Source organism: Diabrotica undecimpunctata, chromosome 8 (assembly GCF_040954645.1).
Source record: "Diabrotica undecimpunctata isolate CICGRU chromosome 8, icDiaUnde3, whole genome shotgun sequence".
NCBI lineage: Eukaryota > Metazoa > Arthropoda > Insecta > Coleoptera > Chrysomelidae > Diabrotica > Diabrotica undecimpunctata.
The window spans coordinates 83095187-83669324 of NC_092810.1; the positions used below are offsets into that span (position 1 = coordinate 83095187).

At 32.4% G+C, this 574138-nt stretch overlaps 8 protein-coding genes across 8 annotated transcripts; 4 read left to right on the top strand and 4 right to left on the bottom strand.

Moving 5' to 3' along the window:
- Nucleotides 1-31450: 31450 nt before the first annotated feature.
- Nucleotides 31451-406546, top strand: LOC140448468 (uncharacterized). The gene is made up of 8 exons (XM_072541545.1): nucleotides 31451-31664; nucleotides 272834-272975; nucleotides 282845-283294; nucleotides 283537-284114; nucleotides 309741-309928; nucleotides 311149-311316; nucleotides 311578-311843; nucleotides 406182-406546. The coding sequence occupies exons 2-7, from the start codon at nucleotides 272841-272843 to the stop codon at nucleotides 311814-311816; spliced, it is 1758 nt and encodes a 585-aa protein (XP_072397646.1). The 5' UTR covers nucleotides 31451-31664; nucleotides 272834-272840; the 3' UTR covers nucleotides 311817-311843; nucleotides 406182-406546.
- Nucleotides 147561-148373, top strand: LOC140448952 (ATP-dependent DNA helicase PIF1-like). Its single transcript, XM_072542091.1, has one exon. The coding sequence runs from the start codon at nucleotides 147561-147563 to the stop codon at nucleotides 148371-148373; it is 813 nt and encodes a 270-aa protein (XP_072398192.1).
- Nucleotides 174368-175426, top strand: LOC140448954 (uncharacterized). The gene has a single exon (XM_072542092.1). The coding sequence runs from the start codon at nucleotides 174368-174370 to the stop codon at nucleotides 175424-175426; it is 1059 nt and encodes a 352-aa protein (XP_072398193.1).
- LOC140448955 (uncharacterized) lies at nucleotides 207037-210465 on the bottom strand. Its single transcript, XM_072542093.1, has one exon. It carries the CDS (start codon nucleotides 210463-210465, stop codon nucleotides 207037-207039), a length of 3429 nt encoding a protein of 1142 aa, XP_072398194.1.
- Nucleotides 319740-320117, bottom strand: LOC140448956 (protein FAM200C-like). The gene has a single exon (XM_072542095.1). The coding sequence runs from the start codon at nucleotides 320115-320117 to the stop codon at nucleotides 319740-319742; it is 378 nt and encodes a 125-aa protein (XP_072398196.1).
- Nucleotides 326337-405956, bottom strand: LOC140447722 (novel acetylcholine receptor chaperone). The gene is made up of 3 exons (XM_072540537.1): nucleotides 405664-405956; nucleotides 404431-404569; nucleotides 326337-332280 (listed from the first exon to the last, which is right to left on the bottom strand). The coding sequence occupies exons 1-3, from the start codon at nucleotides 405787-405789 to the stop codon at nucleotides 332069-332071; spliced, it is 477 nt and encodes a 158-aa protein (XP_072396638.1). The 5' UTR covers nucleotides 405790-405956; the 3' UTR covers nucleotides 326337-332068.
- A 9100-nt stretch (nucleotides 406547-415646) lies between the features above and the next one.
- LOC140448957 (uncharacterized) lies at nucleotides 415647-416570 on the bottom strand. The gene has a single exon (XM_072542096.1). It carries the CDS (start codon nucleotides 416568-416570, stop codon nucleotides 415647-415649), a length of 924 nt encoding a protein of 307 aa, XP_072398197.1.
- Nucleotides 416571-484162: 67592 nt separating this feature from the next.
- LOC140448958 (uncharacterized) lies at nucleotides 484163-491922 on the top strand. The gene is made up of 2 exons (XM_072542097.1): nucleotides 484163-484803; nucleotides 491871-491922. Exons 1-2 carry the CDS (start codon nucleotides 484163-484165, stop codon nucleotides 491920-491922), a joined length of 693 nt encoding a protein of 230 aa, XP_072398198.1.
- Nucleotides 491923-574138: the final 82216 nt, after the last annotated feature.

Consider the following 574138-nt stretch of genomic DNA (forward strand, 5'->3'; position numbering starts at 1 on the left):
CAATATACCAATATCCAATTATTATAAGTTGATTTATACTAATCTCCAACCATAATATAATTTAATTTCTTCCAATATACTTTTTTTAATCTTCAATAATTATTTGTGTATAATTATAAATGTGCATTAAATATATGCATAATTTTTAATCTTCATTTAACTCACTATATTAAACAATTTGACTATTTGTACCTGATTCACTGACTCCAACTAACTTTCATATTTCTTACTAAACTTTTCTGACTGACTTCTTGAAAATTCTGAACAATTTACTTCACTATTCACTAACTAAATGTGTCTACTAACTTTCATAATGAACTGGCCTGACTTCTGACTAAAAACTTCCATCTTGAATCCAAATCACGGGTATTTATATCTTTTTTGGATATTCCAGAATCATCTGGTAAGAAACCATGTTCGATCTCGTTCTATTTCTTCGATATGGATGTTCTCGAAAAAATATCTGTTCCATCCACCGACATAATCATTATTCCAGAATGTTCGACCGTAAACAATGGTCACACTCTGCACTCTGGAGAATTCGTTAATGTTCCATTGATAATTTTGTTGACATTTAGGCTTTTCAGATCAGAATAAACACTTAAATCATTAAATATATATAAATTAAACATTTTATAATAACATTATTAATATAACCCCACTTTATATTCCTTATTTAATTCTTAATTTCTATCTGTCACTTCGAGAGTATTTTTGGTTGCCTATGCACATGGCTCACTTAAATATATTTACAACATTAAATTACAACTTTTTACACTTATTATGTGCTAATTTATTAAAAATGCCCTCACATAAATATATTTTTATTAAATTCTCTAGTATATAACTTCTTAAAATAATCAAATACTTTTTTATATCTAATATTATGTAGTATATAACTTATAAATTATTTTCTATAAACCCCAATCGTCACAATACCCCAAAATAATATTTAAAATAAATAATTTACTTATTATTTTTTTAAATATTAATTTTCTCATACCTTATTAAATTTAATAAATTAATAATTCAATTTTTTTTTTTTTTTTTTTTTATTATTTAAAATGTGTTAAATACATCCCTGTTCGCTGTCTATGTCAAAGCAGAGAACAACGGAGCAGAGTTCGGCTATTCTATGGTCAAACTGTCATGTCAAATGGGGCAATGGATGCGATATCAGAGAATAAAATATAACCTTAATTAAAAATATAATCGACATGGTGTTCTGTTTGTTTATAGACAAAATCTAGGAATTATTTCCATTCAAAATAACTTTCATCAATATAAATTGGTAAGTTTTTTTTTTTACTTTATTATATTAGAAAGACATTTTTATAGCAATTATAGTATCAATTTTGTGTCTAACCCCAAATTATGATTTTTAGGGTACAAATTAATTTCCATATATACAAAATTCAACAAGTATGATGTCAAATTGATTCAAAATAATGAAATCTACCATCTACCATTTAACAAATCAAGTCTATTGAATAAAATGGATATATCAGTAAGTTATTAGTGTTATTATATTTGTGTTAAAGGTATAGAAATCATTATTCAATCTCTTCATGATATTGAAAAATGTCGTTGATATGAAATATGCCTCTTAGTCTGTTCTCTGCATCTATTAACACATAACTATTTAGTCCATTCTGATTTTCAATTCTATATGGACCTTCAAACATTGGTTGTAATTTCTTACAACGATTTTCTTTAACATTACTTTTTCTAAGTGAACGAATTAACACTTGGTCTCCTTTTTGAAATGTGATTGGTTTTTTTATATTTCGATTTTGTCTTCTGATATATTTTTCAGCTTTCCTCCTAATTCGGTTATTCACTTTCTGCATTACTTGTTCTAACATATCCTGATTATATTCACTAATCCAATTTCTGTTTCCTATATGGCCAAACATTAAATATTCTGGTACTTCCTCTGTATTCAAATTATGTGTATTATTTAAAAAATACTCTACTTGTGGTATATGTTGCTGCCAAGTTTCGTGTTGATTTTGGCACAGTATCCTTAAATATTTTATAACTTCTTTAATATATCTTTCTGCAGGATTTGCCTGAGGATGTCTGATACTTGTAAAATGAATGTTGATTCCCTTTTTCTCACAAAATGTCCGAAATTTTTGGTTGTTAAAATATGTAGCATTATCTATTATGCAATTTCTAAATGGTCCTATTTCTTCGAAAAATTGATTAATATATAATTTTAATGTTTTAACATTTGTTCTAAAGCAGGGATATAGTTTAATAAATTTTGTATATAAATCAACTATCACTAGTATATGCTTTTTTCCTGTTGGACTGAGAACTAAATTTGAAATAAAATCCATGGAAACTGTATTTAGTTTTTCATATACAACATTAGATTTATATGTGTTCTGGTTTTTGAAATTATTTTCTTTGTTTAGTTGACATATTGGGCATTGGGTAGTAATTTCTTTTGCTATACTTATGTCATTCTTTGCAAAATAATTGTTCCTAAATAGCATCCATAGCTTTCTTGAACCAATATGCATATAATTGTTATGTAAATTTTTCAATATTTTCTTTGCTAAAGTTCTAGTTATTACATATACTTCTATGCCATTTATTATTTTATAATATACCCCATCTTTCCTAAGGACTTTTTGTTTTTCACTCAAATTGATCTGATCTCTTATAATTTCTTCTTTAGAATATAATCCAGTACTTTCTACTAATTTATTTAATCCAATTTTTATTGTTCGCTGCCCTTTTTGTGGTATATTTTCTAACCTTGATAAAGCATCTGCCACTATATTGGATTTTCCAGAAATGTATTTGATTTCAAAGCAGTATTCACTAAGTATTAGACTCCACCGATGTATTCTACTGTTTCCATATTTGTTATTTAATATAGACGTTAAAGCTTGGTGATCTGTTTCTATTGTAAATTCATTACCCAACAAATAAAATCTTAATTTTGTGACACAGTGTATTATACTTGCTAGTTCTAATTCTGAAACTGAGTAACCCTTTTCATGTGGCTTTGTAATTCTTGAAATGAATTGTATTGGGTATTCGACCCCATCATGTATTTGTAATAATACCCCTGATAATCTCTCCATTGATGCATCTGTTCTTAATATGAATGGCTGTGTGTAGTCAGGATAGTATATTTTCAAATTTGACAGAAAAATGTTTTTAATTTCTTGGAATGCTAGTTCTCTTCTCTGATCCCATCTCCATTTTACACCTTTTCTCAGTAGTTCAAGTAATGGAATTTCTTTTATACTTAGATCTGGTATCATCCTTTTATAATAATTAATTATTCCAATAAATCCTCTTAAAGTTCTTAAATTGTGTGGTGTTTTATATTCCTGAATGACTTGTGTCCGTTCTGGATCCATTTCGATTCCCTTAGTATTAAGTTTATAACCTAGATATATGATTTCTTTTTGAAAAAATGTACATTTTTCTTGATTTATTTTTAGTCCAACTTTGTCTAATCTATTTATTATAATTTTTAGGTGTTTCTCATGATCTTCAGCCGTTTTAGAAAAAATTAATATATCATCAATGTAGTGAATTACAAAATGTTCATATTGATCCAAAATATCATGAAGACATCTACATAGAGCACTGCAAGATGATTGAAGTCCAAATGGTACTACTTTGAATTGATATACTACTCCATCTATCTGAAATCCTGTATACTGTCTACTTTTTCTTTCTAGTGGTATTAACCAGAAACTATGCTGTAAATCGATTTTAGTGAAAAATGACATTCCTGTAATTCTTCCTAATATTCCATCTATACTCATTGGTGCTTCAAATTGCTTTTCAGTAATCTTGTTAATATTCCTTGCATCCAAGCATAACCTGATTTCACCTGATCTTTTTCGTACTACTACTATGGGGTTAATAAAACGTGTGTCTGCCTTCTCAATGATCCCATCTTCTAACATATTATTAATTGTTTTGTTTACTTCTTCTCTGTATTTATATGGTATTGGGTATGATTTTGTTTTAAAATCTTTTTCCTCCTTAACTCTTATACTATGGATATAATTCTGTGCAATTCTATTTTCTTTATTGACAAGTCCCTTGTGTTGCTGCAATATGGAAATGACTATTGATTTATATTCTTCAGGGCAATTTAAAACTTTCATCATATCTTCTTCTTTACAAATAACATTATTCTTCATTATGTACTCATTATTCCTTGCTTCCAATTTTACGCACTCCGCCTCGTAGGCATCCATCTGCTTAAAATTTCCATTCCTTAAATATTCACTACAATAATTATTCTTTACATTCTTTTGGGACATATCCCTATCATCAAAATACATTTCTTCTTCATAAACATCACTATTTTCTTTTAATAATATCCTATCAACTCTTATTTCTTCTTCCACCTCATCTTTCTGCATAAATTTAATTATTTGCCCTTCCAAAGTTACCATTTTTTTTCAAAATCTATCTTTACTTTCTTCTTTTCCAATTCATCATTTCCCATTAATATATCAACACATAAATCCTTGACAATAAATCCTTGCATATTAATTTCTTTATTAAGAATATTAATTTTAAAATTGGCTAGTTTATCAATTTCACCCAACTTCTTATTATTTGCACCAACAATTTTAATTTTTGGAATCTTTATTATATCTGATAGTTTTAATGTATTAAAAATAAAATTCTCCGAGACTAAAGTACTTTCTGAACCAGTATCTATCATAATCTTAATCATTTTATTTTTGGCCAAAGCATTTATATAAATTAAATTAATAGATTCAATAATTTTCTCTTCATCTAAAGAAATAAATTCAGAAGGTTTTTCATAATAGCAATGGCCTAACTTGTAATTCAGAAAGTTTCTTCTTCTTAAAGTGCCCTCTCCTCAATGGAGGTTGGCTACTACAATTTTAAAATCTTCTCTATCTTCAGCTGTTCTTATTAACTGTTCAAAATTTAGCCCTGTCCATTGTCGGATGTTTCTGAGCCACGATAGTCTTTTCCTTCCTAGGCCTCTCTTTCCCTCGATTTTTCCTTTCACTATAAGTTGGGCATATTGGTACTTATTATTTCTCAGTATGTGGCCTAGGTATGATGTTTTTCTAACTTTTACTGTGTTTTTTACAGAAAGTTTACTGCATAAAATTTTGATTATTAGAATTGTCAGATTGTATCTGACCACTTGGATCTGATGTACTATGTCTTTCCCTACTATGACTTCTACTCACATTTTCCTGCCTTGTACTACTTCGTTCCCTGTCTTCGCAGCTTCTATTCCTTCGAACACAATTTACCTGTCTGTTATAGTTAGGTCGCTCTGTATTTTTTCTATTGTTAAAATCTTGTCTATTATTATTAGTACTGTTATTAAAATGTTGTCTATTATAATTACTGTTATTATTATTAAAATTTTGTAAATTATTACCATATCTATAATTATTATATGATTGTCTATATTGTTGATTATCATTTTTATTATATTGAAAGTTATTATTGTTTTTTCTGTTGTTATTATTACTTGTCATATTACCTCTTTGTATTCTTTGAATAAAATTAATAAAACTATCTATTGTTTGAATATTTTGTACAGTTACTGTTTGCACCACATCAGCATCAAAATGTCTAGATACATTTAAGACTGTTTCATCCTCTCTAAGTGGTGGTTCTAAATATTTTGCAACTGTTATCAATTTTAATGCATAATCTACCATATTTGATTTTAAATTGTGATTATACTTTCCAAAATATAGAATTTCTCTAAACTTGGCTTGCTCTAATTCACCCCAATAATAATTTAAAAATTTATATTCAAATGTTTGAAAATTATCTAAATCATTCTCAATACTAGCAAACCAAGTTGCTGCATTGTCATTTAATGTCATTCTAATATAATCTTTAATATAATTAATATTATTCACAAATCTTAATTTATGTTTTAAACTATTTATGTATACTCTAGGATGCAAATTTTTTATATTACCAGAGAATTTAATCCCAGTCTCATTTGTTAAATTTAAGTAAGGTCTCCCTATGTCTCTCATTTGTGAAATATCATCTATTCTCTGTTCCACATTTCTTATTTGATTACAATTTATTTGGATATTTTGTTGTATATCGTCTAATTTTTCTTCTGTGTTTCTCCTGTCTTCGTTAATTTTTACTTCTAAGTTACATTTCTGTAACTCTATTTTCTGTTCTATATCTATCTTATTATCTTGAATAATCCTCTTTACTTCTGTCCTCTCATTGTCTATCCTTTTCTTGTAGTCATTCCGTATACTTTTTATTTCATTTGCAACTTTTTTCTCTGCAGCTTCAAGTTTTTTATCCACTTGTTTTTCCATTTGTTTTACAATTTTATTATTATTATCTTCTATTTTCTTTTCTAATTTTCTATAATTCTCTTCTAATTTCTGTTCCATTTTTTTCATGTCTTCTTTGACTTGTTTTGAATTCTCTTCCAATTTTTTTATGTCTTCTTTGATTTCTTTTGAATTCTCTTCCATTTTTTTCGTATTCTCTTCCATTGTCTTGTTCATCTGCATCATTAATGACATCAAAGCTGCCATATTGACATTTTCCTCTCTTTCTGGATTCATTTCTGCAGTATCTTGTGGAACTTGAACTAAACTCTCCTCTTGTATAGGTTGTGTTTCTACTTCCACATCTTCTTCATTCTTTTTGCTTCTTGTACCTTTCTTTCCTTGAGACATTTTGAGACTTTACTTGTTCAAATATAATTAAAAATAAATTCTATAATTTTTGCTTTTTAATGAAAATTAATTTAATTATATGAGAGCACTTATCTTCCCAAACTAATTCTTTTAAATAGAGAGCCACCGCGTTGGGTGCTAAATTGTTATGATGTGTTTTTTTGTTTGAATGATGAGCAATGAGTATTTTTAATAATATAATATATAGGGTTTTTGTCGCGGTTCTCAAAGAATTAGCTTGTAAGTACTTTTTTAAATTATCTTTATTATAACTATTATGAAACACACATATATATATATCTAACCTAGCCAATGTAAATTTAAAATAAACTATCTTTAAATTGATATTCTTATAAAACTAATTAAATTCTATAGACAATGTAAAATTTAAACAAACTATCTTCAAAATTGAAATTGTTATGACACTAACTAAATTATATTAACAAAATTTTGTACCTTTCTTTCACTGAATGCCTAAATAAACTGTTTTCCACTATATAGATTCTAATCACCACTGAATGTCTTCGTACTTCAGTTATCCTTGTTTTTTGTGAAATTACTTTTTCCAATTATCAGCTTCTACCAATTTAAGATATAGTTTTCTTCACCAGCATTTATACACCACCAACCAAACCAGCAAACAGCATTTATATTTATTCTTCTTTTCAATATACCAATATCCAATTATTATAAGTTGATTTATACTAATCTCCAACCATAATATAATTTAATTTCTTCCAATATACTATTTTTAATCTTCAATAATTATTTGTGTATAATTATAAATGTGCATTAAATATATGCATAATTTTTAATCTTCATTTAACTCACTATATTAAACAATTTGACTATTTGTACCTGATTCACTGACTCCAACTAACTTTCATATTTCTTACTAAACTTTTCTGACTGACTTCTTGAAAATTCTGAACAATTTACTTCACTATTCACTAACTAAATGTGTCTACTAACTTTCATAATGAACTGGCCTGACTTCTGACTAAAAACTTCCATCTTGAATCCAAATCACGGGTATTTATATCTTTTTTGGATATTCCAGAATCATCTGGTAAGAAACCATGTTCGATCTCGTTCTATTTCTTCGATATGGATGTTCTCGAAAAAATATCTGTTCCATCCACCGACATAATCATTATTCCAGAATGTTCGACCGTAAACAATGGTCACACTCTGCACTCTGGAGAATTCGTTAATGTTCCATTGATAATTTTGTTGACATTTAGGCTTTTCAGATCAGAATAAACACTTAAATCATTAAATATATATAAATTAAACATTTTATAATAACATTATTATTATAACCCCACTTTATATTCCTTATAATTCTTAATTTCTATCTGTCACTTCGAGAGTATTTTTGGTTGCCTATGCACATGGCTCACTTAAATATATTTACAACATTAAAATACAACTTTTTACACTTATTATATGCTAATTTATTAAAAATGCCCTCACATAAATATATTTTTATTAAATTCTCTAGTATATAACTTCTTAAAATAATCAAATACTTTTTTATATCTAATATTATGTAGTATATAACTTATAAATTATTTTCTATAAACCCCAATCGTCACATAAATATATATATATATATATATATATATATATATATATATATATATATATATATATATATATATATATATATATATATATATATAATCAATAACCCTTCTACCCTAAGGTGTTGGGTGTAAAGTCTCTTTTTAGGTTTCATATACAAACTTCCTCCAATTCTTCTTGTTGCTTGCCAATTTCTTCGCTTGCTCTTTGGTGACTCCTCTCCTGTCTAGGATGGCGGCAATTTCATCGTCCCAGGTCTTCATGGGTCTGCCCCTCGGTCTTTTCAAGGTTCTTCTCGCTTCCCACACTTGTTTCACTTGGCTTTTTTTATCCATCCTTACCATGTGGCCGTACCATCTCAGTTGGGCTTCTTCGATTTTCTTCTCTATTGATTGGACTTTAAGGCGTTCTCTTATTTCATCGTTCCGTATCCTGTCCATTCTGGTCACCCCTAGTACTCTTCTTAGATACTTCATTGAAATACTTTGCAGTTTATTTTTTAGTCTGGTGGTGAGCGTCCAGCTTTCACATCCAAATGTTAAGATAGGTACAAAAACTGTGTTGTAGATAGCTATCTTTGCTTTTTGGGATACTTCTTTTTTCGATAGGAATGTGCTCTTAATTGCGTGGTATATCCGGGAGGCGTTTGCTATTCGATTGTTTATCTCTGCTTCTTGTGTACCCCTAGTCTCTAGTTGCACTCCCAGGTATTTAAAGGTTTCGACTTGTTCTAAAGTATAGTTATTGATTTTAATGTTTGTATGTTGGTCTGTTTTCCCACATACCATGACCTTGGTTTTACTTTCATTAATTCTCAGGTTACGTTTTTTGAGTTTATCTCTCCATATCTGGAGGTTTCTCTTAAGTGCGTCCTCGTTTCTTCCAAATATGACGAGGTCATCTGGAAATGCGCACTCCGCTATCTGTATCATTTCCAGGTTTCTATGTCCAACAAATATTCTCGATGTTTCTTCTCTAGTTTCTTTCATTACATCATCTAGTACAATATTGAACAGGATGGGGCCTAGTACACCTCCTTGTCGTAAGCCATCATTGACTCTAAACTCTTCTGATTCCATATTATCTGTTCTTACTCTGTTTCTTGTGTTCTTGTATAGGCTCATAATAGCTTTTCTGAGTTTGCTGTCTACTTCTCTGTTTCTTAGGCTTTTGTCTATTTCGGTTCGCGGGGTTCTATCAAATGCTTTTTCGAGGTCTATGAAGGCTTGGTACAGTTCCGTGCTTGTATTTCGTGCATTTTGTATTAGATGTTTGAGTGTAAAAACATGGTCATGGATGCTTCTTCCCTTCCTAAAACCGCTCTGTGACTGCTCCAGCTTCTGGACTGGTCTACTTCTTGTAGTAGTCTTTTCTCCAGTACTCGTTCGTAAACTTTTAAAGGGATACTCAGGAGAGTTATACCTCTGTAGTTACTGCATTCTCGTCTGTCACCTTTTTTGAAAATGGGTAGAATAACGCCCACTTCCCAGTCTTTTGGGATCTTGTTCGTTCTCGCAGAGGATGTGGCCATCTTTGTTTTTAATTTGTTTTGGTGTTTGTTGTCTGTTCTTTGTTCTTAGGCTTCTCAGAGTTTTGTAAAATAGTTTTTGGTTAGTGTGGTAGTCCTTCTCCAGCTTATTCCCAAAATCCTCCCAGCTTTTCTTTTTTGCTTTAATCACCATGTCTTTTACTTTTGCCCTCTGTTGCTTATATTTTTGATAGCTTTCTGCATTCTGGTTCCCTAGATATTTCTTCCACGCTAACTTCTTGGATTTGACCTCTTCTTTTATTTCATTACTCCACCAATTCGTACATTGTCTGTTTTTATTGATTTTAGCTATTCCGCAGATTTGCTTGCCCCCATCTAAGAGGGATTCTTTAAGTTTTTGCCAAGTTTCTTCTAATCCATAGTTCTGGTTTAAGTGCTTTTGCAGACTATTATTCACATTTTTCTTGGTACCTTCTGCGAGCGTTTTTGTTCCACACCGATATTCCACCCCATATAGCAGTTGCGACCATACATAACATTCGACGATCTCAATCTAATAACGATACTCAATTTCTTATTTGTAAACATTGACTTTTATCTGTTTAGTTTAGTCCTATCTTTTTGCTTTATCTGTTAATGATTTCTATAAGAATTTGTAAATCGTCTATATTTTCTATCATAATTGGGGTTAAGTCTGCAAATTTTATGTTATTATTGATGCTCACTCCATTCCTTACTTCTTTCCCATAGTGTCTCCTAAAATATTAGTTGAGAGTACACATTAAATAATTGTGGTAACAACACACATCTCTGGCTGACTCCTTTTTGAATTTCTGCTTGATTTGTCTCACTATCTTTCACCCGCATGACCGCTGTTTGATTTTAGTAGATTTTTTATTAAATTAATATCTTGGTATCTAGGTGTATGTGTTTTAATGCATGTATGGGCTTACCAGGTTAAACTATGTCAAATACTTTTGAAAATCTATATTAGATATAAATACGTTTTCATTATAATCTCTGCATTTTTGTAATAGTACCACCATTGCGCACAATTCTTCTTTTGTTCCCAATCCACCTCTAAATCCAAACTATGTGTTGTCCAATTGTTCTTCACATTTTTTGTTGACAGACGATTTAATTTTGTTATTAATCGGATGACATTTATGACTTTTATTAAATTTTGATAATCGTTACAAATCAAGTCTTTTAGTGACATATTATTCTTTTAATTTTTACTTCTCATTTATTGCCTATATTTTGTTAGTTATTTTTAACGTAAATATATGATGACTAAAAACGAATTGATCAAGAGTAGTGAATCGATGACAAGAGCCGCTATTCTATGAAGCTACCCTTCACGACGCCATCTTGTGGCGCTAGTTTCGTGACGCTCACTTCAGCATTTTACTGTAGAGAGAAAAAAGTAATACAATGCCAGTATAGAAGCTACGCTTCGAAAATATGCCATAAGCAAAGATATAAAAGTATTCTTGTCATTATATTATATTGCATACTGTATTATTAACAAAATTTTTCATAATACATTCTGATATACGCTTTCTCTTGCCGCTAACGAACAGAAGTTTTTATTAACTTTTCGGTAATATAATTATGTAGGTATTTAGATTTTTAACTTCTTACCATAATGGTAGAGTACAAAAGTAGTTATACTCTACTGTATTTTTTTCATGGGGGTTCTATTTTTTAACTGTGTGATGGATTCTTGTATTTCAGTTCGTACGACAAGTTCGTACAAGGTTATACTCAGTTTCTGTTGTTTCGTTTATTTATCTGAGATATGTTATTCATTCTTCTCTAGGGATGTACTTAATCTCAATCAATTCTTTGATTTGGTTTTTGCCCTCTTTCACATATGTTTCAAACCCTCCGTCGGACTTTAAGGTCTTCATTTTATCATCATCATCTTGGTGCTACAGCCCTTAGAGGGCCTCGACCTTCTCAAGCTTTCTACGCCATTCTATTCTGTCCCTCGCTTGCATTTTCCAGTTGCCGACTCCGATCTTCTCGGCATCTTGTGTTACCCCGTCCATCCACCTCAGCTTTGGTCTACCCCGTCTTCTCATTCCCAGGTCTTCATTTTATATAATCATTTTTTTTCTTAGCATTTTACTTTTACCTCTTTTAATAAAGTGTGTTTATTTTTCTTTCTCAAAAAGCCTCTTTTATTTTTGTTTTTATGTTGGTATTATAATTTTTCAAATTAATTCGACATTATTCCCACTTGATTCTTTTGTTTCAGTTATTGCTCTAGCCTAATTTGACATTTTTTCCCTTCAAATCATCAAATTTTCATGGTTTGTTTATATTTTGTTATAGTAAAACTCATATTTTCCACTAAGCCTAACATATGCAGCAGCAGTGTCATCAAACCGAAATAATCCAGTTGTGCATAACGTTTTTGCTGATCGATTTACAAATAAATTTTAACAAACACATCAAATTGATCATCCTTTTTACTTTCGTATACGATCATACTTATTAAAATTAAATTTTCAATTTCCAAAAACTTATGATTCCTCCTCAATCCACAACCCTGCGCCATGGACAATATCTATTCAGGCTATCGACATCAGTCTAATAAACCTAAGAAAATCAGAGATATCATCAACCGTCATTAAACAAAAGTTTCATACACTATTAAACAGATATGGCAATACCTACAACGTATACACCGATGCGTTAAAAAATGAAGACAGAGTTGGGGCAGCAATTTATTCGGAAGACACCTCAGTTAGTTTTAAATTGTCATCAATTACAACCATCTTTTCGGCTAAATTATTCGCAATTCTAAAAGCACTATCGTTAATACAAAACAAAAACCAAGAAAGATGTATAATAATTACAGATTCTCTAAATTCATTATCCTCACTGACTCAATTGTACTGTGACAACCTCCTTCTACTTCTTATTAAAAAAGAACTTAAAAACGTTTCAAATAAGAACATCCAAGTTCATTTTTTATTGGTGCCTTCTCATGTCAGAATTGAAGGTAACGAAGTTGTAGATAAACTAGCTAAAAACGCACCAACTAACCTGATGTCCGAAGAAAGTAACATATTGGTACAAAACGATTTAAAACCATACTTAAAACAAAAAATAATTCAAAAATGGCAACAAACTTGGAACAACACTCCCTAAAGGCTATACGAAGTTAACAAACGTCCACATCTTTGGAAACCCAAAATAAAAGACAGAAGAGAGCATGTGATACTTACCCGTCTTTGTATCGGCCATACACGACTTACTCATGGCTATTTACTACAGCGCAAAAATAAACCAGTTTGTGAAGTGTGCAACCCTGTTCTAACGGTAAAACTTTTTTAATACAGTGTCCTAAATATAACAGTGAACGACTCAAATATAGCATACCCAACTGCCCTAGACGAAAATACAGATACCCAAAGAATAATTTCTTATCTTAAAGACTGTCAACTTCTTCATAAGATTTAAAACATACATTGTAATACGCATACATATTATTATTATTAATTGTAAACTAATGTATATACACTATTTGTATCAACTGTAACATTAACCTAAATACGCTAATGCCTCTGCGTGGTAGATGCGTTAAAAAAAAGGTATTTATATTAGATTATATATTATATTAGATTTATATTGGATTAGATATTCAGTTTTGTGAAAGCGCCTGTCTTAGACAAATTGAAGGAGCGCTCCTAAGATTTTTCGGGGTTTGGCTTAAAATTAATTCGTAGTTTATTTTTATTATATTTAAGGCATCATTTAGATTTTTATTCACTTCAGCAACAAAAGTTTTGGTTGTGCAATGTATCGTCTACATGAAAGTCCTAGTATCTACTGGTATCGGTTAATCATTTGTGTAAATGTAATACAGTGTAGGTGCCATTACGCTACCTCAAGCGAGACCATTCATCTGCGTTCTTCATCTTACCATTGAATGATACGAAAAATCTTCTGTTCTGTAGATATACATATCTCCGGTTTTGGAGAAATGTCCTCTAATTTAATATGTGGTAAGTGGCATTTAAATTGACAAATACCACCCCTGATACCCGATATCTTTCGTACCCGTTGTTGCTTCTTGCAAAAACGGGTACGTTATTACGTACGTTTATAAGTATTACGAATAAAAATAAATAAGCAAGAAGAATATAAGTGACAGAAAAAAGAATATTATATATACATTTACTTTTAAATTAAAAATTAAATTTTGATATGACTGACAACGAAAGATACAAAAACACAATTATTTAAAGTTGAAAATAATAGCTTGTACAAGCGACAAAGCATTTAAAACTATAAGACCAAACATATTATATGTAATTGTAATAGATATGTTGCCGAGAATCAAGTTACCCTAAGGTACCGAAATATTTCTTTTTTTAGTATCTGTCATAAGTGTGTCCATGTTTTTATGTGTATCTAAAATATAGTATATAGGATATTGAATTCCCTATATTTAAAAATCGAAATATTGAAATTAGACAGTAAAAAATTGGAATTTTAAGAATGATTTATAAATTGTTATAATTTAAATTTTACTACTTCATGAAACAAATATTTTATACGTCATAAACTATAGCAGTCGAAACATCGGAACGTACATTTATATAATAAACATTTTAGTGGCAACGCATTTAAAAAAAAATACTAATAAATAAAAATGAACTCTTGCCTTTTCCAAGTTTATAATAGACACTACTTAAGTTTAAAAATAATTAAAGCAAGTAATATAAATTACCACCGTAAAATATTAAACTACATTAACCAAGTATTTGTGAAATTTCTCGATGACTAAATTGATTGATATTTAAATAAATTTGAAGTTCCAAAACGTACCTGCTGTAAAATTTGAAAGTCTACGACTAATCAAATTATTGGCAACATCGCAAGAGTTAAGTTGTGTACGCGAAAGAATATATACGGATCCCAAAAGTGTTTTAACCTTAGAGTAGGGAATTCTACTCGTCAAAGGAGAGGTAACGCGCCATCTAGCCTTCAAGCGAAAGTGAAGCCGATTTTACCCGGTCCGCCATTCGTTTGGTGCTCATTTTCGGATTGACACAACTCGTTTTGTTAATTATTTTTGTGCGATTTCTGAGTGAAAAGTAGCAATTTTTTTAACTCTTTAAAATGGTGATGTGTTCGGCTTACGGTTGTAAAAGCAACAACAGAAAGAATGAAGTGGAAGTTACATTTCACATGTAAATAAATATTTTTGTTATGAGTGCGTAGATGAAAATACACTAAATACTCCTTTATTTTTACATATTGCCTTTTAAACTGTTATTTATTTAAAAAACAACACCTTAATGTACCTAATTACATAACTAAAATTACATGTTTTAGTTATAAATTTCGAAAAATTCACATGTAAACTTACAAACAGCATAAAGGAGCACCATTTTACCAGTGGTGTATGATTAAATTAATTTATAATGGGATTTATAAAATATATTATTGCAACTACGAAAATGAAATCTTTCTTCTTGTTTAAATGAATTAAAGTTAAAGGAATTTTCCGGTTGTGAAGCTACTATAAAATTTATACAAATTACAAATGTTTTTGATATTTTAAACAGTCGTTCAGTAAGAGCAAAACATTTTAAGAAAGTATTATGTGATAGTAATATAGAACAAACAAAAAAGTTTGTATAAGAGGCTATTACGTACTTCTCACATCTTAAATTTGATAATGGACAGTTAGTAACCGATTCGGGAAAAAAAACTGGATTTTTGGGAGTTATCGTCTCTTTAACCAGCATTACAGGGTCGTACAACCCAAGTGCTTTTGGGTTGTACGACGACATTGTTATTCAGAAAAAATTATTACATTACCTTCCTTTGTACAAAGTTAGTCAAGATCATGTTGAACTTTTTTTTTAGTATAAGATCAAAAGGGTGATGGAATGACATTTCTACTGCCAGACAATTCACTGCTGCTTATAAGAGGTTGTTAGTGCGTAGTGAAATTCGATCTGGTGGTTTAGGAAATTGTGTTCCATTATACGATATTCCTATTTTAAGTGGTTTATGTCGATTTAAAAAACTTGAGTTGAATATTTGTTCACCTGAAGCTCGATTATTAGAAACATTTTATGAACAATCTTTAGAAAATATTTGGAATGAACATGACTACATAATGAATTCGACTGTAATTAGTGAGTGTTCCATTCAAATAATTACTTACATAGCAGGTTTTGAAGCCCGAAAATTGCAAAGCACAATAAAATGTGTAGATTGTGTAGATGCATTGTCTGGAAGTAAATTAAATTATTTAAACTCATTAATTACAAAAAAATCAAGGAGGATTGACATATCCGTCCAAAGATGTGATTGCAATTTGCAAAACGTCGGAACATTTTTTAAGAATAAACGAGCAAAATTTGGGAAACCCCAATTTTATCTCTATTCTAAAAAATAAAATCATGCTCAACTGCGTTCAATTTGAGCAATATTTTTGCAATCTACAAGAACATATTTTAGGGCGTGCTTCAAATCATATATATTTTTTAATTGAAGCAATAATGGATAAATATTTATATATAAGATTACATTTTATAACAAAAAAACAAAATGAATTTGATAATGTTATTCGAAATAAATATAACAAATGAATACTGTTTAGTAGACAATAAATCGATAATTCAAAAAGTTGTTTGCTTCTATCACATCCCCTAATTCCTAATCCTGGTTTATTTCGACCTATGTATAAAAGTTCGACAAATTAAAAAACTGTCATTTTTTAAAATCTTTTGTGTACGTCTTGCATAATGTTATGAAAAATTAATAAAAATAGAAAATTAAACTAAAATTATGATTACTATTATTTGGAATTTAATTATGTAGTTTTATATTGTTCTTATTGGCCTAGGTGATACGCCACTGGTACACGTGTTTGGTGCTCACTCGGCTTCACTGTTGTTATCGTTGCGGTCACTCCTTTGACGAGTAGAATTCCCTACTCTAAGGTTTTAACCTATTACAGAGTTCACTTAATCCTACGTGTTGCTCGGAGTCTACATAAAGCGCTACGCAGATAATAATATACACGGTGTATATTCTACTGGAGTTAGTATAATACCGTTTTAGTACGGAGCCCCCATTAACCGCTAGATCTATATATATATATATATATATATATATATATATATATATATATATATATATATATATATATATATATATATATATATATACATATATATATATATATATATATATATATATATATATATATATATATATATATAGATCTAGCGGTTAATGGGGGCTCCGTACTAAAACGGTATTATACTAACTCCAGGCGAATATACATCGTGTATATTATTATCTGGGTAGCGCTTTATGTGGACTCCGACCAACACGTCGGATTAAGTGGACTCCGTAATAGGTTAAAACACTTTTGGGATCCGTATACATTTCTTTGCGTACACAACTTAACTCCTCCGATGTTGCCAATAATTTGATTAGTCGTAGATTTTTAAATTTTACAGCAGGTACGTTTTGGAACTTCAAACTTATTTAAATATCAATCAATTTAGTCATCGAGAAATTTCACAAATAGGTACTCGGTTAATGTAGTTAAATATTTTATGGTGGTTATTGATATTACTTGCTTTAACTATTTTCAAACTTAAAAAAGTATTTATTATAAGCTTGGAAATGGCTAGTTTTCGTTTTATTTATTATTATTTTTTGTTAAAATGAATATGCACTTAAACATTTAGTCTCTAAATGTACTAACATCGAGTAGAGTAGTCGTGTAACAGGTTAAGAAAGTAGAAGCCCTTCGGTAGGATTATAATAAACTACATAAAATTAAAAGAAACTCTGTAAACAGGAGATCTTTGTAATTTTTCAATTCCTGCAATTTATGACGTGCAATATTTGTTTCAAAAGTAGTTAAATTTAAACTATAATAATTTATGGGAAGCGTTTAAAGAAGTAATCGCTAACCTTAATTAGAATATGGCACAATAAGAAGATGAAACTTACTGTATTTTTACTTATTATATTCACAAAAAGAATATCCAAAGTAAAATTTAACACGTTTTAATGGAGTTGTAGTGAAATTTGACTTCTTATTACGATACCGGATCCTGTAAAATTTTAAATACATTAAATCTCCCGTAAATTATTAAACTTATTCTTAGAATAAAATAACAAACTTCTTAGTAATTAGGTACAATATACCGTTCACAATTATGTGATAATGTGTAGGTGTCAAGATTGCACGGTCATGTGCCATAAGGTTTCATCTTTCATATAAACATCGATAGTTTTTAACTTTGGGTGTATTTGATTCCACCGTACTGTAACCGATCCAACTTGAAAAGTGTTATTTTACATAAAATTAGCACGCTGACCCTAATAATGACCTATAAATATACATTGTTAAAAATTGTATACATTTTTATTAATTTAAAACATTCTTTGTCGTCTTCTGATCTTCATCTCCATTCGTTCCTAATTAAGCACATGTTATCCACAGGATACCTCTCTCATTTTTAAATCATTACTCTTTTTGCCTTTTGCCATGGATTTCTTTATTTTGTTTATTCATATCGTTTTTACTCATAACAAATATTGGGTAGATTATTGTATCATTAAACTTTCTCCTCATATGTCCGTATCATATAAGTTGTCTAGTTATTTTAGCGTATATAATGTCGTATGTTAATTCCATTTTGTTTAACAATAAAACAGCAAAACTTCTACAAAATTATTTCTATCTTATCACTACAGCTGTTTCGGAGATTGCCTTTCTCAAGTCTCAAGTTTCTCGAATCCATCAATCATCCATTGTATTTTTTATACTTTCATTTAAATCCTCTCCAATCAAAGATTTTGAAGCAGCTTTGCTCCATAGTCCGTTTTTGTTGCTTTTTGTCACTGTTTTTTTTCTCTTTATCATTATCAATACGTAGCGCTACAACACTGGGTAGGTCTTCGCTGACTACAACTTATCTCCAAGTTGATCTATTTTCCACGAATCTGCAATCAACTGAAATGTTCATTTTTTGAGATATGATTGGATGTTTTCTCTCCATTGTATACTGACATGCCCAAGTGGCATTCTTCTGTGCTAACTTCCTTCCACACCAGTTCTACAAGTTTGACATCTTGGCTTGGTTCTAAATTTATTGAATTGGTTGATTGGTTTTTTGTTGATTCGCTTGTATTTGGTTTTCATTTCGTTGATTTTAAGTCAAACATTTTTTGTGCTCTCTTCACTTTATTGAAGTTTGTGGACTAAAAAGTTTCTCATTATAGTTATGAGTTCTATATCATTAGCATATGCTAGGAGTGCTTTGTCCCTTGGGCCGTTAATGGATTACATCTTAAATAGGCGTTATTTCTATTTTAGTAAGCTGTTCATTAATTTTTTGATTTTTGGAATCGAGAATCTGTATTTTATTCGACTGTTTTATAACACAGAGTTTCTTGGAGCATATTTTCATCTTTGTTTTGCAGTATCATTATTACAAGGATTTTGCTGGATATGGACACAGTGAACCCGGTGGTATGTACATGATGTTTTCATAACCAACGTTCAAAAATTTTTCTTACTGTAAATTTATAAATATTTTACTAGGAAATATAGTGTAATGATAATTCTGCTCCCCGATACCAGGTAGCAGTCCCGAAAACATTAAAACTGCTACACTCATGCTTCTCATTATCCAACAATTAGCCAGTCCAGAACTATACGCCTTATTATGGTACTGATATTGCTGCTGCTCCTCATAAGTTAATAGAATATGCAAGGAAGGTTTTGACAATTTAATAGAATTTTGTGTGTTAGAATATTATTTCTCCAAGAAAGTGAAGAATATCTATTTGCTATCCGGATTTAATCCATAAATTAAATACTAAAATGCTCTAAAATAATGCTAGTAGCAGCAAAAAAAAGCAGTCTAATAGTCATCATCATCATCATCAATCAGCCCTGAGTTGTCCATTGTTGAACATAGGCCTCCTCTAGACTTTTCCATCTGCTTCTGTTCTGCGCCTCTGGTATCCAATTGGTCACGATTCTTTTGAGGTTTTCCTCGGCTTCGCTTGTCAGCCCGTGGTATCCACTCAAGCAATTTTTTTGTCCAACTGTTGTCTTTCATTCTTGCAACATGTCCTGCCCATCTTCATTTTTTTTGTAATATGTTCGATAATGTCTTCCACTCCGGTTCGTCTACGAACTTCCTCGTTTCTTATTCTATTGCTTAAGTTTATTCCAAGCATTGATCTCTCCATCTTTCGTTGTGTCCTTCTCAATTTTTCGGCTGATGTTTTTGTGAGAGTTAAGGTTTCTGCTCCGTATGTGAGGACTGGTAGAACGCATTGGTTAAAAGCTTTTCTTTTTAAATGGATCGGTGTATTTGTTTTAAATACGTCTCTCATTTTTCCGAATGCAGCCCAACCCAAACTTATTCTTTTGAGTAGCTCGCATGTTTGGTTATCTCGCGTTAACCTTATTTCGTGACCCAAATACACATATTTTTCTACAAGTTGTATGGGCGACTTTTTGATTTCTATTAGCTCATTGGGGACGAGATTGGTCATCATTTTTGTTTTTCCATAGTTTATTTTTAAACAGACTTTCTGGGTTACTTGCTGTAGTTGTTGTAGCATAACTCTGGCTTCTCCTAAGTTGTCTGTTATGAGAACAATATCATCGGCATATCTGAGATGATTGAATATCTTTCCATCTATTCTAATACCCTTTGATTCCCACTCTAGCCTTTTAAATGCGTACTCCATAACTGTTATAAATAGTTTTGGCGACAAGGTATCTCCCTGCCGCACCCCTCTGCCAATTTTTATCTTCTCAGTGCAATGGAGGTTAACGGTTGTTGTCGCATTTTCGTATATATTTCGAATAATATTTGCATACCTTTGATATATTCTGCAATCTGATAGTGCTTTTAAGATAGCAACTGTTTCGACTGTGTCAAATGCTTTGTGGAAGTCGACAAAGATAAGAGCAAGGGGTCTGTTATATTCGATAGACTTTTCAACTAGAGTTTTAAGGCATTGGTCGTTTGTTCCGTGTCCCGCTCGAAATCCTGCCTGTTCTTCTGATTGATAGAAATCGAGTTTTACTTCTAATCTGTTTGTCAGTATTCGAGTAAAGAGCTTGTATAGGTAGTTAAGCAAACTAATTGGCCTATAGTTTTCGAGATCTGCTTTATCCCCTTTTTTGTGGAGGATGATTGTAACCGAATTTTTCCATTTACTTGGAATGTTTTCACTATGCAGACATAGATTAAAAAGTGTTTGGATTCGGGACATCAAAAGTGGACCTCCTAGTTTAATTGTCTCAATGACTACACCATCTTCCCCCGGACCTCTATTATTTTTCATATTTTTGAGGGCATGTTGAATTTCCTCTCGTGATATATCTGGTATATCCTTCGATCCTACATTATGTACCTTTTGTATTGGTTGTTCGATGAGCTCTGGAATAAGTTGACTTTTATATAATGTTTCATAGAAACTTTCCACTATATGTGATATGCTTGGTCTATCTAAGATAATATTTCCATTTTTGTCTTTAAGTTGGAAGATTTGTTTTTTGTCATTTTCTATTTTTCTCCTCAATGCTTTCATGCTTTTGTTGTCTTCTATAGTTTTTATAATTTTCTCGTTGTTGTATTTTCTAATATCCCGTCTGATGGCTTTAGAGATTTCTTTATTTATGTTGTTTATATCTTGTGAGTTAATATTTCCTTGACTTCTCAGCATTCTACGATCTTCCATTTTTTGTTTCGTTTCTTTACTATTTTTTTGTTCTTTTCCATGTTTAGGGCCAAATTTTTCCTGAGCTTGTGTTAATATATCTACTATTTCTTCGTTTAGGTTATTTATGTCTTCTCTTGTTGTATTTCTGAGTAAGTTACTGGTGATATATTTTTCAAACTCAAGTTCATTCGTTGGGCGCATCCAAGGTTTGAATTTTTTACTTTTTATCATCTTCAGTCTTTCTTGCTTAATATTGACTTCTACAGTTGCTCGGACCATTCTATGATCGCTTGCAACCGAAAATTGATTTAAGACTGTAACATCTTTGACTATATGTTTTTTGTCAGTGATGATGAAGTCGATCTTATTTTTTGTCTTACCATAGGGGCTCTTCCAAGTCCATCTTCTATGGATCTTCTTATAGAAGAAGCTATTCATTAAATATAGATTGTTTTCTAATAGGAAATTTAAGAGTATTGCGCCCCTTCCGTTTCTACCTGGTGTGCCAAAATTTCCGAGGGCATTTTCAGCTGGGTTAGTGCTTATTCCTATTTTGTCATTAAAGTCGCCACATATTACCGTAAAATGTTCTTGGTCTTCTGAAACAGCTGTGTACAAGTCATCATAGAACTGTTCTATTTCTTCGTCAGCGTGACTCGATGTTGGTGCATAGACTTAAATGATCTTTATGGAGTAACGGGTGTTTAGTTGTAATTTTGCAAGTATAACTCTTGTGGAAACTGCTTTTACTGATATGATATTCTCAGCTAGTTTTTTATTAATAAAGAGCCCAATGCCTCCATTCCCATAGTTTTCTTCGACATGATAGAAAATGTGACCGGATTTTAAAGTGGTTAGGCTTCCTTCTTTCCTTCTGACCTCAGCGACTCCAACAATGTCCCAATTGATTTTATCAAGTTCAGATTCCATTTCTATGAATTTTTCTTCTGATAGCAGGGTTCTTGCATTGAAAGTTGCAATTTTTAGAGATATATATCTGTTAGATGGTTTTCTAAAATATGTCAGAATTTTGACCCCCCAGAATCCGTGGGACTGACTGATAGTCTGACTGATGGTCTAATAGTCACTAATGAGAAAAGCAAATAAATGTTCTTTAACATACAAAAGAGAGGATCGAGAGTAGGGCATAACGGAACAATAAAGCCATATAAGTTTGAAAGATTGCAGCGTCTTAGATGCCGTAGGTAATGTTGTTACATAAAAAATAAAAGGGAATATTTAGGTAGCTAACTGATGTTTATGTATATATAACCCTCTTTTAAATCCAGAAGTCTAATTCGAATTTCTAAAATCAGGATATATAAAATAGTGATCAAACCAGTGCTAATGTGTGGATACGTGACGAGAACGTATTACTTAGACCAGGATTGCTAGAAAAGCCATCAGAGGTATTTTCCGACTTACAGAGGTCCGAGTACTAACCAATACCGAACAGAGCTAATTTCAAGATCAAACACATATATAAAGATAGCAACGTCGTACAAGAAACTAAATCTCAGTGCTAAAGTTGCGCTGGCTTTATCCAAAGACTCTATAATAACTGCATTGCCAAGTTAAATTGGGAGGATGCCCCAAGAGAAAAAATGCCTTTAAGACTTCCACAAATGAAGGAGGAGGTAACATATGGTCAGATTTAGGAATAATGAGACTATCTACCTACCCATTATATTTATCAACACCTGCTATCCTACCTACAATCAATACTTATCTGTTGTGGAATATCAAATCAATTACATGTAATTAAACAAACTGGGCTTAAAAAAAAATATCCAAGGAAAGGCACTTCAGAAATATTGACATAAATTTTAAAAACGTCATTTACCTGGCTGTATTTTCAATAAAAAAGGGAAGACAAAAAGAACAAAAGGCAATATAATCTTGTTCCGTTCTGACTATACGATGACGATGATCTTTATTAAACATATAGGGAGAAAGAGAGAATAATGTTTATGTTTAATTTAGAACACGCTGTTTTTTTCCCCTTTGAATTGGGTATGTATATGTATTACCATTGAAAATAAAAGCAAGAGAACTATAATTATAAAACGAAAAGATTACGAAATGAAAAGATTATATAAATCCCTTTTATTTACACAGACTGTTTTACAAAAGGTGAACGAATGAGCATAAACGGACAGCTGTTTTACAAACTTAATATTATTAGACGCATTTAGGATCAATTTCACTCAAAATATGATATGCTAAAATATGATACGACACGAAAAAGGCAATGACTTTTACAGCTGATTGCCACATAAATATCAATGTAACCCAAGTATGATGATTTTTGCCACAGCAAATTTAAAGTGTTCCATACTTTCGAATTTGTAGTTGTTGACTTTAATGTTTTTTCTAAATTTATTAAATTGGTCTCTTCTGTTGATTCGCTTGTATTCGGTTTTCATTTCGTTGATTTTAAGTGAAACATTTTTCGTGCACTTTGTTAAAGATGTTTGCGGACCGGAGAGAGTTTCTTATGAGATCCATATCATTAGCATATGCCAGGAGTGCTTTGTACCTTGGCCCGTTAATGGATTACATCTTAAATAGGCGTTATTTCTATTTTACTAAGCTGTTTATTGATTTTTTGACTATTTGAATCAAGAATCTGTAGTTTATTCGACTATTGAATAAAACAGACTTTCTTGGTGCATATTTTTATCTCTGGATTTTTGTTTGCCGTCTCCTTATTACAACGATTTTGCTGGATATCGACATAGGGAACCTGGTGGTATGTACATGATGTTTCCATAACCAACGTTCGAAAATTTGTCTTACTGTAAAGTCATGATGATTTTACTAGAAATAATAGTGTTGTTTAATAATAATAAAGTTCAAGCAACAATTACTATATGCATTAACTTGGTACTAATATCTCTGCTCTCCGCTAACAGATGGCAGTCCCGAAAACATTAAAACTCATGCTTCCCATTATCCAACGATTAGCCAGTCCAGTACTATACGCTTTATTATGGTACTGATATTTCTGCTGCCCCTCATGAGTGAATAGAATATGCAAGGAAGGTTTTGGCAATTTAATAGGATTTTGCGTGTTAGAATATTATTTTTCCAAGAAAGTGAAGAATATCAATTTGCTATCCGAATTTAATCCATAAATTATTAGAATACTATAAAATAATGATATTAGCATAAAAAAAACGGTCTAATAGTCAGTAATAAAGCATATAAATGTTCTTTAACATACAAAAGAGATGACGTAGAGTAGGGCATAACGTAACAATTTTAAAGGATTGCAACATTTTAGATATCGTAGATAACGTTGTAACATAAGAAATAAAAGGGAATATTCAGGTAGCTAACTGATGTATATATAACTCTTATAATACTTTTAAATTCAGAGGTCTAATACGACTTTCTTAAATCAGGATATATAAAACAGTGATTAAACTAGTGCTAATGTGTGGATATGTGGCCAGAACGCTAACAAAACAATGTACGTAAAACTCAGGTATTAGTTAGATTAAGATTGCTAGAAAAGCCATCAGAAGTATTTTCCGACTTACAAAGGTCCGCGTACTAACCAATACCGAACGGAACTAATGCCAAGGCCAAACACATATATAAACACAACAACGTCGTGTAAGAAGCTAAATCTCAATGCTAAAGTTGCGCTGGCTATATCCAAAGGCTCTATAATAACTACATTGCCAAGTTAAATTGGGAGGATGCCCCAAGAGAAAAAATGCCTTTAGGACTTCCACAAATGAAGGGAGAAGGTAACATGAGGTCAGATTTAGGAATAATGAGACTATCTACCGACCCATCATATTTATCAACACATGCCTGTTCAACTACCTGCTATCCTACCTATAGTCAATACTCATCTGTTGAGGACTATCAAATCAATTACATGTAATCAAACAAACCAGGTTTAAAAAAAGTTATCTCAGGAAAGGCACTTTTAAAACGTTATTTACGTGACTTTTTAAAATTTAAATTTTTAATGAAAAGTAAAAGATTAGCCATTTGTTATGGGGTTCAGAGAAGAACCTTCACGATGTTAATTTTTTGAGATATGATTGGATGTTTTCTCTTCATTGCATACTGAGACGTCCCAGTGGTATTCTTCTGTGCTAACTTCCTTCCATACCAGTTTTACAAGTTTGACATCTTGGCGTCTATGCATGTGTACGATCTACCTTAAGCAATTTATTTGCCTAAACAATATCGTTATAAGAGCTTTCTTTTCAAGTATGTGTTCTTCTTCTATACGGATTTGTAGCGATACGATAATGAGGTTAAAACAATTTTCCTATTATTTTCCTTTTAAATATTCGTAGTTCTTCCTTATCTGTTTTAGTCATTGTCCATGATTAGCATCTATGTATTAAAATAGGTAAAAAGTTTAAATTATGATCTGTATTTCTTTAGTGGCATTATTATTAACCGTGATTATTTATCTAAGATATTTAAAGTGTTCCATATTTACGAAATTGTAGTTGTTAACTTTAATATTTTATCAAGATCTATTAAATTGGTCTCTTCTGTTGATTCGCTTGTATTTCTTCTTAGCTTGACGAAGTCTTCTTTTTTCATTCTGTGAACTACTAGTGGGTTCTTTTTACGGAATTTTTTCAACGTTGTTGAAATTTTAGGGCATTTTCAAAATCTCCAAAATCACTACCATTGGGTAAAAGCTATGACTAGGAAAGAAATAGCGTAAAGTAATTTTTTCAATGGCAGGATGAGTTTCCAAAATCATTTTCAGAATCAAAACTATTTTAATGCTGCGGTTTTGGCCGCCACAAGAGTCTGACCACAAAATTACATGTTTTGCAGAAGTAACATTTTCTTCAATGTGTTTCTTAAGACAATTGCCTACGTCCTGGGCTTCCCGACCAGCTTCACCTTCTATCCAAATATAACAATGACCTTTTTTATCCTTGACGCTATGGATACCAAGGTTGTAAATACATAATTGACGCTTATAATATACAATATTTATTAGAATTCTCGAAAGGGGAAGAATTTTTCTTTAAATCAAAACAAAAGGTTTCCACTTCTGGTTGATCGTTGCTTATCTTCATGTCTAGCTTTCTTTCTTCTAAGTGCACATTTTTTCTTTTTTTAACGCTTAATTGTTCGTTATCTGCGCAATTTTTAATTTCTAATTCGAAACAATCACATCTACTACAAGTATCTTTTTTCAACTTTTTTCTTTGAAGATTAAATCGTGTTAAAAACATTTTTTTGTAAAACGAAAATTTAACAAGGTCATTGTCTGCTTCTTCAATATACAATTCATACATTTTACTTAATGTTATGTCTTTTGTTAAGTATTCTCTTTCTGTGTTAGCTCTTCTGTAATGTGACTATTATAAAAAAATTTAAGCAATAACTGCCACTACTTCTTAACCTAAACGCCTCAACAAGTTGCCAACGTCACCATTGTTAACCACGTTTATGTACATATCTTGCCAAATATTCGATTTACAATCATTAAAACGCTCACAAGAGGCGCTTGGTTCAAAACTAATACACAAAAATTAGTCGCTTGCTCTAGTTATGCAAAATTCAAAATCCAAAATAAAAAGAAAGGTACTTAATCTTTTTAAATATATCTGGTTATCCGTTACTAACAGGTTAATGGGATTTATTACGTAGATAGTTTATGCCTTTTTCTATCTTCTTCTTTAAGTTCCATCTTCTATCGAAGGTTGGAAATCATGATGGCTATACGGACTCTGTTGACTGCCGCTCTATAAAGTTCTGCACTACTGCATTCAAACCATTCCCTTAAGTTTTTAAGCCAGAATATTCTTCGTCTTCCCACATTTCGCTTTCCTCGGATTTTGCCTTGCATAATAAGTTGTAATAAGTACTCAAGTTTTCGTCTTTTGATAGTTAATAATATTTCCGTTCCATTTCCTATCATTCTAGTTACTTCCACGTTTGACATTCTTTGAATCCATGATATTCGTAGGATTCTTCTGTAACACCAAAATTCAAAGGCGGCCAACTTATTCAGATGGACTTGTTTTAGTGTTCACGCTTCCAAGCCATAAAGAAAAGTAGAGAACACGTAACATCGAAGCATTCTCAGGCTCTAACTTTATATCCCGAAAACAAAGAAACTTTTAAAGTTTAAAAAATAATGCACGTGCTATTTCAATGCGTGTCCTAATTTCTTTTGTTTGGTCTACATCTGATGTTATCCTGTTGTTCCTCTTTTCCACCAGAAAGCGCCATAATCCACAATTTAAGAAATTGGGGCTGGGTCTAGTGATGCATAACGCCGTTCATATAGCAATTTGTTGTCACATGTTTATAGTTTTTCAAATAATGAACTCCGATTTAAAGATTAAAACGTAAAACAAAATATAAAAACCTATTGAACCTTATTCAGAAAATTTCAGAAAAGAATAACTTTTGTGAAAGATTGTGGGACACAGTCATATTTTAAGATAAAAACTTCAATTCAGAGAGTGGGCATTCTTAATAAATGTATAATCTAATATGGAAGCATGTTTATGTTTTACAGACTTAGAAAGCACTGAGCACACAAGTATTTATTTTTTTATGTACTAGGTCGTAAAATAAGTATACTCAAAACAAATAAATATTATCTACCAAGTATTCTACTCCACTTTAATATCAATGCATCAGATATATTATAAAGATTTCGTCGTAGTTGTAAATTAATAATAGATAAAGCCAAATGTAGAGCATATAGTGAAATCTGAATATCTTAGAATAACTATATCGAGCGGGAACATTATTGATGAGCAAAAGGAAGACCCATCGCTGAGAAAGTGATAAAGCAATTGGCAAAAGCAAAGGGTACTTTGTACTAAAGTACCCATACTCTAAAGCATAAGCAGGTCTTTTCGTACTCTTTTAGTAAGTGATAGATTCGACCGTTACTTGATGGAAATTCATTTTATCTAACAATTAAACAGGTATGCGTTTACACGTCATATTTTGTAACTGAATAAGTTGAGGAGGGGATAACTGTTTGTCTCAAGTTGGTCATTCAGAATTATGTCTGTATTGTTTAATTTGCTAATTTCCATAGAATCTAATATTCATGGAATCTACAGATAGCTTAAGGCCTTTATTATAAATACACTTTTTTAGTAATAAAAATATATAAATAGAACCTAGAATACGCCTGTAAAAGTATGTAACCTTTGATCTAGGAGGATAAACCTATCTCCTGAACAATGGTGCCGATGTATGTAGGTAAAATTTTCTACAAATATTTTAACCTGTTTATTTGCTCATTATCAATATATATGAGTTGTAACCGATACCACAAACTCATTTACTTATAGAGACTATATATTGACTATAGTTATTACTATACAAATCTGACTCGAACTATCGTCTTAAAATACCAGTAACAGAAAAGTGAAAGACTAGTAATTTTTTATGAAGTTTAAAGTAGAAGCGTTCACGAAAATTGAAGTACTAATAAGACCACCGCAATCGGGCGTACCATGGGTAATGAATAATTAAGTAATCGTTAATTCTTAAATTACCCGTTCAATATGTTTTTTGTCAAATCGGTCCTTTTTGGGACCAACTATTCTAATTATGTGTAAAAATATTAAGAGTATATCTAGAGATAAAGACACTCTACTTTACATATGCGCTTAACAAAATGCAGAAACCACATAGATCGCCAATCCTATGGTATTTGGTATTAAGCTAATCGCTGAAAATTACATATTAAATGCAGGCAAAGAAGCAAAGAAAAACTTATAATGAGAGAAAACAAAACCAGTCAACTGAGAGAACCTTTCAACGATGTTGAGCTTGGATCCGCTATCCACGTATATAATGAACAATATTACGGCTCATGGCTGAGGATCAGAACACAAAACTAACTATAAAATTTGAACTAAAAATACAACAATGGCTAATATCCAAAGTCTTTGGACAAGCAAAGCAAAGACAAAGTTGTTGCCTTGCTTAAACCTGGCAAAAACTCCAACGACCACAAAAGCTATTGGCCAATATATCTATTTATTTTGTCAGCTATACAGAATACTTCTGTACATGATCCTTAATATAAACCGATAATAGAAGAAAAACTCAAATTAAAAGACAAAAGTGGCTATATATGACAGGTTAGATCATATATGTCACAAATACTAAATCTTGCCCAACACAGCGAAGAGAAGTACGAAAAATATCAGTTATGAGGAGTGGTATTTGTTAATCTAAATGCCGCTTATAAATAGTTATTTAAATAACTTATAAAATATTTAGTTATAAATTAGTCAGCCAAATTCAGGGAATATTAAGACTCACATCCATACATAAGCTCTACAATATCGTAGCTATCAATCCACCTAATATCCGAAGATAAGTAGCTAAAGAGCAAAAAAAACAAAGTCCAGATTCGTGACATCCACTCCACGAATACCAGCCCATTTTATGACTAGAATCAAGGAAAAATCTGGCTATATCAACACATCTGCAAGATATACAAACAAAAATAAGCTGCTCCTCTCCATCTGATCCCTCGAACGGAACTTCCTTATGGTAATTATCTTCCTTAAATCTGCCAGGAGGACTCTTGCCTGCAAACACCGGTTAACTTGTGTGCATGTGGGTTGGTACAAGACTTATCGCACTTTCTTAGTTAACTTTACCGTTCAAATCGCTCTTTTTGAAGGGACAAGGTTTATTTATGTTAACTGAACATATAAAGTATAGTCAGTAAGCTATTACTTATAAAGATCATTGCAAATTTGACACTAACTCCACTTATATTGATTACATATTACTCCTAAATACGAGATAAAACATTCAGAAATATGTAATATTGGTGAAGTGGTATAATTCATGTTAGAAAAATTAATCATTCTTCCCTTTTTTGTGCACTACTACCCATTTTAACAAAAAATATCTATTTTAGCACTTAAATATTTATTTTGAGATAACCTTCTATCCAGAATTAAAAAATAGAATAATAAGAAATAGAATCCAGAAATAAAATAATAAAATAGAAGAAATAAAATAATAAAAAAGCTGTATATAAGATATCATGAAACAATGGATGAAATAAAAGAAGTTCTTATTAACCGGATTCTTAAATAAAACGTATAAAGACATACTCACGTTAACAAAATACATTAGGAAATTTTCGCATATGAAAAAACACATCCAACTTGGTAATGAAATCCTTTTGTATCTATAAATCTATTTTTAGAAAAGCACGTATCTACCAAAAACAGGTATTTGGTAGTACACATATCTGTTACATACTGTAATGCGTATGAAGGATAACAAAAGTAAGGAGTCTATATGAACCGTTTAGAATATACGCTGGAAATAAACGGCTTAATCCCATAGTTGCCAAACTATCAGAGCTTACTTAAACCGATATACGTATGGTTCCAATATACACGGAACAAGATCTGAACGACCCCTATAATATATACACGTGAACTAAGCGATATACATTCATGATACAGGGGTACTTAGGGGCTCCACAAAATTTTTAAAAATTGTGAAACTATACATGTTGACGAATCGACAGAGCCAATATTATGGAATGGCCAAGTGAGCTCCGTATATCGGTGGCCACTTGACCACGGAGCTCACTTAGACCTGAATTTTAACATGGGCGGAGTCCACTTTATGCCGTAGATATATATATATATATATATATATATATATATATATATATATATTATATATATATTATATATATATATATATATATATATATATATATATATATATATATATATATATATATATATACATGTACATATACATTTGATCAAGATGACTTATGGGCAATAAATATTTGTAAATTTTACCGTACTATTTCGTTACATTTCCCACACCATTATCCAACAAAAGGAGGTACACTTGTGTTGTCTTGCTGCCTGTTTATTTATGTTTAGTACCGTTCTCGATATAGCAGGAGTACGTCAACTTTGTTTTTGAACCGTTTACCACGTGCGTTAGAGTAAAGTTCCAATTTTTCTTTAATCTGAACTATTTGAAAAATATTTTTAAAGAAATATGTGGTAGAACTTAGTTTTGAATATAAATACAGTTTGTACTTGTCATTTGTAAATTTTGTTGTGTGCGTTTTTTGTTACAATATTTATTTAGCAACGTTGATAAATCAGGTAAAGTACTTATAGTGATGAGATTTTTTTTGCTTGACTGATTATTATTTTTAAAATGAAAAAATAGCCTCAGTAGCTTTCAAAAATTCCCCTTTTTGTTTACACAATAGAAAAACTTTTGGCAATTTTTAGAATCTTCCCTTCCCCAAAATTTCTTTATGTATTTTTTCTTTTATTTTGCATATTCTTCTTCCAATCTTCCATTATTACTATATCTTTGTTACAAACTCCGTTTTTTTCTGTGCTTTATTAGTTGCCAGGTCGAATTTTAATATCCTTTCAATTTATTTTTTGTTCTATATGTCCTACATACATTTTCAGTTTTTTCCCATCTCTTATCGTACTGCTCATTCATAGGTCGATCCGCACGCTGGTTCGCTTGGCCATTGGACCGACTTTCTAAATGTCCCAACCGTCTTATTCCTGATGACTTTATCAGATTTGTTATTTTTAATTTATCATATAGAATTTCTATTATATTTTCTTTTATTATTGTTCTTCTTCTATATATTTTATTTTGCATACTTTCATTTCTATTTTTAGTGTTGGTGTAAAGACTACTTCAACCAGTGGATTTGCTTGCCTCATTTGTTGTTTTACATCAAAATCCTTTCTATTTGATTTAAACTGTTCTTTTGTTGGTTTTAACGTTATTTTCTAATTGGACCATCTTTTTTGGATTTCTAGGTATTGTAGTGCCCAAACATTTGATTGCCTATTATTATGTCGTAGGCTTGTTTGGAATTTATGAAAATTAAATGGAGTATTAATTTCTTTCCGTAACACGTAACAACTTATTAGTACGTTTACTTAAAAGTACGTTTAAATTACTTAAATTAAATGTATTCATTTAAATTGCGAATTTTTTCTAATTCTTCAAAATCACTAATTTTTATTGTTAAACATTTTTATTTTAGTCAGCATCATTCAATTAATTTGTTTTTCATTTTTTACTGGTTATTTTCTACGGAGTTTACTGTTAGAAAATATTTCAGATAATTTTGTATATTTCGTCCTTTAAATATATTATGGTTACATTTTTACATTATCGTAATTTAATTTAGTTATTCTTTTTTTCGCTTATTGTTGCAAGTAGGCTTGCTGGACATATAGTTTGGAAATTTTTTACTGCCTAATTATCTGCAGTTTTTTTCACTTTTAACCCATTTTCCGCGCTTTGCATATTTTTTCCCACTTTTTTCGCTATATAATTTTTAATATCTCTCCTGATATTTATGTCACACGTACCAATTCCTATTTAACCAGATTAACAATCAGATTCTAAATATTGGGTTCACTTTCTTTAATGTTGATTTGTACCTAACATTTTTCTATTTTTCTTTCGTGTCGTTATTAATATTGTTTTGAAGCTATTTTCTTGTGGGGTCTTAAAGTAATTACTATTTGAATGGGAAGAAGCCACAATTGAAGTTTAAAATAAGTTTATTAATGTTTCAATTGCAACTTCGGAAATTGTTCTCAAAATACAAACAATATTAATAAATAAACCATATTAATTAACCGATTAGTTTTATTTAGGTGAAACATCAAGGTCATTAAATGTTAGAATAAGTGAACATCAATCGTATATTAAATATTAGACCATTTGATAGATCTCAAATATGTAAACACGCATGGGAAAATGAACATAGGGTTTAATGAAACGATTCAAGTAGGCAGAATGCAGTAGGATCTGGATATTAAAAGAGGAAGTTAACAAAAGTAAAATACCACTATTAGTAAGTCAGTAACGTCAAGGATACATCATTCATGTTTTTTAAATAACATACATATATAAAATCAGAATTTGGTGTTTATTGAGAGTAACCTAAATGTAAGACCAAATACTTACCATTTTGGAATAGTATTATGAGGTTATTTTCGTGGTTTTTCCCAACGATTTACTACGGAATCACTAACCACATGCTATGATTTTTTCTGACATATATTCTCAAGTCAAAGTTGATTTCATGTAATCAACTGGCAAAATATTGGCAATATCATTTTAAAGTCATCTACTTTAAAATGTGTAATATGTGTCTGAATTGTCAATATAAATGAGTCAGATAAAATTAAATTATTAGAAGAATTTTTCAACAAAAAACAAAATTTGTTTAATTTAATATTGTTTGTATTTTGAACGATTTCCGAAGTGGAAATTGAAACGCCAATAAACTTATTTTAAACTTCAATTGTGGCTTATACCCATTAACATAGTAATTGTTATTAATATTAATGTGGTAAACTATCTTACAATTACAATTGTTAGTCTAACCTAATCTAATCCTGTATTCTATCCTTGTCGACTAATATTTTTATAAAATTCCCCGTTTGAGTTGTTTCTTTTTCTTAAATTTTTTTTGTTGAATTTTAAACGCACATTTTAGAAACTGACATGAACGCCAATTTACATAATTTACAATCAACCATACGAACTCGAATTTGCCAACACTGATAGGACTGACCACATGCAAAGTATAAACGCCTTTTCGAGGTGTTCTAGTTTTCGATAAGCAATTTTGTCTTATGACCTTCCAAAAATATTGATAACTTGCAACTTTCAATACATTATCACTGTTTCTGCTCAATACAAAATGGATTACAACGCAGATATTCTCAATTATAAAACAAATATACAATGGACAAAAAAAATAGTCAAAAAGTTTCCAACCCAAGGCTATTATCACTGTATTACCCCTGTAACTGTCCTATCACTGTATGCTACTTGAAACTTATCGCTTGTTTAACCACTAGCGCTACGTTTTGTGTTGATTCACATGATTATCACTATTTCGTAAAACAGATTCTAATAATAACCTAAATTATATCATTAAACAAACCTTTCTAGCAATATCCTTGATATTATATTGCTTTTACACAGTTACTTTGTATTTATGTTCCTTAAACAAATACATGTAGATACATATATATATATATATATATATATATATATATATATATATATATATATATATATATATATATATATATATATATATATATATATATATATATATATGAAAGTAAAAGATTGCATTTCATTTCAATCGGAACTCCACCCTCTACACGTGTTTCAAGTTATTCAACTCATTATCAGTAGCACTTGTGGAAGTTCAATTGAATAACTGAAATGAAATGCAGTCTAGTATTTGGTTATTATAACCAAAATAACAGCCAGGTACGCTAGCAGCGACATCTATACGAAGTAACAAGAAGTCCAGAGCCCTCTCTCTGATAGTAAATTAAATAAATATATAAAGATAATAAATAAAAAAAAAACACGCATCTACGATTCACCTTTGAAAATTACTATCTTTTTCGCTCTTTACGTAGAGAAAGACGTTTAAATGAAAGATAAGGATTGCATTTCATTTAATCGTCTTTCTCTACGTAAAGAGCGAAAAAGATAGTAATTTTCAAAGGTGAATCGTAGATGCATGTTGAAGTAAAAGGATACTTCTAGCGTCGTTAAAAGTCTCTAGTAAGAGGCTTTGAATTTGCGGTTCACCTAATTTACTATCAGAGAGAGGTCTCTGGACTTCTTGTTACTTCGTATATATATATATATATATATATATATATATATATATATATATATATATATATATATACCTATATATATATATACCTATATATATATATATATATATATATATATATATATATATATATATATATATATATATATATATAAGTAAACGTTAAATATTGGGTTTGCAGCAATAAAAATGAATCGTGTACTCTTTTAAATCTTTATTCCAAGCTTTCAGACATTGGTTATGTCCTTCATCAGGGAGCTACAAATGTGATGAATAAATTGTTGGTGTTGGTATAATTAATTAAAATATTCACTACTTACAAACTTAATGAGGTTGTATCAACGAAGATTTATTATAATGTTGATAAAATTTATCACAGTCTCTCATCTTTTTTTAATATACAAAACCTATTTTTATGTTTAAAAATTTAAAAAAAATTACTGTACATCCAAAAACACTTAATTATTCTAAATACATAAATGACATTATTCTGACAAAATTCTTTTAAATGTCAATTGATAAATTATTGTTTGTGTTACTATTGAATTTATCTAGTAGTATCAAATAGGAGAACATTTCATTTAGATGACCAATATCCGTTCTATGATTCATTGCATTGTTATTTTGGCAAATGTAGGCCATTTCAAGAAAAAGTCTTTTGGTGATGTTACTTTCCTGTTCTACTACTTTGATGTTTTTATAATCTATTTGATGCCCATTTTTAAATGCATGTTCACCCAATGCACTTTTTTCAGGATGCAGTCTATTATCTGACTTGTGGGATGTAATGCGGTCTTTAAGGCATCTTGATGTTTGACGATAGTATACTTATTCACATGATCCGCACGGTATACAGTAAACAACATCCGTTAAAGACAAGAGTGCGGATTGGTCTTTAAGTTTAGAAAAAACTTTGTTAACTGTTAGTACCGTTTTATGTGCAATTTTGATATTATTAATTGATGAAAAAATTCTACTTAGTTTCTGTCCAATGTCCTTAATGTATGGAAGAGATACATATCTAATTGTAGTTTGTTTTGGTAAAGGATCTACAGGTCCAATTCTATTTTGTGATACAGATAGATTTTCTTCGTTTCTTAAATGACTAGTTAAATTTTGTGGAGTGTTAAACAAAATTTTCTTTAGTAGTATACTTGGGTATGAGTTTTCAATGAATAGGTTATAAAGGATTTTTAGATTTTTTGTATGGAAAGCGGTATCGCTGATTTTAAGGACACGATTTTTCATTTCTTTAACTAAATTAAGTTTCATTGAATATTCAATTCGCACTCTTGTCTTTAACGGATGTTGTTTACTGTATACCGTGCGGATCATGTGAACAAGTATACTATGGTCAAACATCAAGATGTCTTAAAGACCGCATTACATCCCACAAGTCAGATAATAGACTGCATCCTGAAAAAGTGCATTGAGTGAACATGCATTTAAAAATGGGCATCAATTAGATTATAATAACATCAAAGTAGTAGAACAGGAAAGTAACATCACCAAAAGACTTTTTCTTGAAATGGCCTACATTTGCCAAAATAACAATGCAATGAATCATAGAACGGATATTGGTCATCTAAATGAAATGTTCTCCTATTTGTTACTACTAGATAAATGCAATAGTAACACAAACAATAATTTATCAATTGACATTTAAAAGAATTTTGTCAGAATAATGTCATTTATGTATTTAGAATAATTAAGTGTTTTTGGATGTACAGTAATTTTTTTTAAATTTTTAAACATAAAAATAGGTTTTGTATATTAAAAAAAGATGAGAGACTGTGATAAATTTTATCAACATTATAATACATCTTCGTTGATACAACCTCATTAAGTTTGTAAGTAGTGAATATTTTAATTAGTTATACGAACACCAACAATTTATTCATCACATTTGTAGCTCCCTGATGAAGGACATAACCAATGTCCGAAAGCTTGGAATAAAGATCTAAAAGAGTACACATTTCATTTTTATTGCTGCAAACCCAATATTTAACGTTTACTTCCTTACGTTGTCAGCAAATACTTCTGGTTCATTATATATATATATATATATATATATATATATATATATATATATATATATATATATTTATGTGTATATATATATATTAATATATATATATATATATATATATATATATATATATATATATATATATATGATGGACCATTGGATAAAGATGCTCCACAAACCTTTATATATAAAAGATTGCCCATCGTTGATAATCTAACAAATAGGATTACAGCCCTCTTCAACCCATACAATAACATCAGAATTGGTAGATACAGCGGTATTAAGTTATTATAGTATTAAGTATATATATATAAGTATTAAGTTACCCGAAGAGGAAGTATTGTCATAATTTTTTACGAAATCTTCAACTGTAACCCTCTGTAATTCTCCAACTCTTTTTCTATTAAATAGAAGCACACTACAAAAGGTTCCTTCACTTAGATATTGAAACGCACATTTGTTCATCACATCAGAATGTAACAGCTCAATGGATTCGTCTATTAATGTTTTTAAATAGTTCTCAAAATTTTAAAAAAGCAAAATAATTAAATTATTACTTTTGTGACAGTTTTTAAAATTTATTATTTATGAGAATCGGTAAAATTCGGTTCATTCATAAAATTCTGACACGACTGAATCCTACTCGACATGATACTGATAAAAAGTGCATTCAAGCATCGATCAAATGTCAGGTTATTTCAAGCCACAATAATAGTAAAATAACCACATCCAACCCAGAAAACATCCCAATACCTTCATATATGCATTTGGTCGGTGGGTAAATCAATGACCACCAAAACCAAAATAAGTTTTAAAACCAACGAAACTTGTCCTCAGGAGGGTGTGGGCCAATCCAAATCCCTTGCCCCAGCAGATTCGGTCCTTTACTAACAACACATCCTATTGATGATCGGTGTTCGGCTATGGGGTGAACAAAAACTCATTCCATTAAGAAAGAAAGACTAAGAACAAGAATTTATAACCTTTGTAGTTTAACAGGTAAAACAATGGCATTAGTTGCTGCACAAAAAGAAGAAGAATCCAAATTGCGTAGGTATAAGAGTATTTGCTAAAAAAGAAATAAAAGAGAAAGTTGTGACAGAATAATATCCGTGAAATTTGTACTTACAGAGGAAAGTTGAATATAGTATGTATTATGTACCACAAGTGAGACTAGGTGACGATAAAAGAAAAGCTTTCTATGATCAGTTAGGTGGTAGACTTAGAAATATTGAAACTAAGAAAAGACTCATAATAGAAGGTAACTCCAATGCTAATATAGGTTAATTAAACAGAGGAAATAAACATATAGATGGAGGATACGGCATTGGAACTAGAAATAGCGCAGCAGATAATATGCTCGAATTAGCAGTAGCACTAGGTATGGCCACTGTTAGTACAGTACATGCTTTTAGAAGAGAGAAAGCCAACTTATCAACTACAAACCCCAAAATATCCATATATATATATATATATATATATATATATATATATATATATATATATATACATATATATATATATATATATATATATATATATATATATATATTTATATATATATATATATATATATATAAATATATATATACATATATTTATATATATATATATATATATATATATATATATATATATATATATATATATATATATATTTGTTTTTAGTACAATACTGAGCCTTCGATAGTAAAACTTAAACACAAACCTGAACCCCGTTTACGATCCTGAACCTGTATATTGGTTCAGGATTGGAAACCTGTTTGTATTGTGGTTCAGGATTGCATTTTTTAGTTCAGCCATTTGCCACTTTGGCGCTGGAAACAATTTCTCGAATATACATGATTTTTATATATTATACATTATCACAATTAGTACCATCCTGATCCATACTATGTGGCAACATTACTTTGTCGTTATTTTGTTTAGAGAATTGGGGAATTCTATTTTTAGACAAGGCCAGAGAGATTTCTTTTCAATAGGTGGTACAAGATATTATTATTTAGTTGCAACAGTCGTTTGTTTTGGTTCAGGAAGGTGCGTTTAAAAATGAATAATTATAAAGGACGTTGTAAACTGATGGTTGATATGTATTTAGAGAAAGGTAAATTATACAAAAGGTATTAAATTAAATTATTATTTTGAGCACTTAGGCTTAAAAATCTAGCTGAATTGTCCTTATAATAAGTTAATATTAACAGAGGTACAGGGTGTCCAAGTAAAATAGTTATTCTTGATTTTAATTCATATTTACAAAATGACTGTGTCAGAGTTTATTAAAAATTCTTATAGGCGATTTTCTGATCGAAAGAAGCTGATCATATTATCCGGTTTTAGGATTTGCTCTAAATAATGTTTTTAAAAAATGTAAATTTTTATTTTTTTTTAACAAAAAACGTAATTAATAGAGGGGAATTCTGTGATACATAATTTTAGACGGCTTATAAAATGTTTTCAGTAGTCTGCGATATCTCAAAATATTGAGTTCCTGTTTAAATTCATTTTATATAGGGCATCCCAAGTAAGAGAAATCACGTCATCTTCTTTTTGCTGACTTGTATGCAAGATGTTTTAATAGTACTTCCATAAACCTCTAGGGGAATTATATTGGAAGGAAAAGTAACTCTAACTAATGGACCTTGATATCTTCCTGTTTATATTTTTAAATTAGTATTTTATTACTGTCAATATATTAGACGAATTTAACTAAATTAGCACTATTACATGTTATTTAGGTTAACTAGTTTAAAACTTTTGTCTCTATTGGTTAATAATAGCGCAAAGGGGAACTGTTTATGAGGACTTTTCATCTATCAATCATACCCCTGAAATTTTTCAAAATTGTTTTGAAACATCCTGTGTAAAATGAACCAGAAAAGCAAATAATGAAAAGGGGTTTTAAGATTAAATGTATAATTTTTAGACAAAAACGTAGAAAAAATACACTTTGATTATTGCTCGAAAAATTCGGAGAGCAGCTTATATCCAATTTCTCAGATACACATAAATAAAGATTCAAAAATTTAAAGTTCAAAAGAGAAAAATGGTAAGGGGAAAAACGAAAAAGAGCAACGTATGGGTAATGTAAGATCTGTAAGTGATCATGTTGTGGATGATATGCATTTAACGAAAGTAAATTGGCCAAGTTTAAATAATATTTTACATACTTAATAATAATGGGTCTGAAATGCTTTTTTCTAATATATTAAGCTTAAAGAATAAAATATATTTTTGTTAATAAATTTCCTGTATTTACAGAGAAATCCTAATCTTTTTGTATAAAAATGTTACACTTCTTCGACATTTAAAATAATAATCATGTGCTGAATTACCAATATTAAAATATCTCGAAATCAGTTAATATTTGGAAGATCAAAGAAATATAGAACTTTTTGACTTTTCAACTTTTTGAAGTTATACTTCTATACGCGCGCTAAACTTTGGAAATTTGTATGGTAGTGAATCTGTGAAATCATTACATATGTAAGATAATGGGTAAGAGAGAGACAGAAGATATATTTTCTTTCTCTTCCTCTCTCGAATATAAAAATGTTCCTTTTGTATATATAATTTAATATTATATATATTATACAAAGATATATATACATATAATATTATACATATAATAAAATATTTATTAATATTATTATTTATGTGATATGTTTTGTATTATTTATTAAATGTTCATAATTATATTATTCTTTTGTATTTCAAAATAATAATCTCAATAAATCACTGTATGATCCAGAACTATCAATTTTGAAATACATTGGTGTCATGTCCTCGGTAGTGTAGTAGCCATTATCCCCGCCTGTCACGCGGAAGACCGGGGTTCGATTCTCAGTCGGTGAGGACTTTTTTATTAATATTATTACATTATTGTCATTTTTAAATACTTATGGATATTGCATTTTAATTTGTATTGTATTATTATATATGGAATTATGTTGCACTGTATTGTAGTGTATTTTTTTATGTATATTGTCATTTTTAAATACTTATGAATATTGCAGTTTAATTTGTATTGTATTATTGTATAAATAACAAAATAAACAATGAATTTTACTGCAGAGTATGTGTAAAAAAATTTTGCATTCAACTCCTTTCATACATACCTAAAAATAAAAATATACATTTTCATCAAAATATTGATTCAATCCTTCATTGTTAGTAAGTTGTTATTAATTCTGTTTCTCTTTTTGCTATGTCTTACCTATAGAATTACATATGTAATGATTGTGCAGATTGACTCCCAAATAAATTTGTAACGGCGAATGCGTGTATAGAAGTGTAACTTCCACCGGCAGTCCCACTAGACTGCCACACCCGTTTTTTTTTATTCAAAAATTAATGGGTGTCAAAATAGGTTATTTGTAAATTATTGAGTGACAAAAAATTTTAAGCTGATTTCTTCTATTCAATATAATGAAAGTGAGAAAGTGATGAAAGGATATCTCGAGAGCATACAAATCTAATAACATAGGGACCCAGAACAAGCAATAAATATGGATTTTTTATCCGACGAATGTGATTCCTATGCGGAAAATAATAATGCTGTGTTTCTACAGAAAAAAAAATGAATAACTCGTCTAACACATCCAAAAGCGAATTTATAGAGGATGACGACGATTCCATAAAAGATCCTAATTATATGCCATCAGAAGAAGGTCGAGCTAAAAAAAAAATGGGTAGATACCTTTTTTGTTTAATTGTTCTTAAATTTGATCTGTAAGAAAGCATATAACGTCGAGAAAGAAGCAGAGTTGATTTTAATTATTAGACATGGCATACTGTGGTAAGGTTGTTTTGTGGTTTACGACTCGTCACACTGGTTTTTTTGTGGCTAATAAAACTAACCAAACTCAGCTACATGTATAAAAAAGCCTATCTGACTAGTCGTAAAGGACGAGACAACTGAGTCACAATTAATTATATTTCTTTTTTTTTTAATGTTACTTTACTTAAATCTTTTCTATTTCTTTTAACGTGTTTGATTCGTTCTACTTTCGTTCAACTTTTTTTTCAGTCACTTGTTTAAAAAACGTTGAGAAAAATTACAAAGATTGAAGGGATTTTTGCTTCTATTGCGAAAAGGATGTTTCCCATAATGTTTCCCATGATGTTTCCGGTAAGAAAATCGTACCGAAAATACAGAAAAATATCAACAATAAATCAGATATATAAAAATGCACACAAATATCAAATATATAGCAAAATAAGGTAAGAAATAAAATTCAGATTCTAAGTGGATGATTAACACCGTACCTATAGTCCTATAATACGAGGACAAGCTCGAACTGGTCGATGATAGAAAATCCACCTTCTTTTATACATGAAAATCCTTTGTCTTTTCGGATTATGACGTAGTAAGATGGATGTTCCAAACATCGAACCAATAGGAATTTTAAATTGCCGAAAGATTGGAAATACCATGATTTGAGAGCGCCCGGCGATATCCCCCCCTTTGAAAGACTCTAGGTGGTGTTAGTTTTATTTACAAAATCATAGTTCTTTACAAAGTTTATCATAGTGTTTACAAAGTTTATTGTATTTCTTCTTCATCCGCGGGTGGTTCGTCCCTGGTTGGAGGAGCAGGTCTGATGTCATCCACATGGATGGTCCGGTTGATATCCTGGTCTCGATGTACCTCGTATGTGTGGTCTCCCAGGACTCTCAGTATTGTGTGGGGGCCAGTCCATGTGGGTCCAAAGTTGCCTCGGGCATGTTTTTTGACTAGGACCTGTTCTCCTTGGATGAATCGTCTGGTGGGATGGGTGTTAGGGTTGTCAGTAAAGATATTTCTGGCATACACCGTAGCTTTCTGGATGACTTTGTCGACTCTTTCCTGGCGTCTGGCTGCTGTGTTGGCCTCTCTTCGGATCTTCTGGGAAGGTATCCTAGTAGGAGTTCTACGGGCGTGTCTTGGGTTGCTTCGTTCCTCCGGGTTAGTAGGCTGAATATGATCCCATCGTGGGTCGTCGTTGGACTTGCACCTGGCTCGAAGTCCCTTTTTGAGCTCCTGGGCCCGTCGTTCCACTGGGTTGGCTCTTTGGTGGTAGATGGGGCTGAATTCCGCTTGGATGTTGTTTCTCCTCAGGAACCTCTCCCAAGCGTCGGTGCGGAATTGTGATCCATTGTCTGTGATTATTGTTTTTGGTTTTCCCCAACTACTGCAAGGAGGAACGAGAGGCTTTCTTCCTGGAGGAACGCGATGACTTCCCTGGATTTGGCGGTCTGGACGCACCGGAACTCTACCCAATTGCTTAGGCAGTGTGTTGCCAGAACGATGAATCTGTTGTGTGTCCCTCTGGATGCTGGGTATGGTCCTAGTACGTCAAAAGAGACTCTTTCCCATGGGTTGTTGGGCTCTCTTGGGATGATTGGTGCTGCTGGTTGATTGGCTGCTGCTTTTGTTGTAGCGCAGATAATGCAAGATCTGACGTAACTCCGGACTTCTTTGGATAGTGTAGGCCAGTAGTATAGGCGTTTTATAGTCCGGATGGTCTCGTCTTGCTCTGAGTGGTTCGCTTCTTCCGAATCGTGATATGTTTTTATCATTTCTTTTCGGTATGACGTAGCACTACCAGTGCTTTGTGGTTTGGGTTTCCTACGTAGTAGGCGGCGTCTTCTATCACTGTAAATTCTCGGAGGAAGTTGGTTTCGACTTCGTTCCTTGGTCCCCTCTCTGTGATCCTCTGCCAGCGTCGCCGGAAGCGTATCATTCCCTGGTGGTAGGTATAACTTCTGCGTATCTTGTCTTGTAGTGGCAAATCTGTGAGGTCATCCAGGATTGGGTTGTTTTTGCCTTCTTCCATGTCTTCCAGCATACATAGCAATGGGAATGAGTCATCGGTTGTGTCTGCCTTTTGTGTTGGCCAGCTTAGGCGGTTTACTTCCTCGTCTGTTTCGTCTAGCTCGTGTTCTTGTCCTTCGTGTGATGAATTTCTTGATAGGTGGTCAGGAACTTCGTTTTCTTTACCGGGAATGTGGTACCAGCGAGATCAGTTTTAAGAACAGATTTGCAACAGGACTGATATAGTGAGTCAATTTTTTTGACATTTTCTGATTTAATTGAAAAAAAAAATATTTTATTATATCTAATAAATTGAATATGTGAAAATTGCAGCCAATCATATTCCTAAGTTGATCTAATGATTTCGGTTTTTTGTTCAGTGAGTGACTTTTCTAACCGTTCGAGAACTCTGATTAGTTGCAATCTCAACATTTAAAAGTTTGCTATCTAACCTGATAAGTTGTTGGCATCCCTGCAATTGCCAGAAACCATTTCTGTGTATACAGTTTTGGACAGAGGAGGTGGCATGAACAATGTGTTTTGTTGTTATACCTTTAGAACGACATGACAATAAAAAAAGTCTCCGATTCCTTTCTTTTGCTAGTCTGATATTAGTTTTCTGGTAATCCTTGAGCAACCTCAACGCCTCAGCACCATACTTAACCCGTATGTTGTTATAGAACCCCATGTTCCTCTAAAAAGGAAGAAATTTAATCTTTGCAGATAAGTTAAATAGTAAACTCTTAAATATTGGGGAGATCTGCAAGAAAGACTATAGTGAGTATCAATTGTTTTGGCGAACGTTGTCGCCAAAGAGAATTAATTTGGCTTCTTTAGGGCTGAAAGAGAAGAAATTATAATTAGCTACCATATATCGTCGATTTAGAGGTAAAAGTCACTAAGTCGCATTTTTCAAATTTCGACATAATGAGCATTAAAGTGGAATAATATCCAAATGCTACAGAAAATGAAAATATTACTTGGTATCAGTAAATATGCTTAATATTTAATGAAAATTTGCATCCATCACAAAATAAAACAGATTTTAGTACTTAATGAAGTTTACTTTTACTATATTTTGCGAGTTGTCACAATTAGTGAAAAAATAAATTAGTTAACCGGTTAAATATAGGTCTATTGTCCCTATCTGCATTACTAAGAATCTCTCCGGGAATAATAATTTTTTGGTACTTACAAAATCTGCTCCCTTTTCATCCGGAAAATCAGCTTTCAAAACTTACTGATAGTACCATTTCACAAAATCTATACTTTTCTTTCAACATTTAAAAAAATACACACTTGTCGATTTGATATCTTTTCTTACTTCCCGTCCAACAGCAGATGATCACTTTTTCCGCTTCAAAAATCATTCTTGTCTCTCAATCCCTTCCATAATTTTCTGTTGACCAATCAACATCCTCGACTCAATTCTCCAAACGCCAAAACTTTCCAATTCCCGGGCGTAGGAAATTTCGACACTAAGCAGGTAGCGACTAAAATTTAATGGCAATTTTCGACACCAGCCCCAATTCCCGTTTTTATCTTACAGGTATATTCGACACCAAATAAATATAGCTGCGACATAAATAAAATACCATAATTAATTAATTTATTTATTTTAATAAAAGTAATGTGCATTTTATTTCTTTATAACTGTAATAATATCTAAATATAATACAACTAGTACCTAATTTTTGTACATTTTACCGTTAATATACTTGTATACAATGATTTATTTCCTATTATAGGAATGATAAGATACAGCTTTTATAAAATCTAACCTACGTATTTGTTGGGATCGTAGTTTATCCATCATTTTCTCCAAAAATGCCAATTTAGCCTTAACAGTAGTATCTTTGATTTTTGCTGGTATATGTAAACTATTTATTTTGACATAAGTGTCTACTTGAAATTCTTTTAACTTTTCAATAAAAATAAAAATAGAAGGATGTGTTGAATAAAAAGAAGAATTAAATCTCGAATGAAAGGATTCACAGGCATTTGTGGTCCTCGCAATAGACGGATTCTGATTAGACCATATGTGTGGTGGAAATAGAGCGCTATCGAAAATGTAATTTTCCAGTAAATAATCTGCATATATATCAAGTGTTGCGTTTATAGGTTTATATGACATTAAATCATAAAGAAAGCATTCTTCAACTTCTGCTGGATTTAAATAAGTTAAACCCAATGTATGCCTTAACCATTTTCCAATTTCTGAATTTGTATCCTTATATTCTTGTACCAAACCCAAAGATTGAATTTTTTTAAACCACTTTTGGGGTAAGTGAAAACGGCATCCACTAATTTCTGCATTGGGCCACATATACAATAAAGCACAGTGAATTGCTTTTTCAAAGTCCACAAATATTTCAGTTGGCTCTAATGATAATTAAAATGTTTCAAAAATCTTAGACCTTAATAAAGAAAATAAATTTTTGTATGTCATTGACAATTTGGCCTTTAACAAACAGTATGTTAAAGGAACATAATGTCCATTTTCCAAGCCATGTATAGTAAATAATTGTAGAAAATATTTGGTACTGTATGAAAATGTACCATCCATATACAAAGTTTTTAATTTACACAACAAACGAATATTTGTCTCTTTGAAAATTCAATTACATTTAATTCAGGATGATTTAAAAACAAAAAACTTTCATTGCGACAGGTTTTAGGAGAATAATTACTAACCGCGTTATGGTCTTCTGATATGCTTCTTGGTAACAGACCTGGTAACAGTTTACGACGACAGTTGTAAATGTTCTTTCTTATGCTAGCTATGTCAGGAACCGTCAGCAAATTGGCATCACACTCAGCAACAGCAGTTCTTGTAATTTTGGCAGGCTTTTCCGATATGTCCTCTTGGGCTTTTCTTTTACATGCATTGGTTACCATCTTTACTTCAAGCTTTTTTGGATCGGCTTCATGATTATGTACCAAATCACTTCTTGTGATGGTGAGGTCCTCACAGCCTATTGTAAACACTTTTGCGGAACACTTAGTGTTTCTTTGGGAGCAGCGCCGCTTTTTAACACTTTCTGTTTCGAGAACGAATGATGCTCCACCACTAATAAATCTCGACCACGGGAACTTTTTATCAAACTCATTTTTTAAATATCCGTATACGTGCACAAGTCAACGTCAAACAAGAAATAAATTACAACTGAAATAATTTAGTCACAAGTACACAAGTGCCACGCCCCCCGCCGTGACAATAAATATTGGGAAAACCCGCTTGTCCTGCTTGGGTGCAAATGTCCATCGCCGCTAATTACATACTTACCTGCTTTACGCCGCGGTGTCGAAATTTCCTATAATAAAATTTGACCTTTCGATTACCCCAGGTACAAAGACAATTTGGTGTCGAAAGTTCGCCCGCCGCAATTCCCATACTTGTGTACAAAAATATCAGACAAAAGACTTTCTACTTGCTACTAATTCCCTTAATGACTTGTTTCGTGGTAACCAAAATTAATCCTTGAAAAAATGCAGGTAGATTTGATATTTTAATATAACATTTTGCTTACTTAAGCTCATCTTAAATATCTATTCTAATTTGAAAAGTCCGAAATTTATCGTAAATCTACAATTGAAAAAGTCTCTTTCCTTTACAAAACAATATAACTTCACAACACAATAAAATTAAACCGTATATCTAAATATGCTATAACTATAACATGGTTTTACTAATTTTTGTGTCTTCTTCTTTTTCTCTATTAATTATTCTTTATATACATTTTCGGATCATATCAACATCCCCGCCTTTGATTTTTATTTACAATTTTTTTTATCTATTAAACAAAGAATAATTAAAAAAAAATCAAACTCTAATATTCATTAATTTCATTATCCCCGCCAATGTATCTTACATCCATTCCCTCAAACTACAGAGAGACAAAAAAAAACCTTCCCGTCCATGTATCTACTCAACAAAAAATTGAAGTATGTTTGATTTATTCGTGGTTATCAGACTGATCACACTATTTCCTCTATTTCTTCAGTTACATATTCGCTTTGAAAATTCTTTATTTCTTCCAAAATTCTCCTGTTTAAAATTCTCTACATTAAATTCCACATCTACTTCTTCTGTTCCATTTTTATTACATTCGATTGCTTCAAATTCTTCCAAGTCCACCTTTTTCGGTGCAACCCAGGTATTTCTATTCCAATGCTAATCTCGAGGCTTTTCGTTCATGTCAATGATAAATAAAATAACTAAACTGTCCATGTAATAAAAAGTTTATTAAATAATAATCAGCTTGAGAATATTAATTGAACACATATGTGTAACGGTTATTAGAGAACATAGACATAACCTAAAACTTTACTTCTTCTTTTTCTTAAAACTTGAATATTACATTAGTGCGGGAGCTTATATTAACACTCCTACTTATTCAAGATTTGAATACAAAGATCTAATACAAAAGACCTGAAAGCAAAGACCTAATACAAAAGTCCTGAAAGCACAGACCTAATACAAATTAACAAATACATAGTTTAATTTGACAAATTTAACTTATTCAATAAATTGTTAAAAACTGTCTTTGACAATGCTTTTGTGAACAAGTCCGCTAACTGATTACTTGTATTGACATATCTTACACAGATATTCTTGTTTTCACACTCATCTCGAACAAAGTGAACCTTAATATCAATATGCTTTGTTCTGCTATGAAATTGTTGTGCCTGTGTTATCTTAATGGCAGATTGATTATCAACAAAGATGTTGACAGGTGAGACATCAATTCCAATCTCTTTTAAAAAATTTCTAAGCCATAAAGCTTCTCTAACACCAAAAGCCAAGGACACATATTCGGCCTCGGTCGTTGACTGTGCCACTATGTTTTGTTTTTGGCTCTTCCAGGTAATAGGACCATTGCCTAGTATAAATACATATCCACTAGTAGATTTTCTTGTATCCAGGCAGCCAGCATAGTCTTCATCAGTGTAGCCTATTACCTTGATTTGTGTAGTTTTTCTGTACACAATTTTATAATGAGCAGTATATTTTAGATATCTAAAAATTCGTTTTACTGCTTTCCAATGTTCATCACTCCAAGCATTAAAGAATCTGCTCACCTGGTTAACTGCAAATGTTATATCTGGGCGACTGGTGGTTGCCAGAAAGATTAGTGAACCAACAGCCTCACGATATGGCAGAGATTTATTACAATTTAAAATATTTCCTTTAGACAGAGGTACACTAGGCTCTGCAGGAATCTTTAATGGGTTAGCATTAGTCATATTAAATTTAACAAGAAGTTTTTCTATATAATTATGTTGATGAATAGCAATTGTACCTGCACTAAGATCTTGTTCAATCTCAAGTCCAACAAAATGTAATTTACTATTTAAATTTACAGTTATTTTAAATATTTGCTTTAAAGTTTCTAAAAGTTCATTAATAGCTCTTTCTGATTTTGACATGACAAGTCCATCATCAACATAAATAGCTAAATAAGTTTCAGAATTTGCAAAACACATTGATCACTTTTTAATTGCCTAAAGTTAAATTTATTAAGAAAGGATACAAACTTCTGGTTCCAGCATCGTGGTGATTGCTTAAGTCCATATAAGCTTTTATTCAATTTACACACTAAGTTGTGTGACTTCTTACTTTCAAAACCAGTTGGCTGCTTCATATACACACACTCTGGTAGGTCACCATATAGGAACGCAGTCTGTACATCAAAATTAGCAAGTCTAAGGTCCTTTTCCACTGCTAACGATAGCAAAATCCGCACTGAGTCATACCGCACAACCGGCGCGAAAGTGTCTTCATAGTCTATTCCACGTTCTTGCATAAAACCGCGTGCAACCAGACGTGCTTTATAACGAACAGGATTACCATCTGAGTCAGTCTTAACACGATAAACCCACTTATTGTCTATCACTTTTGCACCATTGGGCAATTTCACCAAGTTCCATGTGTTATTAAATTTGAGGGCATCTATTTCCTCCTGCATTGCTTGTTGCCACTTGCTAGAGTCCTCACACTTTATTGCACTGTCATAACTTAAGGGTTCAACTATGTCACAGTAGTTTGCTACACCATAATAGTCAGGCTTAGACAGTGTATTTCTATTGCGTAGCTGTCTATCACTAACATCATCATCATTGGCATCATAGAACAGATTACAATCAAAATCCTCATCATCATGATCTGTTGCTTGAGACCTACTACCTTGTGACATGTCTAAACTCTCTTCATTGTCACTTTCTTACATATCGTACATATCATCATTGTCTCTTTCTTCATTATCATCTAAGAGTTCAAATTTTAATCTAAAGATTTCCTTCTTATTTTTAATTGTTTCATCTTCATTAAAATTTACATTGCAGCTCACTTCAATTCTTCTCTTCTCACAATCCCAAAGTCTATAATTTGATGAATATCCATCATATCCAACGAATAATAATTTTCTTGATTTTGAATCAAACTTCTTACGAAACTGTGATGGTATCAACATGTAAGCTGTACTGCCAAAAACTCTGATGTGCTTTAGATCTGGTTTTCTCCCAAACCACTTTTCATATGGAGTCATGTTTTGTACTTGACTTGAAGCTGTTCGATTAAGAACATATACAGCAGTATTTACAGCTTCAGTCCACAATTCTTGTGACACATTTTTGTTGATAAGCATAGTTCTTGCACTTTCAACAATTGTCCGTAACTGTCTCTCACTGCGGCCATTTTGTTGAGGTGTATAAGGAGCTGAACATTCATGTAATATACTATTCTTCCTGATAAAGTCCTGAAAGTCATTATTGATATATTCTCCTTTACCTTGGTCACTTCTTAAAATCTTAATCTTATTGCCAGTTTGATTTTCAATCAGTATTTTAAAATCTTTAAACTTGTTGAGAACATCTGACTTGTGCTTTAGAAAATAAACACTGCAGTAACCGCTACAATCATCTTTAAATAAAACAAAATATTTTGATCCACTTGGAGAAGAAATGTTTACTGGTCCACATACATCTGTGTGAATCATTTCACCTGGTTTGTCTGATCTGCTTCTTTTAAGACTTTTATGGGACTTTCTTGACTGCTTCCCATACTGGCATGTCTCACAGAAAAATTCTTCTTTGTCATCAACTCTCATATTGTCTACCAAATTAACTGTTTTCTTAATTGTAGTGAAGTTGATATGCCCTAGGCGATCATGCCATAACTTTATTGATGATTTGCAAGCTAAATTACATTCTACAATAGGCTTAACTCTAAATTGCATGACCCACAGATTATCTCTACGTACTCCAACATATGAAATGTTTCCATTTGGCTCTAGAAATTGACACCTGTTTTTATGAGAATGATAGGTAAAGTTTTTATCTGTCATAGCTCCCACTGAAAATAAGCTGTGACTAAGTTCAGGAATGTATAGGACATTATTTATAGTACGATCATACCACTCACCTTGGACAAATGCCTGTATTTCAATAACACCTTTACCTTCTGCAGGAATCAGCTTGTCATTTGCTGTTCTAACAAACATAGGTTCAGATAGAGATTCTAATTTTGAAAACAACAATTTTTCACCAGTCATGTGTAGGCTTGCTCCTGAATCACATATCCACTCACTTTTATTTACACTGGAGGTTGACAAGTACATGGAAGAAATATCACATATATAAGCTGAACTTGATGCTAAATTACTTCCTGATGACTTGTTTTTATCTTCATTTTTGGAATCATGTATTCTCTTTCTACACTCTCTAACCCAATGTCCCTTGCGTTTACAATAATTGCAGGTGGAATTCTTCTTTAAGTCCTGTATATTTGTTTTCTTTTTACTGGTGGCTTCCAGTTTACTTTGTAAAGCCTCTACTTGTAAAGCAAGACGGGATATTTCAGAGTCATCATTATTCATTCTAGTTTCTTCTTTAAGCAATCTTGCTGCTAAATTTTCGAAAGTTTGCTGATCACTAGTTACAGAGTCCCAGGCTGTACGAAAGGCATTAAATCTAGGAGGTAAACTATTAATTACTTTGGAACAAACAGCACTATTACTAATAGTTTCTTTAACATCTTTTAACTGTCTAACTAATAGTTCTATTGTTGATATATGCTCTGCAACTTTTGCATTCTCATGCATTTTATATTCATAAAATTTTTGCCATAGCAACTCTCTAGATATTTCTGTTTTTTGTTCGTGTATTGTGATCAGTCTTGACCACATTTCTGAAGCATTTTCGCAATTTATCAAATGTTGTATTTGATCTTGACATATAGTGGATAACAAAATTACCTGTGCTTTTGAATTCTTGTCACCCCATTCTTTCCAGTCACTGCTAGTGTGGTCTTCTGGTTCTCTAACTGTCCCATTCACAATTGAAAGCAGCTTCTCTGCTTTAAACAAAATGGTCACACTAAATTTCCATAGTTGAAAATTTGACCCATCAAACTTAATAATATTCCCAGAATCAATTTTCATAGCTGAAGCCATTTTTGCACTTCACTAAATGTTTATTTTATAATTGTACGACTCGAACGTAACGAAAACTAAACAAGGAACCACTCACGACTTGAACGTGAAACAACTAAACTTTTTACCACACCGGTGCGAACGACAGACTAGTTACTAGTTTTCAAATTTCGTAATACCGTGTCTGGGCAACCATAACCTGATAAATAAAATAACTAAACTGTCCATGTAATAAAAAGTTTATTAAATAATAATCAGCTTGAGAATATTAATTGAACACATATGTGTAACGGTTATTAGAGAACATAGACATAACCTAAAACTTTACTTCTTCTTTTTCTTAAAACTTGAATATTACATTAGTGCGGGAGCTTATATTAACAGTCAATATTTTCCGATCTCATATCATTTTCCTTTTCCTGCACCTTTACTAGGTTCATGCTTTGTTGACTTTTGTTGTCTTCGTTATCATCCAAAAATTTTCTTTTTATTCTAACTGTATCCTTGTCTATTTGAACATATTTTTCAGCAAAATTTATATTAGCCTTTTTGTCCTCCAATTCGTCAGCTCCCACAACCATATTTTTAAATTTAATTTTGATTTAATTTAATTTTGACTCCTGTAACCTTATTAATAACCGTTAATTTCTTATTATTCGCGCCCAGAAGGGTAACCCTCGGAATTTTATATATAAACTGATTTAAATTCAATGCATCTATTAAACGTTTATTTATTAACGAAATTTCTGATCCCGTATCAATGAGTATCTGTGCCTTTTTACCTTTAATAAATCCATCAACCAAAACTAAATTCAATCTTTGATTATCTATTTTATTTTCCGGTAATTTAATAAATTCGAGTGGATGACAAAAATTTCCGAGTTTGCTCTGATTCTTATTTAGTGGGCGCCTTCGTGAAAAGACGAACCGTGAGATTTGTTGTCTGCTGGTCTATCATTTTGGATCTCTTCTTCATATTCATTACGTTCTGTTGTTATATGATTTACGTCTCTTCTTTGCGGTCTATTGTTTCCAAAACCATTTCGGTCATCTCTGTTGTTATGGTATTGCCCACTCCTATTATTGTGGTTATAATTTTCCGTCTTTCCTCCATTTGTTACTGATCGGTTGTGATTGTACATGTTATCATTTCTATTTTGTCTATGGTATTCATTAATATCCCTGAATCTATTCTGTCGAAAATTATTATTAAATCGACCTTGTGGTCTATTGCCTTGATTGTTATTTCGGAATCTATTCGTATGTGGTGTTGTTCGATTCCAGTCGTGACTTTTCTCTCTTTTTTACGTACTTCCTGCACTTGTAAAAATTGGTATAGGCTGTCTATATCATGGTAGTTTTGTAGCGTCACATGATCACGAGGTCACGTGGTCTCATCAAAATGACGCGCTATCAAATCCACTAACTGTTCTTGCGAATAATTGTATTCTAAATGTTGTGCATTATTATAAATCTGTAGAGCGTATCTTTCGTCGGATAGTCCTTTGCTTTCATCGAATTTTCCATTTTGTAGTTCATTGTTAATTTCCATTTGTTTTGTTTTTCCCCAAAAATATTTCAAAAATTTCGTCTCAAAATCTTTCTATGGGACTAATGTGTTTTCCTTGCTTTCGAACTACAGTGATGCTCCATCCGTTAAACAACTCCTTATTGCTTCTCTGCAATCTTCAAAATTTCCGGTATGTTGAAATTTATTTTTAATTATTCTAATGAAATTCACTGGATGTTGTTTTCTTATGTCCTCGCCAAATTTGATTTTAATGTCACTAGAGGTTTTTATGATAACTTCATGATTTTCCCGAACAAAAGTTCTTTTTCCTATTTCTTCTACTATCTTTTGGATTTCTTTAATTTCCTTTTTTGTTTCGACCTTATCTTCTTGTAAAGCTGTCTCCAATTTCCATTCCACCTTCTCTATTACCTCTTGTATCTCTTTGCGTGTTTTCTCTTCCACAGTTTCTATTTGTTCATGTAAAATTTCTATTTTTTTCTTGTGACTCTCTAGTTTTATATCTGTTTCTTCCGCTATTGTATCGATTTCCTTTTGTATTTGTTGTAGATAACCTTTTACTTCGTATTCATATTTCTCTAATTTGTTTTCTACCTGACTTATCAATTTTTTATTTTCTTTCCTAATTTCATCTTGATGTGCTTTCATCATTTTTCTATTTTCTTCTTACTGCGTTTTCGTCATCATCATTAATTTTTCTAACATTCCTGTTTCTTGTTTCTCCGTAACTACGGTATCATTTTGTTCATTATCAAACACATCTTCCAAAATTACTTTTTCCTCTTTGTTATCCTCTTTCCTTTCCTGCATTTTACTATGTTGTGTTGTGCCCGCAATTGTTTTTAACAAATTTTACCAGTATCCACAAAAATCTCTTTTATATATAAAAAAAACCAAAGCAAACTTTTCACTTCGATCAAAGTTTTTCCAAATTTTATCAAATATACTAAATCCCTCAAACAAATAGGTCCTTTAGAATGTTTGTAAATTCACAGGCAACAATTATTTAAAATTTTAGAGAAAAAGAAGAATATCCAATCATATAACATATATGCTTCTATTCCTGTTATATCTCACACTATCTACTAAGTATTTCATCACAGCCCTCTACGTTGGGAGACAGTTAATATGATATTGTAATTTTGAAATATGATAATACAATAATTATTAAATTAATTATGCTCCAATTAGCTAATTAAAACAAAAACAAAATTATGTAATGAATTTTATTACGTATTATGTAAATAAATTCATTAATGACGCCAATTTCATACTTCTTATATTTTCTTACCTCAGGGTTCCTATTTGAGTTCAAAAAAATACCATTACCTTCAATAGTATTCAATAAGAAGAGGAGTAAAAGGAATAAATAAAAAACTCAAATTTGTGCAATACAATTAAAATATAATAGTAAAATAAACTTTTTAAAACGGTTTATACAACTAATGAAATCTCTTAGAAATAAATATTCCCAAATCATATAGCTTTCACATAGAAAATTACAATAGGAAAAATTAGGCCAATCTGTTGTCTCGTCTCAATAGATTTTTCTCTGCACTTTATGAAAATGATTTAACTTTAATCAACTTTAAAACTCCTTTCCTGGTTCTGCTTATAAAAACAGTCCTGTCGATCAAAAGAACGTACTGACTCACTTTTCTATCTCCTTTTGGAATTGCCCCTATCTGCTTTACTACGAATCTCTCCGGGAATAATAATTTGTTGGTACTTACAAATTCTGCACCCTTGTCATCTGGCAAATCAGCTTTCAAAACTTACTGATACTACTATTTTACAAAATCTATACTTTTCTTTCAACATTTAAAAAACACACACTCTTGTCGATTTGATATCTTTTCTCACTTCCCGTCCAACAGCAGATGATTTTTTTTCCGCCTTAAAAATCATTCTTGTCTCTCAATCTCTTCCATAATTTTCTGTTGACCAATCAACATCCTTGACTCAATTCTCCAAACGTCAACACTTTCCAATTCCCATACTTTTGTACAAAAATTTCAGACAAAAGACTTTCTACTTTATATTAATTCCCTTAATGACTTGTTTCGTGGTAACCAAAATTAATCCCTGACAAAATGCAGGTAGGTTTGATAGATTTAATATTTCAATATAACATTTTGTTTACTTAAGCTCATCTTAAATACCTATCCTAATTTGAAAAATATAACTGCACAACACAATAAAATTAAACCGTATATCTAAATATGCTATAACTATAACATGGTTTTACAAATTTTTGTGTCTTCTTCTTTTTCTCTATTAATTATTCTTTATATACATTTTCGGATCATATCAATATATATATATATATATATATATATATATATATATATATATATATATATATATATATATATATATATATATATATATATTTATACATATAATTTTCTTGGGTATATGTCAGGTTCTATCGGTCTGGAATTAAAACAATTCTATTTTTTAGTCACTTAATATTTTGCCAACTGAATGTTGGCTTCATCAGAAGTGCACTACAAATTTATTAAAACAAAGAGATAAGCAACATTAAGATAAAATTACATAAATATTTACTTACAGAGGTAGAACTGTTGACAAAAAAAAGACAAGACATACATTTGTTTTACACTTTCACAATTAGACTGACAATCTTTAAAATAAGATAATATACACATAGAACAACAAAAAGTGTATAGTGGAATAGACGACTTTCTTTAAATTTCTATATATAAAATAAGGTAGCAGGTATACCGTAAATTAATATTGACTTAAATGAATTGCAGAATATTGCTGTAGATGCTGCTTAGCTGATTCGTATTTGCTTTGTAATTTATTATATTTTTTGTATTAGTAATATAACACATGTCCAGAAACAGCCTTTTTTTATAATTAGTTGCTGCTTGTAGGATTTCAACATTGGTATAGTCAAATTTGAGACTTATGTTAATGGAGTGTTCGACAACAGTGCATGTGTTTTTACCTTTATGGCAGTCACTTTTTTGCTGGGTAATACGTTGTTTTAACCAATGGCTTGTGTGTCCAATATAGCAACCTTCGCAGTCTAAACCCGCTATTTTATAGATTGTATTGCAATCCACCATATTATTACAAATATAAAATTTAAGTTAGCAGGTATAATACTTGTTAATATTTTAAATGATTTTCAAGCCAGTTTAAAACGAAATTTTGATTAACTTAAAAAAGTAAAACAAAAGAATATTAAAAAATTTTAAAAGCTCTATCAACATCGGTCAACAAACCCAAAAACATATCCAATATAGTAATACTAAAAGATATTTCTGACTTCCTCTCTCTTGGTCCAAAATTTGCAATCCATCGGTCCGTAGTGACGTAAGGCTAGATATCTTTCTTGCTGACATGGAAAATATTATTAATGATATCCCAAGTACATCACAAGATCTTATTATGGCCAAAGCTACAAATATAGTAACAAACTTTGTGCATCATTCTAAAAATAACAAACCATCCCACCTAAATATTAGGTATAATAAAACTAAAACTTTTCTTCACTCTTATCCAGAACTGCTTATTTTGGAGTCTGATAAAGGTGGTTGCACTGTTGCTCTCAACAAGGATGACAATATTAAAAAAACTGAGTTACTCAATTCAATAACTTAACAAAACAATTAAAATCTGAAAAACACCTTACTGACCAACAGGCAAAAGAACTTACTATCTTCAATTCTTCTTTTCCAAAACTATACTGTCTACCAAAAATCCATAAAGAAAATGATCCTCTACGTCCCATAATTAGTTCAATAAACTCTGTTACTTATAATTTATCCAAATTTTTATGTAACATTTCACAAAATGCCTTTGAAGATATAACAGATTAATGTTAGAGATACGTTCACATTATTTGTGAATAAGATCAGAGGCACAATATTACCTGATAATTATGTAATAATCTCTCTAGATGCAATCTCACTATTCACTAATATTCCGGAAAACTTAGTATATTTATTTATACGTCTGAAATGGGACCTTATAACATCCCACACAATATTAACTAAAGAAAATTTTTTGAGATTACTAAAATTCATTTTTAAAAATAGCTACTTTTCATTCAACAACACATTTTATCGAAAAATCTTTTACGATTTAGCCCAGTCTAGTTATGCAAAAATCATCGATTTCACGGCAAAATTTTTCGGAGATATCTGAAGCAAGTTAAATAGTTAAAATAATTAGCCTTAGGGATAAATAAATTAAATAACTATTTGACCGATCGGGAAGAAATTTCGCACAAACTTAAAAGACGGTAATTTCCTCGATGTTCAAATGTACAGTGGCGCACCCAGGGGGGGTTTTGGGGGTTAAACCCCCCCCCCCCCCCAGAACCCTATTCCGACACTGTTACTTACACATTTTAAGGACTCAAAATGGAAGCAACATCATAAAAAAATTTCGGTGACCAACCAAAACCCCCCCAGAGGCAAATTCTAGGTGCGCTACTGCAAATGTATTAATAACATTTTATGTTGTTAATAAAAAAATTAATAAAATTTATAAATTAGTGCAAAAAAACTAATTTTTTTTGCAAATATCTCCGTAAATTATTTATCAATTTTAATTGAAAAAACGGGAAAATAAAGATATTCTTGATATAAAAAAATGATGTAAATATTGTTTATTTGAAATATAAGGGAAAAAACTTATAGACAAAAAATCAAATTGTGGCCATAAATTATTGTTTAAAAAAAACACAAGGTAAAAATACGAGTACCTTTTCATATATTCGTCATCTAGTAACCCCCACCTATGTCTTAAAAGCTTCGACCTTTTTTTAACCAGGCTGGGCTACACGGGTAGTCCGATAAGTAATATATTAGCACTCATTGTATTAGATCATCTAATAGAATACACCACAATCAACCCCCCATTTATACTAACCTTCCTATACAAATTTGTCGATGACATCTGTGCGGTATCAAACGATCAGATCGACACCATCTTAAATACGTTTAACTCTTTTAATGACAAAGTACAATTTACTTTTGAAAGAGAAACTAACAATAGTGTACCTTTCTTGGACACTAAAGTAACTTTTTTTCTAACCACCCAAAAAACAGAAATATAGTACAGTTCTCGCTATTAAAAATAGAATACTCAATATATGCGACGACCAGTTTCTAAGTAATAGTCAGAGCAAATTACTTGAGATATTTATTAACAGCGGTTATCCGAAGACACTCCTTAAACAATTAATTTACAACTCCCACTATTATGATGGACCATTGGATAAAGATGCTCCACAAAACTTTACATATAAAAGATTGCCCTTCGTTGATAATCTAACAATCAATATATATATATATATATATATATATATATATATATATATATATATATATATATATATATATATTTGTTTTGGTATCGACCGTATATTATTTAAAACAATTCTATTTTCTAGTCACTTAATATGTCGCTAACTAATTGTTGGCTTCATCAGAAGTGCACTAAAATTTATTAAACAAAGAAATAAGCAACATTAAGATAAAATTACATAAATATTTACTTACAGAGGTAGAACTGTTCACACAAAAAGTTGCATCGATGTTAAATTTTGCGAGTTACATTACATCCGTCTAAAGACCAATAAATTTGGAGCACGGAGTATAAGGTTGTTTGGGGACCAGCATGTTTTAATTTTACGTGTTGTTCACGAATAATTAATCGAGTAATGTAATGATGAGCTGGCAGCAAGTTGTATAGAGCCGAGCTAGAAGTAAAGCGCCGCGCATAACTCCAATCGCAGTAACGATATTGAGCTGAGGGGGGCCACGCGAGATTTTGAACAAATCAATCGCACAAAAATATTTCACTCAGCATCAACAGAACGACAATAAAGACAAGCGCCGTAATCTTTTTCGCTGTCATCGCAAAATCCATGAATTTGGATATCGACGGGATTTGTATTATAATACAACGAGAAAAATTTAAATGTTCGATAAGTTTTAATTGAGCCTGAAATGACAACCATAAATCGTGAATTTCGAGCGGAAGTGATTCATCTCAGGTTACTCCCGATTTCCAGCACATTTGCATAATTATTTATCTTCGCGAGAATTCTATTGAATAGGTATCTAATGCCTTTATGGTGGCATCATGATCTAGAGACATGTGAGTACTCTCATCGTATTTATTTTGATCAACTATTAAAGAGCCATCATTTGATGCCCATTTTCGGAAAGAAGAAAACCGCCTTTTTTTTAACAATGCGATAACATCTTCTCGCAAAGCGGACGCTTCTGCGCGAGTCTTTGCACCAGTGAGAAGATCATCGACGTAAAAGTCTCTGTTTAATGCGATAGCTGCGAGAGGATGCGCAAAACCCTCACCTTGAGCTAATTGCTTAAAAACCCGAGTTGATAAATATGATGCTGGAGCGGTACCGTACGTGACAGTATTAAAAATGTACGTTTTGATTGGCTCTTGTGGATTTTTCCGAAATAAAATTTTTTGATAAACTGCGTCATCGGGACGTACAAGAATTTGGCGATACATTTTATCTGCGTCGGCTGCCAATACAAATATATGTTGACGATAACGAAAAAGAATGACAAATAAGTCATCCTGCAGCTTGGAACCGACCATTCAGGAATCATTGAGCGATATTCCCGTTGACGTTTTTGCCGAGCCGTCAAAAACTACGCGAGTTTTAGTTGTGAGACTATCTTGTTTTAATACCGCGTGATGAGGAAGATAAAATCCAATTTCTTGGCCATTTACATCATTTGTATAAGACATGTGTGTTAATTTCTCGTACTCAGTCAAAAAGCAAAATAGTCCAGCGGCAAAACAGGATCTTTACGAAAAATTGTTTAATTTATATTTTTTTTTATTAAACTTTGTTATTTAGGTCCATTAGTCAACACCTTACGATATTGACAAAATTGACAGTTTTTGTAAAAGGCGTGTATTTGTTAATTCGAAATAGATTTATTTTTTTTGTTTTGTCTGGACTTATCGATTCCGTGATTGTTTTCATTCATTTATTTTTTTGTTTACACGGAGAGTTAATACATGTTTGATTTACTTTAAGTCTTGTTTTAGTTTTTGTCTGTTCCGAAAATAAAACATTCTCAACCGAGGGGTAGTGCGTTGAAATGGACCAACCATCTAAGTATTGTGACTATCTTCTGTTTTTAAATATATTTGTTCTACATCTCAATGAAACTTTCGACATTGTAAAAAATGGAAATTTCCAAGTCACTTTATATTCTGTTAAACATATGAAAAACGTAGATATAGAGACTTTTTAAAAAACTATCTGAGACCGACAAATTAAAGTGTATTCATGCGGCTTTAATGATTTTGTTTATGTCACTTATTTCAGTTCTACTAGAAGCTATAATTTTTATATTTTGTTTAAACCAGGTTTTCTTAAATGGTTTTCATCGATACTGATATAACTTCAAAAAATGTGATTAAGATAGAAATGAACCAGCAAGGATGTTACATACAGTGAGTCAATATTAATTACCAGAAAATACACTAACGGATATGTTACAAAATTAAGTCGTTTGTTTAAAATTAGCTAAAAAATTCTATAATTTCATAATAATGTAACATCACAAATTCTAAGTCGCATTTAGCAACAGTAATTAAAAAATTTATGGCAAGTAGTGATTAACTTGGTGTGATATTAATTTCACTATTTTTCCTTTTTTTTATTTTTCTCGTTGACAATATACTTTAAAATTTATTTTCGAATCTATCCAAAGTCGGATATATCGATTTCGCAAATCTAGCGCTGAAGATGAATCCACAGAGGAAGTCCACACTGTCGATGCAATGTGTGTTGTCGTCTTGTGAGGATGAATGATGTTGGGTATGTATTTTTTGGCAACTTCAAGGCGAAGTCGGCATCTAGATGCCACAAATAAACCAGGTTCAATCGACCTGAAATATAAGTTTAAATAATTTATTTATTATTTATTAATGATTAATTAAATAATTATTATAAATTTATTTGCCCAAAGCTTAGATTCAAGCTCGGTAGAGTGCCAGTAAAAGTGAAAACTTTTATAGTAGGCAAACAATTTTTTATATTGGGAAAATTATTTGATTTCAATGAATCTTAAAATATATTTCAAATAGTTAATCTTATTTTATTTCTTATTTTCAAATTCAAAAAATAAAATGGATAACTATTATATTAGTACGTAAATTTTCTTATATAAAATTATTAATCTCTGAACTTACTCGTGGTGAGGTTTGGTTTGAAGCTATGAATTCTCCAGCTTCAAGCTATGAATTCTACAGCTTCAAAGTATTCATATACTAAAATATAAGTACCAAGCAACTAAACTAGAACCAAAGTGATACACAAATTGTTAAATAAAAAACTAAATCTAATAAAATATGTAAGTAGAAGTCAAAGCTTCAAACCAGATCTCACCACGAGTAAGTTCAGAGATTATTAATTTTGTACAAGTAAATTTACTTCGTAATATAATCATTTTCCCAGATGTCCTAAAATAGAATTAAATAAATTCGAAAGCTAGACGAAACGTCCAAGAGATTTATTAAATTCCTATGTATTTCAATGACCAGTCACAAATACCACTACTTTATATATATATATATATATATATATATATATATATATATATATATATATCTATATCTATATCTATATATATATATATGTATATGTATATATATATATATGTATATATATATATATATATATACAGTTTAGTTCTTGAAGCTTAATATACATATATTTTTTAGTAGATTTTCTTGAGCTTAGGTTCATAAACAAGATTGTAATGATACTAAGACATTTTTATTTAACAAGTTACATAACATAAGTTTTTACATAACAAGTATACATTAAACGTCACAATTAAAATAAAAATAAAAGCATAGGACAGATCCACTAAGTCACTAAATGTAAAATGTATTTTAAAATTTAATATGTTGTTTATTGATGTTGGTTTATCATTTAAACAATCAGTTATTTTAACATCATGTACGTTCTGAGATTATATTTTTGTGTGTTTTTAAATTAAATTAAAATATATCTTGACATTTTTGACATCTTTTTTATCATTTATTACTTTATTATTCTTTTTGATTTGTATAGACTCTAGGAGCTCCCTCTTCTTTCTGTTTATTTTTTGCCTATTTTGATTTTTTATTGCATTACAAGGAGAAAATAATATTAAATTATTCAAAACCTGAATTGGCTGCCGAGGATTTATAGCTTACAGCTCCATACATCCAGCGCTAGCAACTTTATCCTCACTTGTTAACACAGAAGTTTCCTTGCTATGTGGTAATAGCAAAAAATAGCATCTAATTCGAAGCAAGTGGCTGAATATATACCCGTCAATATGCTCAAAATGAAGAAAATTGGTAATTATAAAAACTAATTTAATGCTAATTACAAAAACTTCATTGATTACAGACACCGAGAATGCATACAGCAAACATATTTGACGTAATAGGTTTCTCAGAAATACGAAGAAACGGAGAACAAAATAAACTCAATAAAAGCACTCCACAAAGGTCACGATTTAGAAAATCAAAGAAGTGTAGATTTTCAGATTACACAAAACACTTCGAAATTTCAATTTTATCAATAGAAACAGAAGGACGAAACAGATCTTTGAACTAGGACAAAGAAAATAAAGGAGAAGTGCTAATGAACTTCATAGCACAAAACAAACACTATGCTATAAATATCTTATATGAAAAAGACACAGAAAATGGGTTAGGGAAGGGTTTACGAAACATAAAATTGATTACTTACTCACAAACTACAAAAAAACAATCAAATATGTTACAGTTCTAAATCACTTTAACACAGGACGTGACCACCGACCATTTCTTGCAAGAATAAAGGTGAACAAGAAACTGGAGAGAAAAAAGTTAAAAATAAAAAGATAAGATAACTAAAAGAATAATAAACAGGAAAAAAGAATAATATCAGAGACCATCAAAGAAAAAATTTAAAGATCCTACAGAAAATAATCAAGACCTGAATCAAATTAATAGAAAACTAGCAACTGTATTGGTAGAAACTTCATAGCCAACATCCCCGCACGATAAAAGCCAAAGCCAAAGTCGAAATATATTCGACAATGGAGAACAAGAAAAGAGTAATGTTCAAACCAGGCTAACATATATCACAAGAATACAAATATGTTACAAATAAAAAATAAGAAAAATATAAATCAGATAATTATAAAAAAGTGCCCTGAAAAATCAGACTGGAGAAACAGAATCTGACAAAGATAAATTAAAAAACATACATAAATAATTTTAATAAATAAAAGAGGAGGCTAAGAAATAATCCTTCAGAGATTAAAAATAATATATAACTTATGCCTTCAAGAAGAGAGTATATTCGAAGATTGAAACAATTAATTGGAACCATAGTAGTGTTAATCTTGAAAGAATGCTATAATCCTGACCTTTTAGATTTTCAAAACTATTGTTCTATAAGGTTGCTGCCATACTTCCTTAATTATTTACTAGTATTGTATGCAACAGAATGACAACCAAACTCGACAATTAACTAACAATGGAACCATAGTAGTGCTGATCTTAAAAAAATACTATAATTCTAATATTTTAAAACTATCCTCATATAAGATTGTTGCCCCACCTCCTTAATTATTTACTAGGATTTTACGCAATAGAATGACAACCAAACGCGACAATTAACTTACTAACAATCGAACAATCCGCTTTTAGATAATAATTTAGTATATGAACAAAGAATGTGAAAAAATTGTACTCATAAAATTTCTTTTTATCGGCATAAAATTAAAAATTGCAAATAGTCATGTAACTAGTACTTATTTTATTAGGTGTACTTAAATCAGTCATGTATAAATATACATTCCAAAAAACCGTCCTTTGTTCACCAACACACTCAATTTGTTTCACTCCAGCAATACTGACATCTTTTTCTAAAGCTAATTATTTTCGTTCCGTTTATTGTTAGCAGATCTTTTTTTCTGTAAGTTTGACAGCAAAAATCATTATTTTGTTTCAGTCCAATTCGGCAGAACGGTGTCGCATCCTTTTTTCTGACAATTCTCGTTTTTTGCTTTTATATTATTAAAAATATTTGTTGCATGAATTTTTATGATCCGTATCTGTAACTTTTGATGACTGGTCAAAGAAATTTCTTTTTACATTTGTCAATAGTTCGACAATTAAAAAGTCGGCCGAAACAACAACACACATAACAAAAACTACTTATGAATTGATATAAAAAACTATATTAGATATTTTTTTATCTACTTTTGATAGACCGTCGGATTTTCGACGAAGTTCAACCACGATTTTATCCCTTATGCCTTTGAGAGCACTGAAAGATGAAATTAAGGAGAGTAAGACATGTGAAAACTGTGGGGTCCCTGGAAAAATTTGGGGGAAAACTGAATTTTCTTTTGTAATAAAAATCTTCTTGTAGAAAAACATTTTCATCCCTCGTGCTATTTTACGAATCGATAGAAGAGTATTGATTCTATTGTTAAAAATTTAGGTATAAAGGCTATTGGTGCCCTAAGGGGGATGTCCTAAACTATTCTATAAATTATACTAAGTACTGTTAGGATTGTATATAGATAATTTTATTAAGATCAAATAACAATATTATGGTATTTTCTCACCCTTGTTTGTTAGGGTATCTGACATAGCCTGGGTCCATAAACTGGTAATTGTTTTATTCCTTCTTCAAGACACTGTAATTAGAAAATTAGAAAAATGTGTAAATATTTACAATATATCACAAATTGTCAGTGCAACTTACTAATCGTTGAGATTATTTATATAAAGCTATGACACTCAACATTAATAACACACATATAAAATATAACATATTATAAAATAATGTGACATAAAAGATTTACAAACGAAGTTTTACTATCATTAACTAAATTTTAAAATGTATTTTGTAAATTATTTTATATGTTATATTTTATATTTGTGTTATTAATGTTGAGTGTCATAGCTTTATATAAATAATCTCAACGACTAGTAAGTTGCACTGACAATTTGTGACATATTGTAAATATTTACACATTTTTCTAATTTTCTAATTACAGTGTCTTGAAGAAGGAATAAAAGAATTACGAAAGCTAGACCAAAAGTCAAAAGAGTGTTTCTGTAACATCCCGGCCAAACTTTCTGACTGCAGCTCTAATAAACTGTGTTGTTTGTATATATATATATATATATATATATATATATATATATATATATATATATATATATATATATATATATATATATGTACTGTGGAAAATTCGATAAAACTTCGAAAACAATAATCCTCGAAAAAATTAATGATATCAAATTAGAACGTAACGGTTTAAATGTCTGCACTACAAGCTGTAGAAAGTAGGTTATCACAAAACTCTGTTCTTAGTAGTGTCATTCTTGATCAGTGTCAATGAGATATGTTCTATAGTAGAAGCACCAGTTCAACACGCTATCTATTCTGATAACCTTTTAATGTTTTTTCAAATTGTCAACAACCATTACATGCGCCTTACTTCAAAATACCATAGAGAATATCGATATTTGGTCATCAAATGGTATTCACATTTTTACCATCTGAATCAGCAATAATTTAGTTTAGCAACCAATACCGTTCTCTAAAAAATAAATAAGTCCTTTTGGATATTTCCTCTGCTGAGATAAAAAGCAAGTATTACTTGCTCTTATTAGATCCAAACTAGATTATGGTAGCATACTTTATATGTCCACCTACAACTCTCTCCTAAACTCTCTTCACGTCATTCAAATGCATCTTTTCAAATTTGTCTTAATGCCCTTAGAACCAGTACAGCAGAAAGTCTTTACATCAAAGCCTATAAACATTATCCGATCATTAGGACACAAAGACTTCCTCTGAACTACTGCTCTAAAGTCAACGCTAACCCCTCAATGCTAGCTTGTGGTAAGGTACAAACAATTGCTACCTATATACAAGTTTAGGTTGGTATCTCAAACTGACCGAATATGCCAGTTAATAGAAAGTATACATTTGTCAAGCATAATTCCTATTTACATCACCTGTATCCTTCCTTTGACCAAAGCTGTCTACTTTTAATACCAGTCTATAAACTATGACAAAAAGGAAACAGCTGCACTACTAAAATGGTAGATGGAATAGACCAAACAATAGCGACCTTTCGTCTTCCAACAATCTGCAGTATACATACGAAAGAATTATATGGAATACATAAAGCTATGGAAACTACGCCTGAAAGAAATCAACGCTTACATTTATTGGGATTGTATGTACATAATATATGCGTATATGTGTATGTATGTATACAGGGTGGTCTTTAAGTAATTGTACAAACAGAAACCGTAGATTTTACACTTTAAAATATTACGATTTAAGCCAACTTGCTTTAATAAAATGTTGATATTAAGAAAGATACAGGGTGTTAAAGTGGAAATTTAAAATTTTATTTTTCGCTATAACTTTTACGTTTGTAAATATTTTTGGACAAAAATTTACAATTGGATGCTTTTGAGTAGGATAGATTATAATTTTGTACATACTTTAATCTAACTGATAGAGGGCGCCACATATGCCACATGTGTGACATAAATTTGCCCTTAACTTTTTTGTTCGTTAAGAGAGCTCTATTTGTATTAAAAAATATTAAAGATACGTTGTTTTTACAAAGAAAAGGTATACTTGTTAGTAACCTCAAAATTCAACCATTTTCGAGATAATCGCATTTTATAAGTCAGCTGCATAATAATTCTTAGTTTGATATTTGTGCGGTAAAGCACTAAATACCTAGTTAAGAATACCTAGTTAGAATCTAGATAAGCATAATTCGTAGTTTATTCTTATTAAAACAACTTAAAGATGATAATGTAACATCACAAAATGCTTTGTTATACATCTTCTTCCTTAGGTGCCGTGTCCATATTCAGACGTTGGCCGTCATCATGTTTACAATTTCCCTTTTTTATCGCTTCTTTAGTTTCTATACTGACGTCGTATTAGTTTTTCTCTATTGTAAAATGATCAAAACCCAAAATATGTGGTTTATGCAAAATGGTACACCACCACATTCTAGAGAGAAGGCAGTTAGAATATACTTAAATACAACTTTTCTGAATGTTGGATTGGTAGTGGTAGTTATATTCCTTGGCAATGTGGTGAGATATTGATATAATTATTTAATTCATAAAAAATCAGAAAAGAATATTTATTATTCATTACGTAAATTGTTTACCCATTTTTATTAGGACAAATAATAGAAACTAGAGCACAGGTATTGAATAACACATATGTGTCTTGTTTCATAATACTTTTGCTACAAATCTAGCCTTAAAGACTCAGCATTTTTACAAAAACATCATCGTTGGCCTAATAACCGATATTTTTATAAATATAGTAAACACACGGGCAATTTAGTTTAGCATAATATTAGTTCGTTAGTAAATAATAATAGTCCATTTGTTCGAGATGTAATTATAGTTACTCGTAAGCTGTAACATAATCATATAAATAAGTAATGTCATCGATAGGTTATTCCGTGTGTATATAAGTAACCAAAACCAATGGACGAGATACATCACAGTTTATTACATTATTTAACCTCTGCGACAAATAAGATGTAGTTCCATAATATACCATAAGATTTGGATATGTATCCAAAAGAATATATTCATACATTATACATTATAGCCACCAAGTAGCCCAGAATTTAATCCGCCTGATTTGGGTTTATGGGGCGCATTAAAACAACGTGTCTATAAGAATCCCATAAATATTCGCAACCAACTATGGGAAGAAATAAATACTGCAGCAGTTTCTTTAGAACCAATGATGCTATTTAATATGAGAGGATCTTTTATGGAATATATCGACAAATGAATTAAATAAAATGATGGACATATCAAACACTTACTTTGACAAAAAGTTATGTTATTTAGTTTAACTATTTCTTAATTTGGTTTGTAAATAAAAGGTTTTGATTATGACTTTAATTTAACATAAAACGTAAAATGTTTGATGTAAAATTCTATTATTCTGTTATTTTGTCAAATCCTATTATTAATTATCCTGCTGATCAATTTTTTTTTATTTATTATTTCGTTAACTATTAACTTTAGTTTAAGGTATTTTATACCAAAATTCAGAAGTATTAATGTTTTTGTCTATTTTTCCTTCGTTGCCTGGAGTAATTGCTTTAAATCAGAATTATGCAGCTGATTTGTAAAATGCGATTATCTCGAAAACTGTTGAGTTTTGAAGTTATTAACAAGTATACCTTTTTTTTGTTAAAATAATGTATCTTTAATATTTTTTGTCCCAAATATAGGTAACTTAAGGAGCAAAAAAGTTAAGTGCAAATTTATGGCACATATGTGGCGTATGTGGCGCCCTCTATCAGTAACATCAAAGTGTGCATCAAATTATAATTTCTCATATTTAAAAGTACTCAGTTGTAAATTTTTATACATAAATGTTTACACACATGAAAGTTATAGCGAAAAATAAAATTTTAAATTTGCACTTTAACACCCTGTATCTTTGTTAATTTCAACATTTTATTAAAGCAATTTGGCGTAAATCGTAATATTTTAAAGTGTAGAATCTACTGTTTCTTTTTGTACAATTACTTAAGGACCACCCTGTATATGTATTTGTATATATGTGGATACATGAGGATGTTCTAAACCCAGAAACGGTATATCTCATTAACTGATACAGGACGTCCTATGTAAAAATAGAACAGGTATGAATAAGGTACGACCAAACACTCGTGGATCAACTGAGAACATGGCACGGAGGCTGCAGCTATGCCATTACTGTAGATTTGTCAATTGAACAATGCACAGGTACACATACAAAAACAAACACACATACACAGACACACTCAAAAACTCATCACGGTCAAGTGGCAACGCACTGACAGCTGCATTATAACTGACTCGTTATAAGGTAAGATTTGTTGTACAACTACAGCGCTCCCTAATATCGAGGGATAACACCATGGTGCGGGAGAGAAAGTGTTACCTTAACCGATGCCTCATAGAGCTGGCGAACTCGGTTCCTGGCAGTATTTCGTCCAAGCTTATGGGAACAAATATGGGCAACGACATCGAAAACACAAACGGGAACAGTCAGAGAAGCGATTCTAGTCGTGGATTATGTATTGTCTCAAATACTCAGCCATAAGGTATTCCGAGAGGAAAGAAAAATGGAGAAGCAAAAATGACTGCTTGGACATGTACCACTTCAAATCCCCATAAAACTCAAGCGGGACTACCGGCAAAACCCGAGGGTAAAAAGAGACCTCGGGAGTCGATCCCAATAACATTCTCAAAAGTCCAATGGTCCTCAACCGAGTTCCCGAGAAAGGCTGAAGAAGCAACAATCAGAACCCCTCTGGAGAGGTAAAATAAAGACCTTACGATGAAAGACTGGTTGTTAAAGAATCGGAAGCTCGAAGAAGACGCGTAAATCCTCTTATACACGATTAACTAGGTTTCCTATAAAGTATTGTAGGCTGCAAATTTCAAGGCGCGAAGGAAAAATATTCTTCAAAACCATCAGGGGCCTTGATGGCTCCAATCAGTCATGCAAACGAACCTCCAGCATACCAGGGCAGCTTCGATAGGACTTATTGTTCCTATAAGAAGGTTTTTATCAGCATACCTCTCATATGATTATCCCGAACAACTACCATCAAAGGAGTTGAAACAGGTAGGGAGAGATTAAAGGAAAAATGGGCTGCAATTAATTATTGTCTGTAATGCGAATGCGCACCATCTGAACTGGGGCAGTACAAATACCAATGCAAGAGATGGGACATTACCACAGTTTATTGTGGAACATGATTTAGATATTCCAAACGTAGGAAATAAACTAACTTTCGTAACTTCCAAACGAAAAGAGTTAATTGATATAGTAGTGGCCACGACTCACGTGGTTAGAATTCTTAAAAAATGGCATGTGGCAGATGAGGTGTCCTATTCAGACTATTGACACATCTGTTTTGAAATGACAAGCAATGAGCCTTCTAAGAAAACGTATCATAATTCTCGTAAAATAAACTGGAAAGAATATTAACCTGAACTGAACCTGTAATATTGCTTAGGCAGTTAGCAGAAGTTAAAGGGACAATAAGGCATACATGGGACCTAGACATAGCCGCTGAACAATTTTAAGAGATTGTCGTGTCAGCATTCGAAGATAGTGAGGAATTCTAACAAATAAGTACCTGGTGGAATTATAACCTTGCAAATCAAAAGCACAGAAGTTAGATGAAAATTCAATTTTGCCAAAAAATTAGATGAATAGGGTGATTATCGCAAAGCTCAGACTGAAAATCAGTTCCTTTACGGCAAAAAGAGAATCGAGGAAAAGGCATCGTGGGAAGAAAGAACACACTCCAGAAATGTCAAGGCTACCTAATCTCTCTCAGAGAACTCTCAGATAAGTATTCCGTTCATCCAAAAGGATTTAGGTGAATACCCCTAGAATGGCGAAGAGACCTTAAAAAAACTTTTTAAAGTGCACTTTTCTGAAACAAAACTAATATCACTACACATAGCAGACTGGAATGTATTGTTTTAGAGAAAACTGCCATGAAGAAAAATATGTGATAAACCAGGACAACATTAAATGGGCAATTAACTTATTTCAGCTATATAAATCACCGAGTCCGGATGAGATTTATCCAATAATTCCACAAAAGAAAAATGACCTGCATAAAAAATTACGTATGATATTTCAGACTAGCTTAGGACTAGGGTATGTACCAAAAGCATTAAGGCTAAGAAGTATGGCTTTTATACCCACACATGGCAAAATCGGATAGGACAGATGTCATTCGTACTAAAGATTTTATAAAAACTGCTCGATAGGCATAGTAGGAATGGTGTATTGGTTAAAAGTCCGATACATTAGGGACAGTATGCGTATCGAGGAGTCTCCACAGAAAAGTCACTGCACCGACTTGTATAGAGTGTAAAGTACGTTCTGAAAAACCAAGAGGTGATGTTTGCTGCATTTCGATAGCATCTCATACGAAGCAATCACAAGGGCGATTCGTCTAATAGGAATACTGAGAAGCCGTGTAATATACGCAACATTGAGGGAAGATACAGTGTCAGTCATCATTCAATCTTCGCTTATCCACTGCTGGACATAGATCTCCCTCATAATTTTCCATCTATTTCGATCTTGTGCCTCTTGCATCCAATTCCTATGACAACGTTTTAGATCGTCAGTCCAACGTGTTGGTGGACGACCTCTGCTTCGGTAGGCATCATCTCTTGGTCTCCATTCCAGTATCCGCTTTGTCCATCTATTATCTGTCATTCGAGCCACGTGACCTGCCCAGTTCCATTTCAGTGTTGCTACTCTCTCTACTGCATCAGTCACTCCTGTTCTTTGTCGTAGCTGGCGATTTGGGATCTTGTCTCGTAGTGAAACGCCCAACATAGCACGCTCCATCGCCCTTTGACACACGCGGATCTTTTGAACTGTTCTCCTTGTCATGGTCAACGTTTCGGCACCGTAAGTTAACACTGGCAAAACACACTGATTAAACGTTTTTCTTTTAAGGCATATTGGTATATCAGACGATTTGAAAATATGGTTCAGCTTGCCGAAGGCTGCCCAAGTCAGTCTTATACGACGGAGAAGCTCAACGGTTTGGTTATCTTTTCCTATGCGAATCTCATGACCTAGGTATTTATAGGCCATTACCTGGTCTATGGATCTTGTTCCTACGCATATATCTTCGCTGACTACAAGATTTGTCATCATCTGGGTTTTAGATATATCTATTTTTAATCCCCCTTCTAGCGAGGAAAGGTAGAGCTGATTTAAAAGTTCTTTGGCCTCATCTATCCTATCAGCTATTAGTACAATATCATCTGCAAACCTTAGATGGCTAAGCTTTTCTTCGTTTATGTTTATGCCCTTGTCGGTCAGTTTTGCCCTTTTACATATATATTCCAAAAGCGTAGTGAACAGTTTCGGCGATATGGTGTCCCCTTGGCGTACTCCACGTTGTATCGGGAATTTCTGGGTTTGACGATCACCCACTCTAACACTGGCTGTTGCGTTTTGGTATATATGTTTAATTATATTTATATACCGATAGTCAATTCGGCATTCTGTCAAGGCTTCCAACATTTTTTGTTGATTTACAGTGTCGAATGCCTTTTCATAGTCGACAAATATTAAAGCTAGTGGTTTATTATATTCAGTGCATTTTTCTATAAGATTTTTTATTACCAGTAGGTGATCGTTTTTTCCATAGCCTTTTCTAAAACCCGCCTGTTCTATGGGCTGATAAAATTCCAATTTATTTTCTAGTCGTTTCGTAATTATTTTTGTAAATAGTTTATAAATATGTGAAAGTAGACTTATGAGCCTGTAATTCCTGAGGTCGGTAGCATCCCCTTTTTTATGAAGTATGATAATTTCTGCGTTATACCACTGGGTTGGTGTTATTGCTTCCTGCAAACATCTAGTGAATAGTTTGGCAAGGACCTGCCATAATCTTTTTCCAGCCACCTTCAAGGCAACTGCCACTATTTCATCGCCTCCGGGGGACTTATTGTTTTTCATTTCTTGCACTGACCTTCGAACTTCATTGGGTGTTACGTACGGTAAAATTTCAGATCCCTGATTGATTATCTTTGGTAATGATCCATTCCGGTTACATTGCTGTTCTTTGTATAGTTGTCTATAAAAACTCTCTATCGTATTCATAATTTGAATTCTATCCTCAATGATTTGCCCCTGTTCATTTCTTAATTTGTGGACGTTTTTTCTTCCAATGGACATGCTCTGTCTGAGTACTTTCAAGCTTTTGTTTTCTTCTATTACTCTAGTTATTTCCATCGTATTGTATCGTCTCAGATCTTTTCTAACTTCCTTTTTAATTTTCTTATTCAAAATTCTTAGTTCATTTTGGTTATGATCCTGATTTTCCCTAAGTTTTCTTCTTTCCTCTAGAAGATGTTTTGTGTTGTGGCTTAATTTTTTGTTATTATTTTCAGGACGAGGACAGTATTTCTTTTCAGCTTCTTTCAATATTTGAGTAATATTATTGTTCATTTCATTGATGCTGATATTCTCTAAGTCGTGTGTATCCAAACTAGTCTTAATATTTTCTTCGTAAAGTGTTATATCTTCTGGGAACAGCCACCTTCCACTTTTCTTTTTGAGGATCATTTTTGTTTTTTCAACATCAGTGTTAAAAGTGGTTTTTGCTCTAACTAGTCTATGGTCGCTCCCTGTTGAAAATTTATTCAATACTGTTACATCCTGAACAATATCTTTCCGGTTTGATATTATGAAATCAATCTCATTTTTTGTTCTTTGGTTTGGACTCTTCCATGTCCACTTACGTTGGGGTTTCTTTCCGAAGAATGAGTTCATCACAAAGAGATTTTCCTGATGTAAGAAGTCAAGAAGCCTGTTACCTCTCTCATTTCTCTCACCAAATCCAAAGTTTCCCATAGCAGATTCTGCATCATCTTGTTTGAATCCCAATTTGGCGTTAAAATCTCCAATTATCAATGTGTAATGTGTTTTTGAAGTTTGTATAGCTGCTCTGATATCTTCATAAAATTAATCAACTTCCTCATCCGGGTGGCTCGTAGTTGGTACGTAAGCCTGTATAATTTTAAGGTTGTATCTTGGGTTTAATTTAAAAATAAGATAAATGACTCTGGTACATATACTTTTTATTGTGATTATGTTTGGTACCCATTTTTTATGGATTAAAAAACCCACTCCTCCAACAGATGAATCTTCGTTTCCTCTGAAATGGAACATATTTCCAGACTTCTTCTTCTAGACTAACTTCACTTATACCGATTATATCCCATTTTATGTGTTGTAGTTCATTCTCCAGTCCTATCATTGATACTTCTGTTGATAAAGTTTGTACATTGTAGGCACATATATGCATTTGTCGTTTGTTTTGGTGGCCTGATCTCTTCCGGTGATTCTTAGCACCCTCTGATCCAACACTATTCTGACCGCCACCTTGGTCAGGGAAATTGGAACCGCCGGGGACTGAGGGCCGTACACTTGATGTATCCATCATGAGGGGAAGTTTGGCCTTGAAACTTCGCGCTGGCCAAGCGTGTTGGCGAGTTTTAGAGTTGTAGTAGAAGGAAATATAGTGACCCGTCTGCCTTCGGAAACCTAATCGCCATTCGGGGTCGGAAGAAACAAGAGTTAGCCAAGAGAGGCTGATAGAAAAGATTAAAGACATTTCACTCAAGACAAGTTGAAAAAGAGTAAAATGTGAAGGCCCTTATGATCCGCCAGGTGCGTTTCATAAGCGTATGAGTATTTATTCACTTTGTGTTCCCGCTCATACCTCGGGGTGTTGACTACAGACTGTATGGCTCGTCCAGCATGCCATAGCACGAAGAATAGGGTGCACGCCATTTTTCCAAAGTTGACACCCCACTCCATGGCCTGACTATCCATTAAATTAACTTGACTAGCAATTATTCATTTTGTCATTTGTAGTTTGATATTTTGTCATTTATAATTTGATATTTACATTACATAAATTTTTTTATCAAAATAAATGTTATTTGTTTGCACCCCATGACAGTGCTAACAGCTTTTATAAGCCCCACTCACTTGCGGATTAAGAACGGGTTGTGAAGACAAGGGCGACTCATATTAAAATCAATGTGATATTTGTTCTCATGGGGGAGGTTTATCTTCTCTCTTGTAAATTTGCTCATGAATGGGCTCATAGTTTGAAACAGCAGCGACAGATCTTATGTGTAGGGCTATGTGGATTATTTAGCCCACGGTAAGTTTCACCATCCAAAATCGTAAAATTCACCAAAAGCAGGAATTAAAAGGATCGGGTTATCTAAGCTTGAATGGTACACATTTAAATCTCATTCTTCTTCTTCTGGTACCTATTCGTTTCGAATATTGGAGATCATTCTGACTATAATTATTTTATTAACTGATGCTTTAAATATATTAGTTGTTGTTGTGGAGAACCATTTCCTCAGGTTTTTTAACTACGATTTTCTTCTTCTCCCAATTCCTCGCTTTTCGATTACTTTAACTTGAAGGATTATTTTAATAATCCTTCAAGTAAGTGAACTAAAGTATCTTAGGATAATATTAGACTAAAGGCTTACTGAAATCATCAGACAGAACAAATAACCAGGAGAGGGATAACTACGTTAATGGTAGTCGACGCACTCATGAAAAAATGTGGGGTTTAAAACTAAACATGTTATATTGGATGATAATATTGGTAAGACCCTCAATTACAGCAAAAAAATGTCATCCTCAAACCAAACAAGGTGCAAATACTTGCTTGTTCCGGAATAACAGGGGCTATGAGGGATACACTAATGGCAGCCATGGAGGCCGTACTGAATTTCCCACCTTTAAAAATAATTATAAAAGGAGAGGTGAGAATCGGATATTATAGACTGCGAGAAAACCTTGCCCACGATAGAGATGGGCAGAGGAAACTCTCGAGCTAAACTGCAAGTTTATACCTAGTATACAGACGGATATAAACCTGTAGAACAGTCGGTACAGGAATCTTCAGTAGTATTGTAAATGTTAATATTTTTATTTCACTAGAAGATATAGGCCCGAAATATACTTCTGTATTTCAGGTAGAGATTTTTGGAATCTTGCAGTGTGCAGTAAAAATTAAAATGAGAGCTTTAGAACTGAAGCGGATCAACAGCCAAGCAGCTCATAAGCCCTAAGGTGGACTCTACTGGCTACTGTTCCAATGTCGACACGAATTCAACAAACTGGCAAAACATGGTGCTAATCGGGATGGGTTCCAAGTCATCGAGGAATATATGGCAAGGTCAAACACATTGCAAGATGTATATGGCATGGGCCAAAAGAACACATAAGCAGCCAAGCAGCTCATAAGTCCTAAGGTGACTTTAGGCTACTGTTGCATGCCGATATGAATTCGACAAACTAGGAGAACATAATAGTGTTACACTGGTATGGGTTTCAGGTCATTGGGGAATATATGGCAATAAAAGAGCCGATGCACTAGCCAGAAGAGCATAGCCACAAAATACTTTGGTTCAAAGCCGACCGCGAGAGTACGAAGAAAGCATCGTTTGTGATCAGAAAAAACACTGGATCCAAAGCCAACATAACTCATTGTATTTTACCGGGAAAATATATCCAGTCAAACACATGGTAAAATGTATATGGAATAGACATGGGCTAATAGAAGTACTGCGGAATACAATCAGAAATCAACTTAGAGGCTTTCATAACAGGCTTCTTTACTGAACATGCCTCAGTTACGGAACACCTGCATACAATAAGACTGTTTCATGGAGAATTGAGCTGCAGACTCTGTGGCAGAGAACCTGAAACAGTACCACCAACCATATCTTCGAAATATATATGGTACCCATCCACTGGACCTGTTTAAGCTGGTACAAGGTTTTAGAATGCTGGACTGGGTCACAAAGAAATGAAAGTTGTACAATAAGCCAATTGACTGCAGTATGATCGGTTTATAACAGTCGACTTCCGAACATGAGAGAAAAAACGCATATATATATATATATATATATATATATATATATATATATATATATATATATATATATATATATATATATTATATATATATATATATATATATATATATATATATATATATATATATATATATATATATATATATATATATATATATATATATATATATATATATATATATATATATATATTGTCATACTTTTTCTTTCCCAACCAAAGAAAAATAAATAAAATATCCATCGGAATAAAATTTTAAGAAATCATTATAAACAAAAATGTATATAGTAATTTAAGATAAGATTTAGTGTAGATAAGAATAGAAATTTGTTTGGCAAACGACCTGTTTCCGTTGCAAACAAAATTATCAAAAAACCTTTGTTTAGAATTAGAAGACATTTTACCTGCAAGTTAATAATCTTTTCATTGTTTGTATAGTCGAGTATTAAATGACCATATTTTAATCTTTTGAAATATGTATAAATGATGTATTAAAAAAAACCAATTTTAAAGTAAGCTATTTAGTTTTCTCTGAAACCGAAATTAGGCTTTTCCAAAATCATGATAAACACAATTTAAGCTTTTTGATTGGACGGTCGTTTTTAAAATGGGAATTTGGTGAGTCGATCATGAGAGAGGAGAAGTTAGTCATATTTTGGTCATCGAAAGGAAACAGTCGTGTGTCTCAAGATAGGGGTAGTTCGTGAGTTTGGATACCGGCGTAACGAAAAGAAGTGAATAGTTTGAAGAAGGAGATAATAAGTAGATTAAAAGAGGTCATTGTATCTACCGTGGGCAGTTTATAAAGGATATGTGAAAGTATTCTTACGGCATCAAGTTGACAAAAGGAGGTCCTAGTGTCATAAATAAGTAGTGGAGCTTGGAGAAGTGAATCAGGTGTTTTTGTGTAGTCTGAAGGAGGTTTGCAGAGACATAAAGAAGGAACCGAGGTGACAAAGAGGGGAGATCACATCTTTGAGGAGACTGGACTTTTCTGGGTATGTTCCAACATACAACTCAAGAAGAAAATAAACTGTAAGTGTTTGTACAATTGAATTTTATATCTGTGAAGGATCGTTTCGACATCAGGGTCATTAGCATTCAAATTTAAGAACTGAGGTTTTGTTAGGCTAATCAAAAGTTTAAAGTTTTGTGGTTTCTTTTTTTTCACGTAATATAAATATATGTAGCTTTATGATCTTATTATCATAATAATTTGATTTATTTTCTTGTATGCTGATTGATAAGATAACGACAGAATTTAATAATTGTTCTATTCGTTCATATAAAATAAAGAAACCTAAATCTTTGTAATATAATATATTTGTATTATTATCCTTTTTTCTCTATCCCGATAAAAGACAACTAGAAAAACTTTTGAATCCATCGAACACAGGTAATATAAGGATTATTTTACTTTTGATAACAGATAAGTTATAATTTTTTTATTGGCTCAATAAACTAAGTTTGAACTCAAAATAAACAATCATAACAATATATATATATATATATATATATATATATATATATATATATATATATATATATATATATATATATATATATATATATATATATATATATATGTGTGTATATACATTCAAAAATGTTTTGCATATTATCTGTAACACCACTGAACGTTTCTTATTTGAAATTTTTTGCACTGATTTTTTTTGTCTACTAAAATAATGTATTTTATTGCTTGTTTTTTGTTTCTTAATCGTCACAAAGATTCTCAGTATTCATGTTGCGTTCATCGGTTTTCGAAAACCGATATTTGTAAAAATTGGTTTGCGTTTTATTCACTTTGTAGTAAACAATACTTTGATTGAGGAAGGCCACACACAAGTCGACGTTGCTGTCCGGGTTGGAGTTAATTAGAGTGATGTGTCTCGGATTGTGAAAAAATATCGAGAGACGAATTCTGTTAGCGATCGGCCAAAAAGCGGAAGACCCAGAATTACTACCAATGTCCAAGAACGCTTTTTAACGTTAACTGCCCTAAGAAACCCCACTATGACTGCCCCAGCTATCAGAAGAGAACTCCAACAAGCTCATAATATTGTAATTTGCAATCAGACTATTAGAAACAGGTTACATTCGGCGAATTTATTTACAAGAAGACCATTGTTTGTACCAAAGCTTATGTTAGAGCAGACAAGGACTCGACAGGAATGGGCCAATGAACATTTACAATGGCATGACAACAGATGGGGAAACTTGTTATTTTCTGATGAAACCAAAATTAGCCTTTTGTCGGATAATCGCCGAATTAGGATTTGGAGGAACCCAAATCGACAGGATAGACTTAACCAAGCTGTCCAAACCCATATCAAGGTGGCTCCATAATGTTTTGGGACGACATCATACTAAATAATAAAACTCCTTTAATTCCTACTGTTGGTAACATGAATGGACAAATTTATATTGATACCATTCTTAGGCCTATTGTACGCCTGCGGCGAGAAGCTGTTGGTCCAGAATTTATTTTTATGGACGACAATGTGCCTCCCCATCGTACGAGACAGATTGTGATTTTTTAGAGACAGAAGATATCGTCATATTACAATGGCCACCTTGCTCACCTGACGTCAATCCCATTGAGCACGGATGGGATATGCTCAAAAGAAAAATTCAGTCCCGGCAGCCACCCCCAAGTACACTACAAGACCTTATAATAGCAGCGATTGAAGAATGGACCATGGACCAGAACTACATTAATACACTTATAAGAAGCATGGAATATCGCATTCAGTCTTGCATTGATTCAAGAGGTATATCTAGTGGAAATACAGCATATTGTATGTTCCTATATCTGTACAAATTTAAAAAAATATATATATATTGAATACATATTATAAATAATAATAATAAATTGTTAATCCTTTAAATTTTGTTTATTGTTTTTTTCAAAATATACAATTTTATATATATAATAAAGTATTTTGTTAAAAAAAATAGATTTCACCAGATTTGGTGGATAATAATTTTAAAAATATTACATTATGCAAAAAATTTTTGAGTGTATATATATATATATATATATATATATATATATATATATATATATATATATATATATATATATATGTATATATATTATATATATAATATACTATAATATATATATATATATATATGTGTATATTATATACATTATATATATATATATATATATATATATATATATATATATACAGAGGGGCCCAAAAGTCTGGAAACGGCCAATTATCTAGTAAATTGCTAGTTGTAATGGTACAAAATCTGAGGTACACCTATTTTGGGATACGGAGATTCCATATTTGATATTTGCAATATTGCCAGATTTGCCGTTTCTCTTATATTATTAGTAACTTTGGTTTTTCAAATTCATCACCCTGTATGTTCAGTCATTATTGGACTCTCATATTCAATAGGAGTTCAACCATATGTAACACTTATGATTTTATGTAGTCTGGAAGGTCTTAAATACATAAAACAGAAGTCTGGCAATGCCTTATTGTCTCAATAAATGTTTTAATACTAACCATTTTCATCTACATTAACAATTGATAGATTATTAACATTTTTTAACATAATGGATACTTCATCAAGTGTTCAAAATTTGCTCCATTTGTGAGTTGACAGTACCCTAATCGATGGTAGAATGTTTCTACCACATTTCTCCATGATTGTCTAGAAATTATTCGAGATTCATCAATAATTCGTTGCCTTAGCTCTGCAAGACTTGCTGCTCTAGTTATGTAAACTGAATATTTTTTAAGTATCCCCAATAAAAAGTATTTTTAGGATTGAAATCCGGTGAACGTGGAGGCCATTTAATTCTACCTCGTCTACCAATCCGTCGTCCGGGAAATATCTCATCTAAATAACGCCGAACATTTACACCAAAATGAGCCGGAGCTCCATCTTGCTGAAACCATATCTGATTAAAATTGGCCCCAAACAAGTTTCTCAGTATAGGTACAATTTCATTTCTAAGTAACATTTCGTTACTATCTGACGTTAAATTTCCTTCGATAAAAAATGGACCAATTAAACTGAGTACCTTCTAGACCTTTCCTCAAAGTGTAAAGCTTGCTTAATTAGAAAAACATATTCTGTTAACGAAATTTTCATCATTTTCAATTCTATCTATATAATACACGTAAGGCTGAAGAACTACCTACATCATGTACTTGTGCAACCCTGCGTGAGGATGTATGTGGATCTTCAACAAAACTTTGGATTATATCTAAATAACGGTTTGGGAAAGTATGATTGAACAAGTTGGCTACTTCACAATAAGATCTTTTCTGTCACCGTACTCTCTCATTATTAGAATAGTAATTCGTTATTTTTCGTTAAACATGCTTTTAAGAATTTGGATTGGATGACAAAGGAAATAAAAATAGATGGAGAATATCTAAACAACTTACGTTTCGCCGATGATATACTTATAATAGCTGAAGATCTAGGTATGGCAAGAGAGATGGTACAGGAACTCGTTGTGGCTACAGAAAGTGTAGGTTTAAATATAAATATCTCGAAAACAAAAATCATGACCAATTTGGTACCCAACCAGAACATCAGTATTAGTGGAAAAGAAATAGAACTCGTAGATAGATATAAATACCTGGGACATGAAATTATGATTGGCAGGGATAACCAGACTCATGAACTGAAGAGAAGAATCGGCCTTGGGTGGGCAGCATTTGGAAAACTGAGAGAAACTTTTAAAAGTGAGCTGCCCACATGCCTAAAGAGAAAGGTATTTGATCAGTGCGTCCTCCCAGTCTTGACGTACGGAGCAGAAACACTTACCTTAACAAAAGCAGCAGCTACCAAACTGAGAGTCACGCAGAGAAGAATGGAGCGGTCCATGTTAGGAATAACTCTGCGAGACAGAATAACCAACGAAGATATCAGGAGAAGAACCGGAGTGACTGACATCATCGAGAAGATAGCCAGACTAAAATGGAGATGGGCAGGACACATAGCCAGAATGACAGATGGGCGATGGACAAAGAGGTTATTGGAATGGAGGCCAAGGGAAGACAAGAGAAGCGTCGGTCGACCACCTACAAGATGGACTGACGATTTAAGAAGACTCAATAAAAACTGGATGAGAGCGGCGCAAGATAGACGGGGTTGGAAACATGAGGAAGAGGCCTATGTTCAGCAGTGGACTCTTGAGGCTGGATGATGATGATGATGATGATGATTTTTCGTTAAGAGCCATTTTAGAGAAGCAATTTATCTTGCAGAAATTTTCGAAACACAACTATTGTCAGTTTTAGTTAATAATGTAAATGGTGAACAAATGTCAAAATCACAGCATTTAAATATTTAAATTTATTAAAATCTACATATTTTGCACTGTTTCATGTATTTAAGACCTTCCAGACAACATAAAATCATAAGTGTTATATATGGTTGAACTCGTATTACATAGGAGATTCCAATAATGACTGAATATGTAGGGTGATGAATTTGAAAAACCAAAGTTACTAGTAATACAAGAGGAACGCAAATCTGGCAACGTTGCAAATTTCAAATATGGAATCCCCGTATCCCAAAATAAGTGTACCTCAATTTTTTTTGTAAAATTAAGATTACCAATTTACAAGATAATTGTTCGTTTCCATTCTTTTGGGCCACTCTGTATATAATATATATATATATACAGGGTGTCCCGGAAAATAGTGCGTTCCTTATTAAAGGTATGGGCTGAGTGTAGCATTTAAAACAAAAATGTCTTATAACATTTTTTTATAAAGTCAACCGTTTTCAAAAAAAAAAATATATATTAAATTTAATCCATTTGATTAGTGTCCACAGAAAAGCAAATACATCCGACAACGTTGCGCTCCAAAAGGTATGGGCAGAATGCGATAGTTTAATTTATTTTGATACAGAAAAGGTACATTATTTGTAAACAGTTGTAATTACCCGTAGCTTAAGAATAAATAGTATTGTCGTGTTTTCGATTCGCGAGTATCACGATATGTTAATTACGTACGGTGAAGCCCACTGTGACAGTAATAGGGCTGTTAGACTTTATGTAGAACGCTATCAAAAACGACGACATCCTAATGCCCGAAGTTTTGTGAACGTGTCCCAAAGGTTATTAGAGACGGGTTGTGTGATACCTAAAAAAACTAGCGGTAGAACACGAAGTAACCGTAGACTAAATGCAGAAGATGTGATTTTGGATATTGTCAGTAATAATCCAAGAGTAAGTACTCGATCTGTGGCTAGAATGCTGGCATTTCAAAAAACATTGTTCACAAGACATTTACAAAACAACTGTTACATCCTTACCATTACCAACGAGTGCAAGATTTACACCAAGGCGATTTACCTCGAAGATTAAGATTTTGTAGATGGTTTCAAAACAAAATCGCCAGAGAACCCGAATTTCCGTGCAAAGTGTTGTGTGCAGATGAAGCTTGTTTTACGAGAAATGGTGTGTTTAATTTTCACAATTGTCACGTGTGGAGTGATGAAAACCCATATGCTATACGTAGGACAAATTTTCAAAAACAATTTAGTATAAATTTATGGGCTGGGATTATTGGTAATCGTCTGATTGGACCGTACGAACTTCCCAGAAGATTGAATGGAGAATCATATTTAAATTTTTTGCAGCATGTTCTACCGATACTTCTTGAAGACGTTCCGTTACAAATGCGCTCTGAAATGTGGTTTCTTCATGACGGGGCTCTAGCACATTTTACGAGACATATTAAAGATTTCCTCGACATCACTTTTCCTCGTCGTTGGATCGATAGAAATGGGCACGTTCTGTGGCCACCCAGAACACCAGGATGCAATGTTATGAACTTTTATTTTCGAGGACATCTAAAATCATTAGTATACGAAAACCAGGATGAAATTAAAACAGAAGCTCAATTGCGACAACAAATTTTTGATGTTGCTGAAATAATCAGACATAATTTACATACTTAAAATATTAAGAATAAATGGTGGCCATTTCGAACATTTATTGTAATAATAATTTTCCATGTAAGTAAAAACAGTATTCAATAGGGTGGGCCGATTTTTCGAAATTACTAAAATGGTAAAATGCAATTGAAAAAAAGTTGAAGTGTATAAAAACCAAATTTTTGATATTAAATATTAATAAAAAAAAATTATTTTGAACTGCCACATAAATGTCAAAAATCTAAATTTTTATATTAAAAATATTAAATTTTTCATTTTACCACATTGTTAAAGAATTAAAAGTAAAAGTTTTTTTACAATAAAGTTTTTGTATATTTTTAATATTTCAACTGCCACAAGGACATTATGTTAAAACTAAATTAGGCGATCATTACGTGAAGCGACGCCACTGACTTGGCTGTCCGATGTTTTCAGACCAATCGTAATGTTTTATCGATTTGAGACAAAGAGCAAAGAGGTATTCTTTCATTTGGGAATGAATCAGTTTTCGACTAACAACCACGGAATACAGTCGTATTAGTCGTCGTATCTCTTGATCTTTTACGTCGTAATATAAGTTTGTTTATACGAGTATGTTTATGTTTACCGATAAAATGGCGCGTAACACCAGAAGTGAGTTAAAGTGTCCTATATTTGGAGCGTCCAATAATATAAACGAAACAGTTTTACCAACATATGAAGATATGAACACTTAATTCAACTATGTTGAACATGAATTAAAACCGATTGCAACAAATCCACAACAAACCGCAGCTGAGACAAATCAAATTGTAGCAAAGAAACTTCAGGAAATTTGTAGTCGTTCTTAAATTCCAACCGTTCAGCAGTGCAGTATTATAAAGCGAATAACAAGTTATCGTCTTAAAATTAGAAATTTACTAAAACCTTATAAACAACGCAGTGGTGTTGAAAGTTATAAAAAACAGTTAAATGACTTCAGAACACAATCCAAAGTACTATTTGATGTGGCTGCTTGTAAATGTCTAGATTTAAATATTTGTTCTTGCGATAAAGTATTTAAAGTGCCAGCAGCTGAACGATCATTTTTAGAAGACCAAAGAACTCAAAGACGAATTTTAATTGGTGCCATAGATATAACAATGTCCAAAAAGTTACAGAACCGAGAGGAGAGAAATTTATTGCAAATTCAAAAACAATTAAATAAGAATGTTGTTCACTTACCGAAAAATCGATCTGGGCAGAAAAGAATAGCGACGGAAACACTTACACATGAATCGATCAGTTCTGCAGAAACTTCTACTGTGCAGCAAAAATCATTAGCTTCCTATAATGTGTTACAATTACCTGTGCTTGCAATAACACTCGATCGTTTTGGTATTTCTGATCGAGCTGATGCTGCAGTCGCTTCAGCAGTACTACAAGACGTCGGTATTATAAATGTGGAAGATAATAGCAACATTATAGATAAGAACAAAATACGTCGTGCTAGAACAAAAAAACGTGCCCTTCTTGAAATGGACGATTCTTCACAGTTACGTGGCTTTTTTTTTTCGATGGTCGCAAGGATAAAAATGGAAGATAATCGTCGAAAGTTAATTCGAGAAGAACATATTACAATCTTAAAAATGCCTGAGTCGAGTTATCTGGCGCATGTTACTCCTGATTCTGGTACTGCTGTGAACATTTTAAAAAGCATTTTAAAATATTTTGATGATTCTGACTTATAATGTCTTAAGAGTAATAGGGTGTGATGGGACGAATGTTAATGTTGGAAAGTTTAACGGTGTTATTGTGCAATTAGAAAAAGATTTAAATCGCCCATTGCAGTGGCTTATTTGCCAGCTGCACTGTAATGAATTACCTTTGCGACACCTTATGAATTTCCTTGATGGTAGTACAACTGGACCTCGTCACTTCAACGGACCTATAGGACAAGCACTCATTGGATGTGAAAATCTACCTGTTGTTAAGTTCAGTGTAATTGAATCATATGTACAGGAGAATGTGGATAGGTCTGATTTAAGTACAGATTAACAATATCTTCTTGACATGTGTGTTGCAATCTCAGAGGGAAGTATTGACAACAAACTTTATAAACGGTGCCCAGGTAAAAATAGTGCATTCCCGCTGGATTGGCTAACCGTATACTACGTTTATATGTTTCCACTGTGGTTCCATCAGATAATTTGATTACCTTAGCAACCTTTATTTTAAAAGTGTATGCTCCAGTATGGTTCCTTATAAAAACCAGACCGTCCTGCCTACATGGAACCTTTAATTTTTGGAAAATGATTCAGTTATCTAGGTATTTACCACAACCCCTAAAGGATGTAATGCATCCAGTTCTATTGCGAAATAGTTTCTTTGCACATCCAGAAAATATGCTACTTGGAATGTTAGGAGATCCAAGAAAACATATTAGAGAGCTTGCTGTGCGCCGTATTTTTAAAGCTCGAACAAGTAATATAAACCAGCGACTACAAACATTTGAGGTACCACCTGTGCTTAATATGAACGCTATGGATTATATCGATATCATAAATTGGAGTACATTACCCTTAACTGAACCACCATTAACAATTGAAAGTTCGAATGAAACTTTACAAGAAATTGTGGTTAATCCGGAGACATCAGCACTGTTATCGGAGCTTAAGTTATATCCGTCTCACACGCAAGCCGTTGAACGCATGATTAAACTTGTGACAGAAGCTTCAGCAAAAGTTTGTGGTGCTGATAGCAGAGGTGGTTTGATCGTAACCAAACAGGAATCACACCGAGTTATGCCTTCTTTTAGGTAAAAAAAAAAGATAATAAGTTGTAAGAACAGTTGTTTGTTTATTTAATTTAAGCATAAAATTTATTTTTAATGATTTTATGATTTTTTTTTAAATATTAATGTGAATTACGTTGTGGCAGTTAAAATATTAAAAATAAAAACATGAATAATTAGCAGCATTTGTTTCATTCTATGTATTATAACATTTTCGGATATGCAAGTTGTAACACTAGTAAAATTTTAAATTCAAAATTTTAGTGACCTTGGCAGATCAAAACAGCAAATATGAAAAAATTTATTTTTACAAAAGAAATTGATTTCCTACTCCACATGTTTTTTTTTATTGGAAAATCTGAAATTAAAATATTTTTGAATTCAAAATTTTAGTGACCTTGTGGCAGTTGAAAACAGCAAAATATGAAAAAATTTATTTTTACAAAAAAATTGTTTTCCTACTCCACATGTTTATTTGGATTGCAAAATCTGAAATTAAAATATTTTTGAATTTCGTATACAAATCGGCCTACCCTAGTATTCAAACTTTAATTATTAAATATTTAATAAAAACAAATACATGCTTTTTCTCTTTCACTGTTATCAGTATCAATACATATTATTATGCCTAACGATCGATGATTCATGATAGCTGATTTACAGTAATTAACAAAGAATAACAAGGAACGCAACTTGCAGGCTGTATTTCCTTTTCTGTGAAAAATAATCAAATGGATTAAAATTAATAATTTTTTTTTTGAAAACGGTTAACTTCATAAAAAAATGTTATAAAACTTTTTTGTTTTAAATGCTGCAATCTGCACATATCGTTAAGGAACGCACTATTTTCCGGGACACCCTGTATATATATATATATATATAATTATATATATATATAGATATATATATATATATATATATATATATATATATATATATATATATTGTTATGATGTGTTTTTTGTTTGAATGATGAGCAATGAGTATTTTTAATAATATAGGGTTTTTATCGCGGTTCTCAAAGAATTAGCTTGTAAGTACTTTTTTAAATTATCTTTATTATAACTATTATGAAACACACATATATATCTAACCTAGCCAATGTAAATTTAAAATAAACTATCCTTAAATTGATGTTCTTATAAAACTAATTAAATTCTATAGACAATGTTAAATTTAAACAAACTATCTTCAAAATTGAAATTGTTATAACACTAACTAAATTATATTAACAAAATTTTGTACCTTTCTTTCACTGAATGCCTAAATGAATTGTTTTCCACTATATATATTCTAATCACCACTGAATGTCTTCGTACTTCGGTTATCCTTGTTTTTGTGAAATTTCTTTTTCCAATTATCAGCTTCTACCAATTTAAGATATATTTTTCTTCACCAGCATTTATATACCACCAAGCAAACCAGCAAACACCATTTATATTTATTCTTCTTTTCAATATACCAATATCCAATTATTATAAGTTGATTTATACTAATCTCCAATCATAATATAATTTTAATTCCTTCCAATGTCCATCCAATATTCTTCTAATATATTTTTATAATCTTCAATAATTATTTGTGTATAATTATAAATGTGCATTAAATATATGCATAATTTTTAATCTTCATTTAACTCACTATATTAAACAATTGGACTATCTCCAACTAACTTTCATATTTCTTATTAAACTGCTTGACTGACTTATTAAAACTGTGAACAATTGACTTCACTAACTAATCTACTAACTTTCATAATAAACTGCTTGACTTCTGACTAAAAACTGCCATCTTGAATCCAAATCACGGGTATTTATATCCTTTTGGATATTCCAGAACCATCTGGTAAGAGATCATGTTCCAATTTGTTCTATTTCTTCGATATCGATGTTCTCGAAAAAAATATCTGTTCTATCCACTGACATAATCCTTATTCCAGAATGTTCGACTGTAAACAATGGTCACACTCTGCACTCTGGAAAATTCGTTAATGTTCCATTGATAATTTTGTTGACATTTAGGCTTTTCAGATCAGAATAAACATTCAAATTAGTAACTAACACTCTAATTTAATAAAATACACATTTCAAACAATATATTATTATAACCCCACTTTATATTCGTAAATATTCTTAAACGTCACTTCAGAGTATAAATATCTGTCTATCACTCACTGTATAGTTGGTTGCCCTAGGCACATGGCTCACTTAAATCTATTTACAACATTAAAATTACTAAAATACAACTTTTTACAATTATTATATGCTAATTTCTTAAAATGCCCTCACATAAATATATTTTTATAAAATTCTCTAGTATATAACTTATTTAAAACAACCAAATATCTAATATTATGTAGTATATAACTTATAAATTATTTTCTATAAACCCTAATCGTCACATATATATATATATATATATATATATATATATATATATATATATATATATATATATATATATATATATATATATATATAATTAAAATAGGTGTACCTCAAATTTTTTTGTAAAATTATGATTAGCAATTTACGAGATAATTGGGCCACTCTGTATATAATGGGACTCTCTGTTGATGGGACTCAACTACTTTAATTAATTAATCAAAAAAAATTATTAATTAAGCAAATCAAAACATAAACAAAAAACAAGTTTCAGGGCTCAATTTTTATATAAATCACTCACTTCATTCGTTGCTTCTAGTAAAGCTTCTAGTAGAAAAAAACACGAATAGAGAATCTTATCTCTTATTTTCTCCTTTGTAACTAAAACCAACTTAAACAATTTATAACAAACAAATCTGATTGAATTTGGATAATTTTATAATAATGAAATGTTATGAAATTTAATACGCAATATGATGTTAAATACGAAAAACCCATACATTCATGTCACAAAAGAAAACGACTGACCTTTGCTGATACATCGACAATGTCTTCACACGTAAAATTTTTCCTTCCTGGATTGTGTTGTAACCAAAAGAACTCGTCCACGTTCTCCAACAATGTGTTTCTGCTACTCTGCAAATTCTGCTCTCCTTCTTATTCAATGCTTCCCACAATGTTCGTTCCTATCTTCTCCTGATGCAATTCTCCACCTTTTTTTTTGAATCACTTCTACTTTTTATGATACAAGCATCTCTTTTATCGACTCGGTACCACAAATTCTTCGTTACTTAACAACTGGAGACATCAGACTCCAAGGAGTTTTCAAAAGAACCTCTCTAATTGATCTATCACCCGTTCCACTATTCTGCTACTAACACTTGTAACTTTTAACATAACCTGCGATACTTTTCCCACACACGGTCTTCAAAACTGGACTTCTCCTTTCGATCGAACAAACACAACTCCCCAAAATCTACTCATTCATTCCAGACATCGGCTCGTTCTCCCCTTCCACCATTATTTTTCATCCAATCAAAATACTTTCAACCATACCATATAATTTACCAAATTCAACCTCTCTTAGATAGTAATTATAAAGAAATTCTCAAACTCTTATATTTGTTTTTTCTAAACTAATACAAAAGAATATTTTAAAAGCTGTCTACTTTATACAATAATCGCTCTTTGAAATGTATACGGGTTACTGGATTTACGGCGAAAACACTTTCTTAAAACTAGTTATATATATATATATATATATATATATATATATATATATATATGTATGTATATATATATATATATATATATATATATATATATATATATATATATATATATATATAGCCTGGACTACCCTGTATATATACAGGGTAGTCCTTAAGTAATTGTACAAACAGAAACCGTAGATTCTGCACTTTAAAATATTACGAGTTAAACCAACTTGCTTTAATAAAATGTTGATATTAAGAAAGATACAGGGTGTTAAAGTGGAAATTTAAAATTTTATTTTTCGCTATAACTTTTACGTTTGTAAATATTTTTGGACAAAATTTACAGTTGGATACTTTTGAGTAGGTTAAATTATAATTTTATATAAACTTTAATGTAGCTAATAGAGGGCGCCACATATGCCACATGTGTGGCATACATTTGCGCTTAACTTTTTTCCTTTTTAAGATAGCTCTATTTGTGTTAAAAAATATTAAATATACATTATTTTTACAAAGAAAAGGTATACTTGTTAGTAACCTGAAAATTTAACCATTTTCGAGATAATCGCATTTTATAAATCAGCTGCATAATAATTCTTAGTTTGATATTTGTGCGGTAAAGCACTGAATACCTGTAGATAAGCATAATTAATAGTTTATTATATTAACTCAAAGATGATAATGTAACATCACAAAATGTCTTATTGGAGAAAATATTCTTTATCTTCTTCTTTAGGTGCCGTGTCCGTATTCAGCATGTTTACGATTTCCCTTTTCTATCGCTTCTTAAGTTTTTATAATGGCGCTGTATTACTTTTTCTCTATTGTAAAATGCTAAAAACCCAAAATATGTGGTTTATGCAAGATGGTACATCACCACATTCTAGAGAGAAGGCGGTTAGAACATATTTAAATACAACTTTTCTAAACGTTGGATTGGTCGTGGTAGTCTTATTTCTTGGCAGTGTGATGAGATATTGATATAATTATTTAATTCATAAAAAATCCGAAAAGAATACTTATTATTCATTACGTAAATTTTTTACCATTTTATTAGGACAAATAGAAACTAGAGCACAGGTATTTAATAACATATATGTGTCTTGTTTCATAATACTTTTGCAACAAATCTAACCTTAAAAACAGCATTTTTACAAAAACATCATCGTTTGCCTAATAACCGATATTGTTACAAATATAGTAAAAACACAGGTAATTTAGTTCAGCATAATATTAGTTCGTTAGTAAATCATAATAGTCCATTTGTTTGAGGTGTAATTATATTTACTCGTAAGCTGTAACGTAATCATATAAATAAGTAATGTCACCGATAGGTTATTCCGTGTGTATATAAGTAACCAATGAACGAGCTCCATCACAGTTTAATACATTATTTAACCTCTGAGACAAATAAGATGTAGTTCCATAATATACCATAAGATTTGGATATGTATCCAAAAGAATGTATTCATCCATTATACATTATAGCCACCACGTAGCCCAGAATTCAATCCGCTTGATTTTGGTGTATGGGGCGCATTAAAACAACGTTTCTATAAGAATCCCACAAACATTCGCAACCAACTATGGGAAGAAATAAATACTTCAGCAGTTTCTTTAGGACCGATGATGCTATTTAATATAAGATGATCTTTTATGGAATATATTGACAATTGAATTAAAGAAAATGGTGGACATATCGAACACTTACTTTAACAAAAAGTTGTCTTATTTAATTTAACTATTTCTTAATTTGGTTTGTAAACAAAATGTCTTGATTATGACTTTAATTTAACATAAAACGTAAAATGTTGGATGTAAAATCCTATTATTCTGTTATTTTGTCAAATCCTATTATTAATTATCCTGCTGATATATTTATTTTATTTAATATTTCGTTAACTATTAACTTAAGTTAAAGGTATTTTATACCAAAATTCAGAAGTATTAATGTTTTTGTCTATTTTTTCTTTGTTGCCTGGAGTAATTGCATTACATCAGAATTATGCATCTGATTTGTAAAATGCGATTATCTCTAAAACTGTTGAATTTTGAAGTTATTAACAGATATACCTTTATTTTGTTAAAATAATGTATCTTTAATATTTTTTATCCCAAATACCGGTATCTTAAAGAGCAAAAAAGTTAAGTGCATATTTATACCACATATGTGGCGCCCTCTATCAGTTACATCAAAGTGTGCATCAAATTTTAATTTGTAGTATTTATAAGTACTCAGTTGTAAATTTTTATTCATAAATGTTTACAAACATGAAAGTTATAGCGAAAAATAAAATTTTAATTTTGCACTTTAATACTCTATCTTTTTTAATATCAACATTTTATCAAAGCAATTTGGCTTAAATCGTAATATTTTAAAGTGTAAAATCTACTGTTTCTTTTTGTACAATTACTTAAGGATCACCCTGTATGGGTGGTCCCTATATATATATACCCTATATGGGTCACCCTATATATATATATATATATATATATATATATATATATATATATATATATATATATATATATATATATATATATATATATATATGTATATATATATATATATATTTATATATATATATATATATATATATATATATATGTATATATATATCTATGTATCTATATAAATATATATATATATATATATATATATATATATATATATATATATATATATGTATATATATATATATATATATATATATTGTGATGATGTTTTGTTTGTGAATAGTTTTATGAGCAATGAGTGTTTTATAATAATATGTATATAGGGTTTTTATCGCGGTTCTCAAAGAATTAGTTTGTAAGCACTTTTTGAAATTATCTTTATTATATCTATTATGAAACACACATATATATCTAACATAGACAATGTAAATTTAAAACAAACTATCTTTAAATTGAAATTCCTATGAAACTAATTAAATTATATAAACAATGTAAATTTAAAACAAACTATCTTTAAATTGAAATTCTTATGACACTAATTAAATTATATTAACAAAATTTGAGAAGAGAAGATTTTAAAATTGTAGTAGCCAACCTCCATTGAGGAGAGGGCACTTTAAGAAGAAGAAGAACAAAATTTGGTACCTTTCTGTCACTGAATGCCTAAATGAAACTGTTCTCCAAAATAAAGATTTTAATCACCACTCAATGTCTTCGTTCTCAGCCTCGATTATCTTTCTTTTGTAAACTTGCCTTGCCAAATACTCCACAATGTTTTAATTATCAGCTTTCACCATTTTAGAATATTTTTCTTCTTAATAGTATTTAAAAATCAGTAAAATATTGTTCTTTCCTCTTTTCTATTTATTCTTCTTTCTAATAATCTTTTTTTCTCTTCCAATCACCAATCACCATATATTACCTCCAATCCAACATACATTAACTCCAATAAATATATCTCCAATCATAATATACATAACATAATTTTTAATCTTCAATAATATTCTCTTTATTCTGTTTCTTAATCTTCATCTAATATACTGAATCACTGATAACTGTGTATCTTGACTGAAATATTCTGACTTACTGAACTTACTATCTTACTATATTGAACATCTCACCAACTGACTGACTATATTGAAAATCTGACTAACTGACCTTAGACTGACTTCACTATATTGAAAATATGACCGACTGACTGACTGACTTTCTGTCCTTACTATCTTAAAATTACTGAACAACTGACTTCACTATATTGAAAATATGACCGACTGACCATTTTTAATCCAAATCACATCATATTTATATCATTTTTTCTATTCCCGAATGTTCTTGAAAAAATATTTGTTCGAATGTTTTCTATTTCATAGACATAACCATGTTCGCGAAGATTCTACCGTGAACAAAGGTTAAATTCTGTCTATTGACATCCCTTTTTAACGTTTCTAGATAGTTCCTTCCCATTCTATATAGAAGATTACTATTATTCTAACTAAAATTCTATCGAGAATTTTATGGAAATTTAGGCTTTTCAGATCAGAATACAAATTTATATATAAATTACATCTTAAATTAATAAATGACACTATTTTAAATCCATAGCCAAATATACTTTAGTGTATACTTGGTTGTACTACTTAATCAATACTACTTTAGTACTACTTAGATACTACTTTTTAACTTATCATTATGTTAATTTCTTAAGAATGCCCTCATATAAATGCTTTTTATAACTAATATTATCTAGTATATAACTTATAAATTATTTTTTTTAAACACTATCTTTGTCTTTCCTATATTTAATATCATCTCAATACCCCAAAATTAATTTTAAAAGAAATAATTCACATATTATTTTTTTAAATATTAATTTTCGTATCCACAGCCCTTAGTAAATATAATAAATTAAATAATTCAATTTTTTATTTAAAATTGTTCTATTAAATACATCCCTGTTCCCTGTCTATGTCAAACTGTCATGTCAAATGGAGCAATAAAGGCTATATCAGAGAATAAAAATATAACCTAATCGTCTATATTGTGGTCTGTTTATTTATAGACAAAATCTAGGTAAACATTTCCGTTCAAAAGGCTTTCATCAATATGAATGGTAAGTTTTACACTTTTCATATTATTTTTAGAAAGACATTTATATAATCAATTTAGTATCTAACCCCAAATTATGATTTTTAGGGCACAAACAATTTCCATATGGACAAGATCAACAAGTATGATGTCAAATTGATTCACAACAATGAAATCTACCTTCTATCTATCTCAACAAATCAAGTCTGTCTTATGAATATCTTATAATGAAATGGATCTATCAGTGAACTGTTTGTGTTTTTATTATTTACTGCTATCAGTGTTAAAAATATAAAAGACATTATTTAATCTCTTCATGATATTTGAACATATCATTGATATGAAATATTCGTCTAAGTCTATTTTCTGCATCTATCAACACATAACTATTTAGTCCATTCTGATTTTCGATTCTAAATGGACCTTCAAACATTGGTTGTAATTTCTTACAACGGTTTTCTCTAACATTACTCTTTCTAAGTGAACGAATTAACACTTTGTCTCCTTTTTGAAATGTGATTGGTTTTTTTATTGTGTAATGTAATTTAATGTGTAATGTAAATGTAACTACTATTTACTATTTGTATTGTTTAATTTATTTTTCAAGTTATAATAAATATATCCTTCGTTAGTTTGTTTCACTTCAATACTTATACGCATAAACAATAATAGCCAATATGTTTATTTGTGTACTCGCTTATTTGAAACAATCAACTAGTTACTAGTTTACGAAAAACGGTTCCGATAAAAATGTCAACGACCCACCTCTAGTTAATCAGGTATAAGGTGGATCGGAGCCAAAGATATGTAAAATATCTCCGATCGGAACTAATTGTCTCACTAATGGGCAATACGCATCTACTAGAAATAAGGAGGGGAGACCAAGGGGAAATATGATTGTTATCTTTGTCTATTCGCTGAAAATATGATTTTATATCTGTGTTAGATATCCTGTTAAATTTTACCATACCGACCATAAACTTTTACCTACACTGTATATATGGATACAGAGGAAACCAATACAAACCTAATCATATGCTGTGGACCAGATGAAGACGCAACAAAAAACGAAAAGAATGAGTTCTGGGACAAATTACAAGAAGTGATAAATGATTGTACAGAGAAAATTGTGATCACAGCAGACATGAACAGTAGAGTGTGGAAAGAAGCAGAAAAATGGAACAATGTCATCGGACCTTATGGGGACGAAAAAATAAACAAAAATGGAAAATTACTACTCGAATTCTGTCTAGACAATAACCTGGTGATTATGAACACACACTTAAAACATAAAAGGATACACAAGATCACAAGAGAAGTCAAATCAAAAGACGAACAATCAATTATAGACTATACTATAGTGCAAAAAACAGAGAAGGGCTGGATAAGAGACGTAAGAGTGAAAAGGATTTATGAAATTGGTAGTAACCACTATCTACTAGAAACCAGATTCAACAGCAAAAGAAAAGAAATAAAAAGAAATGAGAACATAAACAGAAAATACAAAGAAATAATAAAATTTTATAAACTAACGGAAGAAACAACGAAAATAAGATACGCAGAAGGGCTAGAGAAAGAGATGGACAATGAACATGATATAACAGAAACAATAGAAGAAGAATGGGGAAATTTTAAAAATGCGATAAAAACTGCTAAATCAATATGTGGAACTAGAAGAAATAACAACAGAGGGAAACGAACATCTTGGTGGAACGATGAAGTGAAAAGAGAAATAAAAGAAAAGAAGAAATTACGGAAAGAATACATACAAGACAAAACACAACAAAAATATGAAAATTATAAGAGACAAAGAACAAAAGTTAAAGAGATAGTTAAGAAAGAGAAAAAGAAAAGTTGGGAAAAATTCGGAGAAAAAATGGAAGAAAACAGCATAAAAAACGTAAAATTATTTTATGTAACAGTGAAAAACATAAGAAGCAACAAAGAAACGAAACTGAAACAAATAATGAACAAGGAAGGAACAACAATAAACGACGATAAGACAATAAAGGAAAGATGGAGGGAACGTTTCCCGCTGATACTGAATGGAAATCAAGCGAATACAATGGAGAAGGAAAGCCACATCAAGAGAGTATCCATGAGAAATACGGAAAATCCAGAAAATATAGAAAAAGAAGAACTGGAAGAAGCAATAAGAAAGATAAAGATTGGAAAAACACTAGGAAGATAATGAAATATATAGAAGTAAAAGCAAAAGGAAAATTGTTATACATAATTATATAACTTAATATGGAAGAGAAAAGTAACCCAGAGAATGGACAAATGCAGTAATTATACCTATATACAAGAAAGGAAAGACAAGAAACTATAGAGGTATATCACTACTATGTGTAGCAGCAAAAGTATAAACCATAATAGAAAGGAAAATTAGAAAAGAAATAGAACATAAATTAGAGGACGTACAAAGTGGATTCAGGAAAGGACACAACACACAAGACCATATATTCACCATGCAACAAGTAATAGAAAAGGCCTTAAAAAAAATAGAGAAATATATCTGAGCTTTATAGACATGGAAAAAGCATTCGACTTAATCAAAAGAAAAGATATATGGGAAAGCCATGAAACAACTCAAGGAGTTAGACAAGGGGGAAGCCTCAGCCCAGTGCTATTCATAAATGTAATAGATGAGATAGTGAAAGAATGTAAGACAACATTCAAGAAATACTTCATCGGTTGGAACAGAATACAAATGATAAACGCCGAGATGTGTATATTTGCAGACGACATAGAATTGCGGAAGCAGCAGAAAAACTGAAATACAACTTAGAGAAATGGAACCTAGAAGCAAGTAAATACAACTTAAACGTAAAGAGAAGACTCAGATAATGAAAATATCAAGAAAACAAGGAACGAAAGATCAATTAGAAGTAATGATAGACCAACAAAAAATAATACAGACAAATTCATACAAATACTTAGGAACAGTAATCAACAACAAAGGAGACATCGAGGACGATCTTAACAACAGAATGGAAAACACAGGAAAACTATTCCAAACACTAAATAGAGGATTTCTTAACAACAAAGAAATATCAATAAAGACCAAGATGACAATATACAAAACAATACCTATCCTGACATATGGAGCAGAAAATTGGATATTAAACCAAAGACATCAAAGCAGAATTCAGGCAGCAGAGTTGAAATACCTCATAAGAACGATCGGAGTAAAAAGAACTGATAGAATCAGAAATGAAGAAATAAGAGAAAGACTCAAAATCAAACCGATACTCGACTCAATCAAGGAAAAAAAATTGGCATGGTTCGGACATCTAACCTGGATGGACAATAATAGACAAGTTAATAGAGTGTGGGACGCCAAACCAATAGGAAATAACAGAAGAGGAAGACCCATTAAAGAATGGAACAGTGACATCTTGCAGATACTGCAGAGTAAGGGTTAGACTTGGCAGAAAGCAACACAGATGGCATCCAATAGGAAGGAATGGAGAAAGTTCGTTAAGAGCTAGGACACCTCAGACGATTGTAAAATATTGTAATTTAATGAATTGTATTATAAACGACCCAACACCGAAAGGTACAAATGGGTCTACTTATTAAGTAAAATAAGTAAGTTAAAGCAGGTATCACGCTATATTAATCATTTGTCATCAAAAAACCTAATGCAGTTTTAGTTTGGCCAACTATTAAACTCTACAACACATTTCCATTTATCCAGCCAAAAATAGCAAATGTGATGTCTTTGGCAGATATACAGGGTGTCCCATAATTAATTGGACATTAGCTAATGGGTGATAGCTGACATCAAAATAAAGCGTTTGAGCTCAAATTGCTTAGGAAAAATGTTGCTAGTTTTCGTTCTACAGGGAGATTCATTAATATTTTTTTATATTATTTTTATGGATATATTGAAAACTATTTAACCGATTTAAGTGAAATTTGGTATCTTGCTATTATTTAGTATGCTTAATAAGAAAATGATATTAGTTTTACCATTGACACTAGGTGGCGCCACCTACTGTAACATTGGTTCATTAATGGGGCCATAATTTTTTTGTCCGCCCTGTATAAACATTCTAGGAAAAAAACATGAAATAACATTCAATTCTACACAAAAAAGGTATTCTTGTTTCAAATTTAAAAAGTACACCGTTTTCGAAATAAACGTATTTTGTTTTTCGCAAAACAAGCAGGTACCTAGGTATGCTGTGAACTTAATGGCAAAGTCAAGGCGTAAGTACGAATTTGTTTACTATTTGTTGTCAAAGTGCAGTGCGAGTCTATTATTAAAAAAGAATATGTGTGTACTTTGTACGCAGGTAAGAAGTTATACTTCTATTATATGACTTCAACGAAATTAATATATTTTAAACAGTTTATTTGTGTTTTATTTAAATATTAAACTAATTTTAATACTCACAAGTTTCCTAAAAATTTTCTTAAATAATACCGAAAATAAAAAAAAGTCAGCAAGGCAATAACATGACATGTTATGTTCCTAAGCGGTCACCCATCCAAAGTATGACCCCGGTAGACACAGCTTGACTCCCGTTTTCGAGCGACAACTGGTGTAGCCAGTGTGCTATGGCCGTAAAATTCATACTAAAGTGAATTATTTTGACAGATTATATCTACAAATAATATTAAGATTGCCTTTTAATCTTCTTATCATCATATTTTAATATCTATTATCCTATATCCGACGAAGACAAATTCAAAGACACAAAAATTATAAAATATATTTTTTTCACACTTTATTTGCACTGATACATAAGTAAATTCAAACATTTAGCAACTAGCACATTTTTATAAAAATTCCTGATGGGGTCAGTTTTAGACGATCCAATGTTTTATAATAAAATTTTATTTACCGATGAAGCCACATTTACTAGAAGGGGTGTATTTAACTGGCGCAATAGCCATACCTACGCGACAGAAAATCCTCATGCATTTCAAGAACATCATTTTCAACACGAGTTTTCCATAAATATCTGGTGTGGCATATTTGGGGATTTTATTGTAGGACCATTCGAATTACCAACTAGGCTTGACGGAGTAACGTATCTAAATTTTTTGAGAAAAGATTTACCAACTCTTTTAGAAGACATACCTCTAAATTTGAGATGGAACTCTTGGTACATGCATAATGGTGCACCACCACATTATAGCCTAGAAGTTAGAAATTATCTAGATGAAATTTATCCTCAAAGGTGGATTGGTAGAGGTAGTGTATACCCATGGCCAGCACGCAGTCCCGAACTAAATCCCCTAGACTTTCACTTGTGGGGCTACCTAAAGTCACTTGTTTATAAAAAATAAATAAATAACCGTCAAGAGTTATGGCAAAATATTGTAGAGGGAGTTAACGTAATTAGGGCCCAAAGAAACTTCTTATTTAAAATAAGACAAAACTTACACAAAAGATTTAGATTATGTAGATTATCTAATGGTGCACATTTTGAACACTTATTGTAATTTTTTTTCGTTTCGTTTTGAATTATTCACTTTGTTATTTGTTTTATATTCACTTCATTGTTTAATTTAATTTCTGATTCTTTTATGGTAACTTCTATTTGAAATAATAATTTGATTTCCGTCATTACTACTGAGAAAAAAACTATAACTCTCTCTTAAATTTTAAAGTAATAATTTTAAATTAAAAACACAAAATATATATATATATATATATATATATATATATATATATATATATATATATTTTATATATATATATATATATATTTTATATATATATATATATATATATATATATATATATATTTTATATATATATATATATATATATATATATATATTTTATATATATATATATATATATATATATATATATATATATATATATATATATATATATATATATATATATATATATATATATATATATATAAAAGATTAAAATCGAATAAAAAGTAGAAAAATAAAGTCATTAAAAATAATAATGATTAGATACTAGAGAAGAATATTTTTTAACAGAGGTAATTAATTTCTATAATGTAATATATGTCAGTAAATTTATTATAAATTTTATTCACTACGATTATTGATCGATTCAGCCACCTCTAACTCAGAATAAGTAGTGATTATTCTTTCGCCTTTATGTTTGAGTTTTGACCAATACATCGTTATTATCAACACTATTATAGCGTCGTCGATTAATTCGCCAGGATTGGTATTTTATTTTTATTGTACATATTGCATAGAAGTTAATTTAATTTTGTTATCTATTTATTTTAATATATCTTTAATTAAAATAAAATTGTGTTTTGCTAAGTCTGGTGTATAACAGAGCTACTCGCTACAACTGGAGTCGTATTTCGAGGAAGTTTACTCATTCGCTGAAAGGTGAATCTGACACTGTCTAATCGAATTCGTATTTCCTTCTCATGAGCAATATTAATTGTTATGTTATCGACAATCAAGTTGCTGGAACCTGTTTTAACTGAGAGATAAGAACTGTATTTTTTTGAAGTTCATTATGATTTAAAAAATAAGCTGTAAGAAGAAAAAGAAATAAGTTTGATTATAAGTCATAAACTATGTTTTTCTTCCATTTTAAGAAGCAAAAATGTATTTTATTTGAAAATATTTCCTAACTATAACTAAGATTTTCTACTAAATCTTGTGAATACGATCTTTAAGATCAAAATATGATTTAAAAATAAATGAATGTGATGTAAATGTAAACAACATTTTTCTAACACTAATACCCATTTCGAGAGTGGAGCGAGAGCGATTTGGCATACCTAAAACTCTCCTAATACCTATATATTACAAATCGGCCCCTTTATCCATCCAAGCAAGTTGTCATTAGTTACCTTTCCTATCCTAATTGACAACAACGGCGATTGTTTACTCTTAGTCTAAATAAAATACCTTCCGGTACACATACTCATTGGAATGGTCACGTTCTTTCATTATACATAAACAATTGCAACCACTCGTGTTTTCGTGGATAAAAATATGTTTCAGCATCAATGATCTTTTAACGATATGTCGTGATGTAGAGACTTTAGGATCTCGACTATTGGCTGCAAATTATTCTTACAATGTACACAGCACGTGGCTGTGGAAAATGGGTACCTATTCAAGTTTTAATGGGGGAGTTTATTGCACGTTCGTTGTTATCTACGAGGATTGATCAGTTAAATCACAATATATACCCAATAGTAGCGTAAGTGGAATAGGACGGGTGGGGAAAGTGATTTGCATGGGCCCATCCGTTCGTAATGGCGGCGGCGCTACTAGTCACGTTAGGTGGGGGTATGACAAAGCAAAAGACTTACGACGTTGATGTAAGTGCTGTTGCCATGGTTTCACTAGTTTTGCAAATTTACCCAAAAAATGATTATACTATACGTTTTTCAAAAAAAAAAAATGTAGCAAATTCTACTAAAATCACCACTTAAATTTACAACTTATTTTTAAAGAATTATGAGTATCCACCAAAAAAATGTGTTAGTGGCAACATTGTAATCCACGCCTTTGCAAGTTGCAAATGGCGTTATAAAAACATCATATCCCAAATTTTAGAAAAAAGCGATAAAAACAGTATACATCAATTTTTATATATCTAATAAACACTGCTAAAAGAGAAGAAGGGAGCATTACCAAAATGGTATAGTATTCCCAATCAAAAGAATATTTTTTGTTGATGGGTGAAAGTTAAAGTTAGACAAATGGCTATTAAACATTCTGAGGATTAGGAGTTTATTTTTACAAGCACCAGGTAAGAACAGCACCTAATTATACCTTTTGTTAGTAAATACAAACTCGATACTATTTTGTATAATATTTTGTTTTTGTTCTTAAATTACCTTTAAATCTTAACCAACATTAGTGTAATATTTATGTACTATATATATTTTAAAATCATTAAAACTCTTAACTCTTATCATTGCATTCCTAAAAGTTGTCCATCTGGTACAGAATTGCAGCCAATGGAGACAACAAGCTAACAATATTTAGAGTGTCTCCACCCACACCTTAACAAGGGCTCAAGAAATGAGGAGGATGAGGATAATTGTTGCCAATACTTTATGAAAGAAAATTATACAAATAAACAAGTGTCAGGATGTCTGTGTTTTATTTTGTTGTTTTTGGGACTTTGGTTTGTTAATGTAATGGAAAACAGATATAATCATAAAATATTAAATAAAAACTGTCCTGTACCATAATATATACTCTCTCTGTATCAGATATTATGTTATACATTTATATATAAAAATGTGTAAGTGTATACTATATTTTTGAACAGAGAGAATATATTTTTTGGCATAGAATAAGTTTTTGTTCCTTATTTTATGACTATATTTACTTTTCATTAAAAGCATACTTTTTGAATTTTGGCGCCTAAAATTAAGAGCATATTTTTTGAATTTGCCGCCTTAAATTCAGAACCTAGGTTTTGAATTTGCCGCCAAATGAAATTAGTTTCGGCCCGTATGTATTTTGCGCTAGAAACTCTCTCCCAAAACTTTCTATGGGAGTTACCTTACTAGGGGGGTATATTTACTAGGGGGAGTCAATTTCTATTCTTCCTTTATTTACCTTTTGATTAGATCTGTTAATTGTATCTGTTTTGTTTCTGTTTATATACAGCATATTCATTAATGAACTTTACAAAAGAAAACTACAAATTCTGGAATTTCGGAACTAGAACACCCATCGAAAAATACTTCCTAAGAAAGCTAGACATCTAAAAATGGCTGACACCCAAATATCGGATTCATCTTCAAAATGGAACCCTAATATCTATAAAGTAAATGTCTTTTAGCTGATAGCATTCTGTATATTTATTTAGTGAAATGTACCTAATGGTTTGGCGTTAATAAGTATTTAAAGCTATTCTTCTATACTGGCCGTGTATTACTTTTTCTCTATAGTAAAATAGTACATGAAAGTAGTGCCACAAAATAGTTATAAGAGTCCGTTTACACGACGAGGCGAGTCCTTTACACAACATAAAAATGATTTCAATTTTATTAAAATTTATAACAAGGGTTTATGCTAACAGCGGTTTTATGCACTTTCGAATGCACAAAAAATTGTTAAAATACATAAACAATTAATTTATATTTAAATGGGAATAAGCTACAATTAAAGGTTAAAATACGTTTATTGACGTTTCAATTTCCACTTCGGAAATCGTTCTCAAAATACAAACATTAGTAAATTAAACAAATTTTGTTTTTTGTTGAAATAAATAAATTAAACAAATTTTAATTTATATTTAAATGGGAATAAGCCACAATTAAAGGTTAAAATACGTTTATTGACGTTTCAATTTCCACTTCGGAAATCGTTCGCAAAATACAAACATTTCCGTATTTTGAGAACGATTTCCGAAGTGGAAATTGAAACGTCAATAAACGTATTTTAACCTTTAATTGAGGCTTATTCCCGTTTAAATATAAATTAATTTAAAATGCCACAAGAAAATAGCTTCAGAACAATACATAAACAATCATTATAAATCGATGATTGAAAAGAAAATCGTAAAATAAAAAAAATATTAAATAAATAATAAAATTAGTTTATTTAATTTTAAAATAACTATTTAAAATTTAAAATACAGAAAACGTAGTATGAAGCTTCTCGCTAGTCTGTAATAATTTTATTTTGCTTATAGGGGGGTTAAAAACGGGGACTGAACAATTACTGGGCTTGAAGATAGGGTAAGCAAAAAAAATGAAACGTTTGCGAATGGCTACTCGCGTTTTGGTTGGAGAGCAAGGTCGTGGATAAGGATTCTCTTCTTTTTTGGGGAAGGAGAACTTGGAGAACTAACTACTTACAAATATGTCCTAAGAAAATACTACACAAAAAGATTTCTAAACTATTTAAAATCAGGATGCCGTTTAAAAGAAATCCACTTGCTGCTTAAAATAAAGGTTTAGGGTTTTTCTTTCCTAAAAATTTTGAGAGTGAATATTTTTTTAAAAGAAATATTTTTATTCTTATTTTATTTTTATTTCATATAAACAGGTATTACAAAAAATCTAAGTCTATCGAAAACCATTAAATTGAATCTTCTATTAAAAAAACAAACTTTAAAACTATGGTTATGTACCAAATGATAGAAAAAGTTGTGCTAACTGGCATATGTCGAAATGAAATTACCACACTTTTCTGAATTATGAATTAATTATCAAAGGTTAATTTTATTTAAAAAAAAAAACTAAAATGTGACAATTGCCTGATACAAAAATTTTTTAAATTGTTATGAGATCAAATCTTAGTGTATTAAGGATAAATGTTTATTTAGAAAAAACTAACAAAACTACCGGCTTCAATGGCTACTTATTTCTTTGCAAATTATAAACAAGTTTGTTACCTTAAATTTGAACAAAAAAACATTGTCCCACAAACTTCAAACAACTAAAATTCGACCCTTTGGGACAACAAGATGGAGGCTGGACAAATCCTGGAAGAAATTTTTCCAAATACCAAAACTGAACTTTCGGTTATCCTGGACGATAACAATGGGTGATCCTTCAACCTCGGCTAGTTATTTTCCGCTTAAATCCATGAACCTTTTCTTATTGGAACTGGAATCTTAGTGAAACTCTCGCCTATGTGGAACAAACTGGCGACGTTATTATATCCCTATCATATCCCCGACGTTATTATATACATAGAAGTTTAAATTTTTTTTTCAATTAAACTAGTACGTTTTTCAAAAGAACCAAACTTTAAATTCTGCATTTTTGTTCATATTTTAAATGCCTTATATTTATTGCCACAACTCAAAATTGACATTTTAAGTCATAGGTTTTAAAGATTTATCTCTAATAATGGAAATTTCACTACGATTGGTCAATGAAAGTGATACATTTTATTGATCTCACGAGAATCTTAAAAAATGGCAAAAATCGCGCAACGTTTATTTATTTAACAGTTTTATAAAAACTGAGTTAATTCGAGGCAAAATACAAGAACTGTATACGAAAGCTGCACCCTTTAACTTTAAAACGAATCTTGATTTTTGTTAATAGGACACTTGGATCAAAAGATATCGAATTTTTGCCGTCGAGCTAATACAAATTTCATTGAACATTGATTTCGCGCCCGTAACTGACATTTGAAATTGACGGTCGCTTAAGCGTTTTTTCTAAGAGAACGGTTCATTCTACACAAAAAGTGCTAATAAACATTTTTATTAAAAATAATCTCAGCTACATTTTTTGTTTAAAACATTTTTTTCTTGATAAAGAAAAATCGATTCTTGATAAATCGATTTTTTTATACTTTTACCTCCCCCCTCCCTTCGATAGGTGTTTTAGGGGGAAGCCCATCTTTTTGCGGTCCCAAAATTATTATTCTTGGCAAAATTCAGCTTGTTCGTATGATTTTGAGGGGTCAAATCTCTGACGACTGGACTATGGATACAGGGTCCATAACTTATTTGCCATTGTGTGCGACGTTTAGATCATTCTCGTACTAAGGTATGAATGGAATATATAGGTCGATATATACCATCAGGGTACCACGTTCTGTCTTATTTAGCTGTGTAATCGTGACGGTCCGATCTACTGGTTTGATGCGATTATTGTTGACACAGTGTATTCAAATCAACCCGAATTGTAACCTCACCCATATTTGTGATCTGAATCTAGCAGATTACACATTTTGTCCACACCAGGTCATACAGACATGCTCATAGGTGCTGAATCGCTTCCTTTTTTTAAGTATGGTCGAATTATTAGCGACTCAAATCAACCTGCCCTTAGAAACCATTTTAGGTTATGTTCTACAAGGGCGAGTCTCCACTACTCTTTCAAATTGTTACTTCACGTTTTTACATAATGTCTATGGATATAATCATAAAACTTTTATAAAAGTTTTGGGAAGTCGAAAACAAATCTTAACCTGTTATATTTTTCCAAGACGATTAAACTTGTGGGAATATTTATAAGTCATTAACTTTCCGAAAGTTAACAAGTAGATTTTCTGTTCCTCTACTATTACGACAACCCAATCCTCTTTTTTGTGATATTTATTCTCAGGTATATCATTGTTTTTAAATGTTAAAGAATCGTGTCAAGAAAATTCTGTATCTCAAAGAAAAATATGTTGAGTTCATGAATGATTACATTACTTCCCAACATATGACACCGGTTTCCGAATCCGATTTTAAATCGCTTACTTCTAATTACTTTGCTCATCATGCAGTTAAAAAAAAATTGTTAATTCGTCTCTTGTTTTCGGAATTCGTGTTGTTTTCGACGGTAGTCTACGTAATCTTCGAGGTGTGTCTTTAGACATACCTCGAAGATTACTGAAACTGAAAAGAGAACTGAAAAGACTTTCGATGAACAAAGCTAAGATAATGAAAAATAATAATGGATGAAAACTTATTTTAAATTAATGATTGCTGATGGCATATGTTTATTAACGCTTAATTTATAACGCTTAATTTAAATTTAAGTAACGCTTAATGTAAGTAAAACAACAATTATTTAAAGCAACCAACTTCAAATTGTAATCAAAATATATGAAAAAGAGGTAGAGATGGTGAGGTACGCATATCTGGAATTATTCATGGAACAGAATGAAAAAGTAAAGCAGATATTTAAAAAAAATTATTTATTGAAAAATATATCGAAAACAATACAGAACTTTGTTTTTTTTTAACAGCTACGTTATATTAGGTTTAATAGGAGTGAGAACTTAACCAGGCTTTGGCTGATTAGATGAAAGTCTAACAAAGTCTAATATGGTCTGAGTTGACGCTTCTACCTACAAAGTCGTAGGGCTCGAGATGATAATGCTCAAATGTATTGAGCCTTATCCTATCCAACTCTGGGCAGTTGCACAGAACGTGTTCTGCCATCTCGTCATCTGCCAGTCCCATTTTGTTCACGTGCTCCTTAAGACGACAGTGTCCTGTTAGTCTACCTACGATAATTTGCAGATCATTTTTGTTCATGTTTAGTAGATCTTTGTATCTCTTCTTCGAAGGTTTGTGTATAAAAGGCTGTGGTTACGTTTCATCTAACAAGCTACGTTAAAAGCATACCGCTTATAAAGCAGAAACATGAAAATATGACGAAATAAGCATAAGAGACTTTCATAAATAAACCAGAAAGAAATTGGAAATTGACTGAATTGATAATAAACCAGAAAAATAAAGTAAATATAATTATTGACGATTAAAATACAAAAAGGGATTGGTCATAATTAAGCAAGTAATTTCGGACTTTAGACTGAGATCCCCAATATTCTATTATAAGGAATCGAGATAATAATATTAATAAAAAAAAGATAGTACTAATATTATATTAAAAACAGTTTATAATCTTTTTAAATACAATTTTTAAATTAAAAATTACATTTTGACAATAGTTATCATTAGATGTGATAGACGAAATATTAAATAATTTTTTTTACAAAATTGTCATTATGTTTTATCGGCTTATAAAAGTATTTGGTTTACCAATTATTTAAAAAATTTTATTAACCCAAATCGTTCACAGGAATTGTTTATTGCTTCCTTCACTGTCGAATTCAAAATATAAAACAACAAATGCCGTTTAACAAGCTGAGCCTCTTAAATAAAAGATTATAGTTATTTATTTTCCCATATTTTTATTGGACATGTGTGACTTTCAACATTTCTATACATTTTAGTTACCTGTACCAGATTTTAAAAAATGGGACCAGCACTCAAAATGATTATTACTTCATGAAGAAAGCACTACGCATTCTTTTCATTGTTATTTCAGATTTAAAAAGAACGATTACAATGTGGATAATAAAGCAGTTAACATACTGACATTGTTTTACAAAACTACTACAAATGTCACGACTTTGTTTAAGGAACATACGATTACATAAACGGATCATGAACTATTGCAAACGAAACACATACACATGAAGAGAAACTGACAAGGTAATTTCTTCTATGAAAATAATAGGTACCACGAAAAATAATATATTAGGCGCATCGTAAAATGTTTATATATGTTAAACGAAATTGTAAATAAATTGGTAATATTTTAGTAGGTATAATTTTTTTAATATATTATTTTAAGTCTAATCCAAAAAAAGGCAGCAAATGAGTTATATATATATATATATATATATATATATATATATATATATATATATATATATATATATATATATAACTATATATATATATATATATATATATATATATATATATATATATATATATATATATATATATATATATATATTGTAACGATTGGGGTTTATAGAAAATAATTTATAAGTTATATACTACATAATATTAGATATTTGGTTGTTTTAAATAAGTTATATACTAGAGAATTTTATAAAAATATATTTATGTGAGGGCATTTTTAATAAATTAGCATATAATAATTGTAAAAAGTTGTATTTTAATATTGTAAATATATATAAGTGAGCCATGTGCTTAGGCAACCAAAAATACTCTCGGAGATTGACAGATATTTATACTCTGAAGTGACGTTTAAGAATATTTACGAATATAAAGTGGGTTATAATAATATATTGTTTGAAATGTGTATTTTATTAAATTAGAATGTTAAGTTACTAATTTAATTATATATTCTGATCTGAAAAGCCTAAATGTAAACAAAATTATTAATAGAAAAGAATGGAATTCTCTGGATCTCCGGAGATGGCCATGTTTGCGAAATGGTTTGTTCCAGAAAATTCAGACATGTATTAAATAGAACTGAATAGAACATGATATCTGACGAGATGGTTCTGGAATATCCGAAAGATATAAATACCCGTGATTTGGATTCAAGATGGCAGTTTTTAAGTTTTTAGTCTGAAGTCAGGCAGTTTATGGAAGTTTTTAGTCAGAAGTCAGGCCAGTTCATTATGAAAGTTAATAGACACATTTAGTTAGTGAATAGTGAAGTAAATTGTTCATAATTTTCAAGAAGTCAGTCAGAAAAGTTTAGTAAGAAATATGAAAGTTAGTTGGAGTCAGTGAATCAGGTACAAAAAGTCGAATTGTTTAATATAGTGAGTTAAATGAAGATTAAAAATTATGCATATAATTAATGCACATTTATAATTATACACAAATAATTATTGAAGATTATAAAAGTGTATTGGAAGAAATTAAATTATATTATGGTTGGAGATTAGTATAAATCAACTTATAATAATTGGATATTGGTATATTGAAAAGAAGAATAAATATAAATGCTGTTTGCTGGTTTGGTTGGCGGTGTATACATGCTGGTGAAGAAAACTATATCTTAAATTGGTAGAAGCTGATAATTGGAAAAAGTAATTTCACAAAAAACAAGGATAACTGAAGTACGAAGACATTCAGTGGTGATTAGAATCTATATACTTAGTGGAAAACAGTTCATTTAGGCATTCAGTGAAAGAAAGGTACAAAATTTTGTTAATATAATTTAGTTAGTGTCATAACAATTTCAATTTTGAAGATAGTTTGTTTAAATTTTAGATTGTCTATAGAATTTAATTAGTTTTATAAGAATATCAGTTTAAAGATAGTTTATTTTAAATTTACATTGACTAGGTTAGATATATATATGTGTGTTTCATAATAGTTATAATAAAGATAATTTAAAAAAGTACTTACAAGCTAATTCTTTGAGAACCGCGATAAAAACCCTATATTATTAAAAATACTCATTGCTCATCATTCAAACAAAAATCACATCATAACAATTTGGCACCCAACGCGGTGGCTCTCTATTTAAAAGAATTAGTTTGGGAAGATAAGTGCTCTCATATAATTAAATTAATTATCAGTAGAAAGGAAAAATTATAGAATTTATTTTTAATTATATTTGAACAAGTAAAGTCTCAAAATGTCTCAAGGAAAGAAAGGTACAAGAAGCAAAAAGAATGAAGAAGATGTGGAAGTAGAAACACAACCTATACAAGAGGAGAGTTTAGTTCAAGTTCCACAAGATACTGCAGAAATGAATCCAGAAAGAGAGGAAAATGTCAATATGGCAGCTTTGATGTCATTAATGATGCAGATGAACAAGACAATAGAAGAGAATTCAAAAGAAATCAAAGAAGACATAAAAAAATTGGAAGAGAATTCAAAAGAAGTCAAAGAAGACATGAAAAAAATGGAACAGAAATTGGAAGAGAATTATAGAAAATTAGAAAAGAAAATAGAAGATAATAATAATAAAATTGTAAAACAAATGGAAAAACAAATGGATAAAAAACTTGAAGCTGCAGAAAAAAAAGTTGCAAATGAAATAAAAAGTATACGGAATGACTACAAGAAAAGGATAGACAATGAGAGGACAGAAGTAAAGAGGATTATTCAAGATAATAAAATAGATATAGAACAGAAAATAGAGTTACAGAAATGTAACTTAGAAGTAAAAATTAACGAAGACAGGAGAAACACAGAAGAAAAATTAGACGATATACAACAAAATATCCAAATAAATAGTAATCAAATAAGAAATGTGGAACAGAGAATAGATGATATTTCACAAATGAGAGACATAGGGAGACCTTACTTAAATTTAACAAATGAGACTGGGATTAAATTCTCTGGTAATATAAAAAATTTGCATCCTAGAGTATACATAAATAGTTTAAAACATAAATTAAGATTTTTGAATAATATTAATGATATTAAAGATTATATTAGAATGACATTAAATGACAATGCAGCAACTTGGTTTGCTAGTATTGAAAATGATTTAGATAACTTTCAAACATTTGAAAATAAATTTTTAAATTATTATTGGGGTGAATTAGAGCAAGCAAAGTTTAGAGAAATTCTATATTTTGGAAAGTATAATCAAAATTTAAAATCAAATATGGTAGATTATGCATTGAAATTGATAACAGTTGCAAAATATTTAGAACCACCACTTAGAGAGGATGAAACAGTCTTAAATGCTATCTAGACATTTTGATGCTGATGTTGTCCAAACAGTAACTGTACAAAATATTCAAACAATAGATAGTTTTATTAATTTTATTCAAAGAATACAAAGAGGCAATATGACAAGTAATAATAACAACAGAAAAAACAACAATAACTTTCAATATAATAAAAATGATAATCAACAATATAGACAATCATATAACAATAACACTAGGTATGGTGATAATTTACAAGATTTTAATAATAATAACAGTAATCCAAATAGACAGAACTTTAATAATAATACTAGTTATAATAGACAAAATTTTAATAATACTAATTATAATAGACAACATTTTAATAACAGTACTAATAATAATAGACAAGATTTTAACAATAGAAGAAATACAGAGCGACCTAACTATAACAGACAGGTAAATTGTATTCGAAGGAATAGGAGCTGCGAAGACAGGGAACGAAATCGTACAAGGCAAGAAAATGTGAGTAGAAGTCATAGTAGGGAAAGACATAGGACATCAGATCCAAGTGGTCAGATACAATCTGACAATTCTAATAATCAAATTTTTGTGCAGTAAACTTTCTGAATTACAAGTTAGGCCATTGCTATTATGAAAAACCTTCTGAATTTATTTCTTTAGATGAAGATAAAATTATTGAATCTATTAATTTAATTTATATAAATGCTTTGGCCAAAAATAAAATGATTAAGATTATGATAGATACTGGTTCAGAAAGTACTTTAGTCTCGGAGAATTTTATTTTTAATACATTAAAATTATCAGATATAATAAAGATTCCAAAAATTAAAATTATTGGTGCAAATAATAAGAAGTTGGGTGAAATTGATAAACTAGCCAATTTTAAAATTAATATTCTTAATAAAGAAATTAATATGCAAGGATTTATTGTCAAGGATTTATGTGTTGATATATTAATGGGAAATGATGAATTGGAAAAGAAGAAAGTAAAGATAGATTTTGAAGAAAAAATGGTAACTTTGGAAGGGCAAATAATTAAATTTATGCAGAAAGATGAGGTAGAAGAAGGAATAAGAGTTGATAGGATATTATTAAAAGAAAATAATGATGTTTATGAAGAAGAAATGTATTTTGATGATAGGGAAATGTCCCAAAAGAATGTAAAGAATAATTATTGTAGTGAATATTTAAGGAATGGAAATTTTAAGCAGATGGATGCCTACGAGGCGGAGTGCGTAAAATTGGAAGCAAGGAATAATGAGTACATAATGAAGAATAATTTTATTTGTAAAGAAGAAGATATGATAAAAGTTTTAAATTGCCCTGAAGAATATAAATCAATAGTCATTTCCATATTGCAGCAACACAAGGGACTTGTCAATAAAGAAAATAGAATTGCACAAAATTATATCCATAGTATAAAAGTTAAAGAAGAAAAAGATTTTAAAACAAAATCATACCCAATACCATATAAATACAGAGAAGAAGTAAACAAAACAATTAATAATATGTTAGAAGATGGGATCATTGAGAAGGCAGACACACGTTTTATTAACCCCATAGTAGTAGTACGAAAAAGATCAGGTGAAATCAGGTTATGTTTGGATGCAAGGAATATTAACAAGATTACTGAAAAGCAATTTGAAGCACCAATGAGTATAGATGGAATATTAGGAAGAATTACAGGAATGTCATTTTTCACTAAAATCGATTTACAGCATAGTTTCTGGTTAATACCTCTAGAAAGAAAAAGTAGACAGTATACAGGATTTCAGATAGATGGAGTAGTATATCAATTCAAAGTAGTACCATTTGGACTTCAATCATCTTGCAGTGCTCTATGTAGATGTCTTCATGATATTTTGGATCAATATGAACATTTTGTAATTCACTACATTGATGATATATTAATTTTTTCTAAAACGGCTGAAGATCATGAGAAACACCTAAAAATTATAATAAATAGATTAGACAAAGTTGGACTAAAAATAAATCAAGAAAAATGTACATTTTTTCAAAAAGAAGTCATATATCTAGGTTATAAACTTAACACTAAGGGAATCGAAATGGATCCAGAACGGACACAAGTCATTCAGGAATATAAAACACCACACAATTTAAGAACTTTAAGAGGATTTATTGGAATAATTAATTATTATAAAAGGATGATACCAGATCTAAGTATAAAAAAACTTCCATTACTTGAACTACTGAGAAAAGGTGTAAAATGGAGATGGGATCAGAGAAGAGAACTAGCATTCCAAGAGATTAAGAACATTTTTCTGTCAAATTTGAAAATATACTATCCTGACTACACACAGCCATTCATATTAAGAACAGATGCATCCATAGAGAGATTATCAGGGGTATTATTACAAATACATGATGGGGTCGAATACCCAATACAATTCATTTCAAGAATTACAAAGCCACATGAAAAGGGTTACTCAGTTTCAGAATTAGAACTAGCAAGTATAATACACTGTGTCACAAAATTAAGATTTTATTTGTTGGGTAATGAATTTACAATAGAAACAGATCACCAAGCTTTAACGTCTATATTAAATAACAAATATGGAAACAGTAGAATACATCGGTGGAGTCTAATACTTAGTGAATACTGCTTTGAAATCAAATACATTTCTGGAAAATCCAATATAGTGGCAGATGCTTTATCAAGGTTAGAAAATACACCACAAAAAGGGCAGCGAACAATAAAAATTGGATTAAATCAATTAGTAGAAAGTACAGGATTATATTCTAAAGAAGAAATTATAAGAGATCAGATCAATTTGAGTGAAAAACAAAAAGTCCTTAGGAAAGATGGGGTATATTATAAAATAATAAATGGCATAGAAGTATATGTAATAACTAGAACTTTAGCAAAGAAAATATTGAAAAATTTACATAACAATTATATACATATTGGTTCAAGAAAGCTATGGATGCTATTTAGGGACAATTATTTTGCAAAGAATGACATAAGTATAGCAAAGGAAATTACTACCCAATGCCCAATATGGCAACTAAACAAAGAAAAGAATTTCAAAAACCAGAACACATATAAATCTAATGTTGTATATGAAAAACTAAATACAGTTTCCATGGATTTTATTTCAAATTTAGTTCTCAGTCCAACAGGAAAAAAGCATATACTAGTGATAGTTGATTTATATACAAAATTTATTAAACTATATCCCTGCTCCAGAACAAATGTTAAAACATTAAAATTATATATTAATCAATTTTTCGAAGAAATAGGACCATTTAGAAATTGCATAATAGATAATGCTACATATTTTAACAACCAAAAATTTCGGACATTTTGTGAGAAAAAGGGAATCAACATTCATTTTACAAGTATCAGACATCCTCAGGCAAATCCTGCAGAAAGATATATTAAAGAAGTTATAAAATATTTAAGGATACTGTGCCAAAACCAACATGAAACTTGGCAGCAACATATACCACAAGTAGAATATTTTTAAATAATACACATAATTTGAATACAGAGGAAGTACCAGAATATTTAATGTTTGGCCATATAGGAAACAGAAAGTGGATTAGTGAATATAATCAGGATATGTTAGAACAAGTAATGCAGAAAGTGAATAACCGAATTAGGAGGAAAGCTGAAAAATATATCAGAAGACAAAATCGAAATATAAAAAAACCAATCACATTTCAAAAAGGAGACCAAGTGTTAATTCGTTCACTTAGAAAAAGTAATGTTAAAGAAAACCGTTGTAAGAAATTACAACCAATGTTTGAAGGTCCATATACAATTGAAAATCAGAATGGACTAAATAGTTATGTGTTAATAGATGCAGAGAACAGACTAAGAGGCATATTTCATATCAACGACATTTTTCAATATCATGAAGAGATTGAATAATGATTTCTATACCTTTAACACAAATATAATAACACTAATAACTTACTGATATATCCATTTTATTCAATAGACTTGATTTGTTAAATGGTAGATGGTAGATTTCATTATTTTGAATCAATTTGACATCATACTTGTTGAATTTTGTATATATGGAAATTAATTTGTACCCTAAAAATCATAATTTGGGGTTAGACACAAAATTGATACTATAATTGCTATAAAAATGTCTTTCTAATATAATAAAGTGGAAAAACTTACCAATTTATATTGATGAAAGTTATTTTGAATGGAAATAATTCCTAGATTTTGTCTATAAATAAACAGAACACAATATCCATTGTTCCATGTGACATGACAGTTTGACCATAGAATAGACGAACTGTTCTCCGTTATTCTCTGTTTTGACATAGACAGCGAACAGGGATGTATTTAACACATTTTAAATAAATAAAAAAAAAAAAAAAATTTGATTTATTAAATTTAATAAGGTATGAGAAAATTAATATTTAAAAAAATAATATGTAAATTATTTATTTTAAATATTATTTTTGGGGTATTGTAACGATTGGGGTTTATAGAAAATAATTTATAAGTTATATACTACATAATATTAGATATTTGGTTGTTTTAAATAAGTTATATACTAGAGAATTTTATAAAAATATATTTATGTGAGGGCATTTTTAATAAATTAGCATATAATAATTGTAAAAAGTTGTATTTTAATATTGTAAATATATATAAGTGAGCCATGTGCTTAGGCAACCAAAAATACTCTCGGAGATTGACAGATATTTATACTCTGAAGTGACGTTTAAGAATATTTACGAATATAAAGTGGGTTATAATAATATATTGTTTGAAATGTGTATTTTATTAAATTAGAATGTTAAGTTACTAATTTAATTATATATTCTGATCTGAAAAGCCTAAATGTAAACAAAATTATTAATAGAAAAGAATGGAATTCTCTGGATCTCCGGAGATGGCCATGTTTGCGAAATGGTTTGTTCCAGAAAATTCAGACATGTATTAAATAGAACTGAATAGAACATGATATCTGACGAGATGGTTCTGGAATATCCGAAAGATATAAATACCCGTGATTTGGATTCAAGATGGCAGTTTTTAAGTTTTTAGTCTGAAGTCAGGCAGTTTATGGAAGTTTTTAGTCAGAAGTCAGGCCAGTTCATTATGAAAGTTAATAGACACATTTAGTTAGTGAATAGTGAAGTAAATTGTTCATAATTTTCAAGAAGTCAGTCAGAAAAGTTTAGTAAGAAATATGAAAGTTAGTTGGAGTCAGTGAATCAGGTACAAAAAGTCGAATTGTTTAATATAGTGAGTTAAATGAAGATTAAAAATTATGCATATAATTAATGCACATTTATAATTATACACAAATAATTATTGAAGATTATAAAAGTGTATTGGAAGAAATTAAATTATATTATGGTTGGAGATTAGTATAAATCAACTTATAATAATTGGATATTGGTATATTGAAAAGAAGAATAAATATAAATGCTGTTTGCTGGTTTGGTTGGCGGTGTATACATGCTGGTGAAGAAAACTATATCTTAAATTGGTAGAAGCTGATAATTGGAAAAAGTAATTTCACAAAAAACAAGGATAACTGAAGTACGAAGACATTCAGTGGTGATTAGAATCTATATACTTAGTGGAAAACAGTTCATTTAGGCATTCAGTGAAAGAAAGGTACAAAATTTTGTTAATATAATTTAGTTAGTGTCATAACAATTTCAATTTTGAAGATAGTTTGTTTAAATTTTAGATTGTCTATAGAATTTAATTAGTTTTATAAGAATATCAGTTTAAAGATAGTTTATTTTAAATTTACATTGACTAGGTTAGATATATATATGTGTGTTTCATAATAGTTATAATAAAGATAATTTAAAAAAGTACTTACAAGCTAATTCTTTGAGAACCGCGATAAAAACCCTATATTATTAAAAATACTCATTGCTCATCATTCAAACAAAAATCACATCATAACAATATATATATATATATATATATAATGTACATATATATATATGTATATATATGTATATATATATGCATATATATATATATATATATATATATATATATATATATATATATATATATATATATATATATATATATATATATATGGGGATTCCTAACCCCTACGCTAGTCCGCTAGCCCGCTACCAGACCCCGTCAGACTTAAGTCGCTAGGGAATAAGTACCAGACTAACCCAGGTTTAAAGACTGAAACACTTTACATTAGAGAATGTGTAAAAGATTTAATCTATTACACATTTCGTATAGCCCAGAGGCCCAGAATTAAATCGTTTTCGTTCATGGCCACCAAAGCAGGCGGCACCTCTGGACGCTAACCACTGTGGTCAAGTTTTAGGAGACATTCGTTGGACTTTCCGACTTTGAGTTTGTACCAGCCCAAGTGTCTGATGAAGCAGGGATGCTGAAATGAGTCATAACACTTTATTGTATTCCGCATTTCGTTATGACATGACATGAAAAGATTACAAAAACGAAAAAGCCGCAGATAATCCTACCGATTAATTTGATCTTGTTATTAATTTTTTTATTTAGAAATATAACGTTTTTTCATAGTGTATTACTTTACTAAAGAAAACAAACATATAATTTTCATTATAATTTTTGAGGTATTTCAGATAGTTGGGTCTACCAGACCCCACCAGACTTAGTCGCTAGAATTAAGTACCAGACTAACCCAGGTTTAAAGACTGAAATACAAAAGGAAAAAAACCTAATATGGACGTTTTTTTATTAATTTTATTAACTAATTACTAAATGAAACTCGCACTTAATGTTTAACTATTAAAAATCAGTATCAAAAAAACGGTCACAACGTTTCCACTTACTGCTAATTTAGGATTCTGTACATCGAATTGTACTAGAATGCCGTGGGAGGAAATAAGGTAAAACAAAAGACAGTTTGTGGAGCGCAACAATCTCAGAATTTTAAATAAAGACACGTTCCGTTTTGTTCCTATAAAAAGAACCGCCGAGAAAATTTTATGTAGAAACAGTATCTATGTTTATCGGTTTTTCCGGTCAAGTACATACATCATAGTTACGATGCTTATTGTCTTCTTATTTGTGGTGATTGTAAATATCTTCTTAGATGGATTCAAGGAAGCGTGTGGGATCATAAATATTTGTATTTTATTGTTTTTTTTATTTTTATAGCTGCGTATATTCTTTGTTAAAACGTTGGTATGCTATATTAGTATCCTATAACTGATTGATTAATTTTATGGACAATCACCATATCGGATTCGGTTTCAATCTATTTATTACTTTTTAGTTCATATTCAAACGTCTTTGTCTCAAAAGTAACAAAACTGAAAAATGTTCCTGATTAAAAAACTATATTTTCAAAACAGATTTCGATTTGGAAGCTGTCCTATTAAATATGGAGTTTATTTTTTAATTTGCAATCCGCGGTATTTAATAACAAAAATGGATTCAAAAATCAGTTTTAATTTTATAGAATAATTTTTGAGATTTTATCCTTTTTATTTCATAACAGCAGCATTTAATTTGACAATATTTTTGACTTATTTTAAACAGACATATTTATAAAAGATGAAGTACAGAGTGATCAACTAATATTGGTTATTATAGGAGATACCAAACAAAGTTATTTACAAATTAGATACAAGTATACAGGGTCTTCAATAACATAGTACCGCGTCAAGGATACCTATGTTTTTTAAATGTAACATTCTGAATTTTATTTTATATTTTATATTTATAAAGCGTTCCACATGGCATTTATATTCAATGGACACAATTTTACAATCAATTGTCCCAACTCAATCAATTAGAGATTTCTAGTCATGTTCTTGGATCCAGTCATTTCATATTAGACATTAATTGTTTCTGCGATGCATCTTAAGATGCTTATGCAAGCTGTATATATTTACGAAGCGTAGATGCAAGGGGCAATTATCAAAGTCATTTAATTTGCTCCAAAAGTAAGGTTGCACCGTCAGAATACCAATTCACCGTCAGTACTGATATACTGTTGGTACGACTCTTAGATAGTAGTATGTTGGATAAAAAACGATCCTAATCAGTTACAACAATTCGTAGGCAACCGCGTCGCCAAAATTCAACAGTTGACCAACAAGGATGATTGACATTATGTTAATACTAAATAAAATCCTTCAGACCTTGCTTCCAGAGGAGTTTTACCAGAAGCTCTAGCTAACCGTGAATTATGGTGGAAGGAGTCAATTTTTCTACGTGGTCCTATAAAAAAACCCGCACCTCCTGCAATGCCTGAAGTCGAATTTCCTGAACAAAAGGGTAAAAGTTCGATATTATTGGCTACCCATTCTGCAACATTCTTTCTGTTTTCTCGATTTTCTAATATTTTAACTTTAAAACACGTCGTTAGTTATTGAATTGGATTTCGTAATAACGCTGGTAAAAAAAAGGTCAAAAATAATGATAGGTCCTTTAACTCGTTTCGCAGTAGAGCAAGCATCATTGCGGTTAATAAAACTTGCACAATTGGATTCATTTGCGGAGGAAATATCTATTTTAAATTCCAATAAACCATTACCAGTCAAACATAAACTTTCAAATCTTACTCCATTTGTAGATGAAAACCACGTATTACAAATAGGGGGTGACTTAGATTATCTGGATTAGATTTTAACTCTAATCACCCTATATTAATTTCATCTAACCATCCTTTCACTAAGTTGCTATTGGAACATAAACATAAAGTCCTATTACATGCAGGTCCTCAACTCCTTGTCTCATCAGTTCAACAATATTATTGGATTCAAATTGGGGGAGAGACCTTGCAAGAAAACCTGTAAGAAATTGTCTTACTTGTTTTAAATTTAAACCTACATTTGTCAGTTGTCCAATGCCCAGTTTTTCCGAAGCTCGCACAACGCCATTACTGCTATTTCAGCACTGTGGTATAGATTTACAGGACAATTTTTACTAAACAATAAATCGAGTAGGGGAGCCAAAGAAATAAAAAGTTACGTTTGTATTTTTGGATGCTTTTGTACCAAATCAGTTTATCTTAAACTCATTTCAAATCTCACAACCGACTGTTTCCTATCCTGCTTGAAGCGTTTCATAGCTCGACGAGGTATCCCCAATGACATTAATTCAGATAACTTGGTCAAATTATTTTACAAAATAATACTTATATTTACAAGTATGCTATTGAAAATAAGATAAATTGGCATTTCATTCAACCGTATGCGTACAATTTTGGCGGTCTTTGGAAGGCGGCAGTTAAAAGCATGAAACACCTTTTAAAGAGGTGTTCCTCTACAAAAAACTTATCTACGAAGATTTCACTTCTCTGCTAATTCATATCGAGGAAATCTTAAATTCTAGACCTATGTTTGCACTCACTAATGACCCAACTCACCTAACGCCAATTACTTATTCCCATTTCCTGATTGGCCGTCCTATTATAATCATTCCCGACACTGACTTAAGCACAATTCCAATGGGCAGGCTCTTCAACAACAAAACGATTCGTCATATGTATATGTAATACGTTTTGCAACTGCAACATCAATACAAATGGAAAGAATCTTCACCTCATTTGAAGATTGGAACTTTATTGTTAATTCGTAGTTATCAACAACCACCATGTAGATGGCCTTTGAGACGTATTATTAGCTTGCATTCCAGTAAAGATAAACTTTCAAGAGTGGCAGAGGTAAAAACAAACAATAAAACTGTTATTCGTTCTGTTCGTCATTTGTGTCCGTTGTCAATGCAGCAAGAGAGTGTTAGTGATAATATTAATACATAAGACTTTATTTAAATTTATTATCTATTTTAGAGGTATCCTTCAACGGGGGAGTTTGTTTAAAATTGTTTTAAAATATTTTATTCTATGTATATATAAATTCTTAGCCCTAAGTTTGCATTTGCCTCGACGGCAACCCTGTAGGCCCTAGGCAAAGTCGTTACAATTTTATAGTTGTATGTTTCCATATGTTGCATACTAGATTAGTGAGATGTTATGTGTTCTCTACTCTTTTGTATGGTGTCGAAGGTTGGACTTTAAAGGATACACTTCTCAAGAAACTGGAAGCCTTTGAAATCTGGGTGTATCGGAGAATCCTACGAATAAGTTGGACGGATAGAGTGAGTAACGAAGCTGTTTTGCATCGGATGGGAAAATTTACGTCAAAACAGTTAAAAATCGCAAACTTGAATATGTTGGCCATGTTATGCGCCACCCAGATAGATATAATATATTCCATTTAATAATACAAGGCAAGGTAGACGGAAGAAGAGGGCCAGGTCGAAGAAGAACGTCATGGCTTAGAAACCTGAGAGATTGGTTTAACAGATCCTCTGCATCTCTTTTCCAAGCTGCCGTCAACAAAATTACTAGAGCCAATTTGATATCCAACGCTCGATAATCGAGCTTGGCACATGAAGAAGAATATGTTGCCATAAGAGCAAAGTAAAGAACGTGTGAAGAGATTTCGTGTAATAAGTTATTTCTTTACCCTATCTGTTCCCGAACTGTTCCCCCTACATCCAGAACGACCTAATGGAATGAACCTGGACTGGAGAACCTGGCGGACACTCAATCGCATACGCACACGTGTTGCCCTGTAAAACAGAACCTCATTAAATGGGGCATCAAGACAGACAGCGACGCACTTTGTGAATGTGGGGAAATACAAAACGTGGAGCACCTGAAAGTATGCAGACTTGATGATTTATGGCTCGCAAATACAAAGGGTGTAGACGTAGCCCGATATTGGGCAGAAAAACTGTAGTCGGATCCAGACATGAAAAAGTAAGTCTTCACCCTATCGAGTAACTGTTTACCACCACGATGAACCAGCGACCATTCATTTTCAATCAACAATTTAAACATACTTCACATTTTGTCCTTTCAAATCTATTGGTAATTATTCGTTCGTGGAATCACTGTAATTATTAAAAACGCTCTTTCACTACAGTTCACTAAATTCTTATTTTTACCTTTTTATTTATTTAATTTCGTAAATATTTTTTTGAAAGTAAAAATCTGATGATGGTGATTATGATTTTTATTCAGGTGGCAAAAATTATTCTCCAGTATGCGTGAATCTCGAACAAAAAGTTATCGTGAAAGTATGAACGCAAATATTTGCCAAATAGTAGTGGTTTATTCTAGAATTTATCGTTCCATGTGTTTTTCTCCGAGTTCTTCATTTAATATATCAAAATGATTGACGTAAGTTGCAAATATGACAGGTTAATACCCAAGCAGTCAGAAGTATCTAAAATGGGCTAAAATAAAGTTCAATTACAAAAATATGTATTGCACATATTAGTATAAAAAGAGTAGGTATATTTTTGTCTTGTGGTTTACAAATTGGTTTCCTGGAATTTGCAGTAGCGTACCAAAAAAGTACAATCCATCCACAACACAATATTAATATATTATTCAATTAATATTTTTTTAAATATTTTTACCTGTGTAATCCATATACATATACGACTGACTGCTGAAATACAGCTACGTACCCCCAGTGCTACAGAGAAAACTAACTTATAGCAGCCCCTGTATCTTTGTCTAATGGGCCGGGTTTATGGACCATATGACCTTCTCTTTTGGTTATTTAGGTTACTTTATGATGTCGATAAAACGCAAACAAGAAAGAGATGCAGGAACTGCTTTGCGTCAGTTTACTCTGTCGCACTGGGGAAACGTATTGCAATGATCTGTCTATCTTGTATTATATGTCTATGGTGTAATCTGAAATTAATATTTTTTACATTCCTGTTTAATCTATTTGAACGCAGTAAAAAAGGTTCATTTAATAAAATGATGATACTTAAAACTTGGTTAATTATACTTTTAATTGATGAGAGGAGAATGAAAGCGGTTCGAAACAAAATTTAGAATAAAAATATACCAAAAAGTTTCTTTTCGATATGCAATTTCTTTAGGCTTCCTCAGAATTTTTAGTGTGACATAATTTTCTGTCCTCGATTTAAAATCCAGAAAATTATTTTTACTTCAATAATATTTGGGAGGCAAACATCTTCTCTTTGAGATTCAACTATTACGATAACATTTCTTTGAGTGTATCGAACAATGACTTATTTTTTTACGATTAGGCAAAGCGGGTATTAAGTTCTACAATTTTTAATTTACATACAATACTTTTTATTATCATAACCACAACATACTTTATTTAAATAATCTTTATACATGGATTAGTTACACATATACAGTTACATGTTGAGAACAAACGGGACCTTTTGGAAGGTAGTACTATGTAATTATGTTTTAATAATTAAACGAGATTAAGTTTGTGGGTTTGTTTTTTTACACATTTGAGTGCAGTAGTATACATTTTTGTGTTTGGCAGAGACATACTGAAGACAACGACGGAACAGGTAAAGGATCAGATAAGCCTGATCTGTGTATCTGAAAAAAAAGAGAAATAATACAATATATATATATATATATATATATATATATATATATATATATATATATATATATATATATATATATATATATATATATATGTATATATATAAAAGATTAAATCTTCTAGCAAAAGCTGCTATCGCTTTGTTGAATTAAATGTTAAACTTCCCGTGCTCGAATAGATATCAATAAAGTATTATGAATCATTTTGGCCTATCCCAGCCTCATCAGACACTTGGGCTGATAAAAATTCAAACCCGGAAAGTCCAACGAATGTCTCCTAAAGCTTCACTACCCCAGTGGTTAGCGTACAGAGGCGCCACCTGCTTTGGCGGCCGTGAACAAAAACGATATAATAATATCGTTTCCTGTCCTCTGGGCTATGCGAACTGTATAAAAGATTAAATCTTCTAGCAAAAGCTGCTATCGCTTTGTTGAATTAAATTGCCAAATATATGGACTAGGAGGAAAAATTCCTTAAACTTCCCGTGCTCGAATTGGTATCAATAAAGTGCTATAAATCATTTTGGCCTATCTCAGCCTCATCAGACACCTGCGCTAATACAAATTTAAACTCGGAAAGTCCAACGAATGTCTCCTAAAGCTTCACCACCGCAGTGGTTAGCGTCATATTGTATATATATATATATGTATATATATATATATATATATATATATATATATATATATGTATATATATATATATATATATTATATATATATACACACAATACGATTATATGACATACGAAGAAGAAAAATAGACAACATATATAGGACATCATCCTTGATCCAACATTTGCCGGAGGCGGTATCAATAATTAATATGTATTAAATAAATATTTAGTAACCTGCTTTTATCCAAATGAATATCGTTAAAATGATATTAGTGATATTCATTACCAGTAAGCAATATAAAAAAAAAAACAAAATAACACAGGTGCTATTTCTATACGTCAAACCACAACCAGAAACCTTCATACAAGTGAAATGATATTTAAAATAGATCTCAAAATAGTGTGGTATACAATCTTGTTAAAGTGGATATCACGTAAAAAATATGTCTTATCAACAACATTATTTCCTACCGCCTATGACACAGCCCCAAATGGGGTATTAAGATCAAAACCAACAAGGCATAAATCAACAGATACCAGACATGGTTTATCCACACAAATCCAACTAATTACCCTACCATATTTATTACGACCAAAGCCTTTGTCTTTGCTCTTAAACATAGTATATCAAAATTCACAAGCATTCCAATACATAGACGAGTAATCGGTCCCAAACTCTGTCTCTCAAGAAAAATGGGAGAGAGTAACAAACAAAAAACGAATAAGAAGAAATCCTAATGATCTTTAAACCCGAAACAAAAAAACACAAAATGTATGTTCCTAAAGACCTATAAGCCTTCTATTCAGCAACATTTTTACAGATGTACGTCAAAAGGCTAAAAATGATAATAGATAAAGATAAAATAATTCCAGAACAATAATTTGGTTTCTGTGATAATCATGGAACTAAAAAACACTTTAAAAATCCTACCTGGAAAATAGACACTTTACGGTAAAACAAAGAACCAAGTACAGTAAAATGTATCCTATATATTCAGGCGTCCCGCAAGGCAGAGTCCTTGGCGCAATACTGTATATCTTGTATACAGCGCACATTTCGACAACAAGAATATCTACGATAGCAACGTATGCTGATGATACTACTATTTTGGCATCCCACACAGATCCATCATCAGCCTCCTCCCCTCAGTCCTAATCCCTTTTCGGATGTGGTGACACCATCAGGCCTTTACAGTTTTTTCACGATTTCCCTTCATCCTTCCCTGTCTTAGGCTAGTTGTTCGGCTTCATGTAACCCTTGGTTAATCAATATTTTGTTTGATTTACCCAACGGCTTGGAGATCTTTTCCTAGGTCCTCTTCCTTGACCTCTACCCTCACTACCAGTTTTTCCATCGTACCTGTTCTTCTAGCAATGTGTCCAAAATACTGCAAATATCTCTGTTGTATTTGTTTAAGCAATCTCTCCTTTACTTTAAGTTGTTCTACTATCGATACGTTAGTGCGATGATCAATCCAGGATATTCTTAACATGCGGCGGTATACCCACATTTCAAAAGCGTTTAGTTTATTTTTATCCGCGTTCTTTAAGGTCCACGTTTCGGATGCATATGTGGCTATGGGAAAAATGAGTGCACTTGCCAGCCTTAGTTTTGTTATGTAGTGTGTACTGTTATGCTAGAATTTTTTCAAATTGTTACCAGTTTCATCATAGCTGTTCTAGCAATAGTCAACCTTCTACGTATCTCTCTGTCACACCCTCCGTCATTTGTTATTAGGAACCTCAGGTATATGAAACTATTTACTACTTCAAAGCCCCCAATTTCTTTAATGTGTTCAAGATTATTCCAAGCTCTGTCTACTATCATTATCTTTGTCTTACTCCTATTTAGCTGTAGTCCATATATTTTGCTTTCCTCCTCCAGACATCTCATTATGTCTTCCATTTCTTCTTGATTTGCCGCGATTATTAAAGTGTCATCAGCATATCTCAAGTTACTCAAGATTTTTTGACCTCCCACGGATATTCCACCCTTCCATCCGTCTAGTACCTTTCGCATATTGTGTTCGCTGTAGATATTAAACAGAGTTGGGGAGATTATGCATACCTGTCTGACACCTGCCTCTGTTCTGAAATGATCTGAATAGGTGTATTTTTACTGTGCACTTATTATTTTCATATATACTTCTAATTAGTTGAATAAAGTGGTGGCGTGTTCCCATTTCCGCTAGTATGGACCTTAGCTGCTGCCATTTGACTTTATCGAAGGCCTTTGTGTAATCCACAAAGCACATAAGCATAGGAGTATTGAATGCACGAGTTTTTTCGATTAGCTGTCTGACATTAAGGATATGTTCTCTTGTGCCTTTTCCTGGGACAAATCCCGCTTGTTCTTCTGATATCTGAGACAATAGAAAAGCTTTTAGTCTTTTATGTATTACATAAAGTAGAACCTTACTTGCATGGGATATTAGGGTTACCGTTCTGTAGTTGCTGCAATCTAGCGGAGTTCCTTTTTTAAATATAGGGATTAAAGCGGATGTTGTTCAGTCGTTGGGCCACTCTCCGGTTTCCCAAATCTTTTTGCAGATCATATGCATAACATTTACTCCAACATTTCCAGAATTTTTTAAAACTTCTGCGGTGATCTGGTCTGAACCAGGAGATTTTCTGTTTTTTAACTTTTTGATTGCTTTTTCTACCTCTGACTTTAGAATGTTTGGTTCTCTCTCTACAGTGAACTCGTCGTGATTTGCATTCTGGGGATTATCTGCATATAGACTTTGACAATATTTTCTCCATACCTCCGCAATCCTTTTCTCGTCATTTATAATATGTTGGTTTTGATCCATTATTGTTTGTGTGATTGGTTTAAATTCCCTGGATATATATCGAATTTTGTTATATAGCTCACGGGATTCATACCGGTTTGCATATCTCTCTAGTTCTTCGCATTCTTGATTTATATGTTTATTTTTATCATCCCTACATTCTCTTTTAATTTCTCTATTTAACCTTGCTAATTCGTTTCTGTTACTGTCGTTTTGATATATGAGATTTGATTCTCCTTCGCTCTTCGAGAAGTTGCAGCGTTCTGTCTGTCATCCAGTGTTTTCTCTTGATGATCTTTTTTCGGTTCTGGTTCTTTCCACAGAGGTTTCTATGGTATTTCTGAAACCATTCTACATTTCTTCTGGGTTGTCTTGTGTGTCCAACATACTAGTTTCTTTTAATGTATCTCTAAATGTTTTCATATTTGAAATCTCCAGCCTGTTTTGATTTTGGTGCGGCATTGTTCTTTTTAGGTTCATCTTGCCTATAACAGAAAGACAAATTGTTTTTCAAAGTTCTGAATATTCTTCTAATAGTTCAGTAGAAGTTCCTTAAAATTAATTTAAAAAAAATCTTAATAAATTATGTGTGAATACTAAAGGTGTTAAGATTTATTTAAAATCATTTAGAAATTATATATTTAACTGTCACAACAAAATGTTGTGACAAAATGAGCAAGTAAATGTTAAAGAAAGGAAAATTATATTTAATAAATTTTGGGAGCTAGGGGATTACAACTCTCAAAATAAAATGATTGGGACTACTGTTAAGGAATCTAAAGTTAGACGTCATAGAGGTAATGATAATACCGAAAGATTATTTAGTAGAAAATATTTGGATTTGCTTAATATGCACTTCGCTTGTGCCGCTGGTTAATAATCAAACTCCGTGCGAAAACAAAACTGACTTTATTTTGAATTACACAATACATGAATATATAAACGCTTATTAAGTATTATGTCCGCTCGCTCTGAATGCTGTATCACCGATCCCGTCTCGTACTTGAGTGCTGTCTGTCGTCTTTGGGGTGCCTTAAGGGACTCGTCTTATCTTCACATATGGCATAATATATCTCCCTACGCCACTATGTTGCCGGATTGTAAAAATGCATAAAATAAACTTGAATTAGATAGAGGCGTGAACATGGCCCCCGCCTTGGCAAACACTGCCAACAAAATCGTCTGTTAATGCTAAATGTTCAAATGTTTAAACTACACTTAGTCCGAAACGGGTAGCGGACACACCTTGGAAAAAGAACGAGTTATGATACCATTGCCTGTCTTTATCCTAAAAACTCTGGCTACACCATCACTGCCGCGTAAAAGTTCGATCACGCGACCTAACTTCCACCTTAATGGAGGTAAATTGTCCTCTTTTATGAGCACTAACGTGTTTTCTGTAGTTCGGAGATGTATTCTTTGTTCCATCGTTCCCATATATGCTGAGAAAGCTGCTGAATATGCTGGAATTTTGAGAGCCGATTAACTGGAACATGACGCAAATCTGGATCTGGATTGGTAATAAGTGGTCTTCCGATGAGAAAATGTGCAGGAGTTAATGGGGAGAGATCATTTGGATCACAGGATAAAGGATGAATCGGTCGGGAATTTATTATAGCTTCAATCTGCACAAGCAACGAATAAAATTCCTCGAACGTTAAGTGCGCGTTTCCCAAAACCCTATGCAAATGATGCTTAACTGTTCTTACTCCGCTTTCCCACAGTCCGCCGAAATGTGGAGAATAGGGAGGTATGAAGGACCACGAAATATTATTCTTTAGCAAGGATTCTCTTATCGCGGGAGTGTGCTGCTCTAAAAATTTTCTTAACGATTTTAACTCCGAACTAGCTGATATAAAATTGGTTCCATTGTCGGAAACCATCTTTTGAGGCTTGCCTCTTCGCGCAATAAATCTTTTAAAGGCCAACAGAAATGATTCCTTAGACAGTTCTGTAACTAATTCTAAATGTATGGCCTTCGTACAAAAACAAATAAAAAGACACATGTAACTCTTTATTAGTTTACAACCTCGACCCTTTCTATCGCGAATTAAGAAAGGGCCCGCATAATCAACACCTGTTACAATAAATGGTGGGCCACCTGCGAGACGCTGGGCAGGTAGGTCACCCATTATTGGCTGAATGGATTTAGATTTTAATCTAAAACATTTTACACATTTGTGTACGGTACGTCGCGCTAAATTTCTTCCTGATAACGGCCAGAAAGTTTCTCTTATAGTTGCAAGTAAAAGCTGAGGACCAGCATGCATAAGATCCTTGTGAAAATGATTAAATATTAACGATGTAACTATATGATCTGCCGCTAAAATGATAGGATGTTTTTTGTCATACGTAAACATGGAATGCTTTAAACGCCCGCCTACTCTCATGATGCCCTGACCATCAAGAAATGGAGATAAATTTATGAGTTTGCTGTTTTTATCTATAGATCCCTTTTGGTTCAAATGCTTTATTTCATTGGAAAATGACTGTGATTGACACAGTTTTAGAATATGATTAAATGCAGAATGTATTTCATCCAAAGAAAGGGGTTCAGAAGTTCTTTCCTTATTTTTACACATGCGGATGAATCTGAACACATATGCAGCGGTTCTTTTTAAACGTAAAATATTAGAGAAGCGCTCAAATGAAAATACTTCCGTATTCTGTGTTTCATCAAGTTTATTCGTAAAAACCTTTATGTTTTTCCTTGTCTCGCTTGTTTCAGTAGGGACAACTTGTAAATTTGGCCATTTATCTGAATCTTGCACGATCCACTCCGGTCCATGCCACCATAAGTTGCACTCCATTATTTTATCTGGTTCCACGCCTCTGGACACTAGATCTGCAGGATTATCCTTGCCTGGCACATGACGCCACTGCGCAAACGAAGTGGTTTCCTGGATCTCTGCTACGCGGTTACTAACAAACGTCTTCAACGCATTGGCTGCTGTTTTCAACCAACTAAGTACTATCGATGAATCTGTCCAGAGGTAACACGTATCGAATTGCACATTTAACGAATTTTTGACCTTATTGGTCAAACGCGATAAAATTACTGCTCCACAGAGCTCTAAACGCGGCAAGGTAACTGGCTTAAAGGGCGCAACCTTGCTTTTTGCACATAATAAGAATGAATACGACCTGCCTAACGAATCGGTAGATTTAATGAATATGCAAGCACCGTACGCCTTTTCTGAGGAGTCGCAAAATCCATGAAGTTCTAGTTTGACCTTACTAGAACATATAACATGCCGAGGTATTTTTAAATTGTTTAAGCTTCCTAATTTATTCCTAAACTGTAAATAATTATTTGCTAAATGCTCCGGTATGGGATCATTCCATGAAAGACGCTCGAGCCATAGTTGTTGTAACATAATTTTCGCTATGATGGTACACGCACTTAATAGACCCAAGGGATCAAAAATTTAAGCTATGTCCGATAATAAAGTTCGCTTTGTGATTATATGGCCTAGAGATGAACTTATGCTATAAAACATAGTACCTTTTGAGGACCTCAAAAAGTTGTTTACATGCTTCGCGCGCTTTCTGTTTTGAATCAAAACCTGTCAAAAGGTCGTCCACATAAAAATCGGATTTAATGCTACTAGCAATGTTAGGATTTTTAGCTTCTTGTTCCTCTGCCAATGTCATTAGACATTTAATCGCTAAGTAAGAAGAGCATTTCATACCGTATGTAACTGTTTGTAACTGAAATATTTCAATCGGTTCTTCCGGATTATTTCGCCATAAGATACATTGTAAGGATTTTTGATCATCTGCAACCAATACCTGACGGTACATTTTTTCTATATCCGCACTAACTACATATAAGTGTGTTCTAAAACGCAATAAAATGGAGAGTAAATCATTTTGTAAGGTTGGTCCGGCCATTTGAATACTATTTAATGAAATGCCGTTTGTAGTTGGCGCACTACAATCGAACACAACGCGCAAACGTGTCGTCAAAGAATTTTCTTTTAATACTGGATGATGTGGCATAAAATAGAATGTAGTATTTACCCTAAAGTCTGTTGCCGCTTCCGTAATTCTGCATAAACCTTTCATATGTCCTAACTCTTTGTATTCTTGGATGAATTCGCTATAAAGAGTTTTAAGATTGGCATCTTTATTCAATTTACGCTCGAGATTTAAAAATCTATTTTTTGCTTGACGAAATGAATCACCGAGTGAACTTATCGATTCCTTGAATGGCAATGATACTATGAATTTGCCTGTCGCGTCGCGTTTCACCGTATCTTCGAAATGTTTTTCGCATGCAATTTCTTCGCCCGAGAGTGCAGGTTTTCCATTGAAAACCTCTTCAAGTTCCCAGAACTTACTTAGCTGTTCTGTAACTTCGATTGTGTTTGTGAAATTACACTTAGTTATTCGCTTTTCTGATGCTTTGTTTTGGCTGATATACGGCCCTGCTATGATCCAGCCAAACATTGTTTCTTGCATGAATGGTTTATTTTTACCTAAACTAATTCTGTTTGTGCCCAGTATTTGCCAAAATAGATCACTTCCTATCAACAATTCGACCTTCTGTGGTTTATGAAAATGATTATCCGCTAATTTTAAATGTTTAGGTATCTGATAATCGCTAATGTTTATTTCAGATGCCGGCACGCACCCCGTAATTTCTGGTATTACGAAACAATTTAAAGTTTTATGAAAAGTTATATCGCTACGCGACTGTATATTTATTTCGCATTTGAATCGAACGGGAGATGCAATATTATTTATGCCCATGACTGATATGTTCGCGCTTGTCGTTTTTAATCTAAGTTTATCGCATAAATTTTCGGTTATGAATGAGCTTTGTGAACCGCAATCTAACAAAGCTCGCACTATGTATGCCTTACCTTGGCTGTCAAAAATATTAACTAATACTGTGAACAGTATAGTTTGATCTGCAGCGCTAACTGCCGAAACTGACAAATTGGTAGTGTTTAAACTACCTTGTATATTATCTACAGATCGTATATCGCTCGCGTTTTCTACCGGTTGATGAACTAAAGCTGCGTTCTGTTCGCTTGATCTATCTGGATGCAATAACGTATGGTGTTTTGACGCACATTTCTTGCATGTTGATTGTCTACACCGCTTATAGAAATGTCCAGGTTTAAGACAATTCGTGCAAAGATTGACCTGCCTTACTTTATCGAACCTGTCCCTAGATGAAAGTTTTGAAAATTTGCCGCATTGATAAATGGTGTGTTCCCTTTTGCAAATAGGGCAACATTGTGTATTATCCGATTTATTTAAAGTTCCCTGTGATGAATATAGACCGCGAATATTATGTGAATATTTCGTATTCCGTGAATATGTGCCCGCCTGAGAAATATTCCGTGTATTTTGTTTTTCAGCATGATTTACCTCAAGAGATTCTAAGAGGTCCGCCCTTGATTTTAAAAACGTTTTAAAATCATCAAAACTAGGAATTTCATTATGTGTCTTGCTATTCTCCCATGCGCGTAAAGTCGATGTATCGAACTTACAAGAAATAATATGAATAAGGAGTATGTCCCACGAATCAGTAGGTAGCCCTAGCTGCTTTAACGCGTATAAATGCTTCGAAAAAATGTCAACTAATTGCCGCAATCTATTAGATGACTCTTTATGTATTGGCTCTATATTAAATAAGGCATTAACATGATTGGAAATTAATAATCTCTTATTATCGTACCTTTCCCTAATTAATTTACACGCAACTGCATAGTTTTCGGCGGTAAACTCTAATGTTCGTATGACCTGCGCCGCACCGCCCTGTAATGAACTTCGTAAATAATGAAAACGCCTTATATTGTCTAAGTACTCATTTCTGTTAACTAAAGATTCAAAAAGATCTGCAAAATCTAACCAATTATTATAATTACCATCAAATTTTGGTAACTCGATAGGTTTAAGCTCAATACAATGCCCTGTATATGAATTCTTAGAGCGCTCACTTGCTTTATCGCTTTCTAGACAAGCTACTTGTTGATTATCGCGAATGATTTTTCGCGCTACCGCTAATTGTGAATAATATTTGTTATAGAATTCTTCGCGCTCGGTATATTCATCCTCTAATAATTCAAATTGAACCGTATTTTCTATTTGCCCCTGAACCTCATCGAATTCGCCCTGTAAATGTTCTATATTATTTACCATTTCAATAGCCTGTAATACTTCTAAATCTGAAATCGTTTCACCCTTAGTTATTTTATCATTTAACGCTAATATAAATTTAGAAAATATTGTGAGTTTGCATTTAAAACCGCCCCTTTTTCGCTTTAAATTCTCCATAATTTTATAATGAATTATACAGTAAACAGAAACAGATTATAAATCGCTTGATATTCGACCCTAACGTTCTCAGAATTATCACATGTGCAGAATAAAGGTACAAACACTGATTAATAAAGGGGAATGTGAAATGGATATGCTCACCAAAATATTGTATGTTTATTCTTCTAACAGCTAGCCTCCTGGCGCCAAGGATCTGCCTCAACTCGTATAATAGATTTTCACAGATTTTAAACCCACAGTTGTCCAATTATGTAACTGTCTTAAGAATAACGTTCGACAGTCTATAACGCGCTCGGGCCACTATGAATGCACTATTTCGCCCGCTAATTTGATGACACAAATATGAGTTCGGAATTCGGTGAATTTACACTGTTTCAACACAAGAATTTGATGATCCGGCTCGAAGGACCATGGATTTGCTTGATATGCACTTCGCTTGTGCCGCTGGTTAATAATCAAACTCCGTGCGAAAACAAAACTGACTTTATTTTGAATTACACAATACATGAATATATAAACGCTTATTAAGTATTATGTCCGCTCGCTCTGAATGCTGTATCACCGATCCCGTCTCGTACTTGAGTGCTGTCTGTCGTCTTTGGGGTGCCTTAAGGGACTCGTCTTATCTTCACATATGGCATAATATATCTCCCTACGCCACTATGTTGCCGGATTTTAAAAATGCATAAAATAAACTTGAATTAGATAGAGGCGTGAACAATATTATTTGGCTCAAAAGGAAGTATGTAGAATTTTTTTTGTACAAAGCTTGCGAATTTCCACTAAACGTATAGACACAGCACTTAAAAAAATACGTTATAAATATTTCTTAGACAAAAAGGGCATCAAAGGGGGGCTCCCAATAAAATTTCTGATTTCCTAAAAAATGATGTAGTAAAACATACACATAAATTTACAAAGTACAAACGTCATTATCGACGAGACAAAACAGATTCTTTGTACTTGCCAACTGATATTACGCTAATGAAAATGTATGCTTTATATAACAATGAGTACAGCAACCCAGTGTCTTTCAGCAGGTATAAACATATTTTTCTACAGGACTTTAATTAGCTACGTAAACCACTCAAAAAAGATACTTGCAATCAATGTGACACACTTATTCTACAGATTAATGGTGCAGCAAATAGTGCTGGAAAACACGAACTTCGGGAAAATCATGAGGAGCATGTGGCACTAGCAGAGTGAGATCAAGTTCTAATGAAAGATAATTCGAAGCTTGATGATCGAAGCAAAACACAATCCCACAGCCAATACTCCCTCAGCAATTACTTTTGGTCCTCGGTCGTTCCTCACTTGCCACGAAGACGGATATATTACATGCGGCTAAATGCGTTCGTTTAAATGATTGAACAATTAAAATAGTAAATATTAAATTAAGAATTGCGTGCAAGACAGGGACTTAGCTACAAAACGCTAGTATTGAAAATGGAAAATATTCTATAAAAAAGAACCTAAAAACAAAAACATAATAAATTCTAGCTTCTAGAATAATTTTTTAAGAATCTGTATGAACCTAAATGTTAAAAAATATATATTTAGGTGATAAAAATAAACGTGATATTCCAATAATTTGGGTGAAGGTGAATACACATATGAATTACATGAATTCGGTGACATTGAGTCTGTCCTAAAATTCCAGCAAAGACTTTACACATCTATTTAGTTTATTTTTAAGCTATAAAATATTGTTAGATTTGCCTTTATTTTTTACTTAGTTTTACCTATTATTATTTTCAAATAATTACAATAAAAATATAATCTAAGGAAGTTTGTGTTTTTATTTCCCTATTGTGAACTGTAATTAATTAATATGTATAATACGTAATAAGGAACCAATCACCATTTTTTGGGAATACTAAAGCTATTATTTTATATTATGTTAGTTTAAGTATCAACAATAAAAATGCTATCACGGTACAGTGGTACACGGTTTCAGTAAGGTTGTAACTTGTACCCGTAATTTACAATAGATAGCTTTACGAAAATGTCTTTCCTGAAAAACACACTTTTTGGAGTTAAGTCCTTCTTGCATAAGTAAGCCCACATGTTTTAACTGCTTTATCTTCTAATTGATTTAATCACTCCAGTAAAAATTAAGACAATTCAGAAATAAACACAACTTCATTCTAAATTCAAAACAAAACAAGACATTTATACGATATTTAATGTTACATCCAGCTTTTTATTAGCTAGTTTTATTTCTTTTAACTCCTTTTTCTTTATTTTTGTTACATCCTCACTAAATTTTTAACAAATTAATAACAACAAACCATCAATCTGAAAGTCCTTAAGGTAAAGTCTCTTTAATTGTAATCAGCGTCGTGGAAATGACGTTTTTGTTTTTCTGATATTTTATAGAAAGGAAGCAATCAAGTAGCGATAAATTGTGGAATTTAAGTGAGGGATTAAAAAAATGGATAATTTAGACTATTAAGAGCACCTGCATTAATCTGTTCTTAATTTCATGTATTTCTGCATAAATGCGGAAAATGTGAATTGATTATCTGATAGGGCAAAGTAATCGTAATAAGTATCAGTTAATTGAATATATTAAAACTATTACGAATATTTTATTTAAAATTAATATTAAACCAAGGTATAAAATTTATTATTAAAAGACGTATGTATCTCTCTCCCTCGAGTTTTTGCATTGAGGCTTACATGTCCATAGTCTTCAATGTGTAATAATATTCCACCTTTCATCCATTTACCTAATAATTAAGTTATTAGAAGATATATTTAGGAAAAAATTTAAACATTATTTACAAAACAAAATTGAAATTCCTCAGTATGTTTGATGTATGTAGATCATGTATCGTGTGTCTCCATACGGCCCCATAAATCAGTGTACAAATTTTTAATAATAAAAAAATTTATCGTGAGAAAGAAAAAGAACAACTTACACAACAAATAGACAAAAACCAACATTCACCAACAGACATTGGGTAATTAAAATCACAACATAAATATTAAAAAAAAAGAGTTATAGCTATACTTGAATCATTCCATTGAATCCTATGTTCATTATCCCATGCGTGTTTACATATTTGAGAGCTATCAAATTCTCTATTTTTAATATAGGATTGATGTTTACTTATTCTAACATTTAATGGCCTTGATGTTTCACCTAAATAAAACTGATCGCATTCATAAGTTATTTTATAAATACAATTATTTGTCCTTTCTTATTCATTGTTAGGTTTGGTTTTAGACAAAATAGATCTCAATGTAAAAAGAGGTAAATAAGAAATAAATTAGGTTTCGCTTTCTAAAATTTGCAAAGCATCATCAGGTCAGTGGTACAAAGTAAATTAAATGCTGAAATTATAAAAAGCCCATATTAGGGTGCTGTCTTATAAGGATATAGATCAAAAAAGTTATAGATCAAAAAAGTTTTAGTAATTATGCCAATATTACATGTCTGTGTTTATTAGTATGCATAAAATTGCTTTAGCAGACAAAGTAACAACCCACAAATTGGTAAGAGAAAAAAAATCTGTTGAATTGTAATAAATTAGAAATAAACAAAATACTACTTACATTCCGGTACAAGAGTTTTTATATAGTGATTGGTGATACATAAGTTCAAACTATCCCGTATTACTGATAATGAGTGATCTTCGGTCAATGTAGTAACTGTCTGACAACTTGGGAGGAAGTTTTTTGAGGGGAGGGATGTTAACAGATGATATAGGAGTAAGGTATATGTTATTGTTTGTTGAAAGAAAATGTGATGATCGGCAGAAAGTAGTAGGATCTGGTTATCCATATTAAAAGAGGAAGTTAAAAAAGAAAATACCAGTATTATCATTTATATTTTTTAAATAACAAACATATAAAATCAGAATTTGGTGGTTATTAAAAGTAAACTAAATACACGACAAAATACTTACCATGTCGGGTTAGTATTATGAAGTTTTTTCCTGATTTTTACCTCATAATTTACTATGGAATCACTAACAGGAAAATTTTACTGTCATCATGGTATGTGGTTATCTTTTTAAAGACGAATTACATACTATGATTTTTCTGATGGATGTTCTCAAGTTAAAGTTGATTTCATGTAATCCAATGAACTATCTTACAAGTCGTACCAGGAACACAACTCAGCAATATTGGCAATATCATTTTAAAGTCGCCTACTTTAAAATGTATAATGTATCTCTGAATTGTCAATATAAATGAGTCAGATAAAATTAAATTCTTAGAAGAATTTTTCACCAAGTAACAAAAATCAAAATTTGTTTAACTTATTAATGTTTGTATTTTGAGAACGATTTCCAAAGTGGAAATTGAAACTTCAATAAATTTATTTTAACCCTTAATTGTGACTTATTCCCAATAAAATTGGAGTTACTTCAAAATGCCACAAGAATAGCTTCAGAACAATATCATCTTAGAAGAAATCTCGAACTCTTCATTTACGAATTTTTGCCTAGGTGGCTTTAAATGTAATAAAGTTACCACCAACATAAATATTTTCACTACCGGCAGTTTACTTGATTCCAAAAGATCCTTTTCTTTACCGATAGAGTAAATCCACGCCTTTTGGCCTTTTTTGTGGTCTTGCGACAAGTGTATTACACTTAAACTTACTTTTGACGTATTCGCAACTCTTTGACGTATCTACACAATATTTGATCTTTCATTACATCGCGTTTAATCATAAATTCTTGGGCACTAACTTTATTTAAGCCCAACGAAAAACTTTAATAAATCTTAGTATACACCCAATGCACTCCATTACAGCTTTCTTTCATGACAAACAAACAAGAAACGGTTTGAAAATGCTATTTTCCACCAATATCTTAAACACAATTGCCAAATTTAGATGTTTGCAAACATATTGTAAATCTATAGTACACTTAACGACTATTAACGTCTACACGTAAACGCAGTCGTAAGGAAATTCCATTAATGAAACGATTAATGTCGGTTATGTTCGTTTTGATTTTGGGCATTACACAAATATACGTTTACAGATCATATTAAATTATTCCATGAGAATCCCTAGATTCTGTACCAACGGTTAAAAGTCTGTCTGGGAATTGCCTAGTACTGATTTATTAAAATACTATAAATGTATAATATATACATAAATCATTCTGGGGATCCCACAATATTTATTATCTTAAAAATTCATATTTTACTCGACATTTTATAATTAAAAAATATAAAACAATATAACCCAACCTAACATAACCCAACCAGACTGGGAAGCTCACAATTTGTATTATTAGAAAAATTTCATATTTTTTTACATTTTATTATTAAGAATGTAAACCAATGATAATAAACCTAACCTAACGTAACTAAACCTAACCAAATCTAACCTAACCCTGGTAAAAAAGCAGTAATTTTCTATTAAAACAATATAACCCAACCTAACTTAAAATCGGACTAAGAAGCTTACAACTTTTATTTGAAAATTTTCATATTTTTGTTTACATTTTATTAGTAAAAATATAAACCAATTATAATAAACCTAACCTTACGCAACCAAACCTAACCAAATCTTACCTAACCCTGGTAAAATTGCAGTAATTTTCTGTTAATTAGATCAGAATATAATGTTATACAGGGTGTCCAGAAACTCTCCTAACAAACGAAAACTGCAGATTCTTCAGATAATTTTAAGACGATTTAACCCAATTCACCTAGTCTGAAAATGCTTCCTAAGGGAGCTAGAGCTCTTTGAAGATGGCGCCTTGTAAGTAGTTTTTTTTAATACCTCCAGAACACTTCTATCTAGAAAAATGAAAAGTGATACGATTATTTATCCTCCAGAGTTAGATCGATTCCATTAATTTCAAATTTCTAGTACCGTTTATAGGCTTCTGTTTTGGGTAGGTTAGCGGGTATTTTAACGCATAACTTTTTTTGTGTGTAACTTTTAAGCATTTGTGATATCATATTATTAAATTTTCGGATATTCTAGTAGTAAAAGATTCTCTTACTTTGAATCTATAGGATGCACCGTTTTCTAGAAAAATCGATTTGAAAATTATTTAAGCAGGAAAATCTCCTTGTAGTAGTGCTTGTACCTTTGTAAAATGGAAGGATATAAATTTTCGTTGTGTAAGATATTTCTTGCGGAAGATTTTTGAAACTGTGGGATACATGACAGTCTTCGAACGCATATTTCTAAATTTTCCTCGACTACCATTAAAGTAACATTTTGATGTGCTGTTACATCATTATGTCGCTCTGTTTCTATATTTTTTGGGAACACTGAACTTGTTTCTTTTAATCGGGAAATGAAAACGAAATGAAAACAGAAGATGTTTTAATTGCCTGAGAATAGGACATTTTCAAAACAATTGCAGAAGCCGATCCCAAACAAGGAGAGAACATCCAAAGAATGAGGCTAGAAGGTCACCTATATCGACATCCAGAAACCCATCACATAGTCCTATTAGAAATACTAGTAGAGATAGGTGTCTAAGAAATCGATCTCCCACAACTGACCATAGCGCTTTACAGTGGCTAATGAATTTTAAGAAGCCAGAGAGACAAGTGGCTCGGTAGATAGAGAGACTCCAACCGTATAACTACGACGTAGTACATAGAAAAGGGCGTCTCCATAACAATACCGATATTCTTTCTAGGCGACCCTGTTTGAAACGACAATGCCAGTACTGTAAAATACTTGAAGATAAAGAGAACATAACCAAAGAAGTAAGTCTCCAGGTAACCACAGTTATACAGGAAGAAGATAATGATCAGACTTCCCTGGAAAACTTAAAAGGAGTCAAAAGAAAGATAATGAATAAAAAGTCATACGAGAATGGCTTAAAAATGGAGTAAGACCTATTTGGCAGGAAATATCCAAATACAGTTGAACTATAAAAGCGTACTGGGCTAAATGGGAATCTCTGTATCTTTCCAATGGCTTATTATATCGGAAGTGGGAAAGTCCCGATGGAGTATGTATAGTTCAACAAGTGGTACTGCCGAAATCACACATTAAAAGTGTGTTGCAAGAACTTCATAGCAGCCTTTCTAGAGGACATTTTGGAGTCAAAAGAACACTGGCCAGAGTTCAAGACAGATTTTTCTGGATCAATTGTCGCCGAGATGTAGAAGATTGGTATAGGAAACGCGATTTATGTAATGGTAAAAAAGGCCCTAGAACAAGAAGTCGTGGTAAAATGGCACAATATCTTTCCGAAGAGCCTTTTGAACGACTTGCAGTGGATATTCTTGGTCCACTTCCGATGACAGAGAGGGAACAAGTACTTAATGGTCGCAATGGATTATTTTTCAAAATGGCCTGAAATTGTACCCCTTCCTAATCAAGAAGCGATTACAGTAGCAGAAGCATTTATAACATACGTCGTATCAAGACATGGAGTTCCTTTAGAGTTACATTCTGGTCAAGGACGAAATTTTTAATCAGAATTATGTCAAGAATTAATGAACATCTGGGGTATTAAGAAAACTCGCACTACGCCCCTCCATCCTCAATCAGACGGAATGGTCGAAAGACATAATAGAACTGTTTGTCAATACCTTTCAATGTTTGTCTCTGATAATCAAAAAGATTGGGATAGTTTAATTCCTTTATTCCTGGTAGCCTATAGAAGTTCTGAACATGAAGCAACTGGTTATTCTTCATCAATGATGATCACCGGAAGAGAAATGAAGCTTCCTTAAGATCTTATTTTCGGAAGATTGCCTCCCTACGAAGAAGAACGTTCATCCCCGATCTACATTGAAAATTTTAAAGAAAAATTAGAAAAAGTCTACGAATTTGCTCATAAAAGTTTGAAGCTTCAAAGTGATAAAACCAAGGCCAGGCTCGACATGCATACTACTGGTACAACTTTTACAAGAGGTGACCCAGTATGGTTATACAATCCCACACGTAAGAAAGTTTGTCCGAAACTTCAACGAAACTGGGAAAACCCGTATACCGTCCTGCAGAAAATAAAAGATCTAATCTATCGCATCCAGTTTTCAGCTAGAAGTAAACCCAAGGTAGTTCATATCGAGAGACTATGGAACTGATTCACCTCGTTGGCTTCCATCGATCCCCGATAGTCCAGTTATTCGAGGTGAATAACTATAAAGGAGGAAACAGTGTTACGAAAGATTTATCCCACATAGGAAAAGTCCATTGACGAAAAAGAAGAAGTAGTTTGAGAACATTCAAGATGACATCGACAATTCTTGAAATGTCTAGTGAAGTTTGGACCGTCAGAATATATATATATATATATATATATATATATATATATATATATATATATATATATATATATATATTATATATATATATATATATATATATATATATATATATATATGTATGTATATATATAACAGATCTTTTTGACAGTTGGGGGATAGTTATATTTTTAATTTGGAATGTTGAAGTATATAGATGTCAGTTAGTTAAAAAGTATTGTAATATTGTCGGTGTTGAATAAAGTTAATTTTCAAGAAGTATAACAATAGACATATTTGCTTTATAATATAACGCATCAGCTAAATATTAGGTAAATTTGCTTTATTGACCTGAAGAAGGCTTGTGACTGATTACAAAATAAACAACTAGCCTAAAGAACATCTAATATATAAAATTTCCCTGTCACAATGTTAGTTACCGTACTCCTCCGAAACGGCTTTACCGATCTTTACCAAATTTTATATGCGCATTCAATAGGTCTGAGAATCGGCTACTATCTATTTTTCATATCCTTAAGTGATAAGGGTTGTTCACCCATAATTTTTTTTTTTAATTTTTCGACGAAATTTTTTATTTTTGTTTTTTTATAATGTTGCACTAAAAAATACATACAACCCTAAACTTTTACTTTTTTATCATCAACCCCATTTTCTAATATATAAAATTTCCCTGTCACAATGTTAGTTACTGTACTTCTCCGAAACGGCTTTACCGATCTTTACCAAATTTTATATGCGCATTCAATAGGTCTGAGAATCGGCTACTATCTATTTTTCATACCCCTAAGTGATAAGGGTTGTTCACCCATAATTTTTTTTTTTTAATTTTTCGACGAAATTTTTTATTTTTGTTTTTTTATAATGTTGCATTAAAAATACATACAACCTTAAACTTTTACTTTTTTATCATCAACCCCTATTTTTTACGGCTATTTTAGTAATTTAATCATTTTTCATCTCGCTCGATAACTGATCAATTATAGTGTTTTGAACTGTACTTCGATTAAAAATCTAAAATGTTTATTAAGAAAATAAACTTTTATTTTTATTATTAAAGTTTAATCCTGATATATGCTTAGTGTTACCAATCTTAGATTCTTCAAATTTGCCGCACCTTTACTGGTGAGTGAAATGCCACACTATACCATAAACTGAAACCGGTCCCCTGTTTCACTCACACAAGACTTCTCTCACTCCCTACACAGTTTTCGGCCATCCATGATTATTGTTTATGCATCAAGTGTAGTAGTAACGTTCACAATTATCAATTTTCTATTTCTGTGTAACTCTCATACTAACTATTAATTATTACTATTTTATTCATAATAATAAAATTATTAGTACGCAAAGGGGCTGATTTGAGCCTTAATACAAGTAGGTCCAGAAGTATGAGAGATAAAAGATCCCAAAGAACCGAAGAACAAGTCCAGCAACAAAATGCTGATGCACGTGTGAGCATTCAGCAATTGCGTCAAGAACAATCAGAAGATACACGAGCTGAGCGCAATGAAGTTATACGTTTAGAACAACGACAATCACGCCGTTTTACGGTTAATAGACGCAGAACAAATGACCAACAACGCCAACAGGTACATCGTGCATTTACATCTGATTCATTTTTGCGTCTAGCATTCCAGTACGAGCCCGATATTGAATATTATGCTCATTCAAAAGTGGTAATTGGTGCTATGGATAAGGAATGTCCGCATTGTCATGCTCTCAAATTCAAAAATGAGCCACCTGGGATGTGTTGCGCATCAGGAAAAGTGCAACTACCTGAAATTGAAACACCACCTGAACCATTGAATGGTTTACTTATCGGCACGGATCCAGATTCTAACGTATTCCTGAAGTCAATTCGAACATTCAATTCCTGCTTTTAAATGACATCGTTTGGAGCAACAGAAATAGTTCGAAATACTAATGCTAATGGTCAACAATACAATTCTACATTCAAAATCAGAGGCCAAGTTTATCATAAAATGGGCTCATTGCTGCTAATGCCACACGAACCACATAAATTTTTACAAATCTACTTTATGGGCGGCGAGGATTCCGGAAGCGCACTTGCTAATCGCGTGAATGCACGTTGTGACTATAATAACCTTGACTCATTTTTTGCCAGGCCCATCGTCAGCGACTTGGACGCTCTATTGGACGAGCACAATGAATTGTTGAAAATATTCAAATCACACATGCACAAATTACAAAGCGATAATCACGCTATTGTCATTAATACTGATAAAACACCAGCTGGAGAACATATTCGTAGATTCAATGCACCTGTTGTTGAAGACGTTGCTGGAATCATGGTTGGTGATCGTACAGGTACACGAGAAATTGTGATTCGTAGAAGAAATAATAATCTTCAGTTCATTGCTGATACACATCGTTCATATGATGCTCTTCAATATCCGCTAATATTCTGGAAGGGGCAAGACGGATATTGCATAAACATAAAACAACGAGATCCCGTATCAGGTACTTCATTTATCATTAACCATTTAACAAAACAATTAAATTATTAAACGGAATTAATTTAAATTAATAATCATAAATATATTATTACAGGAGCTGAAACAAACAAGAACGTTAGCTCGAAGGTTATTATGCATACCGATTAATGATTCGGCGCGGCCTGGACAACGTCATTCTACGATGTCGTGAGCTTTGTCAACAATTTATTGTCGACATGTACGCGAAGATAGAGGGCGAACGACTACGATACTTACGATATATTCAACTCAAGTTGCATGCGGAAGAGTACATTCACTTACGAGACGCTATTAAGAACAACGCCGACGTCGCCGAAATTGGTAACTCTGTCATTTTACCATCATCGTATATAGGCGGTCCACGTCATATGCAAGAATATATACAGGATGCTATGGCTTACGTGCGCAAATATGGACGACCGTGTTTATTTATCACGTTCACATGTAACCCAAAATGGCCAGAGATTACATCTTTGCTATTGCCTGGCCAAAATGCAATACATCGTCATGACATTACAGCACGTGTATTCAGACAAAAGTTGAAGTCTCTAATAAGTTACATTACTTAATTACATGTATTCGGTCCCACATGTTGCTGGCTGTATTCAGTTGAATGGCAAAAGAGGGGATTACCTCATGCGCACATTTTGGTTTAGTTAATCGACAAAATCCGTCCTGAAGAAATCGATAGTATCATTTCTGCGGAAATTCCAGATCCGTCTACTGACCAAGTGCTGTTTGATATTGCTACAGCAAACATGATCCATGGTCCATGTGGTACTCTTCGTCGTTCATCGCCTCGCATGGCAGATGGAAAATGTACTAAAAATTTCCCTAAAGATTTCACTAATGATACGATAACAAATACTGACGGATATCCAATATATCGTCGAAAAAGTCCCGATAATGGCGGATACTCATTTATTAAAAATATCAGCAACACAGACATTGACATTGACAATCGTTGGGTGGTGCCGTATTCACCTCTGCTAAGCAAGACATACAATGCTTATATTAATGTTGAGTTTTGCAGTTCTGTGAAAAGCATCAAATATATTTGCAAGTATGTCCATAAAGGCAGTGATATGGCTGTGTTTAGAGTAGAAAATACTAATGTAAATGCTCCTCCAATGAATAAAAACGATGAAATTACCCTCTACCAAATTGGACGGTACATCAGCTCCAATGAAGCTGCATGGCGTATCTTCGGTTTTCCAATTCATGAACGGGTACCAGTAGTTGTTCATTTAGCCGTCCATCTTAAAAACGGTCAGCGTGTATTTTTCACGAACGAGACAGTGATTGATCGTGCTACAAATCCACCTAAAACTACACTCACAGCATTTTTTGAATTGTGTAATAGTATGGATGATTTTGGTACTTTTGCAAGAACATAACTCTATTCACAAGTACCACAATATTTCACATGGGCTCAAACAAAAAAATGGATGCCCCGCAATCAAGGCTCACCAGTTGATGCATGTCTCAATTTATTTAAATCGAACGCTTTGGGGCGATTATTTACAATTAATCCAAGACAAACTGAGTGCTTTTATCTTCGACTGTTGTTGGTTGATGTTACTGGCCCATTATCATTTCAAGATATACGTAAAGTGAATGGGCAACAGTATCCAACATATAAAGACGCATGCCTTGCACTCGGCTTGCTGGAAGACGACAACCAGTGGGAGTGTATGCTTGCTGAAGCTGCATTGAACTGTACAGCAATACAAATTCGTCTACTGTTCGCTATAGTGTTGACTACATGTTTCCCAGCTCGAGCACAGATATTGTGGGACAATCACAAAGATTCAATGACTGATGATATATTGCATCAACATCGTACACGGTGCAACGATCTAACGATAACATTCAGCGACACTATGTACAATGAAGCATTGATTGCTATTGAGGATCTTTGCATTGTCATTACCAACTTATCACTCACTCATTTCGGTATGAATTCGCCAAATCGAACTGCATCTGATTTAATTAAATCTATTCAATTATCACTGAAATGAATCGTGAACTGCAGTACAACACTGTAGAAATGGCAGAGATTGTTACTCGCAATATTCCACTAATGAATGACGAACAAAGAACCATTTATGACCGCATTTTGCTCGTAGTTTCAGCAGGACAAGGTGGGTTCTTCTTTTTGGATACACCGGGTGGAACTGGCAAAACATTCCTTATTTCACACGAACAGCTCATTCAGTATTTAAGCTGCCACTAAATATTCAAAATAACCCTGACGCAGTGTGTAACATTAAAAAACAATCGTCTATGGCTACCGTGCTAAAACAGTGTAAAATTATTATCTGGGATGAATGTACTATGGCACACAAACATTCAATTGAGGCGTTAAACAGGACATTGAAAGATATTAAAAACAACGACAAACTATTTGGCGGCACTCTGTTGGTGCTTTCAGGTGATTTCAGACAAACACTTCCCGTCATTCCACTTTCAACATACGCTGATGAAATCAACGATTGTTAAAAATCATCTCCATTGTGGCGTAATGTTGAAAAAGTACAGCTGAAAGTAAATATGCGCGTTCAAATGCTTCAAGATCCATCCGCTGAAACATTCTCAAAACAACTCCTAGATATCGGTGATGGAAAAGTTGCTACAGATGAAACTGGATACGTAAAATTACCGGCCGATTTCTGCACAATCGCTGATTCGCAAGATACTCTCATTGAACAAATATTTCCTGATGTACACACACAGTACATAAATCATGAGTGGCTGGCAGAAAGAGCTATTTTAGCAGCAAAAAAAGCAGACGTCAACAATTTAAATTTGAAGATACAACAGTTGTTGCCAGGGAACTTGGTATCATACAAATCTATTGATACAGTTTGCGATGCCAGCGAAGCTGTCAATTTTCCCACAGAATTTTTGAACTCACTGGATTTGCCAGGCATGCCACCGCATAATTTACAATTGAAAGCTGGATCTCCAATTATCTTGCTTCGTAATTTAAACCCGCCACGGCTGTGCAACGGTACGCGATTAGTTATTCGAAAATTGATGAAAAACGTTATCGAAGCCAGCATTTTAAATGGCAAATTCAAAGGTGAAAATATATTAATACCACGGATTCCTATCATACCTACAGATGTGCCAATTCAATTGAAACGAATTCAGTTTCCGATTAGATTGGCATTTGCAATGACAATCAACAAATCCCAGGGCCAAACGATGTCTATTTGTGGCTTAGATTTGAGTACACCATGTTTTTCACACGGGCAATTGTACGTAGCATGCTCTCGAGTGGGTAAACCATCCAGTTTGTTTGTGCTTGCTAAAGATGGGCGAACAAAAAATATTGTTCACGCTATAGCATTAAGAGATTGATTTTGTTTGTTAGGGTTACTATCGTAATTAATATGTGATATGTAATTTTAAGTAATAAACTATAATAACTTGAAAATAATATTGTTTGGCGTTTGTTATTTTTATATTCCCTTATCGTTCATAGCGCTCCTCGCCCATTTCACGCATATACCACATACTTACACACTTATAATAAGTAAGGAACTTTTTGTCTACACTAGAATTTATCTAGAAACTAGAAATAATTTATAAGGCAAAACAGCGTTTGCTGGGTCAGCTAGTATAATGTATATAGTGTGCCATCAGTATACAGGGTGTCCCATAGTTAATTGGACATTAGCTAATGGGTGATAGCTGACATCAAAATAAAGCGTTTGAGCTCAAATTGCTTAGGCAAAATGTTGCTAGTTTTCGTTCTACAGGGTGATTCATTAATATTTTTTTATATTATTTTTAGGGATATATTGAAAACTATTCAACCGATTTAAGTAAAATTTGGTATCTTGCTATTATTTAGTATGCTTAATATGAAAATGATATTAGTTTTACCGATGACACTAGGTGGCGCCACCTACTATAACATTGGTTCATTAATGGGGCCATAATTTTTTTCCCGCCCTGTATAAACATTCTAGGAAAAAAACATGAAATAACATTCAATTCTACACAAAAAAGGTATTCCTGTTTCAAATCAAAAAAGTACACCGTTTTCGAAATAAACGTATTTTTTAGAGACGTGCATAAAATAAAAAAATTTTACAAAAACTTATGTAAATTCAAACATTATTCAAAAGGTCTTAAATAAAAGTGAATATTAAATGTATTTGTATAATGTATGTTTATTATTAAACCTTTTACACAGTAACAAATTTAAAAAAAAATCGGAAATTAAATTAAATTAAACAATGAAGTGAATATATAACAATTTACAAAGTGAATAATTCAAAACTAAACAAAAAAAAATTACAATACTTAAGTGTTCAAAATATTCACCATTAGATAAACTACATAATCTAAATCATCATCCAGTCTCAAGAGTCCACTGCTGAACATAGCTTCCTCATGTTTCCAACCCCGTCTATCTTGCGCCGCTCTCATCCAGTTTTTATCGAGTCTTCTTAAATCGTCAGTCCATCTTATAGGTGGTCGACCGACGCTTCTCTTGTCTTCCCTTGGCGTCCATTCCAATAACCTCTTTGTCCATCGCCCATCTGTCATTCTGGCTATGTGTCCTGCCCATCTCCATTTTAGTCTGGCTATCTTCTCGATGATGTCAGTCACTCCGGTTCTTCTCCTGATGTCTTTGTTGGTTATTCTGTCTCGCAGAGTTATTCCTAACATGGACCGCTCCATTCTTCTCTGCGTGACTCTCATTTTGGTAGCTGCTGCTTTTGTTAAGGTAAGTGTTTCTGCTCCGTACGTCAAGACTGGGAGGACGCACTGATCAAATACCTTTCTCTTTAGGCATGTGGGCAGCTCACTTTTAAAAGTTTCTCTCAGTTTTCCAAATGCTGCCCACCCAAGGCCGATTCTTCTCTTTAGTTCATGAGTCTGGTTATCCCTGGGATAACCAGGGATAACCATAATCTAAATATTTTGTGTAAATTTTGTCTTATTTTAAATGACACCGTAGATTTGCTTATACCAGTGGCCGCAGAAACAAGCCTTGTACTGGTTTCTGGATCTTCTGCAACACGCATAATACTTTCATCCTCCATATCCGCATCAATTACTCTCGGTATTTCAGCATTCGTGTGTTTGGAATGAAATTACTCTGTTTCGCCTAATCTGCCGAACAATGATCTACTAGTTTTATGGTTTGGTTGCCTTCTATTTTGGATAAAGTTCGAAATAGCGTTGGGCTGCTTTACGAGAACAAAAATTTTCCTGGGCATACAAACGGATCATATTGCGCGTTTCTACATTAGAAAATTCACTAAGACGTGGCATTTTACTTTTATCTTAAGTGGTTTATAAAAAACTTATTAGCACTTTGACAAATAATAACTCGCACTGAACTTTGACAAGTAATAATAAATAAATTCGTAATTACGTCTTGACGTTGCCATTAATTAAGTTCAAAGTATACTTGTTTTGCAAAAAATTAAATAGAGACATGCATCATTAACAAAATACGATTATTTCGAAAACGGTGTAGTTTTTTGATGTGAAAGAAGACTAGGTACCTTTTTTGTGTAGAATTGAATGTTAGTTTATGTTTTTGTTATACGTCTTTAGGTGCAATTGGAAAAATGTTGAGAGTGAATTTTTATAAAAACAACAGAATGAAGTACATACACTCTCACCGGCAGTATAAAGTTAGTTGCTAAATCTTTGAAGTTACATATGTATTAGTGCAAATAAAGTGTGAAAAAAATATATTTTATAATTTTTGTTGTGATGTGGGTATTAGTTAAAATAGTTAGGTAATGACTGTGAATATTAATTTACACGATTTTATTAAAAGGAAAACCATGTGTCACAATTTAACCTACATCTTACAACAACAAAACATATATATCTGTCTCTTGTCACCGTTCACTCTCGGTGGACACTGTCATGGTAACTTCGGTGGTATTCAGCCATGGAGCGGTGTGGCTGTTACATCCTCCCCCTTTGCACCACCCTGGCGACTCGCGGGTGGGGCAACAGAGTCTAAGCAGGAATAGAGCTCTACAGGACAGCAATGACAACGTTTTGGTCGGGGTTGTCTACGTCTGGCAATAGGTTCAGGTTCAGCTTCAATTTGAGCAAGGTCATCTCCAACAGGGGGGCCCATTTCGCTATCGTCTAACCCAAGGGTCAAAGACTCTGGGCAGGAGACCAGTGGAGCAGGAGGGTCGGCTTCTGAGGATTTCACTGGACGACCTCTTCTACGGAGAGGTTGAACTGGAGCAGGGCACGGATCTTCTGGATCGGCATGGAAAGGCGTCAAGGCTGAGACATGATATTTTCCAGCAGGAACATCCGGAGTGTCGATGTGTGAAACTTCATAGGTTGTAGGGGACAGCATTTTGGTCATCTTGTAGGGTCCGTCACGACGCGGCGCGAACTTCGAAGTTATGGACTTAGACGCGTCACTTAGTGTATGCGAATCGACTAGCACAATATCACCTACTTCGAACGAAACCGAGCGGCGGTGGCAGTCTTTATACTTCTTACGTCTATCTTGGGATTGTTCATGTGTCTCGCGGGCTTCACTAAGAGCTTTACTCAAAGTTATTAGATAGGGCGTAATTTGTGGCACGAAGTTGTCCTTGGCTATGATGCTTCGAAAATCACGATTTGCATCATCAGGAGTTCGTAACTCGCGACCGAACGTGAGGTACGCAGGAGTGAAACCGGTTGAGTCGCACTTCACAGTGTTCATCGCGAACCGTATAGCGGGTAACTTTTCAGACCAAGACGAATGGTCATTATTTGTTAGAATAGCTAACTGAGTTTTAATGTCTCTATTTTTTGGTTCGACGGGGTTAGCTTCCGGATGGTATACAGGTATAAGGTTCTGTTGGTACCCAAAACAATGCGCCACTTGCTGCATTACCGCACTCACGAACTGAGTACCGTTGTCACTGACGACTCGACGAGGGATTCCGTATCGTAAGATTATGTTGTCTATGAAACACTTGGCGCAGGCAGCGGCAGTAGCAGATTCTAACGGGAATAATTCTACCCAACGACTAGCAGTATCTTCCACTACCAGAATCCAGGTATAACCTTGAGGAGAGAGGGGCAAAGGTCCAAATAAATCAATAGATAGCACTTCAAACCTCTGGGACTGAACAGGGGTTTGTAGGAGACCAGCGGGTTTGAGGTTAGAGACTTTATAGCGTTGGCACTCAAGACATTTACTTACATGGTCAGAGATAATTTTCTTCATTCCAGGCCAATAGTAGCGTTTTATTATTCTTTGATATGTCTTCTCCACTCCATAATGACCAGCAGTAGCGGAATCATGGTACTCATGCAGTATGTGAGGAATACGTGTACTAGCCGCTACCAATTGGGGCTCTTCTTCATCTACTTCAGGAGTATAACGGTATAATATCCCATTGTTCATGATATATCCTCTTTCTGCCCACCTCTTGAAATCTACGCTTGTGTCAGAAGAGGGATCTTCTAAACATCTAATAATCTTGGCAACATCTGGATCATTAAGCTGCTCTTCTCGAACATCAGCAACACTAAGAGTTGGAAAATCTACTCTTACTAGATGAACTTCAGCTATGATGGGAACTTCTGTCATGGGAGGCCTTGATAGAGTATCTGCGATTACATTTTTTCTTCCTGTGATATATTCTATTTTTAGGTCATATGGCATGAGCTCTAAAGCCCATCGAGCTAACCGTCCAGTAGGGGACTTTAAGGTCATTAGCCATTTTAAGGCTTGGTGATCACTTTGCACTATTGTAGTAGCGCCTTCTAAGTATCCTCGAAATTTCTTCACTGCCCAAACCACAGCGAGAGCTTCTCGTTCTGTAGTGCTATAGTTTTGTTCAGCAGGAGTCAGAAGTCTCGAAGCATACTCTACAGGTCGTTCGTTCTCTTTCTCCCCCTGTAGAAGACATGCCCCCAAAGCATAATTGCTAGCATCTGTACGAAGTATATAAGGTAAATTGCAGTCAGCTTGTCGTAGGATTGGGGCGGAACACAATAATTGTTTCAGACATTCAAAGGCCTCTTGTTGTTCTGCTCCCCAGGTCCATTTCACATTTTTCTTGGTTAAATTCGACAAAGGTTTAGCAACATGGGAGAAATTTTCGATGAATCTACGGAACCATGAGCATGTTTGCAGGAATTTTAGCAGTTGAGTAACATTTAGGGGTGGTGGCATGTTTAATATGGCAGATACTTTATTTTCACTTGGCTGGATACCCAAAGGTGAAAGGATGTGTCCGAGATATAGGACTTCCTCACAGGCGAATGAACATTTCGCTCTATTTAGACATAATTTAAATAGGCGCATCCGGTTGAATACTTGTTTCAAATCGTCTATGTGATCAGAGAAGGATGGGGATAATATTATCAGATCATCTAAATAAGCTAGGATATTCAGATTTTGAAGACCAGCACGAAATTTATCAATCATCCTTTGGAAACTAGCGGGACTGTTACACATACCAAAGGGCATGCGTGTGTAACGAAAGGTGCCAAATGGACACACGAAGGCTGTTTTGTCACGATCAGCTGTTCGTACAGAGATTTGATGATAACCATATTTTAAGTCGAGGGTAGTCATAAATCGGGTTTCCTTTGCTGCATGCAAAATATCTTCAATACGTGGCAGAGGGTACTTATCTGCACGTGTTATTGCGTTTAAGCGTCGATAGTCTACTGTTAATCTGATACCTCCATCTCTCTTAGGCACAAGTACCACGGGTGAAGCATATGGGGACTCACACTCTTCGATTATGCCTTGAGCCAAAAGTTTATCTAACTCCTGACGCAGTAATTGCCTTTTGGGCTCTGACATAGGGTAAGGTGGAACAGATATTGGTACATCATCAACCAATACAATGAAGTGTTCAGCATATGGAGTAGGGTCTATATTATATACGAATAAATCAGAATTTTCCTTAACAATGTTGTTAAGATTGGATCTTTCTTCTAAGGATAGAGAAATTCCTTCATCTACTCGTAGTTCTAAATGAGCAAGAGTAACGCTATTGACCTGGCAAGGAGAGCTGACCTGAGCTGGATCTGGAGCAAATGAGTAGGGGATATTAGGGACATCACCATAAAACCATGAGTCATTAGGAATGTCTAGAATGATGTTAGCTTTTCTTAAGAAGTCTGCCCCCAGTAAGGTACGACTATTTGTGTGTGTGGGCACAGAAATTAAGGAAATGCTATGAGAGCGGTTTTGTAAGATAACAACTAAATCAAAGACCAAAACAGTAGTAGAAGTAGTCCTACCATCCGCTAGGGTCATGTCTACACTTTTTGTGGAAAAGGGTACCTCATCCTTCAAGAGGATATCTCTTAGCTGAGAGCCAGCAATACTGCACTGTGCTCCCGAATCAAGATAACAATGACCTACATGACCTTCAATAGTGACCTGAACAATGGGTTTAGTTGATAGGTTTGTGGCAAAATGTTGGTCGACATTAACTGTTTCAGCAAGCATAAATTCAGATACTGCTGAGGATTTACTGGATGATTTGCATTTTGGACAATTACTCTTAATGAATCCAGGAGTCTTACATCCATAACACGAAATCTGATTCGAAGTGGAAAAGGTTGGTTTAGGGCTAGTACGAGAAGTTACTAGAGGAGGATTAGGTTTGGGCTCAACCGAAGATTTTCGAGAATCTGCTTCCCTGGTTCTGACTGCGGCCAATTTTCGACATTCATCCTTCACGTGACCTGGATTTTTGCAAAAGCTACACCGTACCCGTTTTGATTCGTTTTCGTTTTTAATGTTTATTTCCGGATTTTCATACGATTCTTCAGTTTGCCTCGATTCTTTTAAGAGTTCGCTAAATGTATTGATCTTATCACGTGCTACTTTTTCACGTATTCTCCTATGCAACAAACCATATACCATATCTAATTGAGTGGCTTCGGTTAATGTATCTGCCGGTAACTGAGCTATTATCGCGCGCGCTTTGCATACAAAAATGTCACACGGAGTTTTAGCATCTTGTTCCGTCGAAAACAGTTCCCGATACACTCTGTAGGCTGGTTTTTGAGGTCCAAAAGTCGATCGTAATAAATTAATGGCGCTGGCCCACGTGTTTACCGTATTTTTAACACCTTGAAACCACGTGGCGGCGAAACCGTCTAGCAGCATGGGTATACCCTTTAATGCGTTCGCGTCAGATACGTGGGTGCACTCTTTATAGATCTCGACCGCATCTATAAAAGCTTTTACATCAGCCCCCTTTGATCCATCGAAGCGAGAAGCGCATTTTGCTAAACTACCTGAGTCCGAAATAGGCCTTGCTATTGTATTTAATAAGGCTTGAAACTGTTCGCTTGTTAAATTTACCGAAGACATTTCTGCTGATGTTGATTCGCTTGAACTAAAAACCGTCGTCGACCTAAGCGAATAACTGTGTTTATCGTTTGTTGCCGTGATTGCAAGTTTAACACAAAAATAGTAATAAAAATTAAAGGCTTACAGTTTCTGTTGCTTATTTCTTGTAAATACCCTTGAATGGAAGCTTGATATTCCCACAGGATGTTTCTGAATGGCCTAGTGGAAGATTGATATTCCCACAGGATGTTTTGAATGGTCTGTAGTGGAAGATTGATATTCCCACAGGATGTTTTTGGATGGTCTGTGCGGAGTTTCCACAGCAGTCACATACACAGTAGATTTATTGTTGTGAAGCACTAAACTAAGTGAAAATGTCCACTAATCACCTTACAATGGCGGGAGCAAAAACACTTTTTTTCTGTTCACAATGAAACTTTACGATTTTCACAGTACGAACTACACTTTAAACTATTTTGCCCAAGTTGGGTGCCAGTTGTGATGTGGGTATTAGTTAAAATAGTTAGGTAATGACTGTGAATATTGATTTACACGATTTTATTAAAAGGAAAACCATGTGTTACAATTTAACCTACATCTTACAACAACAAAACATATATATCTGTCTCTTGTCACCGTTCACTCTCGGTGGACACTGTCATGGTAACTTCGGTGGTATTCAGCCATGGAGCGGTGTGGCTGTTACATTGTGTCTTTGAATTTGTCATCGTCGGAAATAGGCTAATAGATATTAAAATATGATGAAAAGACGAATAAAAGGCAATCTTAATACCTATTATTTGTAGATATAATCTGTCAAAATAATTCATTTTAGTAGATATGAATTTTGCGGCCATAGCACACTGGCTTATACCAGTTGTTGCCCGAAAACAGGAGTCAAGCAATGTCGACCACGGTCTAAGCGTTGGATGGGTGACGGGTGACCGCTTAGCAACATGTCATGTTATTGCCTTGCTTACTTTTTTTTTATTTTCGGTATTATTTAAGAAAATTTTTAGGAAACTTGTAAGTATTAAAATTAAATTATTAAATAAAAGACAAATAAATTGTTAATATATAAATAAATCATATAATAGAAGTACTTCTTACCTGCGTACAAAGTACACACACATTCTTTTTTTTTATATAATAATAGACTCGCATTGCACTTTGACAACAAATAGTAAATAAATTCATACTTACGCCTTGACTTTACCATTAAGTTCAAAGCATACCTAGGTACCTGATTGTTATTCGAAAACTTAAATACAGACATACGTATCATTAACAAAATACGCTTGGGAGTCCGGCACTGATATCGAAAAAGCACATATGCTTTTTGATCGATCCTGACAAATTAGTAAATTTAACTTATAAAAACCAATCATAGAATTCTTACACTACATTAACATCAAGTATAATAGTGTTAGCTCAGTGTTGTATAGAAAAACATTTTCTGTGAGTACATATTTTTCTATATATATATATATATATATATATATATATATATATATATATATATATATATATATATATATATATATATATATATATATATATATATATATTACCAATGAACCTTAACGACATAAAGATTCATACGAACTAATGAAGTTGTCAGCGCTTGCGTTCTGGCTTAAACAGAACCTCACTTTTAACTATCTAAAAATCAAAAATTTAGTTATTGCCGACAATTCAAAGAATTACCTCCTTTTAAATGTAGTTGCATTGGGTTTTTCGATTAACCTTGGGTAAGCCTTTACGTGTCAAGTTCATAGCTGCCATACATTTCAATCCTTATAAAAAAACTTTTTTTGCACATAGTAACAAAAAACACCACTATGTTACTAGCAAAGTTTTTTAATATTCTAACTCTACAATTCTAAGTTACGGTAAGATCAATAATGTTTTAATAAATAATATATGGTAGCTAATTATAATTTATTCTCTTTCAGCCCTGAAGAAGCCAAATTAATTCTCTTTGGCGAAAACGTTCGGCGAAACAATTGATACACCTTAGAGTATTTCTTGCAGATTTCCCCAATATTTAAGAGTTTACTATATATATATATGTATATATATATATATATATATATATATATATATATATATATATATATATTAGAGTTATAGTTATAGAGCGACGCCTATGGGTTTATTCAGGCCATGGACTCAGGAGTGCTGACATTGTCAAAGACATTGAACTTAGGAGTGCTGACGCTATGTTTCGTAATATTGTGAATTGTATAATTGCAAATGTATATGTTTTATTTTAACTAATATTTTATTCAGTTTAGAATCTGATTTTATTGTAATTAGTCGTTTTAGCTCTAATAAATTCTTTTTTAAAAAAGGACTTTTGGCATTCCCAAATTTGAGTGGCGCAGTCAGTAGGATGGTCAAACGGGTTTTACGAAGTTAATTTTAATCCTGCTAGTCCCAGTATAATCAAATTATTTGATAAAAGACAAAGAATTCTTGTCCAGTTCTCAAAAAACAATTTTGAGCGTAATGTTATTGATTTTATTAAAGAATATACCATACCCAAAGTAAAATATCACCTTTATTTTGAAGACCCAGTATATGAGAAATTTAGCGTTGTTATCCAAAAATATTTTAAAAATTCTCAAATATCATTTATTAATTGCACTAAGAAACTTATCGATGTTCCTATAAACGAAATTAAAGAAATAATTCAAAACTATCATGAAGGCAAGCAAAATCATAGAGGTTTAGATGAAACGGATAATCGAATTAAATCATTATATTATTGGCCCAATCAACGAGCGTCTATACAAACTTATAGGGAGGGTGTTCCACAGCGAAACATGTTCCACACTGAAACAAAGAGATTTTAAAATTCAAATACCGCGCCAAATCAACGCAACGTTCGCTTCAGAGAAGTTCCCGTCGTCCTCTACTTGTTATCTTAACCTCAGTGTGTGTAAATCCGCCGTTCTGTTGCGACGAAAAAAATATTGTTTTTCTGGTTCCAAGTAAATTTTAAGTGATACATTTTCAACCCGGTAAGTCTCCAATTATTTAATTTAATATTTGCTAAGAACGTTGCGGGGTAAGGTACATAATTGATTGATGATTTCTGAAATTTGCGGCATTTTGAATGTTTTAGGTTAGGTTGTTTTATTTTAACTAATATTTTATTCAGTTTAGAATCTGATTTTATTGTAATTAGTCGTTTTAGCTCTAATAAATTCTTTTTTAAAAAAGGACTTTTGGCATTCCCAAATTTGAGTGGCGCAGTCAGTAGGATGGTCAAACGGGTTTTACGAAGTTAATTTTAATCCTGCTAGTCCCAGTATAATCAAATTATTTGATAAAAGACAAAGAATTCTTGTCCAGTTCTCAAAAAACAATTTTGAGCGTAATGTTATTGATTTTATTAAAGAATATATCATACCCAAAGTAAAATATCACCTTTATTTTGAAGACCCAGTATATGAGAAATTTAGCGTTGTTATCCAAAAATATTTTAAAAATTCTCAAATATCATTTATTAATTGCACTAAGAAACTTATCGATGTTCCTATAAACGAAATTAAAGAAATAATTCAAAACTATCATGAAGGCAAGCAAAATCATAGAGGTTTAGATGAAACGGATAATCGAATTAAATCATTATATTATTGGCCCAATCAACGAGCGTCTATACAAACTTATAGGGAGGGTGTTCCACAGCGAAACATGTTCCACACTGAAACAAAGAGATTTTAAAATTCAAATACCGCGCCAAATCAACGCAACGTTCGCTTCAGAGAAGTTCCCGTCGTCCTCTACTTGTTATCTTAATCTCAGTGTGTGTAAATCCGCCGTTCTGTTGCGACGAAAAAAATATTGTTTTTCTGGTTCCAAGTAAATTTTAAGTGATACATTTTCAACCCGGTAAGTCTCCAATTATTTAATTTAATATTTGCTAAGAACGTTGCGGGGTAAGGTACATAATTGATTGATGATTTCTGAAATTTGCGGCATTTTGAATGTTTTAGGTTAGGTTGTTAAGTCAATTGTTGGGAAAAGTGCTTAATGGTCCAGATTGAAACAAGTCCATGTGGGGCACAGTGAAACATGTTTCACTGTACCCCATGACACATGCAACAATGTTTTAATTATTTATTTTTTAGTTGTCATCCAAGTTTAAGATGGCTCGTAACCGTAAGCGCAAAACAAACATTGGCACTTTCAGTCAAGAACAGATGAAAGCAGCTGTGCGTCTCGTTGTTCAAGAAAATCTGCCTATAAGACGAACAGCCGAATTACAAGGTGTTGCCTATGTTACTTTGTTTAGGTAAGAAATCAGATGCATTTAAGTAACTTTTTCTGTTGTATGATGCACTATTTTTCATTTCTAAAAATAGTTTTTCTTTTATTTTAGGTATGTACGCAAAGTTAAAGCGAACCCCGATTCAGACACTGTTTTTCGTCCCAAATATGATGTGAGGTTAATTTTTACACATGATGAAGAGAAAACCTTAGTTGACTATATTTTGACCTCTGCAAAGATGTGTTATGGACTTACTCCACTGGAATGCCGCAAGCTTGCGTTTGAGTCAGCAATAAAAAACAATAAGGAAATCCCTAATAATTGGAAAGAACAAAAAATGGCAGGTAGAGAGTATTTTGGCTTCAGGAAAAGGCAGCCAGAATTAAGTTGTCGAAAACCAGAAGCTTGTAGTTTATCCCGTTCTATGCCATTGTGCCGTTTAACAGGCACAATGTTTCAACTTTTTTCAAAAATCTTGAAACAGTTCTTAAGCGTGAGTCTCGTTTTAGTGATGGCAGTAGAATCTTTAATTTAGACGAAACTGGAACCACCACAGTTCATGCTCCTCCTAAAATTTTGCCAAAAAAGGTATGAAACAGGTCTCTCAATGTACTAGTGGGGATAAAGGGGTTCTTGTAACGACCTGCAGTATTATTTGTGCTGGTGGTTATGCCTTACCTCCGGCCATGGTATTTCCCAGAGTTCATTTCAAGGAAATGATGATACAAGATGCTCCAGCTGGTACTTTGGGATTGGCTGCTTCTTCTGGATGGATGAACAGGGAATTATTTCCGCAAGTAATGGAACATTTTATAAAATATTCTTCTAGTTCTTGTAACAACCCCAGCCTTCTCATCATGGATGATCACGAGAGCCATTTGTCAATGGAAACCTTGGATCTTGCAAAGTCGAATGGGGTCACAATATTGACACTACCTCCACACTGCTCAAACAAAATGCAGCCCTTAGATGTAGCAGTATTTTCATCGTTCAAGGCGCATTATAACAATGCCATGCAAGGTTTTCTTCTTAATCACCCTGGTATTCCAGTAAATATTTTTAATGTCGGAAGTTTTGTTAAAGTTGCGTATGAAAGATCAATGACACCTACGAACATCAGATCAATCATCAGGATTTAAGAAAACTGGCATCTTCCCTTATGATCCAGAAATATTTTCAGATGACGATTTCCTAATCAAGCCTCTTTTCCGAAGGAAAAGAGGCTTGATTAATTAATGGCTTGGGTTCAATAGTAAAAGCAATCACAGGTAATTTAGACGCCGAAGATGGCGAAAAGATAAATTTAATACTAGAACATTTGAAAACTAATCAACTAAAATTAGAACATCAGATACTTAATCAATATTCTCTCAGTCAACAAATCATAGATAACTTCAATAAAACTATTCAAGATATTCAAACAAATGAAATAATCCTTAAAACAAAGATTTTTGAAATAAAAGACATTGTCGATTTTCAAACCAAATTTGAGAACGTTATTTATCTAGAAGACATGTTCAATGAACTCATTATCACATATAATTCCATACTTGATATAATGGAGACTGTAGAAAATTCTATTACTTTTTGTAAGCTCAAAACCTTACACCCTAGTATTATCAAATCTAGTGATCTATTTCGAGAGTTACAAAGAATCTCTTTATTTTACAAAACACAATTACCATTTGAATTAAAACACGAAAATATTTTAGATTTTGAATCCATTCTGGAAATCACCTGTAAAATAGAGGAAAACCAAATTCAATATTTTCTGACAATTCCTATCGATTTTGAGAACATCTTTGATCTCTACTATTTATTACCTATACCCACACAAATTGAGTCAGAATTTGCAATAATAATACCTAATACAAGATATTTGCTAAAAAATAAAAATACAATAATACCTCTCAACGACATCTGCACCCACGGTAAAATTTTCCAATGTCCAAGCCGTCTACAAAATAACCAAGAACACATATGCGAAAAGGAAATAATCTTACAAGGAAACTCCAGTAATTGTCAATATATTAAGGCAGACATCCAAGGCAATCACATCGAAATCATACCAGAGATGAACCAGTTTTTGGCAATATTTCCTATGGAGGAAAAATTACAATCTAATCATGGAACAAAGAGAAAATTACCACACTCCCAGCATTTGGACGATCATATTATATCTTGCCATCGTTGTAAGAATCATCTACATCATCTCTAAGAAAATAACGAAAAGAACAAGATAATAAACCAAAAGAAAAGAAGACATAAGAATGTCAAACATACAGGACCCAGACGATTCCAGTTCGAAAATTCACCTCCCACAAGGAGCTTCAATCTAGGGGAAGAGGAGTTATAGAGCGACGCCTATGGGTTTATTCAGGCCATGGACTCAGGAGTGCTGACATTGTCAAAGACATTGAACTTAGGAGTGCTGACGCTATGTTTCGTAATATTGTGAATTGTATAATTGCAAATGTATATGTTTTATTTTAACTAATATTTTATTCAGTTTAGAATCTGATTTTATTGTAATTAGTCGTTTTAGCTCTAATAAATTCTTTTTTAAAAAAGGACTTTTGGCATTCCCAAATTTGAGTTATATATATAATATATATATATATATATATATATATATATATATATATATATATATATATATATATATATATATATATATATATATATATATATATATATATATTATATATTATATATATCTATATAATATATATATATATATCTATATAATATATATATATATATATAATATATATATATATAATATATATATATAGATCTAGCGGTTAATGTGGGCCCCGTACTAAAACGGTATTATACTAACTCCAGGAGAATATACACCGTGTATATTATTATCTGGGTAACGCTTTATGTAGACTCCGACCAACACGTAGGATTAAATGAACTCCGTAATAGGGTAAAACACTTTTGGGATCCGTATGTATCCTTCCCCGTACACAACTAAACTCCTCCGATGTTGCCAATAATTTGATTAGTCGTAGATTTTTAAATTTTACAGCAGGTACGTTTTGGAACTTGAAATTTATTTAAATATCAATCAATTTATTCATCCCGAAATTTCACAAATACTTGGTTAATGTAGTTAAATATTTTATGGTGGTAATTTATATTACTTGCTTTAATTATTTTTAAACTTAAGTTAGTGTCTGTTATAAGCTTGGAAAAGGCAATTTTTATGTATTAGTATTTTTTTAATGCATTGTCACTGAAAAATTTATTATATAAATGTACGTTCCGATGTTTCGATTGCTACGTTTTATGATGTACAATATTTTTTTCATAAAGTAGTAAAATTTAAATTATAAGAATTTGTAAATCAATCTTAAAATTATAATTTTTTACTGTCTAATTTTAATATTTCAATTTTTAAATGTAGGGAATTCAATATCTTACTATAATACTTTAGTATGTAACTTGTAACAGATACTAAAATAATAAGTAGGCATAACACCTAATTTCGCTTTAACTATAAATGTATCGTATAACGTAACGTAGCAATCAGTAGTGAATCATTACTCAGATAAAATATTTCGGTGACTTTATGGTAATTTGATTATATCCAACATATCTATTACAATTATTACATATAATATGTTCGGTTGTTTTAAAAAATACTTTGTCGCTTGTAAATTTTGTATCTTTCGTGATCAGGCATACGAGTATTTTATTTTTAATTTAGAAGTAATTGTATATATAATATTCTTTTTTCTGTCACTTATTTTAAATATGGTTCACTTATATTCTTCTTGCTTATTTATTTTTATTCGTAATACTTATAACGTACGTAATAACGTACCCGTTGTTGCAAAAAGCAACAACGGGTACGAAAGATATCAGGTATCAGGGGTGGTATTTGTCAATCTAAATGCCGCCTACGACACATTCAATTAGAGGACATTTCTCCAAAAACTGTATGACAAACTGTAAACATCGTTTTATCCGCGTATATCTACAGAACAGAAGATTTTTCGTATCATTCAATGGTAATATGGAGAACGCAGACAAACGGTCTCGCTTGGGGTAGCGTAATGGCACCTACACTGTATTACATTTACACAAATGATCAACAGATACCAGTAGATACTAGGATTTTCATGTAGACCATACATTGCACAACCAAAAACTTTTGTTGCTGGAGTGGAGAAAAATCTAATAGATGCCTTAAATATAATAAAAATGAACTACGATTTAATTTTAAGCTAAACCCCGAAAATCTTAGGAACGCTCCTTCAATTTTCCCAACACAGGCGCTTTCACAAAACTGAACATCCAATAGTGTGATGAAATCCTTGAACTCTGAATTTCCTATAAATACCTTGTAGATAGTTTATATCGCACGTTGTCAATCACAGAATCTTGTTTAAAACTAAAAGGCAAACTAAGGACTAGAAATAGTATGCTCCGCAAGCTTGTCAGCTAAAAATGGGGCGCATATCCTTTCACCCTTAAAACGTAAATGCTTGCACTTTTCTTCTTGCTTAACTGTCTTTTTCCTTTTATTCCGATATACTCTGTACGAGTACTAGAAACCAATTCGTTAAGGATTTTTGCTTAGTTGAGGAGATATATTGTGGAATGCAATTTTTAGATTCCCTATGTCTCTAATAACAGTTTTATCAACGTCTGTTTTTCCTTGCAATTCTTAGAAGGCACAGATTAAAGCAAAATACTGAATTTGGTTTCAAAAATTAGTTTACGTTTTTTAACCAAGTTTGACATCTTGGCGTCTATGCATGTGTCCGATCTACCTTAAGCGATTTATTTTCCTAAACAATATATTTATAAGAGCTTTCTTTATTTAGTATGTGTTCTTATTCTATACGGATTTGTAGCAATATGATAATGAGGTTAAAAAAGTTTTCTTATTATTTTTCTTTCAAATATTCGGAGTTCTTCCTTATTTGTTTTAGTCATTGTCCATGATTCGCATTCATGTATTAAAATAGGTCTTAAGTGAATTATGCTCTGTATTGAATTGCTTTCTTCTGTTGATTCGCTTGTATTTGGTTTTTATTTTGTTGATTTTAAGTAAAACATTTTTCGTGCTCTCTTCACTTTGTTGAAGATGTCGTTTGCGGAGAGAGTTTCTTATAAGATCAATATCATTAGCAGAGGCTAGGACTGCTTTGTACCTTGAGCCATTAATGAATTGCATTTTAAATAGACGTTATTTCTATTTTAGTAAGCTGTTCATTAAATTTTTGAATATTTGAATCGAGAATCTGTATTTTATTCAACTGTTTTATAACACAGAGTTTCTTGGCGCCTATCTTCATCTCTGTTTTTTTTTTGTTTAGCGTATCATTATTTTTCTTCCTATGCCGTCCCCATTAACGGAGGTTGGAGACCACATTTCTAAAAGTATCTCTGTCTTTTGCAACGTGAAATAATTCGTCTACAGTCATCTTTGTCCAGTCACGAATATTTCGCAGCAATGACTTCCTCTTTCTACCTATTCCCTTTTTGCCATCGACTCTACCCTGGATGATGGTCTGCAGAAGACTTTATATTCCTTAGTATGTGTTCCAGGTATGCAGTCCTGCGTACTTTTATTGTTCTCAACAATTTTTTGTCTCGACCCATCCTTCTTAGCACTTCCTCATTGGTGACCCTGGCAGTCCATGGAATTCTCAACATTCTCCGGTATATCTAAAATTCAAAGGCTTGAAGCTTCCTAACTATTTGCGCTTTTACCGTCCATATTTCTACTCCGTACAATAGTTGAGACCAGACGTAACATTCAACAAACCTCAGTCTCAGCGCAGTATTAAGATTTTTGTCACAGAACAATTGCTTGAATTTTAAGAACGCTGCCGTTGCCATTTCTATTCGTACCCTGATTTCTTACTCTGAATCTAATTCTTTGTTGATGTAAGCTCCCAGATATTTATATTTTTACTCCCGCATCATTATTAAAAGAATTTTGCTGAATGTCGATCTAGGGAATCCGGTGGTATGTACATGATGTTTCCATAACCAACGTTCGAAAATTTGTCTTACTGTAAAGTCATGAGGATTTTACTAGGAAATATAGTGCTGTTTAATAATAATAAAGTTCAAGCAACAATTCCTATATGCACTAACTTGGTACTGATATCTCTGCTCCCCGATACCAGGTAGCAGTCCCGAAAACATTATAACTGCTACACTCATGCTTCCAATTATCCAACGATTAGCCAGTCCAGGACTATACGCCTTATTATGGTACTGATATTGCTGCTGTCCCTCATAAGTAAATATAATATGCAAGAAAGGTTTTGGCAATTTAATAGGATTTTGTATGTTAGAATATTATTTCTCCGAGAAAGTGAAAAATATCTATTTGCTATCCGGATTTAATTCATAGAATAAATATTAGAATGCTACAAAATAATGCTATTAGCAGCAAAAAACGGTCTGATAGTAAGTAATGAGAAAACTAAATAAATTTCTTTAACATACAAGAGAGAGGACGTAGAGTAGGGCATAACGTAACAATAAACCCATATAATTTTGAAAGATTGCAGCGTTTTAGGTATCGTAGATAACGCTGTCACATAAGAAATAAAATGGAATATTCAGGTAGCTAACTGATGTAAATATAACCCACATAACACTTTTAAACCCAGAAGTCTAATACAAATCCCTAAAATCAGGATACATAAAACAGTGATTAAACCAGTGCTATTGACTTAAATGTGACGAGAACGCTGACAAAACAATGTAAGTAAAACTTAGGTATTAATTAGATCAGGATTACTAGAAAAGCCATCAGAATTATTTTCCAACTTACAAAGGTCCGAATACTAACCAATACCGAACCGGAACTAATGCCAAGGTCTAACAGATATATAAAGATAGCAACGTCATACAAGAGACTAAATCTCAACGCCAAAGTTACGCTGGCTACATCCAAAGGCTTTCTAATAACTGCATTGCCAAGTTAAACTGGGAGAATGCCCCGAGAGAAAAAATGCCCTTAGGACGTCCACGAATCAACAGGGGAGGTAACATATGGTCAGATTTAGGAATAATGGAACTACCTACCGACCCATCATATTTATTAACACATGCCTGTACAACCAACTGCTATCCAACCTACAATCAATACTTATCTGTTGGGAACTATCAAATCCATTACATGTAGTCAAACGAAGTAGGCTTAAAAAAAGTTATCTTAGGAAAGGCACTAAAGAAATATTGATACATATTTTTAAAACGTTATTTACGTGGCTAAGTTTTCAATAGGAATGAGGAGACAAAAAGCAGAAAAGCCAATAGAACCTTGTTGCGTTCTGACTATACTATGACGATAACCTTTACAATATAAACAATACTTGAGGCAACTGTTTGTCTCAATTTTGTCATTCAGAATAATTATGTCTGTATTTTTTAATTTGCTAATTTCCATAGATTCTAATTTCCATAGAATCTAAATATATCTTAAGGCCTTTATTTTAAATATACTTTTTTAGTAATGAAAATACGTAGATAGAACCTGGAATATACATTTAACCTTTAATCTCTGGGATAAATCCATCTCCTAAACAATGGCGCCGATATATTTAGTTAAAATTCTGTGCACTTATTTTAACCGTTTATGTCCTTATCATTCATATATGAGTTGTGACCGATATTACAAACTCATTTACTTTTCACAAAGAGACTCCATATTAATTATACTTATTACTATACAAATCTGATTCGAAATATCGTCAAAAAGTAACAGTGTGTAAAATTATTTTTAATGAAAAGTTAATTAGCCATTTCTTATGGGGTTCAAAAGAAAAGCCTTTACGAAAATTTGAGTACAAATAAGACCACCGTAATCAGTTGTACCCTGGGTAATGAATAATTAATTAATCGGCTAATCAGAATCACCCGGTCAATATGAGTTTTGTCAATTCGGTCCTTTTTAGGACCAACTATTCTAATTATGTCTATAAATATTAAGGACGTATCTACAGATAAAGACACTCTACTTTACTTAAGCTTATCAGACATATGCGCTTAACACAAATGTGACGTATTTCTACTGCAGGAAGCAAATAGAGGGCTAAACCTAGGGTATTTGGTATTAAGCTGATCGCTGAAAATAACGAAATAAACATAATAAATGCCGGCAAAGAAAAACATAAAATGAGAGAGGACAAACAAGTCAGCTGAGGAAACCTTTTAACGATGTTGAGTTTGGATCCACTATCCACGTATATTATGAACAATACTACGGCTCCTGACTGAGGATCTAAGCACAAAACTAATTATAAAATTTGGACAAAAATAATACAACAATGGCTAATATACAAAGTGTGTAGACAAGCAAAGCAAAGACTTTGCTTGTCTACACACGCTACACAAAGTTGTGGCCTTGCTTAAACCTGACAAAAACCCCAACGACCACAAAAGCTATCGGCCAATATATCTATTTATTTTTTCAGCTATACAAAATACTTCTGCATATGATCCTTAATATAAACCGATATTAGAAGAAAAACTTCAATTTAAAGATAAAAGTGGCTATATATGACAGGATAGATCATGTTCGATACACATACTAAATCTTGCCCAACACAGCGAAGACGCATATGAAAAATATCAGACATGAGGAGTGGTATTTGTCAATCTAAATTCTGCTTACGACACCTTAAATTAAAGCACATTTCTCCAAAATCTATGTGATATCCCCTTAGGTAATAAACTCACTTGTATTATCCGCGTATGCCTACACAACAGAAAATTTTCCGTATCACTCAATGATAAGAATAGAAGATGAAGATGGAGAACGTAGTAGAACGGTCTCCTTTGGGGTACCGTAATGGCACCTACACTGTATAATATTTACACAACCCATACCAGTAAATACTAGGACTTTTATTTTGTAGATGATACATCTATTGTTGCACAACCAAAAAAATTTTGTTGCTGAAGTGGAGAAAAATCTAAATATCATATCTTAAACACAATAAAAATAGATTATAAATTAATTTTAAGCCAAACCCTGGAAAAAGTCAGGCGGGCTCCTTCAATGTCCCTAACAGAGACGCTTTCACAAATTTGAACATATACCTGAACCAATAGTGTCATGAAATCCTTAAACACACTTTGTAATTCACAGAACTTTGTTTAAAACTAAATGGAAAACTAGAACCAGAAAAATAATATTCTTCGCGAACTTGTCAGCTAAAAATGGGAAGCACATCCTTCCACTCTTAAAACGTAGACGCTTGAACTCTATGCTTCTGCTGCCGAATATACCTTGCTTGTATGGGTGATATCAATACATACTTAACACGTAGATTTAGCTATAAATTAGTCAGCCAAATTCAGCGGATATTAAGACTCACATCCATACATAAGCTCTACAATATCGTAGTTATCAATCCACATAATATCCGAAGATAAGTAGCTAGAGAACAAAAGAAACAATGTCTAGATTCGTAACATCCACTCCACGAATAACAACCCATTTTATGACTAGAATCGAGGAAAAACTAGCTAGACCAACACATCTGCAAGACATACAAAAAAAAATAAGCTGCTTCTCGCCATCTCAACCCTCGAAAGGAACTTCCTTATGGTAGTTATCTTCCTTAAATCTGCAATGAGGACTCTTGCCTTCAAACACCGGTTAACCTGTGTGAATCTGGGGTGATACAAGATTCATTACACTTTCTTAGTTGACTTTGCCATTCCAATCGCTCTTTTTTGAAGGGACAAGGTTTATTTATTTGAACTAAACATGTAAAGTACAGTCAGTAAGCTATTACTTATATTGATCATTGCAAATTTGACACTAACTACACTTATATTGACTACATATTACCCCTAAATAGGAGATAAAATATTCAGTATGTAATATGGGTGTAAGTATGTAATATGGGTGAAGTGGTATAATTGTTGTTAGATAAATTAAGCATTCTTCTTTTTTTTTGTGCACTACTATCCATTTTTACAAAAAAAATATTTATTTTAGCACTTCAATATTTATTTTGAGATAACTTTCTATCCAGAATTATCTGTAGTACACAGATAAAACAAGAAATAAAATAATAAAAAATCTGTATAAAAGATATCATAAAACAATGGATAAAATAAAAGAAGTTCTTATCTATCGAATTCTTAAATAAAACGTATGAAGACATACTCACGTTAACAAAATACATTAGGAAATTTCCGCATGTGAAAAAAATACAATTTGGTAACAAAATCCTTTTGTATCTATAAAGCTATTTTTAGAAAAGCACGTACCTACCAAAAACAGGTAGTTAATAGTATTCATATCTGTTACACAATGTAATGCGTTTGAATGATAACAAAAATAAGGAGTCCATATAAACCGTTCAGACTATACGCGAGAAGTATACAGCTTAATGGCAGAGTTGCCAAACTATCAGAGCTTACTTAAACCGATATACCTATGGTTCCAATATACAATGAAAAAGATCTGAACGACCCCTATAAGATATACACGTGAACTAAGCAATATACATTCATGATACAGGGGTACTTAAGGGCTCCACAAAATTTTTAAAAATTATGAAACTATACATGTTGACGAATCGACAGAGCCAATATTATGGAATGGTCAAGTGAGCTCCGTATATCGGTGTCGACTTGACCACGGAGCTCACTTAAACCTGAATTTTAACATGGGCAGAGTCCACTTTATGCCGTAGATATATATATATATATATATATATATATATATATATATATATATATAACAAGCGAGTCTTCTACAGCTGGCGCCTCTTCTCGCATCCTAATTTCCAGCGTTTTCTGTCGAAGCAATCTTCAGTTGTTAGATCTCTGGCGGTCATTGCATCGTCGACATCGTCTCTCCAGGATCGTCTTGGTCTACCTCGTTTTCTTCTAGTTGGCGAAGTCCATTCTTCTATTTTTTTTGGCCATCTATTTTCAGGCATTCTCTGAAGGTGTCCATGCCAGTTAAGTCTTTTGGCTTCGATTGTGTCAATTTTTTTTATAATAATAATAGATATTTTTCTATTAATAAGTAATTCATCAGTTTTTTGTCTTTAAAGACAATTACCAAAACCCGAAGCGGAACAGGTCCGTACTTAGGAAAATCAAATGGTGTTGAGAAATGGAATTTGACGTCCCTAATCATAGCGACGAATTATTATCGCAATCTACATCACAAAAACCTCTATCTTACTCAGCTGCAGCCAGCAAACAACAAGAACCGATCTATCCATCAAAGCTACAAGCAATAGTTTTTAATTCTTTCAATGATGTTAAATTAGAAGAATACTTGTTAGCGGTAGGATCTCTAGTTAGTCCAAAACACATTTTTTTTTTTTCATCAAGAATCAGCATCAATCGTATCTGTATTTATTTCTCAACCAAACAAGTCGTAGATGATTTTTTTTTTCAAACAGCAGAGGTTTCATCACTGTAAACAATACACAAATTCAAGTCCGTAGACTAATTACTCCAAGTGAAAGACTCCTAATATCCAATGTTTCTCCCACTATCCCGCATAAGGTAATAGAAAACGAACTACTGATCTTAGGGCTAAAACCAACTTCATCAATGTCATTTTTGGCGAATAGGAATCAACAATACTGAATACAAACATGTACTCAGTTTCCGTCGACATATTTACATATCCCCACCCACAGGCCCAATTCCCGATTTTAATAACTCATGAAGATACTAACAATCGAATTTTTTTGACACTAGACAAGTTATATGTTTCCTTTGCAAACAACATGGACATATTTCTAGTAGTTGCTCAGTAAATGTAAATCACTTAGACACAGCTGTCCCAACTGCTACACTTTCAAGCAGAAACGAATCTACTACAGTGACTTCAACAGAAACGACTTCTATTACACTTTCAACAACATGCACATCTACAAACATATCAAATAATTCAACGTCAGTAACAAAAATATTATCTACAACCAACCGAACATCTCTTGATACATCAATTACAGATAATACAATGCCAGTGATATCCAAACCAAATATACCCACCTCATCAGCCCTATCATCTCACATAATCATAACTAACCAGCCTTCATCTTCCAGCCTAAATAATAATTCTTTCTCGGTTAATGAAAATAAAGAGAATCTAGCACCAAAATTATTTAGCGTATCCGACGAGGAAAATACATCTAAATCGTCCTCCAAACGAACTATATCTGAAGCAATATCATCCCCGATTGAGACGTCAGCTAGTGACGATGTATTTTCAAAGCCAACTCAGAAACAAAAAAGAATAAAAACAAAAATATCAACAATACCTTTAGAAACGCTAATGCAACCAGTTAAAGAATTATTCAATTCCGAAAAGCAAATATTAACTTTTGAGGAAACAGTTGATTCATTTGAAAACACTCATGGAACAAAAGATGTTATCAGCGTTATAAATAAATATACAGTAGACATTCCAGAATTTAGACAACTCTTAACTAAAATTCATTCATATACATCCGAGCGCTCATTAAAATTGAAAGGTACAAAGCTAAACAAAAAAATTACGAGACAGCTCTCAAAAGACAACTACGTGGATGAAGAACCTGATACGGATACATCGACTGAATTATCCCAGGAACTGAACATTTAATAATTACAACTATAACATTCAATTTATTACAGTGGGACATAAATGGGTTTTATACCCATTATGAAATGCTAAAACTTTTAATTATTGATATTACCCCCGCTATCATTTATCTCCAAAGAAACGAATTTCAAAGACCAATATTGCCACACATTTAAAAAATTTTCAACATTTTATAAAAATAGAAACAAGCAGGGAAAAGCAAGTGGTGGAGTGGCCATTTATGTTAAAAATACTCTTAAAGCACAAACGATTCCTCTAAAAACAGACATCGAAGCTTTAGCCGTCTCAGTTAAAGCTTTCCAATGCATTAATGTATGTTGCATCTATACTCCCCCAAATACACCACTTCTCACCTTAACCGACTTAAAAGCACTCATTTCACAATTACCTATGCCCAGGCTAATAGTAGGAGATTTCAATAGTCACAACCCAATGTCTCAACAAATTTTAATATCAAAGGCAGACTAATCGAAGACTTGTTAACTGAAGAAAATTTAAACATTCTCAATGATGGAAGACCAACCAGATATTATGTACATTATGGTACAACATCGGCAATCGATCTATCGATTTGTGACTCAACTCTTTCAATAGCTCTTAATTGGGATCCTCTACCCTTTTTATATGGGAGCGACCATTACCCAATAAAAATTTCTGTATTTTCTGATGACACTATCTCTGAATACCAACCAGTCCGAAAATGGAACCTGAAAAACGCTAATTGGGACAAGTACGCTGATGCCATAGAAACAGACATAGAATCACAAAAATCTAGTTTCAAAAATTATGATATAAATGAAACTCTCACCATTTTTACCAATATTATTACATACGCAGCAGAAACACATATAGGAAAAACTAAAATATTAAGGAAACACAGACCTCTACCATGGTGGAATACAGAATGTCAAAATGCAATCAAGCAATATAAAGCATCTTTTAATAGAATGAAAAAACATAGTAACACAACTAACATAACTGAATACAAAAAACAGAGAGCACATGCTCGATATATAAAAAAAATGGCTCGAGAAACCAACTGGAGGAAATTTGTCTCAAATATAAACACCTTTATCTACAGTCTGGTCCAATATTCGTAAAATATCAGGAAAAAACAAATTTTACCAAGTGCCTTTTATTACTCATAATACTAATGTAATAACAAAATCTAACGAAATGGCTGATGCTTTTGTTACATACTTCGAAAAAAACTCCAGCAATAGCAACTATTCCGAAGAGTTTATACAACACAAAATCATCACAGAAAAACAACAGCTCGATTGTGAAGATAGATTTAATAGTTCCTTCAATATTCCTTTAACCTTAGATGAACTTAACTTTGCCCTTAATTCTACAAAAAACTCTGCTCCTGGACCCTATAATCTACCTTTAGTATTCCTGGAAAAACTGCCAGACAATGCTAAGTCATGGAAAAAATAGTTTGATAGCTATGGATATTAGAAGAAAATCACCTCCTGTTTAACGAGCAAAGTGGATTTCGACAAAATCGAACTACTACTGATAACATCATTAATTTAGAATCTGATATTCTTGAATCTTTCGCGAACAAACAGGAAAATATTGCAGTATTCATAGACATTACAAAAGCATTTGACACAGCATGACGTTACTATATTATCAGATCATTACACACTTGGAATATTAGAGGTAATATAATAAATTTCATTTCAAATTTCCTTAAACAACGCAATTTTCAAGTAAGAGTCAACCACTGCACATCTTCAACAAGACGTCAAGATAATGACGCCCCGCAGGGATCTGTAATAAGCGCAACGTTATTTTTAATTGCCATGAATAATATTATAGCATCAAACTCCACCTTAGTTCGTGGCAGATTATATGCGGATGATCTGGTATTAGTATCTTCAGGAAAAAACATCTCATCAGTACAGTGTCACTTACAAACCTCACTTCATGAACTCAAAAACTGGTCGAAGAAAACAGGATAGCAGTTTTCACTTAGCAAATTAAAGTGTTTGTTATTTTTAAAGAAACGTGATCCGATTAAACCGCAACTAAAATTATGTAACCAAATCCTGAATTACCGATGACATTAGGTTCTTAAACTCACATGGAAAAAACACATTCTACAAATAAAAAAAACATGCCAAAATGGAATTAATCTTATGAAAACTCTCTCTAATAAAAACTATGGAGCTGACTATAACTACTTAATCCATGTTTATAAAACCTTAATTAGATCAAAAATAGATTACGGTTCCATAATATATGCATCTGCTAAAGAATACTTATTACACCACCTTGACGTAATTCAAAATACGGCATTAAGAATACCTACAGGAGCATTTCGGACCAGCCCAATAGAAAGTTTACGAGCAGAAACTAGAGAGCCATCACTTAAATATAGAAGGATGCACTTATCTTTCACATACGCATTTGCTGCTAATTCTAATCCAAACAATCCATCTAGAAGTAATATATTTACTGATCGTTTTAAAAACTTATATACTGAAAATAGGAACATGAAACCGCCATTCTACGAAATAGTTAGGCAAACCCTTAGAAAATTACAAATTCCGATACCAAATACCTATTCCAACTTCAGAGAAATTCCTTCTCCTTGGACATTAAGCATTCCTCAATCCGATACATCCTTAAATATCTTCAGAAAGAACGATACTCCACACTCCTTAATAAAAACTACTTTCATTAACAAACTAACAAAATTTTCTAAATCCTATCATATATATACAGACGCTTCTAAAACATCTACTGGAGTTGGAGCAGCTGTCATTACTCCAAATATTACACTTGAGTATAAACCACCATCCTTAAGCTATATACATACTAGCGAGCTATACGCCATCTATCAAGCTCTTGTTCATATTAACCCCAGTAATATATCCAATGCTCTTATAACTACCGATTCCCTCAGTTACATCAATACCATTAACACACTGTACACGAAGCATCCAATTGCTCTCCTAATCAAAAAAGAACTAGCTACCATCCAAAACAATAACTATACTGCACAATTTCTATGGGTTCCTTCACACATTGGCCTTCAAGGAAATGAAGAAGCGGATCGTACAGCCCAACAAGCAAGGAACAGTGAAACCGCGAGTGAAGTGAGAGATGTAGTTCTTAATGATTTAAAATCATTTATTAAAGTAAAAGTCGAAAATCTGTGGCAAAACCAGTGGGACAGACAAAACAAAATCTAACATTTGTAAATAAATTATCTTATGTATATGTATATATGTCGCTAATAACCTCAGAGGTTGATGCGACTATTTTGTAAAATAAAAAAAAAAACAAAATACGTTTATTTCGAAAACGGTGTACTTTTTTGATTTGAAACAAGAATATATAATAGTTTAGAATAAAACATGTTATTTCGTGTTTTTTTCCTAGAATGTTTATATAGGACGGAGAACAAAATGATGGCCACATTAATGAACCAATGTTATAGTAGGTGGCGCCACCTAGTCTCAATGGCAAAACTAATATAATTTTCATATTAAGCATACTCAATTAAAACGCTTTATTTTGATGTCAGCTATAACCCATTAGCTAATGTCCACTTAATTATGGGACACCCTGTATATATACAAGGTATAGTAAAAAAACACGATGTAAGGTCAGAAGTGCACCAGATCATACTTTATATTGACTTGGTTTATATGCAAAAGTTTATTATTTTAAAAATTTAATAACTGACTGTAGATGACAATTGATTGGATCCCCCGCATATGACGGGCAAAGTAACTAGTTAATAATTAAAAAGTGTCCTATATGGTTCGAAGTTAGACACACTGTATAATATATTGTATATGATATTTAAATTATGGAGAGAGAGGCACCGATATGAACGAAGGAGAATAGTTCGTTATAACGTGCTATCTACATTGTATTCCAAGAACAATTTGACACCCCTAGAAACTCAAAAACTAAGAGTTTTTTTTATTTAAAAAAAAAACACCTCAATTTGTATTGGAAGAAGGACGAATTTTCATGCAAAATTCGTGCCCTCAAATTTAACCCCCTAGTGCTCGCATCAACCCCAGTTTTTTTTAATAGCAAGTGTGGTCGAGTGGCACATCATTCGAAGGTAATTTTTTTCTATACACGACACTCTATTTTTTTAATTTACGTAGTAACTTTAAGGGTAATTTTGGATTTAACTAATTTATTGGTTGAATATCAGTAAATATCATAATGAATCCTAATTATCTTCTTTAGTGTTTACCAGGTTACCTTTGATTTGAGATTTGTCAACGACTGATTAATCAGAGATATTATCGTAAAGACTTTCAAAAATGGGATATTCTAGTAAAGAAAGAATAGAATTAGTTAAGCTATAATATGAAAATAATCAGTGTGCTAAGGCTACGGCAAGGATATTTAATACGAACCACCCAAAAAAAAACATGTCACGAATACGTTAAACATTTAAGTAATAAGTTTGAAGCTACAGGTGACGTTAACACAAATCACTATGTAGACCGTCAAGTACGAAATGAAGCAGTTGAAGTGGCGTTATTGAGTCATTTGCAAATGGATAATCAACACTCTATCAGACAACTAGCTCGTTCATCTAGTGTATCAGCATCTAGTGTTTATTGAGTTGTAAAATCCTATATGCAATATATATATATATATATATATATATATATATATATATATATATATATATATATATATATATATATATATATATATATATATATATATTGTTGTGTTTCATTTTATCAATCAAAGATAAAAATTTTATTTTGTTATAGAATGCGGGCACAACATAAATTTGCAACGCCCTGTACATCGATTTGTAAATATTTGTTATAAGTTAGTTTTAAGCAGTGGGTTTATCCATAATGAGTTTACCCTGAAGGACTGAAAAACATTAGTAAATACTTAAATGTGAATAGATAATTGTTTCCCGGTATTTGTACATATTATATTTTAAAAGCCTTTAGTTTTGTTTCGCTGGAAAGGCCAAAGCCACCAGGTAGTTATTGTATTTAGAAAGTATAAGATAAAACCGTTATCATTTTCAAAGAAAGTTATTTAGAAGCGATGCTTGGGTTTTTCTGATGTAAACTAAGAGGAAGGATATAGGAATTTTCTGATTGGTTAGCGAGTTTGGAATGGGGATGAAAGATAGTGAATACTTTGAAAGTTTGTAGTAGAAAAGATTATTATGTGATAGTCATCCGAAAGAAGCAGTTGAAGTTTGGTGTAGTCAGTTAAAAAGCAAGTGCCAGTGGTGTTAATAGTTAGAAGTTGGTGGCTGAAAGGTGGAACGAGAGATAGGTCAAAGTGAAGAAGTCGAATACTTCCTTGATTCTATAAAGTCCAAGTGAGTAAGTCACAAGAACTATAATTATTAAAAATATTTGCGACACCAAGTAAAAAAAATACTTGGGTCTCAGGGGATTGTTATTATATGAAAGAGGGGAGAGAATTTTGGGGTTTGTTGAACGAGTACTGGTAAAAGAGGCCTGCTCGTGTTTTGGAAAAAAGAGTTGCTGGTATGCTGATAGGTTGATACTTAGAACGGAGAAGATTTTGATTGGTAGCCTAACATAATCAACAAGGGGGAGCTGTATTGGTCGGAAAGAGACATCGTCGTGTGTGAATTAAAAGGTCAGGCAATAATTTTTTGTGACAGAATTTTTTTGCATGTTTCAAATAAAAGACTCTATACTATCAGAAGATAAAAAATTATCGCTATTTTAAAATACCATAAATTTTATAATAGTTTTTTTAACGTCAAAGGATAATTATTAATATTGCTTAATAAATTTAAAAAGTTTCTTTTTATAATATTCTGAATTTTATTCTTTTTTTTTAGTACAAAAACATATGAACAAAGATTCCAATATTTCAAAATTTTTATAAGAAGTGTAATTATTTAACGAATATCCAAATTTCTTGTTTATATTGTTTTATCAATGTTATAAAAAAACAAACCGATAAATATTTGCTAAATTTTCATATTATTTCTTTTGATAATAAAAAATATTTGTATTTGTTTATTTATGTTATTTTTATTTATTTCCTTTTCTTATTTTATCCCGTTAAGAAACAACTAAGAGATACTGGAAGCTACGAGAAAAGATAAGTACTTATAACCTAAGCTGATTTATTTCTTTTGTATAATAAAATGGCACCCTGAGATTGTTATATCGTCCGCATATCCTACTATTTGTACTGCATTCTTATTTATAGTTCCCGCCACTGACAGCTTTTTTATTATCTTGTCTAGTGTAAGAATATAGTACCGCTGATAGCGCATCTCCTTGTCATACTTTATTTTTTATTTTTATTATTTCTGTTCTTTCTCTTGCGGTGTCTATTATTGCTTGGGAATCTCGCATTGTTATTTCTACCATTCTTATAATTTAATTTATTATATTACTCTGTTGTAAGTCTTGGATCGTTTTTCTTCTGTTTAGTTTGTCAAACGTCTGTTTAAAGTCTAGGAAAAGTATATGTATTTCTCCGCCGTACTCATATGTTTTCTCTTTCACTTGCTTTAGCGTATGTATAGCGTCTATCGTGGATCTTCCTTTTCTAAAACCGTACTAGTAGTCCCCTAGTCCCCTATGCATTGTTCTGTATATATTGTTAGTCTGGCTCTAATTATACGTCATTACTTTATATATTACATTTAGTAAATTAATTGCTGGGTAGTTCTTACATATTCTATGGTCTCCCTGTTTTGGAATTGTCACTATAATTCCTTTCTTCCATTCTTCGGGCATTATTTCTTTGCTTAATATATTCTGTATTAGTTCATAAATCTGTCTGTATAGTGCCTCCCCACGGAATTTTATAAGTTCTGCACATATTCATTGATTGTTGATCTTTGAACTGCATCTCTGTATTTACTGCTTGTATAAATCTTCTTCTTACTTCTTCCTCTTTCAATTTATCTACGTCCCATATTCTCTGTGCTTTTTGCCTTTCATTCTTCGCTGTTTTCACTTTACATTTTGTAATCACTAGCACATGGTCCGAATCGATGTTGGCCCCTCTGTGAGATCTAACGTCATTTATCGATTGTTTGTATGTCTTTTTAATTAGTACATGGTTTATTTGATTTCCCTCCAGACTTCCAGGTCTCATCCATATTAATTTGTGTATATCTTTGTGTTCATATCTCGTGTTACTTATGTCCATGTCTAATGCAGCTGCTAAATTACATAGTCTTTTTCCATTAATGTTTGTTGTGTCATGTATTGAGTTTGCACCTGCAACCGCTCTGAAGCAATTTTCTTTACCTAGTTGTGCGTTGAAATCTCCTATAAGGATTAATATATCTTCTCCCGGAATTTTCTCGGCGTTGTCTCTTAGTGTTTCATGGAACTGCTGTTTTGTCCGGTCATCACTATTTTTTGTGGTTGCATACACATTTATTATGGACAACTGTTTAGTTTGGTGTTTACTCTTATGTATGATATTCTTTCACTTATGGGATTAAATTCCATAAATTTATGTCTCGTTTATCCTGTCACCATAAAAGCCGTATTTCCATATCCCTGTTTTTCCTCGCCTGCATACCATACTTTATAATTTTCCTTCTCGATTTTTCCATGTCACGCCCATCCGGTTTCCTGAATTCGAAGACATTGAGTGGTGATTAAAATCTTTATTTTGGAGAACAGTTTCATTTAGGCATTCAGTGACAGAAAGGTACAAAATTTTGTTAATATAATTTAATTAGTGTCAAGAATTTCAATTTTAAAGATAGTTTGTTTAAAATTTACATTGTCTATATCATTTAATTAGTTTCATAAGAATTTCAATTTAAAGATAGTTTATTTTAAATTTTACATTGGTTATGTTAAATATATATGTGTGTTTCATAATAGATATAATAAAGATAATTTTAAAAAGTGCTTACAAACTAATTCTTTGAGAACCGCGATAAAAACCCTAAATATATATTATTAAAAAACACTCATTGCTCATTAAAACATCATTCACAAATAATACATCATCACAATATATATATATATATATATATATATATATATATATATATATATATATATATACATCTAGCGGTTAATGTAAGCTCCGTTCTAAAACGGTATTATACTAACTCCAGTAGAATATACACCGTGTATTTTATTATCTGAGTAGCGCTTTATGTAGACTCCGACCAACACGTAGGATTAAGTGGACTCCACAAAAGGATAAACCATTTGTGGGATCCGTATTTACGATATTGCATATACTTCTAAACTCCTGCGATGTTGCCAATAATTGTATTAGTAGTAGATTTTCAAATTTTACAGCAGGTACATTCTGGACCTGGAAATTTATTTAAATATCCATCAATTTAATCATGGAGGAATTTGAGGACTATTTGGCTAATTTATGTAGTTAAATATAAATTGTTAACCGACATATACCTTTATTTTACTTTTTAGTTTTAATAAACAAGGCGGTAATTTATATTACTTGTTTTATATATTTTTAAACATAAGAAAGTGTCTATTATAAACGTGGAAAAGTTAAGTTTCCATTTTTATTAATTAGTATTTTTTATTAAAAAGCATTGTCACTGAAACATTTAGTTCATAAATGTACGTACATCGGATAGAGTAATCGTGTAACAGTTTATGAAATTAGAAGCCCCTTCGGTAGGACTATAATGCTTGTTTTCCTATTAATATAATTAAAGAAAACTAAAACAACAGGAAGATCTTTGTAATTTTTGGATTACTGCAGTTTAAGACATGCAATGTTTGTTTTATAGCGTAGTTGAATTTAAACTACAATAATTTATAAATCTATCTTTAATAACATACTTTTTTACTGCCTAATTTCAATAGATATGTCGATTTTTAATTAAAATATTTAATGCATAAAGTCGCGTAGAAATTTTCACTAAACATTTAATTTTAAAGCTATTATTATAATAGTCCAAAAAAAAGTATAAAAGTCTAGGGAATTCAATATCCCACTATGGATTTGTTTTATAGATTATCGTAAAGCGTTCGACAGAGTCAAATGGATACACTTATGACTGATACTAAAAGAATTAGGTGTACAACAACACCTAATTTTGCTTATAACTGAACTGTACGAACACACTACTGGACCATTTAAACTAACATTAAAAGAAGATTGAAAATCAAAACGAAATATAAGTATCTGGGAAAAATTTCTCAAACGATATTAATATTAAAAGGGACTTTAAAGAGCATCTGATAAAGCATGCTAAACCTTAAGGCGACTAAACCACACAAAATGGTTATTTGAGAAAAATTATAGCTCGTTCCAGAAAGAATTGTAAATATAAACATTACTGTAGATTAAGAAGAAACGCTGAAGAAAAAAGCAGTAGCGGTTAGCCTAAATAAAGAAAGGCAAAAAGAAGATGTAATTTGATGTTTTGAAAAAATCTGATCCGAAAACTGTATGAAAAACATCTCATAGTATAGACATAGAGCGCGGCGGTGCCTCTGCCGTCTGGCGGCCTATATCGGAAACTTTTACTACCATTTGACTATTTGTGTACAATTTTGTGTATGGTTAAGTGGCACACCACAAAAAGTGTTTTTATTTTCTCTTTTGTTCAACAATTAAAATGTATTGCTATACTTCTAGATGTTCCAATACAATAAAGGATAATAAACATAAAGCACAGGGTAAAAATTTTTATTATTTTCTATGCGCTAGTTATTATAAACACATAAGCTATACTACAATTAAAAACTATGACCACTATGAAAAATATACGGTAGACTATGACTACATTTGTGCTTTAGAACTATAGTAAGAACAAGATAAAAATCTAAATTCCTTCATAATTATATTAACGAGAAGTTAATAAAACTTTTGTTCGTTATCAGTAAGAGAAAGCGCATTTCAGAATATATTATGAAAAATGTTGTTGATATTACAATATCAGATGATAGGAATACAAAAATAAAAAACAACTTACCTCTTCAAAACAACAATCAATCACTTCATTTTATCACGAAAAATTTAAAAATTGCAATGTAATTGAACCCATTTTGCGAGCTATAGTTACATTGATACTTATGTGGCAATTAGCTGTAAAGTCATTAGTCTTTCGCGTCGTATCATATTTCCCTAATATTTTTGTAGGCAAGCGGTTTAGTTTGTGTAATATAATATCCCCAATTCGTCTCATAATATTTAGTTTTCAAAACAGCTGTTAATAATTCGTTCACATTTTTTAAAGCTCTTTGCAATACATTTGAAAATAAGTCGACAGTAAGTTCTGCCATGGTATTTCATAGTTTTATTCTTATGATTATATCAGTGTTTGTTTAAAATCTATAAATAACTAGTTTAATGTTTTTTTTGTATTCCCAACATTTCTAATTAACTGCTTAATAGTCAATAATTGATTATTCACTCAATCGTTCCAGGTGTATTAGAAAAAATATTGTATATCCTAATAATTAATAGATGTATAGCTTATATATAGCTTATATCGCTATAGTTTGTGCAGTACATTTTATTATCCCTTTTGTGTATGGTATGCTTTTCAGCAAGTTGGTACTTGCTCTTACTTCTAAATTGACAGATCAGCTGTTTAACTGCCTGTACTGAACTTTCTTCTTCATTTTGAAAATATATATAAAAATTAATAAAACTCTGACATACCGTTAATTAAAATATTGGATACCCTATACTATTCAATCAACGGAAATACTAAGATCACACGGGGAGAATCTGTCTCTATCTAATTAGCCTTTTTCGGTCCATCTTTGGACATAGGCCTTCCCAATCCTTTTCCATTCTTCTCTGTCTGTCGGTATAGTCATCCACCTAGAGCCGACGTGCTTCTTGATATCATCTGCCCATCTCATTTGGGGCCTTCCTCTGCTTCGTTTATATTCCCACGGTCTCCAACTTATAAGAATTTTGTTCCATCGGTCTTCTTTTTGTCTTATATTGTGCCCGGCAAATCTCCATTTCAATTTTGCAACTTCTTGTCTAACATCCCTCACTTTTGTTTTCTCTCTTATCCACTCGTTTCTCTTTTTATCCATTAGTCTTATGTGCAACATTTGTCTTTCCATTGCTCTTTGGGTTTTTATGGTTATGTCCATGTTTGCTTTTGTAAATTTCCACGTTTGAGAACCATAAGTTAGAACAGGGAGTACGCATTGATTGTATACTTTAGTCTTAAGATGCTGTGGATATCTTTTGTTTTTAAGAATGTAGCTTAGTTTGCCAAATGCCGCCCATGCCAGTCTAACTCGTCTTTTTATCTCTGCTGTTTGGTTTTCTTTGTTACGTTTTATAGTTTGACCCAGATATATATAATCCTGAACTTGTTCTACTTCATCTTGTCCGATCCTCATTGTGATGTTTTCATCTGTATTTGTTATAATTTTGGTCTTGCTGTAATTCATAATAAGGCCTATCTTTCCAGCTTCTACGTCCAGTTCTTTCATCATTTCAAACAATTCTTCTCATTTATCTGTTATCAATGCGATGTCATCAGCGTATATTAGATGGTTCAAGCGTTGTCCACAAATTTTTATACCTTTTTCTTCCCATTCTAATCTTTTAAAAATATCTTCCAGAGCCTGATTGAAAAGTTTCGGTGATATTGTGTCTCACGCCTCTATTTATTTGTATTGATTTTGTTTATTCATATCTTTTAATTGTTGTTTTGGCTTCCTTATATATATTGGCTATTAGTTCCGTATATCTGTGGTCAATTCTGCTGTTAATCAAAGAACTTTTCACTGCCCAATGTTCGACACTGTCGAAAGCCTTTTTGAAATCTATGAACGCTATATATAGAGGAATATGGTATTCATTTGCTCGTTCTATAAGTATTTTCATACTTAGTAAATGGTCACTTTTGCTGAATCCCTTTCTAAAACCAGCTTGTTGGGTATCCATCGAATTTTGTCGTCAATCTATTGGTTAAAATTTTTGTTGGGAGTTTATACATTACATTGAGGAGTGCTATGAGACGGTAGTTTTTTATATCTGCTTTATCCCCTTTCTTGTGTAGGATAATGGTTACGGATTCCTTCCAGTTGTTTGGGATTCTTTTTTCTTTTAATATCTTGTTAAAAAGGGAATGTAGAGTGTTAATTACCACTTTTCCACCTTATTTCAGCATATCTGCAGTTATTCCATCTTTTCTGTTTTTCATTTCTTTCAATGCCTTCTTTATTTCTGATTTGCTTATTTCTGGCTATAGCTCTGAGTTGACATTTTTTACTTTAGCCTTAAGTTGGTTTTTAATTGTTTCTGGTGGTTCCTTTTTTGTTTTGTATAGTTCTGAGTAGAAATGGTGGATAATATTTATAATGTCATCTTTAATGTTTGTTTCTAGTCCGTTTTCATCTTTTATTTTGTTTATTTCACACTTACCTAATTTCGGTCTTAAGCATTTCATATTTTTGTTGTTTTGTATTACCTTTTCTATTTTTATTTCTTGTTCTTTTCTCTTATTTTCTCTTATCATTCTGCTTATTGTTTTATTGATTTCTACATATTCTATAGCGTCCTTCTTTTATCCATAAGCTTCTTTGTTTCTGTTGATATATAGTTGTTCTTTTTTAGATCCTTTTTTGCTATTTCTTTTCCTGAAGTAATCATCGTTGCTGTAAGTATGTTGTCTATTTCATCTATATCTTTGTCATCACTGTCTAATTTTTAAGTAAGTTGTTCTTTTAAAAGGTCTTTGTATATCTCTTTATATTGCCCTAGTTTGTTTCTATCTACTAGATCCGTTTTTAATTATTTTTCTTTTCATTTCATAGTTACCGTCAACACTAATTTTTGCTCTGACCAACCAGTGATCGCTACCTGTTGTGAATCTGTTAAGAACTGTTACATCTTTAATGATATATCGTTCCGTGGACAGTATGTAGTCGATCTCATTTTTTGTGGATCCATTAGGGCTGATCCATGTCCACTTTCGTTGGGGCTTCTTTTTGTAAAAGGAGTTCATTGCGTATAGATGCTTTTCTTCTAGGTAGTTCATCAAAGTAGCACCTCTATCATTTCTCTGAACATACCCGAATTCTCCTATTTTAGTTTCTTCCTTGTTTAGTTTTCTACCCAGTTTGGCATTGAAATCTCGAATTACTAGTATAAGACGATTTTTATGTTCTTCCATAGCCTTTGATATATCTTCATAAAATAGTTCGATATCTTCGTCATCATAAGCTGTCATGGGGGCATATACCTGGATAATTTTAATTGATGTTCTTCTTATTTTAAGTATGACATAGGCTGTATTCGGGTTTCTTCTTTTCGTCGAGTTTCTGATAGGCCTATGATATCTCATTTTATGTTTGTTAATTCTTCTTCCAATTCATGTACTTTTTCATCCGTAGACATTGATCTAATATTGTATGTCCCTATTGACAGGTTGACGGATTTTTTTGATTTATGTTGTGTTTGTCTTAGTGGGTTTTTGTTTTTATCTATCAAAAGCGAATTATTGCGTCTCCCAGATACCGCGAGGCAGACCTTTGAGGTGTGGGATAATATTATGGGTTATTTCTGGTTTCATCATAATTTACACCGAAATTACTAACAAGAGAGTTCTCTTACTTCCACATGTTCAAATTGATATATAGTACCAAGAGATGCTAGTTATATACCATCAGTACTAATAAAATGAAAACTATCAAATTAATGTCAATTTCATTGAATAATCAAAACAATCGAAAATATATACCAAAACAACACAATAAAAGTAAAAGTAGAAGAAGAACTAACCGACCCTATTGAAGCTGGTAATGGGATAAGACAAGGAGGTTTAATGAGTCCTCTATTGTTCAACCGGATTATGGATGAAATAATAAAAAAGTAAGAAATAAAAGAGGATACCAAATGGGAGAAAAACAAATTAAAATAATCTGCTATGCAGACGACGCAATACTATTCTTTCAAAGTGAAGATGATTTACAACGTATGCTACACCAATTTCATATAACCGCCAGAAAATTTAACATGTTAATTTCCTCAAAAGAGACAAAATGCATGGTTACAACAGCAAGTTTACTAATATGTTAATTGGAGCTGGAAGGTCAGATAATAGAACAAGTGATGGAGTTTTAATATCTAGGTATCATACTATCTAGCTACGGAAAGCTCGAAACTTAAGTGGAAGATTCACTGAATAGAGCAAACAGAGCCGCAGGCTGCCTAAATGAAACAATATGAAGAAATAAAAATATCGGGAAAGAAACCAAAGGCAGAATTTACAAAACAGTTATCAGACCAATAATGACATACGCAGCAGAAACAAGACCTGACACAGAGAGAACAAAAAGGATGTTAGAAACAACAGAGATAAAAACACTTAGAAAAATTGATGGTAAGACACTATGGGGCAGAGCTAGAAGTACAGATATAAGATGTAGATACAAGGTGAAGAACATCAAGAACTGGTTAAGAAATAGAAGAGTAGAATGGAAAGATCATATAAGCCGAATGACAACAAATGGAGTAGTAGACATGGCAAGAGACGGTTACCCAATAGGAAGACGATCAGTAAGAAGACCACGAAAACCATGGAACGGCAACTTACTGGAGACACATTGAAAAACAGACAGAGTCATGTCTATATAAAAAGAAGAAGAAGAAGAAGAAAAAGATACACAGGATTGACAGGATAAACAATAAAATAGCTGCAAGAAAGAGAAAATGAATCAGTCATATTAATGTAGAATAGCAGAGGACAGAGTATTTGTCATAGCCTTAGACAAGTGTCCAATTGAAAAAAGACCACAGGTCGTTCAAAAAAGACGGAACTCTAGAAAGAAAATAGAATAGATTTAAAAAAAAAATAAAAGCATAAACATTCTTTTCCTACTCTTATAATATTGAAAATACGCAAATAGAACCTTGAATTAAAATGTAACCTTTGATATCTGTGATAAATTCATCGCCTGAACAATGGCGCCGATGTATGAATTTGAAATTTTTTACACCTATTTTAACTGTTTATTTTTTTATTATCTATATATGAGTTACGAACGATATCACAAACCTATTTATTTACCACAAACAGGCTCTTTAATACCTTAAATTATTACTATACAAATCTGATTCGAAATATCGTCAAAAAGTAATACACTGCATGTAAAATTTAAATTTTTAATAAAAAGTAAAATATTAGGCATTACTTATGGGGTTCAAAGAACGAGCCTTTACGAAAATTTAAGTACTAAGAAGATCACCACAATCGGGCATACCCAGGGTAATGATTAAATAATTAATCGGCTAATTCTTCAGTCACCCCTTTAATATGATTTTGTTAAATTGGTCCTTTTTAGGACCAACTATTCTAATAACATATATTTATAACTGTTAAGGGTATATCTAGAGATCAAGAAACTTTGCTTTACTTAAACTTATCAGACATATGCGCTAAACACGAATCTGACTTATTTCTAGTGCAGGAAACACATATAGGGCCTAACGTAGGGTATTTGGTATAAAGCTTATCGCTGAAAACCACATTATAGATATAGACATGCTATCTCTGTCGGAAAAAAAGCAAAGAATAACTCAAAGTAAGAAAGGACAACACCAGTCAGCTTTCAGAAAACCTTTCAACGATGTTGAGCTTGGATCCACCATTTACATATTTAATGAAAAATAATACAACTACCGACATTGAGGATCTGAGCACAAAGCTTATTACGAAATCTAGACCAAAAACACCACAATGGCTTATCCGGATGATGAACAACTGCATTCAAATTATGGAAACACCCCAAAATCTAGAGACAACCCAAAGTTGTTACTTCGCTTAAACCTGGCAAAAACTCCAACGAACACAAAAACTATCGGCCAATATCTTTATTTTGTCAGCTATTTAAAATACTTTTGCACAAGATCGTTAATATGATTTCACCGATATTTTAAGAAAGCTCAAATTAAAAGACAAAAGTGGCTATAGATAGGGAAGATCATGTACATTACAAATGCTAAATCTTACCCAACACATCAAAGACGGGTACGAAAAATATCGGGTATCAGGGGTGGTATTTTTCAATCTAAATGCCGCTTACGACACCTTAAATTACCAAATATTTCTCGAAAAACTATATGATATCCCCTTAGATAACAAACTCACTTATATTATTTGCGTATGCCTACACAAGAGAATATTTTTTGTATCACTCAATGTTAAGAATAGCAGATGAAGAACGGTCTTGCTTGGGGTAGCATAAAAGCACCTACACTATATAACATTTACCCAAACGATCAACTTATACCAGTAGATAATAGGACTAATATTATAAAGACAATACACCTATTATTCCACAATAAAAATAAACTATGAATCAATTTTCAGCCAAAACCCCTGAAAAACTCATGTGCGCTCCTCAATTTCCCTAACATAGACGCTTTCACAAACTGAACATCCAATAATGTCATGAAATTGTTGAACTGTAGACTTCCTACAAATTTCTTGAAAATAGTTTGTATCCCACGGGATCAGTCACAGATCATTGTTTAAAACTAAAAGGTAAATTGAGGACCAGAAATAATATTCTTCACAAGCTTGTCAGCTAAAAATAGACTTTAAAACATAGACGCTTGCACTATATGCTTCTGCTGCCGAATATACCTTGATAGACAAATTAACCATTCTTTCGTTTTGTGCACAACACTACTACCCATTTTAACACAAAAATATCTATTGCAGCACTTAACCATATTTATTTTGAGATAACCTTCTATCGAGATATAGTATACGAGATATCGAGTATACAAATAAGACCAGAACTAAAATAATAAAAAAGCTTTATACAAGATATCGCAGAAGAGTAGATGAAATAAAAGTAGTTTTTATTAATCGGGTGCTTACATAAAACGTACAAAGACATACTCACGTAAACAAAATACATTACGAAATTTCTGTAATAAAAAAAATATCCAATTCGGTATTGAACTAATAAATTATATTAAATAAAAAAACAATATTTCTAAAAATGCAGAAAAAATAAAATTTTCTATGCAAGCGAACATTCCATTAAATAATAAGCCGACATCCTTTTGTATCTATATACCTGTTTTTTAAAGAACCAGTTACCTTTTAGTACGTAGTTATACCAGGTAATAAGATATCCTCTGTTACACAGTGTAATGCATATGACATTACACTGTCTACAAATAGTAGATAAAAATAAGGAGCCCATATAAACCGTTCAGGGTATATGTTGAAAATATACGGTATAACCGCACAGTTGCCAAACTCTCAGAGCTTACTTAAACCGATAAACGTATGGTTCAAATATACAATGAAAAAGATCTGAACGACCCCTATAATATATACACGTGAACTAAACGATATACATTTATGATACAGGGGTATTTACGGGCTCCAAAAAATTTTTATAAATTATTAAACTCTACATGTTGATGAATCGACAGAACCAATATTATGGAATGGTCAAGTGAGCTCCGTATATCGGTATCCACTTGACCACGGAGCTCAATTAAACCTGAATTTTAACATGGGCGGAGTCCACTTTATGCCGTAGATATATATATATATATATATATATATATATATATATATATATATATATATATATATATATATATATATATTTCTCTACCGTCTCTTGTGTATCTGAGTTTACCTTTTTCTTGCAGTATTTGCTCATAGTCTGCAGCTTTTTGTTTCTATTATACCTTTGTTGTATCCTATCTTAAACACACTTTTAATTTCTATTTTCAGTTTAAGCTCTTTTTTCCGTCATTTTTTGTATGTCTTCTCTTAGTATCTCTTCATCTTCTAGGTCTACCTTAATTCCTGATATGATTAATTTATTGCGTATTTTTTCTTTATCGATCTTCTCTAATCTATTCTCCATAAGTGGTAATGTTTTTTTCAGTTCTTTGTTTTATTTCTTCCACTTTCTTCTTTCTTTTCTACTTCTCCTTTCTAAATTTTCGGTTTCTACTTTGTTTTGCTTAAGTTTCTGCTTTATATCTTCAAGTTCGTTTTTCATATCCTTGATTTCATCTTTAATTTCTGTTTTGCTCTTTAGGATATCTTCTTTAATTACTTGTATCATCTGGCTTAGCAATTTCTTAATCTCGTCCATGTCCGTTAATATTGTACTTACTTTTTTTGTGTCTAGAGACTTCTTACTTTTATGTTGGTCTTCTTTGTCCTCTTCAATCGAGCTGTCGTATTCCGATTTGTGTCTTTTCCTCGGTTTTTATTTGCTTCGTTGTTTATGTATTTGCATTGTTGTTTGCTTTCTAGACTAAAAATCCTATTCTAATAAAAATATATTTTTATTTCACTTAAAACGCAAGATATATCCATAAGATACATAACGAAGCCTATGTCAAAAAAATAACTATGCTTTTTGCCTAATTAATTTAGTTCTTAATATCTGACAGCGTGGTCCGACCCATACCAAGAAATACTGTTGCAATGCGGAAGGCCCCCACCACCAATCAATTCGTCGAAGGGTTGAAACCTATTAATGAACAGTTTTCTTCTGTTTTGTACTTTATTCTACGTTTCCAGATATTTTGCACATGCCAGCAACGTCGCAGAATACTTGACGTACTCCTGTCTGCTAATTTGTCTCTCTGTTATTGTTATTATAGTAATTAAACAGCGATTAAAGCTTAATTATACAAGTTTTTGTTATATTCAATATTTTTGCTGTGTATCTTGCATACAATATTTTAATAATAATCTTACAAATCTCCTCTTTTACATTAATTAAATGAATAAAAAGATTTACAATTGTAGTTTTACAAAATACGATTACTTTATCAATTAAACGAAGATGATCCTGATCGTCAGCTTTAATTTTGTAAAGAATTTAGTGAAATCATAAATAACAACCAACTTCGATTGTACAATACGTGTTTTTCCGACGAGTGTACTTTTATGTTAAATGGCGAAGTTAATAGAGATAATTGTCGTTATTGGAGTAACAGTAATCCTCATTTATTCATGAAGACAAATACACAAACACCTCAGAAATTAAATGCATGGGTTGGCATTTTAGGCATTTTAGGGAATTACGTTATTGGAAAATTATTTCTTGAAAGAACTCTCAACGGAACAACTTATTTCACTTTGTTAGAAGATGTTATTGATCCGCTGATCACTGACACATTGGAATCTGATCATTATCTTTTAGAGGATGAACTGACTTTCCAACAGGACGGGGCACCTCCACATTATGATATACGCGTAAGCCTATTTTTGAATCAACAGTTTCCAGGGCGCTGGATTGGCCTGCAGATAACCGCCTGCAGATCTTGCAGAGTTGCGACAAAGAATTATGACAGAATGCCGATTATTGTCAATAAATTTATTTGATAATTTTTCGACTGTTCTAACAACCATTCAAATTTCGTCATTTTGTGTCATGTGGAACAATTTCACCCAATCATGTCAACATTAGACTGATAATTGCATTCAGTGCAATTTTCAATCCCTATGACAACACGATCGAGTTTGACCACTTCATTCAAATAAATTTCAAAATATCATGTTTCGGCAATGAGAATGTTCAAAGTATAAATGCGCTAATCAAAGAAAAAATTCCCAGAAATACAACCTACAGTCACAAATATATTAGAAAAATTATCCGCCGAATATCCCTCGGACATTGATGAATGCCTCATAATTTCATGACAAATTTCTCAAGCTCGTTGCTTGGTAACAGCACTCAGCTTCGGCTTCGTGCTGTTACCAAGGAACGAGCTTTCGATTGTCATGAAATTATCTCGTCTGTTATCAATGTCCTAGGGATATTACTACTGAAAATATACGAAGAGTCTTTGAAAATAGACTGTATTATTGTATGGAGGTCACAGGAGGTCAGTTCAAACATTTAATTGGTTAATTTGACAACATCTTATGTTCCTGGTTATTACTGTGTTTAACCAATAAATTAGTCAAATCCAAACTTATTTACAAAGTTATTCCGTAAATTAAACAAAAAATAAAATGTCGTGTAGAGAAATAAAATACCTTTCAAATGATATGCCAGTTGACCAAACTTGCTATTAAAAAAAAACTGTGGGTTGATACGAGGCAGTAGGGGGTTACATTTGAGAGCAGTAATTTTGCCCAAATTCGTCCCCCTCCCAATACAAATTGACGTGTTTTTTTTTTTAATTTTGAAGGAACACACTGTATATCTGCGTTCTTATTCATAAGAAAAAGAGAGAAAAGAATATTTGTGTGTACATTGTTATACATTATATTCATATACAGTGCAGTACGTACAGTGCAGTGTATAAGTAATTTTGTAAATATTGTTAATTAAAAAAAAAATTGTTAAAATAGATAACTTTGTAAATCGATGATTGTAAAAAATTTTAAAATTACTTTATTCTATTTAAAAAAATAATAAATTTTTATTCAAATCCTTTGTAAAAGGTATATATTTTCAAAGGATAAAATATATACCTTTTACAAAGGATTTTAATAAATTTTTTAATATATGGTATACAGCCAAATACAGGAACGTAGATTCCTTGTGGATTTTAAAAAAATAATGTTTAAAATTAAAAATACAGAAAACATAGTTTTTTTTTCATTTGGTGCCCCGTTTTTATGTAAAAGATAAAACATCTTAGCACGTATTTTCCATTTCTTTAATACATTATCAGGAACTATCTAATACAATACCATTAATCCAAAACAGTAATGGAAAGTAACACTAATAAGATTTTAACTAGGTGCAAAACTACAAAAAATGTTTTAAATGACCACCCTCAGATGTGATACGAGATTCAACTCTTCGCCTCATTGATTATCGTATTCGCGCAAATATTGCTGGTGTATTTCTTTTTGCCTCACTCTGTAGCTGGTCATTGTACCGTATCTCCCTTACCTATCCAACGATTTGGATGTACTGTATCTAAGTGATTATGCACATTAATACTGAAAGGGGCAGGTGCGCCATCATTCATGAACCATAAGTGTTGTCTCAGCTGTAGAGTAATCTCTTCAAAAAGAAAAGGTAACTTTTTCTGTAGGAAACCAATTAAATGATTATCAATTACCCCAATCCATACAATTATAAATACAGTGAAGTTGCTTACATTCAATAAGTTGGCAATTTTTCGAGTACTTGTTTGAGCTAACCCCTTAATTAATTCGAGAACTGCTAGTTGCAAAGTTTATACTTCTCGAGGACGTCTGCAGTCGATCGTTTCTTTCTAAAATGTTTCATTTTGACGTAAACGTTGGTAAAAAGGGGGAAATATTGTATGATGGGGTACAGTACGACCTAGATACAACTCAGCGTAGGTACAATCGTCGAGATTGTCGACTGTTTCCATTACTTCGACCATAGATAAATAGTCGACAGTAGCTAAATAAAATAACTGATAAATGGTGAGTGTAGACTACTAGTAACTAGACAATATATTTATCATGATTATCATCATCCCGCCTTCATTTATCACGTCCACTGCTGGACATATGCCTCCCTTAAACTTCTTCATTCTTTACTATTTTGTGCTCTTGGTTGCCAATTTTTGGTGATACGCCTGATGTCATCAGCCCAACGTGTAGGTGGTCTTCCTCTACTACGTTTGTCTGGTCTTGACCTCCAATTTGTAATTGTAGATTACAAATTACAAATTGGAGACAATATATTAAAGAAAAGAAAAATACGCGTTAAGATGTTTCATTTTTTTGCACAAAAACAGTGTCCAATATGAAAAAAGGTAAAAAATATTTTTTGTCACAAATTAAACAAGGAATTCAAGAATGATTTGTAATTTGAAATATCCCAGTGGCGTACTAGTTTTTTCTTTAAAAACAATCAGACCACTACCCGTATGCGCGCTTATCATGAATATAAAATTCTTAATTGAATATTACAAAATGCGCAATAACTGGAAACATTAAAAAAACAACTTTCCATTTATTCACGCTATCTAAGGAGATACAAAGTTAGTAATAACTAATAACCGAAAATGCGTCAAAATACTTTTTGAGCATGCAGAGAAGGCGGTCTATAAAAAACTCAATTCCACTTTAGAAAATGAAAATAAATCGTACCCAAGCCAAGAAGAAATTCATGAGTTTTGGGAAAATCAACTTTCAACGCCATGACATCTCTACTCGCTACTCATGACATCAATGCTGGTTGAATTGAAGACGCGACGAATAACTGTCAACGCTACAGTTATATTCCTTACGAACCTTTCACCACTGAAGAAGTCTCGATCATTATCAAAGAGCTACATAAGTAGAAATCTCCTGGACCAGGCAGAGTTCAAAACTTTTAGATAAAGAAGTTTAATAAATACCATATGCCTTAATCAGGGAACCACTAATTTATTACCGAAGAATCAAAATATTAGTCAAGATCTAACAAAATACGGCCCAATTACTTGTCTTGAAACTTTGTAAAAATTGGTCACATTCTATGTAGCCAAGCGTATCTACCCACACTGTGCTCTAAACAATATCATAGAGCCTTAACAGAAATAATGCGCTTATGGTTCCACGGGCTGCAAAGAACAACTTATAATCAACTTCATTTATGGTCATTTCTAACCAGGCATACACCAAAAAAGGAACCTGCAATAATCATAAGATTCCTGTTGGAGTTTTATTAAATAAAAAAAAAATCGGTTCCGCATAAATAGCTTACAGATATATTGAAAGTATATAAACTCGATGACCCTTTTTTAAATCATATAGTGACGGAAAGAAAGACTAAAATTAAATACCTGGTGAAAACAATATCGTAACTGAAGTTGTCTCAATCATCCGGGGTCTTTTCCAGGGGTACTGGTTGAGACCACTTTAATTCTGTATAGCGATGAACCCACTATGTCAGTTACTAAACTTCAGTGACTCAGGTTTTACCATTAAAAATAACAGTAGTCTTGTGGCCAAGCCTTCATCTGTTGTATATGGATGATGTGAAATTAATGGCTTTCACTCGAAACCACCTAGATCGTATCCTAAAAACTGAAGAAACTTTCTCAAATAATATCAGTATGCACTTTGGACTAGATTACAGTGGTATGTAGGGGAAGTACTGATGTAAATAGGTGATAAACAATTGGATAAACAGGTTGCTTATTTAAGAATCTATTTTCAGATGCAGGCTGAGCCATCTACTTCAGGGTAATATGCGCAGTAGATGACACAACGCCGCTTAAACTGAGATAACAAGAAATGCCCATAAATTACTTTTCTAAACAAGAAAAATGCAAACCTGTATGAGTAAACCTCTGCTCCGGTGACATCTTAATGAAATCAGCCAAGAATATGTCGACAATCATCATCATCTTCTGGCTTGACAATCCTCTGTGGATCCTGGCCTACTCTAATATTCGTCGCCATTCTGTTCGGTTTTTGGCAACGTGCTGTCATCTTCTGATCTCTAGTATTCCTAGGTTGGTCTTAACTCCATCTAACCACCTAATTCGCGGTCAGCCTCTGCTTTTTCTTCCTATAGGTGTTCCTGTCGTTAGTTTTTTAGCAATCATATTGTCAGGCATTGGTGTTATATGTCCAGCCCATCTAAGTCGCTGTGTTTTAATGAACGTTACGATATCTGGTCCATTAATGAGTTGACGCGCCACTGTCCTTGATCGTTTATACCTCCAAATATTTTGCAGAGTATCTTACTCTCGAATATTCCCAGAAGTCTTTCATCCTTCTGCGTTATATATATATATATATATATATATATATATATATATATATATATAATAATTTTAGATTTTCTTTAGATGTTTCTTGAGTGGAATTGTTTTTGGAGTCCATAACATCCCCTATTTGTAAGGTTTATTCGTCTTATAATTTCTTCGCTTGTTTTGGTAATAGTAGTCACTAGCGAGGCAAGGTATGTGAAGCTGTCAACACGTTTAAAAATATGATTTTCAAAGACTGGTTCCCCTTCCTCATTTGTTATAGGATCCTTAGTTACCAACATCTACTTTATTTGTTTTGTCTTCGTTTATAACTAGACCAACCTTTTTCACCGCCGTATCCAAATTTATAAAATATTGCTCAACATCTCGCTTGCTACTCCCTATTATGTCAATGTCATCAGCGTAGGCTAAGATTTGTATCGTTCTATTGTAAATAGTACCGCCGTCTCTAATTAGTCTCAAGACAATACAATATCGACAATACACTGTCGAACTATTTGTTGACATTAGAAAAGATATTTGCCCTGACAGAGGGTGTCCTACTTGACATTCACGATTAAATTATTTCAACTAAAAATTACCTGCAACATATTGTCAAAGACCCTCAGGTCTTAAACGACAAGTGCCGATGTGGATGTGAAGCCCAAAAAACCATCCAACATCTTGCCAATGTGCCAAGCGTTTATCGGTACTGATTATAAAGAAGACCATGAGTCAGTAGGAAAGATTATTCACCAAGAACTAACTAACAAAATGGTAGTCCACCAAACCGACCATTTTGCTTATATATCAATATATAACAGAATGCTTAAAAATGACAACTAGAAGCTATACTGGAACCGCACTGTGCTCACAGATCAACCAGTGGTACACAGTATTAACGAAAAGATCGCCAAATACAGAGATCTGGAAATACAAATAAGGAGACAATGGAGAATAAAAAAGTACATAGACGATACCTCTTATTCTCTCTACTATGTATTGGAGTCATTCCGAAGAACCTCCGAGAAAACATAAAATAGCTGGGTCTTAATGAACATCTCTGTAAGACTATGCAGAAAGCGATACTACTCTCAACATCCAGATTCGTAAGAAAATTTTTGGGAAATACGCCGACGAAATAAGCCACCTAGGACTCGATATTACGAGGTATCTGGAATGAGTGAGTTTTCTCCTTAGAGGGACTGTGAGCTGTATGGTCAAATCTGATAATAATACTGTACTTCGCCATGTGCAGAAATCTGGAAATTCAAATACGACGACAATGGAAAATGGAAAGTACCCAGACAATACTTATTAATCCTTCTAAGTCATTACATGCTGGAGTTATTTCGAAAAACCTCCTAGAAAACATAAAAAAGCTGGGCTGAATGAACATCTCTATAAGACCGTGCAGAAATATGTACTACTCTCGACGTCCAGATGTGTACGAAATAGTCTACTCTACTCTACTCTACTTGGATATCTGGGGAATGAGAGCCGTATGGCTAAATCTGGGACAATAGTAATCATATGATTATTTATATAAATATTTTTACAATAATTTATAATTTCAGATAATAAAGTTTAAATAAGTCTTAAAGGCATATATTTTTCGATGACCATAATATGTATATTAGTTTAAGAAACCATTTCTGCGTATTTTGGAGAGTCACCAGATGGTAATCAACTACTCCATCCCATCCTAAAATCCCATATACAAGCATTTTAAGCTGTTTTACCTTAAAAAACTCTTAAATAGTGAAATTTTGGTAGCAATCCTCCTATGATATTTTTTATTTTTTGTTAATCTCATTTAAGGTGCCTGTCAATTAAAACTCCTAAATATTTTACAATAGTTCCACAAACTCATTATTATCTTCAATTTCATTTTATATGACTAGAATTGTTAATTCTTCTCCTTGATTTGTCTTTGTTAATTTAAATTGACCAGAGTTTGGTGGAAATCTCGTCTTAACTGCAAATGTAAATCTCAAAAATCCACCTTACGTTTCTTTGATTCGCTAAAAGTTCAACAATTATTACTTATATTTGATGCCATTCTAAAGTTTGTTTGAACCAAATAATTCGTAATTATGAAGTATATTAATCCTGAAATAATGTAGTTTGTAGAAATGTGTACATCAAAGCTGAACATTATAGTTTTATTACAAGGCGTATAATACGCAGCAATAAAAACGTGAGAAATAAGTTTATTATCAAAGAAACGTATTTTACGGAAATGGCTAATGATGAAATCATTAAATATTGACGATAAACTGCTACAGACCAAAACATGTTAGGAAATTAATGACTTTAATGCGTACTGTAATATTTATTGTAAAATCCGGACACCTGCATTTTCTACGTTTTTTTTAATTCTGTAGATGTTACGTGTTTAAATGGAGATCAAGTAAACACTAATAATAGAAATCGTTTATTTCAAATACTAAAAAAGTAATAATAGGAAAAATAAGTAACTCAACATAAAGTAATAAGTAACGCAAAAAATTAACATTGTTCGAAAAATTAAACAAAAGAAAATTTTAATTGCCCAGAGTTGGCTGTTCTTTCGGTTTAGTATTATGTATTGCCTCCTTTACATCTGCGAAGGATTTCAATATGTCTAGACATACTTGCAATACGTTGCTGAATCTGTTCTTGCGGTATATGTTCCCATTCTTCTTTCAACGCTACTTTCAGCTCTTAAATCATTTCTGGCAATGGTTGCCACTTTTAATTTTTTCCCCTAAAAGTCCCATAAATGTTCTAATGGATTAATGTCAGGACTACAAGTGGGCCATTCCAAAACGGAAATTCCAACTAATTTTAGGTAGTCTATGACAATGTTGTTGATGTTAGGTAGTACAATGACATACAAGTTCACGTCCGTCTGGAAATCGTAAGCAAACAACGGGACTCATCAGAAAACATAATAACACTCCATTACTAAACATTCCTGTCTCTGTGATTATTCATAAATCTCATCCTCTTAACTCGATGAGCTGCTGTTTATTTAGGACGTTCTACTGGCTTCTGAGAACGCAAACAAACCACTTTTATGCAGTACTTTTCTTACAGTATCTGCAGAAATATGAGTTCCTCGACGTTTCTAAGGCTAAGCACATAGTGGAGCGACGAGGAGAGTGACGATAAGAGCTGCGAGGAAAGTGGCGAGATCATCGCGCTTATATAAAAGAGTCGTCATCACATAGTGAAGCGGCGAGTATCGACCTAAAAAATAATTATAGAGTCATTTTTTACGGAGAATTCATCTTTAAAAATTTGGTTTTTAATGAAAAATAAAAAGAAACAAAAAAAAAAAAAGATTTAGTGTCCATCACATTAATACAAGTAGGCATTTACACAGTGAATTTTACCACTTATATAAGGAATTACGAGAGCATCTAGATAAATTACAAGCATATTTTCGGATGAAAATTACAACTGTTGATTACATACTGGATAAAATTCAGCATAGGTTGATTAAAAAGTGGACAAATTATATTCGCAATCCCATCTACTCCACAGAACGTTTGGTTATAACTTTAAGGCAAGTACATTTTTTTATTCTTTTAATATTTTATGTAGTTTAAATACAGCAAAAATATTGAGTGTTTCTAGTATAAGGTTTTTAAACTTTTTTAACATATTATTAATTTGGAGTATGCTGATATAGATCGTCAATAAAATTACTAAAATAAGACCCAACCGATGAAGGATTGGAGAACGTTTGATTGAAGGTTGAAAGTTGTGTTAATGCTGGAGAATTATTAATTTGACGTTCTTCTCTAATATGCTGACTTTCAGAAGCTTTTGGATAGTTTGTTTTTCGATTTGGCTGTTCATGAGCATATATATAATTGTAGAAAAGTTCTTGAATTTTGATTTTTAGAAGCATTTTCCTTTGCGGAGTAAGTGTACGTATATGTGGCAAACTACTTTTAAAAAAACTTTCATCTTCATCTACTGTTTTGTTCTGCTGCTGTTTTAAAATTTTCAGTTTATTTTCTTCTATTTCAACTAAAGCGTTATCTATATCCAAATCAGTGTGACGGTTTCGTTTTAAACTCTTAGAAGTGGAAGGAGTAGGAGTTAATTCTGTATTTTCATGTTCTCGGTGTAACATATTATTTTGACTTTCTATACTTTGTTCTGTAGTAAAGCTATCTGTAATCAAGTCATTTTCCTCTGAACCTTCATCGATAATATTATTATCTTGACTATCTGGCAGATTGCCGGTACTTGATCGCACTGTAAACTGATCTTTTAAAAAGTTCAATTGTTCAAAATATTGCCAAGATGTCTTCCATATCGATGCACCATCTCCAGAACGGTTTATCGGCATTTTTTTAAGTTCTTTTCTAAATGCATCACGTAAATTTTTCCATTAACCCCTGACAGCTGCTCCTAAAAACAAAACAAAAACTATAATAATAGTTATAATACATAAATTATATAAAAATATAAAAATATAATATATAAACATAAATTATAACAAGAGTGTTTATTTTTTCAGATATTTAGCCACTGGAGCATCGTTTAAAAGTTTGGGATTCACTTTTCGAATGGGTGCGACAACAGTGTCAGTAATTGTACAGGAAACGACAGAAGCAATTTGGAAAATATTACAACCTATACATATAGAAGTTCCTTCAAAAACTAATTTCCAACAAATTTGCAGGGAGTTTGATGACATCTCTGTTTCATTTAATGGAAAAAAATTGTCTAAACATCCCATCAGATAGTAAATTGCCGTCAACAGAAATAGCCGTCAACCTTATATTTTCATAGGGGATGAAGCATACCCACTTTTAAATCATCTTATGAAACCATACAGTAGACAGAACTTCGACAACGAAAAATAATACTTTAATATGCGACTTTCACGAGCAAGACGTGTCGTAGAATACGCATTTGGTATAATTACTGCCAAATTTCGTATTCTTTGAAAAGGAAGACAATTCGAAATAAAAAGACAAAAAAAAGGTGGTTGAGATTTTTTTTGGTCGAGTGAAAAATTAATTTTGATACATTCCATTTTATGACATCTAAATATTTATTGATTTTTTACAATTTCTAAAACTTTTATTTAAATTTTTTTTATTATTGACATTGATGACATTTTAACAGTTTTACATTTGGCGGGGATAATATTTCACTGTAATAACTGACATCAAAGTGAAGCTCAAAAAAGTCCAAGAAAGCCCCAAAACACCAAAATTAAATATCTCAATATCCAACAAAACGTTAATAGAAAATGACTTAAACAATGAGCTAAAGAAACCAATCAATGAAAACAACACAGAAGTATGGAACACATTTAAAGATCTTACCTTGAAAGTAATAGAAAAATATTCAACAACGTTACACAGACACAAAAAACAACAATGGATGACTGATGAAATTCTGGAATTATTGGAGCAAAGAAGGAAACTGAAAGGTAACAAGACAGAATATAAGGAAAAACAGAAACTAATTAAACAAAGATAAAAGTGGCTAAAGAAAAATGGATGGAGGATAAATGCAAGGAAGTAAAAAAGTTGAATGAAAAACATGATACGTTTAATATGTTTAAAAAAGTTAGAGAAGTAGCTGGTCTTTATCATAAGAAAACTTCACATACTATAACCGATTCGTCGGGAAAAATGATAATAGACGAACATGAAATTCGAACAACCTGGTGTAATTATATAAGTGAACTGTATAATGATGATAGACCCGAAGAACTGGAGACTTTAGTTGAAGGTGAAGGACCAGAAATACTAAAATCAGAAATACTGCATGCTATAAAGTTAGCAAAGAACAAGAAAGCCGTTGGCCCTGATAACATACCGACAGAGATGTTAAAGCTTATAAATGAGGAAAACATTGGAATACTGGTCAAGCTTTTCAATGATGTTTATTCGACTGGTGATATCCCTGAAGATTGGTTAAAGTCCGAATTCATAACACTACCAAAAAAACAACGTCCGAAAAACTGTATTATATAGAATGATAAGCCTTATGAACCACACTTTGAAAATATTTCTACGCATCATCCACAGTAGAATCAGAGATAAATGTGAAGAAGACCAGGATGAAACACAATTTGGCTTCAGAAATGGACTGGGAACTCGGGACGCCCTCTTTGCACTAAATGTATTACTGCAAAAATGTCGAGATCAAAGGAAAGACGTCTTTGCTGTATTTATTGACTATGAAAAGGCCTTTGATCGAGTACAGCATCACAAATTAATTACAATATTAAAAGATAAAGGAGTTGATAGTCAAGACATACGATTCATAGAAAAGTTATACTGGCGTCAAACAGCGACAGCTCGCATAAACGGAAAATCAACAGAAATATGTAAAATACAAAGAGGTGTCAGACAGGATTGTATACTATCCCCACTGTTATTAAATTTATATTCAGATAGAATATTTAAAGAAGCGCTGCATAATTTGTAATGGGGCGTGAAAGTTAATGGAATTCTGATAAATACAATCAGATATGCAGATGATACAGTTATTTTAAGTGATGACATGAATGGATTACAATGTCTTTTAAATGCCATTGATACAGTGGAAAGAGAGTTTGGCCTAAACATAAACTGTTCAAAAACAAAACACATGGTGTTTAGCCGTTTAGCACATCAAGATGCACGATTATATGTTGATGGTCATATAATTCAAAGAGTGTCCAGTTTTAATTATCTTGGTTGCCATATTACTGAACAACTAGATCCAGATCAAGAGATAAAACGTAGAATCGAGATAGCCCGCACGACATTTTTAAAAATGAAGTCATTCTTCTGTAATGATAACTTGCAACTTCAACTTCGAAAGCGCATGGTTAAATGCTACATTTGGTCAGTCCTCTTATACGGTGTCGAAGCATTGACATTAAAAATATCCACCATTAATCGTCTGGGGGCCTTTGAAATGTGGCTGCACAGACGTATACTAAAAATTCCATGGACGGCTATGCTGACAAATGTGGCAGTCCTTGAGAGAGCAAATGCTGCTCGCGAGCTGCTTGATAACATCAAATGTAGAAAGATGCCTATTTTGGACACGTAGTAAGGGAAGACCGATATAATATTCTTTAACTTATTATGATGGGTAAAATCGAAGGACGCAGAGGAATTGGTAGAAAGCAGGCCTCTTGGTTGAAGAGTATCAGGGAGTGGACAGGAATGAGGAAAGCTGTGCAACTCTTTAGAATAGCTCAAGACAGAGACAGTTTCGCCATGTTAATCGCCAACGTCAAGGGGACTTGATAGGGCACGTTAAGAAGAAGAAGAATATTTCACTGACGAAAAGTTTCGTATTTGGCGGGGATACGAATCCTGTAGGAAACATATTTTTGATTGGTTGGAGGACAAATAAGAAAGTAGAAAAGAGATGTCTGTGACAAGAAATAAAAGCAAAGAAAACAAAAAACAAGAAGAACATTTAGAACAAGAAGAAAATTTAGAACACGAAGACATTTTAGAAACAACAATCATGGAAACAGGAAAAAAGGAATTATCAGAATTAGAAAAATTATTACAACTTATGCAAATACAATTACAAAATCAGGAAGAAACAAAACGAGGAATGGATAAAATTGATAAAAATCAAAAGGAAACAAAACAATCCATAGAAGAGAACAACAAGAAAATGGAGGAACGTTTGACAGAATTGAAGAAAATGTTTGACAATTATGAAGAACAATATGAAAGAGCAAGAAATGAAAATTCAAAATAAAATTAAGGAGATAGAAAATTGCCAGAAAAAGGAACTAGAGAATTTAGAAATCAAATTTAAAAACGCATTACACGAAGACAAGCGAGAAATTGACGAAAAAATTAAGAAAAACGAAAAACAAATTGCGGAAATCAAGAATCAACAAAAGTTTGGAGAAAGAAGAGAAATACTTATCCAAAGTACAGGCGACGTGAAAATCCAATTTGGCGGAGATGTGATAAAATTGCATCCGGTTGTTTTCATCAAAAATTGAAAGAAAACACTACAGTACGTTGAAAATTTCGAAGCTTGTAAGGAAAATATCAGAAACCATCTCAAGGATAAAGCGAGCCTATGGTTTGACAGTAAAGAAGATGAAATTACTAATTGGGAACACTTTGAAAAAAGATTTTTAAATTATTTCTGGGACAAAATCCAGTAACTAGAAATCAACAAAGAACTGCAGAGCGGGGGATACATTGAAAGGATGGGAATGTCAGAAAAAACCTATGCATTACAGGTCTACAACAACGCCAAACATTTGAAATACAATTATTCATCGGATCAATTAGTAGAATTGATTGCCAGACATTTTAAGGAAACGTTAGAAGACCACATCACTTTGCAAAATTACAAAGACATTGATATTCTTTGTCAATTTTTACAAATAAGAGAATCGCGTTTACCAGACAGAAGATCTAGAAAACCACAAGAAACACAGAACTACAGAGATAGGGGGCAAAATTATCGTCAAAAACGGCCAAAAAGAGAATTTATCCCGAGAAAAGAATACGAGAATAGAGAAAAAAGGAGAGATAATTACGAATCAAGAAATTAACAAGGAAACAGAGACAGATACAGGGAAAATCGTAACAGAAATACTTACACAAACCATAAAGAAGATATCAACTACAGGAGAACACATGACCAAGGATATCGAAACAATAGATACAACTCAGAAAGGCCAGGGGAATTGAGAAGAGAGGTAAATAACACACAAGTAGAAGAATACGGGGAAGAGAAACAATGCGATGACAAAAGAAATACAGAAAGACAACAGGAGGATTTTCACGAAGGCGCGCACTAAGAACCAAAAAACAAACTGGAATTTTTTGTCACCCAAAAGAATTTATTAAACTGGCAGGACATAAGGACAAAGAAAATAGATCAAATTTAAAATTTGTAAATGGGTTTATACATGAAACATCCATAAAAATTTCGATAGACTTAGGTTCTGAAATCTCTCTCGTAAATAGAAAATTGATAGAAGAAGTTGGTTTGACAAATTTAATTTACAAAATATCTAGGGTGAATTTCATCATATCATATAACGGGGGTCCTACGGCGATTGCCGCTTCCCGCATTTCAGCCTCCATCTTTTCCTATCTCTCCAATCTCTCTCTTCTAAGCCTCTAGATTGCATTGTTTTTGTAATTTCTCTTCTCCAGGAATTTGGTGGTCTTCCCCTTTTCCTTCTTTCTGGAGGAACATACATTAAGGCTTGCTTTGGCCACCGCTCCTCCTCCATTCTCATCACGTGACCATACCATTGTAATTGCCTTCCTTGTATTCTATCTGAAAGAGTATCTCTAATTCCTGTACGGTTTCGTATTTCCTCATTCCTGATTCTTTCCATTCTCGATACTCGACATGACCTTCTAAAATAATCCATTTCCACAACGTCTACTTTATCTCGTTCATTCTTTGTCATCGTCCAACATTCGGCACCATATGTGGTAATTGGTTCTACAATTGCTCTGTATACGCGAAGTTTGGTATGCATCTTTATTTTATTAGACCACAGTAATGAATTCAGTATTCGGATGCATTTTTTCCCTTGGGTTATTCGGTTTTGTACATCTATCTTAACTCTGCCATCTGCTGATATGATGCTTCCTAGATATTTATACTGGTTGCAGCCTTTTATGACTGCGTTTTCAAGCCTCAGATCTGTGGTATTTCCTCCAATTTTTAAATATTCTGTTTTGCTTATGTTTACAGTAAGCCCCCATTTGGCATATTTCTTAAATAATTTTCGATTCATATAATTTATATCTTCCTCATCGGTTGCAACCACCACCTGATCATCTGCAAACAACAATGTATAAAGAGTTTTTTGTCCCACTTCGATGCCCATAAATCTACATTTATTTCTCCAATTCCTCAATGCTTCTTGGGCGTATATTTTAAAGAGTGTCGGTGACAAACAGCATCCTTGCTTTAGGCCTTTAGTGACTTTAAATTCATTTGAGGTTCTGGTTCCAATTTTTACACAACTAACTGCATTTTCGTACAATTTATATATCGCTCGGATATACGTCGAATCCAATCTGGACCTTTCGAGGACCTCAAACATTTTCTTTAACGGGACACTATCATATGCTTTCTCAAGGTCTATAAATACCAAATGGGTCTCTCTACTTCTTTTAACACGCTTTTCAATTATTTGTCGTAGGATAAATATATTATCAAGGCAGGATCTCCCGGTACGAAAGCCGCTTTGTTCTTCAATATCTTGTATCTGTCTTTCAACCTTCTTCTTTAATATTCTGCCGTACAATCGGCCCACAGAGCTCATCACACTAATACCTCTATAATTGGAACAGTCTCTGTACAAAAAGGGTGTACATATGTGAAATTATGAATATAATTTCAGTTGATGAGGACTGTATTACATAGGGCTGGTTCAAATAAATTAGGATATGTGGTAAAAGGTTATACAGATTATAGCAAATTAAGTTTATACAAAGTCTTACCAATTCTTCTGCTGCACATACACACACTCGCGGTATTTAGAGGCTTTCAGTCGCGGTTGTTCTTCATACGGGGAAACTGTCCGGTTACCGGTTTCTGAACACGTCTTTCGCGGTACTAACACTGAGATCACACGAGATATAGCACATTTGCGTCTGTACACGATTTAAAATAGTACTTGCGGTATTTTTCGCGTAACTATAAGCGAGAGAGATAATTAGAGTGGAGAAAAAGCGTGGTAAGTCTATACCAAGCGATAGAGAGATTATACGTCTGCCTAGTAGGACTCAGCAGACGAAAGAGAGGACGACTGTTTCTAGCAACAGTCAGCAGTCAAGAGAGAGTGTCTGTTATCATCGAGAGACAACAGGCAAGAGAGTGTCTTTCTTCTTTGCTATCTTACAACTGTCTGTATTTCTAATGGAGTGGGGTTAAAATGTGAGTAGGAAGGGTTGGAGAACGGGAAATAATTGTAAAATTGTGGTAGAATGGTAGCTAGTAATACAGCGAAAAATTTACATGATTTTTCGCATGTGAAAAAATTGAACATACTGGGGGCGAGCGAGAAGAGTTACGCCACTGGAATAGGGTATCAAATAGTTACTTCGAGAACGGGGGTAAACCGGTATACATTAGGGACATTGTTGTAAAAACTAAGATAACTAAGAACTATTTAAAATCTAGAGAAACTAAAGTCTAGAGAAACTATATACATATTTGGCAGAAAGTGCCACTATTGGTTAAAGGGTAACCTAGCTACTTTCTTTATTGACCTAAGATATTCGCCATTAGGTGTGGATACCCTAACAGTTCGAACAAGAGAGTCTTTGCCTGGGAGCACTTCGATAATCTTTGCCAGAGGCCAGAGGAGTGGGGGAGTCTCTTCATCTTTAATAAGTACAACATCACCTATCTTTAAAGGATCAGTAGCGATGTTCCACTTACTCCTACTTTGGGTCATATGCAAATATTCCACCGACCACCTTTTCCAAAAGGTTTGATGAATTTTCGAGATATGCTGAAAGAGGGAAAGACGGTTCTGTGGTATTTCTGAGAGATCTGGTTCTGGTGGACTTGTGAGACTTTTTCCTACAAGGAAGTGTCCGGCCGTTAAGACTGAGAGATCATTTGGATCGTTTGAGAGCTGAGTGATAGGTCTTGAGTTTAAAATGGCTTCGATTTGACAAATTATTGTATAAAAAACTTCAAAGGTAAAACGAACATTTCCTACAAGACGATAAAGATGGTATTTGGCACCTTTAATCCCTACCTCATGCAACCCAAATTGAAAAGGGTTACGAGGCACTCCAAATTTAAAACGAATAGAGTTTTCAGAGCAGAAATTAGTAATCCTCTGCGAGAAGTTCTTACTTTTAAAGAGTTCGTTTAACTCAAGAAGCTGATTGCGGGCACCATAGAAATTAGTAGCATTGTCTGACCATATAATCTCGGGAGCACTCCGCCTTGCAATAAATCTTTTAAGGGTGAGAATAAAAGCATCAGCTGTTAAGCCGGTGACAAGTTCGATATGAACACATTTGGTGGTCATACATATGAAGAAGGCTATGTATGCTTTGTATAATGGAGCCTTTCTAAGATGAGGGGATCGGATCATGAAAAAACCTCCGTAATCTACTGAGACCTTTTGGAAAGGTCTTGTCGAAAGAACACGATCGGGATAGAGATCTGCCATAAGTTGTGTTGACTTGGGTGTCATGAAACGGAAACATTTCACACAGTCATGTATTATCTTCTTTGTTTGTCTTAGTCCAGAGATAGGCCAATATCTCGAACGAAAATTTGACAACGTGGTCAAGGCACCTGCATGTCCCAATTTAACATGCATTTGTTTTATCATTAATTTGACAACTGAATGATTAGATGGTAGTAGCAAGGGATGTTTCTGTTCGAAAGAGATAGGGGCAAATTCTAATCTACCACCTACATGAAGAAGTCCAGTTTTCTCAGAGAGGAAGGGGTTTAGTGCCCTGATAGTTTTATCAGAGATTATTTTCCGATGTTTTAACTCATGAAATTCTTTAGGAAAGGCCTGTGATTGTATGTACTTAACAATCACAGTGGTGGAGGAGCTTATTTCACAAACTTGCAGTGGTCCTAATTCTAAAGGTGAATTAGTATGTCTTTTTCTTAGATTTGAGAGAAAACGAAAAACATATGCCAGAGTTCTCTGAATTTTTGAAAATGACGAACATTTATTAAAAAGGGTTTCAAGGGTATTATTCACTTGAGATATGTCAGAGGTTGTGCTTAAAGTGACCTGAGTGTGTCTGAGTTCCAGTAAATCTCCCGTCCATTCTTTTATCCTGAATTGAGAGTAGTCTATTACACTGGAAACTAAAAAGGGGGGACCTTCGGTCCAAAATTTTTTTAAATTTGACTGAGTGATATCTGAGGCTCTAGAGGGCAAATCTGCTACGTTTAAAGAGGAACTTACATGATGAAATAAAAAGGATTTACTTAATTCTTTGATTTGACTGACACGATGAAGTACAAATGGATTCCATGTAAATTTAGTTGTTAAAATCCATGTTAAAGCGATGAGGCTGTCTAAGAATATGTGAACTTCAGATATTGTGACGTTTTTTGAAAGAACCTCAAGTACCTTTCTAGTAAGAGTGACACCTAATAAGATACCAGACAATTCTAACCGAGGAATAGTTAGTTTATTTTTTAGTGGAGCTATTCTAGTTTTCGATGCTATGAGGCGAGACGTGACTGTGTTGTCACTATACACGACTCGAAGATAGACACAAGCAGCATAAATGTCCTGAGAGGCATCGGTGAAACAATGTAATTGCATATCCGATTTAAGCAGTGGAAGTGTCAGGCATCTGGGAAATGTAATTTTAGATATTGATTGGTATGTATCCAATAATGATTTCCAATCCGAGATTAATAGGTCATCCAGTATATCACTGTCCCAGTCTAAGGGCAATGACCAGATACGTTGTAAGAAAGATTTAGAGTGTACTCTGAAAGATAAGAGTTTTCCTAAGGAGTTATACATTCGAGAAACATAGGTACACAATTTTCTTTTTGTTAAGGGAGGCGCCTCTTCACAAATAGGCAACTTAAAAGAAAAATCGTCTTGATAAGGTAACCTGTTAATACCTAGGACCTTAGAGAAGCTACTAACTAAGTCAAGATTAACTTCTGAAGTGAAGATCATATTATGCTCATTTGAAAAGGCACGAGAATTTAAATATATTTTATAGAGTTGGAAACCGTGAATGTTCAGAAGCGACCGTAGTTGAGAATAAGGTATGTGTATCCTTTCCAAGTTATTGGCGCTGGTCAAGTCGATATTTGCAAACCTTTTTAAAGTATGAGAAGCCACTGAGTGCGTGGTTTGGTTAGCAAAAGTTTGAACCTGAGAGACAGTAAACAACGGAGTAGGGCACGTTACATTAACGTTCACCACATCAGGAGGCGGCAATGCAGACTGGGCCTCCAGTAACAGAATATTGTTGGGCACTGCAGTAGCTGTTGTTACTTGGCCCTCTACGAATGGTAGGGCCACGGTAACAGAAGAAAAGGCAGGTTCGACTGAATCTAATGAATTAGATTGTGAGGGGGTATGAGTAAGAACAGTTTGTATTGAGAGAAATTTGATGACATCCGTGTCAATACGAGGCTGTGAGAGGAGTATTTGATTTTCGTGTATTAGTGGAGGAGCTATGGATTTATTCCGAGGAGGGATAATTTTCAAAAAATTGACATGTACATCACCTTCACAAGGTGTTGCAATTGATAATAAATCAATAGATTTTTGTGTAGGAATTTTATTGAAATGTAAGAAAGTGGGAGTGAATATATTCTGAGCTTGAATAGAGAGTTTATTAACCTGTCGTGTATTTAGAGCATTTAAAGTTTCAGGTTGAGAGATATCTTGAATTTGTATATGAGTTTGGGGAGGTATATTTGCCAATTCCGCTTGCACACCGCAAGAAGGCGGTACTTGAGTTAAGTTTTCAATAACCAATGAAGACAAATTGACAGTTTTTAGAATAGGAGCAGAGATTAAAACATTTTGTGTATGTAAAACTTGACTTGAAACCAAGGTATTGGATTCTTGTAATATTTGTGGGGGAGAAATGTTAAGAAGCACGGGAGGTGCAGATATTATAGTTTCAGTAATCATATTTTGTTCTGGAGTAGTTTGAAAACTGACTGTTTGTGCTGGTAACACATTTTTTAAGAGAGGCTGGCCTATTACATCTTGAGTACTAATGTTATTAGAAGTGTTTTTATCAGTCGGCTTTTGAAGCTCTTGCGTCTGAGCTTGAACAATTGCAGAACGAAACGAAGTACTTATAGTTATTTCTTGCATCTGTTTGAACTGATTGGGGAGGGAGTCAGAGTAAAATGTATTTTTAACTTCTTTTTGGCCATTTATATTCAAATCAGTACTTTTAACAATGTATTTACTGGAAGTATTCGCCTTAAATTTTGTATCAAATTTAAAAGCCTGTTTAGTTTCCAGTTTTTCTTCTAAGAAACATAAAGCATCCATATATTTTTCATAAGTAATATCTACTTCCTCACTTTCGAGAATAGTTTCGTCGTCAGCCAGGTTTTCCAAAGCATCCAAATACGATTTATAAGCTGCCCTAAGCTGAGTAATATATTCCCTAATTCTACAATTAGAGAGGCCTTGTTCATTTGAACTAACAACGTTCGCAATTCTGGCGATATTTCTTTGTGAAACGTTCATTGCATAAAAATATTCTGCAATTTCTGCCATTTTGAATTGGAGTATATTATTGTTATATAGAGTATAATAAGAGTGTACCAGACAGAAATGAATGATAAAGAGAATAAAACCTAGAGACCCTTGGAAAGGGTACAAAGAGAAGAGAAAAAATATGTATATAAGAGTGTAATGAGATTATCAGTTTCTTGTTTTTTTTTTTGTGTGAAAATTATATTTGGTATCGTGAATTTAATTTAAATTAACACTGAGATAATTTTAATTGATTTAATAAAGCAATTAATATGCAAATACTTTCTAAGAGCAGAGGTTATTGTAAAAATTTAGTTTGTGTCATCAAGCGATTTGAATAAAGCGATTATTATAATAGGGATTAATGACAATAACAGCTTAGAATTCTTGTAAAAATTTATTATTCAGAACAATAGGACATTATCCCAAATTATTTACCTAGATGTCTACCTATGGCAAAACGGGTCAAAAAACAATACAATTAGTTGGGATTATAATGAGTATCTTTGGTTGACAAAAGACTGGGATTTTTACTACGTCACAGGTATCTATCAATGGGTAATTTTACCTGACTTTCTAACGTCCTTTAACAATAGAATCATAAAATTGGAATTTACACAGATAAGAATTATTAAACAAGGATCTATCAATATATCGATTTATCAATACATACGTATATACATATATATCAAAAAACATATACACATATATAGAAATACATAATTTCGAAGGACCAAATTAAATGAGATTTACAGCAGAGATAAGATTTATCTGAACCTAATTGGATCAAAATAAATATGTTTAATCGAGCATGAAATAAAACAGAGAGAATGAGGATTTACATATGACTCAAAAGTGTACCAAACTATGTAGAATCAAGATGTGAGACAGAGAGATAGAGAGTGAGAGAGAGATTATGATATTATGATTTATATCCGACTCGAATAGACCACAATATGTACAAAAAGGGTGTACATATGTGAAATTATGAATATAATTTCAGTTGATGAGGACTGTATTACATAGGGCTGGTTCAAATAAATTAGGATATGTGGTAAAAGGTTATACAGATTATAGCAAATTAAGTTTATACAAAGTCTTACCAATTCTTCTGCTGCACATACACACACTCGCGGTATTTAGAGGCTTTCAGTCGCGGTTGTTCTTCATACGGGGAAACTGTCCGGTTACCGGTTTCTGAACACGTCTTTCGCGGTACTAACACTGAGATCACACGAGATATAGCACATTTGCGTCTGTACACGATTTAAAATAGTACTTGCGGTATTTTTCGCGTAACTATAAGCGAGAGAGATAATTAGAGTGGAGAAAAAGCGTGGTAAGTCTATACCAAGCGATAGAGAGATTATACGTCTGCCTAGTAGGACTCAGCAGACGAAAGAGAGGACGACTGTTTCTAGCAACAGTCAGCAGTCAAGAGAGAGTGTCTGTTATCATCGAGAGACAACAGGCAAGAGAGTGTCTTTCTTCTTTGCTATCTTACAACTGTCTGTATTTCTAATGGAGTGGGGTTAAAATGTGAGTAGGAAGGGTTGGAGAACGGGAAATAATTGTAAAATTGTGGTAGAATGGTAGCTTGTAATACAGCGAAAAATTTACATGATTTTTCGCATGTGAAAAAATTGAACAGTCTCTTTTATTCCCTCTCTTATATATGTAGCTTATATAAGATTTATTCCAATCTTTAGGAATTTCCTGGTCTCCACACATACATTTATTGAAAAGTCTACTATTAATTCTAAAAGTGCAGTCGGCCCATATTTAACCAGCTCTATGGGAATGTCTCCAGGCCCTGCGGCTTTTCCGTTTTTAACCTCTTTTAAGGTTTCCGTCAATTCAGATAATGTTATTATAGGGATTTCCTGTCTTTCGTCTCTGTTGTCTATTAATTCCCTTATCTTTTCCCATCTGTACTCTACTCTATCCTCTTTCAGCAGTTTCGTATAATATTCTTCCCATTCATTTAACTTTATGAGAGAAATGTTGTCTTCATTTTTCTCATTTTTCCTAAACTGCTTTAATGTTTTCCAAGTTTGTGCCACTTTTGTTCCACCCATAAATCTGTCCAGTTCATCACACTTAGCCTCCCAGTTTATATTTTTCGCCTTATCCACGTCTTTTTTAACTTCTCTATTCCATTTAGCGTATATTTCTCTGTCTTGAGGATCTTTGGATTGAAGTCATATGTGATATGTTTGTTTTTTCTTGAGAACTTTCTCTTCTAGTTCCGTTGACAACCATTTAGGTTTTCTTTTTTTCCGATTTTCAACTTTTCCCAGTGCTTCATTTGCCGCTTCATGAATATATTTTTTAATTACCTCATACAGACTTTCAAGGTCTAAGTCCTTTGTTTGTTTCTATATTTTTTATTTTCTGAGCTATTCTAATTTTATATAAGAACTTTGTCGAATCGTGTTCGAAAGCTTTCCAGGTTATATTTTTTCTCCATTAGGAGAAAATTCTCATAATAGTCAAGTTTTTCATTTATTGTTGGTCAAATTTGACTTTGTAGTTGGTCAAATATGTATAGAGGAGTCACTACTGTAGTACTCGATGCAGCGGGTAGACCTGAAATAAATGAAAAACGATTTTAATACAAAATAACGCAAATTCGATATTTTGCTATATTTGACATAGAGCATTTCAAAGGGGCTTAGCTCAACAAAGCGCAAATTTGCGCGGCTATTTTTTATAGAATTACTTAGTTATATATGTCAAGTATATAACAAAAATTATGACAGGGACGGACTAAGAAGTAGTTTAAAACAGTTATTGATGTAAACAAATACATTATGAACAGGGTGATGTTTGTCGTGTTCAAAATTAATGATAGATTATTTGAACTAAGTTATTTTGTTTTTAAAAACAATAGTTCTTACCCGTATTATCGCAATCCATCATAATTAAATCGAAACAATTAGCTTGAAATGAATAATGCACTTAAGAAAGTTATAAGTTTAGTAGAGCGTCGAAAACTAACACGTACACGCTCGTTCACTGTCGAATTCGAATGACGGCAGAGTAGATCCCCCTAGTAAGGTAAGTGCCATAGAAAGGGTGAGGAGAGAGTTTCTAGCGCCAAATGCATCTGGAATCGTTAACTAAAATATTTGGCGGCAAATTCAAAAAAGTATGTATTGAATGTCATTCGGGAAATTCAAAAAGTATATTCCTGAATATTAGGCGGCAAATTCAAAATCCGAATTTTAATGGAAAATAAATATAGTCATAACATAATAAATAAATACTTATTCTATGCCAAAATTTATTCTCTGTCCAAAAATGTAGTATACATGTATGCAATTTTATATACCATAAATGTATAACATATCAGATAGAGACATATGCTTTGATACAGGATACGTTTGTATTCATGATTTTATGACTATATCTGTTTTCCTTTACAACAACATAAAAACAGATCTTCTTAAAAATTTATTTATTTCTGTAATTTATAAAAATTGAGGAATCACAGAGATATATTGATTGATATTATATGGATCTAAGTCATCACTGCCATTGTGGTCATTACCTGTATCCCTGTGTAGGAATCTGTATCCACAAAACTAGGTTCCATTCTGAACTTAACCATCTATTCACTGAGACCTACAAAATAATATATGGAATTACACAAAAGCAAGCATCCAAACTAAGTAAGCCGTACGTGCGGAGGCTTGCATACCCATATGGATATTCAGGCATACAATTCATTGAGGTAAGAAGGATTGGTCCCAGTAAATTAGGGACCACTCCCTAGCCCCAATGCTCCCCAGGCTTTCCTCCACACCCCTACCCCCCTTATTCCACGCTGATGTGCTATGGGAGGCTACTTACAAATTTACTGAATAAAGCAGAGCAGCATGAGGCGCTTTAGTCCTGCTATGCTACTTGTATGTGTGTATTCATGTCCGTGTGTGTGTGCGCCCATGTGTGTATATGTTAGAGCTTTATTATTTATCTAATGTATTTTATACACAAACATATGTAATCTAATGTATTTTATACACAAACAAATAAAAAATAAACTATGTTTATGTATAAAATAAAAGTAAAAGATGTTACTATGTATAATTAAAGTAAAATATGTAACTATGTACAATAAAAGGAAAATATGTGACTATGTATAATTAAAGTGAAATATGTAACTATTTAAATAAAAGTAAAACATGTAATAAGGTACTACAATGGGGAATAAGGCAAGGACACACCATTTCTCCCAAACTGTTCACCCTTGTTCTATAAGACATCATCATCATCATCTTTGACTCGACAATCCTTTGTGGATCTTGGCCTGCTCTAAGATTCGTCGCCATTCTGTTCGGTTTCTGGCAACATGTTGCCATCTTCTGATTTTTAATATCCGTAAGTCGGTTTCAACTCCATCTAACCACCTAATTCGCGGTCGGCCTTTGCTTCTTCTTCCTACAGGTGTTCCTGTGGTTAGCTTTTTAGCAATCGTATTTTCTGGCATTCGTATTATGTGTTTCTATAAGACATTTTTAAGAAATTACTATGGGGTACTATTACAACAGGGGTATAAACATCATTTCTATAAACTTAACAGCACAACGTAGATACAGATAGAAGCAATTGTGAGAGACCTACATTCAGGATCAGATACAAAATGTTTGATGATGAAGATATATGTAAAACAATCAGAGAATTTTAAAATTTCCATATGAGTCCAGTAAATAGAAAACACAATTTTATTTGTTTGCAACAAAATGGAAATATGAGACTGTAAACAGAAATGATTTACAAAAAAAGCAGACACGTTGTTTGTAAAATATGTATACAATATAAAAAGCATAGGATATAATTAATGAAGAAGCTTTTCAAAATTGATCGAAGAGAACTATAACATACAAATTGTACAGTTTTATACTGGAAATAATTTAATTACATTTATCACCTGTACTTACAAAATTGTTTTCTCCTACTTTCATATTTTCTATGAGCAATTAATTTCATAGGATTCTATCCTAGTGCATTTTGGTTTACTCTTAAGGAAGTTAATAAATTTCTGGCTCTGCCATTTACAATTGCATTTACACTTTTACACCACATATACAGAAAAAGTCCTATAAATTTACATATTTCCGTCTTATTACACTAGTACCATTTTATTGTGTTCCATTTTAACGATCGTGGAACAATGTTTCAAACTTTTTTTAAAATTTAAGATGATTACATCACAGACAAAAATTCAATTTGCAAATGCATACCTACACCAATATTCATATCTTCACTTCAAACTTCAATTCTTCGACGGCACACGGCACATGCGTCTCCCGCTATGTCATACCAAAGAATATAGACGCATATAGAAGGACAGTTCAATTCAAATGGGCGATTTGGTCACGGTTGTGACTCGTTGTGACTACATAAACTCAAACCGTGGCCGTCGGCTTAAAACCATCATGAATGATGTAGTTAGGGGGAAGTGGGAAAGGAGTACGAACGGAGCAATTTATTTAACTTATGCATCTACGTGTAATCAAATTTCGATGCCATTGATTTGCAAGCTGTCTTTTTTTTGTTTTTTTTTTCACAACAAAATCTTTATTTTTAATATATTAAATTATTAAATTTTTAATTTTAAAACTTAAAAAGGTACGATATTTACAATATTCAAAGTATTTATTTTTTTTTATTACATGTAAATAATATTTTATAACTTTGAATTAAAAATAGGTTTGTTCTAACACTACGAAAAACCGTCACATATCTTTTTATTATACTGTTTTCGTGCCCAAAAATTTACGAACCACTTTTAAAAAATTTCAAAATTTTTCAACCAAAAATTAAATTTAATTTTCTCAGAACTTTTCATCAAACTTTTTGAACAATTTTGACTTATCTTTTTTAATTTGCAAGATTTTCATTCCATCAGGGTACTTTCCCGTTGAAATTCCTCACAGCGCTTAAAGACAGTTATCTTTAAGCGCTGACATGACAATGAAATTGTACGGCGGCCACATCTACGTTCAATGTATGCCTTTCATCTTACCCACATCTTACCTAAACAATATTCCAGGTCTACTTGACATGCTTCCCAATTTGTTTTACCAACCAGTCTTCTGTGTTAAGGTCTTGATTTTGCCTCTTTAGACGGGTCCTGATAGTTTCTTCGTCAAGTTTTTTCTCGGGGACGCGGGTGAGGACCGTTGGGCGCTTGTGCATATTATTTGGTACAATTATATTTAAGTTTACTCCCTCCCACGGGCCCGCAATAGTTTTCACCACTTCGTCACTTCGCATTCACACAGTCGTCCTAAACGATGTTTTATGGAACTGCAGAAGTTCATTTTGACCTCAAATAGGAGCCTCATCAAGTGCTTGCTTCAGTTTGTTAATGATCAAATTAGCTTGAGTAGGATCTAGTTGAGTATCAGGATGGTGTCTGTGTGCTACCACTATTCTGAATACTTTTGTCAGGGTGCTTTATGACCTAGTCTGCTCGTTAGAGCACCTTGGTTTCTTAGCAACTCTGTTACGAGGGGGGTTATGGTATTCTCCCGAAGTCTCTTTTTATCGTCGGATGTTGCTGATTTGGATTTCTTAGTATTTGCTATGGTATATGTCCCAGCAGCCATTTTTGCCTTTTTCTTATCTTCCTTTGTTGAGATCTAGTGAGGCGTTATTTGAGACTTACTTATTTATTATTTAATTTAAAAATCCGAAATTGTACTTCACAATTTCGAATTTTCTAATTGTAAAAAATAATTCTTTGGTGTATGTGCTAAAAAGCAATTCTAGCGTACTAACAAGATCAGGAATTGTTTTTTGATCGAAACACCTTACAATTTTTTGAGCTTTATCTCCCGGTGATTGTCTTTTAATTAATTTTATTTATAATTTATAAGAAGAGAGTTTTAGTTATATTATTTGTAGATTTGTACATATTTCAATTAAAAATTTGAATCATAATATTTTTTCTAAAAAGATTCATTTAATAAAAGTAAAAATAAAATAAAATTTTCTTTAAAAAATTTTATAAAACGCAAAAATTTAATCTTATTCTACGACCACGGGGCATCTACATATAAAAATATCTAAAGTTGCATTTGTTGCCCCACTCTTTCATATTTTAGAAGCAATAATAGCGCCTACATGGCCGCTCCCTAGTGGTACTAAAATCTTGATCCACCTGTCACTGTCATTCTGTTCTTTTTCATAACGCGAGAATAACCTTTGTCGACGCTCAAAAATAACAGTGAATCATCCTTCTATTGGTCATACCCACACCTAGAGTGACTGGAGCGCCGCCGCCATTACGTACGAGCGGAATCGTCAAAACAAACTTCCCCGCTGTCATATCTCTCTTGTACTACTTTTTTTATGTACATACTATGAATGACCGGAGGCCTGCTCTTCGGTCGCTGGTTGTGGGGATGTTATATTGTAGCTGGAACTCTTGACTCAACGGAACGGTTGGTAGCTTACCGTTATTTTGACTTTTTAAAAATGACTTTTGGCCGCCGAAGTATCTAAAATCCGAGCGTCACAAGCTCACCCTAAAATTGATCCTTTTCAAAAGAATACGATTAAATCACAATTACTTATTTGAATTGATATATGGTCTTTGGTTGCGACCTTAATTGATTTTAAGTACTTATATAAAATTTATATTTTTTTCTAAATTATGTTAAAAATGTTAGGTTACTTATGAGATTGCAGCCTTTCGGACCGAGAGATCCATCAGGCCAGGGGCCCGTAGCATTTAGCATTCTGTCACTCTATAGTTACGCCACTGCAAGGTACCCCGTTGTTAAATCTATACCTAACAGTCAGTGATAAAGAACTTGATAGATTTTAAGATTAAATGAAATGAATATAAATGTTAAGAATAAATTAAGCATATTGCGATCATCAATTTTGCTTTTCTGTGAACAAAAGAAGAAATGAAGCATGTAATAGTAACTTTAGATCATAGCTGAAGATGCAAATATTGGGTTTAGTAGTTATAAGTTTAGTAGGCTTGCGATTTTTGTTGTATTCTAATATTCAAAGATATTTCAGTATCATCACACGTTATTTAATAATGACAAGGAAGAATCGATACAATTGTATGTATGTAGTTTGTAAATGGTTTAAGCACGTTAATATTTACAGAATATTAACGTATTATTTCCGAACAAGATAATGCAACTTACTGCGCAATAAAATAAAAAATATTACTGTTTTACCGTTTGACACTCAAATCTGACAAATTTTCTGAGGATCTAAAATGATAAAATAAAGATCATGATTGTAACGATTTAATTTGCCTACAATTGGGTATCACTTATAGGGGGTTGAAAGTGGGACTGAGCAATTACTGGGCTGGAGATTGGGTAAGCAAACAAACCGAAACGTTTGCGAATGGCTACTCTTGTTTTGGTTGAATAGCTGGATCGTAAGTAAGTATCTTTATTTGAGGGACTGGAAAGAGTAACTACAAAGGAAGAAATGAAAAAACACTTACATACATTTCCTGGGCAACAAACACAAGACGGTTCCTAAGCTATTTGAATTGGACGCCGTTTAAAAGAATCCTCTTGCTGGATAAAAAAAAAGGCTTTTTTTCCTAAAAAATTTTAAAGGGTGAGAATATTTTTAAAAGAAATAATTTTACAACTCCTGGTTTAGAGAGAAACATTACATATTTATTATTATTTCACATCAAGAGTTATTACAAATAATATTAATAAAATTTTTTAACAAACCTTACAGTGGCGCTATTGGCAGCAATTTAAACAATTATTATAAATCAAAATATCATAATTTCATCATAATTACTTACATTGAGGTTAACCTTTAAACAAAACAGAATTCAAAATTATGTACTAAATGTCAGAAAAGGATAATACTGACTGTCATATGTCGAAATGAAATATTAAACTATTTTTAAATATTAATTAAATATTAAAGTAAACTTTATTTAAAAGAGAACTAATATGACAATTAGCTAATCCATAAAACTTATAATTCTATTTATTTATAATTTTTTAGTTTGTCATGAAAGCAATTTTTTTTTTAATGAAAACATATTTATTTTTGCTTTGAATAATTTTAACAAAATTGGTATTTCCTTAAAGAAAGTTTTTGGGATTGGAATTGACTCAAAAAACACTATCCCATACAAACTGCTAATGGTCTGGGACGACCATGGAACACAAAATGGATAATTCCTGGGAAGGTATGTAGAATACTGACTCGGACTTCGGATTATCCTGGATGACAACAAACTACACTCTTCAAAACTCGGCCGCTCAATTCTTGTTTAAAATTATGTGAACCTCTCAAGTTGTTGTAACGCTGCTTTACAAAACTCCTCACATAGGACACAGCACAACAAATCAGTGATTAACTCCACAAAGACTGCCAAATAGCATCTTGAGCCCAAATTCACCTCTCAACTTAAAAAAATTGCCGGATTTGAAGAAGTACACGCCGAAAGCTATTTCTTCCGAATCCAAATATCAACTCTCCCTGTTACTACACTTCACTTTTTTTTTATGACAAAAAAATGAATAGCGATGAACGAATGAAATGAACGAATTTGAAGAAAATTCGGTCTAAACAATGAAACCGAATTCTTTTGATAGCGGCTCCACCGAGAGTGATATAATTATTTTCCACGCATAACTTTCTTACCAACATAAGTGGATATTTATTTGACGAGCAATATTAATCGGACTCAAGATCAAACGCGAAATACCAATCTGTGTTTTATAAACAAGACTAAAAATGTTTATATCATCTCAGCGACGCAAAAATATTGAGAATATTTTTCGGTGTTTTAACATATACAAGGTAATTAAAAATGCTATATGATATGTGTCTTTAGTGATAATAAAAGAAACCTCTAGCCTTTCCTATAACACTGTAGTCCCAGGCAATGAAACTATTTTCCCAGAAAATGGGAACTATTTTTGATAAGGGATGGAAAAATTACAAAAGTAATAACGAGCCATTAACAAGAGCTTGTAATTCAAAAAGTATTGGGAGCACTTATCATTTATCCGTTTGTGTTCTCTATCGAAGAAGATATTATACACACGCACATGTTACTTTTAGAATGGGCTTTCACTGGGCTCTTGTTAGTATGTGTTTGTACTTTCGCTATCTTATTACCTATATCTAGATGGGGGTTTCATATAGGTTGGTTGATTGTGTCATTGGTAGGTAAAGTTTTTTTGTTGCTGGTAGAACCTCATATATTGGTCATGACTCGCTGGAGAGCTACCGTTATTTCTTTCACCTTCTTCTGGACTACCTTAGTAAGATCTGGTGTGAATTTTAAGCCTGAATCAAAGTACATTATCAAGTATTTTGCACATTTTATGTTCTTTATTGTATTACAACTAATTTGAAAAGTCAGGTCAGGTCTGTTTATTGGGTCTTTCAGTATCATAACTTTTGTCTTATTACCGACCAATTTCAGGTCGTTCCTAGTCATCCACCTATTAATTTTCCTACAGCGTGCGTTAACTTTATTCTTGACTTAACAATACACGTCATCCATAAATAATATTGCAAGATCGTCTACATATGCTATGGCTAGAGTGTATCTACCATAATCGATGTCTTGTACACCATTGCATATAATATTCCAGAGTTAGACATAATATTCCCTTTTACCACTGTAAATGATTCGAGTTTAGTGCTTAATTGACAGAGTTAAAAACATCCTTCACATCCGGAATAATTAATATGACCCATTTCTTTCTTGTGCTTTTTACTGTATCAGTTGTGCGTTTCAGCGTATTGATAGCTGATTTAGCTTTTCTAAATCCTCCTAAATATTTTCTATCTGATATGTTCTCTACTATCTACTATCCTGATAAATGGCTAGAATCAGAATTCATAGCGATACCTAAAAAACAGGGGGCTAAAAAGTGCGAAGAATATCGAACAATCAGCCTAATGAGCCACATGTTGAAACTGTTTCTTAGAGTCATCCATGGAAGAATTTATAAGAAGTGCTTGATCGACTATGAAAAGGCATTTGACAGAGTTCAACATCAAAAAATAATAAACATTTTAAAAGAAGCAGACCTGGATGACAAAGACCTCAGAATAATTTCAGAACTATACTGGAATCAGACCGCATACATGAAAATTAACGGAGAAGAAACAGATCACATAAAAATACTACGTGGAGTTAGACAGGGATATATCCTATCGCCGTTGATTTTTAATATGTACTCAGAGAAAATTTTTAACGAGGCTCTTTACGGAATAGACGAAGGCATCCTTCTAAATGGTGAAAGAGTAAACAATGTTAGATATGCCGACGACACCATGGTGATAGCAGATAGTTTAGAGGGGCTTCAGAGGCTAATGGACAGAATAAACGAGTACAGTCAACAGTACGGACTAAACATTAATACCCACAAAACGAAACAAATGATTATCAGCAAGGAGAATATAAATGGGGCTCATCTATACATTAATGGGACGCAGATAGAGCGAGTAAAACAGTATTGCTACCTGGGAACTATTATAAACGAACAGTGGAGCAATGTACAGGAAATAAAGTGCCGCATAGGAAAGGCAAGAACGGTCTTTAACAAAATGAGCGCCATCTTCAAAAGTCACAACGTATCCCTAGATACAAAAATGAGACATTTGAGATGCTATGTTTTCTCTGTGTTGTTGTACGGGGCGGAGGCATGGACGCTTACAGACACCACTATTAAAAAACTTGAAGCATTTGAGATGTGGCTTTATAGAAGAATGCTTAGAATATCATAGACAGCAAGGATCACGAACAAGGAAGTTCTAGAAAAAATGAAGAAGGAACCAGAGATTGTGTTTACGATCAAACGCATAAAATTGCAATATCTGGGACACGTTATGAGAAATCAGCACCGTTACTCCCTGCTGCAGTCTATATTGCAAGGTAAAGTCAAAGAATTTGACTTTACCTTGCAGTTATTACTTTACCTTACTAAGTATTATTTTTATCGCCTTTGGTGGCACATGGTCTGGTCCAGGGGATTGACATATTTTAATGAAATTAGCGGCTCTGTGTAGTTCTGCAGTAGTCAGTTCTCATTTGTGGGCTTACAAGAAAATAGGGTGTTTACTATTTGCCTTCTTGTATCATTGCACAGATTGTACTTTTTATCAGGAACATAAATAGTTTTAAACAAGTCTGAATGACTACAAAGAAATATGTTTGTATAACAATGGCTCACATATTAGATATAAAATCGGAATTTTCATGAAAAGCAAGGTCAATATTAATATTGCTGTGTCTGTGGGTATAGATAGATTCTGCTTTAACCACTGTATAAAAAACATGTAGTTTATAATAATAATAAACGTATTTTGTTGTAACGATGTGTTAAGTTTCTCCACGAGCAAATTATTATCATGGCTGCGGAATTTAAGAACATGGTTTAGGAAAACATCAACGGAGCTGTTTCGAGCCGCAGCGAGCAAGGTCATGATTGCCAATATGATTTCCAACATCCGAAACGGATAGGAACCAGAAGAAGAAGAAGATATGTTCTCTTATCTCTAAGTTCATCTTTTAGCCGCTTTTTAAAAATATTTTGATATAATTTTTCCTAGATAATCCAGGAGATATGTAGGTCTGTACGAATTGTTTTCGTTCGAATCTTTGTCGGGTTTAAGTATGAGGGTGAGTCTCGCTAACTTAGCTGGTCTAGGAATTCTTGTCTCATAATCAGCTTGTTTATTACTTTTCTAACCGCTTCTGCTTTTTCCTTTACTATTATTTTTATCGCCTTTGGTGGCAAATGGTCTGGTTCAGGGGATTGACTTATTTTGATGAAATTAGCGGCTCTGTGTAGTTCTGCAGTAGTCAGTTCTCATTTGTGGGCTTACAAGAAAGTAGGGTGTTCACTATTTGCCTTCTTTTATCATTGCACAGATTGTACTTTTTATCAGGAACCTAAATAGTTTTTAAACAAGTCTGAATGACTACAAAGAAATATGTTTGTATAACAATCGCTCACATATTAGATATAAAATCGGAATTTTCATGAAAAGCAAGGTCAATATTAATATTGCTGTGTCTGTGGGTATAGATAGATTCTGCTTTAACCATTGTATAAAAAACATGTAGTTTATATTAATAATAAACGTATTTTGTTGTAACGATGTGTTAAGTTTCTCCACGAGCAAATTATTGGCAATCCTGTATGCTTTGCTCCATAGATCATTTTCCAGCGCTGGAAAGTTTCGAACTTGGATTTGAGGTTCGAATCGGTTTGTAAATGCCCCTTTGTCCACTTCTTGTCGATCGACGATGATAGGTATAATAAAGGTTGAAGTTGTGGAGTAAAGGTGTTGATTTATTGACAGCTACTGGTAATTACACAATATGATGTTCGTTAGGTAACTACTTATGATTGACTGTACTCAAATAAACTCAAATCCCCAATTTATAATCTCACAAATATTTCATACCCAAGCACAGAGGTTAATGCTTCCTATCATACCATACCAACAAACTTTGCTTACACTACAATTTAATCTACGGCTTAATTGCGACACTTAGGAAGTTCAATTAGAAAATATATTATTCGGCAATTTATTTAGTTGTAGGTAAATGAACTAATTATTAAAATATTATACGATATGGTTTTACAATGTCACTTATACACGGTGAAACTATAATAGATTAAGAAGTTAAGAATAATGTGCGATTGCAAATTAAGGGGTTAATTTGTGATTGAACATATTGGCCACTATATAAAAAACAAACAGACGACTAATAGAAATATTTAAAACATATAAAATATAAAATAATAATATTAAAATAAATATAACACTAATTCACTCGGTTTTTGAATTATTATCTCACCCGAGCAGTGCTACCTATAATTTGATTATTTAGAATTTATGTTTCAGCTAAACTATCTAATTCAAATCTAAGCTCATTAAGTGAAACTGATCTAGGAGGGGCTTTCTTTAAAGTACTACTTAAATTTGGTTGTAATAAAGTATGTCTTTGAGGCGCTGGATGAGGTTGGATGCAAGAATCTTGATGCCTTTGTTTTCTGGCTCTCTTGGAGTTTCGAATATATCTGACCACCTTCCTTTATTTTCATATGTCACTTAAAATTAGTGTAAGCTATTGTAATCTACTGCAGGTAGATTCCTTGGGACCAACAACGAGCGCACAACACTACCTCTTCTTTTTCTAGGTTTGTGTCTCTTTGAAATTTCTAATTGCAGCAGTCTCGCATATGCTTGCTGTTCTGAGTCACCCTAATATGCTTCTATTAGAATTGACGGGTATTTTAACTTCAAATCTTCCTTCATTATCCCTTTTTACTGTTCTTTTATAATATCCTTCACACTCTTTTTCTTCTACTGAAAGAGTATTGCTTTGATCTACTTCTTTTAACACCCAGTATGTTTTTATTTCTTCATCGATCTGTCGTCTAGATATCATGCTGAGTACTTGTATATTAGGAATATTCTCTTGCTGTGCTATCCCTGACATTATCCAACCCAATTTTGTATTTTGGGCGAGCAAACCATTCTTTGTTCGATCCACTCTATCCAGTAATATCAAACTATATTCTTTGGCTCCTAATAGAATATCTATTGAACCTGTTTCATTAAAATTTGGATCCGCCAAGACTAAGTTCCTATGGTTCCTTTCTTTCATATGTATCTCCTTCTCCGGTAGTCCGGTCTTCATTTGAAATTCATTTTCGAAATGTGCCTGTAAGTTTAATGTTACGCTCCATTTCGACGTCTTTTGGTCTTCATTGCCAATTCCAGATATCTGAGTGTGGACAGCCTTTCTTTTTATTCCGAGACTTGTAGCGGCCTGCTCCGTAATGAATGATGACTGCGAGCTTTGGTCAATCAATGCTCTCATCAATTGTGAGCTTCCTTTTGAGTCTCTTACTCGTACTAATGCCGTTGCAAGTAGCACTACTTCATTCTGATGACTTAAACAGCTCACGGTATTCTCTTGTTTCCTGGACGATCCGTCGTAAGTGTTGTCACCTCTGGTCCCACTAGAACTGGGTCTATTTTGTGGCCTTCTTTTTTCAGAAGTTCTTCTGTTGTCATACTGACCTGACCCACTAGAATTTGATCTATTTTGTGGCCTTCTGTTTTCAGAATTCCTTCTGTTATCATACTGACCTGACCCACTAGAATTTGGTCTATTTTGTGGCCTTCTGTTTTCAGAATTCCTTCTGTTATACTGACCTTCTGACATGTGTAGTAATGAATGGTGAGGTCCACCACATTCTGTACATCTATGATAGGAATAACATGGTACTTCCCTTTTGTGTAGTAGGCATCTACCGCACCATTGCTTTTCCTTTACAATTTTGTTTCTTTCACGTACTTGTTGACGTAGAAACGTTGTATATTTCAACAGTTTATGTTCTTCATGACACACCACACAGGTTATCTTCTTCTTTACCTGTTATCTATGATCTGTTCCTTTCCTTTCTGTTTTCAACATCTCCAATGTCTGGAATCTTCTTTGTAGAAATTCCTGTGTTGACTTATATGTCGGAATGTCCCTACTGTCTTGAATTGACGTTTCATACAATCTCCTGGTTTCTGTGTCCCACTTTAACATACTTATCCTTGCTATAAGAGGGCTCCAGGACTCTGTCATTATACCTAGTCCACTAATGGCTTCTAAGTATTCGTGGAGAGTATCATGTAATGTTTTCAGCGCCTTTGCTGACGTTTCTTTTATCTCCGCAGTCTGAAGTATCTTGTCTATTAATATAAATAGATTCATCCTTGGATTATCGTACCGATCTTGCAACATTTTCCTGGCAGCACTATAGTTTGCTTCTGTTGTGTTTAAATGTTGTATTATTCTACTTGCTTCTCCTCGGAGGCTTGTCTTCAGATACTGCATTTTTTCCACATTTGTAGTAGTTTTTCACATTTCCACATTCTCATGTATCAAACGTTTAAAAATATCATAGAATGTTACCCAGGATTCATACCTCCCCTTAAAACAGGGTAACTTCACTTGGGGTTATATTATTTTGTCTTTCTTGCATCCTTCCTCCTCTAATCTCTTATTTTCTTTTATTATCGACCGCACCCTTCTTCTCATTGCATAAAATCTTTCTATTTCACCTTCTTCTACTGTATCCTGTTCATTGTCCACAGTTATTTCCATTATTAAAGCATCTATTTTTTGTACCTCTTCTTTTAAATCTTCTTGTATATCTTCATCGGTTTCGTCGTCTTCCAATAAATGATTAAGTTTTCCCATCCTAATTTCTACTTCTCTAATTTTTGTCGAAGACTTGTACGAATTTTTAACGAAATCCTCTAAAGTCTTTTTCGTTTCTTCATATCTTTTTTGTACTTGTTCGTAAAAGTTAGATGTAAAATATTTATCAACTCTCGAACCCTTCTCTTCAATTTCTGTGTTTTGATCTTCAAAGTCGTTCCACAATACATCAAGTGTCTGTCTTTTGATGTTTAAGTATTCTTTCGTTCCTTTTTCTTTCCGAAGTTTTCGTAAATTATTTAAAAGCTTTGTAATTTCTTGACCTAGCTTTTCTTGATCTAAATATAATCGCTCCATTTCAAACGTATATAAGTCTGACCTAAATTCAACTTTTAAAGTCTCAGCAAGATTACCTTAGACAATAACGAATGAACTTGTCTAACCTTGCTGACACGGCTTATTGTACAAATTAAAGAATGTAATATTATCACTTCTAACCAGAGAGAAAAAATTCTTTATATAAAAAATGCAAATACTACAAAATACTATATATTTGAAATGAATGAACTCTGAATGTGTATAAAAATAACGATTTGTCACGATATTGCAACTGGAACTGGTGAGCTGGATCTCTGGATGCTACTAGATTTTTCTGCTGGAAACTGGACCTCCAAACTGCTGGAACAGTAGACTTAAGGACTGCTATTCAGGTTATCTTGTAATCAAAGGCTCTCGTAAGGCGCCTACTCCTAATTTCGGTGCTTTCTGGTCTTTTTAATTCTTTTTTCTTTTCTCCACACTTCGAATTCGATCGTCGATCTTATACGGAACTGGGAAACAGCTATTTAGGTCGCTAAGGGTCGTCTCCTTAGAAGTTCTAAACCAATTAATGATGATGTTTTGTCGAAGGACGAATGGAAAGTTTCGAACTTGGATTTGAGGTTCGAATCGGTTTGTAAATGCCCCTTTGTCCGCTTCTTGTCGATCGACAATGATATGTATAATAAAGGTTGAAGTTGTGGAGTAAAAATGTTGATTTATTGGCAGCTACTGGTAATTACACAATATGAAGTTCGTTAGGTAACTACTTACGATTGACTGTACTCAAATGAACTCAAATCCCCAAATTATAATCTCACAAATATTTCATACCTAAGCACAGAGGTTAATGCTTCCTATCATATCATACCAACAAACTTTGCTTACACTACAATTTAATCTACGAATTAATTGCAACACTTAGGAAGTTCAATTAGAAAATATATTATTCGGCAATTTATTTAGTTGTAGGTAAATGAACTAATTATTAAAATAGTATACGATATGGTTTTACAATGTCACTTATACACGGTGAAACTATAATAGATTAAGAAGTTAAGAATAATGTGAGATTACAAATTAAGGGGTTAATTTGTGATTGAACAAGCGCAGCGCATAAGTTCTGTCAACATATAGCCCTTATATCAACGTTTAGCTCTTTTTATTATTTTGTCTAGTTCATTTTTAATGTGCTTGTATTCTTCTTTACTTTTCTGAATCCTATTTATCTGTACAGTTTTCCTGATTCTTAGGTATTCTGCTATCGTTCTACCAATATGGTAGTGTATGTAAAATGCTGCTTAATTTGTGTTCGTTTATAATGTTTGCTCGAAATTTAATAAAATCGGTACTTTCTTCTTGTAAGTTACAGTAGTTTATAAATTTTGTGTTATTAATATCGAGTAACTTCCTGTTGTGCTTTTTTGTGACCTTTATGCTAGTATCTTAAGAGATGTACTTGTGAAATGTGAAGATGTTATCATTAAGCACATCCAAATTCGATATTCTATTGGCATACTTGTTTGTTGCTAGAATAACATCTATGTGACTTCATGATCCACCTCTTTGAAAAGTGTGTTTCCAGTTATTTAACACAGCCCGGTCTTTCCATGAGATCCATTTGTTCCAAACTTCCACCTTTTTATCATTTGTCGGGGAACCTCCCATAATGGATTTGGCGTTTATTTTTATTATAAACTATCTCTTGTTCTTGGTGATTCTGTTAATAAACACTTTGTTATTCACTAGAGATACAATTACATCAGCTCTGTTATCGGTGATCTAACAGAATATCTTCTTCTTCTAGGTCGATTTATACTTTTAACCTTCTGATGTTCATTTGCAATAACTTACATATCACTTGTGTGCCATTCGAAACTATTTTCAAGTTTTTATCACTAGCTATTGGTTACTAGAAAGAGGGGTGTTTACTAAGATGTTCTCAGTTTTATTTGTGGAACAATTTAAAGATAGTCCCTGTGAGGCAGAAGGGGAGCTGGGACTTTCGCCTATCTCAGTGATGATGTCGTTGGGTCTGTATATTGTAAGTTCTGTCGTCTTTGCAGTATCTATTAGGGTGAAGAACTTTGTACCGTGGAACACTACGTGTCTATTTTTGAGGTTTGTGATGTTTTAACTGTCTCCAGAGATTGTCTCCGTGCTTTCCAAACTTTGGAGTTTCCGGTAACGCCCGCCTGGATTCGAGACGGTGTTGTTCGTCGAATAGCACACACTATAGTTTGCTTTCTTTGCATTTCTCGAATGCGTATCCCTTTTTTGCGCATTTGGTACTGAACCCCGTGCAGTCAGAACCATTACACTTACTTATATCGTTAATGAACGACCAACATTTTTGATACCTCTTAATCAAGTTCCTTTTTCGACCTCGCGTCTAACTAGGCCTACTTTTAGGTACCCGATTTATAAAAAAAATTTTACAGCCGGTGCCGAAAGCACGAGTGTGGCTGTAAATATGATAACCCTTGCATGTTTCTGATATTTTTAATTTAAAAAACCTCGTTTCTATTTGCCGATAACCCGAGAAAAAGCTTTTTGCAATGTCTCCGCTTTTATATTGGACGTCATATCCCTTAAGAGAATGACGACAGATCGTTCTTGTCCCACCTTCCTTGTCGTAAGACCACTATCTTAAGACAAGAGAGCAGTTTTTATAGCTTTAGCGATCTCTAGATCTTTCTGCAGGGTGATAATCAAATATTGGTATTTTTTGTGTCGTTGAAAATGGCTTCCATCATCTTGTCAAGTCAATATATTTCATAATAACAGTTTTTACACCAAACTGGGACGCTATGTGATTTGCTATGTCAACCGTATTCTATTGGTAGATTCACTCTGACTTTATTCCTATGTCTGGATCAAGTTGGTGTGTTATCACAGTTCCCAAATATGTCATTTTGTGAACTTTCTCAACTTAGAATCCGTTTAATTGAAGCTTTGCATCGGGATGTGGGTCACGACTAAACACTAAAAATTTGGTTTTATTTGAGTTTATTTTAATGCCCATTTCCTCTCCTACCCCGTGAATACGATCAAGCAGAATTTGGAGACCTTTAATATTATTTGACATAATTACTGTATATATAATATACTGTCTGTATATCTAATCACATTAAGTAGTTCCCCGTTGATTTTTATTCCATATTGTTGTCTCTCAAGTGCCTTTTTAAATAACTGGTCCGAGTAAACATTGAACAGTGTTGGCGACAAAATACAACCTTGTCTGACTCATCGTTTTATGGAGATTTTATCGGTGTAGTTATCTCTAATTTTAACAACAGCAGTTTGATTCCAGTACAAATTTTTAATGACACGAATATCCTTGTCATCTATTCCGATATTTTTCAGTATTTGCATTAATTTTACATGCTGTACTTTATTGAATGCCTTTTCGAAATCCACGAAACATGCAAATACTTCTTTTCTTTGGTCACGGCATTTTTGTAATAGGATGTTAAGCGCAAAAAGTGCCTTCCTGGTTCCCATAGCATTTCTAAAACCAAATTGGGTATCTTCGAGATCTTTTTCGCATTTACGTCTAATTCTGTTGTGAAGTATTCTTAGGAAAATTTTAAGAGGGTGACTCATTAGGCTAATTAATCGATATTCTGAGCATTTTCTCGCATTGTGTTTTTTAGGTCTTGCGACAAAGATGGATTTGAGCCAATCTGTGGGAATCACTCCGGTGTTATATATTGAATTAAAAAGTCTTACTACTGTAATGTTTTTATTAATCTAATTTATTGTTTTTATTTATTATTAAAGGTTCTACACTTATAACACTTATAAGTTTATTTAAAGTCTTTATTTGCACAATATAACTAATTTTTATTACACTAATAATTATATAATTTATCTACGTGCGTTACATTTTAAAAACCCGACGCGATGTTCAAAAACTAACTGTAACTGTTTACAACAAAATTCCTCTTTAAATATAAAATGCTGTTATTCCAGAATCACGGCGATCCCCCATCGAAGAGCCCAGAAGGTCGATCATACTGGTTTTATTCTTCCTGCTTCTGAAAATGTCAAGTCGTGAGTGACTCATCATAATTTAGGTATACAGGTCTTTCAACTGAGCTCCGAAATAACTAGAAATAGAAAAGAATTAGTAATAATATATTTACAGTTTTATACGCCATAATATTTATGGCAACACTACTACTTTTATGTTATCATCCTCTATTAGTTTCAGCAAACTCAGTTGGTGAAACTAATCATCAATCAATCATCATCTGGACCACAAGCTTTTCTAATGTTAGCATTATTTATAGCGTGTTCTACCTCGCATTTCATAATTTCTGGGCCGGCAGTACAGTTTTGGTAGAATTCGGCAATATTATTCCTGTCATCTTCAAACAACTCTGGTATATACAGCTGTCATTATTTTCTTATTTCGTGCTCATTTACAATAATTTTGTTATTATTGTCAACGAGTACAGAGGGAAATCGTTTTTTAAATATGTTACTCATTTCTTTTAGTTTTTTGTGCATATTAAATAAGTCATGTTTAGATATTACATCCTCCATTTCGTCGCACCTTTATCTCATCCATTTCTCTCTGGCTAATTTGATCTCCTTTTTTATTCTTCTCTGCAGGTGTCTATATTCTGTTACATTAGATTTTATCAGTCGACGTTGTTCCATTAATTTTAAGATGTTGTCTGTCACCCATTTATTTTTCTTGATTAAGTTTTTTCTATAATCATTGTTTGTGAAGATTTCATTAACTTGGTTTTTAAATTCACTCCATAGTTCTTCTGGATCTTCTAGTTGTTCTCCGATGTTTTTTATTCTATTATTAAATTCTTGTTTAATATTATGTTTTATGTTTATATCGTCAAAGTTAAGTACATTGGTTTTTGGTTTTTGTCGCTGAACTCGTTTTAACCTTAGTTTAATATCTGCTACAAGTGGTTGATGAGCAGATAGAATATCTGCCCCAGAAAATGTAGTGACTTTTTGACGGCATTTCGGAAACGCTCATTTACAAGTATATAGTCTATTTGATTTCTTAAGGACTCAGGGTTATTGCCTTCATCAAATTGGGCTTTCCACGTATATAGTCGTCGCTTGGGTAGTTTATACCAGGTGTTTGTAATGATTATATAGTTTTCTTTACAAAATTCATACAATCTCGGTCCTCGATCGTTAGGTTGTCCTAGACCATAAGGAACTACAGTTTGACCTCGTCGACCTTCCCCAATTTTTGCATTGAAGTCGCCTATAATATATACAATTTCGTGTTTATTAAGTTTCTGTCAGATGTCTTGGATCTGATCATATAACTTCTCGACTTCATCGTAATATTTTCTGTCTGCAGTCGGGGCATAGATTTGAAGTATGTTAGCTTTAAATGGTTGAGTATTTATTTGGAGTAATATTATTCTATCCAAAAATGGAACAGATAAATTCAAGTATTTAGGAACCATAATATCGAACCAGGGAACAACAGAAGAAGATATAAACAACAGACTGAGACAAACAAGAAACTGTATAAGACAACTAAACTCAGTGTTGTGGGATAAGAACATTACGATAAAGACAAAAAAGAGAATATATAACACCCTGACAAGAAGTATCCTGACATATGGGTCCGAAAACTGGACAATAAACAAGAGAAATAGAGGTAGAATAAGAGCAGTAGAAATGGAGTTCCTGAGGAGAAGCTGTAGACTTACAAAAAGAGACAGAATTGAAAACGCAGAGATTAAGCGGAGAATGGGAGTGCAATCAGACATAATCGACTATATAGAGGAGAAGAGACTATCCTGGTACGGCCACGTCAGAAGAGCGGACAGAGGACGCTGGATAAACAAAATCACAGAATGGAGCCCGATTGGAAGAAGAAAGAGAGGAAGACCCCGAAGGTCATTCAGAGATGAAATCGACGAGGCTATGGAGAAAAGAACCCTGCGAGATGGAGACTGGAATGACAGGGAAAATTGGAGAAAACGGTTGAGTGAAGGAAGACAGTGAAAACTGTGGAAATCCTTAGTAGTAGTATTATTCTATCCGAGACCGATACCTACACCATTTTTGTGATGCGGGTCTTCTGTGCTGTTACCAGAATAATATAATACACTTCTGTCTTTTTACATGATCCTGACTCTGGCCATCTCATTTCACTGATTCCCAGTAGGTCTATTTTCATTCTTTTCATTTCTTGAATTGCGTTGTCAAGTTTCCCAGCCGCAAATAGACATCTAACATTCCATGTGCACATTCTAAAATTAGATTTCTTTATTTTTAGAATTTCTTCAAAAGGTTTTTGCATGTTTACGACCTGAGAGGCCTCGTGGTATAAATATGTTTCTCCTCTCCTCCCGAATCTTGGCCTCCGCTTTCCATGATTAGTAACGGTTTGCAATTGCAGTGTCAATTCTCTGGTGATTTGCCTGGGGGTGCTCTATGAGCCTTTAATGCAGCGGTTCCCCTTTGCCTTTTGCATTCTTATGCCATTGTCCATTATTTGTTGATTCATCCGCCTTCGGGGCCGATTTCTCAAGCCCAGGACAAAAGAATGCCCTACCACTCACCAACTCATCCGCCCTAAGCCGTTGGTCAGTAAGTGGGGAATTGCTTATACCGGCAATCACTCGGACGTCAGAGCCTCATTTGTTTTCTAGCAGGATGCACCAGATGACCATAATCAAGATCATCACGCGGGTAGGTGAGGTTGACATTTGGATAGGAGAGGCTATACGTTGCGCATCACTATCCCTTGCATGGATTACTAGTCATCGGGAATACACGGCAATAAAAGAGCTAATGAACTTGCCAGAAGAGCATCAGCTAGATTCTACTATCATACATCATCAGCTAATTATAAGAGTGCCAAAAGTTCGCGACCGAAAAAAAAGCTTGGATCCAAAAGCAACATAACTCTCACCGAAAAATCATACCAGGTCAAACACGTCGCAAAATGTATATTGTACAGACATATACTAATAGGGGTTTAGTATTGCTAAAAACAAGCACAAATAAGCTAAGATTCATAACAGGCATTTAAAGGGGATTGTTTCATGTAGATTTAATCTGCAGTCTCAGTAGAAGAAAATCTGAAACAGTGAACCACATCTTGCTTGACTTAAAGTCATTAGATCACTGACGGCAAACACTTTTTGGAAGCTATCGCGTAATTCCAAAAACATATCGTAACCATCGTCTAGACCTGTATAAGCTGGTATAGGGTTCCAGAATCCTGGAATGAGTATCAACAGTGAATAAAAGATGTACAATAGCCAACTGGCTGAACTACGATCGATTTACAATAGACGTTTTCCATGGAAAGAAAGTAATCATATAACAAAAATGAAAGTAAATGTATATAATAATTATATAGGGACATTACTTCTCAAATAACGTACCCTTTTATATAACTTAAGTTAAAACCAAATTTTTTTGCTCAATCGATTGTCAAGTTGTCACCCATTGGCATTTACCATTTCGAATGGGTCGTTCAATGGTTACAAATTCAGTGTGTAAATATGGTCATTGTATGATCCATCAGAAATGATTGGTGCTAATGGGTAACAACATATGAAGTGAACATGATGAAAGAAGTAATAAATGTGTCTCATAGAAATCTATTGGTAGCTGACCATATTTTTACAAAAAAAGAACTGCCCTTGAAAAGTATTGTAATCTAATATGTATAGCGTGATGGATCTTCGTATTCCTTTCCATTTTCCTTTTCCAAAATTCGTTACTACTAAAAATTTATTTATTTGATGATGGATTTACAAAAAAAATACTTCTTTTTCTTCTTCCTCTTTATAAGCAATTCTGCTTGTTCATTGGCGGATTAATACCTCTATGGAAGGTTGTCACTCAATCTTTTGCACGGTCGTCCGATACTACTTCTGCCGATTGGTGACTTATCTCTTGCTATTTTGATGACACGGATCTCCTCCATTCTGCTTACGTGGTTATTCCATTCATTTTTTATAGTTTGGGTCCATTCATTTATACATTGTATATTACATTTTCTTCTAATGTCTTCACTTCTCTTTCGATCTCTCAGCGTATTTCCTGTAATTCTTCTCAGTACTTCTATCTCTGCCATTTTCGATATCCTTTGCATTGTGGCTGTGTCAGGTCTTGTTTCTGAGGCATATGTCATTATTGGTCTTACACTGGCTTTATAAATTCTTGATTTCACCTACCTCAGTGTTAATGTGTCTGTTTCGCCATAGAGTGTTATTAAGGCATCCTGCCAGTCTATAGGCTTTAAAAAAATTCTTAGTCTTAAAAAAATACTTAGTGGTAAATTAACTAAGCTAATGGTGGCTACGTATATTCAACATATTTATATAAATAGCAAGGATTAAGTAAGCTAGACAACAAAAACGATTGAGTATATATAATATACAAAAAATTAAAAAATATTGTACACTGGACCATATTTTGTAACACGAATCTGAATAAATTTTGTGTTCAGTATAAATAATTAATAATTTAAATTTAGAGTAGTATACACAATAACCTGTGCCTTATTTACTAAACAAAATCCTGTTCAACATATTTAAAATCAGCATCAAGTATAACCATTACCATATCATATATATTTTTTTCGCAAAACTAATTTTATTTTATACTATCGTTTGAACTCACGTAACCCACAAAATTAAGTGGAGTTATTTAAACTCACCGATTATTTTACACAAAGGATCACCGATCTTCCATTAGATATTTTATTTCTATAATTGTAAATTAGATATATTTGGCTATAAAAATCACCACTAACGGTGATGATGATTATTTTACAAATTTTATCAGCCATTACAACAAATTATTTTTTTAATGTACACATAATTTTTTAGAAGTAACATGGCTATCACACCATGCAACAAAATATGTACAGTGCTAGCTAAAAGTCCCCTTCCCCCTCGTATCTTTTAAAAATTGGTGCACAATTTTATAAAATTTAGTTTTAGCAAATACTCGACGTATCTACTATTTTTACTGATTTCATAGATAGACGCAACTTCGGCTGTAGAAGAAGTAGGGTTCAATACCATTTCTGCAACTATATCAATTTTTTGTCATCACTAATTGTTGGTTAACCATATCGTTTGACATCTTGAACACTACCTGTTTATTCAAACATCCGAAGAAGCTCCCTCAAATAAATTCTTGATATAGAGCGATAGGATACTCTCATTAAAAAGACGTTCGCCTGCATGGAAATTGTTTCCAATTATTAAGACAGATGCTACTTTGTCGGCTACAGTACGTACCATTCTGCCTATGTAAACATTTAAACGTTTCATTAAACAATAATTAAACTAAATATTTAAGGTATAAACACTTTTGCAAAAACTTAGCAAAGTAAAAATAACTGAAGAATTGAAAAACGTCAATTTTTTGACAAATAACCAGAGGCGGACGTTAGAATCTTTAGTAATTAAATGCGAAACTATAGTTTTATTATTTATTTAATTTATTTATCGAAAGCAGCTCAAACCCAAACAAAATTTAGTATGATTGAAAAAGAATGCTTAAAACCTTTCAAACGAGATATCACTTTTCAGAAGGTCCCATTTCAAATTATCGGACACAGTGGCTCTGTAACGTCATGCTCACGATCACTATTATGTCACATGCCTAGTTGGGAAGCCTACGTCTGTTTATTTCCTTCCTCCAAATATTATTATAAGTATAACGTTTCAAAAGATACGAGAGGAGGGGCTAGCACTGTATATATAAATCACAGACAATATCGGGAATTAGTTCTTATTCGTTTTTCTATATAATTTACCATTGTTACATTAAGTTTGTCATTTACTGATGATTTTTTATATTGTTCGGCCTATTCTCTCTACTGTCTTTTCAGTCTTCGTTTCTTTAGCCAACGCATTTGATAAATCGACATAATAAAGCAATATTACTAATATTGAAAAGATGCTCTGGAGAAATAAATGTAGCATATTTTCTTTTCATCAATTGCATATCTCCTTAATTAGATTATGCAGGAAATTATAAAAAACAATGCACTTTATAACTGTATTAAGGTGGTTACATGCAGATAACTGAACTTTAATAAAAAGTTAAGGAATGGAGTGTACCTTAATAGTCTCCCTGTGAATGCAGAATTTTTTTCAAACTCCATTTCTATTTCACATATCTCGAAGTGGTGTGTCAATTGCTTCCCAAATGGACATACTTATATTGGAGAGCGCTCAAAGGTAGTTTAGGTTAGGTTAGGTTAGGTTAGGTCATAAAATCTCTACCTACACTTCACCCCAAAAGCCAAGATGTAACAATTGCAGTGGCAAGCACAAAACGTACTACTCAGGACATAACGGCCGGCGCCACACAGGAGACTCAAACAGTCTCAACTGAGAGACACATTCCACATAATGAACTCTCATCAGACATAAAAACTTTGATAGAAGTCACCACTTTTGTCTTAAACAATAATATCTTAGGTCTTAAGAAAATTTAAAATCATGAACGTATTGTAGTGTTTATTTTACTTTGTTTATAGTCTTCTAACATTAACTCTATAAACACAATTAATTTAATAACCACGGAGAAAGCTACAGCTACCTTAGAACCTTAGGACTTAAAACGGTTAAAGCAAATATAAAAGGTTCATTTGTTTTAATTATTTGACTGGTTCGAGAAATTGTTTATCCTGATTTTTTTTGTCTGGAGACAAACTATTGTTACGAACATGCATTCGACGTGGAACGAGTAACGGTTGCATCTCGAAAACGACTAGAACTCTCCAGCGATATCGAGTGCGAGAGAGAACAACCCGTCACGTAGGCGAATTAGAGGTGGGACTACTTTAGATTATTCTAGAATAATACTTTTGGTATATATATGTAACGATGTTATGAGTTAGTTTAGTTGTTAAGATATTACCGAACTTTAAACTTATAAATAAATATATTTATGTAAATTCGAACCGCTCGTTTTATTTAATCTCACTACAGTTGGTGTCCGGTGTGAGGATAATTAGTTTATTGCAAAATAAATTCAGCAGTGACTTTTGAAAAAGACTTTTCAAAAAGTATTGTTTGTCGGGAACATCCGCGTAGTTCGGTAGTGATCTTTGTACGAAAGAACATTTAAAAAGTACGTGTGTGCCTGACCAAAGATGCTGCTAGTACAACTTTCAGTAAAACAGTTGCGTGAGCAACTAGAAGAACGCGATGAAGACTGCAGCGGATCCAAGAAGATCCTCCAAGAACGACTGAAGAATGTTCTTAACAAGAATGGAGATAACCCAGAGACTGGAGAATGGAGATAACCCACTTTCAATCAGCAGAGGAAACAGTTTTAGAAGAAACAGAGAAATTTAAAAATGTCTCGCAAATGATTGTAGATTCTTCTAAAAAAAAAGATAATAAATTCGAAAATGTGTTTAGAAGATTCGACGAGAAATTTAAAAATGTCTCGCAAATGATTGAAGAAACTTCTAAAAAAAAATGATAGTAAATTTGAAAACGTTTCGCAAATGATTGAAGAAACTTCTAAAAAAAATGATAAAAGATTCGATGAAACTTCTCAAATTATTAGAGAAACAGCTAGACAAAACGACGAGAAATTCGGAAATATGTCTAGAAGATTCGACGAAGTATGTATTTAGAACAGTGAGAAGTTTGAATAAGTCTCTAAAACATTCGATAAAGTAGAAGAGAAAATCAAACAGTTAGAGAGCATGATAACCAATACAAAAGTGCTACCACCAGTTAGTACAGTAGCCTTAGGTCCGGTAGTGAAAGAAGAATCACCTAGAGATGAAACGACACATCATATGCGAAAGTCTTCTTGGTCCATATACCTTAGACAATTTGTAGCTATTGCGACAGCTAATCATTGGACAGAACAAGAAAAAGCTGTTTCCATGACTGCTGCTTCACGAGGTGATGCTGCAGATATCCTAAGATCGATTCCTAAGGGTCAAGAAAAATGTTACCAGATCTTGTTTACTCGACTAGACAAACGTTACGGAGATGCCCACCAACAACAAGTCTACAAAGTACAAATAAGAAGTAGAATCCAACAAGCAAGTGAGAGTTTGCAAGAATTTTAAGCAGATGTTGCTCTTATAGCGCTGTTGGTCTACCCAGAGGCACCAGATAACATATTGACACAAATAGCTGTAGATACATTCATCAATGGGTTAAGAGACAGAGAACTACAGAAAGCTTTACGACTAGCAAGACCGAAAGTTTTAGATGAAGCGCTCGCCATTGCTTTGGAAAACGAGACATCTAGTTGAGCTTCACTGAGCTATCGAGCACGAACCTCTGAAAAGAGCGACGTACAAAACGATAAACGTCTGGAGGAAATCGTACGGAAACTAGTCCGTAACATGATGCCGAAGAGACGTGAACCCAGATGTTGGAAAGGTAATGACGTAGGTCACATTCGTCGTAAATTGCATGAAAATAACACAAATAACAGTCAGAAAGCTAGAACAGATCGAACACTGGGCTAGAAAAAGTCATTCAAATGCTGAGGCTCAGTCAAGACGGTCATAAAAATAATACAACAGTCAGAAAGCTAGAACAGATCGAACACTGGGCTAGAAAAAGTCATTCAAATGCTGAGGCTCAGTCAAGACGGCCATACAGTGAAAATCGTAATCATTGTCTTGAACTAGAAGAACGACTTTGCCCCGTGAGACGAACCACCGTCATTAATGATCAATGGCAGCCTCAACAGCTACAAGACGCTCAAGCAGATGATCCATGTATAAAAAGAGTATTGGATTGGATACGTCGAAGTCAAAGACCTTCTTGGCAAGACATTAGTGCATGTAGTCCAGAAGTCAAGTGTTACTGGAGCCAATGTAATTGCCTAGTGCTGAAAGATGATCTTCTGTATAGAACCTTTGAGAACGATGATAGTACAGAAACTAAGCTTCAGTTGATTGTACCTAAAAGTAAAGTGTCAGAAGTATTGCGTCAGTTGCATGACGGTGCATCAGGTGGACACTTCGGTATTACAAAGACTTTGCAAAAGGTTCGAGAACGGTTCTATTGGGTGAACTGTAAAGATGATGTAAGAAGATGGTACCGGAAATGTGAACTGTGTGCAACCAGTAATGGTCCAGTTGGTAAAAAGAGGGCATCCATGAAACAGTACAATGTTGGTAGTCTTATGGAAAAAATAGCAAATCGACATTGCAGGTCCACTTCCAGAGGCGAATGATGGAAATAAATATATCCTGGTAGCCATGGATTCTGGACTGAGGTCTATGCGATACCAAAACAAGAAGCTGCTACCGTTGCAGAGGTACTGGTTAAAGAATTCTTCAGCCGATTTGGTGTTCCCTTGGAGATCCACTCCGACCAAGGGCGAAACTTCAAGTCAAACCTTTTCCAAAACGTTTGTAAATTGATTGGTGTCAATAAGACCAGAACGACACCCCTGCATCCTCAGTCAGATAAAATGGTCGAGAGGATGAACCGAACGATGGGTAAACACCTGTCCAAAGTTGTATCAAAACATCAAAGGGATTGGGATCAGCACATTCATTTATTCTTAATGGCATACCGCTCGGCCGTGAATGAAACTACAGACCAGACTCCAACCTGCCTGATGTTAAATCGTGAAGTTCGTTTGCCCTGCGACCTAGAGTTTGGCTGCAGACCTTCCGAAGAACATGTTGCAAGCGAAGATTATGTCGACCACCTGAAGTTAAGAATTAAGAACATTCATGAACTTGCTTGACAACACACCCAGTTAGCCAGTGACAGAATGAAAGATCAATATGATTTTCGATGCAAGAATGAAAGCTATGAAGTAGGTGATCTTGTTTGGCTTTATAATCCACAACGTCGTCGTGGCTTGTCTTCTAAACTGCAAAGACAATGGGAGGGTCTGTATGAAATTAAAAAAAGAATAAATGACGTAATATATCGAATTAAGAAGTTGCCGAAAGGTAAACCAAAAGTAGTTCACATAAATCGTCTTGCACCTTATGCTGGCTCAAATAAAACAGAAGAAGCCCGAACCCTTCAACATGAGATCAAAGATGACCGGCGACCAAGCTTTAATGAATTTATGTCAAATTGCGCAGAGAGAAAGAGTGCTAGATTCGGCGTGACCACAGAAGTTCAGAAGGATCTTTTTAGTGTTCCGCATAACGGCCCTCTGACCCACTGTGATGTCCAAGATCTTGAGACGACTAAAGGAATCTCATCCATATTCTATAAGAAGTTCGGTCGTTTGGACGAGTAAAAAAATCAGCAGCCTAAAGTTGGAAAAGTACTGAGATTAGAAGATGGTCCTCAATCTTTGCTGTATATGGTGACCAGGAAGTCGTATACAGACAGGGCAACCTACGAGGATATATGGCGTGCTCTAACTAATTTGAAGAAAATCGTCTGCAATTACGACATCAAGAATTTGGCATTACCCAAGATAGGTCATGCACTAGATAATCTGGATTGGAAGATTGTCAGGAGCATGCTTGAAGTGATCTAGTGATCTTCCGAGAAACCGGCGTAAAAATTACTATGTGTTGCATTAATCCGAAGAGATCGTGTCCTTCAAAGACAGTAGACTGTTTTTTCTTTCTGAGGGGTTCATGCAGAGCTGAAGAGTCCTGTAGATTCCGCCATCCTGGGCCTAAATATATAGAGTTGCTGATTGGGACGCTCAGATCTAAAAGGGGAGCAGTGTTACGAACATGCATTCGGCGTGGCCCGTGTAACGATTGCATCTTGAAAACGACTAGAACTTTCCGACGATATCTGTTACGTAGGCGAATTAGAGGTGGGACTACTTTAGTTTATTCTAGAATAATACTTTTGGTATATATATATGTAACGATGTTATGAGTTAGTTTAGTTGTTAAGATATTACCGAACTGTAAACTTATAAATAAATATATTTATATAAATTCGAACCGCTCGTTTTATTTACAAACGCTACACTATTGCGGGTTTCATTGTAATATATTTGAACAAATTTTGGAAGAAAAATTATTTGTTTTATCAGAGTCCAGAAATGACTATTGTTCATCAGGAACTTGTTTTTTTTTACTTTTTTGTAAAAAAGAACTTTCCTTATAAAAGTATTGCCTTTTTGACTTGGTTATAAATCAGTTTTTCCGTAAAAAAGTATAATTTTATTTAACAAAGAAACTAGTAGTCCTATTTTATTGTGGACTTTTGAAATTATCAATTATAATTATTATTAATTCAAAGATAACAAAATATTGTGTGTTATCATGGCATCAGATAAAATCTATTTGCCACAAAACATGAAAATTAATAATTATTTGAAATGTTTCATGTTGTTTATTTTTTTAAACTATAACACTGAATTTGCGATACAATTTATGATGGAATCAAGTACCGATTTATCTGATAAAAACAGGAGAGCTGTAATATTAAGCGGCAATGGAAACTCATTGTGAATTAGTTATTGATACAGAACTGAAGAGAACCGAGAGTTCAAACATTCGAGGAATATGTGATTTAAATCACCAATAGATACGATGTCACAAATGCAGACAGGAGAGTTAAGCATTCCAATTTTATATAAGTACGAGTCAATACTGATATTATTTGTGCTCTAGTATAATTATAGGTGAAATGAGGAATGTTTTTGGAAGTATAGGGTGAATGCTAAAATAATGATTTGTAGATTTATTTAAATTTTAAATTAAATACTTTGTTAATATGGTGGCAACTGTGAGTGCTTTTTGCGGTCATATCCGCAATTTTATTACCTTCGACTCCGCAATGTCCTATTGTCCAAATAAACGAAACAGGTACATTATTTTGCTTAAGATCCATAATTAATTTTTTAATGTTCAAAATTACGAAATTTTGGAATTGCAATAAACAAAATTATTGCAATATTCGTGCATGTTTGAGTTGCACACCATTTTAATGTATTTTCAATGGCAAAAGACAGCGTTAAAAATGAAACAATAATTTGAGATTCTGTACTTTTCAATATGATTTATGTTTGAAACAAATAATGCCGAAGCTGTATTTCGATCCGTTTTTGACTCATCTGTATATATTTTTGTTAAGTTGTTAAGTGTGACCCTAGGCTAGTCAGAATAGATTTTATCATAGCTTTTTTAAGATATTACAATCTGAATACTAAGGGAATAAGGTGGTAGATTTGTCAATTATAGAATCGAAATTTTGTGCATACAATGGCATTGGTTTGAAATAAGTTCGTATCAATAAACGCATCGGTCAAGGAGAAGAATTTTTCTTTTTCCAATGATGATTTGTCAAATTTTCAGTTACAAGAAAGTTAATTTTTGCGATCAAATCACTGTTGTAATATCTATATTTTATTAGACTTTTACTAGTTAAAAACTGTCTTCGAAAACTAAGAAGTTCTTGAAACTCTGCCAGAATGGCATGGTTTGGTGAAGATACCATGACTCTCACATACTTTTAGAGCTTTGGACTATATTTGATCGAGAGTAAGTTGGTTAGTGTTAGAGGTAGAACCATAGAGAGTACACCCATAATCCAAAATCGAGCGAATGTAACACTTGTAGAACATTAAGGAAATTTGTTAATCCGCTCCCCACTTCTGTTTGGAGAGGAAGCGCATAACATTAATTCCCTTTTCACATATTTGTTTGATATACGTAATGTGACTAGTCCATTGAAGTTTTTTATATACAATTATACCTAAATATTTATATTCATTCACCATAGAGATAGTGTAGTTACCTAAAGAACAATTATTGACTAACTGATACATGTGCCGTTTGAGGCACATCACAGCTGTCTTTTCTGGTAAAACACTAAAACCCATATCGTCGAATCAGTTTTTACGCAAACGCAAAGGTAAACATTTTGTACATTGTACAACTTCATGGATGTATTTCTATAGGGAAATTATCCATATTAATGTTAATGGAGGACGAAATTTTATTGTCTTTAAAATTAATTACTGCCAATTGTCCATTAACAAAATCTTCTTTCTTGGTTTCAGTGCTTACTATTTTTCATTCTTCGTGTGAAAAATTTTGGTATATAAGCGATCAACTTATTTTTTTTTTAATTATTTTATGGTTAATTAATAAATTACCGATTTTGTATATTCTTAAAATAACCTTAACATGTCTTAAACCTATAGAGTGAATATCAATAACATCGTTTCTAAATTGAATTACTTCTAAATAAAACCAAGTTCTAATGGGGAAAAGACGACCGAGATTTTTTATCAGAATGTCTCAAAAATACCTGATACGGGCCTGAATCAGTTGGTTGATATTTATTATTAAAGTCATAATTATATACATTTGAGGATATTGTATCCATTGAACTATCATTATTATTATTTATATTAATTGAGGGTGGATCAGGTCCAGTCCTACCGTTACCTGCCATGATCTATACAATAGACCTGTCTCCAAAACTTTCCACTTATTGCTATAAAGTAGACTCTATTGGTAAATACTGCACTAAAAACACGATGTAGGTCAGATGCCTTCAAATGTAGAAACACGACTAGGATCTACCAAAAAACTGCCAAAAATTAATATTTTTTTGGGAGAGCTCCGAAAAAACTAAAACCTCTTTCACAGTTATTTTGACGTATGTGTAGATTTATTGAACAAAATATTGTTATTAACTAATGTCAATAAATTGTGTTTTCTTTTGATATTTGGGTTTTATTTTCAATTAGCTTCTATGAATCTAAATGCAATACCGAAGTAAGATATAAAGCACGAATAACACTAAGAAATTAATTTATTAAATTTATTTTTTTTTTGTATTTTCTGTGATAGGTAATCAAAAAATAGATACAATTTTCAATAAAGTAAATTTTAGTTAACATAATATATATATATATATATATATATATATACACTAATGCCCAAAATTAACGCACCACCTTAAATGTACCAAAAGTTTGAAGCTATTTTTCTTCTGAACGAATGATTAGATTTTGATGATGTTTCTTTTATATTATAGATCTATTCCTAGTAAATCAATGTATTAATGTTTTCTAAAAAATATCAACGGTTTACCCGTATAAGAGGTGTAAAAATAAAGTTGTGTTTTTTCATCGTTTTTTGCAACACCTTGTGGAATTTATTAGACATAAGCGCTACATATTATTATTATTTTGACATAAATGTGTTCTTTCTTAAGACTTTCGTGAAAAAATTATCTGTATATCTCTAATATCAAAGATTATACAGAACTTTAAATGTAACAAGTTTTTATCAGCATTTAAAGCAAAGAAAACATTACTTACATAAACTTTATTGGCATTTAATACAAATAAAGCCTAAGAAAATATAACCTTAATATTCTTTAACAATTGCCCTTTCCCAAAAACACTTAATAACGAGTATTTCCACCTCTACATCTGATTACTTCTTCACAGCGGCGAGGCATACTTAAAATCAAGCAGCGTATTTGGTCTTGATCAATTGCATCCCAAACTTCTCTCACCATAACTTCTATGTCGTCAAGAGAGACAGGTGGTGGTTGTCGGCTCCTAAGTTGATGATCAAGAATATCCCACAAATTCTCTATTTGATTAAGATCAGGGCTGCAGGTTGGCCAGTTCATGGTTTGTATTCCAACCTCGTTCTAATATTTGCGAACCACATGTGCAACATGTGGTCGAGCGTTATCTTGCATTAAAAGAAAATTATTTCCTATGTAAGCAGCAAATGGAACTACATGGTTAGACAAAATGTCTAATATACCTTTCACTTGTTAAGAAATCTCTTCGTAAACAACAAGGTCCGTTTGCGCTGTAAGAGATATTCCTCCCCAAACCATTACAGATCCACCATTGAATAAAGTAATAGGTCGTATATTACACTGTGCGTAGCGTTCTCTTGGCCCTCGATTAACTCTCAGACTGAGCTATATAAGCAATACCACGATTCATCAATGAACAACACGTACTTCCAATCATCAACAATTTAGTCAAGGTGCTCTCTAGCAAATTGTAATTTACTTCTACAATGATTTACGTTTAAAGCTCTAACTGGTATCCTTATTTGCAGATCTTGTTCAGCGAGAGGTCTTTATATAGTGTTTCTACTAATTTGAGTATTATGAACATTTGTCACTTGTATTTGTGAATGTCTCATTGTGAGAAAACGTTCTCTTATAGCACGAAACCTGATAAACTAATCTTGTCGTGGTGTTGTAAGTTTTTCTCTTCCTTATCCACGCCGTTTCGTATGGTCATTTGTTTCTCGAAAACGTTGAATGACTCGTGATATTGTAGTATGAAATATTCCTAACCTCAAGCCTATTTCACGATAACTTAAGCCTACATCAGCTAAAGTAATTGCCTGAACACATTCATCTTGGCTCAGATTTCTTGAAATTAAATGTTGAATTTTTACAATTCAATAAAGTCGCTTGAACGTACTTTTCTTTTTTGATAATACCGATATCGATGATTTTTTTACGAAAATGTTGACTTTTCATTACTTTTACTTTTTTAAGTATTAAGATTAAGATGTAATACCGTAATTACTTAGAAATAGGTCTGCAATGACCTAATGCAAAAAAATTTATTGCAATCCAATTAAGGATACATAAGAAAAATAGCTTAATAATTATGGTAGAGTTGAGGTCAGGCGTTAATTTTGGAGAGCAAAAAATCACGCAATGCTTTGAACATACTTTTCTTTTTTGATAATAAACGTATCGTAATGATTTTCTTACCAAAATGTGAAGAAAGAATGAAGCGATCTTAAAATATTAATAACATGTAGCGTTTGTTTTTAATACATTCCACCGGGTGTTGCAAAATTAGATGAAAAAACACAACTTTATTTCTACACCCCGTATATAAGTAAAACGTTGACATTTCTTAAAAAACATTAATATAGTTATTAACTAGAAATATACTTAGAATGTGAAAAATAAATAATGGAAATCCAATTAAGGGTTCAGAAGAAATATAGTTTTAAAATCATGGTTCATTTTAGATGATGCGTTAATTTGGGAGAGTAGTAAATATATATATATATATATATATATATATATATATATATATATATATATATATATATATTTATATATATATATATATATATATATATATATATATATATATATATATATATATATATATTATATATATCTATGTATTGTAGCATTTGCATTTTCCTTGATATATATTTCGAAATCCCCCCGTATATGTATTAAATTGAAATCCCCTCATATATGTATTAAAATAACGAAGAATGTTTTCCATATTTCTCTGTTTCTATCGTACGAGTTAAAACCCAAATAGCATTTCGTTCTTTTTACGTCGCCGAAGTTAATGTAAAACATTTTATAGTTTGTTTATATTTTACAGATGCGTTTTTCCTTGATATTTTTCTTTGATCGAAACCGCTAAATATTCTGCGTTTCAAATAAACATTCATTAAGATTGCTGAGAAGTTTTTGCTGGCAAGATTATTGGATCACTCTCGTTTGGGTCGTTGTCAGAGGCAGTGGCTTACAGTGTGGGTCCAAATTGTTCGTCAAATTTGTATTGTTCTTGTGTTTCTTCATTTTTTATGGAAGATTAGTAGCTTTGCAGTTAATTGTGCAGTACGTGTTTCGTACAATGGTTCCAGTTTTGTAAAAATGTGCCGCTGATTTGTTTCTATCTCACCTCTGTTTGTCCCGGCTGATCAACGTTCCAGACCATTTGAAGTAGTCCTTTTTGTCGTGCATAGCAGAAATTCCAGTATAATTCCAGTTTAACCCCAGAAGTGCTAGTGTATTGTTTTTTTGTGAAACCAAGGTAACTTTTTTTTAATTTTCACAAGAAAAAATAAACAATAAAATAATAATTGCTTTCATAATTTAAATAATAAAAATAAATATTTTAATAATTAATATTGTAAATCTTAGGGTGTGGCCATGCTGTCATTTTAATTGTTCTCTGTTAAATTCAATGTTGGCATATGACAGCTAGATTCATATTTTTGTGACATTAGCTTGTTTTGTTTTTAGGAAAGGTTAATCTTTATGAATAGTTTTATTTAAAAAGATTATTCTTTACTTGTAAGAATTTTTTATTAGCCACAGTTTATAGCCCAGTAACATTTGTAAGTTTTGTTGCAATTCGTACTTCGAATAGGACACATGTAAGTTTTTCTTTGTTATTTTTATATTTACTTTTGTGACTATTAATATAGTCTTTATGTATTATCTGTATTTATAACTGTTTGTGGTGAGACACAATAAATGTTTTATTTATTTCTCTGAACAATTTTGTATTTTATTCTAGAAAAGTCCCCTAACCATTTTTGTATTTCTAATAATTATTTCAATAGTTACAACTAGTTGTTGTAATCGTTATAATTTGGCATCTCGAAGCGGGCCCATTTTAAATTGCTAGAGGTCCTTCCTGTTGTTGTTTGTTTTGTCCATTTGTTCCAGGAGATTCTTATAAGTACTTTTTTGTTTCATTTTTGTAGTTGCCCCAATCCAACCCCCTTGCCATTCAACTTATCCACGACCCAGCTCTCCAAACAAACCCTGAGTGCCGTTAGAAAAGTTTCATTTATTTTGCTTGCCCTATCTTCACCCCCAGTAGTTTTTGCCCCCAGTTTTCAAACCCCCTATAATTATACCCTATGTGTTAGGCAAAATATTACCGTTACAGTATATATAACCTTATTTGTAAACTTAATTATATTCTACTGTCTATTTACATTATGTACAAATTTTACCCATTCCTTCTTATTTCTATTAAGCGTCGTTGCTTCCATCCATGTTGTTCCTTTTGTTCGCCTTGCAACTCATTTATGGCTATTGGAACTACATTATCATCTATTCTTTGGCTCAACAGGTTGTTTTTTTCTTGATAGCAGTGTCCATCCATCCAATGGCACTACAGCCCAAATCGGGCCTTGACTTCCTTCAACAGGCTTCTCCAATCATTTCGATTTACCGCTGTTCTTTTCCATGAACCCGTTCCCAGATAGTTCATGCCATCCTCATCGACTTCGTCTTCCCATCTCTTTTTAGGTCTTCCAACAGGTCTTTTTCCCTGAATTCTTGCATTTAGTAATTTTCTGGGGATTCTATTCTCATGCATGCGGACCACGTCTCCTGCCGACCGTAATCTCTGCAGTTTAGTGTATTGTGCTAGAGTTGGTTCGCTATATTGCTCGTATACTTGATAGCAGTGTGTTTGTAGCATATCTTGAAAATGTTCTCTCTATCTGTTCATTATTTTCTTTTCTTCTGTGGAAAGTTTGCCAGTTTTATTCTGTATATTTTTATTGTCTTGCATTTTTTCTTTTCTAATTGATTTTAAAACTTCATAGAACAGTTTTTGATTCTCTTTACCGTTTATTTTCATCTTTTCTCCAAATTCTGTCTATTTCTCAATTTTTGCTTTTATAACAAATTCTTTTACTAACCTATATTTTTTAAATTCTTTATAGCTTTCTGGTGTTTTATTTTGTAAGTATATTTTGCAAGCAATTTTCTTTCTTTTAATTTGTTGTTTTTATTTCTTTATTCCACCATGCAGTTTGCTTTCTTTTATTGCTCTTCTTACATGTTCCGCATACTTCTGTCGCTATATTTATTATAACCTCTTTGAAGTAGTTCCATGGTTGTTCTACATTTTAACCCTCTATATTTTCTTTAGTATTTCCTAGCTTTTCATTTATGGTCAGTTGGTACTTCTCAGTAATTTCTTTATTTCTTAATTTATATGAACTAATAGTTTCATATTCGTGTTTCTTTTATTGCAGTTTGTTAATGTTATTATTATCTGTATTATTTTGTTTTATTTTTCTTACTACTAAATACTGTTAACTTTTTAGTTCTGGACCCCTCCTAACTTTTGTGTCTATTACGTCTCTCCTGGTATCTTTCTCTAATGACATATAATCAATTATCGATTTCTCTTATCTACTTTTAACTTTTCTTCTGACCAGAATTTATCCTTATTATAAGTCGTCATTTTTTGGGCCATATATAATTATTATTGTTTTTAAATTCTCACTTTTGTCTTTCAGCTCAACTGATAGTATTCTCTCCGAACAGGCTTCCCAATCAGTTATTTGTTCTTTTAATCCGGTGTGCACTATGCATCTCACCCCTGCTGAAATGGCAGTTTGTTATCTATCTTAAAAACTATCAACAGGATGAAATATTAATGCATTAATAAAATAATGTATTTTTCAGTTAACTCCACTTTAAATTTATAAAAACGTGAACTAATTCAAAACTTGTATGTAACATATTTAAAAGAAATACAAAACTCTTTTTAAGACAGTTTATAAACAATAAATATTACTTCATCCTGAATTCTTCGTATTATTTACTACTGTTGTCTAATTGCAATTTTAAGTGAGATTTTTGTCAATAACATAATAAATTGTGTTCATCGTGTCCTAGAAAATTATATTAAGAACATAACTTAAAAACCATTTTAAAAAGCTTCTAAGGAGCACAAACTATTTCTGTAACATTCCAACCTTAACAAATGATATTTTAACTTTACATAAGCCTACATCTCTCATCTGCTTGTGGATCACCTTGTTGATGGTGGATTTCTTCTCATAGGTAACCTGAAGCTGAAAAATTAAGGAATAAAAAAGAAGAAGTGAATGATGGATGCGGAACCTGACAAAAATAAAAAAATTAACAGAAAGTTGAATTCGTAAAAAAAAGTAAATATATCCGATGTAGAGAAAGGACAAAGTAAAGATAAGGTAAAAAATTATGTTTTATTCGCCAATAAGGGAACAAGATATAATTAATTTTAAGGGTAACCTGAGGAAAAAATATCCTTATGAATATAATATTCATATGTCTATATATATTACAAATACATAAACCCAAAACCCAATTTAGGGCAAGGCTCTGGGAACTAAAGTCCCAACGGCTTATAGTATCAGTCAGACTAACGTTAAGGAGGAAAGAGGAAGCCAGTAAAGAATTTCCACTTCTGTTAGGGGCAAAAGAATGAAGGCAAAGGGGCTGAAGAAGGTATGTGCAAAAACTGTTCAGCTAAAAAATTTTGTTCCTAGAACAACCTTAAAGCGTAGACTTAAAAAAAATTCTTAAACTAAAAATGGGTCCTAGAACTCTTCGTTCAGAAGGCAAATAGATATTAGCGAATTGGATCTTGTCTATAATCAGAAAGCGCTTTCCTGTTACTGGGATGACCGGGAAAACTTGGTTTGTTACTTTTCTTCGAAGACATCCTAAGATAAAAAAAAACAAAAAGCAGAGTTTATTACAAAATCAAGAGCGTCTCTAAAGTTAAAATAGAAAAATGGTTTAATGAAACTGAAAACTATTTAAATGGAGTTAATTTAAATCACTGTTATGTCCTGTTTTTCAGCCGATCGTGTCACAGTTTCGCCAATGATCGTATATCCGTACAGAAAATACTAAAGGATATAGTTATTATTATTATAATATGTTATTACTTTTGCATCAACAGAATGGGCAGTGGAACGATCAGATTCTGGATAGATGAATTCGAAAGTATTTTATGAGTAAATCCGTAAAATAGTTTCGATGACTAGTAGAATAGTTTCAAATCTTGACTGTATTTTTTATTTTATTTTATAAGTATATTAGCAACCATTTTTGCCCTATCTCAAGAAAAAAATATACCACAACGTGTTCTTTTTTTTTGGATGGACATAGGTCCCATTTAGCTAAACAAGTCAGAGAATTATGTGAGACAAGTGATATCATCCTAATATTGTTCTGAAGCTTTTTTCTTGTGGCATTTTAAAGTTTTATTTTTATTTTTAATTCTATACAAGAAACTGGTACATTGTCATAATTCATCAAATTTTTACGAAGATGTAGAGACAACAACCTAATACCAAAGGGCTTGAAGTTACGTCCAGCATATTCAAGCAGAAGGTTGGAAAACATTCTACATAGAGCCAGCTTGTGCATGATCCGCGAAAGGTTACAATATCATAGATCCAATTTATTTTTTTTTTGAACAAGATATTGTAAGTATTGAAGATTTGGTTTTCAATGTGATATCAAATTCTGATTTTGATCAAATTATTTTTAGTTTACATATAGTATATGAAAATTCATATAATAAACAAAGAGATATACATTTAAATAAATTTAATATTCTATTAGAACAAAACAGTATACACACTTTAGATAACTTTAAAATGCTATAATCCTGGTTGCTCTTTTCTCCAAAGCCACTCATCTTCACCAACCAGATGATGTTTCAATTGTTAAATCTTTAAAAATTGGTTGGAAGACAATAGTAACAACATGGAAATTTGAAAACTTTCCAAAGGACGTAACAAAGTATACATTTGCAATCATTGTAAGAACGGTTTTTAAAAAAATATGAAACGGAAAGTACAATTCGCAACGGTTTTAGAAAATGTGGACTATTTCCTTTGAAAAAAAAGCAATGTTAATTACACTAAATGTATCTCCACTCGGCAAATTGTAGATCCTACAAAGCTATCAGATATTAAAAGTACAAGTTTTTCATTATCCGAACTTGAGAAAAAAATACCTTGAATTGAAATACAGTGAAACTTAGATAATTCGAATCTCAAGGGACCGTTAAAAAAATTCGAATTATCCAAAAATTCGAATTAAAAATATATCCACAAAAAACAAAGATGCCTAAGAAAACATACAAATGATAAAAATCAACAATAGTTGACCATTTTTCGATCGATTGCAGATGTTTTCGTTACAATTTTTGCCCGAATTTTGTCAACCGAAAAAAATGGGCCAACAAAATTCGGCCAGAATACCAATTAAAGCATTTGCAAGCTCTAACAAATGGTTAATTATTGTCGATTTTTATCATTTGCAGGTTTTCTCATTGGTATTTTTGGCCAAATCTTGGCCGAAACAATCGGCAGATAAAAAATTCCCAGTGAGAACGCATCAGTAAAACAATAAAACATTTTGTCTCAAAAAATTATTGAAAATAAGAATACATATTTGTTGCAATTAATGAAAATAGACTAATGTTTTCCAAAGAAATCCGAAATTTTTAGCTGCTTTTTAGAATTTAACTTCTCGGTAATGACAAACGATTCTAAGATGTTCAGTGAACTAAAAATAGAGTGACTTACATAATTTTTACTTTCAAAGTACCATTTAAGTGGCGTAATATGGTGCGTTGCTTCGGCCGCACTCGGAACATGTATTTCTCCCGCCACTGATGATCGTCGTCTTCATCACTCTCTCGTTTTTCATCATCGTCCTTAAGCACTTCAGCGATGATCTCTGTATCGGTTATTTCACCACATACTACAACATCTTCATCCACGTTGACAAAATCTTCATAAGAGATGGCAGGATCAGAAATGATGTCCACCCAGCAGTCAACTGAAAGCAGCTCTTCTGTTAAATTGTCGTTTGTGTTCTCCTTTTTTATAAAACCAGCCCTTTTGAAACAGTGTTTGATCATTTCAGGTGTTACTGGGTCCCAAGCTTACTTACACATTAGAGATGCTTGTAGAATGTCTAACTTTATTTTAAGGGTGTCGCAATCTTCCATCAATATGTTTTCAACCAAAAAACGTCTGTAAAAATGTTAAAAATTTTTATGACACCCTGGTCCATAGGCTGGAGAACTGAAGTCATGTTAGCAGGAAAAAAAATAACTTTTACATTTTCCATCAGAGGGATAGTGGTGTGTGCCGTACAATTGTCAATAAACAAAATAACTTTTCTTTTTTCTGTTATGAACTTTTTGTCTTTCAGCCAGTTCTCGAAAAGATCACTAGTCATCCAAGCTCTTGTGCTGCTCACATATTCCACTGGTTTTGACTTGACGTTCTTAAAACAACGCGGATTAGCCGATTTGCCAATCTACAGTAGAGGCAGTCTTTCCGATCCGTCCATGTTTGCACCAATTAGGAGAGTTACTCTTTCTTTACTTAGTTTTCCTCCGTGACATTTTTCGTTTTTTTTGTCAGGAGTGCATTTAAAAAAGAGACCCGTCTCGTCAACATTAAAGATATCTCTTTCATGTATACCCTGAATCAACTTTTCCAAATTTTTTTTCCACTGGTTGACTTCTTGCTGATTAACGGTCCCACTTTCTCCACAAATGGATTTGAAAGAAATTTTGTTGCGTTCTTTAAAGCCGTCGAGACACCCTGTACTCGCCTTAAAATTATTTTTCCCCATTTCAATAGCAAATTGTTCAGCTTTGCTTCTTACAAGGGAACCACTCACGGGAATCTTCTTATCCCTAGCTTGTTTGAACCATTTTAACACACAACTGTCTAAATTTGGATTTTCTGGCTCCCTTAACCTTTTTCGATCTTTACCGCACTCACTTTCACTGTTGAGAATTTTTTCTTTATTCTTCAAGTAGGTGGATAATGTGTTAGGAGGAATTCCAAAGTCCCTGGCAATCTCAGATTTTTTCTTCGTCCCCTTTTCTACTTCTCTAATTGCCGCTATTTTTTCCGATAACGTTAAAATTTTGTATGTTTTCGTATTACCATGCGACGACATCTTTACTCAATACGAAGTGACTTGACGTGATTTGCGGTGATTGCAATTGCAACGCCAACGCATCTCAACTGAATGGGCGTGCCAGATGGGGTAGAATTTAGGTGACAGGTACGGGTACAATGGCCTTTAATGCCTCGAAGTGGCACGTTAGAACAGAAAAGAATACTACCTCTTTTAGCGGAAATTTCCAGCAGGAAATTGGCATTTTTACATTTTTAACTTGAAGAAAAGTTCGAATTATCCAAAATATAATTCGAATTATTCATGACTTTTTAACATTACTTATATAGGAAATGCTAGGGACCAGAATAAAAATTCGAATTAAAGAAGATTTCGAATTAACGAAGTTCGAATTAAGCAGGTTCTACTGTATTTCAGAACAAATTTTGACAATAAAGATGACTGGAAGGGAGACAATTAGAGAAAATGTATGAGCTTTGGGCAGAATTTAAAAATGAAGCTTTATTAGTAACAAATAAACATAAACATGTCACTGGGGAGGATGACTAATTTAATTCAAGGAAATAAAGAAATGTTAACATGGTTTTCAGTTCCAACAGCGTCAACTTCAACTGAAATCGGTGAGCAAAGAGAAGAGAGAGGCTATTCTTATTAATGAAGAAAAGTCACAGAACGGTAACAGCAATATTTTACGAGATAAAAGTACTACTTCATTAAATGTTTCCCAGTTATTTCCTTTTTTGGATAAATTAGAAAACGTTGCGATGTTTAAGGACAAGGAAGACCAAGGACATGTGGTTAGCACTCCTTTCAAAAAATGTCCAATTTTTCCTAAGACTCCTAAAACAGATCCACCCAAAAAAAGACGAAAAATATTTCAAACAGTTGTATCCATTACACTTTACAGGGTCCATTATTATAATATAACATATAAAAGTATTGTATACGTTTCCTGTTACTGAAATGGGCCTTGGTGGCTTAAAACATGATCTTTTTACACCAGAGTCATCCATGTTATATATATGCTGATTCAGTTTTGTAAGAAATTATATTTTTCATATAATTCTGACATATTTCTGAAGAACCCTCCAACTTTTCGTCTATTAACGTCTGCACATATCTCTGCACTTGTCGGCTCTGGCAATCTGAACGATAATTCAGGATTTCGATTCATAAACCCATCAATCAACCCTTTTCCTGCGTGGTAGTACTTAAATTAATGTGGTACATTATTTTTACTGCAAGCTGGAATGCTTACAGTGAAAGTTTTTAACAAAAATTCCGTGTCAAGCCATAAAATTTGAAAACCATTTCTTTTGCATATTTTACTATTTCGCGTTTCATTTCTAAACTGAACACTGATGTGAAGCGGCCCAACTTTTTTTTGCTGATCCTTTCTTTATGTAACGGTGGAACGTACCCAAAGGCATATTGTAGAGTTTTGAAGCTTTTGAAATGCTCGTCTTGCGAGCTTTTGCCACAGCGAGCTCCATATCTTTCTCAGTCCATTGACCCTGAGTAGTGAGTAGTCTTCCGTTTATATTTAATAACCATTTAAATCTAGAATAACAGATTTTGAATTGAAATAATTCTAACATGTATAAGAGAAAAACGGAAAGTTTCCAATTTGTCCATAAACGAACTTTCTTCTATGCCTTCCCACTACCAACCATAAATTCTAGTATAGAACACTTGTTTAAATAATATGTGGCGGATATTCAGTGATTTTGTCGATAATTATAAATAAGAAAGGTTTATATTTTAGAAAAATAGTGAGAAATACTCACCCCAGTTTGTTTGATGATATATATTCACTAAAACACAACTCAAGCTGATATACAGTTTTGCACATGGGTATCACAAATGACCATTTTTGACAAATACAATGCTGCCCTCTGTTGTAGATGATATATACATATTTTACACTCTCGATAGGAAGCTAAGAAGTGCATTTACAATGGCGCTATCTATTAAATATCTATGTGACAGCGATTTTCCGCTTTGTACGCTATTTCCGCTATGCCCACCGTTCGCATATAGGCATACCTATTGTAGCTGTGTTCTTTTGCCAAACTTAAATAGAGGTTATTATTAATTTTTTTGCAAAATATTAGGGCCTTTTTGGATGATGTGTCACTACGATTTTAGTTAGTAATTTTGCAATATATTTTACTTTATATACACACACCCCCAAAATTTAAAAAATAATTGAAAATGTTTTCATTATGAGTTGTGATCTTAATGGTAGTGTTAAATATTTACAAACAAGATTCCCTTTATTAAAAAATCATAAATACATTAATAACATTTACTTCAATAAAATTTATATTAATTCAGAACTTAATTTTAAAGGTAATAATCTAGTCGGCTGCAGTGAAACATACATACAAACATACATACATACATACAAAATAAGTTAAAGGTGTATAAATGTAAAACTGTTATAAACTATAGAATGTTTTCTAATATAAATATGTAGTTAGCCTAATAAATCCCAAAAAGAAGCATATAGTTTAGTTTCCGAGAAATAGTTAAAGAGAACTAATCACTTTCGGAACATCAAATAAATCTACAATATAATAAGAAGTATGTGTTTTATTGTATAATCCATAAGCAAATGCTAACATAAATAAGATAATCAAAGATAAGAAATCTTATTTTCTTATTATCTTATTTTCTATATTTTTTAAAATTAAATGCTATTTTTAAATTAAATAAATTATTTTATAATTTATCAATTATTTATATTTTACGCCATCGGCCTATAATAACGCCACCTTCTAACGTATTAACAAAGTATACTGTAACGTTTTTAAATAAAACGAGCGGTTCGAATTTATATAAATATATTTATTTATAAGTTTACAGTTCGTTGGTATCTTAACAACTAAATTCTAACTCATAGAATTCTCGAGTAGCCCACTTCTAATTCGCCTCATCGCTTGTCGGGTCGAACTCTCCAGCGGTCGACAGTTCCCGTCCCTTCTAGAAGGACAGATCATTCTCGTCCCGGCCTGCAACCGTTATATTATGCATGGGCTACGTAGAATGCATGTTCGTAATACTGCTCCCCTCTTAGATCTGAGCGTCCCGATCAGCAACACTATATGTTGGAACAGGATGGCGGAATCTACAGGACTCTACAGCTCTGCATGGACCCCTCATGAAGAAATAACAGTCTACTGACTTTGAAGGACACGATCTCATCGGATTAATGCAACACACAGTAATTCTTATGCCGGTTTCTCGGAAGATCACTTCAAGCATGCTTCTGACAATCTTCCAATCCAGATTATCTAGGGCATGGTCTATCTTGGGTAAGGCCAAATTCTTGATGTCATAATTGCACATCATTTTCTTCAAATTAGTTAGAGCACGCCATATATCCTCGTAGGTTGCTCTGTCTGTATACGACTTCCTGGTCACCATATACAGCAAAGATCGAGAACCATGTTCTAATCTCAGTACTCAACTTCTAATCTTAATCTTTAGGCTGCTGGTTTTTTAACTCGTCCCAACGACCGAATTTCATATAAAATACGGATGAGATTCCTTTAATCATCTCAAGATTTTGGGCAACACAGTGGGCTAGAGAGACGTTATGCGGGACACTAAAAAGATCCTGCTAAACTTCTGTCGTCACGCCGAATCTAGCACTCTTTCTCTCTGCGTAATTTGACATAAATTCATTAAAGCTTGGTCGCCGGTCATCTTTGATCTCATGTTGAAGGGTTCGTGCTTCTTCTGTTTCATTTGAGCCTGCATATGGTGGAAGACGATTTATGTAAACTACTTTTGGTTAACCTTTCGGCAACTTCTTAATTCGGTATATTACGTCATTTATTCTCTTTTTAATTTTATGCGGATCTTCCCATTGTCTTTGCAAATTAGGAGACAAGCCTCGACGACGTTGTGGATTATAAAGCCAAACAAGATCACCTACTTCTTGCATCGAGAATCGTATTGATCTTTCATTCTGTCACTAGCTAACTGGATGTGTTTTCGGGCAATTTCATGAATGTTATTTATTCTTAACTTTAGGCGGTCGACATAATCTTCGCTTGCAACATGTTCTTCGGAAGGTCTGCAGCCAAACTCTAGGTCGCAGTACAAACGAACTTCACGACCTAACATCAGGCAGGTTGGAGTCTGGCCTGTAGTTTCATTTATGGCCGAGTGGTAGGCCTTTAGAAATAAATGAATGTGCTGGTCCCAATCTTTTTGATGTTCTGATACAACTTTGGATAGGTGTTTACCCATCGTTCGGTTCATCCTCTCGACCATTCCATCTGATTGAGGATGCAGGGGTGTCGTTCTGATCTTATTGACACCAATCAATTTACAAACGTTTTGGAAAAGGGTTGACTCGAAATTTCGTCCTGGGTCGGAGTGGATCTCCAAAGGAACACCAAATCGGCTAAAGAATTATTTAACAAGTACCTCTGCAACGGTAGCAGCTTCTTGATTTGGTATCGCATAGGCCTCAGTTCATTTCGTAAAATAATCCATGGCTACCAGGATATATTTATTTCCATAATTTGTCTCTGGAAGTGGACCTGCAATGTCGATTGCTACTCGTTCCATAGGACTACCAACATTGTACTGTTTCATGAGTGCCCTCTTTTTACCAACTGGACCATTACTGGTTGCACACAGTTCACATTTCCGGCACCATCTTCTTACATCATCTTTACAGTTCACCTAATAGAACCGTTCTCGAACCTTTTGCAGAGTCTTAGTGATACCAAAGTGTCCACCTGATGTACCGTCATGCAATTGATGCAATACTTCTGACACTTTACTTTTAGGTACAATCAACTGAAGCTTAGATTCTGTACAATCATCGTTCTCAAAGGTTCTATACAAAAGATCATCTTTTAGCACTAGGCAATTCCATTGGCTCCAATAACACTTAACTTCTGGACTACATGCACTAATGTCTTGCTAAGAAGGTCTTTCACTTCGACGCACTCAATCCAATACTCTGTTTATTAATGGATCATCTGCTTGAGCGTCTTGTAGCTGTTGAGGCTGTCATTGATCATTATTGACGGTGGTTCGTCTCACGGGGCAAAGTCGTTCTTCTAATTTAAGACAGTGATTACAATTTGCTCTGCACGGCCATCTCAAAAGGGCATCAGAATTTAAATGAACTCTTCCAGCCCTGTGTTCGATCTCGTAATCATATTCTTGTAATGCTTCTAACCATCTTGCTATCTGGCCCTCTGGATTACGGAATTGTAGGAACCATTTTAGAGCGGCATGATCCGTGCGAAGAGGAAACTTTCTGCCATACAAGTATTTATGGAAATGCTCGCAAGCCTTCACTACACCTAGCAATTCTCTCCTAGTAACGCAATAGTTTTTTTCTGGTTTCGACAAGACTTTGCTAAAGTAAGCGATGACTTTCTCCTGCCCATCTTGGATGTGGGAGAGAACAGCTCCTATTGCACTTTTGCTGGCATCGGTGTCCAACACAAATTTTCCTGCCTGTCTAGTGTAGCTTAAAATCAGTGCACTGATCAGAGCCATGTGAGTGTTCGAAAGATCTTTAACACTCTTTACTCCATGTATATTCTTTGCCTTCTTCTGTCAACTTTGTTAATGGCTTGGAGATGTTGGCAAATCGTTTGACAAAACGTCGGTAATATGTACATAGACCAAGAAAACTTCTAATTTCGTGTTTATCTCTTGGTACTGGCCAATCCTTAATTGCTGCAAGTTTGTCAGGATCAGCTGTTACACCATTACTTGCTACAATATGTCCCAAGTACTTCACTTCTCGTCGAAACATGTAACATTTCTTCGGGCTTAACTTCAAATTTGCTTCTCGCAATCGTTAAAAGACTTCTTTCAGATTGTTGGCATGTTCTTCGAAGGATCTTCCAACCACAATTACATCATCCAAATAAACCAGGCATGTTTTCCATGTTAGACCACTTAAAACTGCTTCCATTAATCTTTCAAATGTGGCAGGGGCATTACATAAGCCAAAGGGCATAACTGTCAACTGCCAAAGCCTTGATCCTATCGAGAATGCGGTTTTTTCGCGATCAGCTGGCTCCGTGTCTACTTGCCAATATTCACTTTTCAGATCGAGTGTGTAGCACCAACGAGAGCCGGACAGTGTATCCAAAGTATCGTCTATTCGGGGCAAAGGATAACTATCTTCTTTAGTTACCGCATTGAGCTGTCGGTAGTCAATACAAAAACGCGTTGAACCATCTTTCTTCTTTACTAGTACTACTGGTGATGTCCATGGACTATTTGATGGTTCAATTACCCCTTGTTTGTTCATGTCTTTGATGATGTCTTCGGCTTCATCCCTTTTCGCAAATGGAAGTCGTCTAGGTTGTTGTCTGATTAGCTGAGCGTCTTCAGTATTAATTTCATACTTTACTATGCTAGTTTTGCCATTATCCTTCTTATCAATGGCAAAAACATCTTGAAATTCTATCAGCATAGACTTCACTTTTTTAATTCGTTCATTATCAAGATCTTGGCACGTTTTAATCACCGTCTTAATAAGCTCCTTTGTATACTTAAATTTCGATAGTTTCTTATTAGTATTCATAGAACAAATCGAAGCCACGGGAACACATTGTCCGATCAAAGTTCTTTTTATTAACTTAATAGCAGTGTCCTTAACATTCATAACTCTTACAGTAACGACATTTCGCATTCTCACCAAAGCTTTTGCCGTTAGGAACTTGGCATTGTTCACATCTTCAACCATCCTTAAACTTCCCTCTCGGCAGTAACCATCAGGTCTGGTCATCAAAATTTTCTCACTATTACCGGGTATTGTTACGTCACAAGTAGTTATTAAGCTGATAACATCTTCTTTGTTTTCTTTTTTTCTTTGAAACGGCAACTCTTCACCATTGATCTCGAGAACTCCATTCTTGACAATCAATACAGTTCCCACTTTCCTTAGTAAATCCATCCCCAATATCAACTCATCGGAAATCTCTGCAATTAATACTCTATGTGTCACTGTGGTCTGGCCACTGGATACTGATATATTAGCCTCGCCATATGTATTAATTATCTCACCAGTTGCTGTTCTAAGCTTTACTGTTGCAGGAGATAATTTAAGATGGCCTCGTACAACTTTTGGACGTGCAATAGTTCTTGTTGCACTTGTATCCACCAAAAACAATCTACATATATTATTGATACGACCCTCGATGTACAAGCTATGAATTCCACCGGACGTAATAGGACGTAATGTTAACAGTTACTATGGGGGCTGTGTTTCTCGAGGTCGGCAGTTGCCCCTTGGTGTCCACTCGTTCTGGTTTTCCGACTGCTGTATCATTTTCTTGCAATTACGGCGAATGTGACCTACGTCACCACAATTCCAACATCTGGGCTCGCTTCTCTTCGGCATAGTGTTACGATGCTGATACGTGGTGATACTTTTCGTACCATTTCTTCCAGACGTTCATCGTTTGATTCGTCGCCTTCTTCAATGGTTCTTACTCGATGGCTCCGTGAAGTTTGACTAGCTTTTTCATGTTCCAAGGCAATAGCGAGCGCTTCATCTAGAACTTTCGGTCTTGCTAGTCGTAAAGCTTTCTGTAATTCACTTTCTTTTAACCCATTGACGAAGGTATCTACAGCAATTTCTTCCAAAATGTTGTCTGGTACCTCCGGATAAGCCAACCGCACTATACTAGCAACATCTGCTTCAAACTCTTGCAAATTTTCACTTGCTCGTTGAATTCTACTTCTTAGTTGCGCCTTGTAGACTTGTCGTAGATGGGCATCTCCATAACGTTTGTCTAGTCGAGTGAACAAGGTCTGGCAACATTTGTCTTGACCCTTAGGAATTGATCTTAGGATATCCGCAGCATCACCTCGTAAAGCAGCAGTCAAGGAAACAGCCTTTTCTTGTTCTGTCCAATGATTGGCTGTCGCAATGGCTTCAAATTGTCTAAGGTATATGGACCAAGATGACTTTCCATCAAATGGTGGCAATTTGAATCTTATATGATGTCTCATTTGGTCTCTAGGTGATTCTTCTTTCACTACCGAATCTAGAGCTACTGTAGCACTAGCTACTGGTGGTAGCACTTTCGTATTAGTTATCATGGTCTCTAATTGTTTGATCTTTTTTTCTATCTTGTCGTTTACATTTTTCTGTATCTTATCAAATGTTTTAGAAACTTCTTCAGTTTTCTCATTGTTGTTTCTAGAAGTTTCTTTCATCATTTGAGAAATATTTTCAAATTTTTGGTCGAATCTTCTAGAAACATTTTCGAGTTTCTCGTCATTTTGTCTAGCTACTTCTTGAATAATTTGAGATGTTTGATCGAATCGTTCATCATTTTTTCTAGAAGTTTCTTCAATCATTTGCGAGACGTTTTTAAATTTATTGTCATTTTTTTTAGAAGTTTCTTTAATCATTTGAGACGTTCCATCGAATCTTTTGGAACATTCTCGAATTTTCCATCAATTATTTTAGTTAAAACGGCTTCTTCTGCTGATTGAAACTGGAATGTCTCTGGGTGGTCTCCATTCTTGCTAAAAATAGTCTTCAGTGGTTCTTGGAGTATCTTCTTGGACCCACTGCAGTCTTCATCGCGTTCTTCTAGTTGCTCACGCAACTGTTTTACTGAAAGTTCTACTAGCAGCATCTTTGATCAGGCACACACGTACTTTTTAAAGGCTCTTTCGTACAAACATCACTAACAAACTACGTGGATGTTCCCGACGGACAATACTTTTCAAAAGTTCAAAAGTCTTTTTCAAAAGTCACTGCTGAATTTATTTTTTAAATAAATCAATTATCCTCACACCGGACACCAACTGTAACGTTTTTAAATAAAACGAGTGTTTCGAATTTATATAAATATATTTATTTATAAGTTTACAGTTCGATAGTATCTTAACAACTAAACTCTAACTCATAGAAGGTATATTTATACACAAAAGTTATTATGTACTAGAACATTCTCGAGTAGCCCACTTATAATTCGCGCTTGTCAGGTCGAACTCTCCAGCGGTCGACAGTTCCCGTCTGTTCTAGAAGGACAGATCATTCTCGTCCCGGCCTGCAACCGTTATATTTGGTTATATTATGGGCTACGTAGAATGCATGTTTGTAACAATACGTTATTTACTTTTCACAGACCTGTCAAATTCAGACGAAATATTAAATTAATAATAAAATATAAATAAGTATTATTTGATAGTAAATTTAATTATTATATAAACTAAATACGACGTTTAAAAATAATAACTGTATTTATATGAACATATTTTAAAACTAGAAGTGTCACATTTTTTTTTTAATTATCACCATTATATAACGTATCCTATTAATTATTCACACTTAATTTATGTCTGCAGGTTTGCAATGCGCAATTTTTCGTAAGACAATCATTATTGTTTGAAGTTAAGTTATATAAAACAAAAATAAAAAATGGCTGATAAATGAAAAAGGTGTTCCTGAACCAATTTAGGGAAACAAACAATCAATAATAATTATGTTAACGTAAATCCTATTAAGAAAAAAATAGACATTACTAAAAAGTTCAGATTTCTTGCAAGTAAATTGACCACAATTTTAAACTTTAATGACAAATTTTCAGAATAAAGTAGGTCATTATCTACCTAAGTTGAAAACAATAAATCTATGTATATCAATAAAAATGAATCGCCAAAATGTTTGTACGGGCATCATTTCTGGACGACTGCCCAAAATTAGATAATTCTTGTTTGTTGTGTTTGTTATTATCAGAAGAATGTTTATACAAAAGATAATTTTAAAAAATTGTACGGAAAGACCTTCAAAACAGTTTTTCTCTCATTTTAGGGAAACTATGATTAACATAATGAATATACTTCATCTAATTTACTTACCGTTGCACGTCATCCGTGTCATAGCCCGTGAGGTCACATGATACCAACACGAAATATTTAGGCAGTAGGTGTGTTCTTTTTTAGAATCACTTTGCCGAGTACACTGGCATTACAGCCACTAGACATATTTTATTATATAAGCGTAGAAATAATATTTAAAGATTTCTATTAATTTTATCTTAAAGAAATATACAATATGTTTCATTTAATTTGTATAAATGCATTAAAAGCGTTTTTATGAAGAACATTTTGTTCGGAACACACTGTAACTATAATCGAACGAAGGTGATATTTTGGCATAAATTGGTAACACTTATTTGACAGTTGCGGTGTTGACTAATGTTAATAAGTAATGAAAAAAGTGTTGTTTTTGTTTAAGTATTCCATTTTACATCTTTATACGACGCATACAAGCGGCTCAAATTGTTTTTAACAAGATTATTTTTTAACTCTTGTTTTGTTTCTATTTATTTACATTAAATATTAATTTGTTTTGTTGTATAATTCACTTTTGCAATAATTATGTGACCTATTTAATTTAAAATGGATATAGAATTTTTTTATACTTTGGCAACTATGTAAACTTCGATCTCTGTCAATGATAATGACGTGCAACGGAAAGTAAATTAGATGGACTGTAGAGAGTTATTGATGTCGTATTTTATATCATTTTAATGTCATAAATTACGACGTTTAATCAAAGCACCTTAAATTTGACATCTACGCATGCGCAGTTGTGCGTCCTTTATTACTTTGCGTTAATAACATAAACGCCGCCTGTATTTAAATTAAATACAGACAAGAGAACTTTTATTTAAAGATCCCTTATTTTGACGTAACCTGGCAAATAACGTGTAAAAAGAAAAAATGCGTTTCAACTTCACTTATATTTATACAGATATTTGATCGAATTTGTGGCGTGTTTTCTAGCAACTCTATTTCTTCATCATTTGCGCTAGCTAAACTAGCTATATATCTAAGGGAAAGTGGTCCACATTCGGCATATTGGCCTTGAGAAGCCAAATTTGAAAAAACTGGTTACATAATTCAGAAACCATTTTTTTTATGAAACTGTAACTTATTAGGAACTTGTTTTAAAAGACAAAAAAATCTAGACCTAAAGTTGGCTCATATTTTTTTATTTTTAAATTTTTTTACAATTGACCGAAACTACCCCACATAAGGGGTAGTTTCGGCCATATGAAGGGGCACATTCGGCTATATATCAAAATACACTAAAAGTAAATATGAGTAAAAGAAAAGTACCTACCTATAAACTTAATTAAACATGTATTTTATCTTACGTTTAAACCAGAAAAGTTAACATTAAATTTGTAAACACTTGATGTTCTTGCAGTTCCATGAGTGGAAGAAAAAGGCAGAATAGCTGCAATTTTTTTTGCTACTACTGCAATGTCTTGGACAATGGGAAACAAGAAGCTGTTTGTATTATTTTTGCGGCGCAGAAATTTGACCTCGTAATCCTGATCTTGGAAAGAAGTTATTTGACCTACATAAAAAATGTCTATCTTTGAAACAAGAACAAAATTTCCGACGCCAATATTTTCATTGTCGGGGATGGCTTTAAAATCTTCGAAATCTTCTTCGCTGTCGTCTGACGAACAATCTTGCAAAACTACGCCAGTGCTAGACTCGCTTGACATAGAAATATTTCTTTTCCTACTCACTGTAATCAAATCTTTTTTTACTGATGCCTTATTCTAAACTTAGTTTCCTTTTTCTCTCTGCATCTAAACTTTGTCTTTTTTCGTATTCCGGCGTGTCTGTATATATTGTTGAGTGTGCTTTTCTCTTATTTATTTGTTTTTTCTTTCCTTCAAGTTGTTTCTTTGGTTATGGTCTAATTTGACTCAGTGTGTTAATCGATGTGGGAAGAACTTGAGGCGAGCCTGGAGGTGTTTTATTAATAATTTTTTCTACTACACAGTTTGATGTTGAAGAAATTTGCGGAATTGTTTCGGTGTTTAATTCACTTTGTATGGTATCAATAGAACTAACCTCTTGTTTTCCATTAATGGTTTATCGGATACCGCGCTTGGTATAAAATCTGTATTACTGAATACAAGTCGATTTATTGGCCACAGACCAGTATTTTTAAACGCGCCACATGTCAAATTGTAAGGGTTTTTGCAGAATTTAAAAGTAGCCAATCATGCTGAGCTGTAGCTAAATAGGACTTAAATGGTCCAAATACGGCAACATTTACGGCAAGTCTAGTGGTAGAGTTCTATGTGTCGTATGAGGTGGAAAAGATAGTAAAACGATCCCATTTTCTCGACACAATTTAATGGTTTTTACAGATATGTGGGATTCGTGGTTTTCCAAGAGCAGAAGTACCTTGCTTTCCACAGAACATTTAACAGAATTCGCAAAGTGTTTTAGTACTTTTGGGAAAAGGTCAGACGTCATCCATCCTTTCTTATTCTCTAACGCCATGGCAGATATTGGGTATTCGTCGCCTCAATATTCTTCAGGGTTTCGAATTCTAGGATACACAAAGACGGGTGGTACTGCTCCACCAGCTGCAGTAATCATCCCTACGAACCTCACCTCCCTCCTGTAAAGAGATGAGAGCCACTTGTTTTTTGCCTTTTGGGACAATAACTTTAGCAGGTGGCATAACTGTCGTTATGCCAGTTTCGTCCAGATTCCAGATCTCTTCCGGCTTAAACTTGTATTTTTCCAGGACACTGGCATACTTGGTAAAAAAATCTTCTATAAGTGGTTTATTAAAAGCCATCGACCTACTTATACTTGTATTTTTGGGTTTGCGAAGCGAGATATCGTTGTGATATCTTTTCATAAAGCAACGTAGCCACTCCAGACCTAAAAAATATTTCTTTAGCTTCTTGAATTTACACATGTACAAAGAAATAAACTAACCTGCCATTTTATTCAACTCCCAACTGTTTGGTGGTGTAGTATTCGGTAGAGCATTAGCAAAATCATAAGCCAGTTTCCTTATATATTTATAGTTTAGGCCGTAGTTTAAGTTGGAACATGTTTTAATGTAAGCTACAAACTCGAACTCTTCATGCAAAGTAAAAACTTGACGAGCTGTATATTTGCTAGTATACGAAGCCTCCCCTTCACTTTCATTGCCTGAATCAGCCCATCTAGCCAAAAGCTCTCCTTTGGTTTTTTTCTTTAAAAGGGCCTTAATTCTTGACTGTATGGTTTGTCTTTTAACTTAACAGAACTTTAACTTTTAACTTTAACAGAAATTATTACTTAATTAGATATAAAAAAGATCAATATACAAATATTGTACGTGGGGAACATTCGGCTACTAGCTGAATCTTCCCCATAACTGTTAGCCGAAACTTCCCCACGTGCTCTAAAAATAATATTAAATAAAATTGAAAAACTAGGCAATGTTTTGAAGGTCATGTTTTACTACCATTACAAAAGTAATAAATGTTCTATCATATGCACGGCAATTGGTACATATATTAAGAAAAGTAACTTATAAATCAAGCAAAAAATTAAACACATAAAACTTACCTTTAATATACGTAAAAAATTACGACAAAAAAATAATAACTACCACTTATTAAAACTCGTCTGTGCTAACACACTGCCAAGGTCGGACTATGTTTCTTCTAGCAGCTTGGGTTGATATTGCCGCCTAATTCAAACGTAAATCGGATATATTGGGAGTAGCCGAATGTTCCCTATGGCCGAATGTAGACCACTTTCCCCTAATGGTTCTTTCATATTTTAAGATGGTATAATGGATTATAGTATTCTTTAAATAACAATTTAATTAAATTTAACGTTTTACTCTGTTCAACAATCTTATTTTAATTTTTATTTTAGGATTGGGTATATTAGTAACAAATAGGATCTTATAGGCATTTATAGGTTATTTTTATATTATACAAAAATATTTAATGTTATTTGTCAAAATAAAAGATTTCTTTAATAGTCTAAGACCTAGCTGCAGGATCACTACGTTCATAATGTGGTTAATCAAACTCACATTTTTACAAACATGTAAAATTGGGAGAATACATTGATAATAGGTTGCCAGTCAAAAAGTGGTCGCAAATATGTTTAATTCAATTATTAGTAATTAGTTTTTGAACTAATATTTATTTCATTAGAATCTGTTTTTCTATTATTGAAAGTCCTTTTAAGTTCTGTAATATGTTTGCTTAAAGTTCTACCAGTTTCAATAATATAAGTTTTTGTCTGATCTAAAATCTGTTGTTATTCCTTTCTTTTTTTATTTGTTTGGATATTTTGGTTGACATCTTTTCTGTATATGTCTTCGAGCGGAAGGTACTAGGTTTTTTCTCTGGTTGTGGAAATACTAATTTTAGGGATTTCTTATGTAGTTTCTTGTTTAAAATTTTATTTATTATTTGTTCGTTGTACCCATGGTCTACTGCTATTTACTTAATGATACTCAGATCTATTTCGAAGTTGTTTCTTGACATTGGAATGTCTGTTAATCTATGTTAACTAATCTATTAAATAATATATGTTAACTAATATATTAATCTATTAACCCATGAAACTTAACAAATTAAAAAATACGGACATAATTATTCTGAATGACCAAACAGTTCTTCCCTTATCATCTTATTATGTTAAAGACTATAAAGTGTGAAGGCCTACCAAAAATTAATTACTTGAGAAAGACACTGCACCGAAACAGGTGTTGTGATAAAAAAATAAACATTTTAATCAATTTTGTGGAAGTTTTGAGAAGAAAAGTTTCAGTGTTTTATTGTTAGATTCATCAATATTTCCATCCAGTAACTAGTCCAGTCGTCAGTGAGATGACCCCTAAAAATCATACGAACCAGTTGAATTTTGCCGATAATATTAAGTTTGTGACCCCAAAAAAGATGCAAAAAAGTTTACCACTTTTACCCCGGGCTTCCGACTAAAACCCCCTCGTAGGGGGGTAAAAAAACAAAAAAATCTATTTATTAAAAAACTGTACGCCGTAAAAAAAATTTTTCAAATAAAAAATGTAGCTGGGATAATTTTGAACAAAAATGTTTATAAGCACTTTTTGTGTAGAATAAACCGTTCTCTCAGAAACAGCGCTTGAACCAACCGTCGATTTTGAATGTTTGTCACGTACGTGAAATTAGCTCGACGATAAAAGTTCGATATCTTTTGATCTAAGTATCCTATCGACAAAAATCAAGATGAGTTTTAAAGGTACAGAGTGTAGCATTTGTCTGCAGTTTTTGTATTTTGCCGCGAATAAACTCAGTTTTTATAAAGGTGTTTTTATAGAACGTTTGAGCAAAAGTTAAATAGTTTTATTTACATCAGACCGACAAACCCAGGAAATAAAAATTTTCTATTTAAATATTCACGATCAGAAAATAACAAACTATTTATTTATATATATATATATATATATATATATATATACATATATATATATATACATATATATATATATATATATATATATATATATATATATATATATATATATAATAGACAAAGATATAGCAAACAAAGCAAAATATTTAAGTTATATTACATGTATTGAAAATGAAAATAATAAATTGCTAGTTCACGAACTAAATGTCAAATGTTGGATATTAAAAAGCGATCAAGCGAAAAAGTACTTTGATAGTTTATTAAATAAAGGAATTGAAATAAAACCAGTTAAATGAACGGGGATAGTAACAGCAATGATCAACAAAATGGCAAATGAAGACGGTTTGTTTAATAGAATTATGGAAGTCGGACACATACCAGACGAATGGCGAAGCAGTACATTAATACATGTTTACTAAAATAGAAATACAACAATGCACAAACTCGTGTTCCATAAAACTACTTAGTCGCACTATGAAAGTAAAGGAGAAAGTAATTGATAAACAGATACGTGAAGAAACCGAAATATCCGAAAATCAGTTTGGTTTTATGCAATGTAGGTCAACGACAGAGGCAATTTTCATTATAAGGCAGCATATGGAAAAATATAGAAATAAAGAAATAAAGAAATAAACGTTTATATCGTCTTCACTGATCTTGAGAAAGCATACGGAAGAGTTCCTCGATAGATTCTGTAGTGCGCGCTTAATAAGAGAGAAGTTCCCGTTGAGTACGTTTGTGAGAGACATGTATAAGGGAGTAGCAACTAGTGTTGGAACAGGTATGGGAGAGACAGATAAATATGTGGAGATAAAATTTGATCAGGGCTAATTGCTAAGTCGTCATTTATTATCTTTATTCTTAGGATCAAATAACAAGGCAACTACCTGCAGGGAAACATTGTGCCGGTACTTAGTTGCTGATGACGTAATGTTAGTAGAAAATACTGAAAGGTATTAAGAACAATAACTAAAACAGTGAAAACAACCTTTTGTGGAAAAAGATTTTAAGTACTTTTTAACTTAGTATGACAAAAACAGCATATTTGTAATATTCATTTAAACATAGAGTTACTACAAATAAAATGGTAACTTTACTGTAATAAAGTAATAGCGAAATAAATGAATATGCAAGCAGTAGAATTATGATGGGATATATGGGAAAAGGAAGAGAGGGAGTGGTGTATTGTGTAACAGAAAAATTCCCATGAAACTGAAAGAAAAATTTTGTAAAACTGTTAAAAATAAAGACGAACTAAACAACAAATATATGTGACAGGACTACGAATGCTTAGATGGATGATGGTGTGACAAAAAATGATAATATTTAGTATGAGTATAGTAGTGGATGTCTAGAGGTAGCAACAATTGATGCCAAATTGAGATGAGCATAGGTTAAGATGATTCGGATATATTCAACGTCAAGACGTTAATCACCCAATACGAAACATTTCTGATTTCCAAGTTTCTGGAAGAAGTAGGAAAAGGAGATCAAAGAAGACCTGATGCGAAACGCTTAAGCAGAACATGTCGTAAATGGGATTGGTATTGCTAAGACCCAACATAGAAACTTATGGAGAAATGTAATAAGGATAGCCCATTCTGCGTAGGATTAAGGCAAAAGGACTGCTGGTGGTGATAACTAATTTAATTGTTTGTACAAAGTAGTAAGTTATGTTTATGTATAAGTTATAGCTGACTTTGATTATTTTGTGAATATGTAGAAATTATTTAATAAATACAAAAACAAAATATAGATATCTGGTTGTTTCTGTTGTTTATAATATTTTGTATTTAATATTATTAAAAATTAATTTTAAAATCCATTTAAAAATTGTCTTCGTCTTCCCAACAGATCGGACCAAATTGATTACTTGACTGCGCGAAATCTAAGTCGCGTCATGGTTTATCTTTCTCATTGACATGGGTGCCCACAATAATAATTTCTCTGTAATTTTTCATCTTTGTCAAATTATGACGTTATTGTTCTCTCATTGACTTCATAGTCCATTTGCTCAGCTTGGGAATAATTTGACCGATTCATTCTCGGAAACATACAAGTCAAAAATTCCTAACTCTTGGTATTAACAGTATAAATAAACTTACTGTTGCAGACTTCTTTTATTGAAAAAATAAAAATAGGCATTAAAGTTTTTCATTATATTGGTTATGAGCACGTCAATTTTCCATTATATTATATTGGTATGAGCTGTATAGGATTTTTAGCCACTTTCAGTCAGTAAAAATTAAACCAACGTAGCAAAACATAATTCTAAATTTACTAGACAGTTGGAATTAGGATCATCGAACAGAGTATACTAGTTTTTTGTAATGTTTTTGTATTCATAATATCTAACCAAAAACCAAGATCTTTACATTTTGTTCTTAATTAAGATCAGAATACGCTTTGATGAGTATAAATAAAATATTATTCTGATGTAGCCATCATTCCATAGTTAGATCGTCCATTTGGAAGAACCATCATCTTCCATTTTAGAAAATTTTTAGCCTAGTAAAATACTTCTTTCGCTCATTTTATTTACAAATTTATTAACGTTAATTATTTCTTATATTAACCTATTATTTTTTTATTACAGATTAAAAATGGAGACAGTTATTAGGGAGGGTGCTTTAAGATTGCTGGCAACTGAAAGTACCTGTGATGTTATTCTTAGTTGCCAAGGACGTCGTTTCATGGCTCATAAATTGATATTATCGATTGTGAGTCCTGTTTTTCGGGTAAATATTTTTAATTTGTTATTCTATTATATCTATGGTATTAGATATTGGTATTATTATTAGACTATATCTATTAGAAATTTATCAATAAAACAGTCAGTTTTTCGATGGGAATAGTCAAGACACCTTTACAAGAGGTTAAGAGTTTAATGCTATTCTTTCAATTTATTTTTTACGAATGTACTAATATAATATATTTAATCGAATAATTCCTAGAATAATTTAATCGAATAAGTGCTACTTCAGCCCTAGTTCAGCCTCGACCTTCCTCAGTCTATTTCGTCAGTCTTCTCTGTTCATCGCTAATTGTTTCCAGTTGCTGCGCCGATTTTGCCCGAGTCTTCAATCGTATCATCCCTTCATCTTGGTGTTGGTCTACCTCTACTCCTATTTGCTACTGGTAGCGCTAACAGGGTTCGTCTGAGTGGGTAGTTTTTACTTTCTCTTGACACATATAGCTGATTTAAGTCTTATTTTTATTTAAGGTATTGTATCCCTACCACTTATTATTTCATTATACTTCTTGTTAGAAATTATATCGCCTTCTTCAAATAATATTTTACATATTACACCCATTATTCTTCTTAGTATTTTTCTCTTTATAAGATGAGCAGAGACACGAGATGGTCCATATGTCTGACCTCTATGCCAAAACTGGTAGGATAAGTATTCTATAAGTACCTGGTTAGTTTGTTTTTGTGGCTTAAATTTCTTTTCTTTATCTGGTCTGTCAGCTGTCTGTCTATCTAGTTCTGTCAGCATAAGCTGAAATCTGCATTGACTTATTAAATAATGTTTCCCTATTGCATAATTTAGCATCTCTTATCGTATTTTCCACTGCTATATTAAAGAGCAGATATGCCAGTACATCTCTCTGCCGTACTTCTGCATATATTTCAAAGGCATGTGACAGGTCGCTCTGTATTTGTATTTTGCAGATTACTTTACTTATAGTTGTTTTTAAAAGTCCTATTAGTTTATGGGGAATATTACCTTCATTAATGGCTTCATCTAATTTAACTCTTAACACTTTATCATACGCTGATTTGAAGTTGACAAAGACGTGACAATATTAAATTCATGGGTTTTGAACGAATAAGATTTGACGTAACAAGAAGATCTTCTCAAATAGAACATACCTGACCTAAAATGACTTTTTTATTTACCTAGGAGTTCTTTCACTCACGTACTTTTGGCTGTATACCTAGAGTGCTCATGACTATTTTATATATTGTATTTTACATCTATAGAATTATACCACTGTAATTTAGACATGTAAACTAAATGCATGATCATGATTAAATCTGCACATGCAAATATCCAATTGACTATTGAAGATAATGCAATTGAGAGTGTTAATAACTATAAATACTTAGAAACATGGATAACATCAGATGTAGACCAAACCAAAGAAATTATGACACCCATTGAAATAGCACGTGCATCATTCATTAAACTTAAAAAGTTTCTTTGTTGTCGGGATATAAGGTTAGAACTACGCCTGAGAATGCTTCGATGTTACGTGTTCTCTACTCTTCTTTATGGCTTGGAAGCGTGGACACTAAAACAAGTCCATCTGAATAAGTTGGCCGAGTTTTAAATTTTGGTGTTACAGAAGAATCCTACGAATATCATGGATTCAAAGAATGTCAAACCTGGAAGTAACTAGAAGGATAGGAAATGAGGTGGAAATAATATTAACTATCAAAAGACGAAAACTTGAGTACTTAGGACATGTGAGAGGGCAAAAATACGCATTATTACAACTTATTATGCAAGGCAAAATCCGAGGAAAGCGAAATATGGGAAGACGAAGTATATCCTGGCTTAAGAACTTAAGGGAATGGTTTGAATGCAGTAGTGCAGAACTTTTTAGAGCGGCAGTCAACAGAGTCCGCATAGCCATGATGATTTCCAACTTTCGATAGAAGATGGTACTTAAAGAAGAAGAAGAAGAATTTATACATTCCATCCTCCCTTTATATGCAGTGGACATATGATTCCAGTGTACCATTCCGCTAACATTTATTCTTCGTTTCAGACTTCGACAGTTATGTTGCAAATTAAATATATAATGATGTTACCTCCATATGTGATAAGCTCTACAAGGATGTAGTCATTTTGTAGTAAGATTAAAGTTAAATTAAGCATTAAATGCAAAAAGATTTACAGTATAATAATAAGTCAATATATGAATGACTAGTCATTATAATTGAAGTTAAATTTGATCCCGCTAAGAACTTCCCAATTATCTTTTTACATTGCCCACTCGGGCGAGGCCATTATGCCCATTGGTCCAATAGTCGTACGGTTTGTAACTTTACATTGTTGCCAGACTAACCTAAAAATCCCTTTATTCTGACAAAATAAAAAGTCCTAAAAATTCCCCCCACATTGAAATAACAATTTCAACATAAAGCTTAAACATGTAAAAACTGAAAAAATATAAAATTGTAACATAACCAATATTTATATATGTAATGAATGAACCATGGACGTATAAATAAAGAACGTCCATGGAATGAACACTTAATCACTATGATTGTCCCTGGGAGGGGACACAGTTTTAAAATAGAACGTTTGTATTCTCCCAGTTGAGTTTTGACCAAGACAACTCGCACATTTCCGTCTGGACCAATGAACAGTTCCTTCACTCTTTCTTATCGCCACTAGGATGGTGGCAGATTGTCTTCCTTAATGATAACCGATTGTCCAGTTTAAATATTACTGGAATTCTTTATCCCTTTGTGCCTTGGTTGCAATTTGGCAAGGTACTCACTCAACTATCTACTCCAAAAATTTTGATGTAGCATCTGTGCATATTGCCAATGCGACAGATGATTCACTGGTATCTCCATAATACTTGGATCAGAAGCTGAGTTTGCGTCCAATAAGGAAATGTGAAGGTGTTAATACCTCAAAGTTGTCAATACTAGAGGAAAGAGGGGCCAAAGGACGGGATTTTAGAACCGCTTCAACCTCTGCAAGAAGAGTTCTAAATTCCTCGTATGTAAGAGGAGAGTTAACTAAAATTCTCCTTAAATGATGTTTACATGATTTCACGGCTGCTTCCCATAAATTCCCAAAATTTGGAGCACGTGCCGGAATAAATTGCCATTAAATTCTCTCATTTCATAACGTATTACTAATTGTTTGTGATTCCTGTTTCAAAAAGTTTAGTAATTCTTTTAATTCAGTATTAGCTTCAATATAGTTTGCGACAAACCTTCGAAAACATGATATCCAGGCTTCGCTGGTTAAGTTTGATACCACCTCGTAATGAAGTTCTTGAGTTGATGAACACACATAAAGAACAATATACCATTTAATTATTTAACCACGACAACCACGACCACGTTTTGTGTTCATTGAAAAAGGATCTGCATAATCCGTTCCCGTTATATAAAATGGAGGATTTACTTCTCCTCTGTCTTTCGGTAAAAGTCCCATAATTTGCTCCAAAGAAATAGGTTTGCATCGGAAATATCTCACAAAATTGCGATACACTTTCCGTGGTAAGTTTCTTCCTCCCAATACCCAAAAATTCTCTCTAATAGTACTTAACAATTGCTGCGGGCCACAATGCAGCAGCCTATTATGTTCCATTTCAAATAACAATATGGTAAACCTGTGTTTAGCACTTATTAATCGAGGGTGTTTTTGTGAATAAGGTAGGTTTGTCAAGTTTAATCTACCCCTCATCCTTAGACATCCTGCTTTATCCATGAAAGGATTCAAATTAAGAAGATTTTTCTTCCAGGGTTTTCCATTTTCCAGTACCATCATTTCCGCTCCAAAAATTTCTTTCTGTGATACCAATAATTCTAAAACTATATGCTACAGCTCTCCTTAGCCTATTTAAACAACTGAATTTTTCAAAATGAAATAGTTTTGGGTTTTCTTTAGTATCTATGTGCGAAACTATTACATACCTCAAGTATGGTAATTCCAATTGTGCCTTGTGCCCCAAATTTGGCTACTCTGACTCTTCCAATTTCAACTATTCAGGCCCAATCCACCAATATTGTAAACCAATAATCTTCGACGGTAATACGCCCCTAGATAAAAGATCTGCTGGATTGTGTTCTGATCTCACATGTCTAAATTCACCACACTTAGCAATGGCCTTAATTTGACTAACCCTGTTACAATGCCACTGTAGAATCTGTCCAATAAAAAATATTATTATTTTCACTCTAAGAGACGCTTGAACTACTGAAACCAATTTAACCAATACCAATAGAGCACAGAGTTCAAGTCTTGAAATTGTTTGTGCCTTTAATGGAGCTACTCTCACTTTAGAACACAACAAATTTAGTGTCACCAATCCATCTGCTAACGCAAGCTCCATATGCCAATTTTGAAGCATCTGCAAACACATGTATGTACACCTTTATAGCATTCTTGCAAACCACATGTCTTTTATTTCGTAGACTATTTAAATTTAAGAACTTTGCCCTCAATTTTTTCCATTCCGTTTCCAAAATGGTAAGGCAATGACTCATCCCAGTAACGTTTTTGCTGCTACATTTTTTGTAACAACTGTTTCGCCAAAAGTACTGCGGGTCCCACCGATCCTAAGGTATCAAAAATCCTTGAAACTTCTGATAATATGGATCGTTTCGTATGTCTATTGTCTTTAACTAAAAAATCTATTGCAAACATTAATGTGTCTTCTTTAAATACCCACATCAACAGCAGTGTCTTGTTTTTGTCTTTTTCTTCAATCTGAACAGAACCAGAGCCATCTTCTGATTTTGCCAATGCGAACTGCACCTCTTTACTGTTTGTTACCCATTTTCTCAACTCCATTCCTCCACATTTTAAAACTTGATCCACTTCCCTGCACAAGCTTATTGCATCCTCTGCTGATTCAGCACCAGTAAGTAGGTCATATACGTAAAAATCTTTTAAAATAGTTAGAGAAGCTTCAGGTCTGTTCTCTGCACACTGAACTCCTAACTCCTTTAAACATCTTATTGCCAAGTAAGGTGCTGACTTTGTTCCACATGTGACTGTGTTGAGTGTATACTTTAAGTCTGCATCAGGTGATGCTCTTCAAATTATTTTGTGCAAGGACCGTTGCTCAGGAACAACCCACATCATTCTATGCATCTTTGCAACATCTCCATCAACTACCACATAGTGCTATCTAAATCGTAACAATATAGAAACCAAATCTTCTTGTACTTTTGGTCCATTATATTGCAAATCATTGAAAGATACACCTGTATCTGTAGTGGCTGCACCATTAAATACCACTCTTAGCCTTGTAGTCTCACTATTTTTATTAATCACCCCATGATGTGAAAAGTAATCAGAAATAGTATCCAACGAACCATCTGATAATGACATATGACCCATGTCAAAATAGTCTTGCATGAACTTGATGTACAATTCTTGTAACTTTTTATTATTTTGTAATTTTTGTTCCAATTTATAAAATCTATTTAATGCTGACTGCCTAGATTGACCCAGTGCTGTTAATGATTTCTTCAATGGAATATGAACTACAAATTTACCATCAGAAGCCCTCTTTGTCGTTTGTTGAAAGATTTGCTCACATTCTATATCTTTCTTTGAAAGCACCTCTTGTCCATCTGGTACCTCTTCTCTTTGCCAAAACTTCTCCAATTGTTGACTGATGTCTAATATACTAAGATTACAACTAGTAATATTAGATGTGTTTCCAATAAAACTTTATTTTTCCATTGACCATCCAGCCCAACTTTGTCTTCCGAAGCAATGGAAGATTTGAACCCAACCAAGATCAATCTTTCCAGGTTTATGAAATCCTGGATCTGCCAATCGAAGATGTTTCGGAATATTCAACCTTGTTTTAAATATATTCTGACAGGAGATTACTGCAGTAATTTGTGGAACTATTAAAAAGGATACGTTTTTCCTAAAGCCCACTCCAATTAATTTAACTGTACCATTGCATCTATATTTGACTTGTACGACTTTGCTTCCAACTCCTGCTAAACTAAGTTCTACTGACTTCCTAGGCAAGTTTAACCGCTTTACCACTTCTTCACTTATTAAATTGGGTTGAGACCCAGAATCTAACATCATGCTCTGCATGTACAACTTTTCCATTCCCATCAATTATTTGAACTAATGCGGTTGATAACAATTGCTCTCCAGGAACCGCAGCTCCATTTTCCAACCAAACAGAATTATCACTAAGTGACATACCACTTGATGGTCCAGCTGATGATTTATTGCTATTATTAACAGAGGCAGTGGCACCTTCTTTGCAGACCTGTATAGCAGAAAGCTGACCAATATCTTCCTGATAACTTACTCCAGTGACATCATTATCTGCCCCTTCACTAGCGTAATGCAACAGTGTGTTATGTTTCCGCGCACTTCCAGCTTGACAATTTTTACTAACGTGATTAGTTTTTTGCAAACAATTTAAACATAAGCCCAATTTTTGTGCTTGTTTATATCTACCATAAGGGTTTAATTTCAAAAAACCAGAACAGTTATAAATAAAATGTTTTTCTTTACAATATAAACAAGAAGAAGTTGTTTCTACTGCCACTAATGTTTTATTTGATTTATTTTTCCAATTGGGTTGAAAATTTTTCCCTTTACTATCAACTGTGTTCTTTTCTTTTCTCATCCTGTCAATATTTTTTAAGTTATCTATTTTATTTCTTAAAAAATCTTTAAATTGATCTAGAATTGCTAACTCTTTTTTAGGTTTAAGTTCTTCCCATTTACTAAATGATCATTGATCTAACTTTTTCGACATTAAATGTACCAAGAACGGATCCCATGAATTTCATTCAACATTAAGTTTTTCCAATGCAAACAAACTTTCAATTATTGATTCTTTTGATAGTGACCGAAATACTAATAATGAATCTATATGAAACTCAACTAACAAAGGTTTATCATCATAACTATCACATAACAGTTGCCAAACAACATCATAATTTTCCGCGCTCATTTTACGCATTTTTACCATTTTTTCAGGTTCCCCCTGTAATGCTCGTTTTAAAAAAATGAAACTTTTCAATACTTGAGATTGCATCATTATTGTGTACCAATGACTCATACGTTTCTTTAAACTTGATCCACATATCTATATTCCCATTATACGTGGGGATAGGGATAGTCGGCAGCCTTGGTTTTGCTTGAAGCGCTAATCCCCCATGACTTTGACTTTCTTGTAACATATTTTGCTAATGAAATCACTCTTTAAAAAGAATTTTCGAACTTGTCTCTTTGATCAGAAGCATTCCTTATAAATTCCTCATCTGAGGCCATATTATCTATCTCATTTTGAACTTCTTCAAATTTATCTAATAATCCTACTGCCCGATCTAATCAACTTTCCAATTCAAATAAAAGATTATTACCCAGTTTACATTTATTTACAAAAGTCTCAAAGGTTGTTAATTGACCCTTAATCGTGCCACGTGATCTATTTAACTCTTTTTCATGACTTTCTGCCATGATTCCAACAGTTACAATTAAATAACTTAAATAATGCCAACAAGATGAAAATTACGAATGCTAATACTGTCAATAATAATTAGCTCAATAAATACAAAGTAAATATCTTGAAATCGTTGTATATTTTCAATAAGATGAAAATTGCGTATGCCAATGATATTTAAACTAATAAATACAAAGTAAATAACTTGAAATCTTTGTACATTAACCAATAACTAACCAATACCAGTATTTAACCCAATAAATATATTAAATACTGCCAATAAAATAAAAATTGCGTACGCCAATGATAATTAAACCAATATACAAAGTCAATAACCTAAAATCTTTGTATTTTTGCCAATAATTAACCAATGTCAATATTCAGCCCAATAATTACGATTAAATATTGCCAATAAAGTGAAAATTACGAATGCCAATAATAATTACAAACACATACAAAGTAAATACTGTTTATTTCAAGTACCCTTCATAACACAAATTAAAGAAATTCTGAATAGTATATAGGAATGTGTTTAAAAAGGAACAGACTCATCAGATTAATCCAATTTCTAACGTTTTAAACCAAAATGTCCATAAATAGCTAACACAGCGCCAACCACGCCGTATTAAGAACTTCCAAATTATCTTTACGGGTTTTTTCTTCGCCAAAATTAATACCACCAACTGATATTTCTAACTTTTATTAAACTAACAAATTTACAACATTACGTCAGTTCAACCCTTCTTAAAATTTCCTTTTACATTGCCCACTCGGGCGAGTCCATTATGGCCATTGGACGAGTCCAATAGTAGTACGGTTTGCAACTACACAGTGTTGCCAGACTAACCTAAAAATCGGGTGAACGGGTGACATTGGAAAACACACACTTGTTTGTATAAATAAAAGTATATATACGCGGACGGGATTAGAATAAGAATCAATAATAATTAGTCATTGTAGATATACATATTAGAATTATATTTCGCTATTTTAGTGCAGGTCCTACGCATACTATTGTTATTGGAAACAACCAATATTGTAACAAGGCAGTAACCTAATGTTCAGAAATAAAAACAGTTGTTAAGAGGTAAAGTCATCATCATCATCATTCAATCTTCGCTTATCCACTGCTGGACATAGATCTCCCTCATAATTTTCCATCTATTTTAATATTGTGCCTCTTGCATCCAATTCCTATGACAACGCTTTAGATCGTCAGTCCAACGTGTTGGTGGACGACCTCTGCTTCGGTAGGCATCATCTCTTGGTCTCCATTCCAGTATCCGCTTTGTCCATCTATTATCTGTCATTCGAGCCACGTGACCTGCCCAGGTCACGAAACTGGGCAGGTCAAGAGGTAAATAAGTGACTAATAATTAACAACCCGTAAACAACATCATTTTTTACCTCAAATTTCCATGAAATTGTTTTTGGAACGTATAGTCGCGTTTCTCACTTCCAACATTGAAGGAGATTCTGTCTGGATATTTTTTCTTGATCTTTGTGTTGACGTATCACTTTTCACTTCTTTGCCACATTTTTATTCCTATATATTGTCAGCTATTGTTTAATTTTTTTTTGTATTATTTAGAATTATATAGACCTATCTAGTTTTTTCTGTCCCTTTGACAATTGCAATCTTGCAGAATCTGGTTTTCAAATGATTGCTTTTTTTCTTAGATTCACGTGTTGTTTCTCCCAGCTGAGTTCTTTCTTCGTTTGCTCCTTTTCTTGTGTTTCTCCTTGTTGCATAAGTTTATATGCATTATTCTTTCTTTTAGTGATATCTTCACATTCATCAGCGAAGCAAACGTTGCATGGAGTTGATTCTTCTAATGCGACGATGCCATCTGTCACTTCCTTAATTGTTTTTCTTCGTATATTCCATTGCTTGGTGGGGTTATTTTAAGAATTTCTTATTGAAGCGACTACTTTTATTACCCTTTTTTTTTATTTTACATTTGAGATTCTTTCACTTATTTTTGTACCTTTTAAGACTGGTCTAAATTATTATTAGATTAGAGAAGTACCCGGCTTCTATTAGGATGTGTTCTACTTAATATTTACTATGCGTTTAATTGTATCACACCACCTTTGCAATAAATCTATATTTGGTAACAAATTCAAAAAATCTTCAGTAAAATTGATACCTATATACTGCCACTAATATTTATGATTTTGTATTGTTTGTACTTATTATCGTTTATTTATCACTTTTTCGCCTATTCTGTTATTGACTTTAAATTTTTTAAGATCTGACTGTTAAAAACTGACAGGATAGTAAAAATAAGTTTTAATAATTACTTAGAAAAAAATACTTGTTATCACCGATAGTTTTAGTAATAATAGACACACATTTATATTCAATAATCGTCATAATATAAACTTTATAATATCAATTCTACTTCTCTTCTAGAACTTGCTGCTGGAAGGGTCCGCAGATCCAGCTGTTATTATTCTTCCTGATATTCCAAATCATACGATGTCTTTAATTCTAGATTACATATACACCGGGGCTGCCACAGTTTATTCAGATACAGTTCAACAATTTCTAAATTTGGCAAAACTGTTTAAAATTCAGTTAGACATAGAACCGTTAAAACATCAGATTTTAAATCAGAGAACCGATGAAAATATCGATACTAAAACAGAAAACGATAAAAACATATTTTACAGTAAAGAAAAAATGCAAGAAGAATATTTTAAAAAGAAAAAGAAGTTACCTGAGCTGATATCTATTCAGAAGATAAAATTGATCGAACGCAGCAAAAAACGGAGGAAAATGAACAGTTGTTTGTTGCCTAGTCCCTGGCAACCCAGAGTTGAAACGGTATTAGGTGATCCAAGGGAAGATTCCGAATATCTGGTAAGAAAAATACAATAAACTATAATCAAATAAACTTAAATAAAACAATATCATTCGATATTGTTTCATTTAAGTTATAACTGTCGTTTGTGATTGTCTGTCATTTTCTTTTTAAGAAGTGTTTATCTTATTTTTAACTTTAACGTTTCTACCATTTATTTATTACCCAGGTACTATTAAACTCATTATTATTTTATTATTTAAGTATTTGTAAGGATATAATCTAAATCTAACTGTTTCAGTTACCTGCACATATTCATTACTCCAAGTTACTGGAACACGATTCCAACAATAACTTTCAACTTCCTATAGTTCCAAGATGCTACGATACTCATCGATATAGAGTAATATCTGACTCATGTCCATTTGATAAAAATAATTTTAAAACACAACTGTGTCTTGATATTAACGAATCGCCAGATAACGTTAGGCCAAATGCTAGAATTCCATGGTTTTCTGATCGTTCAAACGAAGACAAAGATCATAGTGAGAATGTACGGACAAATAGTCAAAAATGGTTAACATTAAATCACGCATTTCAAGTAGATAGTTACAGATACCATGATGTATCAGATAAGTCTTTAGAAAATACCGATGTTCCAGAAATGCCGCATTCGTCAAATTTTAAGTTGCAAAACAATAGAGACCTACCTGAAAATTCTAATAAACATGCTAATATTGCTGAAAGTAACAACGTTGTTAATCATAAATCAATTTGTGGCGTAACTCAGGTGGAAATAAATAGCGATAAACAAAAATCGTATAAGTGCGAAGAATGTGGAAAGTGCTTTAGCCAATTAAGGAACTATAAATATCACAGGTAGGTCTTTGATTTCTTTGTCTTTCAAATAAACACATGTTTAAAAAAAAGTTTAAAGTTAAAAGGTTAAAGTTTAAAGTTTTTAGGTAGTTCTTTAACGATCTTAACCGCTAAACAACTTCGGTTATAAAAACACCTCACTATTTTTTTGGAAACCTTTTTAATCTTTTTTGGAAACAATTTCCAGAGTAGAAATCGAAACATCAAATAGCAGTTAAAAATGTAATTTTGATTAAAATCGATTGTGGTTTCATCCTATAATATTTAACTTAATCATTCAACAATAAAACAGTTTCAGAACATTTTTAGGTATTTCTTTTTTTATTTATCTTTTGATTTTATTTTGGTCATTTTTATAAGAACTTTGCAAGAATTATTTCAGTAAAACAATTACGCTCCTTAATTAAAATCAAAAAATTACCAAGACAAATTGTTGCTATAGAAATTTACAAGAACTAAACGATTCTAAATGTAAATGCCGTTTTTATTGAAAAGCGTAATGTACCATTGTCATGCTCCATTTGTAAACATTTATCGCAGTTTAAATCTCAATTAAATTTGTCAGAAGTTTAATAAAACAGTAAGACCATAAAAAGAGGTAAAATCCTAGCGGTATAAATATCGTTTTTTTAAGAAGTAAGTGAAAACGGTATAACGAATAATGGTGCAACTTTTTCGTGTTCGGCGAATGTTTCACAAAAAAAAAACAAAAGAAACCATGCAAAAACACAAATATCAATCGCGATAAATGTGACATTTAATAATTAGAGAGGTAACAAAACAAGTCGTAAATAAATTTTTGCAGTAAAAATCTGACTTTTTCAAAATATTAAATATCAAAGATGCTGCTAAAACGTCTTACCCTTATGAGTGCAAAGTTACTAAGATGTAAATTGGAGCTGGAAGGTCAGATAATATAACAAGTGATAGAGTTTAAATATCTAGGCACAACATTATCTAACTACGGAAAGCTTGAAACAGACGTAGAAGGTTAAGTGAATAGAGCAAACAGCGCAGACTGCCTGAGTAAAACAATATTGTGAAATAAAAATATCTGAAAAGAAATGAAAGATAGAATTTACAAAACAGTCATCAAGCCAATAATGATATACGCGGCAGAAACACGACCTGACACAGAGAGGTCAAAAAGAATTTTAGAAACAGCAGAGATGAAAACACTTAGAAAAATTGATGGCAAAACACTATGCGACAGAGCTAGAAGCCCAGATATAGGACGTAGATGCAAGGTAAAAAACATCAAGGTCTGGGTAAGAAGTAGAAGAGTAGAATGGAATGGTCATATAAGCCGAATGAAAACAAATAGATTAGTAAAGATGGCAAGAGACGGTTCCCAATAGGAAGACGATCAGTAGGAAGACTTGAAAAACGATGGAACAACAACTTACTGGAGGCACATTGAAAAGCAGACAGAATGATGTTTGTATAAAAAGAAGAAGAGAAAAAGTAGAATTAGAGCTACTAGAGTAGTTTCTACGCTAACGAAGACATCTGGATATATACCCAATGCAGTCACATCAAATTAATCTCGTTTTGACATCATCTTTCAACAAGTAGAAACTATTTTTATGGAAATAAGCCACAATTAAAGGTTAAAATAAGTTTATTGACGTTTCAATTTCCACTTCGGAAATCGTTCTCAAAATATCAACGTTTTTATTTGATTGTATTTTGAGAATGATTTCCGAATAGGAAATTGAAACGTCAATACGTTTCAACGTTTTAACCTTCAATTGTGGCTTATTCCTATTAAAATAGTATCTACTTTAAAATAGCTTCAGAATAATCTCTTAACAACTTAAAACCCACTTTCCTTTTCAAAAAAGAATAAATAAAATGTATAGAGCATCCAAAACTTACACAAATAAAACCAAATAAGACTTGACCTGTTCACCCTTAGTTACTACCGTTACGTTAGTCAAGTGTTCATGTCCTATTCCACTGCAAGCACCAAACGCATCCACAAATAATCATTAACACATATAACCAAATAATTTGCTCATATCCTGACTACTAACATATCTTTATCTAAAGGACCTTCTTGGGTTAGGTCACGCGACACTGAGGAGTAGGCAGATTAAGATCTCAATGCCGTTTGACGGTTCTTGTATTTCTACCACAACACGATATTGGTACGCCACGAGTGAGAGAAGTAGCCAGATTAAGACCCCAAACTCGAACGGAACCAAACGGAAACAATCTATATATATATATATATATATATATATATATATATATATATATATATATATATATATATATATATATATATATATATATATATATAAAAATAATAGATAATAAGAATAATAGAATAATAATAGGGAAGAGAAAAAAAAAATAATAATGCAATAAACGATAAAAAAGATGTCAAAAATTTGAACAAAATATATTTTAACTTAATTTAAAAACACATAAAAAGACAATCTCAGAACGCCTATGATGTTAAAATAACTGATTGTTTAAACGATAAACTAACATCAATAAACAACACATTAGATTTAAAATACATTTTACATGTAGTGACTTAGTGGGTATGTCCTATGTTTTAATATTATTTTAATTGTGACGTCTACTTGTTAGTACCGAATTTTTACATGCTTGGTAAGCTAAAGTTTAACTTTTAAACCATATTATGTCTGTCATAAAATGTTTTTTTAGTCAATATTACTTCTTGAAAAAGACATGGATTTCCTGCCGAAACGTCGAAAAAATATATGAAAATGTCTTAGTATCAACTCAAATTTTTTTTATGAATATATATATATATATATATATATATATATATATATATATATATATATGGATATATATACATATATATATATATATATATATATATATATACATATATATGTATATATATATATACATATATATGTATATATATATATGTATATATATATACATATATATATATATATATATATATATATATATATATATATATATATATATATATATATATATATATATATATATATGTATGTATATACAATCAGAAACCAGGAGACTTGTAGAGTTGTAGATTTAATCGTTAAAAAATTTTTCAGTCGGTTCGGCAGGTGTTAGAGGTTAGAAATTTATGAATTTCATAGAATGAAGAGGTCCATATGAAACTAAAAATAAAATAGATTATATTATATATCGCATTAAAAAACTGTTAAAAGGGAAACCAAAAGTGGTGTACATAAATCCTCTTGCACTATATGCCTGTTCAAATTATACTGCAGAAGCAAGAACCAATCAGCCACAGTAATATGTACATAAAAATTGTCGACCGGGTTTTAAAGAGTTTATGTTAAATTATACAGACAGCAAAAAAATTGATTCGGCGTGATCTCTACCATCCCGAAAGATGGATGGAAAGAAGAAGCCATCGTAGGCCATTATCTCACCCAAGACCTCAACATGATCGTTAAGAGTAAAAATCAACAAGTAAACATTATACCTTACGGACTAATTAGTGATTTCCTTTAAAGATACGAAGAAATTATTACCTAAAATTTCGATTTTTTTGTTACCTATTTAATAATGAGGAATATAATATTTTGCATATTTATCTGTGAAGTTTATTCTTTTGGAACATTGACCTTGCAATATATTTTTTAACAAAAGTTCTTATTCGATCAGTTTGAAAGCAATATATTAGATCTCACAGGAAAAAATTCATCATGTGAATTCTAAGATTTGTAGACTATATTTGTAAAGAAAATTTATGAGAACTCTCGTATATTAATTTTCGGGAAATTTTAACAAAGGCTGAAAGCGATTTACCGAAATCAAGGTCGAGAATCGGGTCATTTTTTATGTGTAGAAAGCAACGGTGGTAGTATAAATATTTACCAAAAACCAAAGTGTTAATGGATTGCCAAATATTGATTTTTTTTTAAGGAAGTCAAGTACTGAGACTATCCCGTACTTAGGTACTACATTATCATCATGCGTGCATAATTAATTTACGCTTCCGTGGACACAGAAAAAGTTTTTAAATTCGAAATAACAGCATTAATAAATTGAAACGGTCATATTTTTTGGAGCCATGAAGATTTTATTATATACATATATGCTACATGGATTTGTTGTGGGTTTTGTTAGCCTCTTTCAAAACATATGTTTGTTATGTTTTAATTGTAAGCAAGTTTTAAATCTTGAACCAATTATGCAACAATAAAGAAATAAATTGAGTAGCATATCGCTGTGTTCGTGTTAAGCGCCTTTATGTAATCATTAATCACAAAAATGTATTGAATATATAAAGAGGTTCAAAAATGTTTTCTTATTGATTGTAATAAAATCTACATTTTATATTTTTTTTGACGTTTCGATCTACAATCCGGGATTCGTTTTCAAGAAAAAGTTTATTTATAAAACAAGGAGATATTTTAACCTGTAATTTTTTTTATTAATTATTGGCACTTTGTTTCAGCCAATTTGACAACTGCCTTACCTAGATTCGATGTTGTAGGAAAATAGCCATGTTTTGAGTTTAAATTCTGAAGGTGATGTACCCTCGGATTAATATTAAATTCTGATTTTAGTGTGTTTATGTAGTTAATTGTAGACGCTATGTAGCTGACCTTCTATTGCTTAATTAATGTTGGTATATTCTTAATGCTGACTTCTTCTTTTAATATTGGTAACCAGAGTTTCCCCCATTCTGTTGATGGATTTTCTTCATTAATTACGATAAAGTGTGCTTATTTGATTTTGTCTTTTTGCAGTCTATTTCTTTTATGATTATTGGTGCATCTTTCTATTGTGCTCTATGCTCATTGTCCCAATCATATTTGCATATCTGGGATCTGTCGAATTCTCTATTTTTTTCATTTTTTAATTTTTCTACTAAGCCCTTTACAAATGGTATTGTTGTCATCTTCAAATTGTTCCTTGTGAGCATTTCTGGATTGCTTTTGCTGTTATGTTGTTTTCTTTCTTCAATCTTGTGATATCACTGAGTTATAAACAGTAATAGATAATCATTTTTTTAAATAAGTACTTTTGTTAGCAGGTTTTTTCTTCCGGAAATTCATTTTCGTTAGAGCAGATGTATATTTTAGTTAAAAGACACTTAATTACAAGAATTTTATTTTATTAAGATCTTCTTCTGGTCGCCACACAAAACATATACAACATTTCTCCCCCATTTTTTAAAGATTTTGGGTGTGTGGTTAGATTCTAAAATAACACTTTGTGCCAATGATATTGGTGTTAACTCACTTTTTGGGGAGTCAACTGTTAAGATTGGCGGAACACTGGGAATATTGCTAAACATGTCTTGTTTTGGACCACTATAATTGGCGATATTATTACTTATAGTAGGTACTATGTTGGAATGTGAATATGTTGGATCGCGCATATCACTTTTTAAAGAGTCTGTATGAACAAATTTGATAAGAGATTCAACTTGCACTAAATAAGTACAATAACTTAATATTTTCATAATCTTACCCTTTGCCAAAGCTTGGTATGTTTATTTTTTACATAAACTGGCTCATTTAATTTAAAGGATTTTCTAGCTCTTACTGCATTTTGTGAACCACCTTTAGCATATTTACTATGTAGTTTGATTAAGTCAAATCTGGTTCTTATTTTTAACTTTAGAATACTTTTAGATGGTGTCATATTTGTTGATGTAGAAGGAGTATTTCTATAAGCAAACAGAAAGCTCGATGATTTAAGGCCGTTCATTGCGATTCTGGGCATAGCTAAATTCCAATGTAAAAGTTTATGTCAAATAACGCAAAAACTATGGCAGATATTGAGATGATTCTTTTTTTTATATGAAAGGTCTTAAAAAGTTCTAGTGCACTATTTGGTCGTAAATTAATAATTATTTAAACAATATTTTTTTTTCAAATATTTTTGGTTAAAATAAACGTAATTTTTTTTTTTTTTGAAATAGGGCACTACAGAATTTGACCCACTTTCCGAATCTGTTTTTATTTTTAACATAAAGTTTAACACAAAGCAGCTATTTGATATAAACTTTTTAAAAAATCTCAAAGTTCTGCTAAATGTTACTCTCTCTCGGTCAGTACAGGCTGTCTTTGTCGATAGCTTCTGGATTCTCGCCGACAGGTAGGTAAGAAATATACACTCTCTCATAAATAATGTTGAATAACATTATTAGGGCTTATTAAAGAGTAATACCCAAATATTTTGCAGTATTTGAATATGGAATTTGATTATTTATATTTATTGGACAATACCCAAATATTTTGCAGTATTTGAATATGGAATTTGATTATTTATAGTTATTGGAATATTTATTTTAAACGTTTTTGTTAGTAAAGTTTACATAATATATGAAGTTTGTTTCGTCACTTGCTTGTCCAGTCATATTAGTCCAGGGTAATAAGGATTTTCTCGTGACACTCAATAATCCAGGTAGCTGACAACTTTTTTAGTTATTGTAGACCTATAAGAAGAAAACCTATCTGTTTCCTGCCTAAAGTTCGGAGCCGTTTTTTAATGATTAACAATTTAATGCAAAAAACGCGATTTTTTTTATTTTTTGCACTCCATTAGAAAGCTAAATAATTGACATAAAATTACAAAATTTTATTTTTTAGAATATTCACAAAGCTTCAAAATGCCGATTTTTGAAAGTTGAAAAGTCAATTTGTTGCTTCGCAAACTGCAAAATAAGTGACAATTGATATTTGTTAAAAACTTTTAGTAAACTTAAACTTTAAACTTTAGAGTTCCACCCAAAGTTGGGTATTGGGGTACTTAATAAACCCTCAAAATTTGGGACTGATATATTAATTCGTTTAAAAGTTATTGTATTTGTTTATCTCAGAGACCTTTTTTTTACAATAAAAACAGAGATAGAAAATAATAAAGATAGGGTAATTCTGTGGGTGACAAATGAAAGCAAAAGACTTATACTATCAATATGCATTAAAAAAAAATAAAAGAATAATTTATTATAATCAAAAATCTTGATGTCAAATTTTTGAAATTATGTAGTTTATAAACATTTAGAATAACTTTAAAAACATTGTCCCTAGAAAAAATCTTTTTTTACATTCGAAAAGCTAGTATTTTCACCCGAATTTTCAAATAAAAAAATTTGGCCTAGGTTAATTTGGGCCAAAGTTAGCCATGTTTTTTTTTGTTAATTCACAGCTAATTTGATTATAATAATTAAGGAACCTTATTGACGCCATGTTAAAGAATGGGATTTGTATTTTTTGTTAAAAAATTTGCACAAACATTGTACCTTTACAGGACCCTCTACGAATTTTCAAAAATGTAGTTCAAATAGTGACTAGGAAGAACCCACAAATCCATGGCGTTTAAATACCGAACAAACAATTTTAAACTAATAAAATTTTCTATATCTCCGGATCTACTCAATGGATTTTGATCACTCTTTTTTTAATTTGTATGTAATTTCTACGTACATTACAAATATGTAATTTGTTTATATATTAATTAATTAATAAATGGTCTAGTTTGTTTAAACAATTCGTAAAACAATAATTTTCTTCCAAAAATCTATTTTTTTAATACCTAGTATCATTAATAATCATAGAAAAAAATCGCGTTTTTTGCATTAAATTGTTAATAATTAAAAAACGGCTCCAAATTCAAGGCAGGAAACAAGTAGGTTTTCTTCCTATAAGGTCTACAATAACTAAAAAAGTTGTCAGCGACCTGGATTATTGAGTGTCACGAACATGGTCTATTTTTTGCTTATTTCCCTGGAGTATATATTTGATTAACATCTGTGTAATTTTTCTGTCGCTTCCTCGCTGGTTTTGCATATTGCTATGATAGCAGTATCATCGGTAAATGTTGCAATTGTATTATTTTATAGAACAATAATATAACACGTATACAAAAGGTAAAGACACTTCTTTGTGGCAGCCCTGCTGTAATTTCTTTCAGTTCCGTGTATGTATCTTCCTGTTTAATTCTGAAATATCTTTCCAAGTATTTGAGAGTATCGTTTTGGTAAATATAGTTTAGTTTATAGTTATGGCGTCTTTGCCATACTTTATCATATACCTGAGTCACATCCTAAATTGTCCATCATATTATCCTTCATGATCCATGTTTCACATCCATATAGTAATACATAATACAATAATATATATATATATATATATATATATATATATATATATATATATATATATATATATATGTATAAGAGTAAGAAAAAGAAGTACTTGTGACTCGTTTGGAAAAAATATAAAACTGTTTTGGATGGGATGGAGTCAAAAAAAGGGGCTATTTGTTAACTATTTTTTACTCGAGCTTTCAATTGTGTTTACAATTATTATCAAAAGCTGCTAAAAAATACAAAATATCTTACAAAGTTGAACTAGAAAGAAAAAATTTTTGGTAACTCACCAAATAAAATTAGTTTAGTATATAAAAATGCTGCTAACATATTTCAAAAAATATTAATACAAAAATGCTATAATCTAATAAATGCTTCTCTGAAAATTTAATATAACTTTGAAAAAGTTTCTTAACATAAAAACAATTGAATTTATAAATAAATTTGAATAGTGACAATTACAATTAAGCCTCAATGTCATAAATACCAACTTAAAATTTTTATTTTTGACAATTATATTGCCAAAAATAAAATTTTGTACAAAAATTCTTTTTTGTTTAGTAACAAAAAAGAAGAAGATTTATTCACCATTGATAAATGCCTGAAAAAATGTAACAAATACATGGAAAATTAAATCAAAATGTGATATTTTACTGGTTTCATATATAAACTACATAGAAATAATATAATTATAAATTTTGCTTAGATTTTGAATTTCTGACCTTTGTTTAAATTATGGGATCTAGTCTTTCACCCATTCTAAGTAGCTATGTCATGGATGATGTTATCAGTGATTGTATCAACAATTGCACTTTTTTCATTCCTTTTATTAAAAGATATGTAGATGATTTAGTTTTGGCACTTCCTACTTATTCCACTGGAATAAGCTTGACCGTTCAACTGGGCCCGGACTACCTCCTTCTAATTCTTTAAACTCCTGTTTTGAAATTAATAATTTCAAAATAATACTCATTATTTTGTCTAATTACTTATTTAGTTGTCAAAACAGATACATTATTACCTAAAGAAGTGAAAGTGGTTTAATTTAGAAATTATATAATAAATAATAAATAATAAATATTTGAAAACTGATGCACATATTCCTCCCGCGATTTGGGCTTCAAGTACTAATTTTATAAATCGCACTATTAATAGACGTAAATCCTTTCATTTTAATTTCATGAATGTTTTTATTCGCCACATCTCAACATTTTCCATTTCAGAATATTTATCATCAAACTGTAATTCTACGTTAAAAGCCAATTTGAGAGTAAAAAAGTAACAAAAAAAAAAACAAATATAAGACATAAAAAAACGAATTCGGCAATACTGTGACCTCAAAATATCTTATTATACATACCTGTATGTACCTTTGCTAAGTTGTGAATTAATTATTTAATAAATAATATTACTCTGGTATACTCCTATTATTCTAATTACACCATAACCGCACTGAATAGAAGACCTCCCGCTCGCTTTATTGTATAGACCCAAGACTTTTCACTACAGGGGGTGGGTGTCCGGTTGTAAGTAGGTAAAAAGCCCAACTTTAGTGCAAGATGACGTTTAGACTATTCTTCGTAACTGGATTTTGCTTTTGTAAAGAAAGATATTTTTGAAATAGATATCGCACTGAATTTTACCGTTAGGATTTTCGAGGATAAGCCTTAAACAAAATTTGTTGTTTAGTTATCTCTTCCCCTTATACCGAAAATAAAGTTTTTTTAAATCTTTCTTTACTATTTGAACAGCTCTATCAGCAAAGCCATTGCTGGGTGGATTACCTGGTGGATAACACATTGTTTTTAATTACAACTCTACTTTGCTTTTCAATGCAAACGGCATATCGTAAGTTCTATGAAACACAGGTTGTGCTCTTTCCTTCAGATTCAATTCAACTTTAAAGTTTTTAATACAAGACTGTGACATATCATTAAAAACATTTTGAAAATCTTTTACTAATTTCTCAATTTTTGAGCTAGCCTCTGACATTCTGTCTGATTAACCTGACAGCTTTTGACACACATTTGACAATTTGGACTTACTAGAATGATTTTAAATATTGACTTGACTATCTGGCTGAAACATATTACCTGCAAAAGACAACTGCTTACTAGAACTGTTTGACTGACATTTGACTGCTCAGACAAAGATTCATTCGACTGTGACCCAAACTGACAACACTCAGTTGAAATTTCCTGTCCATCCATGCACTGAAGAGTTAATTCTATCCTATTTAGACAGTCAAATGACAATTCATGTTTCCAGTCTGGGTTTAGTACATTTAGCCAATTTCGGCCAAGCAGTGGTGTAAATTTATGACTGCTATCTAAAATTACTGATGGTAAACTTACTATTTTGTTCTTGACTGGCATAAACACATCAGTCTCTCCCGCAATGTTAATACTTGCCTTTTTAACACTTTTAAACCGATACTTAACACTATACAACTTCAATTCTAGTAGGTATTTTTTAGTCTGTGATGTGCGTAATAGTTCTACAAGCCCCACTGTTTATCTCAAATTATTTCTTCTTACTAGTAGATTTCTTCTCTGATTAATTCAGTTTATTGACTTTCTCACTTCTGCAAACACGACTTGTATGATCTATCATTTTGAATTTAAAGCATTCTCAGGACTTTGCTGGACACTTGTCTGGATCATGCTTTTAGACTCCACATCGATAACATGGCTTCACTTTTTACTGTTTTTCTTAAACACAGTGGAACTATTTGACTTTTTTTGATTCTTAAAAGTAATTTTATCAAGACTTTCTGCCGTCGTACTGACTGCACTTTCCATATTCTTATATTTTACTTGGTCTTTAGCCAATTCCATCGAAAAAGCTTCACGTAATGAAACATTAAATGTTAAATTATTCATTGATAATAACTTTCTCTTAATGGCTTGTGACCTAATACCACAGACAAATTTGTCTCTCCAAGCTTCTTGCAAAAATACACCAAACTTACAGTGTACTGACAAACACTTGAGCTTTTTGACATAAGCTTTAATGTCATCTCCTTGTTCTTGAGTGGCATTCCAAAACTTATACCTTTCTGCAATTTGTAACCTTTTTGGAATAAAATGTTCAACTAAGTTTGTTTTAAACACATCATAACTATCAGCGCTAGGTAAATCTTGAGTTAAAATGTCCTTAAGCGTTAAGTATGCCTCTCCACCGAATAGTGTTAATAACATAGACACCTTCATTCGTGCTTCTACCATATTACATACAAAGAGCTGTAACTAAGAGATCCAGTCTTTCCATGTATCTTACTGTATCTCCCACTTTTGGGTGAAAATGTTCTATATTACCATTTAGGTTATTTGCCATGATTTGAGATTTTATTCATTTTAAGACTTGTGAAAAATCCCAATTTATTGGCTATTCTTTATAATGTTACAATGTTAGGTGGTGGACACGTGGTGACATCGGCACTTAATCCTTAAACTTTGACTTCACACAACTTGAACGTGTGGACTGACTTACACGTGGATACAATATCGCTGAGTAATGTTATGTATTTTAATTAAAAAGAACTTTATTTTATCAAGATAAACATAACCTAGTCCTTGGCGTTCGACCGGTGACATTCCTGCTTGACCTAATTCTTCTTCTGGTCGCCGCACACGATTGATTCGTCTTTATTGTTGATGTCGTTTCCTTTCGTCAATCTTGTGATATTATTTTTTTATAAATGACAATGGATAATAATTTTTTTTAACCTTTGTTAGCAGGTTTTTCTCATGGTTTCTGAAATGAATTTTTATTAGGGCAGGTGTTTTGGGCTCTATCATATAATAGTTTGATAATTCTCTTTTTAATATATTTAAAGTTGTGTTTTGAGTAATAATTTAAATATCTGTTGGTGTGATTTGGTTTTTTAGATACTTTAGTTGCATATCCTTTATCTTCTTTTATTACCATTAACACATCCAGAAAAGGTAGGAGTTGTTTTCTTTTTCCACCATGGATTTGATTTATTCTTCTTTGTTGTTGATGTCCATCAAAAATTTATTCAGTTCATTCATTTAAGTTCATATAATATCAAATGTAAAGGACATATCGGAAAAATTAAAAAGGATATAATAAATAACACAACACTACAACATTCAATACACTGAGATCTATTCTGTCCAAAACCAAACCAAACAACACACAAGTGCGATGAAAGAACTGCATCTGCTGTTTATAGTATTGGATATTCAAAATAACTGAGAGACTAGATAGACTCAAAACTGTATCATATTTATTGATAATAAGTAAAAATATCTTTAAAAATTCATTCGTACTCCAACTGTTGACCAGTAAAGACGTGCTTATCATACGCTCTACGAGGTGACTTCGGTATTTGTTGTTTATTTGGTCCTCATTATTGGTTATAAGTATATTAGTTTGTGTTTAAAAGGAAAACTACTGTAAGTACATTTTGCATTTTTGGATAGTTTTGCCCCGGGCTGATGTCTGGGGTAAACAGTCCCATTAGAAGTAAGCGGATGCCGAACGGTAATTTTAATAAAGATAATCGAGTCAATTTTCTTGTTGGGGATATCATTGTACATATAAGATCATTATTATCCATATTTAGCCATACGACTAACACTCCCTCTAAGGGGAAAATTCACTCATCCCAGATACCTACGGTATCAAAAGGATTGAGCTCTGGTGAGACTCTTTCCGTATTATCATTATTATCCAGATTTAACCATACGCATTCATACATTCAGGAACGTATTGATAATATGGGAGATGGTTTGCTTGGAGAAGTCCCAGTTTGAGGGCTATCTCTTGATGAAGGATCTTTCCTACTGAGTCGTGCCGTTCCTTATATTCAGTTGCAGCAAATGCCTGGCAACCCCCGGTAATGTGTTGGATGGTTTCTTGAGCTTGACATCCATATCGGCATTTGTCATTTTGGACCTGAGGGTCTTTGACGATATATTTCAGGTAATTTTTTGTTGGTATAACCTGATCCTAAATGGCGAGTAATGAACCCTCTGTTTCAGGGAACATCTTTCCTGATGTCAGCCAATAGTTCTACGCTTTATTGTCGACGTGGTCTTGACTGACCTCATTAGAATGTCGCCCGTGAAGAGGTTTACCCATCCAGGTGCGCATTTTTTCGTCCTTAGTAAGATGGTTTATGCGTATTTCTGGTTCCCTCAGTTTGATCGGTGTTGTATCATCTACTGCACAAATCGCGCGATGTAGAGTAGATGTCTCAGCCTGCACCTGAAAATAAGTTCTTAAATTAATAATGTGTTTTTCTAGTTGCTCACTTCTATCCATAAGTCCTCGTCCTCCTAAATACCGCGGTAACGTCGTTCTTTCTACTGCACTTCGAGGATGGTGTTTTTGTGCCTTTGTGAGGTGTGTTCGTACTTTTCGCTCAAGATTTTCTATATCCGTTTTGTCCACTTAACAATACCAAATGAGTAGCTAAGCGCGGAGCATGCATATGTGTTTAGTGCCTTAAACAAATTTTTACTATTAAGATGTGAACGAAGCAGCTATTTTACCCTTCGTATAAACTCAGTAGTTATCTCAGTTTTCATTTGCTTATGGTCAATCTTCTGCGCTTGCTTTATTCCAAGGTATTTATACATATCATTTTCACCCATAGCCTCGATGTTCTGGCCGTTTTGCATATCAAATCCACAGGGCTGAATCTTTCCTTTAATTATATTTAAGACACGGCACTTATCAAGGCCGAAGTGCATACTAATGTCATTAGAGAAATTTTCCACTGTTTTCAGCATCTGATCCAGGTGGCATCGAGTAGAAGCCAATAGTTTTAAATCATCCATATTCAATAGATGATTAAGCTTTGTCACAACAGTAGTGTTATTTTTGATGCTAAAACCTGTGTCAGTTGAGTTTAGTAGCTGTGATAGGGGGTTCATCGCTAGACAAAACCACAGTGGGCTCAACGAGTCTCCTTGAAATAGGCCCCGGTTGATTGCTATAGTTTCAGTTTCGATATTGTTTTCACCAGGTATTTGGAGGTGAATTTTTGTCTTCCAAGATGACATTATATGTTTTAAAAAGGTCACTATGTTATCATCGACTTTATATATTTTTAATATATCTACAAGCCATTCATGCGGAACTGAATCAAACGCTTTCTTGTAGTCGATGAAAGCAGTAAAGAGATTCCTTTTTGCTATATGCTTGATTAAAAATGACAGAGTCGATGATAAGTTGTTCTTTGCAGCCCATAGAGCCCTTAGCGCACCCTTTCTGTTGAGGCTCTATGATATTATTTAGAGTACAGTGTTGGTAGATACGCCGGGCTACACAGGATGTGAGCAATTTATACAGAGTTGGAAGACAAGTAATTGGGTGATATTTGGTTGTTTCATTGTGTGTGTTGTGGTTCATTGTGTTGTGGTTTGGTTCATTATTATTATCCAGATTTAGCCACACGGCTCACACTCCCTCTAAGGGGAAAATTCACTCATCCCAGATACCTACGGTATCAAAAGGATTGAGCTCTGGTGGGACTCTTTCCATGTTATCGAGTCCTAGGTGACTTGGTATGTCGGTGTATCTCCCAAAAAATTTTGTATGCATCTGGACGTCGAAAGTAACACAGCTTTCTGCATAATCTTATATAGATGTTCATTTAGACCCAGCTTTTTTATGTTTTCTAGAAGGCTCTTCGGGATGACTCCAGTGGTAGAAAGAATAATAGGTATCGTCTGGATACTTTCCATTCTCCATTGTCTCCTGATTTGTATTTCTAGATCTCTGTACTTGGCGATCGTTTCGTTGTATTTAACACGTAAATTATTGGTGTTGGGTATCGCCACATCAATAAGTGTTGTTTGCCTAGTAATTTTATTAACTAGTATGAGATCGGGTTTATTATGGGCCACTGGTTGGTCTGTAAGCACAGTGTTCAAACATTCTATCAGGGACGTATTGATAATAAGGAAGATGGTCGGTTTGGAGAAGTCCCAGTTTGTCAGCTAGTTCTTGGTGGATAATCTTTCCTACTGAGTCATGACGTTCTTTATAATCAGTACCGACAAATGCCTGGCAGCCACCGGTAAGATGTTGGATGGTTTCTTGGGCTTGGCATCCATATCGGCATTTGTCATTTTGGACTTGAGGATCTTTAACAATATATTTCAGGTAATTTTTAGTTGGAATAAGCTGATCCTGAATGGCAAGTAGGAAACCCTCAGTCTCGGGAAACATCTTTCCTGATGTCAACCAATAGTTCGACGCTGTATTGTCGACATATTCTTGGCTGATCTCATTAAGATGTCGCCCATGCAGAGGTTTACTCATCCAGGTGCGCATTTTGTCTTGCTTAGTCAGGTGGTTTATGCGCATTTCTTGTTCCCTCAGTTTAAGCGGCGTCGTATGATCTACTGCGCAAATTGCTCGATGTAAAGTAGATGTCTCAGCCTGTACCTGAAAATAAATTCTTAAATTAGCAATTTGTTTATCCAATTGCTCACCTATATCCATAAGTCCTCTTCCCCCTTGATACCGCGGTAATTTTTTGTTGGTATAACCTGATCCTAAATGGCGAGTAATGAACCCTCTGTTTCAGGGAACATCTTTCCTGATGTCAGCCAATAGTTCTACGCTTTATTGTCGACGTGGTCTTGACTGACCTCATTAGAATGTCGCCCGTGAAGAGGTTTACCCATCCAGGTGCGCATTTTTTCGTCCTTAGTAAGATGGTTTATTCCCATTTCTGGTTCCCTTAGTTTGATCGGTGTTGTATCATCTACTGCACAAATCGCGCGATGTAGAGTAGATGTCTCAGCCTGCACCTGAAAATAAGTTCTTAAATTAGTAATGTGTTTTTCTAGTTGCTCAATTATATCCATAAGTCCTCGTCCTCCTAAATACCGCGGTAATGTCGTTCTTTCTACTGCACTTCGAGGATGGTGTTTTTGTGCCTTTGTGAGGTGTGTTCGTACTTTTCGCTGAAGATTTTCTATATCCGTTTTTGTCCACTTAACAATACCAAACGAGTAGCTAAGCGCGGAACATGCATAGGTGTTTAGTGCCTTAAACAAATTTTTACTATTAAGGTGTGAACGAAGCAGCTGTTTTACCCTTCGTATAAACTCAGTTGTTATCTGTTTTCATTTGCTTATGGTCAATCTTCCGCGCTTACTTTATTTCGAGGTATTTATACATATCATTTTCACCCATAGCCTCGATGTTCTGGCCGTTTTGCATATCGAATCCACCGGGCTGAACCTTTCCTTTAATTATATTTAAGACACGGTACTTATCAAGGCCGAAGTGCATACTAATGTCATTAGAGAAATTTTCCACTGTTTTCAGCATCTGATCCAGGTGGCATCGAGTAGAAACCAATAGTGTTAAATCATCCATATACAATAGATGATTAAGATGATACGCCGGGCCACACAGGATGTGAGCAATTTATACAGAGTTGGAAGACAAGTAATCCAATGGATCTTGGGTGTTATTTTGATCTTTTGGTATTAAATAAGTTGTTCCCTGGGTTAGGAAAGATGGTATTTCCTGCGGATTAGAAATACTGTGATTAATTAATGCTGATAAGCACTCATGAATACTCCAAAACTTCTTAAGCCAGAAGTTTTGAATGCCGTCTGGTCCAGGAGATTTCCAGTTATGAAGCTCTTTGATAATATTTGAAACTTCTTCAGTAGTAAAGGGTTCGTAGGGAGCAGTAACGTAGTGTTGGCAGTTGTGCGCCGTATCTTCAATCCATCCAGCATTGGTGTTAAGAGCACCTGGTGTGGAAAGTTGATTTCCCCAAAACTCATGGATTTCTTCTTGGCTTGGGTACAATTTATTGGCACTTTCTTCAGTTTATTATTATTATTATTATTTTTATTATTATACATAAGCGAGGGCAGAGGAACTAAGTCCCTATTATGCCCAAAAACAAAGAAATTTCATTAATAACCTACTAGTAAAAAACAAAAATTACAAATAAAAGAAATAAAATTACAATTTTTGGTTTAAAAGAAAAACAATATTTTAACTATAATGTAAAACGGTCAAGTCTGTTTTTGAACGAATTGGTAGAGGAAGCAGAGACAATGTTATCGTTAAGGTTATTCCAGCACTCAAAAACTCTATTTGGTAAAAAGTTCGGTCTTGATCTTGTAGAAAAATTTTCTTTCTTCAGTTTGAACTGATGACCTCTGAGGCGTTCATCTTGATTAATGATAAACATTTCATCGAGATCTCCAAAATTGAATTTTAATATTTTAAAAGTTGTAATTAAGTCTCCACGTTATCGGCGAAGTTCAAAAGACCGTCTTTCTCGGTCCCAAAGAAATTCGGGTGGCTTTTCTTTGGACGTTTTCCAACATAGTCTTGTCTCGAACCAGATCAGGATACCACATTGGTCCAGCGTATTCAAGTATGGGTCTTACGTACAGAGTGTAAAGTTTACAGAATGATTGCATTGAAATTCTCGAAAAACACCTCCGAATAAGATACAGTCTGGAGTTCGCACGTTTACAAATAGAGGTAATATGGTCGGACCAAGTTAGGCTGCTGTTTATGATAACACCAAGATCGTTATACGAAAACACAGAATCTAATGGCTGCCCGTTAACAAAGTACGGCACAAGTGGGTTATTTTTACCAATTTGAAGCACTACACATTTTTCCGCGTTTAAGGGTAGTAACCACTGGGTCTAAACTGGGGTTAAAACTGGGGTCTAACTGGGGTAACCACTGGGTCTAACTGGGGTTAAAATAGAGTCCAAGTCCATTTGGAGGGTTAGCTGGTTTGTGATTGGATTGGCATATATTTTTGTGTCATCAGCGTAGAACGATATTTTACTTGAGACGTAATAAGGAACATCGCTGGTGTAAACTGTAAACAGCAGAGGTCCAAGGACGGAACCCTGAGGCACTCCACTTTCCACTAACCTGTCCTGTGAGAAAGATTCGCCAACTCTAACTTTGTAATATCGATCTGTCAGAAAATCATCTATCCAACGAAGTAAAGTACCGCGAACTCCGAAATGTTCTAGCTTATGTAGAAGTCTGCGCTTAGGTACACGGTCAAAGGCTTTAGAGAAATCTAGATAAACAACGTCGACCGGCTGCGAACTGTTAAGGGATGACGTCCAGTCGTTAACACAATGTAAGAGATTGGTTGGAGTAGAGCGACCAGAGACAAATCTATGTTGTTGTGTTGGAATAACATCTTCCTGGAGAAGGAATTTGGTCATCTCCTCAGAGATAATGGCTTCCATAACTTTGGTAACTACTGGCAGCAAGCTAATCGGACGATAATTGTTGGGGTAGAGTTTGTTACCTTTTTTAAAAATAGGGGTAACGAAAGCTAATTTCCAACTAGGGGGTAGGGAGTTCTGGATGAAAGAAGTTTGCATAATTAACGTTAAGGGTATTGCAAGCGTGTATGTGCACCTTTTTAACAGTTTTGGTGTTAAACCATCTAAACCGGGTGAAGCGACTGTGCGAAGTTTAATTAAGTGTTGTTTGACATGATCCACTATGAATTCAACTTGCTGTATGGATGCGCCGACACGATTACAGTTAATAGCAGGTAGATAAACATCATTCAATTCTTTAGTAAAAACCTGTGGAAATGCTAAAGAGAGAGTTTCGGAAGATTCTTTGTCAGAAGAGCATAAAGTCTGGTTGGATTTTTGAAGTAGAGGAATGGAAACTTTAGACGTCATGAAGGAACGCATGTATTTGTAGACTTTTTTAATGTTATCGCTTTCGATAACATTTGCTTCAAAATTTTGTATTTGGGTTTTTAGAGATGTTTTTAAGTTATTTAAAAATCTGCGGTGGCTTTGGAAATCACTAAGAAGCCCGGTGTGTTTAAATTTTCGCCATATATGTCGTTTGTTATTAATTTGTTTAATTGCTGTTCGATTTATCCAGGGTTTAAGGTTGTTTTTATAACTCTTACGGAAAGTGGTATTTATTTTGTAGAAATTATATTGTGGACTTTATCGAGAAATGCAGTCCACATTAATGAGGAGTCGTTTAAGTTTGCAAAAAATAAATGCCAGTCGATTTGAGAGAGTTCAATGTCCACTTCAGAAAAGTCGGTAGTAGCATATGTTACAATATTATTTTTGCGGGGTAATATTTGATTGAACTGAATGTAAGCCGTTATAACTGCATGATCTGGCTTTCCTATAGGAGAACTGACTTCGAGAGATGAAATCAGCTGTTCGTCATTAATAAGCACTAGATCTAAAGTAGAAGGTTGGTTATTATTTCTAAATCTAGTAGGTTCTGTAATGAGATGTATTAGGTTTGAATTTTTAGTAACAGATAAGTGAATTGCATCTATTCCAGTAATATCTATTAGCTTAATGTTAATTTTGAAAGTTGTGGTAATAATATTAGATAAGTAAATGCATACACCGCCCCCCACATGATTTTCTATGTCTTTACGATATATTATATATCAATAGTAGTAGCAAGTATACAAAAGTGTGGCTGGCTCGATTTTTCACAGACATCATGGTAACTGGAAATATTCCACAAGAACTAAAGCGCTCTAAGATAATAGCCATACTAAAGCCAGGCAAACCCGCCGACAACCTAAAAAACTACAGACCAATTGCGCTTCTCTCTGCCATCTACAAACTATTAGAGAGGCTTATATATAATAGAATCAGTACCGAAGTGTTCCAGGCGATCCCAGTTGAACAAGCGGGTTTTTGACCAGAACGAAGCTGTGCAGACCAGGTAATGTCACTTACCACCTACATCGAAGCGGGTTTCCAAAGAAAACTTAAAACTTCAGCGGCATTTATTGATCTCTCGGCAGCTTACGATACAGTATGGAGAGAGGGCCTTATATACAAAATTCTGCGTGCAATCCCCTGTAAACCAATAGCACGCCTAATAGATAGCATGCTCAACGACCGAATGTTTCAAGTAGTGATGGGCACAGATATCAGCCTACCAAAGAAACTTAAGAATGGCCTACCACAGGGGTCAGTGCTCTCTCCACTACTATTTAGCTTATACCTAGCAGATATGCCGGAAACACAGTCAAGAAAGTTCGAATACGCCGATGACTGGGCCCTCGCTACACGATGCAGAATACTAGAAACGTCTGAAGAAGTTCTGACGGCAGACTTATATATATTGGCCAAATATTTTCGCAAGTGGCGACTTCAACCAAATGCATCCAAAACAGAAGTTAGTTGCTTTCATCTGAACAATAAACTTGCTGGAAAGGAACTCAACATACGGTTTGAAAATACCACACTTACCCACAACAAAACACCGAAGTACCTGGGCGTAACACTAGACAGAACGCTGTCATTTAACGAGCATTTAACAAAAACTGCCCAAAAGTTGAGTACAAGAAATAACATTATACAGAAGCTCTGCGGTACCACCTGGGGAGCATCTGTTTCTACTCTCCGCTCTACTGCCTTAGCCCTTGTTTTCTCGACCGCTGAATATTGTGCTTCAGTCTGGCTACACAGTCCACACGTAAAAAAGGTCGACAATCAGCTGCACAGCACTATGAGGATGATAACTGGTACAATTAAATCAACTCCCACCCAATGGCTTCCAGTATTAAGTCACATCCCACCTCCACATTTACGACGAGTCGACGCACTTACACGTGAATACAAAAAGATCATGAACAATATAAACCTGCCGATCCACCAAGATACCGAGGATGCACGAAATACCCGTCTCCGTTCTAGAAAACCACCAATGAAAACGGCAAGAATGATACATGAGGAGTTCAACATCATGAATGCATGGTCCCAAGAATGAAACGAATGGCAAAATAACATGCCCTGCATTACCCACAAGCCACCAGGTTTTGATCTTCCACGCAAAACATGGTCCACTCTAAATAGGATCCGAACCAGACATGGCAGATGTGCATACTTGCTACATAAATGGGGAAAGAACCCGTCTCCTCAATGTGACTGTAGGGAGAACCAAACCATCGACCACATTATTCAAGAGTGTCCCTCAAGATCCTACAATGGTAGCCCTGAAGACTTCCTGTTTGCAACTTCAGAGTCAATTGATTATACAAATACACTTGATGTTTGTTTGTAACTATTTAAAGTTTGTCAAATACCTATATTACTAGTGTTTGTGTATTTGTTCTAAATGTGTTGTAATTGCCATACGATAAATAAATAAATAAATAAATGTATATCCATTTATATTAACAGAGGAGTCAGGAATTGTGGGTTTAAGCCAGGATTCGGCAATACAAATAATGTCCGGTTTAAGAAGTTGCACTGTGCATACAAATTCGTCAAACTTAGCGGAAAGTGAATCTAAATTAGTATATAGAAATAGCCAGTCATTAAATTTGTCGGTAGAAAAATTATAAACAAAATTTCGTGATTCTGGGAGTGCCGTTGATGTATTTAATAGTTAAGTCATGTTCACCGTTATTTTTGCGAGTTTATAGCTCACTTCGGAGTTCTTTTAAACGTACTTGTTGGATGGGCGTCTTGTCGTCAATTATTGAGAATTTTTCCGTGGCTTTGTTCTCCAGAAGTTTGGTTTTATTTCTCAGAATATCTTTAACGTGTTATTCCGAACCCATTACTACCTTTATCATTCGGGGAAATCGTTGGCTTCATCATTTATGCATTTTAAGGTTTCTATAGGGATTTGGTCTGGACCTACTGCTTTACCATTTTTGCTGTTTTTTCTTCATCTGTTCTGTTCTATTGTCTTTGAACAGTTCATTGATGTATTCTGTCCATCTCTTTAATTTGTGGTTGTTCTATTGTTGTAAGTTAATTCTTAAAATTTTTTATGTGTGTTAAAACTATCATGTCTTTTCTGGTATTCATCTATTTCTGCGCATTGTTCTTTTAACCATTGTTCTTTCGCTTTCTTAATTCTGTATTTTATTTGTTTATCCACTTTTTGTACATCTGATTATCTTTGTTTTTATATTGATGTCTTTCTTTCAATAAATCTAAAATTTCTTCCGTCGGCTTCTTTTTATATCTGGTTGGTATCAGAATTTCATTTTGACTTTTATCTATTTCTGTCTTTATTAATAACCATTTTTTATCATAGTGAAATAACCATAGTATTTTGCAGAATTTGTTCTTTAACATTCATTAATCCGTTGTTGATTTCATCTGCCAGGCGTTGCCTTATGTGTGGGTACCTTAATTTACTTGTATCGATTTTTGCATTTGTTGTTCTTCGTTTTATTATTTTCATTTTGAGCCTAATTTTGGTCACTACTGGGTTGTGATCTGATCCTATGTCGGCACTTGGATAGGTTTTTGGGGATATAATTGCGTTTCTGTATCTTTGTCTATCTAATACATAGTCTATTTGGTTTCTTACAAATCTCTCTTCTGGATCTGCTGGTGACTTTCAGGTATATAGTCTTCTCTTTTGCATTTTGAATAATGTATTAGCTATAACAAAATTATTGTTTTGGCAAAATTCGATAAGCCTGTCACCCCTTTCGTTTCTGTTGCCCAGACCATATCCTCCTGTACATTCTTCTACTTTTTCTTCCCCAATCTTTGCGTTAAAGTCTCCTATTACAATTGTTACATCTTGAATTTTATTGGATTTTAAAATGTTGTCTAGGTCTTCGTAGAAAGTTTTAATATCGTTCTCTGGTTTGTCCACAGTTGGAGCATAAACTTGTAGGATGTTTATTTTGGGTTTGTTCTGATTTAGTTGTAAGAGTATAATTCTGTTGGAGTATGGAGTGAAAATTATTACAGTCTTATCAATGTTTTTGTTTAATATTATCCCGACACCATATCAGTGTGAACCGTCTTGATTTCCTGAATAATATATTGTTTTATTGTTGATTTTTATCTTTCCTGAGTCGGGCCATTGGACATCGCTGATTCCTAAAATATCTATATTCAGCCTTTTCATTTCTTTAACGGCATTATGTACTTTTCCACTGAATGTAGACTTCTAACATTAAAAGTCGCTACTTTGCAGGGTTTTCGCATGTTGACGACCGAGGAGGCCTTGCAAGCTTTTGTGAGTTTCTATTTTCCAGTTTTAGGACAAGAAGATGCCCTTCCACTTACTGACTCTTCCACCCGAAGCTGTTGGTCAGTAACTGGGGGATTGCTTAAACTGGCAATCACTCGGACGCCAGAGCCTCGTTTGTTATCTAGCAGAATGTACCGGATGATCATGATCTAGATCATCTCACGGACAGGTGAGGTTGACATTTGAAATTGAGAGGCTATGTATTGCGCATCACTATCCCTTACATACCAGTATCCTGGTAGTATTCCCATAATTTGACTCAAAGCTTAACAATTTAAATCAGTTTCAAAATTGCTATGCGTTGACCTTATTGATATTTTACATTTGCCTATTTTGCACAAGCTCGAAATCCTATTTAGCGTAACTCACACAATCGAGACGGGTGTACTAACCTTGCGGTACACCATAATATACATAATATAAATACATATCCTCTTATTAAAATTTTATATATTTTATTTTATAACAACTCGAGAACGACGGGATCGATTAGACAATTTTTTATTTTAAAATATTTGTATGAACTAGAATAAAATAAATTAAATAAAATTATCCGATAGTATTATCCAATATTCGCGTTTTAACCGTAATATATACAACAAGAAAATATAATCCCTAACTAAGATCGTTGTCAAACCAGCGACATAACGAAAGTGGTTTAAAAATTATGGTGAGCAGTAAAGAACTTTTAGGAAATATTAAAAATCGTTATCTAGGTCACATTTACCGAAAAGCGAAAGATAACTTCCTACGGTCCAAAGTGAAAGGAAAGAGTGTGAAGAAAACTAGTTTAGGAAAAAGAAAATTCTCGTGGTTCAAAGATAAAAAAAATATATAAAAAAGATATTATTAGGTCACGGATATACATTATCTATTAAGAATCGAGAATCGTAAATTTAAAGAGATGGAAATTATGAAAATGTTCTCTTGTGGCATGTCTGAGTTCAATAGTATGTTTATATGGGATGAACCACAATTAATTGTAGTGAAAATTACATTTTTAACTAATAAGTGAACAGTTAGTTTTGAAAAACATAACCCGCTTAAAAACTCGTTGTTTATACTTTTCGCACAGTTTTTTAAAACGATTTCCGGAGTGAAAATCGAAACTCAAACAGTAGTTAAAAATGTAATTTTCATTACAATCGATTATGGCCTAATCTCATATAAATATAACGTTTAAGAGATGTGTAACGGCTAGTGTAACTCATTAAATTGATCCCTATCGGAAGGGTGTCATTGCTAGAAAAATCAGAAAATAAATATATTTTGGTTTTAATAATTCTCCATGTTTTTTTTTGTATTCACTTTCATTTGTTGATACACATAATGTATTAATTTTTTACCCATTTAGTAGTATTTTGATTTCTGCTCTATTTTTATTTCTTTTTTCAATTCTTTCAGAAATTTTTACTCAGCGTGTATCAATGTTATATTAATATTTAAAATTACGTTTTTTTAATTTGTTGAGTTAATAATCGCTTACAACTTCTATTCATGTTTTCATTGAACAATCTATGAAAAGGTTTAAAAACAATTGTTTTATATTTGACAATGGTGGTCTTTATGCGTAAACTTAAACAAGAAATCTGAAAAAGTATGTTACGCACACATTTTTTTTATGAATTTATACGTTAGACAAACATTTTTAAAATTATTTCGGCAACCGCTACATGTTGTGTCCACAGTTTTGTTAGGACTCATTATGCAGCATAGTCATCGCACTTTTTTATTTAACAAAACCTGATACAACATTTGGATTTAATACCGACAAAAGGTGTTAATATAAAAGATACTCAATAAAATCGCTTTAATCTATTTTTTTTATTACCGAAAGAATCTCTGCCTAAGAGATAGTATTTATATTTAATATTTACGACGTAGTAGACAAGTAAAGAACCAGTTTTTTTGTGATAACAAAAATCTATCTTAATGTGTATATAAATCTAATGTCAGGTATGATTAGTTATTATTTTTTGCATACAATTATGAATTGAAATAAAAAAATTTACGGTAGGATATAATTCTTTTATTTAATCGTCGCAATCTGTCTCATTACAAGCATATTATATATATATATATATATATATATATATATATATATATATATATATAAATTGTCTAGTTCACCGTATTCCAAAAGCTTTTTTTGTGTCAGCTTAAAGTCCATCTTTTAAATATTTAAAAAAATACTAGATAAAAGTTTATTACCATATTTATAAAGAATAGTTTAATTATAAAGATACATACAAGAGTAACATAAAGAGCTGTTCAATTTTTTCTTCAAGGTGCTCCCTCTTTCTATCCTTGTTTCCAACAACACGAGCAACTTTTTTATTTTTAAATTTGTATGCATAGCATCGATGTGCTGTAACAAAACACTTTAACATGGAGGAATTAATACATTAAACGTATCGAAGTTTCTACACTCGTACTGTTATAATTTATAGCTTATACAGCAGCTTCCGTATATGCCATTGTATTTATAATTAAATAAATCAAGTATATCATATTTTTTCCAGATCTATACACCAGGGAACAAAAGAATTCGCAGCGAAATGCTCTGAATGCGGGAAGGTATTCAACGACAAAGGTTACCTCTCGAGCCATATGAAAATACATCGAGATAAGAAAGAGTACGCTTGTCCTCATTGTCCGAAGCGATTCAATCAGAGAGTCGCCTACAACATGCACACCAGGATACATACAGGTTACTTATTTATGTTTCCTTAGTTTACTACTTGCACTATACGTATATTCACGTCCAATTTAGTTATTTTGGATATCTTCGTTTACTTGGAAATTTAACAAACGTATTTCCTACCTACTTATTTTCTGATTTTTAGTCAACCTTTTTTTTTGTGCCCTCTCAGCAAAGTTAATTTTTTGTTTATCACACCAGTCTTTTTATATTATTTCGTATTGTCTCCCATTATCTCACTTAATATTATCAAGATGATACAGAAAATGTTTGATAATTAAACTAGAAAAAAAAAATCTATTATAATATATTCAAAAAAGGCCTACTATAAAATCGAGGACATGCTATTTCCTGTTGATGTTGAATTACTCACGTGGTGTTTACTATTTTTTTTTTGCTGTTTCTCATAACGATTCATTCATATATTTATTTTACCGAAGTGTCGCCAAAGAATTATCAACAGGATGTGAAAGATAAAATATCCTGTTTATTTGAGCTCAGGAGTTTATAATATCTTAAACAAATTACATCCACTTGCAATAATTAGAAATGGAGGTTTTCAACATATGTGTCGTACCTGTTCTAACATATAGAACCCAGACGTGGATAAGGAGCAAAAAAACGCAAAGAGCTATAGAAAGAAAAGATGTTAGTCATAACAATTTAAGACAGAAAGGTGAATAAATAAAAACTGAGCATAACCAAAACGATAGACGCTATCAAATACGCTTTAAAATTAATATTTAATTGAGCTGGATATAACCAAAAATATAAAGATGGATGAGAACAAAGAAATTATATACGGGAAGCATATACTACAAAAAAATCAAAAAGTTGGTCGTAAATGATATAAAAGGATATTAGCGACCGATATTAGTTCTATATTCATAGGGCTATACATATATTAAAGATAAACCTATGAAAAACAAACATAGAAAAGCTACAAAATTTATCAAATGGCTATCAGTGGCTAAATGTGAATGTTTTCGTTTTCCAAGCCATTCGATTTGATATTGGTAATAATTGGAAATTACTTTGCTTATAAATATTTACGATGAGGTACAAAGAACTATATGTATTTGCGACTTCCAATTGGAAATAAAACTAAACCGATTTACTTTAAAACTAGGACGTAATCTGATGATAAGTTAATTTTTGTGTTTAATTACTGTTCTATTCTCTTTTTCTCTTCTCCCTGATACGTTACACGATTTTACTTTTAATTACAGGAGTAAAACCACACGAATGCCCTACGTGCGCAAAGAGTTTTTCACGAAAAATGTTATTAAAACAACACCAACGAGTGCATACCGGAGAGCGACCATATTCTTGTCCAGAATGTGGGAAAACATTTGCCGATAGGTCAAATATGAGTTTGCATGCTCGTCTACACACAGGTAGGTAACTTAAAAAATTATTACCATTCATTTCAAAAAAATTAAAAAATTCAGAAGTGTATAGCTTAGAAATAGTATTATGTCTATAGTATTAAGTATATAGACCTATTCCTGTTTGAGTTTATATTGTACCAAAGCATTTATTAATCGTTGCAATAGTGGAAAATAGTGAAATAGTGACAAAGTTTAATTAATGCACGAGTTTATGACGAAAAATCTTTGACAAGTAAAATAAAGTTAAGTAAAATAATACTATTTCAGGTGTAAAACCTTATGCTTGCAATCTATGTCCAAAAAGCTTTACCAAAAAGCACCACCTTAAAACTCACATGAACTTCCACACTGGCCTTAAGCCGTACAACTGCCAAAAATGCGGACTGGCTTTTTCCCAGAGTAGCAATATGAGGACACATTACAAGAAATGTTTACTGAAACATCCGAACGCTGGGTCTGATCCAAAGAACCAACGACATGACGAAGAACGCAAGAGTATGTCATAGATATTACTGAGCAGGACTAAATAACAGGTAGGAATTTAATTCAAATGAAATAAGTTAAATAAAATGCTTAATTACTATTTAAATGGGAATAAGCCACAATTAAAGGTTAAAATACGTTTATGACGTTTCAATTTCCACTTCAGAAATCGTTCTCAAAATACAAAAATAAAATGCTGTTTGTAAAAAAAATTAACAATCATCGTATTTAGGTAAAATACAACTTTTTACTCGTATGTATATCAGTAAAGCCCATTTTTTAGTATGGAATTATCTTTCTAATAAATGTATCTAAAATATTGCGGTTAACTGACAGTAAACAGATCGCTTTGATTATCGTTACATTTTTGTTTAATGAAAATTGTCCTTGTCGTCTTGATAAATTGAAGATCTTTAATAGTAAACGATTTCTTGCAACTTGCATCGTGGGCAAATTGCAGAATTTAAATATAACCAGATTCTTGAAGATACGATCATGCATACTTGCGTGTGGTTAAAAATACAAATTGATTGCTTCTCCGCCGTCCAATGTTGGTTGTCAGGATAAATTATTATTAATGTATGCGTCGGTGAAATTTATTAGGAATGGTATTTATTTAACCAAAATTTACTTTTTGATCGGGTCATATTAGCGCTTACAGTACCAAGTTTGGCTTATTATTATTATTTTTTTTTTCATTTTATTGATCATTCATGTCGTTTGTTTTGATGATAATATGTCAATATTTCAATACTTATGTGCAATACTTTTTTATTTATCATTAGCCAAAATTTACAGACATGAAGCTTATTTTTTTATTAAAATTAGTGATATTTTTTTTAAACACGATCTTTATTACATAGTTGATTTTTGTGAAAATGTGTTAACTTCTCTTATGTTAAAGGTATTTTGATATACTATACAAAAAGAATAACTCAGCCTGCAGTTTTTTGGGTAGATCAAGTAGCTATAGTTGAGCCGCTGAAAAGATGGAATGATCATGTGAATGGCACGCACTCTTAAATATTCCTCTTCCTATGTTACCAATTTTCCCACGTTTACACCGCTCAACAAAAACGAACTAACAATGTTGCTATAATATATTTATACCGTTTTTTAGAGGTTATTGATTTACATTAATTTTAAACATTTTTACAAAATTCACCAGCCAGCGAAAGTGAAACACAAATCATGATACATAAAACATTTAAGTTATAGTATCATGACACAAATAATGACGGTGTAAACAGTTTCCCATAAGGTTAGTTTCGAGCGCCTGTCGATGCTTGCATTGAGTGATCATGCGACCTTGGATTCCATGTTTTAAGCGGCCAGGGTATAGACAGAACTGTTGGCGGTCCCAAGCCCGGATAAAGGAGGAGGGTGTCTACAGTCAGGTTAGCACCCTACTGATAGACTTTAAAACCATAAAGCTCATAGAAACTGGATTATGCCTCGGAACAGAAATGATTTCATTACGACGACTAACGCAAGAAAGAGGACAATGAATTTATGGAAAACGAGAAATATACTTTGCATCGGTATTTGGAACGTAAAGTCTCTAAACACAAGAGAGCAGGAAATTACAAAAGAGCTTCTAGAAAAAAATATGGACATTGTATTGTGCAAAATCCGAATAAAAACATATACGTGATAACAAAACACCAGAATACACCACAAATATAAAAGTTGAAAGCTTGCAGGGTGACTCCATAAGATACCTGTTCCAAAAAAGAATAACCGAAAAAAGCAGAAACACATATCACAGAGAGTGATGGAGTCGAAGAAAGTTGGGCAAAAATTAAGTATAATATCTTAGCCTCGGCCAAGGAAGTTTGTGGTGAAAAAAATATAAATCTAGTAATATAATATAAATTTAATAAAAATAAATCGTTTTTCAAGACAAATAACTCCATGGTTTTGTACAGAAGTGAAGTAAAAATATAAAGAAAAGAAAAAAGCTTACTTGAAATACATGTCAACCATAATTACAAGACAATTAGAAACAAAACACATGCTCTTGTAAGAAAAACAAAAAATGATCACTGGGAACGCTTTTCGAAAGAAATGAAACATGATTTTTACGGTCTGCAAAAGGAAATATTGCGCTTCATAAAAGGTCAAAGAACAGAGGTAAAGGAACTAATAGAATCAAAACACATAGAAAAGGTTACGTGGATTGAGTACCTAAAAAAAGCTATATGCAGATAAAGAACAAACGATGCTAGAACCGGAAACAGCAGAAATTACCACTAATGAAGAACTTAATATAAATGCACAGGAAGTTCAGAAAATATTTGAAAACCTGAAGAACAGAAAAGCAGCAGGTATAGACGGGGTACCAAACGAGTTAGTGAAATATTGTGGAGCAGCAATGACAGAACAATTAATAACGTTAATTAATAAAATTATAAAACACAATAAAATACCGGAAGAATGGAGAACGAACTAACTAATTCTTCTATACCAAAAAGGAGATAAAAAACAGCCAGGAAACTACAGAGGTATAAACTTATTAAATACTACGCTAAAACTTACAACTAAAATTTTGCAAGTGCTAATAAATCAGAGGATAAGTTTAGCAGATGAACAACAGGTTTTTCGTAGTGGAAGATCGTGTACAGATTCAATATTCGTTATAAAGCAAATTACTGAGAAATCACTAGAGTATAATAGACCAGCATTTCTGTATCTGATTGACCTAAGAAAGCGTTTAACAGAGTAAGACTCAAAGATGTAATCCATCTTCTGTATAATAGAGAATATTTACTTTTATTGATATTAAAATCATATTTATTGTGCTATGTCCTCAAATTATTTTGTTTAATTTTGTCTTTGGGCGTTTTTCTTATTTCCGTTTGGCTTTACATATTATTTTCTACAATATTTTTATTGGTCAGAATTTGGCGTCAATGTGGTCTATACTTGCATTATTTATATTTATTGGTAATTCCAGTTATTTATATTTCGTGATATTTTGTAAGAGTACATAATACGGATATTTTTTTTCTCTGGAATAGCCAGTTCTACACCGGTTTCTTATTTGCTTTTATTATATTGTTATTTGTAGCTTTTATTCTGTTTTTTCTATTATGGAAGGGTTCTATTTTCCCTCCCTACCATCAATATCCTAGGCTATCTGTTAGATTACTCCGGTATTAATAAAGATTGCTGTCATTCTTATATAAAAGTAAATAACAGTTTTGCAATTCGTTGATTTATCCGATCAGGATCCTGCATCCTCTCATTATTATTTTTCGATTATCTCAATATATTGAAAATTTTCTGTTATTAATCGAGTAATTGAACATGCATATATACAATGTTTTGTTTTCTTTCCTCAATTACGTTCAAATCACCAATCCGAAAAAACTAATAGGTACAACCATCGTTAACTGTATCGTTTTATCTTTCCGACAATTTTTTCCATACCTAAAATAAGACATCCACATATCAATCCAAAGTAAATTGAAACAGATACCGGCGATATAATTGATAAAATGAAGATTTTCTGAAAATTGCCTTTTTTGTCTGATAACCAGTTTGAAGAATCGTTGAGAAATCCATTTATGTAATAATGACACCAATAATCAGATATACCTCTTAAGGTAGTCAAATTAATATTAACTAGATGTATCTAGTAATTGAAGAATTCACGTTGCAAACCATTTGTGTTAGAGGTAGCACCGAAAATGGTTAAAAACGATTCAATCAACATCGTTGATCATAAAAGGTGTAACAATATTAATCGTTTTAATTTTTTGTTACTTAAATATGTTTTTCAAAATTAATATAAACCTTAAGGTATACTGTAATGTATGTTACGATCTTATTAATAATATTAATGCCATCAGAGTAAGAAATTATGTAAACATTTAAATATGCTTGAAGAAAGATATGAATTCTTAAAATTAACTAAAAAAAAAACAAAAAATGTAAAAATTAACAATAATGTTTCGGTGGAATATAGAAAGTCTAAAGATAGCTTGCAGGATCCAGCAGAACCTAATCTAGCATGGTACAGCACAGACGTACGTAAATCGCAATATTTCTTGCAAATGATTAAATACGCGGATGAATGCTGCTATTGCCGCTCGAGGAGTGCATTGAAATCTGTCTTTCCGGATTCCCTGTATCCATTGTACCCAAACCATCAAATCCCAAGTAGGCTCGTGGTACTTAGTCAGTTAGATAAAAGAGCATGCAAGTTTTCACTACTTCTTTTAAGGTTGTCCGTTGATCTGTCGCCTCCACTGAAAGGATTTAAGAAGGTACCCTATGATTTCTTTTGTCCATCACTACGGTGCGACCTCAAGAATAGAATATATTATGTAACTAGTAGGATCTATTTCACATCCCACAAATAAGATTCTCTGCATTGTGCGCTATTGGCGCGACGAAGACGAGGTTGATGCAAGTGATTTAATAATTCTGGAACCCTCTTCGTCTGCTATTCGCATGCTAGTAATGAAAGATCTGAGTGGCTGACAAACCCATGGACAGAGGAGCAATAAATCTAATTGATTTTTTTTACATACCTACATCTTCCTTACATTCTTATCAACAAAAGATTTAGGAATTATATCAGTAGAGTTACGACATAGCCTAGAGTAGATTTTATATCTAATCACAATCCTTTAGTCGCCGATGCAAGAATCGGACTAAAACGAGTAGAGAAAAAAAAAGTCAGCAAGAGAATTTTACTGATGCACCAAACCTTTTCAGATGTCAACAAAAGTAAAATTGTAAATAATGTAAACAATTACATGAAAAAATGAGAACAAAAAAAAATGTTGAGAAAACATGGAAATTATTTCGTGAATATATATGACCAAGATAATAAAAGAAAATAGTGTAACTAATATATTCAAAAAAGAACAAAGGATGACGGAAGAAATACTAGAGACCTTATAGAATAAAGAAGGCAATACAAGGATAAGACAGACGAATACAGAAGCATAACATATTCAATATGCATCAAGAAAGTTCGTCAAGTTGCTGGCCTATATATTTAATAAGAAAAAAACTAATACTCTAGTAGATAATGCAGAAAAAGTTATCATTGATAAACGAGAAATACTTGAAATGGAGTAACTGTATAACTGAATTGTTCCAAGATGACAGGCCAAACATACAAAGCAATGTAAATCAAGAACGACCTGAAATTTACAAATCTAAGTTCTTCATGAAATCAAATCGGTAAAAATTAAGAAAGCCACATCCCAACTGAACTCTAAAAAAAATGATACAAGATCAGAATTCTAGTTAGCTTTGTAATGATGTATATACTAATGGTGAAATACCTGAGCAATGGCTTAAGTCTTTGTTTATAGTATTTCGAAGAAGCAGCAGGTAAAAAAATATTAACACAGATTAATTAGTCCGATGAGTCACACAATAAAAAATTTTTTTCGCACTATTTATGGAAGAATAAAAAGTCATTGCGAAAGAGATCTAGATGAAACCCAGTTTGGATTTAGGAATTTTTTAGAATTTTTTAGCACTTTTTGACTTAAATAATGCGACCAAAGTAAAGATATTTATGTGCCTTTCATAATTACACAATGTGTTTCAATATGGTAAGGCCTGGTATGCTTTTAAACTTGTTAAGAACCAAAGGCATTGATGGTACATATTTACATATAAAAAACTTATACTCAAAATAGGTGTATCGGTCGATGGAGTTTAACTAACGAATGTTACATTCAAAGAAGCATTAGGCAAGGATGGATTCTATCCAGGTTGTTATTAAATATATATTCGGATATAATTTATTATTTTCAAAAAGGTGAACTGTTTAATAATTTCAGATACGCTGAGGACACTATTATCTTATGCGATAGTCTCCAGGGCCTTTAAGATTAGTTGCATTGCGTAAACACTACATGAAGAGAAATGGGTTTAAACATGAATGTTTCTAACACAAAATTTATAATATTCAGTTGCCAACCTCACGATAGTGCTTATCTACAGGTCAATAAAACATTGAGAGAGTTACTCACTTTAAATATCTGGTATGCCACAATACAGGTCAACTAGACCCAAATAAAAAGATCAAGTGCAGAATCGAAGCAGCTTGCAAAAAGTTCCAAAGTAAACCATTCTTCTCTGACCACAGCTTAAACCTAAAATGACGCAAAAGAATAATCAAATGCTATATTTGGTCAGTAGTGTTACGTGGCACTGACGAATTGCCTAGAGGCGTTTGAGATGTGATTGCATAGAAGAATGTCCCTAATACTCTGCACAGCGATGCAGACCAATGAAGCTGCAAATGCCAAGCCTGAATTATTAAAAACTAATAAAATAAGAAAGATTTCATACCTTGGGCATGTTCTTGGAGGAGAATGGTACATAATCCTTCCGCTTATCATGAAAGGTAAAATCGAGGGCCGCAGAGTAATTGGAAGAAAGCAGATATCATAGCTCAAAAACATTCGTGATTAGATAGGAATATGCCTAACGACTATTTCGATTAGCTGAAGACCGAAAAAAATTTTAGGGCCTAATATGGCATCGTAATTTTATTTTTTAATTTTGTTCTATTTCAGTTAGATTTTCGTTTTTAATTGTATTGCCAAATGTAAAAATAATTATGTTATTTTATAAGGTTATTCTTTATTGTTCTTTTCGTGCACTTATCTATTTGAATTTTTTTTTAGGAATAACCTTATAAAGTACCATATTTATTTTTACATTTGGTAATACAATTAGAAACGGAAACCTAACTGAAATTCTTCTTCTTCCTTCTTGTATGTAGGCGTTAAAGCCTGTTGCTTCTTCAATATTCTCCCCCTACATTGTTTAAATTATCGTACCATCTTTTTCTTGGTCTGCCAATACTTCTTGTCGATTTGGTCACTTATCTCGTGCTATTCATACTATCCTATCCTCTGCCATTCTACTAATGTGTTCGTTCCACTCTTGTTTCCTTTTTGTCACCCATCCATTTATGTCTTCTATATTGCTCTATATTGCTCTTCTTATGTTTTTGCTTCTCTCCCTATCCAACAGACTTTTCCCTGATATTCTTCGGAGTATTTTCATCTCTGTTATTTCTAGTAGTCGTCTCTTTTAGATGTGTCAGGTCTTGTCTACGCCGTGTATGTTAATGTAGGTCTAATTGCTGCTTTATAGATTCTTGTTTTTGTGTCTTGTCTTAGGTGTTTGTTCTTCCAGATTGTGTCATTAAGGGATCCTGCCGCTTTACTTGCTTTTAAGCTTTGTTGTCGTACTTCTTCTTCAACATCTCCGTAACTAGTTATATATATTTTCAGATATCTAAACCTTACTTCCTGCTTTATTATTTTCCCATCAATTTCGATTTTACATCGTAGTAGGTATTTAGTTGTTGTCATACATTTGGTTTTTTCTGCCGATATTATCAGATTGTGTTTCTTTGCCGTTGTATTGACGATGTGTGTTAATCCTAAACTAACCTGACCTAACTGAAATAAAACACTTTATTCAAAATAAAATCGTATTCTTAACAAAAATTAAAAATAAAATTACGATGCCGTATTGGGCCCTAAAATTGTTCAGTCTTCAGCTAATCGAAATAGTCGTTGGGCACTACATATTCCTATCCAATCGAGAATGTTCTTGAGCTATGATATCTGCTTCTTTCCAATTCCTCTGCGGCCCTCCTGTCATATCAGAATTTTTCTCTTTTACTAATTGTACAAATCCTGAGCAAGAATCAAGCATTGAAGGCACGTCATTCGTACATACACCGATCAGCTTTTGCCAAGAGAGTTCATGTTTGTCAAAAAAGTCTGACACTCCTTTCATAACATCAATAGCTTTTATCGTGGTCTCCAACTCTGTTGAAAAGAGTAGCTTGTCTTTCATTCTTTCGTTTTATAATAATATACCGAACATAAAAAATTTACTGAGAACATTGTGGTGTCTGTACTCTGGTCTAGCTGAATAACAAAAAATGGAGATTATTTTATTGCATCAACTGTCTGGTTTTGTATGTCTTTGTCCATATAATCAATGCGACGTTTCGCAGTTCTGTCAGAAAGAGGTATTTGAGATAATTTTTGCTTCCTCTGCGTTCCAAGAATAATATCAGCTGCCTTTAACAAACACGGATTAACAAGCGTCTCTCCAATAATATGGCTCTTCTTTTCTTTAGCAATCAGAAGTGATAGCTCATATGAAGCTTCAAGCACTTTTTCAAATGACTGAACCGTAGAATCAGTACTATCCAACTTCATGCATTTTAAATTTTCAGATTTTGTAGCAAAAAATTCCTTTGATTTGTTCTTAAAAGAATTATGTTTGAATGATAAATGTCTTTCAAGATGATTAGGTCTCATTGCATCATTGCTTCGTAGCAACTTCATAGCAAATTACACACTGAGGATTCGATATTATCTTTACGCATACAAATAAACCCATATTTGATAATGTCATCATTATAAATCCGTAAAATAGTTTCAAAACACAATTCAGATTTCTGCCTTAATCTGAGCCTTCTAAAAGGCAAAGCAGACGTTGATAAAGATGTTAATAGAGACATGGGGAATCTAAAATTTGCATTCCACGACACGTCTCCTCAACTAGGCGGAAATCATGAGCGAATTGGTTTCTTGTACTCATACAGAGTAGATCCGAATAAAATGAAAAAGACAGTCAAGATTTGATTTCACGTACAAAGCGTTTATGTATCTGTTTATACGTATTTCGCCTTAATAAGGCTCATCAGAACAGCTATTCATAGGCGTTCTCAACGTGAAAAATAAATCTTTTCTGTCTTTAAGAAGCAACACCAAAATGGCTTCGAAACGGACGCAATAGCGACATCTGATAATAAATCCGTAAAATAGTTTCGAAAAATTTAGTTTTCCAGTTCCCATAGTTTTAGATTCCCCATGTCTCTATTAACATCTTTATCAACGTCTGCTTTGCCTTGCAACTTTTAGAAGGCTCAGATTAAGGCAGAAATGTGAATTGTGTTTCGAAACTATTTTACGGATTTATTATCAGATGTCGCTATTGCGTCCGTTTCGAAGCCATTTTAGTGTTGCTTCTTAAAGACAGGAAAGATTTATTTTTCACGTTGAGAACGCCTATGAATAGCTGTTATGATGAGCCTTATTAAGGCGAAATACCTATAAACAGATACATAGGCGCTTTGTACGTGAAATCAAATCTTGACTGTCTTTTTCATTTTATTTGGATCTACTCTGTATGAGTACAAGAAACCAATTCGCTAATGATTTCTGCTTAGTTTCTCTGCAAGACCCTATCCAGTAACAATATTATCTACCGGAAAAGAAGGAAAGCTCCAAAATACACAGAGGATCAATTAGAGTAAATTCCGAGATGTTGCCGCGCGTTAAGGCGAGTGCATTTCGTCAACAAGTCGAAACTTTACTTTACCTTTGTACCGAAAGCAGACAATCCCCCAACCTACCTCAGGCTCGTCCAATTGAAGAGTTCTGGGCAATATTAAGTCGGAAAGTCTATCATAACGGATGGGAAGCACAAAATCAGGAACAGTTAAGACGCCGCATATATACAAAAATTAGAAAAATTGACGCCGAGGTCGTCCAAAGGATGATGCAACGTGTCAGGGGAATTATTAGGCAAATCGAAAATAATGGTCTCTTGTCTGTCATTTGAATTTTGATTTATAATAAGGATAGTTAAGTTAAATTGTTGAATAATTTAATTAAAATATAAGATTATTGTGGTCAGAGTTATATGCTTTTGAAATTTTTCCCAAAACTTTAGGACCATACGTTACCTTCATCATCGACATCGGGTTGCTAATAGTTTTCAAAAACAAAATAAAAAACTCAGACATCTCGTTGTAGTTGTTTTATTTTAATGATCAAATTGTTGATGAAAATGGGTTTTTACAAATGGCAGTGACATTAAATCTAATGATATTCGTACTAGAAAACGATTTACCTACATAAAGTGGCAAAGCTAAGGCTTTATTAATTTTTTGTACAAATTTCACTTTAGAAAAACATTTATTTCGTATTTAAAATTAATTATACTTTTATAACATTTAAAGGAAATTATTAAATATTTATTTAATAAACCAAAGTAGTATTTCATCAAATAAGTTTGTCCATTTATTTCTTCAATATTTCTTTTTCCCTCATAAAAAGTAAAATATACATTTTTTCAGGATATATTGTAAGCTATTCCTAGTAAAATAGTGTTCCATGTTCCATCACTCTTATCATTTTAGTAGTAATTTTTTCCTTTTCGTTTGTAGTTACCACTACAAATTGTATACTGTATACTTATATGGAATTACTTGATGTTTTCTTAACTTCTTTTAAGCTGTTACTAATACCCTCATAGAATAAATACTTTTACATTTCTTTTTTTGCAAAATTTTATTTGTACTATTTATCTGTTAACATTAATCATATCTAATATTTTTACATTTTGATGACTAAGTTGGACCCAGTCTTAAAATTGTCTTACCAAAACACCCTGCAAAGTTTTCATAGAGCTTAAAGAATAGTTGTTATCTCGGAAAATTGTTTCAATATGACAAATGGGGTATTTTCCCAATTTAGAAATTCTACACAACTTACCGTCAATTTATTAAAATATTGTCCAAAACTAGTATATCAGAAGTAGATAACAGTATAAATTTATATTATTATAATGTAATTTTTGAAAATATTTTATTGCGAAGTTTCGTTTAACGGATAAGTTAAGAGTATCTTTACCTTCTAAAATACCCTTTTGCAAAAAATATTTCTCCGAATTTAAAAGTCGAAATAAAAGAAAGGTCAAGGTCAAATGTATAATTTTCTCAATATTGTTAAATTTCTAAGAAGGAATAGCATTAACAGAAAGTGTCAGATTTCAGATAATTCTAAGATGATAAAGGTAAATAGTATATTTGTTAATATATTGGGTTTCATCATAAAAAACAGTTTTTATGTTACTGACTGTAGAGTGTGTAGAGTACTTGAATAATATATTTTTTTAAATCTGCGTCTAAATTTTATAGAACTTTTATTCAATTTTCCTACGAGATTCAAAAACTTTGCAATGACCTGTGTAGTGTGTACATCATAGCTACTAGTATATATTTTGCATAATTCCCATAGTTGATGAGTATCAGAAGTATATTTCGACTAAAAAAGATTTATAAAATAAATTAATGTTTCTGTCGGATTATTCCTCAAAATACATAGTAGTAATAGAAAATCATAGTTGATCGGTATCACAAGTATATTTCGAATAATAAAGATTTATAAAACAAATTAATATTTCTGTCGAATTATTCTTCAAAATACATAGTAGTTCCGTTCCAAGTAATGGTTATAAAAGGGACTGGCATTTTGTCAAATTATGTTGTCAACTAAAAAATGCGGTCAAGACAGCAAAATTATTGCAAGGGAATTATAAATCATTTTTAAAAACGTACTTTCATACTCATTAGTCCAAACACAAACAAGGTAATAAATTTGGCAATGCTTATCCATTGAATTATTTTTGGGATGATATAAAAGTGCATAGTTGGAATATATATACATATATATATATATATATATATATATATATATATATATATATATATATATATATATATATACATACATATATATATATATATATATATATATATATATATATATATATATATATATATATATATATATATATATATATATATATATATACATCTAGGGTGAGTTATAATTGTAGACTGAAATATGCCAATTTGACCAAATATACAAATATATAAATATCGTTTTCGAATCGAATACGATGCAGTGTGTTGAGTTGAATTTTTTCGTTTTTGACTCATAATTTCTGTACATTTATATAGGTAGCTTACCAAAATCGGTACAAAGACATATATTTCATCCTAGTAGTCGCCACTTGATAAATGATTCTTGATGATTTCGACGAAACTTTTAATTGTTTTTGATAAAAACGCATTTAGATACATAGTATAAAATCTAAAAAGAGGACTTAATATATTATTTTATTTATGGAACGTGTGCTTGCGGATGCTATTCAAATAATTGTTACGGCGAATTTTATTTCTTGTAAGAGACTTATTTTTTCGGTGACGCAAATGCGATGCAATGCGGCAAATGATTTTATAAATGAAGAAATGCAAGATATGATTATTAACCACAGGAAAATTTTTGTAGTCGCTGGTTAGCCAGATGGTGTGGCTTACTATATATAGACAGAAGGATATCAAATCACAAAATATTTCCAAATTTATTACATAGTTTATGAGAAACTAGGTAATTTTCTAAACAAATCACACTTAATCACGAAAATGGAATTTTGAACCGATTATATGAAAATCCTGAATTGTTCTCGTCAACTATTAGGAGCTACATGAGTAAGCTAGTATAATAAAACTCTAAAAACGAATACTTCCCCTCTTATCGTTTTACTAACGTTCAAAATTGCTAGATCCAATAGATATTCCAGGAAAATGGTAGTTTTGTCAACGTGTTCAGAATAAACATAATGGAATAGATATTTTATTAAGAATATTGCGTTCCTTGATAAAGCAACTTTTCCCCCAGGCGAAGGATTTTTAGTTGCCAAAACAGAGCTTACTGGGAAGAAGAAAACCTGCATATTATTCAAGGAAAATATTTTCAGCATGATATTAAACTGAATCTTTGGTATAGCAATATAGGAAAGCAACTACTAGACTCATGCGTTTTCGCAAAAATTAAATTGAAATTATTATCTTTTTTGCAAAATACTTTTAGAGATATTTTAGGTTCCCTTATACTGGATGTAAGAAGACAAATATGGTTTATGTCGTATGGAGCTCCATCTCGTTTCCCATTAACTTTTAAATGGTAAACCATTAACTTCTTTTAAATTAAATTGTTTATAATTCTGATTTATCGTCGAAATATAAGCCTGATGCTATAGGTATATTTATTGTTTGTTACTGTAAATGTCCTTTTGGTACTTTCAACTGTTCAATTACGTTTGTCTCAAAAACTGATAGAACTATCGTGTTTAAACAACAATACCAATTTTACAAAGAAATAATGTTAATTATATTTTCTAATCAAAATCACTAAAACGTTTTGTCGAAATAAGTTTAAACTCAATTCATCATCAGCAGTCAATTTAGTGGCGCCCACCATAATATTCCTTCTCCAAGGTAATGCCTTTGTGTATATTTAGGTAACAGTGTATAAGTACCTACATAGTGAAATTATTACCAAAAATTTAAAAAAAATTGTAACTTTAACACACTCTATCTTATTTGACAGTAACATTTTATTGAGGCATATTTAGTTAAATGAGCAATAGTTCATTAAACTCATCACATTTTATATTATATACATATATATATATATATATATATATATATATATATATATATATATATATATATATATAAAGTAAAAGGACAACTGACATGCTTTGACAATGTAAAAAAGACTAAAATGGAAAGGGATACCACAGTGGATAGCCAAAACAATCTGGAGAAATAATATTTGAGAAGTCAATGTGTTTTGATGGAAAAATGTCTAGTGTGTTGGTTTCTTAGACCATAAAAACTGACCATAAAAACTCAGTTTTTATGGTCTAAGGTTGGTTTTACGAGTGGAATAAAAATTTCGTCTATTTTTGTGGATTCAATCGTTCATGTGGATTGTATTTTGCTGGAAAATGAAAACAATTTTTAAAACACATGAAAGTTATAATAAAGACGATTAGGCAACATTTTATTAGCAAGTATCAGTGTTTTGAGATGTCGTGATGGACGTAAAGGCAGCCGTAAATTTGATAGCATCATAATATTATCGCAATGTATCTTGCGGTTTTAATTGGCTGTACACGCTTTCTGTTAGCTTACACGTTTTCTGTTGAAAATGCTTTCGTTTGATTGTTCTAGTATTCGTTGCTGGAATTTTAATTAGCATCATCCTCAACCACTCAAAAGGTTGCTTAGACTTATTTGAGTCTTTATGTCATCATCAAGTTTCTCTTGCGATTTTTTATTTATAGTTTCACGTTACTAAAATTTATTTATAGAAGCTAAAATCTTAATTTTTACTCTCTCTATAGTGTATTCGTGAAAAAATGTGTGAAACAAAGTTTGATGAGGCTGTTTATTATTTGTTGTACGCATCTAGCCTAGTCTATAGTGGTCAATATTATGATTTTTACTATATATTTGTGGCTGCAATTTCCTCAGAAAATATTGTAAGCTCTTATATTTTATAATGGAATATGGTGTCGTTTCGTCGTTTGGATCAGTTAACATAGATGCTGTTATACGCACTGTTGAATATATTATTATAAAAGTAGTTACCTAAGAAACGTGAGATAAGCTATAACGTAGAGAAGACCCGAAGGATAGATAAAAGAAGAAGAAAACAACTTTGACTTTTATCAGTTATAAGCACTAAATATACTAGAAAATAAAGAATAAGAAAGAAAAACAATCAGTTCAACCGGTTTTTTTTAATACATTATTTCGCAACATGGCTTGTTGTCCCTTAAAAATTCCATAACGATTATCATTTAGGAGTTTGGTTATGATTAAAAAAATTAAATATGAAATCAATTTTCTCTATTTATAACAAAGTAGGTAATCTTAGTCTTGTTTTCTAATCTCAGAATATACATATTGCCTAGTTGGGTTTGTAACAAACAGTAGATCCCGATATTAAAGATAAAATTGATGCCAAACTGTAAGATAAAAAAAAGTTGCGTTTATGCAGCCAAATATACTATAATAGAATATAATGTGATACATTACAGCCAGATCGTAAAAAATAAAATAATATAAACTGTTTGAGATAACATTTTGTTTTCGTATATCTGTAAAAAAAATTATACATGTGCAAATATGCAGTATATTGCATAGTTAATGCAGTATATTGTATAGTTAGTTACCTTTCGAAATCAGAAATGCTTCACTGCAGAAATAGAGAATTATTTATAATCTATTTTACATTTTACTGTATATACTATTTGAAAGAAAAGTGTTCATTTGTTTGTCAAAATTAAACAGAAATAAAAAAACGCCTCTTTTGAAGTAATAATAAAATAAATTAAAAAACAAACAATTACGGAAATTTACTGACACAGAGAAATCTTAAAAATGTACAGGAATGACACGAATTGTTGGTCAGTAATTTCTGCTAAAACTATTTCAGAAATTTCTATAATGGATAATGCACTTATCCCAAATATTGGAATTCACAAATTTCAGAATATGAGAAAATAAATAACATTTTTTTAAATATGATTCTGAAACTACACTGCCAAGCATAAACTTAGGGTCACCCTGTAATTTGATTTTATTTTAGAAATTATTCTATTTCTATATTTAACTATTTTCTGTTGTAGCATAGTTTACTCATGGATTGTTTAAAACAAATTGTTGTTGTTCTTGTTTTGATAAACGTTTGAGATAAAAAGGGACCCTTCCCTAATTCCTAAAATCCATTATCAGCATAGTTTTTGTTTCTGTGGTTTTACCGGCAATTTTAAATTGTTTTTGTAGTGTTGTCACTGTAATTATATTGAAATGAACATAAGTTCTTTACGTTACGTTAGAAGAGACTGGTCTGCTTACTCGAAGGCCTGGTTCAGGTCGAGACAAAATTACAACAGCAAAAGATGACCGCTTTGTTGTTTATAGTGCTTTGAGAAATTGAACGGTCATGACAGTTTTTCTTCAAAATCATCTAGAAGAAGTGATAAATGTAAGCGTAAGTGAATGGACAGGTAGGAAGCGACTTCATGCTGCTGCTTTATCTTCTCGAACTAGAGTAACTGGACCTCCGCTTTCCCGTGAACACCGAATTCCCTGATTGAATTTTGCACTAGAACACTTGGCTTGGACACTATAAGATTGGAGTCAATATTGTATTCCAATGAATCAAGATCGGACTTGGACAAACGTGTAACAGTGTGGTGACGTCCACTTTTTACGCTTACACGGAGTTAGTCTTTATCAAGAGTGGGACATTGACTGCGTATAGGTACTCGACACAGGTTCTAGAAGAGCAATATTTATGCATGATAATGTACGGCTCCATACTGCTTGGATAGTTACTGAGTATCTTGACGAGGTTTAAATTAAACGATTTGTTTGGTCTGCTAGCAGTCCAGATATCAAACCCATAGAACATGTTTGGAATGAAATAAAGAGACGTTTATGGATTCATGTACCAGCCCCCAGAAATACAAGAGAGCTTCGCTACATATTGGTATATTAAAGGAATAATTGTCTGCAGAATGTATTCCAAAATCAGATCCAAAGCATCGTTTGCTAGTCGTTATCACTTCTAAAGAAGAAAATACTCGCTACAGAAGTTCTTAAAATTTCTTTTCTTTCAATAATTTTGTTTCAATAAAAAAGACATCAAATTAAAATTAACCCTTTTCAATATTTAGTATCTCAAAGGAAAACTGTTCACTTTCATTACATTTAATAAACTTTGAGGGACAAAAACGTTGTTTTCTTTGAGCAATTAGTTAGTTAACAAACAAGTTACAAACTATGTTACATCGAAAATAGTTAAAATGGAATATTAATTTCTAAAATAAATTCAAATTACGGTGGGACTCTAATTTTTTTGCAGTGTATTTTTTATGACATTCTTAATGTATGGATGTACCTAGATAAATTACAATTGTGCTTCAAAATACTTTATATTTGACATTTCGGGTTCCTCTTCGAAAATCGTTATCAAAATAAAAACTATATATTTAATTCTGTTACTTTTGTGCGACATTATTTGGCGTATAATTTTTCTTAGGAATTTCATATCTATTGGTGTCATCATGATTTTATCTGTAACCTGCTTATATATTTTATTTAAAACTATGATTCTCTAGCATTTTACAGTAAGTAGTGCTATGGCATTGTAAATTCTCAATTTAATTTTGCGGTCTATTTATTTTTTGCCTATAATGGTTTTATTTATTGCATAGTATACATCATTTGCTTGCTTGTTCTTGCTATTGTACTATCACATGTATCCGTTTTATTATTTATAATCATTATTTTTATATTTTTATTTTCCCTAGTATTTATTTTGACTTCCATTTTCGTTATTTCCTGTTCATACTGGAAGTAACTCATTTATTTTTATTTTTGAATCCACTATTAAAATTAGATCATCTGCATACAAAAGGTTGTCTATTTTGGCCGGTGTAAGTAGTTTATACTAGTATACATCTTTTTATTTTTCTGCTGGTTTTAATTATTCTGCTAATGAAAAGTAGCGGAATCTCCTTGTTTGACTTCGACTCTTATTCTAAGTTGATTTGATAATGGGCCTTTTAATTTTTTCACCCCTGTCACCGTTTTGTACAGACTTTTGACAAAATTTATTATTTTCTCTAAAACTCAAACTAAACGTGAAGATTGTTCCTGTTCTGTTTTAACTTTTTCTTTCTATAACGTTTCCCAGAATTGTATGTAATCATTTATTTACTTACCACTTCTATACGCGGTTGATCATCTTCTAATTTATTTGGTGTTATTTTCCATATAGAATACTCCAGTATTCTTGTATCGACCTTAAAAGTTTATTGAAAGGCAAATGGCCCTCTAGTTTTCTGGATAGATATGCTCCCCTGTTGACTTCACAGTCTAGTGGTATTGTTTATGTTCTATATATTTCTTGTAGTCTTTCCAAAAATCGTACTTTTCCCTCAAGGCTTACGAATTTTATCATTTGATTAATCCGCAAGTTTATCTCAAACTTTAAGTACTTTCTTCAATATCTCTATATCTGTTTTCTTCGTGTTAATTCTTTTTTTTTTGTAAATCCATATTTCAGACAAGTATTTTCCTTTCTGTTTTCTCCTTTTTACCTAAATTTATTTAAGTTATCCTGGGATTTTGTATTTATGCTTACTCTTTCTCCGTTTAAAGATCTGATCGTTTTCCAAAATGGTTAGTTTGTTATACATCTGATTTATATCATTTCCAAACTCTTTTCAACTTTTCTTATATGCTTGCTTTATTATTTGTTTGGCTTGCCTTCTTCGTTTTACCAGAAGGTGCTACTCATTAAAAAATCATTTAAATGAAAAACTTCAAACATTATCTGTCCACTTATTTTCTTTTGATTTTCTCTGTTGTTTCCTGTACAGCCTTTCGCTTGTTCTTATCTTTATCTATTTGAGCATTCCAATCTCCCATCACGTATTCGCTTGTTTTCTGTCTCTGTCTGATAATATTTATTATTTGTTTAAGTTGCAATTTAATTAGCAGAATTCGCGAAGCTTATAGGTTTGGAATTAACAACACTTTTGTAGTGCGTGTTTGCTACAACTATATCTCCTACTTCTTTCGCTATTCCCTTAGCTTGTATGCCTAAGTATTTAAGATTATAATGCCCAATTATGGTGTTGATACAAGCATGCTATTTAGGGTGGCAGTGAATAAAATTAAGATAGCTATGATGGTAACCAACGTTCTGAAAGGACATGGTACATGAAGAAGAAGAATGCCCAATTTGCATATTTCTTGTCCCGATTTTTTTTGTTTCACATGTAACAAATGTTAATATTATAACTTGCCATGTCTTTCGTAAGTTGTTTTTCTTTTCCTTTTATGGATTTGATATTCCTTTTCCCAATTTTTAATATATCTAATATATCTGTTTTCATTTATTTTATTTTCATTTCTTTCGCTGTATCTTCTGATGTCCTTAAATTCTGCCATGGCCACACATATACATACTCGATATAAAATTTGTAGAAGTTAGTTTTTTTATTTAGTTTTTGTCACATTGTTAATGATTTTTTTAACATTATTTATGTTATGATTCCATTTTCATCTGATACCTTCTATCCAAGGCTTTTCACTGAATACCTACCTGTTTATTCTTATTATAGATGACAGCGAAAGTAACGAACGGGGCTCCTTAGTAAATGTTCTTTGCTGACGGTATCGTGTTAGTAAAGGAGATCAAGAAAATGGAGGAGAAGTTGGGGGTTGGAGAAGAGCTATCGAAGAGAGGGAATTTACGGTTAGCAGATCGAAAACGGTGTATATGTGTTTGGGAGGAAGAGGAATGGTTGGGGACATAGAATTGCTTGGAGAAAAACTACGAGTAGGAGAATCTAAATAGCTTGACTTCTACATAACGGAAAATAAGACACTAGATCGAGAAATTGCCCAGAGAATACAGGCTGGTTGATTTAACTAGAAGCAAATGAACGTGGGGGCTCTGTGATCAAAAAATCGGAAAAGAGCTGAAAGGAAAGATATGTAAGAGATATCCTGCGTTGGTGTACGGCGGTGAAGTGTGACCTGTAAATAAGATTCAGGAGAAGAAAATAAAGGTAGCTGAAATGAAAATGTAACAGTGGATGTTGGGTAAGACTAGAAGGGAAAGGATCAGAAACAACTTGATTATCAAAAGGCCGGGTGACTACAGTCTTAAAAAAAGATTCAAGAACAAAGACTGCAATGGTTCGATCATGCCAGACGTAGAAATTAAAACTATGTAGGACGAAGGATAGAGCTGTTAAAAATGAATGGAAGAAAAGGTAGAGGAAAACCGAATAGAAAAGGAAGGACTGTGTGGCAGAGGACTTAGGAGAAAAAGGTTTAGTTGAAGAAGACCAGATGGATAGAAATAAGTGGCAACGAAAAGTAAGGAATAGCGACCCCTAAAAAGGAAAAAAACTGAGGAAGAAGAAATAGATATATAAGTAAGGCAGATAAAATTAAACTAATTACCTTTTTTTCTATAACGAAGTAAAAAAATTAAATAATTTGTTTTATTTGTATTTGATAACGATTTCTGAAGAGGAAATCGAAACGTAAATTACAAACATACGTTTAATTGTGATCTACAGTTAAATATACATATTGTGAATACAACTTTAAAAACTGAACAGTATTTATTTTCTGTCGCAATTTCGTATATTTATATATTTTCTAGCAGGCGAGAGCTAAAACTTCATGACACCTGAAGTTCACAAAGGTTACTGAAATTTATCAACGATTAATACAAAATAAAATGTTACAAAAATGTGTTAACATATCAGGTACATATTTTTCTCAATCGTACAGTTTTTTTCAATGGTAACTTTAAAAAGATGACATGTTTTAAACATGTAAACATGTTTCTCACTAGAAAAACATCTTTAGTTTTGGCATAATAACGCTACAACGTTAACTTCATACACTGTACAAATATAGTTATTTAAGTACTGAATTAGTAATTTCGTCCTAACAGTCAAAACTGCACACTAGCTATTTACTTGACACCTATAAACAGGGATCTACTGTTACATCACATTAATAAATTTATTCCTGCTTGAATCCATTAGCTGTTGGTTCGCGTTGTTCTTGTTCTCGTTTCTGAAGTTGAAAGAATACCACAAGTCTGCCGCTTAACATGAAAAGGAAAACTAACGCCGGGGCTGTCCTCTCTAGTTTATCTGCTACCATATAGTGTGAGTATACGGCCATCAGAGTTAGAATAAGTAGGACTATGTTGGAAAGGTTTTTTATCTTATCTGAAAAACGAAATTAAATTTAATAAACCATTGAACCAAATCAAATATTTCAGCTTAAAATAAATATATTGACTAATTTAATGTTCTTAAAGTATGAATGAATTCAACAAAATAGTTAAAGATTTACACCCAAACTAATTTTTAAAAATGTTTAAAAATTAAAATTAATTTATGTTTAAAAATAGTTTTTTTGTATATTAAAAAAAGATGAGAGACTGTGATAAATTTTATCAACATTATAATACATCTTCGTTGATACAACCTCATTAAGTTTGTAAGTAGTGAATTTTTTAATTAATTATACCAACGCCAACAATTTATTCATCACATTTATAGCTCCCTGATGAAGGACATAACCAATGTCCGAAAGCTTGGAATAAAGATTTAAAAGAGTACACGTTTCATTTTTATTGCTGCAAACCCAATATTTATCGTTTACTTCCTTGTCAGCAAATACTTCTGGTTCATTATATATATATATATATATATATATATATATATATATATATATATATATATATATATATATATATATATATATATATATATATATATATATATATATATATATATATATATACATCTAGCGGTTAATGTAAGCTCCGTTCTAAAACGGTATTATAGTAAAATATACACCGTGTATACTATTATCTGAGTAGCGCTTTATGTAGACTCCGACCAACATGTAGGATTAAGTGGACTCCACAACAGGATAAACCATTTTTGGGATCCGTATTTACCATTTTCTGTACATTTCTAAACTCCTGCGATGTTGCCAATAATTGTATTAGTAGTAGATTTTCAAATTTTACAGCAGATACGCTTTGGAACTTGAAATTTATTTAAATATCCATCAATTTAGTCATGGAGGAATTTCAGGACTATTTGGCTAATGAAGTTAAATATAAATTGTTAACCGACACATAACTTTATTTTACTTTTTAGTTTTAATAAACAAGGCGGTAATTTATATTACTTGCTTTATATATTTTCAAAAATAAGAAAGTGTCTATTATAAACTTGGAAAAGTTAAGTTTCTATTTTTATTAATTAGTATTTTTTGTTAAAATGCATTGGCACTGAAACATTTAGTCCATAAATGTACGTACATCGGATAGAGTAATCGTGTAACAGTTTATGAAAGTAGAAGCCCGTTCGGTAGGATTATAATGTTTGTTACCCTATTAATTAAAGAAAACTCTGTACAACAGGAAGGTCTTTGTAATTTTTCGATAACTGCATTTTATGACATACAATATTTGTTTCATAGCGTAGTTGAATTTAAACTACAATAATTTATAAATCAATCTTTAATGACATAATTTTTTACTGTCTAATTTCAATAGATATGTCGATTTTTAATTAAAATATTTAATGCATTAAAGTCGCGTAGAGATTTTTACTAAACATTTAATTTTAAAACTATTATTATGAAAGTCCAAAAAAAGTATAAAAGTCTAGGGAATTTAATATCCCACTATAGATTTGTTTTATAGATTATCGTAAAGCGTTCGACAGAGTCAAATGGATACACTTATGACTGATACTAAAAGAATTAGGTGTACAACAACACCTAATTTTGCTTATAACTGAACTGTTCGAACACACTACTGGACCATTTAAACTAGTATTAAAAGAAGATTGAACTTCAAATGGTAGATTCAGTAACGAAATATAAGTATCTGGGAAAAATTTCTCAAACGATATTAATATTGAAAGAGACTTTAAAGAGCATCTGACACAGCATGCTAAACCGTAAGGCGCCTAAACCAAACAATATGGATATTTATGAAAAATTACAGCTCGTTCCAGAAAGAATTGTAAATATAACATTAATCTAGATTAAGAAGAACCGCTGAAGAAAAAACAGTAGCGGTTAGCCTAAATAAAGAAAGGCAAAAATAAGTTGTATTTGATGTTTTGAAAAAATCGATCCGAAAACCGTATGAAAAACATGTCATAGTATGGACATCGTGCGCGGCGATGCCTCTGCCGTCTGCCTATATCGGAAACTTTTACTACCATTTGACTATTTGTGTAAGGTTAGGTGGCACACCACAAAAAGTGTTTTTATTTTCTCTTTTGTTTAACAATTAAAATGTATTGCTATACTTTTAGATATTCCAAAACCACAAAGGATAATAAACATAAATTATGAGGTACAAAATTCTATTATTTTCTATGCGCAAGTTATTATAGACACATAGGCTATCACACAGTTAAAAACTATGCAACCTATGAAAAAAATACAGTAGACTATGACTACATTTGTGCTTTAGCACTATAGTAAGAACAAGATAAAAATCTAAATACCTACATAATTATATTAACGAGAAGTTAATAAAACTTTTGTTAGTTATCAGTAAGAGAAAGCTCATTTCAGAATATATTATGAAAAATGTTGTTGGTATTACAATATCAGGTACATTTATATAACGATAGGAATACAAAAATAAAAAAACAACTTACTTTTTCAAAATAACAATCAATCACTTCATTTTATCACGAAAAATTTAAAAAATTGCAATGTAATTGAACCCATTTTGTGAGCACTCTTATGCGCTTTAGGAGCACAACTATCAGCTAAATGTTCTTCATGTGGGAGTCCTGAGTAATAGAACTCCAACATGGTTCTCCTGTAAATTGTCAAACTTAGTCTTAGATAACAACTACAACCTTCTTAGTATTTATGTACAAGATACCGTCCACAATTATGTGATTATGTGTAAGTGCCAATATTCTTTTAAAAGAGATTAATAAAATTCGCGGGTAGACACCGCGACATCGGTATGTCCCGTAGTGATAAATTTACCATTTTATTGTAATTAGCATTTAAAAATGAAATTTTCATCTTTCATACAAACATCGATAGTTTTTAGCTTTGGATGTATTTGCGTCACACCGTCCTGTAGCAGATTTAGTCTAAAAAGTTTTATTTTACGCACAATTAGCACATTGGCTCTGGAAATGATCTATAAATATACATTATTAATTATTTCCAATCAAGATTTTTAAGCAGCTCTGTACCATTGGTTCATTTTTGTTGCTTTTTTTTATTTGCCCTTTCTTTTTATCGTCATCATTACATAGCGCTACAACACTGGGTGAGTCTTGTGAGAAATATTAATTTTTTGAGATATCTTATTATCTTATTATCTTGTTTTAGCCATTCTTCATAATTCGCATCACTATATTAAAATAGGTCTGAAGTTTGTATTATGCTCTTTATTCCTTCAGTGGCTTTATTATTAACTGTGATTATTGATCCAATATATTTAAAGTCTTTCATACTTTAAAAAACGTAGTTGTTGACTTTAATGTTTTATCTAGATTTATTGAATTGGTCTATTCTGTGTATTTGCTTGTATTTGGTTTTCACCTCGTTGATTTTAAGTGAAACTTTTTTCATACTCTCTGGACTTTGTTGAAGATGTCGTTTACGAACGGGAGAGAGATTCTTATGAAATCTATATCATAAGTATTATGCTAGGAGCTGCTTTGTACCTTGGACCGTTAATGGATTACATGTTAAAAGGACGGTATTTCTATTTTGGTAAGCTGTTCGTTCATTTTTTATTTATTTGAATCGAGAATCTGTATTTCATTAGATCTCTGGTTTATTTATTTATATCTCTGGTGTTTTGTTTCCTGTATCGTTATTAAAAGGAGTTTGCTGGATACCGAAATAGGGAATCCGGTGGTACGTACATGATCTTATGATTACCAACATTAGAAAATTTGTCTTACTGTAAAATCATGATGATTTTACTAGAAAATATAATGTTGTTTAATAATAATGAAGTTGTTTCGCTTTACCTTCTCCATCGAGGTCGCAGTGAGACTACTACCGTTATACCTTCTGGTATTTATTATTTTGCCGGTCAAGCAACAATTCCAAGAGTTATTAACTTGGTACTGATATCTCTGCTCCCCGATTTTAGCATGCCATTAAAACTGCTACATTCATGCTTTCTATTATCCAACGACTAGCCAGTCCAGGACTATATGCATTATTATGGTACTGATATTGCTGCTGCCCCTTATAAGTATATATAATATGCAAGGAAGGTTTTGGCAATTTAATAGGTTTTTTGTGTGTTAGAATATAATTTCTCCAAGAAAGTAAAGATTATCTATCCGCTATCCGGATTTAATCCATCGATTTAATATTAGAATACTACAAAGTAATGCTATTACCAGCAAAAAAAAACGGTATAATAGTCAGTAACGAGAAAACCAGATAAATGTTCATTAAAAGACAAAAGAGACGATGTAGAATAGGACATATAACGTAACAATGGACCCATATAATTTTGAAAGGTTTGAAAGTTTAAATCCAGAAGTGTAATACAAACTACTAAAATCAGGATATATAAAACAATGTAAGTAAAACTCATAAGAAAAGCCCCAGAAATGTTTTACAGCCGGGAACTAATGCTAAGGTCAAACAGGAATATAAAGATTGGATTTAATTTTTTTGCTTAAAACTTAGCATTGCCAGCTTGTATTCTGTTATTCTCTTTTGTAGTGTTTTTGTTAAAAGTGCTCTTAAACCCCAAATATTTAGACTGATGAACCATTTCAAAGTTGTACTCTTCTTCTTCTTCTTAATGTGCCTATCCGTTCCGGATGTTGGCGATCATCACGGCTATCTTTACTTTGTTTATTGCAGCGCAGAACAGTTCAGTGGTAGTCGTGTTATACCACTTTCGTAAATTTTGAAGCCAGGAAATGCGTCTTCTTCCCGGTCCTCTCTTACCATTTACTTTCCCTTGGAGAAGCAGCTGGAGAAGGCCGTAACGTTTTTGATTTCTCATTACATGTCCTAGATATTCCAACTTTTTAGTTTTAACGGTCATGAGAATTTCACATTCTTTCCCCATTCTACGCAGGACCTCCACATTAGTAACTCTGTCAACCCAGGATATACGTAAGATGCGCCTATAACACCAGATTTCGAAAGCTTCTACCCGATTCATAGATGCAACAGTCAGTGTCCATGCTTCCATTCCGTAGAGCAGAACTTTGAATATGTAGCAGTTCAATAGACGGCATTTTGTTTTTAATGATATGTCTCGACTGTTGAAAATGGTTCTCATTCTAACGAATGCTGCTTTTGCTTTTATTATTCGCTGTTTAATTTCTGTTGAGTGGTCCCATTGGCTATTTAAATTGGTGCCTAGATATGTATATTGCTCGACCATTTCGATTTTCTGTTGGTTGATTGTAAGTTGAGCGTTTAGTATTGGTTTTTTACTAATTGTCATAAATTTGGTTTTCTTTATGTTAAGAGCTAGTCCGTATCTGTTGCTGACTTCTGTTATGCGATTTGTTAATATCTGTAAGTCATTCAGATTATCGGCAAAAACTATAGTGTCATCTGCATATCTAATGTTATTCAACCATTCACCATTGGAATTCCTTTCGCACAACCGTCTAAAGCTTCCTTAAATACCCATTGAGAATAAATATTGCACAACAATGGAGACAAAATACAGCCCTGTCGTACTCTACGTTCAATTGCAATTTTATCAGTTAACTGGTCTTCTATTTGGATTTTGGCCGTTTGATTGTGGTAAATATTTCTGATAATTCTAAGATCTTTGGTGTCAATTTCAATTTCTTGCATTAGAGTCATTAATTTGTCATGTTTTACTCTGTCAAATGCCTTCTGGTAATCTATAAAGCATACGTATATGTCACAATTCACATCCCTGCATCTCTGAAATAGCACCTGTACAGCAAAAAGGGCCTCCTTTGTTCCCAGAGCATCACGAAATCCGAATTGTGTTCTTGTTAGTTGTTCCTCACATTTTGTATATATTCTTTTGTGAATGACCTTTAGAAATGTTTTAAGTAAATGGCTCATAAGGCTTATAATTCTATAGTCTTCGCACTTTCTCGCATTGGGTTTTTTTGGAAGATTTATAAAAGTTGACACTAACCACTCTTGGGGAACCACGCCCGTATCATATATACTGTTAAATATATTTGTCAACCATTTTATGCCATCATAGTTCATAAGTTTTAAGAATTCTGAGTGAAAATTATCAGGGCCTACTGCTTTACCATCTTTGGTGCTTTTGATGGCATATTTTACTTCTTCGACTGTAAATGGTGGTCCAGATTCGCAATTGGTGTTTGTTGTAATACCAGTGTTACTCCGTATATCTTCAAAAGTTTTTTCCACGTATTTAATCCAAATATCTCTTTTATGCTCTATTTCCAGTACTATGTTTCCCTGATTATCTGTCAGGGATCCAGTGTTCTTGTATTTATATAAGCCTGCCGGTTCTTTAATCTTTTCATGGAGATTAAATGAATCATGTTTTTGTTGTAATGATTCTATCTCTGTACACTTCGAGCTAAACCAATTTTCTTTTGCTATTTTAATAGCCCTTTTTATTTCGTTATTTATGTTGTTGTAGTAATTCTTATTATCTTTAGCGTTTCTTCTGTCTTCCATCATACACAGAATCTCCTCCATCATACATTCCTTTTTATTTGTTCTTTCAGGTTTTAAGTATTTCTCTGTTATTTCTTAACTTACTTTGTACAAATTTTCTAGTTCTACATCTGTGTTATCTGTTTCTGTACGGGCCCATGGTTTTTCTGTACGAGCCCAAGTTTTTTCTTTTAGGCGTTTTTGTACTTTTTCCTTTACTGTTTTATTTTTCAGTTGGTTAATATCGTACCTCATAATTTTTGGTCTTTGAACTTTCTTTAAACTAAGTTTCATTTTGGCGATAAGTGGATTGTGGTCCGAATTTATGTCGGATCCCGGGTACGCTTTAACAGATGTTATAGAGTTTCTGAATCTAAAGTTGTACTGGTCTATTAAAATATTATGTCCTATTCTGTTTCGTAGTGCTCTTCTTATGATAGCCATATATATATTTTTTTATTATCGTTGATTTGGAGGACCTTTTTCTGCGCTTTTCCTATTGAATGTATTAATGTTTTTTTTTACTAATAATTATACTCGCTACTATATTAAACTCATCGTCGAAAGTCCGTATAATCTGAGGACCTTGATTATTAAACTGTGAGATTTTCTGTATTAGCTTTCCGGGCGATGCTCTCCAAAACGATCGTAAACACGATTGGAGATACGGCATCTTCCTGTTTGAGGTAACTGTACATTTGAAAGTAAGTTGACAGTTATTTCCTTAGGTATGCCTAGTTCTTCCATAGCATTTTAGTTAAAATCTTATAATTATATCATATGTTTATTTAAAATCTATAAATAACTAGCTTAATATTTTTTTATTCCCATTTCATTTCCCATAACATTTTTCATTAAGTATATAATATTTACCCCATTGGAATCATAGCGGATGCTATGATTCCAATGGGGTAAAGTAAAACCTACATATTTGTTGCCAAAATTACTTTGCTGCTGTATCGAGTACCGTTTACTGGTATATGAATTTTGTTACGAATTTATCTTGTGTCCTGAACTTTATTAAATCTTTTACCGCGAATTGAAAAGCACCTTTATTTATAACATTTATTGTTAACGTTTAGTGGAATATTTTACGTTTATCTAAATAAGTATTTACTATAGTGTATAATAGTTGTAATTTTATTTTACTATTTGTATATATATAGGTATAATTTATAATATATGAATTGTCTTATATTATACAAAATCATCCTATTTGCGTAAAGTGATATTTATATGGCAATTAGTTGTAAAGTCATTAGTATTTTCTGTCGTATCATATTTTCCTGATAATTTTTGTAGACAAGCGGTTTAGTTTATGTAATATAATATCCCCAATTGGTCTCATAATATTTAGGTTTCAAAACAGCTGTTACCTACGCTAATTCGTTCACCTTTTTTAAAGCACTTTGTCCAGTTTTCTGTGAAATCATTTTTTACTTGTAGATTATTCCTTGTTAAATTAATTAATTTCTTAGGTAAGCCTTGTTCTGCCATAGTATTCTATAGTTTTATTCTTATGATTAAATCATGTGTTTGTTTAAAATCTATAAATAACTAGTTTAATGTTTTTTCTGTATTCCCAATATTTCTCATTAACTGCCTAATAGTGAATAATTGATCAACGATTTATTAAGTTGTTCTAATTCCACACTAATGGTCTCCTATTTGATAGTTCACTCATTCGTTCCAGGCGTATTAGAAAAAATACTGTATATCCTAATTATTAATATATAGCTTATATATAGCTTTTACCGCTACAGTTTGTGCAGTACATTTTATCACCACTTTTGTGTATGGGTATACTTTTCAGGAAGTTGGTACTTGCTCTTACTTCTAAATTGACAGATCAGCTGTTTAACCGCCTGTACTGAACTTTCTTCTCCATTTTGCAAATATATATAAAAATTAATAAAAATCACTCTGAAATACCGTTGATTGAAATATTGGATATCCTATAATATTCAATCAACGGAAATATGTACTAAGATCACGGGGAGAATATTATGGGTTATTTCTGGTTTCGTCATAATTGACACTGGAATTACTAACAGGAAAGTGCTCTCGCTTCCACATGTTGAAATTGATATATAGTACCAACAGATGCTAGTCATATACCATCAGTACTAATAAAATGGAAACTATCAAATTAATGTCAATTTCATTAAAACACACCTGAAAAATATTGACAACAAATTAAAAATCGCTTATGCGTTAAAAAAATTAAAGAATTGTGAATAAAAATAGAGGAGACGTCCATAAAAGCAATAGAGTAGCAAAGCTCACAGCATGAGAATATTGCCTCGTAGTTTTATATAGCAATTTGCTATCACATATTTTGAGATACAAAATCTTAAATTTAGATATTAGACATTCTTATTAAATGTATAATCTAATATGTAAGTCTGTTTATGTTTTACATACTTGGAAAACACTGAACAGCCAAATATTTATTATTTTATGTACTAGGTTCTAAAAAATAGTGTACTCAAAACGAATAAAGATTATCTACCAAGTATTTTATTCCAGTTTAATATGAAAGCATCAGATATAAAATATTATAAAAATTTCATCATAGGGGCAAATTTGAGATAAAAACCAAATGATAGAATATTTAGTGAAATCTAAATATCTTAGAATAGCTGTATCGAGCGAGGATGAGGTTGTTGATGAGGAAAAAAAAGACCTATCGCTGGGGAAGTGAGAAAGCAATTGGCAAAAGCAAAGAGCACTTTAATTACAATAAATGAAATATGCATTACAACCTATCATGATACACATATATTCGTACCGCAGAAACAAGACAATTAATAAACACGTTAAGAGAATCTTAATAATAACCAAAATTTAAGTTTCAATAAATAGAAGAAATAAAAATATACAGAATATACACAGGATAAACAACATTAACATAGCTGCAAGAAAGAGAAAATAATGAATCAATCATATTAATGTAGAATAGCAGAGGACAAAGTGTTTGTCATAGCATTGGACAAGTGCCAAATGGAAAAAAGAACACAGTCGTTCAAAAAAGACTGTACTCTAGAAAGAAGATAGAATAGATTATGAAAAATAAAGGCATAAACATGTATTTTCCTACTTTTTTAATATTAAAAATACGTAAATAAAACCTTGAATTAAAATGTGACCTTTAATATCTGTGACCTACTTGAACAATGGCGCTGATGTATGTAGTTGAAAATTTTTACACTTATTTTAACTGTTTATTTTCTTATTATCTATATATGAGTTGTGAATCTTCCACAAAGAGGCTCTTCAATGCCTAAAATTATTACTACACAAATCTGATTCGAAATATCGTCAAAAAGTAATACACAGCATGTAAAATTTAAATTTTTAATAAAAAGTAAAAGATTAGGCATTACTTATGGGGTTCAAAGAACGAGCCTTTACGAAGATTGAAGTAGTAATAAGACTACCGGAATTGGGCATACCCCGGGTAATGATTACTTAATTAATCGGCTAATTCTTCAGTCACCCCTTTAATATGATTTTGTCAAATTGGTCCTTTTTAGGACCAACTATTTTATGTCTATAACTGTTAAGGGCATATCTAGAGATAAAGAAACTTTATTTTACTTAAACTTATCAGACATATGCGCTAAACACGAATCTGGCGTGTTTCTAGTGCAGAAGACACATATAGGGCCTGACCTAGGGTATTTGGTATTAAGCTGATTGCTGAAAACCATATTATAGATATAGACATGCTATCTTTGTCGGAAAAGAAGCAAAGAAAAACTTAAGGCAAAACCAGTCAGCTAAGAGAACCTTTCAACGATATTGAGCTTGGATCCACCATCTACATATTAAATGAAAAATAATGCAACTACCAACATTGAGGATCTGAGCACAAAGTATATTCAAATTATGCAGATACCCTAAGTCTATAGACAAGCCAAAGTTGTTACCTTGCTTAAACCTGGCAAAAACTAGAACGACCACAAAAATTATCGGCGAATATATTTATTTTGTCAGCTATTCAAAATATTTTTACACAAGATCATTAATATTATTTCATCGATATTTGAAAAAACAAATTAAATTAAAAGACGAAAGTGGCTGTAGATAGTAAAGATCATGTACATTACAAATATAAAATCTTACCCAACACAGCAAAGATGGGTACGAAAAATATCGGGTATCAGGGGTGGTATTTTTCAATATAAATGCCGCTTACGACACCTTAAATTACAGGATATATCTCCAAAAACTATATGATATCTCCTTAGATAACTAATTCATTTGTATTATCTGCGTATGCCTACACAACAGAATATTTTTCATATCACTCAATGGTATTGTAAGAATAGCAGATGACGAACGGTCTCGCTTGGGGTAGCATAAAGACACCTACACTGTATAACATTTACAAAAACGATCAACCCATACCACTAGATATTAGGACTTCTATTATATAGATGATACACCTATTATTGCACAATAAAAATAAACTATGAATCAATTTTCAGCCAAAACCCCTGAAAAACTCATGTGTGCTCCTTCAATTTCCATAACATAGACGTTTCACAAAACTGAACATCCAGTAATGTCATAAAATCGTTGAACTATAGACTTCCTATAAATTCCTTGAAAATAGTTTGTATGGCACGTGGTCATTCACAGATCATTGTTTAAAACTAAAAGGTAAATTGAGGACCAGAATTAGTATTCTTCGCAAGCTTATTAGCTAAAAATGAGGCGCACGTCCTTCCGCCCTACAAATTAACCATTCTTTCTTGTTGTAGACACTACTACCCATTTTAACACAAAAATATCTATTGTAGTACTTAACTATATTTATTTTGAGATAACCTTCTATCGAGATATCATATGTACCACACAAATAAGACCAGAACTAAAACAATAAAAAAACTTATACAAGATATCGCAGAACATTGGATGAAACAAAAGCAGTTTTTATTAATCGGATGCTTACATAAAACGTACAAAGACACATTTACGTAAACAAAATATATTACACAATTTCTGTAATTAAGAAAACATCGACTTCGGCATTGAACTAATAAAATTATATTAAATAAAAAAATAACGTTTTTAAAAATACAGAGAAAATAAAATTTTCTATTCAAGTGACCATTCCATTAAATAATAAGTCCAAATTCTTTTGTATCTGCATACCTGTTTTTTAAAGAACCAGTTCTGTTCTATTAGTCCATAGTAATACCAGGTAATCGGATATCCTCTGTTACACAGTGTAATGCTTATGACATTACACTGTCTACAAAGAGTAGATAAAAATAAGGAGCCCATATAAACCGTTTAGGGTATATGTTGAAAATATACGGTATAATCGCACAGTTGCCAAACTCTCAGAGCTTACTTAAACCGATAAAGTTATGGTTCAAATATACAATGAAGAAGATATGAACGACCCCTATAATATATACACATGAACTAAACGATATACATTTATTATATAGGGGTACTTATAAGCTCCAAAAATTTTTTATAAATTATTAAACTCTACATGTTGACGAATCGACAGAACCAATATTATGGAATGGTCAAGTGAGCTCCGTATATTGGTGCCCACTTGAGCACTGAGCTCACTTGAACCTTAATTTTAACATGGACGGAGTCCACTTTATGCCGTAGATATATATATATATATATATATATATATATATATATATATATATATATATATATATATATATATATATATATATATATAGTGTGTAAAAGCCAAATGGAATAAATTCATTATTTAGGTTACTGTACATATTTATAAAAAATCCCGAAACACGTCAAATTTAAATTATAACTTGACATTCTTTAACGTGAAAATGCAACTCCTACCTTCAACCCCCTTAGAATGACAGGTACAACCCCCAATTTTTAAAATAGGAAGTATAGGCTTGTGATATATCGTTTAAAAGGTCTTTTCATTCTCCATTCAAAAATGTTGTCGCTTTCAAGTTTATTAAGATTAATTAAGATAAAATAAATTAAAATCATGTGGTTACCGAAATTCGCTAAAATATACTCAAAACTTTGTTAGGGATTGTTTAGCTATACCCGTTTAGGTCTTGATAATGAGAAAGTGAACAAAAACCATAGCAATGTGGTTTTTAGATGGTAACCATTAAAAAACTTTAAAGAATTTCCGTGGCAACGTTATTTTAACAAGCATTAGTAAATTGTTTTATTTAGGTTTTCAGTATTTTAATTTAAGTAAAAAGTTCGTTGAATTCAATTCTGAAAAATGGTTAGATTAACGGAAATGCATAAAATAACAGTTTTACAAATGATTGGTTACGGAGATAACACCCGAACACAACAGGAAGTAACTCGCCTATTTCATGAGAAATTTCCTAATTTACCGCCTATATCCCAAGAAACAATAAGTAAAATAGAGAAGCAGTTTCGCGAGTTTGGTCATGTAAGGCAGATAAAAAAAGCAGCTGCCAATGCACTGAGTGATGAACTCAAATTAGATGTGTTGCTTGAGTTTCAGGAAAATCCACATACATCGAGTAGACAGGCATCCACTACATTCAATGCTAGCCATACATCGATAGTAAACATATTAAAAGAAAATAAATTGCATCCCTATAAGATGATACTTACTCAGGAGCTCATGGAAGACGATTTCGATGGGAGAACTTTTTTTTTGTGAGCAAATGATGGACATGTTGGATAACAATATTATCCAATTAGAAGACGTTATGTTTTCTGATGAGTGTAATTTTTCACTTAACGGTCATGCTAATCGGCAAAATTGCCGCTACTGGGCCACGGAAAATCCTCACTGGATGAGAGAAGAACATACTCAATACCCTCAAAAGGTTAATGTTTGGGTGGGGATTGTAGGAAACAATATCATTGGTCCCTTTTTTATTGAGGGCAACTTGAATGGCAACAATTATTTGGCACTACTTCAAAATGATGTCATTCCAACGTTGGCAAATTTATATCCTGATCCAGGAAACCCTCAAGTTCCAGCGAATACGATATGGTTTCAGCAGGATGGAGCACCACCACATTACCAACTTAATGTCCGGCAGTACCTCGATACAATATTTCCCAATCGGTGGATAGGGAGGCGAGGATCGATTAAATGGCCAGCACGATCACCTGATCTTACATTATTAGATTTCTTTTTATGGGGATATGTGAAGAGCCATGTGTACAAAACTAAACCTTCTGATTTAAATTGACTTAAAAGAACGAATAACGCTTGTGATTAGGTCGATCACGCCTGTTATGTTAAATAATGTTAGAAGACAGTTTTATTTGAGATTAGGATGTTGCCAAGACGTTCGCGGTGAACATTTTGAACATCTACTTCATTAACATTCATAGTTCTTTTTCGTGTTCTCCATTTTATTACGTTTTGCATTACATTTTAGTTTTTGATTGTATTGTAGCGAATTTTGGTAACCACATGATTTTAATTTATTTTATCTTAATTAATCTTAATAAACTTGAAAGCGACAACATTTTTGAATGGAGAATAAAAAGACCTTTCAAACGATATATCTCAAGCCTATACTTGTTTGTTTTTTGTATCTGAATACATTTGTTATATCCTCTTCTTTCATTTGCTATGTCGCATGTTAGGATTCGATCAATTATTTATTTTTATTCAGCCAGAGGCCTTTTTTAAGATAACAAATCAAAATTTGTCTTATAGTAAATCTATTTTTATCCATAGTGTCCTATCATTAATAATAAAAATACTGTGTAGTGCCCATTTGGTAGTCGCCATGTTTGTTTTTTTATCTGAATATATTTGTTATATACTTCCCTTTCATTTGCTATGTCGCATGTTAGGATTCGTTCAGTTGCTTATTTTGGACTCAGCCAGAGGCCTTCTTTAAGTCAATAAATTAAAATTTGTCTTTTAGTTAAACTATTTTTTGCATAGTGTCCTATGACATCTCGTATGAAACTATACGTTCATTAATAATGAATACACTGTGTAGTTTTGGTAGTCGCTTTGTTTGTTTTTTCTATCTTAATATATTCGTGATATTCTTCCTTTTCATTTAACATATCACACCCTTCATTATACCACCGTGTGTGTTTTTTCTGTCTCAACCTATTCGCTACCGCCTCTCCTTTCCAATGAGGGATCATACGTCGTGATACGACGAACTATTCTAAACCCCAACAACATAAAGCCCCAAAAATTATTTAATTCTACATAATTATGTTTAACTTGATTTAATTTTATTAAATTCTATTTACCTTTATTTAATTTTATTTAATTCTATTTACCTTTATTTAATTTTATTTAATCTTATTTAGTTTTTTTTTATTTTATTTTGGTAAAGCGTTGACGTTTGTTAAACGTCATTTTATTTTTATAGTAAATGTACGTTTATCTTACCCAGTAACATCTAATAAATATATATTATACCTCATTGATCTTATCTTACAATTACGGTAACCTATATTTTTAGCAGTTTTCGGAAAACTTAATTAATTCAGATGTCTTTGTTCAGATGGCGTTATAATTTTAATTCGCCGTCGGAAGCGTCTAAATTTCCACTAATAGATTTCCACATTGTTTTAATACCATTGACTAAAAACCGCGTTTTGCGTGTTTATGTATTGCGCGTTTAGGTACGGTGTCGGAGATTATTTCTTTATGTTTTAAGTTAACGGAGTTTGAAATTTGTTTTAACAGACTGACATGTGTCTGTACTTCGGCTTAAAATGCAAGTTTTCTCGGTGTATCAGCGTTAATAAATTTTTCCAGTGGGTTTTCTAAAATTCTGTCAATGTTGGATATTATAGTTTTGATGGGGAACAATTCATAAACTTTTTCATGAAAAAATATTATAATTGTTTTATTAATAGAAGTTTGATGAATTTGGGACTGGGCGATTGAAAAGAGTCCGTAAAATCTATAAAGGAAAATTATTATTAATTAATCTGTCAAAATTTACTTTGGAAGTTTGGTTAGTTTTGGGGTTAAGAATAGTTGTGAAATTTGCTCTTGAATTTCGAAAGATCTAATAAAACCAAATTTTGTTTTTGCACTGCATAGTGTTCTAGAGGCATATGCGATTGGTAAATCTTTTCTTATATGGCCTTGCGATACAACGACTCCAATTGCGAATGCACTAGCATCAGTAGTAAGTAAAAATGGTTCTTCAAAATTTGGATATATAAGAATTGAGTCTGATATTAACATATTTTTGAGGTCATTAAAGGCTTCTTTGCATTCAGAATTAAAAATAAAAGATACGCTTTTTTGAAGTAGTTTTGTAAGAGGTTTCAAAATTTTGGCAAAATTTGGAATGAATCTTCGGTAGTAACCGGCTAAGCCTAAGAATGATTTTTTTTCTTTATTGTTTTTTGGTTCCGGGAAGTTCTTTATACATGATATCTTAGCAGGGTTTGTTTTTACTCCATGTTCTGTTACAAGGTGGCCCAAATAGGCTACTTCTTTCCTCAAAAATTAACATTCATCTGGATGTATTTTTAAATTTGCTTTTCGCAACCTTTTAAATACTTCTGTCAGTAGTGACATATGGTCGTGAATAGTGGGTGAATAGATTATTATGTCATCCATATATACTAAGCACCTTTCGTTTTGGATTCCTAAGAAGATGTTGTCCATTACTCGTTGGAAAGTAGATGGAACATTCATTAGTCCGAATGGCATGCGAACAAATTCGTAATGTCCATTTTCAACGGAAAAGGCTGTTTTTCGACTATTGTTTTTTCTTTTATTCGTTTTCTCTCCAGTCTTTCCAGATTTTTGTCTTGGTCTTGAGTTTTTTGGAAGGTGGTACAATTCCCTACTCATGGTTTTTTGGGCTTTTATATTTGATTTTGGTTTGGGATCTAACTTAGTATTATTTTCAGGTTCTACTTATATTGTTTCTGTAAGGATTGTCTGCGATTTGTCTTTTGCGGGTGTATTTGTCTTTTGTCCTACTTTGTGAAGAGTAAGGGTTGTAAAATTTGTATGCAACTGTCGGGATTTTAGCTCTATTACATATTCATAATGATCTAGGAAGTCTAGGCCTATATGCCATCGAAATCAATCTCTAGATTAAAAATGAAAACTTTGTGAGGATTATCTTTGATAAAGGGAATAAGGAGAGATTCTGTAATTAATAATTTTTCGTCGGTTATGCCTTGAATAGTAACTTTCTCCGGAACTCTATTATGATAGTTTCGTGCTGTGTTTTCTTTATAAACAATAATTCCAGCACCCGTGTCAATTTAAAGTTTAAAAGAATTAGTAGCATCATTAAGGTAATATAAATTTTTAGAATTCATTGTATGAAAGGGGCTTACAGGAATGTCTGTTCGGGAAAATTAAGATTCGGATATTTCCGTAATATCTGTTGAATTCGAAGGATGGTTTTGATTGGGAAGTGAAAGAAAATTCTGATAATTTTCTGTATTGTGTGTATTATTGACGTCGTTATTATAAAAATCGGTCTGCAGATTATTTTCTGTATAATAATCTGTATTATAATTATCTGTGTAACAATTGTTTGTATAGTAATTGTCGTCTGTATAATAGTTTTCTGGTATTTCGTCAGGGTATCCGTTTAAAACATGTGCCCTTTGAAAATTTGGATTTCTTTGAATATCAGATGGACGATTTTGATTTTGGGATGAAAAAAAATTTCTCTGTGGGTGAATTGAAGAAATATTAATTCCTATTATAGTTTTGATTGTTTTGATAGTTTCTTGGTCAACCATTATATTGGTTTTGGTAACCGGGTGGCCTGGAAAAGGTTTGGTTTGTTTGTTCGTAACATGAAGAGCGGCATTCGGTATTTAAATACCCAATGCGGCCACAATTTGTACATTTTGAAAATTGCGACGAGGGCTTTGCCATTGGTTGAGAGGGTTTAGAGATAATTGATTTAGTATATAAGTTTCGAAATATGATAATTACAGTTCGTGTCGGATAAGATTGCTGGCTTTAATAAGATCAAGAACCATCTTGATCTAATAATTGCTGGCCCTAATAATTTGTCCTAAATGAGGTTCTAAACCGGTCAAAATAGAGTCATGGTATTAATTAATTCACATTGGGTGGCTTTTTGATCTTGCGACAAACTTGATTTTATCGAGGCATGCATTTTTGCATTTAAAACTTGTAATCGGTTAAAAAAGGTTAGGGGTGATTCGTTAGATAATTGTTTTAGTTGTAAGTCTTGTATTAAGAAGGTCAGATCTTTACTGTCTCCGAAATGAATATTTAATGATTGTTTTATTTCTGAATAAGAATAGGGTATTAGTTGAATTGCCTAACCTCTCTAAGTCTATTTTTTTATGTGAATCGTTAATAGAACACGTTGATCGCCTGTTGATATCTTAATAGCACGGTCGCACGCATCTAAGAATGTAGAAAAAAAAATTAGATCTTCTTCAAATTCAGGAATAAAATGTATGGATAATAAATCAGTATATATCAAGATAAAAATGTACCACTAAAATATATCAAAATAAATATATCAATATAAAATCCAACATAAAAAGAAATATATCAATAATAATTTTAATGTATATTTTTTTTATATTATTTTGATTAATAGACTTTCTGTATACTCCATGATATGTACGTCGTAGATATACCGCCTGTCCGGGAATTACAAGGCGAGACCGAAAAAGTCGGCTTAGATTTCAAGGGAACCTTCGAAAATTTTAGAGCAATGCTAAAAGACTTTTTTAAAGATCGCGGAGAACCTACAGGTACGATCCCAAGGTCAAGGTCAATCCTTCCAAAGAATCTGAAGCCGACGTACTAACCCAAGAAATGTCAATTATCAGAAGAGAATTACAAGACCTAACAATACCGATACAAATGTCGCAAGCAGAGTTATTAAACCAAGTACGAAAGTGGAACATGCACTTCGATAAAAAATATTGCTATGGTACTGAAACAACAACAGAAATTGGACTCATGGACACACGTTAGCGAAGATTTTAAGAAAGCTTCTATCCCAAAGTAAATTTACCATAGACATTCATACTGTTACGAACATGCGTTCGGCATGGCCTATGTAACGGTTGCATCTCGAAATGGCTTCGAAAACCTTCGCGATGTATCGAGCGCTATAGAAATCCATTTGTCAAATAACGAATTAGAGGTGGGACTACCCCAGAAGATTCGAGAATAATACTTTTTGGTATATATATGTAAGGGTGTTATGAGTGATTTTAGTTGATAAGAGAGTACCGAACTGTAAACTTATAAATAAATATATTTATATAAATTCGAACCGCTCGTTTTATTTAATCTCGCTACAATAGACGAGATGGATCTTTTTCCAAAGATCAAGAACTGGAACGGATATATAGAAATATGATACCCGAATATAAACTTTATATTCGCCGCCGGGACTTTAAAGATTTAACTGCATTGCAAAATAGCCCTGGAATATGAAGCCATGGAAGACGAAAAAACCAGAGTAAATTAAAATCTTCAAAGACACCAAGAAGGTAAGGCCCCAAGAGAATACGACGCCAAAATGACTTGCTTTAGATGCAAAATGCCAGGTCACATCCGTAAAAATTGCAAAAACACATGGAAAAAATTCTGTTCACGTTGCGGCAAAGATGGAATTTACAGCAGTGACTGCTGTATATGGCGTCAGGGAAACGAATAGCAGACTGGAGAAATAAGGTGTCGTCCCAGTTTGTGGAGTAAGGTTCGACTCCATTCGTTCTCGCCGTTATACAACCAGTGAACAACGACTTTCGACTTCTTGCATCATTAAAAATCGTGAATAAAACTTACAAAGCGCTAATTGATACAGGAACTACTAAACATTATGCCGAAGACACAATAGCACAGGCATACAAAGACTTTCTAGAAATCTATAGCGGAAGAAAAAAACTAGCAAACGGTTCATCGATAAAACTAAATAGGAAATTAGCTGTTGACTGCGAGATCAATAATTTACAGACCCGAGAAACATTCATTATAATGAAGAATACTACTTAAAATACGGATCTAGAAGGATTCCTAAGAAAACTTACTTACTTACTAGTCAACGCCCACCCTTGGCATGTTAGCCATTTGGTGGCGCGCTGACCAGTATAGACGAGCCGTTTCTCGTAGGCGATCTTCATCCTCCTCGGGTGGGTCTGTTTTCAGGGCTGGGCACTCTGGAAGGTGAGCAGCATCCATCTGGGGCTGATCACATAGTGGACAGTTGTCATTTTCGCGGACGCCAATGCGATGTAGATGGGAGGCCAGGTAGTCATGCCCCGTAGTTGTTCTGAACAGGGCTACACTAATGGGTCTCGGCAAGTTGCGAGGGATTGGTGACTCTATTAGGTGGGCCCAAGATTTTCCAGCACCGGCTTGTATTTGCTGCTCTTTTATCTTCGCTTTGATTCCTCTTCTAATGGTGGACTTTGCTGATGTGTACGATTGGAAGCTAGGGGGCTGTGGAAGAGTAGTGCCTTCTTTTGCAAGTTCATCCGACTCTTCATTTCCTTCAACACCGACATGACTAGGGATCCATTGTAGAGTAATCAGCCACCCTTTTTCCATCAAGTTCGATAGTTGGACGCGGCAAGATATTGTTTTGGCACAGTCGGTGTATCGATTTGTCGACAGGGCGAGGATTGCGGCTTGGCAATCGATGAAAAAGGCAACTTTTTGGGGGTGTTGGAAATTCTCAAGATTTTTTGCAGCTTCGTGTATAGCAGCAATTTCGCCTTCGTAGTTGGTGAGAGGGGCACCCACAGCTATAGAGCCTTTGAAGAACGTTGAGACGTATCCTGCTCCTGTTCTTCCCGAGTCCGGCATCGAGGATCCATCGCAGTATATGTGGATCCACTCATGTGCTGGGTACTTGGTGTGTATCGTCTCTAGGGCGGCTTTCCTTAGGGCAATGTCTGACGATAAGTGCTTCGGGTCGTTATGGTTTTCAAGCAGTAATTAAGAAAAGATTTAAGGGAATTCGAGAGAGTAAGAGGACATACCAACTGAATAAAACACGAAATAAAGTTAAAGAAGAGATGCGACCTTGTCAAGTAGCCGTATAGAGTGCACAACCCCGCAATATTACAAATCATCAATGAAGAAGTAGACAAGGTGTTAAAGTAAGGAACTATCGAATCCTCCACAAGTGGTTGGAGTTCACCGATTGTACTAGTCAGAAAAAAAGACAACTCGTACCGATTTTGTATCGACGAAAGGTCACCGAGCTATCAGAAAATTTCATTTCTACCCCTGATCTAAAACAATGTTACTTTCAAATACCTCTGGAAGAGACAAGCCACCCAGTAACAGCATTTAGCGTACCCGGAAAAGGCCACTTTCAATCTAGAGCTACTCCGTTTGGCCTACACTCCGCTGGAACAACTTTCCAACGCCTACTGGATCAAGTAATATCTCCTGACAGAGTTTGCATTCGCCTACTTAGATGATCTCGTGGTAATATCGAAGATACTCCAAGAGTATTTAAATCACCTACAAGAAGTCTTTCGAAGACTGAGGGTGGCAAGATTACAGCTAAACTTTAAAAATGCACATTTTTCCAGACAGAACTCTGTCTCAAGATACTTGAGACACGTCGTTGGGACAGAAGAAATTAAAACCGATCCAGAGAAAACCACTGCTATAACCGAAGTTACAGCACCGAAGAATGTGCGTCAACACCGCCATTTTCTAGGAATATATGGCATAACTATAGTATGACGTTATTTTTTTCGGTCCATTTTTTTAGTATTTTTCCTACACACTACAACCTGTGCCTGGCATTCTAAAATTTCATCAACATTATTATTACGTTAATACACAATGAAATTTTAAAGTTTTAACCTACCTTATAAAAAGACACGAAGACAATAGGTACTATATGTAACTACAATAAATAACGTTTCTTCGATAATTCAAAATAAGTTTTTATAGAAAACAACAGCAAAATTTCACCAAATTATTGTCGGAAGAGGCAACCGTAGTAAGTCTACGAACCGTGGATTCACACCCAAGAAAGTTACTAGAAAAGTCACCAAATACATATTCTTTTTTGGTTGATTATCTCGGCCTTGCGGTAATCCAGTAATCAGTATCGGACAACCTCACACGTCGGTTCTAACCTAACTTTGTTTGTTTATGTTTCAATAATAATTTTTCCCAATTCACTTCCAATATATATTTTTTTGTTTTTCTAATTGCAATAAAAAAATGCTGGATTGTTATGAAGAAGTTGATTACCATTTTTTAGAGTTTATTTATCACATTGTATAAGAACCGGTATTATCCGGAACGTATACGAAAGCGATATATTCGTGATAAAATTATATTTAAAATCCAATGGAATTTTACAATATTTCATCAGCGCATTAACTTGTATGCTACTTTATAAGAATATAACCAATTTTTATGGGATTGACCTTTTTTTAAATGTACAGGTATAGACTTATGTTCATTATTTAGACTCTCCATAAATGTATTGTAGTTTTTTTAGGCCATAGAAGAGAGAATATATTACTTTAGTAAATCTTGATTTTAACAATAACTATTCTGCAAAACTAACCTGTTGCCTGTTTTATTTTTGCTACCATGGCTGTTATTTTCATTTCAGGATTATTAATATTTATTTGTTTGTACAGGGGTAAAACTAACCTGTTGCCTGGTTTATTTTTGCTACCATGGCTGTTATTTTCATTCCAGGATTATTAATATTTATTTGTTTGCACATGGGTACATGTTTACTATGCAATGTTTTTCATTTGATATTTGATGATAAATGACCCAAATCTATTCTACTCTACCAAATCCATATTGTTATCTTAATAGCACTAATACTTCTCTAAATAGTTCTGAAACGAACTGCTTTTTATATAAATGCAAACGAAAAATCTAAAAATTAAAGGAATAACGCAGAAAATACAAAAAATCGTCGACATATTTTGAATTTTAAAATTTCATAAATGTCATTAGTGTCAAAACGTCATAATTTAATGAACCAATTACAAACAAGCATTACGGCGCGGTAAATTTGAATTACTCCTCCTGGTTAAAAAACAAACCATAGTGTGGTTTGACCCTTGAAAGAGCTTTAACAAAAACATCCAAATGATGTTTGAGCCATCGGTCCAAATAAAAAAATCAACAAAAATTAAATAAATGAACAATAGTGCTCGCATACATTTTTTCTTGTGTTTTTTGTTATGTTTTAATGTTAAGTTATCGTAGAGTTCTCATAACATCATAAAAACCTAGAAATTGTTTTTGTAATTATGAACCCTGTTCGTTTTTTATTTATATTCTAAGATATATATATATATATATATATATATATATATATATATATATATATATATATATATATATATATATTTGAGTGGTGATTATAATCTACAGTGGAAAACAGTTCATTTAGGCATTCAGTGACAGAAAGGTACAAAAATTTGTTAATATAATTTAGTTAGTGTCATAACAATTTCAATTTTGAAGATAGTTTGTTTAAATTTTACATTGTCTATAGAATTTAATTAGTTTCATAAGAATTTTAATTTAAAGATAGTTTATTTTAAATTTACATTGGCTAGGTTAGATATATATGTGTGTTTCATAATAGATATAATAAAGATAATTTAAAAAAGTACTTACAAACTAATTCTTTGAGAACCGCGATAAAAACCCTATATTATTAAAAAAAACACTCATTGCTCATCATTAACAAACAATACATCATAACAATTTGGCGCCCAACGTGGGGCTCTCTATTTAAAAGAATTAGTTTGGGAAGATAAGTGCTCTCATATAATTAAATTAATTATCATTAGAAAAAAAAATATAGATTTAATTTTTAATTATATTTGAACAAGTAAAGTCTCAAAATGTCTTAAGGAAAGAAAGGTACAAGAAACAAAAAGAATGAAGAAGATGTTGAAGTAGAAACACAACCCGTACAAGAGGAGATTTTAGTTCAAGCTCCACAAGATACTGCAGAAATGAATCCAGAAAGAGAGGAAAATATCAATATGGCAGCTTTGATGTCATTAATGATGCAGAGGGAAAAGACAATGGAAGAGAATTCAAAAGAAATCAAAGAAGACATGAGAAAAATGGAACATAAAATGGAAGAGAATACGAAGAAAATGGAAGAGAATACGAAAAAAATGGAAGAGAACATGAAAAAAATGGAAAAGAATTATAGAAAATTAGAAAAGAAAATAGAAGATAATAATAATAAAATTGTAAAACAAATAGAAAAACAAATAGATAAAAAACTTGAAGCTGCAGAGAAAAAAGTAGCAAATGAAATAAAAAATATACGGAATGACTACAAGAAAAGGATAGAAAATGAGAGGACAGAAGTAAAGAGGATTATTCAAGATAATAAGATAGATATTGTTTTGAAGCTATTTTCTTGTGGCATTTTAAATTAATTTATATTTAAATGGGAATAAGCCACAATTAAAGGTTAAAATACGTTTATTGACGTTTCAATTTCCACTTCGGAAATCGTTCTCAAAATACAAACATTAGTAAATTAAACAAATTTTGTTTTTTGTTACTTAGTGACAAAATTCTTCTAATAATTTAATTTTATCTGACTCATCTATATTGACAATTCAGACATACCTTATACATTTTAAAGTAGAAGACTTTAAAATGATATTGCCAATATTGTTGAGTTGCGTTCCTGGGACGACTTTACTTATAAGATAGTTCATTCGATTACATGAAATCAACTTTAACTTGAGAATATCCGTCAGAAAAGATCATAACATGTAATTCGTCTTTAAAAAGACAAATACATGCCATGATGACAGTAAAATTCTCCTGTTAGTGATTCCATAGTAAATTATGAGGGAAAAACCAGGAAAAAAACCTCATAATACTATCCCGACATGGTAAGTATTTGATCGTGGATTTAGTTTACCTTCAATAAACACCAAATTCCGATTTTATATGTTTGTTATTTAAAAAACATAAATGATGTTTTCTCTATATGTTACTGACTTACCAATACTGGTATTTTCCTTTTAATAACTTCCTCTTTCAATAGGGGTAACCAGATCCTACTACATTCTGCCGAGGAATTCGCGACACAATTGGTCTCATTTAGCATAATTAGAGCCGCTTCTTTGATTTTTCCCTTTTTACCATCCGTTTCTTTTAGGACTATATTTGAATCATTCCATTGAACCCTATGTTCATTATCCCATGCGTGTTTACAGATTTGAGATCTATTAAATTCTCTATTTTTAATATAGGATTGATGTTCACTTATTCTAACATTTAATGGTCTTGATGTTTCACCTAAATAAAACTGATCGCATTCACAAGGTATTTTATAAATGCAATTCTTTGTCCTTTCTTGTTCATTGTTAGGTTTGGTTTTGGACAAGATAGATCTCAACGTGTTTGTTGTTTTGAATGTTGTTGAAATGTTGAATTTATTTCCTATCCTTTTAAGCTTTTCCGATAATCCTTTTATGTATGGTATTGTTATTGTTCTCGTATTATTCCTTGCATATGCTGTAGGATCTCGTTCTAAGTTGTTTTGTTCTATTCGATCGATTGTTGAAAATTCCTTATTTATAAACGATAAAGGGTAATCAATAAGCTATGGATCTCCAAAGGCACTCCAAATCGGCTGATATATTCTTGGATCAACTTATCTGCAACGGTGGCGGCCTTCTGGTCTGGAAGTGCGTAAATCTCGACCCACTTAGTGAAGTAATCCATTACTACCAACATGTACTTGCCCCCATTTTCACTTTCTGGAAATGGCCCTGCAATGTCCAAAGCTATTCTTTCAAACGGGCTTCCAACATTATATTGTCTCATAGGAGCTCTCCTTTTCCGGTGAGGCCCGTTACTCGTAGCACAGATAGTACATTTCTTACACCAGTCTTTTACGTCGTCGGAACTGTTCATCCAATAAAACCGTTCCCGAATTCGCTGAAGGGTTTTCCTTACACCAAAATGCCCTCCCGATGGACTGTCGTGTAACTGACGAAGTACTTCGGCTATTCTGCTCTTTGGGATCACCAACTGTCTTCTCTTCTCTGAACCGTCATCATTTTCCAGGACTCGTTTAAGCAAGCCATCTTCGATGATAAATGAGTCCCACTGGGCCCAATACGTCTTAACTACTGAGCATAGGTTTGATATTTCCTGCCAAGGTGGTCGACGGTTTTCCTCTTTCCATTTTCGGATTTTCTGTATAACTGGATCTCTCTCTTGTTCTTCCCTTATCTTAGTAGGCGTCCAGTCGTCGTTGACAATCGTCGTTCTTAGCACTGCTGCTTCCTTGGATTCCGTTTTGTTGCAGTGGGGACACTCTGCTGGGCATGGCCTTCTGGAAAGAGAATCAGCGTTTCTGTGGCTAACTCCGGCTCGGTGCTCAATCTTAAAATCGTATTCTTGGAGTCGTTCGATCCACCTGGCTATCTGACCCTCTGGATTCTTAAACTGCATCAACCACTTAAGGGCGGCATGGTCGGTTCGGATTAAAAACTTCCTTCCATAGAGGTATTGATAGAAGTGCTCTACTGATTTCACTACTGCCAGAAGTTCTCTTCTCGTGACGCAATAATTCCGCTCAGGTTTTGAAAGGACTTTACTAAAATATCCGAGGACTCGTTCCTGTCCTCCTTGAATCTGAGACAGCACTCCTCCAATTCCCACGTTACTTGCATCCGTATCTAAGATGAACTCTCCTTCTGGCAGTGGATACCCCAAAATTGGTGCTGTTATTAAATGCTTTTTCAACGTTTCAAAGGCATTTTGGCAGTCTATATCCCAGCGGTATTCTCTTGCTTCCTCTGTAAGTCGCGTTAATGGCTTAGCGATATCTGCAAACTTCTTAATAAACCTCCGGTAGTAAGTACATAGTCCAAGAAAACTTCTCACTTGATGTTTGTCAGTTGGTTTTGGCCATTCCTTAATGGAATCGATTTTTCCCTTATCCACGGCCACTCCTTCTTTACTGACTATATGACCCAGATAATTGACTTTACCTTGAAATAGCTGGCACTTCTTGGGGTTTAGCATCAATTGGGCAGCTTTAAGTCGATTAAAAACGTTTTCTAAATTCCTCAAATGATCTTCGAATGTCTCCCCCAAGACGATTATGTCATCTAAATAAACCAGGCATGTTTTCCAAGATAACCCTCTCAACACATTTTCCATAAGCCTCTCAAATGTTGCAGGAGCATTACAAAGTACAAATGGCATAACGTTGAATTGCCACAATCCAGATCCTGTGGTGAAGGCTGTCTTTTCTTTATCGACTGGGTCCATTTCTACCTGCCAGTATCCAGACTTCAAATCTAAAGTAGAAAACAATTTACTTCCAGCCAATGTGTCCAATGTGTCATCGATCCGAGGCAGAGGATAACTATCTTTCTTGGTAACGTTGTTCAGCAAACGGTAATCCACACAGAACCTTGTCGTTCCGTCTTTCTTCTTAACCAGGACCACCGGAGAGACCCATGGGCTCGTAGAAGGTTCTATCACCCCGTCTTTCTTCATTTCCTGAACAATCGTTTCAGCTTCCTCTCTTTTCGCCTGTGGTAATCGTCGAGCTGTTTGACGAATTGGCTTAGCATTACCAGTATCAATTTTATGCTTGACAACGGTAGTTCTTCCCGTCTTTCCTCCTTTCGGTACGAAAATATCACGATACTGCCGAAGAAATTCCCTTAATTTCCTTTTCTCCATCTGATTTAGAGACTGTCCTGCAACTGCAACCATTTGGTCGAATTTGTCGTTGGAATTATCAGATGTTGTCGCCTGACGGATTATGGATGTCACAGGTACACAAGTTCCTACCTTTGTCTCTTTCTTGATGGTCACTGGGTAGTCGTTGACATTAATAAGTCTCACAGGAATTTCCTTAGCCGAAGTCACCAATTCTTTTCCAATTATGATTCCACGGCCAACCTCATCGTCGTGGTTCCAAGGCTCCATCATAACAGGTCTCCCTTCGTCCACCATTCCCTGTAGTCGCGCTACTATGATCGTTTCGCTTCTCGCAGGCACGACTGTATCTTCTGTAATGGCTGCTTGCACAGTGTTGTCATTATGTGGATGGAGAAATACCTCCTCGTTGCCAACTGTGATTACCTTATTCTTAAAATCCAATTGGAATCCATGCATATTCATTACGTCCATTCCTAATATAACATCCTCTTCGATGTCAGCAACTATAACAGTATGGACAAACTTTTCTGCCCCAATTCCCAATTGTACCTGGATTTCTCCATGAATGTTGGCATTTTCACCTGTAGCGGTCCGAAGTCGTAACCTCGTTGGTAACAGTTTCTTTCGGCTGTTTATAACTGTCGGGCGTATAATGGTTCTGGTCGCTCCGGTATCCACCAACAACGTATGTCTTTTACCATTTATTTCTCCATCTACATATACACTATCTTCACGACATTTCAAAGACGCTATTAGTATAAGAGGGTCTTTGGAAAAGTTCCGGGTCGAAGCTGCTCCCCTAAAGCCGATTCGTTCTGGTTTTTCCGATGGTGAGTTTCTTGATTTTATGGTCTTCGTTTTCTTGCATGTCATGCTTTTTATCAAATTAAAGAGCTGGTCAAGTTTATCTTCATCTCCTTCCTCTTTTACAGTCCTAACTTTACTGTACCCGCCAGAGGCCTGCGTAGCTGACTCGTATTCGAGGGCGGCGGATAAGACATCAACCAGCGTCTTGTGACGAGCTAATCGTAGTGTTCTCTGCATTTCATGATCACGAAGACCATCAATAAACGTTTGAACGGCCAATTTTTCCATCATGTCGTCGGGAGCTGTTGGATAAGCATATCGTACTAATCTGGCAATATCTACCTCATATTCTTGAAGAGCCTCATCTTTCTTCTGTCTACGATTTTTAAGCTGTGACTGATATACATGCTCCAAATGTTCGTGGCCATATCGCATATTTAACCTCTTCTTCAGTTGTTCGAAATCATCGGTCTCCTCTACGGCTATGGTCTGAAGCACATCTAAGGCATCTCCTCGAAGAGCGATAGTCAGGTTTACAGCCTTTTCTTTTTCAGACCATCCATTTGCTCTTGCGGCTGATTCGAACTGTTTCATGTAGTTGTTCCATGATGATTTTCCGTCGAAAGTTGGGACTTTAACATGAATAGAACCTCCACTTCCTTCAAATTTTGGCCGTGTCTCCAACTTAAATTTCGTCTCGTCTTCTTTTATCTCCACTGTAATCGGATTGTTACCTCTCTCTGCTGTCCCTGTTTCTTCCATCTTCCTTTCCATCTCTTTAATCTTTTCTTCGAAGGCCAACTTATCGGCAGCAACTTGGTTTTTTAACGAAGATATTCTATCGTCCAGGGCAGACATCTCAGAAGTGACTTTAGAGATTTCTGAAGAGATGTTAGCAGAAACTTTGCTTTCCAGGGAAGAAATCTCGTTAGAAACTTTGCTTTCTAAAGAAGCGATGTCGCCGGAAACTTTCGAAATATCGCCAGATACTTTGTTCTCTAATGATGCGATGTCACCAGAAACTTTGGCTACATCACCAGAAACTTTCGAAATCGACGAGAGGACAGCATCTTCAAATATATAAGTCTCTGGATCTAGTCCTTCTTCTAGCAAAGCGTTCTTTAGTCGTTGGACTAACTCAGCCTTTTTTCCGGTAGAAGCTAATTCTCTGTCTTCAAGATGTCTTCTTAAATTAGTCACTGTCAGCTCATAAATCGTAGCCATTTTCACAATTTATTTTATATTCACTTGTAATTTATTTTCGCAATTTATCTAAGTATTCCACTGTTCTGACACCATTTGTTGTGAATTTATTAAAAGGTTTAATATTTATAACACTTACGGATTTAATTTATTTCTTTATTTATATTAACTTATCTGACAATAATTTATTATATCCGTACGTAACAAATTCGCGAGCGCGGGTGTTGAGAATTAACTGTCCTTCCATATAAAAATGTTTTATTTTTATACATAAATCGCCGTTATCTCGAAAAGTCCAAATCATTCTTGAGTAGACGGCGAAACGGTAAAGGCAAACTGGATTTCCCTCGCATCGGTTCGACCTTTTTCTGAAAGGTCGTTCAGGTAAATAGATGCCTCTCGTAAACTCTACAACATATTAGAATAAAAACATGTTACAGGTTAAAACTATGACTCATATTTTTACGTAACAATACACAACATTTTAATAACAGTACTAATAATAATAGACAAGATTTTAACAATAGAAGAAATACAGAGCGACCTAACTATAACAGACAGGTAAATTGTGTTCGAAGGAATAGCAGCTGCGAAGACAGGGAACGAAGTAGTACAAGGCAGGAAAATGTGAGTAGAAGTCATAGTAGGGAAAGACATAGGACATCAGATCCAAGTGGTCAGATACAATCTGACAATTCTAATAATCAAAATTTTGTTCAGTAAACTTTCTGAATTACAAGTTAGGCCATTGCTATTATGAAAAACCCTCTGAATTTATTTCTTTAGATGAAGATAAAATTATTGAATCTATTAATTTAATTTATATAAATGCTTTGGCCAAAAATAAAATGATTAAAATTATGATAGATACTGGTTCAGAAAGTACTTTAGTCTCGGAGAATTTTATTTTTAATACATTAAAACTATCAGATATAATAAATATTCCAAAAATTAAAATTGTTGGTGCAAATAATAAGAAGTTGGGTAAAATTGATAAACTAGCCAATTTTAAAATTAATATTCTTAATAAAAAAATTAATATGCAAGGATTTATTGTCAAGGATTTATGTGTTGATATATTAATGGGAAATGATGAATTGGAAAAGAAGAAAGTAAAGATAGATTTTGAAGAAAAAATGGTAACTTTGGAAGGGCAAATAATTAAATTTATGCAGAAAGATGAGGTGGAAGAAGGAATAAGAGTTGATAGGATATTATTAAAAGAAAATAATGATGTTTATGAAGAAGAAATGTATTTTGATGATAGGGAAATGTCCCAAAAGAATGTAAAGAATAATTATTGTAGTGAGTATTTAAGGAATGGAAATTTTAAGCAGATGGATGCCTACGAGGTGGAGTGCGTAAAATTGGAAGCAAGGAATAATGAGTACATAATGAAGAATAATTTTATTTGTAAAGAAGAAGATGTGATAAAAGTTAATTGCCCTGAAGAATATAAATCAATAGTCGTTTCCATATTGCAGCAACACAAGGGACTTGTCAATAAAGAAAATAGAATTGCACAAAATTATACCCATAGTATAAAAGTTAAAGAAGAAAAAGATTTTAAAACAAAATCATACCCAATACCATATAAATACAGAGAAGAAGTAAATAGAACAATTAATAATATGTTAGAAGATGGAATCATTGAGAAGGCAGATACACGTTTTATCAAGCCTATAGTAGTAGTACGTAAAAGATCAGGTGAAATCAGGTTATGTTTGGATGCAAGGAATATTAACAAGATTACTAAAAAGCAATTTGAAGCACCAATGAGTATAGATGGAATACTAGGAAGAATTACAGGAATGTCATTTTTCACTAAAATCGATTTACAGCATAGTTTCTGGTTAATATCTCTAGAAAGAAAAAGTAGACAGTATACAGGATTTCAGATAGATGGAGTAGTATATCAATTCAAAGTATTACCATTTGGACTTCAATCATCTTGCAGTGCTCTATGTAGATGTCTTCATGATATTCTGGATCAATATGAACATTTTGTAATTCACTACATTGATGATATATTATTTTTTTTTTAAAACGGCTGAAGATCATGAGAAACACCTAAAAATTATAATCAATAGATTAGACAAAGTTGGACTAAAAATAAATTAAGAAAAATGTACATTTTTTCAAAAAAAAAGTAATAAATCTAGGTTATAAACTTAATACTAAGGGAATAGAAATGGATCCAGAACGGACACAGGTCATTCAGGAATATAAAACACCACACAATTTAAGAACTTTAAGAGGTTTCATTGGAATAATTAATTATTATAAAAGGATGATACCAGATCTAAGTATAACACTAATAATAACAACACTAACAGCTTACTGATATATCCATTTTATTCAATGGACTTGATTTGTTAAATAGATGATAGATTTCATTGTTGTGAATAAATTTGACATCATACTTGTTGAATTTTGTACATATGGAAATTGTTTGGTACCCTAAAAATCATAATTTGGGGTTAGATACAGAATTGATTGTGTAAATGTCTTTATAAAAAGTGTAAAACTTACCAATTTATATGGATGAAAGCCTTTTGAATGGAAATAATTCCTAGATTTGTATCCTAACATCCATTGTAAAATGTAAACACACAACACACAAACTTCCATTTGACATGACAGTTTGACATAGACAGCGAACAGGGATGTATTTAATAGAACAATTTTTAAATAAGAAATTAAATTAGTGGACAAGAAAATTAATATTTAAAAAAAATAATAAGTAAATTATTTATTTTAAATATTATTTTGTGGTATTGATATGATTGGTGTTTATAGAAAATAATTTATAAGTTACACTACTAGATAATATTAGATATTAAAAGTATTTGGTTATTTTAATAATTATATACTAGAAAATTTTATAAAAATTATTTATGTGAGGGCATTTTTAAGAAATTAGCATATAATAATTGTGAAAAGTTGTATTTTAATGTTGTAAATTTATTTAAGTAAGCCATGTGCATAGGCAACCAACTATACAGTAAGTGACAGACAGAAATTAATAATTTTTACGAATATAAGTGGGGTTATAGTTGTTTAAAATGTGTAGTTTATTAAATTAGAATGTTAAGTTACTAATTTAAGTGTATATTCTGATCTGAAAAGCCTAAATGTCAACAAAATTATCAATAGAAAATTAAAGAATTCTCCAGAATGCAGAATTTGACCTTTGTTTACGGTCGAACATTCGGGAATAATGGTTATTTATGTGGATCGAACATATACTGTTTCCAGAAAATTCAGACATGTGTTTAATGGAACATGATTTCTTACCAGATGATTCTGGAACATCCAAAAAGATATAAATACCCGGTGATTTGGATTCAGGAAGTCAGTCAGAAAGTTTAGTAAGAAAGTCCATTCAATTCATTCAGTTAGTCAATCAGTTATGAGTTACAGTTACTATGATGGCCAGTTTTAGTATGAAAATTAGTTAGAGGCAGTCAATCAGTTACAATTGTTCAATATAGTGAGTTAAATCAAGATTAAGAAACAGTATAAAGAAAATATTATTGAAGGTTAAAAATTATGTTATGTATAAATGATGATAATGGAAGAAGTATTAATTGAATATTAAAATTAAATAATATTTTTGGTGATTGGATATTGATATATTGAAAAGAAGAATAAAAATAAATGCTGTTTGCTGGTTTGCTTGGTGGTTTATAAATGCTGTGAAGAAAAATATCTTAAATTGGTGGAAGCTGATAATTGGAAAATCTAATTTCACAAAAACAAGGATAACCGAAGCTGAGAAGAAGACATTTGAGTGGTGATTATAATCTATACAGTGGAAAACAGTTCATTTAGGCATTCAGTGATAGAAAGGTACAAAAATTTGTTAATATAATTTAGTTAGTGTCATAACAATTTCAATTTTGAAGATAGTTTGTTTAAATTTTACATTGTCTATAGAATTTAATTAGTTTCATAAGAATTTTAATTTAAAGATAGTTTATTTTAAATTTACATTGGCTAGGTTAGATATATATGTGTGTTTCATAATAGATATAATAAAGATAATTTAAAAAAGTACTTACAAACTAATTCTTTGAGAACCGCGATAAAAACGTTATATTATTAAAAAAAACACTCATTGCTCATCATTAACAAACAATACATCATAACAATATATATATATATATATATATATATATATATATATATATATATTTATATATATATATATATATATATATATATATATATATATATATATATATATATATTTATATATATATATATATATATATATATATATATATATATATTTATATATATATATATATATATATATATATATATATTTACATATATATACATATATATATATATATCTATATATATATATATATATATATATATATATCTACGGCATAAAGTGGACTCTGCCCATGTTAAAATTCAGGTTCAAGTGAGCTCCGTGGTCAAGTCGACACCGATATACGGAGCTCACTTGACCATTCTATAATATTGGCTCTGTCGATTCGTCAACATGTATAGTTTCATAATTTTTAAAAATTTTGTGGAGCCCTTAAGTACCCCTGTATCATGAATGTATATTGCTTAGTTCACGTGTATATCTTATAGGGGTCGTTCAGATCTTTTTCATTGTATATTGGAACCATAGGTATATCGGTTTAAGTAAGCTCTGATAGTTTGGCAACTCTGCCATTAAGCTGTTTACTTCTCGCGTATAGTCTGAACGGTTTATATGGACTCCTTATTTTTGTTATCATTCAAACGCATTACATTGTGTAACAGATATGAATACTATTAACTACCTGTTTTTGGTAGGTACGTGCTTTTCTAAAAATAGCTTTATAGATACAAAAGAATTTTGTTACCAAATTGGATTTTTTTCACATGCGGAAATTTCCTAATGTTTTTTGTTAACGTGAGTATGTCTTCATACGTTTTATTTAAGAATTCGATAGATAAGAACTTCTTTTATTTTATCCATTGTTTTATATCTTTTATACAGATTTTTTATTATTTTATTTCTTGTTTTATCTGTGTACTACAGATAATTCTGGATAGAAGGTTATCTCAAAATAAATACTGAAGTGCTAAAATAAATATTTTTGTGTAAAAATAGATAGTAGTGCACAAAAAAAAAGAAGAATGCTTAATTTATCTAACAACAATTATACCACTTCACCCATATTACATACTTACACCCATATTACATACTGAATGTTTTATCTCCTATTTAGGGGTAATATGTAGTCAATATAAGTGTAGTTAGTGTCAAATTTGCAATGATCAATATAAGTAATAGCTTACTGACTGTACTTTACATGTTTAGTTCAAATAAATAAACCTTGTCCCTTCAGAAAAGAGCGATTGGAATGGCAAAGTCAACTAAGAAAGTGTAATGAATCTTGTATCACCCCAAATTCACACAGGTTAACCGGTGTTTGAAGGCAAGAGTCCTCATTGCAGATTTAAGGAAGATAACTACCATAAGGAAGTTCCTTTCTAGGGTTCAGATGGCGAGAAGCAGCTTATTTTTTTTGTATGTCCTGCAGATGTGTTGGTCTAGCTAGTTTTTCCTCGATTCTAGTCATAAAATGGGTTGTTATTCGTGGAGTGGATGTTACGAATCTAGACTTTGTTTCTTTTGTTCTCTAGCTACTTATCTTCGGATATTATGTGGATTGATAACTACGATATTGTAGAGCTTATGTATGGATGTGAGTCTTAATATCCGCTGAATTTGGCTGACTAATTTATAGCTAAATCTACGTGTTAAGTATGTATTGATATCACCCATACAAGCAAGGTATATTCGGCAGCAGAAGCATAGAGTTCAAGCGTCTACGTTTTAAGAGTGGAAGGATGTGCTTCCCATTTTTAGCTGACAAGTTCGCGAAGAATATTATTTTTCTGGTTCTAGTTTTCCATTTAGTTTTAAACAAAGTTCTGTGAAGTACAAAGTGTGTTTAAGGATTTCATGACACTATTGGTTCAGGTATATGTTCAAATTTGTGAAAGCGTCTCTGTTAGGGACATTGAAGGAGCCTGCCTGACTTTTTCCAGGGTTTGGCTTAAAATTAATTTATAATCTATTTTTATTGTGTTTAAGATATGATATTTAGATTTTTCTCCACTTCAGCAACAAAATTTTTTGGTTGTGCAACAATAGATGTATCGTCTACAAAATAAAAGTCCTAGTATTTACTGGTATGGGTTGTGTAAATATTATACAGTGTAGGTGCCATTACGGTACCCCAAAGGAGACCGTTCTACTACGTTCTCCATCTTCATCTTCTATTCTTATCATTGAGTGATACGGAAAATTTTCTGTTGTGTAGGCATACGCGGATAATACAAGTGAGTTTATTACCTAAGGGGATATCACATAGATTTTGGAGAAATGTGCTTTAATTTAAGGTGTCGTAAGCAGAATTTAGATTGACAAATACCACTCCTCATGTCTGATATTTTTCATATGCGTCTTCGCTGTGTTGGGCAAGATTTAGTATGTGTAACGAACATGATCATCATCATCATTTTGGCCTTACAACCCTGTGTGGGTCCTAGCCTTCCCAAGAATTTTTCTCCAGTCGTCCCTATTCATCGCCTTCCTCCGCCAAGCACGTATTTCCATATTTCTCATGTCTTCATCGATGTTATCTAGGAATCTTGTTCTGGGTCTTCCTCTTCTTCTTTGACCAATAGGTCTATCAAGGAGCGTTTTTCTAGCTGGGTCGGTTTGCTCCATCCGCATTACATGGCCTACCCACCTCAGACGTCCTATCTTTATGTGTTTTACGATATCTGGTTCCTGGTATATCCTATAGAGTTCGAAGTTGTATCGTCTTCTCCAGACACAGTTTTCATTTACCGCTCCATAGATGCGCCTTAGTATTTTTCTTTCGAAACATCCTAACATGATCTATCCTGTCATATATAGCCACTTTTATCTTTAAATTGAAGTTTTTCTTCTAATATCGGTTTATATTAAGGATCATATGCAGAAGTATTTTGTATAGCTGAAAAAATAAATAGATATATTGGCCGGTAGCTTTTGTGGTCGTTGGGGTTTTTGTCAGGTTTAAGCAAGGCCACAACTTTGTCTTTGCTTTGTTTGTCTGAAGACTTTGGATATCAGTAACTGTTGTATTTTTGGTCCAAATTTTATAATAAGCTTTGTACTCAGATCTTCAGTCAGTGCCGTACTATTCTTCATTATATACGTAGATAGTGGATCCAAGCTCAACATCGTTAAAAGGTTCCTTCAGCTGACTGGTTTTGTCCTCTCTCATTTTAAGTTTTTCTTTGCTTCTTTGCCGGCAGAGATAGCACTTTTACATTTATTATGTGATTTTCAGCGATCAGCTTAATACCAAATACACTATTTTTTGCCCTCTATGTATTTTCTGCACTAGAAATACGTCACATTTGTGCTAAGCGCATATGTCTGATAAGGTTAAGTAAAGTAAAGTGTCTTTATCTCTAGATATGCCCTTAATATTTGTAGACATTATTAGAATAATTGATCCTAAAAAGGATCGATTTGACAAAAATCATATTGACCGGGTGATTCTGATTAGCCGATTAATTAATTATTCATTACCCAGGGTACAACTGATTACGGTGGTCTTATTTGTACTCAAATTTTCGTAAAGGCTTTTCTTTTGAACCCCATAAGAAATGGCTAATTAACTTTTCATTAAAAATAATTTTACACACTGTTACTTTTCGACGATATTTCGAATCAGATTTGTATAGTAATAAGTATAGTTAATATGGAGTCTCTTTGTGAAAAGTAAATGAGTTTGTAATATCGGTCACAACTCATATATGAATGATAAGGACATAAACGGTTAAAATAAGTGCACAGAATTTTAACTAAATATATATCGGCGCCATTGTTTAGGAGATGGATTTATCCCAGAGATTAAAGGTTAAATGTATATTCCAGGTTCTATTTACGTATTTTCATTACTAAAAAAGTATAATTAAAATAAAGGCATTAAGATATAGTTAAATTCTATGGAAATTAGCAAATTAGAAAATACAGACATAATCATTCTGAATGACAAAATTGAGACAAACAGTTGCCTCAAGTATTGTTTATATTGTAAAGGTTATCGTCATAGTATAGTCAGAACGCAACAAGGTTCTATTGACTTTTCCGCTTTTTGTCTCCTCATTCCTATTGAAAACTTAGCCACGTAAATAACGTTTTAAAAATATGTATCAATATTTCTGTAGTGCCTTTCCTAAGATAACTTTTTTTAAGCCTACTTCGTTTGACTACATGTAATGGATTTGATAGTTCCCAAGAGATAAGTATTGATTGTAGGTTGGATAGCAGTTGGTTGTACAGGCATGTGTTGATAAATATGATGGGTCGGTAGGTAGTCCCATTATTCCTAAATCTGACCATATGTTACCTCCCCTGTTGATTCGTGGACGTCCTAAGGGCATTTTTTCTCTCGGGGCATTTTCCCAGTTTAACTTGGCAATGCAGTTATTAGAAAGCCTTTGGATGTAGCCAGCGTAACTTTGGCGTTGAGATTTAGTCTCTTGTATGACGTTGCTATCTTTATATATCTGTTAGACCTTGGCATTAGTTCCGGTTCGGTATTGGTTAGTATTCGGACCTTTGTAAGTTGGAAAATAATTCTGATGGCTTTTCTAGTAATCCTGATCTAATGAATACCTAAGTTTTACTTACATTGTTTTGTCAGCGTTCTCGTAACATTTTCAGTCAATAGCACTGCTTTAATCACTGTTTTATATATCCTGATTTTAGGGATTTGTATTAGACTTCTGGATTTAAAAGTGTTATGTGGGTTATATTTACATCAGTTAGCTACCTGAATATTCCATTTTATTTCTTATGTGACAGCGTTATCTACGATACCTAAAACGCTGCAATCTTTCAAAATTATATGGGTTTATTGTTACGTTATGCCCTACTCTACGTCCTCTCTCTTGTATGTTAAAGAAATTTATTTAGTTTTCTCATTACTTACTATCAGACCGTTTTTTGCTGCTAATAGCATTCTAATATTTAATCTATGAATTAAATCCGGATAGCAAATAGATATTTTTCACTTTCTCGGAGAAATAAGCTGGACTGGCTAATCGTTGGATAATTGGAAGCATGAGTGTAGCAGTTATAATGTTTTCGGGACTGCTACCTGGTATCGGGGAGCAGAGATATCAGTACCAAGTTAGTGCATATAGGAATTGTTGCTTGAACTTTATTATTATTAAACAGCACTATATTTCCTAGTATAATCCTCATGACTTTACAGTAAGACAAATTTTCGAACGTTGGTTATGGAAACATCATGTACATACCACCGGATTCCCTAGATCGACATTCAGCAAAATTCTTTTAATAATGATGCGGGAGTAAAAATATAAATATCTGGGAGCTTACATCAACAAAGAATTAGATTCAGACTAAGAAATCAGGGTACGAATAGAAATGGCAAGGGCAGCGTTCTTAAAATTTAAGCAATTGTTCTGTGACAAAAATCTTAATACTGCGCTGAGACTGAGGTTTCTTGAATGTTACGTCTGGTCTCAACTATTGTACGGAGTAGAAATATGGACGGTAAAAGCGCAAATAGTTAGGAAGCTTCAAGCCTTTGAATTTTAGATATACCGGAGAATGTTGAGAATGGACTGCCAGGGTCACCAATGAGGAAGTGCTGAGAAGGATGGGTCGAGACAAAAAATTGTTGAGAACAATAAAAGTACGCAGGACTGCATACCTGGAACACATACTAAGGAATATAAAGTCTTCTGCAGGCCATCATGCAGGGTAGAGTCGATAGCAAAAAGGGAATAGGTAGAAAGAGTAAGTCATGGCTGCGAAATATTCGTGACTGGACAAAGATGACTGTAGACGAATTATTCCACTTTGGAAAAGACAGAGATACTTTTAGAAATGTGGTCGCCAACCTTCGTTAATGGGGACGGCATAGGAAGAAAAATAGTGATACGCTAAACAAAAAAAAACAGAGATGAAGATAGGCGCCAAGAAACTCTGTGTTATAAAACAGTTGAATAAAATACAGATTCTCGATTCAAATATTCAAAAATTTAATGAACAGCTTACTAAAATAGAAATAACGTCTATTTAAAATGCAATTCATTAATGGCTCAAGGTACAAAGCAGTCCTATCATCTGCTAATGATATTGATCTTATAAGAAACTCTTTCCGCAAACGACATCTTCAACAAAGTGAAGAGAGCACGAAAAATGTTTTACTTAAAATCAACAAAATAAAAACCAAATACAAGCGAATCAACAGAAGAAAGCAATTCAATACAGAGCATAATTCACTTAAGACCTATTTTAATACATGAATGCGAATCATGGACAATGACTAAAACAAATAAGGAAGAACTCCGAATATTTGAAAGAAAAATAATAAGAAAACTTTTTTAACCTCATTATCATATTGCTACAAATCCGTGTAGAATAAGATCACATACTAAATAAAGAAAGCTCTTATAAATATATTGTTTAGGAAAATAAATCGCTTAAGGTAGATCGGATACATGCATAGACGCCAAGATGTCAAACTTGGTTAAAAAACGTAAACTAATTTTTGAAACCAAATTCAGTATTTTGCTTTAATCTGTGCCTTCTAAGAATTGCAAGGAAAAACAGACGTTGATAAAACTGTTATTAGAGACATGGGGAATCTAAAAATTGCATTGAACAACATATCTCCTCAACTAAGCAAAAATCCTTAACGAATTGGTTTCTAGTACTCGTACAGAGTATATCGAAATAAAAGGAAAAAGACAGTTAAGCAAGAAGAAAAGTGCAAGCATTTATGTTTTAAGGGTGAAAGGATGTGCGCCCCATTTTTAGCTGACAAGCTTGCGGAGCATACTATTTCTGGTCCTTAGTTTGCCTTTTAGTTTTAAACAAGATTCTGTGATTGACAACGTGCGATATAAACTATCTACAAGGTATTTATAGGAAATTCAGAGTTCAAGGATTTCATCACACTATTGGATGTTCAGTTTTGTGAAAGCGCCTGTGTTGGGAAAATTGAAGGAGCGTTCCTAAGATTTTCGGGGTTTGGCTTAAAATTAAATCGTAGTTCATTTTTATTATATTTAAGGCATCTATTAGATTTTTTTCCACTCCAGCAACAAAAGTTTTTGGTTGTGCAATGTATGGTCTACATGAAAATCCTAGTATCTACTGGTATCTGTTGATCATTTGTGTAAATGTAATACAGTGTAGGTGCCATTACGCTACCCCAAGCGAGACCGTTTGTCTGCGTTCTCCATATTACCATTGAATGATACGAAAAATCTTCTGTTCTGTAGATATACGCAGATAAAACGATGTTTACAGTTTGTCATACAGTTTTTGGAGAAATGTCCTCTAATTTAATGTGTCGTAGGCGGCATTTAGATTGACAAATACCACCCCTGATACCTGATATCTTTCGTACCCGTTGTTGCTTTTTGCAACAACGGGTACGTTATTACGTACGTTATAAGTATTACGAATAAAAATAAATAAGCAAGAAGAATATAAGTGAACCATATTTAAAATAAGTGACAGAATAAAGAATATTATATATACATTTACTTCTAAATTAAAAATAAAATACTCGTATGTCTGATAACGAAAGATACAAAATTTACAAGCGACAAAGTATTTTTTAAAACAACCGAACATATTATATGTAATAATTGTAATAGATATGTTGGCTATAATCAAATTACCATAAAGCCACCGAAATATTTTATCTGAGTAATGACTCACTACTGATTGCTACGTTACGTTATACGATACATTTATAGTTAAAGCGAAATTAGGTGTTATGCCTACTTATTATTTTCGTATCTGTTACAAGTTACATACTAAAGTATTATAGTAAGATATTGAATTCCCTACATTTAAAAATTGAAATATTGAAATTAGACAGTAAAAAATTATAATTTTAAGATTGATTTACAAATTATTATAATTTAAATTTTACTACTTTATGAAACAAATATTGTACATCATAAAACGTAGCAATCGAAACATCGGAACGTACATTTATATAATAAATTTTTCAGTGTCAATGCATTAAAAAAATACTAATACATAAAAATTGCCCTTTCCAAGCTTATAACAGACACTAACTTAAGTTTAAAAATAATTAAAGCAAGTAATATAAATTACCACCATAAAATATTTAACTACATTAACTAAGTATTTGTGAAATTTCGGGATGAATAAATTGATTGATATTTAAATAAATTTCAAGTTCCAAAACGTACCTGCTGTAAAATTTAAAAATCTACGACTAATCAAATTATTGGCAACATCGGAGGAGTTTAGTTGTGTACGGGGAAGAATACATACGGATCCCAAAAGTGTTTTACCCTATTACGGAGTTCATTTAATCCTACGTGTTGGTCGGAGTCTACATAAAGCGCTACCCAGATAATAATATACACGGTGTATATTCTCCTGGAGTTAGTATAATACCGTTTTAGTACGGGGCCCACATTAACCGCTAGATCTATATATATATATATATATATTTATATATATATATATATATATATATATATATATATATATATATATATATATATATATATATATATATATATATATATATATATATATATGTTCGGATAAATTTCCGCGGTCAGGTGAATGAAAATTACTTAGTTCTCGGGAAGAACCGCGTTGAGAATTTATTACTTGACGTTTCGGCACCCATTTTGGAGCCATTATCAAGAGTGAGACGTATTAGTATCTTGTTCTGTATAAATACAAGAACTGAATGGATTGTTAAATTCTGGGTCTGCTAAATTTTCTGCTACTCCAAATATGTTTATACAGTCTGCTGTGTAATATTTGTAAATTCGGAAATCTGTCTGGGTTTCGGAGGACCTCTCTGTATAAATTATCGTACCATTTGCACGATTTCAGTGCTGATGTTAATAATTCCAGCTCTAGTTCTTCGCTACAAGTTTCTTGTGCTTGCCGCGATAAAGCATCTGCTACCTTGTTGGGGACTCATTTTTTGTATATTACCTCGAAGTCGTACTGTTGTAGTTCTAAACTCAACCTAGCTAATCAACCCGAGGGATTTTTGAGGTTCTTCAGCCATTTCAAGGACTGGTGGTCTGTAATAATCTTAAAATTGTACCCTTCTATGTATGGCCTCATTTTTTTTATTCCGTATACGGTTGGCATGCATTCTTTTTCGGTTATAGAGTATTTTATCTTGGCCGGTGTGAGAGTTCGACTGGCATATGCGATCACTTTATCTTATCCGTCATACTTCTGCGTTAATGCAACACCAAGTTCACAGTTTGACGCATCTGTTTGCAGATAAAATGTTTTTGAAAAATCTAAGAATGCTAACACTGGGACTGATGTAAGTTTCCATTTAAGATCTTTAAAAGCTTATTTCTGTTTATCGGTCCATTTCCATTTTGTTTTCTTTTTTAGAAGCATGTTTAGTGATCCAACTATTGTCGAATAGTTTTCTATGAATCTGAAGTAGCATGAAGTTAAAATGAAAAAGACAGTAAAGATTCCATTTCACGTACAAATCGTCTATGTATCTGTTTATACGTATTTCGCTTTAATAAAGCTCATCAGAACAGTTATTCATAGGCGTTCTCAACGTGAAAAATAGATCTTTCCTGTCTTTAAGAAGCAACAATAAAATGGCTTCGAAACGGACGCAATAGCGACATCTGATATTAAATCCGTAAAATAGTTTCTAAACACAATTCAGATAACTGCCTTAATCTGAGCCTTCTATCAATTGCAAGGCATAGCCAGACGTTAATAAAGATGTTAATAGAGACATGGGGAATCTAAAACTATGGGAACTGGGAAACTAAATTTTTCGAAAATATACCATGGTTATACATGAATTCGACTACATATAAACATTTAAGCTAATTTTACAACTTTAATATTTTGACCACGGATACTAAGAAAATGGTGTGTTTGTTTTACACCTTAACTTTCTTCACTCACCATTCGTAAGTTATTTTTCCATGTTTTTTTATATTCTTACTTACCACCTTTGTATTCTTTTAGATTGAACTGATGAAGCTTGTAAATTAAATAAGCGAAACGTCTTCAAATATAGGAATGGAACTGTGATTTCCTTTTATTATTTCTCCTTTGACCGATATCCTCGTTACCAAAAGATTGATTTTTTTGGAACTTACTTATTGAATATATAAATATATATATAAATATATATATATATATATATATATATATATATATATATATATATATATATATATATATATATATATATATATATATATATATATAGTGGTCCTTAAGTAATTGTACAAAAAGAAACCGTAGATTCTACACTTTAAAATATTACGATTAAGGCAAAATTGCTTTAATAAAATGTTGATATTAACAAAGATACAGGGTGTTAAAGTGGAAATTTAAAATTTTAGTTTTCGCTATAACTTTTATGTTTGTGAACATTTATGTATCAAAATTCATAACTGGGTAATATTAAATATAATAAATTATAATTTAATGCATGCGTTAATGTAGCTGATAGAGGGCGCTACATATGCCACATATGTGGCATAAATTTGCACTTAACTTCTTTGCTCTTTAAGTTATCGGTATTGGAGATATATAATATTAAATAAACATTATTTTAACAAAAAAAAAAGGTATACTTGTTAATAACTTTAAAACTCAACAGTTTTCGAGATAATCGCATTTTACAAATCAACTACATAATTCAGATTTAACGCAATTACTCCAAGCAATGAAAGAAAATTAGACAAAAACATCAATACTTTTGAATTTTGGTATAAAATTCCTTTAATAAAGTTAATAGTTAACGAAGTATTAAATAAAAGAAATATGTTAGCAGGATACAATAGTAGGATTTGACAAAATAACAGAATAATTGGATTTTACATCAAACATTTTACGTTTTGTATTAAATTTAAGTCATAATCAAAATATTTTATTTATAAACCAAATTAAGAAATAGTTAAACCAAATAACATTAAACTTTTTGTCAAAGTAAGTGTTCGATATGTCCACCATTTTCTTTAATTCATTTGTCAATACATTCCATAAAATATCGTCTCATATCAAATAGCATCATTGGTTCTAAAAAAACTGCTGCAGTATTTATAATAGGTATTATAAGTATAATAATAAGTATTCTTTTGGGATTTTTATGCATTAAGTAATTATATTAATATCTCACCACATGACCAAGGAATATGACTACCACGAATAATCCAACGTTCAGGAGAGTTGTATTTAAATATGTTCTCACTGGTCTCTGTCTATAATGTAGTGGTGTGCCATCTTGCATAATCCATATATTTCGCCTTAAATTTGATGACAATTCTTCCAATAAATCAAATAAAATCATTTTATAAAAAATGTAAATAAATCTCACCATTCAAATTACATGGTAATTCGCATGTCCGTAAAAAATAATTACCAATTATTGTTTCCCAATTACCAATTACATATCCAAACCATATGTTTATTTAAAATTTATGTTTAAAATGCATATCGTATGGTTTGGTATCATTTGTAATTATTTTTTATGGACATGCGAATTACCTTGTAATTTGAATGGTGAGATTTATTTACATTTTTTATAAAATGATTTTATTGATTATAGAGAAAAGTGCAGTGAGAACATAATTAAATTCAACTCTCCTGAACGTTGGATTGTTCGTGGTAGTCATATTCCTTGGTCATGTGGTGAGATATTAATATAATTATTTAATTCATAAAAATCTCAAACGAATACTTTATTATTATATTATATTTATTATATATTATACTTATAGTACTTAGCAATATTATAAATACTGCAGCAGTTTCTTTAGAACCAATGATGCTATTTAATATGAGACGATCTTTTATGGAATGTGTTGACAAATGAACTAAGGAAAATGGTGGACATATCGAACACTTACTTTGACAAAAAGTTTAATGTTATTTAGTTTAACTATTTTTTAATTTGGTTTATTAATAAAATATTTTGATTGTGACTTTAATTTAATACAAAACGTAAAATGTTTGATGTAAAATCCAATTATTCTGTTATTTTGTCAAATCCTACTATTCTATCCTGCTAATATATTTATTTTATTTAATATTTCGTTAACTATTAACTTTATTAAAGGCATTTTATACCAAAATTCAGAAGTATTGATGTTTTTGTCTAATTTTCTTTCGTTGCTTGGAGTAATTGCGTTAAATCTGAATTATGTAGTTGATTTGTAAAATGCGATTATCTCGAAAACTGTTGAGTTTTGAAGTTATTACCAAGTATATCTTTTTTTTTTTGTTAAAATAATGTATCTTTAATATTTTTTATCACAAACACCGGTAACTTAAAAAGCAAAAAAGTTAAGTGCAAATGTATGCCACATATGTGGCATATGTGGCGCCCTCTATTAGCTACATTAAAGTATGCATCAGATTATAATTTCTGATGATCAATAGTACCCAGTTATGAATTTTTATACATAAATGTTCACAAACATGAAAGTCATAGTGAAAATTAAAATTTTTAATTTCCTTTTTAACACCCTGTATCTTTCTTAATAGCAACATTTTATTAAAGCAATTTGACTTATATTGCAATATTTTAAAGTGTAGAATCTATGGTTTCTTTTTGTACAATTACTTAAGGACCACCCTGTATATAAATAAATATATATATATATATATATATATATATATATATATATATATATATATATATATATATATATATATATATATAAACTAAGGTACACTCGAAGAGTGGTGGGTTTTTCGGTCAAAGTGGAGAAATAAAAGACAAAGACGATGGCTACTTCATCTATTTATTGAAGACGTTTCGCTTTCTGCTCAGAAAGCATCATCAGTTCATCTAAAAAGAACAATATGAAACCAAACATCCATAGAGAAGTTATAACCAAAGTGTGTTACCTTACAAAGACATGTAGCAGTCAGTGATGTAAAAAATATGAAAAAGCTTACAAAGTTGGACATTCAGAGTTAACGTTGTATATAACAATTAATTGAAACTAGGTAAAGTTTGCAATTTGACAAAATTAGCACAGCAAAAGAACATGTGATAAAAATACATGTATATATAAAAAAATTTTATAAAAACTTAGTAAAAAACATTAAGGTTTATTTTAAAGTGTAAAGAACTAGAAAGATCATTAGATTGCACTTCCAACAAATTTATTTAAAAATTATATTTTAATTTTAACTTTAGGTAACATTATAAGTTATTAGAGATTAATAGTAATAAAGAAAAAAATTGAAGTTACCAGTCTTTAGCTTACCCACCACTCTTCGAGTGTACCTTAGTTTATATTGGATTGACGGTCGTACTCCTTTTCTCGATATATATATATATATATATATATATATATATATATATATATATATATATATATATATATATATATATATACATATATAAATATATATATATATATATAATATATAGTCAGAACTTTGTTGGTCTTCAGCGGAGAACCATCTAAATGAAGCCAAATGTTCGTTTAAAATTTTTTAAATATTCATATCTACGAATATGAACATTATTTTCGGCAAAGTTTGTGTGTTGTTTTTTGTTTTTTGTTTTTTCTTTTTTGGTTAAGTTAGTTTTAAATAATGAGTAAAGTGTACAGTAGATATATGATAACATCGATAATATACTACATATTGAGTTAGAACTGACGAAGCTTTAGAAATATAAAGCGAAACGTCTTCGATAAACTTATGAAGTAGTTGACTTCTTTTTTTATTTGCCAACCTGAATGACCGATTAAACCTCTGAATTCACTAGTTGAATACTTTAGAAATATATATATATATATATATATATATATATATATATATATATAATATGTATATATATATATAATATGTATATATATATATATATATATATATATATATATATATATATATATATATATATATATATATATATATATATATATATATATATCTTAGAATATAAATAAAAAACGAACAGGGTTCATAATTACAAAAACAATTTCTAGGTTTTTATCATGTTATGAGAACTCTACGATAACTTAACATTAAAACTTAACAAAAAACACAAGAAAAAATGTATGCGAGCACTATTGTTCATTTATTTAATTTTTGTTGATTTTTTTATTTTGACCGATGGCTTCATTTGGATGTTTTTGTTAAATCTCTTTCAAGGGTCAAACCACACTATGGTTTGTTTTTTAACCAGGAGGAGTAATTCAAATTTACCGCGCAGTAATGCTTGTTTGTAATTGGTTCATTAAATTATGACGTTTTGACACTAATGACATTTATGAAATTTTAAAATTCAAAATATGTCGACGATTTTTTGTATTTTCTGCGTTACTCCTTTAATTTTTAGATTTTTCGTTTGCATTTATATAAAAAGCAGTTCGTTTCAGAACTATTTAGCGAAGTATTAGTGCTATTTAGATAACAATATGGATTCAATACAATGGTACTAGTGGTAATTATCCTTCTCCACCTACAAAAAGCCGAGTAGATTTTGGTCATTTATCATCAAATATCAAATGAAAAACATTGCATTGTAAACATGTACCCATGTACAAACAAATAAATATTAATAATCCTGGAATGAAAATAACAACCATGGTAGCAAAAATAAAACAGGCAACAGGTTAGTTTTGCAGAATAGTTATTGTTAAAATCAAGATTTACTAAAGTAATATATTCTCTCTTCTATGGCCTGAAAAAGCTACAATACATTTATGGAGGGTCTAAATAATGAACATAAGTCTATACCTGTACATTTAAAAACTGGGCAATCTCTATAAAAATAAATAAACTCTAAAAAATGGTAATCAACTTCTTTATAACAATCCAGCATTTTTTTATTGCAATTAGAAAAACAAAAAAATATATACTTCATCTAATTTACATTCCGTTGCACGTCATCGGCGTCATAGCCCGTGACGTCACATGATATCAACACGAAATATTTAGGCGGTAGGTGTGTTCATTTTTAGAATCACTTTGCCGAGTACACTGGCATTACAGCCACTAGACATATTTTATTATATACGCGTAGAAATAATATTTAAAGATTTCTATTAATGTTAACTTAAAAAAATACATAATAATATGTTTTATTTAATTTGTATAAATGCATTATAAAGCGTTTTTATGAAGAACATTTGTTCGGAATACACTGTAACTGTAATCGAAAGAAGATGAAATTTTGGCATAAATTGGTAACACTTATTTGACAGTTGCGGTGTTGACACTTTAGTTTTGTTTTTATTAATTACTATTAATTAAACTATGTTGTTTTTTAAACAAGCGGCTCAAATTGTTTTTAACAAGATTATTTTTTAACTCTTGTTTTGTTTCTATTTATTTACATTAAATATTAATTTATTTTGTTGTATAATCTACTTTTGCAATAATTATGTGACCCATTTGATTTAAAATGGATTCAGAAATTTTTTATACTTTGGCAACTATGTCAACTTCGATCTCTGACGTAGATAATGACGTGAATGGTTTGTAAATTAGATGGACTGTATATTGGAATCGAATTGGGAAAAATTATTATTCAAACATAAACAAACAAAGTTAGGTTAGAACCGACGTGTGAGGTTGTCCGATACTGATTACTGGATTACCGCAAGGCCGAGATAATCAACCAAAAAAGAATATGTATTTGGTGACTTTTCTAGTAACTTTCTTGGGTGTGAATCCACGGTTCGTAGACTTACTACGGTTGCCTCTTCCGACAATAATTTGGTGAAATTTTGCTGTTGTTTTCTATAAAAACTTATTTTGAATTATCGAAGAAACGTTATTTATTGTAGTTGCATATCGTACCTATTGTCTTCGTGTCTTTTTATAAGGTAGGTTAAAACTTTAAAATTTCATTGTGTATTAACGTAATAATAATGTTGCTGAAATTTTAGAATGCCAGGCACAGGTTGTAGTGTGTAGGAAAAATACTAAAAAAATGGAAAAAATAGTTATGTAATTCGATAATGCATTTAATAGTTAATCCAGTATTGATGGAAATTCAGTATACGCGACAAATTTTCAGTGTAAAATGGAGATTGAAGTCCTAGATTTACGTAAATCCTGCATTAACATTGGATAAACGTTAACCGGTTCTGATTAATTTTAAGTACCAAACTGCCCACATATCAACAGTTTTCCATAATTAGGTATTATATTCCACTAGACATCTTTATTTCATAACTATCTTTACTATTTTCCACACATCAAAGACATAAAAACGACGATTAACAATGTTACGATTCAAATTACTGTACTCCCGTGACGTAAATTCGGGCTTAATGTTCATTGGTTAGTCGGAAAGTAAGTCTACGAACCGTGGTGTGAATCTCTCTGTTTAGTTCACTCCTCCTGGTTAAAAAACAAACCATAGTATATTTTCAGTTGTTTGCTATCCGTTGTTGGCTCTCATATAATTCCACACGTGGCTTGCTGTCGTACCTGTGTTTATTTGGCATGCAGTGAAGTACGATTATCGAAGGAATTAACAAAAGAAAACAGACCGAAGTTTTTTTAAAAGGATTTTCTAATATTTTATATTCAATGGAGATTGGATCAATTTAGAATATTAGTTATTTATTTAGAATTATTTATTTGTTTAGAATATTTTTTTATTTTGTCCGATGGCTTCATTTAGATGTTTTTATTAAAGCTCTTTCAAGGGTCAAACCACACTAGTATATTTTCAGTTGTTTGCTATCCGTTGTTGACTGTCATAATTCCACATGTGGTTTGCTTTCATACATGTATTTATTTAGCATGCAGTGAAGTACGATTATCGAAGGAATTAACAAAAGAAAACAGACCGAAGTTTTTTTAAAAAGGATTTTTAAAAAAAAAAAAATTTTATTTTCTAATATTTTATATTCAATGGAGGATGGATCAATTTAAAATGTTAGTTAAAAAAAGAAGAAAAATAGGGATATGAAGTTCTTATTTGTGTGGTTTTATTTGTTCTGTATAATGAGAGAGTTATTGATGTAGGTTCTTTTATTTAGGGACGCTGGATGTTTTAGAGTTTGGCACATTTCAAGGATGGATCGCTTATGATAATTTTGTTGTTTGCACAGTATTTTGTTATTCGTAAAATCGATACTGTTTTTAGTTGAAATTGCATGTTGTGCAAGGGCACAAAATGGTTTAGAAATCTTAATATATAACTACTTATTCTTTCTGTTATTTCATTCTGCATGGTACCTTCTCTGTATATTGTAACCCCTAGGTATTTGAATGCATCTACTTGTTCTATGAGTTGTTGGTTAATTTCTATGTTAACATTTCGGTTAGTTTTCGCTATTAGCATCACCTTGGTTTTCTTAACATTAATCTTCATGTTTCTAATTGCTAGCTCATTATTCCACCTATCTATATTTTTCTGGAGGTCCCTCTCGTTGGAAGCGCATTACATGAGATCATCTGCGAATGCACACTCAGCTATACTAACCGGTCGTAATTTACTATATCCGATATGTACTTTGTGTATACTTGCTTTTGTTTCCTTAATTATGTCGTCAATAATCAATATGAACAGTGTGGGGCTCATAACACCTCCTTGTCTTAGACCCTCGTTTATTGCAAACATCTCTGATTCCAAGTTATCCTTACGTACATAACTCTTGTTATTTTGATACAGACTTTTGATAGCACCTGTTAGTTGATGGTCAATATTTGTATTTTGCAGACTTTTCCAAACTGCTTCCTGGGACACTCTGTCAAATGCTTTCTCAATATCTAGAAATGCCATATATATTTCTGTGTTCTTTATTCTAGCTTTCTCAATTATTTGTTTTAACGTAAATATATGGTCTTGCGTACTGTGTCCCTTCCTAAACCCACTTTGTACTTCATCCAGATGTGGTTCAACGATGTGTCTTAATTTCTTTTCTAGGATGCTTTCATATATTTTGGAGACGATACTGAGTAGATTAATTCCTCTATAATTTTCACAAGAACTTGGGTCTCCTTTCTTAAAGATTGGTAGTATTATGCCAATTCTCCAATCTTCGGGGACTGTACATCGGTTCCAAGTCATGTTCATAATTTTGGTTAAAAATTCAACTCCTTTCGGTCCCATTGTCTTTAACATTTCAGCAGTGATTTTGTCATGACCAGCTAATTTACCTCTCTTTGTATTATTAATTGCTTCTTTGACTTCTTCTATTTGAATATAATTTTCTTGTCCATGTTTTCCTTCTACTTCTATCATTACAGTTTCCTCTTTCGGTTGTCTTGGTGTTAGGAGTTCGCTGAAGTATTGTCTCCATCTTTCCATAATCTCATTTGGTCTGATAATCAGTGTGCCGTCTTTACGTTTCATCTGTTTCATCGTTGTTTCTTTACCTTTTCTTAGCGTCTTTAGTGCCTTGTAAAACAATTTTTGGTTACCCCGACTATCTGCCTCCATCTTGATTCCAAACTCATCTCAGGCTTTCTTCTTCTTCTTCAGTACCATTTCTTTCACCACCTTTCTTTGTCGTTTATATTCTTCGTAACCATTTTCTGTTTTCTTGTTTAAGTATATTTTCCATTTCTGTTTTTTATATTTTATTTGGGCTTTTAATTCATCGTCCCACCATCGTGTTTGCTTCTTATTTCTGTTTACGTGGTTTATTCCACACGTTTCTTGTGCTGTCGTCACGATGGTTTCTTTAAATTGTTTCCAAGTTTCCTGTAAGTTGTCAGTACTATGTGCATTAGTTAATTTGGCTAGTTTTTCTTCTATTTTACTTTTGAACATGACCGCGACTTTTTGGTCATTTAGTTCATAGTTTTAGATATTCTCGTTCACTTTATTATTTTTCGTTCTTTGTTTAGTGGTTTTAGGGGTTTTTTTTGGGGTAATCTTATCTTTGCCATTACCAGATAGTGGTCACTATAGATTTCCGGACCTATTTTAACTCTGACATCAGTGACCTCTTTCCTAAATTCTCTATTAATGAGAACATAATCTAGAATTGATTTTTCATTTCTGCTCCTGATATTGGCTCAGTTCAACTACCCAATCGCGTAAAAAGTAGACCCCAGTCAACCCGTCGTAAGTCTTGCTTTTATCGATCGGTCTTCTATTAAGCTACAGTTTTCTTCACAATAAATTGTATTAATTGTTCTCTTTAAATTCTTTACTATTTTTGCATTACGGCAACACCGCTTTTCTACCGGTCAGAATCCCGAGGTCGAATTAGTTCCATTGCTCTTATCGCTAAATTAAACAACAGAAACTGTTTGTATCGGAACGACTGATTTTGCTTATTACTGTTAATAATTAGCCACTTACTGTCGGTTTATTCACATTGCGATACGCGTTGTAACTTTACACACACTTATTGCTGCTTTGGCACAATTATTTCACTCTGCACCTCTCGATTTTCGGGTTTAATGCAGGAGCAAGCCAATTGCACTTCATACGCTTGACCGCAGCGTTGCCGATATCATTACATTAAGTATAATTTACTTTTTTCAACAAATTGGCCGGTTTTTTTTTGGCTAAACACACCGACGTCTGTTCTCACTGACCAATCATTTAAACCTCCTTAAACTGTAACTACACATTTAACTTAACACTGCTATACATGTTCCATGAAAAGGGACAAAAACACAAAACATTTCAAATTTGACGTAAAATTTGGACAAACACTGAAGCCAATCGCCCCTGACAATGGCCTTAGCGAGAGTTATGTAATTCTTAAAAATCATTCGCTTCTCCGCATAACCTTCTCAGCGAATATGTGTCTGTGATATATTAACAAACTGTAAAATGTGCTTATATCAGCTCGGCGACGCAAAAAGAATTGAAATAATTTTTGGTGTTTTCACATAATGAGGGGATTTCAATATATATCAAAGAATTTAAAAATGCTATAATTTTCAGCAAACATATTGACAATACAATTTTTGTTTTTAGTAGAGTTGTCAACATAATATACACTAGAAGGTAATCCATAGAAGGTAATTCCAAAAATATTTAGAGCTATTTCCAATACTGCCCTCCATTACACGAATATATGAATATAATGCGTGTAAAATAATTTCTCAATTATGAGCGTTATGATTTCAATCCTGAAAACATACGATAATGGTATAGGATAGGTTCCCTGAATTAAACACTTTACATAATATGCTGTTTTGTCACGAATCAATTTCTTTAGTCGTACAAATCAAACCTAGGAAAATTCCTCTGCTATTAAAGATTTTACTAATTTGATCGATATTATAAAAACTGAAAGAGTTTAGCAGTACATTAGCAAATGATCCTTCTGGCAATCCAAATTAAACTCGAATTCATCCTTAAATCAAAGTTTATTACGTACTTTGAAATCTTTACAAAGAAACATATTACTGTCCGTATATCTCTCACACAAAAACTTAACAGCTGCTATATATATTATTTATTGACGTTTCAATTTCCACTTCGGAAATCCTATATTATAATTCTATATTATTTATATACATAAGTAAAAATAATTGTTTCTATAATTTTTTCAACTGCTATCAAAAATTAACCTCCACGAGATTAACCTAATCCACGAGCAATGCCGGAATTAAGCAAAAACATAACGAGGATGTTAAAAACGAAAATGGAGATCTGATGATAAACTTCTGCAGGAATAACAATTTTAGAATAAACAAAACATTTTTGACCACAAAGACCAACACAAATATACATTTAATAACACTTGTGGACAAAGATCTATGATAGATTATGTTATAACCAACAGATATATACATTCATCGAAGAAAATAATCGACGAAAGATGCCTCAACTCAGCAGATGTAGGTAGTGACCAAAGCCTAGTATTATGTAAAATAAGAATAATTCTGAAATACTTCACGCCCAAGAGAGCGGCGTCAACACAAACAAAAATCAAAGTCGAAGGACTAAATACGGAATCCAAGGAATATTTATACAGAATAAGAATATCAGAGAAGATCGCTGGCTGGGAATAAAATATTAGAAAACGATAACATCGAGGAAAGCTGGGAAAAACTCAAAAATAACATAATTAACGCAGCAACAGAATCACTTGGAGAGAGGAAGGTAACGAACACTAACATATAAAAAAAGAAAACACCATGCTTTAGAGAGGAAGTGAAGACAAAATGTGAAAAAAAAAAAGAAAAAAGCCTTTTTACAATACAGAACACAACAGAACAGGCATACAAACACTATAAACGAATCAGAAATGAAACGAATACTTTAGTTAGACAAACAAAAAGGAAACACTGGCAGAGCTTCGAAACACGTTCAGAACGAAACATGAAACATGGATAAACTACTTTCGATCCTTATTTGCTAAAGGTGCCGATAATGAACCACCAACACCAGAGGTGACGACAAACGAAGAAATAAATATTGAGGGGAAAGAGGTATAGGAAGTATTAAGGAAATTAAAAAATAGAAAATTACCAGGAGAAGACACAATACCAAACGGCATCCTAAAGTACGGAGGACCAGATCTAACCAAACAACTATTAAAACTAATCCAAAAAATAGTAGAACAAAACAGAAATCCTTAAGAATAGAGATTAAGCATCCTAATACCTCTCTTCAAAAAGGGAGACAAATACGACCCAGAAAATTACATAGGAATTATTTGATTAAACACAACACTAAAATTAACAACCAAAATAATAACAAATAAACTGAATGAAATTATAACACTAGCAGAAGAACAACAAGGTTTTAGGTCGGGAAGATCATGCACCGACGCTACAATTTTAATGAGGCCAGTGCAAGTGAAATCATTAGAATACAACAAAACGGTATATCTTTGTTTGGTGGACCTTAAGAATGTATTTGACCGGGTCAAATTAAAGGACGTTATCTACTTATTGTACGCAAGAGAGATACTTTTAGGAATAATCGAAACGATCGAAAATATCTACCAAAAAGTAAAATAAGAGTTAACTGGCCCAATGAAGCTGGCAATGGATAAGAAGGGAGATTCCCGGAATCATGTATTATTCAACCTGATTATGGATGAAGTAAAAAAAAAGTAAGAACTAAAAAAGGATACCAAATGTGAGAAAAACAAACTTAAAATAATTTTCTATGCAGACGATGCAATACTACTCTCTCAAAGTGAAGACGATTCACAACGTATGCTGCACCAATTTAATATAACCGCCAGAAAATTTAACATGTTAATTTTTCCAAAAAAAAAAGCAAAATTCATGGTTACAAAAATAAATTTACTAAGATATAAATTAAAGTTGTAATTTCAGATAATAGAACAAGTGATGGAGTTTAAATATCTAGGCATCACATTATCTACGAAAAGCTCTAAACTGAAGTGGAAGATCAAGTGAATAGAGCAAACCGTCAGACAAAGGCATGTCTACATAAAAAAGAAGATAAAGAGATTAACCTAAAATAACAGAATCTCTATCCAACCTAAAAATGTTATACCCTAACAGGTCGAACTCCTCATCTCTCTAATCATTATTCATCCAGGTGTCCACAATAATAATTATAACATAAATTAAACATAGTACCCAAGATCTGAAAATTTTAAATATTGGTTCTAAGAGTAACTACATTGTGATAGTAAACTTCTTTTTCTTATAGTCCCTTTTCATTTTTGAAAGGGCAACAATTCTGACAAGTCTTTATCTATCCTGTGTGGCTCTTAATAAGGATCGAGTATCGAGACCCATCCACTCTCTAATGGCTATTTATGAACATATTCTTTTACCTGGACCTCTACTGCCTTTAATTTTTCCCTACGTCCCCAACCTCAAGAACTCATAATGTCTTCCCCGGTAAACATATCCTAGATAAGGGGTTTTACTCTTCTTCATAATGTTAACAAGTTCTCCGCCCAATTTTATGCAATACTGCCCCGTTAGAGACATGGTTTGTCTATGGTATTTTCAGGAGTCTTCTAAACACCCACATCTCGAAGGCCTCCAACCTTCTCATAGCACTTAGGTTCATTGTTTATCTCATATAAGATAATAGGATATATGTATGTTTTCACGAATCGATACCTATTATCCAGTGAAAAAGTTGTATTAGTTAAATGGTGTTTCATTTTAAGAAATGCAGATCTTGACTATTCAATTTAAGCTCCTATTTCAACTTCTGGGTCTATATCATTGATTATTTGTGAGCCAAGGTATTTAAATTTATTGTCGGTTTCCCAGGAGGGTGTTATAAATTTGAATGGTATCTTGTAGATTTGGAGGTTTGTTTACTACCATTGCTTTTATTTTGCTTGTGTTGATTGTAAGACCAAATGATTTGTCTTCTTCTTCTACTGAATCTAGATTTCGTTAAAGACGTTCAGGAATGTGACAATAAACAGAGAGTTATAGTAATATCAAACAGAAAAAATATTATTAGAAATATTTTTTTTTGCATTTTTTTAAATTTGGACACTTCCTTTTACATTCTTAATAAAAATTCATTTTGTTTCGTAATATATAAATCTTTCTTTAGCTTTTTCATGTTTTTTATTTGTTGAGGTGTTATATCCAGTTCGATGAAGACTTTTTTGCCTCTGTTAATTTTTTTATTTATTTCTAATTATCATCATAACATCCACCACATTCCTGAAAACTAGTTTTATGGAAAGAGCTCTATTTTCCCCACTCTTAACACCTTTACAATGTCTACAGAATCATTAGTCACATCTTTAACAATTTCCGCAATTGCATTTAAATCAGAATCTTGACCGGTACCTCTGAGGTTACACAACACGAGATTTTTTTCTTTTATAATGTTCGATCACATTAGTTAAGGGCAATTGCTGCTGGGAATGATTCTCAATTTCGTTTACAATCTTGTGCTTTATAAACACATCATAAATCTATCTATATAAAAGGCTAGGACGACAAGTCCCACCCTTTGTCCAGTAAGGTAACTACGCCACCTAGGAAAGACGTCTGAACTACCAACATCTGACATTACAATCATATTTTGTTCTTAAAACAACATTTTTAATTAATTACACTAATATTACTAATTAAATTTTAAAATAATTAACAATATGATTAATTTTTTGCAAAATTGACAAAAATATTGGTTGCAGTCATTTTAAAATAAGATTTAATAAACAAAATAATTTAAAGCTTTATGTTAGTTTAAATTTAAATACCTGTAAATCTGAACTACCAACTGACAGATAAAATAAATTAAAAAAATATCTGACAGATAAAATGTAAAATATTAGTTGTAAAATAAAGTACTGAATAAAAAGTTATCTGGAAAATAAATTGTGTTTATTGTAGTTCATTATTATATTCTAGGTTATCGCGAAATCAAAAATATAACCTAAAATATTGTTGCTTGGACGTGAGAGACATTAATATGGTATTAGAAGATTTAATGAAATCGGAGAGTATGATCAGTATGATGTTTAATGTTTATAAACTTAGTGCGAGAATATAATATTTAAAGCAGAATCGAACATTTTAATTTTTGTAGTGATAAAGACTTTTTTAAAAGGTTTAGATTAAGTAAACGGGCAGTGGTCTTTCTTCTGAGAAAATATTGGAAATAGTTATTAATAAACGATTATAAAAGTAGGTGTATACTTTTTTTTCTTTATTTAGTTTAGACATTCAATATTTTCATAATCTTGATAATTTAAAAAATGGATTGATTAACGTTTTTCAAGAGATATTGGTGCTATTAATTAAATATTATTAGTATAGGATTCCAAAACGAAAAATATCCACATAGTACCTAGGTTGTCAGATTTTTTTAATAATTATAAACTATATTAAATTATATATAAAAAAGAATTATACAAAATATCCAGAGTATAATACGAAATTTTCAAAACTTTCAATAAATCTTCTGTAAATAAATAAATAAAGGATGTTTTTTTAGAGGTATAGAAATGTAAGTTGATAACACTTTTTTAAATGTCGGCCATTTTGACAGTTATCAAGTGATTTATGTTAAATTTGGTTTTGCATTTGAACATGAATAGACTTGACGCCTGAACAATGCTTCCAAATTGTACAAATTTATTTTTAAAATTGTGGCTCTGTTCGAAATACGCATCGCGCACTACGTCCATTTTATTGTCAACATAATATTCCATCAGAGCAAGTAATTCGATAAATCATTGAACGTTTTTGCACCACGTTTACTCTAAATCAGAGCTTCTCAAACTGTGCGTCGCGACGCCCTGGGGCGTCGCTGCGTTGTCCCAGGGGCACCGGGTGTCAGCGCAGACTTTTAATACAGAACATATATTTATTTGATTTTAAACATAGTATATATTTGATAAAATATATGTATTAATAAATAAATCAAATAAAAAATATAACATCAAGTCGATAGACCCTTGAATTATCCAAAATTATTCAAAAAATTGTTCAATCCAAAAATTTTCTGAGGTCCACGAAATTATCCGAAAATCGGATAATTATCCGGAAATTGGCAACACTGGAGTCGAGTGATTATCGGGCGTATTCTGTAGCCCAATAACGCGCGTGTTTTATTGCGGGCGATATTATGTCATTTAGTCAAGCTTTGGTTTTGTTTTATTACGCTTGCGGAATTTTTTGCTATTAACAATGGATACTTATATTCAAAAGAATAGAAAAAGAAGTGAAGAATCAGAGAAGCAACGTTAATTTAAGTAAAAAGGAGAAATATTCCTATATACGATACGACCACCAATATTTGGATTTACCTGCGTTACTAAAGGGAATGTAGAAGTTTCACAATGTTATTGTTTGTCACAAAGTGTTGGCGGCTGAAAGTTTGCTTTTACAAGGTAAGCCAAAAGACTTTTTGTAAGAAAATTGCGAGAGGTAAAACATCAGACCACGGCTTTTTTTTCAAGAGCATCAATTCCTACCAAAGCATTGCTCGCCTCTAACATGGTAGCTTACCGTGTTGCCAAATGTAAAAAACCACATACGATCTCTGACGAACTGATCTTACCTGTAGCGGCTGATATGGTAACATTGATGATTGCAGAATCGGCAGCTAAAGAAATAAAAAATGTACCTCTTTCAAACAATACGGTTAGTCGCCGTATTCACGACACGGCAGAAGATATTAATGAGCAAATTGTGGGGAAACCTTCAGGTTTATTTGCCATTTATCTAGACCAGCTGACTGATGGTATGTGATATAAAAATACGTAAAAGTTGTAAAAGTTGTGATTTATTCGAGATTGTAAACTCATATATGACTGAAAATAATATTAACTGGGATAACTGTGTAGGCGTGTGTACTAAAGGTGCCCGAGCGATGTCTGATTAGTATGAAGGACTACAAGCTCTCATCAAAACCAAGGCTCCAAATGTAAATTTAACACATTGTGTCATACATAGAGAGGCCTTAGCAGCAAAGAACGTTACACCTGAATTAAGTATTGTGATGGATAACATTAATAAAGTGGTGAACTACATTAAAACACGACCCGTGAAATCAAGACTTTTCCATAAACTTTGTGAAGAAATGGGGGCAGAGCACACCTCTTTAATTTATTATTGCAACTCTCGTTAACTGTACAAAGGCAACGTACTCGCACGTGTATAAGAATTAAGAAATAAATTTTACACATATCTACATACAGAATCATATGATGATGCGCAAAACTTTATTAATTGAGAGTTTATAATAAAATTAGCGTACCTCTGTGACATATTTAACAAATTAAATGATCTTTTGCAGGGAAACAATATTTATATCCTGAAATTGGCAGATAAAATTACTGGGTTTTAGAAGAAGTTGCTCTTATAGCAGAGAAAAGTAGATCAAGAAATTGACTGTTTTCCTGCTTTACAAGGTATTTTACAAGAAAAATCGATAGAAATCCTTGATCCCTCTTTAAAAAATATGTTTACACAACACATGTTATCATTGAGCGAACACTTTAAGAAATATTTTCCCAAAGATATGGAGCAATTTGCCTAGGTCAGAAACCCTTTCCTGTCATCCACGCCATCGACACTTTCAACAGAAGAAGAACAACTGATAGAATTGTCCTGTGATTCCAGGATAAAGCTTCATAACGACAAGGACAAACTGTTTGAATTTTGGAGCATCACTTTCTCATGAATATCATGCCATCATCACTGCTGCATTAAAAGTTTTATTACCATTTGCGACTTCGTAATTGTACGAAACGGGCTTTTCTGCAGTTGCAGTAATTAAAAATGCAAGCAAATCCCTCACAGTAATCAGCCAGTTACATAAATACCCATTTTCATTTTTGTGCCTATGTTTGATTTCGTTCTTAATTTCTAATAAAAAATATAAATGTTCAAATAGTGTTTTTGTTACTATACCCTGTTACTAGGCTAGTACTAAAATTAGTAAGTATTATTAGGGGTTGGGTTAAGTGGGCATCGCAAAAAAATAACAAAGTCCCAAGGGCGTCACAGTACGAATAAGTTTGGGAAGCTCTAAATGATAAAATGCATCCACAGACACGTCGCACAGTGTGTACAGAAGAAGTTGTGGCTGCTGTAGAAAGTAGTATACAGTAAGACTCGAATCAGTCTATCTGCCATCGTTCACACAGCAGTTGGATATGTGTTCATCTACTTTATGGAAAATTATGCGTAAATATCTTGCTTTACGTGCTTGCAGAATCCAACTCATGCAACAATTGAAGGTACTTCATCACCTAGCAAGGCGTAGATTACTAGATTCGGGAGTGGGTAAAAAAAGAGATTGTCGTTGATTCCGATTTCATAAGTGAATTTTGTTTAGCGATAAAGCTCACTTTTGGTTGAATGGCTACGTCAACAAACAAAACTGCCCTATTTGAAGTTAAGTTAATCCTCCTCAAATGTATGTTGAGAAACCATTACATCCAGAAAAAGTAATTATTTGGTGTGCTTTATGGTATGGTGAAATCATTGGACCGTACTTCAAAAACAATGCTGACTAGAACGTTAGTCAGTGGTGATATACGGCGACAAATATTGGAAAAAGTGATCGAAAATTGGACCTCCAGATTAGACTACGTCAGAGCCAGCCATGACGGTCACATGCCAAACATCATATTTAAATTATAATGCCAAAATATTAACTTTTGAATAATGTCAATTTCATGTCAATTTATAAAAATCATCTTTGTTTTATTCCATTTCAAAGTTCTATACCTCTAAAAAAAATACCCTTTATGGGGAATATTGATTTTAAATTCTGACAATTTCTTGATACTTCTTGGATATGTTTGTCTAGGTGCCTACCAGGTAGGTATATTAATTCTGTATTCTTGACAAGAAGTTTAAATGGAGACAATAATGGGTTGTTACTTGGAGATTCTGATTAGACAGTGAAGCCAAGTCCACTAAACAATCCATAAAAAAAATTTCTATAACGAATTCCATATTAAAACCAGATATGTAACAGACCTTTGTATGTATGAAAGAGAAGGTTTTGGTACTATTTCATCCAATGGAAGTGAGATGAAGACATTATTGAACTTCCTGAAGTTGAAAATGTTTGAGCTAACCTTATATAATATTTTAGTGTTATAGAGAAACCTCAGAAGAATCATTAAATATGAATTATTTTTTTATTCGTTATTAAATTTTTTTTACATAATTTAATTTATTCCTGCCACCACAAATTGTATATTCAAAAGAGATAATAAAATATTAGAGTAATTTCTTTGACAATTAATTAAATATTGGTGTGTTCCGAAATAAATTTTACATTTATCTTACAGAAAAAAAACCTCAACATAATGTGACGTGAAAAGATAAGTACATTTTATTTTATGTAAATATACAATATTTATCTGGGGGTAAAGACCAGCCCTTTCGTGCAAGAAGTTTACTATTTTAAAAATTTTACTTTTAATTCTGCTGGAAATTTTGTTGATTCTAAAAAATTGGCTGCGAATGTAGTGATCGGTAAAAAATAGAGGCCAAACTAGAATTACGCTGATCTTTATACGTAGATAGAATTTATAAGATGGCTTTACGCAGAAGTTCAGCAATTCGCCAAATAGGACTTATTTGTTATGAAAGTTTTACAACAGATTAAAATATCATTTTGTTGTTGTCCTAGTGACGGGCAAAATCACTAGTAAATATATAAAAGTGTTGAACACCCGTGTACTATTAGAAAAGTCAACTTTTAGAGAGGAGAAAATAACACAACCTTTTACTGAAACTTTAACTTCACAAGTATGTACAAGATTTACTAAGTTACGAGTTTTCTTACGCCCTCTTCTCGACTAGTTCTCTATCTCTCTCATTTTTAATGGGCCACCCTGTATGTTTTTACATTTTTAAAAGCTGCTTAACAACCTGATATCAACGAATTATATCATGTAGGGTATATTATGAATAATACATGGTGAAATTTTGAAATTATACAGTGTGGAAACCATTTATGGAATATTTTTTTTTTCTATTTATTTTAGAAAATTATAAAAAACTGGAACCCGTCAACTTTTAAATTTAAATTAACGCTTTTAAAACATTCAATTGTGCAGGATGATTCACACAAGTCTAGTATAGTCCATATTCTTCATTCTTTATTTTTAGTGAAACACTCTGTATATTTCTCTGTTTTTAGAAGCCTCAGTAAACCTCATCTTAAAGAAGTATACTATGTAGAATCTATTATAAATAATACAAGGTGAAATTTTGAAATCATGTATAATTTTTGCCCTAAGACATTAAATTCGTAAAATTTTGAAATAAATAATTTATCAAGCTTTAAATAGTGGTATTTTTTTAAACTACCTAAATACAGACATCAATTTTCTAAATTGGGTTTTGTATTTAATGTCTAGTCAAAAATTATACATCACTTTAAAATTTCGGCTTGTATTATTCATAATAGGCCATACATAATACATATATGCAATTCGTTGAGATCAAGTTGTTAAGAAACTTTTAAGCATCGAAAAACATAAAGGGTGTTTCATTAAAAATAATGATTATGGACTATTCTACAATTGCGTGAATCACCCTGTACATTTAAATTGATGTTTAAAAAACGCATATTTATATTTAAAAATTAAGGGGTCTCAGCGTTTTTATAATTTTTTGAAATAAGAACACAAACAATTTTATTCGATAAGTGGTTTCCACATTGTATAAGGGTCGTTTATGGCCGGCAAAAATGCTTTACTTATTTTTAGAACAATAATTAACTTTTAACTCCTCAAATAAAATTGTTATTATTATAATAATTTTACCTAGAATGTACCTATATATTAATATAATGTTCGCATAAGTCCACGGGCACTAAAATGATGCATTTAATGTATATCAAAATTTCGTAAAATTATATTCACCAGGTTTTATTTGTAGAATTGACGAAACAAGCAGATACAACATATTTATTTTTGGTTAGTTATTACAGAATTTTTGACCGCAACCTACATTTTGTCAATGTTACCTATCTAAAAATACTCTTAAGTGAGTCGGTATATATAAAAAAGTTTTGTTTTTAATTGTTTTGCTACAACTATATAATATTATTGTTTTTCATGTTTTTCATTCTTTATTACATCTGTTTTTACTTTTATCTCACCAATACCTACGAGCAAATTTAGGGTAATTTTAAATGGCGATGTTTACATTTGAAAGTTATTATTAGATCTTATTGCATTTATTAAGCTTAAGTCAATATTTGAATTTATATTGGAAATGAAATTTGACGTATTATTAAGGAAACAATGTAAACATTTATTTATTATAATATGAATTTTTTGACGTTAAAAACTAAGTATTTGACGTGATCGTATCATCTACACTGTTGTTGAACATAGGCTTTCTTCACATCTAAACATTCCCTTCTTTTCTGAGCTGCCTGGATCCAGTTTGTTTTTATTCTTTTTGGATGATCTTTTCAGCGTGTAGGTCGTCCTCCTATACCTCTATTTTTAGTTCCAGTTCGTCATTCTAGTATATTCTTTGTCCACCTGCCATGTTCATTTTTACCGTAAGGCAATTTCAGTTCAGTTCGTGTTTTACTTATATATACTTTATAAATAATTGATGGATTCGAACATTACATGATGGAAATTCATTTGATGTAACAATAAAACACTGAAAACTTGTTTTCAAAACTTCCACAAAATTTATTATAAAATCTTATCACTACAACTGTTTCGACAGAGTGCCTTTCTCAAGTGATCTATTTTTGGTATGCGTTTACACTTTATAGTCTTAAACGAAATAGGGTGAGAAGGGGAGAACTGTTTGTCTCAAGTTGGCTATTCAGAATTACGTCTGTGTTTTTTAATTTGTTAATTTCCATAGATTCTAACAAAGATAGCTTAAGGCCTTTATTTTAAATGTGAATAATTTGAAATTCGTCATTAAAAGTTGTTTTTATATTATTGTTTTATGTTCTGCTATTCGTTTATTAAAATTTCTACCGGTTTGACCGATGTAAGTTTTTGGGCAGTCGCCACATTTAGGTCTGTATACACCACTGCCTAAGTGCTTTTTATTTTGGCTCTTGTTGTTTTTAATATATTTGCCTAAGTAGTTGTTTGTTGTGAAAGCTGGTGTTATTCCTTTCTTTTTTATGTGTTTGGTTATTTTTGTTGATATTTTGCCTGTATATGTAATCGAGCAGAAGGTAATGGTTTTGTTCTCTGGTGGTGGAAGTACTAATTTCAGGGCTTTTTTGTGTAGTTTTTAATTTAAAATTTTATTAATTGTTTGTTCGTTGTATCCATTGTTTACTGCTATTTGCTTAATGATATTTAATTCTGTCTCAAAATTGTATTTTGACATCAAAATTTTAGTTAATCTATGTAACATACTATGATAGGCTGACAGTTTATGTTATGTGGGATGGGATGATGAATTATGTAGAGTCGTGTCAGTATGGGTAGCTTTATGAAATATGGAACAGTCATGTTTGTTTTTAAGTCTGATAATTTTTACATCTAAAAAATTTATGGATTGATTTTGTTCTGTTTCTTTTGTAAATTCAATATTGGTATGAAGTGAATTAATATACAATAAAGATTGGTCGAGTTGCCTGTTAGTTCCTGTAAAACATACCAGTATATCGTCTACGTATCTCCACCAATATAAAAACTGTTTGAATATGGGATGTTTTGAAATCTTTGTCTCTAGATTATCCATAAAAATATCTGATAGCAATGGGCTTAGAGGATTGCCCATTGTAAGTCCTGAACTATTATTTGTATATATTTGATTATTAAAATCAAAGTAGTCCTGGTTTATGTAAATTTCAAGAAGATGTAAAATTTCAGATGTAATGATTGGATTTTTATATTATGGTCTAAAAGGTTTTTTACTGGAATAAAATTTCTGTAGGTGGAATACTAGGAAAAAGATTTTTTACGTCAAATGAAATTAATCTGGAGTTGTTAGGTAATTGAAAATGTTGTATGCTATTAACTAATTCTATTGTATTTTTTATGGTGAATTTGGGTGAAAATTTAGTGTGTTTTAAAATAATATCTAACAGTTTTTTTAAGTTTATATGACGGTGCTGTATAAAAAGAAACTACAGTTCTTATTGGGTGTATTGGGTTTGTGTAGTAAAGAGAGATAATATAGATTTTTTTAGAACACACTAAATTTTCACCTAAATTTACCATAAAAATACAATAGAACTAGTTAATAAAATACAATATTTTCAATTACCTAACAACTCCAGATTAATTTTATTTGACGTAAATTTTTCCTAGTATTCCTCCTACAGAAACTTTTATTGTAGTAAAAAACCTTTTAGACCATAATATTACAACTCCAATCATTATAAATAATCAATAATATACAAATAACAGTGCAGGACTTATAATGGGCAATCCTCTAAGCCCATTGCTATCAGATTTTTTTATGGATCATCTAGAGACAAAGATTTCAAAACATCCCGTATTCAAACAGTTTTTATAAAGGTGGAGATACGTAGACGGTGTACTGGTATGTTTGACAGGAACTAACAGGCAACTCGACCAATTTTTATCGTATATTAATTTACTACATAATCATATTGAATTTACAATAAAAACAAAACAAAATCAATCGATAATTTTTTTAGATTTAAAAATTATCAGACTTAAAAACAAACACGACTTCTCCATATTTCATAAACCTACCCATACTGACACGACTATACACAATTCATCATCCCATCCCACCTAACATAGTATGTTACATAGATTAACGGAAATTCCGATGTCAAAATATAACTTTGAGACAGAATTAAATATCATTAAGCAAATAGCAGTAAACAATGGATACAACGAACAAACAACTAATAAAATTTTAACTCAAAAACTACACAAGAAAGCCGCGATATTAGTATTTCCACCACCAGAGAAAAAAACCAGTACCTTCTGGTCTATTACAACAACTTAGGCAAATATATTAAAAACAACAAGAGCCAAAATAAAAAGCACTTAGACAGTGGTGTATACAGACCTAAATGGGGCGACTGTCCAAAAACTTACATCGGTCAAAGCGGTAGAAATTTTAATAAACGAATAGCAAAACATAAAAGGGCTTTAAATAATATAAAAACAGATTCTAGATACGCACTTCACCTTCTAGATCATAATCATTCTTTTACTGACGAATTTTAAATTCTTCACATTCAAAATAAAGGCCTTAAGCTATCTTTGTTAGAATCTATGGAAATTAACAAATTAAAAAACACAGACGTAGTTCTGAATAACCAACTTGAGACAAACAGTTCTCCCCTCCTGAACCTATTTCGTTTAAGACTATAAAGTGTAAACACATACCAAAATTAGATCACTTGAGAAAGGCACTCTGCTGAAACTGTTGTAGTGATAAGATTTTATAATAAATTTTGTGGAAGTTAGCTACAAAGCTGTATCATATGCATATCTGATGTTGTTAACAGTTTGTTCTCCAATTTGAACGACACATTGTCCTTCAAGCTTTTTTTTTAAATATTATTTTCGAGTATTCGTTAAACAAAGTTGAAAAGAACACAAAACCTCGTCTGACTCCTTTATAAGTCACAATAGAAATAGAAAGTCACAATTTCAAAATAATTCAAGTTTTTAAACATATATAAATACATGACATAATTAGCCATTTTTTAGACAGTATATGACGAATTAGCCATATTTATATTAAGGAATATCAAAAAGTCGAAGGAAGGCAACTAAGATATACTATGCATTAAATAAAACAATGTTCAGAAGGAAGGAAATAAATACAAGATTTTAATGTAATTGTTGTCCCATCTATTTATGCGAGTGAAACATGGACTGTGCACAAAAACACGAAATCAAAATAAGAGCTATGCTAATGAAATAGCTTAGAAGGATTTCTGGAAATACCAAAATGGATAAATACATAAATAAAAAAATTAGATCAGAGGTAAATCAAGAACCTCTACTGAAAAAAATTAAGAGGAAACAATTTTACTGATATGGACGTCTAATGAGGAACAACCAAAACAATTTAACTAAGATGATAATAGAGACAAAGAGAACAAAATAAAACGAAAAAAAGGCAGACTAAGGAAAAGACTCCATAGATAGATGGAATAAACGAAATTGTACAAAAAATAGAAAAGACGATTGTAGAATTCTAAAGGTAGGAGCAATGAGTTCAGACCGGAAAAACTGCAAGAAATAGATAAGCAATAAACATTAAAATCAACCATCTACCGCTGAAAGGCATAAGCATTGACGAGAAGAAAAAGAAGATATTAAGGAACTTCCCTGTAATAAATATTTCTAGTAGTATTTTTAAATCTAAAATATATTTGGTATATTACTTCAAACCTTACGTATCAAAATAATATAATTTGCATATTGGCTATTTAATGATTTTATAACGTTTATTTTAAATTTAATCAACACCTAATTTGTAATGATGCAATGTAAAGCTATAACCAAATATTAAGTGTTACGTTCAATTTAAATATTTGTATTAAACATTTTTTTATAAATATATTTAGTGGGTAATTCATAGTAAAAATCTATTTATAAAGTAACTACTCGTATAAGCTTCAGAAAGAACATAAGGTTTAACAAATACATGAATAAATGTAACCAATAACATCATATAAATGACTGAATATTTCAAATCAATTTTTTTCTATCATTCTGTGCACCTTAGTAAATGTGTAGTGTTTATCAGTACTGACGTTTTACCACTGTTTTTTATTGTTCTTAATTTTTCTCTAATCTGGCTTATTCGTACGGCACTTGCAAAGTCTGCATCTATATAGTAATTTATCCAATGTGACAGTCCATCTGGTTGGTAATTGCACTCGACTCTTTCTCTCCCTTTCTTCACTGGACTATTACCCTCACAAAATAAACAAAACAAACAAACCAAACGACAAAAATTAAGATCTATAAAGAAACATAACTCATATTAGAATAAATAATCGGGTTAGGCAATGAGACATACTATCCCCAATACTTTGCTCACTAAAATACCTTTCCCTTTCCATTCTATAACTAGTGATTCTGTTGCTAATCTGAGCGATATTCCATTTTATTCAGAACATTTCCATCATACTGAGTTGAGAGTTCTGTGCCTGTCAGGAACATCCACAGCATATATTCCGATGCTTGTGATTTCTCGATAATGGTAAAAAACTAGATTCGTATCGTTACATCTCTATCGCCGATTAGTATGTATTGTAAATAAAATATTCATTTCAAGTATTTATATTTATGATCTAGCCGACCAGCCGACTTTAGAAATTTTGTTTTGGTACCAGATTTATCATATATTTTGTCTTTCTAAAATTTATGTTCAAACTAACTTCCTTACAGGCAACATCCAACTCAGTAAGCATGGTTAAAATCTCTTTTAAGTTATCTGTTATCAGAGCTATGTCGTTCGCAAACCTAAGAAGGGCGTGCGTTTCGCCGTCGACTTTGATTCCACTAGCGTCTCACCCCAATTGTTTGAAAGCATGTTTCAGAACTGCCGTAAAGAATTTGGGAGATAACGTGTCTCCTCGTCTGATGCCTCTTTTAATTTTTATACATTTTGTATATTTGTATAATCTTACGGTTATTGTTGCATTATTATATATATTTTCGATTAGTTCAGAGTTCCGATAATCTATACGACTTTCCTCCAACGTTAACACTTTTATTAGGGTGTCAATTTCTATCGTATCGAATGATTTGAAGAGTCTATGAAAGCCAGTACCAATTTTGGGTTATATTCCTTGTTTTTTACATTGATTGTTTTTCTTAAAACATGCCTGTTCCCTAGATTGTGAAAAATCTAATTTTGTTTTTAGTCTGTATTCTTCTAAGTAACGTGTAGAGGTGGTTTAACGAGCTTATAAGTTGGTAATTGTCGAGGTCTATTGGATCACTCTTTTTGTGTAATAAAATCATAAGTGCACTGTGTTATCTTGTAGATGTTTCACTATTGCAGCATTCGTAAGCTGCAATTACATTGCATATCCGTGTCTCACAATGTTTACTTTTTATTCGATTTATATACGATACCTTTTCTGATAATTTATTAAAATTGATAGGCGTCAAGCAACTACTCAAAATAAATAAAGACCACTAGATTACGGAAATAAAAAGAACAAGGCTTGCTTGGATGGCTTGTGGTAAATTCAGTTACATATTAAAACAGAAAAATATCCATAATACTTAAAAAATCAAACTATAAAACTAAAGAATAAGAGGACAAATAACCGAATTAGGGACAAAACCAAAGTGAGATTTGTTGAAAGTGAAATAGCTAAAATATCAAGACACTCAAAAGAGAAGACAACGAAGACCACAAATATAATAGGCAAATGACCTAAAAAAATAAAACTGTTCTTATACGGTATTAAGACATAACTGGCTGTAATGAAAATTACATTCTATAATTTTTATTTTACGTTTCGATTTTCATTCCGAAAATCGTTTTTAAAAAATACTATTTTGTTTTAATTAAAAAACCTGCTAACAAAGGTTATAACAAAAAATGATTCCCCGGTGTTATTTATAAACAAGGAATTTCACAAGATTGAAGAAAGAAAACAACACTAAAGATAACAACTGCATCTATATAATACTCTGTGAATCCACCAAGTATCAAGATAAACGAGCATAAAACATACGAGAACATCAAAAACAGAATCGTCGACAAATCATAAATATGAAAACATGCCTGACATGAAACATGAAACAAACAGACATGAAAAGAGAAAAATTAAAGAAGTAGCTCTCATCTTACTTAATGAAGAAAAATGTGTAGTATCAGCAGAATGTAGTAAGCTCAGGTCGTCAATACTAAAAGAAGAAGAAGTCAGACTAGAACATACTAAGATTAGCGGATTAATAAAAAGTCAGAGATACATTAACTACAACCATACATAATACATATACAACAGACAGTACATTAACATATACATTAACATGTTAATTAGAATTTGATATTATTCTGCGAGTGCAACATCATCCTCAAAAGTGTCTACTAATAATCATGGCTATATGCCTACAAGATCGAGGACAAGTAAGTCAACCGTCAATTTGGAAAACAATAACCGACAAACAATTTTTCGTTAAAACATCTTACTAATTTAAAATAATCTTTTGTGAGAACGATTTCCGTAGTGAAAATAGAAACGACAAATAAAAATTAAAAAATGTTATTTTCATTAAGTTCAATTGCGTCTTTATTCCATATAAACATAATTTTTAACCTACGTACCACAAGAAAACAGTTTTAGAATCTCTCTAAAAAATTAATATTCTCAAAATCTCATGTATTTTCCTCCTGGTTTTCAAGTTAATCCAAGCGTTCTTACTTACTCCTTCTTATTAGTCTAGCCAATCTGCTGTTTAAATGGTCCAGGTTTAGGAAGTTTAGGAGGAATTATTAGAAAAAAATCTAAATAGGTCATCGAATATCCTGTTCACCCTGTAATTTATTTAACTTATTATATAACTTTCACTTTTCACTCTTCATTATGGCAATGTTGATAATTTCTAGCAAATTGCAATATCCTAACGTTTTGTACTATAATAAGTACTATTCGATGAGATACATTACAAATCAAGATTAATTAATTTATAGCTTATCATTAATCATTGTTCCGTTTCTAAGGAAGAACTGTTGCAGAAAACTGGCATCCCTTTCATCATTTGGCTTTTGAATATTGGCCCTTGAAGTTGTCTATAAATGTAGGAATTGCTTTCTAACATATTAACAATATAATAAATATAATATTTATTTATGAATTTATATGTATGAATTTATCTGTAGAGTATAAATGACTTCATACAGTTAATTTCTGTTAATTTTTTTCTATAAAATTACTATTCACATTAACAACCTAAGTTAATTAGTGATTTTTAAAGATATTGTAAATAAATTATTGTCAAAAGCAACTATTCTAGATTTGCTATTTGAATAATTTTGAGTTCCTGTCGCTCCCTTATTTTCCATGTTTCTTTCCCAGAGCCGATTACATCTTGCTGCGATTGGTCAAAGCATATTGACACGTCAACTTCTCTAATAGAATATTTATGAGAACATATTTCTGTATATTACATATCTGTTAATATCTGACAGTTTTAACTTTAGATCCACTATAATTCATCTTCAAAATATAATGATTTCAGCTATATTTCTGTAAATATGTTTCTCTTGTGATTGACCCTTGGCAGAAATGAGAAGGCAAGATCCTATCGCTGTTCTGCCATTCTTTATTTTTCCTAATTTCATCATCATTCATCACTATTATGTTTCCTATTGAAAACCACGCTTTTGCATACTTCTACATCCCTTATTTTGTCATTTTCTTAGCATAACTTATATATTTCACTGCTCACTTCTCATTTTTTATTTCGTCCAATAATTGTGAAATGGGTACGTTGCTATATGCTGTTACCAGATTTCTTAGGATTAAAGGGTTTATCCTTTGCACTTTTATCTGTTTCTTGAGATCCTTTCTTGAGTTGTTTACCTTTGATTTATATTTTAGAATAAAAAGCTATTGATATAATATTATTTTCTAATAGATTATTAACTGAACCGTGAATAAAAATTTATTTATTAAAATAGAATACTTACGATTTGGCCAAAATGCCATTGCACTACCACAGATCATTTCTAACCCTCCGACTGTTCTTCGGTACCATTTTGAAGGAATTTTGAAATCTAGCATTTCAGACAGCGGAAATACCTTTGCATATTTGACATATTCTTTTCTCTGAAACAAAATCAAAAATTGTTTTACCTTAGCCTTGGGAAGGAACGAAATTAAATGTTTAATTAATTTAATTTTATCAATTCTTATTCTTTTTTTTGTGTTATTTGTTACGGACTTTCGAATAGTTTTCAAAATATTTAACCACTTTTTCTGCTGTTTGCTAAATATTTCATTTCTTCATTGTTTATTTTTTTATTTGATTTATCTTTTCCTTACTTAAAAGCCCTTCCTTACTTGCAACAGTCCTTTTCTTTTTGTTCTCATTGAACAATATAACCATAATAGTTATCTATCTTTAGTGTCATTGTATTTCTCTGTCAAACAATCATGCCAGCTAACTAATTGCACTTTTTTTATAATTTTCACGTATAAATTCTATTTTTTATTGTTGTTTAATTTCTTGTCTAAATAATAATAAATTAACGGCGGCTGTTTTGGCACGTCGTACCTATACATTTTTTCAACTACGCGTAACTATGGTGTCGGTCACAATAATTCAATTCCTCCATACATTTAAAAATATTCCAACAAACCTAGACAGGCAACTGGCCAAATTATACATATGTACATTTATCGAGTATACCAACTAATTTAATCGAAACTGGCTCGAAATTTTGTCAATAGAATATCATTGTAACATAATATTTTATTTATTATATTAAAAGAAAATGTTTAACAAAGGTTTTTTTATTACATAGCAGCAATGTTTAGATATGTGCTCCCTTTTAACCCTCCTTTATATATAATCTTCAGTAATTGTTTTCTGTTTAGTAATAATACTACCTAATATTATTTAGTTATCAGTTAAAGTTTTAGAATATTTTTCAATGCTTTATTTCTAGTTCTTATCAAGACTATATTCTCTTCACTTTCTCTGAATGTATCTTAATTAGTTAAATGTGAATACATTTAATTCGTGCTAAGGACTTGCACTGAGACACACAAAACATTTACTCTATTGGAATCACTTAAAACTCAGAGAACTTTTGTACATAATGTATTGATGTTGAATAACAAAGAGTTGCAAAGTAGTGTCAGAGTGGATCTAGTTTTTACTAAATATAGCATATAGGTGCATTGGACATAATACTTACCAAATCTTTATGTAAATCTTTAGAAAGTACACTAGATATTTTTATAAATCCCACAAAAATGAAAAACAAACCTAACAAAATCGATAACGACTTTAACACGATAGACCCCATCTTCGGATTACTCATTTTTATAAATTGTTTTCTACCACTCGCTCAACGTTAGCACATTTTAAAAACAAAAAATTTCGCTAAATTTTTTAGAAATATTACACTAATTCGACTGTCAGTTTTTTTGGTATCGGAACTTTTGTGTTTGAAACATCGCGACGCTTTGAGTTCTAGCGATCAATACAACGGCGCTTCGTGCGGTGTCCACACAGGAGCGTACTCGTGTTAATTATAGACCGATAGTAAATGCTCAGACTAATTTACTGATTTAATTACTGCTTTTTCTGCATATTTACTTCATTTATTCACTTTTTCTTCTTATATGAGGACTAGTAAAAATTTTTGAAGAATATATGCCTAAGCTTAAAAAATTAATATTTTATAAATTTAATTTTAGAAAACTTTTGTAGGTCCATGGAGATGTATATCTGGCAGATACCGATAAAATGATTAGATGGTGATCACTATAAAAGTTCTCAAGAGAATTTATGGTATTGCAACAAGATACATGGAACAATTACAACAAAACAAAACTTTGATTACACTGTTGATGTGTTGAAAATATATTTTTTTTTCATGTTTACTGATTAAGTTACAAGAATTATAATAGAGGATTTTTCATAATAATTTTTTTTTCTTTTACAACATTTGTACATTTACATATTTATAATGTCATAGATGCCTTTTTGCGATCCCCGAAATATTTTGAAAATCGGGCCCGAAATTTTAGTTATAGTATGAGCAGAACTATTAGTAAGGTATATAATTTACTTTGGTTCTTTATTGAAGAAAAGTGTTCCATAAGAGAGATTCGAGAAGAAGAAGATTTATTTTCTAGCTCCAGAATTTAAGAAGCTGGTTCAATATGACCACATATCTATTTGGAGAAGCTGTAAACAAAGTCAAAGTTGTCATAATGATCGCCATCGCCAATATCCGGAACATATAGCCACCACAAGAAGATCAGCAAAACAGAAAAACAATGAATTGAAAATGAAAATGAAATCATTGAAAAATTATGTCCTTAAAATTTCTTCTAAAAATGGACGATTATTGAGATTTAGTATCAGTAAAATAGTGTAAAATTTTTTTATAATTAAAATATTAAATTTTTAATCCCTTTACTCCTGTTGCTGAGACGCCGATGGCCGTAATTGCAAATATATACGCGGGTGGTCGTGTTTACCATTAGGAAATTTTATTGGAATCTACCGACTATTTCAAAAGACGGAAGGTCCGACTTTTTAAAGACACGAAGTAGTGTACTTTATTGTAGGGCTTAGCTAATCCTTTCCAGTGTCAAGTGGGTTCTTTTTTGATAAATTTGATAAACATCGTCGAAGGCACGTTTTAGTAATTTTCTGAGAGAACCTAAACCAAAAGGATTTATCTTTCATCACATTCCTTGCTAGAAGGGTACCGTTATTTTCGATGTCATTAGAACCTTTTACCTTTCTAGAAATACATACAGGCTGGCCTGTCATTTTTAAGTGGGGGATATCACACCTTATTTTTGCGTAGTTTGGTAAATTTGGAGAAGAAGAACTTCACTTCTGGCAGGGCGATTTTAACACGAACTTTCAATCAGCTATTAAGAACTAAATTACGAACATTTAATTCTCAGTTAATCATTAAACAACAATGCGATACAGATAATTATCTTGAGACCAAGTGCGGGTTGGTTTAATTTTTATAATACAGAATTCTTGAAACCTTTTTGTATTCTTTAGAATTTAAATTTAATTATTTTGTTATTTGCTATACTTGTCATACATTTTTAACCCGTTATCTCGAGATAAGCCATAAACATCAAAGAGAGATTTCTATCAGCACTAGTTAAATTTTTTTAAATACTATCAGGCTCTCTTCGCTGATAATTTAAACTGTGCATAATTTTATTATATTATTGTATTTGCAAAGGTAGTTCCTAATTATAATAATGTTTATTGTTATATGTATACCACCATATAATAATTGATGGTGCATTTTTTTTACATGCGTGTACATTCAGCTGCCTATATCATATTGGTGTTGAATATATTGTTTTTTTTTTCATCAATGAATTTTATTTCTCGGCTCCTAATAAGATTCCTGATATAACAAAACCTCTGAATGTTTGTTTATTATATTAAATAATTATTATACCTTCGACCAGAAGAAAGATCAAGCTGATTAAGTTTCGTAGGTAAGTAGGTGTACGGAGTCAACCTAACAAATTTATTATTTGTTTATATAATGTGTTGACCAAAGTTATTTAATAATTAACTGTTAATATCTTTCCTTGGATTTGGTCTCAGAACTTAAATATCTTTCCTTGCTTTTTTCTTTTCTAAGGTTTCTTAATTTTCTCCTTGAACCCAAAAAGTTAAGTGGCGCCCTATTTCTATCTTATCCTATTTCTAGTAATTTTACTCGTCTATCTTTTTGTTTATTTCTATATCTTTTCTAATATCTCTTATCCTGTTCTACCTTTACTTATTTCGTCCGTTGGACCCATTCCCGGTTCCAAAAGCTAATTTCGAACCCACGACTCGTTCTCCACCAACCATCTGGCTGCCTTCCGCAGTGTCTCCATTAGTGACCTTTCTAGCACCATCCAAAAAAGGTTTCCGAGGTTAAAATAGAAATGTAAAATAACTATTCAATCCAAGAATTATTTGGTAAATTTTTTTGTTATCGATAATTTTTAATATTTCGTATCAGAAGAACTAGGAAGAAGACAAGCAAAGAGGATAGTTTTTACTGTGTGCTGTTATCCTGGTGAGTTGGTATTGTGTCTTCTTGTTTTGAGTGTTTTTAAAAATATAAAAATTAATATTATACACAATAGTTACATCATACAGACAATCGGTAGTTTTTATTCTTCTACTCTCCATATATCTTCTTAAGATACTGCAATCGCATCCATGTGCAATAAGTTGGTTTCTCTACCAGCACTGCCCTGGCACGATGGCATAGGGTACTTACTTTAAACCATTCATCTTTGACCGTTATTGGTTAAGTACCTAACCTTGACCGGGGACCCCAAGATGTGCTGAAATTGCAGAGCAATTCATTGTGCAGTTTATAATAAAACTAATTGTATTTTCTTTTTCTGTTTTTTACTTTTTTTATCCTTATTCGAGACCGGCTCTCCTTAATACATTTTTTTATAATCTTCTATCGTGGGTCATACCAAAGTTTTCTCACAGATTAGAGAACACCGGGGGATTTTATTTCTCCTCCTGAAATGTTGCTTCCCTGCCTGTGGTTCCACTGGTTCTTGCATTTGTCGATTACGAGAAGGCTTTTGATACTGTAGAGTTTGAAACCGTACTGGAAGCCCTAAATCAAAGCCGAATAGATTACAGGTACACGTCACTAATCAAAAACATCTACGAGAACGCTACATCAAGTATACGACTACACGAAGACACAGAAAAATTCAGCTTAGGTCGAGGAGTAAGACAAGGAGACAATATTTCACCAAAATTGTTCACGGCAGCTCTAGAGTGAATATTTAAGAACACCCAATGGCAAGATGTGGGCATCAATATAGATGGAGAAAGATTAAATCATCTGAGGTTTGCAGATGATGTCGTATTAATCGCAGATAACTTACAGGATACGGTTTCTATGCTACATTCGCTTAAAAGTCTGTCTGAAAGAGCAGGATTAAAGATAAACTTTGAGAAAACTAAACTTATGACAAATCTCGTAATGAGTGGAAATATAACTATCGACAATAATACCATACAACAAACAGACACTTACAAATATCTGGGACACGAGATCAAAATAAACAGAGACAATCAAACAAATGAAATACAGAGGCGAATAGGCCTGACATGGGCAGCATTTGGCAAACTAAGCCATATTCTAAAAAGTTCAATTCCCATGTGTCTCAAGCGAAAAGTTTATAACCAATGTGTTTTGCCTGTACAAACTTATGGAGCAGAGACTTTAACACTCACGCAGAAATCTGCGAATAAACTAAGAGTTACACAACGAGCCATGGAACGTGCAATGCTGAATGTGAGCCTCCGAGACCACATAACAAACCGACAAATCAGGCAAAGATCAGGAGTTCAAGACGTCATCGAAAGAACCACGAGACTTAAGTGGAACTGGGCAGGACACTTAGCCAGAACACAAGATGGACGATGGACAAGACGAATTATGGAATGGAGGCCCAGAAATTATAAAAGAAGCCGAGGACGACCACCGACTAGATGGACCGACGACATAAAAAGAGTAGCGGGAAACTGGCTACAAGCGGCCCAGTGTAGAGAACACTGGAAAGAACTGAGGGAGGCCTATGTCCAGCAGTGGACGGGATTGGCTGATTGATGAAACATTCTGTGGTGAAAAATCAGCGAATTATTTTTTTTAATTAATCAAATATGACAGTGACAATGACTAATGTTTTTTCTAAGAATAAAATTGAGAAGGGAATTTGTGTGTACTTGATAATCTCGCAATTCTGTGCAAAGCATATAAACGACATCTATCGTGCATTCTCGGGTACAACTCGACTTAAAACCAAAAGTAGTTGTTTGTTCTGAAAAAAGGGTGCTCGTCATTTGGACCATAATTTTGAGTTGCGCTACGCAACACAGATATGTAATGCCTCAGTGGCTCTTACGAGACCTTATTTGGTCTTAATATCGTACTCCTTCCACGAACTTGCCACTCAGAAATTATTCATATTAGGCGATTAACATTTCAATGTTGACCTCTAACCATCATAACTTATACTCTTTCATCTTGGACATCGATTGTTGCAGCCCGTATACTTCCCCCAATATATCCATTCCTAATTTTATCATTTGTCATCATTCTACTCATTTATGATTTCTGTCATATGCAACATTCACTGTCATGTATTATAGCTGGTCTCATAATAGTTTTATAGAATTTTCCTTTCAGTTTAATTGAAATCTTTCACTACAATTAAGTAAAAAAACTTCCAAAATAATTGGTGTATTTGTTTATTTAAAAAGGAAAAATACATACGGATTGCAATTGTTAATAGGGAACATATTGGCCCTTACTCAAAATTTACGCACGTATGGGCCTGACAGTTAGTAGTCAACAGCCATTTGAATGTGCTGTTCACTACTGTTAGACCCACCAGTGAGTAAGTTTCGAGTAAGGGCCGATATGTTTCGTTTTAATTAAATCCATTAGCATCGACATTGAGTAGTATTATTTTTAAATTTTCAATCTTAAAATGTAAATTTAACAATTCTACCGTTTTGTGATGGTGAATAATGATGGTCTGATATGACCGAAAACGTATTGAACAATTGTAATTCGTTTGCATTTTTCATGTTTTTTCGTGTTTAAAAAAAATATACCAATTACTTTGACAGATTTTTTACAATCATATACAACGAACCACTTGGATCTATCCCATTTTAAGCTCATGAAATCTTCCTGTCATGTAACACACTACTGGCCTTCTTCTATTTTATACATCACGCTATAATCTAGATTGTTTCTTTGAGCAATATTTGTTTTTACGATTGATAGATTTCTAACCTTGCCAATCGCCCTCCACATTTTATCCGAGCCCGGCTGTGGTAACAGCGGAGCTACTTAATCTACCCCGCAATCACCCCAGGCAGTGTTGAATCACATACAGTCTACAATCACATCAAAGAGTGGCAATACATATGAGAAAGAGTAGTAATAATAAAAATAAAAATGGAGAAGAAAGGCCTCAACATCATCGGAGTATACGGCCCAGAAAATACCAAGCCTCAAGGGAAGCGTTTTATGACCAATACCAACAAGTAGTAGATCAAGTCAAAGGGAAGATAATAATATTGGGCGATTTTATCGCTTAAATAGGCAATGAAGTAATAACCGGAATTACGCAAAAACATAACAAGGATGTCAAAAACGAAAATAGAGAACTGATGATAAACTTCTGCAAGAATAACTAACTAAGAATAAACAACACATTTTTTGACCACAAAAATCAACACAAATATACATTTAATAACACCCGTGGACAAAGATCTATGATAGATTATGTTATAACCAACAGAGATATACATCCATTGAAAATAATCGACGTAAGATGCCCCAACTCAGCAGATGTAGGTAGCGACCATAGACTAATATTATGTAAAATAAGAATCATCCTGAAATACTTCCCACCCAAGAGAGCGGCGCCAACACAAACAAAAATCAAAGTCCAAGAACTAAATACGAAATCCACGGAATACTTATACAGGAAAAGAATATCAGAAAAGATCACTGAAAATGAAATATTAGAAAACGATAACATACGATAAGACAAAATGTAAAGAAAAGAAAAAAGCCTTTTTACAATACAGAACACAACAAACACAACAGGTATACAACAACTATAAATGAATAAGAAATAAAACGAATACTTTAGTTAGACAAATAAAAAAGGAATACTGGCAGAGCTTCTCAAAACAGATGAAACACGACTTCTACTAAACACAAAAAGAAATATGGAGAATAATTAGAGGACAAAGAGAGATGAACAAACTAATAAAAACGAAACACATTCAGAAGGAAACATGGGTTTCGATTAAACACTTTTGATCTCTATTTGCTAAAGGTGACGATAATGAATCACCAATACCAGAGGTGACGACAAACGAAGAAATAAATATTGAGGAGGAAGAGGTAAAGGAAGCATTAAGAAAATTACAAAATAGAAAATCACCAGGAGAGGACAGAATACCGAACAAACTCCTAAAGTACGGAGGGCCAGATCTGACCAAACAACTATTAAAACTAATCCAAAAAATAATAGAACAAAACAGAATTCCTCAAGAGTGGAGATCAAGCATCCTAATACCTCTCTTCAAAAAGAGAGACAAATCGGACCCGCAAAATTACAGACGAATTTATTAAACACAACACTAAAATTAACAATCAAAGTGATAACAAATAAACTGAATGAAATTATAACACTAGCAGAAAAGCAACAAGGTTTTATCGGGAAGATCATGCACCGACGCTATATTTATAATGAGGCAAGTGCAAGAGAAATCATTAGAATACAACAAACCGGCATATCTATAGTTCGTGGACCTTAAGAAGGCATTTGACCGGGTCAAATTAAAGAACGTTATCCACTTACTGTACGCAAGAGAGATACCTCTAGGAATAATTAAAACGATCGAAAATATCTACCAAAACAAAACAATAAAAGTAAAAGTAGAAGAATAACTAACCGACCATATTTAAACTGGCAATGGAATAAGGCAGGGAGATTCCCTGAGTCCTCTATTGTTCAACCTGATTATGGATGAAATAATAAAAAAAATAAGAACTAAAAAAGGATACCAAATGGGGGAAAACAACTTAAAATAATCTACTATGCAGACGACGCAATACTACTCTCTCAAAGTGAAGATGATTTACAATGTATACTGCACCGATTTAATACAACCGCCTGAAAATTTAACATTTTAATTTCCCCAAAAAAAGACAAAATGCATGGTTACAAAAGCAAAGTTACATGTAAATTGGAGCTGGAAGGTCAGATAATAAAACAAGTAATGGAGTTTAAATATATAGGCATCGCATTATCTAGCTACGGAAAACTCGAAACTAAAGTGGAAGATCATGTGAATAGAGCAAACAGAGCCGCAGGCTACCTGAATGAAACAACATGGAGAAATAAAAATATCGGAAAAAAAACGAAAGGCAGAATTTACAAAACAGTCATCAGACCAATAATGACATCATCATAATCAGACCGAATGACAACAAATAGAGTAGTAAAGACGACCAGATACGGTTCCCCAATAGGAAGACGATCAGTAGGAAGACCACAAAAACGATGGAACGACAACTTACTGGAGGCACATTGAAAAACAAACAGAGTCATGTCTATATAAGAAGAAGAAGAAGAAGAAGAAGAAGAAGAAGAAGAAGCTATAATATACTGCATGTATTTTTATTTATTTTCCCATTACTATATATTTGTACAGTAGTAACGATCCTTAATATCGCAAACTATTATTATTTACCGCAATCATTTCACAATTACCAATCTATCATGTTAGTTGTAGTAGTAACTCCATCTTTAAATGAAAATTCAAGGAATTCTTTTTTTGTACTGAGCTTTAAAATGAAATTTAAAACAAATTAAAAAGACGTGATATGGAGATTTCACTACGAGAGCTCTTACTCCGATGCTATGTTTTTGTTATTCTTTTATACGGTACTTAAGTGTAGACCTTGATAGATGTCATGTGAAAAAACTGGAAGCGTTTAAAATGTATGCATACAGAATAAAGCTAAAAGTTCCGTGGAATGACAGAAAAACGAACGAGTATGTATTGAGTCAAATTCATAAAAAAAACCACCATCAAAAAGAGAAGTCTAGAACATTTTGATATTATGGGATTAAATCACAATTGGACACGTTAGGAGACATTGCAAATATAACCTGCTATACTTAATAATCGAAGGCAAAATTAAAGGTAAACGTGGGAGAGTTAGAAGAAACCTTGTTTTAATTTTAAATCAATGAATATATATATATATATATATATATATATATATATATATATATATATATATATATATATATATATATATATATATATATATATATAATATATATATATATATATATATATATATATATATATATATATATAAGTAGACATTGTAAAGACTACGACCGTCAAATTATATTTCTAAAGTATTCAACTAGTGAATTCAGAGGTTTAATCGGTCATTCAGGTTGGCAAATAAAACAAGAAGTCAACTACTTCATAAGTTTATCGAAGACGTTTCGCTTTATATTTCTAAAGCTTCATCAGTTCTCTAAAATATAACAAATGACATAGAGTTTATAAGAAATACAGATGTTTATAGTTCATAACTTACAACTCAATATGTAGTACATTATCGATGTTATCATATATCTACTGTACACTTTACTCATTATTTAAAACTAACTTAACCAAAAAAGAAAAAACAAAAAACAAAAACAAAAAACACACAAACTTTGCAGAAAATAATGTTCATATTCGTAGATATGAATATTTAAAAAATTTTAAACGAACATTTGGCTTCATTTAGATGGTTCTCCACTGAAGACCAACAAAGTTCTGATTTATTGCAATCTAAGCAAACAACTTGACGCGATACCGAAAATTTTTTTAAGGGCCATGTGTCACCAAATTCCAAGGTTTGAGACAATTATGAACTTCTACAGGGGACATTGCATAATTAGTTGGACATGTGGAATTTGTATGGCGGAAATATTTGATATATTATTTTTAATTTATGTTTTAATGAAACTTGGAAACAGGGGATGATTTTGTTATTATTTTGAATGGAAAATACGCCAACTTTTAACTGAAGAATAATTGGTATCATTTATTTCGTAAGATGAGAGAGTGGTAAACCTGGCTCAAATTGTCGATATCGGTTCTTTTGTTTATTGCCGATGAGTTCTTGAGGATCTCACACATTTCAATAAAGGAGCGTTTCTGATGGTTGTTTTGTTTCGCCAGTATTTTGGTATTTGTGAAATCAATGTGATGTTTAGTGGAAATGGCGTGTTGTGCAAGGGCACAAGAGGGTTTGGAAAGTCTGATGTCGCTTTTGTGTGAAGTTATACGACCTAGAAGAGATCGACTAGTCTGGCCAATGTAGCAGGAGTTGCATTCTGAACAGGGTATCTGATAGACAACATTAGTGTGCTCTAACGAGCTTAGTGGAGTTTTAGACTTGGAGAATAACTTTCCAATGGTTTTAGTATTTTTTAGGGATATTTTGACGGGTAAGTTTTTGAATAGTTTAGTAAGCTTGTTCGTAATTTGAGGGAAATAGGGAAGAGAAGCATATTTTGTGGCTGGTTTTGGGGTTAACGGGGAAATGTTCGCCTATATGCTATTGGATATGGAGGCTAGTATTGCACCGTTAGGTGCTTCCGAAATAGAATGACCATAGCTTTTAGAGAAAAGATATCTGTTGATGATGGATATGGGGTAAGAGTTATCAATGAGAATGGATTTGAGTAAATCCAAAGATTCCCTCTTGTACCGCGTATGGGTCAACGTGTGTACTCTAAAGCTAAGAGCTTGTACAAGGTTATGTTTGTATCTTATTGGGTGTGTAGAGTGGTAATTTAAGAACCGGTTGCTCGCCATGTCTTTCCTGTACCACGTATTACCCAATGTGTTACTATGTGTGCGTATGATTCGCATATCCAAAAACGGTATGCTGTTATCAACCTCCAATTCACAAGTAAATTGCAGGTGAGGATCAACGCTATTGAAGACTGATAAGGTGCTTAAAATCTTATCAGGTGGTGTTGCTAGGATCAAGTCGTCGACATAACGCTTTACAAAGGGAACCTGGAAATCTAACTTACTGATACTCTCATTGATAAGGTCATCGAGTACGAAATTAACTAGAATGGGGAAAATGGACGATCCCATGGGAGTTCCAAAGATTTGGCGATAATATTTGTCATTAAATATTAGATAATTGGTGTCAAACGTCAGTTTTAATAATTCCGAGAATATTTCCCATGATACTGGACTGTGTGGTTGGATTTCATTCCAATGGTTCCGGAGTGACGTGACGACGCTGGACAGTGGGAGGTTAGAAAACAGTGATACTACGTCGAAGCTTACTAAGACATATTCTCTTGGTAACTGATAATTATTGATAAATTCACTGAACTGGAAAGAGTCTACTATGTTAAAATCATTCTTATAGTTGTATGCTTGTGAAAGAATGTCCGTTAGGAATTGGGCTACATTAATGTTAGGAGCGTTTATTGACGATAGTATAGGACGCATACTCAGTTGGGGCTTATGGATTTTAGGAAGACAATAGAACCTGGGGGCGTTGCCATTATAGTTATGGAGGGATTTGGCTAGTTTATCATCGATGATTTTTTTATTTTTTAGTTCAGTGATGAATTGATTTATTTTATTTGTATAAGTTGAGGTGGGATTGCGGAGAAGTGGCTGATAATATTTATTATCATCTAGAAGTTGCTGGCTCAGGTTTAAGTACTGCTCTCTCATCATTAGTACTGTTGCATTGCCTTTGTCACTGGTTAGTACCATCAGGTCAGGGTGTTCTTTAAGGAATGTGGACGTTTGTCTATAGACATCATCTATATCCGAGCTGGCATAGGGAGGTTTATGTGAAAAGTTGGTGAGAATATTATTAGCAGATGATCTTAATTCGAGGAGTTCATTGGCTTCCGAATGTGAAAGTATGTTTTCTATGTCAGCTACGAAATTACATACGGAATATTCGTTAAGCGAGAGTTGTAATCCGAACTTAGGTCCGAGAGATAGAAGTTTTAAGATATTTCTAGGGATTTGGATGTTTGTGAGATTTTTAATCCATTTATCGTGAAATGGTAGACGACTGAAAGGAGTGGACCCTAGATTATTTAATTTTGTTTGGAGATGAGATAAAGAATTGTTTAGAAAGAACGTATATTTTTTGAGAAGAGAAGTTTCATATTGATCCAAAATGTTGAAAGGTAGGAGAGGTTCAAGTTGGATGAATATGTTTGACATTTGTCGATGAATGAATGCTATATCGGAATGAACCAAGGAAATGTGGAAGTTCAATAATCGTACTCTTACCTGTGTGTTGATGGCATCCGCTCTTCTTTTTAATTTGTTAGATAGTGTTCCCATGGTGGACTGCATCAGGTGGTCGGTACGATCATTTAAAAACCTTGGGTATCTCTTCGTCTTTCTGCATTGAAGCAGGAAGGTCTTTTTCTTCGACGTAGTATCACTATTTTCTAACCTCCCACTCTCCAGCGTCGTCACGTCACTCCGGAACCATTGGAATGAAATCCAACCACACAGTCCAGTATCATGGGAAATATTCTCGGAATTATTAAAACTGACGTTTGACACCAATTATCTAATATTTAATGACAAATATTATCGCCAAATCTTTGGAACTCCCATGGGATCGTCCATTTTTCCCATTCTAGTTAATTTCGTACTCGATGACCTTATCAATGAGAGTATCAGTAAGTTAGATTTCCAGGTTCCTTGATCCTAGCAACACCACCTGATAAGATTTTAAGCACCTTATCAGTCTTCAATAGCGTTGATCCTCACCTGCAATTTACTTGTGAATTGGAGGTTGATAACAGCATACCGTTTTTGGATATGCGAATCATACGCACACATAGTAACACATTGGGTACTACGTGGTACAGGAAAGACATGGCAAGCAACCGGTTCTTAAATTACCACTCTACACACCCAATAAGATACAAACATAACCTTGTACAAGCTCTTAGCTTTAGAGTACACACGTTGACCCATACGCGGTACAAGAGGGAATCTTTGGATTTACTCAAATCCATTCTCATTGATAACTCTTACCCCATATCCATCATCAACAGATATCTTTTCTCTAAAAGCTATGGTCATTCTATTTCGGAAGCACCTAACGGTGCAATACTAGCCTCCATATCCAATAGCATACAGACGAACATTTCCCCGTTAACCCCAAAACCAGCCACAAAATATGCTTCTCTTCCCTATTTCCCTCAAATTACGAACAAGCTTACTAAACTATTCAAAAAATTACCCGTCAAAATATCCCTAAAAATACTAAAACCATTGGAAAGTTATTCTCCAATTCTAAAACTCCACTAAGCTCGTTAGAGCACACTAATGTTGTCTATCAGATACCCTGTTCAGAATGCAACTCCTGCTACATTGGCCAGACTAGTCGATCTCTTCTAGGTCGTATAACTTCACACAAAAGCGACATCAGACTTTCCAAACCCTCTTGTGCCCTTGCACAACACGCCATTTCCACTAAACATCACATTGATTTCACAAATACCAAAATACTGGCGAAACAAAACAACCATCAGAACTTACTTACTTAATCAGTAGACCCATTTGTACCTTTCGGTGTTGGGCCGTTTAAAATACAATTCATTACATTTCAATATTTGACAGTCTTCTGAGGTGTCCTAGCTCTTAACGAACTTTCTCCATTACTTCCTATTGGATGCCATCTGTGTTGCTTCCTGCCAAGTCTTACCCTTACTCTGCAGTATCTGCGAGATGTCACTGTTCCATTCTTTAATGGGTCTTCCTCTTCTGTTCTTCCCTATTGGTTTGGCGTTCCACACTCTTTTAACTTGTCTATTATTGTCCATCCGGGTTAGATGTCCAAACCATGCCAATTTTTTCTCTTTGATTGACTCGAGTATCGGTTTGATTTTGAGTCTTTCTCTTATTTCTTCATTTCTGATTCTATCAGTTCTTTTTACTCCTATCGTTCTTCTGAGGTATTTCATCTCTGCTGCCTGAATTCTGCTCTGATGTCTTTTGTTTAATATCCAATTTTCTGCTCCATATGTCACTGTAGGTCTATATATTGTTTTGTATATTGTCATCTTGGTCTTTGTTGATATTTCTTTGTTATTAAGGAATCCTCTATTTAGTGCTTGGAATAGTTTTCCTGTGTTTTCCATTCTGTTGTTAAGATCATCCTCGATGTCTCCTTTGTTGTTGATTACTGTTCCTAAGTATTTTTATGAATTTGTCTGTATTATTTTTTGTTGGTCTATCATTACTTCTATTTGATCTTCCGTCCCTTATTTCCTTGATATTTTCATTATTTGAGTCTTCTCTTTGTTTACGTTTAAGTTGTATTTGCTTGCTTCTAGGTTTCATTTCTCTAAGTTGTATTTCAGTTTTTCTGCAGTTTCCGCAATTAATACTATGTCTTCTGCAAATATACACATCTCAGCATTTATCATTTGCATTCTGTTCCAACCGATGCAGTATTTCTTGAATGTTTTCTTACATTCTTTCACTATCTCATCTATTACATTTATGAATCGTACTGGGCTGAGGCTTCCCCCTTGTCTAACTCCTTGACTGTATATTTAACATTCTTACTGTATTTGTTGTTTCCATGTATATACTCTTTGTTGCTTCTATCAGTTCTTCACTTACTTGTTTCTTCTTTAGGCTTTCCCATATATCTTTTCTTTTGACTGAGTCGAATGTTTTTCCATATCTATAAAGCTCAAATGAATTTCTTTATTTTTCTTTAAGGCTTTTTCTATTACTTGTTGCATGGTGAATATATGGTCTTGTGTGTTGTGTCCTTCCCTGAATCCACTTTGTACATCCTCTAATTTATGTTCTATTTCTTTTCTAATTTTCCTTTCTATTATGGTTTCGTATACTTTTGCTGCTACACATAGTAGTGATATACCTCTATAGTTCCTACAGTCTCTTGTGTTTCCTTTCTTGTATATAGGTATAATTACTGCATTTGTCCATTCTCTGGGTATTACTTTTCTCTTCCATATTAGGTTATATATGTATAACAATTTTTCTTTTGCTTTTACTCCTATATATTTCATCATTTCTGATGCTACTTCATCGCTTCCTGCTGCTTTTCCAATTTTTATCTTTCTTATTGCTTCTTCCAGTTCTTCTTTTTCTATAGTTTCTGGATTTTCCGTGTTTCTCATGGATACTCTCCTGTTGTGGCTTTCCTTCTCCATTGTATTCGCTTGATTTCCATTCAGTATCAGCTGAAAATGTTCCCTCCATCTTTCCATTATTGTCTTATCGTCGTTTATTATTGTTCCTTCCTTGTTCATTATTTGTTTCAGTTTCGTTTCTTTGTTGCTTCTTAGGTTTTTCAGTGTTCTGTAAAATAATTTTACGTTTTCTGTGCTGTTTTCTTCCATTTTTTCCCCGAATTTTTCCCAACTTTTCTTTTTCTCTTTCTTAACTATCTCTTTAACTTTTGTTCTTTGTCTCTTATAATTTTCATATTTTTGTTGTGTTTTGTCTTGGATGTATTCTTTCCATAATTTCTTCTTTTCTTTTATTTCTCTTTTCACTTCATCGTTCCACCAAGATGTTCGTTTCCCTCTGTTGTTATGGTATTTCTTGTGGTTCCACATATTGATTTAGCTGTTTTTATCATCGCATTTTTAAATTTTCCCCATTCTTCTTCTATTGTTTCTGTTATTTCATGTTCATTATCCATCTCTTTCTCTAGTCCTTCTGAGTATCTTATTCTTGTTGTTTCTTCCCTTAGTTTATAAATTTTTATTATTTCTTTGTGTTTTCTGTTTATGTTCTCATTTCTTTTTATTTCTTTTCTTTTGCTTTTGAATGTGGTTTCTAGTAGATAGTGGTCACTACCAATATCATAGCTCCTTTTTACCCTTAGGTCTCTTATCCAGTTCTTCTCTGTTTTTTGCACTATAGTATAGTCTATAATTGATTGTTCGTCTCTTGATTTGACTTCTCTTGTGATCTTGTGTATCCTTTTATGTTGGAATGTGTGTTCATAATCACCAGGTTATTGTCTAGACAGAATTCGAGTAGTAATTTTCCATTTTTGTTTAGTTTGTCCTCCCCATAAGGTCCGATGACATTGTTCCATTTTTCTGTTTCTTTCCCCACTCTACTGTTCATGTCTCCTGTGATCACAATTTTCTCTGTACAATCATTTATCACTTCTTGTAATTTGTCCCAAAATTCATTCTTTTCGTTTTTTTTTGCGTCTTCATCTGGTCCATAACATATGATCAGGTTTGTATTGGTTTCCTCTATATCCATATCTATGTCTACTCTTAGTATACGTTTGTTGTAATATATCCAATTTTTTATTTTGTTGATACTCTCCTTCTTTATCATGCACGCTACTCCTGCCTGAGCTCTCTTCGTTTCTTCCACTCCACTGTATATTAGTAATATTCCGTTTTCTAATATTATTGATCCTTTTCCTTTTTTCTTTGTCTCTGTTATAGCTACTATTTCAATGTTCTTATCTCTAATTTCTTCCCCCAGTTCTATTTCCTTCCCATTTATACCTCTCACATTCCATGATGCCATTTTCCAAATTGTTTTGTTCTTTTCTGTGTTTAAGTTGTACTTCAATTTGTTTTTACTCCCGTTTGTGTTATTATCTTTAGATCTGCTCATGTCCCTGTTCTGTGCCTGTTTTGATTCTCGGTCCGTTATTGTGTTTTCTTCAGCTAGTTTTTTGAACTAGTTGGTTCTGTATTGTATGTTATTTTTTCTATCTGGCTTGTTTTTTGATTCCATTTCCACTTAATGCCTTCAATTTTTCCCATTTAGTCTTTTCATCTGCTGCTATCTTCCTAAGGTTTCTTTGTATCTCTATCTCTTTTAATGTTAGATCACATTCTATATATACTCTATGTTGCTTATAGTTTTTTAGTTTACCCTTGGCTTTCAGTATTTTCATTTTATCTTCGAATTTTTTACATTCGATGACACACATTGTTTCATTTATCTTTTGTACCCTATTTATTTCTGATTTTACTCAAATTTTTGTTTCTATGAAGTTCTCCAGTTGCTCTGCTTCTATTGTGTCTATTGGTAAGCCTCTCATAATTAGGTTATTTTTCTTCTTTTCTTTCTGACATGCTTCCAATGCTATTTCTATTTTATTTATTTTTTGTTTCATCGTTGTCATTTCTTTCTTTAGATTTTCATTTTCTCTTATTATTTCTTTCATTTGCAATTTGTATTCACTATTTTCCTTCCTAATTTCTTTTAGTTCCTCAATCATATTACCCATTGTATTTTTTATCTCTTCCAGGTCATTGTTTTTCTTTTTATTATCGCTTGCTATTTGTCTAATTAGTTCCATCATTTCGTTCTGGCTGCTGGTTTCATTCGTTGTTGGTTTCGACCTGTCTGGCGTTCGGCTCACTTTTCTGCTCCTGCTAAATATATCTATCTCCTCTTTGCTTTTTCTTTTACCATCTTTATCAACCTTGCCATCCGCCATTTTTCTTCTTATTCAAATAATTAAAGTATTTATAAATATAAATATTATAAGTAACGGTTACAAATCTCGACAAGCGCCGCGCCTACCTCTACAGTTAAATCTTAGCTATTATTCTCGATCCTAATCAGTTTTGACTTCTACCACTTGTAAATACAAAAATACAATTAATATCAAAACAGCAAATAAATTCAGCCTTTATAATTCTGTATAGTTTTACCGAAACCTGAATAACAGACCTATTGTTTTTGTTGATAATTATTATTGTTTATCGTTCTTAATCACCCGTCCAGCGTAAAAAGCTCAACTCGTTTCGACCACTCAGAAGTTTCACTTTTATCCGTAGGGCAATTAAAACTAACTATTAATTTAATACAGTTCAAAATCCGATTATTTACTTACATAAAGGTCCTTTTTAACTACACTTTACACTAATTTGCATGCAGTATTTGCATGGCGTATTTTCCATTCAAAATAATAACAAAATCATCCCCTATTTCCAAGTTTCATTAAAACATAAATTAAAAATAATATATCAAATATTTCCGCCATACAAATTCCACCCGTCCAACTAATTATGCAATGTCCCCTGTAGAAGTTCATAATTGTCTCAAACCTTGGAATTTGGTGACACATGGCCCTTAAAAAAATTTTCGGTATCGCGTCAAGTTGTTTGCTTAGATTGCAATAAATCAGAACTTTGTTGGTCTTTAGTGGAGAACCATCTAAATGAAGCCAAATGTTCATTTAAAATTTTTTAAATATTCATATCTACGAATATGAACATTATTTTCTGCAAAGTTTGTGTGTTTTTTGTTTTTGTTTTTTGTTTTTTCTTTTTTGGTTAAGTTAGTTTTAAATAATGAGTAAAGTGTACAGTAGATATATGATAACATCGATAATATACTACATATTGAGTTGTAAGTTATGAACTATAAACATCTGTATTTCTTATAAACTCTATGTCATTTGTTATATTTTAGAGAACTGATGAAGCTTTAGAAATATAAAGCGAAACGTCTTCGATAAACTTATGAAGTAGTTGACTTCTTGTTTTATTTGCCAACCTGAATGACCGATTAAACCTCTGAATTCACTAGTTGAATACTTTAGAAATATAATTTGACGGTCGTAGTCTTTACAATGTCTACTTATACAGAGGGTTTTTTCGTGACCATCAAACGAAAATATGGCTTAAACTCTACCTTACTACTCAAGAGATGGAGCAAACTTAATGAAAAACTGGCGAGAACTGAAGCAAAAAGACCTTCCTGCTTCAATGCAGAAAGACGAAGAGATACCCAAGGTTTTTAAATGATCGTACCGACCACCTGATGCAGTCCACCATGGGAACACTATCTAACAAATTAAAAAGAAGAGCGGATGCCATCAACACACAGGTAAGAGTACGATTATTGAACTTCCACATTTCCTTGGTTCATTCCGATATAGCATTCATTCATCGACAAATGTCAAACATATTCATCCAACTTGAACCTCTCCTACCTTCCAACATTTTGGATCAATATGAAACTTCTCTTCTCAAAAAATATACGTTCTTTCTAAACAATTCTTTATCTCATCTCCAAACAAAATTAAATAATCTAGGGTCCACTCCTTTCAGTCGTCTACCATTTCACGATAAATGGATTAAAAATCTCACAAACATCCAAATCCCTAGAAATATCTTAAAACTTCTATCTCTCGGACCTAAGTTCGGATTACAACTGTCGCTTAACGAATATTCCGTATGTAATTTCGTAGCTGACATAGAAAACATACTTTCACATTCGGAAGCCAATGAACTCCTCGAATTAAGATCATCTGCTAATAATATTCTCACCAACTTTTCACATAAACCTCCCTATGCCAGCTCGGATATAGATGATGTCTATAGACAAACGTCCACATTCCTTAAAGAACACCCTGACCTGATGGTACTAACCAGTGACAAAGGCAATGCAACAGTACTAATGATGAGAGAGCAGTACTTAAACCTGAGCCAGCAACTTCTAGATGATAATAAATATTATCAGCCACTTCTCCGCAATCCCACCTCAACTTACACACATAAAATAAATAAAATCATCACTGAACTAAAAAATAAAAAAATCATCGATGATAAACTAGCCAAATCCCTCCATAACTATAATGGCAACGCCCCCAGGTTCTATTGTCTTCCTAAAATCCATAAGCCCCAACTGAGTATGCGTCCTATACTATCGTCAATAAACGCTCCTAACATTAATGTAGCCCAATTCCTAACGGACATCCTTTCACAAGCATACAACTATAAGAATGATTTTAACATAGTAGACTCTTTCCAGTTCAGTGAATTTATCAATAATTATCAGTTACCAAGAGAATATGTCTTAGTAAGCTTCGACGTAGTATCACTGTTTTCTGACCTCCCACTCTCCAGCGTCGTCACGTCACTCCGGAACCATTAGAATGAAATCCAACCACACAGTCCAGTATCATGGGAAATATTCTCGGAATTATTAAAACTGACGTTTGACACCAATTATCTAATATTTAATGACAAATATTATCGCCAAATCTTTGGAACTCCCATGGGATCGTCCATTTCCCCCATTCTAGTTAATTTCGTACTCGATGACCTTATCAATGAGAGTATCAGTAAGTTAGATTGCCAGGTTCCCTTTGTAAAGCGTTATGTCGACGACTTGATCCTAGCAACACCACCTGATAAGATTTTAAGCACCTTATCAGTCTTCAATAGCGTTGATCCTCACCTGCAATTTACTTGTGAATTGCAGGTTGATAACAGCATACCGTTTTTGGATATTCGAATCATACGCACACATAGTAACACATTGGGTACTACGTGGTACAGGAAAGACATGGCGAGCAACCTGTTCTTAAATTACCACTCTACACACCCAATAAGATACAAACATAACCTTGTACAAGCTCTTAGCTTTAGATTACACACGTTGACCCATACGCGATACAAGAGGGAATCTTTGGATTTACTCAAATCCATTCTCATTGATAACTCTTACCCCATATCCATCATCAACAGATATCTTTTCTCTAAAAGCTATGGTCATTCTATTTCGGAAGCACCTAACGGTGCAATACTAGCCTCCATATCCAATAGCATACAGACGAACATTTCCCCGTTAACCCCAAAACCAGCCACAAAATATGCTTCTCTTCCCTATTTCCCTCAAATTACGAACAAGCTTACTAAACTATTCAAAAACTTACCCGTCAAAATATCCCTAAAAAATACTAAAACCATTGGAAAGTTATTCTCCAAGTCTAAAACTCCACTAAGCTCGTTAGTAGATAGGCTACCTATTTCCTGGCGCACCCCCTAAATTGCAACCCCTAAAATCGCAACCCCCGGTTGCAAATGCCAAACGGCTTAACGTAGGATGACGTACGAGGGCTCGTTGGAAAGGGGATGAAAAATGGGGTTGAATGCAGTATGTGCCGTGCGCATCGGAGCATGGCAAAAGGTCATTACGTCATATCTTTGTTTCTATTGGTCCGATCGTGATGTATGAGGGCTCGTTGGAACGGGGAGGAAACGGGGAATACTTTGACACAAAAAACAAAGATGGCAGCATTGCCAAATGGACGCTAGAACGTATCTTCGTTGCTATTGGCCTGATTTTGACGTATGAGGTGTCAAAGCGTTGGATGTCACGTGACATTCGACGCAGGACGTGACATGTATGTGACATTTGTTACAGAACGTGAAATGTCAAGTGACATTCGACGCAGGACGTGACATTCAACACAGAACGTAAAATGTCACGTGACATTCGACGCGGGACGTGACATTCGACACAGAACGTGAAATATCGCGTGAAATGACGTGACATTCGACGTAGGACGTGACATTTGACGCAGGACGTGAAATGTCGCGTGAATAACGTGACATTTGACGCAGGATGTGACATTTATGTGACATTTGACACAGAACGTAAAATGTCACGTGAATTGACGTGACATTCGACGCAGAACGTGAATTGACGTGACATTCAACGCAGGACGTGACATTTATGTGACATTTGACGCAGAACGTAAGATGTCACATAAATGTCACGTCCTGCGTCAAATGTCACGTGAATTGACGTAACATTCGACGCAAGACGTTGCTTAACATACATACAGAGTAATGGAATTTAAATAAAAACAACAACATCATAAACGGAGCATTTTTATTCGTATATAGTTACAATTTTGTTTAACAAAGTTCTTAATTGTTTTAATAGCCCGTCGTTGGAGCAGGGTATCCCAAAAAGTTCCCAGCTAAACGTTCCTGCTGCTACAACTTTACGTGTGTATTCGCTGTACTTATAATAGGTGTTGTTCTGAAAAAAGTAAATAAACCCATCAGTATAGCGGAATGCTGATGTTATTGTATCTGGTAGTCCGGGTAAGAGATAATTCATGGGTCCACGGTTTAAGACATCTCCAGCTTCATTAAATTCAATATAAGAATCATCATTGTATAATAAATACGTTTGACCGCTGTTTGTTTGAAATAATGCATTTATTTTGGTTCTCGCAGGTATAGAAGGAAACATAAAACGTTTTTGAATTTTTAAATTGGGGAAAGATGCAGCGTAATACTGATTATTGCGTATAGTTACTAAGTGTTTCTCGGAATTCTGAAAAACATGTGAAACGTGCGTAGACCTCAACTCTTTAGGGAGATAATCGGTAATTAATTCGGGATGTTTTGGAAGGCGCATCTCATTTAAATCAAACTTCCATATATACGGACCATATCCAACGTACATTCTATAATTTGGAAACTGAGGAGAAGTAGCTAGAAACATGAAATCTGGATACGGAATTAGACATAATATGTTTTGTATTGCAGGTGTGGTTGTTGTTGTTGGCAAAGAGGTCCTGTGTTTGATGGTAGATGTTTTCGACATATGGTTCTTGTTGTGCGAAAGTGGTGTTTGTGCTAGCGTAACTGGTGTTGTTGTTGGTATGTAAGAGGGTGTTGTTTTTGGCCCATATAGAATACTCATTGCCTTTTTATCATCATCACCAAAAGGTGGTACATCTTGTTGATACCAAGGATACATAATAGACGAATCAACAGTACTGTGTGCTAGTCCGAGAGAATGACCAATTTCATGCATTAGGACAGCCAAAAAATTGACTTCACCATTGGGAGCGCTGCCATTTCCTACATACCATCGTTCACTAACATCAAGATGAATTTCGGTACACTCTCCGTGTGCGCTTGGAAAGTATGCGTGAGCCAATACTTTTCCAGGACCATCGAAATTAAATGAACATTTAGAGGTTCCTGACAACTTGCTTGAAAATTATGAGTATCTGGTACCACAGTTATAGTAATATCAGGCCTCGGAGAAGGTATTATTACTTGTTTAAACTTTAAATTAGATATTGTCTCCCATCTAGCGAAAGCTTCTGCAGCAAGATTTATATAATCGGGATTACTAATAGCCTGAGGGAAATACCAGCGTAAAGTCGTTTTATTCCACTTCGAACGAATGGCATAGTTATTGTCGCCAACAGAACATCGAGGCTTATTCATCATCATATTTATAGTATCATTATTTAATGTTCCAGTCACAGGAAGATTGTATTTTTCCTGAAAGGCAACTAGGGCCATATCTATACTAGAAAGAGCATTATTTGATGTATTTAGATATCCGAAACGTTTAAGAAAAGAACTAGCATACTCCAGAGTGCTATTCTGTGCACACACAGATACAGAGAGCAACAATAAGACATGTAAACAGACCAGCATCTTGATTTATACTAATATCCAAAAATTGGTACTATAGTTATTTATACAAAATTCACAAAAACAGAATTATATACTGAAATATTTAAAATATAATAATATGTTAAAATAGTGCATTTGTTAGCAAACAGGATGAAGCCTCGTGATAACGCGGTACCGCATAATTCAAAACACGTAAACAAGTGTGATAACAAATTTTATTTTAATCATTGGAAAAACAAGTACACCGGAAAGAAAACCGCAGTTGCTACATTTTGTCAAATGTATGATGATATCAGCAACCACATTAACAAAATTCTAAATTGATAACAACGATTCGCTTACCGCAATATCTATTTATTGTATACCATAAAAATTAGTTGAAGAAATAAAAATAAATATATAAATATGAGCATTTCTAGAACACAAGGTGTTGCTTATCAATGAAACGAATCAGTTGATGGTACCGTAGGCGCATTAGATTGACGCAACTTGGGCTTGCGTGGGGCGATATGCTACTCTGTTCTTTAAAAGACCGAGGAGCGCATACGGTGTCACAGTTCGCATCGCAAACATACAACAACAACAAGTTCGCAGTAGTCAATACGGTGTGCAGTGACTTACATATATCTGATAAAGGTAAGCGGTTTTTGTCTTTTGTATATTTCTATGTATTTATTATGTCCTTTTTATTATTGTATTTTATGAGAATTGTACATCTCTCTGTTCGTATTTCATGCAGTATTTTATGAAAAATGTATATTTCTATGTATTTATTATGTCCTTTTTATCATTGTATTTTATGTGAATTGTACATCTCTCTGGTCGTATTTCATGCAGTATTTTATGAAAAATGTATACTGTTTTTGTATTTATTATGTCCTTTTTATCTATTTGAGTGTTGTAAAACATTTCACGTCTGCTATTTTTTATAAGAAGTATTCTCCGCTGTTCGTATTTCGATTTCTTGTAGTATATGGTTCTTCTCTATTGCCGAGTATGTAATGCATCTCTCCATTCACGTTAAGCGGAAAAACTATAGTTTGTTCTATTGTTGTTGTAGATGGATCTATCAAAACTAAATAATTCATCCTTGGTTGCAGAACGTAAGCCAATAAAAAAACTTAAAGATCTGCAAATTGGAGAAAAATTTACCATTCACAGTGCAAAGGTGGTAACAACACAATTTGGGGATACAGTTCTGCTGGATTTGGGCGCTGAAGTTGTTTTCTTACCACAGCGGGTAACCAAAGCCTACCAAGCAGCAATAACGGACCTCAACAGCGGAAACTATTCGCTGATATACGAAGGGGAAGTTGATATTGGAAAAAGCAGACTCCTAGCATCCTTTAAGATAGTTGAATAAGGTAAGTGATTTTTTCTTATTGTTTGTTTGTGTGAGTAGCCATGCATATAAAACAAGTGATTAAACAGTCTGATGATTTGATGCACATTATTAAAAAGCTTAGTAAAATAATTTTCGATCAATTCACTGAAAGAGATCGTAAAGTTTCGACAAGACGGTTAAATAGTCAAATTTTTAGATGTAGTAAAGTAATTAAAAACAATAGACTATCCGTAGAAACAGTTAGAAAATTGCAAACTTACATAGGACATTTTAGGCAAATTATTTTAAATTTCAATAATAAGTACGTTGGGTTGGGGCTTAATTCAAAATTACGCAATAGAGTTAAATGGGAAAATGTCATTTCGTGTTTCGCTAGTCGAATTAAAACTGGAGTTATAGTTAATTTAGTGCATAAGGACTTAACACAGTTCCTAAATGATTGTTATATTATTTTTAGTAGAAAAATTAAAATTATTTTAAAAACAAATAGAATTCTTAAAGTCAATACTACATTTTGCGGCGAATTCATTAAAAAATCGAGTGATACCGAAAGTTTAGATTTAAAATATTTTAACACTAAAAATGCTATTATAGACACATCGACCGATTTACATCTTTGGTTTAGTGAAAATGTTAAGGATAAAATTTTTACAAAGCTGTCTGAATTTGCAGAAAAAGATTCGGGTGCTGCTCTGTCTAAAGTAATCTCATTAGAAGTCAATATTAATAAAGTAGAAATAGGAAACGGTTCATCGTTCATTGACTTGCCAAAAGAGATTAGCAATAAAAAGGCTTGTATTAATGTGCATAACGTTGATCAGGCTTGTTTTTATTGGTCGATTGTTAGCGCTATGTGTCCTGTTACTAAGGATCCACAGAGAGTATCCAAATATCCACATTATTCTACTGTTTTGCAAACGGATAAATTAGAAAGCCCAATGCCATTAAACCAAATTTCAAAATTCGAAAAATTAAACGCCATATCAGTTAATGTTTTTGTCTTAGAATTAAATGTAGTTAAGGACAAACAATTTTACGAAGTAATACCTGCCAGACTGACACCGCAAAAGATGGAAAAGCATGTTAATTTGCTTCTAGTACAAGATAAATATTTTCCAAAATTAAACGATTACGATGTTCTTCCAGAAGATGACGATCAGACTGAAATACGCCTTCATTATTGTTGGATTAAAGATTTAGGAAAATTAGTAAAATCGCAATTAAACAAAGACACACGTAAAAAATATATATGTGATAGATGTGTGAACTATTTTAGCAGTGACAGCAAACTAGCAGAGCACGAAGAAATGTGTTTAGATGTAAATAAATGTAAAATGACTGTTCCCAAATATGATCATGTGGCTTTTCGCAATTTTACATACAAACAAACAACTCCGTTTATAGTTTATGCTGATTTTGAATGCCAATTACATAATTTTACAGATTCCAATGTCACAGTGAGTAAAACACCAAAATATCAGAAACATGTACCTTTTAGTGCAGGTTATTATTTGAAATGTGCTTACGATGATAGTTTATCTTATTTTAATAGCTATAGAGGTGAAAATTGCATGGAGTGGTTCGCAAAAGAAATGACTGAAATTTCCAAATTTGTAAATTCCAAAATAAAGACAGTTGTACCTATGGTCGAAAAGCCCAACACAAATGGAGCAAGTTTGTGCCATATTTGCGAGAAACGCTTTTTGGCTACAGATACAATTGTTGTAGATCACGATCATTTTACGGGACAAGTACGGGGATTTGCGCACCAAGCATGTAATTTGAACTTTAAAAAATTGTTTGTCGTCCCAATCGTATTTCATAATTTTAGTGGCTACGACTCGCATTTTATGATTATAGATCTTTGCAAGCATGGGCACTTGAGCTTACTTCCCATTAATAAAGAAAAATATATTTCATTTACATTACAATCTAACGAACATCAAATTAAATTACGATTTATTGATTCACTTAGATTTATGGGAGCTTCACTCGATGAATTGGCATCTCTTTTAGATATATCAGAAAAGAAGATTTTAAAACGAGAATTTAGTCAATTAGATAATGATACATTTAATTTGTTAACTTGTAAAGGAGTATTTTGTTACGATTATATTGATAGTTTGGAAAAATTGGATGAAACTTCTTTACCCACAATTAACCATTTTTATAATAAGTTAAATAATGAATACATTAGTGAAGAGAAGTATGCTCATGCCCAAAATGTTTGGCAGAAATTTAATTGTAAAAATTTGGGGGAATACAGCGATTTGTATTTAAAAACAGATATTCTGCTGTTGGCTGATGTGTTTGAGCAGTTTCGACAAAAATGTCGAGACACATATAAATTAGATCCAGCATGGTATTATACTATGCCAGGATACACTTGGGATTGTATGTTGAGATACACACAATGTAAATTAGAATTGCTAAAAGATGTGGATATGATCTTGTTTATGGAAAAAGCCATAAGAGGTGGGATATCTGTTTGTAGCAACAGATATTCGGAGGCCAACAACAAATACATTTAGTCGTATGATCCCACACGGCCCACTAAGTACATCCTCTATTTAGATGTAAACAATCTGTATGGCTGGGCCATGAGTGAAGCTTTACCAATAGGAGGATTCAAGTGGATCGAAGACGTAACCAAATTTGATGTTGCTAATCAAATTTACGGGCGGCAGCCACCAACAGTTTTGAGAAAAATTTGTTCAAATTGATGAATAATGCTGTGTTCGGCAAGACCATGGAGAACATAAGACATCATCGTATTGTAAAATTATGTAAAAAATGGCATGGAAGGTACGGAGCCAGAAATCTGATTGCAAGTAGTCGGTTTCATAGTCGTACAATCTTTAGCGAAAATTTGGTTGCCATTGAACTAAAGAAAGCAGAGGTATGTTTTAATAAACCCCTGTATATAGGCGCAGCAATCCTCGATATATCCAAATTATGTATGTATGATTTTCACTACAACTTTATGCTTCCAACGATGGGAGAGAAAAACTGTTCATTGCTGTACATGGATACAGACAGCTTTATTTATGAATTGCAATGTTCAGATGCATATAGAGAGGTTTTAAAGGCGCATCCAAGTAAATTCGATACCTCAGACTATGCCGAAAACAACCCATACGAAATAGAAAGGTTAAATAAAAAAATCCCCGGATTAATGAAGGATGAGGCAAATGGGAAAATAATTACACATTTTATTGGATTACGATAAAAAATGTACACATTTAAACTGCAAATAACTGACGATGAGAGGGACAAAGAGAGACAGCGCCTAGAAAGAAAACAACTAAACAAAGAGAGAATTGAATGTGACTTGGGAAATTTGGGAATAACGAAAAAGGCAAAAGGCGTGAAATATAACGTCGTTCGAAATAAAATTACGTACGAAGACTATGAAAAATGCCTTAAAGAATTCAAAATTCAAACCGCGAGCCAAAGATGTATTCGGTCGTACCAACACTCAGTATTCAGCATCGAGCAATCCAAAACGGCTCTAAGTCCTTATGACGACAAGCGGTACTTAATACCAAAATCATTTAATACGCTTCCGTGGGGACATTATCTTGTTGAATAACATGTATTTGTTGTTGCAGAAAAACAGATAATTGGTGTCAAAATTCGTTTGATCATGTCTTGTTTGATACTACTTGGTTCGTTCAATGTAGATGCACTATGCATAAATAATTTTCTTCTTTTAGTATATGGCTACTCATAAGAACAAAAAGAGAAAAGATCACTTATCGCAAAGTTTTTGTAAATTGTAGTTTTGTAAATATAAAAAATAGTATTAATTTTATAATGTAAGTTTTAATAATAATAAATTTGTGTATTCTTACATTTTTTGGTTTTATTTATGTTAGATTACAAATAAAAGACAACATATTTATTAATATTGTTTATTCAGTTAAATCATTTACAACTTTAATTTTATAATAATATACAAATTCCTTTAAAGCTAAACTTAACAAAGTGTTTGGACAAATATTGCAATATGCTGCGAAGGCTTCAACTGGTCCATGTAAAGAGTCTATAGCACAAAAATTGTTCTTGATGAAAGTTGAAATGTTTATATAGTATTCGTGAAATTGTAAACTCTGTAACAGCACCACTCTATGCGACATCATTCTCTGGTCTGCTTCTATAATTTGGTTGACGTCATCTTCCCACAAATAAAATGCGACTCCAAATTTCTCGATTGTCAGCAACTTTACATTTTCCATCACCAATTGTCTTAGTTTGCAAAAATCACCACACATAAATTCGATGGGATCATACTCATCCGCATAAGTCGGTAGATCTGCTTGGAAAAAATCACTCATTTTTTCTTTAAACCACTCAATTATGGCTTCCCACTCGAATGTGCTTAAACTGATTCTGTTAAAATTACCATGTTTACACAGAATGATGGATGGTGAAAAATCTCGAGCTGGAGATAGACCAATTTTTATATGGAGAGAGCTCATTGGATATGTAGTTTCCAATAAACAATATACTTCATTTGTGGCTGCTGCTTCAAATTTTGCCAATACTCGATCTAATTCGACGCCAGGACTAGGCGGTTGACCATCTTCATCGTAGTCAAATTCTATACTAAATTCACTGCTATCATCATCGAAATTAACAGGCTGACTGTCATAACCACTATCTTGAGAGCTCATCATCATCTTCTTGTTTCGAATACCGTAGACGAAATTGGTGTAAACTGAACATCGTAGTTTGTCTTAAATTTATACTTTTGTCATTCCCCACTCCTTGTGGTTAATTGTAAGCCTTTTTTAGAAAAGTGTATGTCTACGCGACGAATCGAAATATAGATCCTCAAACTATATTCGATTTATTTATCCAGCTGTTGTGTTTGCTTTCCATTCCTAACCATTTCACATACATCTTATTGCCTTTTCGTCTGAGTACTTTTTCGACCAGATATATGTCAGGGCTTGATGTTTTCTGCAATTCTTCTTCGTAAAAACCGCCACTAATCGGCGCACCTTGCATGTCTTCGAGCAAATACGTTATAGGATTTGTTATCTTAACTTGTACAATTTTAAATAATTCAGTAGTCCAATTGGGCGTGTATGCCTTTTCGAAGAAATGTTTTGCCTTTGATATACGTACAATGTCGCCAACTTTAAACTTTCGTGGACCGGCAATCTTTAAATGAGTATAACTTTTGTTTAAAATGGCTTTTTCGTTGGATTTGTTAACCTTAGACGGTTTGTATCCTGTTTTACTGTGTTTTGTGTTGTTGTATTCCTCGGTGATTATGGGTAGATCATCTAACCATTTGTACGATCCATGTAAACTGAAATACTTGTACAACTTTGCTTTCAACGTTCTAATAACTCTTTCGCAAATAGCAGCTTTTTTGATCGTGTAGGTGCTGTAATGATTAATTTCATGTTTTTTCATTAAATTTTGAAATTTTCTGTTGTAAAATTCGGTTCCCTGATCAGATTGTAAGTTTTTTGGGACTCGTCGAGTATGAGCGAGAATATCCGAAAATGCCCGAGTAATTTCCTCTCCAGTCTTCGTTTTTAGAGGACGTGTCCACACAAATTTTGAAAAACAATCAACAAATTACAACTAGTATTAAAAAAAGAGGTTAGTCTTTGTATGTGGGTATATTTTATTTTATAAAAACCCTTAAAAGGGCAACATTACAAGCACGAACGTTTTCGGAACAACTGTTCCATCATCAGGTTAAAATACAGGTTACCATGCCTGAGCCACCAAAATATTTGGGTAAAAACCCTTTAAAATGTAATGTGTTACCAAAGATTGTACATGTTGTTAATTATATTATATGATGTTTAATATTTTAATTAGATTTTACTTCAGGTAACATACACCCATGCTTAAGTGAGTTCCAGTGTCCGGAGAGTAAACCTCTTCAAACGGACTACGGTTGGCAACTAGTCCGTTTGAAGAGGTTTACTCTCCGGACACTGGAACTCACTTAAGCATGGGTGTATGTTACCTGAAGTAAAATCTAATTAAAATATTAAACATCATATAATATAATTAACAACATGTACAATCTTTGGTAACACATTACATTTTAAAGGGTTTTTACCCAAATATTTTGGTGGCTCAGGCATGGTAACCTGTATTTTAACCTGATGATGGAACAGTTGTTCCGAAAACGTTCGTGCTTGTAATGTTGCCCTTTTAAGGGTTTTTATAAAATAAAATATACCCACATACAAAGACTAACCTCTTTTGTTATACGTGGTATACAGCCAGCTACAGGAATTATTTTCCTTGTGGATTTAACTAGTATTAGTTTGTAATTTTTATTTTGATGTGCATAAGGACGCATTTCAGCCAAATCCATTTGCCACAAGTCATCGATTCCTTTGATTATTGTTCGACGACGAGGATAGTTTTTTCGTGCTGGTTTATGCAATTCGTTCACCACCTCTTTCTTTTCTTTAGACATTATTTTTTCATCACACCTTCCACTACCTTAAGACGTTTGTCTATATCCCATGAATGAACGCTATCTACTATGCTTTTTAATGATTGTTCCACTTGTTTTATCCTCTGTTCCATCTTTATATCGTACATCGTATGCTTTGCAACTGTTTCTGCAGCAGATTTTAGATTGTTCTCCATATCCTTTTTCAGTGTATTCAAATCATCTCGGATTATTTTTTTCAACATATTTATACTGTTCTTCGCATCATTTTTTAGTGTATTCTGGCTATCTTTGATTATTTTTTGTAACTTTTGCTCAAGAGCATCCTCTATATCCTTTTTCGTATTCAAATCATCTTGGATTATTTTTTTCAACATATTTATACTGTTGTCCGTATCATTTTTTAGTGTGTTCAGACCATCTTTGATTATTTTTTGTAACTTTTGCTCGAGAGCAGATTTTAGATTGTTCTCCATATCCTTCTTCAGTGTATTCAAATCATCTTGGATTAGTTTGTTCAACATATTTATATTGTTCTCCGTATCCTTTTGTAGAGTATTCAAATCATTTTTCATTATTTCCTGCCACTTTTGTTCGAGAAGGGGAAGTGCGGTGTTATGTATATCATCTAGTTCTTTTTCTAAATCACGTATATTATCTGCAATTAATTTTGTAGCAGTGTCTAGAGTTTCCTCCATTTCCCTTTTAAATGTATTTAGGTCAGCTTTGATTCTGGTCTCACACTCGAGAAGTGGAAGTGTGGTTTTACGCATCTGATTGATTTGTTCATCAACGTATTTTGTCGTTGCAGCATCGTCATTGACTGATGGATCCTTGACATTGCAAATTTTCACATTTTCGGCATTAATATTTCCGTCAGACGTATGTGGAAATGTAACTCGTGCGACCTTTTGAGCATTACTACTACTGTTACGAGAGTGATGACCGAATTTGTCGACACTCATAGTGGAAATGATACTGACATTCCCAGTTACTCTATTATATTAGCTTCTTTTAGTTCATTGATGATTGCTACGATTTCGTTGTCGAGAGATGTGTTGCCGGCGTCTTTCGAAGCCACCAATAGTTTAAGACGTTCAACTAACTCATTTGGATCATCCCAATAAATATATTCCATGGGGGCAGTGTTGTATGTTAAACGAGAGTCATCCAATCCCGTTCCTTTGGCCGTAGATGAAGATGATCGTGTTGTTGTTGTTGTTGTTTTCGTTCTGTGTTCGAGTTCTTTTTTGGATCGAGTTGCATGCTTTTTCATTGCTGCATCAGATGGTTTGAATAGAGGTTTAATAATAGAATGGTATTTTTCTCCACTAGAACCTTTAAGACGTCCTAAGGTATCCAGATGAATCTCTGTGTTTTTCAACAGTGTTTTATACTTTTGTAAATCCTCATCATTATACTGTTCAGGGTTGGCATAAAATAAAAGTTGATATAGACCTGGCGTACCACCTAACCTACGTTCTTCTAAATCACGTTCTCGAATTATTATTATGTCTCCATTGCGTTTGTCAAAGTTTATTCGACGTTTTCCCATTATCCAGCCACTAATAGAATCGTAAAATGGACCATAGTTTTTATCAATTTTATCGTCTTTTATTAAATATTCTTTTATGTACTTGTGACTTATTGAAGGATATTGATCGATATATTCGTCTGTGGCATCCATCGGAATCTCGATTGGTTCTTGAATAATGTTTTTATTAGGTACCGCTAGCTCGGGTGCATCAAGAAATACATCATCATCATCACCATTCTCCTCCTCCTCCTCCTCCTCCTCCTCTTCCTTTTTCACTTCTTCTTTTTTAACTTGTTCAAACTTGTTAGTGATAGTATGATGTAACGTTTTTGATGATTGTGCAATATCTTTGAGAGGTTTCGAGAGTGGTTTAAACAGTTTATTTAGGGACTCATCTTGTTCTGTTCGACCTAATTTTAATGCCAAATATTTTTTGCGAATTGATCTAGCCAATTCGGCGACTTTCTTCTTGCAAAGGGCAATGGCAACCGTATCATCTGACATTGTGATGACAACTAACCAATTATCTTACAATTTTATATATTTATCAAATCCTTTGCGATATCGGCCATTATTGAGAGCAAAATCTTTTATAATTACCAGAGTACCATACCTATCACACCAACATTCAGAACAAATTTTTTTAAATTCATCAAATGACATGTCTGGTGATACATGTTCATCAAATACATGCTTTAAATTTATCTCATCTTGCTTGAATAGTACAATCATGTTACAGTTGTCTCTAATTAACTGCTTCGGTATTTTTGAATATGTTTGGCATAAATAAGCGGCATCGATATCTTTATGCCTACCCATGGAATAATACTCGCGAATCTTTTGCTGACCATCGCATGCAACATCGTCAAATAAAAACACAGAGTGAGGTTTAGCTTCGCTGGGACTAATAATTTCTTCGTTGTCTTTAAATGGGTAATATCCTACACCTTTAACTTGCGCTATTACATCTTGCAGTAGTTGGTATTTCGGTTGAAAGAGGGATTTCGAATAAACATAGACATTTTTAAACTTGACACCATTCGGATTGAATAGAAGAGATAGCATAACATTCGTTTTGCCGCACCCACTTGGACCGCAAATAATCGCTCTGAATGAATTCGGTAGTAATTTACCATGTTTACTGGTGGTTGTTTTTTGGACAATGTCCAAATTATCAATTGGTAGCGTCTGCTTTTGTTGAACGACCTTCATCATGTGGCAAGTGTAGTACATAAGTACGGTAATATATATATATATATATATATATATATATATATATATATATATATATATATATATATATATATATATATTGTTATGATGTGTTTTTTGTTTGAATGATGAGCAATGAGTATTTTTAATAATATAGGGTTTTTATCGCGGTTCTCAAAGAATTAGTTTGTAAGTACTTTTTTAAATTATCTTTATTATAACTATTATGAAACACACAAATATATCTAACCTAGCCAATGTAAATTTAATATAAACTATCTTTAAATTGATGTTCTTATAAAACTAATTAAATTCTATAGACAATGTTAAATTTAAAAAAACTATCTTCAAAATTGAAATTGTTATAACACTAACTAAATTATATTAACAAAATTTTGTACCTTTCTTTCACTGAATGCCTAAATGAACTGTTTTCCACTATATATATTCTAATCACCACTGAATGTCTTCGTACTTCGGTTATCCTTGTTTTTGTGAAATTTCTTTTTCCAATTATCAGCTTCTACCAATTTAAGATATATTTTTCTTCACCAGCATTTATATACCACCAAGCAAACCAGCAAACACCATTTATATTTATTCTTCTTTTCAATTAACCAATATCCAATTATTATAAGTTGATTTATACTAATCTCCAATCATAATATAATTTTAATTCCTTCCAATGTCCATCCAATATTCTTCTAATATACTTTTATAATCTTCAATAATTATTTGTGTATAATTATAAATGTGCATTAAATATATGCATAATTTTTAATCTTCATTTAACTCACTAGATTAAACAATTGGACTATCTCCAACTAACTTTCATATTTCTTATTAAACTGCTTGACTGACTTACTAAAACTGTGAACAATTGACTTCACTAACTAATCTACTAACTTTCATAATAAACTGCTTGACTTCTGACTAAAAACTGCCATCTTGAATCCAAATCACGGGTATTTATATCCTTTTGGATATTCCAGAATCATCTGGCAAGAGATCATGTTCCAATTTGTTCCATTACTTCTATATAGATGTTCTCGAAAAAATATCTGTTCCATCCACCGACATAATCATTATTCCAGAATGTTCGACCGTAAACAATGGTCACACTCTGCACTCTGGAGAATTCGTTAATGTTCCATTGATAATTTTGTTGACATTTAGGCTTTTCAGATCAGAATAAACATTCAAATTAGTAACTAACACTCTAATTTAATAAAATACACATTTCAAACAATATATTATTATAACCCCACTTATATTCGTATTATGATTAATTTCTATCTGTCAATTACTCACTGTATAGTTGGTTGCCTAGTCACATGGCTCACTTAAATCTATTTACAACATTAAAATACAACTTTTTACAATTATTATATGCTAATTTCTTAAAATGCCCTCACATAAATATATTTTTATAAAATTCTCTAGTATATAACTTATTTAAAATAATCAAATACTTTTTTATATCTAATATTATGTAGTATATAACTTATAAATTATTTTCTATAAACCCCAATCGTATCAATACCCCAAAATAATATTTAAAATAAATAATTTACTTATTATTTCTTTAAATATTAATTTTCTCATACCTTATTAAATTTAATAAATCAATTTTTTTTTTATTTAAAATGTGTTAAATAAATCCCTGTTCGCTGTCTATGTCAAAGCAGAGAACAACGCTGCACAGTTCGGCTATTCTATGGTCAAACTGTCATGTCAAATGAAGAATGGATTTTATCAGAGAATAAAATATAACCTTAATTAAAAATATAATCTATATTGTGTTCTGTTTGTTTATAGACAAAATCTAGGAATTATTTCCATTCAAAATAACTTTCATCAATATAAATTGGTAAGTTTTTTTTCACTTTATTATATTAGAAAGACATTTTTATAGCAATTATAGTATCAATTTTGTATCTAACCCCAAATTATGATTTTTAGGGTACAAAATAATTTCCATATGTATCAGACAATAAATATGATGTCAAATTGATTCAAAATAATGAAATTTACCATCTATTTAACAAATCAAGTCTATTGAATAAAATGGGTATATCAGTAAGCTGTTAGTGTTAAGTTTATAACCTAGATATATCATTACTTTTTGAAAAATTGTACATTTTTCTTGATTTATTTTTAGTCCAACTTTGTCTAATCTATTTATTATAATTTTTAGGTGTTTCTCATTATCTTCAGCAGTTTTAGAAAAAATTAATATATCATCAATGTAGTGAATTACAAAATGTTCATATTGATCCAAAATATCATGAAGACATCTACATAGAGCACTGCAAGATGATTGAAGTCCAAATGGTACTACTTTGAATTGATATACTACTCCATCTATCTGAAATCCTGTATACTGTCTACTTTTTCTTTCTAGAGGTATTAACCAGAAACTATGCTGTAAATCGATTTTAGTGAAAAATGACATTCCTGTAATTCTTCCTAATATTCCATCTATACTCATTGGTGCTTCAAATTGCTTTTCAGTAATCTTGTTAATATTCCTTGCATCCAAACATAACCTGATTTCACCTGATCTTTTTCGTACTACTACTATGGGGTTAATAAAACGTGTGTCTGCCTTCTCAATGATCCCATCTTCTAACATATTATTAATTGTTTTGCTTACTTCTTCTCTGTATTTATATGGTATTGGGTATGATTTTGTTTTAAAATCTTTTTCTTCTTTAACTTTTATACTATGGATATAATTTTGTGCAATTCTATTTTCTTTATTGACAAGTCCCTTGTGTTGCTGCAATATGGAAATGACTATTGATTTATATTCTTCAGGGCAATTTAAAACTTTCATCATATCTTCTTCTTTACAAATAACATTATTCTTCATTATGTACTCATTATTCCTTGCTTCCAATTTTACGCACTCCGCCTCGTAGGCATCCATCTGCTTAAAATTTCCATTCCTTAAATATTCACTACAATAATTATTCTTTACATTCTTTTGGGATATTTCCCTATCATCAAAATACATTTCTTCTTCATAAACATCATTATTTTCTTTTAATAATATCCTATCAACTCTTATTCCTTCTTCCACCTCATCTTTCTGCATAAATTTAATTATTTGCCCTTCCAAAGTTACCATTTTTTCTTCAAAATCTATCTTTACTTTCTTCTTTTCCAATTCATCATTTCCCATTAATATATCAACACATAAATCCTTGACAATAAATCCTTGCATATTAATTTCTTTATTAAGAATATTAATTTTAAAATTGGCTAGTTTATCAATTTCACCCAACTTCTTATTATTTGCACCAATAATTTTAATTTTTGGAATCTTTATTATATCTGATAGTTTTAATGTATTAAAAATAAAATTCTCCGAGACTAAAGTACTTTCTGAACCAGTATCTATCATAATTTTAATTATTTTATTTTTGGCCAAAGCATTTATATAAATTAAATTAATAGATTCAATAATTTTCTCTTCATCTAAAGAAATAAATTCAGAAGGTTTTTCATAATAGCAATGGCCTAACTTGTAATTCAGAAAGTTTACTGCACAAAATTTTGATTATTAGAATTGTCAGATTGTATCTGACCACTTGGATCTGATGTCCTATGTCTTTCCCTACTATGACTTCTACTCACATTTTCTTGCCTTGTACTATTTCGTTCCCTGTCTTCGCAGCTCCTATTCCTTCGAACACAATTTACCTGTCTGTTATAGTTAGGTCGCTCTGTATTTCTTCTATTGTTAAAATCTTGTCTATTATTATTAGTACTGTTATTAAAATGTTGTCTATTATAACTAGTATTGTTATTACAATTTTGTCTAATTTGATTACTGTTATTATTATTAAAATTTTGTAAATTATTACCATACCTAGTATTATTGTTATATGATTGTCTATATTGTTGATTATCATTTTTATTATATTGAAAGTTATTATTGTTTTTTCTGTTGTTATTATTACTTGTCATATTGCCTCTTTGTATTCTTTGAATAAAATTAATAAAACTATCTATTGTTTGAATATTTTGTACAGTTACAGTTTGCACAACATCAGCATCAAAATGTCTAGATACATTTAAGACTGTTTCATCCTCTCTAAGTGGTGGTTCTAAATATTTTGCAACTGTTATCAATTTCAATGCATAATCTACCATATTTGATTTTAAATTTTGATTATACTTTCCAAAATATAGAATTTCTCTAAACTTGGCTTGCTCTAATTCACCCCAATAATAATTTAAAAATTTATTTTCAAATGTTTGAAAATTATCTAAATCATTCTCAATACTAGCAAACCAAGTTGCTGCATTGTCATTTAATGTCATTCTAATATAATCTTTAATATCATTAATATTATTCACCAATCTTAATTTATGTTTTAAACTATTTATGTATACTCTAGGATGCAAAATTTTTATATTACCAGAGAATTTAATCCCAGTCTCATTTGTTAAATTTAAGTAAGGTCTCCCTATGTCTCTCATTTGTGAAATATCATCTATTCTCTGTTCCACATTTCTTATTTGATTACAATTTATTTGGATATTTTGTTGTATATCGTCTAATTTTTCTTCTGTGTTTCTCCTGTCTTCGTTAATTTTTACTTCTAAGTTACATTTCTGTAACTCTATTTTCTGTTCTATATCTATCTTATCATCTTGAATAATCCTCTTTACTTCTGTCCTCTCATTGTCTATCCTTTTCTTGTAGTCATTCCGTATACTTTTTATTTCATTTGCTACTTTTTTCTCTGCAGCTTCAAGTTTTTTATCCATTTGTTTTACAATTTTATTATTATTATCTTCTATTTTCTTTTCTAATTTTCTATAATTCTCTTCCAATTTCTGTTCCATTTTTTTTATGTCTTCTTTGACTTCTTTTGAATTCTCTTCCAATTTTTTCGTATTCTCTTCCATTTTTTTCATGTCTTCTTTGATTTCTTTTGAATTCTCTTCCATTGTCTTGTTCATCTGCATCATTAATGACATCAAAGCTGCCATATTGACATTTTCCTCTCTTTCTGGATTCATTTCTGCAGTATCTTGTGGAACTTGAACTAAACTCTCCTCTTGTATAGGTTGTGTTTCTACTTCCACATCTTCTTCATTATTTTTGCTTCTTGTACCTTTTTTTCCTTGAGACATTTTGAGACTTTACTTGTTCAAATATAATTAAAAATAAAATCTATAATTTTTTCTTTCTACTGATAATTAATTTACTTATATGAGAGCACTTATCTTCCCAAACTAATTCTTTTAAATAGAGAGCCACCGCGTTGGGTGCCAAATTGTTATGATGTGTTTTTTGTTTGAATGATGAGCAATGAGTATTTTTAATAATATAGGGTTTTTATCGCGGTTCTCAAAGAATTAGTTTGTAAGTACTTTTTTAAATTATCTTTATTATAACTATTATGAAACACACATATATATCTAACCTAGCCAATGTAAATTTAATATAAACTATCTTTAAATTGATGTTCTTATAAAACTAATTAAATTCTATAGACAATGTTAAATTTAAAAAAACTATCTTCAAAATTGAAATTGTTATAACACTAACTAAATTATATTAACAAAATTTTGTACCTTTCTTTCACTGAATGCCTAAATGAACTGTTTTCCACTATATATATTCTAATCACCACTGAATGTCTTCGTACTTCGGTTATCCTTGTTTTTATGAAATTTCTTTTTCCAATTATCAGCTTCTACCAATTTAAGATATATTTTTCTTCACCAGCATTTATATACCACCAAGCAAACCAGCAAACACCATTTATATTTATTCTTCTTTTCAATATACCAATATCCAATTATTATAAGTTGATTTATACTAATCTCCAATCATAATATAATTTTAATTCCTTCCAATGTCCATCCAATATTCTTCTAATATACTTTTATAATCTTCAATAATTATTTGTGTATAATTATAAATGTGCATTAAATATATGCATAATTTTTAATCTTCATTTAACTCACTAGATTAAACAATTGGACTATCTCCAACTAACTTTCATATTTCTTATTAAACTGCTTGACTGACTTACTAAAACTGTGAACAATTGACTTCACTAACTAATCTACTAACTTTCATAATAAACTGCTTGACTTCTGACTAAAAACTGCCATCTTGAATCCAAATCACGGGTATTTATATCCTTTTGGATATTCCAGAATCATCTGGCAAGAGATCATGTTCCAATTTGTTCCATTACTTCTATATAGATGTTCTCGAAAAAATATCTGTTCCATCCACCGACATAATCATTATTCCAGAATGTTCGACCGTAAACAATGGTCACACTCTGCACTCTGGAGAATTCGTTAATGTTCCATTGATAATTTTGTTGACATTTAGGCTTTTCAGATCAGAATAAACATTCAAATTAGTAACTAACACTCTAATTTAATAAAATACACATTTCAAACAATATATTATTATAACCCCACTTATATTCGTATTATGATTAATTTCTATCTGTCAATTACTCACTGTATAGTTGGTTGCCTAGTCACATGGCTCACTTAAATCTATTTACAACATTAAAATACAACTTTTTACAATTATTATATGCTAATTTCTTAAAATGCCCTCACATAAATATATTTTTATAAAATTCTCTAGTATATAACTTATAAATTATTTTCTATAAACCCCAATCGTATCAATATATATATATATATATATATATATATATATATATATATATATATATATATATATATATATATATATATTTATATATATATATATATATATATATATATATATATATATATATATATATATATATATTATATATATATATATATTATAGATGTCACCACTTGCATGGCATCAGTCCAATGTTGGTTGTTGAAGGAGGAGGTCTCGTGAACTCTCTAATTAATAAACTTCCAGTTGAACTACATATTCCTGGTTATCAGTATTGTGGACCCGGAACAAAACTAAAAAAAACGTCTTGCAAGTGGAGATCCAGGAATTAATCCATTAGACGCAGCTTGCAAACGACACGATATCGCTTATTCGCAGCATTCATCTCTCGAAGAACGTCACAAGGCCGATAAAGAATTGGAAGATAGAGCTTGGGAGCGCTTCAAGTCGAAAGACGCTAGCATTGGTGAAAAAAGTGCTGCTTTAATTGTAACTGGCGGAATGAAAACGAAAAGAAAGTTGGGGATGGGATGCTCTCCAACGTGGTTGACGGGGACGTTACTCTTTCAATCGAGATGTTGTCTCAAAAATTGCAAAGTCCATGAAAAGAGGAGCATCGTTAACAGATACTGCTTTGACGGCTGTACGAATAGCAAAATCCATAATCAAAAGGCTTGGTGGTCGTAAAGAAGTTGATGTTCCACGAGTGCTACCACTAAAATCCGGAGGTTTTCTACCCCTCATACCTCTATTTGCGGGCCTTTCCGCTTTGGGGTCTTTAGCGGGGGGTGCAGCTGGGGTGGCGAAGACAGTAGTCGACGCTAAGAATGCTCAAAAGAAATTGGAAGAGGATATTCGCCATAACAGGGCAATGGAACACATCGGTTCGGGTCTGTACCTACGTAAGAAAGCGGGAGGTGGATTCGGCTTATATTTGAAAAAAAACTTCCAATAAAGCTACCCAATCGTCCGCTATATGATGTGGAGATTGCACATTATGCGAAGATCCTTAAAATACCGCATTTTCGAGGTGTTTTCATGAATGATGCTCTGCCTAGAGACGGTCCTCGACAACGAGAATGTGCAATAGTAAACTTGGATGTGTCCACACATAACGGAACACACATAACGGAACACATTGGGTAGCATACAGAAAGATAAACAACAACGTAGAGTATTTCGATTCATTTGGTAATTTGAAGCCGACCAAAGAACTTGTTAAGTATCTGGGTGGTGCACGTGCCAACATTTCCTATAATAACCATCAGTATCAAACATACAATCAAATTATTTGTGGACATTTATGCTTAAAGTTTTTATATAATGGAGCCTACTAAAAGTACAGACCTGCTTATGGACCATATGTTTTACAAAAAATGTTTTACAGAATTCAGTGAAGAAGAACTAAAATACATACCGCTAGATTATATTACACGAACTGTACGACCTTACGAATTGTTACAAATATGGCATAAATTGCCTGCAGAATATCGAGGAGAATTTAACCTAAAGATACATTATAACAGACCGGATTGGAGGACTCACTGGGATGGCCCACCTGATTCTCAAGCTTCATGTTATTTTTGTAAACTTGCTTTGGAACAAATAAAACTATTAAAGTAAATATTGTTGTTTTTTTTCTAATATAATAACCTATTAATACATTGACGTGAGTCAGTCATCATGTCGCAGTTGTTGAGAGTAGACAGCACCAATTACATATTCTCATTTCAACCTCCCACACCGATCGTGTTGGATCCGAACAAAGATTATGAGATAGCTCTTCGATTTTTCCATTCCTACAACAGTATACCAAACATTGAAAATACCAAGTTTTATTACTACAATGACAAAAACAAATTGCAACAATTTGATATCCCCGATGGATGTTATGAAATTGCCGATATTGAAGAATACATACAACAGAAATTGGGTGCTGATAATGCGCTTAAACCCGAAACGATATTTAGTCTAAAACCTAACCATAACACGTTGCAGTGTCAAATTTTCAGCAAATATAAGATTTCGTTTAAGCAACCTGACAGTCTTGGTACAGTATTGGGATTTTCTCCTGCACTACTAAATCCAGGACAGACGCATTCTTCAGATCGACCTGTTAGGATTATTAAAGTATCTAGCATACGCTTTGAATGCAACATTAGTACCGGAGCCTTCGATGGTAACAGACCTGCTCACACGATCTACGAATTTGTCATACAATCAAATCCTGGGTACGCAATTGACGAAACTCCACACAATTTGTTGTATTTACCTATTGTACCGCAACGAGAAATTACCAATATCACAGTGTTGGCTGTCGATCAAGAAGGACGACCTGTAAACTTTAGAGGAGAACAGAGCACATTGGTGCTGGAACTTAGATCAAGAGGGAAATGGGATTATTAATAAGGCAATCTACTGCCCATAGTACACCATTAGTTGAGCAACCGTCTAAGCGGCAACATCTTACGTCCTCATCTAAGCGGCCACATCTTACATTTGCAAACAAATTATTTTTGCAATCACTTGGTTTTAAACTGAAAAGATGACAACTATGTATGGAAAACGATCACGTTCAAACAGCATAATGCCACCAATATTTGATATTTATCGTAAGCCGATGTTTGATGAGTCGATTCGAAAGGCCGAATACCGAACATATGCACCATTCATCAAATCATTCAATTGCAATGACATTGTGGAATTTAGCATCAATCAAGTCGACTCGTTCTTTGCAATGAGCGAAACCTTGTTATGCATTAAAGGATCGCTCGCAATTAACGGAACTGGTGACGTTAAACTAGCAAATAATGTTGGTGCTTTTCTTTTCGATTCTTGTACGTAAAGCGAAAGCGCAAGGGAGATGGAAACAGTGCGGGATCCTGGTATCGTAAGCGCTGTACGTGCTATGACATGTTATACTCAAGAAGATTCCGGTCATATGGCAATGGCAGGCTGGAATTACCCTAGGGATCCAATTCTACACGCTGCTGATCATTCATTCAACATACAGATGCCTCTTAAGCATGTGTTCAACATTTTCAATGATTATCCTTTGATTACGTGTGGTCGTCAAACAATAAGACTAGTTCGAGCTCGAAACGACAACGATTGCATAATTGTCAAAGAAAAAACTCAAGGCCAAGTTACAACTGTTAAGATTAACATTACCAATATTGAGCTCAGAGTCAAGCACGTATTTCCCAATGATGATATTAAGTTGGAACTTATGAACTCCATTCAACAAGATCAACCTATAGTTGTTCCGTTTAGAAAGTGGGAATTGCATGAATTACCAGCACTTACCAAAGGCGCTAGACGTGAAGTTTGGGCTGTAAAAACTAGCAATGCAGTGGAAAGACCCCGTTATGTCATTGTTTTCTTTCAAACCAACAAACGTGACAAGAATTCAGCTGATCCCACCTTATTTGACAATGTCGATATTCAAAGTATCAGATTATCTTTAAATGGAGAATATTGGCCAAACGAGAGAATGCAGTTGGATTTTAGCAAAACTGACTACAATGAGGCCTATTTCAACTATACCGAATTTTATCCTAGCTACATACATTCCCAACAAAAGCGACCTCTACTCGATTTCTCAGCTTTCAAAAATCACGCATTGTTTGTCATCGATTGTTCGAAACAAGAAGAAAGCATGAAAGCATCCACTGTTGACGTAAAACTCGATATTGAAGCGAATAATGGTTTTCCCGAAAATACCAAGGCTTATTGCATTATAATTCATGATTGTGTAATGGAGTACTTCCCTCTCACCGAAATTGTAAAAAGTCTAAATTAGATGCATAAATTGCCAGTAGTACACGAGCAGTCATCATGAGAGTAGCATTTGTAGACATTCAGGGATTCGATGTGGACGGATGGTTTGTTCCCAAAGAACTTACCATTGAAATAGGTTTTAAACGAAGTCATTACATCTTTTTGCCTCAGAAACCATTTAATGCGCTAAGTAATGGGGATAGGAAGACTGCCTTATACGTGGAGAAAAAACTGCTTGGAATTCGATACTCTGATGGGCAAGTAGAATTGTCCAAAATCAATGAAATACTAGAAACCAAGTTGTTGTATGCAGCAGATTACATCTACGTTCGAGGAGAACAAAAAGCAGAATATTTGGATAAGAAACGTCACGTTTTTGGAGTTTTTCCCATTATTATTGATATTTGCAAGTTTGATGGTACGCCTCGTGCTACTGGAAACGTTGGTCCTACTGCAAACCCATGTCATGCCGCTGGATTATTTTCATGTACCGAAAGAAATGTGGATCGTCTGCGTCACTGGTTTGCCAATAACATAATACCATTGTAATTTTTGTATATGTATAAATAAATATATTAGAAATTAAACGCTTTTTTTTATTTAAAACATCTTTATTGATTGAGTCTTATATTACATGAAGATTCAAATTTTCTTCTTACAATTTCAAAAATAATTTTTAAAATTAAGATAAATACAGATGCTAATATTACACAGGACATTGTAAAGACATTATCTATTTCACTTTTCATATACTCGCTGGTTGTGTTGTTGTTGTTGCTGCTGACACCCGTGGTGTTGTTGTTGTTGTTGCTGACAAACATGGTATTGGTTGAATACGTCTTAATGGATATGTAGCTGGTGGTAGTTTTCTACAATCCCAGGTGTCTTGCTGCTGCTGCTGCTGCTTTAGATTCAACTCTTCGGGTTTCCACGTTTTGTTGTTGTTGTTGTCAAAATGCAGGCTATCTAATTGTCTTGTAATATGTTTAAAATCCTCATATGATTTAATGTCGATCTTTAACCGATCAAGTTTTCTTTGAAATTCTATTACTCTATGTATGTACTCGATGGGATTCATATTACTACTAACTATGTCCTATGTAGAATGTCACATTTTATGTCAAGCAACATCTTGACTAACACATAACTGCCACGTTCTGCGTCGAATGTCACGTTCTGCGTCGAATGTCACGTTCTACGTCGAATGTCACGTCCTGCGTTGAATGTCACGTGACATTTCACGTTCTACGTCGAATGTCACGTCCTGCGTCGAATGTCACGTCGTTTCACGCGACATTTCACGTTCTGCGTCGAATGTCACGTCCTGCGTCGAATGTCACGTCCTGCGTCGAATGTCATGTCCTGCGTTGAATGTCACGTGACATTTCACGTCCTACGTCGAATGTCACGTCCTGCGTTGAATGTCACGTGACATTTTACGTTCTACGTCGAATGTCACGTCATTTCACGCGACATTTCACGTTCTGTCTCGAATGTCACGTTCTACGTCGAATGTCCCGTTCTATTAGGCACTGTACGGAAAAGAAGAAGAAGAAGAATAATGTTCATACTGATCGTTGACATGGCTTCTGTGTGTGTGTGTTACCAACGCTTTCATTTGACACCTCATACGTCAAAATCAGGCCAATAGCAACGAAGATACGTTCTAGCGTCCATTTGGCAATGCTGCCATCTTTGTTTTTTGTGTCAAAGTATTCCCCGTCTCCTCCCCGTTCCAACGAGCCCTCATACGTCACGATCGGACCAATAGAAACAAAGATATGACGTAATGACCTTTTGGTATGCTCCGATGCGCACGGCACATACTGCATTCAACCCCATTTTTCATCCCCTTTCCAACGAGCCCTCGTACGTCATCCTACGTTAAGCCGTTTGGCATTTGCAACCGGGGGTTGCGATTTTAGGGGTTGCAATTTAGGGGATGCGCCAGGAAATAGGTAGCCTATCTACTCTCGTTAGAGCACACTAATGTTGTCTATCAGATACCCTGTTTAGAATGCAACTCCTGCTACATTGGCCAGACTAGTCGATCTCTTCTAGGTCGTATAACTTCACACAAAAGCGACATCAGACTTTCCAAACCCTCTTGTGCCCTTGCACAACACGCCATTTCCACTAAATATCACATTGATTTCTCAAATACCAAAATACTGGCGAAATAAAACAACCATCAGAAACGCTCCTTTATTGAAATGTGTGAGATCCTCAAGAACTCATCGGCAATAAACAAAAGAACCGACATCGACAATTTGAGCCAGGTTTATCACTCTCTCATCTTACGAAATAAATGATACCAATTATTCTTCAGTTAAAAGTTGGCGTATTTTCCATTCAAAATAATAACAAAATCATCTCCTATTTCCAAGTTTCATTAAAACATAAATTAAAAATAATATATCAAATATTTCCGCCATACAAATTCCACATGTCCAACTAATTATGCAATGTCCCCTGTAGAAGTTCATAATTGTCTCAAATCTTGGAATTTGGTGACACATGGCCCTTAAAAAAATTTTCGGTATCGCGTCAAGTTGTTTGCTTAGATTGCAATAAATCAGAACTTTGTTGGTCTTCAGTGGAGAACCATCTAAATGAAGCCAAATGTTCGTTTAAAATTTTTTAAATATTCATATCTACGAATATGAACATTATTTTCTGCAAAGTTTGTGTGTTTTTTGTTTTTTTTTTTTTGGTTAAGTTAGTTTTAAATAATGAGTAAAGTGTACAGTAGATATATGATAACATCGATAATATACTACATATTGAGTTGTAAGTTATGAACTATAAACATCTGTATTTCTTATAAACTCTATGTCATTTGTTAGATAAACGTGTCTTCGATAAACTTATGAAGTAGTTGACTTCTTTTTTTTATTTGCCAACCTGAATGACCGATTAAACCTCTGAATTCACTAGTTGAATACTTTAGAAATATATGTATATATATATATATATATATATATATATATATATATACATATATAGAAAAGAAATTTAATCTTTGCAGATAAGTTAAATAGTAAACTCTTAAATATTGGGGAAATCTGCAAGAAAAGATTTCTTTCTTTCTTGCAGATTTCCCCAATATTTAAGAGTTTACTATATATATATATATATATATATATATATATATATATATATATATATATATACATATATATATATATATATATATATATATATATATATATATATATATATAACGATACGAATTTCTAACTTCTTATTTAGACGTCGTAGTACCTCAGCATTGGGTTCAAAGGATTACCAATGCTGAGGTACTACGATGTCTAAATAAGGAGTTAGAAATTATGAACAGCATAAAAAGAAGAAAACTAGAGTATTTGGGTCACATAACCAGAGGAGAAAAATATGAGCTGCTGAGAATTATTATGCAAGGAAGGATCCAAGGAAGAAGAAGCATAGGAAGAAGACGCATATCCTGGCTGAGGAACCTTGGAGAATGGTTTAACTGTAGGTTACTACAACTTTTTAGAGCAGCTGCCAACAAAGTGACCATAGCCGTTATGATATCCAACCTCCGATAGGAGATGGAACTTTAAGAAGAAGATATATATATATATATATATATATATATATATATATATATATTTATATATATATATATATATATATATATATATATATATATATATATATATATTGTTATGAAGTATTGTTTGTTTGAATGATGTGCAATGAGTATTTTTAATATATAGGGTTTTTATCGCGGTTCTCAAAGAATTAGTTTGTAAGTACTTTTTTAAATTATCTTTGTTAGATCTACTATGAAACACACATATATATCTAAACTAGCTAATGTAAATTTAAAATAAACTATCTTTAAATTGAAACTCCTTATGAAACTAATTAAATTCTATAGACAATGTAAAATTTAAACAAACTATCTTCAAAATTGAAATTGTTATGACACGAACTAAATTATATTAACAAAAATTTTGTACCTTTCTGTCACTGAATGCCTAAATGAACTGTTTTCCACTATATAGATTATAATCACCACTCAAATGTCTTCTTCTCAGCTTCGGTTATCCTTGTTTTTGTGAAATTACTTTTTCCAATTATTAGCTTCCACCAATTTAAGATATTTTTCTTCACCAGCATTTATAAACCACCAAGCAAACCAGCAAACAGCATTTATATTTATTCTTCTTTTCTATATACCAATATCCAATCACCAAATATATTATTTAATTTTAATATTCAATTAATACTTCTTCCATTATCCAATTATCATTTATACATAACATAATTTTTAATCTTCAATATTATTTTCTTTATACTGTTTCTTAATATTGATTTAACTCACTATATTGAACAATTGTAACTGATTGACTGCCTCTAACTAATTTTCATACTAAAAAACTCATAACTGATTGACTAACTGAAAGGACTTTCTTACTAAACTTTCTGACTGACTGCTGACTAAAAACTGCCTGACTGCACTATCTTGAAAATTCTGAACAATTGACTTTATATCTTTTATTTATATCTTTTCGGATGTTCCAGAACCATCTGGTAAGAAATCATGTTCGATTTAGTTCTATTTCTTCTATATGGATGTTCTCGAAAAAAGTATCTGTTCGATCCACCGACATAATCATTATTCCAGAATGTTCCAACATAAACAAAGGTCAAATTCTGCATTCTGGAGAATTTGTTAATGTTCTATTGATAATTTTGTTTACATTTAGGCTTTTCAGATCAGAATAAACATTTAAATCATTAAATATATATAAATTAAACATTTTAAACTAACATTATTATTATAACCCCACTTAAATTCGTAAATATTCTTAAACGTCACTTCAGAGTATGTATATCTGGTTGCCTAGTCACATGGCTCACTTAAATATATCTACAACATCATAATTCCTAAAAAAATACTTTTTATATGCTAATTTCTTAAAAATGCCCTCACATAAATATATTTTTATTAAATTCTCTAGTATATAACTTCTTAAAATAACCAAATACTTGATATATCTAAAATTATCTAGTATATAACTTATAAACTATTTTCTATAAACCCCAATCGTATCAAGACTCCAAAATAATATTTAAAATAAATAATTTATTTATTATTTTTTTAAATATTAATTTTCTCATACCTTATTAAATTTAATAAATTAATAATTCAAATTTTTTTTTTTAATGTGTTCTATTAAATACATCCCTGATCGCTGTCTATGTCAAACTGTCATGTCAAATAAAGCAATCGAGGCTATTATATGAGAAAATAAACATAATCATATATTATTGTGTTATGTTTATTTATAGACAAAACCTATGAATTATTTCCATTCAACAGGCTTTCATCCATATGAATTGGTAAGTTTAACACTTTATTATATTAGAAAGACATTTTTAGCAAATTATTTATAGAAGCTATTTAGTATCTAACCCCAAATTATGATTTTTAGGGTACAAAATAATTTCCATATGTACAAGACAACAAGTATGATGTCAAATTGATTCAAAATAATGAAATCTACCATCTATCTATGAAATGGATCTATCAGTAAGTTATTAGTGTTATTATATTTGTGTTAAAGGTATAGAAAACATTATTCAATCTCTTCACGATATTGAAAAATGTCGTTGATATGAAACATGCCTCTTAGTCTGTTCTCTGCATCTATTAACACATAACTATTTAGTCCATTCTGATTTTCAATTCTGTATGGACCTTCAAACATTGGTTGTAATTTCTTACAACGATTTTCTTTAACATTACTTTTTCTAAGTGAACGAATTAACACTAGGTCTCCTTTTTGAAATGTGATTGGTTTTTTTATATTTCGATTTTGTCTTCTGATATATTTTTCAGCTTTCCTCCTAATTCGGTTATTCACTTTCTGCATTACTTGTTCTAACATATCCTGATTATATTCACTAATCCACTTTCTGTTTCCTATATGGCCAAACATTACATATTCTGGTACTTCCTCTGTATTCAAATTATGTGTATTATTTAAAAAATATTCTACCTGTGGTATATGTTGCTGCCAAGTTTCATGTTGATTTTGGCACAGTATCCTTAAATATTTTATAACTTCTTTAATATATCTTTCTGCAGGATTTGCCTGAGGATGTCTGATACTTGTAAAATGAATGTTGATTCCCTTTTTCTCACAAAATGCCCGAAATTTTTGGTTGTTAAAATATGTAGCATTATCTATTATGCAATTTCTAAATGGTCCTATTTCTTCGAAAAATTGATTAATATATAATTTCAATGTTTTAACATTTGTTCTTGAGTAGGGATATAGTTTAATAAATTTTGTATATAAATCAACTATCACTAGTATATGCTTTTTTCCTGTTGGACTGAGAACTAAATTTGAAATAAAATCCATGGAAACTGTATTTAGTTTTTCATATACAACATTAGATTTATATGTGTTCTGGTTTTTGAAATTCTTTTCTTTGTTTAGTTGACATATTGGGCATTGGGTAGTAATTTCTTTTGCTATACTTATGTCATTCTTTGCAAAATAATTGTCCCTAAATAGCATCCATAGCTTTCTTGAACCAATATGCATATAATTGTTATGTAAATTTTTCAATATTTTCTTTGCTAAAGTTCTAGTTATTACATATACTTCTATGCCATTTATTATTTTATAATAAACTCCATCTTTCTTAAGGACTTTTTGTTTTTCATTCAAATTGATCTGATCTCTTATAATTTCTTCTTTAGAATATAATCCAGTACTTTCTACTAATTGATTTAATCCAATTTTTATTGTTCGCTGCCCTTTTTGTGGTGTATTTTCTAACCTTGATAAAGCATCTGCCACTATATTGGATTTTCCAGAAATGTATTTGATTTCAAAGCAGTATTCACTAAGTATTAGACTCCACCGATATATTCTACTGTTTCCATATTTGTTATTTAATATAGACGTTAAAGCTTGGTGATCTGTTTCTATTGTAAATTCATTACCCAACAAATAAAATCTTAATTTTGTGACACAGTGTATTATACTTGCTAGTTCTAATTCTGAAACTGAGTAACCCTTTTCATGTGGCTTTGTAATTCTTGAAATGAATTGTATTGGGTATTCGACCCCATCATGTATTTGTAATAATACCCCTGATAATCTCTCTATTGATGCATCTGTTCTTAATATGAATGGCTTTGTGTAGTCTGGATAGTATATTTTTAAATTTGACAGAAAAATGTTTTTGATTTCTTGGAATGCTAGTTCTCTTCTCTGATCCCATCTCCATTTTACACCTTTTTTTAGTAGTTCAAGTAATGGAATTTCTTTTATACTTAGATCTGGTATTATCCTTTTATAATAATTAATTATTCCAATAAATCCTCTTAAAGTTCTTAAATTGTGTGGTGTTTTATATTCCTGAATGACCTGTGTCCGTTCTGGATCCATTTCGATTCCCTTAGTATTAAGTTTATAACCTAGATAAATTACTTCTTTTTGAAAAAATGTACATTTTTCTTGATTTATTTTTAGTCCAACTTTGTCTAATCTATTTATTATAATTTTTAGGTGTTTCTCGTGATCTTCAGCCGTTTTAGAAAAAATTAATATATCATCAATGTAGTGAATTACAAAATGTTCATATTGATCCAAAATATCATGAAGACATCTACATACAGCACTGCAAGATGATTGAAGTCCAAATGGTACTACTTTGAATTGATATACTACTCCATCTATCTGAAATCCTGTATACTGTCTACTTTTTCTTTCTAAAGGTATTAACCAAAAACTATGCTGTAAATCGATTTTAGTGAAAAATGACATTCCTGTAATTCTTCCTAGTATTCCATCTATACTCATTGGTGCTTCAAATTGCTTTTCAGTAATCTTGTTAATATTCCTTGCATCCAAACATAACCTGATTTCACCTGATCTTTTACGTACTACTACTATAGGATTTATAAAACGTGTGTCTGCCTTCTCAATGATTCCATCTTCTAACATATTATTAATTGTTTTGTTTACTTCTTCTCTGTATTTATATGGTATTGGGTATGATTTTGTTTTAAAATCTTTTTCTTCTTAAACTTTTATACTATGGACATAATTTTGTGCAATTCTATTTTCTTTATTGACAAGTCCCTTGTGTTGCTGCAATATGGAAACGACTATTGATTTATATTCTTCAGGGCAATTTAAAACTTTCATCATATCTTCTTCTTTACAAATAACATTATTCTTCATTATGTACTCATTATTCCTTGCTTCCAATTTTACGCACTCCACCTCGTAGGCATCCATCTGCTTAAAATTTCCATTCCTTAAATATTCACTAAAATTATTCTTTACATTCTTTTGGGACATTTCCCTATCATCAAAATACATTTCTTCTTCATAAACATCATTATTTTCTTTTAATAATATCCTATCAACTCTTATTCCTTCTTCCACCTCATCTTTCTGCATAAATTTAATTATTTGCCCTTCCAAAGTTACCATTTTTTCTTCAAAATCTATCTTTACTTTCTTCTTTTCCAATTCATCATTTCCCATTAATATATCAACACATAAATCCTTGACAATAAATCCTTGCATATTAATTTCTTTATTAAGAATATTAATTTTAAAATTGGCTAGTTTATCAATTTCACCCAACTTCTTATTATTTGCACCAATAATTTTAATTTTTGGAATCTTTATTATATCTGATAGTTTTAATGTATTAAAAATAAAATTCTCCGAGACTAAAGTACTTTCTGAACCAGTATCTATCATAATTTTAATCATTTTATTTTTGGCCAAAGCATTTATATAAATTAAATTAATAGATTCAATAATTTTATCTTCATCTAAAGAAATAAATTCAGAAGGTTTTTCATAATAGCAATGGCCTAACTTGTAATTCAGAAAGTTTACTGAACAAAATTTTGATTATTAGAATTGTCAGATTGTATCTGACCACTTGGATCTGATGTCCTATGTCTTTCCCTACTATGACTTCTACTCACATTTTCCTGCCTTGTACTACTTCGTTCCCTGTCTTCGCAGCTTCTATTCCTTCGAACACAATTTATCTGTCTGTTATAATTAGGTCGTTCTGTATTTCTTCTATTGTTAAAATCTTGTCTATTATTATTAGTACTGTTATTAAAATGTTGTCTATTATAATTACTGTTATTATTATTAAAATTTTGTAAATTATTACCATATCTATAATTATTATATGATTGTCTATATTGTTGATTATCATTTTTATTATATTGAAAGTTAAAATTGTTTTTTCTGTTGTTATTATTACTTGTCATATTGCCTCTTTGTATTCTTTGAATAAAATTAATAAAACTATCTATTGTTTGAATATTTTGTACAGTTACTGTTTGGACAACATCAGCATCAAAATGTCTAGATACATTTAAGACTGTTTCTTCCTCTCTAAGTGGTGGTTCTAAATATTTTGCAACTGTTATCAGTTTCAATGCATAATCTACCATATTTGATTTTAAATTGTGATTATACTTTCCAAAATATAGAATTTCTCTAAACTTGGCTTGCTCTAATTCACCCCAATAATAATTTAAAAATTTATTTTCAAATGTTTGAAAATTATCTAAATCATTTTCAATACTAGCAAACCAAGTATTTAATGTCATTCTAATATAATCTTTAATATCATTAATATTATTCACAAATCTTAAATTATGTTTTAAACTATTTATGTATACTCTAGGATGCAAATTTTTTATATTACCAGAGAATTTAATCCCAGTCTCATTTGTTAAATTTAAGTAAGGTCTCCCTATGTCTCTCATTTGTGAAATATCATCTATTCTCTGTTCCACATTTCTTATTTGATTACTATTTATTTGGATATTTTTTTGTATATCGTCTAATTTTTCTTCTGTGTTTCTCCTGTCTTCGTTAATTTTTACTTCTAAGTTACATTTCTGCAACTCTATTTTCTGTTCTATATCTATCTTATTATCTTGAATAATCCTCTTTACTTCTGTCCTCTCATTTTCTATCCTTTTCTTGTAGTCATTCCGTATATTTTTTATTTCATTTGCTACTTTTTTCTCTGCAGTTTCAAGTTTTTTATCCATTTGTTTTTCTATTTGCTTTATAATTTTATTATTCTTATCTTCTATTTTCTTTTCTAATTTTCTATAATTCTCTTCCAATTTCTGTTCCATTTTTTTTATGTCCTCTTTGACTTCTTTTGAATTCTCTTCCATTTTTTTCGTATTCTCTTCCATTGTCTTGTTCATCTGCATCATTAATGACATCAAAGCTGCCATATTGACATTTTCCTCTCTTTCTGGATTCATTTCTGCAGTATCTTGTGGAACTTGAACTAAACTCTCCTCTTGTATAGGTTGTGTTTCTACTTCCACATCTTCTTCATTCTTTTTGCTTCTTGTACCTTTTTTTCCTTGAGACATTTTGAGACTTTACTTGTTCAAATATAATTAAAAATAAAATCTATAATTTTTTCTTTCTAATGATAATTAATTTAATTATATGAGAGCACTTATCTTCCCAAACTAATTCTTTTAAATAGAGAGCCCCACGTTGGGCGCCAAATTGTTATGATGTATTGTTTGTTTGAATGATAAGCAATGAGTATTTTTAATAATATAATATATAGGGTTTTTATCGCGGTTCTCAAAGAATTAGTTTGTAAGTACTTTTTTAAATTATCTTTATTAGATCTACTATGAAACACACATATATATCTAAACTAGCTAATGTAAATTTAAAATAAACTATCTTTAAATTGAAATTCTTATAAAACTAATTAAATTCTATAGACAATGTAAAATTTAAACAAAATATCTTCAAAATTGAAATTGTTATGACACTAACTAAATTATATTAACAAAATTGTGTACCTTTCTGTCACTGAATGCCTAAATGAACTGTTTTCCACTATATAGATTATAATCACCACTCAAATGTCTTCTTCTCAGCTTCGGTTATCCCTGTTTTTGTGAAATTACTTTTTCCAATTATCAGCTTCCACCAATTTAAGATATTTTTCTTCACAGCATTTATAAACCACCAAGCAAACCAGCAACAGCATTTATTTTTATTCTTCTTTTCAATATATCAATATCCAATCACCAAAATATCATTTAATTTTAATATTCAATTAATACTTCTTCCATTATCATCATTTATACATAACATAATTTTTAATCTTCAATATTATTTTCTTTATACTGTTTCTTAATATTGATTTAACTCGCTATATTGAACAATTGTAACTGATTGACTGCCTCTAACTAATTTTCATACTAAAAAACTCATAACTAACTGAATCGACTTTCTTACTAAACTTTCTGACTGCTTGACTTAAACTTTCTGACTGCATGACTTAAACTTTCTGGCTCTTTAACTTAAACTTTCTGACTGACTGACTCTCTGAATCCAAATCACCGGGTATTTATATCTTTTTGGATGTTCCAGAACCATCTGGTAAGAAATCATGTTCCATTTGTTCTATTAAAAACATGTCTGAATTTTCTGGAACAAACCATTTCGCAAACAAAGCCATCTCCGGTGATCTAGAGAATTCCTTACTTATCTATCGAGAATTTTGTTGGCATTTAGGCTTTTCAGATCAGAGTATACATTTAAATCAGTAACTTATATAAATTAAACATTTTAATTTAATAAATTACACATTTTAAACAACATATTATCATTATAACCCCACTTTATATTCGTAATTATTCTTAAACGTCACTTCAGAGTATATATATCTGGTTGCCTAGTCACATGGCTCACTTAAATATATCTACAACATCATAATTACTAAAAAAATACTTTTTATATGCTAATTTCTTAAAAATGCCCTCACATAAATATATTTTTATTAAATTCTCTAGTATATAACTTCTTAAAATAACCAAATACTTGTTATATCTAAAATTATCTAGTATATAACTTATAAATTATTTTCTTTAAATACCAATCATATCAATACCCCAAAATAATATTTAAAATAAATAATTTACTTATTATTTTTTTAAATATTAATTTTCTTATCTACATACCTTAGTAAATTAATAATTCAATTTTTTTTTATTTAAAATGTGTTCTATTAGATACATCCCTGTTCACTGTCTATGTCAAACTGTCATGTCAAATGGAAGTTTTTGTGTTTATATTTTTGTGTTTACTACATTTTACCATGGATGTTAGGATACAAATCTAGGAATTATTTCCATTCAAAAGGCTTTCATCCATATAAATTGGTAAGTTTTACACTTTATTATATTAGAAAGACATTTATAAAATCAATTTTGTATCTAATCCCAAATTATGATTTTTAGGGTACAAAATAATTTCCATATGTACAAGACTACAAGTATGATGTCAAATTGATTCACAATAATGAAATCTACCATTTATTTAACAAATCAAGTCTATTGAATAAAATGGATATATCAGTAACAGTTGTTATTATTAATGTTAAAAGTATAGAAAACATTATTCATTCTCTTCATAATACTTAAAAATGTCGTTGATATGGAACATGCCTCGTAGTCTGTTCTCTGCATCTATTAACACGTAACTATTTAGTCCATTCTGATTTTCAATTCTGTATGGACCTTCAAACATTGGTTGTAATTTCTTACAACGATTTTCTTTAACATTACTTTTTCTAAGTGAACGAATTAACACTAGGTCTCCTTTTTGAAATGTGATTGGTTTTTTTATATTTCGATTTTGTCTTCTGATATATTTTTCAGCTTTCCTCCTAATTCGGTTATTCACTTTCTGCATTACTTGTTCTAACATATCCTGATTATATTCACTAATCCATTTTCTGTTTCCTATATGGCCAAACATTAAATATTCTGGTACTTCCTCTGTATTTAAATTATGTGTATTATTTAAAAAATATTCTACTTGTGGTATATGTTGCTGCCACGTTTCATGTTGATCTTGGCACACTATTCTTAAATATTTTATAACTTCTTTAATATATCTTTCTGCAGGATTTGCCTGAGGATGTCTGATACTTGTAAAATGAATGTTGATTCCCTTTTTCTCACAAAATGCTCGAAATTTTTGGTTGTTAAAATATGTAGCATTATCTATTATGCAATTTCTAAATGGTCCTATTTCTTCGAAAAATTGATTAATATATAATTTCAATGTTTTAACATTTGTTCTTGAGCAGTAATATAGTTTAATAAATTTTGTATATAAATCAACTATCACTAGTATATGCTTTTTTCCTGTTGGACTTGGAATTAAATTTGAAATAAAATCCATGGACACTGTATTTAGTTTTTCATATACAACATTAGATTTATATGTGTTCTGGTTTTTGAAATTCTTTTCTTTGTTTAGTTGACATATTGGCCATTGGGTAGTAATTTCTTTTGCTATACTTATGTCATTCTTTGCAAAATAATTGTCCCTAAATAGCATCCATAGCTTCTTGAACCAATATGCATGTAATTATTATGTAAATTTTTCAATATTTTCCTTGCTAAAGTTCTAGTTATTACATATACTTCTATGCCATTTATTATTTTATAATAAACTCCATCTTTCTTAAGGACTTTTTGTTTTTCACTCAAATTGATCTGATCTCTTATAATTTCTTCTTTAGAATATAATCCTGTACTTTCTACTAATTGATTTAATCCAATTTTTATTGTTCGCTGCCCTTTTTGTGATGTATTTTCTAACCTTGATAAAGCATCTGCCACTATATTGGATTTTCCAGAAATGTATTTGATTTCAAAGGAGTATTCACTCAATATTAGACTCCACCGATGTATTCTACTGTTTCCATATTTGTTATTTAATATAGATGTTAAAACTTGGTGATCTGTTTCTATTGTAAATTCATTACCCAACAAATAAAATCTTAATTTTGTGACACAATGTATAATACTTGCTAGTTCTAATTCTGAAACTGAGTAACCCTTTTCATGTGGCTTTGTAATTCTTGAAATGAATTGTATTGGGTATTCGACCCCATCATGTATTTGTAATAATACCCCTGATAATCTCTCTATGGATGCATCTGTTCTTAATATGAATGGCTGTGTGTAGTCAGGATAATATATTTTTAAATTTGACAGAAAAATGTTTTTAATTTCTTGGAATGCTAGTTCTCTTCTCTGATCCCATCTCCATTTTACACCTTTTCTCAGTAGTTCAAGTAATGGAATTTCTTTTATACTTAGATTTGGTATCATCCTTTTATAATAATTAATTATTCCAATAAATCCTCTTAAAGTTCTTAAATTGTGTGGTGTTTTATATTCCTGAATGACTTGTGTCCGTTCTGGATCCATTTCGATTCCCTTAGTGTTAAGTTTATAACCTAGATATATTACTTCTTTTTGAAAAAATGTACATTTTTCTTGATTTATTTTTAGTCTAACTTTGTCTAATCTATTTATTATAATTTTTAGGTGTTTCTCATGATCTTCAGCCGTTTTAGAAAAAATTAAGATATCATCAATGTAGTGAATTACAAAATGTTCACATTGATCCAAAATATCATGAAGACATCTACATAGAGCACTGCAAGATGATTGAAGTCCAAATGGTACTACTTTGAATTGATATACTACTCCATCTATCTGAAATCCTGTATACTGTCTACTTTTTCTTTCTAGAGGTATTAACCAAAAGCTATGCTGTAAATCAATTTTAGTGAAAAATGACATTCCTGTAATTCTTCCTAGTATTCCATCTATACTCATTGGTGCTTCAAATTTCTTTTCAGTGATCTTGTTAATATTCCTTGCATCCAAACATAACCTGATTTCACCTGATCTTTTACGTACTTCTACTATTGGTTTTATGAAACGTGTATCTGCCTTCTCAATGATTCCATCTTCTAACATATTATTAATCGTTCTGTTTACTTCTTCTCTGTATTTATATGGTATTGGGTATGATTTTGTTTTAAAATCTTTTTCTTCTTTAATTTTTATACTATGGATATAATTTTGTGCAATTCTATTTTCTTTATTGACAAGTCCCTTGTGTTGCTGCAATATGGAAACGACTATTGATTTATATTCTTCAGGGCAATTAACTTTTATCACATCTTCTTCTTTACATATAAAATTATTCTTCATTATGTACTCATTATTCCTTGCTTCCAATTTTACGCACTCCACCTCGTAGGCATCCATCTGCTTAAAATTTCCATTCCTTAAATATTCACTACAATAATTATTCTTTACATTCTTTTGGGACATTTCCCTATCATCAAAATACATTTCTTCTTCATAAACATCATTATTTTCTTTTAATAATATCCTATCAACTCTTATTCCTTCTTCCACCTCATCTTTCTGCATAAATTTAATTATTTGCCCTTCCAAAGTTACCATTTTTTCTTCAAAATCTATCTTTACTTTCTTCTTTTCCAATTCATCATTTCCCATTAATATATCAACACATAAATCCTTGACAATAAATCCTTGCATATTAATTTCTTTATTAAGAATATTAATTTTAAAATTGGCTAGTTTATCAATTTCACCCAACTTCTTATTATTTGCACCAATAATTTTAATTTTTGGAATCTTTATTATATCTGATAGTTTTAATGTATTAAAAATAAAATTCTCCGAGACTAAAGTACTTTCTGAACCCGTATCTATCATAATTTTAATCATTTTATTCCTTGCATCCAAACATAACCTGATTTCACCTGATCTTTTACGTACTTCTACTATTGGGTTTATGAAACGTGTATCTGCCTTCTCAATGATTCCATCTTCTAACATATTATTAATCGTTCTGTTTACTTCTTCTCTGTATTTATATGGTATTGGGTATGATTTTGTTTTAAAATCTTTTTCTTCTTTAACTTTTATACTATGGATATAATTTTGTGCAATTCTATTTTCTTTATTGACAAGTCCCTTGTGTTGCTGCAATATGGAAACGACTATTGATTTATATTCTTCAGGGCAATTAACTTTTATCACATCTTCTTCTTTACAAATAAAATTATTCTTCATTATGTACTCATTATTCCTTGCTTCCAATTTTACGCACTCCACCTCGTAGGCATCCATCTGCTTAAAATTTCCATTCCTCAAATATTCACTACAATAATTATTCTTTACATTCTTTTGGGACATTTCCCTATCATCAAAATACATTTCTTCTTCATAAACATCATTATTTTCTTTAAATAATATCTTATCAACTCTTATTCCTTCTTCCACCTCATCTTTCTGCATAAATTTAATTATTTGCCCTTCCAAAGTTACCATTTTTTCTTCAAAATCTATCTTTACTTTCTTCTTTTCCAATTCATCATTTCCCATTAATATATCAACACATAAATCCTTGACAATAAATCCTTGCATATTAATTTCTTTATTAAGAATATTAATTTTAAAATTGGCTAGTTTATCAATTTCACCCAACTTCTTATTATTTGCACCAATAATTTTAATTTTTGGAATCTTTATTATATCTGATAGTTTTAATGTATTAAAAATAAAATTCTCCGAGACTAAAGTACTTTCTGAACCAGTATCTATCATAATTTTAATCATTTTATTTTTGGCCAAAGCATTTATATAAATTAAATTAATAGATTCAATAATTTTATCTTCATCTAAAGAAATAAATTCAGAAGGTTTTTCATAATAGCAATGGCCTAACTTGTAATTCAGAAAGTTTACTGAACAAAATTTTGATTATTAGAATTGTCAGATTGTATCTGACCACTTTGATCTGATGTCCTATGTCTTTCCCTACTATGACTTCTACTCACATTTTCCTGCCTTGTACTAGTTCGTTCCCTGTCTTCGCAGCTTCTATTCCTTCGAACACAATTTACCTGTCTGTTATAGTTAGGTCGCTCTGTATTTCTTCTATTGTTAAAATCTTGTCTATTATTATTAGTACTGTTATTAAAATGTTGTCTATTATAATTAGTATTATTATTAAAATTTTGTCTATTATAACTAGTATTGTTATTAAAGTTCTGTCTATTTTGATTACTGTTATTATTATTAAAATTTTGTAAACTATCACCATACCTAGTATTATTGTTATATGATTGTCTATATTGTTGATTATCATTTTTATTATATTGAAAGTTATTATTGTTTTTTTTGTTGTTATTATTATTACTTGTCATATTACCTCTTTGTATTCTTTGAATAAAATTAATAAAACTCTCTATTGTTTGAATATTTTGTACAGTTACTGTTTGCACAACATCAGCATCAAAATGTCTAGATACATTTAAGACCGTTTCATCCTCTCTAAGTGGTGGTTCTAAATATTTTGCAACTGTTATCAGTTTTAATGCATAATCTACCATATTTGATATTAAATTGTGATTATACTTTCCAAAATATAGAATTTCTCTAAACTTAGCTTGCTCTAGTTTACCCCAATAATAATTTAAAAATTTATTTTCAAATGTTTGAAAATTATCTAAATCATTTTCAATACTAGCAAACCAAGTTGCTGCGTTGTCATTTAATGTCATTCTAATATAATCTTTAATATTATTAATATTATTCACAAATCTTAGTTTATGTTTTAAACTATTTATGTATACTCTAGGATGCAAATTTTTTATATTACCAGAGAATTTAATCCCAGTCTCATTTGTTAAATTTAAGTAAGGTCTCCCTATGTCTCTCATTTGTGAAATATCATCTATTCTCTGTTCCACATTTCTTATTTGATTACTATTTATTTGGATATTTTGTTGTATATCCTCTAATTTTTCTTCTGCGTTTCTCCTGTCTTCGTTAATTTTTACTTCTAAGTTACATTTCTGCAACTCTATTTTCTGTTCTATATCTATCTTATTATCTTGAATAATCCTCTTTACTTCTGTCCTCTCATTGTCTATCCTTTTCTTGTAGTCATTCCGTATACTTTTTATTTCATTTGCTACTTTTTTCTCTGCAGCTTCAAGTTTTTTATCCATTTGTTTTTCCATTTGTTTTACAATTTTATTATTATTATCTTCTATTTTCTTTTCTAATTTTCTATGATTCTCTTCCAATTTCTGTTCCATTTTTTTCATGTCTTCTTTGACTTCTTTTGAATTCTGTTCCATTTTTTTTTCTATTTTTCTCATGTCTTCTTTGATTTCTTTTGAATTCTCTTCCATTGTCTTGTTCATCTGCATCATTAATGACATCAAAGCTGCCATATCGACATTTTCCTCTCTTTCTGGATTCATTTCTGCAGTATCTTGTGGAACTTGAACTAAACTCTCCTCTTGTATAGGTTGTGTTTCTACTTCCACATCTTCTTCATTATTTTTGCTTCTTGTACCTTTCTTTCCTTGAGACATTTTGAAACTTTACTTGTTCAAATATAATTAAAAATATAATCTATAATTTTTTCTTTCTACTGATAATTAATTTAATTATATGAGAGCACTTATCTTCCCAAACTAATTCTTTTAAATAGAGAGCCCCACGTTAGGCGCCAAATTGTTATGATGTATTGTTTGTTTGAATGATGAGCAATGAGTATTTTTTAATAATATAGGGTTTTTATCGCGGTTCTCAAAGAATTAGTTTGTAAGTACTTTTTTAAATTATCTTTATTATATCTATTATGAAACACACATATATATCTAACCTAGCCAATGTAAATTTAAAATAAACTATCTTTAAATTGAAATTCTTATGAAACTAATTAAATTCTATAGACAATGTAAAATTTAAACAAAATATCTTCAAAATTGAAATTGTTATGACACTAACTAAATTATATTAACAAAATTTTGTACCTTTCTGTCACTGAATGCCTAAATGAACTGTTTTCCACTATATAGATTATAATCACCACTCAAATGTCTTCTTCTTAGCTTCGGTTATCCCTGTTTTTGTGAATTTACTTTTTCCAATTATCAGCTTCCACCAATTTAAGATATTTTTCTTCACAGCATTTATAAACCACCAAGCAAACCAGCAACAGCATTTATTTTTATTCTTCTTTTCAATATATCAATATCCAATCACCAAAATATCATTTAATTTTAATATTCAATTAATACTTCTTCCATTATCATCATTTATACATAACATAATTTTTAATCTTCAATATTATTTTCTTTATACTGTTTCTTAATATTGATTTAACTCACTATATTGAACAATTGTAACTGATTGACTGCCTCTAACTAATTTTCATACTAAAAAACTCATAACTAACTGAATCGACTTTCTTACTAAACTTTCTGACTGCTTGACTTAAACTTTCTGACTCTTTAACTTAAACTTTCTGACTGACTGACTCTCTGAATCCAAATCACCGGGTATTTATATCTTTTTGGATGTTCCAGAACCATCTGGTAAGAAATCATGTTCCATTTGTTCTATTAAATACATGTCTGAATTTTCTGGAACAAACCATTTCGCAAACAAAGCCATCTCCGGTGATCTAGAGAAATCCTTACTTATCTATCGGGAATTTTGTTGGCATTTAGGCTTTTCAGATCAGAGTATACATTTAAATCAGTAACTTATATAAATTAAACATTTTAATTTAATAAATTACACATTTTAAACAACATATTATCATTATAACCCCACTTTATATTCGTAATTATTCTTAAACGTCACTTCAGAGTATGTATATCTGGTTGCCTAGTCACATGGCTCACTTAAATATATCTACAACATCATAATTACTAAAAAAATACTTTTTATATGCTAATTTCTTAAAAATGCCCTCACATAAATATATTTTTATTAAATTCTCTAGTATATAACTTCTTAAAATAACCAAATACTTGTTATATCTAAAATTATCTAGTATATAACTTATAAATTATTTTCTTTAAACACCAATCATATCAATATATATATATATATATATATATATATATATATATATATATATATATATATATATATATATATATATATATATATATATATATATATATATATATATATATATATATATACAGATTCGGCAAATTTTCAACTACCGTATACGTTATTCAGTATGTGGAACAAAGATAACACTTAATTGTTTGAATAGAAGTGAGAGGCAGTCATCATCTCGACGGAGTAGGTATGACTTTTAAACAGTGTTGCTATTATTTCTGTTACATCTTTCCTTCTAAATTTTAGTCCGATGCATGAGTCTAAAATAATATTTAAATCCACTACAGTTCATTGTAGAATAAAAATTAATATTGTCCCAAAAATATTCAAATAAAGTAGCCACGTAATTGTTATTTTCTAATCGATTTTATCAATTACTTTATTAGTTAACAAAGAACAGTGATTTAAGTAATTTATGTGTGGCAACAAAGCATTATTCCCCTGAAGAGTTTGAAATTTTAAGCAACGCCTTCTTTTACAGTGCGAAGCGGCATAAAAATACACCGATGGGCGATGACCGACAGTAATTATCGGACATTGATGGGGTGTAGTTCTTTGCATAAAATTATTTCGTCGCCAACTTTCCGTCAGTAAATCTTTAAGAAAAACTCAAACACTTATAGGAATTCGAGTTTTAAATGTAATTTTTGTAGATTTTAGCTCTGGTAGCTAGGAAATAAAACAATAATTAACTTAACAAACATTAACTAAATATAAATATTATTTTTATAAGAAAAAAACCAATCAAAAAAATTATTCTAAATAAATAAAATTAAAGGCATTTTTAAAAAATCTCTAACCAATTAAATGTTCAAACAAACCACCATTTTAAGCTAAACAAAATCCGAATCTATCAATTAAAGCAAGTCTCATTGCATTTAGCTGATTTGGTTGTACTCGACTACAAAGTTGAACAATTTTTTCTTACAATTTTGCTAAATTGGTGGCTCGTTCGAAATCATGCCGATATAATTTTGATTTTAGCATTCCTAAGAAATAAAATACCAAAGGTGCTAAATCTGGTGATCCAGGGGGCCATTTTATTGTTCCTCGTGTAGAAATTATTCGTCCAGGAAATGTTTGTTCCAAATAATTTGTAACTTCGATTGCATTATGTGCTGGGCAACCATCCTGTTGAAACCAAACATCATCGAAGTTGACCGCAAGGTTTCGAACAGCTGGAATAATCTGATTGCGTAATAAATCTAGATACTTTCGCCCATTCAGATTTCCCGTAATAAAAAATGGACCAATTATATTATCGTTATAAATGCCAGTCCACACATTTAATTTCTTTGGGAATTGTGTTTTCACAGCAATACTCAAATGTTTCTTTTCCCTAGACCAATAGCGGACGACAGATGGATTATGACGTTTATGGATTGTGAATGAAGATTCATCGGAAAACATTTTTTAAAAAGTTATTATTTTTAAAAAGCAGCAATAAATAACTGTATTATTTCTACAATAGAATGGTTCCCATAATACCATTTCACCATTTGAATCTTTTCTTTTTGAAAATACAGTAGAACCTCGATAGGTCAAACCTCAATAACTTAAAAACCTCTATAACTTCAAAAAATTATATGTTCCCTTCCCATCGGAGCCCAAAACCTCTACAACTTAAAATACACAATCTCGATAACTTAAATAAATAATATCAATATTGGCCCTCAGTAACTTAAAGAAATGTTTTCACAATCCCTATAACATAAAATTGTTTACCAATGACAGCTGAACAGCTTACTGTATCATAAGTTTTGATCACTGTTCTAGAACATCGATTTAGATACTGTGTGATACGTTGCTTAAAATGAGTTCAAAAAGAAAATTAACAACGCTAACATATGCTGATAAATTAAAAGCTATAGAAGCAGTGAAAAATAGATTCAAAAGAAAAGAAGTTGCGGCTCTGTTTGGAATACACGAGAGTACATTATCAATCATCATAAAAAAAGAAACCGAACTATTGAAAAAACAAGAATCAGGAGACAAAAATTGCCGAATTCCCTAATTTGGAACAGTGTTTGTTTACGTGGTTAAAACAATATCGAAACAAAAACATCAGTATCAGTGGACCCATACTGAAAGAAAAGGCTATAGAGTTCGCTAATTCACTAAAAATCGATAATTTTAAAGCCAGCAATGGCTGGTTAGAGAATTTCAATAAACGAATGATTTAGCCTTAAAAAAATGTGCGGCGAAAGTACGAGCGTAAGCAAATCAGTCTGCCAAGAATGGAAATCTGACTTGCATAATTTAGTGAATAATTATGATCCCAATGATGTTTTTAATGCTGATGAAACTGGTCTATTTTTTAAATGTCTTCCCGAAAAAACATTAACATTCAAAAATAAAAAATGTCATGGAGAAAAACACAGCAAGGAACGCCTTACGATTCTGCTTTGTGCAAATTCTACGGGCACAGAAAAACTCAAACCTTTAATTATATAGGTAAGTCAAAAAAACCTCGGTGTTTTGCAGGTTTAAAATCACTACCCATGGATTATGAAGTAAATAAAAAAGCATGGATGACAGCAGAACTTTTTAAAAAATGGCTGAATAATATAGATTAGCAAAGGGCAACTTGAAATAGAAAAATTGTTCTGTTCATCAACAACTGAACAGCACACGGAGACATACCACCATTAAAGGCAATCAAAGTACAATTTCTTCCACAACACAACATCACAACTTCAACCTTTGGATCAGAGTATCATTAAAAATTTTAAAACATTATACAGAAAAGAAGTTGTTAGAAGAATGATAGCTGATATGGAGCAAAATACGATTTCTTCTATCAATGTTCTTCAAGTAATGAGGATAATGAACAAAACATGGCAAAACGTAACACTCCTCACAGTGAAAAACTGCTTTAGAACCTGTGGTTTTTCTTCAGAACCTCAAGAAATCATTTTGAAGAGGAAGATAATAATGATCCTGAATAATGGAATAACAACATGTACTGTATTTAAAGTTATAAAGACGATGAATTTAATGACGACCCACAAACTTCATCTAAGAGCATATCAATCAACGAAGCAAGAGTGCTATAACGACTGTACGATCATTTATAGAGCAGTGTAGAAACATAAAAGATAACGTATTTTCTTCTCTATGTTATTTAAAATCAAATCGATTTAGAATCTATGAATTGTTTAAATCAAAAGAAAATCACAGACTTTTTTTAGTAGACTATACCTTTAATTATTGCTTTAACTTTTTGTAACGAATATAATAAATGAATGTAGTGTATGTAGTGTATAATAAATGCCTATATTTTAATGAACTTCTGACCTATATTAATCCATCACAACATAGACCCTTGATAACTTAAAACCTGTATAACTTAAAATATTTGGTTTTTCCCTTGGAATTTAACTTATCGAGGTTCTACTGTATACGCTTGGCATGTTAATTATTTGTTTTCAACCTTTTACCACGACAGCTAAAAATCAAAGAAATAGACCTTACCTTATTGACCTTAAACCTGCTGTACAGATAAGGACCGCCTATTCTTTTGAGGGGAAGTCGTAGAGGGGGCAAATATTTGTCTGTCTACTGAAGTGCGATATTTATTTAGCTCACGCTGTTGTCGCATCTCAATTTCTCAATTCAGTATTCTTTGTTTATTAATGAAGTAATGATATAATCGTTTAAAAAATAATACTTACATGATTACTTCATTTAAGGTTTGTTGGGGCAATATTAATTTTCATTCTACAATGAACTGTAGTGGATTTAAACATTAAGTTACACTCATGTATCCGACTAATGTTTTAGAAGGAGTTATGTTACAGAAATTTCGCAACACTGTTTAAAAATTAGACTCGCTACTCCAAGTGCGTGGATTGTGTCTCACTCGTATTCAAACAATTAAGTGTTATCTTTGTTCCACATACTGAATAACGTATACGGTAGTTGAAAATTTGCCGAATCGGTATATATATATATATATATATATATATATATATATATATATATATATATATATATATATATATATATATATATATATATATTGTTGTGATCTGCTTTATGATGTTTTATTATTGATTAAGACTAATTTAATTAATCCAATTATTTAATTAATTAGTTCACTAATTTATGCAGAGTCATACAATTCAATTACTATTAAAAATTCTCAGGGTGCCTTTTTAATTTTACTTTAATCAGTTTACTTTATATATCTCTTCTAGTGGTTTCAGTATCTCCTAGTTGCTCATAAACGGGATAGAACAGGAAACGGAACTAACATTAAAACAATATAAATATGCACACAAATTATTATTTATTTTCAATAAGCAATACGTTGAATGTTAATAAATAACTTTTTGTGGGCAATTATCTTTCCCAACAAACTCCTATACTCTAAATTTAATTTTAATTAACAAAATATCTATTGATCTGTTTTATAATAATATCTACTAAAAAAATTGACCATATAAAATATAATTTATTTACAAAAAATATCTCTTTAAACTTGGAATCTTAGTTCGTATGCTTATATTTGATTTTATCTTTAGAATGTCTTAAAGTTTTCTTTCATTCAAATTATTTGACTGACCTTTATTTTTTTCACCAATGATGTCTCCTCTCGATCAAACCACAGTTCCTTCCTTGATTGATTATGTCCGGCTACCATCAAATCTTTCCCGTTCTCAGCATCGATCCAAACCGCATACCAGCAAACTACTCCTCCGAAAACACAAGCCCAAGCCTCTTTTGACCGGTACTCTTTATTCACAAATTCTCCTTTCTTTCTCAATTAGATCTCGTGGACTATGAGACTCAAAAGAGGTATTAATCTTCTCGTTTTTGATCTGCTCTCAGCTTCCACCTTTTTCACTAACAAACGAAAAACACTCCTACTCCGATTGACTACACAAAAAAAACACGTCTTCTCTTCTGGTCTGCCGGTAACATAATCATCTTTTCAATCTCCCCAGACAACCTTCTCAAACTCTCTCATCCCCCATCATTCCTTTTTAACCAATCATAAGCATTCATCTTTCCCACTAATTTTCGATTCAGAAAATTTCCAACATAATATTTAAAACAAATAAACTAATTTCACTCAAATTACTTTTCAGAAACCATTAACAATTTTGCCTTTTTCAACCGAAATAAGCTTCCAAATTCTTGTTATCTCATATCTAAATCTAATTCTTATTTACTTTCGAAAAATGTCCACCGCAAAATACAATTACAAAGTTTATTCCTTAAATATATAATTACACGAATTCCATTGTCCTTTCACTATTCACTTAGTCCTTCAAGGAAAAACTAGTCCGTCACGGAAACAATGTCTTTTCTTATTCTAACGATTACAAATAAGTACAGGGTTGTATTTTAACTTATATGCCCGCGGTATATTAAAATAATAAAAAAACTCTTTATTCTATTTCTGATCGATAAACTGATCCATAACAAATCCCCGCCTTGTTTTAAGATACAAATATTCCTTTTTTTTTTAAGTGTAACCAAAAAAAAATATTATTTTCTCTCAACACAAAATTTTTCTTTTGTAGTCATTTTATCCTATCCTAAATTTTTATTACTCCATCTTAAAATCTATACTATTCTTATTCATGGTATTTGTACACATCCTGGATATTGTAAACTCCTCGTATCTTTTCTGATTCTACATGTCTAAGAACATAGCTGTTTATTCCATTTTCATTTTGTATGATGTATGGACCCTCGAAAATAGGCATTAGCTTTGCACCCACGTCCCCCGTGAGATTTGATACTCGTAACGCCCTTACAAGCACCTTTTCTCCCTTCTGGAAAGTCACTGGTCTTCGTTTTCTATTCTGGATTTGCCTTTGGAGATATTTTTCATTACTGCGCTGCAGCCTCCTTCGAACAGTTTCCAAGACTATTTGATACTCTCTCTGCTCCGGTTCTTCCCATATCCGTACTGGCATAATACCCTTCATGACATATTCCGGCGTCTCTTTTGTCACCGTACTTGGAGTGGTGTTCAAGTAGTTTTCGATTTCTGCCACTTTCCTATCCCATCGTCGATGTTGTCCAATGGCAGCAATGCGGAGGAATTTTGTAGTCTCTTGTATAAAACGTCCTGACGGATTACTTTTAGGATGTCGGATACTGACAAAATTTGTCCCTATTCCCCTGTCTTGCAACTGTCTCTTGAATCGGTCACTCCGGAAATACGTAGCATTGTCTAAAAGAATTTTCCTTGGTGTTCCTACGGTGGCTATAAAATTGTCTATCTTTCTCTTAATTTTGCTTCTCGTATTTGTAAGAATTGACATAAACTGTCAATATCTTTGTAGTTTTGTAGAGTTATGTGATCTTCTAAGGTATCTTCAAAATGTCTGGCTATTAGTTCCACTAGCTGTTCGGACGAATAGTTGTAATGTAAGTGTCTTGCATTGTTGTATAGTTGTAGGGCATATGTTTTTTCTGATATACCCATACTATCCTGGTATCTCCCATTTTGTAATTCCTTGTTTATCTCTATCTGTTGTATTTTCCCCCAGAAATAATTCAGAAATTTTTGTTCAAATGTTTGCCAATTTTGTAATTCTTCTTCTTTGCTATAAAACCATCATCTTTAAGATGGTTCCTTATCGTTTCCTTTGCTGTTTCGAAATTACCGATATGTCGTAATTTCTTTTTTAAATTGTTGATGAAAATTACCGGGTGTAATTTTTTTACGTCCCCGCCAAACTGTATTTTTATGTCACCCGGACTTTGGATGAGTACTTCTCTCCTGTCTCCCATCTCTCGTTGTTTTCTGTTATCCTCAATTTGTTTTTCTATTTCTTTCCTGTCTTCTTGTAAAGCCATTTCAAATTTTGTTTCTACCTGTTCTAATTCCTTTTTCTGTACAGTCTTAATATCTTTCATTTTAGTTTCTACTTCTTCTCTCTGCATCTCTAGTTTCCTCTCTGTTTCTTCTCTGACTTTTTCTAAACAGACTTTTACCTCATTTTCATATTTGTCCAAACGCTTTTCCATTTTTCTATAATTTTCTTCTAATTTTTGTTCATAGTTTTCCAAACGCTGCTCTATATTTCTATTATTTAGTTCTATTGCTAGCCTTGTTTCCCGTTGGTTTTCTTCCATTGTTTGTGATGTTTCTTGTTGATTTCTATCCATTTTCTTTGATGTTTCATTCATTGTTTGTGTCTGTATTTGCATCATTGCTAATAATTTTTCCAGCATCCCTGTTTCTTTTCTTTCCTCCATTATTGTCGCATTTCCTTCATTATCCGATCCTTCATCAATAATTGTTTCCTCTTCTATCTTATCCTCTTTCCTTTCTTGCGTTTTGCTTTGACTCCTTGTGGTCGACATGTTGTTTCTTTTTGTTACTGTTTTTTGTCCCCGCCAAATGTGAAATTTTACAACACTCTCTATGTTGCAGAACACGACAAATATTTCTCCCCCAAATATTATCAATTTATCACATAAATTTTAAATTCATCAAAAAATTATATTAATCAAAAATAGAATAAATGTAAAATGTTACCTAGATAAATTAACTCAAATAATTTCATAAATTTTCAAATAAATATATCAAATTCTATCCGACGGGCAAATAAATTCTCTCAATCACCTGTTTTCCGTTTCTGATCCTTCAAATTCACAACTAGAGATACTTTTAAGCCCCACGTTGGCTCGCCATGTTGTTGTGATCTGCTTTATGATGTTTTATTATTGATTAAGACTAATTTAATTAATCCAATTATTTAATTAATTAGTTCACTAATTTATGCAGAGTCATACAATTCAATTACTATTAAAAATTCTCAGGGTGCCTTTTTAATTTTACTTTAATCAGTTTACTTTATATATCTCTTCTAGTGGTTTCAGTATCTCCTAGTTGCTCATAAACGGGATAGAACAGGAAACGGAACTAACATTAAAACAATATAAATATGCACACAAATTATTATTTATTTTTAATAAGCAATACGTTGAATGTTAATAAATAACTTTTTGTGGGCAATTATCTTTCCCAACAAACTCCTATACTCTAAATTTAATTTTAATTAACAAAATATCTATTGATCTGTTTTATAATAATATCTACTAAAAAAATTGACCATATAAAATATAATTTATTTACAAAAAATATCTCTTTAAACTTGGAATCTTAGTTCGTATGCTTATATTTGATTTTATCTTTAGAATGTCTTAAAGTTTTCTTTCATTCAAATTATTTGACTGACCTTTATTTTTTTCACCAATGATGTCTCCTCTCGATCAAACCACAGTTCCTTCCTTGATTGATTATTAATCAAAAAAATTAATTAGCTAATTATTGCTTGGCGCACCAAGACTTTAAATATCACAATAATATATATATATATATATATATATATATATATATATATATATATATATATATATATATATATATTGTTATGGATCAGTTTATCGATCAGAAATAGAATAAAGAGTTTTTTTTATTATTTTAATATACCGCGGGCATATAAGTTAAAATACAACCCTGTACTTATTTGTAATCGTTAGAATAAGAAAAGACATTGTTTCCGTGACGGACTAGTTTTTCCTTGAAGGACTAAGTGAATAGTGAAAGGACAATGGAATTCGTGTAATTATATATTTAAGGAATAAACTTTGTAATTGTATTTTGCGGTGGACATTTTTCGAAAGTAAATAAGAATTAGATTTAGATATGAGATAACAAGAATTTGGAAGCTTATTTCGGTTGAAAAAGGCAAAATTGTTAATGGTTTCTGAAAAGTAATTTGAGTGAAATTAGTTTATTTGTTTTAAATATTATGTTGGAAATTTTCTGAATCGAAAATTAGTGGGAAAGATGAATGCTTATGATTGGTTAAAAAGGAATGATGGGGGATGAGAGAGTTTGAGAAGGTTGTCTGGGGAGATTGAAAAGATTATTATGTTACCGGCAGACCAGAAGAGAAGACGTGTTTTTTTTGTGTAGTCAATCGGAGTAGGAGTGTTTTTCGTTTGTTAGTGAAAAAGGTGGAAGCTGAGAGCAGATCAAAAATGAGAAGATTAATACCTCTTTTGAGTCTGCATAGTCCACGAGATCTAATTGAGAAAGAAAGGAGAATTTGTGAATAAAGAGTCCCGGTCAAAAGAGGCTTGGGCTTGTGTTTTCGGAGGAGTAGTTTGCTGGTATGCGGTTTGGATCGATGCTGAGAACGGGAAAGATTTGATGGTAGCCGGACATAATCAATCAAGGAAGGAACTGTGGTTTGATCGAGAGGAGACATCATTGGTGTAAAAAAATAAAGGTCAGACAAATAATTTGAATGAAAGAAAACTTTAAGACATTCTAAAGATAAAATCAAATATAAGCATACGAACTAGCATACGAAGTTTTAAAGAGTTATTTTTTTGTGAATAAATTATATTTTTTATATGGTAAATTTTTTTGTAGATATTATTATAAAGCAGATCAATAGATAGTTTGTAAATTAAAATTAAATTTAGAGTATAGGAGTTTGTTGGGAAAGATAATTGCCCACAAAAAGTTATTTATTAACATTCACCGCATTGCTTATTGAAATAACTAATAATTTGTGTGCATATTTATGTTGTTTTAATGTTAGTTCCGTTTCCGGTTTTATCCCGATTATGAGCAACTACGAGATACTGAACCCACTAGAAGAGATATATAAAGTAAACTGATTAAAGTAAAATTAAAAAAGGACCCTGAGAATTTTTACTAGTAATTGAATTGTATGACTCTGCATAAATTAGTGAACTAATTAATTAAATAATTGGATTAATTAAATTAGTCTTAATCAATAATAAGACATCATAAAGCAGATCACAACAATATATATATATATATATATATATATATATATATATATATATATATATATATATATATATATATATATATATATATATATATCACAAAAAAATAACTCTTTAAAACTTGGAATCTTAGTTCGTATGCTTATATTTGATTTTATCTTTAGAATGTCTTAAAGTTTTCTTTCATTCAAATTATTTGACTGACCTTTAATTTTTTTACACCAATGATGTCTCCTCTCGATCAAACCACAGTTCCTTCCTTGATTGATTATGTCCGGCTACCATCAAATCTTTCCCGTTCTCAGCATCGCTCCAAAACCGCATACCAGCAAACTACTCCTCCGAAAACACAAGCCCAAGCCTCTTTTGACCGGTACTCTTTATTCACAAATTCTCCTTTTTTTCTCAATTAGATCTCGTGGACTATACAGACTCAAAAAGAGGTATTAATCTTCTCGTTTTGATCTGCTCTCAGCTTCCACCTGTTTCACTAACAAACGAAAAACACTCCTACTCCGATTGACTACACAAAAAAAACACGTCTTCTCTTCTGGTCTGCCGGTAACATAATCATCTTTTCAATCTCCCCAGACAACCTTCTCAAACTCTCTCATCCCCCATCATTCCTTTTTAACCAATCATAAGCATTCATCTTTCCCACTAATTTTCGATTCAGAAAATTTCCAACATAATATTTAAAACAAATAAACTAATTTCACTCAAATTACTTTTCAGAAACCATTAACAATTTTGCCTTTTTCAACCGAAATAAGCTTCCAAATTCTTGTTATCTCATATCTAAATCTAATTCTTATTTACTTTCGAAAAATGTCCACCGCAAAATACAATTACAAAGTTTATTCCTTAAATATATAATTACACGAATTCCATTGTCCTTTCACTATTCACTTAGTCCTTCAAGGAAAAACTAGTCCGTCACGGAAACAATGTCTTCGCTTATTTTAACGATTTAGGCAATTCTTAACGGAAAGGCAAATTGTACATGGGATGATATATTTTCGTTCCTTTCGAGAATTCCTCTTTTAAAATTTGAAAAGCTTTCTCTTGTTCTTCTTTCCAATTCCATTTAACACCCTTCTTCAATAATTTGATCAGAGGAATTTCCTTCTGGCTTAAATCAGGAATTAGTTTTTTAAAATAGTTTATCGTCCCGAGAAAACCTCTCAATGTTTTTAAATTCGTTGGTCTTGGGTATTCATCTATGAGTTTTACCCGGTCCTCGGCTAAACTAACTGTTTGTGTGTCCAATTTAAATCCCAAATATATCACTTCTTTTTGAAAAAATTGACATTTTTCAATATTCAGTTTTAATCCGGCCTTGTCCAATTCTCCCAAAATAATCTTTATGTGTTTCAAATGACTTGATGTATCTGGTGAAAAAATGAGTAAGTCGTCGATGTAGTGCACTATAAAATCTTCATATTTATTTAATATTGTATGGAGAGCTCTTACCAATGCTGCACACGCACTTTGTAATCCAAAAGGTACTACTTTAAAACGGTATACAATACCATCGATTGAGAAAGCGGTATAATTTCTACATCTCTCTGCTAACGGTATTAACCAAATGCTATGTTTCAAATCAATTTTAGAAAACATGTGTGTTCCCGTAATTCTCCCAAAAATAGCTTCGATGTTGAGAGGTGATTCATATTGAGATACCGTGTGTTGATTTATATTCCGGGCATCCAAACAGAGCCTCAATTCTCCACTGCTTTTTTTCACAATCACGATTGGGTTGATGTACGGCGAGTCACATCTCTCTATGATTTGATCTTCTAACATTTTTTTAATTTCTCCTTTCACCTCCTGTCGGTATTTATATGGGATCGGATAAGTTTTCGATCGAAAATTTCCTAAGTCTTTAACCTCAAATGAATGTTCATACTTTTTGGCTACTCTGTTTTCTTCATTTATTAAATCTTCATACTTTCTCAATATTACACGCAATTCCTTTTCCTTTTCTTCTCCACACATCAATTTTCTTTCTTTTTCCTCAATTTCTTTGCACATATTTATCTTGTATTCTGCCTGCTCCATTTCGCATACCTCTTCAAATACCACTGTTTCAATTGTACCTCTTTCGTCTTCTTTTGTTAATCTTTCTTCTTTTTCTTCTTCTGGGCTCATCTCTTCTTTTGAGGACACCCACTTTTCACTTTCTTTTGCCAATCTCCTCTTTGTTCTCTGTCCTTGCTTCATTGCCAAATTCATTTCCACCGTTTGTTCTTTATCTAAATCAATTTTCCGTTTCTCATTTTCCTTTTCCATTTCCTTACTGTCCTGTTCTTCTTCTTTTTCCTCTGTGATTTTGATCGTGTTATTTTTGAAATCTATCACCACATGTTTTTCTGCCAACTCATCCACTCCTACGATCATATCATGCAACATGTTTGGCATCACAACACATTGTAGTGCATAAAATTTCTTATCCAATCGTACTTTTATTCGTATTCCTTCATTTATCGTTGCCAAAGTCCGTTGTAAATCAAATTCGTTAAATTAACTTCCTCTATTAGTTTTCTGTTGATCAGTGTAATTTCCGATCCAGTATCAATCATAATTTTAATCGGTGTCTCGTTGATAAAACCATCCACAAATTTCAGATTTGCTCCACTTGTTTTGTCCTTATTTTCCGCCAATTTAATAAATTCCTTCGGGTGACAAAAAATTCCTGTTTGTTTCTTTGTCTTTAGTAAGCGCCTTCGTGAAAAGACGCTTGCTGTTCTTGTTCGCTTCTACTTCTGTCGCTTTGTCCCTCATCCTCACATTCTTCTATGTGTGTGTTGTTGACCGATCTTCTATTTTCTCTTGGTCTCTCGGACCCGTATCGGTTTCCGCGATTTTCCGGTTCATTCGTTCTATTATTATTTCGGTTTTCCTGATATGTGCGAGTGTTGTTTCTATTCTGGTTCTCTCGATATCTGTTTTCGTTCCATTGCCGATTTCTTTGTTCATAGTTTACTCTTCCGTTGTCTCTACTTTCGTTTTCCCTCCTCGGGACAAATTCTCTTCTCGTGTTTTCTCTCCTAAAGTTTTGTCCTCTATCTCTATAGTCTTGATTTTCTCGTTGTCTATAATTTTCTTGCGTTCTCCTCATTTTTCTTTCTCTTAATTTTGCTTCTCGTATTTGTAAGAATTGACATAAACTGTCAATATCTTTGTAGTTTTGTAGAGTTATGTGATCTTCTAAGGTATCTTCAAAATGTCTGGCTATTAGTTCCACTAGCTGTTCGGACGAATAGTTGTAATGTAAGTGTCTTGCATTGTTGTATAGTTGTAAGGCATATGTTTTTTCTGATATACCCATACTATCCTGGTATCTCCCATTTTGTAATTCCTTGTTTATCTCTATCTGTTGTATTTTCCCCCAGAAATAATTCAGAAATTTTTGTTCAAATGTTTGCCAATTTTGTAATTCTTCTTCTTTGCTATCAAACCATAAACTTGCCTCATCTTTAAGATGGTTCCTTATCGTTTCCTTTGCTGTTTCGAAATTACCGATATGTCGTAATTTCTTTTTTAAATTGTTGATGAAAATTACCGGGTGTAATTTTTTTACGTCCCCGCCAAATTGTATTTTTATGTCACCCGGACTTTGGATGAGTACTTCTCTCCTGTCTCCCATCTCTCGTTGTTTTCTGATATCCTCAATTTGTTTTTCTATTTCTTTCTTGTCTTCTTGTAAAGCCATTTCAAATTTTGTTTCTAACTGTTCTAATTCCTTTTTCTGTACAGTCTTAATATCTTTCATTTTAGTTTCTATTTCTTCTCTCTGCATCTCTAGTTTCCTCTCTGACTTTTTCTAAACAGACTTTTACCTCATTTTCATATTTGTCCAAACGCTTTTCCATTTTTCTATCATTTTCTTCTAATTTTTGTTCATAGTTTTCCAAACGCTGCTCTATATTTCTATTATTTAGTTCTATTGCTAGCCTTGTTTCCCGTTGGTTTTCTTCCATTGTTTGTGATGTTTCTTGTTGATTTCTATCCATTTTCTTTGATGTTTCATTCATTGTTTGTGTCTGTATTTGCATCATTGCTAATAATTTTTCCAGCATCCCTGTTTCTTTTCTTTCCTCCATTATTGTCGCATTTCCTTCATTATCCGATCCTTCATCAATAATTGTTTCCTCTTCTATCTTATCCTCTTTCCTTTCTTGCGTTTTGCTTTGACTCCTTGTGGTCGACATGTTGTTTCTTTTTGTTACTGTTTTTTTGTCCCCGCCAAATGTGAAATTTTACAACACTCTCTATGTTGCAGAACACGACAAATATTTCTCCCCCAGATATTATCAATTTATCACATAAATTTTAAATTCATCAAAAAATTATATCAATCAAAAATAGAATAAATGTAAAATTGTACCTAGATAAATTAACTCAAATAATTTCATAAATTTTCAAATAAATATATCAAATTCTTTCCGACGGGCAAATAAATTCTCTCAATCACCTGTTTTCCGTTTCTGATCCTTCAAATTCACAACTAGAGATACTTTTAAGCCCCACGTTGGCTCGCCATGCTGTTGTGATCTGCTTTATGATGTCTTATTATTGATTAAGACTAATTTAATTAATCCAATTATTTAATTAATTAGTTCACTAATTTATGCAGAGTCATACAATTCAATTACTATTAAAATTCTCAGGGTGCCTTTTTAATTTTACTTTAATCAGTTTACTTTATATATCTCTTCTAGTGGGTTTAGTATCTCCTAGTTGCTCATAATCGGGATAAAACAGGAAACGGAACTAACATTAAAACAACATAAATATGCACACAAATTATTATTTATTTCAATAAGCAATACGGTGAATGTTAATAAATAACTTTTTGTGGGCAATTATCTTTCCCAACAAACTCCTATACTCTAAATTTAATTTTAATGAACAAACTATCTATTGATCTGCTTTATAATAATATCTACTAAAAAATTTACCATATAAAAAATATAATTTATTCACAAAAAATTAACTCCTTAAAACTTGGAATCTTAGTTCGTATGCTTATATTTGATTTTATCTTTAGAATGTCTTAAAGTTTTCTTTCATTCAAATTATTTGACTGAACTATTCTACTGGGACGTTAGTAAAAAGTGACACCACGTCAAAACTCACTAGCAAATGTCCCGGGTCAAGAGTCACGTCCTTTATACGCTCGATGAAGTGGCCTGTAGTAATGAATATAGATGACTATGACAAAAAATTAACAGATCTTCTAAACGACACAGCATACGAAAAAATTGCCACAGATCCAACAACGTATCTAGAAAAAACAACGAAGGCCAAGATCAAAGTTTCAAACATAAAAAAGGAGGATCAGCCCAAGCTGATTCCACGCGAAAAATCATCTAGGTGCCCTAAGCTCTACGGTTTACCAAAAGTTCATAAAGTTGGGATGCCACTACGACCAATAGTTAGTTCAATCGGATCACCCACACAGCCGCTCGCAAAGTTCTTAGCCAATCAGTTACAACCGTACGCAGAGGAAGCGGATTCTTACGTCAAGAACGCAGGCCACTTCATCGAGCGTATAAAGGACGTGACTCTTGACCCGGGACATTTGCTAGTGAGTTTTGACGTGGTGTCACTTTTTACTAACGCCCCAGTAGAAGAATCGTTAGAGATTATAGGAAAAAAATACCCAATACCACCGGATACAGTAAACCTAACGAGACACTGCCTGAACAACACATATTTCATATACAAAGACCAAAGGTACAAACAAGTCGAGGGAGCACCCATGGGTTCACCACTGTCACCGGTGATAGCAAATCTGTTTATGCAAGAAATAGAAATACGAGCAATAACAACGGCAGAGTATAAACCGAAACTATGGTTGAGATACGTGGACGACACCTTCATTATCTGGACACATGGGGAAGAAAAACTAAATACATTCCTAAATCACATTAATACCATCCACCCCAAAATTCAGTTTACTATGGAACTAGAGAAAGACCAACAGCTACCGTTTTTGGATGTTTTAATAATAAAGAAAACAGATGGAACTTTAGGATACACGATATACAGAAAACCAACACACACCGACAGATATCTACACGCTGACTCACACCACCATCCTGCACAACTGCAGTCAGTCATCAAAACCCTGACTATAAGATCAGAAAGATTAACAGATGAAGAACACAGGAACAAAGAAATGAAAACGGTCAAAACAGCATTAAGAAAAAATGGCTTCACCACGTACACAATTGAAAAGGCACAAAAATCACAAGGAGGAAAAAGCAAAGAATCAACAGAAGAAAAAGAAAAACCTATTGCTAAGACGATTTTACCGTACGTGAAGGGCACTACGGAAAAAATCAGTAGAGTCCTAAGAAAACATAAAATAGAGACAATATTCAACACGGATAAGAAAATTTCTAATATGCTTAACTCCGCAAAAACCAAAATCCCACTAGAAAACCAAGGAGTGTACAAGATTCCCTGTGGAGACTGCGACAAATCCTACATCGGACAGACTAATCAAAGAATTCAAGTAAGACAAGAAGAACATCGAAACGCTATTGCAAAGCAAGAAAAGACATCTTCCCTTACACAACATGCCCTAACAACAGGACACACAATCGATCTAGAACAGACAACAATGCTAGCGAACATCGAACACAAAACCAAGCGAATAATCAGGGAAGCCATAGAAATAGAAACATATCCAAATAACCTAAACACTCGAGATGATGCCCAAAGACTTCCAACAACATGGAAACCAGCTCTGCAAAGAACCGTCCAAAAAAATTCAACTTCAGTTAACACACAGAAAAAACAAACAGCGAGACCGCCAGACAAGGCCCCGCCCACTCGCACACAGGCAGGACCAATCACAAGAGCCCACGCGCCGCCGAGAGAGTATTTAAACGAGAGTATTTAAATATATATCTATATATATATAAATATATATATATATATATATATATATATATATATATATATATATATATTAGCCGGACGGAACTTACGACGACGACACTGCAAACGAAAAATGGAATTAAGATTAGGAACATGGAACACCCGAACCCTGTACCGAGCTGGAGCACTCGCATCTCTACTAGACATAGTGAACATGTACAGAGTAGATGTTTTGGCACTGCAGGAAATGCGATGGACGGGAACAGGCATTCTTGATAAGAGAACCCACTCCATATATTACAGCTGCAATGAAAACCAACACATAGATGGAGTGGGATTTATAGTAAACCAAAGAACAAAAGGCCTAGTTATTGATTTTAAAGCCTACAGTCAAAGAATGTGCTATTTACGCTTAAAAGGTAAATTCTTTTTTTACAGCTTAATTAATGCACATGCCCCGACCGACGACAAATTAGAAGACATTAAAGAACAGTTTTTCGAAGACCTAGAACAAGCCTACAGAAGATGCCCCAAAAATGACATTAAAATAGTGCTAGGTGACATGAATGCAAGAATAGGACGAGAGCATGTTTTTATGCCGACTATAGGAAGGCATAGCCTACACAACATCAGTAGCGATAATGGATTACGACTGATAAACTTAGCAGCAGCACTGAACATGACCGTCGCTAGCACCTATTTTGAACACAAGAATATACACAAGGTAACCTGGACCTCCCCTGATTTAAGAACAACTAGTCAGATTGATCACATCTTAATAGATTCAAGACACGGAACGGACATAATAAACTGCAGAAGTTATAGAGGCGCAAACATAGACTCAGACCATTGTTTAGTGATCTCAACACTAAGGGCTAGAATTTCAAACTCCAACAAAGAAAAAGAAATAAATAGAAAGAAATGGAATGTACAGAAGCTGAGAGATGCAACTGTTGCAAAACAGTACTGGGAAAATGTTACCAATAGGTTAAGGAATCAAAGTCTAGGCGAAGAAGACCAGAGAAATATAGACTCATTCTGGAACAGGATAAGGGAAGATATTGAGTCAGCAGCACAAGATGAAATAGGAACAGAAACTTGTACCCGAAAAAATCACTGGTTTGACGATGAATGCAAAGACGCAACACAGAAAAAAAATGAAGCCTATGCAAAAATGCTTACCCGCCGAACTAGAACAAGTATAGAGAATCACCAGACAAAGAGAAGAGAAGAAAAGAAAATACACAGAATGAAGAAACGAAACCACTTAAAAAAGGAACTTCAATATATAGAAAACCTCAACAGAGAGAAAGAATTCAGAACATTCTATAAGAAAGTTAACATCAACAGAAAAGAATTTAAGGCAAACACAAATCAATGTAGAAGTTTAAATGGCGATCTCTTAACAACAAGAACAGACGTACTAAACCGATGGACGGAATATTTTAACCAGATACTTAATATAGAGGAAGAAGAAAACCCAGAAGACGAAAGCTGCGAGGTAAGCGGAGCAGACGAGAGGGAGGAGGATCCACCAACGATCCTGGAAGTTAAAGACGCTGTAAACAAACTAGCCAGAAACAAATCACCCGGAATAGATAATCTCCCAGCGGAATTATATAAAGAAGGTGGCCACGATATCATAATAGCCCTACAGCAGCTTATAAAAGAAATATGGATACAGAAGTCCCTTCCCAATGATTGGAATATTGGAATACTTTGCACCATACACAAAAAGGGTGACATCTTTGAATGCTCTAACTATCGAGGAATTACGCTCCTAAATGCAGCGTATAAAATATTCTCCAATATACTATGCCATCGTATGGCACCATATGCAGAGCGAATAATAGGACAATACCAGGCTGGTTTCAGAGGTGGTAAATCAACAATTCATCAGATTTCAACCCTAAGACAAATTCTAGAGAAAACACTGGAATACGGTGTAGACACGCACCACATATTTATAGACTACAAGGCAGCCTACGACTCTGTAAATAGAAGAGAATTGTTTAGAGCAATGATAGACCTAGGAGTACCAAATCAGTTGGTAAGTTTAACCAAACTAACCCTTGAAAAAGTTGAATGCAAAGTACGAATCCAGGGGGAACTCTCTGAACCTTTTAAAACAAATAACTGGCTACTTCAATATATAACAAATCTCTGCAAATCTTAGCATATGCTGATGATATCAATATTGTTGGGAGAACGGAAAACGCAGCACGAGAGGCGTACGTAGCATTAAAGGAAGCGGCTACAAAAATGGGTTTAATAATAAACACCAACAAAACAAAATACATGAAAATAGGTACGCAACCACAAACACTACGGCCACTTGTTATAGAAAATGACGTCATCGAAGAAGTTAACGAATTTGTATACCTGGGAACGCTCGTCAATACTGAAAATGACACTACCGCAGAGATAAACCGCAGAATTTGCACGGCTAATAGATGCTATTTTGGGCTTAATCTCCTTTTTAAATCTACAGTTATATCAAGAAATACAAAAGTAAAACTCTACAAAACAATAATACGCCCAGTCCTAACATATGGTTCAGAAACCTGGACTTTAACAAAAAGCAATGAAAACATGTTAGGATGTTTCGAAAGAAAAATACTAAGGCGCATCTATGGAGCGGTAAATGAAAATGGTGTCTGGAGAAGACGATACAACTTCGAACTCTATAGGATATACCAGGAACCAGATATCTTAAAACACATAAAGATAGGACGTCTGAGGTGGGTAGGCCATGTAATGCGGATGGAGCAAACCGACCCAGCTAGAAAAACGCTCCTTAATAGACCTATTGGTCAAAGAAGAAGAGGAAGACCCAGCACAAGATTCCTAGATAACATAGACCAAGATAGGAGAAATATGGAAATACGTGCTTGGCGGAGGAAGGCGATGGATAGGGACGACTGGAGAAAAATTCTTGGGGAGGCTAGGACCCACACAGGGTTGTAAAGCCAAAATGATGATGATGATATATATATATATATATATATATATATATATATATATATATATATTGTTATGATGTATTGTTTGTTTGAATGATGAGCAATGAGTATTTTTAATAATATAATATATAGGGTTTTTATCGCGGTTCTCAAAGAATTAGTTTGTAAGTACTTTTTTAAATTATCTTTATTATAACTATTATGAAACACACATATATATCTAACCTAGCCAATGTAAATTTAAAATAAACTATCTTTAAATTGATATTCTTATAAAACTAATTAAATTCTATAGACAATGTAAAAGTTAAACAAGCTATCTTAAAAATTGAAACTGTTATGACACTAACTAAATTATATTAACAAAATTTTGTACCTTTCTTTCACTGAATGCCTAAATGAACTGTTTTCCACTATATAGATTCTAATCACCACTGAATGTCTTCGTACTTCGGTTATCCTTGTTTTTGTGAAATTACTTTTTCCAATTATCAGCTTCTACCAATTTAAGATATATTTTTCTTCACCAGCATTTATAAACCACCAAGCAAACCAGCAAAACAGCATTTATATTTATTCTTCTTTTCAATATACCAATATCCAATTATTATAAGTTGATTTATACTAATCTCCAATCATAATATAATTTTAATTTCTTACAATATTCTTCTAATATACTTTTTTAATCTTCAATAATTATTTGTGTCTCATTATAAATGTGCATTAAAATATATGCATAATTTTTAATCTTCATTTAACTCACTATATTAAACAATTGGACTATTTGTAACTGATTGACTAATTGAATGGACTGGACGGACTTTCTTACTAAACTGCTTGACTGACTTACTAAAACTGTGAACAATTGACTTCACTAACTAAATGTGTCTATCTTCTACTAACTTTCATAATAAACTGGCTTCATAGTAACTGTAACTCATAACTGATCCCTTCTAATCCAAATCACCGGGTATTTATATCTTTTTTTCTGTTCTAGAATCATCTGGCAATAAATCATGTTCCATTTGTTCTATTACTTCTATATGGATGTTCTCGAAAAAAGTACCTATATGTTCGTTCCACAGACATAACCATTATTTCGAGAATGTTCGACCGTAAACAATGGTCAAATTCTGCATTCTGGAGAATTCGTTAATGTTCTATTGATAATTTTGTTGACATTTAGGCTTTTCAGATCAGAATAAACATTTAAATCATTAAATATATATAAATTAAACATTTTAAACTAACATTATTATTATAACCCCACTTTATATTCCCAATCATTTTCTAAAATGTCACTTGGAGAGTATAGTTGGTTGCCTATGCACATGGCTCACTTAAATATATTTACAACATTAAAATACAACTTTTTACAATTATTATATGCTAATTTCTTAAAAATTGCCCTCACATAAATATATTTTTATCAAATTCTCTAGTATATAACTTATTTAAAATAATCAAATACTTTTTTATATCTAATATTATGTAGTATATAACTTATAAATTAATTTTTTAAACAATATCATTTCAATATATATATATATATATATATATATATATATATATATATATATATATATATATATATATATATATATAAATATATATATATATATATATATATATATATATATAAATATCTATATATAAATATATATATATATAAATATATATATATATATACCTATATGTATGTATATATATATATATATATACCTATATGTATGTATATATATATATATATATATATATATATCAACGGCATAAAGTGGACTCCGCCCATGTTAAAATTCAGGTTCAAGTGAGCTCCATGGTCAAGTGGCCACCGATATACGGAGCTCACTTGACCATTCCATAATATTGGCTCTGTCGATTCGTCAACATGTATAGTTTCATAATTTTTAAAAATTTTGTGGAGCCCCTAATTACCCCTGTATCATGAATGTATATCGCTTAGTTCACGTGTATATATTATAGGGGTCGTTCAGATCTTTTTCCGTGTATATTGGAACCATAAGTATATCGGTTTAAGTAAGCTCTGATAGTTTGGCAACTATGGGATTAAGCCGTTTATTTCCAGCGGATATTCTAAACGGTTCATATGGACTCCTTACTTTTGTTATCATTCATACGCATTACAGTATGTAACAGATATGTGTACTACCAAATACCTGTTTTTAGTAGGTACGTGCTTTTCTAAAAATAGATTTATAGATACAAAAGGATTTCATTACCAAGTTGGATGTGTTTTTTCATATGCGAAAATTATCTAATGTATTTTGTTAACGTGAGTATGTCTTTATACGTTTTATTTAAGAATCCGGTTAATAAGAACTTCTTTTATTTCATCCATTGTTTCATGATATCTTATATACAGCTTTTTATTATTTTATTTCTTTTATTTTATTATTTTATTTTTTTATCTGTGTACTACATATAATTCTGGATAGAAGGTTATCTCAAAATAAATATTTAAGTGCTAAAATAGATATTTTTTGTTAAAATGGGTAGTAGTGCACAAAAAAGGGAAGACTGATTAATTTATCTAACACGAATTATACAACTTCACCAATAGTACATATTTCTGAATGTTTTATCTCCTATTTAGGGGTAATATGTAATCAATATAAGTGGAGTTAGTGTCAAATTTGCAATGATCTTTATAAGTAATAGCTTACTGACTGTACTTTACATGTTCAGTTCACATAAATAAACCTTGTCCCTTCAGAAAAGAGCGATTCGAATGGTAAAGTTTACTAAGAAAGTGTAATAAGTCTTGTACCACCCCACATGCACACAAGTTAACCGGTGTTTGCAGGCCAGAGTCCTCCTGGCAGATTTAAGAAAGATAACTACCATAGGGAAGTTCCTTTCGAGGGATCAGATGGCGAGGAGCAGCTTATTTTTGTTTGTATATCTTGCAGATTTGTTGATATAGCCATTTTTTTCTTGATTTTTGTCATAAAATGGGCTGATATTCGTGGAGTGGATGTTACGAATCTGGACTTTGTTTCTTTTGCTCTCTAGCTAATTATCTTCGGATATTAGGTGGATTGATAGCTACGATATTATAGAGCTTATGTGTGGATGTGAGTCTTAATATTTGCTGAATTTGGCTGACTAATTTATAACTAAATCTACGTGTTAAGTATGTGTTGGTGTCACTTATACTATCAAAGTATATTAGGCAGCAGAAGCATAGAGTTCAAGCGTCTACGTTTTAAGGCTGGAAGGATGTGCTTCACATTTTTAGCTGACAAGTTTGCAGAGAATATTATTTTCTGGTTCTAGTTTGGCATTTGATTTTAAAAAAAGTACTGTGAATGACAAAGTGTGATAGAAACTATCTTCAAGTTATTTATAGCAAGTCCAGAGTTTAAGGATTTCATGACACTATTGGTTCAGGTATATATTCAGATTTGTGAAAGTGTCTCTGTTAGGGACATTGAAGGAGCACACCTGACTTTTTTCGGGGTTTGGCTTAAAATTGAGTTATAATCTATTTTTAGGTATGATTTAGATTTTTCTCCACTTCACCAACAAAAGTTTTTGGCTGTGCAACAATAGATAATGTATCGTCTACATAATAAAAGTCCTAGTATTTACTGGTATGAGTTGTGTAAATGTTATACAGAGTAGGTGCCATTACAGGACCCCAAAGAGACAGTTATTCTACGTTCTCCATCTGCTATTCTTACCATTGAGTGATACGAAAAATTTTCTGTTTTGTAGGCATACGCGGATAATACAAGTGAGTTTATTACCTCAGGGGATATTACATAGATTTTGGAGAAATACCCTATAATTTAAGGTGTCGTAAGCGGCATTAAGATTAACAAATACCACTCCTCATACCTGATATTTTTCGTACTTCTCTTTGCTGTGTTGGGCAAGATTTAGTATTTGTGATGTATATGATTTAATCTGTCATATATAGCCACTTTTTTTTTAATTTGAGTTTTTCTTCTATTATCGATTTTTATTAAGGATCATGTGCAGAAGTATTTTGTATAGCTGACAAAATAAATAGATATATTGGCCGATAGCTTTTGTGGTCGTTGGAGTTTTTGCCAGGTTTAAGCAAGGCAACAACTTTGTCTTTGCTTTGCTTGTCTAAAGACTTTGGATATTAGCCATTGTTGTATTTTTGGTTCAAATTTTAGAGTTAGTTTTGTGCTCAGATCCTCAGCCAGGAGCCGTAATATTGTTCATTATATACGTGGATAGCGGATCCAAGCTCAACATCGTTGAAAGGTTCTCTCAGCTGACTGGTTTTGTTTTCTTTCATTATAAGTTTTTCTTTGCTTCTTTGCCTGCATTTAATATGTAATTTTCAGCGATCAGCTTAATACCAAATACCATAGGATTGGCCATCTATGTGCTTCCTGCATTTTGTTAAGTGCATATGTAAAGTGGAGTGTCTTTATCTCTAGATATACTCTTAATATTTATACACATAATTAGAATAGTTATAGACCAAAAATATCCTGGCTTAAAAACCTAAGGGAATGGTTTGAAAGCAGTAGTGCAGAACTTTTTAGAGCGGCAGTCAACAGAGTCCGTATAGCCATGGTGATTTCCAACCTTCGATAGAAGATGGAACTTAAAGAAGAAGGTGGAAAATAGCATAAACTATCTACGTAATAAATCCCATTAACCTGTTAGTAATGGATAACCAGATATATTTAAAAAGATTAAGTGTCTTTCTTTTTATTTTGGATTTTGAATTTTGCATAACTAGAGCAAGCGACTAATTTTTGTGTATTAGTTTTGCATCAGTAGACCAAGCGCCTCTTGCGAGCGTTTTAATGATTGTGAATCGAATATTTGGCAACATATTATGTACATAAACGTTGTTAACAATGGTGACGTTGGCAACTTGTTGAGGCGTTTAGATTAAGAAGTAGTGGCAGTTATTGCTTAAATTTTTCTATAATAGTCACATTACAGAAGAGCTAACACAGAAAGAGAATACCTAACAAAAGACATAACACTAAGTAAAATGTATGAATTGTATATTAAAGAAGCAGATAATGACCTTGTTAAATTTTCGTTTTACAAAAAAATGTTTTTAACACGATTTAATCTTCAAAGAAAAAAGTTGAAAAAAGTTACTTGTAGTAGATGTGATTGTTTCGAATTAGAAATTAAAAATTGCGCAGATAACGAACAATTAAACAAGTTAAAAAAAGAAAAAATGTGCAATTAGAAGAAGCTGAAAATGCACAATCTAGAAGAAAACTAGACATGAAGATAAGCAACTATCAACCAGAAGTGGAAACCTTTTGATTTGATTTAAAGAAAAACTCTTCCCCTTCCGAGAATTCTAATAAATATTGTATATTATAAGCGTCAATTATGTATTTACAATCTTGGTATCCATAGCGCCAAGGATAACAAAGGTCATTGTTATATTTGGATAGAACGTCAACCTGTTCAGGGAGCCCAGCACGTAGGCATTTGTCTTAAGAAACATATTGAAGAAAATGTTACTTCTGCAAGACATGTAATTTTTTGGTCAGACTCTTGTGGCAGCCAAAACCGCAACATCAAAATAGTTTTGATTCTGAAAACGATTTTGGAAACTCATCCTACCATTGAAAAAATTACATTACGCTATTTCCTTTCTAGTCATAGCTTTTACCCAATGGTAGTGATTTTGGAGATTTTGAAAATGCCCTAAAATTTCAACAACGTTTATATATCGTTGATGATTAAATAAACGTGATGAAAAAATCCCGTAAAAAGAAACCACTAGTAGTTCACAGAATGAAAAAAAAAGAATTCGTTGGAACAAAGAAGTTAGAAACGATGATTACAAACCGTAAGTCAGACATAGAAAAGAGTAAGGCTGGTTTAAAACAAGAGAAATTTAAATAAGAAAGGATATACCACTCATTATTTTTATGAAAACTTAACACTAGTGAAGTTGAAGTAAATCTTTGCAAGGATTTTTAAAAAGGACGGCCTGTTGCAATGCAATCCGTAAGTAACCACTTGATTCCTCTTTGGCCCACAGGCAAGCCACTTTTTGTGCCTAAGCTTAACGACAATCTTTAACGCACCTAATACCAAATGATGCAAAACCTTTGTATTGCTCTCTTTTCAGAAACAATACAATAGAAGACGACATTAAAAGATTTTATATTTTTGATTAATTTCTTAAGTAATATAAAATATTCAAAAACAACGACTATTTTTGTCATACCCAAAAAGAAATAATAGCTTGTGGCCTACCAATAATTTACTAAAAGTGATATTTTAGTTACTCATCACTAGACCAAACGACCTCCATGTCGCTTGGTCTACTGATGTATAACACAATTACACAATGTGGCGAAAATCGTAAGTCGACCAAAAGACTTTTTTTTTGTTTTTCTTTAATATTGGACAAGTTACTATTTCGCACTTATAAGAAACATAAAAAACTGTATTCGAAAACAAAAAATTACGACAATTGTAACATATAGTGAATTTTAATAGAGTGAAAACTTTAAAGTCAAATATCTCAAAATCATATTTTGGCGCTTGGTCAAGTGATGAATTACGCCGTCCATATAAAATTACGAGACAATATTCATATGCTGTGGACAAATCGTCATATTTGCGTTATATTGATATGTATACGACAATCAGCTGTAAAAGTCATTGCCTTTTTTTTGCCGTATCATATTTTAGCATAGTCTTCTGATTTATTTTGTAGTATGTTAACTAAACCGGTTTAGTTTGCGTGAAATGAATCCACAATTCGTCTAATAATATTATGTTTTTAAAACAGTTGTGTTTTTATGCTCATCCGTTCACTTTTTGTAAAGCAGTCTGTGTAAATATTAGGGATTTACTTATATAATTTTTTGTATATATAATTTGTTTATTGATTTTGCTTTTTAGATAAAGTTTCATAATTATAGTCCTCTTGCTTTTATTATCTATGGTAATACATATACATACCCAATTCGAAAGGGAGAAAACCAGCGGTTTCTAGATTAAACATAGACATTCTTCTCTCTATCTCCCTCTATGTTATATAAAGATCATCGTCATCGCATAGTCAAAACACAGCAAGATTCTATTGCCTTTTCTTCTTTTTGTCTCCTCATTTCTATTGTAAACTAAGCCACGTAAATGACGTTTTAAAAATTTATGTCAATATTTCTGAAGTGCCTTTCCTGGGATAATTTTTTTAAGCCTAGTTCGTTTGATTACAAGTAATTGATTTGATAGCTTCCAACAGAGAAGTATTGATTGTAGGTAGAATAGCAAGTGTTGATAAATATGATGGGTCGGTAGGTAGTCTCATTATTCCTAAATCTGATCATATGTTACCTCCACCCTTCATTTGTAGACATCGTCTCGTGGCATTCTCCCAATTTAACTTGGTAATGCAGTTATTGAGAGAGCCTTTGGATATAGCTAGCTGAACGTTGGAGTTGAGATTGAGTTTCTTGTACGACATTGCTATCTTTATATATGTGTTTGACATTGGCATTAGTTCCGTTCGTATTGGTTAGTACTCGGACCTTTGTAAGTCGGAAAATACCTCTGATGGCTTTTCTAGCAATCCTGATTCCTGATCTAATTAATACGTTCTTGTCACATATCCACACATTAGCACTGGTTTAATCACTGTTTTATATATCCTGCTTTTAGAGATTCGTATTAGACTTCTGGATTTAAAAGTGTTATAAGGGTTATATATACATCAATTAGCTACCTGAATATTCCCTTTTATTTCTTATGTGACAACGTTATCTACGATATCTAAAACGCTGCAATGTTTCAAAATGATATGGCTTTATCGTATGGCGTTACGTTATGTCCCACTCTACATCCTCTCTTTTGTATGTTAAAGAACATTTATTTGATTTTTTTATTAGTGACTATTAGACCGTTTTTTTGCTGCTAATATTACATTATTTTATAGCATTCTAATATTTAATTTATGGATTAAATCCAGATAGCAAATAGATATTCTTCACTTTCTCGAAGAAATATTATTTTAATATAACACACAAAATTAATAAATTGCCAAAACCTTCCTTGCATATTCTGTTCACTTATGAGGGGCAGCAATATCAGTACCAAAATAAGGCGTATAGTCCTGGACTGGCTAATTGTTGGATAATAGGAAGCATGAGTCTAGCAGTTTTATTGCTTTCGGGACTGCACCAGGTATCGGGGAGCAGAAATATCATTACCAAGTTAATGCATATAGGAATTGTTGCTCGAACTTTATTAATATTAACATCATTTAATCTTCGCTTATCCACTGCTGGGCATAGATCTCCCTCATAATTTTCCATCTATTTCGATCTTGTGCCTCTTGCATCCAATTTCTATGACAACGTTTTAGATCGTCAGTCCAACGTGTTGGTGGACGACCTCTGCTTCGGTAGGCATCATCTCTTGGTCTCCATTCCAGTATCCGCTTGTCCATCTATTATCTGTCATTCGAGCCACGTGACCTGCCCAGTTCCATTTCAGTGTTGCTGCTCTCTCTACTGCATCAGCCACTCCGGTTCTTTGTCGTAGCTGGCGATTTGGGATCTTGTCTCGTAGTGAAATGCCCAACATAGCACGCTCCATCGCCCTTTGACACACACGGATCTTTTGAACTGTTCTCCTTGTCATGGTCAACGTTTCCGCACCGTAAGTTAACACTGGCAAAACACACTGATTAAACGTTTTTCTTTTAAGGCATATTGGTATATCAGACGATTTGAAAATATGGTTCAGCTTGCCGAAGGCTGCCCAAGTCAGTCTTATATGACGGAGAAGCTCAACGGTTTGGTTATCTTTTCCTATGTGAATCTCATGACCTAGGTATTTATAGGCCATTACCTGGTCTATGGATCTTGTTCCTACGCATATATCTTCGCTGACTACAAGATTTGTCATCATCTGGGTTTTAGATATATTTATTTTCAATCCCCCTTCTAGCGAGGAAAGGTAGAGCTGATTTAAAAGTTCTTTGGCCTCATCTATCCTATCAGCTATTAGTACAATATCATCTGCAAACCTTAGATGGCTAAGCTTTTCTCCGTTTATATTTATGCCCTTGTCGGTCAGTTTTGCCCTTTTACATATATATTCCAAAAGCGTAGTGAACAGTTTCGGTGATATGGTGTCCCTCTGGCGTACTCCACGTTGTATCGGGAATTTCTGGGTTTGACGATCACCCACTCTAACACTGGCTATTGCGTTTTGGTATATGTGTTTAATTAAACACATTATTAAATAACACTATATTTCCTAGTAAAATCATCATGACTTTACAATAAGACAAATTTTCGATTGTTGGTTATGGAAATATCATGTACATACCACCGGGTTCCCTATGTGGATATCCAGCAAAATCCTTATACTCATGATACGGGAAACAAAAAACCAAAGATGAAAATATGCACCAAGAAACACTGAGTTATAAAATAGTCGAATAAAATATAAATTCTCTAAATGATATAGATCTCATAAAAAACTCTCCCGTCCGCAAAAATCTTCAATAAAGTGAAGAGAGCACGAAAAACGTTTTACTTAAAACCAACGAAATGAAAACCAAATACAAGCGAATCAACAGAAGAGACCAATTTAATAAATCTTGATAAAATATTAAAGTTAACAACTACAATTTCATTAATATGGAACACTTTAAATATTTTAGATAAATAATCACGGTTAATATCACTGAAGAAATACAGATCATAATTTAAACTTTTTACCTATTTTAATACATAGATGCGAATCATGGACAATGACTAAAACAGATAAAGAAGAACTACGAATATTTGAAAGGAAAATAATAGGAAAATTGTTTTAACCTCATTATCATATCGCTACAAATCCGTATAGAAGAAGAACACATACTGAATAAAGAAAGCTCTTATAACGATATTGTTTAGGAAAATAAATTGCTTAACGTAGATCGGACACATGCATAGACGCCAAGATGTCAAACTTGTAAAACTGGTATGGAAGGAAGTTAGCACAGAAGAATGCCACTTGGGCGTCTCAGTATGCAATGAAGAGAAAACATCCAATCATATCTCAAAAAATTAACATCGTGAAGGTTCTTCTTTGAACCCCATAACAAATGGCTAATCTTTTACTTTTCATTAAAAATTTAAATTTTAATAAGCCACGTAAATAACGTTTTAAAAATTTATGTCAATATTTCTGAAGTGCCTTTCCTGGGATAACTTTTTTTATTCTGGTTTGTTTAATTACATGTAATTGATTTGATAGTCCCCAACAGATGAGTATTGACTATAGGTAGGATAGCAGGTAGTTGAACAGGCATGTGTTGATAAATATGATGGGTCGGTAGATAGTCTCATGATTCCTAAATCTGACCTCATGTTACCTTCCCCCTTCATTTGTGGAAGTCCTAAGGACATTTTTTCTCTTGGGGCATCCTCCCAATTTAACTTGGCAATGCAGTTATTATAAAGCCTTTGGATATAGCCAGCGCAACTTTAGCATTGAGATTTAGCTTCTTGTACGACGTTGCTGTCTTTATATACGTGTTTGACCTTGGCATTATTTCCGTTCGTTAATGGTTAGTACGCGGACCTTTGTAAGTCGGAAAATACTTCTGATGGCTTTTCTAGCAATCCTGATCTAATTAATACCTGAGTTTCACGTACATTGTTTTGTCAGCGTTCTCGTCACATATCCACACATTAGCACTGGTTTAATCACTGTTTTATATATCCTGATTTAAGAGAGTCGTATTAGACTTCTGAATTTAAAAGTATTATAAGAGTTATAAATACATCAGTTAGCTACCTGAATATTCCCTTTTATTTCTTATGTTACAAAGTTATCTACGATATCTAAAACGTTTCAATTCTTTAAAATTATATGGGTTTATTGTTACGTTATGCCCTTCTCTACGTCATCTCTTTTGTATGTTAAAGAACATTTATATGCTTTATTACTGACTATTAGACCGTTTTTTTTTTAGCTAATATCATTATTTTATAGCATCCCATTATTTAATTTATGGATTAAATCCGGATAGCAAATTGATATTCTTCACTTATGACATTCTGCAATTATTGTTGGATAGCCCAAAATTGACGAAGTAAGTCTAAAACGTTAATCACAAAAAACTTTTATTATCCAATAACTTCGAGTCTTTATCGCGGTTAATCAATTTCTTCCTTTAAAAAAACGTTTTTTGGCTTATTTCAGACATCCCTGAAGATGCTCTAGGGAGCGAAAGTACTTGGGCAAGATTTAATTAATAAAACTGTGCTCGATATCTGCCTTTATTTTATCAAAGTTCATTTATTCGAGCATTCAACCTTGTATCTATTTTTTTTATTGTGTTTAAGATATGATTTAGATTTTTTTCCACTTCAGCAACAAAAGTTTTTGGTTGTGCAACAGGAGATGTATTGTCTACGTAATAAAAGTCCTAGTATTTACTGGTACGGGGTGTGTTAATGTTCTATTATCGGTAAAATTATATTAAGGATTATGTGCAGAAGTATTTTATATAGCTGACAAAATAAATATATTGACCGATAGCTTTTGTGGTCGTTGGAGTTTTTGAAGGTTTAAGCAAGGTAACAACTTTGTCTTTGCTTTGCTTGTCTGCAGACTTTGGATATCAGTAATTGTTGTGTTTTGGTACAAATTTTATAAGCTTTGTGCTCAGATCTTCAGTCAGTAACCGTAATATTGTTCATTATATAGGTAGATAGTGGATCCAAGCTCAACATAGTTGAAAGGTTCCCTCAGCTGACTGGTTTTGTCCTCTCTCATTTAAGTTTTTCTTTACTTATTTGCCAGCAGAGATAGCACTTTTACATTTATTATGTGTTTTTCAGGAATCATATTAATACCAAATACCCTAGGTTTGGCCCTCTATATGTTTCCTGCACTAGAAATACGTCACATTTGTGCTAAGCACCCTTAATATTTATAGAACTAATTAAAATAGTTGGTCCTAAAAAGGCCGATTTGACAAAAATCATATTGAACGGGTGATTAGCCGATTAATTAATTGTTCATTACCCAGGGTACGTCCGATTGCGGTGGTCTTATTAGTACTTAAATTTTCGTAAAGGCTTCTCTTTTGAACTCCATAATAAATGGCTAATGTTTAACTTTTCATTAAAAATTTAAATTTTACATACTGTTGATGTATGTTTTACATACATACAAGAGGTACCTTGTGGACAACATGTGCTTAATTAGGAACGAATTGAGATACATAATCAGAAGACGACAAAGGAAAATCTATATAATATACAATAATCTATATAAATGTATACCATTTTTAACAATGCATATTTATAGCGCATTTCCAGAGCCAACGTGCTAATTGTATGTAAAATGAAACTTTTTAAGGTTTTTAATGTTTGTATGAAAGATGAAACCGTATGACACATAACCGTGAAATTTATATACCAACCTATAAATCTCTTTTAAAAGAATACTGACACCTACACATTATCACAATACTACATATCATAATACTAAGAAATTTGTTATTTTAATCTAAGAATAGGCTTTATAATTTACGAGAGATTTAATTTAATGTACTTAAAATTTTACAGGATCCGGTATAGATATATTAGATATTCTTTTAGATTTTTTAGATATATTATTTCTTCAACACTGAAGTTAGTCCAATCTCTGATATTTCTCTGCCAGATTTTGTCTTTCTTCCCAAGACTTTTCTTCCCTCTACTCTTCCTTGCATGATGACGCATAGAATAGAGTATTTATCGTTTCGAACTGTAGCCCAGATACGATGTCCAGATAGACAATTCGTCTTAACGCTTCTTCGTTTGAGACTTTTACAGTCCAAGGAATTTTAAGAATACGCCTATATAGCCACATTTCGAATGCCTTTAATTTTTTTACAGATTTGGCTGTCAGGGTCCAAGCTTCTACCCCATATAGCAGTTGCGACCATACATAACATTCGACGATCTCAGTCTAATAACCACACTCAATTTCTTATTTATAAACATTGACTTTTATCTGTTTAGTTTAGTCCCATCATTTTGCTTTATCTGTTAATGATTTCTATAAGAATTTGTAAATCCTCTATATTTTCTGTCATAATTGGGGTTTAGTCTGCAAATTTTATGTTATTAATGATGCTCACTCCATTCCTTACTTCTTTCCCATAGTGTCTCCTAAAATATTAGTTGACAACACACATCTCTGGCTGACTCCTTTTTGAATTTCTGCTTGATTTGTCTCTCTATCTTTCACCCGCATGACCGCTGTTTGATTTTAGTAGATTTTTTAGTAAATTAATATCTTGGTATCTAGGTGTATGTATTTTAATGCATGTATGGGCTTACCAGGTTGAACTATGTCAAATACTTTTAAAAATCTATATTAGATATGAATACGTTTTCATTATAATCTCTGCATTTTTGTAATAGTACCACCATTGCGCACAATTCCTCTTTTGTTCCCAATCCACTTCTAAATCCAAACTATGTGTTGTCCAATTGTTCGTCACATTTTTTATTGACAGACGATTTAATGTTGTTATTAATCGGATGACATTTGTGACTTTTATTAAATTTTGATAATCGTCGACAAATCAAGTCTTTTAGTGACATATTATTCTTTTAATTTTTACTTCTCATTTAATGTCTATCTTTTGTTAGTTATTTTTAGAGTAAATATATGATGACTGACATTATTCCCACTTGATTCTTTTGTTTCAGTTATTGCTCTAGCCTAATTTGACATTTTCTTTCTTCAAATCATCAAATTTTCATGGTTTGTTTATATTTCGTTATAGTAAAATTCATATTTTCCACTAAGCCTAACATAAGAAGTAGCAGTGTCATCAAACCAAAATAATCCAGTTGTGCATTACGTTTTTGCTGATCGATTTACAAGTAAATTTTAACAAACACATCAAATTGATCATCCTTTTTACTTTCGTATACGATCATACTTATCCAAATTAAATTTTCAATTTTCAAAAACTTATGATACCTCCTCAATCCACAACCCTGCGCCATGGACAATATCTGTTCCGGCTATCGATATCAAAAAAACCTAAGAAATCAGAGATATCGTCAACCGTCATTAAACAAAAGTTTCGTACACTATTAAACAGATATGGCAATACCTACAGCGTATACACCGATGCATCAAAAAATGAAGACAGAGTTGGAGCAGCAATTTATTCGGAAGACATCTCAGTTAGTTTCCAATTGTCGTCAATTACAACCATCTTTTCGGCTGAATTATTTGCAATTCTAAAAGCACTATCGTTAATACAAAACAAAAACCAAGAAATATGTATAATAATCACAGATTCTCTAAATTCATTTTCCTCACTGACTCAATTATACTGTGACAACCCCCTTCTACTTCTTAGTAAAAAAGAACATAAAAACATTTCAAATAAGAAAATCCAAGTTCATTTTTTATGGGTACCTTCTCATGTCAGAATTGAAGGTAACGAAGTTGTAGATAAACTAGCTAAAAACGCACCAAATAACCTAATGTCCGAAGAAAGTAACATATTGGTACAAAACGATTTAAACTATAAACTTATACTACAAAAAATAATTCAAAAATGGCAACAAACTTGGAACAACACTCCATCAAGGCTATATGAAGTCAACAAACATCCGCATCTTTGGAAACCAAAAATAAAAGACAGAAGACTGCCCTAGAAGAAAATACAGATACTAAAAGAATAATTTCTTATCTTAAAGACTGTCAACTTCTTCATATAATTTAAAACATACATTGTAATACACATACATATTATTATTATTAATTATGAACCAATGTATATACACTATTTGTTTCAACTGTAACATTAATCTAAATACGCTAATGCCTCTGGGTGGTAGATGCGTTTAAAAAAAAGGTATTTATATTAGACTATAGATTATATTAGATTTATATTAGATTAGATATTCAGTTTTGTGAAAGCGCCTGTCTTAGACAAATTGAAGGAGCGCTCCTAAGATTTTTCGGGGTTTGGCTTAAAATTAATTCGTAGTTTATTTTATTATATTTAAGGCAATCATTTAGATTTTTTTTCACTTCAGCAACAAAAGTTTTGGTTGTGCAATGTATCGTCTACATGAAAGTCCTAGTATCTACTGTTATCGGTTAATCATTTGTGTAAATGTAATACAGTGTAGGTGCCATTACGCTACCCCAAGCGAGACCATTCATCTGCGTTCTTCATCTTACCATTGAATGATACGAAAAATCTTCTATTCTGTAGATATACGCGGATAAAACAAAGGCGATGTCATGCAGCTTTGGAGAAATGTTCTCTTATTTAATATGTCGTAAGTGGCATTTAGATTGACAAATACCACCCCTGATACCCGATATCTTTCGTACTCGTTGTTGCTTTTTGCAAAAACAGGTACGTTATTACGTACGTTAATAAGTATTACGAATAAAAATAAATAAGCAAGAAGAATATAAGTGATCTATATTTAAACTAAGTGACAGAAAAAAGAATATTATATATACATTTACTTCTAAATTAGAAATTAAATTTTGATATGCCTGACAACGAAAGATACAAAAACACAATTATATAAAGTTAAAAATAATAATAGCTTGTACAAGCGACAAAGCATTTAAAACAATAAGACCGAACATATTATATGTAATTGTAATAGATATGTTGCCGAGAATCAAGATACCCTAAGGAACCCAAATATTTCTTCTTTTAGTATCTGCTATAAGTGTATCCATGTGTTTATGTGTATCTAAAATATAGTATATAGGATATTGAATTCCCTACATTTAAAAATCGAAATATTGAAATAAGACTCTAAAAAATTGGAATTTTAAGAATGATTTATAAATTGTTATAATTTAGATTTTACTACTCCATGAAACATATATTTTATACGTCATAAACTGTAGCAATCGAAACATCGGAACGTTCATTTATATAATAAATATTTCAGTGCCAACGCATTTAAAAAAAATACTAATAAATAAAAATGAACTCTTGCCTTTTCCAAGTTTATAATAGACACTACTTAAGTTTAAAAATAATTAAAGCAAGTAATATAAATTACCACTCTAAAATATTTAACTGCATTAACCAAGTATTTGTGAAATTTCTCGATGACTAAATTGATTGATATTTAAATAAATTTGAAGTACCAAAATGTACCTGCTGTAAAATTTGAAAGTCTACGACTAATCAAATTATTGGCAGCATCGCAAGAGTTTAGTTGTGTACGCGAAGGTATACATACGGATCCCAAAAGTGTTTTAACCTATTACAGAGTTCACTTAATCCTACGTGTTGCTCGGAGTCTACATAAAGCGCTACGCAGATAATAATATACACGGTATATATTCTACTGGAGTTAGTATAATACCGTTTTAGAACGGAGCTTACATTAACCGCTAGATGTATATATATATATATATATATATATATATATATATATATATATATATATATATATATATATATATATATAAACTAAGGAACACTCGAAGAGTGGTGGGTTTTTCGGTCAAAGTGGAGAAATAAAAGACAAAGAAGGTGGCTACTTCATCTATTTATTGAAGACGTTTCGCTTTCTGCTCAGAAAGCATCATCAGTTCATCTAAAAAGAACAATATGAAAAACCAAACAACCATAGAGAAGTTATAACATGTGTGTTACCTTACAAAGGCATGTAGCAGTCAAAGATATTAAATGTGTGAAAAAGCTTACGGTACTGGACATTTAGAGATAAATTTGTATAAACAATTAATTGAAACTAGGTACAATTTACAAATTAACAGACTTAGGAGGCGAAAAAACATGTGATAATCATACATGTAGGTATATAAAAAATTATTATAAAAAACTTAAGTAAAAAACATTAAAATTGATATGTAAAGAACTAGAAAGATCATGAGATGCACTTCCAACAATGTATTTATAATCAGTTAAATTTTAATTTTGCCTTTAGGTAACATTATTGAATTAGTTAAGGTTAAAATATAGTATTTAAAAGTAAACTTAAAAAAGGTAACTTCATTTTTTACTTTTAAATACTATATTTTAACCTTAACTAATTCAATAATGTTACCTAAAGTCAAAATTAAAATTTAACTGATTATAAATACATTATTGGAAGTGCATCTCATGATCTTTCTAGTTCTTTACATATCAATTTTATTGTTTTTTACTTAAGTTTTTTATAATAATTTTTTATATACCTACATGTATGATTATCACATGTTCTTTCGCCTCCTAAGTCTGTTAATTTGTAAATTGTACCTAGTTTCAATTAATTGTTTATACAACTTTATCTCTAAATGTCCAGTACCGTAAGCTTTTTCATACATTTAATATCTTTGACTGCTACATGTCTTTGTAAGGTAACACACATGTTATAACTTCTCTATGGATGTTTGGTTTTTCATATTGTTCATTTTAGATGAACTGATGATGCTTTCTGAGCAGAAAGCAAAACGTCTTCAATAAATAGATGAAGTAGCCACCTTCTTTTTCTTTTATATCTCCACTTTGACCGAAAAACCCACCACTCTTCAAGTGTTCCTTAGTACGTTCGAATTATCGGGTAAAGTGGTCTGTAATGAAAATCTTTCTTTTTTCTAAGATACTCAATATTTCGCTATTTATTTAATAGCTTCCTCAAGAGTAAACTAAAACAATTTGAACATTACAAAAAATGGCGTACAAATACATTTTAAAACACTCACAGAAATTAAAAGATTTCGTAAATAAAAACTGACATTGAAGTATTCGAAATATTGAATGTCAAGATTAAATTGTCTTGGGAAAAAAATACTTGCGTAGTGGTTGAGCACTATGAAAGCGCTGGTCATATGCTAGACTATAACAAAGCTCACATTTTGGCACAGACTGATAACTACAAAAGTAGATTATTTCTTGAGATGTATTATATTAACAAAAATAAAAACACTTTTAATTATAAAACGGACACTGGACAGTTAAGTAACATATTGTAATATATTGAACAAAATTTATAAATATTCAAAATAGCTAACATTCATCTTAATAACAACTAACCTTAATAATTCATCAAAGAAATATCATTCTTCTAACGTTTCTTGTATTGTTATTTTTATTTTAACATTTGAAATAATTTTAATTTTTTATCGTATAGCTGTGACGAACGTGCTTAAGACAATTTAATCTTGACATTCAATATTTCGAATACTTCAATGTCAGTTTTTATTTACGAAATCTTTTAATTTCTGTGAGTGTTTTAAAATGTATTTGTACGCCATTTTTTTGTAATGTTCAAATTGTTTTGGTTAGTCTTGAGGAAGCTATTAAATAAATAGCGAAATATTGAGTATCTTAGAAAAAAGAAAAATTTTCATTACAGACCACTTTACCCGATAATTCGAACGTATTTATAAATTATTTTTTGGTCGAAATAATTATTTCTAATATATATATATATATATTTATATATATATATATATATATATATATATATATATATATATATATATATATATATACATATATATATATACATATATATATATATATATATATATATATATATATATATATATGTATATATATATATATATATGTATATATATATATATATATATATATATATATATATATATATATATACATATATATATATACATATATATATATATATATATGTATATATATATATATATACATATATATATATATATATATATATATATATGTATATATATATATACATCCCGCTATCATTTAGAGCTCTTTTCACGTTGCAGTAGTTTAGCATCACCAAGAAATGCTATCATTTCCTATTTATAAGTCGTGTATGTTCGTTTAGAGCACCTTTGTAGGCTTGGCACCGTTGTCGGTTTTTCAATAATCCGATTTTTTTATTTATTAAATTTTTTACATCAAACCATCATTGTAACCTCGGAAGGTAAAATTATTGTATTTGGTATCATTTTAAAGCCAATAGATGTTGCCAGTATATATATACTTAAAATTATATTTGAAAACATAAAAATATCGATCGGTTTGGTCGGTCGGTCAAGTTCAAATAATAAAGACATTGAATCTACCTGCCAGCCGGCTGATTTCAGCCGGCTGGGGTCAACTAACAGGTTTTTTTATATCAATGTTCAGTTGTTATATCTATTTATTTAGATATTTTTTCCCAGAGAGTTGTGTCGGGGAATATTTTACATATTTTAATTTCCAACCTGTTTTATCGAAGCTATCAGTGAATAGTTTAAGATAAATATTAGGTTTTTATGGGATTAAGTCAAAAATATTGGTTGTGATTGTGATGAGAATTACATTTTTAATTATTTAATGTTTGACATTTTGATTTCCATTCAGGAAATCGTTCTCAAAAAACGTTTTTTGTACAAAATGTGTATACACATTTTTACATAATTTGTACAATAAACAAGGTTAAATATTGGAAAACATATCGTTAAATATTAGTTAATTAAAAATGTAATTTTCATCTCAATATCGACCAATAATTGTGGCTTAATCACATAGAAAAATAATATTTGACTTTGCCATAAGAAAGTAGTTCACGGAACCTCGCTAAATAGTTTAAAAAAATCTTATACAGAAATATAAATTCTAAATAGTATGAGGGGTAGCCGACGAAAAATTCGTAAAGACTGAGTTGACTAAAGTTGATTTTGCTTTGTTTTTTTAAACAATCTTAAAAGGCAAAAAGAAAATAATTGTTTGCTTATAAAACGTTTTGTATACATCCTAAAGAAAAACAATTCAAATAAATGTTGTAGACCATAAAAAGTTTTTTATGTAGACAAATACCAAATTTAAATACATAAATAATTGAAATAAGAAAAAACGAAAAAACCGTAAACTGTAAGATATTATGTTTGTAGTAATTTATAAATGTTAATAACTTTGTTTTTTGCCTAACGACAGGTAATATAGCTACTTGAAATTATGGCAATTGATGAGTTATTAAAGTGTGCTAAATATCAAGCAGATCAAAAAATATTTTACAATTTATTCAATTTGTTTATCACAGAAACCGATTATTTAAACAACTGTACTTGTCCAAACAGTATGACTACAAGTATTTTGTAACTTGCAATCGATTCTTTGCGCTTTCAGTTTTAGGGTATATTAAAAAAACTTTAACATATTATTAAATTTTTTATTAAAAACCAGTTTGAATAGGGGACTTTTTAGTTTTTAGACCACTTCACGTTTTTTTAGTTTCTTTGACAAGTGAGGATTGTCTATTCGGTTATTTCTTAATATGGGCTATGATCAATTGTCTAGTCAAGTCAACACTATTATAGAAGTTACCCATACTTTTTCAGTAGTCATTCAGACGGTTCATCTTAATTGTACCCATATGGAACATAAGCCCGAGAAAAGTCTTAAATTCTGTTTGTGTTGTCTCTTTCCAAAACGCAATCCTCGATTTTTCTGAACGACTTTGTGCAAATATTTCATCAAAGTCAATCAGGGTCACTTCCACCATTCGTTTAATCTACATTGTCTTCGCGAGATGCTTCTAACAATGATTGTAATTCAGCAGTGGTCAATCTACGTTTATGTTCAAATCTAGCTTTTTTAGATGTCGAAGGTATATTATTTACATCCATTTTTTTATAAATACTATAACTCACTTTTACGGAGGTAATTAACAATAAAAACGTTCTACTAGAAACTATCAACTTATCCAATATTATAAGGCCACTTGAGGCACAATACGTTTTTACTCAATAATAATTCCTGTATAAGTAAAATTGTTTTTTAATGTGATTCAATAAAGCACACTAGACATATTGCAGTTTTGCCATCACATTCTTCAGAGTATGTTTTAACTTTTTTAACTTTTCTATCGGCCTTTCTACTAATCATGCTTCTTCTTAAAAATTTGTAACATCTTGTACACTTTCTTCTCTTTGTATTATCTACATCGCTTTGCCTGAGATGGTATTTTTGGATGTAACTTGTCGTGAAGGTTACAACATTTCTTTATTTGCAAATGCCTTCGCGAACTCCAGTCTGAACTCAAGGATAGGTTGTCACTTTTTTACGTTTTCTGTTATTTAGCAACTAAGCATTGACTACTGTGGTATTAAATCAGGTATTAAATATTAATTTCACTGCCACTTTTCGGTACCACTTCAGAATTTTGCGTATTGGGCTTTGGTAAGAAGCCACTTGATCACTAAAATCAACACTCTTTTTCACCAAGTTATAATCGAGAATAGTTTGTGGTTTTAGTACTTGTGTATAATTTTTCTTTTCATTTGATTAAACCAAGATACAACTATTATGTTTAAATGATGTAAGGAATAAAACTGGTTTTTTGTCGACCCATTTTATCACTTGTAAAATCAATAATGGGGTTAAGTTCCATCCTGAGTAACTGGTTGCAACTTTTTTAATCGAGATTTTGGTTCTACTTGTTTTTATAGTAAAACATCTGCACATGAATAATTCGTTTCTTGAACAATGATTTCAATTCATCGACCAATATTCTAAAATAAGGTCGTCCTTTTTTTCTTCTACATGTGCCGAGCTCGATTATCGAGCGTTGGCTATCAAATTGGCTATAGTAATTTTGTTGACGGCAGCTCGGAAAAGAGATGCAGAGGATCTGTTAAGCCAATCTCTCAGGTTTCTAAGCCATGACGTTCTTCTTCGACCTGGCCCTCTTCTTCCGTCTACCTTGCCTTGTATTATTAAATGGAGTATATTATATCTCTCTGGGTGGCGCATAACATGGCCAAAATATTCAAGTTTGCGATTTTTAACTGTTTTGACGACTTCCGTAACTTTTCCCATCCGATGCAAAACAACTTCGTTACGAACTCTATCCACCCAACTTATTCGTAGGGTTCTCCGATACACCCAGATTTCAAAGGCTTCCAGTTTCTTGAGAAGTGTATCCGTCAAAGTCCAACCTTCGACACCATACAAAAGAGTAGGGAACACATAACATCTCACTAATCAAATTTTCAGACTTAAAGTAATATTGTTTCCACATAACAGATTCTTCATCTTAAAGAATGCAGCTCTGGCCTTCTCTATCCGTATTCTAATTTCTTTGCTCATATCCCAGTTCTCATTTAGATTACAACCAAGGTAAGTGATACTGTTAGTTCTCTCCAGTTGTTCACCATAAGCTGTTACCACTTCCGGTTGTGTTGGCGTTTTACTGACGACCATCACCTTTGTCTTTGCGGTGTTTAGCTTAAGGCCATATTCATCACACATTGTGGTAATCCTATTAATTAGATGTTGAAGTCCTTCGTCGTCCGGTATATTATAAACTGGTTCTCTTTCACAAAGCATTGGGAATATGGTTTACATTCTATATTTAGAAAAATCTTTTACTGCAAGTCTTGTTCAAACTAAACTAAATTAATACACAAAACAAATTAATCTACATATTCTTTTTTTATAGAAATACAGATTCCTGTCGGATTTTTATCAGTGCGGCATGAGTCACTGGTGTCTCGTATATCCGGACCTCTTATCGCATTACAAACATAATTCTCAATTAGCAGTGCGGTACAAGATACATTTGGGTCGAATAATCTTAAAGCCGTAATAAGACCATAAGACCGTATGTTATAAATACATATATCCCTATAAGAATTATCTTGAAAGATGAAAAAAATACAATAAACAAGTGCAATATTAAGTGTTACTTAAAAAATGGTAAGTCATTCATGGGCGTACAGTTAAAAATAAAAGTTTTCAGTGTTCTATTGCTTGACTATTATTATGTGGTATTCTGAAAATGTTGACATTTTTTCCTGGTCTGATCTTCCTCAACTAACGTCATCTTTCTTAAATGGTGAGTTGTGTTGTTCAGGTCTCTTTAAGTGTTTTTGTTGCTATTCATACTTAATGATCTTCTTTAGACAATGTACTAATGTAGTGTTCAAATGTGGCATTGCCTTCATCATGTAGCGCTGATCTTAATTGTCTGATTAGTCGATTATATTTGTGTTCGTCATTAAGATTTCGGCTTCTTGGCCATCTACCTCTTGCTCTTCATTTTTGGACTATTAGTTGTATAATATAATTCGAAGTGTTATTTATGTTTTCTTGATTTGGAATTGTTAATCGTGTAGCTCCATATGAAATAGTAGAAGATGAAAACGGCAGAATATTCATCCATAAAAAAAGGAAACGCGATAAAGATATCTGAAACAACTGTTTTATGTTATAAGAGATGAAATAGTCCGAAATTACCAAAACAGGTGAACAGGGCACTATAAAGAGGAAGTAGAATTAGCTATGAAACAGCTTGAATGGGGAAAAGAAGTAAGCTTAGACCAAATACCAGCAGGAATTATTCAACTGAGAAAAAATATTAAATGGAAAACAATATTCACTCCATTTACAGAAAAGGCGGTGACCGGTGAATAACTTCTAATACCTCTTCATTTGTAATTATATCCACCCAACTTATTTTTAGTATACGGCGGTAGCACCACATCTCAAAGCTTTCAAGATTTTTAACATTCTTCTGTTTAAGAGTCCATGCCTCAACACCGTAAAGCAAAGTACTGAATAGATACTAAGTAGTTAACTAAAAGTGGACGTATGCAAAGAGATGTATGACGTAATTGTATGGTATTCGCTAAATCCTGTCACGTAATATGCCACACATCTCTGTGCGGTAATTCGTTTTATTGCTGCCAGTTTAAGGTGTTATTAGATGCCGCCATGTTTAATTTCTCTCTACCATCGTATTATCTCGGTTAAATCCTATCATTTTAGGCTTCATGTCATGATTAGACCTATAGGACCGGAGATACGCAACTAAGGCTCTTTTGACATAACATATATAGGAGCAAAGATATATACCTAAGGTCGTTTTGACGTGTTGATGTATTTGATTTCTACGTCGTAGTACTCTATTGGTTAAATGGTACCATTTGAGGTACTGTACGTCACAATTGGACAAATAGGATCGAAGATACATAACTAAAGCCCTTTTGCCAGACTTCTTCGTCTTCTAGTTCCATGACCGTTATCGATCGTTGGATATCATGTTGGCTACCATATTTGCCATCGTGACTTTATTGACAGCAGCTCTAAATAACGATGTAGTTGATTTTTCATACCATTGCCTTAGATTTTTCAGCCATGGTGTTCTTCTTCTACCAGGACCACGACTACCTTGGATCTTTCCCTGAATGATCAGATGTAAAAGATTATATTTTTCAGGGTGTCTCATAATATGACCTAAGTATTCCAGCTTGCGTTTCTTTATTATATTAACCAGTGGTGTAGTTTGGTTCAGCCGTCTAAGGACCTCCTCATTTCTAACTCTGTCGACCCAGCTGATTTTCAGTAGTCGTCTGTATACCCACAGCCCTATAATATAATATAACTGTATAGCCTCAGTTAGAGTCCACGCTTCCACTCCATACAGCAGGACAGGAAAGATGTAGCAAATGTCACTCGAACTCTAAGGTCAATACTAAGATCGTGACTGCAAAGTACGTTTCTCATTTTTACAAAGGCAGCTCGGGCTTGTCTAGTCGGCTTTTAATTTCTGCGGTTGGATCCCAGCTCTCATTGATATTACTGCCGAGATACACGAGTTTCTCTACTCTGTCCAGTGTGGCATCTCCAACTTTTATTCCGTCATCCTGTATATAATTATGTTTGTCTTCGGTTGTCTCCATTAAGGCTTCCTTAAATATTTCCTCCGAATATAAGTTAAAAAGTAAAGGCGACAATATACAGCATTGTCTCACTTTTCATTTTATATTTATTTCATCCGACAGTTCTTGTTCAACCTTTATTATTGCCACTTGATGCCAGTATAGATTTGTAATTATTCGTAGATCTTTATCGATCAATCCCGCTGTTTCCAATATTTCTAGCATTTTGTTATGTCAGATTTTGTCAAAAGCCTTTTGCCAGGCTACTCTATTTAAGTTTTATATCTCATAGTATTCTATTAGTTAAATTCTATTATTTGAGGTACGAAACGTCACGATTTTACTAATAAGACCGCAGATACATAACTAAGGCCCTTTTGACAAGCTGATGTATTTTACATTTCTATCTTATTGTATTCGATTGGTTAAATCCTGTCATTTGCGGTACTGTACGTTATGATTGGGCCACTAAAAACGAAGATACGTAACTAAGGCCCTTTTGACGTGATGCTGTATTTGATTTCTATGTCATTGTATTCTATTGGTTAAGTGGTATCATTTGAGGTATCGTACGTCACGATTGGACTAGTAGGACCGAAGATACATAACTACGGCCATTTTGACATGCTACTCTATTTAATTCCTATACCTCATTGTATTTTATTTGTTAAATCCTTTCATTTGAGGTACTGCACGTCATGATTGGACTAATAGAACTAAAGATACACAACTAAGGCCCTTTTGACATTGCTCTGCATTTGATATTTCTATCCCATTGTATTCTTTATGTTAAATCCTATCATTAGAGGTACTATACGTCACGATTAGACTAATAGAACCGAAGATACGTGACTACGGCCCTTTTGACATGTTGCTGTATTTAATTTTTTTATTTCATTGTTTTCAGTTGGTTAAATCCTGTCATTTGAGATACTGTACGTCACGATTGGACTTATAGAAACGAAGATATATAATTAAAGCCTTTTTGACATGCTGCTATATTTGATTTTTCTGTCTTATTTTATTTTATTGGTTAAATCCTATCATTTGAGGGGCTGTACGTCGCGACTGGACCAATTGGAGCGAAGATACAATAGGTAGTTGCAATATATAATAACCCGTTACTTTTAACTAAACATGATGCCAGAATGATTTGTGGGTGAAAAAAATATATATATATTCTTAAATTTACTATTTCGTTGTGGGTAATATTATATTCAACAGCGATGCCAAATTTCTGATGCTAAAATGATTGATAATGAAAGTGGGATATACATTTTCATGTATATAATGGCAGCGAGTAAACGGTAAAACCCTGAACTAAATATATATAATATTTTCACTGTACCATCATTTTAGACTCAAACATTTTCTGGAATAAACTTATATAACTCAGTAAGGGATAAAGAGAGAAAGCAGATATTTTAAAATACCAACACGGTATCAAAACTCTAATCAATGAGATGGTTAAAATTCTTGTAACAGGTACAGGAAAAAAGTTATTAAGGTCTTGTAAAGTAGCGTCGATATACAGATGCTACTTTGCAAGACGATGCTAAATTGATGGTAAAAGCATAATGTATCGATGCGAAAATGATAGTAGGATGTATATATATATATATATATATATATATATATATATATATATATATATATATATATATATATATATGTATATATATATATATATATATATATATATATATATATATGTATATATATATATATATATATATATATATATATATATATATGTATATATATATATATATATATATATATATATATATATATATATATATATATATATATATATATATATATGAACGTTTGTTTCTTTATTTCTATATTTTTAAAAGCTCAAGTTCGTTCGAAAAAATATTACCATGAAATATTTTTGCATAATCACATTCGTGAGACACCCCAGTATAAAGTTGAAAAAGTCGCTCATGGAAAAGTCAATTTTATTTAAACAAATTGTGAAAATCAAATTTTTCGACCCAAACAATTTTTTATATATTTTTTTGGTTCCTTCTAAACAAAAAAAGTTGCAATTTTTTTCTAATTTCGAGTTATATACAATTCGAGTTCTATACAATTTAAAACTGAAAAAAAAAAACAAAAAATGACGATTTTCAAGGTTCACAAACGCAAGTGAAAGAAGTCGTCTTTTTAAAGTGCATAAATTTAAGTTCAAACCTTCTTTTATTAGCCCCCTATAAGTATTTTTTTCCTTATTTTATTTTAAAAGATTCTTTTTTTTATTATTTGAATTGTTAATGAAGCGCTTATTAGATAAGGCGAAAAGCACTCCAGTGGTATATCGATAAATCTTAACTACCGAGTGCACGTCCTATTATAAGCGCTTCATTTACAATTAAAAAACAATATTTTAAAATAAAATAAGCGCAAAATTCTTATAACTGGTAGAAGAAGGTTTGAACTTGAATTTAAGCAATGGAAAATTTCAAAAATAATATTTGTTTAATTGTGTTTTTTGAAAATCGTCAGTTCAGTTTTAAATAGTTTAAAACTCGAAAAAGGTCTAATTTAGAACAAAATTGCAAGGGACCATTTTGACATAAGGATTTGATATTTTTCATAAGGATCAAAAAAAATTTGAGCCAAAAAAGTTAGTATTTACAATTTGTAAAAAAAATTGTTTAAATAAAATTGTGTCCACTTTTGCATGGGCGACTTGTGCCTTATTCTCTAATCTCACGAATGTGATTATGCAAAAATATTTCACGAGAATGGAATCGTACATTCCCATTAACCCGGTACATAGGGCACAGAGTCACCTTCTCTGTCGCTCATAATAGTAGTTCCTGTTTGGCGCATCCAAGTCGCAGAGGTAGGCTCTTACTTCAGAAGGCCGAAGCTACTAAATTTCTAAGTTCAGATAGGGACCCGGTTCCATCGGGTATAACACGCCCCCCTTGTGCCCAGGGCTTAGGGTGAAGACCATAAATATGATGAAGGTGTGACGGTAAACTCTTTTAGACAGCAGCCTCACTAAAACTCAGGTTTAATTAAAATAAAAATATATTTCGAACAAATAAATAACAAAATAAAATTATATTCAAGATATTAGAAATCAAACGCTAAATAGAAATCAAATTGTGGCTTGGAGCATACAACTGCGTGATCCCATTCACCCTTCGTGGCAACTTGATTTTTATTCTTCTGTCGATCTTGCAGGTCATCTGGAATTTTTTGTCCCTTTCTCCACCAATTCTTTCGGGACGATTTCCACCAAGTCGGAATTGTTTCCTGGTTGTAGCTCCCCCGGAGTCATCATTGCTTCGGCATCAAGTCCTGTCGGCATGTCGTCAGCGCGGTGCTTCCTCGGTGATAATAATAGCGTTTATTGTCCAACAGAATCCATTTATAGGACAAAATACAATACTACAATTAAATGATATATTAATAATTCATAAGTACTAACTAAATAACACATTTTTCGAGTATTTTACGTTAACATAAAGAAACTACTCAATCACCTAGGTAGATCTCAGCCATCCTAGTAAGCTGCTTTAAACTGCAGTGAAATATATCGCAGTAAGCACTTAAGGAATTATAATAGTTGCACATGAGAAATAGAGGAGAATTTAACATAAGATTAGTTCTAGCTTGTGTATTTCTGAACGTAATTGAATTTCTCACTGGATAAGATGGAACGTTAAAATTTATTTGTCGAAGAATATCAGGGCAGTCAATGAGATTATGTAGTAGCTTGTACAGGAATATTAGGGAGGCATTAATTCGTCTAGATTCTAATGATACTACGTCCAAACCGCTACACAACTCACTATTGCTGATGCCCCTCTTGGGATATATGCCGTTAATTTTGAGAGACAAAAATTTTAAAAATTTACGCTGCACCTGCTCTATAAGTTGGATATGTACATCATAAAAAGGTGACCAAATGACAGAGGCATATTCCAGTTTACAGCGTACAAAAGTGTAATAAAGTAATTTAATTGCCTTAATATTAGTGAGATTTCGACTATTTCTAATTATGAATCCATAAGATTTAAGTGCTTCTTTAACCTTTAAATTTACATGTTCAACAAAGGTGAGTTTATAATCAAATGTAACTCCAAGGTCTTTAATTTTATTTAAACGTTCAAGTTCATTGCCATTGATAATATAAGGATGGTATAAATTAGATTGTTTCCTAGAATAACTAACTACTTTGCACTTATTGGCATTAAGATTCAAATGATTTGCATTACACCATTCATGTACACGATTCAGTTCACTCTGCAAAAAATGACAATCATTAAGGTCACTTATCAATGAATAAATCTTTAAATCATCGGCATAACATAAACATGGTGCAGAAATTAATTCACACAGATCGTTAATAAATAACAAGAATAATAATGGACCTAGATTAGAACCTTGTGGAACCCCTGAAGAAGCTAGGTACTTTTCCGATTTGTAACCATTATAAGCAACAAACTGCGTTCTATTTGACAAGTAAGACCTCATAAAAGTCACGGCATCCTCAGAAAGACCAAAGAGACATAATTTAGAGAGTAATACGCCGTGGTGAATTCTGTCGAACGCCTTCGTAAAGTCAGTATATATGACGTCGACTTGACTTCTATTATCTAGGGCCGCTGAGATATATTGTGTGACCATTAATAAGTTTGTCACAGTGGACCGGTTGGAGACAAAACCATGTTGATATTGAGACAGCTGATTACGAGTGCGTGAGTAAATACGATTATACAAAACTATTTCAAAGACTTTCGATAGATTGCAAATAATGGAAATTGGTCTGTAGTTTTCTACCTGACCCTTTTCACCAGTTTTGAATATTGGGCACACTTTTGACTCCTTCCAGAGACTCGGATATTCCTTGTTAAGAAGACATAAATTAAAAATTTTTAATAGTGGCACAGTTAAGGCACCTATGCAATCCTTAACCAAAAAGGATGGAATATTATCAGGTCCACACGTCATTTTGTCTTTCAATTTCTTACTAGCCAAAATTATCTCAGACTCTAAAATAGGATAAAAATTTAAGTAATCTGCATTGATTGAGGAAGAGTTAGCCTTGAAATTAATATCTGATGACAGAAAAACACTCTTGAAAAATTCTGCAAACATATTCACAATATTTTGTGGGTCGGAGGTAGTAATGTCATTATATTTCATCACACCAGGAATTCTTGAACTTTTATTTTTTGAATTTACGTACGACCAAAACTTCTTGGGGTTGATGGATAAGGCAATTTGTATATTCTCGACATATACATTGTAGGCCAAGCTGATTTTTGATTTGACAAGGTGTCTTAACCGTTGAAACTCAAGCAAATCACACTGATTTTTGAATCGTTTAAACTTTTTTCTAAACTTTGCTTTTAATTTGATGTTGTGAATGATATCAGCATCGAACCAGGGTGGGTATTTATGGCTAAAGTTTTTGTAAACTGGAATATACTTATTGAACACAGAAAAAATCTTATCGTAAAAGTTATTTAAAGTTTCATTAACGTCATTAGAAGTATCCAGAGAGTTCCAATCCGTTTCATACAGTTCTCGATATAAAGCAGGAAAATTGGCTTTTTTAAAGTTGTAAGTTAACTGCTCCAAACCATACCTAAATTTAGGCTCTTTTACAAATATATCCGTAAATGATATTAGAAGAGCTGGGTGATGAGAGTCTTCATAGACCAAAGGTGAGTCATCATGCTTAACTTCACAACTGAAATGCGATAAGACCAAATCTAGCAGTCTACCCAAGTGATTAACAACATTGTTAAATTGTCTAAGGCCAGTAGAGCCCGCAAAACTTAAAACTACAGAAGTTTTGAAATCAGACATATCATTATCTATAAACCTTGAAACATTGAAATCGCCTAGTACTATGCAGTCATTATTTAAGTAATCAAATTGCCCTAAGCAATCGAAAAAATATTCAAAGTCTACCAAACTTAACCTATCAGGTAAATAAACAACAACTATATAAAAATATTTGTAACCAATCCGGCACTTGACAATAATAAGATCAATAAGAGGAAATTGTGCGTCGAAAGCCGTAGTGTCCAATATTTCAGATGTTATGAAATCTTTTAACGCGAGCACTACACCACCACCCTTCACCTTGTCCACCTCATGGAATTTTCGGTCTTTTCTGTATACGACATAATTATTCGGAAAAAGTTCCATACTCGAAACATCACTGCGTAACCACGTTTCACTTAATGCTATGATGTCGAATTCACAATCACTAACGTTGGCATTAAACAATGAAATTTTGCTATTAAGGCCGCGTACATTTTGGTAATAACATGTAATTTCAACGTGTTGGGATTTACTTGATCTGGAATTGCTGGACACATTTAGTTTAAAGAGCTCTCAGTTTTACTGACTATGGTAGGTCTACCCCTTACATACTTAATGATCAGATTTTGTTCTCCATTGTCTGTTCGACGTTTCAGTTCTGTCCGGAGTTCATTTAGGTATTGTCTCTGTCGAGGTGTTTTATCATCAGAAATTGAAATAGCAGAGAAGGTAGATGTGGCTAATTTATTCTTGATACGCAAAATAGACTTAGCCTGCGCGGGTGTTGAAAAGGTCACTTTCATTAGACGGGCCTTATTAGATCGTTTACCAATTCTGTGTACATGTCTTGCAGAAATCGGATTTGCATTACCACCTTGTATTGTAGTTAGAATATCATTTACTTTATTATTATCTTCCATAGCAGAATTAGTTTCTGGGACGTTATACAAAATGATATTGTGCGATCGATTAATACGGTCCATGGCTTCTTCGATTATCTCTTCCTGATGTTCGGATTGTATTGTAGGATTAATATTAGCTATTTTCCTTTCCAGCTCCTGCATTTTAGTTTCCACAAGATTCGTTAAAAATTGCTTTAATTGAACAAACTTGTCCTCTCCGTTGCTACAAGTATTACATAGTACTTTGATATTTTTACTACGCATTCGTGTAATCCGACTGACATCCTCGCCCTGTAAGCCAATGCATGAAGTATGCAAAGAATTCATACATCCCGAACATTTTATAATTTGAGTGTTTATGGTAGATTGCTTACAGTTTATACACACAGGCATAATTAATTATTTTTCGTCCAATTTTCGATTTAAACCAAATCAATTAAATAGCAATTATACTTTGTAGGTAGATAATCGATATTCGACAAATGATAAATTAAACCAGTTTTTTTTGCCTGTTTGCTGATATGAACGGCAATATAACCAATTGTTGCATATATCGGGATTCGCAAAGGATGACCAGTAAAAATAGGTACTCACGGTTGTGGATCTTGTGATAATAAACACTTTGTGAAAATTTCACTAAAAACTGACTTGTATAACTCAATTAAATTAATGTTTAATGTGAGGCACAAATGTTTTTCGACTTTTATGTATAAATACTTATGAAATACTCGGTGATGATGGTGTCGTATCGAATAGATGGTAAAATCTGTTAAGGATGCGTTCTGCTTCCTTCTCTGACATGACAGGCAGCATAGGTGTCTCTGGTGTTCCCGGGAATATCCAGTGTCTTCCGTGTGTAGCGTTTACGCTACTGATGATATTAATTCAGTTTAAAAATTGTATTAATAAAACCCCTAAATAAATTTCAATGTAGCCTTTACGCTACTGATGATATTAATTCAGTTTAAAAATTGTATTAATAAAACCCCTAAATAAATTTCTTGTGACACGCCCGCGATCGATTTTAAAACGAAATTTTTCTGCACAAGCGCGAGGATCGCTTTGGCAAAGAGATCGAGGGAACGAGGGATCAGTTTTGGTCAGAACTCGTATTAGCAGACACACCGGTGAGTTTTCTCCCGTTCAAAGTGACGGAGTTGAAGGAAATAACACAATCTAGGGCAAGAATAAAACAGTATATAACCCAGAGATAATATTAATCAAGTAATTTTTTTTTAAATAAATTAATAGTCATTATAACAAGAGTTCCACATAAAAAAAGGAAGATCTTTTTCGGCGTGCTGCTGCTCCACGTAAGTAAACCATTTAACACGTATCATCTCTTTATCATACAATCAAATTTATCATTGCAGTTAGGTATTTCTTTAGGCATTAATTTTTGGGTTCCGAAATAATTTAAATTTAAAATTTCCTTGATTCACTTGCAAAGAACATAAGGTCATTTTTTTTTCTATAGTCGAACTTAAATTCCGATTTATTCCATGTCTTATCATCAGGTTTTTGTCTACTTTTTTCTTTAACTTTTTTTTGGTGGAATATAAAAACGTTCCACAGATATTGAATAGCCTTCTGTATTCTGCGCATGTTCATTTCATGGCGCAAGCCTGTCATGTCTACATTGAAAGTAGCTTCAGAAATTTTGATTTGACATGACCAATACCTAACCTAATGTTTGATGTTTTTGTTTTGGTGCAGTCAATCTATGCTGCTACATTTATTAAATTATATAATAACTAAATCTGAGACTTAACTTTTAGATTCCTTCACTTGAGAATAGTCACTTGAGAATATTTACTTGAGAATATTCCCTAGAGAATATTCACATGGGAATATTCCTCTGTTTAGTTAGTCACTAATATATATATATATATATATATATATATATATATATATATATATATATATATATATTATACCTATATATATACCAATAGACCTGTGCCTGATTTGACCACCCTCTTACCCCCATTGGATTTGTCATCACAGCAACAAATTAGTGTAGACGTGCCAAGAGGAATTTCCTATGGACTTTAGTGCTGTGAAAGATAAGTTGTTTAACTGTTATCTATTGTTTGTTACTTTCTATTTACGACTGTACACTTCTCATATGCATATGATTAAGTAGATACATATTTTCTTTATATATATAGTATATAGGGTTTCAATCAATATAAATAGTGGGTTTTTGTTTTTTTTTTAATCAGGTCTGGGTAAATAAAACTTATATAATTTTGATATATTAGGGGAGGGAAATACATTTAAAGTGGTTTTTTTAAAGAGGATATAAGGAGTACTGACCAAACTCACTTTTGATATAATACAATTTTGTTATTTAGTTTTTACATGATATGTCTATTGTTAATATATCTATATCTATACCTACATATTGCTATCAATATATTTATCATTGGTATTTTGCGTTTTATTTCAGTTTCTACTAACCAGTATATAATATAGCTAGATAAGATTAGTCTTTAGTATTTTGTATTTCAGGTGATTATCTCCAGTATCATTATTTCCAGTCATTCGTTACTTCAAAATCTCAACTATTGTTGAGTTGGCGCCCTTCTTCTTTTCTACTTGTCATACTCTTTATATAGATTTATTCCCAGTGACCTTCCTTAGTTGTATCACGTTTGATATTAACAGGTCTCATTTCGTTTCTTGTCCTATCAGTTCATCTTTAAAGCCACGATTCAGTGCATTGAAGCTAGCCCGAATCCTCACTTGAGATTTAGTGTCTCTTTGGCTATTTAAATTTGTATCTCTGAGCTTAGCCATATTCTTAGTATTTTGCATCACCTCTATTCCAGTGCTTCTGAAATTTGTAAGCTACGCTTCCTAAAATCCAATACTCCCGAAGTATAGCGGTTTCAATTGGCGCCCAATGTGGGGCTTCTTTTCCACTTCTGGCTTTAAAAAAAAATATATCTCCTTTAACTTTTGGTTTTGATCTTGGGTTGTTGTGGTTTTCACTGGTTGTGCTTTTAAATTTTCATGTTGACATTTAGTTTTGTACTTCAATTTTTTTTTGGACATTACCTTATATCTATATCTTAAATCAACTTGTCTTGTTTTGCTATATACTGTGTAGACTGAATAAATTGCTTTGGTTTTGATTGGTTAAATAACTATTTTAGATTAATAAAAATAAATTAAAAATTTAAATAACTTAAAGTTAACTATTTCACATATTTTACAAGTCCGGAGTAGTCAATAAGTTGAGTCTTTACCTCGAAATAACAGTTTTTGAAATTTTAGGTTCCTTGGGGAGTTGTAGCAGTACATTTTATTGGGTTTCACGATTGGATCAAAACAAGTAAACATTACTGGTATAGGTATCCCTTCAGAATATTAACTTGGAGTCAGAGAGTAAGTTAGACTTTACCTACTTTTACTCATTCTCTTGTATATCTCTCAGTTGTGTAATATGTCAGCTTTTAAGGTAGAGCATCTATTAACTCCTGAATTAGAGTATGAGTTGAGAGTCCGTCATTTAACCAGTCCATTGTTAAAAACAGTTGATGAAAAAAGGGGTGTTCTGAGAGGTGCTTTGAAGCAAGCTTCAGCAAATAGGAGTCATGTTGTACTGTCAGCTTCCCATCTTAACTTTAGTGATGAGATTCCTGAAATAAAGGCTACTCTTGCAGATTTGAAAGTGAAAATTGGTTCTTTTGTTGGTTCCCCTAGTGACACTGCCTATGGTCGTTATACTTCTCGGTTAGGTCATGTTGCAGGTAGAGTCCATCTGTTAGAATCTACAACAGAGGAAGAGGATGAACTAAATAAGTCTCTTAATCTTAGAATTCTTACTTTGGAAGGTGAACTTGATTTTAGAGTGACTCCACAGGCTCATTCCACTCCTCATAATTCTAGTGTTTCTGTAAATTCCTTTCCTTTTGTTAAGTCTGCTCCTATTCATAAATGGGGTGTACATTTTTCAGGACAATCAAATGAAAATGTTGTTAGTTTCTTGGAGAAGGTAGAATGTCTGCGTATAGCACGTGGTAACAGCGAGGAAGAGTGTTACTCTTCTGCTGCTGACTTATTTAAAGATTCAACTTTTACTTGGTACCTCAATAACCGAAGTAGTTTTGCTTCTTGGCAAGAGTTAGTTGCCAAACTTAGATCAGATTTTCTCCCTTATAACTACGAGGATAATCTCCTTGATGAAATCAAGTCTCGTAAACAAGCTCCACAGGAAAAAGTTGCAATTTTTATTAACGAGATTGTTAGTCTGTGTAAATGTCTGGAGACTCCTCTTTCTGAACCTCATATTGTCAGGATTATCAAGAAAAATTTGTTGCCATCGTACCATTCTAGTCTGGCACTTACAGATATTCCCTCGATTGTTGATCTTACTGAAAAATGTAAGAAGCTGGAAGAAGTTTTGTCATGGACGTCTGACAGTGTGTCTAGAGCTCCTATTCGGCAGAATTTTAGAAATCCTGATTCGTCCTATTCGGTAGACCAAATTATTCTCGATCTGATAATGTCTCTGCTTTTAACTCAAAGATTACCTGTTGGAATTGTCGTCAATCAGGACATGGGTATTATGAATGTTCTGAACCTAGAATTCGGTTTTGTTATGGATGTGGACGTCAAGGTTTCCGCAAATTTGAATGTCAATTCTGTTCGGGAAACGACAGAAGGGGTGGGTTGTCCCTGGCTCCCGCTCCTCAACGAAATACAGGGAATACAGTCGAAAATCCTTAAAAACCAGGAAGCAGTTTCTCGAGTCTGGATGCTCAAGCATCCACCAGTAAAACTTCTCACCCTCCACCGAAAGACAAAAGACCACAAAACGGCAAATACCAACCGAAAAGAGGACAACGTTATTTGACCATGAGACATGGGATTCCTCGGTAGGCTCTCCGAATAATCCCCTACCTTCTTTTATTGATTTTGATATTAATTCATTGTTAGTGCATAAAAATAAGGATAATCGTCCGTACCTTGAAATCTCTATCTTAGGACACTCTTGTTTAGCTTTACTGGACACAGGGTCCAATATCTCTATTTTAGGTTCTTTAGGTCTGTAATTCCTCCAGAATTCTAATGTTAAGATAGAAATAGATCAGAGTTTACAGGTGACTACAGCTGATGGTCAAGTTCAACCGATTTTAGGTCAATTCACTACTGAAATTTCTGTTAGTTTTTGTAAAAGAATGATTACATTCTTTGTTATCCCTTCAGTTAAAAATTCAGTTATTCTAGGAATGGATTTTCTGAAAACTTTTAATAGTGAATTAAATTTTCCTGAATTTTCCTTATCTGTCTCTTCGTTTAATATCTCTTGTGTCAATGCAGTTAAAGATATAAGTAGACTTAATGCTCGTGAAGTAGAGCAGTTAAATAATGTTATCAAATCATTCTCTTCTATATCTTCGAAAAATAAGTTGGGTAGAACTCATCTCATCGAACATCACATTGATGTGGGTTCGTCCAAGCCCTTCAGGCAATATCAATATCACTTGCCTCAAGCCTGGCATGAAATCCTAGTAAAGGAGGTAGATGAAATGCTAAAGTTAGGTATTATTGAGCCCAGTACTTTTTCTTTTTGTAGCCCTTTATGGTTGACAAAAAAGAAAGACGGGACTTTTCGTGTCTGTTTTGACGGACGTAAACTTAACAGTATAACCATGAACAGAGATGCGTATCCTATACCTCGTATAGATATCATCCTGAGTAAGTTACAAAACGCTAAATTCATTTCATCTATTGACTTGAAGAAAGCATTTTTACAGATTCCACTGAGTGAAGAGAGTAAGAAGCTCACTGCTTTTGCAGTCAATGGAAAAGGATTGTATCAGTTCACTACAATGCTTTTTGGTCTTATGTCTGCCCCGCAGACTATGTGTCGGTTAATGGATTTGGTCATTGGTCCTGCTTTAGATCCTTTTTGTCAGTATTATCTTGATGATATTCTTGTTATTACTCCTGATTTTGAAACTCATATCTCTGTATTGCAGCAGTTGTTTCAGCGTTTAAAAGATGCAAATTTGACTATTAACTTAGATAAAAGTAGCTTTTGTCGTGAGTCTATTCAGTTTTTGGGATATATTGTAGATTCACATGGTTTCCATACTGATCCTGATAAGGTATCAGCTATTCGTGATTTTCCAGTGCCTAAAAATACCACTCAAGTCCGTCGATTGTTAGGAATGGTGGGTTATTATAAAAAATTTGTCAAGTCTTATTCTACCTTTTTGTCCCCTATCACTGATCTACTTCAAAATAGGAAAAAGGGACAAAATATTGTGTGGACTCCTGAAGCTAATGAAGTTTTCATTAAAATCAAGGAGGCTCTCACAAATTCCCCAGTTATGGTAGCACCGGATTTCTCTAAGCCTTTCTATTTGATGACTGATTGTTCAAACACAGCATCTGGTGGGGTACTCTATCAAATTGTTGCTGGAGAAGAACACTCTATAGCCTACACCAGCAGGAAATTAAATAAAGCCCAGAAAAATTATACTACAACTGAAAAGGAGTTGTTAGCTATAATTACAGGTATTGAACATTTTAGATATTTTCTTGAAGGTCGTTCGTTTACGGTCATAACTGACCATAGTTGTTTGGTGTGGTTACAAAGTATGAAGAACCCATCTCCTCGTTTGGCTAGGTGGATTTTAAAATTGGCACAATACGATTCTAAAATTGTTCATCGTAAAGCTTCAGGTGTAGTAGTCGCTGATGCACTCTCTAGAACTTTTGATATTAATTTGTTAGACTTATCTTCCTTACAACCAGATGACTGGTATCGGAAAATGTTGTATGATGTACAGAATGTACCAGGTAAATTTCCTGATTTTAAAGTTGAACATGGTGTTTTGTATAAACATGTCTTAAGTTCCATGGATACCCTTACTGGAATGTCGGATTGGAAGATAGTCGTTCCAACTCCTAATAGAGCAGAGGTTTTGGCCACCTTTCATGACCATCCTACGGTAGCTCATTTTGGTTTTTACAAAACTTTGCGTCGAATATCTGAACTTTATTAATGGCCTAATATGCGTCAAACTGTACGTAGCTATATTGCTAAATGCAAAATTTGTGCTACATGCAAACCAACAAATCTTCCTCAACCAGGTTTAATGAGTAGTTATCGACAGATTGATTTTCCATTTTAACTTCTATCTTTAGATCTCATTGGTCCGTACCCTAGGTCTTATAAAGGTTCCCAATATGCTTTAGTAGTTGTTGATTATTTTACTAAATTTCCTTTGGTCCATACCATGTCGAAAGCAACTACTTCTTCTATTATTAAATACCTCGAGAATGAAGTTTTCTTAATTTATGGTGTTCCACAAATCGTGTCATGCGATAATGGACCCCAGTTCACAGCTAAGGCTTTTCGCGATCTCATGGCTAAATACAATGTACAAAAAATATGGTACAATGCTAATTATCACCCACAAATCAATCATACCGAAAGAGTTAATAAATCAATTGTGACTGCTTTAAGATCCTATTCTTTTCCTGATCAGCTATACTCATATCCACTCTATAGTACAAGCTATCAGGACTTCTTCTCACGAAATAACCAAATGTCCTCCATCTTATTTGATGTTTGGTCGCCATGTCCCTCTTTCTGGTGATTATTTTGGTAAGATTTCAGAGAACGCCAATAACTTTCCCACAATATCAGATAAGCTACACCGCCTAGAAGATATTCAGCATCTTGCTGATATTTATGTAGATGTTCGCAAACGGTTGAAAGCATCTTATGCTAGAAATAAATACCATTATGACCTGAGAAAGCGAGCCTTATCTTTCAGAGTTGGAGATTCTGTTTTAAAGAGGAACTTTGTCAAGTCTGATAAAGTGAACTTCCAATCTGCTAAGTTATGTCAGAAGTACATACCTTGTACTGTTATTAAAGTTATTTCTCCTTTAATATACGAGTTAAAGGAAACTTCTACTGGTAGGAAATTAGGAAAGTTTCACGTTAAAGACTTACTTGAGGATAAGACAGTAGGTCCACATAATTTGTCGGATAATGTGGATTCTTCATCTTCAGACGAAGATTAACTGGAAAGGGACCAGTTTGTTTATTTAAGATCTGTTTATCTGTTTTGTTTACCTGACAAACATCTGTTTCTTTTTGCCTTTTAACACCTTATCTTATTTTATCTTAATGTTGTTTAGGATCTCAATTTATGGACTTAATTTTGCTATTAGTTGTCTCTTCAAAGTCCAAATTGCATATTACAGGAGTACAAGATGGATAACGGGAATTTTCCCCATCTTGAGTTCTGAGTTAAATAGATGTTTACAGAGATAATTAGGAAACACTTTAACATTTTCTTTGATTGATGTTTGCATGGGCTCGTGAACCATGGCCATAAAGCTTATGCACTCACTTACCTACTGTGTCGGTGTTCTAGCGTGGGTTCAGGACTGATCACCCTGGACTTTGCACTTCACTTGGCTCAGAAATATATTAATACCTATAAGTTATTCCTAGAGTGTCTGTTAGGTTGAAATTAGAATGTGTCATTTAGATCGTTCTGATATTCAGAAGTAAGTCTGTTTAACTTGGATATCATCTCCTATGCTATTATCTTTTAAAGTATTTGAGTTTTAACATATCTTATTGTATACAGTTTGTTTACCTATCTCTCTACTATTGATATGGATTGGTAGATGTGAGTTATCTTCATCTGTACCTTAATTGAGTTTATCTTTACCTTGATGGAGTTTATTTATACCTTTAATTGAGTTTATCTCGTACCTTTACCTTGATGAGTTTATCTCTTATCTATACCTTGATTATAGAGTCCTAAGAATCTGTCCTTCACTGTTTTTATCGTGAATAAAGAATTGGATCACGAAAATAGTATAGTTGAGGTATTACAGTTAGGAACTTTATTATCTTTTACCTTTTGTGCATACCCTTTACCACGAGTAGATGCGGGCTTGCAATTATCTTTTACCTTTTATGCAGACCCCTGACCATGAGTATAGTGGGCTTGCTAGTGTCTTTACCTAAATGCGTTTTTATCGCTACGAAAGTAAGTAGACGTTATGGATTATTTTTAACCTGAATTTTCTGATCTGTTGTTGATACCCAGAACCACATCATATGTTTAAGGTGGTAGTAATATAGTTTCAAACAAAGTTATATAGTTTCAACTAGTCCTAATAAATTAGGCCCTCATTGAACTCTCGGGTGATTAATAGAATCGGGTCACTCCAGTGTCAGTTGGGTAAAGTTGGTAGGACTGTGTTTTGAGTTTCATTGTGATGAATGGTTCTTAGTAGTAGTGTGTTAAAGATTGTTAATACACACCTGTATTGTAGTTTTAATTATAGGGTTACTAATACTTGAGAATGTAGATGATAAGTAGTGTTAAAAGTTAACTTAATCTGTAAGGTTATAGAATTATACTTAAAATGTAAGTGATTAAGGCGTAATTGTTTGTTTTTTTTTCTTTTCAATCTTTGGTTTTACTAAATTAAAATAAATTATCTCATAAAAAAAAACTTTGGTCAATTACACATTCCCTCTAGGTTCTATGCGTTATGCAAGCATAAGCATATATATATCTCGCGTGGTCTTTCTACTGTCTGTATGACTTCGTCTTATATTCTTCGTTCCATATTTTTATTTCGTCCTTGATTTAGTTCCATCTCTTGAGCCAATGGTTGACTGTTGAGAAAACTGTTCATTTTCAACTTATCAACGTTCATTGTCGACCCAGCGTTAGTTCGTTCTGCAAAATTAGAATAAAAAAAAGAAGGAACTTCTGGGAATTTTCCTTTTTTTTTTGCTTGAGATGAGGGAGAATGTAGCGTTTACGCTACTGATGATATTAGTTCAGTTTAAAAATTGTATTAATAAAATCCCTAAATAAATTTCTTGTGACACGCCCGCGATCGATTTTAAAACGAAATTTTTCTGCACAAGCGCGAGGATCGCTTTGGTAAAGAGATCGAGGGAACGAGGGATCAGTTTTGGTCAGAACTCGTATTAGCAGACACGCTGGTGAGTTTTCTCACGTTCAAAGTGGCGGAGTTGGAGGAAATGACACAATCTAGGGCAAGAATAAAACAGTATATAACCCAGAGATAATAATAATCAAGTAATTTTTTTTTAAAATAAATCAATAGTCATTATAACAAGAGTTCCACATAAAAAAAGGAAGATCTTTTTCGGCGTGCTGCTGCTCCACGTAAGTAAACCATTTAACACGTATCATCTCTTTATCATACAATCAAATTTATCATTGCAGTTAGGTATTTCTTTAGGGATTAATTTTTGGGTTCCGAAACAATTTAAATTTAAAATTTCCTTAATTCACTTGCAAAGAACATAAGGTCATTTTTTTTTCTATAGTCGAACTTAAATTCCGATTTATTCCATGTCTTATCATCAGGTTTTTGTCTTCTTTTTTCTTTAACTTTTTTTTTTGGTGGAATATAAAAACGTTCCACAGATATTAAACAGCCTTCTGTATTCTGCGCATGTTCATTTCATGGCGCAAGCCTGTCATGTCTGCATTGAAAGTAGCTTTAGAAATTTTGATTTGACATGACCAATACCTAACCTCATGTTTGATGTTTTTGTTTTGGTGCAGTCAATCTATGCTGCTACATTTATTAAATTATATAATAACTAAATCTGAGACTTAACTTTTAGATTCCGTCACTTGAGAATGGTCACTTGAGAATATTTACTTGAGAATATTCCCTAGAGAATATTCACTTGGGAATATTCCTCTGTTTAGTTAGTCTCTAATATATATATATATATATATATATATATATATATATATATATATATATATATATATATATTATACCAATAGACCTGTACCTGATTTGACCACCCTCTTACCCCCATTGGATTTGTCATCACAGCAACAAATTAGTGTAGACGTGCCAAGAGGAATTTCCTATGGACTTTAGTGCTGTGAAAGATTATATTATGTTGAAAGTTGTTTAACTGTTATCTATTGTTTGTTACTTTCTATTTACGACTGTACACTTCTCATATGCATATGATTAAGTAGATACATATTTTCTTTATAATATATAGGGTTTGAATCAATATAAATAGTGGGTTTTTGTTTTTTTTTTTAAATCAGGTCTGGGTAAATAAAACTTATATAATTTTGATATATTAGGGGAGGGAAATACATTTAAAGTGGTTTTTTTAAAGATAATATAAGGAGTACTGACCAAACTCACTTTTGATATAATACAATTTTGTTATTTAGTTTTTACATTATATGTCTATTGTTAATATATCTATATCTATATACTTATTGCTATCAATATATTTATCATTGGTATTTTGCGTTTTATTTCAGTTTCCACTAACCAGTATATAATATAGCAAGATAAGATTAGTCTTTAGTATTTTGTATTTCAGGTGATTATCTCCAGTATCATTATTTCCAGTCATTCGTTACTTCAAAATCTCACCTATTGTTGAGTTGGCGCCCTTCTTCTTTTCTACTTGTCATACTCTTTATATTGATTTATTCCCAGTGACCTTCCTTAGTTGTATCACGTTTGATATTAACAGGTCTCATTTCGTTTCTTGTCCCATCAGTTCATCTTTAAAGCCATGATTCAGTGCATTGAAGCTAGCCCGAATCTTCACTTGAGATTTAGTGTCTCTTTGGCTATTTAAATTTGTTTCTCTGAGCTTAGCCATATTTTTAGTATTTTGCATCACCTCTCTTCCAGTGCTTCTGAAATTTGTAAGCTACGCTTCCTAAAATCCAATACTCCCGAAGTATAGCTTTTTCATATGGCTGAATACTGGTTGAACTGAGTTCGGCTTTCTTAATTTTAAATCTTTGACATGCGTTGCCACTTGATTGCAGTTGCTACTATTCGTCAATTTTAGTTTTAATATTACAGGTGATATAACTAATGCTACTGTATATAAACCTGAATATTTTAGCGCCAGCTTGCTGGTGAAAGCTTCACTTGTCGAGAATATATGGTGTTCCTTTATCATGACCTTATCTCTTGGGTGTAGACGCCAGTTCCTTCGTCTTAGATCGTAATACTTCTTCGGGTGTTCAAAAGCATGTTCCATGTGTATTTTGCCAGATCCCTTAATGCTTCTAATTTATTTAAGTTTTCCGCGTACTCCTGTAGATCTTGGCATTTGGTTGCATCTGATGCATCTAAATCTATTCCGAAATTAAGAACTGGTGGTGAAAAAATTTATGGCGTAGCAAAATACCGGTATAAATTTATCCCACTCTTTATGGGTATTTTGTAGCTGTATTATTATGTAGCTATCATTGATTTCAGTACCTTGTTATTTTTTTCTACTGGATTGCATTGTGGTAAGTAAGGTGGTGTAAGGACGTAATTTATGTTGCATGTTTAAGGAACGTTTTAAATTTGCTACTTGTCAATTGAGAACCGTTATCCGAGATGACTTTCTTTGGGATTCCGAACTGCATAAATAATTTTGAGAGTAAAGTGTCGATGATGGGGCTTACGGATGCTTTCTTTATCGGTTGGGCGATCACCCATTTCGTAAACCAGTCTTAGATGACTATCCAGAAAATGTTCCCTTCTGTAGATCTTGGAAATGGTCCCATTAACTCGATTGTGACAGTATGTTAAGGCTTTTCTACAACAGACGGTTGTATTTATGACGGTTTATACTGAAGGTACTCCCTACAGACTCTAACATAGTATGCAATTGGTTTAAACATTTTGGGCCAGTAGTATTTTTGCTTTATGGTGGCTTTGGATGATAGACAAGAGGGAGTAAGACAAGGCGGAAGAGTAATCAACAACATCATATACGCTGACGATACAGCCGTTCTTGCAGAAAATTTACAAATATCCAAACATTGGTAAATCTAGTCAGTGAAGCAAGTTATCGGAGAGACCTTAATAATAAATAAAAAAAGATATTCTTAAAATGACGATTTCAGAAACCTGCCCACAAACATCAAAAAGAGAAGAAAAACAGAATACTTCGACCATATAATTGAGGATCCAAATACCATTTACTTCGCCTTATACTACAAGGAAAAGTGAAAGGAAAGAGATGGAGAGAAGGAAAAGAAACTTTCGTGGCTGCGTAATATTAGACAATGGTGTGGTACTACAGTACTGCTTCAGGAAATTGTAAACATGATGATGGCCAACGTGTGAATACGGACACGGCACGTAAATAATAAGAAGTATTTTAACGCCATTCGGTAAATGGTCTTCGCCATTCCTAAGTGGCCTGTTGTAGTCGTGTCATGATTCTTCTTTAAAAGTTCTTTGCTTTTATAACCTGGTAAGCATAATTTCTATGGATTGTTAAATTCTTGGTCTGCTAAATTTCGGCTACTCCAAATATGTTTATACAGTCTGAGGTCTATATTTTTCTGGATTTCAGAGGGCATCTCTGTATAAACTATCGTTTCATTTGCACGATTCTAGTGCTGATGCTATTAATACCAGCTCTGTTTTTTTGCTACAGGTTTCTTGTGGTTATCGGGATAAAGCATCTGCTACCTTATTAAGGACTTCTTTTCTCTATATTACCTCAAAGTCGTACTGTTTTAGTTCTAAACTCTACCTAACTAATCGACACGAGCGAGTTTTGAGGTTCTTTAGCCATTTCAAGGACTGGTGGTCTGAGATGTCCTTAAAATTGTAACCTGCTATGTATGTTCTCATTTGCTTTATTCCGTATATGATGGGCAGACATCTCAGCCGGTGTGAGAGTTCGACTTGCATATGAGATCACTTTATCTTGTCCGTCATACTTCTGCGGAAATATAACACAGAGTCCGCAGTTTGACGCATGCGTTTGCAGGTAAAAGGTTTTTGAAAAATCTGGGTATGCTAACACTGGAATTGATGTACGTTTCGATAAAGCTCTTTGAAAGTTTTAAAAGCTTTTTCCTGTTTATCGGCCCATTTCCATTTAATTCTCTTTTTCAGAAGTATGTTTAGTGGTCTTGCTATTGTCGAATATTTTTCTATCAATTGCCGGTACCATAAAGTTATTCTTAGAAAACGGCGGAACTGACGCACATTTTTCGGTGCCGCAAGTTTGGTTATAGCGTTAGTTTTCTCTGAGTCGGTTTTTATTCCTCCTGTCCTAACAACGTACCTTAAGTATCTGAATACCGACTGGCAAAGTGTGCATTTTTCGAAGTTTAACTGTAATTTAGCCTATTCAGTCTTCGACAGACTTCTTGTAGGTTATTTAAATACTCTTGAAGTGTCTTCGATATTACCTCGATATCATTTAAGCAGGCGAATGCGAACTCTATATCGAGAGATATTACTTTATCCATTAGGCGTTGAAAAGTTGCTCCATCGTAGTGCAGGCCAAATGGAGTACTCCTAAATTAAAAGTGGCCTTTTCCGGGTACGCTAAATGCTGTTACTGGGCGGCTTGTCTCTTAAAGAGGTATTTGGAAATAACCTTTTATTAGATCAAGAAAGGTTGAAATGAAATTTGCTTCTGTGAGTCTATCCAGAATTTCCGATATTCTGGGTAACGGATATGCATCCCTATCTGAAAGCTCGTTGATATTCGAAAGTCGTACAAAATCTGTACGAGTTGTCTTTTTTCTAACTTTTCAATCGAAGTCCAATCACGTGGAGGGTTCGATATTACCTTCTTTTAACATCTTGTCCACTTCTTGGTTGATGATTTGTATAGCAACTCCAAGTATAGCGTCTTCTGTTAATCTGGGCATTATTATGAATGTTTCTCGGGTCTGTCAATTTATTTAGTTCCATCGATGTACCGTCCGCTAATTTTGTTCTTCCGCTATAGTTTTCTAGAGAGTTCTTGTTTTACGCCCGATTGTTAATGATGCAAAAAGTAGAAAGTCGTTGTTCGCTGTCTGTGTAACGGCGAGAACGAATGGAGTCGAATCTTGCTCCACAGACTGAGACAATTCTTATTTCTCCAGTCTGTTATTCGTTTTCCTGATGCCTTATATAGCGGTTACTGCTGTAGACTTTATGAACAAAATTTTTTCCATGGGTTTTTGCAATTTTTACGGATGTGACCTGGTATTTTATATCTAAAGCATGTGCCTTTGGCATCGTATTCCCTTGAGGTTGTACATTCCCGTTGTGTTCGAAGATTTTGATATACTCGGGTCTTTTAGTCTTCTGTGGCTTCATTTTTCTGGAATAACTTTTGTAATTAAGTTAAATCTTTAAAGTCTCTACGACAAATAGAAAGCTTATTTTTTATCTTTGGAAAAAGCAATTTCTCGTCTAATTAATGTTTGAATGTCTGTCATATATTTATCTGCCAACTTTTGCTTGTGCTTTCTATTTATGATTTGCTCCTCTAGTTGCAGAAAATATCCTCTGGGATAGAGAGCATTCTTAAAATCTTCGCTGAAGTCTGCCCACGATTTCCAATTTTCGCTACTGTTTCGGTACCATAGCAATGCATGGTCTCCTAGTAATTCTGGCAATGTTTTTAGAAGATCTTGTTGATCGATCTCGTAGGGCAGGCTTAATTCGTCTATCCTTTTTATAAAGTCAGCTGTGTCTTGATGTTTTTTATCGAAGTGCGTGTTCCGCTTCCGTACTTGGTTTAATAGCTTTGCTTGCGACATTTGTCTGGGTATTGTTAGGTCTTGTAAATGTTTTCTGATAATTGATATTTCTTCAGTGAGTACGTCTGGTCCAGAATTTTTGGAAGGCTTGAATTTTGGGATCGCACCTGTCGGTTCTCTGCGATATTTAAAAAAGTCCCTTTGCCATCTTAGATCGTCGGTGGTTCCTTTGGACTCTAAACCGATCTTTTTGATCTCGTGCTGTAATTTCTGGACAGGCGGTATATCCTTGGCGTACCTGTCGTGTCACCTTCTACTAAGTATGTGCCTGTCATTTCTGGACGGAGCAGCATATTTATTTTTGCTCAGCATACTCGGTAAAACTTTAACTGTTTTAATTAAAAGGCACGTGGTGTTCGTGTGTATATACAGTGTGTATATAGTGGATATCTCCACTTCATGGTTTGTTCGAGTTTCACTTTTTGATTTAATTAAAATAAAAATAGATTTAGAACAAATAAATAAGAAAATAAAATTATATTTAAACGACAATTACGATGTGTTAATACGCACACATTGGAGAAAAGAAGGGCAGGTCAGAGGAATAGAGATGGAACGGGCCGATAAACAAATGGCCCCTAGACTTGGGCAGGCCTTGAATGAAGGAGTAGGAGGAATGTCCCGGAATATAAACTTGATAAGGTATTCAAAATTGCTACGTGCAATGTGAGAAGCTTATTTGCAGCAGGCAAACTACAAAATCTAATTTAGCAGAATTAACATCGACATACCCGACATAAGCCATTTGCAATGGGAAGGCTCGAGAATAATCAGTACTAGTGAAAAAACCCTTTACTACTCAGGCGGTGATAGCACAGATCTTTTTTTTTTTTCATACTCATTCATTTGCTTGGAAAAGTTAATACAAATATTATACAAGCCTACGCCACCTAATTGGAAACTATTATCTTGGTCATAGAAATGACAGAGGGCATAGAATAATACAGTACTGCTAAGACAAAGTTCTAGTCATATCAAATAGTCGGTGGTCGCCTTTAGATGGACATTAGGGCATTATACGGAATTAAATAAATTACGTGGCAGTTACTAATTAGTAATGATATTCTAATTACCTGTAGCAGACATAGTATCCGACCACAATCCCTTAGTTGCAAATATTAAACTAAGGCTCGAGACAGATAAAAGAAAGAACCAAAATACATCATTAAACATTAAAAAACTCAAAAATAACGATACAAGAGAGGTATATACAGAAGAAATAAACAATAGGTTTTGTGATATGGGACCTTTGGATGATGTTGAAAAGTCATGGACTATCATAAAAGAATCATTTGATGATGTGAGCATTTTTTTCTTCTCCAAAATAAGACAACTACCAAGAATGAATCGTTGACACAAGAAATATTAAAGATGATGGAACAACACAGGCAGTGTAAGCTTAAGTAGGTCCAAGAAGGATATCAAAATGAATTTAAAATTAATGTTGTTGAGTATAATGTTAAAGAAACTATAGCGGCAAAGGAAATTTGGATGACTACACTTTGCACCGAAGCTAAAAACCTATATTAACTCGATGACAGCTTTAATCTCTACAACAAAATTAAGAAAATTGCTGGAATCTTCAAAAAAACATATAATGACCAAGATGAACTAATAATGGTCCCTACGATACACTTAACACGTGGAAAATATACACTGCTAATTTCTTTAACGATCACAGAACACAAAAGCCACCACAATTGGGAGACCATTTGAATGGCCCAAGTATTTTGAAAGCAAGGATTGTACTTACTCACAAACTACAAAAAAACAATTAAATATGTTACAGTTCTAAATCACTTTAACACAGGATATGACCACCGAGCATTTCTTGCAAGAATAGAGGTGAACAAGAAACTGGAGAGAAAAAAGTTGAAAATAAAAAAATAAGATAACTAAAAGAATAAAAAACAGAAAAAGAGAATAACATCAGAGACCATTGAAGGAAAAATTTGAAGATCCTACAGAAAATAATCAAGACCTGAATCAAATTCATACAAAACTAGCAACTGTATTGGTAGAAACTTCATAGCCAACAGCCCCTCACGATAAAAGCCAAAGCCAAAGTCGAAATATTTTCGACAATGGAGAACAAGAAAAGAGTAATGTTCAAACCAGGACAACATAAATTACAAGAATACAAATATGTTACAAATAAAAAATAAGAAAAATATAAATTAGATAATGATAAAAAAATGCCCTGAAAAATCAGAATGAAGAAATAGAACCTGACAAAGATAAATTAAAAAACATACATAAATAATTTTAATGGAGAACTCTATGAGGGAAACCAAGACGCTATCAAACTATTAAAAAGTAACAAAGATCCAGAACCAGATGATATGTATGTAGAAACACTTAAGTTACTTAATGAAACAAATAGTGGCTAGAGTGAGTTTGGTTTCAAAAATGGACTTAGAACAAGAGGGGCGATCTTTATTTTGCAAACATTAATACAGAATTGTTGAAATAAAAAAACAGGTTGTTTTTTTCTATTTTATCAATTATGAAAAAACATTCGATAACATAAAATTCGAACTAATGATAAATATCTAAGAGTTCGGATTTGATACCAAGGAAATAAGATTTATCGCCTCTATGTCTTTATTGGAACCAGATAGAAACAGTACGTATTCAGAATTTCAACCTAACTTAAGATTTCTCAATCAAAAAAATGGGGTTAAGGCAATGTTGCATACTGTTACTCTAAAAAAATTTTACCTGTTGTTGTTACGCTATTAATCGAAAATCAACTCAACCTCTGTGCTCCAGCTAGTAAGATGTAGGTAGGCGGTAGGTATTTATTTTTTATTTTTATATTGGTGGAGATACGTAGACGATGTACTGGTATGTTTTACAGGAACTAACAGACAACTTGATTAATTTTTATCGTATATTAATAGTCATATTGAATTTACAATAGAAACAGAACAAAATCAATCCATACTGACACGACTATACACAATTCATCATCCCATCCTACACAACATAAACTGGCAGTCTAGCATAGTATGTTAGACTAATATAGAAATTCCGATGTCAAAATACAACTTTGAGAGAGAATTAAATATCATTAAGCAAATAGCAGTAAACAATGGGTACAACAAAAAAAAACAATTAAAAAAATTTTAAATCAAAAACTACACAAGAAAGCCCTTAAATTAATATTTCCACTATCAGAGAAAAAACCCAGCACCTTCTGCTCGATTACATATACAGGCAAAATAACAACAAATATAGCCAAACACATAAAAAAGAAAGAAAAAAAACACCAGCTTTTAGAACAAACAACAACTTAGGCCAATATATTAAAAACAACAAGATCCAAAATAAAAAGCACTACACAGTGGTGTAAACAAACTTAAATGGGGCGACCGCCCAAAAACTTACATCGGTCAAACTGGTAGAACCTTTAACAAACGTATAGCAGAACCTAAAATAGCTTTCAATAATAGGAAAACAGATTCTACAACGCACTTCACCTTCTAGATCATAATTATTCTTTTAATAACAAATTTCAAATTCTTCACATTCAAAATAAAGGCCTTAAGCTATTTTTATTAGAATCTACGGAAATTAACAAATTCAAAAACACAGACATAAATCTGAGTGACCAACTTGAGACAAACAGTTCTCCCCTCCTCAACATATTTCGTTAAAGACAATAAATTGTAAACACATTCAAAAATAGATCACTTGAGAAAGGCACTCAGCCGAAACAGCTGTAGTGATAAAATATTATAATAAATTTTGTGAAAGTTTTGAAAACAAAGTTGTCAGTGTTTTATTGTTATATAAAAATCTAATTGTCTACCAATTCATGTAACATATTTAATTTGTCGTTAAATTTAATTTCAATATCTCAAACATATTTCGAACTCTGTTTGCATTAATTCTTCCAATAGACACTTCCTTTTATGGGAGCAGTAGACACTCCTCATTTACCTTAATATAAATTCTCTACAGATTTTTACTTTTCAAATTCAGTCTACAGTTTGAACTACAGCATTTGTAAGAATTATAGATTTTTAGATTGTTTTTCAACAAAAGAATGGAAGTATTGGAAACCATCAAGACACGAAAGCTGCAATACCTGGGGCATGTTATGCGTAATGAGAGATACAACCTACTTCAATTGATTATACAAGGGAAAATCCAGGGCAAGAGAAGTGTAGGAAGAAGAAGAATCTCATGGTTGCGTAACTTGAGGGAATGGTACGGATGCACATCAATTGAACTATTCAGAGCAGCAGCATCTAAGATCAGAATAGCCATGATGATTGCCAACCTCCGTCGCGGAGATGGCACGTGAAGAAGAAGAAGATTGTTTTTATGTGATAACAAGTTTTGTTTCTTTTTCTTGTAGAAATAACGCAGTTAGGTCAGGGGCGAATGCCCACAGTAGCGCACCTAGAATTTTTCTATGGGGGGGGTTTTGGTTGGTCACCGATTTTTTTTTATGATGTTACCTCTATTTTGAGTCCCTAAAATGTGTGAGTAACAGTGTCGGAATAGGGACCTGGGGAGGTTTTAACCCCCAAAACCCCCCTGAGTGCGCCACTACATGTTTTTCTGTAGGCCTTTTAAGTTGCCCACAGGAAAGATTAGTAAGTTTATTTTAGAGATCTCACCTGATACCGGTGAATTTTTAAATGTAGAGATTTGAGTAGTTCTCTCTGATGGATATTTTTATGGTTGGAACAGATCGCTCCTGTATTGAGAGGACATTCATATGGTTGGTTGCAACCTATCTGCGGGTCATACTTTTGGAATATGGCAATGTTTAAGTTAAGTAAATGATTGATATGATAATTTTAGACTCCATTTGATTTCATCAAATTACAAATTATTTTGTTTAATAATATAATTGGTGTTCTCTGCCAATAATCTAGGTATTAAATACATTGTACTTTTTGTTATATTTATAGTTATCAGGTAATCAGGTAAGAAATGATCTCATATTGTTTTGTCCAATTCTTTTTTTAGGACAAAGGTTCAATATCGATTTTACGATCATTTATACGATTTTATTAAAAATTTTAAAAGATTTTGTTAATTTTCCGTCAAATTGTTTAATATAATTTATTTTAGAATTTGATTTTTTCTTCGAGGATTCTTAAATGTTAAATTAGATTGTATGAATAAACTGTTCAGTTTTTTTAAGGTTATTGTTTTATTCTTATTACATAACATTTAGTTTACTTCAGGATGTACCTATTTTGTTCAAGGGCGATCCCTTGAACAAAATAACGAACCATAAATATTCTTTTTTTATATCTTAATAACTGAAAGAGATTTCATGCATTTTGCACAAGTTTCATATAATTAAAATATATTTTTTTGAGTTAAAAAAATCTGTCCACTGGAGTGGACGCAATGTATGAGAGGGTCAAATACCTGGAGATATTCTCAGTTTAATAAATGAATACCTGGCACCAATACAGAATATTTATCGGTTAGTGGATTTCTTTTGAACCCTTGAACGAAGAAGCAATTGCCCTAAGACACCTTGGAGATTAAGGTTTCTTAATAAAGTTACTGCGTTATTTAAACACTGTAGTTTAAGCCTAGACTTAACTCGAAATGTAAAAATCTTTAGAGAATGTATCTCAAGGCAAATCAATCCATTTCTCCAATGTTGTTTAAATTATACGTAACAAAGCATTCGTAGAAGCAGTGGCAGACTAATATGGGTATTAATTGATGGTGTAAGGTTTAATTTACTTCTTAACAAATTTCTTCCATTCTTTGCGGTTTGGCCTCAACCTTCTTGCGTCTGTTCATGTCACTCCTCTTCTCTCCAGTATCTTCTCGATGACTTCATCCTATGTCTGACTTGGTCTTTACCTTTTTTTGTTTTTTAATATTTTTGCTTCTCACCCTCTTCTCAATGGAACGGTATTCTTCTTCCGATATAAATAAACCCACCAACTCAGCTGTCTCTTTTCTATAAACTCCAATGTGGATTGTATTTTCAGTTCGTCCCTTAGATGTGTTATTTTGTAACTGTTCTTAAAAACTTCATATCTAGCCTATATCTTCCGGGTCTCAGTGGCGAATCCAAGGGGGGGGGGGGTCAAGGGGGTCATGACCCCCCCTCCAAACAAAATTAAATATCAATCAAATAATCCTAAAAAAATAATTTAAAACCCATCAACCCTATTAGCAGGAAGTTAAGAGTTAAAATGATTCAAACTCATTTATTCTAAGGGTAAGTGTAGAATTATGCGGAAGCCTTTTTACATTGCTCTTTTAAAAAATCAACCATTCTGAATACAGTAATAGCTCGACTAACGCTACCCAGACTTCTGCAAATTCAGAGTTACGCGATTTTCAAAATTTGTCAATTCGTCATTTGAGTTGCAGAGAATCGTTCGATTATCGATGAGATAGAATTACCACCCACAGATTATTGCTCATTCAACGTACATGACATGACTTTTCGTACGAAATCAGCACATTTTTATTTTGTATTAGGTATTTCTTATCTTCAGTTTTGTCTCCGAATTTGTTGTTTGTAATTTGAATATGTATTATAGTTGTTGAGACTGTGTGCTACATTTTATAATTTATTTATAATAAATATCAAACTGAATATTGTTGTTGCATTAGCTCTGTCTGATACGTTAGTGAATACAAATAAAGGAACTGGGGGCTGCTGTCCAAGGTATTTGTGAAACTCGTTGGGTTGAAAAGCATGAAGGTCATTTTCAGTTCCAGGGCGAATTAATCATCAAAATATACAACGCTTGAAACAACCTCTAGGTGGAAGGACAGTAAAATGTCAGCTGATGCATTTTCATTTATGCAAACTATTAGGAGCTCAGAATTTCTTATATCAGTAGTTTGTCTTAGTGATGTTTTAGGTACAACTGTTTCACTTAATCGTCTTCTTCAGTCACCAAAATTAGATTTAAAGAAGGCTACTGAGGCCATAGAGGACACTAAATGCATTCTTCAAAATAAAAGATCAAATGCTGAATGTGTTTTTAGCAAACTTTACTATGAAATAAAGGAAATAGCGAAACAACTAGACATTATATTGAAGATGCCTCGTAAAGTTTCTCGTCAAACCTGTCGTCAAAACCAACCTGCTAACTCTTGCGGAGAATATTTCTGAAGATCTATTTATTTACCCCTTTTAGACAATATCTTAACTGATTTAGAAGAACGACTTTCACCAAAAGTTATAAATCTATTTAATCTTCGAGTTGTTTTACCTAAAACTGATAACACACCAGAAGATAAAGTTTCATTAAAAAAAATTGTTGACACCTTCCAGGATATTATTGGACCAACTACTTACTGCATATTCCACAGTAGAACAAGAGTTTTCACTGTGGATTCAAAAGTGGAAAAGAGTTGTACAAAATAATGGAAAACTTCCTGATTGTATTTTAGAAGTATTAGAAAACTGCGATGTTTATATGTATTCAAATATCAGAATATTTCTGCAAATATTAATTACACTGCCAGTCAGTGCAGCAACAACAGAGCGTTCTAGGCTTAAGCGTCTAAAGACTTGGCTTAGAAATAGAACTTCTGCGGAAAGGTTAACTGGTTTAGCACTCATCAATGTGCATCCTGAAATTTCTCTAGATGTTGATGCAATCATACAGCGATTTGCTAAATCGGATAGGCGAAAAGAATACATTTTTATGAAATTATATAATATTTACTTATCTTATTCTTATAGTATTTTTAATTACTGAACTTTTATTTACCACTCGTTGTCGGCTGTTGCTGACAATTTGTGAGAAAAATTTCAATACCGAGTATAAAAATATTTTACTCGCTTATAGCCTATTATGCCTAATTATAGAAATAACTATTCTTTAATTATATTATGTTTTTTGTTGAATAAATCAATTTAAATAAAATGCTGTTTACACTAATTCTTAAGGTTTCTTCTTCATTACAGAAGGGTGGCTATAACTACAGCAAATTGCTCTCTATCTTGAGCTGTTCTTAGTATCGAATGTGGGTCCATGCCTGTCCAGTCTCTTACATTCTTCAGTCAGGAGCATTTTTTTCTTTTTGGACCTTTTTTTCCTTCTATTTTCCCTACCATTATGAGTCGTAGAAAATTATATTTTTCTTCTCTGTAAATATGTCCTAGATAACTCGTTTTTCTGTTGTTTACAATATTTAGGAGTTCTTCTTCAGTCCTCATTCTTCTCAGCACTTCGTTATTGGTCACGTGCTCTGTCCACGAAATCTTCAGCATTCTTCGAAAAACACACATTTCTAAGGCTTCTATACGCCTCACACTTGTAATTCCGAGAGTCCATGTTTCCACTCCGTATCGTAATAAGGAATAAATTAATGTTTTTACAAATTGATATCGGATATCCAACGATAAGATAGAGTTTATTAGGAATGTTAAATACAATAATTAATGTTTACACTTACATTGAGTTATTGCATTTAAATTACTTAACTTTGGTTTCTACTTCTTTATCCTTGGTTTGTTCTTGATTTTGTAGCTATAGGATAGGTGGGTTTAAATTGTCTTTAAAATAACTAGTTTAAATTGACAGTCCTTGATTTTTCAATATTTATATTTTAATAACTTTCCTTTGGTTTAATAGTCTTGTACGCTTGGTTTTACTGTCATAGAGTATGTGGGTTTAAATATTATTTTTTGTTTAAGTTTAAGATCCCTTAATGTTGTACCCTTCTTTGCACCCGTAGGGTATTTTTGTTTTAATAACTTTTCATTTGTTTAATATATCGCTTAAAATAATTATTGAGAAAATGGTTCCCTTACATGAGGCACAAATTATATCAATCGTAAAGGTGCAAAAATCTTAATTCTATATCAAAATCACCCTCAAGACCCATGCCCCCCCTCCCCGACAAAATATTTCTGGGGATCAGCCATTGAAAGGTGCAAAAATTTAAATCCTGTATTAAAATCACCCTCAAGACCCATGACCCCCCGGACAAAAATTTCTGGATCCGCCATTGGGCAGAAACATGTACTGTTACATATTAACATATCAACAAACAATTGGCATAACATCATAATCTCATTTTCTATCGACATCCCAAAAATTCATATATGCTTGAGATAAATTGACTGAACTAATTTATTTTTCATCGACAATCAAACTAATAATAAAAACTATTGTTACTGGTTTTGCTTTCCAAATAAAAGAGCTGTATACTATTTATATATGTATGTTAATCAACCAAACATGATAATATAATTGTAAGGAAAAAAAAATTTGAATATGTGTGTGATTGTGCGCTTTTTAAAACCAAACTTATTTGTAATCTCACGATTAGGAAGTAAAAAACTAATATTTATAACTACATAATTTTTATATTTACTTATTGTCAACAGATTTATTTGAAAAAGAATTGAAAATAAATTCGAAAGCCTGACAGTAAGTCAAAGAGATTTCTTTGTCTTTGGGCCAAATAGACTGCATCATCACTTGATATTTAAATGAACAGTTAACAGTACCACCCTCTTATATATATATATATATATATATATATATATATATATATAGAGAGAGAGAGAGAGAGAGAGGATACAGAGGATGGATAACTCAAGACTCCCAAAACTAATTATGCAATGGATACCACCAAACCGCAAAAAGAAAGGAGGACCCAAAAAATCTTGGAGAGAGGAAGTAACGAAGACAATGAGCGCAAGAGATCTTAGAGAGGGCCAATGGGATGATAGAGTGTGATGGAAATTAGGCATCGGACAACGTCGCAAGACGTTTTATAACCGATATATATATATATATATATATATATATATATATATATATATATATATATATATATATATATGTAAAAGATATAATCTTTTAGCGAAAGCCGCTATCGCTTTATTAAATTAAATGGCCAAATATATGGCCTAGGAGGACAAATTCGTTAAACTTCCCGTGCTCGAATCGGTATCAATAAAGTGTTATGATCATTTCGGCCTAGCCCAGCCTCATCAGACACTTTGGGCTGATACAAATTGAAACTCGGAAAGTCCAACGAGTGTCTCCCAAAACTTCTCTACAACAGTAGTTAGCTACAAAGGCGCCACCTGCTTTGGCGGCCGTGAACGAAAACGATATGATAATATCGTTTTCTGAATCCTCTGCGCTATGCGAAATGTGTAAAAGATATAATCTTTTAGCGAAAGCCGCTATCGCTTTATTAAATTAAATGGCCAAATATATGGCCTAGGAGGACAAATTTGTCCTCCCATTTGTCCTATATATATATATATATATATATATATATATATATATATATATATATATATATATATATATATATATATATATAGATCTAGCGGTTAATGTGGGCCCCGTACTAAAACGGTATTATACTAACTCCAGGAGAATATACACCGTGTATATTATTATCTGGGTAGCGCTTTATGTAGACTCCGACCATCACGTAGGATTAAATGAACTCCGTAATAGGGTAAAACACTTTTGGGATCCGTATGTATTCTTCCCCGTACACAACTAAACTCCTCCGATGTTGCCAATAATTTGATTAGTCGTAGATTTTTAAATTTTACAGCAGGTACGTTTTGGAACTTGAAATTTATTTAAATATCAATCAATTTAGTCATCCCGAAATTTCACAAATACTTGGTTAATGTAGTTAAATATTTTATGGTGGTAATTTATATTACTTGCTTTAATTATTTTTAAACTTAAGTTAGTGTCTGTTATAAGCTTGGAAAAGACAATTTTTATGTATTAGTATTTTTTTAATGCATTGACACTGAAAAATTTATTATATAAATGTACGTTCCGATGTTTCGATTGCTACGTTTTATGATGTACAATATTTGTTTCATAAAGTAGTAAAATTTAAATTATAATAATTTGTAAATCAATCTTAAAATTATAATTTTTTACTGTCTAATTTCAATATTTCAATTTTTAAATGTAGGGAATTCAATATCTTACTATAATACTTTAGTATGTAACTTGTAACAGATACTAAAATAATAAGGAGGCATAACACCTAATTTCGCTTTTAACTATAAATGTATCGTATAACGTAACGTAGCAATCAGTAGTGAATCATTACTCAGATAAAATATTTCGGTGACTTTATGGTAATTTGATTATAGCCAACATATCTATTACAATTATTACATATAATATGTTCGGTTGTTTTAAAAAATACTTTGTCGCTTGTAAATTTTGTATCTTTCGTTATCAGGCATACGAGTATTTTATTTTTAATTTAGAAGTAAATGTATATATAATATTCTTTTTTCTGTCACTTATTTTAAATATGGTTCACTTATATTCTTCTTGCTTATTTATTTTTATTCGTAATACTTATAACGTACGTAATAACGTACCCGTTGTTGCAAAAAGCAACAACGGGTACGAAAGATATCAAGTATCAGGGGTGGTATTTGTCAATCTAAATGCCGCCTACGACACATTAAATTAGAGGACATTTCTCCAAAAACTGTATGACAAACTGTAAACATCGTTTTATCCGCGTATATCTACAGAACAGAAGATTTTTCGTATCATTCAATGGTAATATGGAGAACGCAGACAAACGGTCTCGCTTGGGGTAGCGTAATGGAACCTACACTGTATTACATTTACACAAATGATCAACAGATACCAGTAGATACTAGGATTTTCATGTAGACCATACATTGCACAACCAAAAACTTTTGTTGCTGGAGTGGAAAAAAATCTAGTAGATGCCTTAAATATAATAAAAATGAACTACGATTTAATTTTAAGCCAAAATCCGAAAATCTTAGGAACACTCCTTCAATTTTCCCAACACAGGCGCTTTCACAAAACTGAACATCCAATAGTGTGATGAAATCCTTGAACTCTGAATTTCCTATAAATACCTTGTAGATAGTTTATATCGCACGTTGTCAATCACAGAATCTTGTTTAAAACTAAAAGGCAAACTAAGGACCAGAAATAGTATGCTCCGCAAGCTTGTCAGCTAAAAATGGGGCGCACATCCTTTCACCCTTAAAACGTAAATGCTTGCACTTTTCTTCTTGCTTAACTGTCTTTTTCCTTTTATTCCGATATACTCTGTACGAGTACTAGAAACCAATTCGTTAACGATTTTTGCTTAGTTGAGGAGATATGTTTTGGAATGCAATTTTTAGATTCCCCATGTCTCTAATAACAAACAGTTTTATCAACGTCTGTTTTTCCTTGCAATTCTTAGAAGGCACAGATTAAAGCAAAATACTGAATTTGGTTTCAAAAATTAGTTTACGTTTTTTAACCAAGTTTGACATCTTGGCGTCTATGCATGTGTCTGATCTACCTTAAGCGATTTATTTTCCTAAACAATATATTTATAAGAGCTTTCTTTATTTAGTATGTGTTCTTATTCTATACGGATTTGTAGCAATATGATAATGAGGTTAAAAAAGTTTTCTTATTATTTTTCTTTCAAATATTCGGAGTTCTTCCTTATTTGTTTTAGTCATTGTCCATGATTCGCATTCATGTATTAAAATAGGTCTTAAGTGAATTATGCTCTGTATTGAATTGCTTTCTTCTGTTGATTCGCTTGTATTTGGTTTTTATTTTGTTGATTTTAAGTAAAACATTTTTCGTGCTCTCTTCACTTTGTTGAAGATGTCGTTTGCAGAGAGAGTTTCTTATAAGATCAATATCATTAGCAGATGCTAGGACTGCTTTGTACCTTGAGCCATTAATGAATTGCATTTTAAATAGACGTTATTTCTATTTTAGTAAGCTGTTCATTAAATTTTTGAATATTTGAATCGAGAATCTGTATTTTATTCAACTGTTTTATAACACAGAGTTTCTTGGCGCCTATCTTCATCTCTGTTTTTTTTGTTTAGCGTATCATTATTTTTCTTCCTATGCCGTCCCCATTAACGGAGGTTGGCGACCACATTTCTAAAAGTATCTCTGTCTTTTGCAACGTGGAATAATTCGTCTACAGTCATGTTTGTCCAGTCACGAATATTTCGCAGCCATGACTTCCTCTTTCTACCTATTCCCTTTTTGCCATCGACTCTACCCTGCATGATGGCCTGCAGAAGACTTTATATTCCTTAGTATGTGTTCCAGGTATATCTAAAATTCAAAGGCTTGAAGCTTCCTAACTATTTGCGCTTTTACTGTCCATATTTCTACTCCTTACAATAGTTGAGACCAGACGTAACATTCAACAAACCTCAGTCTCAGCGCAGTATTAAGATTTTTGTCACAGAACAATTGCTTGAATTTTAAGAACGCTGCCCTTGCCATTTAGTCTTAGTCTGAATCTAATTCTTTGTTGATGTAAGCTCCCAGATATTTATTATTAAATTAGGGTATATATTCAGGTAGCTAACTGATGTAAATATAACCCACATAACACTTTTAAATCCAGAAGCCTAATACAAATCCCTAAAATCAGGATATATAAAACAGTGAATAAACCAGTGCTATTGACTGAAAATGTGACGAGAACGCTGACAAAACAATGTAAGTAAAACTTAGGTATTAATTAGATCAGGATTACTAGAAAAGCCATCAGATCTACAAAGCCATCCTCTTACAAAGGTCCGAATACTAACCAATACCGAACCGGAACTAATGCCAAGGTCTAACAGATATATAAAGATAGCAACGTCATACAAGAGACTAAATCTCAACGCCAAAGTTACGCTGGCTACATCCAAAGGCTTTCTAATAATTGCATTGCCAAGTTAAACTGGGAGAATGCCCCGAGAGAAAAAATGCCCTTAGGACGTCCACGAATCAACAGGGGAGGTAACATATGGTCAGATTTAGGAATAATGGGACTACCTACCGCCCCATCATATTTATCAACACATGCCTGTACAACCAACTGCTATCCAACCTACAATCAATACTTATCTGTTGGGAACTATCAAATCCATTACATGTAGTCAAACGAAGTAGGCTTAAAAAAAGTTATCTTAGGAAAGGCACTACAGAAATATTGATATATATTTTTAAAACGTTATTTACGTGGCTAAGTTTTCAATAGGAATGAGGAGACAAAAAGCAGAAAATCCAATAGAACCTTGTTGCGTTCTGACTATACTATGACGATAACCTTTACAATATAAACAATACTTGGGGCAACTGTTTGTCTCAATTTTGTCATTCAGAATAATTATGTATGTATTTTTTAATTTGCTAATTTCCATAGATTCTAATTTCCATAGAATCTAAATATATCTTAAGGCCTTTATTTTAAATATACTTTTTTAGTAATGAAAATACGTAGATAGAACCTGGAATATACATTTAACCTTTAATCTCTGGGATAAATCCATCTCCTAAACAATGGCGCCGATATATTTAGTTAAAATTCTGTGCACTTATTTTAACCGTTATGTCCTTATCATTCATATATGAGTTGTGACCGATATTACAAACTCATTTACTTTTCACAAAGAGACTCCATATTAACTATACTTATTACTATACAAATCTGATTCGAAATATCGTCTAAAAGTAACAGTGTGTAAAATTATTTTTAATGAAAAGTTAATTAGCCATTTCTTATGGGGTTCAAAAGAAAAGCCTTTACGAAAATTTGAGTACAAATAAGACCACCGTAATAAGTTGTACCCTGGGTAATGAATAATTAATTAATCGGCTAATCAGAATCACCCGGTCAATATGATTTTTGTCAAATCGGTCCTTTTAAGGATCAATTATTCTAATAATGTCTATAAATATTAAGGGCATATCTAGAGATAAAGACACTTTACTTTACTTAACCTTATCAGACATATGCGCTTAGCACAAATGTGACGTATTTCTAGTGCAGAAAATACATAGAGGGCAAAAAATAGTGTATTTGGTATTAAGCTGATCGCTGAAAATCACATAATAAATGTAAAAGTGCTATCTCTGCCGGCAAAGAAGCAAAGAAAAACTTAAAATGAGAGAGGACAAAACCAGTCAGCTGAAGGAACCGTTTAACGATGTTGAGCTTGGATCCACTATCTACGTATATAATGAAGAATAGTAGGGCACTGACTGAAGATCTGAGCACAAAGCTTATTATAAAATTTGGACCAAAAATACAACAGTTACTGATATCCAAAGTCTTCAGACAAACAAAGCAAAGACAAAGTTGTTGCCTTGCTTAAACCTGGCAAAAACTCCAACGACCACAAAAGCTATCGGTCAACATATTTATTTTGTCAGCTTTACAAAATACTGCTCAAGAGGTAAAACAGAAGAAAAACTCAAATTAAAAGACAAAAGTTGCTATAGACAGGAAAGATCATGTACGTCACCAATACTAAATCTTGCCCAACACAGCAAAGATGGGTACAAAAGATATTAGGTATGAGGAGTGGTATTTATCAATCTAAGCAGCAATTTGCAGTTTTCATTCAACATCTAAGTTACGTTATGCCCTACTCTACGTCCTCTCTCTTGTATGTTAAAGAAATTTATTTAGTCATCTGGGAAAAATTTCTCAAACGATATTAATATGAAAAGGGACTTTAAAGAGCCAAAGCACGCTAAACCGTAAGGCGACTAAACCACACAAAATGGTTATTTGAGAAAAATTATAGCTCGTTCCAGAAAGAATTGTAAATATAACATTAATGTAGATTAAGAAGAAACGCTGAAGAAAAAAACAGTAGCGGTTAGCCTAAATAAAGAAAGACAAAAAGATGTAATTTAATGTTTTGAAAAAATCTGATCCGAAGACTATATGAAAAACATTTCATAGTATAGACATCGAGCGCGGCGATGCTTTGCCGTCTGGCGGCCTATATCGGAAACTTTTACTACCATTTGACTATTTGTGTACGATTTTGTGTATGGTTAAGTGGCACACCACAAAAAGTGTTTTTATTTTCTCTTTTGTTCAACAATTAAAATGTATTACTATACTTCTAGATGTTCCAATACAATAAAGGATAATAAACATAAAGCACAGGCTACAAAATTTTATTATTTTCTATGTGCTAGTTATTATAAACACATAAGCTATACTACAATTAAAAACTATGACCACTAGGAAAAAATACGGTAGACTATAAATTCATTTGTGCTTTAGCACTATAGTAAGAACAAGATAAAAATTTAAATTCCTACATAATTATATTAACGAGAAGTTAAAAAAACTTTTGTTCGTTATCAGTAATAGAAAGCGCATTTCAGAATATATTATGAAAAATGTTGTTGATATTACAATATCAGATGATAGGAATACAAAAATAAAAAACAACTTACCCTTTCAAAACAACAATCAATCACTTCATTTTATCACGAAAAATTTAAAAATTGCAATGTAATTGAACCCATTTTGTGAGCTATAGTTACATTGATACTTATGTGGCAATTAGCTGTAAAGTCATTAGTCGTTTTCGCCGTATCATATTTTCCTGATATTTTTTGTAGGCAAGCGGTTTAGTTTGTGTAATATAATATCCCCAATTCGTCTCATAATATTTAGTTTTCAAAACAGATGTTACGCTAATTCGTTTAAATTTTTTAAAGCACTTTGCAGTACATTTGAAAATAAGTCGACAGTTTTCCTCCTATTTGATAGTTCACCTATTCACTCAATCGTTCCAGGTGTATTAGAAAAAATACTGTATATCCTAATAATTAACAGATATATAGCTTATATATATATCTTATATCGCAATAGTTTGTGCAGTACATTTTATTATCCCTTTTGTGTTTGGTATGCTTTTCATGCCAAAAGGTAAATCTACCTAGGCCAAATCCTGAGACTTGACAAAGAGAACCAAAGTGCGGAAATTACTAGAAGAGCAAGACTAGCATGGGCAGGATTTGGAAAACTTAGTTGGATGCTTAAGAACCGCAAAATACCCCAATACTTGAGGAGCAAAGTGCACAACCAATACATCCTTCCTATCATGACATATGGAATGCAAACCTAGACCCTAACCAAGGCAAACATGAATAAACTAGCCACAACAGAAAGAACAATGGAAAGAGCAATGTTAGGTATACGACTGTCAGATAAAAAGAGGAGCGACTGGGTAAGATCAAAAACAAAAGTCGAGAACATAGCAACAAAAATTGTTAAACTTAAATGGAGCTTCGCGGGCCAGACTGCTAGACAAAAAGAACAACGTTGGAATACTACAATACAGCATTGGAGACCTTACGAAAGTAAACGACCAAGAGGAAGACCACAGATGAGATGGGTTGATGATATTAAAAGAATAGCCGGAACAAATTGGAAATATGTTGCTCAGGATAGAGACCGATGGAAGGAGTTGGGAGAGGCCTATGTCCAAACGTGGACGACACAAGGCTAAGAAGAAGAAGATGCTTTTCAGCAAGTTGGTACTTGCTCTTACTTCTAAATTGACAGAGCAGCTGTTTAACTGCCTGTACTGAACTTTCTTCTTCATTTTGCAATATATATATATATATATATATATATATATATATATATATATATATATATATATATATATATATATATATGAAAACTAATAAAACTCTGGCTTACCGTTGATTAAAATATTGGATACCCTATACTATTGAATCAACGGAAATACTAAGATCACACGGGGAGAATATTATGGGTTATTTCTGGTTTCGTAATAATTTACACTGAAATTACTAACAAGAGAGTGCTCTCACTTCCACATGTTCAAATTGATATATAGTACCAACATATGCTAGTTATATACCATCAGTACTAATAAAATGGAAACTATCAAATTAATGTCTATTTTATTGAATAATCAAAACAATCGAAAATATATACCAAAACAACACAATAAAAGTAAAAGAAGAAGAAGAACTAACCGACCCTATTGAAGCTGGCAATGAGATAAGACAGGGAGATTCCCTGAGTCCGCTGTTGTTCAACCAAATTATGGATGAAATAATAAAAAAGTAAGAAATAAAAGAGGATACCAAATGGGAGAAAAACAAATTAAAATAATCTGCTATGCAGACGACGCAATACTATTCTTTCAAAGTGAAGATGATTTACAACGTATGCTACACCAATTTCATATAACCGCCAGAAAATTTAACATGTTAATTTCTCCAAAAGAGACAACATGCATGGTTATAACAGCAAGTTTACTAAGATCTTAATTGGAGCTGGAAGGTCAGCTAATAGAACAAGTGATGGAGTTTAAATATCTAGGTATCACATTATCTAGCTACGGAAAGCTCGAAACTGATGTGGAAGATCCACTGAATAGAGCAAACAGAGACGCGGGCTGCCTAAATGAAAAATATGAAGAAATAAAAATATCGGGAAAGAAACCAAAGGCAGAATTTACAAAACAGTTATCAGACCAATAATGACATACGCAGCAGAAACAAGACCTGACACAGGTCATAGAACACATAGAAGCAGCAGAGATAAAACACTTAGAAAAATTGATGGTAAGACACCATGGGACAGAGCTAGAAGTACAGATATACGACGTAGATGCAAGGTGGAGAACATCAAAAACTGGTTAAGAAATAGAAGAGTAGAATGAAACGATCATATAAGTCGAATGACAACAAATAGAGTATTAGAGACGGCAAGAGAAGGCTACCCAATAGGAAGAAGATCAGTAGGAAGACCACGAAAACCATGGAACGGCAAATTACTGGAGGCACATTGAAAAACAGACAGAGTCATGTCTATATAAAAAGAAGAAGAAGAAGAAGAAGAAAAAGATACACAGGATAAACATTAAAATAGCTGCAAGAAAGAGAAAATGAATCAGTCATATTATTGTAGAATAGCAGAGGACAGAGTGTTTAGAGAAAATAATGAATCAGTCATATTAATGTAGAATAGCAGAGGAGAGAGTATTTGTCATAGCCTTGGACAAGTGCCCAATTGAAAAAAGAACACAGGTCGTTCAAAAAAGACGGAACTCTAGAAAGGAAATAGAATAGATTTAAAAAAATAATAAAAGCATAAACATGTCTTTTCCTACTCTTTTAATATTGAAAATACGCAAATAGAACCTTGAATTAAAATGTAACCTTTGATATCTGTGATAAACCCATCACCTGAACAATGGCGCCGATGTATAGAGTTAAAATTTTTTACACTTATTTTAACTGTTTATTTTTTTATTATCTATATACCTATGAGTTGCGAACCATATCACAAACTTATTTATTTTCCACAAAGAGGCTCTTTAATACCTTAAATTATTACTATACAAATCTAATTCGAAATATCGTCAAAAAGTAATACACGGCATGTAAAATTTAAATTTTGAATAAAAAGTAAAACATTAGGCATTACTTACGGGGTTGAAAGAACGAGCCTTTACGAAAATTTAAGTACTAAGAAGACCACCACAATCGGGCATATCCAGGGTAATGATTAATTAATTAATCGGCTAATTCTTCAGTCACCCCTTTAATATGATTTTTGTCAAATTGGTCCTTTAATTTAAATTGCTATTTGAAGCTAAATATTGCCAGCTTCAATAGGGTCGGTTAGTTCTTCTTCTACTTTTACTTTTATTGTGTTGTTTTGGTATATATTTTCGATTGTTTTGATTATTCAAAGAAATTGACATTAATTTGATAGTTTCCATTTTATTAGTACTGATGGTATATAACTAGCATCTGTTGGTACTATATATCAATTTGGACATGTGGAAGTGAGAGCACTCTCTTGTTAGTAATTTCAGTGTAAATTATGACGAAACCAGAAATAACCCATAATATTCTCCCCGTGTGATCTTAGTATTTCCGTTGATTCAATAGTATAGGGTATCCAATATTTTAATCAACGGCATGCCAGAGTTTTATTAGTTTTCATATATATATTTGCAAAATAAAGAAGAAAGTTCAGTACAGGCAGTTAAACAGCTGATCTGTCAATTTAGAAGTAAGAGCAAGTACCAACTTGCTAAAAAGCATCTTCTTCTTCTTCTTAGCCTTGTGTCGTTCACATTTGGACATAGGCCTCTCTTAACTCCTTCCATCGGTCTCTATCCTGAGCAACATATTTCCAATTTGTTCCAGCTATTCTTTTAATATCATCAACCCATCTCATCTGTGGTCTTCCTCTTGGTCGTTTACTTTCGTAAGGTCTCCAATGTTGTATTGTAGTATTCCAACGTTGGTCTTTTTGTCTAGCAGTCTGACCCCGCGAAGCTCCATTTAAGTTTGGCAATTTAAATCCAGAAGTGTAATTCGAATCTCTAAAATCAGGATATTTTATATAAAATAGTGATCAAACCAGTGCTAATGTGTGGATACGTGACGAGAACGTATTAATTAGACCAGGATTGCTGGAAAAGCCAGCAGAGGTATTTTCCGACTTACAAGGTCAAACACATATATAAAGATAGCAACGTCGTACAAGAAACTAAATCTCAATGCTAAAGTTGCGCTGGCTTTATCCAAAGACTCTATAATTACTGCATTGCCAAGTTAAATTGGGAGGATGCCCCAAGAGAAAAAATGCCCTTAGGACTTCCACAAATGAAGGGGGAGGTAACATACGGTTAGATTTAGGAATAACGGGACTATCTATCGACCCATCATATTTATCAACACCTGCTATCCTTCCTACAATCAATACTTATCTGTTGTGGACTATCAAATCAATTGCATGTAATCAAACGAACTAGGCTTAAATAATTATCCTAGGAAAGGCACTTCAGAAATATTGACATAACTTTTATAAACGGAATTTACGTGGCTTTATTTTCAATAGGAATGAGGAGAAAAAAAATAAGAAAAGGCAATAGAATCTTGTTGCGTTCGGACTATACGATGTCGATGATCTTTATATAAGGTATAGGGAGAAAGAGAGAATAATGTTTATGTTCAATTTAGAACTCGCTGATTTTCACCCTTTTGAATTGGGTATGTATATGTATTACCATAGAAAATAAAAGCAAGAAAACTATAATTATGAAACGAAAAGAGTACGAAATGAAAAGATTATATAAATCCCTTATATTTACACAGACTGCTTTACAAAAGGTGAACGAATGAGCATAAAAACACAGCTGTTTTAAAAACTTAATATTATTAGACGAATTTAGGATCAATTTCACTCAAAATATGATATGTTAAAATATGATACGACAGGAAAAAAGGCAATGACTTTTACAGCTGATAGCTTATGAATATTGTCTCGTACTGTTATATAGCAGTTTGTTGTCACATTTTAACCTGTTTATTTTCTTATTATCCATATATGTGTTGTAAACCGATATTACAAGCTCATTTCACAAAGAGACTATATATTAAGTACAGTTATTACTAAACAAATCTGACTCGAAATATCGTCTAAAAGTAACAGTATGTAAAATTTAAATTTTTATTGAAAAGTAAAAGATTAGTCATTTTATGAAGTTCATCGTGGAAGCCTTCACGAAATTTGAAGTAACAATAAGACCACCGCAATCGAGCGTACTCTGGGTAATAAATAATTGTTAAATCGGTTAATTCTTCAATCACCCGTTCAATATGATTTTTATCAATTCGGTCCTTTTTAGGACCAACTATTCTAATTATGTCTATAAATATTAAGGACATATCTACAGATAAAGACACTCTACTTTACTTAAGCTTATGAGACATATGTGCTTAACACAAATGTGACGTATTTCTACTGCAGGAAGCAAATAGAGGGCTAAACCTAGGGTATTTGGTATTAAGCTGATCGCTGAAAATAACGAAATAAACATAATAAATGCCGGCAAAGAAAAACATAAAATGAGAGAGGACAAACAAGTCAGCTGAGGAAACCTTTCAACGATGTTGAATTTGGATCCACTATCCACGTATATTATGAACAATATTACGGCTCCTGACTGAGGATCTAAGCACAAAACTAATTATAAAATTTGGACAAAAAAATACAACAATGGCTAATATACAAAGTGTGTAGACAAGCAAAGCAAAGACAAAGTTGTGGCCTTGCTTAAACCTGACAAAAACCCCAACGACCACAAAAGCTATCGGCCAATATATCTATTTATTTTTTCAGCTATACAAAATACTTCTGCATATGATCCTTAATATAAACCGATATTAGAAGAAAAACTTCAATTGAAAGATAAAAGTCGCTATATATGACAGGATAGATCATGTTCGTTACACATACTAAATCTTGCCCAACACAGCAAAGACGCATATGAAAAATATCAGACATGAGGAGTGGTATTTGTCAATCTAAATTCTGCTTACGACACCTTAAATTAAAGCACATTTCTCCAAAATCTATGTGATATCCCCTTAGGTAATAAACTCACTTGTATTATCCGCGTATGCCTACACAACAGAAGATTTTCCGTATCACTCAATGATAAGAATAGAAGATGAAGATGGAGAACGTAGTAGAACGGTCTCCTTTGGGGTACCGTAATGGCACCTACACTGTATAATATTTACACAACCCATACCAGTAAATACTAGGACTTTTATTTTGTAGACGATACATCTATTGTTGCACAACCAAAAAATTTTGTTGCTGAAGTGGAGAAAAATCTAAATATCATATCTTAAACACAATAAAAATAGATTATAAATTAATTTTAAGCCAAACCCTGGAAAAAGTCAGGCGGGCTCCTTCAATGTCCCTAACAGAGACGTTTTCACAAATTTGAACATATACCTGAACCAATAGTGTCATGAAATCCTTAAACACACTTTGTAATTCACAGAACTTTGTTTAAAACTAAATGGAAAACTAGAACCAGAAAAATAATATTCTTCGCGAACTTGTCAGCTAAAAATGGGAAGCACATCCTTCCACTCTTAAAACGTAGACGCTTGAACTCTATGCTTCTGCCGCCGAATATACCTTGCTTGTATGGGTGATATCAATACATACTTAACACGTAGATTTAGCTATAAATTAGTCAGCCAAATTCAGCGCATATTATGACTCACATCCATACATAAGCTCTACAATATCGTAGTTATCAATCCACATAATATCCGAAGATAAGTAGCTAGAGAACAAAAGAAACAAAGTCTAGATTCGTAACATCCACTCCACGAATAACAACCCATTTTATGACTAGAATCGAGGAATAACTAGCTAGACCAACACATCTGCAAGACATACAAAAAAAAATAAGCTGCTTCTCGCCATCTGAACTCTCGAAAGGAACTTCCTTATGGTAGTTATCTTCCTTAAATCTACAATGAGGACTCTTGCCTTCAAACACCGGTTAACCTGTGTGAATCTGGGGTGATACAAGATTCATTACACTTTCTTAGTTGACTTTGCAATTCCAATCGCTCTTTTCTGAAGGGACAAGGTTTATTTATTTGAACTAAACATGTAAAGTACAGTCAGTAAGCTATTACTTATATTGATCATTGCAAATTTGACACTAACTACACTTATATTGACTACATATTACCCCTAAATAGGAGATAAAACATTCAGTATGTAATATGGGTGTAAGTATGTAATATGGGTGAAGTGGTATAATTGTTGTTAGATAAATTAAGCATTCTTCTTTTTTTTGTGCACTACTATCTGTAGTACACAGATAAAACAAGAAATAAAATAATAAAAAATCTGTATAAAAGATATCATAAAACAATGGATAAAATAAAAGAAGTTCTTATCTATCGAATTCTTAAATAAAACGTATGAAGACATAGTCACGTTAACAAAATACATTAGGAAATTTCCGCATGTGAAAAAAATCCAATTTGGTAACAAAATCCTTTTGTATCTATAAAGCTATTTTTAGAAAAGCACGTACCTACCAAAAACAGGTAGTTAATAGTATTCATATCTGTTACACAATGTAATGCGTTTGAATGATAACAAAAATAAGGAGTCCATATAAACCGTTCAGACTATACGCGAGAAGTATACAGCTTAATCGCAGAGTTGCCAAACTATCAGAGCTTACTTAAACCGATATACCTATGGTTCCAATATACAATGAAAAAGATCTGAACGACCCCTATAAGATATACACGTGAACTAAGCAATATACATTCATGATACAGGGGTACTTAAGGGCTCCACAAAATTTTTAAAAATTATGAAACTATACATGTTGACGAATCGACAGAGCCAATATTATGGAATGGTCAAGTGAGCTCCGTATATCGGTGTCGACTTGACCACGGAGCTCACTTGAACCTGAATTTTAACATGGGCGGAGTCCACTTTATGCCGTAGATATATATATATATATATATATATATATATATATATATATATATATATATATATATATATATATATATATATATATATATATATATATATATATATATATATATATATATATATATATATATATATATTATATATATATATATATATATATATATAGATCTAGCGGTTAATGTGGGCTCCGTACTAAAACGGTGTTATACGAACTCTAGGAAAATATACACCGAGTATGTTATTATCTAAGTAGCGCTTTATGTAGACTCCGACCAACGCATAGGATCAAGTAGGCTCCGTAATACGTTAAAACATTTTTGGGATCCGTATACACCTTGTCTGGTACAAAACTAAGCTCCTGCAATGTTGCCAATAATTTTATTAGTCGTAGATTTTGAAATTTTACAGCAGGTATATTGTGGGACTTGAAATTTATATTAATATTCATCAATTTAGGCATCGAGGAATTTTATAGATACTTGGCTAACGTAGTTAAAATTTTTATAATATAAATTGTTAACCGACATATAAATTTATATTACTTTTATGTTTAATAGGCAAGGTAGTAATTTATATTACTTGCTTTAATTATTTTTAAACTTAAGTAAGCGTCTATTATAAACTTGGAAAGTTTCCATTTTTGGAAACATATGCATTAGTATTTTCTTTTAATGCATCGGACTGAAACATTTATCATATAAATGTACGTATATCGAGTGGAGTTTTCGTGTAACAGTTTAAGAAAGTAGTAGTACTCTAATATTTGTTACCACATAAAATTATAGAAAACTCTGTACAGCAGGGAGATCTTAGTAACTTTCTGATTGCTACAGTTTATGACGTGCAATATTTGTTTCATAAATTAATAAAATTTAAATTACAATAATTTATAAATCACTTTTTAAATTGGTCACTTATGTTAATAGAGGTCATCGTGAGTGCAAAAAGTAACAACGAGTACGAAAGATATCAGGCATCAGGGGTGGTATTTGTAAATGTAAATACCGCTTACGACACCTTAAATTAAAGGGAATTTCTCTAAAAACTATATGACATCCCCTTAGATAATAAACTCACTCATTTTAATATATTAAAACTGCTGTATATAGAGATTCGCGGATAGCGGGTAGGAACTCCTTTTTGGACAGTCCTATCAGGGAAAGTGAATCAATCCCTGCCTTTCGCAGATTCCAGGTGTTTCTTGGCCCGGGAAACTAGTACGTGTTAAGGGTCCCTTCTCCAGGGTTATGGATGAAGACCACAACGGCATCCAGGGCGGAGAAGAAGGTCTTTACAACAGTCAAATTTGATATCGAAAAAAGCTGTAGAATAGGCACATGGAATGTGCGGAGTTTATATGAACCCGGAAAAACACAGAATGCCATAAATGAGATGAGAAGACTGCAAATATCAATTCTGGGTATTAGTGAAATGCGATGGCCCCGATCTGGCCAATGCCATGTGGATGATCATGAAGTGTATTATGCAGGAGAAGACAGTAATTATCATCGTAATGGTGTAGGATTCATAGTCACAAAAGATGTTAGCAAATGTGACAGGGCGATATGCCAGGTATCTGAACGGGTCATAATGATTCAGTTGAACGCGAAACCCAGAAATATAAATTTAATACAAGTGTATGCACCGACAGCGGAAAGTGAACTGGAAGAACATAAAAATTCTACGCCGATGTAAAGACCGTCACTGACCAACTCACTTACTATTCTGATGGGTGACCTTAATGCTAAGATAGGAAAAGGCAGACAAAGTAACATTATTAGATGTTATGGACTGGGCGAGAAAAATGAAAGAGGAGATTATTTCTCAGATTTTGCAAAGAACATCATCATCATCATCAATCAGCCCTGAGTTGTCCATTGTTGAACATAGGCCTCCTCTAGACTTTTCCATCTGCTTCTGTTCTTCACCTCTGCTATCCAATTGGTCACGATTCTTTTGAGGTCGTCGGTCCATCGCGTTGGGGGTCTTCCTCGGCTTCGCTTGTCAGTCCGTGGTCTTTACTTAAGCAATTTTTTTGTCCAACTGTCGTCTTTCATTCTTGCAACATGTCCTGCACATCTCCATTTTTGCCTTGTAATATGTTCGATAATGTCTTCCACTCCGGTTCGTCTACGAACTTCCTCGTTTCTTATTCTATTTCTTAAGCTTATTCCAAGCATTGATCTCTCCATCTTTCGTTGTGTCCTTCTTAATTTTTCGGCTGATGTTTTTGTGAGAGTTAAGGTTTCTGCTCCGTATGTGAGGACTGGTAGAACGCACTGGTTAAAAACTTTTCGTTTTAAATGGATCGGTATATTTGTTTTAAATACGTCTCTCATTTTTCCGAATGCAGCCCAACCCAGACTTATTCTTCTAAGTAGCTCGCATGTTTGGTTATCTCGCGTTAACCTTATTTCGTGACCCAAATACACATATTTTTCCACAAGTTCTATGGGCGACTTTTCGATTTCTATTAGCTCATTGGGGACGAGATTGGTCATCATTTTTGTTTTTCCATAGTTTATTTTTAAATCGACTTTCTGGGTTACTTGCTGTAGTTATTGTAGCATAACTCTGGCTTCTCCTAAGTTGTCTGTTATGAGAACAATATCATCGGCATATCTGAGATGATTGAATATCTTTCCATCGATGCTAATACCCTTTAATTCCCACTCTAGCCGTTTAAATGCGTACTCCACAACTGCTATAAATAGTTTTGGCGACAAGGTATCTCCCTGCCGTACCCCTCTGCCAATTTTTATCTTCTCAGTTATGCAGTGGAGGTTAACGGTTGTTGTCGCATTATCGTATATATTTCGAATAATATTTGCATACCTGTGATCTATTCTGCATTCTGATAGTTCTTTTAAAATAGCAACTGTTTCGACTGTGTCAAATCCTTTGTGGAAGTCGACAAAGATAAGAGCAAGGGGTCTGTTATATTCGATAGACTTTTCAACTAGAGTTTTAAGGCATTGCAAATGGTCGTTTGTTCCGTGTCCCGCTCTAAATCCTGCCTGTTCTTCTGATTAATAGAAATCGAATTTTGCTTCTAATCTGTTTGTCAGTGTTCGAGTAAAGAGCTTGTATAGGTGGTTAAGCAAACTAATTGGCCTATAGTTTTTGAGATCTGATTTATCCCCTTTTTTGTGGAGGAGGATTGTAACCAAATTCTTCCATGTACTTGGAATGTTTTCACTATGCAGACATAGATTAAAAAGTGTTTGGATTCGGGACATCAAAAGTGGACCTCCTAGTTTAATTGTCTCAATGACTACACCATCTTCCCCCGGAGCTCTATTATTTTTCATATTTTGGAGGGCATGGTGAATTTCCTCTCGTGATATATCTGGTATATCTTCCGATCCTACATTATATACCTTTTGTATTGGTTGTTCGATGAGCTCTGGAATAACTTGACTTTTGTATAATGTTTCATAGAAACTTTCTACTATATGTAATATGCTTGGTCTATCTGAGATAATATTTCAATTTTTGTCTTTAAGTTGGAAGATTTCTTTTTTGCCATTTTCCATTTTTCTCCTCAATGGTTTCATGCTTTTGTTGTCTTCTATAGTTTTTATAATTTTCTTGTTGTATTTTCTAATATTCCGTCTGATGGCTTTAGAGATTTCTTTATTGATGCTGTTTATATCTTGTGAGTCAACATTTCCTTGACTTCTGAGCATTCTACGGTCTTCCATTTATTGTTTCGTTTCTTTACTAATTTTTTGTTCTTTTCCATGTTTAAAGCCAGATTTTTCCTGAGCTTGTGTTAATGTATCTACTATTTCTTCGTTTAGGTTATTTACGTCTTCTCTTGTTGTATTGAGAAATCTCTAAATTGATTTAAGACTGTAACATCTTTGACTATATGTTTTTTGTCAGTGATGATGAAGTCGATCTCATTTTTTATCTTACCATCGGGGCTCTTCCAAGTCCATCTTCTATGGATTTCCTTATAAAAGAAGCTATTCATTAAATATAGATTGTTTTCTAATAGGAAATTTAGGAGTATTTTGCCCCTTTCGTTTCTATCTGGTGTGCCAAGATTTCCGATGGCATTTTCAGCTGGATCAGTGCTTATTCCTATTTTGGCATTAAAGTCGCCACATTTTACCGTAAAATGTTCTTGGTCTTCTAAAACAGCTGTGTACAAGTCATCATAGAACTGTTCTATTTCTTCGTCAGCGTGACTCGATGTTGGTGCATAGACTTGAATGATCTTTATGGAGTAACGGATGTTTAGTTGTAATTTTGCAAGTATAACTATAACTATCGGTTTGATTTTATACCATCTCTAAAATCCAGGGATGCCACTTCCGCCATCCACGTCGCACCGAAGATCTTCTTCTCCGCCGTGCCTACCGTTGTGGTCTTCACTTGTATCCCTAGGTAGGGGTCAGTGTTATACCCCACAGAACTGGGTCCCGATCTGGACTTGGCCATGTATTCACTCCGGCCTATTGAAATGATAGATGCCAATCCCCGCGACATGGACGCGCCAGATTGGAGTTACCCACGTGAGCGACAGAGAACGTGGCTCTGTGCTCCGCAAAGAACATAACCTATGTATAAAGAACACCTTTTTCAAACTACCTAAACGGAGATTATTTACATGGAAATCTCCAGCAAACACTCCCCGTAATATCGTCAGAAATCAAATTGACTACATAACTATCAGTGAGCGTTACAGAAATGCAGTAAAGTCTGTAAAAACTCTTCCTGGTGCCGATGTTCCATCTGATCACAACCTGTTGTTAGCAGAAATAAAATTAAAACTTAAACGGATAAAGCAACAACGATCCTATAACAAACTGTATATGGATTTTATTAGAAACAATAGCCAGATGATTGCAAACAATTTAGAGAGCAATTTTGATAATTATGAATAACAAGAATCCATCGAGGATCATTGGAACCAAATCAAAACGATTATAAGCAACTCAACTCCAAACTTAAAAGAGAGCAGTCAAAAAAAGCAAAAGTCGATGAACGATGAGATTTTGAATTTGATCGAAAAAAGACGCAATTTTAAGAACCAAAACGTAGAAATGTATAAAGTAATTAATAAAGAGATAAGGACTAAAATAAAATCTGCAAAACAAACATACTTCGAAAACAAATGTTCATAAATTGAAGAATTACAGGGAAAACATGATTCATTTAATATGTATAAAAAAATACAACAACTGACAGGTCAGAACAAAAAACAGGCAAATAACAACGTTAATAGAGACGGAAAACTGACTATCACTAATTCGCATAAAATAGACAGATGGAAAGAGTATATTGAGGAACTGTTTAGTGATGAAAGGCCCCAGCTTAAAATTAACGAATTAGTTACAGGACCTGACATAACTATGGACGAAATTGAACAAGCAATACGATTAGCAAAGACCCGAAAAGCGACGGGACCAGATGAAATACCGAGTGAAATAATAAAGTGCTTCCAAAATTCAGGTAAAATATCTCTCCTTCATCTGTTTAATAAAATTTATGAAACTGGCTATATACCAACGGATTGGCGGCTGTCGATTTTTGTGACAATACCTAAAAAAGCAAATGCAAAAAGATGTAGTGACTACCGAACCATCAGTTTGATGAGTCTCAAATCTCAAAAATCACTCTTTTATACCACTTAAAAGAACATAGTGAAGAATGACGGTACGCTGATCTATATCAGGTGTTGAATCAATAATTAGAGAGTAAAATTTCGCTTTCTGTAATTTGTTCACTCTTATGAGTTGCAGATATTTCAATACAATAGAAATAAATTCATCACATATTGTAGGGATAAATAATTTATTATACCAATCTTGCAGTTAGATTGAACTCAATAAATATTTCAAAGCACCTATTTAATTACCATTATTTTCACACAAAACCATTTTTACCACGAAACGTTAAAGTGTAAGAAATAAATTTGATTGTCGCTACCATAGGTAAAAGTACTTCCCTTCAATATATTTTTTTCAAATATTATTTTTAAACACGTGCATAGTAAATAGGAATGGGAACAGTATATCCTCCATACATTAAATATATCAATATCGCTCAACAGTATTAGTACAGCATATTAGCACGTATGTAATATGATCCAGAATATATTACATACTAAAAAATACTATGTCTAAGTAGCCATTGTCAAGATCAATAGCGCCGATATAGGTAGTTAAAATTTTGAACACTTATTTTAACTGTTTATTATCCATATAAACGACTTGTGACTGAAATTACAAACTTATTTACTCTGCATAAAGAGATTCTTTATTACCTACAGTTATTAGTACACAAATCTGATTCGAAATATCGTCGAATAGTAATAGGCTGTATATAAAAATTAAATTTTTCATAAAAAGTAAATGATAAGCCATTACTTAAGGGGTCAAAAGAAGGAGGCTTCACGAAGATTAAAGTACTAATGAGACCATTGCAATCGGACGTACCCTGGAGAATGATTAACTAATTAATTGGCTAATTATTCAATCACCCGTGCAATATGATTTTGTCAAATCGAACCTTTTAGGACAACCTATTCTAATTATGTTTATAAAAATTGAGGGCATATCTAGAGATAAAGAAACTTTACTTCACTAAAACTCATAGGTAAGACATGTGTCTAACACAAATGTGACGTATTTCTAGTGCAGATAAAACAATGTGATAAATAGAAAAGTGTTATCTTTGCCGGCAAAGAAGCAAGGAAAAACTCAAAGTGAGAGAGGAAAAAACCAGTCAGCTGAGAGTACATAACATACTATTGGTCTGATAATAGTTTTGTAGACCCTGATTTGAATGTGTGTTGTTGGAGCGAAACACATGATCGAGTGAAAAATAAGCTTTGTTTCCCTTTACTATTCTTCTTTGGATTTCTGGCTCTTCTGTTCCATCCGTGTTTAATGTAACTCCTAAATATATGAAACTTTCTACCGTTTCAATATCGTCCTCTAATTCAACTGTACGTCTGTTTCCCCTAGCTCTTGCCTGTGTTAACTTTTTTGTCTTTTGAATATTTATTTCTAGTTAGGTCTCTTTTGCCTTTGATTTTAATTGTGAATATATTTCTGCCGCCTCTTTTGTTCTGCAAGACATGATGCTGATATCATCGGCATAGGGCAATCTGTATTGATTTATTTGTTAGGAGACCTCTTCCAATAATCAGCTGTCTTATCACATATTCCAAGGTCAGGTTGAATAGTGTCGGTGCAAGCCCGTCTCCTTGCTTTAATCCTTGGGCTATCGTAAAATTTTCAGTGAGCTAATTTTGGACTCTGACAGTTGCTATTGGCGAATCCTTTGTTGTTTTTACCAGTCGGATGTATTTTTGGGGGATATTAGAGCTCTGCAATATTTGATATAACTTGTTCCAATTAATTAAGTAGTAGGCTTGTTTGAAATCTATGAATATGTTGTGGACGTCAATGTCGTATTCCCACGATTTGTTTAAGATTTGTTTCACTGTGAATAGTTGGTCAGTTGTAGATCTTCCTTCTCAGAAACTGGTCGTTTGTTTAGTATGTAAGTAAAAATTTTGTACGCCGTGCACAAGAGGGTTATGCCGCGATAATTTTCGCATTTTAGTTTATCCCCTTTTTTATAAATTGGGAATATAATCCCGGTTTTCCAATCATTAGGGATCTTTTCATCATTCCAAATCTTGTTCATGAGTACATGCATTTGTCCTACTAGGTGATCGTCACCTAATTTATATAGCTCAGGTGGGACGTTGTCAATACCTGGAGCCTTATTGATCTTTCGTGCTCGTATTGCCTGTTTTACCTCTTCCATCGTTGGGGGTTCTATATTTTCGGTATCTCCCTCATTGTGATGCATGTCAATATGATCTTCATTTTCTTGTGTCCCTAAAAGAGTTTGGAAATAGGTTTTCCAAACTGATTTTATTTATTTTGGACCACTGGTTATTTGCCCTTCTTGATTTCTGCATAGATTTGTTCAAGGTTTATATCCTTCTCTTAAATTGCGTAGATATCTGTACGCCTGTCTTATATTGTTGCTCTGAACATTTTCTTCCATTTTCTGTATATTCCGTTTTCGTATTTTCTTTTCTTTGTTTGGCATATTTTATCTGCCCTCCGTCTTGAATCTTGGTAACTTGCCCTTCTTTCTCTGGTTCTTCTTTCCATATATTTCTTGTGTTCTTCATTTCTTTTCTGTATGGCCTTATTAGACTAGTCATTGAAACATTCCCTTTTTTTATTTTTCTTATTCTTGCCTATGATTTTTCTTGCTGCGTCAATAACTTTTGTTTTGATTGCTTTCCAATGTTCTTCGGTACCTAGTGCTGTCAGTGTTTGTGTTATTTCTCTTTCATAGTTCTGTGTGACATCTTGTTGTTTAAATTTTTGTATATTTAGCTGTTCTGTTCTTTGTTCCTGTCTTTCTTTCCTGTTTCTCTGAATTCTGCATTTGTATTTTATCTGTACTAGAAGATGGTCAGATCCGCAGCATGCTCCTCTTCGGCTTTTCACAACTTGTATGCTTGTTGCGGCCCGTTTGTCTATCAAGACATGATCAGTTTGGTTAGCGGTTGTTCCTCCAGGCATAATCCATGTCGCTATGTGTAAATAGGTGACGATAAAAGAAAAGCTTTCTATGATCAGTTAGGTGGTAGACTTAGAAATATTCCAATTAAGAAATGACTCATAATAGAAGGTAACTTCAACGCTAATATAGGCTAATTAGACAGAGGAAATGAACATATAGATGGAGGATACGGCATTGGAACTAGAAATAACGCAGCAGATAATATACTGGAATTAGCAGTAGCACTAGGTATGGCCACTGTTAGTAAAGGCTTTTAAAAGAGAGAAAGTCAACTTACCAACCAATAGAAATATTAGAAAATCAGTTTAAATTTACGCAAGGCAAATCAACAACGGATGCAATTTTTATCATAAGGCAAGTAATGGAAAACTAATGTTAGAACAGGTGAGGGTAAGACTGATAAATTTAATTTAAGAATAGTATTGCATCAGGGGTCAGTGCTAATTCCTTTTCTCTTCTAATTAGTGTTGGAAAAATTAACGAAAACATGTCAAGGAGATATTCTATGGTGCCTGATGTATGCTAACGATGTGGTGTTAGTAAGAGATAAGGAGAGAGAATTCAATTAATGATTGAGACAATGAAGATGGGCGCTTGAGCAAAAAGGTACTAAGGAAGACAAAACCAGAGTATCTAAAGTGTGCATTTAAAAATTAACTTCAACTTCACTTTAAATCAGGTTGTAATGTTGACTGGTGAAATTATTGAAAAAAAAAATCGTTTTAGGTAGGAATCTAGATTTGATGTTACAAAGCAATGGGGAAATAGATGGAGATATAGTAGACTCAAATAAGGATGGATAAAATGGAAAGAAGCAAGTGATGTCTTGTGTGATAGAAAGGTTCTTACGAAACTGAAAGGTAAATTTCATAAAACGATTATAAAACCGTAATTGGACGTAATTGGTTAAAAAAATAAGAACAATGAATGCATTTGAACGAAATGACAATGCTTAGATGGATGGGTGGCTTAAAAATAAAATATTAAATTAAAAATTAAAATATTAGCAGAAGTCTAGGCGCAGCACCTCATCTATGTAAAAATGGGGAAACATAGGTTACGATAATTAGGGCATGTTGATCGTCGACACGAGAGTCATGAAATACATAGGATTCTGGTTTTCCAGGTCCCAGAAAGTAGTAGGAGAGAAAGACCGAAAAAGAGATGACGGGAAACGAATAAGAGAAATATGTGTATGAAAGAAATTCATCTTGATATGGCGAAAGATAGAAAGATATCTCTGTATATAAGGATAAGGCGTAAAGGGATAAAGGCAAAGAGAATGATGATGAAGAATCAGTAAATATGGTAAGACTTGCATATATATATATATAATTTTTCAAAATAAATGAATCAAATTATTCAAAATATTATATAACAAATTGTTCATATTTGTTAAATCAGTAATGTTAAAACTATTTGAGAAACAGCTAGTTAAGAACCACCTTAAGTTAATGAAACCAATAATAAAAGAAAAGAGCTGATTCCAAACCGATAATTTTTATTCAGAGATAAAAAATATCCTATGATTAATTGAATATACAGAATTATCGATATAGGTAACTAAGTGAGAAACTTGTTGAGAAACACGTTTTAGAAAAAAAAAATTGTGCTAGTCTTTTTTGACATAGCTTAGGCCTTTGCTAAAGTATAGCATGGGAGTTTAACCTGCAAATAGTATACCTACATGGTCATAGTTGGAAATGACTTTGTCATACTCACAGTATTTGACAACAGCAAAGTAGCAGCAAAAAAATTATAACTGTTATTAAATAAAATTCATATGTACTTAAAATTGGAAACCTAAACTAAATGAGTCCAAATTAATGAACGTCAAGTTTATACATCTGAAAATCTAAAACATTAATTTTACAAAAAACGATGTCTAAATACCTTATGCATCTTTCACAAAATACATGGGAACTGTACTTGCGACTTCTATAGTATCAGAAAATGTATCCGCAACTCCTATAGACATTAACTTGGTACTGATATCTCTGCTCCCCGATTTTAGCAAGCAGTCACCAAACCATTAAAACTGCTACATTCATACTTCCTATTATCCAACGATTAGCCAGTCCAGGAATATATGCAATATTATGGTACTGATATTGCTGCTGCCCCTCATAAGTAAGTAGAATATGCAAGGAAGTTTTTGGCAATTTAATAGGGTTTTTGTGTGTTACAATATAATTTCTCCGAGAAAGTAAAGAATATCTATCCGCTATCCTGATTTATTCCATAGATTAAATATTAGAATACTATAGAATAATGCTATTACCAGCAAAAAAAACGGTATAATAGTAACGAGAAAACCAAATAAATGTTCATTAACAGACAAAAGAGACGATGTAAAATAGGGCATACAACGTAACAATAGACCCATATAATTTTAAAAAATTTGAGCGTTTTAGATATCGCAGATAACGTTGTCACATAAGAGACAAAAGGGAAAATTCAGGTAGCAAACTGATATATGTATAACCTCATAACACTTTTAAATCCAGAAGTGTAATACATACTACTAAAATCAGGATATATATACATATATAAGACAATGTAAGTAAAACTCAGGTATTGATTACATCAGGATTGCTAGAAAGATTCCCCTTAGTCAGAAGTGTTTTACGACCGGGAACTAATGCTAAGGTCAAACAGGTATATAAAAATTGCACCGTCGTACAAGAAACTAAATCTCAACGATAAAGTTATTGTTTTGCACTTTGTATTGATTTGTGATCTGATTCATAATAGAATTATATATTTCTCTAAGAATTCTTCTTTCTGCGATGCTCAATCGGCTCTTATTTTATTTTTTCATTGTTCGTGTTTTACTTACATACGTAGAATTATATTTTTCTTACTGCGGGATGTATTTTTGGATTTAATTTTTTGCTTAAAACGTAGCAATTGCCAGCTTGTATTCTGTTGTTATTCTCTTTTGTAGTGTTTTTGTTAAAAGTGCTCTTAAATCCCAAATATTTAGACCGATGAAACATTTCAAAGTTATACTGGTCTATTGAAATATTATGTCCTATTCTGTTTCTTATGATAGTCTTCTTATGATAGCCATATATTTTTTTATTATCGTTGATTTGGAGAACCCTTTTTTGCGATTTTTTCTATTGAATGTATTAATGTTTTTTTCTCACTAATAATTATACTCACTACTATGTTAAACTCATCGTCAAAAGTCCCTATAATATGAGGACCTTAATTATCAAACTGTGAGATTTTCTGTATTTGCTTTCCGGGCAATGCTCTCAAGCATTGCAAACTAGCTTAATGTTTTTCTTATTCCCAACATTGTTAATTAAGTATATAATAGTGAATATTTGATCAACGGTTCATTGAATTTTTCTAATTTCACATTAATCTTTCCTAATTTCACATTTGTGTTTGCTGGATGTCAAAGAAGACACCATTTTCCATAGCGGGTGCTATGATTCCAATGGTGTAAAGTACAACCTACATATTTGTTGCCAAAATTACTTTGCTGCTGTCTCGAGTACCGTTTACTGGTATATGAATTTTGTTACGAATTTATGTTGTGTGCTGAACTCTATTAAATCTTTTACTGCGAATTGAAAAGCATGTTTTAACCTTTATTTGTAACATTTATCGTTATTTGTCTTATATGTATACAATCGTCCTAATATCTGCGTTATACATTGATATTTATGTGGCAATTAGCTGTAAAGTCATTAGTCTTTTCGGTCGTATCATATTTTCTTGATTTTATTTTTGTAGACAAGCGGTTTAGTTTGTGTAATATAATATCCCCAATTCGTTTGATAATATTTTGGTTTAAAACGAATAAACATTATCTACCAAGTGTTTTATTCCAGTTTCATATGAAAGCAACAGATATTAGATATTATAAATTTCATAGGTACAAATTTGAGATAAAAACCAAATGATAGAGCATATAGTGAAATATAAATATCTTAGAATAGCTGTATCGAGCGAGGATAAGGTTATTGATGAGAAACAAAAGACCTATCGCTGAGGAAGTGAGAAAGTAATTGGCAAACGCAAAGAGCACTTTAATTATATTAAATGAAATATGCATTACAATCTATTATGATACACATATATTCGCACCGCAGAAACAAGACAATAAACACGTTAAGAGAATCTTAATAATAACCAAAATTTAACTTTTAATACACAGAAGAAATAATGATATACAGAAGATATATAAATTAAAAAACTTTATCCTTTTATTGTATGCAAGAGAGATACCTCTAGAAAAACTCAAAACGATCGAAAATATATACCAAAACAACACAATAAAAGTAAAAATAGACGAAGAACTAACTGACCCTATTGAAACTGACAATGGGATAAGACAGGGATATTCCCTGAGTCCTTTATTGTTCAACCTGATTATGGATGAAATAATAAAAAAGTAAGAACTTAAAAAGGATACCAAATGGAAGAAAAACAAATTAAAATAATCTGCAATACTACTCTTTCAAAGTGAAGATGATTTACAACGTATCCTGCACCAATTTCATATAAAATTTAACATGTTAATTTCCCCAAAAGAGACAAAATGCATGGTTACAACAGCAAATTTACTAAGATGTTAATTGGAGCTGGAAGGTCAGATAATAGAACAAGTGATGGAATTTAAATATCTAGGCATCACATTATCTAGCTACGGAAAGCTCGAAACTGAAGTGGAAGATCCAGTGAATAGAGCAAACAGAGCCCCAGGCTGCCTAAATGAAACAATACGAAGAAATAAAAATATCGGGAAAGAAACGAAAGGCAGAATTTACAAAACAGTCATCAGACCAATAATGACGCGGCAGAAACAAGACCTGATACAGAGAGGACAAAAAGGGTGTTAGAAACAGCAGAGATGAAAACACTTAGAAAAATTGATGGTAAAATACGTGATATGGTAAAATAAAATATGATGGAGAGTGCTAGAGAGCTAGAAGTACAGATATACGACGTAGATGCAAGGTAAAGAACATCAAGAACAAGAACAAAATAAAAAATCAACATTATTTTTAAAATGCAGAAAAAATAAAATTTTCTATGCAAGCGAACATTCCATTAAATAATAAGCCCAAATCCTTTTGTATCTATATACCTGTTTTTTAAAGAACCAGTTACCTTTTAGTACGTAGTTATACCAGGTAATACGATATCCTCTGTTACACAGTGTAATGCGTATGACATTACACTGTCTGCAAACAGTAGATAAAAATAAGGAGCCCATATAAAACGTTCACGGTATATGTTGAAAATATACGGTATAATCGCACAGTTGCCAAACTCTCAGAGCTTACTTAAACCGATAAACGTATGGTTGAAATATACAATGAAGAAGAACTGATAATATGATGAACTAAACGATATACATTTATGATACAGGGGTATTTACGGGCTCCAAAAAATTTTTACAAATTATTAAACTCTACATGTTGATGAATCGACAGAACAAATATTATGGAATGGTCAAGTGAGCTCCGTATATCGGTATCCACTTGACCACGGAGCTCAATTGAACCTGCATTTTAACATGGGCGGAGTGATATATATATATATATATATATATATATATATATATATATATATATATGTATGATTTTTCGCGTGGAATCAGCTTGGGCTGATCCTCCTTTTTTATGTTTGAAACTTTGATCTTGGCCTTCGTTGTTTTTTCTAGATACGTTGTTGGATCTGTGGC

What these genes read in the sequence shown, in the direction of transcription:
- LOC140448958 (XM_072542097.1), top strand. Translation starts at nt 484,163, where the DNA reads ATGAATATAGATGACTATGACAAAAAATTAACAGATCTTCTAAACGAC. An exon ending in CGAGCAATAACAACGGCAGA is followed by an intron (nt 484,804 to 491,870) that starts GTATAAACCGAA and finishes TTCGGATATTAG; the next exon opens with GTGGATTGATAGCTACGATA.
- LOC140447722 (XM_072540537.1), bottom strand. Translation starts at nt 405,789, where the DNA reads ATGAGTAATCCGAAGATGGGGTCTATCGTGTTAAAGTCGTTATCGATT. An exon ending in AAGATTTACATAAAGATTTG is followed by an intron (nt 404,570 to 405,663) that starts GTAAGTATTATG and finishes ATTTTGTTTCAG; the next exon opens with AGAAAAGAATATGTCAAATA. An exon ending in AATGGCATTTTGGCCAAATC is followed by an intron (nt 332,281 to 404,430) that starts GTAAGTATTCTA and finishes TTCGTTTTTCAG; the next exon opens with ATAAGATAAAAAACCTTTCC.
- LOC140448952 (XM_072542091.1), top strand. Translation starts at nt 147,561, where the DNA reads ATGCGCGTTCAAATGCTTCAAGATCCATCCGCTGAAACATTCTCAAAA.
- LOC140448954 (XM_072542092.1), top strand. Translation starts at nt 174,368, where the DNA reads ATGAAAACTCTCTCTAATAAAAACTATGGAGCTGACTATAACTACTTA.
- LOC140448468 (XM_072541545.1), top strand. Translation starts at nt 272,841, where the DNA reads ATGGAGACAGTTATTAGGGAGGGTGCTTTAAGATTGCTGGCAACTGAA. An exon ending in TTGTGAGTCCTGTTTTTCGG is followed by an intron (nt 272,976 to 282,844) that starts GTAAATATTTTT and finishes CTTCTCTTCTAG; the next exon opens with AACTTGCTGCTGGAAGGGTC. An exon ending in GGGAAGATTCCGAATATCTG is followed by an intron (nt 283,295 to 283,536) that starts GTAAGAAAAATA and finishes TAACTGTTTCAG; the next exon opens with TTACCTGCACATATTCATTA.
- LOC140448956 (XM_072542095.1), bottom strand. Translation starts at nt 320,117, where the DNA reads ATGAGACCTAATCATCTTGAAAGACATTTATCATTCAAACATAATTCT.
- LOC140448955 (XM_072542093.1), bottom strand. Translation starts at nt 210,465, where the DNA reads ATGATTACTGAAACTATAATATCTGCACCTCCCGTGCTTCTTAACATT.
- LOC140448957 (XM_072542096.1), bottom strand. Translation starts at nt 416,570, where the DNA reads ATGCGTCCTATACTATCGTCAATAAACGCTCCTAACATTAATGTAGCC.